This window comes from Eleutherodactylus coqui, chromosome 6 (assembly GCF_035609145.1).
Source record: "Eleutherodactylus coqui strain aEleCoq1 chromosome 6, aEleCoq1.hap1, whole genome shotgun sequence".
Classification (NCBI taxonomy): Eukaryota; Metazoa; Chordata; class Amphibia; order Anura; family Eleutherodactylidae; genus Eleutherodactylus; species Eleutherodactylus coqui.
Window position 1 is genome coordinate 24,734,440 of NC_089842.1, and position 576,716 is coordinate 25,311,155.

Below are 576,716 nucleotides of genomic sequence, written 5' to 3' on the forward strand. Positions count from 1 at the left end.
TAATACTATGGAATGTTACATCCTATACGGTGGTACGATCTCAGTATGTGTTTGGGGAGGATGCTATTACTATAGAATGTTACATCCTATAGGGTGGTACGATCTCAGTATGTGTGTGGGGACGGTGCTATTACTATGGAATGTTACATCCTATACGGTGGTACGATCTCAGTATGTGTGTGGGCAGGGTGCTGTTACTATGGAATGTTACATCCCATAGGGTGGTATGATCTTAGTATGTGTGTGGGGAGGGTGCTATTACTATGGAATGTTACATCCTATACGGTGGTACGATCTCAGTATGTGTGTGGGGAGGGTGCTATTACTATGTTGCATCCCATACGGAGGTGTAATTTCAGTATGTGTGTGGGGAGGGTGCTATTACAATGGAATGTTACATCCCATACGGTGGTATGATCTCAGTATGTGTGTGAGGAGGGTGCTATGACTATGGAATGTTACATCCCATACGGTGGTATGATCTCAGTATGTGTGTGGGGAGGGTGCTATTACAATGGAATGTTACATCCCATACGGTGGTATGATCTTAGTATGTGTGTGGGGGGAGGGTGCTATTACTATGGAATGTTACATCCCATAGGGTGGTATGATCTTAGTATGTGTGTGGGGAGGGTGCTATTACTATGGAATGTTACATCCCATAGGGTGGTACGATCTCAGTATGTGTGTGGGGAGGGTGCTATTACTATGGAATGTTACATACCATACAGTGGTATGATCTCAGTATGTGTGTGGGGAGGGTGCTATTGCTATGGAATGTTACATCCCATACGGTGGTACGATCTCAGTATGTGTGTGGAGAGGGTGCTATTACTGTGGAATGTTACATCCTATACGGTGGTACGATCCCAGTATGTGTTTGGGGAGGGGGCTATTACTATAGAATGTTACATCCTATAGGGTGGTACGATCTCAGTATGTGTGTGGGGAGGGGGCTATTACTATGGAATGTTACATCCCATATGGTGGTACGATCTCAGTATGTGTTTGGGGAGGGTGCTATTACTATAGAATGTTACATCCTATAGGGTGGTACGATCTCAGTATGTGTGTGGGGAGGGGGCTATTACTATGGAATGTTACATCCTATACGGTGGTATGATCTCAGTATGTGTTTGGGGAGGGTGCTATTACTATAGAATGTTACATCCTATACGGTGGTACGTTCTCACTATGTGTGTGGGGAGGGTGCTATTACTATGGAATGTTACATCCCATACGGTGGTACGATCTCAGTATGTGTGTGGGGAGGGTGCTATTACTATGGAATGTTACATCCCATATGGTGGTACGATCTCAGTATGTGTGTGGGGATGGTGCTGTTACTATGTTACATCCCATACGGAGGTATAATTTCAGTATGTGTGTGGGGAGGGTGCTATTACTATAGAATGTTACATCCTATAGGGTGGTATGATCTCAGTATGTGTGTGAGGAGGGTGCTATTACAATGGAATGTTACATCCCATACGGTGGTATGATCTCAGTATGTGTGTGGGGAGGGTGCTATTACTATGAAATGTTACATCCCATACGGTGGTACGATCTCAGTATGTGTGTGGGGAGGGTGCTATTACTATGGAATGTTACATCCCATACGGTGGTACGATCTCAGTTTGTGTGGGGGGAGGGTGCTATTACTATGGAATGTTACATCCCATATGGTGGTACAATCTCAGTATGTGTGTGGGGAAGGTGCTATTACTATGGAATGTTACATCCTATACGGTGGTACGATCTTAGTATGTGTGTGGGGAGGGTGCTATTACTATGGAATGTTACATCCCATACAGTGGTATGATCTCAGTATGTGTGTGGGGATGGTGCTATTACTATGGAATGTTACATCCCATACGGTGGTACGATCTCGGTTTGTGTGGGGGGAGGGTGCTATTACTATGGAATGTTACATCCCATATGGTGGTACGATCTCAGTATGTGTGTGGGGATGGTGCTATTACTATGGAATGTTACATCCCATATGGTGGTATGATCTCAGTATGTGTGTGGGGAGGGTGCTATTACTATGGAATGTTACATCCCATATGGTGGTACGATCTCAGTATGTGTGTGGGGATGGTGCTATTACTATGTTACATCCCATACGGAGGTGTAATTTCAGTATGTGTGTGGGGATGGTGCTATTACTATGGAATGTTACATCCCATACGGTGGTATGATCTCAGTATGTGTGTGGAGGGTGCTATTACTATGGAATGTTACATCCCATATGGTGGTACGATCTCAGTATGTGTGTGGGGAGGGTGCTATTACTATGGAATGTTACATCCCATATGGTGGTACGATCTCAGTATGTGTGTGGGGATGGTGCTATTACTATGTTACATCCCATACGGAGGTGTAATTTCAGTATGTGTGTGGGGATGGTGCTATTACTATGGAATGTTACATCCCATACGGTGGTATGATCTCAGTATGTGTGTGGAGGGTGCTATTACTATGGAATGTTACATCCCATATGGTGGTACGATCTCAGTATGTGTGTGGTGATGGTGCTATTACTATGTTACATCCCATACGGAGGTGTAATTTCAGTATGTGTGTGGGGAGGGTGCTATTACTATGGAATGTTACATCCCATACGGTGGTACGATCTCAGTATGTGTGTGGGGAGGGTGCTATTACTATAGAATGTTACATCCTATAGGGTGGTACGATCTCAGTATGTGTGTGGGGAGGGTGCTATTACTATGGAATGTTACATCCCATATGGTGGTACGATCTCAGTATGTGTGTGGGGATGGTGCTATTACTATGTTACATCCCATACGGAGGTGTAATTTCAGCATGTGTGTGGGGAGGGTGCTATTACAATGGAATGTTACATCCCATAGGGTGGTATGATCTCAGTATGTGTGTGAGGAGGGTGCTATTACTATGGAATGTTACATCCCATACGGTGGTATGATCTTGGTATGTGTGTGGGGGGAGGGTGCTATTACTATGGAATGTTACATCCCATACGGTGGTATGATCTCAGTATGTGTGTGGGGAGGGTGCTATTACTATGAAATGTTACATCCCATACGGTGGTACGATCTCAGTTTGTGTGGGGGGAGGGGGCTATTAATATGGAATGTTACATCCCATACGGTGGTATGATCTTAGTATGTGTGTGGGGGGAGGGTGCTATTACTATGGAATGTTACATCCCATAGGGTGGTATGATCTCAGTATGTGTGTGGGGAGGGTGCTATTACTATGGAATGTTACATCCCATACAGTGGTATGATCTCAGTATGTGTGTGAGGAGGGAGCTATTACTATGGAATGTTACATCCCATACGGTGGTACGATCTCAGTATGTGTGTGTGGAGGGTGCTATTACTATGGAATGTTACATACCATACAGTGGTATGATCTCAGTATGTGTGTGGGGAGGGTGCTATTGCTATGGAATGTTACATCCCATACGGTGGTACGATCTCAGCGTGTGTGTGGGGAGGGTGCTATTACTATGGAATGTTACATCCCATACGGTGGTACGATCTCAGTATGTGTGTGGAGAGGGTGCTATTACTGTGGAATGTTACATCCTATACGGTGGTACGATCCCAGTGTCGTAGAATTCCTTTGCGGAATCACGGCTTACTCAATTTGGAATGTTTACAGCCCTCCATATTAATTCTGAATTGATAATGCGCATAAGAAGTTCCCACACTGACACGAAGTTCAGCATGCATAGCTTCCTCAATTCTAACTTTAATGATCGGCGTGTAGCCTATTTTAAGAGTTTAACAAATCCGCCCATCTGGGCAGGTCAAAGATTACATGCATACAACGTATTGTTTAATTATTGGATAAGCATCTTGCAATTCTTCCATCCTCCGGTCATCTGTGATTGGCCATCAGGTGGTGGATGAAATGAGTGGGTTGTCTTGGAGCCACGTGGGGTTCCTTTGATATGATTGGATGTTACATCATGAACTATAAATTGCACAAACCTCCCATGTTATTTGCATACGTTTCCAGTAAAGTCGCTGGGGAAATTTCTGCGGTTGTCCATGTCTGATTCCTAGTTCCGTATTAGTGCATGCAGCTGGACAGTCAAATATATTTATACATGTTGGTTACGGGCTAAATTGCTAAATTCCATCTTTGTCAGCAGAGTTTATAAAACAGATATTTCATATATAGGAAGTACTTATTGCACAACTGTCATGAACTATATTTGTAGCAAGACAGAAGTATATATAACAGAATGTTAAATTGACAACTGTCTACTGCCAAAGCCCACCGATCCATAATATAGGAATACTGGACTTCCACCACAGAACTCTTAATAGAAGCGGAGCAATTCTTGTGCTGTAACATTTGTTAGTTATTTAACTAATATTGGATGTTGAAACTACTAGTATGTCTTGTTATGGAATCTAATCTTTGTCATACGCCCGTCATACAAATGTAAAAAGTTATATGCCACTCACATCCTGAGGGGGCTCTTAACCCATAGCTTAGCCCCCAATTCAATTGTAACCACATACAATGTTAGGTGGTCACCGCTGTGACAGAAGTTACAACATAATATATGTGATTTATGCATTAGACGTTAGAATTTCTCTAAGTGTCAAAAAAGAGGAAGTGAAGGTGGGCTGCAATGGCGTCTGTATTAATATACAAAGACACCAGCTTAGTGAATAGAGAGAATTGCAGTACATTACCAATCAGATGGAGATGCCCGGCATCTAAGACTGCATCTGCCCGGTCGCCGGAAGTCTGACAAAAACTGTTGTAAAGTAGCCACATTCTCCTCTCGCTAGGCTGTCACGGGAGGGAGAGATTCTAAAAAGAGGAAGTTACTTGCCCTGTAGTCCCAGCACAAGTAACGTATATTCACAGACAATATAAAATAAATAAATAAACTACAGGGAGTAAGAGAGACGGTAGAGAAGCCAAGGAATAGGAAACAAGCAGGTAACGATAAGGCCAGGTATCCACAGGAGGAACGGGGCAGATTGACCCGTAATTTGTAAAATGTAAATTGTGTGATGCATAAGACTTTATCTTTATTGGGTTGTGATGTGTACCCAAGGACTGCCAAACATTGAATGAGGGAATAAGGAAGTAAGTGATTAGCCACACTCAGAGGGGTGGAGCTAGATGATGCAAGAACACGTCTCTTATCCAAGGAGGGGGTAAGAATCATAGATAGCCAGAAGGAAAAGTTTTGTTTTTTCTCCTGTCCCAAACTCAGCTTTCCACGGTTCCTGACAAATTATGGGACACCTACAAGACAGGCATAGGGAAATTGAATGTATCGACCATGATAATATATACGAGACCCAGATACACACCCCTGGGTCAAGCAGTATCCCCCTAGATAAAAAAAAAAAAAGGGTGAAGGGTCAGCCACACATGTTAGGTGCTGTGTGCTGATGCTTTGGAAAAAACTGCCAGCCGGCCACAATTTCACTGTTAATTTCTCTTGCAGAAGGCTGTAAGGCCTGGAGGCCTCCAAAGACTAACCAAGTTCTGCAGGCCATACCTGTACATACACCCGTTGCCAAATTCCGCACCTTTCTGGACCTTGTTTCATACTGCCGGCCATATGACAGTATTGATACAAAAGCACGGAGGACAACCACAGCCATGAGGGTGGATCCAGTGACTTGAGGAGCTCCCTCATCTGCTTTTGCGGTGGCAGCAGTACAGGCAATGGTTGACAAATCTTCTAAGTTGGTATTGGACTACCCCCTAGTGGTCCACACCCCAAATGACACCCAGAACATACTCATGCAAGTGCAACCCAAGCACTTATCTCTGGCCTATTAGATCCGACTACAATGTGCTCTTTCCATGCCTCCCCCAATATTGCTCTGAGCTTCCCAATGTTGTAATACCTTGGATCCGGCTACTCTTCTTTTAATCAGGTATTCCTGGGGGGAGGGGAGGCATAGGTGATTTGAGTATGGCGGATCAGCTATTTTTTAAATAGCATTATTGTAGTGATGTACACACTGTTAATGATGCATATTTTGAGTTTTCTTTTGTAGATGGTATCAGGGTGAGGATTGATGATTCCGAACCAGATATGCAGAGGTGACACAACAAGATGTCCTAAACGCAGAAGCTCTGCCTCCGCATGTCTCAGGGCAAGAAGCGGAACTGGAGGCCCTCACTGAGGCGTGTGGAGTGGTAGAAGGTAAGTCGGCAACTTTTTACACTGACTCCTGGAATGCATTTGGCATAGCTCATGATTATGGCCCAATATGGAAGGCCAGACAGCTTGTTATCTCAGTAGGACAGCCAATTAAGAATGGTGCAGCGGTGCAGAGTCTCATGGAAACCCTACTACTACTACCTGGCAATGGAGAATCCACACCGATTTCTACAACGGAGAAGCGAGAGATGACACCCTCGCCGACAACACAGCAAAAGCAGCGGCCCTCAAGCCGTGGAAGAAAGAAGAATAGATACTGACAGCATGAGTCAGTGATAAGACTTTGGACTTTGATAAGACTTTGGACTTTGATAAGACTTTGGACTTTGATATGTCAAGGACTTTACAGTTACAAGTCAACGAGGAAAGAAAGCAGATGGGCTAAAATACGGGAGCGACAGCACAGGACGGCGTATGGCGAACAATCAACAGAACTTGCCTACAGAGGTCCCTGTTCCCCATGATGGCCCAGCTGGTACCCAGAATCAAAAGCAGCGATGACGGCGACACTGAACAAGAATGGGTGACACCTGGGTTCTCTGTAGCTGCTGCATCATTTGTCCAGTTAGCATGATCTTTGCCATATGCGAGTCCGGACAGAAGTAAGGTGGCCATATAACACTTGCCTTGACCACTCTACCCATTTCAGAGATTGCCAATTTGACCACATTCAGCTCACACCTGTTGGGGAGTATGAACATGTGCTTGTTGTTGCTCGAGTCTTTTTCAGGTTGGAGGCCCACCCTGATACTAAGGTAAATGAGCAGATAACCACACAGAAATTCATGAATGAGGTAATCTGCAGATATGGGGTACCAGAAGTGATTGAGTCAAACAAAGGTACCTTCACAGGTGGAATAATGCAACACATCATGTCTGTTTTGGGTGTATTTCAGGCTTTTCACACACCCTACCATCCACGGAGTAGTGGGAAAGTAGATACAAAAGGCAATAGAGAAAATGGGTAACTTTTGAATTGAGTGTCTTTCATTAGTTTTTCTTTTTAAATGAAGTTTGCAGCTTTTTTTTTTTTTTTTCTCTAAACAATTACGGGCAAAGTTGAGCAGGACTGATACTACTTCTATATGACAGACAAACAAACTATTCCTATATAACAACATGATTATAAAAGTCTCCTCAGACGCCGGACATAATATGCCCCGCCCTAGAGTCTCTAGCATTTCTGTCGCTACACAGTTTATCAATCTACCCTCAGACGGAGGGATCTACTCGTGGACATTTAAACCATAAACAAATATTTGTGGACCACCATCCTCAAACAGTGGACCGTAACCACAGCGGTGGGCAGGGTAGGAATTATTCTGACCCATCCGAGGGTACTTTTCGTCAATAACAATCCTTTTTTGCAATTTGGGCAAGACATGTGTGGTATTCTCATACCACAGACAAACAGACAAATAGACGGAGCACCAGTACGGCTGGCTTAGTCTAAACTGCCCCTCGGGATACTGTCTGGCAGGCCCCCCTCCTAGGTCTCTTACCAGACTCTAACGGAGCAGCGTTGCCTGTCCAGACGTTTGACCGTTTCCTGACTCTAAGGCTTTAGACTCCAAACCTGACCAGAGCAGGACCACCTAGTCAAACTACCCCGGCAGGCCCCCCTGACTCTAAGGTTTTTGACTCCAAACCTGACCCGAGCAGGGGGCCCCTGCGGGGACTTCCTCTCCCTTAAAGCAATTCACTGACCTTGCCAACCGACCAGTACTCTCAAAACGACAGGCATGTAAACATTCCTTTATATCTTATGACAGGTTCTTATCATGTGATCGAGACCTAAAGAAGTACCTGTCGATCGGGTCCAAATCACTCGGCCTGGCACGGCACATAGGCGAGCCTGAACTTAGCCACACAGGTATAGATAATTAATTTATCTCACCGTGTTCTGATGATATTTTGGGCCCACCAAGTCCAAGGTCGCATATGTCCGTGTCTTCTGTCCGAATTCTATGGAACCTGTCGATCACAGTCCCCGTACGGGCCACCACTGTCCGTGTCTTCTGTCCGAATTCTAAATTTTAGGGTCAGCCACACATGTTAGGTGCTGTGTGCTGATGCTTTGGAAAAAACTGCCAACCGGCCACAATTTCACTGTTAATTTCTCTTGCAGAAGGCTGTAAGGCCTGGAGGCCTCCAAAGACTAACCAAGTTCTGCAGGCCATACCTGTACATACACCCGTTGCCAAATTCCGCACCTTTCTGGACCTTGTTTCATACTGCCGGCCATATGACAGTATTGATACAAAAGCACGGAGGACAACCACAGCCATGAGGGTGGATCCAGTGACTTGAGGAGCTCCCTCATCTGCTTTTGCGGTGGCAGCAGTACAGGCAATGGTTGACAAATCTTCTAAGTTGGTATTGGACTACCCCCTAGTGGTCCACACCCCAAATGACACCCAGAACATACTCATGCAAGTGCAACCCAAGCACTTATCTCTGGCCTATTAGATCCGACTACAATGTGCTCTTTCCATGCCTCCCCCAATATTGCTCTGAGCTTCCCAATGTTGTAATACCTTGGATCCGGCTACTCTTCTTTTAATCAGGTATTCCTGGGGGGAGGGGAGGCATAGGTGATTTGAGTATGGCGGATCAGCTATTTTTTAAATAGCATTATTGTAGTGATGTACACACTGTTAATGATGCATATTTTGAGTTTTCTTTTGTAGATGGTATCAGGGTGAGGATTGATGATTCCGAACCAGATATGCAGAGGTGACACAACAAGATGTCCTAAACGCAGAAGCTCTGCCTCCGCATGTCTCAGGGCAAGAAGCGGAACCGGAGGCCCTCACTGAGGCGTGTGGAGTGGTAGAAGGTAAGTCGGCAACTTTTTACACTGACTCCTGGAATGCATTTGGCATAGCTCATGATTATGGCCCAATATGGAAGGCCAGACAGCTTGTTATCTCAGTAGGACAGCCAATTAAGAATGGTGCAGCGGTGCAGAGTCTCATGGAAACCCTACTACTACTACCTGGCAATGGAGAATCCACACCGATTTCTACAACGGAGAAGCGAGAGATGACACCCTCGCCGACAACACAGCAAAAGCAGCGGCCCTCAAGCCGTGGAAGAAAGAAGAATAGATACTGACAGCATGAGTCAGTGATAAGACTTTGGACTTTGATAAGACTTTGGACTTTGATAAGACTTTGGACTTTGATATGTCAAGGACTTTACAGTTACAAGTCAACGAGGAAAGAAAGCAGATGGGCTAAAATACGGGAGCGACAGCACAGGACGGCGTATGGCGAACAATCAACAGAACTTGCCTACAGAGGTCCCTGTTCCCCATGATGGCCCAGCTGGTACCCAGAATCAAAAGCAGCGATGACGGCGACACTGAACAAGAATGGGTGACACCTGGGTTCTCTGTAGCTGCTGCATCATTTGTCCAGTTAGCATGATCTTTGCCATATGCGAGTCCGGACAGAAGTAAGGTGGCCATATAACACTTGCCTTGACCACTCTACCCATTTCAGAGATTGCCAATTTGACCACATTCAGCTCACACCTGTTGGGGAGTATGAACATGTGCTTGTTGTTGCTCGAGTCTTTTTCAGGTTGGAGGCCCACCCTGATACTAAGGTAAATGAGCAGATAACCACACAGAAATTCATGAATGAGGTAATCTGCAGATATGGGGTACCAGAAGTGATTGAGTCAAACAAAGGTACCTTCACAGGTGGAATAATGCAACACATCATGTCTGTTTTGGGTGTATTTCAGGCTTTTCACACACCCTACCATCCATGGAGTAGTGGGAAAGTAGATACAAAAGGCAATAGAGAAAATGGGTAACTTTTGAATTGAGTGTCTTTCATTAGTTTTTCTTTTTCCCAGGAGGATACATGCCACAGTAGCTGAATTTGGGGAATGATTTTCTTGTTAATTTTGTCATAGGCCTCTCCAAGGAATTGTTAGTAATGCATTCTGCAGTCTCTGCTTTTCCCCAGGTCCTACAGATGAGTGTCACAATCTAAAACCAGGTGACAGGGTCTATGTGGAAAAGTTTAAGAGAGAAACCCTGTTTGAATGTCCCTACCAGATGTTGTTCACCACCCCAACTGCAGTCAAGCTCAAAGGAAAGCCCACTTGGATCCACACTTCGCACTGAAAAAACTAATGATCCTGCATATCCTTTAAATGCTATAATGTGGTACAATTCCTCTAACACACACCTTTGACTACTGTACACTAGCCCCTGTTTCAGAACAAATTAATACAATCAAATGTGCAATATGAAGCCTACACTGAGGGTGAGAATCTAACACTGCATCGTGCTAAGAGAGACGTTGACGCTCCAGGTGGTAACTTTGATCCACATGTATATGTAGATGCAATAGGAGTGCCAAGGGGGGAGCGAGATTAATTTAATTCTAGAGATCAGGTTAAAGCAGGTTTTGATTCCTCATTTGCTTTTGCCACTGTTAATAATAATGTAGATTGGATGAATTATATCTCCTAACCTAATTCAGCAGAGTTATGAAAAACAGATACTTTCATATGTAGGAAGTACTTATTGCACAACTGTCATGAACTATATTTGTAGCAAGACAGAAGTATGTATACAGAATGTTAAATTGACAACTGTCTACTGCCAAAGCCCACCGATCCATAATATAGGAATACTGGACTTCCACCACACCAGTATGTGTTTGGGGAGGGTGCTATTACTATAGAATGTTACATCCTATAGGGTGGTACGATCTCAGTATGTGTGTGGGGAGGGGGCTATTACTATGGAATGTTACATCCTATACGGTGGTACGATCTCAGTATGTGTTTGGGGAGGGTGCTATTACTATAGAATGTTACATCCTATACGGTGGTACGTTCTCAGTATGTGTGTGGGGAGGGTGCTATTACTATGGAATGTTACATCCCATACGGTGGTACGATCTCAGTATGTGTGTGGGGAGGGTGCTATTACTATGGAATGTTACATCCCATATGGTGGTACGATCTCAGTATGTGTGTGGGGATGGTGCTGTTACTATGTTACATCCCATACGGAGGTATAATTTCAGTATGTGTGTGGGGAGGGTGCTATTACAATGGAATGTTACATCCCATACGGTGGTATGATCTCAGTATGTGTGTGGGGAGGGTGCTATTACTATGAAATGTTACATCCCATACGGTGGTACGATCTCAGTATGTGTGTGGGGAGGGTGCTATTACTATGGAATGTTACATCCCATACGGTGGTACGATCTCAGTTTGTGTGGGGGGAGGGGGCTATTAATATGGAATGTTACATCCCATACGGTGGTATGATCTTAGTATGTGTGTGGGGGGAGGGTGCTATTACTATGGAATGTTACATCCCATACAGTGGTATGATCTCAGTATGTGTGTGGGGAGGGTGCTATTGCTATGGAATGTTACATCCCATAGGGTGGTACGATCTCAGTATGTGTGTGGGGAGGGTGATATTACTATGGAATGTTACATCCCATACAGTGGTATGATCTCAGTATGTCTGTGGGAAGGGTGCTAATACTATGGAATGTTACATCCCATAGGGTGGTACGATCTCACTATGTGTGTGAGGAGGGTGCTATTACTATAGAATGTTACATCCCATACGGGGGTTCGATCTCAGTATGTGTGTGGGGAGGGTGCTATTACTATGGAATGTTACATCCCATAGGGTGGTATGATCTCAGTATGTGTGTGGAGGGTGCTATTACTATGGAATGTTACATCCCATACGGTGGTACGATCTTAGTATGTGTGTGGGGAGGGTGCTATTACTATGAAATGCTACATCCCATACGGTGGTACGATCTCAGTATGTGTGTGGGGAGGGTGCTATTACTATGGAATGTTACATCCCATGTGGTGGTACGATCTCAGTATGTGTGTGGGGAGGGTGCTATTACTATGGAATGTTACATCCCATGTGGTGGTACGATCTCAGTATGTGTGTGGGGAGGGTGCTATTACTATGGAATGTTACATCCCATGTGGTGGTACGATCTCAGTATGTGTGTGGGGAGGGTGCTGTTACTATGGAATGTTACATCCTATACGGTGGAATGATCTCAGTATGTGTGTGGGGAGGGTGCTATTACTATGGAATGTTAGATCCCATAGGGTGGTATGATCTCAGTATGTGTGTGGGGAGGGTGCTATTACTATGGAATATTTCGTCCCATACAGTGATATGATCTCAGTATGTGTGTGGGGACGGTGCTATTACTGTGGAATGTTACATCCCATAGGGTGGTACGATCTCAGTATGTGTGTGGGGAGGGTGCTATTACTATGGAATGTTACATCCCATACGGTGGTACAATCTCAGTATGTGTGTGGGGAGGGTGCTATTACTATGGAATGTTACATCCCATACGGTGGTACGATCTCAGTATGTGTGTGGGGAGGGTGCTATTACTATGGAATGTTACATCCCATAGGGTGGTACGATCTCAGTATGTGTGTGGGGAAGGTTCTATTACTATGGAATGTTACATCCCATACGGTGGTACGATCTCAGCGTGTGTGTGGGGAGGGTGCTATTATTATGGAATGTTACATCCCATACGGTGGTACGATCTCAGTATGTGTGTGGGAAAGCTGCTATTACTATGGAATGTTACATCCCATACGGTGGTACGATCTCAGCGTGTGTGTGGGGAGGGTGCTATTATTATGGAATGTTACATCCCATAGGGTGGTATGATCTTAGTATGTGTGTGGGGAGGGTGCTATTACTATGGAATGTTGCATCCCATACGGTGGTATGATCTCAGTATGTGTGTAGGGAGGGTGCTATTACTATGGAATGTTGCATCCCATACGGTGGTATGATCTCAGTATGTGTGTGGGGAGGGTGCTATTACTATAGAATGTTACATCCTATACGGTGGTACGATCTCAGTATGTGTGTGGAGAGGGTGCTATTACTATGGAATGTTACATCCCATACAGTTGTACGATCTCAGTATGTGTGTGGGGAGGGTGCTATTACTATGGAATGTTGCATCCCATACGGTGGTATGATCTCAGTATGTGTGTGGGGAGGGTGCTATTACTATGGAATGTTACATCCCATACGGTGGTATGATCTTAGTATGTGTGTGGGGAGGGTGCTATTACTATGGAATGTTGCATCCCATACGGTGGTATGATCTCAGTATGTGTGTGGGGAGGGTGCTATTACTATGGAATGTTACATCCCATACGGTGGTATGATCTCAGTATGTGTGTGGAGAGGGTGCTATTACTATGGAATGTTACATCCCATACAGTTGTACGATCTCAGTATGTGTGTGGCGAGGGTGCTATTACTATGGAATGTTACATCCTATACGGTGGTATGATCTTAGTATGTGTGTGGGGAGGGGGCTATTACTATGGAATGTTACATCCCACACGGTGGTACGATCTCAGTATGTGTGTGGGGAGGGGGCTATTACTATGGAATTTTACATCCCATACGGTGGTACGATCTCAGTATGTGTGTGGGGAGGGGGCTATTACTAAGGAATGTTACATCCTATAGGGAGGTACGATCTCAGTAGTTCATGTACAATATCACAATAGTTTTCTGCCCTATTTTTACCTAAAAAGTTCTTCCAGACACTTGTGAAAGACAGCCATGCCTTTTTTTCAGCATCATTCAACATATCAAGGAAATTTTCATCAGCCATTACTGCACTAATTTGCTGTCTAGAGATGAGCGGGCACCAAAATGCTCGGGTGCTCGTTATTCGGGACTAACTTTTCGCGATGCTCGAGGGTTCGTTTCGAGTAACGAACCCCATTGAAATCAATGGGCGACCCGAGCATTTTTGTATTTCGCCGATGCTCGCTAAGGTTTCCTTGTGTGAAAATCTGGGCAATTCAAGAAAGTGATGGGACCGACACAGCAACGGATAGGGCAGGCGAGGGGCTACATGTTGTGCTGCATCTCAAGTTCACAGGTCCCACTATTAAGCCACAATAGCGGCAAGAGTGCCCCCCCCCTCCCAAAAACTTTTACTTCTGAAAAGCCCTCATTAGCATGGCGTAACTTAGCTAAGCACCACACTACCTCCAACAAAGCACAATCACTGCCTGCATGACACTCCACTGCCACTTCCCCTGGGTTACATGCTGCCCAACCGCCCCCCCCTCCCCCCCACAGCGCACACCAAAGTGTCCCTGCGCAGCCTTCAGCTGCCCTAATGCCTCACCACCCTCATGTCTATTTAGAAGTGCGTCTGCCATGAGGAGGAACCGCAGGCACACACTGCAGAGGTTGGCACGGCTAGGCAGCGACCCTCTTTAAAAGTGGCGGGGCGATAGCCCACAATGCTGTACAGAAGCAATGAGAAATAGAATCCTGTGCCACCGCCATCAGGAGCTGCACATGTGGGCATAGCAATGGGGAACCTATGTGCCACACACTATTCATTCTGTCAAGGTGTCTCTGCATGCCCCAGTCAGACCGGGCTTTTTAATTCATAGACACAGACAGGTACAACTCCCTATTGTGAAGTCCCTGTCGACCGACAGCATGGGTGGCTCCCTGGAACCCACCGGCGATACACAAAAATATCCCATTGCATTGCCCAACACAGCTGAGGTAGTAATGTCGTGCTTAATGCAGGTGGGCTTCGGCCCACACTGCATGCCCCAGTCTGACTGTGGTTCTTTACAAGTGTAAACAGATGCATTTATAATTCCCTGTGGACCCACAGCATGGGTGGCTCCCTGGAACCCACCGGCGGTACATAAAAATATCCCATTGCATTGCCCAACACAGCTGAGGTAGTAATGTCGTGCTTAATGCAGGTGGGCTTCCGCCCACACTGCATGCCCCAGTCAGACTGGGGTTCTTTACAAGTGGAAACAGATGCATTTATAATTCCCTGTGGACCCACAGCATGGGTGGGTGCCAGGAAGCCACCGGCGGTACATAGAAATATCCCATTGCATTGCCCAACACAGCTGAGGTAGTAATGTCGTGCTTAATACAGGTGGGCTTCGGCCCACACTGCATGCCACAGTCAGACTGGGGTTCTTTACAAGTGGACAGATGTAGGTTAAACTCCGTGTGCACCTACAGCATGGGTGGCTCCCTGGAACCCACCGGCGATACACAAAAATATCCCATTGCATTGCCCAACACAGCGGATGTAACGTCAGCTGTAATGCAGGTGGGCTAAAAATTCATTTGATTACACTGTAGGCGAGGGCCCACAAAAATTGCTGTATCAACAGTACTAATGTACATCCAAAAAATTGGCCATGCCCAACCAAGATGGCAGGTGAAACCCATTAATCGCTTTGGTTAATGTGGCTTAAGTGGTAACTAGGCCTGGAGGCAGCCCAGTTTAACGAAAAATTGGTTCAAGTTAAAGTTTCAACGCTTTTAAGAGCATTAAAACGTATAAAAATTGTTTAGAAAAATTATATGAGTGAGCCTTGTGGCCCTAAGAAAAATTGCCCGTTCAGCGTGATTACGTGAGGTTTCAGGAGGAGGAGCAGGAGGAGGAGGAGGAATATTAGACACAGATTGATGAAGCAGAAATGTCCCCGTTTTGGATGGTGAGAGAGAACGTAGCTTCCATCCGCGGGTGCAGCCTACGTATTGCTTAGGTATCACTGCTGTCCGCTGGTGCAGAAGAGAAGTCTGGGGAAATCCAGGCTTTGTTCATCTTGATGAGTGTAAGCCTGTCGGCACTGTCGTTTGACAGGTGGGTATGCTTATCCGTGATGATTCCCCCAGCCACACTAAACACACTCTCTGACAAGACGCTAGCCGCAGGACAAGCAAGCACCTCCAGCGCATACAGCGTGAGTTCAGGCCACGTGTCCAGCTTCGACACCCAGTAGTTGTAGGGGGCAGAGGCGTCACGGAGGACGGTCGTGCGATCGGCTACGTACTCCCTCACCATCCTTTTACAGTGCTCCCGCCGACTCAGCCTTGACTGGGGAGCGGTGACACAGTCTTGCTGGGGAGCCATAAAGCTGGCAAAGGCCTTGGAGAATGTTCCCCTGCCTGCGCTGTACATGCTGCCTGATCTCTGCGCCTCCCCTGCTACCTGGCCCTCGGAACTGCGCCTTCTGCCACTAGCGCTGTCGGATGGGAAGTTTACCATCAGTTTGTCCACCAGCGCCCTGTGGTATAGCAACACTCTCGAACCCCTTTCCTCTTCGGGAATGAGAGTGGGAAGGTTCTCCTTATAGCGTGGGTCGAGCAGTGTGTACACCCAGTAATCCGTAGTGGCCAGAATGCGTGTAACGCGAGGGTCACGAGAAAGGCATCCTAACATGAAGTCAGCCATGTGTGCCAGGGTACCTGTACGCAACACATGGCTGTCTTCACTAGGAAGATCACTTTCAGGATCCTCCTCCTCCTCCTCTTCCTCCTCCTCAGGCCATACACGCTGAAAGGATGACAGCCCAGCAGCATGTGTACCCTCACCAGTGGGCCAAGCTGTCTCTTCCCCCTCCTTCTCATCCTCCTCATGCTCCTCCTCCTCCTCCTCAACGCGCTGAGATATAGACAGGCGGGTGCTCTGACTATCCAGCGACATACTGTCTTCCCCCGGCTCTGTTTCCGAGCGCAAAGCGTCTGCCTTTATGCTTTGGAGGGAACTTCTCAAGATGCATAGCAGAGGAATGGTGACGCTAATGATTGCAGCATCGCCGTTCACCACCTGGGTAGACTCCTCAAATGTTCCAAGGACCTGACAGATGGCTGCCAACCAGGGCCACTCTTCTGTAAATAATTGAGGAGGCTGACTCCCACTGCGCCGCGCAAGTTGGAGTTGGTATTCCACTATAGCTCTACGCTGCTCATAGAGTCTGGCCAACATGTGGAGCGTAGAGTTCCACTGTGTGGGCACGTCGCACAGCAGTCGGTGCACTGGCAGATTAAACCTATGTTGCAGTGTCCGCAGGGTGGCAGCGTGCGTGTGGGATTTGCGGAAATGTGCGCAGAGCTGGCGCACCTTTCCGAGCAGGTATGACAAGTGGGGGTAGCTTTTCAGAAAGCGCTGAACCACCAAATTAAAGACATGGGCCAGGCATGGCACGTGCGTGAGGCTGCCGAGCTGCAGAGCCGCCACCAGCTTACGGCCGTTGTCACACACGACCATGCCCGGTTGGAGGCTCAGCGGCGCAAGCCAGTGGTCGGTCTGCTCTGTCAGACCCTGCAGTAGTTCGTGGGCTGTGTGCCTCTTCTCTCCTAAGCTGAGTAGTTTCAGCACGGCCTGCTGACGCTTGCCCACCGCTGTGCTGCTACGCCGCGTGACACCGACTGCTGGCGACCTGCTGCTGACACATCTTGATTGCGAGACAGAGGTTGCGTTGGAGGAGGAGGAGGAGGAAGGTGCTTTAGTGGAGGAAGCATACACCGCCGCAGATACCACCACCGAGCTGTGGCCCGCAATTCTGGGGGTGGGTAGGACGTGAGCGGTCCCAGGCTCTGACTCTGTCCCAGCCTCCACTAAATTCACCCAATGTGCCGTCAGGGAGATATAGTGGCCCTGCCCGCCTGTGCTTGTCCACGTGTCTGTTGTTAAGTGGACCTTGGCAGTAACCGCGTTGGTGAGGGCGCGTACAATGTTGCGGGAGACGTGGTCGTGCAGGCCTGGGACGGCACATCGGGAAAAGTAGTGGCGACTGGGAACCGAGTAGCGTGGGGCAGCCGCCATCATGCTTTTGAAAGCTTCAGTTTCCACAAGCCTATACGGCAGCATCTCTAGGCTGATCAATTTGGCAATGTGCACGTTTAACGCTTGAGCGTGCGGGTGCGTGGTGTCGTACTTGCGCTTGTGCTCAAACTGTGGCACTAGCGACGTCTGGACGCTACGCTGAGAGACATTGCTGGATGGGGCCGAGGACAGCGGAGGTGAGGGTGTGGGTGCAGGCCAGGAGACGGTAGTGCCTGTGTCCTCAGAGGGGGGTTGGATCTCAGTGGCAGGTTGGGGCACAGGGGGAGAGGCAGTGGTGCAAACCGGAGGCGGTGAACAGGCATCGTCCCACCTTGTGGGGTGCTTGGCCATCATATGCCTGCGCATGCTGTTGGTGGTGCCTCCCCAGCTGATCTTGGCGCGACAAAGGTTGCACACCACTGTTCGTCGGTCGTCAGGCGTCTCTGTGAAAAACTGCCACACCGTAGAGCACCTTGACCTGTGCAGGGTGGCATGGCGCGAGGGGGCGCTTTGGGAAACAGTTGGTGGATTATTCGGTCTGGCCCTGCCTCTACCCCTGGCCACCGCAGTGGCTCGGCCTGTGCCCACAGCCTGACTTGGGACTCCGCGTCCTTGCCCGCGTCCACGTCCTATAGGCCTACCCCTACCCCTCAGCATGGTGTATTACCAGTGATTTGATTTCCCAGGCAGGAAAGAAAGTGGCGCAAGCCTGCAGTAAAACGTAGCTGGCTGCGTCTGATTTTTTTTAACGTTCTGCACGCAGCACACACGTACCCAGAGCCATGAGGACTGTCAGAGGCAGGCGAAATAGAATTTTTTCCCTTGTTTTTCAAAAGGACAAGCCACACTGCGTGTATTCAATGAATACTACTAAGTTTAATAACTGTGTTGTGGCCCTGCAAATGTGTCAGAGAACTGCAGTGATGCAAAGTTATTCGCTACAGTAGATCAGGGATTTCCCATGCAGGAAAAAAATTGGCGCAAGCCTGCAGCCAAAATAGAATTTTTTCCCTTGTTTTTCAAAAGGACAAGCCACACTGCGTGTATTCAATGAATACTACTAAGTTTAATAACTGTGTTGTGGCCCTGCAAATGTGTCAGAGAACTGCAGTGATGCAAAGTTATTCGCTACAGTAGATCAGGGATTTCCCATGCAGGAAAAAAATTGGCGCAAGCCTGCAGCCAAAATAGAATTTTTTCCCTTGTTTTTCAAAAGGACAAGCCACACTGCGTGTATTCAATGAATACTACTAAGTTTAATAACTGTGTTGTGGCCCTGCAAATGTGTCAGAGAACTGCAGTGATGCAAAGTTATTCGCTACAGTAGATCAGGGATTTCCCATGCAGGAAAAAAATTGGCGCAAGCCTGCAGCCAAAATAGAATTTTTTCCCTTGTTTTTCAAAGGACAAGCCACACTGCGTGTATTCAATGAATACTACTAAGTTTAATAACTGTGTTGTGGCCCTGCAAATGTGTCAGAGAACTGCAGTGATGCAAAGTTATTCGCTACAGTAGATCAGGGATTTCCCATGCAGGAAAAAAATTGGCGCAAGCCTGCAGTAAAACGTAGCTGGCTGCGTCTGATTATTTTTAACGTTCTGCACGCAGCACACACGTACCCAGAGCCCTGAGGACTGTCAGAGGCAGGCGAAATAGAATTGTTTCCCTTGTTTTTCAAAGGACAAGCCACACTGCGTGTATTCAATGAGTACTACTAAGTTTAATAACTGTGTTGTGGCCCTGCAAATGTGTCAGAGAACTGCAGTGATGCAAAGTTATTCGCTACAGTAGATCAGGGATTTCCCATGCAGGAAAAAAATTGGCGCAAGCCTGCAGTAAAACGTAGCTGGCTGCGTCTGATTATTTTTAACGTTCTGCATGCAGCACACACGTACCCAGAGCCCTGAGGACTGTCAGAGGCATGCGAAATAGATTTTTTTCCCTTGTTTTTCAAAGGACAAGCCACACTGCGTCTATTCAATGAATAATGTATGTCTTCTGGCCCTGCCTACACAATTCTATCCCTGTAGTATTAATGCCGGGTGCAATGGTCTGCACAGCCGGTTTTGAGGAAAAAAAAAATGCAACACTGCTAACAGCAGCCTGGACAGTACTGCACACGGATAGATGTGGCCCTAGAAAGGACCGTTGGGGTTCTTGAAGCCTACACTCACTGCTAACACTCTCCCTGCCTAACCACCACTTCTGTCCCTATTGCAGGGCGCAATGCTCTGCACTGCCGATTTTGAAAAAAAAAAAAAAAAATTAAAGTGCTAACACAGTACTGCACACTATTAGATGTGGCCCTGAGAAGGACCGTTGGGGTTCTTGAAGCCTACAGTAACTCCTAACGCTCTCCCTACAGCAGCTCCAGCACAATACCACTGTCCCTCAGCTAACTCACAAGGCATCTGAGCCGAGCCGCGGGAGGGGCCGATTTTTATACTCGGGTGACATCTGATCGCCCCAGCCACTCACAGCAGGGGGGTGGTATAGGGCTTTAACGTCACAGGGGGGAGTTGTAATGCCTTCCCTGTCTTTCAATTGGCCAGAAAAGCGCGCTAACGTCTCAGAGAGGAAACTGAAAGTAACCGGAATACCGCGTGGTACTCATTACGAGTAACGAGCATCCCGAACACCCTGATATTCGCACGAATATCAAGCTCGGACGAGTACGTTCGCTCATCTCTATTTATTAGGCATCACTCAGACAATATCGTTTTTACATTAAAATGCTATCATTGTGGATTCCACATTGCTTTATGCTTCATTTTAGGGGGGAATTAATCTATTTTTAATCAGTAAATGAATTTGATCCGTTTTCAAATAACAAACCTGTTAATATTTATTATGATACTTTATTCTCCATGTAATTACCATCACTATATTATTTTTTATGTCATTTTAGGTAACTATTCTATACATTCATTATCATTTACAGAATTACTAATCGTCTGCATCTTATGACTTTTATTGTATTTATTGATCATGTGACCCCCAAAAGAGGCAAAATGTACTTTTGTTTCTCTACTTTTTCACTTTACTATTTACTTAAAATGCATTATATGTGCTGGCTGTTAATCAGTTCAATTAATCAATGAAGAAGAATTGGGCCAATCCCTTCATCTGAATGTGTTTTATACTATAAGGGTTGCACCTACAGTCCATTATGTTTTTCCTTTTCATGGTTAGCAGTTCGATGTCCCATTACCTACGGTGACAGTATTAGGACTGGCAGCACCCTATTAAGCCATTAAGGACCAAGCACTGTAAATATACAGCGCTTGGTGCTGGGCTTTAATCTCGGCCAATAGTAAAAATAGGGTGTGAGTTTAAAGCCTCCGCTTCTGCAATCAATCACAAGTAGGTTGTATTGTCATCCATTGTTAGTCACAGCTGAGAACCCGAAGAAGAAGTCAGGAGTGGTTTCTAACCCCTTCTGCCTTCTCCTTTCTCTAGTACACAGCACTAAATGAGCGCTGTGTATTAAAAAGTGAAAGTGGAAGTATAACTTCCACTACTTGAGCCAGCAGTCAAGTGACTGCAGGGATCCATTGGCATAGCAGAGCTACAGGGTCCTAGCAGACCCCTATCAGCTCTGCCAGGGACTGCTGTCATTACAGGTGTGTTTTCCCTGTAACTGGGACTCCCATGGATGCTGCTTCTATGGATGCACCAGCTACAGTGGGAAAGGGTCAAATAGAAAAAAACAAAAAGTATCTGAATGTCCCCTAGAGGTCTTATATGACGTCATGGTGGAAAAAGATAGCAAAAAAAATAATTACATAAATAAGTAAACTAAGTAAAGTAAACTAACTAGAAATGAGCGAGCACGGTTGGTTAAGGCTGTTACTCGAGCAAGCATCGCTGTTCTCGAGCAACTGCATACTCCTTCGAGAAAATTCGGGGGGGGGGGGGGGGGGGATGGCGGGGGTGAATGGGGGGTGTTGCGGAGGGTAGAGAGAGAGATCTCTCTCACTCTCCCCCACGCATTTGCTTGGACGAGTATGCAATTACTTGAGAAGAGCGATGCTCACTCGAGTAACCGCCTTAACCGAGCTCATCTCTAAAATTAACCCAAAGTAATCCACAACCATACATATATCATGGATACATACATATATCAAAATGTCCAAAACAAAATGATAAACCCATTGCAATAATTTATTTTAGCGTAAATATACTAGTTTCAAAATATAAATGTTAAAAAAATCTAATTTTTTTAGCTTTTTATCCCTTAAAAAAGCTAAATAAAGGAAAAATAGTCAGTGAAAAAGATATTAAAAAATAACCCTATATGTCACAGAAAAAAAACACACAGCAAAAATAAATTTGGTAGCTGAAGGAAACAAAAAGGTCTATTAAACCACCACATGGGTAAAATCCCTAAAAAGTGTCTGGTCCTTAAGGTACAAAACAGCCTGGTCCTTAAGGGGTTAAATATCTAACTAAAGCTACTTTCACCCTTTGGACCACATCCTTATCAAGAGTCACTCCACGGTTTCTTTCTTGTGGACTATCACCGTGGGGGCATATAGGAGGACACTATCACTGTGGCAGCACATTGGAGGACATGATCACTATTGCCACACTCTCACTGTAAGGAGACCATAGGAAGGCGCTATTATTATGGATGGGGTACATAGGAGAAAATTATCATTGTCGGGAATGCAGAAAGCACAAAAGGCGACAATGTCACTGTGCGGGGCGCATAGAAGGGCACTTTCACTTTCAAGAGGGCATAAAGGGAGATTTATTCTGTGTGGGAGAAGGAGGGGGAACGTAAGTCTTGGGTATTGTACCTCTAATCTCTTGAGACCCTAGCAACACCCAGAACTGTGGGACAGAAAGCTACAGCCAGCCCCATTAAAAACATAGGGAGTACATCTCGGACTTCTGTTACAGCTGTGACAGCTATGGCAGAGGATTCTTTCATCCCTGCAGGATTCACACACGCAGAATGGAAGAAGCTGAGAGAATGAACTAGTGATTGCCGTGGACTGCAAACCCCAGAAGTTATTTAGCGTGTTTCTACTCGTTAGTGTGTACCGGTAGAGTTTGAGAGAGAAAAGCAAGCGTGGCCAGGACATACAGATAACTTTAGCTGTGGTTTCTCCTGTAATCCCGTGAGGTGTCCCGATCTCACCAGTTATCAAGAAACTGCTAAACTTTTTGGTTATTGGAAATCGAAGTAAAACCACCAGTTTCCGGAGGATGTGTCTTAAAAAGGACCCTTGGGTGTGTGAATTTACTCCACCAACTTGGAATTCCCCCACGGAAGCTGCGTGAGAGAGGATTTACTCCGACAACCAGGAATTCCCCGCTACAGAAGAATCGGTGGCGTCACCCATGACAAAAGAGACTAAGGTAGTCCAATATTTGGGTTTTCCCATTTATTAACATGCCCTCGGCCCTTGGACGTGTCACTGGTTACCATACGGGTGGGAGACAGTAGAGCCACTGTGACAAGGCCCAAACTCTACCCCACTGTCTCCTAGGCTGTGGTCCGCTTTGTTTAAGGGTCTGGTTAAATTTTACAGGTTGGGAGGCATATCTTATTCTAAAGGGCAGAGCATTAGGTATGCCACTTTATACACCCACTTTTAGGGTGGCTACCCGCTAGTGATATTTTTTCTTGTGATGCGAGAATGATGATTATGAAACTAATGATTTTCAATGGTTTCATACTCATTCACAATTTTTTCTCTTCAGTCTCGCAATGCACGGAAAAAACAAGCACTGATATTGGACAAAAGGTTCATAGAGAAAAGCTTTCCAAAAACATTAGTGGAAGATCTAGAACTAGAAGTGAAATCCACTATCCGAGAGGAACATCTAGTACCGGCAAAAAAACAGTTCTACAGAGACCCCAAAATCAACAGTAATACCGCAGAGACCATCCATGACATTTAGGCTAAACACACGTGGGTCAGTGTGATATCGAACTGTGAATCACGGCCTGATATTGCACTTGCCGACATGCGATTTCCCCATGGATGTGTGGTGTTTTTATGTCAAAACCATCCTGCATCACTTCGGAGAAGTAGCGATCCTGTTTTCAATGGGAGATCTCACATGGCGTCGCACTCACATTCACCTTCCAAGCGTTGCGATGCTGCCGCCAGCCCCATTGAAAACAATGGGAGATGTGATGCCAGGGCAAGCCCAAAGATAGGACATGTCGCTATTTGTTTCCCTCATTACATCGCTCATGCGTATGACATCATTTAAAAGAACGGGGTTCATATTCATGTGAAATTTGGGTGTCCTCAAATCTCATATAATTTTTCGCCTGTGCTAAGCTGGCCTTAAAAGAACCTTTTGGCATGAAGAAGACCCCTGGTGCCGAAATGTGTGTGTATAACAGAGTAAGATGTCATGGTGCAGAGTGTTAAGGCAGCAGTCCCGTTCATGACCTGAAGGTTGCGAGTTCAATCCCCACTTGGTTCAGGTAGCCGGCTCAAGGTTGACTCATCCTTCCATCCTTCTGACGCTGGAGAAACGACCAACCAGCTTGGTGGGGGTAAAAAATAAATTACCTGAAAGCGCTGTGGAATAAGTTGGCGCTATACAAATAACATGATTTATTTATTCTTTGTAACATAAGTGGAAAAACCGTCAAGATTCACCGGCATTCCTAGCCTGCACCTGAGACCTAACTTAATAATACCATTTTGTGTTTGCAGTGAATTAGACAGCGGTCTCACCGCTAAACAGTACTGTAATATTACCCGGGCCACTGCAAAGTATATCAGCTCAGCCGCTGTGCAGAGCGTCTCACAATACCATTTCCATTGGTGGTTTGAGATCGCCGCAGTTACCAGCACTATCCACTGGCTTTACAGTCTTCTCCCACTCCACGCAGCCTCTATAATCTACAAGTCTCGGTGAGCAGTAAATTATCCCAAGGTATCAGCGCGACACAGCTGGTTACTTTTTTTCTAGTCACAGCATAGAGCATCTGCTATCTACAAGTCTCTGTGTGCGGGGAATTAAGGCCCAGTTGTCAGTGCTGTACAGTGAGGTAATTTATTTGGCCCCTGCTCTATTCGTAATCCCCCATGATAAGGTGTAGGGGTAAGGGTCAAGGACGTAGATGCGGACGTCCAAGTGAGGGTGTGGGCACAGGCCAAGTTCCTGGTCCAGGTGAATCACAGCCGGCTGCTGCGGGATTAGGAGAGAGGCAAGTTTCTGGGGTCCCCAGCTTCATATCACAATTTATGGGTCCACGTGGTAGACCTTTATTACAAACAGAGCAGTGTAAGCAGGTCCTGTCGTGGATGGCATCCAGCAATGTATCGGCCACCCAGTTTTCTACACAGTCCACTACTCCTGGCTTATGGACTGCAACTCTGAATCCTCTGGCTGCTGCTCCTCCTTCCTCTCAGCCTCCTCATTCCATGTAAATGACATATTCTGATGAGGCAGACTCCCAGGAACTGTTCTCAGGTCCCTGCCTTGAGTGGGAAAAAATGGTTCCTCTCTCACCTGAGTAGTTTGTTGTGACCGATGCCCAACCTTTGGAAAGTTACCGGGGTTCAGGTGATGAGGCTGGGGACTTCCGGCAACTGTCTCAAGGGCTTTCAGTGGGTGAGGAGGACGATGATGATGAGGCACAGTTGTCTATCAGTGAGGTAGTAGTAAGGGCAGTAAGTCCGAGGGAGGAGCGCACAGAGGATTCAGAGGAAGAGCAGCTGGACAAGGAGGTGACTGACCCCACCTGGTTTGCTAAGCCTACTGAGGACAGGTCTTCAGAGGGGGAGGGGCAAGTGTAGCAGCAGGACAGGTTGGAAAAGGCAGTGGGGTGGCCAGGGGTAGAGGCAGGGCTAGAGCGAAGAATCCCCCAACTGTTTCCCAAACCATCTTGTCGCGGAAAGCCTCCGTGCAGAGGGCTAGGTGTTCAAAGGTGTGGATGTTTTTCAGTGAGAGCACGGACGACCAATGCACAGTGGTGTGCAACCTGTGTCACACCAAGATCAGCCACCACTACCAGCCTCACCACCACCAGCATGGGCAGGCATATGATGGCCAAGCACTCCACAGGGTGGGACGAAGGCCGTTCACCGCCTTTGGGTCACACCACTGCCTCTTCCCCTGTGCCCCAACCTGCCACTCAGATCCAACCCCCCTCTCAGGACACAGGCACGAGCGCCTCCCGGCCTGCACCTACACCCTCAACTCCACTGTCCTCGACCCCATCCAGCAATGTCTCTCAGCGCAGCGTTCAGCTGTCACTAGCACAAGCGTTGGAGCGAAAGCGCAAACACGCCGCCACGCACCCGCACGCACATGCTTTAAACGTGCACATTGCCAAATTAATCAGCCCGGAGATGCTGCCGTACAGGCTTGTGGAAACGGAGGCTTTTAAAAACATGATGGCAGCGGTCCTGCGCTACTCGGTCCCCAGTCGCCACAATTTTTCCCGGTGTGCCGTCCCAGCCCTACACCAGCACGTCTCCCGCAACCTTAATCGTGTCCTCACAAACGCGGTTACTGGGAAGGTCCACTTAACCATGGACACGTGGACAAATACTGGTGGGCAGGGCCACTATATCTCCCTGACGGCACATTGGTTGAATTTGGTGGAGGCTGGGACCGAGTCAGAGCCTGGGACCTCTCATGTCCAACCCACACCCAGAATAGCGGGTCCTACCTTGGTGCTGGTATCTGCGGCGGTCTATGCCACCTCCTCTAAACCCTCCCCCTCCTCCTACGCAACCTGTACCTCTCAATTAATAAGTGTGAGCAGCACGTCGCCAGCAGTCGGTGTGGCGCGGCAGCACAACGGAGGGCGAGCAACAGCAGGCCATGCTGAAACTACTCAGCTTAGGTAACGAGAGACACAGGGCCCCCGAACTGTTTCAGGGTCTGACAGAGCAGACCAACCTCTGGCTTTCGCGGCTGAGCCTCCAACCGGGCATGGTCGTGTGTGACAATGGCCGTAACCTGGTGGCAGCCTCGGCAGCCTCACACACGTGCCATGCCTGGCCCACGTCTTCAATCTGGTGGTTCAGCAGTTTCTGAAAACTACCCTCACTTGTCTGACCTGCTCGGCAAGGTGCGCCGCGTCTGCGCACATTTCCGCAAATCCACCACGGATGCTGCCACCTTGAGGACCCTGCAACATCGGTTTAATCTGCCAGAGCACTGACTGGTGTGCAACGTGCCCACATGGTGGAATTCTACACTGCTCATGTTGGCCAGGGTTTATGAGCAGCGTAGAGCAATAGTTGAATACCAACTCCAACATGGGCGGCGTAGTGGTAGTCAACCTCCCCAATTCTTTACCGAGGAGTGGGCCTGCCAGGTCCTCAGAAACTTTGAGGAGTCTACCCAGATGGTGAGTGGTGATGCTGCAATCATTAGCGTTACCATCCCGCTGCTATGCCTGCTGAGAAGTTCGCTGCAAGGCATAAAGGCTGACGCTTTGCAGTTGGAACAAGAGACAGGGGATGACAGTATGTCGCTTGATAGCCAGACCACCTTCATGTCTATATCTCAGCGCGTTTTGCAGGGGGAGGAGCAGGAGGAGGGGGAAGAGACAGCTGGGCACACTGCAGAGGGTACCCATGCTTCTTGCCTCTCATCTGTTCAGCGTGTATGGGCTGTGGAGGAGAAGGAGGATCCTGAAAGTCATCATCCTAGTGAGCACAGCAATGTGTTGCATACTGGTACCCTGGCACACATGGCTGACTTCATGTTAGGCTGCCTTTCTTGTGACCCTCGCGTTAGACGCATTTTGGCCAACACGGAATACTGGGTGTACACCCTTCTCGACCCAAGGTACAAGGAGAATCTTTCCACTATCATTCCCAAAAAGGAAAGGGGTACTAGAGTGATGCAATACCACAGGGCCCTGGTGGAAAAAGTGATGCTAAACTTCCCATCTGACAGCGCTAGCGGCAGAAGGTACTGTTCCGAGAGCCAAGTAGGACGTGAAGTGTGGAGATCAGGCAACATGTACAGCGCAGGCAGGGGAACACTCTCCAAGGCCTTTGCCAGCTTTATGGCTCCCCAGCAAGACTGTGTCACCACTCCTCAGTCAAGGCTGAGTTGGAGGGAGCACTGTAAAAAGGTGGTGAGGGAGTACGTACCTGATTGCACCACCATCCTACATGATGCCTCTGCTCCATACAACTATTAGGTGTCAAAGCTGGACACGTGGCATGAACTTGAGTGTAAGCCCTTGAGGTGCTAGCTGGCACTGCTGCTAGCATCTTGTCAGAGAGGGTGTTTAGTACACATCATAACGGATAAGCGTACCCGCCTGTCAACTGCCAGTGCCGACATGCTTACACTCATAAAGATGAACAAAGCCTCGATTTCCCCAGACTTCTCTTCTCTACCAGTGGAAAGCAGCGGTACCTAAAGATTCTTTTCGCTGCAACCAGATAAATAAGCATTCTCTATCACTGGAAAAAAGGGGGAATTAGCTTTGTCAATCACTCTCGGATATTAGTCCTCCTCCTCCTATTCCTCCTCCTGAAACAACATGTCATCACGCTGAACTGCCCATTTTTCTGTTTAAAATTTTTTTTACAATTTTTCAAAGTTTCAAAAGTATTGATACTTTAACAGAAACCATTTTTTTTTCACTGGGCTGCCTCCAGGCTCTGTTGCAAATTAAGCAACAGCGAGGTGTATCTTTAAAAAATATTTATTGGTTTCACCTGCCCTCTCGGTAGATAAACTTTTTAGAGGTACACTTGTACTCTTGGTACACTAATTTTTCTGGCCCTTGCCTATGCTGTTATCTAACTAATTTTTCCGGACTTCGCCTACACTAATGGTACACCAATGTTTCAGGGGTTCGCCTATACTCTTGCTACAGAAGTGTTACAGGGGTCTGCCTATACTTCTGCGACAAAAATGTTACAGGGGTCTGCCTATACTTCTACTACAGAAATGTTACTGGAGTCTGCCTATACTGCTGCTACAGAAATGTTACAGGGGTCTGCCTATACTGCTGTTACAGAAATGCTACAGGGGTCTGCCTATACTGCTGCTACAGAAATGTTACAGGGGTCTGCCTATACTTTTACTACAGAAATGTTTCAGGGGTCCGCCTATACTTCTACTACAGAAATGTTACAGGGGTCCGCCTATACTTCTGCTACAGAAATGTTATTGGGGTCCGTCTATACTATTGCTATAGACATGTTACAGGGGTCCGCTATACTCTTGCAACATATATGTTACAGGGGTCCATCTATACTCTTGCTACAGAAATGTTACATCGGTGCGCCTTTACTCTTGCTACAGAAATGTTACTGGGTTCCGCCTATACTCTTGCTACAGAAATGTTAATGGGGTACGCCTATTATCTTGCTACAGAAATTTTACTGGGGTCCGCCTATACTCTTGCTACAGAAATGTTACAGGGGTCATTCTATACTCTTGCTACATATATGTTACTGGGGCCGCCTATACTTTTGCTACATATATGTTACAGTGGTTCGCCTATACTTTTGCGGTGTTCAGCTGCCTGACACATACACAGCATGAAGTATGGGGACACATGGATTTCCTAAAGCTATTTAACTCATGGCACCTTGGGTCGCACAAGGTGGAGGCTGGGACCGAGCCCGACCCAGGGCCCGCTCACGTACTTCCCACACAGAGTATTGTGGGTCCTACCTCGGTCATGGTTTCTCGGTCTTATTATGCTACCTCCTCCTCCTTCTTGGGGTCTGGGGATCAGTGATGTGCAACACGTATTTTCTCTCGTGTTACCACAGTTATCTGAGACAGTGGTTTGGACCAAACAAAAGGGGCGTTACTGCATTAATGAGATGTTCACAGCTGCACTGACATCCGAGTCCACTTTATGCTCATGATTACTGAGGGTGTGAGCTGAGGCCGAGGTCCTTGGCCGGATGAAACTGCCATGTTTGGGTGCTCTCATTTCTTTATGTGTAATACTTTCCTTGGGTTCCAGGGAACCTCGCCTATGCTGTGGGTGCACAAAGACTTCCCATTGCGTTGTTTTACCTGTCTGACAGAAATACACTGACTGACTTGGCTAGGGTGCAGATGGCTTTCCCATTGCAGTTTTTTACCTATCTGTCAGAAATACACTGAATAACTAGGGCAGAAGTGTGGGCTGAGGTCCTGGTCGGGGTGAAACTCTGTCATGTTTGGGCACTCTCTTTTCTTCCTGTTTAATACTGTCTTTGAGTTTCATGGGCTCGCCTATGCTGTGGGTGCGCAAAGGCTTTCCCATTGCATTGTTCAGCTATCTGATACATACAAAGAATGAATTGGGCAGAAATTTGGGCCAAGGCCTAGGTCCTGGTCGGGGTGAAACTCTGCCATGTTTGGGCACTCTCTTTTCCTCCTGTTTAATGCTGTACCTGGGTTCCAGGTGCTCGCATATACTGTGGGTGCACGAAGACTTCCCCATTGCATTGTTCAGCTATCTGACACATACAAAGAATGAATTGGGCAGAAATGTGGGCCGGGGCGAAGGTCCTTGGTGGGGTGAAACTCTGCCATGTTTGGGCACTCTGATTTCTTCATGTGTAATACTTTCCTTGGGTTCCAAGGGGTCGCCTATGCTGTGGGTGCACAAATACTTCCCATTGTGTTGATGTACCTGTCTGGCACAAATACACTGACTGACTAGGCCATAAATGTGGGCCAAGGCCGAGGCCCTTGGCCGGGTGAAACTCTGCCATGTTTGGGCACTCTGATTTCCTCATGTGTAATACCATGTTTGAGTTTCTTGGGCTCGCCTATGCTGTGGGTGCACAAAGAATTCCCATCGCAGTGTTTTACCTGTCTGGCAGAAATACTCTGACTGACTAGAGCATAAATGTGGGCTGAGGCCAAGGTACTTGGCGGGGTGAAACTCTTCCATGTTTGGGCACTCTGATTTCTTCCTGTGTATTACCATCTTTGTGCACCCACAGCATTGGCGAGCCCAAGGAGCTCAATGACTTCACATTGCGGTGTTGATCTATCTGACCCCTACACAGAATGAATTGTGTGGGGACACATGGATTTCCCATTGCTATGTAACTCGCGGCACCTTGGGTCACACAAGGTGGAGGCTGGGTCCGAGCCACACAGAGTATTGCTGCATTGTTGAGATGTGTAGAAGCATTTTGGTGCTCGCTCATCTCTAATAATTAACTTTTGCAATATTGTTTTAAGGTGAAACATAATTTTATTCCTAAGTAAGGTATGCTATTTGCTTTTACTATATCTCTTTTCCGATCTTTTACACATAGGTAGTTATATCACCCCACAACCTGTATTTGATTGCGATTATTGAAGTTGGCTAAAAATGACCAGACCAGCAAAATTTAAGGTTTTATCTCTACACTGGTTTAGGATCTTTGCATCAAAGTAACACTAACTGTCCCTTTTAAGGGACTATTCCCCTTTAAAACCACCATATATGGATTACCACAGGCATATAATATATCAGTTCTTCTTCCTTAGGGCGCCCACCCACTGGCGATTTTTTTCCCTGCGAAATTCGCAGCATTTTTTTCTCTGCAGGGGTCTATGGGACTTGTAATGTTAAAATCGCGATCGCGCAAAATCGCAATTTACCGCGAAATCGTGATTTTGCGCGATCGCAATTTTAACATTACAAGTCCCATAGACCCCTGCAGAGAAAAAAATGCTGCGAATTTCGCAGGGAAAAAAAATCGCCAGTGGGTGGGCGCCCTTAGGTGTTAAAACTAGAATAATAAAAGCATGTGCTGTAGGAGGCACATTAATACACATTAAATAAGGGAGCAGTCCAGTGCTGATCCCCGCATCAGGTCTAACAGTCTCCCCTGCAATATGTCGGAATAGCAGGGGAACTGTCCAGTTCTGATCCCTGCGTCAGGTCTAACTGTCTACCTTGAGATATATGGGAATAGCAGGGGAGCTGTCCAGTGCTGATCCCTGCATCAGGTCTAACCGTCTACCCTGAGACATATGGGAATAGCAGGGGAGCTGTCCAGTGCTGATCCCTGCATCAGGTCTAACCGTCTACCCTGAGATATATGGGAATAGCAGGGGAGCTGTCCAGTGCTGATCCCTGCATCAGGTCTAACCGTCTACCCTGAGATATATGGGAATAGCAGAGGAGCTGTCCAGTGCTGATCCTGCTGTGCAGTGACGGGGCAGGCAGCTTCCCACTCTAACTCAGTAACCATACATATCGTGACAAGTGGAGGAGAACGCCTACTGTGCACGACTGGGACCTGGGATTGGTGGAAGTGGGAACACCTCAGAAGCAGGGAAAGGGGGGCTTTTGATATATAAGTGTTGTCAGGACCTGACGCACGGCATTCACTACCGGGAATGCGGCCAGGAATCATGACTGCTCCCACTTGCTCTATCTTATCCTGATGACACAGCCAGAGTGAAAGGCTGGCTGCAGAAACACGTTGATGAGATGATTTAGACCAGATAGTCAGCAAACCATTTTCAGTCAGTTAATCTAGTGGTAGCCGGTTGCCCAATACCATCTGTTAGGTGGCCACAACGGTGCTCAATTACCTCAGACTACATCATGGCTCACTAATGCCGTGGAGGAAATATAGGGTCTTTCCGTTAGCCACTATATATATATATGTATATATATATTCTCAACCCTTTAACCCTTTTTGCTATTAGACTCATTCCTGAAACAGCCAAAAGGATAATCTACTTTGTCGGAAAAGGGGTCTGAGTGGGGATAAAACTAGCATGCTCGCTATGCTACTTGTCTCCATTAGGCAGTTAATTAATGTTAACTCCCTCCTTGCTGGATTGAAATATCACACTCTGGTGAATAGTATACTTCAGCAGGGAAGAGAATGCATATCAACTGCATGCGCATATGCTGTCCTTGCTGTCCCGGAGTTAACCCTATCCTGTTCATTAATTCAATTTGAAGTGGGATTGCAGTAATGAAGGGGAGGCTTAATTAAGTGCGACATAACATCTAGCATTGCACACCTATAAATTCCATTGTACTATCTATCCCATAGGACAATTTAAATAATTGGAGGGAATTATCTTAACTTTAATATGCATCTTTCTTACTGCCTACTTAGGCAGACATACAGAAAGAGGCACATATTCAAGCACGAACATACGAAGTGAACTGCAGTATCAGAGTCTCTGAAGTGGCAACATATAGGCAGCATTACAATCATTGCTGCTCTCACTTTAGAATAATGGTTTGCGGCTTTTAAGCCATATCAACTGAATACTCAGACAGCAATTATTTGCTTGAAATTTGTGGTAGGTGAGCTAAAATACGAAGGCTATCAGACAAAAAGGAAGTGCCTTCCTATTCAATTTACTTCTAGAAGGTGCGGTTGGCAATTGTACTTCCAACATTGCACAGTTAGAAGGAATAGATTATGAGGTGATAAGGTTTCTGGTTCCATAAACCCTCACCTCACATATATGTTTTAAGGCTGTCCAGAATTTTAAAGCATACCTAATAAAGTTAGTTGTTTATTTTTTTAACCATTAAGTTATTTTTATTGAGGATAAGATAGAAATACATTACATTGCCTAAAATGCAGTACATGAACATTTCTACAAATTTTCTGGGCAATGTTTGCATTGGATAACTTCACATTATTAATATAATCCTCTTTTTAATTTTTAAGACATTACACCAAAGAAACATATAGATTTTTGATGGTAATAAAGTAGCTCTCATATTATCTTGTTAGCTTTCTATGTAGATTTCTTGACATTTACTTAACTCAACTGAAAATTAACTTCCAACTTGGCATCACAAAATATTTTCTACATCAAGAATTTGTGAATTTTCTCCATGCACCCCATGATTCTTCATATTTCCTTAAAGCGCTATCTCTAAGCGCCAAAGTTAGTGTTTAATAATTTTTAATTTTCGGTGATTAGCTAATTAAAAGAAAGTTACTGTCTCTGTGAATAAATTATTTGATATGTTTGCCCATAATTAATGATTTGTTGATATTCAGTTTGTTATATAAGTCATGTTGGAAAATATTAATTATTTGCCAACCGGCTTTTAGGGAGGACAAGGGTTTGGTACGTGTCAATATAATATCGTCTGTGAACAGTCCCATTTTATGTTGGCGTAGCCCAGCCTGTACCTTGTAAATATCAGGTGAGGATTTAAGAAGTTCCGCCAAGGGTTCATTAACTAAGGTAAAAAGGAGTGGGGATAGCGGGCAATCTTGCCTAGTCCCATTAGTGATGTTAAATGGATTAGAGAGCGTGCCATCCACCAAAACTCCGGCTGAGGGGGTAGTGTAGAGGGCTCTGATAGCGTTTAAAATATTCCCCCTGAAACCAAATTTCTCAAATGTGGAGAAGACAAAACCCCAGTGAATCCTATTGAACACCTTTTTGGCGTCTAAGGCAACCAGAATTGCAGGCAATTGATTAAAGTCTTCTTCTGGTACTCTAAGGGGCCTGGTGTCCTTTAGTGAAGCCCACCTGGTCAGAGTTAATGATTTATGGGAGAATCTTAAGGAGTCTTTGGGCTAGCAGTTTTGCGTAGATCTTCATGTCGGAATTCAAAAATGAGCTGGGATCAAGGGGTCTTCTCCCGATTTGGGGATTGTGACAATTGTGGATGCTAGCATCTCCAAGGGAGATTGGCTCCTCCATTTGGTAGTCAGCTACCTGCATGATGAGAGGAGGATGCATCTATATGCACTCCTCAGTCAGTAAATAACGGCTATTTTCTGTGATTGTTTTTAATTTTTTATTTCCCCTTCTGTGATGCATTTATATTAGTGTAGGGACCCACTACAACGCAAGGAACCGTGAAGTGGTTAGTGGGCTCATGTATCTTGGCCAACATCCAACCAATGCCTTGCATTTATTATCTATTATTCAAATGCAGTGGGGCATTAAGACTCCAGGGGGAGCCCAGGGTGGCAGTACCAATGTGGTTCACTGAAGGAAATGCAGGGCAACCCGCCGAATTATCATGGCGTCATTAATAGGTTGCTGGTCTGCATGGTGAACTACATATATCAGAATGGTCTGGCACTTTGTATCCACTATGTGTGGGAGTGCACGCCAAGCATCCACCCTCCTCATTATCAAGAGGCAGTGTGAGTGGTTGTCTTATCGGTGTCCTGCACAGGTGTTATTGGCTCTTCCATTTGGTAGTCAGCTACCTGCATGGTGAGAGGAGGATGCATCTATATACACTCCTCAGTCAGTAAGTAACGGCCATTTTCTGTGATTGTTTTTAGCATCTCCAAGGGAAGCTTATCCAAGTCCATACTTTGGGAGAAAGCGTGAGTCATCTGTGGGGCCAAAGCGCGAGGAAAGAGTTTATAGTAATCATTAGAAAATCCATCCAGACCTGCAGATTTCTGGGTCTTTAGAGATTTCATTGTGTCAAGAATTTCTAAAGTCGATAAAGGAGCATTTAATTTATCTAATTGGGGATCTGAAAAGTGAGGAAGGTTGAGGTTTTCGAGGAATTCCGTTATTATTTGTGGGTTTGGCGGAGGGGTGGAGGAATCATCTTTAAGATTGTATAAATGGCTATAAAAATTTTTTAACTGGTCTGCGATCAATTTAGGGTGGACAGTTCTTCTATTAGATCTGTCTATTGATACGAAGTGGGTAATTTTAGACCTCATTTTAGTTTTTTAACTAAATTTGCCATCCATCTTGAGGGTTTATTAACCGAGATATAGGGGGTGGAGTGTGAGTTCTGCATCTATTTGTTATAATCCTCCATCAAAAGGGACCTAAGGCTCTGTCTCAGGTGGAATAGGTGATTGTGAAGGGTTTGTGTAGGGGATTGCGAAAGGAGGGATTCAGTGGCAGAAATATTATCTGTTACAACTTTAAGTTGTGCATTTTTCTTTCTTTTATGTTGGTGCTAAGTTTAATAAGCATCCCACTGATGTATGGTGTATGAGCATTCCAGACCATGAGAGGGCTTACTTCTGGGGTGATATTAAGTTTAAAAAATGTGTTGATGGCGGATAGGATACTTTCTTTATTTTTTGGGATTTCCATCAAGAATGGATTACTCTCAACGATCTAGCAGGTCCCCTGTTATGGTGCAAATTCAGGGAGATCTCTATTGGCACATGATCGGACCAGGTTGTCACCCCTACACGGGAAGAGGATTTGTAGGGTAGCGTCCATCTATTCACCAAGGCCATGTCTATTCTGGAGAAGGATTTATGCCTAGATGAATATAAAGTAAATTCCCTAGCCGAAACACTTAAACATCTAGATGTATTAAGAGGAAATGCAATTATGAATGCGGACATACCCATGAATCTTCTAAATCTGGAAAGGAAGGATTACAAAAACACTTTAACACATTGAACATAGTAACCAATAAGATTAAATGATTGTACGGATTTGATTCTACCCAGGGAAAACATGGCTGGTGGTAGGTAGGAAGAACAAGACCGAAAACAAGACATAGGACATATGTAGAATGTGGGAGGAAGCAAAACATTCTCCTGGTGGGCGTGAGGGTGCACCCTCAATATTGTGAGGCAGAATGTAAAAAGTACCTTAACAGGACCTTGTTAGCATAGTCATTTTGTTGTAAAAGATCTAGGTGTCCTGACCGTGCTGGTTTGTTGCAGATCAGGTATATCGACACCCCAAGAACAGAGAAGAAGAATCGCATCTTCTGGTTTGTGAATCAATTTGTCTTTGCAGATTAGGATTTGCAAGGGGAAACGCACCTGTACGAGATGTTGGCTTGTCTTAATGCGGTGGTTATGTTGTAAAATGTCTTTGTCGCTTGCATCGTTGCTTGGGACAGATCTTGATAGAGGCGGATATTGGTATAAGGACCTGGGAGCTGTTTTGACTTATGCGCCACCGACATCAGAGCTTCTTTAATAAGAAAGAAATGTATTTTAGCGATGATGTCACGAGGAGCTTGCTCTGAAATGAAATTCAGCTTGGGTAGTCTATGTGTTCTAGCAATAATTAAATCCTGTGGTGTTGTGTCAGGAATAGAGATGAGCGAACATGCTCGTTAAGAGCAATTACTCGAACGAGCATCGCTTATTTTGAGTAACTGCCTACTTTGGTGAAAAGATTCGGGAGTTGCGGGGAGCAGGTTTCTGAAGCAGGCAGGAATTTTTGTCGCCAAGATATTCTCCGGCACCCCACGGAATTTAATATTGTTGAGCCTGTTTTGATCTTCTAGGTCAGCAATTTTAGCCTTCAGGCGTTCCACCTCCTCTGAGAGAACATAATGGGAATCAATTATCTCATTGTGAGAGTAAGACAACTCTCCCATTTTATGTTCAGTATGTTCCAGTCTATTTTCTATTTCTGTTACTGTACCTTTAAGAGAGGAAGTTAAGGAGTTAAAATTAGCTTGCATAGTATCTCTCAGTGCTATCACAATCTCCTTTATAGAAGTTTCTGAGGCAGGCTGAGCAGATGAAGGGAAGCTTCTCTGCATGTGGGAACAGCTGCATGAACAGATTGTTGTTCCCTACTGGGGCGCTGTTTACCTGGGCTGGCAGTGGGGGAGCCTTCTTGCTGTGCATGTGGCTCTGAATGGTCTGCCATTTTAGCTGTCTGCACTGTATCAGGAGTCTGGAAGCTTTGCAGGCTTATGGGACTCTCAGGAGAGAAGTTTGACAGTGCTGCCAGCTTATTAATTGTACCTTAGCACAGGCTCTGACTTGCTTTCATATTTGATGTTTCCTGGGCACTCCCCTCCGCTGACATGTGGTGATGCAGGGGATGTTGGCTGGGATATGCCCGGCCCTCTTGTGCTGCTTCTCTGGGTGAAAAAATCGTACAGATTGCATGGCAGGGCACAGGATGGACGCCTTCTCATCATTCTGGAAGTCAGAGGGCGTTCAGCTATCGTCGAGTCTTTCCCTGGGTAGCTAAAGTAGTCGCTTTAGGAGTGTTTCCTCACAGACCTCTCAGATCAATTACCCATTACAGAGCTCATCCAGGCCATGCCCCCATTGTAATGAAATTTGAGTGGAGCCTCACAGCAGAAGTTAATCTAAATTGGACTGTGCATGTTAAGAACTGAATCAATAACTGTTAGCAAAGATATTCCTGCTACCAGCCAAGTAGGAGACATTCCCAAAAGCATTATAGGCTATATCTTCAGTAACTTTGCTAAAGCAGCCAGCTTTAAAGGCTCAATAACCAAATGATCATTCATCTACTTCTGTGTTCTGCTAGGATTGACTGTTCTTAACCTGGAATGTGCATAACCAGTCACAGTAAAGTTTTCAAAGTTATTTCATGAAATTTCAATGTCAGAAGTCAGTCCTGCACTCCATATAAATGAAGCAGCTCCCTTCACAAAAGTATAGTGTGGACCCCAGGAACCCCATGCTAGTGAAGCTTGATGTTTTAACCCCTTAACGACCAATGACGTACCGGGTACGTCATGGAGTGTCGGGGTATGTATGAAGAGAGGTTGCGTGGCAACCTCTCTTCATACAGCGCGGGCATCAGCTGTTTATAACAGCGGACATCCGCGGGCAATAGCCGCGAGCGGCTATTAACCATTTAAATGCCGCTGTCAATTCTAACAGCGGCATTTAAATCCCCCGAACCCGCACGGCCCCCCCGCGGTGAGATCGGGAGAGCCGTGCATGTGTCATGGCAGCCGGGGGCCTAATGAAAGGCCCCAGGGCTGCCTTAGCAGACTGCCTATCAAGCCGTCCCCGTGGGGTGGCTTCATAGGCTGCCTGTCAAAAAGCAGTATGACGTAATGCTATAGCATTACGTCATACTGCAGGAGCGATCAAAGCATCGCATCTTAAAGTCCCCCAGGGGGACTTCAAAGTAAAGTAAAAAAGAGAATCAATAACGTTTTTTTTTATTGAAAAAAAAAAAAAAAGTTGTAAAACTTTAAATCACCCCCCTTTTGCCATATCTATTATTAAAAAATCTAAATAATAAATTAAAAATATGTATTTGGTATCACCGCGTCCATAAAAGTCCGAACTATCAAAGTACCACATAATTTTTCCCGCACAATGAACGTCGTCCGAAAAAAAAAATGAAGAACGCCAGAAATTCATTTTTTTAGTTACCCTGTCTCTCAGAAAAAACGCAATAAAAAGCGATCAAAAAGTCGTATGTAATCCAAAATGGTACTATCAGAAACTACAGGACATCCCGCAAAAAATGAAACCTTGCTCAACTACATCGACGGAAAAATAAAAAAGTTATTGCGCGCACAAAATGACCGCAGAAAATAATTGAAAAACATTTTATGTCTTTAAAAAAAAAAAAGAGGAGTATAGTAAAAAAAACCTATACAAGTTTGGAATCGTAGTAATCGTACCGACCCATACAATATAGTTATCATGTCCTTTTTGTTGCCATTTGTGCGCCGTAGAAGCAAGACGCACTAAAAGATGGCAAAATGTCGGTTTTTTTTCATTTTACTCCACTTAGAATTTTTTAAAAGTTTTTCAGTACATTATATGGTACTTTAAATAGCACCATTGAAAAATACAACTCGTCCCGCAAAAAACAAGCCTTCATACAGCGACGTGGATGGATAAATAAAGGAGTTATGATTTTTTTAAAGGGGGGAGGAAAAAACGAAAATGGAAAAAGAAAAATGCCAGCGTCATTAAGGGGTTAAGCACCAGTGCACCACAAAACAATAATATTGTGGCTCACAAATAGAGATGAGCGAGCACCAAAATGCTCGGGTGCTCGTTACTCGGGACGAAATTATCGCATTGCTCGAGGGTTCGTTTCGAGTAACGAACCCCATTGAAGTCAATGGGCGACTCGAGCATTTTTGTATATCGCCGATGCTCGCTAAGGTTTCCATTTGTGAAAATCTGGGCAATTCAAGAAAGTGATGGGAACGACACAGCAACGGATAGGGCAGGCGAGGGGCTACATGTTGGGCTGCATCTCAAGTTCCCAGGTCCCACTATTAAGCCACAATAGCGGCAAGAGTGGGCCCCCCCCCCCCCCCCCAACAACTTTTACTTCTGAAAAGCCCTCATTAGCAATGCATACCTTAGCTAAGCACCACACTACCTCCAACAAAGCACAATCACTGCCTGCATGACACTCCGCTGCCACTTCTCCTGGGTTACATGCTGCCCAACCCTCCCCCCCCCCCCTGCACGTCCCAGTGTCCACAGCGCACACCAAATTGTCCCTGCGCAGCCTTCAGCTGCCCTCATGCCACACCACCCTCATGTCTATTTATAAGTGCGTCTGCCATGAGGAGGAACCGCAGGCACACACTGCAGAGGGTTGGCACGGCTAGGCAGCGACCCTCTTTAAAAGGGGCGGGGCGATAGCCCACAATGCTGTGCAGAAGCAATGAGAAATATAATCCTGTGCCACCGCCATCAGGAGCTGCACATGTGGGCATAGCAATGGGGAACCTATGTGCCACACACTATTCATTCTGTCAAGGTGTCTGCATGCCCCAGTCAGACCGCGGTTTTTTATAAATAGTCACAGGCAGGTACAACTGGGAATCCCCAACTCCGCAATGGGAATTCCGTGTGCACCCACAGCATGGGTGGCTCCCTGGAACCCACCCGCTGTACATAAATGTATCCCATTGCAGTGCCCTGGACAGCAGAGCTAACGTCAGATTAAATGCAGGTGGGCTTCGGCCCAAACTGCATGCCCCAGTCAGACTGGGGTTCTTTAGAAGTGGACACATGCAGTTACAACTCCGTGTGGACCCACAGCATGGGTGGCTCCCTGGAACCCACCGGCGGTACATAAATATATCCCATTGCAGTGCCCATCACAGCTGAGGTAATGTCATGTTTAATGCAGGTGGGCTTCGGCCCACACTGCATGCCCCAGTCAGACTGGGGTTCTTTAGAAGTGGACAAATGCAGTTACAACTCCGTGTGGACCGACAGCATGGGTAGGTGCCAGGAAGCCACCGGCGGTACATAAATATATCCCATTGCAGTGCCCAGCACAGCTGATGTAACGTCAGCTGTAATGCAGGTGGGCAAAAAATTAATTGGATTACACTGTAGGCGAGGGCCCCCAAAAATTGGTGTACCAACAGTACTAATGTACCTCAGAAAAATTGCCCATGCCCAACCAAGAGGGCAGGTGAAACCCATTAATCGCTTTGGTTAATGTGGCTTAATTTGTAACTAGGCCTGGAGGCAGCCCAGTTAAAATAAAAATTGGTTCAGGTGCAAGTTTCAACGCTTTAATGAGCATTGAAACGAATAAAAATTGTTTGCAAAAATTATATGACTGAGCCTTGTGGGCCTAAGAAAAATTGCCCGTTCGGCGTGATTACGTCAGGTTTCAGGAGGAGCAGGAGGAGGAGGATGAATATTATACACAGATTGATGAAGCTAAAAGGTCCACGTTTTTGATGGTGATAGAGAACAATGCTTCCATCCGCGGGTACAGCCTACGTTTTGTTTAGGTATCGCTGTTGACCGCTGGTGGAGAAGAGAAGTCTGGGGAAATCCAGGCTTTGTTCATCTTGATGAGTGTAAGCCTGTCGGCACTGTCGGTTGACAGGCGGGTACGCTTATCCGTGATGATTCCCCCAGCCGCACTAAACACCCTCTCTGACAGGACGCTAGCCGCAGGACAAGCAAGCACCTCCTGGGCATACAGCGCGAGTTCAGGCCACGTGTCCAGTTTCGACACCCAGTAGTTATAGGGGGCAGAGGCGTCACGGAGGACGGTCGTGCGATCGGCTACGTACTCCCTCACCATCCTTTTACAGTGCTCCCGCCGACTTAGCCTTGACTGGGGAGCGGTGACACAGTCTTGCTGGGGAGCCAGAAAGCTGTCAAAGGCCTTAGAGAGTGTTCCCCTGCCTGTGCTGTACATGCTGCCTGATCTCTGCGCCTCCCCTGCTACCTGGCCCTCGGAACTGCGCCTTCGGCCACTAGCACTGTCGGATGGGAATTTTACCATCAGTTTGGCCGCCAGGGTCCTGTGGTATAGCATCACTCTCGAACCCCTTTCCTCTTCGGGTATGAGAGTGGAAAGGTTCTCCTTATACCGTGGGTCGAGCAGTGTGTACACCCAGTAATTCGTAGTGGCCAGAATGCGTGCAACGCGAGGGTCACGAGAAAGGCATCCTAACATGAAGTCAGCTATGTGTGCCAGGGTACCTGTATGCAACACATGGCTGTCCTTACTAGGAAGATCACTTTCAGGATCCTCCTCCTCCTCAGGCCATACACGCTGAAAGGATGACAGGCAAGCAGCATGGGTACCCTCAGCAGTGGGCCAAGCTGTCTCTTCCCCCTCCTCCTCATCCTCCTCATGCTCCTCCTCCTCCTCCTCAACGCGCTGAGATATAGACAGGAGGGTGCTCTGACTATCCAGCGACATACTGTCTTCCCCCGCCTCTGTTTCCGAGCGCAAAGCGTCTGCCTTTATGCTTTGCAGGGAACTTCTCAAGAGGCATAGCAGAGGAATGGTGACGCTAATGATTGCAGCATCACCGCTCACCATCTGGGTAGACTCCTCAAAGTTTCCAAGGACCTGGCAGATGTCTGCCAACCAGGCCCACTCTTCTGTAAATAATTGAGGAGGCTGACATCCACTGCGCCGCCCATGTTGGAGTTGGTATTCCACTATAGCTCTACGCTGCTCATAGAGCCTGGCCAACATGTGGAGCGTAGAGTTTCACCGTGTTGACACGTCGCACAGCAGTCGGTGCACTGGCAGATGAAACCGATGTTGCAGGGTGCGCAGGGTGGCAGCGTCCGTGTGGGACTTGCGGAAATGTGCGCAGAGCCGGCGCACCTTTCCGAGGAGGTCTGACAAGCGTTGGTAGGTTTTCAGAAAGCGCTGAACCACCAAATTAAAGACGTGGGCCAGGCATGGCACGTGCGTGAGGCTGCCGAGCTGCAGATCCGCAACCAGGTTACGGCCGTTGTCACACACGACCATGCCCGGTTGGAGGCTCAGTGGCGCAAGCCAGCGGTCGGTCTGCTCTGTCAGACCCTGCAGCAGTTTGTGGGCCGTGTGCCTCTTATCTCCTAAGCTAAGTAGTTTCAGCACGGCCTGCTGACGCTTGCCCACCGCTGTGCTGCCACGCCGCGCGACACCGACTGCTGGCGACGTGCTGCTGCTGCTGACACATCTTGATTGCGAGACAGAGGTTGCGGAGGAGGAGGAGGAGGAGGGGGGTGGTTTAGTGGAGGAAGCATACACCGCCGCAGATACCACCACCGAGCTGGGGTCCGCAATTCTGGGGGTGGGTAGGACGTGAGCGTTCCCAGGCTCTGACTCTGTCCCAGCCTCCACTAAATTCACCCAATGTGCCATCAGGGAGATATAGTGGCCCTGCCCGCCTGTGCTTGTCCACGTGTCCGTTGTTAAGTGGACCTTGGCAGTAACCGCGTTGGTGCGGGCGCGTACAATGTTGCGGGAGACGTGGTCGTGCAGGGCTGGGACGGCACATCGGGAAAAGTAGTGGCGACTGGGAACTGAGTAGCGCGGGGCCGCCGCCGCCATCATACTTTTGAAAGCCTCCGTTTCCACAAGCCTATACGGCAGCATCTCCAGGCTGATAAATTTGGCTATGTGCAGGTTTAACGCTTGAGCATGCGGGTGCGTGACGGCGTACTTGCGCTTGCGCTCCAACACTTGCGCTAGCGACGGCTGGACGGTGCGCTGACAGACATTGCTGGATGGGGCCGAGGACAGCGGAGGTGAGGGTGTGGGTGCAGGCCAGGAGACGGTAGTGCCTGTGCCCTGAGAGGGGGGTTGGGTCTCAGTGGCAGGTTGGGGCACAGGGGGAGAGGCAGCGGTGCACACCGGAGGTGGTGAACGGCCTTCGTCCCACCTTGTGGTGTGCTTGGCAATCATATGTCTGCGCATGCTGGTGGTAGTGAGGCTGGTGGTGGTGGCTCCCCGGCTGATCTTGGCGCGACACAGGTTGCACACCACTGTTCGTCGGTCGTCTGCACTCTCAGTGAAAAACTGCCAGACCTTTGAGCACCTCGGCCTCTGCAGGGTGGCATGGCGCGAGGGGGCGCTTTGGGAAACAGTTGGTGGATTATTCGGTCAGGCCCTGCCTCTACCCCTGGACACCGCACTGCCTCTTGCAACCTGTCCTGCTGCTGCCCTTGCCTCCCCCTCTGAAGACCTGTCCTCAGTAGGCGTAGCAAACCAGGTGGGGTCAGTCACCTCATCGTCCTGCTGCTCTTCCTCCGAATCCTCTGTGCGGACTTACTGCCCTTACTACTACCTCACTGATAGACAACTGTGTCTCATCATCATCGTCCTCCTCACCCACTGAAAGGTCTTGAGACAGTTGCCGGAAGTCCCCAGCCTCATCCCCCGGACCCCGGGAACTTTCAAAAGGTTGGGCATCGGTCACGACAAGCTCCTCCAGTGGGAGAGGATTCGGAACCCTTTCTGGCCATTCTGGGCAGGGGCCCGGGAACAGTTCCTGGGAGTCTGCCTGCTCCTCAGAATGTGTCATTGTAATGGAGTGAGGAGGCTGGGAGGAAGGAGGAGCAGCAGCCAGAGGATTCAGAGTTGCAGCAGTGGACAGCGCAGAACTCTGGGTGTTCGATAGATTGCTGGATGCACTTTCTGCCATCCACGACAGGACCTGCTCACACTGCTCATTTTCTAATAAAGGTCTACCGCGTGGACCCATTAATTGTGAGATGAATATGGGGACGCCAGAAACGTGCCTCTCTCCTAATCCCGCAGCAGTCGGCTGCGATACACCTGGATCAGGAGCTCGGCCTGTGCCCACACCCTGACTTGGGCCTCCGCGTCCTCGCCCGCGTCCACGTCCTCTAGGCCTACCCCTACCCCTCAGCATGCTGTATTACCAGTAGTGCAGAAACAGAACGCTGTAATTAAATGTGCCGCTTATTGGCCTGTGGTTGGAGGCTGACTTCGCTTACGGAACGCACAGCAGAGCCAGGAAATAATTTTGCGCAAGCCTGCTGTAACACTTAGCTGGCTGCGTATGAATTAGGAGGACAACTACCCCCAGCACAGACCCAGTACACTGAGGACAGTCACAGGCAGCCCAAATAGATTTTTTTTCCCAAATGTTTTTGGAAAGGCCCACTGCCTATATTCAATAAATATGTCTTCTGTCCCTGCCTCACCACTACTGGCCCTGGAGTACGTAAAATAACTGCAGACTGTTGCACTGTGGACTGGAATGTGATGTAACAGCCAACACAGAGCCAGGAAATAATTTTGCGCAAGCCTGCTGTAACACTTAGCTGGCTGCGTATGAATTAGGAGGACAACTACCCCCAGCACAGACCCAGTACACAGAGGACAGTCACAGGCAGCCTGAATAGATTTTTTTTCCCAAATGTTTTTGGAAAGGCCCACTGTCTATATTCAATAAATATGTCTTCTGTCCCTGCCTCACCACCACTACTGGCCCTGGAGTATGTAAAATAACTGCCGACTGTTGCACTGTGGACTGGAATACGGCAGTGATGTAACAGCCAACACAGAGCCAGGAAATAATTTTGCGCAAGCCTGCTGTAACACTTAGCTGGCTGCGTATGAATTAGGAGAACAACTGCCCCCAGCACAGACCCAGTACACTGAGGACAGTCACAGGCAGCCCAAATAGATTTTTTTTCCCAAATGTTTTTGGAAAGGCCCACTGCCTATATTCAATAAATATGTCTTCTGTCCCTGCCTCACCACTACTGGCCCTGGAGTACGTAAAATAACTGCAGACTGTTGCACTGTGGACTGGAATGTGATGTAACAGCCAACACAGAGCCAGGAAATAATTTTGCGCAAGCCTGCTGTAACACTTAGCTGGCTGCGTATGAATTAGGAGGACAACTACCCCCAGCACAGACCCAGTACACAGAGGACAGTCACAGGCAGCCTGAATAGATTTTTTTTCCCAAATGTTTTTGGAAAGGCCCACTGTCTATATTCAATAAATATGTCTTCTGTCCCTGCCTCACCACCACTACTGGCCCTGGAGTATGTAAAATAACTGCCGACTGTTGCACTGTGGACTGGAATACGGCAGTGATGTAACAGCCAACACAGAGCCAGGAAATAATTTTGCGCAAGCCTGCTGTAACACTTAGCTGGCTGCGTATGAATTAGGAGAACAACTGCCCCCAGCACAGACCCAGTACACTGAGGACAGTCACAGGCAGCCCAAATAGATTTTTTTTCCCAAATGTTTTTGGAAAGGCCCACTGCCTATATTCAATAAATATGTCTTCTGTCCCTGCCTCACCACTACTGGCCCTGGAGTACGTAAAATAACTGCAGACTGTTGCACTGTGGACTGGAATGTGATGTAACAGCCAACACAGAGCCAGGAAATAATTTTGCGCAAGCCTGCTGTAACACTTAGCTGGCTGCGTATGAATTAGGAGGACAACTACCCCCAGCACAGACCCAGTACACAGAGGACAGTCACAGGCAGCCTGAATAGATTTTTTTTCCCAAATGTTTTTGGAAAGGCCCACTGTCTATATTCAATAAATATGTCTTCTGTCCCTGCCTCACCACCACTACTGGCCCTGGAGTATGTAAAATAACTGCCGACTGTTGCACTGTGGACTGGAATACGGCAGTGATGTAACAGCCAACACAGAGCCAGGAAATAATTTTGCGCAAGCCTGCTGTAACACTTAGCTGGCTGCGTATGAATTAGGAGAACAACTGCCCCCAGCACAGACCCAGTACACTGAGGACAGTCACAGGCAGCCCAAATACATTTTTTTTCCCAAATGTTTTTGGAAAGGCCCACTGCCTATATTCAATAAATATGTCTTCTGTCCCTGCCTCACCACCACTACTGGCCCTGGACTATGTATAATTACTGCAGGGCGCAATGCTCTGCACGGCCGATATACAAAAAAAAAAGTGCAACACTGCAAAAAGCAGCCTCCACACTACTGCACACTGTTAGATGTGGCCCTAAGAAGGACTGTTGGGGTTCTTGAAGCCTAAAATACTCCTAACGCTCTCCCTATAGCAGCTCCAGCATCAGCAGCACTGTCCCTGATCTCTGTCAGAACGCATCTGTGGCGAGCCGCGGGAGGGGCCGATTTATATACTCGGGTGACACCTGATCTTGCCAGCCACTCACTGCAGGGGGGTGGTATAGGGCTTGAACGTCGCAGGGGGAAGTTGTAATGCCTTCCCTGTCTTTCTATTGGCGAGAAAAGCGCGCTAATGTCTCAGAGATGAAAGTGAAAGTAACTCGAACATCGCATGGTACTCGTCACGAGTAACGAGCATCTCGAACACGCTAATACTCGAATGAGTATCAAGCTCGGATGAGAACGTTCGCTCATCTCTACTCACAAATAACATTGCATTGTTGTTTTCTTCTACATCCAGTCCAGACTGACTTGAGAAATTATCTTGGACACAACTGGTCTTTTCAAAGTTTGCATACAGATGTCTATCGTTCTTTGCTTTTTCATATGCATAATCCTTTTATTAAGTTACATTTATGCTTTTTTTTACAGCTTATGCTTTTTCTCATATTAGCATTAAAAAAAAATCCCACATATTTGGTATCGACGCGTCTGTAAAGACCCATACAATAAACCAAACATGCTCTGTATCCTGCATGGCAAAAAGCGTTAAAAAAAACGCTAAAAAACTGAGGCAAAATGCAATAAAAGTGATAAAAAAAATGTATGTGCCCCAAAATGGTACCAATGAAAACTACAGCTCGTCTTGCAAAAAATAAGCCCTCACAGAGCTCCATCCATGGAAACATTAAAAAGTTATAGCACTTTGAATGCAGTGAGTTTAGAAAAAAATAATTTCCAAAAAAAGGCTTTTTATTGTGGAAAAGTGGAAAAACCTAAAAAAAAAATAACAATTTTGGTATCGTTGTAACCGTACCTACCGCAGAAAAAAATGTAGTGTATCATTTATGCTGCATAATTAACGCTTTAAAAAAAAAACTAAAAAAATTATGGCAGAATTGATGCGTTTTCTCTCCCTGCGATCATAAAAAAAAATAATAAAAGTTTTACAATATAGTCTATGTACCCAAAAATGGCACCAATAAAAACTATAGATCGCCATGCAAAAAACAAGCCCTTATACGGCCACGTCGATGGAAAAATAAAGTTATAGAAAAATGGAGATGAAAATCTACCAAAAATAGTTGCCCAAAAGGACTATGCCAAAAGTAGGCCATGTCCTTAAGGGGTTGGGTTTATTCAGGATTTCTTTTTTTTATGTTTTGACTTTTTTTAATACACTAAACACCCATTTTTTAAATTTATATTATTTATAGATTTGCTTTTCAGTCGCTGCATTCCAGGAGACATTATGGTTTTTATTTTTCCATCAAGTACCCTGTTGTACCGCCTCCAGCTTGGATACAAGATGTGATACGGGGGGGGGGGGGGGCATGAAGGCTCTAGTACCGTGTTGTACTGCCTCTAGCTTGGATACAAGATGTGATACAGGTGGGCATGGAGGCTCTAGTACCCTGTTGTACTACCTCTAGCTGGGATACAAGATGTGATATGGGTGGGCATGGAGGCTCTAGTACCCTGTTTTACCACCCCTAGCTTGTATACAAGATGTGACACGGGGGGCATGAAGGCTCTAGTACCCTGTTGTACTACCTCTAGCTTGGATACAAGATGTGATATGGGGGTATGGAGGCTCTAGTACCCTGTTGTACTACCTCTAGCTTGGATACAAGATGTGATATGGGGGTATGGAGGCTCTAGTACCCTGTTGTACTACCTCTAGCTTGGATACAAGATGTGATATGGGGGTATGGAGGCTCTAGTACCCTGTTGTACCGCCTCCAGCTTGGATACAAGATGTGATATGGCTGGCAATAGAGGCATACAGGTTCCATATGGTATTATGTGTCCACATTTGCTGTAACTGAGCCTCTAGATCATACAAACTCCTAGGCTGTGGGAGTTGGCGTCCTAAATGCGCAGACCGGTGTCGCAGCCAGGGAGTGAAGTTTCTGTGCCGGGCTCTGCGATCCCCGCACAGAAATAGAGCATGCCGCGATTTGTTTTCCGCGTGTGATTTAGCGCAGACAAACCGCCGCCGTCTGCATAGGATTGCGTTTTCTAACGCAATCCTATGGCAGTTTCCATGGGTGGAAATTCTGCGGGAAATCCGGCCGCGGAATTTCCGCTCGTGTGCAGGGGGCCTAAGGCTGCTCTAAGACTTGCATTCAGAAAACACAGCTTAAAATCGTGGGTTTTTTACCTCAATTTTGAGCAGCATTTTTTTTTTAAACAATCTTTTTTTTATTGAAAGTCATTAAAACAAGGGTTGAAGCAGTGGGTGAGAACAGAGTATACTCAGTACAGTGTATCATCAAATATAGGACACGCAGGTCCTGTGAACATTGTGTTTATGCAGTTTGGCAGTCACTAGGCTTATTTGGCTTGAGGAAGTAATAGTCTATGGGGTGTTTCGAATGTGTGTGTGTGTACAATATTATGTGCTCTATTCCATAGAGGGGCTGTGTGAGTAATGGCTCAAGTTGTGTGTACTTGGTGGTTGAGTGAGTTCGGAGTTGCTAAACTAGTAGCTCATATTGCATGAGCTGTGGGGAGTGCCAGGTGGTATGAGGTTGGCGTTGACTTTCCAAGTCTTGATCGGTTCCAAACCGTTGATTGTAGATTGCTAGGTTTTGTTTAATGTTGAATGAGGAATCTCTAGTGTAGCCTAGTGTCTCCGCTACTGCCACAAGAAGTCATAGATAGTAATATAAACAAATCAAATGAGTAGGAAAGGGGAAGAAGAAGGAAAGAGGAGGGAGGGAGGGGGTGTAAACGGTGTAGATCTGTCAAGGAGAGGTTACTGCTTTCGCTAATTAACTGCGTTACACTATTTAAGTGTGTGGTCTATGAGCTTAAGTGGAGTACACCTTTACGGTATGTTCTTTTGGGATAAGATCCATGGTGTCCAGGTCAGTAGGAATTTGTTTCTTGTGCCCGATTCCCATGCAGCGATCTCTTCGAACCGATATATTTGGGATACTTTGTCTTTCCATTGAGATATAGTAGGGTCTGTTTTCTTTTTCCAGTGTAGCGGTATAAGAAGTTTTGCGGCCGTAATGAGTGTTGTAGGAAGGTGCCTTTTTGGGGGGATTAGCGGTCTGGAAGGTAGCCATAGTAGCACTTCCTCAGGAGTGAGAGTGAGTGAGGTACTGCATATTTTATTTATGTGAGTAGTGATCTGTTGCCAGAAAGATTTAATGATTGGGCAATGCCACCATATATGCGTCATATCTCCTTTGTGTGATTCGCATCTCCAACACACATCTGTTGGAGTTAGCTTTGCTTTGAAGAGTGCGACTGGTGTCTTATACCAACGGGTGAGAATTTTGTAAGAGTTTTCTTGTATTCTAACGCACTGAGAGAAACCATGTGAGCTATTAAGGACTCTTGTGGTGTCTTCCTTATCCAGGTTGATCCCGAGTTCCTTTTCCCAGGTTCTAACGAACCATGGTTTGTCAGATGAGGTGTTTAATAACAGGCCCTTATATAGGCGTGTCATGAGCTTCCGGGGTTGTTCAGGTAGTGAAAGGTATGTTTCAAACCACAATGGGTCTCTCAGTCGTTCTCTGTTGTGTTTGTAATTTTTTTAGTGAGGTGTATAAGCCTAGCCTGTCTAAGGAATTTAGGGGAGTGTTCGGAATGAGTGTGCTGATATGATCGAGGTTTGTGATTTTATCCCCTTTGATAATATCATGTATCGTTGTAGTGTTTAGTTTTGTCCAAGGATTTAACATTCTTTTTGGTTTGTTGGCTAATATTGAAGGGGTTAATGCTGCGGGTGTCATTGGTGACAGTTTGGAGTGACCTCCCTTTTCGTTTCTTAGGTGGCATATGACTCTGATTGTTCCCCTTGTGGTTGGGCTAATTAATTTAGTTTTTGGTGATGGTGGGTCATTGGACCAAAGAAGATATTGTCCCTGCTGGTTTATCATGGATCTTTCTATCTCGATTGAGGGAGAGTTTATTTTATTATCTACTAGAGATAACCATCCGTCGATATGTATTGCTTTGTAGTAGTGGGATATATTCGAAAGTCCGAAGCCTCCCTGTGCTTTTTTTTTATTTAGATACATGAGTGCCAGGCAGGGTTTGCGTTTGTTCCAAATGAAGCTTGTAAAAAGTTGATGTAGTTTGGTAAAGAAATGATGGGGAACATCTATTGGGACCGTCCGCAGAGTGTATAGGATGTATGGGAGAATGTAGGTGGATATTAAATTCTTCCTTCCCATCCAAGATATCAAGGGAACATTGAAGTGTTGCAGTTGGCTTTCAACCTTCTTGAGAAGGGGGATATAGTTTGCTTTGAAAAGTTAGGAGGGGTTCGCGGTTAGAGAAATACCCAAATACTTAATATTAGAAAGGGGCCATTTGAAAGGGTATTGTTTCTGTAAGGGCGTAATTATGTTGGTTGGGGTAGATATATTTAAGGCTTCTGATTTTCCGAGGTTTACTTTAAAATTTGATATCTTGCCGAATTGTTCAAAAATTTTAGATATTTCTGGAAAGGCCATTTTTGGGTTGGTCATTGGTATGAGTAGGTCATCTGCGAATGCAGCTGTAGTATGAATGGTATTTCCTACTTTCAGACCTTGGATGTTGGGATTTTGTCTGATTTGCTGTATAAGGGTCTCCATTACTAAAACAAATAAAGTGGGGGATAATGGGCAGCCCTGCCTAGTCCCATTCGTAATCGGGAAAGGATTTGAGAGGGTTCCATTTACTTGAATTCTAGCTGATGGGTTTGAGTAAAGAGTGAGAATGGCTTTAATAAATTGATTGGGAAAGCCAAATTTTATTAGCGTGTTTTCCATGAAGTTCCAACTTACCCTATCGAATGCCTTTTCGGCATCAGTCCCTAATAGTACTAGTGGTATTTTGTTGTTTCTGGCGTAGTGGATTGCATTTATAATGCGAGATGTGTTCAATTTTCCTTCTCTGTGTGGGACAAAGCCCGCTTGATCTGGATGTGTAAGCTTATCTTGGAGCAGGGATATGCATTGGGACAGGATTTTTGCGCAGAATTTTAAGGTCTACGTTTAGTAGCGATATGGGGCGATAGTTGCTGCATTGCTCTGAGTCTTTACCCTCTTTTGGGATCAGGGTAATGAAAGCTTCCAGAGCTTGTTTGGGGAGACCTGAACCCGACAGGAGGGAATTACATAAACTCGTGAATTTTGGTAGTAGTTGTCTGGAGAATGTTTTGTAGTAGTTTATTGGTAGGCCATCTGGACCTGGGCTTTTTCCATTGGGTATGGAATTGAGTACTTTTTCTACTTCGGAGATAGTGAAAGGGTTAAGTAGAGTCAGTTTGTCCTCTTCAGTTAGTGTAGGTAGTCTGAGATTTTCCAGAAAAGCCGATGTTGATTTAGCGATATGGTTGTTATCTTCCATTAAGTTATCAATGGAAAGGTTATATAGGCCTCTGTAGAATTCCTCAAACTCCTTGGCAATTTCCTTTGTTGAAGTTGCAGTGTTGTTTAGTTTTGTTTTTATTTTGTAGATAAAAGTTTTTTCTTTTTGTTTTTTTATTGGTTTTGACATTGTTTTAGAGCCTTTGTCTCCATGCATGTAGATCTTATATTTGGAGGAAAGAAGGGTTTTTGCAGCTTTTATATTAAGGCTATTTTTGAGTTTTTCTCTAAGATCCTTCAAGTCCTAGAGAGTATCTTTATTTAAGGAGTTTCTGTGTAAATTCTCAAGGCTTGCGATCTGCGCTAACAGGGAATCTATTTCCTTATCCCGCTGCTTTTTAACCGCCGATCCCAGGGCTATTAATTCTCCTCTGATGAATGCTTTATGTGATTCCGAAAGGATCGGGGGGGGGGGGGGGGAGATGTCTGGGGTGCTGTTTATTTCAAAGAATTCTTCGAGTTTACTGGAAAGTTCGGAACAGTGTTTTTCGTTGCTTATTAATGTGTTGTTTAGTCCCCAGGACCACTCTCTGAGGGGGAGATTATGTGTTGGTGCTGATAGAGATATTGGTGCGTGATCGGAGATTGTAGTGGGACTGATAACGGCCTCCCTAACAGATTGAATGTGTTTCCCAGAAATTAACAGGTAATCTATTCTGTGATAAGTTGAATGAACGTGGGAGAAATAAGTATATTCTCTATCTTCAGGGTGTAGAATTCTCCAGGCGTCGTGGAGATTCATTTCCGTTAGAGTGCTTTTTAGTTTGCGGATTTGTCTGTGTGGAATTGTTTGCACAGATGAGGTAGTGTCTCTGGAGGGGTCTATTGCAACATTAAAGTCACCTCCTACAACCATCAGGCCTTCTGCTAGTTCTGAAAATTTACCCAGGGTGCGGATTAGCCACGGGATCTGATTTTGATTTGGTGCATATAAGTTTGCAAAGGATATTTTACTATTGGCTATTGTGCCTTTTAAAAAGATGTATCTGCCTCTAGGGTCGGTTATTTGGAGTGTGGGGGTGAATGGAATATTTTTCCCAATCGCAATGGAGACCCCTCTAGAAGCTGACGAGTATGTACTGTGGAACCATTGATTGTAAATTTGGGATAGGAGTTTGGGTATGTGATTGTGTCTTAGGTGAGTCTCCTGGAGGAACACTATTTCTGATTTTAATTTTTGTAATAAAGAGAATATTTGGCTCCTTTTTTGAGGTGTATTCATGCCTCTGACGTTGAAGGATGTGTATTTAATGTTAGCCATGTTTAGTGTATGTCAGATGGTTGATGTGTCTTAATTTGCTCACAGACAGTAGTATTAATTGGCAGGTCAGCTCGTTGACAGTGAAAAAAAGAACTATATACAGTACTTGCCTCAAAAGACGGCAAGTAGAACATTGTAGTAAAACTCGAGCAGAGAAAGGTCTTCACCGGGGGTAAGAACCTCTCAGCGCGTTTTTTTGCGCCTTAAATAGAGGGGGCCAGTGAGGGCTCCTCTCCCTGTTGAGCAGCATTTTTGAATGCATGGAAAAGCAGTTTTAATGCACCCCATTATTGTGATGGGTGGGGAGGTGCGTTAGAAAATGCAAATACAGGACAGATAGCGCTTAAAAATCACCGCTTCCGAGCTCACGTCTGAGTAATCGCATTCAAATCAATGGAAGCAGTGTACCGCCATAAAAAGCGGTGTGTGTGTGAGAGAGTGGCCTAAGGGGCTACAAACAAATTTTCATGTAGTGCAGGAAACGCGTTAATGGTGCTAATTCATGTATGGAAATTCATTTTGCAGCTGTATGCAGCACGATTTAGGTATGGGTACGCGGTGAGAAAGGGAGGGGGGGGGGGCCCTGAGCTGAGCTTTTGCACCCAGGCCCTTGAGCCTTTAGGTACGCCCCTGTAACAGTGCAACTTATATCGTCCCCTGAGTAATGAATAACAAGCTGCACTCTTCCTCCTGTAATGAATATGATCAGCACTGTCCCCCTGCAGCAATAAATAGCCATAATGTTCCCCTGTAATAATATTTAGCCACAATTTCTCACTGTAATAATAGTCATACTGGCCCCGTAGTAATAAATAGCATTACTGTCCCCCTGCAATATTAAATATCCAAAATGTCCCCCTGTAGTAATAAGTAGCCACAATGTCTCCTTGTAGTAATAATAGAACTACTGTTCCCTTGTAGTAATAAATAGCCATACCGCTCAGTGGGAGTTCTGTCACTGGCAAAAGTAATTGTATCCGCATCTTAAAGATGCTGTTTAGAGATGAGCAATTACTCGAACGAGTATCGCTTTTTTCGAGTAACTGCCTACTTGGGTGAAAAGATTCGGAGGGCGCCAGGGCTGAGCAGGGGATTGCAGGGGGGAGGGGAGGAAAGGGGAGAGAGATCCCCCTGCTACCCCCCCTCCACCCCACCACCCCCAAATCTTTTCGCCCGAGTAGGCAGTTACTCGAAAAAAGCGATGCTCATTGCTCTAAACGAGCACGTTCGCTCATCTCTAATGCTGTACAATTAACTTCACGTTCTGCAATAGAGGATCAGTGGGATGCAGTATATTGTATTTCTGCAGGCAGAAATACATATAAAGTCCTTTGTGGCAACCAAGCACAGACCTTAGAGGGGGGGACAGTGGGGAAACAAGATGATAGTCAATGTTGGATTTGCTGCTCCTCTCTGAAGGTAAAACATGGCCTGGCTCGGCTGCACACAGTGGTAAAAATCAGGCAGTTCTTATCACCTGCTAATCGAGGAGTCAAGTGGAGTAAAATGTTAGTCTGTCATGACACCAGCCTGGACACGGGTATGAACTAGAGATGAGCGAGCACCAAAAAGCCTGGGTGCTCGTTGCTCGAGTCGAACTTTCCACGATGCTCGAGAGCTCGTTTCGAGTAACGAACACCATTGAAGTCAATGGGCGACTCGAGTATTTTTGTACATGACCGGTGCTCCGCTTAGGTTTTCATTTGTGCAAATCTGCAAAACCTACGAAAGTGATGGAAACGACACAGAAACGGATAGGGCAGGCGAGGGGCAACATGCAGGGCTGCATCTCAGGTTCCCAGGTCTCACTATTAAGCCACAATAGCGGCAAGAGTGGGCCCCCCTCCCCCTCTAACAATTCTTACTTCGGACAAACCCTCATTAGCAAGGCTCACCTTAGCTAAGCACCACACTACCTCCAACCAAGCACAATCACTGCCTGCGGGACACACCGCTGACTCTTCTCCTGGGTTACATGCTGCCCAACCCACCGCACAACCCTGCGTTTGCAGCGTACACAAAAGTGTCCCTGCGCAGCCTTCAGCTGCCCTCATGCCACACGCTCGCTTCATAGCCACACCACCCTCATGTCTATTTATAAGTGCGTCTGCGATGAGGAGGAACCGGAGGCACACACTGCAGAGGGTTGGCAGGGCCAGGTAGCGAACTTCTGTAAAAGGAGGGGGGCAACAGCCCACAATGCTGTTGAGAATCAATGAGAAATTGACGTTCGATCTTCATTCCAATCCTGTGCCACCTCCATCAGGAGCTGCAAACGTGGGCATAAAGGGGACTCAGGTGCCAGCCCAGCACTTCTACACATCTCCACAATGCAGCAATACTCTGTGTGGGAAGTATGTGAGCGGGACCTGGGTCAGCCTCTGTCCCAGCCAACACCTTGTGTGGCCCAAGGTTCTGCGAGTGACATAGCAATGGGGAATCTATGTGTTCACACACTACTCATTCTGTTTGGGTGTCGGATACCTTATCGACAATGCAAGGGGTAAACCATCTGCACTCTGCACCCTACCCAAGTCTGTCAGTGTTTTGGGGACAGACAGGTAAAACACCTCTATGGGAAGTCTGTGTGCACCCACAGGTGGGTCCAAGGAACTTAAAGACAGTACACATAAAGAAATCAAAGTGCCCAAACATGGCAGACTTTCACTGCGCCGAGGACATAGGCCTCTGCACAAACCCTCAGCAATCGCGGGCATAGAGCAGACTCCGATGCTAGCATAGCTGTGAATGTCTCATTAGCGCTGTATCGCTCCTCTTGTTTCTCCCAATGCAGTGCCCCGGATAGCTGTGGTAGCGTGAGAGAAATACATGTTGGCTTTGGCCCACACTCCATGCCCTAGTCAGTCTGTTTTTTTTTTTTAAAGTGCCAGGCAGGTACAACTCCGCTATGGGAAGTCTGTGTGCACCCACAGCATGGATGGGTCCCCGGAACCCAGAGAAGGTACATAAAGAAATCCCATTGCAGTGCCCCGGATAGCTGTGGTAACGTGAGAGAAAATACATGTTGGCCTCGGCCCATACTCCATGCCCTAGTCAGTCTGTTTTTTTTAATAGTGCCAGGCAGGTACAACACCGCTATGGGAAGTCTCTGTGCACCCACTTCATAGGTGGGTCCCAGGAATCCAAAGACGGTACATAAAGAAATCCCATTGCAGTGCCCCGGATAGCTGTGGTAACGTGAGAGAAAATACATGTTGGCTTCAGCCCACACTCCATGCTCTAGTCAGTCTGGGTTTTTTTGTTTTTTTCAAGTGCCAGGCAGGTACAACACCACTATGGGAAGTCTGTGTGCACCCACAGCATGGGTGGGTCACAGGTACCCAGAGAAGCTACATAAAGAAATCCCATTGCAGTGCCCCGGATAGCTGTGGTAACATAAGAGTAAATACATGCTGGCTTCGGCCCACAATCCATGCCCTAGTCAGTCTGTTTTTTTTTTTATAGTGCCAGGCAGGTACAACTCCGCTATGGGAAGTCTGTGTGCACCCACAGGATGGGTGGGTCCCAGGAACCCAGAGAAGGTACATAAAGAAATCCCATTGCGTGCCCCGGATAGCTGAGGTTACGTGAGAGAAAATACATGTTGGCTTCGGCCCACACTCCATGCCCTAGTCAGTCTGTTTTTTTTTTTAAAAAGTGCCAGGCAGGTACAACTCCGCTATGGGAAGTCTGTGTGCACCCACAGCATGGATGGGTCCCAGGAACCCAGAGAAGGTACATAAAGAAATCCCATTGCAGTGCCCCGGATAGCTGTGGTAATTTGAGAGAAAATACATGTTGGCTTTGGCCCACACTCCATGCCCTAGTCAGTCTGGTTTTTTTTTATAGTGCCAGACAGGTACAACACTGCTATGGGAGGTCTGTGTGCACCCACAGCATAGGTGGGTCCCAGAAACCCAGAGAAGGTACATACAGGAACCCAGAAAAGGTACATGAAAAAATCCCATTGCAGTGCCCCGCATAGCTGTGGTAACGTGAGAGAAAATACATGTTGGCTTCGACCCACAGTCCATGCCCTAGTCAGTCTGGGTTTTTTTTATAGTGCCAGGCAGGTACAACACCGCTATGGGAAGTCTGTGTGCACCCACAGCATGGGTGGGTCCCATGAACCCACAGACCGTACATAAAGAAATCCCATTGCAGTGCCCTGGATAGCTGTGGTAACGTGAGAGAAAATACATGTTGGCTTCGGCCCACAGTCCATGCCCTAGTCAGTCTGGTTTTTTTTTTTTAAAGGGCCAGGCAGGTACAACTCCGCTGTGGGAAGTTTGTGTGCACCCATGCATGGGTGGGTCCCAGGAACCCAGAGAAGGTACATAAAGAAATCCCATTGCAGTGCCCCGCATAGCTGTGGTAACGTGAGAGAAAATACATGTTGGCTTCGGCCCACAGTCTATGCCCTAGTCAGTCTGTTTTTTTTTATAGTGCCAGGCAGGTACAACACCGCTATGGGAAGTCTGTGTGCACTCACAGCATAGGTGGGTCCCAGGAACCTAGAGAAGGTACATACAGGAACCCAGCGAAGGTACATAAAAAATTCCCATTGCAGTGCCCCAGATAGCTGTGAGAGAAAATACAAGTTGGCTTCGGCCCACAGTCTATGCCCTAGTCAGTCAGTGTTTTTTTTGGGGCCAGATAGGTAGAACACTGTGATGGGAAGACTTAGTGCACCCATAGTATACACAGACCACTGTAATATTCCTGTAGCTAAGGTATAAGCTGACCCCAGTAACATTTATGCTGCAGAAGTCTACGGAGACCCCAGTAACATTTCTGTAGTAACAGTATAGACAGACCACAGTAACATTTGATTAGCAGCAGTATAGGCAGACCCCTGTAACATTTGTGTAGCAGCAGTATAGGCAGACCCCTGTAACATTTATGTAGCAGCAGTATAGGCAGACCCCTGTGACATTTCTATGGCAGAAGTATAGGCAGACCCCTGTAACATTTGTGTAGCAGCAGTATAGGCAGACCCCTGTAACATTTATGTAGCAGCAGTATAGGCAGACCCCTGTGACATTTCTATGGCAGAAGTATAGGCAGACCCCTGTAACATTAACGTGGCAGAAGTGTAGGCAGAGCCCAGTAACATTTTTGTAGCAGACGTATACACAGACCCCTGTAACATTTATGTAGCAGCAGTATAGGCAGACCCCTGTAACATTTATGTAGCAGCAGTATAGGCAGACCCCTGTAACATTTATGTAGCAGCAGTATAGGCAGACCCTTGTGACATTTCTGTAGCAGAAGTATAGACAGACCCCAAGTAACATTTTTGTAGTAACAGTATAGACAAACCCCAGTAACAATTATGTAGCAGCAGTATAGGCAGACCCCTGTAACATTTATGTAGCAGCAGTATAGGCAGACCCCTGTAACATTAACGTGGCAGAAGTGTAGGAAGAGCCCAGTAACATTTTTGTAGCAGAAGTATAAGCAGACCCCAGTAACATTTATGTAGCAGCAGTATTGGCAGACCCCTGTAACATTTCACTAGCAGCAGTATAGGCATATCCCTGTAACATTTCTGTAGCAGCAGTATAGGCAGAGCCCAGTATTAGTAACATTTCTGTAGTAACAGTATAGACAGACCCCAGTAACATTTCTGTAGTATCAGAAGAGGCAGACCCTAGTAACATTTATGGAGCAGCAGTATAAGCAGACCCCTGTAGCATTTATGTAGCAGCAGTATAGGCAGACCCCTGTAACATTTAAGTAGCAGCAGTATTGGCAGACCTCTGTAACATTTCAGTAGCAGCAGTATAGGCAGACCCCTTTAACATTTGTGTAGCAGCAGTATAAGCAGACCCCTGTAACATTTCTGTAGCTGAAGTATAGGCAGACCCCTGTAATATATATGTACCCCTGAAACATCGCTCAACGAGAGGGCAGGTGAAACCCATAAATATTCATTGAAAGATACAGCTCACTGTTGCTTAATTTGTAACAGAGCCTGGAGGCAGCCCTGTTAAAAAAAATTGGTTTAAGTATCATGTTAAAGCATCAATGCTTTTGAAACTTTGAAAAATTGTTAAAAAATTGTAAGCACAGCCTTTTGGGCAGCAGAAAAATTGGCAGTTCAGCGTGATGACATGATGTTTCAGGAGTAGGAGCAGGAGGTGGAGGACTAATATCATACACAGATTGACAAAGGTAAATGTTCCTTTTTTTTCCGGTGATAGAGAAGAATGCTTGCATCTACGGTTGCAGCGAAAATAATCTTTAGGTTCCGCTGCTCTCCGCTGGTAGAGAAGAGAAGTCTGGGGAAATCCAGGCTTTGTTCATCTTTATGAGTGTAAGCATGTCGGCACTGGCAGTTGACAGGTGGGTACGCTTATCCGTGATGATTCCCCCAGCTGCACTAAACACCCTCTCTGACAAGACGCTGGCGGCAGGACAAGCAAGCACCTCCAGGGCATACAGCGCAACTTCGTGCCACGTGTCCAGCTTTGACACCCAGTAGTTGTATAGAGCAGAGGCATCACGGAGGACGGTGGTACGATCAGCTACGTACTCCCTCACCATCTTTTTACAGTGCTCCCTCCGACTCAGCCTTGACTGGGGAGTGGTGACACAGTCTTGTTGGGAAGCCATAAAGCAGGCAAAGGCCTTGGAGAGTGTTCCCCTGCCTGCGCTGAACATGCTGCCTGATCTCCACGCCCCTTCTGCTACCTGGCCCTCGGAACTGTGCCTTCTGCCACTAGCGCTGTCAGATGGGAAGTTTACCATCAGTTTGTCCACCAGGGCCCTGTGATATTGCATCACTCTCAAACTCCTTTCCTCTTCGGGAATGAGAGTGGAAAGGTTCTCCTTATACCGTGGGTCAAGCAGGGTGTACACCCAGTAATCCGTAGTGGCCAGAATGCATCTAACGCGAGGGTCACGAGAAAGGCATCCTAACATGAATTCAGCCATGTGTGTCAGGGTACCAGTACGCAACGCATCGCTGTCCTCACTGGGTAGATCACTTTCAGGATCCTCCTCCTCCTCCACAGCCCATACATGCTGAACAGATGAGAGGCAAGCAGCATGGGTACCCTCTGCAGTGGGCCCAGCTGTCTCTTCCCCCTCCTACTCCTCAGGCTCCTCCCCTCCTCCTCCAAAACGCACTGAGATATAGCCATGAGGGTGCTTTGACTATCAAGCGACATACTCTGTTCCCCCGTCTCCTGTTCCAACCGCAAAGCATCAGCCTTTATGCCTTGCAGGGAACTTCTCAACAGGCATAGCAGAGGAATGGTGACGCTAATGATTGCAGCATCGCCGCTCACCATGTGGGTAGACTCCTCAAAGTTTCCAAGGACCTGGCAGATATCTGCCATCCAGGCCCACTCCTCGGTAAAGAATTGAGGAGGCTGACTCCCACTATGCCGCCCATGTTGGAGTTGGTATTCCACTATTGCTCTACGCTGCTCATACAGCCTGGCCAACCTGTGCAGCGTAGAGTTCCACCGTGTGGGCACGTCGCTCAGCAGTCGGTGCACTGGCAGATTAAACCGATGTTGCAGGGTCCGCAGGGTGGCAGCGTCCGTGGTGGACTTGCGGAAATGTGCGCAGACCCGGCGCACCTTGCCGAGGAGGTCTGAAAAGTGTGGGTAGTTTTTCAGAAACCGCTGAACCGCCAAATAAAAGACGTGGGCCAGGCATGGCACGTGTGTGAGGCTGCCGAGCTGCAGAGCCGCCACCAGGTTACGGCCGTTGTCACACACGACCATGCCTGGTTGGAGGCTCAGCAGCGAAAGCCAGAGGTCGGTCTGCTCTGTCAGACCATGCAACAGTTCGTGGGCTGTGTGCCTGTTCTCTCCTAAGCTGATTAGTTTTAGCACGGCCTGCTGACGCTTGCCCACCGCTGTGCTGCCACGTCGCGCGACACTGACTGCTGGCGACGTGCTGCTGACACATCTTGATTGCAAGGTAGATGTTGCGTAGGAGGAGGAGGAGGAAGGGGAGGGTTTAGTGGAGCCGCAGATACCATTCTGGAGGTGGGTAGGACGTGAGCGGTCTCAGGCTCTGACTCGGTCTCAGCCTCCACTAAATTCACCAAATGTGCCGTCAGGGAGATATAGTGGCCCTGCCCGCCTGTACTTGTCCATGTGTCCGTTGTTAAGTGGACCTTCCCAATAACCGCGTTGGTGAGGGCGCGTATAATGTTGCGGGAGACGTGGTCGTGCAGGGCTGGGACGGCACACCGGGAAAAATAGTGGCAACTGGGGACCAAGTAGCGAGGGACCGCCACCGCCATCATGTTTTTGAAAGCCTCCATTTCCACAAGCCTGTACAGCATCATCTCCAGGCTGATTAATTTGGCAATGTGCACGTTTACAGCTTGAGCGTGCGGGTGCGTGGCGGCGTACTTGCGCTTTCGCTCCAACGCTTCTGTTAGCAACAGCTGAACACTGCGCTGAGAGACATTGCTGGATGGGGTCGAGGACAGCGGAGGTGAGGGTGTGGGTGCAGGCCGGGAGGCGCTCGTGCCTGTGTCCTGAGAGGGGGGTTGGATCTGAGTGGCAGGTTGGGACACAGGGGAAGAGGTAGTGGTGTGACCCGGAGGCAGTGAACGGCCTTCGTCCCACCTTGTGAAGTGCTTGACCATCATTTGCCTGCGTATGCTGGTAGTGGTGAGGCTGGTAGTGGTGGCTCCTCGGCTGATCTTGGTGCGACACAGGTTGCACACCACTGTGCGTCGGTCATCCGCGCTCTCACTGAAAAACATCCACACCTTTGAACACCTAGCCCTCTGCACGGTGGCTTGGTGCGAGGGGCTGCTTTGGGAAACAGTTGGGGGATTCCTCGCTCTGGCCCTGCCTCTACCCCTGGCCACCCCACTGCCTCTTCCAACCTGTCCTGCTGCTGCACTTGCCTCCCTCTCTGAAGACCTGTCGTCAATAGGCTTAGCAAACCAGGTGGGGTCAGTCACCTCATCGTCCAGCTGCTCTTCCTCCGAATCCTCTGTGCGCTCCTCCCTCGGACTGACTGCCCTTACTACTACCGCACTGATAGACAACTGCGTCTCATCATCATCGTCCTCCTCACCCACTGAAAGCCCTGGAGACACATCGGTCACGACAAACTCCTCAGGTGAGAGAGGAACCACGTTTTCCCACTTATGGCAGGGACCCGAGAACAGTTCCTGGGAGTCTGCCTGCTCAGGTGATGTCATTTTCATGGAGTGAGGTGGCTGTGAGGAAGGAGGAGCAGCAGCCAAAGGATTCAGAGTTTCAGCAGTGGACTGCGTAGAAGACTGGGTGCCCGATACATTGCTGGATGCATTTTCTGCCATCCACGACAGGACCTGCTCACACTGCTCTGTTTGCAATAAAGGTCTACCACGTGGACCCATAAATTGTGATATGAAGCTTGGGACCCCAGAAACTTGCCTCTCTCCTAATCCCGCAGCAGCCGCCTGGGATTCACCTAGACCAGGAACTCGGCCTGTACCCACACCCTCACTTGGAACTCCGCGTCCTCGCCCGCATCCGCGTCCACGTCCTCGATCCCTACCTCTACCCCTCAGCATGGTGGATTACGAATAGAGCCGACACAGACCGCTGTAAAAAATTATGGAATTATGTGCATATGCTTTCACGCTGAGAGCGGAATTGTAACGCTAACTCCAGGCAGAAAAAAATTATACAGAAGGCTGCACACAGGGCTAGCTGTGCAATAGTGATGGTCTTCAACTCCCACCAGACACCCTGTAAAATTCAGATGGTCAGAGGTAGCCCTACGAAGGAGCTTCTTTTTTTTTTTTTTCTGTAAAACAATACAGGCTATATAGTGTGTATATCACTTTCACTCTATAAGTGGCTGTGTGGCCTGTACGCTGTGCATCTCAAATTCACTGCGGACACAGACCGGTGTAAATAATTATGGAATTGATTGCGTACACTTTCTCACTTAGAGCGGTATTGTAATTTGTAATGCAAACTGCAGGCAGAAAAAAAATATACGGAAGGCTGCAAACAGGCCTAACTGTGCAATAGTCATGGACTACAACCCCCAGCCGCCACCCAGTAAAATGCACTCGGTCAGAGATAGCCCTAAGAAGGACCATTGGGGTTCTTGTACACAGGATCCTACACTACACTACCACTGCCCCTATCTCAGCAGCACTTTCCCTATACTATGTAGTACAGACTGCAGCCTGAGAACACTATAGTTGTAATGGCCTGCACAGCCCGATATAAAAAAAAAACTTGCAAAACTGCTACCAGCAGCCACAACAGTAATGCACACAGTCAGATGTGGCCCTAAGAAGGGCCATTGGGGTCCTTGAGGACAGGATCCTGCACTAACACTATCCCTGAATAGGCAGCAGCACTCTCCTTGATCTCTCCCAGTGTGTGTCTGAGGCGAGCCACGGGCGGGACCGCTTTAAATACTCCGCGGTCACTTGATCTTACCAGCCACTCACTGCAGGGTGGTGGGATAGGGCTGAAACGTCACAGGAGGAAGTTGTAATGCCTTCCCTGCATGTCTATTGGCCAGAAAATGGCGCTAAACATGCAGGGAAGGAAATGGAATCGACTTGAATACCGTGTGGTACTCGTCTCGAGTAACGAGCATCTCGAGTACCCTAATACTCGAACCAGCATCAAGCTCGGACGAGTATGCTCGCTTCTCACTAGTAGAAACTCATTCCAGACAGAAATAATAAATATTAAAAAGTTGGAGAAAAAAACAATAATGGGGGTAGTAGTCCTTGTCCCTGGAGAGTTAAGTGTAGTACCTCAGTGCAGTGTATTGATGAAGGGAAGACACTTCCGGAAACAGACTGTAACTGATGAAAAGTGTTCAATAGAGATGAGCGAACGTACTCGGATAAGCACTACTCGTCCGAGTAATGTGCTTTATCCGAGTACCTCTCCACTCGTCCTGAAAGATTCGGGACGCGCTGCGGAGCGGGGAGCTGCAGGGGAGAGCGGGGAGGAACGGAGGGGAGATCTTTCTCTCCTTCTCTCCCGCCCGCTCTGCCCCGCTCCCCGCTGCGACTCACCTGTCAGCAGCGGAGCACCCCGAATCTTTCAGGACGAGCGGGGAGGTACTCGGATAAAGCACATTACTCGGATGAGTAGTGCTTATCCGAGTACGTTTGCTCATCTCTAGTGTTCAACCTTTTATTTGCAGGGAGTGAGGGTACTTGACTTTGCATTTACATTCACTAGCAGTAACTGTTGAATCTCACTGGCTTGAGATATTTGATGAGTTGGCACTGCATTAGTAGACATTGCATTGAAACACTTTCTCAGGGGGGTTGTGGCAACATATTGCAGTACAACACTTCCAGTTTTCATCCCTGGCTTTGACTAATATTTTGCAGATAAATTACTGACATGTTGACTTGTTCCTTTCCTGTACTCCTCTCCTCTGTCTTTCCTCTCTCTCTCTCTCCTCTGCTAAAACTTCAGCATCAATTCTCTTGTTACGTACTCACACTTTGATGTTCTCCTTGTAACTCCATGACTAGGCTCCAGAGCTAGACTACTTCTTGTAACTACCTGGCCCCTATCTCTGGCTGTCTTCTCTCAGTTATCTCCAAGACTAGACCTCCTCAATGGCTAAGCTCCAGGACTAAACTGCCTAACCACACCCAAGTGCTAGCTTTTAGACCTCCCCACTAGCCAATCCTGGGCTAGAGGAAATTTTGTCAACCCAGTCCCTGGGCTAGCTAGAGGTGATTGACAAGACTCAGAGCAGGTTAGGTTGCATTCCACAAAGACATTTACAAGTTACACATAACCAGACACGGTTTAACAGACATACACACATACACTTCATTTGAGGTAGCTAATCAAGTGCTGTGGGGGCCCCTAACTCTGGGCTACTACACCTTCACAAGGCCTTAGGTTGCCACAACACCAAACTGGTACCCCACAATCTCAATGCTCAATGTTTTCTATATGTTAACAGAAAACAATTATGCACTTTATAATTATATCTTTATTACATTGTAAAGTGCATCAAGGTATAAACTTTGTGCTCTAAGGATGCTTTTACACAGGACAGAATATGCTATAACAGCATTGAGGAATATGCTATCCTGCGGAATATCAAGCACTAGAACTGCACTGATAATATAAGGACTGTGGATGAGAAACTACTGTGTTAACCTACTGGGTAAGTAAAATTCCAATCTAGCATGGTTGACAGCCAACCCCAGCATGGGAGGTAAGATACCAGATGTACAGCCCCGTATATGGATGGAAACTAGGGAAGACATCTTGCCCAGATCTGATAACCAGGAGAGGAAAACCCCTGCCTACAAGAGGAGCACTGGTCCCGATAAGAATGACCCCACGGTCTTCCTCTAGGTGCTGACTTACCCTGATGGGCCAGAACACCTATAGGACAAAGATAGAACAACACCGGGGAGTACAGAAACAAAGGAGGACCAAGCCGACAAGAATAAAAACAGAAGTGGACAATGGGAATAACAGACCACAGAGTACACAAACGAAGAACACAGAACATAAGCAGAATGTAAGGTAGCAAGGGAACTGCAGAAGCAGTGGCTGGACATGACGAGATAGGAACAAACTCTCATCAACACTGCAAAAGGGCCAGGGCAGCTATATAGGATGGTGATTGGAAAAGGTGCATCAGCTGAACAGGAGACCAGAAGCTATTAACCCTTAGGCCTCATGTCCACGGGGAAAATAAGAATTAAAATCCGCAGCGGATTTTAACTCTTCTTCCGCGCGCGGATCCGCATCCCATAGGGATGCATTGACCACCCGCGGATCGTCAATAAAAGTGATTTAAAAAAAAATGGAACATGAAAAAATCCGGACCATGCTCCATTTTCATGCGGGTCTCCCGCGGGGACGGCTCCCGCGGGCTTCTATTGAAGCCTATGGAAGCCGTCCGGATCCGCGGGAGACCTAAAATAGGAATTTAAAAGCATTTACTCACCCGCAGCGGGCCGGGAAGGTCTTCTATTCCTCACGGCCGCATCTCCCTTGCTTCGGCTCGGCGGATGTGCCCGGCGCATGCGCGTGGCACGTCGGCGACGTGCCGGCGACGTGCCGCCGGCGTGACGAATTCATCCGCCGGCCGAAGAAAGAAGATCCGGCCGCGACGCGGAGAAGAAACGGAGCGGATGGGAGGTGAGTTTATTCTCATTTATTCTTATTTTCAGCGCTCATGTCCGCGGGGCAGGAGGGACCCGCTGCAGATTCTCCATGGAGAATCTGCAGCGGATCTGATTTTCCCCGTGGACATGAGGCCTTAGGGTGCCCACCCACTAGCGTTTTTTTACTGCGAAATTCGCAGCGTTTTTTTTTTTCTGCAGGGGTCTTTGGGCTATGGGACATGCAAAGCTAAAATCGCGATCGCGCAAAATCGCGATATCGCGGTAAATCGCGATTTTGCGCAATTGCGATTTTTACATTACAAGTCCCATAGACCCACTGCAGAAAAAAAAAACCTGCGAATTTCGCAGTGAAAAAAAACGCCAGTGGGTGGGCACCCTAAAAGTGCTGGAAGAGAGTGAATATTAGCTGAGGGAACAAAGAGAAAGGGACAACTCCCCTATTTGCCAGACCCAGAAGCAGAAGATTGTATCTGAACAGTGCACCTAACAGATAACATGTGTATGGTAAAGCAGAATTGAAAATGGCATTTCTATGGTGTCCTGCTGTGAAATCTGTGCACGGTCTAAAAACTAGACTCTTTGCAGACCGCTGTGCGCATACGCTCTCCCGTACAAGTCTATCAGAGCGCAAAGTCAGAGTCCAATTTTCAGACAGCAAAGAATTCACAGGCAGACACCATGAGAAATGGGCAGTGGATGAATATAAAAAGCACAACCCCCCCCCCCCCCCCCCAGCCTCCCATCGCCTTTCCAAACAGCACCATGGGGTAATTTACTAATCCCAAGTTTCCTGCAGCGGGCTTAGTAAGATTTTGCCCAGCACACAGTGCGCCGAATACATAAATACATTATGTATTCAACACATTTCCAACATGTCTGTGCACCTTCACAGAAATATATGCCTGGTTTATTATTATTGTTGTTGTTAGCCATTTAGTTATTCATGACCCTTTGCTGACCCTAAAGGCTCCCTCCCTCCCTGTTTTTTGGTTTTGCACTGCTATCTGTTGTATGATATCCATGCCAGTATCAGCTCTGACAGTATCAGCCATCGTGTCCTTTGGCAGCCAGGTCTTCTTTTGCCACTGATCTGTCCAAACATTATAGATTTTTCTAGTGATTCTGCTCACATTACATGGCCAAAATCCGTGAGTTTGAGTCCGGTCATCTTGTCCTCCAGTGATATATGGGGTCTTATACAATTCAGCACTTCTCTATTTGTTATTCTCGCTGTCTAGGGAATACATAGCAGCTTTCACTAGCACCACAGCTCAAATGAATCAATTCTCCTTATATCAGCTTTTTTCACAGTCCAGCTTTTACATGGACTGGAATTGCATTGCAAGAAGCCATGAAAAGTGTAATGGCCCACAGGGTCCTCCATAGCAGCCACACAATTGTTGTCCTGTCACACCTGCCTATGTGCTTCAAGGAGGCATAGGAGGTGCCTTATGTCAGAGAAATCCTGCTTCTCCCCTTCCTAAGCTAAAAGCTTGACAACAGCTGGCTGCTAATTGGCTGCATGTCATGCCCCCACTGATTGGTCAGGGGCGGTGTCTGTAGTTCAGAGTGGAAAATTAGACAGTGAGCCTCTATGCTGAGGGGGAGGAGAGGAGCGGAAGTGTGGGAGCGAGGCAGGAAGTGAAGGAGGAGTGAGAAGGCAATCTTTAGTAGAGAGTCATCGGAAGAGGTCATGAAGGGAGGAGGTCTGCAGTGCAAGCAGCTGAAGCAAGTGTCTTATCTTCAGGAAACCTAGGATTCACCAGCTCCCTAGTCTTACCAGCAGTGTGGAGGAGTGAGATTGAAGCCGTTCCTATTAACAATAAGTTACATAAAAACCGGGTGAATTCAAAGCCAGGGATAGTAAAGTCATCTTAGCTCTAATTTCGACACCTTCATAATCTACTTCCAGTAGCCCAACAGATGACTAGACCTGTGGGAATTCAGTGAATTGTGAGAATCCCAAGTGGGGACAGAGTATTGAAGAGAAAAATTGTGTTTACAAATTAAATCAACTGTATTGCATAACCGTTTGTTCTGCTATCCCTTTGCAAGACTGCGATTGTGAATTGTATCTTGTTTCAACGACTTTAAAATACTGAAGTAGACTGTGCACTTCCAGTTTGCTAACAAAACAGTTACCAGGACTCGTGTCATTGACAACCGTAGTCCCGAACAAAGTGCTGACGTCACGTGACAAACCACCGTTCATCTTAACAGTAAAATTGTGTTCATTTTGTGACACTTTGACTGAGTAAGACTACTTTGCCGCCATTGTCGGGAGAGATTGCAGAGCTACCCTTGATATCCATCTTGCAATCATGTTCTCTCCAACTTTGATGCGTCTCTCTCAGATGCTGCAAAAGGCCATATGTGAGGCCTATTCTCACAGCTCAAGATGGCCTGAAAACCTTTCTTGGCACGCAACAGCACAATCAAAGGCAAAAATGGGAAGGAACTGAATGACCAACAGAGTATCAAGGACAGGTGGAGGGAATACTCAGAGGAACTATATACCTGCAACCACATACCTGGACCATTGAATGTGGTGGAGCCTGTGACCTTGGAGTTCTCCATTATGGAGCCAGTAGTGGCAATGAAACAACTAGTCAAAAATAAATCACCAGGCATAGATAACATAGCGGCAGAGGTATTGCGGCCAGTATCAGTGAAAACCACAGCACTTTGCCAGGCAGTATTGGCATCCACACAATGGCCACAGGACTGGAAAAGATCTGTCTTCATCCCTCTACTAGAAAAAGAGGAGTCCCAGAATTGCTCCAACTACCGAACAATAGCCCTCATTCCAAATGCAAGCAAGATCCTTCTCAAAATTAGACAGGAAAGACTGCAATCACTAGTTGAAGCGGCACTCCCTGAGGCGCAGGCAGGATTCCGGCGAGGACGTGGCACCCATGACCATATAGCAAACCTGCGGTGGACCCTGGTTACAAGCAGGCATATATTTATGGCTTAATTTACACAAATTTTGTGTTGTACGTTATACATAAATCTGTCAGTTCGGGGCAGCTCTTCCCCATCTGAAAAAAGTGGCAGAGACAGAGCAGGAGGAAAATAAGCTGCAAAACTTTTGTACAATTGGGCCATGTGCAAAAATTTGCGACTTGTCTATGCCAGTATTCTGGTGTAGGACATTTAGTAAATCAACCCCATAACTTAGTTTATGGTGCTATGCATTGGTAATAGGGTTGCTTTAACCCCTTGAGTGGCGGGTTTCCTACCACCCTGTCGTGCCCACCAGGGCAGGTTTTTTAAAATGGTCTAATCATTGAATTTCAACTAGTTTTGCAGTTGCGTCTCAAGAGCCATAACTTTTTCATTTTTCCATTGACATGGCCATATAAGGGCTTGTTTTTTGCGGGACAAGTTGTGATTTTTTAAACAGGGGGGAGGAAAAAAAGAAATGGGGGAAAAAAGAAAAAAGGGGCCATGTCATTAAGGGGTTAAATAATGTATTAACTTCCTTCTCTGGGTCATTACGACGCACACGGATACCACATGTGTGATTGTATTTTTGATTTTTTACAAAGAAAAGGGAGACAAGTGTTTTTTTTAATTTTTTAATAATTTTTTTACTTTTTTTTATTTTTTATTTTTTTTAAATTTTTTATTTTTTTTTGTCCCTTTAGGGGACTTCCACAGGGACCCATCAGGACCCCTGATCACATTCCAGGGGTCCGATGGTGACAGCCCTTTACATGCTGCAGTGACAGCCCTTTACATGCTGCAGTCACATAGACTGCAGCATGTAAAGGGTTAACACAGCAGAGATCGGAGGTTTTCTCTGATCTCTGCTGTAAGAGCTAGTACCTAGCTGTCCTCTGACAGCTAACAACCAGCTCTCCCTGCCACAGAGACCATCGGCTTGCTTCTGACAAGCCGATGGTCTCTATGGCAACCTGTAAACAAAGCAGGACATTGCCGACATGTCGGCAATACCTTCTGCTGGTTTTTCAAAGCCCTTGCACTGCTCTGTGTGGGTCTGTGCAGGCAGAGCACACTGTCACAGCTTGTGGCATTGTGGTCTGCAGCTCCCATAGTGATACATAGCCCGGAAATCTTCCGGGCTATGTTGCTATGAGCAGTGGAGCTCGTCCCCGGAACTTTTCCGGGCGTGCCACTCAAGGGGTTAAAGGGTCCAGGTAATTTATTATATGTGGAAAGGCAGGGACACAGTAAACTAAAATCAGACGGCCTTTTCCAGCCAATACAGTAGTTGGGGACATGCTTTTAGCAGTGAGGGTAACCTGTGATGTTGCAAGCCAGAGGGCTCTGATTCCTTTACGGCAGCTGAGATCATGATGACGCTGAGATTGGTACTGCAGGCTCACAGTCTGCGGGTGCCACAGATGCCCCTCCTGGGTTACATAAGAAAGCTGTGAGGTCAACGCTGGCAGCTACAACAGGTCTTATAGAGGCTCTACAACCAGCCCTAATACCCCGACATCACAGAAGGACTACAAACTGAAATACTACCCTTACCCTTTGTGCCTGCGGGCATTTGTACAGTAAGTTGGACCGAGCCTCTTTATAGAGACGGCTGTTGTACACCTCAACCTGTAGGCTGAACTCGTCACTGAAGTCTCTGTGATATACTGACATGTCCCATAGTAAAGCTGTTTGCGCTAATTTATTGGTGTCTGTGCCCTTAATACCTGCACTAATCAACACACTGATTGTAGGAAGTTCTTCACCAGCCTGATCTTAACCAACCAGAGACAAAGTATCAAAATGATAACCTCCCCTTACCCACAGGGTTCGTCACCCAGCACATTGCGAATGTCACACTGTCTCCTGCCTGTGTGTCAGTCTTCACTGCTGTAGTAGTGTTCTATTCATGGACCTGGAGGCTTAGGAGGAGCAGGGCTTTAGGTTTTTTTCAAACACAAAGAAGATTCAATACATTTTAGAATAAATTGTATTTATTAGAGTCAGATTGTTCCAACCTTTTCATGTATTATGTGAAGGATTGTTCTTCACTGCTCTCTCCGTATGTTGGTTTAGGACAATCCTTGGGGAGAACACAAGGACCTGAGTCTCCAGACTGGAAGACGTACTCTTCGTTGCAGAAACATCCTGCCACAGTGTCAGCTGTACACTTGATTAATGCATCCTTATTTTGACAGTTTTTCGGGCATGCGGTCCCACGGTCCTCCCAGTGTTGGTTCTTTGGGCATTTAGGCACTGAAATAAAGAATTTCTATTATCAGATTCTGTAAAATGACTGAAATCGGTCAAATCTTACTATAATTAGCAGTTTATTTTTACACTATGTGGTGTAGGAAATAATAATATAATATATAGCTGCGGGGGAAACCATCAGCAAGCATACAGGGGGCTTTTGAGAGATCTTATTACACGTAAGGCTGGGTTCACACAGGGTAGAAACCGGCACTGCGGCATGGAATCCCCGGCCGTAGTATGTCAATGTTTCTTTTTGTACTGCGACCGCACTCCTCACGCACAAATACGTCTCTTGCTGTGAACGGACTCCAGGTCAGTTTGGCTCATTAACCCTTTAGTGACACAGGCATATTTTGGACCTAAGGATGCAATGATTTTTGGGGGATTTTCATTTTCCCTTTTCAAAAGCCATAACCTTTTTATCTTCCGATTGACACGGCCGTAGAAGGGCTTGCTTCTTGTGTGGGGTGCTGCAGGTTTTATTGGTATCATTAATGTTTTATTAACGCTGTTCATTATACAGTATGGATAACATGATACATTTTTCCAGTGGGCCGCTACGATTATGATAACAGAGTTATATTTTTTTTTAGGATTTTCCACTGTTGCACACAAAAAAAACCTTTGCCTGAGGGCTCAGTACCACGGGCGCCAATCCGCCCATCTTTCCGGACGATAAGATGGCTGATTGCTCGTGCAAACGACTCTCCGCAGCGGCCAGAAAAAACTATGGCTGCCAATGGAGCCGGTCATGCGGAGATTCGTCCGCAGGCGGTGCAGTTGTCCAGAAACACGGGTGGATCGGCGCCCGTGTGACTGAGCCCTGAGGCATTGCTGGATAGAATACCTGTTAGAATGCGGTATGATGTAATACTACGGCATTACATTATATTGCAGATGCAATCATGGCATCGCGAGTTTTTGTTCCCAATGGCGACCAAAAAAAGTAAAAATCAAGTTTTAAAAAGTTTTACTAATTATTATTATGTGTCGGATCTATCACATTAACACATTTTTACCATGCACTGTAAAAGTCGTCAGAAGAAGAAAAAAAACACACCAGAATTGTGCTTCTTCGGTCAGCCTTTCTCCAAGAAAAAATGTAATAAAAAGCGACCAAAATGTACTCCAGAATGGTACCAACAGAAACTACAGGTTGTCCTGCATAAAACGACCGCTTGCGCAACTATGTCAACGAAAAAAAACAAAAAAAAACTTATAGCTGTCAGAAGATGGCGGCAGAAAATAATAAAAAAAAAATTTAAATATCTTTGAAAATAAATAAAAGTAGGACAGCAAAAAATAAACCTTATATGAGTTTGATATTGTTTTTTTCAATACGTTATATGATATATTAAATAGGATCACTGAAAAATACAACTCGTCCCGCAAAAATACAAGCCTTCAGACAGCGACGTCGATGGATAAATAAAAGAGTTATGGTTTTTTAAAAGGGGGGAGGAAAAGACAAAAAATGGAAAAAAAAATATGGGACGGTCCTTAAGGGGTTAAAATTAGACATGAGCGAACACGCTCGGTTAAGGCAGTTATGCGAGCGAGCATCACTCTTCTCGAGTAACTGCATACTCGTCCGAGAAAATTCGGGGGGGCTGCGGGAGGCGGCGGGGGAGAGTGAGAGAGAGATTTTGGAATGAGTTACATTTATAGAATCACATTGTTCCAAACCTCTTCATGTATTATGTGGGGGATCGTTCTTCACTGCTCCTCACCTGTTGGTTTGGGTGAAGGTATGGGGTCAATCTTTGGGCAATCCTTAGGGAGGACACAAGGGCCGGATGATCCAGACTGGAAGACGAGCGGTTCCCGGCAGACACATCCCCCCTTACAGTATTGTGGACATATCCTGCCTGGTTTTCCTTCATTTTCACAATTGTCTGGACATGCGGTCCCACAATCCGACCATTCTTGGTTCTTTGGGCATTTGGGTTCTGAAATAAAGAATTTCTATTATCAGATTCTGTAAAATGACTGAAATCAGTGAAATCTTACCAGAATTATCAGTTTCCTTTTACACTGTGTGGTATAGAAAATAAGATATATGTATATAGCTGCATGGAAACCATCAACAAGCAGGCAGGGGCTTTTGAGAGATCTTATTATACATATCAGGTCCCTGCGAGGATATTTGGGGGATTTTTATCTTCACTTTTCAAAAGCGATCACTTTTCATCTTTCCGTTGCCACGGCCGTAGGGGGGCTTGTTATTTGCGTAGCTGTAATGGTTGTTGGTTCCATCTTGGTGCACATATAATGCATCAAAAAACTTTTATTATTTTTTTTAGAGGGCAGGAAGAGAAAACTCATCGATTCTGCCAATGTTTTTCTTTTTACGGCTGTTCGTGATGTAGAATAAATTACATACATAATTTTAGAGTCATCATAATTGTACCGACCCACAGAAGAAATGATCATTTTTTTAGGTTTTTCCACTTTTGCACAATAAATATCCTTTTTGTGCATCGCTGCTTCAAAGTCTCATAACCTTTTTATTTTTCCAGCTGTGTTAAGACTTGCTTATTGTGTGACATTCTGTAGTTTCCTTTTGTGCCATTTTGGGCACTTTTTTTGCGCTTTTTAGAAGGCAAAATGAAAAAAAAAGTGTTTTGGCTCTCTTTTTTATAATAGTGTTTGCCATGCAGGGGTCTACAGATGAGATAATACCAAACGTGGTATTTTTTAGAGATGAGCGAACGTATTAGTTTCAAGTAATTACTCGATCAAGCACCGCGATTTTCGAGTACTTCCGTACTCGGGTGAAAAGATTCGTGGGGCGCCGGGGGAGGCGTGGCGGAGATGGGGGTAGCAGCGGGGAACAGGGGGGAGCCCTCTCTCTCTCCCTCTCCCCCCCACTCCCCGCTGCAACCTCCCCTCACCCACGGCGCCCCCCGAATCTTTTCGCCCGAGTACAGAAGTACTCGAAAATCGCAGAGCTCGGGCGAAAAAGGGGCGTGGCCAAGTAGGTTCGCTCATCTCTAATATTTTTGCATTTTTTTTTTACTATTTCTATACTTTTTTTTCCCCCTTTAAGTCACTGTAGGGGATTTTAGACTTGCAATGCTTTGATCACTGCAGCCATTTCTTTAGCGCTCAATCAGACAAACGTTTTTTTCACGGCTGTATAGTCAGTGGAAACGAAATGCAAAATGCATGTATAAAAACTGTGTGACCGAAGCATCAGACGCATTTTTAAATTCGCGGTCACACGATCCTACAATATGGACATATAGTGCCGCCCCATTGAAGCAATGGGAGAGGATCGCTATCCCCTGCTGTGAAACCCCAGTATGGTGGCGCTTATTTAGGTAGGTTAATTATAATTTTTTTTCTTTTTTAGTTCGGATGCCAGTGCTCTTGGGCACGATTTGTAATAGTGAGTAGTGAGGTGCGAAATAACACACGGAGTCAGATATTCTGCTTAACCTGTAAACACGATGCTGTTCTTCAATCAGACAGGGAGATGAGGGGATTCTCTTCAACACCAAGTGAATAATAAATGATATACAATTTGCAACATTAAGGACACACCGTCCCCCTCTCCATACGTCGCCGCGTCTGCCACCTCCCTCTGATCTTAATGAGCGCCGCCTCCTGCCCACTTCCGCGCCGCCCCCCCTCCATACGTCACCGCGTCTGCCGCCTTTGGCCGCCTGCACACGAGCGGAAATCCCGCCGCGGGATTTCCGCCGCTGAAAGTTTGCATAGGAGTGCATTAAAATACGCACTCCTATGCAGACGGCCGCGGTTTGGCCACGCGAAATCTCGCGCGGCCAACAAACCGCGGCATGTCCTAATTTTCTGCTGGGCACGCACTCACCCGGCCGCCGGCTCCGGTCTGCGCATGCGCCGGCTGCGCGGCAGCCGGCACATGAAAGAGCCGGGGCCGCCAGGCGCGGGTGAGTACGCGCTCGTCCCTGCAGGCGCTCGGGTCGGATCGCGCGGCGAGAATTCTCGCTGCCGGATCCGACCCGCTCGTCTGCAGGCGGCCTTTGTCTGATCCAAATGAGCGCCGCCTCCTGCCCACTTCCGCGCCGCCCCCCTCTCCATACGTCACCGCGCCGTCCCCTGCACTTGTCACTGCCGCCTCCTGCTTAAAATACGGTAATGCACACAGTATTAATCATAGGTACATCAGTAAAACATACACACTGGCATACTGGGGTATCATCTACAATTTTTTTCCAATATAAGACATACCCCGAAAGTAAGACATAGTGGGGGTTTTGGGGATAAAAAGAAAGTAAGACACTGTCTTACTTTCGGGGAAACACGGTAGCAGCTCTCGCTTTTATTATCTCTCTTCTACTCACTGTCACAGCTGACTCTCTCTGTTACTCATGGTTTCTCAGATTTTCCTCCTGTTTCTCTGCCTTCTCTCCATCTGCTTCCGCCTCTGTCTTTCCTTCTGCTGCTCTTGCTCTGCCTGTTCTGCTCTCTCTGCCACTTCTCACTGACTTCTTCTCTACTGCTCTCTGGCTTCTTCTCTGGCTATTTCTGCCTCCTGCAACCAATGTGCGGCTATGTATCGCTTCTGTCACCTGACCAGTCGGTCTGTAGCCAATCACGACCTATTTGGTTGCTAAGCTACCGAGTCTCTGGGTATTTTTTTATCCCGTGCATTTGAATAAAACAACTAATTGGTTGCTAGGTTATCTGAAGCAGCTGTGCAAAATGACTCAGATTAACCCTAGGGTGGATCATTATATTACTTGTCCCCACAGCTAAACAACACTATGCAATGCGCACTTTTCAGGCCTCTACATCTGGATGCTATCACATCCAGGAGTTTCACCTTGTTGTCAATGGGGCCAATGGCTGCAGTGTTGGCCCCATTGAAAATATAGGGAGAAGCTGCGCTCTTCTGCCATAGCTATGACAGCAGTTGCAGGAGTTTTCTACATCCCCGTGGGGAGTCCCCAAATCATTGAGCACTGTGAGAGCATGTGACTGTCTTCATTCGAAAGCATTTATTAATCCGGGGAAAAAAAAGCTCATCTGACTCAGCCCTTACTGCAATACATTATCACTATTATAGCAATCACAGGCCAGCCCTGGACACCATTGACTATCAATGGCAAACCATTGCCCCATGGCGGTTACATGGTGGAGCCGATGTCGTCCCCCCCCCCCACCCCTGTGATCAATATTGATTTCAACATGTAAAGGGTAAACAGTGGGGACAAGCTGCCACCAGCAGATCCCTTGAGGATAGAGCAGGCTCAGCTCCTGACCCCACACTATCCATAGGCCCCATAGTACCCCCTTATCACCCGGGACGTACATTGATGAGGTTAAAAACTCCTGCAGCTTCTCATTAGCATATCAATATCCAATACAAAGTTTAGCTTTCCTCATGGTAGGGAACTTTTACGCAGGACTGTCCTGCATTTCAGTGCCTGATAACCTTCCCAGTGATTGCTACCCCTGTGCTTTCACATGGGAACGGTCATCACTCAGTGAATGTGTAGTGGCCCAGAGTTTGGGGTCCTCTCCAGAATTTACAAATGTCTTTCTTGTGCATGGCTTGTGTCACTGTATGTAGTGTGTATGGAACAGTAATCTCTATGGTAACACTGCGGTACATGAAAGGGTTAATGGCTGGCTATATCTGGTGTCTGGAAAATGTATCTTGTTATGTCTATTGTAAGTGATGAGATGTAACAGGTGTTAGAGGGAGGAGTTAGGGAGTAGTTAGTTAGGTGGTGTTGAGATGGAGAGAGGAAGAGATGAAGTGTTGAAGTTAGAGGAATGGAGGAAAAAATTGGCTTTCGCCCCTGCCACAGCTCAGTCATGTTTAGAGACCTCCTTGTGAGAAGGCTGCCCTTACAAAGTTTGAGAACCTAGGACATGCCGAGTATGCGTGGGTGTGAGAGTGCAATAACCGCATATAGAATAGAGAGTAACCGCCTGATGTTTAAGTCAAGTGTAAAAGAGTTCCGTCCAGTTGAGAGAGTTTCAATCAAGAAAGAGTGAGATCCAACAGATAACTAAGACTGTGGATGTAATACCTTGGGAAACCCGAACTGCACGAGTGGAAGGAGAGAGGCAAGGAATGTAAGCCTGCTTCTACTACTAATTCAATGAGTACAGGGTATTCTTCTGTTGATTTACAAAACATTAAAGTAAAGGAACAGGACTGAATGTTACTGGTTCTTGTTTGAAAAGTCCTCTCAGTGTGTGGACTACTTTATTCCAGTTGGGTGATCCACCGCGGAAGAAAAAACGTTGGCGTCACGGTGAGAAAAACAGAACTTAAGGTAACCCAGGTTAAAAAAACATGATGTTCCCCAGTTAGTAATAAGGTTGGGTTCTTAGCCATCTTTAGGGAGGAGGCGTTAGAGCCCTATGACAAGGTTAATTCTCTACCCCACTATCTCCTCGGCTGAGGGCCTGCTCCTCGGATGCTGCAAAAGGAGGTGGAGCGGGCCAGAGATCTCTTCTGGCTGCCGGCCCCATTCACATTAATCTGGCTGACCTTCAGGCCTCATTGACATGAGCACTGTTTTCACACATTAGAGGCGCACAAAAAGATCGCTTTTGTAAGTGCCAATGGTTTCCTATAGAAGCGTTCACATAAAGGAATTTTAGACACGCAAAATACTCGCACCTGCTAAAGATCAGACATGCCAGTGCAATTCACATCTAAGGTCTGTGCTACTAGGAAAGATAATACCTTACGTATCTCTGGTGCGTGCTTTCCAGAGACTCCTATGGGAGCTGGAAAACGTGCATCTCAAATTGTATAAACAAGCCAGTTCAAATACCTGGAATTCACCCATTTATACAATCTTTTTGTGTGCCTATACTGCACAAAGATAGCGCCTGTGTAAACGAGGCCTCAAAGATTGTCTGTTTAAATAGGTCTACAGTCAATGCATTTTTAGGTGAGCTGAAGACCAAGCAACTCCAACAAGTGAGCGACTCTAACTCACTCACCCTGTTGGGTCCCCTGTCTTCACAAGATTGTGAAGTCTTGTAAGCTATTACTAGGGCAACCATTGGCCCATGGACATTAACCTAAAAGGGGGTGTAGACTTGGCATCCAATTTTTTTACTCCAATGCATTTAAAATACAAAAAGCTAATTTACAAATAGTCTTGCTTAAGAATTTCCTTCTGCTTTATGTACACAGCTCCTATGATAACTTATGTGTCTCTATGACTACAGACTGCAAAGACTCCTGATTTAGTCTGATAGCCCAGTCATGTGTTACTTCACACATTCTACCCCCTGCCCCCCTTCCTTATCAACTGTCTGCAGGTCATGAAGTACGGAGGAGAGGAGATGAGGAAACACAACAGCAGGATAAAGCAATACAATGTTTTTGTATTAGGTTCATCATATATCAGTCAGCAGAACCATAATAAGACTAAGCAATGACAACTAACCTTCCTGTTGGTGGTTTCCAGATATCATACGCTTTGGTTTTCTTTTTTATATAGGAAATGCCCCAACCAATAGCATTTGTTCCACAAACAGTAATATGACCCTTCTTACCACACCCAAAAATGAACAGGAAACATATACCAGGCCCCCTAAATAGAAATGTAGATTCCAGGCCAGCTATATACAGACCTCGGACCAGACCCCATAAGTAAAATATATTCCTCAAACCCCATTTATCATAAAGACCCCAGGCTAGATCCCCTTTGTACAGAACAGACCAGAGCCCTCTTATATAAACTGTAGACCAGACCACCCTGAATACAGATGCCAGGCCCAACTTCCGATTATACAGACTTCACACAATACCCCGTGTATACAGACCTCAACCTCACCTTTTTTTTACAAACCCCAGTCCACAGGTGCAGATACTCACCTCTCCCCATTTCTGGAATTCTCTCCCCCTCCAGGATGGCGCTGCAGAAACGGGAAGAGGTAAGTATGGTGTAAAGACACTTGGGCAGATTTGCTGAATTATCTGGGGGTCTATTGTAAAAGAGTTGTCACCCAGCACATTCAGAATGTCACACAGTCCCTTCAGCCTGTGTGTCAGTCAACACTGCAATACTGTTGTTCTATTCATGGACCTGGAGGCTCAGGATGAGCAGGGCTTTAGGTTCCTTATAAATACAGAGAATACTCCATATATTATGGAATGAGTTACATTTTTTAGAATCACATTGTTCCAAACCTCTTCATGTATTATATGGGGGATCTTTCTTCACTGCTCCTCACCTGTTGGCTTGGGTGAAGGTACGGGGTCAGTCTTTGGGCAATCCTCAGGGAGCACACAAGGGCCGGATGATCCAGACTGGAAGACGAGCGGTTCCCGGCAGACACATCCCCCCTTACAGTATTTTGGACATATCCTGTTTTTGTTTCCTACATTTTCACAATTGTTCGGACATGCGGTCCCACATTCCGACCATTCTTGGTTCTTTGGGCATTTGGGTTCTGAAATAAAGAATTTCTATTATCAGATTCTGAAAAATGACTGAAATCAGTGAAATCTTACCAGAATTATCAGTTTATTTTTGCACTGTGCAGTTCATTAACCCCTTAGTGACAATGCTTATTTTAGACCTAATAACACAATGACTTTTGGGAGATTTTCATCTTCACTTTTCAAAGCCATAACTTTTTTTTATCTTTCCCTTGCCGTGGCCGTAGGGGGGCTTGTTATTTCTGTGGTGAGCTGGAATTGTTGTTGGTTCTATTCTCATGTATATATAATATATTGAAAAACGGTTTTTTGTTTTTTTTTGAAGGGCAGAAGATTAAACCCATCGATTCTGCCAATGTTTTTCTTTTATGGCTGTTCATGCAGAATAAATTACATGTATAACTTTAGGGTCATTATAATATCTATTGTAAGTGATGAGATGTAGCAGGTGTTAGGGGGAGGAGTTGGGGAGTAGTTAGTTAGGTGGTGTTGAGATGAGGAGATGAAGTGTTGAAGTGTTGAAGTTAGAGGAATGGAGGAAAAAATTGGCTTTCGCCCCTGCCAGAGCTCAGTCATGCTTAGAGACCTCCTTGTGAGAAGCCTGCCCTTACAAAGTTTAAGAACCTAGGACATGCCGAGTATGCGTGGGTGTGAGAGTGCAACAACCGCATGTAGAATAGTGAGTAACCGCCTGAGGTTTAAGTCAAGTGTGAAAGAGTTACGTCCAGTTGAGAGAGTTTCAACCAAGAAAGAGTGAGATCCAACAGATAACTAAGACTGTGGATGTCATACCTTGGGAAACCCGAACTGCACGAATGAAAGGAGAGAGGCAAGGAATGTAAGCCTGCTTCTACTACTAATTCAATGAGTACAGGGTATTCTTCTGTTGATTTGCAAAACATTGAAGTAAAGGAACAGGACCGAATGTTCCCGGTTCTTGTTTGAAAAGTTCTCTGTGTGTGGACTACTTTATTCCAGTTGGGTGATCCACCGCAGAAGAAAAAACGTTGGCGTCACGGTGAGAAAAACAGAACTTAAGGTAACCCAGGTTAAAAAAACATGATGTTCCCCAGTTAGTAATGAGGTTGGGTTCTTAGCCACCTTTAGGGAGGAGGAGTTAGAGCCCTATGACAAGGTTAATTTTCTACTAGAGATGAGCGAACGTACTCGTCCGAGCTTGATACTCGTTCGAGTATTAGCGTGTTCCAGATGCTCGTTACTCGTGACGAGTACCACGCGATGTTTGAGTTACTTTCACTTTCATCTCTGAGACGTTAGCGCGCTTTTCTGGCCAATAGAAAGACAGGGAAGGCATTACAACTTCCCCCTGCGACGTTCAAGCCCTATACCACCCCCCTGCAGTGAGTGGCTGGGGAGATCAGGTGTCACCCGAGTATAAAAATCGGTCCCTCCCGCGGCTCGCCACAGATTTATTCTGACATAGAGGTGGGAAAGTGCTGTTGGTGCCGGAGCTGCTATAGGGAGAGTGTTAGGAGTATTTTAGGCTTCAAGAACCCCAACGGTCCTTCTTAGGGCCACATCTAACCATATGCAGTAGTGTGGATGCTGCTTTTTGCAGTGTTGCACATTTCTTTTTTTTTGTATATCGGCCGTGCAGAGCATTGCGCCCTGCAGTAATTATACATACTCCAGGGCCAGTGGTGGTGGTGAGGCAGGGACAGAAGACATATATTTATTGAATATAGGCAGTGGGCCTTTGCAAAAACATTTGGGGAAAAAAATCTATTTGGGCTGCCTGTGACTGTCCTCAGTGTACTGGGTCTCTGCTGGGTGTAGTTGTCCTCCTAATTCATACGCAGCCAGCTAAGTGTTACAGCAGGCTTGCGCAAAATTATTTCCTGGCTCTGTGTTGCCTCTTACATCACCGCTGTATTCCTGTCCACAGTGCAACAGTGTGCAGTTATTTTACATACTCCAGGGCCAGTAGTGGTGACGCAGGGACAGAAGACATATTTATTGAATATAGGCAGTGGGCCTTTCCAAAAACATTTGGGAGAAAAAATCTATTTGGGCTGCCTGTGACTGTCCTCAGTGTACTGGGTCTGTGCTGGGACTAGTTGTCCTCCTAATTCATACGCAGCCAGCTAAGTGTTACAGCAGGCTTGCGCAAAATTATTTCCTGGCTCTGCTGTGCGTTCCGAAAGCGAAGTCAGCCTCCAACCACAGGCCAATAAGTTGCACATTTAATAACAGCGTTCTGTTTCTGCACTACTGGTAATACACCATGCTGAGGGGTAGGGGTAGTCCTAGAGGACGTGGACGCGGGCGAGGACGCGGAAGCCCAAGTCAGGGTGTGGGCACAGGCCGAGCCAGTGCAGCGGCCAGGGGTAGAGGCAGGGCCAGACCAAATAATCCACAAACTGTTTCCCAAAGCGCCCCCTCGCGCCATGCCACCCTGCAGAGGTCAAGGTGCTCTACGGTGTGGCAGTTTTTCACAGAGACGCCTGACGACCGACGAACAGTGGTGTGCAACCTTTGTCGCACCAAGATCAGCTGGGGAGCCACCACCACCAGCATGCGCAGGCATATGATGGCCAAGCACCCCACAAGGTGGGACGAAGGCCGTTCACCGCCTCCGGTTTGCACCAGTGCCTCTCCCCCTGTGCCCCAACCTGCCACTGAGATCCAACCCCCCTCTAAGGACACAGGCACTACCGTCTCCTGGCCTGCACCTACACCCTCACCTCCGCTGTCCTCGGCCCCATCCAGCATTGTCTCTCAGCGCAGCGTCCATACGTGGCTAGTGCCACTGTTTGAGCGCAAGTATGCCGCCACGCACCTGCACGCTCAAGCGTTAAACGTGCACATTGCCAAATTGATCAGCCTAGAGATGCTGCCGTATAGGCTTGTGGAAACGGAGGCTTTCAAAAGCATGATGGCGGCGGCCCCGCGCTACTTGGTTCCCAGTTGCCACTACTTTTCCCGATGTGCCGTCCCAGCCCTGCACGACCACGTCTCCCGCAACATTGTACGCGCCCTCACCAACGCGGTTACTGCCAAGGTCCACTTAACAACGGACACGTGGACAAGCACAGGCGGGCAGGGCCACTATATCTCCCTGACGGCACATTGGGTGAATTTAGTGGAGGCTGGGACAGAGTCAGAGCCTGGGACCGCTCACATCCTACCCACCCCCAGAATTGCGGGCCCCAGCTCGGTGCTGGTATCTGCGGCGGTGTATGCTTCCTCCACTAAACCACCCTCCTCCTCCTCCTCCAACGCAACCTCTGTCTCGCAATCTAGATGTGTCAGCAGCAGCAGCATGTCGACAGCAGTCGGTGTCCCGCGGCGTGGCAGCACAGCGGTGGGCAAGCGTCAGCAGGCCGTGCTGAAACTACTCAGCTTAGGAGATAAGAGGCACACGGCCCACAAACTGCTGCAGGGTCTGACAGAGCAGACCGACCGCTGGCTTGCGCCGCTGAGCCTCCAACCGGGCATGGTCGTGTGTGACAACGGCCGTAACCTGGTGGCGGCTCTGCAGCTCGGCAGCCTCACGCACGTGCCATGCCTGGCCCATGTCTTTAATTTGGTGGTTTAGTCGCCCATTGACTTCAATGGGGTTCGTTACTCGAAATGAACCCTCGAGCATCGCGATAATTTCGTCCCGAGTAACGAGCACCCGAGCATTTTGGTGCTCGCTCATCTCTATTTTCTACCCCACTATCTCCTCGGCTGAGGGCCTGCTCCTCGGATGCTGCAAAAGGAGGTGGAGCGGGCCAGAGATCTCTTCTGGCTGCCGCCCCCGTTCACATTAATCTGGCGGACCTTCAGGCCTCATTGACATGAGCACTGTTTTCACACATTAGAGGCGCACAAAAAGATCGCTTCTGTAAGAGCCAATGGTTTCCTATAGAAGCGTTCACATGAAGGAATTTTAGACACGCAAAATACTCGCACCTGCCAAAGATCAGACATGCCAGTGCAATTCACATCTAAGGTCCGTGCTACTAGGAAAGATAAGACCTTATGTATCTCTGGTGCGTGCTTTCCAGAGACTCCTATGGGAGCTGGAAAACGTGCATCTCAAATTGTATAAACAAGCCAGTTCAAATACCTGGAATTCACCCATTTATACAATCTTTTTGTGTGCCTATACTGCACAAAGATAGCGCCTGTGTAAACGAGGCCTCATAGATTGTCTGTTTAAATAGGTCTACAGTCAATGCATTTTTAGGTGAGCTGAAGACCAAGCAACTCCAAAAAGTGAGTGACTCTAACTCACTCACCCTGTTGGGTCCCTGTCTTCACAAGATTGTGAAGTCTTGTAAGCTATTACTAGGGCAACCATTGGCCCATGAACATTAACCTAAAAGGGGGTGTAGACTTGGCATCCAATTTTTTACTCCAATGCATTTAAAATACAAAAAGCTAATTTACAAATAGTCTTGCTTAAGAATTTCCTTCTGCTTTATGTACACAGCTCCTATGATGACTTATGTGTCTCTATGACTACAGACTACAAAGACTCCTGCTTTAGTCTGATAGCCCAGTCATGTGTTACTTCACACATTCTACGCCCCCCCCCCCTTCCTTATCAATTGTCTGCAGGTCATGAAGTAGGGAGGAGAGGAGATGAGGAAACAGAACAGCATGATAAAGCACATAGATCTGCATGGTTGCTATTTATACACAATTGTATTGTATTAGGTTCATCATGTATCAGTCAGCAGAACCATAATAAGACTAACCAATGGCAACTAACCTACCTGTTGGTGGTTTCCAGATATCATAAGCTTTGGTTTTCTTTCTTTTTATATAGGAAATGCCCCAACTAATAGCATTTACTCCACAAACAGTAATATGACCCTGCTTACCACACCCAAAAATGAACAGGAAACATATATCAGGCCCCCTAAATAGAAATGTAGATTCCAGGCCAGCTATATACAGACCTCGGACCAGACCCCATAAGTGAAATATATTCCTCAAACCCCATTTATCATAAAGACCCCAGGCTAGATCCCCTTTATACAGAACAGACCAGAACCCTCTTATATAAACTGTAGACCAGACCACCCTGAATACAGATGCCAGGCCCAACTTCCGATTATACAGACTTCACACAATACCCCGTGTATACAGACCTCGACCTCACCTTTTTTTTACAAACCCCAGACCAGAGGTGCAGATACTCACCTCTCCCCATTCCTGCAATTCTCTCCCCCTCCAGGATGGCGCCGCAGAAATGGGAAGAGGTAAGTATGGTGTAAAGACACTGGGGGAGATTTGCTGAATTATCTGGGGGTCTATTGTAAAAGAGTTGTCACCCAGCACATTCAGAATGTCACACAGTCCCTTCGGCCTGTGTGTCAGTCAACACTGCAATACTGTTGTTCTATTCATGGACCTGGAGGCTCAGGATGAGCAGGGCTTTAGGTTCCCTATGAATACAGAGAATACTCCATATATTATGGAATGAGTTACATTTTTTAGAATCACATTGTTCCAAACCTCTTCATGTATTATATGGGGGATCTTTCTTCACTGCTCCTCACCTGTTGGCTTGGGTGAAGGTACGGGGTCAGTCTTTGGGCAATCCTCAGGGAGCACACAAGGGCCGGATGATCCAGACTGGAAGACGAGCGGTTCCCGGCAGACACATCCCCCCTTACAGTATTTTGGACATATCCTCTTTTTGTTTCCTACATTTTCACAATTGTTCGGACATGCGGTCCCACATTCCGACCATTCTTGGTTCTTTGGGCATTTGGGTTCTGAAATAAAGAATTTCTATTATCAGATTCTGAAAAATAACTGAAATCAGTGAAATCTTACCAGAATTATCAGTTTAATTTTGCACTGTGCAGTTCATTAACCCCTTAGTGACACTGCTTATTTTGGACCTAATAACACAATGATTTTTGGGAGATTTTCATCTTCACTTTTCAAAGCCATAACTTTTTTTTATCTTTCCCTTGCCGTGGCCGTAGGGGGGCTTGTTATTTCTGTGGTGAGCTGGAATTGTTGTTGGTTCTATTTTCATGTACAAATAACATATTGAAAAACGTTATTTTGTTTTTGAAGGGCAGAAGATTAAACCCATCGATTCTTCCAATGTTTTTCTTTTACGGCTGTTCATCAAGCAGAATAAATTATACGTATAATTTTAGGGTCATCATAATCGTACCGACACGCAGAATAAATTATACGTATAATTTTTTAAAATCATTTTTTCTAGGTTTTTCCACTTTTGAACAATAAAAGCCTTTTTGTTAAAGATGAGCGAACGTTCTCGCTTAGAGCAATTATTTGATCGAGTATCGCTTTTTTCGAGTAACTGCCTAATCGGGTGAAAAGATTTGGGGGACGCCGGGGTGAGCGGGGGGTTGCGGGGGTGATTGTGGGGGGGATGAGAGAGAGCCAGTGCTCCCCCCTGTTCCCCCCTGTTACCACCCGCTCCACTCTCCCCCCGCCCCGGCCCTACGGCACTCCCCGAATCTCTTTGTCCGAGTAGGTAGTTACTCGGAAAAAGCGATGCTCGATCGAGTAATTGTTCTAAATGAGCATGTTCGCTCATCTCTACTTCTTGTGCATCACTGCTTCAAAGTCCCACAACCTTTATGTTTTTCCATTGACAGAGCTCTGTTAGGGCTTATTGTGTGATGTTCTGTATTTTTTTTTGTGCCATTTGGGGGTGACAAAGGGCATTTTGATCACTCTTAGCTCATTCACACATCTGGTTTTCACGCCCGGCCGATATACGGACATGCGTATAAGACCCAAATTGGACTTTTTAGAAGGCAAAATGAACAAAGAAAATAATTTTGGCTGCATTTTTTTTTCAATAGCGTTTGCCCTGCAGGATAGAAAAAAAATATTCAAGGGTTTTTTAAAGTTTTTACAGATGAGGTTATTACTAGAGATGAGCGAGCACCAAAATGCTCGGGTGCTCGTTACTCAGGACGAAATTTTCGCGATGCTCGAGGGTTCGTTTCGAGTAACGAACCCCATTGAAGTCAATGGGCGACCCGAGCAATTTTGTATATCGCCGATGCTCGCTACGGTTTCCATTTGTGAAAATCTGGGCAATTCAAGAAAGTGATGGGAACGACACAGCAATGGATAGGGCAGGCGAGGGGCTACATGTTGGGCTGCATCTCAAGTTCCCAGGTCCCACTATTAAGCCACAATAGCGGGAAGAGTGGGAACCCCCCCTCCCAACAATTTTTACTTCTGAAAAGCCCTCATTAGCAATGCATACCTTAGCTAAGCACCACACTACCTCCAACAAAGCACAATCACTGCCTGCATGACACTCCGCTGCCACTTCTCCTGGGTTACATGCTGCCCAACCCCCCCCCCCCCCCAGCACGACCCAGTGTCCACAGCGCACACCAAAGTGTCCCTGCGCAGCCTTCAGCTGCCCTCATGCCACACCACCCTCATGTCTATTTATAAGTCAGCCATGAGGAGAAACGGCAGGCACACACTGAAGAGGGTTGGCATGGCTAGGCAGCGACCCTCTTTAAAAGGGGCGGGGCGATAGCCCACAATGCTGTACAGAAGCAATGAGAAATATAATCCTGTGCCACCTCCATCAGGAGCTGCACACGTGGGCATAGCAATGGGGAACCTATGTGCCACACACTATTCATTCTGTCAAGGTGTCTGCATGCCCCAGTCAGACCGTGTTTTTTTATAAATAGTCACAGGCAGGTACAACTCCGCAATGGGAATTCCGTGTGCACCCATAGCATGGATGGCTCCCTGGAACCCACCGGCTGTACATAAATGTATCCCATTGCAGTGCCCATTACAGCTGAGGTAATGTCATGTTAAATGCAGGTGGGCTTCGGCCCACACTGCATGCCCCAACCTGACCGGGGTTTTTAATTCATAGACACAGGCAGATACAACTCCCTATTGTGAAGTCCCTGTGGACCGACAGCATGGGTGGGTGCCAGGAAGCCACCGGCGGTACATAAATAAATCCCATTGCATTGCCCATCACAGCTGAGGTAATGTCATGTTTAATGCAGGTGGGCTTCGGCCCACACTGCATGCCCCAGTCAGACTGGGGTTCTTTATAAGTAGACACAGGCAGGTACAACTCCCTATTGTGAAGTCCATGTGGACCGACAGCATGGGAGGGTCCCAGGAAGCCACAGGCGGTACATAAATAAATCCCATTGCATTGCCCAGCACAGCTGAGGTAATGTCATGTTTAATGCAGGTGGGCTTCGGCCCACACTGCATGCCCCAGTCAGACTGGGGTTCTTTAGAAGTGGACACATGCAGTTACAACTCCGTGTGGACCGACAGCATGGGTGGCTCCCTGGAACCCACCGGCGGTACATAAATATATCCCATTGCATTGCCCATCACAGCTGATGTAATGTCATGTTTAATGCAGGTGGGCTTCGGCCCACACTGCATGCCCCAGTCAGACTGGGGTTCTTTAGAAGTGGACACATGCAGTTACAACTCCGTGTGGACCGACAGCATGGGTGGGTGCCAGGAAGCCACCGGCGGTACATAAATATATCCCATTGCAGTGCCCAGCACAGCTGATGTAAAGTCAGCTTTAATGCAGGTGGGCAAAAAATTAATTGGATTGCACTGTAGGTGAGGGCCCCAAAAAATTGGTGTACCAACAGTACTAATGTACGTCAGAAAAATTGCCCATGCCCAACCAAGAGGCCAGGTGAAACCCATTAATCGCTTTGGTTAATGAGGATTAATTTGTAACTAGGCCTGGAGGCAGCCCAGTTAAAATAAAAATTGGTTCAGGTGCAAGTTTCAACGCTTTAATAAGCATTGAAACGTATAAAAATTGTTTACAAAAATTATATGACTGAGCCTTGTGGGCCTAAGAAAAATTGCCCGTTCGGCGTGATTACGTCAGGTTTCAGGAGGAGGAGCAGGAGGAGGAGGATGAATATTATACACAGATTGATGAAGCTAAAAGGTCCACGTTTTTTTATGGTGATATAGAACAATGCTTCCATCCGCGGGTGCAGCCTACGTATTGTTTAGGTATCACTGCTGTCCACTGGTGGAGAAGAGAAGTCTGGGGAAATCCAGGCTTTGTTCATCTTGATGAGTGTAAGCCTGTCGGCACTGTCGGTTGACAGGCGGGTACGCTTATCTGTGATGATTCCCCCAGCCGCACTAAACACCCTCTCTGACAAGACGCTAACCGCAGGACAAGCAAGCACCTCCAGGGCATACAGCGCAAGTTCACGCCACGTGTCCAGCATCGACACCCAGTAGTTGTAGGGGGCAGAGGCGTCACGGAGGACGGTCGTGCGATTGGCTACGTACTCCCTCACCATCCTTTTACAGTGCTCCCACCGACTCAGCCTTGACTGGGAGCGGTGACACAGTCTTGCAGGGGAGCCAGAAAGCTGTCAAAGGCCTTAGAGAGTATTCCCCTGCCTGTGCTGTACATGCTGCCTGATCTCCGCGCCTCCCCTGCTACCTGGCCCTCGGAACTGCGCCTTCGGCCACTAGCGCTGTCGGATGGGAATTTTACCATCAGTTTGTCCGCCAGGGTCCTGTGGTATAGCATCACTCTCGAACCCCTTTCCTCTTCGGTTATGAGATTGCAAAGCTTCCCCTTATACCGTGGGTCGAGCAGTGTGTACACCCAGTAATCCGTAGTGGCCAGAATGTGTGTAACGCGAGGGTCACGAGAAAGGCATCCTAACATGAAGTCAGCCATGTGTGCCAGGATACCTGTACGCAACACATGGCTGTCATCACTCGGAAGATCACTTTCAGGATCCTCCTCCTCCTCCTCCTCCTCCTCCTCCTCCGGCCATACACGCTGAAAGGATGACAGGCAAGCAGCATGGGTACCCTCAGCAGTGGGCGAAGCTGTCTCTTCCCCCTACTCCTCATCCTCCTCATGCTCCTCCTCCTCCTCCTCCTCAATGCGCTGAGATATAGACAGGAGGGTGCTCTGACTAACCAGCGACATACTGTCTTCCCCCACCTCCGTTTCGACCCCAAAGCGTCTGCCTTTATGCTTTGCAGGGAACTTCTCAAGAGGCATAGCAGAGGAATGATGACACTAATGATTGCAGCATCGCCGCTCACCATCTGGGTAGACTCCTCAAAGTTTCCAAGGACCTGGCAGATGTCTGCCCACCAGGCCCACTCTTCTGTGAAGAATTGAGGAGGCTGACTCCCACTGCGCCGCCCATGTTGGAGTTGGTATTCCACTATAGCTCTACGCTGCTCATAGAGCCTGGCCAACATGTGGAGCGTAGAGTTCCACCGTGTGGGCACGTCGCACAGCAGTCGGTGCACTGGCAGATGAAACCGATGTTGCAGGGTGCGCAGGGTGGCAGCGTCCGTGTGGGACTTGCGGAAATGTGCGCAGAGCCGGCGCACCCTTCCGAGCAGGTCTGACAAGCGTGGGTAGCTTTTCAGAAAGCGCTGAACCACCAAATTAAAGACGTGGGCCAGGCATGGCACGTGCGTGAGGCTGCCGAGCTGCAGAGCCGCCACCAGGTTACGGCCGTTGTCACACACGACCATGCCCGGTTGGAGGCTCAGCGGCGCAAGCCAGCGGTCGGTCTGCTCTGTCAGACCCTGCAGCAGTTCGTGGGCCGTGTGCCTCTTCTCTCCTAAGCTGAGTAGTTTCAGCACGGCCTGCTGACGCTTGCCCACCGCTGTGCTGCCGTGCCGCGCGACACCGACTGCTGGCGACGTGCTGCTGCTGACACATCTTGATTGTGAGACAGAGGTTGCGTAGGAGGAGGAGGGTAGTTTAGTGGAGGAAGCATACACCGCCGCAGATACCACCACCGAGCTGGGGCCCGCAATTCTGGGGGTGGGTAGGACGTGAGCGGTCCCAGGCTCTGACTCTGTCCCAGCCTCCACTAAATTCACCCAATGTGCCGTCAGGGAGATATAGTGGCCCTGCCCGCCTGTGCTTGTCCACGTGTCCGTTGTTAAGTGGACCTTGGCAGTAACCGCGTTGGTGAGGGCGTGTACAATGTTGCGGGAGATGTGGTCGTGCAGGGCTGTGACGGCACATCAGGAAAAGTAGTGGCGACTGGGAACTGAGTAGCGCGGGGCCGCCGCCGCCATCATACCTTTGAAAGCCTCCGTTTCCACAACCCTATACGGCAGCATCTCCAGGCTGATAAATTTGGCTATGTGCACGTTTAACGCTTGAGCGTTCGGGTGCGTGGCGGCGTACTTGCGCTTGCGCTAGCGACGGCTGGACGGTGCACTGAGAGACATTGCTGGATGCGGCCGAGGACAGCGGAGGTGAGGGTGTGGGTGCAGGCCAGGAGACGGTAGTGCCTGTGTCCTGAGAGGGGGGTTGGATCTCAGTGGCAGGTTGGGGCACAGGGGGAGAGGCAGTGGTGCAAACCGGAGGCAGTGAGCGGCCTTCGTCCCACCCTGTGGGGTGCTTGGACAACATATGTTTGCGCATGCTGGTGGTGGTGGCTCCCCGGCTGATATTGGCGCGACAAAGGTTGCACACCACTGTTCGTCGGTCGTCTGCACTCTCAGTGAAAAACTGCCAGACCTTTGAGCATCTCAGCCTCTGCAGAGTGGCATGGCAGGGGACGCTTTCGGAAACAGTTGGTGGATTATTCGGTCTGGCCCTGCCTCTACCCCTGGCCACCGCACTGCCTCTTCCAACCTGCCCTGCTGCTGCCCTTGCCTCCCCCTCTGAAGACCTGTCCTCAGTAGGCGTAGCAAACCAGGTGGGGTCAGTCACCTCATCGTCCTGCTGCTCTTCCTCCGAATCCTCTGTGCTCTCCTCCCTCGGACTTACTCCAATTACTACTACCTGAGTGATAGACAACTGTGTCTCATCGTCATCGTCCTCCTCACCCACCGAAAGATCTTGAGACAGTTGCCAGAAGTCCCCAGCCTCATCCCCCGGACCCTGGGAACTTTCCAAAGGTTGGGCATCGGTCACGACAAACTCCTCCAGTGGGAGAGGATTCGGAACCATTGCTGCCCATTCTGGGCAGGGGCCCGAGAACAGTTCCTGGGAGTCTGCCTGCTCCTCAGAATGTGTCATTGTAATGGAGTGAGGAGGCTGGGAGGAAGGAGGAGCAGCAGCCAGAGGATTCAGAGTTGCAGCAGTGGACGGCGCAGAATTCTCGGTGGTCGATAGATTGCTGGATGCACTTTCTGCCATCCACGACAGGACCTGCTCACACTGCTCATTTTCTAATAAAGGTCTACCGCGTGGACCCATTAATTGTGAGATGAATGTGGGGACGCCAGAAACGTGCCTCTCTCCTAATCCCGCAGCGGTCAGCTACCATACACCTGGATCAGGAGCTCGGCCTGTGCCCACACCCTGACTTGGGCCTCCACGTCCTCGCCCGCGTCACGTCCTCTAGGCCTACCCCTACCCCTCAGCATGCTGTATTACCAGTAGTGCAGAAACAGAACGCTGTAATTAAATGTGCCGCTTATTGGCCTGTGGTTTGAGGCTGACTTCGCTTACGGAACGCACAGCAGAGGCAGGAAAGAATCTTGCGCAAGCCTGCTGTAACACTTAGCTGGCTGCGTATGAATTAGGACAACTACCCCTAGCAGAGACACAGTAAAGTCAGGACGGTCACAGGCAGCCCAAATAGATTTTTTTCCCAATTTTTTTTTGGAAAAGCCCACTGCCTATATAGACTGGATATGTCTTTCACTGTCCCTGCCTCACCACCACTACTGGCCGTGGACTATGTAAAATTACTGCAGACTGTTTCACTCTGGACAGTATGACAGCAGTGATGTAAGAGGCAACGCAGAGCCAGGAAAGAATTTTGCGCAAGCCTGCTGTAACACTTAGCTGGCTGCGTATGAATTAGGACAACTACCCCCAGCAGAGACGCAGTACAGTCAGGACGGTCACAGGCAGCCCAAATAGATTTTTTTTCCCAAATTTTTTTGGAAAAGCCCACTGCCTATATAGACTGGATATGTCTTTCACTGTCCCTGCCTCACCACCACTACTGGTCGTGGACTATGTAAAATTACTGCAGGACGCAATGCTCTGCACGGCCGATATACAAAAAAAAATTTCCAACACTGCAAAAAGCAGCCTCAACAGTACTGCACACGGTCAGATGTAGCCCTAAGAAGGACCGTTGGGGTTCTTGAAGCCTAAAATCACTTCTAACGCTCTCCCTATAGCAGCTCCGGCATCAGCAGCACTTTACCTGATCTCTGTCAGAATGCATCTGTGGCGAGCCGCGGGAGGGACCGATTTATATACTCGGGTGACACCTGATCTCGCCAGCCACTCACTGCAGGGGGGTGGTATTGGGCTTGAACATCACAGGAGGAAGTTGTAATGCCTTCCCTGTCTTTCTATTGGCCAGAAAAGCGCGCTAACGTCTCAGAGATGAAAGTGAAAGTAACTCGAACATTGCGTGGTACTCGTCACGAGTAACGAGCATCTCGAACACGCTAAAACTCGAACGAGTATCAAGCTCGGACGAGTACGTTCGCTCATCTCTAGTTATTACCGACTGTGTGTTTCTGTTTTCTTCTTTCTTTTAACAAAAGAAGATAAAGTGCATAATTATTATTTATTTTTTTTGCTATTTCTATCCTTTTTTTATTTTTTCATGGCACTGTAGGGGATTTTATACTTTCATTACTTTGATCAGTCTAATTATACACTGCAGTACTTCTTTACTCCAATATATTATCGCTTATCATCACAATCACAGGCCAGCCCTGGACACCATTAACTACCCATGACAAACCATTGGCCCTTTATGAGTACATGGTGGACGGCTGATGATGTGATGGAGGGAGTGCCCCCCCCCCCCCTTCCCTCTGTGAAACTTTTACATACTGTGGTCAACATTGATTGCAACATGTAAAGGGTAAACAGCGGGCACAAGCTGTGACTAACAGGTGTCTCCCGCTGATGATAGCACCAGTTTAGCTCCTGACCCCACACTATCCATAGGCCCCATAGTACCCCCTTATCACCCGGGATGTACATTGATGAGGTTAATAACTCCTGCAGCTTCTCATAAGCATATCAATATCCAATACAAAGTTTAGCTTTCCTCATGTTACAGAACTTTTACACAGGATGACTGTCATGCGCTTCAGTGCCTGATAACCATCCCAGCGATTGTCACCCCTGTGCTTTCACATAAGAACGGTTATACCTTAGCGAATGTGTAGTGGCCCAGAGTTTGGGGTCCCCTCCAGAACTTGTAATTGTCTGTTTTATGCATGTCTAATGTCACTGTATGTAGTGTGTATGGAACAGTAATCTCTATGGTAACACTGAGGTACATGAAAGAGTTAATGGCTGGATTTGTGGTAAATTGCGATTTTGCGCGATCGCGATTTTAACATTACAAGTCCCATAGACCCCAGGAGAAAAAAAATGCTGCGAATTTCGCAGGGAAAAAAAAACGCCAGTGGGTGGGCGCCCTAATAGAGTTCCGTCCAGATGAGAGAGCTGCAACCAAGAGAGAGTGAGATCAACAGATAACTAAGACTGTGGATGTAATACCTTAGGAAACCCGAACTGCACGAGTGAAAGGAGATTGGCAAGGAGTGGAAGCCCACTTCTACTACTAATTCAATGAGTACAGGGTATTCTTCTGCTGATTTACAAAACGTTGATGTAAAGGAACAGGACTGAACGCTCCCTGTTCTTGTTTGAAAGGTTCTCAGTGTGTGGACTACTTTATTTCAGTTGGGTGATCCACCGCAGAAGAAGGAACGTTTACGTCATGCTGAGAAAAACAGGACTTAAGGTAACCCAGGTTACTAAACGGGATCTTCCCAAATAAGTAATGAGGTCGGATTTTTAGCCACCCTTAGATAGGAGACGTTAGAGCCCCATGACAAGGTTAATTCTCTACCTCTTTGTCTCCTCGGTTGAGGGCGGACTCCTTGGATGCTGCAAATGGGAGGTGGGAGTGCTTTGGGGATCTCTGGCTGCCACCCCCATTCACAGTAATCAGGCTGTCCTTCAGGCCTCGTTCACATGAGCGCTGTTTTCACGCATCAGAGGCGCACAAAAAGATCGCTTCTGTAAGACCCAATAGTTTCCTATAGAAGCGTTCAGATGAAGGAATTTTAGACACGCAAAATACTCGCACCTGCCAAAGATCAGACGTGCGAGAGCAATTTGCATCTGAAGTCCATGCTGCCAGAAATGATAGGGCCTGACTCCTATGGGAGCTGGAAAACACACACCACTCACCTCAGACGAATGAGTTAGTTCAAATAGCTGGAATTCCCTGGTTCAAGCAATCTTTAGTGCAGTAAAGCCATGATCTTTTGTGTGCCTATACTGCGCAAAAATAGCCCTCGTGTAAACGAGACCTCATAGATTGCCTGTGTAAATGGGCCAACAGTTGCTTCATTTTTAGGCAAGCTGAAGACCAAGCAACTACAACAAGTGAGTGACTCTAACTCACTCGCCCTGTTGAGGTCTTGTAAGCTATTACTAGGGCAACCATCAACCTATGCAAAATTACCCTAAAAGGGGGTGTAGACTTTGCAACCAATTTTTTACTTGAATGCATTTAAAATACCAAAAGCAAGTTTGCAAATAGTCATTTTTAAATGTATGCTTCTGTTTTGTGTACACAGCTCCTATGCAGACCTATGTGTCTCTATGACTACAGACTACAAAGAACCCCAGTTTAGTCTGATAGCCCAGTCATGTGTTACTTCACTCATTTTGCCCCTCCCTCCCTTATCAACTGTCCGCAGGTCATGAAGTAGGGAGGAGAGATGGAGAAGCACATAACTGTAGGATAAAGCACATAGATCTGCGTGGTTGCTGTATACACACAATTGTATTGTATTATGTTTACCTTATATCAGTCTGCAGAACCATAACAAGACTAACGTATAACAACTAACCTACCTGCTGATGGTTTCCAGGTGTCAAAAGCATTTTGGCCACAAACAGTAATATGGCCCTCTTATATAATCCCCAGACTGTACCACCCTGAATACAGATGTCAGGCCCAACCCCCCATTATACAGACTTTACACTGCACCCTGTGTATACAGACCTTAACCTCCCCCCCCCCTTTTCTTTTATCTCTTACAGACCCCAGAGCAGAGGTGCAGATACCCAACCCATTCCTACAGTTTCTTCCCCCTCCAGGATGCCGCAGCAGGCATGGAAATAGGTGTGTATGATGTGAAGACACTGGGGGAGATTTGCCGAATTATCTGCAGGTCTTCTGATATTGCAGGACAGTTATCACCAAATACATTCTGAATGTCACACAATGTCTTCTGCCTGTGTGTCAGTCTACACTGCAATACTGCTGTTCTATTAATGGACCTGGAGACTCAGGATGAGCAGGGCTTTAGATCCCCTATAAATACAGAGAATACTCCATATATTTTGGAATAAGTTAAACTTTTTACAATCACATTGATCCAAACCTCTTTATGTATTATATGGGGGATCGTTCTTCACTGCTCCTCACCTGTTGGTTTGGGTGAAGGTACGGGGTCAGTCTTTGGGCAATCCTGAGGGGGGACGCAAGAACCAGATGATCCAGACTGGAAGATGTACCCTTTGTTGCAGAAACATCCCGGCACACAGAGGTCTATACAGGCGGCTGGTGGATTCTTTTCTCCCTCACAGTTGCTCGGACATGCGGTCCCACAGTCAGTCCAGTGTTGGTTCTTCGGACATTTGTTCTCTGAAATAAAGATTTTCGGTTATCAGATTCTGTAAAATGACTAAAATCAGAGAAATCTCAATATAATTAGCTTATTTTTACACTGTATGGTATAGGAGATAAGGTATATATAGCTGCTGGGAAACCATCAGCAAGCATGCAGGGGCTTTTGAGAGATCTTATTACACATATTATGTCTCCTGCTGTGAATGGACTGCAGGTCAGATTGGCTCATTAACCCCTTAGTTACACAGCATATTTTGAACATAAGGATAAGACGATTTTTGGGGGATTTTCCCCTTCACCTTTCAAAAGCCAGAACTTTTTTATCTTTCCGTTGACGCGGCCGTAGGGGGGCTTGTTTTTTGCGTAGTGAGCTGTAGTTTTTGTTGGCACCATTTTGGTGTACATATAATATACTCTATTACTTTTATTAATTTTTTGGGGAGGGCAGGAAGAGCAAACACATCAATTCTGCCATTGTTTTACCTTTTTACCGCTGTTTATCATAAATTACATGATTTTTTCTGCGGGCCGGTACAATTATGATGATACTAAAATTATATAAATATATGTTCTTTAGGTTTTTCTGCTTTTGCGCAATAAAACCCCTTTTTATGCATCACTGCATTAAAGTCCCATAGCCTTTTTGTTTTTCCATTAACAGTGCTCTGCTAGGGCTTGATTATTGTGTGATGATCTGTAGCTTTTTTGTGCCATTTTGGGTTACAAAGGGCTTTTTGATCACTTTTTATTGCACCTTTTGGTAGACAAAATGAATAGAGTTGAGCGAACGTACTCGTCCGAGCTTGATACTCGTTCCAGTATTAGCGTGTTCGGGATGCTCGTTACTCGTAACGAGTACCACGCGATGTTCGGGTTAATTTCACTTTCATCTTTGAGACGTTAGCGCGCTTTTCTGGCCAATTGAAAGACAGGGAAGGCATTACAACTTCCCCCTGCGACGTTCAAGCCCTATACCACCCCCCTGCAGTGAGTGGCTGGGGAGATCAGGTGTCACCGGAGTATAAAAATCGGCCCCTCCCGCGGCTCGCCTCAGATGCGTTGTGACATAACTGAGGGATAGTGGTATCGTGTTGGAGCTGCTGTAGGGACAGTGTTAGGAGTGATTGTAGGCTTCAAGAACCCCAACGGTCCTTCTTAGGGCCACATCTAACCGTGTGCAGTAGTGTGGAGGCTGCTTTTAGCAGTGTTGCACATTTATTTTTTTTTGGTATATCGGCCGTGCAGAGCATTGCGCCCTGCAGTAATACTCCAGGGAGAGAATTGTGTAGGCAGGGCCAGAAGACATATATTATAGATTGAATATACGCAGTGGGCCTTTGGAAAAAAATCTTGAAAAAAAATCTATTTGGGCTGCCTGTCACTCTGCTCAGTGTTCTGGGTCTGTGTCTGCTGGGGGTAGTAGTTCTCCAAATAAATACGCAGCCAGCTAAGTGTTACAGCAGGCTTGCGCCAAATTATTTCCTGGCTCTGAAATCACAGGTCTGTTGCAGTTAATAACAGTGCAACACTGCAGTTCCGTGACACACTCCAGGGACAGAATTGTGTAGGCAGGGCCAGAAGACATATATTATTGATTGAATATACACAGTGGTCCTTTGGAAAAAAATCTTGAAAAAAAATCTATTTGGCCTGCCTGTCACTGTGCTCAGTGTTCTGGGTCCGTGTGTGCTGAGGGTAGTAGTTCTCCAAATAAATACGCAGCCAGCTAAGTGTTACAGCAGGCTTGCGCCAAATTATTTCCTGGGGTTCCGTAAACGAAGTCAGCCTCCAACCACAGGCCAATAAGCGGCACATTTAATTACAGCGTTCTGTTTCTGCACTACTGCTAATACACCATGCTGAGGGTTAGGGGTAGGCCTATAGGACGTGGACGCGGGCGAGGACGCGGAGGCCCAAGTCAGGGTGTGGGCACAGGCCGAGCCACTGCGGTGGCTAGGGGTAGAGGCAGGGCCAGACCGAACAATCCACCAACGGGTTCCCAAGGCACCCCCTCGCGCCATGCCACCCTGCAGAGATCAAGGTGCTCTACGGTGTGGCAGTTTTTCACAGAGACGCCTGACGACCGACGAACAGTGGTGTGCAACCTTTGTCGCGCCAAGATCAGCTGGGGAGGCACCACCACCAGCATGCGCAGGCATATGATGGCCAAGCACCCCACAAGGTGGGACGATGCCCGTTCACCGCCTCCGGTTTGCACCACTGCCTCTCCCCCTGTGCCCCAACCTGCCACTGAGATCCAACCCCCCTCTGAGGACACAGGCAGTACCGTCTCCTGGCCTGCACCCCCACCCTCACCTCCGCTGTCCTCAGCCCCATCCAGCAATGTCTCTCAGCGTAGCGTCCAGACGTCGCTAGCGCCGCAGTTTGAGCGCAAGCGCAAGTACGACGCCACGCACCCGCACGCTCAAGCGTTAAACGTGCACATTGCAAAATTGATCAGCCTAGAGATGCTGCCGTATAGGCTTGTGGAAACGGAGGCTTTCAAAAGCATGATGGCGGCGGCGGCCCCGCGCTACTCGGTTCCCAGTCGCCACTACTTTTCCCGATGTGCCGTCCCAGCCCTGCACGACCACGTCTCCCGCAACATTGTGCGCGCCCTCACCAACGCGGTTACTGCCAAGGTCCACTTAACAACAGACACGTGGACAAGCACAGGCGGGCAGGGCCACTATATCTCCCTGACGGGACATTGGGTGAATTTAGTGGAGGCTGGGACAGAGTCAGAGCCTGGGACCGCTCACGTCCTACCCACCCCCCGAATTGCGGGCCCCAGCTCGGTGGTGGTATCTGCGGGGGTGTATGCTTCCTCCACTAAACCCTCCTCCTCCTCCTCCTACGCAACCTCTGTCTCGCAATCAAGATGTGTCAGCAGCAGCAGCAAGTCACCAGCAGTCGGTGTCACGCGGCGTGGCAGCACAGCGGTGGGCAAGCGTCAGCAGGCCGTGCTGAAACTACTCAGCTTAGGAGAGAAGAGGCACACGGCCCACGAACTGCTGCAGGGTCTGACAGAGCAGACCGACCGCTGGCTTGCGCCGCTGAGCCTCCAACCGGGCACGGTCGTGTGTGACAACGGCCGTAACCTGGTGGCGGCTCTGCAGCTCGGCAGCCTCACGCACGTGCCATGCCTGGCCCATGTCTTTAATTTGGTGGCTCAGCGCTTTCTGAAAAGCTACCCCCACTTGTCATACCTGCTCGGAAAGGTGCGCCAGCTCTGTGCACATTTCCGCAAATCCCACACGCACGCTGCCACCCTGCGGACCCTGCAACATCGGTTTAATCTGCCAGTGCACCGACTGCTGTGCGACGTGCCCACACAGTGTAGCTCTACGCTCCACATGTTGGCCAGACTCTATGAGCAGCGTAGAGCTATAGTGGAATACCAACTCCAACTTGCGCGGCGCAGTGGGAGTCAGCCTCTTCAATTATTTACAGAAGAGTGGGCCTGGTTGGCAGCCATCTGTCAGGTCCTTGGAAAATTTGAGGAGTCTACCCAGATGGTGAGCGGGGATGCTGCAATCATTAGCGTCACCATTCCTCTGCTATGCCTCTTGAGAAGTTCCCTGCAAAGCATAAAGGCAGACGCTTTGGAATCAGAAACGGAGGCAGGGGAAGACAGTATGTCGCTGGATAGTCAGAGCAACCTCATGTCTATATCTCAGCGCGTTGAGGAGGAGGGAGAGGAGCATGAGGAGGAGGGGGAAGAGACAGCTTGGCCCACTGCTGAGGGTACAGATGCAGCTTGCCTGTCATCCTTTCAGCGTGTATGGCCTGAGGAGGAGGAGGAGGATCCTGAAAGTGATCTTCCGAGTGAGGACAGCCATGTGTTGCGTACAGGTACCCTGGCACACATGGCTGACTTCATGTTAGGATGCCTTTCTCGTGACCCTCGCGTTACACGCATTCTGGCCACTACGGATTACTGGGTGTACACACTGCTCGATCCACGGTATAAGGAGAGCCTTTGCACTCTCATTCCCGAAGAGGAAAGGGGTTCGAGAATGATGCTATACCACAGGGCGCTGGTGGAGAAACTGATGGTAAACTTCCCATCCGACAGCGCTAGTGGCCGAAGGCACATTTCCGCGGCCCAGGTAGCAGGGGAGGCGCAGTGATCAGGCAGCATGTACAGCGCAGGCAGGGGAACACTCTCTAAGGCCTTTGACAGCTTTATGGCTCCCCAACAAGACTGTGTCACCGGTCCCCAGTCAAGGCTGAGTTGGCGGGAGCACTGTAAAAGGATGGTGAGGGAGTACGTAGCCGATTGCAGTACCGTCCTCGGTGACGCCTCTGCCCCCTACAACTGCTGGGTGTTGAAGCTTGACACGTGGCCTGAACTCGCGCTGTATGCCCTGGAGGTGCTTGCTTGTCCTGCGGCTAGCGTCTTGTCAGAGAGTGTGTTTAGTGTGGCTGGGGGAATCATCACGGATAAGCGTACCCACCTGTCAACCGACAGTGCTGACAGGCTTACACTCATCAAGATGAACAAAGCCTGGATTTCCCCAGACTTCTCTTCTCCACCAGCGGACAGCAGCGATACCTAAGCAATACGTAGGCTGCACCCGCGGATGGAAGCATCGTTCTCTATCACCTTCCAAAACGGGGACCTTTTCGCTTCATCTATCTGTGTATAATATTCCTCCTCCTCCTCCTGCTCCTCCTCCTGAAACCTCACATAATCACGCCGAACGGGCAATTTTTCTTAGGCCCACAAGGCTCAGTCATATAATTTTTCTAAACAATTTTTATACGTTTCAATGCTCATTAAAGCGTTGAAACTTTCACCTGAACCAACTTTTATTTTAACTGGGCTGCCTCCAGGCCTAGTTACAAATTATGCCACATTAAACAAAGCGATTAATGGGTTTCACCTGCCCTCTTGGTTGGGCATGGGCAATTTTTCAGAGGTACATTAGTACTGTTGGTACACCAATTTTTGTGGGCCCTCGCCTACAGTGTAATCAAATTAATTTTTAGCCCACCTGCATTAAAGCTGACATTACCTCAGCTGTGCTGGGCACTGCAATGGGATATATTTATGTACCGCCGCTGGCTTCCTGGCACCCACCCATGCTGTGGGTCCACAGGGAGTTGTAAATGCATCTGTGTCCACTTCTAAAGAACCCCAGTCTGACTGGGGCATGGAGTATGGGCCGAAGCCCACCTGTATTGTATCTGACGTTAGCTCTGCTGAGTGGGGCACTGGAATGGGATATATTTATGTACCGCCGGTGGGTTCCAGGGAGCCACCCATGCTGTCGGTCCACATGGAGTTGTAACTGCATGTGTCCACTTCTAAAGAACCCCAGTCTGACTGGGGCATGCAGTGTGGGCCGAAGCCCACCTGCATTAAACATGACAATACTACCTCAGCTGTGATGGACAATGCAATGGGATATTTGTTTGTACCGCCGGTGGGTTCCAGGGAGCCACCCATGCTGTGGGTGCACACGGAATTCCCATTGCGGCGTTGTACCTGCCTGTGACTATATATAAAAAACCGCGGTCTGACTGGGGCATGCAGACACCTTGACAGAATGAATAGTGTGTGGCACATAGGTTCCCCATTGCTATGCCCACGTGTGCAGCTCCAGATGGAGGTGGCACAGGATTGGATTTCTCATTGCTTCTGTACAGCATTGTGGGCTATCGCCCCGCCACTTTTAAAGAGGGTCGCTGCCTAGCCGTGCCAACCCTCTGCAGTGTGTGCCTGCGGTTCTCCTCATGGCAGACGCACTTATAAATAGACATGAGGCCAGCATGTGGCATGAGTGCAGCTGAAGGCTGGGCAGGGACAGTTTGGTGTGCGCTGTGGACACTGGGTCGTGGGGGGGGGGGTTGGGCAGCATGTAACCCAGGAGAAGTGGCAGTGGAGTGTCATGCAGGCAGTGATTGTGCTTTGTTGGAGGTAGTGTGGTGCTTAGCTAAGGTATGCATTGCTAATGAGGGCTTTTCAGAAGTAAAAGTTGTTGGGAGGGGGGGGGGCCCACTCTTGCCGCTATTGTGGCTTAATAGTGGGACCTGGGAACTTGAGATGCAGCCCAACATGTAGCCCCTCGCCTGCCCTATCTGTTGCTGTGTCGTTCCCATCACTTTTTTGAATTGCCCCGATTTTCACCAATGAAAACCTTAGCGAGCATCGGCGATATACAAAAATGCTCGGGTCGCCCATTGACTTCAATGGGGTTCGTGACTCGAAACGAACCCTCGAGCATCGCGGAAAATTCGTCTCGAGTAACGAGCACCCGAGCATTTTGGTGCTCGCTCATCTCTATTCATCATGTATCAGTCAGCAGAACCATAACAAGACTAACCAATAACAACTAACGTACCTGATGCAGGTTGCCAGGTATCAAAAGTTTTGGTTTTGTTCCTATTTATAAAGGAAATGCCCCAACCAATAGCATTTAATCCACAAACAGTAATATGACCCTGCTTAACACATGAAATAATGAACAGGAAACATATACCAGGCCTCCTGAATAGACATATCGGTACCAGATCTGCAATTTTCCTCAAACCCAGTTTATCATACAGACTCCAGACTAGATCCCTTTTATACAGATCAGACCAGAGTCCTTTTATACAGACCCAAGACCAGACTACCCTGACTGATGCCAGGCCCAAACCCTCTTTATACAGACTTAATACCACACCCTGTGTATACAGACCCCAGACCAGAGGTGCAGATACTCACCTCTCCCCATTCCTGCAGTTCTCTCCCCCTCCAGGATGGCGCTGCAGGAATGGGAAGAGGCGAGCATGATGTAAAGATACTGGGAAAGATTTGACGGGTTATCTGCGGGTCTTCTGATATTGCAGGAGAGTGGTCACCCAGCATATTCTGAATGTCCCACAGTCTCTTCTGCCTGTGTGTCAGTCTACACTGTAGTACTGTTGTTCTATTCATGGACCTGGAGGCTCAGGATGAGCAGGGCTTTAGGTTCCTTATAAACACAGAGAATACTCCATATAATTTGGAATGGTTTACATTTTTTAGAATCACATTGTTCCAAACCTCTTCATGTATTATGTGGGGGATCGTTCTTCGCTGCTCCTCACCTGGTGGTTTAGGACAATCCTTAATGAGGACACAGGGACCGGATTCTCCAGACTGGAAGACGTACTCTTTATCACAGAAGCATCCTTTCACAGTGTCAGCTGTACACTTGATTTTTGCACCTACATTTTGACAGTTGTACGGGCATGCGGTCCCTTTGTCTTCCCAGTGTTGGTTCTTTGGGCATTTGTGCACTGAAATACAGAATTTCTATTATCAAATTCTGTAAAACCATGAAGTTATGAAGAAGGGAGGAGATGGAGAAACAGATAACAGCGGGATAACGCACACAGATCTGTATTATGTTCATCATGTATCAGTCAGCAGAACCATAACAAAATAAGCAATTACAACTAACCTACCTGCTGATGGTTTCCAGGTTTTAGAAGTTTTGGTTTTGTTCCTTTTTATATGGGAAATGCCCCAACCAATAGCATTTGGTGCACAAACAGTAATATGACCCTGCTTAGCCCACCCAAGAATGAACAGAAAACATAAACCAGGCCCCCTAAATAGAGATACAGATTCCAGACCAGCTATATACAGACCTAAGACCAAGCCCTTAAGGCCGCCTGCACATGAACACGCCAGATTCCGGACGCGGGATTCCGCAGTGGAATCAGACCCTGTGCATGGCCAGATACCCCTACATACCTGTCCCGATTCATCTTATCTATATGGAGAATGTGTCGGCCGGCCCGCTGCCGCACATGCACAGTACAAATAATGCCGCGCCATCACTAAGCAATGTTGTAGATCCCGCAAACTTTCCGCAATCAAATTGTGGAAAGTCCGCAAGTTGGTCGCCTTTCATTGACTTCAATGGATGTCGTCCATGCGGAATCCACACAGAATCACAGAATGCTGCGATTTCCGCTTGTGTAGAGGAGATCATGTTTGGTCATATCATGCTATGGGCGGTATTTACTGCGGAATCCCGAGCTGGACGTGCAGGGGGCCTAAGTAAGATATATTCCTTAAACCCCGTTTATCATAAAGACACCAGGGTAGATCCCCTTCATATAAGCCCCAGACCACCCTGAATACAGCTGCCAGGTCAGATGCCCCTTTATACAGACTTTACACTACACCCTGTGTATACAGACCTCACCCCCCCCCCTTCCTTTTTACAGACCGCAGCCCAGAGATGCAGATACTCACCTCTCCCCATTCCTGCAGTCCTCTCCCCATCGGGATGGCGCCGCAGGAATGGGAAGAGAGAAGTATGGTGTAAAGACACTGGGGGAGAGTTGCCAGATTATTTGGGGGTCTATTGCAGGAGAGTTGTCACCCAGCCCATTCTGAATGTCCCAGTCTCTTCTGCCTGTGTGTCAGTCTACACTGTAGTACTGTTGTTCTATTCGTGGATCTGGGGCTTAGGTTGAGCAGGGCTTTAGGTTCCTTATAAACACAGAGAAGATTTCATATATTTTGGAATGAGTTACATTTTTTAGAATCACATTGATCCAAACCTCTTCATGTATTATGTGGGGGATCGTTCTTCACTGCTCCTCACCTGTTGGTTTGGGTGAAGGTACGGGGTCAGTCTTTGGGCAATCCTGAGGAAGGACGCAAGAACCGGATGATCCAGACTGGAAGATGTACCCTTTGTTGCAGAAACATCCCGGCACACAGAGGTCTATACAGGCGGCTGGTGGATTCTTTTCTCCCTCACAGTTGCTAGGACATGCGGTCCCACAGTCAGTCCAGTGTTGGTTCTTTGGACATTTGTTCTCTGAAATAAAGATTTTCGGTTATCAGATTCTGTAAAATGACTGAAATCAGTGAAATCTCAATATAATTAGCTTATTTTTACACTGTATGGTATAGGAGATAAGCTATATATAGCTGCTGGGAAACCATCAACAAGCAGGCAGGGGCTTTTGAGAGATCTTATTACACATATTATGTCTCCTGCTGTGAATGGACTGCAGGTCAGATTGGCTCATTAACCCCTTAGTTACACAGCATATTTTGAACATAAGGATGAGACGATTTTGGGGGGATTTCCCCTTCACCTTTCAAAAGCCAGAACTTTTTTATCTTTCCGTTGACGCGGCCGTAGGGGGGCTTGTTTTTTGCGTAGTGAGCTGTAGTTTTTGTTGGCACCATTTTGGTGTACATATAATATACTCTATTACTTTTATTAATTTTTGGGGGGAGGGCAGGAAGAGCAAACACATCAATTCTGCTATTGTTTTACCTTTTTACCGCTGTTTATCATAAATTCCATGATGATTTTTTCTGCGGGCCGGTACAATTATGATGATACTAAAATTATATTAATATATATTCTTTAGGTTTTTCTGCTTTTGCGCAATAAAAACCCTTTTTTTGCACCACTGCATTAAAGTCCCATACCATAACCTTTTTGTTTTTCCATTAACAGTGCTCTGCTAGGGCTTGATTATTGTGTGACGATCTGTAGGTTTTTTGTGCCATTTTGGGTTACAAAGGGCTTTTTGATCACTTTTTATTGCGTTTTTTGGTAGACAAAATGAATAAAAAAAGCATTTGGACTCCATTTTTTTCCTCAATAGTGTTTGCCGTGCAGCATAGAAAACACGGTCAACATTTTTTGATATTTAAGAGTTTGCTGTGAGTGTGGACCATTTATTTAACCATCTGGATTCACCGCAGAGGAAGGAATGGTGGTGTCACCCGTAAAAGCAGACTGCTAAGGTAAACCATGTATTGGGTTAATTTTTTGAAGGGCCTCTCCCGGACGGGTCTCATGCTACCCTCAGGGTAGATGATGGTAGAGACCCATGACAAGGCCCAAACTCTACCCCGCTGTCCCCAAGGCTGAGGGCTCTCTCCTCAGAAGCTGCAGGGCGAAGCTCTTATGACGTCATGAACAGGATGAATTCTTTGTGCCTATACTGTAAAAACGGAGAGTAAACACACCTCCGCCATTTATCGGTCAAGGAAGCAATTCATTGCCCGTGTCCAAGCTAAAAAGAGTCATTTCTGGTTCAAAGCCCTCTGAGATTCTCTAAAGTGAAGGACAAGATCCCTCCGATTCTCTGAGTTACTTTAAATAGTCGAGGACAAGATCCCTCCAACCCTCTGAGCCTGCAGCAAGTATCGGGACATGGTGTCAGTTCCTCTGAGCCTCCAGGAATTAAAGCTAACACAATTGCGAGTCCTCTGAGCCTGAAGACACTAACTAGAATGGTGAGAAACTGAGGCATCTGCAGAAAATACGGAAAGAAAACCCAAGTTCATCATTCAAGTCTCAGTTATACGTGGCAAGGATGCTTTATGAGTTAAGAAGGGGCTGTGTTGTGTTATTAGACCGTGTGGAGTTGCCCGCATCGCATGGTGAGCAACCAACTACTAATGTGGACTTAGAATGTGTGCTGGTGCAAGAGGGAAGGAATGTCCTAATGTAGATGTGTGTATTAATGGATTCCACATTGTGCAAGCAGGCTAATTTCTCATCCAGAAGACCCCAATTTTATCTAGAATACCCAACTTTCCTACAGTCTCCTATGTCTAGACTATCTGGTTTTGCAGTAATAATAAGTAGTGCCTCCTGAGATCCAGCTTGTCTACAGTTCTTAATATAAGAATCAATATTTGGGCAGAGATTGCTCCCCCCCACATAACCAGACGAGATATGAAGCTAACATTCAAGTTTTGCCATCTTGCTTCTAGCGAGCCAATATACGTGGCTGGACTGCCAAACTAAAGTATCTGGATATGATCATTAATGTTCTCAGAAATCAATCTACTGATACTCCAGCCAAGCTCTGTGATTGTTCCAATAGCACATGCCACACCTAGAGGGAGTTTCCCAGGAATTGTGACTATTATGTTTTTTAAATTAATGTAATTGTAACCAAGTGTTTTTAAATGTCTGTGTGTGTGATATGTTCTTCAAGGGTCACCAAGACCATCACTGGGTTGAAACCCGTCCTTTGCTTTGATGTTTGTTGGCACTAAGCATTAATAAAGCATGTTCTTTTTGCACGGGAAGCCAAATTAAACCTTTATTCTTGTTCGTTATACAAGCTGGGACTGAGCGGTGAAGCCAGAGCTCCGTGAATACAAGCTTCCACAAAACTGACACCACCTGGATGTAGTGAAGGTGAGCAACCTATTTTTTTCTCTGCCTAGTACCCCTTTGAAAGGCCTGCCCTGGGTTACTTGGGCGGGTCCCGAGTTACCCTCAGGGTGGGAGATGGCTAAGCCTCGTGACGAGGCCCAAATTCTACTCCGCTGTCTCCTAGGCTGGGGTGCGCTCCTCAGACGCTGCAAGGGAGGAGAGCAGATGGAACAACACATACAGCAGGATAAAGCACATAGATCTGCGTGGTTGCTGTATACACACAATTGTATTGTATTAGGTTAATCATGTATCAGTCAGCAGAACCATAACAAGACTAACATATAACAACTAACCAATAACAACTAACCTACCTGCTGATGGTTGGTAGGTATCAAAGTTTTGGTTTTGTTCCTGTTTATAAAGGAAATGCTCCAAACAAAAGCATTTATTCCACAAACAGTAATATGACCCTGCTTAACAAATGAAATAATGAACGAGAAACATATACCAGGCCTCCTGAATAGACATAGATACCAGACCTGCAATATTCCTCAAACCCCGTTTATCCTACAGACCGTAGACTAGATGCCTTTTATACAGACCCAAGACCAGACCACCCTGACAGATGCCAGGCCCAAACCCTCTTTATACAGACTTAATACCCCACCCTGTGTATACAGACCCCAGACCAGAGGTGCAGATACTCACCTCTCCCCATTCCTGCAGTCCTCTCCCCCTCCAGGATGGCGCCGCAGAAATGGGAAGAGGTAAGTATGGTGTAAAGACACTGGGGGAGATTTGCCGGATTATCTGGGGGTCTATTGCAGGAGAGTTGTCACCCAGCAGATTCTGAATGTCACATAGTCTCTCCTGCCTGTGTGTCAGTCTACACTGTAGTACTGTTGTTCTATTCATGGACCTGAAGGCTCAGGATGAGCAGGGCTTTAGGTTCCTTATAAACACAGAGAATACTTCATATAATTTGGAATGGTTTACATTTTTTAGAATCACATTATTCCAAACCTTTTCATGTATTATATGGGGGATCGTTCTTCGCTGCTCCTCACCTGGTGGTTTAGGACAATCCTTAATGAGGACACAGGGACCGGAGCCTCCAGACTGGAAGACGTACTCTTTATCACAGAAGCATCCTGCCACAGTGTCAGCTGTACACTTGATTTTTGCACCTACATTTTGACAGTTGTACGGACATGCGGTCCCTTTGTCTTCCCAGTGTTGGTTCTTTGGGCATTTGTGCACTGAAATACAGAATTGCTATTATCAAATTCTGTAAAACCATTAAGTTATGGAGAAGGGAGGAAATGGAGAAACAGATAACAGCGGGATAAAGCACACAGATCTGTATTATGTTCATCATGTATCAGTCAGCAGAACCATAACAAAATAACCAATAACGACAAGCCTACCTGCTGATGGTTTCCAAGTTTTAGAAGTTTTGGTTTTGTTCCTTTTTATATGGGAAATGCCCCAACCAATAACATTTGGTCCACAAACAGTAAGATAACCCTGTTTAGCCCACCCACAAATGAACAGAAAACATATACCAGGCCCCCTAAATAGGGATATAGATTCCAGACCAGCTATATACAGACCTAAGACCAAGCCCTTAAGGCCGCCTGCACATGGCCACAGCAGATTCCGGATGCGGGATCCTGCAGTAGAATCAGACCCTGTGCATGGCCAGTTACCCTTGCATACCTGTCCCGATTCTTCTTATCTGTATTGCGGATGTTTCGTCCGGCCCGCTGCCGCACATGCACAGTACAGAAAATGCTGCACCGTCACTAAGCAATGTTGCGGATCCCGCGAACTTTCCGCGATAATGATTGTGGTAGGTCCGCAAGTCGGTCGCCTTCTATTGACTTCAATGGATGTCGTCCATGCGGAATCCACACAGAATCACAGAATGCTGCGATTTTCCCTCTGTGAGTGGAAAATCGCAATCGATTTCCGCTCGTGTAGAGGAGATCATGTTTGGTCATATCATGCTATGGGCGGTATTTACTGCGGAATCCCCAGGTGGACGTGCAGGGGGCCTAAGTAAGAAAAATCCCTTAACCCCATTTATCATAAAGACATCAGGGTAGATCCCCTTCATACAAACCCCAGACCACCCTGAATACAGATGCCAGGTCAGATGCCCCTTTATATAGACTTTACACTACACCCTGTGTATACAGACCTCACCCCCCTCCTTTTTACAGACCGCAGCCCAGAGATGCAGATACTCACCTCTCCCCATTCCTGCAGTAATTTCCCCCTGGCCCAGATGACGCAGCAGGAATGGGAAGAGGTGAGTATGATGTAAAGGCACTGGGGGAGATTTGCCAGATTATTTTGGAGTCTATTGCAGGAGAGTTGTCACCCAGCACATTCTGAATGTCACACAATCTCTTCTGCCTGTGTGTCAGTCTACACTGTAGTACTGTTGTTCTATTCATGGATCTGGTGCTTAGGATGAGCAGGGCTTTAGGTTCCATATATTTTGGAATGAGTTACAATTTTTAGAATCACATTGTTCCAAACCTCTTCATGTATTATGTGGGGGATCATTCTTCACTGCTCCTCACCTGTTGGTTTAGGTGAAGTTACAGGGTTAATCTTTGGGCAATCCTTGCGAAGGACACAGGAGCCAGATGTTCCAGACTTGAAGATGTACGGTTCTTTGCAGAAACACCCCGGCTTACAGGTATTTGGACACTTAAAGAGCATATGTCCTATAATATTACACCTGGCCGGGCACACGGTCCCACAGTCCTTCCATTCTTGGTTCTCCAGGCATTTGTGTTCTGAAATAAAGAATTTCTATTATAAAATCCTAGAAAATGACTGAAATCAGCGAAATCTTACTAGAATTATCAGTGTATTTTTACACTGTGATATAGAAAATAAAGTGTATATAGCTGCGTGGAAACCATCAGCAAGCAGGCAGGGGCTTTTAGAGATCTTATTACAGGTATTACATCTCCTGCTGTAAACGCACTGCAAGTCAGATCGGCTCATTAACCCCTTAGGGATGCGGCCTGTTGTGGACTTGAGGAAGCTTCAGTCTTTTGGGGATTTTCATCTGCACTTTTCAAAAGCCATAGCTGTTATATTTTACCGCTGACCCGGCCGTATGAGGGATTGTTTTTTGTGTGGTGAGGTGTAATTTTTATTGGTATCATTCTGGTGCACAAATGATATATTGTATAACTTTGCCATAAAAAACTTTTGAGGACAGAGAGAAAAAAATATCAATTCTGCAATAACTTTTTTTTTCTTTTTTACCGCTGTTCATCATGCGGTATAAATGACGCGGTACATTTTTCTGGGGGCCGGTACAATTATGATGGCAATACGTTTTTCCACAATAAAACCCCTTTTTGTACATTGTTGCATTCATAGTCGCATAACTTTTTTAATTTTTCCATAAACAGAGCTCTCTTCAGGCTTGCTTATTGTGGCGAGCGATAGTTATTTTTATTGGGCCATTTTGGTGAACATATAGCTTTTTTAAAATCATTTTTTGTTTTTTTGAGGGGGAGACAAAATGAACAAAGGAAAAACATTTTGGTGCCAATTTTTTTTTTAAGTAGTGTTTGTCATGCAGGATAAAAAAAGTATGTTCAATTTATTGCAACAAACAATTCACTGCAGTACTTCTTACTGCAATACATTATTGCTTATTATAGCATCACAGATCCGGACACCATTAACTGACGCTGGTAAACCATTGGCCCTTCATAATTAAATTGTGGGGGCCCAATAATGTGATGGAGGGAGTGATTCCCCCCCTCCCCTGTGAAACTTATACATATTGCAATCAACATTGGCTGCAACATGTAAAGGTTTAATAGTGGGGGCCAGCTGTGACTTAGGGCAGCCAACCCAGACATCCATAAGCATAAGACATGCATTAAACAGCTGTGGACTCAGCCGTGACCGAGCATATGGCTGTGACATTGTATGAGAGAGAGAGGTGGCATATTTTTACTTTCTGCCTAAAATGCTCAAGCCTCTAACAAGGCCCCCAGGAAGGCCGATTATAGCTGGCATAGTTTCCTTGACTAGCTGCTTATCCCAATATATCGACAGACAATTGCAGTGATTTGTAAAACAACTCCCGGCTCATTTGATGGATGCTATCCACCTCCTGACATTGATACAGGAGATATCTTGGAGGGATACCTATATTTGGGTTTCCTTGGACATCCCCACCCTGTATTTCAACATCCCACACACACTAGGAGTTCAACCCATTAAACAATATTTGGAACAAGGTATCCTTGTGAGGGTATATATATATATTGCCATATGTTTTTTTTAATGTTTTATACCTATATGCAAGTTTTATTCAATTCCAAATGAAAAAAACGTATATGTCGCCTTACATCAGATATTCCAAGGCTTTAGAAGGCTGAGAGAGATGTTCTAGAAATTCAGAGAAGATACGGAACCAGACATGAAGGACGCGTGTACTTGGCCGTTTTCCCAGAAGCCCATATCAAGATGTACCACTATGTACATAATTTTCACTGTCCCAGGCCGGAAATCCGGACTTCTTAGAATTGAGTGGGTGATTCTTTGCACTGGAGTTAATTAAATACGTGATTTTCTGTACAAGCCAGAGGTGCCTCACTGTCTAAGGCGGAAATCCGGACTTCCCATATATGGTTATGAGCCCATCACCCCCTGGTGGGGATGGGACAAAGGGTATAAGATCTCATGTAATCTGTAATAAAGCACGTCGGCACAGCACAGCCATGTCCCGTGTGAGGAATGATACCAGATCCCTGTGTGGTGTCTCTTCTTACCGCCGGCAACGGGGCAAGTGGGGTGGGCCCGATTGGTGCTGTACTTAGAATATTTTATTACCCTCATAAATGGCGCAACCAACTGGGGCGGTAAAACCAGGAGCTTACAGCGCAATCCACCCGGATCCACGCCGCAGAGAAGCCGTCCTGCTGCAAACCGAGCCTGATCAACTCACTTAGAACTCCAGGTAAGGCCGACATATATTTATGTTGTGTTTTACACTGCGAAGTCTTGCAGCGGGACTGACTATCTGTGGTTTGTGACCAGACGGGTTGGGTTAAGAGTTCTACACGGTAACTCGTGTGGGCTCCGGGTTTGCCGTCATGGACCACTGACCGTGATATGCGCACCAATGGCTCACTAGGAACCTAGTCTGTAGTCTATTTGTACTTTGAAGTTTTAACGTTTTAATAATAGTGGAGATTGTTGTATCTGCAGAAGTTTTTTTTCTCTCTTTCTTTTCATTTAATCTCACAAGAGAAGGGACCCTCAGTTTAGTTTAGTTAGTTGTTAATGGTTTAGCAGAGAGGGATGCATTTTGTGAGATAGGCTTCATAAGAGAAGGGACTCTCGGTCGGTTTGCCTTATATATGGGGCTAGCGATTTGATTTCAGAGAGATGCATTTTATGGGGCTGGTTCCATAAGGAGAAGGGACCCTCGGTTGTTCTGCCGGTATATAAGGGGCTGACAATTTGAAAATTAAGAGGGATGCATTCTATGGAGCGTGTTATTATTATTATTGTTTTTGTTGTAATATGCGTAAGATCTTATTAAAGAAGATAGAGCCCCTCAAGGGCTGCCGCCGTGTGGATGAATTTGTAAAATGTAAGAAAACTCTAATGAAAATGTGTGACACCGACCCGCACGGCAGATTACAAAATGGTGTCTGGGAGGAGGTCTTTAGGACCCAGAGGCGCCTTGAAAGACCAAGGTTTGCTAGAAGCAGAGAGACAGTCAGAGTAAGTTAAGTATGTACACATTATTTGTTTAAGAAAGTGTCCGTAAGTGAAATGTTGAAAAGTACAGTAAGTGATCAAGAGGGCGTCAGGAGAGTGTCTATTAAAGGTTATATTGGCAGTTAGGTAGGGGAGAGAAGTATGAAGTAACAAGAAAGTCGATAAGAAAGTTACAATGCATGTGATTTGTTGGCAAAGAGAGAGTAAAAGGTGTATAATATGTATAATCCATACCAGGTGGATATATATGTGTGTATATATATATGTATATACTGGATGTGCAAATAGTGCAAATAGTTAACTGAGCTTGCTTTTAGGGGAGAAGAGTTTTGTTGACATGTAGCTGCGAGTCTGTGTAAGCTTTCCAAGGTCGGAAGATAACAGCGAGAGAGAAAATGCAATAACAACCTTGGTTAAAGGGGTTGTCCCGAGGCAGCAAGTGGGTCTATACACTTCTGCATGGCCATAATAATGCACTTTGTAATGTACATTGTGCATTAATTATGAGCCATGCAGAAGTTATAAAAAGTTTTATACTTACCTGCTCCGTTGCTGGCGTCCTCGTCTCCATGGTGCCGACTAATTTTCGCCCTCCGATGGCCAAATTAGCCGCGCTTGCGCAGTCCGGGTCTTCTTCTTTTCTGAATGGGGCTCCGTGTAGCTCCGCCCCGTCACGTGCCGATTCCAGCCAATCAGGAGGCTGGAATCGGCAATGGACCGCACAGAAGCCCTGCGGTCCATGAAGACAGAGGATCCCGGCGGCCATCTTCAGCAGGTGAGTATGAAGACGCCGGACCGCCGGGATTCAGGTAAGCGCTGTGGGGGTTGTTTTTTTAACCCCTGCATCGGGGTTGTCTCGCGCCGAACGGGGGGGGGTTTAAAAAAAAAAAAAACCCGTTTCGGCGCGGGACAACCCCTTTAATATCTTGGCTTGCTTACAATGAATTGAAATGAATTTAATTAATTATACTGTCTTAGTAGACAGGAAATATAGCGATTTCTAAAACATATATTCTTACTTATACAGGGGTTGAAAATGAATGTTGCAAGGTCTCAGGATATGTGTTAATTATGAGTTCAAAATGCAGGCAATAGTTTAAGCTAAACAATTCAGTCTGTGTTTCATATTCGCGGAGAGATAAAAGTTATATTTTGAAAAGGGGGGGCTTTCAGAATTCACTCCAAATTCAGGGTCACAGATTCTAAAATACTTTAGCGTTTAATACAGCATATAATAGCTTCAGTAAATAAGAAATATAGAATATCTCAGTCACTCAGCAAACTTTTTTTTCACATAATTTGTCAAAGATAGCGCTCATTCACAATCTCATCTCAATAGAATTATGTACTTTATAAAATTATAGCACTCACCTCAATGTTTTTCAACTGATGTATGTTTGTTTGTCAAACTTTTTTTTCTGTGCATCTGTATGGACTGGTACACCTTCAAGAGGGGTGACGGAGCAAACTTGAGAGCATGGATGGATGAGAGTTAGTGACCCGTGTTCGGGCTGTGTGGAATGTGTGATGTGGATATTGACTGGGGATAAAAGTCCTCCCCATGCATGGGACTTTGCTTGGTTGAGATGTGGACGTGTGGACTGTTACACTGAAATTAAGTTGGGAAGACGAACGCACGGAGCCAATATCGAAGGGGTGGAGCTAGATGATGTAATAGTACGTAATGTTTCATTCCTCCTCTTGCACGAGGGAGGGGGTGAGGAGCTTGAGCAGCTAGTAAAAGTTTGTTTTGTTTTTTTTTCTCCTGTCTGAAATTTGATAAAGATATTGCAGGCAGGAACAGACTAATAATGAATTCACTTAAAGGGATCTCACATTTCCAATATTAGTAGGTGTTTGTAGATTATTCTGTCCCGGTGTAACTCATGTTTCTGTTATACATGCTAACATCTTACAGGCCTTATCTGCATCCATCAAATCTTTTTACAATGTTGTACTACCTGAAACAGGGTACCCTTGTTCTAATTGAGTACCCTGTTTTAAAGGGGGGGAGGAGAAGGCATAGATGATCTAGGTATTGCAAATCAGCCATTTTTAAATTTTTTGCAAGTCAGCCATTTTTAAAAAATTTTTGCAAGCCATTTTTTAATTTTTTAATTTTTTGCAACAAGGTTCTGATCTTTTTGAAATAGAATACCAGCCTGATTGTCTAGCAGTGATGCAACAAGAAATTTTAAGTTTTAAAAAGTTACTGAAAGCCCTTGTTAATAATGCATATTTTGAGTTGTTTTTTATAGATGGTACCCAGGGTGATTGACGACTCCACACTGGATATACAGTGGTTACACAACAAGATGTCCTAAAAAGCAGAATGCCTCCGCATGTCGCAGTACAAGAAGCGGAATTAAAAGCACTCACGGAGGCGTGTGGAGTGGCCACAGGTAAGACGGCAAACATTTACACTGACTCCCGGTATGCATTTGGCATAGCTCATGATTACGGCCCAACATGGAAGGCCAGACAGTTTTTTACCTCAGCAGGACAGCCAATTAACAATGATGCAGCGGTGCAGTCTCATGGAGACCCTACTTCTACCTGACAAGGTGGAAAGCTCAAACCAATTCCTACACCGGAGAAGCAAGAGGCAATGCCATCACAGGCCACACAGCAAAAGCAGCGGCCCTTAAGCCGTGGAAGAGAGAAGAAAAGAAGAATTTGATAATAACTTTGGACTTTGACTACACTTGGACTTTGATATGAACTTGGACTTTGATTTGAACTTGGACTTTGATAAAAATTTGAACTTTGACATGCTAAAGACTTTACAGTTAAGAAAAAGACAAATGGACTAAAAAGGGACGGCGTATGGTGAACAGTCAACAGCACTTGCCTACCATAGTCCCTGTGCCCCATGAGGGCCCAGCTGACGCACGAAAAGACGCACCTCTCAAAGCAGTAATGAAGTCGACGCTTGAACGACGACGGGTGGCTCCTTGGTTTTCTGTAGCTGCTGCATAATTTGTCCAATTTTGCATGATCTTTGCCGTAAGCAACAGGGCAGAAGTAAATTTGCCACATAACACTTGCCTAGACCACTCTACCCATTTCAGGGATTGCAAATTGGCTACACTCAGCTCCTACTTGTTGGGAAGCATGAATATGTGCTTGTTGTTGATTTCTTTTCAGGTTGGAGACCTACCCTGTTACCAAAGTAAATAAGCAGGTAACCGCACAGAAGCTCATGAATGAGGTAATCCGCAGATATGGGGTACCGGAAGTGATTGAGTCAAACAAAGGTACACACTTCACAGGTGAAATAATGCAACACATCATGTCTGTTTTGGGTATATTCTAGGCTTTTCACACACCCTACCATCCGCGGAGTAGTGGGAAAGTAGATACAAAAGGCAATGGAGGAAATGGGCAAATTTTGAATTGAGTGTCTTCCATTAGTGTTTCTTTTTCTAGGAGGGTACATGCCTCAGTATCAGAGTTTGGGGAATGATTTTTTTGTTAATTTTGTCATAGGTCTCTCCAAGGAATTGTCAATAATGCATTCTGCAGTCTCTGCTTTCCTCCCAGGTCCTACAGATGAGTGTCACAATCTGAAACCAGGTGACAGGGTCTATGTGAAAAAGTTTGAGAGAGAACCCCGGTTTAAAGGTCCTTACCAGATGTTGTTCACCACCCCAACTGCAGTCAAGCTTGAAGGAAAACCCACTTGGATCCACACTTCGCACTGAAAGAACCCATGATCCTGCATATCCTTTACATGCTATAATGTGGTACAATTCCTCTAACACACACCTTTGACTACTGTACACTAGCCCCCTGTTTCAGAACAAATTAATACAATGAAATGTGCAATATGAAGACTACACTGAGGGTGAGAATCCAACTCTGCATCGTGCTAAGAGAGAAGTTGAGACTCCAGGTGGTAACTTTGATCCACATGTATACATAGATGCAATAGGAGTGCCAAGGGGGGTGCGAGATTAATTTAATACTAGAGATCATGTCTAAGCAGGTTTTGAGTCCTTATTTGCTTTTGTCACTGTTAATAATAATGTAGATTGGATGAATTATATCTTTTACAATCAGCAGAGGTTTGTAAACTACACTAGAGATGCTTCGCAAGGGTTAGCTGACCAATTAGGGCCCACTGCATCCATGGCCCTAGAGTGGCCCTGGATATGATTTTAGCAGAAGGAGGTGGGGTATGTAACTTCCTGTACGTGTATTATCCCTTTGATAAAAAAAGAGTATGAGTAAGGGACTGGACAATGTGACACCAACATTTCCCTTGTTTGAAAAAAGATGAAGAGGCAGTTCCGATAATGCCAACCACGTACGTTATCAGAAGAATGGAGAGATGGACTAGTACTGCGCCTGCCTCGGTCTCATAAGATGGACTGTCAGTGGACTTCCCATTTGCCTAGGGAAAGTGCAGAAGACCTTAGGTTCCGGCGAGGGCACACCCTGTGGGGTGTTAGCTCGTACAGATAGAGGGTATGGATGCCCGGAAATAAGCCCAGGGAATCCATGGCCTCCTTCTGAGGTGAGGTAGGGATCCCTCCCTTTTAGGAGTAGGGACTTACGGGCAGTGGAGAAACCCTGACGCAAGGGAGAGACGACCGAGGAAGAATGCAAAGTCTGATGCTTGATCTCCATATTAAGTTTTTTAGGGGGGTTTGTGAGGGTATATATATATATATATTGCCATATGTTTTTTTTAATGTTTTATACCTATATGCAAGTTTTATTCAATTCCAAATGAAAAAAACGTATATGTCGCCTTACATCAGATATTCCAAGGCTTTAGAAGGCTGAGAGAGATGTTCTAGAAATTCAGAGAAGATACGGAACCAGACATGAAGGACGCGTGTACTTGGCCGTTTTCCCAGAAGCCCATATCAAGATGTACCACTATGTACATAATTTTCACTGTCCCAGGCCGGAAATCCGGACTTCTTAGAATTGAGTGGGTGATTCTTTGCACTGGAGTTAATTAAATACGTGATTTTCTGTACAAGCCAGAGGTGCCTCACTGTCTAAGGCGGAAATCCGGACTTCCCATATATGGTTATGAGCCCATCACCCCCTGGTGGGGATGGGACAAAGGGTATAAGATCTCATGTAATCTGTAATAAAGCACGTCGGCACAGCGCAGCCATGTCCCGTGTGAGGAATGATACCAGATCCCTGTGTGGTGTCTCTTCTTACCGCCGGCAACGGGGCAAGTGGGGTGGGCCCGATTGGTGCTGTACTTAGAATATTTCATTACCCTCATATCCTGATGCCTGATCGCCAGAAACTCTTCATCCTGGACGGTAGCCGTTTTATCCTGAATAGAGATGAGCGAACGTACTCATCCGAGCTTGATGCTCGGGCGAATATTAGGGTGTTCGGGATGCTCGTTACTCTTAACGAGCACCACGCGATGTTCGCGTTACTTTCACTTTCATCTCTGAGACGTTAGCATGCTTTTCTGGCCAATTGAAAGACAGGGAAGGCATTACAACTTCCTCCTGTGATGTTCCAGCCCTATACCACCCCCCTGCTGTGAGTGGCTGGCGAGATCAGGTGTCACCCTAGTATAAAAATCGGCCCCTCCCGCGGCTCGCCACACATGAGGTCTGACATAGCTGAGGGAAAGTGCTGTCTTGGTGGAGCTGCTATAGGGAGAGTGTTAGGAGTTAGTGTAGGCTTCAAGAACCCCAACGGTCCTTCTTAGGGCCACATCTAACCGTGTGCAGTACTGTGGAGGCTGCTTTTTTGCAGTGTTGCACCCGTTTTTTTTTTTGGTATCTCGGCCGTGCAGAGCATTGCGCCCTGCAGTAATACTACAGGGACAGAAGTGGTGGTTAGGCAGGGAGAGTGTTAGGAGTGATTGTAGGCTTCAAGAACCCCCACAGTCTTTCTTAGGGCCACATCTAACCGTGTGCAGTACTGTGGAGGCTGCTTTTTGCAGTGTTGCACATTTTTTTTTTTTCCAAATCGGCCGTGCAGAGCATTGCGCCCTGCAGTAATACTCCAGGGACAGAATTGTGTAGGCAGGGCCAGAAGACATATATTATTGATTGAATATACGCAGTGGGCCTTTTCTAAAAAAAAAAGGGCAAAAAATCTATTTGGCCTGCCTCTCACAGTGCTCAGCGTTCTGGGTACATGTGTGCTGGGTGTAGAACTTAAAAAAAAATCATACGCAGCCAGCTAAGTTTAACAGCAGGCTTGCGCCAATTTATTTCCTGCCTGTGAAATCACCGCTCTGCTGCAGTTAATAACAGTGCAACACTGCAGTTCTGTGACACACTCCAGGGCCACAACACATATATTATTGATTGAATATACACAGTGGGCCTTTTCTAAAAAAAAAAAAGGCAAAAAATCTATTTGGCCTGCCTCTCACAGTGCTTAGCGTTCTGGGTACGTGTGTGCTGGGTGGAGAACTTAAAAAAAATCATACGCAGCCAGCTAAGTTTAACAGCAGGCTTGTGCCAATTTATTTCCTGCCTGTGAAATCACCGCTCTGCTGCAGTTAATAACAGTGCAACACTGCAGTTCTGTGACACACTCCAGGGCCACAACACATATATTATTGATTGAATATATGCAGTGGGCCTTTTCTAAAAAAAAAAAGGGCAAAAAATCTATTTGGCCTGCCTCTCACAGTGCTTAGCGTTCTGGGTACGTGTGTGCTGGGTGTAGAACTTAAAAAAAATCATACGCAGCCAGCTAAGTTTAACAGCAGGCTTGCGCCACATTATTTCTTACAGCGTTCTGTTTCTGAATTACTGGTAATACAGCATGCTGAGGGGTAGGGGTAGGCCTAGAGGACGTGGACGCGGCCGAGGACGCGGAGGCCCAAGTCAGGGTGTGGGCACAGGCCGAGCTCCTGATCCAGGTGTATCGCAGCCGACTGCTTCGGGATTAGGAGAGAGGCACGTTTCTGGCGTCCCCACATTCATCGCACAATTAATGGGTCCAAGATACAAATCCACCAGACCATCAACCCCATTCGAGAAAGCACTACAAGACAATAAGCCGCCCCTCCGAAAAATTTCCTACCTACGTAAGAATTTTGTTGCTCCTCTCCTCCCCTACAAACCAGCTTTTTTGTACTCTTGGGAGAAAGACCTGGGTATTTCGCTTTCATCAAACGAAGTGAAAATGATCCTAAAAACCTCTTTTGGCCTATCTCCCTGTGTGCTCACACAAGAAACACACTACAAACTGCTTTCTCGGTGGTATCGAACCCCACAGTGGCTCCTGGACCACAACCTCACTGACGATGGCTCTTGCTGGAGATGCGGCAACCACCTTGGCTCGTATCTTCATCTCTGGTGGTCATGCCCGACGCTCACACCCTTTTGGAAGGGAGTGGAAAAAATAATACAACAAATCTCACCGAACTTAAAAGTAACACCGGAGCTGGTTCTTCTTTGGAAGCCCTCCAAACATTTCCACCCTCAGAGAAATAAAATGCTAGCCATGATATTAGATACTGCCAAGTCCCTGATCCCTCTTCTGTGGAAACAGAAAGTGGCCCCCTCGTTGAGACAGTGGAGAGAGAGAGTAGACGACCTTTACAATTTAGAGGAGCTATACAGCTGGTCCAAAAATACACATGAAAAATTCAGTCAAACTTGGTCCATTTGGTGGACAGTGAGATCCTCACCAATTTGGTACGAATGAGACGGTTTTTATGGTTCTCTGTGCCGTTCCCACCACTACCTCCCAGCTCCCCTTCCCACCCTCCCCCCCACCTTCCTCTCCCCCTCCCATGCCCTCACCCCCTTGATGTCTTGTCTACTGGTTAAGATGGCTTTCTTATGCTGTTGTTAACAAAGAAAGTCAACGCCTTCGGCCGTCTAAATATTTGAGTACTTTATACAGTTCCGAAGAAACCTTCTCCAACTTAGACCCAAGGACGACAGCACCAGGATATTCCTGAGTTACTGAGTTTATTATTCCTTTTCTTGATTACCAGACTCTAATTTTTCTCAATTCTGTATGCCGGCCTGTCCCTTTCGCTAGTTGACCTGCCAGAAAGACCATCGGTCACTGTAAACTGTACCATGCATTTGTTGTATATTTGTTCATGCAAAAAATAAAACTAATAAAATTTGATTTAAAAAAAAAAAAAAAACAATTAATGGGTCCACGCGGGAGACCTTTATTAGAAAATGAGCAGTGTGAGCAGGTCCTGTCGTGGATGGCAGAAAGTGCTTCCAGCAAGCTATCGTCCACCCACAGTTCTGCGCCGTCCACTGCTGCAAATCCGAATCCTCTGGCTGCTGCTCCTCCTTCCTCCCAGCTTCCTCACTCCACTACAATGACACATTCTCAGGAGCGGGCAGACTCCCAGGAACTGTTCTCGGGCCCCTGCTCAGATTGGGCAGCAGTGGTTCCTCTCCCACCAGAGGAGTTTATCGTGGCTGATCCCCAACCATTGGAAAGTTCACGGGGTCCGGGGGAAGAGGCTGGGGACTTCCGGCAACTGTCTCAAGACATTTCAGTGGGTGAGGAGGACGATGACGATGAGACACAGTTGTCTTTCAGTCAGGTAGTAGTGAGGGCAGTAAGTCCGAGGGAGGAGCGCACAGAGGATTCGGAGGAAGAGCAGCAGGACGATGAGGTGACTGACCCCACCTGCTTTGCAACGCCTACTCAGGACAGGTCTTCAGAGGGGGAGGAAAGGGCAGCAGCAGGGCAGGTTGCAAGAGGCAGTGCGGTGTCCAGGGGTAGAGGCAGGGCCAGACCGAATAATCCACCAACTGTTTCCCAAAGTGCACCCTCGCGCCATGCCACCCTGCAGAGGCCGAGGTGCTCTAAGGTCTGGCAGTTTTTCACTGAGAGTGCAGACGACCGACGAACAGTGGTGTGCAACCTTTGTCGCGCCAAGATCAGCCGGGGAGCCACCACCAACAGCCTCACCACCACCAGCATGCGCAGACATATGATGGCCAAGCACCCCACAAGGTGGGACTAAGGCCGTTCACCGCCTCCGGTTTGCACCGCTGCCTCTCCCCCTGTGCCCCAACCTGCCACTGAGATCCAACCCCCCTCTCAGGACACAGGCACTACCGTCTCCTGGCCTGCACCCACACCCTCACCTCCGCAGTCCGCGGCCCCATCCACCAATGTCTGTCAGCGCACCGTCCAGCCGTCGATAGCGCAAGTGTTTGAGCGCAAGCGTAAGTACGCCGCCACGCACCCGCACGCTCAAGCGTTAACCGTGAACATAGCAAAATTTATCAGCCTGGAGATGCTGCCGTATAGGGTTGTGGAAACGGAGTCCTTCAAAAGTATGATGGCGGCGGCGGTCCCGCGCTACTCAGTTCCCAGTCGCCACTACTTTTCCCGATGTGCCGTCCCAGCCCTGCACGACCACGTCTCCCGTAACATTGTACGCGCCCTCACCAACGCGGTTACTGCCAAGGTCCACTTAACAACGGACACGTGGACAAGCACAGGCGGGCAGGGCCACTACATCTCCCTGACGGCACATTGGGTGAATTTAGTGGAGGCTGGGACAGAGTCAGAGCCTGGGACCGCTCACGTCCTACCCACCCCCAGAATTGCGGGCCCCAGCTCGGTGCTGGTATCTGCGGCGGTGTATGCTTCCTCCACTAAAGCACCCTCCTCCTCCTCCGCAACCTCTGTCTCGCAATCAAGATGTGTTAGCAGCAGCAGGACGTCGCCAGCAGTTGGTGTCGCGCGGCGTGGCAGCACAGCGGTGGGAAAGCGTCAGCAGGCAGTGCTGAAACTACTCAGCTTAGGAGATAAGAGGCACACGGCCCACGAACTGCTGCAGGGTCTGACAGAGCAGACCGACCGCTAGCTTGCGCCGCTGAGCCTCCAACCGGGCATGGTCGTGTGTGACAACGGCCGTAACCTGGTGGCGGCTCGGCAGCTCGGCAGCCTCACGCACGTGCCATGCCTGGCCCAAGTCTTTAATTTGGTGGTTCAGCGCTTTCTGAAAAGGTACCCACTAGAGATGAGCGAACGCGTTCGTCCGAGCTTGATATTCGTGCGAATATTAGGGTGTTCGGGATGTTCGTTATTCGTGACGAACACCATGCGGTGTTCTGGTTACTTTCACTTCCTTCCCTGAGACGTTAGCGCGCTTTTCTGGCCAATTGAAAGACAGGGAAGGCATTACAACTTCCCCCTGCAACGTTTAAGCCCTATACCACCCCCCTGCTGTGAGTGGCTGGCGAGATCAGGTGTTCGCCTAATATAAAAGTCGGCCCCTCCCGCGGCTCGCCTCAGATGCGGTGTGAGTTAGATGAGGGACAGTGCTGTTTATACCGGAGCTGCTGTAGGGAAAGAATTGGTAGTTAGTGTAGGCTTCAAGACCCCCCAAAGGTCCTTATTAGGGCCACTGATAGCTGTGTGTTGGCTGCTGTTAGCAGTGGGATTTTTTTTTTCTCAAAATCGCCTCTGCAGACCGTTGCACCTGGCATTAGGGACAGAAGTGCTGCATAGGCAGGGAGAGTGTTAGGAGTGAGTGTAGCCTTCAAGAACCTCAACGGTCCTTTCTAGGGCCATATTTATCCGTGTGCAGTACTGTCCAGGCTGCTGTTGGCTGTGCTGCATTTTTTTTGGGCTTCTCAAAATCGCCTCTGCAGAGCATTCCACCCTCCATTGATACTGCAGGGAAAGAATTGTATAGGCAGGGCCACAACACAGTTATTATTCATAGAATATACGCAGTGCTGCCTGTTGGTGGGAAAAAACTGAAAAGAAATCTATTTGTCCAGCCTGTGTCCGTCCTTACGCCTGTGGAGACGTGTGAGCTGCGTGAAAAACATTGCTAAATCATACGCAGCCAGCTACGCTTTACTGCTGGCTTCGCCATTTGCTTTCCTTAATTGGGAAAAAAAATACCTGCTCTGCCAGAGTTATAATAACTCTGCTACCCTCACGTTCTGTGACACATAAGCAGGGACACAGCACAGTTATTAAACTTCTCAGGTTCATTGAATATACGCAGTGCTGCCTGTTGGTGGGAAAAAACTGAAAAGAAATCTATTTGTCCAGCCTGTGTCCGTCCTTACGCCTGTGGAGACGTGTGAGCTGCGTGAAAAACATTGCTAAATCATACGCAGCCAGCTACGCTTTACTGCTGGGTTCGCCATTTGCTTTCCTTAATTGGGAAAAAAAATACCTGCTCTCCAAGAGTTATAATAACTCTGCTACCCTCACGTTCTGTGACACATAAGCAGGGACACAGCACAGTTATTAAACTTCTCAGGTTCATTGAATATACGCAGTGCTGCCTGTTGGTGGGAAAAAACTGAAAAGAAATCTATTTGTCCAGCCTGTGTCCGTCCTTACGGGCGGTGGAGACGTGTGAGCTGCGTGAAAAACATTGCTAAATCATACGCAGCCAGCTACGCTTTACTGCTGGCTTCGCCATTTGCTTTCCTTAATTGGGAAAAAAAATACCTGCTCTGCCAGAGTTATAATAACTCTGCTACCCTCACGTTCTGTGACACATAAGCAGGGACACAGCACAGTTATTAAACTTCTCAGGTTCATTGAATATACGCAGTGCTGCCTGTTGGTGGGAAAAAACTGAAAAGAAATCTATTTGTCCAGCCTGTGTCCGTCCTTACGCCTGTGGAGACGTGTGAGCTGCGTGAAAAACATTGCTAAATCATACGCAGCCAGCTACGCTTTACTGCTGGGTTCGCCATTTGCTTTCCTTAATTGGGAAAAAAAATACCTGCTCTCCAAGAGTTATAATAACTCTGCTACCCTCACGTTCTGTGACACATAAGCAGGGACACAGCACAGTTATTAAACTTCTCAGGTTCATTGAATATACGCAGTGCTGCCTGTTGGTGGGAAAAAACTGAAAAGAAATCTATTTGTCCAGCCTGTGTCCGTCCTTACGGGCGGTGGAGACGTGTGAGCTGCGTGAAAAACATTGCTAAATCATACGCAGCCAGCTACGCTTTACTGCTGGCTTCGCCATTTGCTTTCCTTAATTGGGAAAAAAAATACCTGCTCTGCCAGAGTTATAATAACTCTGCTACCCTCACGTTCTGTGACACATAAGCAGGGACACAGCACAGTTATTAAACTTCTCAGGTTCATTGAATATACGCAGTGCTGCCTGTTGGTGGGAAAAAACTGAAAAGAAATCTATTTGTCCAGCCTGTGTCCGTCCTTACGGGCTGTGGACACGTGTGAGCTGCGTGAAAAACATTGCTAAATCATACGCAGCCAGCTACGCTTTACTGCTGGCTTCGCCATTTGCTTTCCTTAATTGGGAAAAAAAATACCTGCTCTCCAAGAGTTATAATAACTCTGCTACCCTCACGTTCTGTGACACATAAGCAGGGACACAGCACAGTTATTAAACTTCTCAGGTTCATTGAATATACGCAGTGCTGCCTGTTGGTGGGAAAAAAACTGAAAAGAAATCTATTTGTCCAGCCTGTGTCCGTCCTTACGCCTGTGGAGACGTGTGAGCTGCGTGAAAAACATTGCTAAATCATACGCAGCCAGCTACGCTTTACTGCTGGCTTCGCCATTTGCTTTCCTTAATTGGGAAAAAAAATACCTGCTCTCCAAGAGTTATAATAACTCTGCTACCCTCACGTTCTGTGACACATAAGCAGGGACACAGCACAGTTATTAAACTTCTCAGGTTCATTGAATATACGCAGTGCTGCCTGTTGGTGGGAAAAAACTGAAAACAAATCTATTTGTCCAGCCTCTGTCCGTCCTTACGCCTGTGGAGACGTGTGAGCTGCGTGAAAAACATTGCTAAATCATACGCACCCAGCTACGCTTTACTGCTGGCTTCGCCATTTGCTTTCCTTAATTGGGAAAAAAAATACCTGCTCTCCAAGAGTTATAATAACTCTGCTACCCTCACGTTCTGTGACACATAAGCAGGGACACAGCACAGTTATTAAACTTCTCAGGTTCATTGAATATACGCAGTGCTGCCTGTTGGTGGGAAAAAACTGAAAAGAAATCTATTTGTCCAGCCTGTGTCCGTCCTTACGCCTGTGGAGACGTGTGAGCTGCGTGAAAAACATTGCTAAATCATACGCAGCCAGCTACGCTTTATTGCTGGCTTCGCCATTTGCTTTCCTTAATTGGGAAAAAAAATACCTGCTCTCCAAGAGTTATAATAACTCTGCTACCCTCACGTTCTGTGACACATAAGCAGGGACACAGCACAGTTATTAAACTTAGATAATTCATTCACTAGAGGCAGTGGGGCCTTTCGTTTTCCAAAAAGGGCAAAAATTATATTTGGCCTGCAGTCTTGCGCCAATTTATTTCCTGCCTGGGAAATCTAATCACTGGTAATACAGCATGCTGAGGGGTAGGGGTAAGCCTAGAGGACGTGGACGTGGACGTGGCCGAGGACGCGGAGGGCCAAGTGAGGGTGTGGGCACAGGCCAAGCTCCTGATCCAGGTGTGTCGCAGCTGTCTGCTGCGCGATTAGGAGAGAGGCACGTTTCTGGCGTCCCCACATTCATCGCCCAATTAATGGGTCCACGCGGGAGACGGTTATTAGAAAATGAGCAGTGTGAGCAGGTCCTGTCCTGGATGGCAGAAAGTGCTTCGAGCAACCTATCGTCTACCCGCAGTTCTGCGCCGTCCACTGCTGCCAATCCGAATCCTCTGTCTGCTGCTCCTCCTTCCTCCCAGCCTCCTCACTCCACTACAATGACACCTGCTCAGGAGCGGGAACACTCCCAGGAACTGTTCTCGGGCCCCTGCTTAGATTGGGCAGCAGCGGTTCCTCTCCCACCAGAGGAGTTTATCGTCACTGATGCCCAACCATTCGAAAGTTCCCGGGGTCCGGGGGAAGAGGCTGGGGACTTCCGCCAACTGTCTCAACAACTTTCTGTGGGTGAGGAGGACGATGACGATCAGACACAGTTGTCTTGCAGTGAGGTAGTAGTAAGGGCAGTAAGTCCCAGGGAGCAGCGCACAGAGGATTCGGAGGAAGAGCAGCAGGACGATGAGGTGACTGACCCCACCTGGTGTGCAACGCTTACTCAGGAGGACAGGTCTTCAGAGGGGGAGTCAAGGGCATCAGCAGGGCAGGTTGCAAGAGGCAGTGCAGTGGCCAGGGGTAGAGGCAGGGCCAGACCGAATAATCCACCAAGTGTTTCCCAAAGCGCCCCCTCGCGCCATGCCACCCTGCGTAGGCCGAGGTGCTCTAAGGTCTGGCAGTTTTTCACAGAGACGCCTGACGACCGACGAACAGTGGTGTGCAACCTTTGTCGCGCAAAGCTCAGCCGGGGAGCCAACACCAACAGCCTCACCACCACCACCATGCGCAGACATATGATGGCCAAGCACCCCGCAAGGTGGGACAAAGGCCGTTCACCGCCTCCGGTTTGCACCCCTGCCTCTCCCCCTGTGCCCCAACCTGCCACTGAGATGCAACCCCCCTCTCAGGACACAGGCACTACCGCCTCATGGCCTGCACCCACACCCTCATCTCCGCTGTCCTCGGCCCCATCCAGCAGTGTAGTTCAGCGCACCGTTCAGCCGTCGCTTGCGCAAGTGTTCGAGCGCAAGCGCAAGTACGCCGCCACGCACCCGCACGCTCAAACGTTAACCGTCCGCATCGCAAAATTCATCAGCCTTGAGATGCTGCCGTATAGGGTTGTGGAAACGGAGTCCTTCAAAAGTATCATGGAGGCGGCGGCCCCGCGCTACTCAGTTCCCAGTCGCCACTACTTTTCCCGATGTGCCGTCCCAGCCCTGCACGACCACGTCTCCCGCAACATTGTGCGCGCCCTCACCAACGCGGTTACTGCCACGGTCCACTTAACTACGGACACGTGGACAAGCACAGGCGGGCAGGGCCACTACATCTCCCTGACGGCACATTGGGTGAATTTAGTGGAGGCTGGGACAGAGTCAGAGCCTGGGACCGCTCACGTCCTACCCACCCCCAGAATTGCGGGCCCCAGCTCGGTGGTGGTATCTGCGGAGGTGTATGCTTCCTCCACTAAAGCACCCTCCTCCTCCTCCTCCTCCTCTGTCTCACAATCAAGATGTGTTAGCAGCAGCATGTCGCCAGCAGTCGGTGTCGCGCGGTGTGGCAGCACAGCGGTGGGCAAGCGTCAGCAGGCCGTGCTGAAACTACTCAGCTTAGGCGATAAGAGGCACACGGCCCACGAACTGCTGCAGGGTCTGACACAGCAGACCGACCGCTGGCTTGCGCCGCTGAGCCTCCAACCGGGCATGGTCGTGTGTGACAACGGCCGTAACCTGGTGGCGGCTCTGCAGCTCGGCAGCCTCACGCACGTGCCATGCCTGGCCCACGTCTTTAATTTGGTGGTTCAGCGGTTTCTGAAAAGCTACCCACGCTTGTCAGACCTGCTCGTAAAGGCGCGCCGGCTCTGCGCACATTTCCGCAAGTCCCACACGGACGCTGCCACCCTGCGCACCCTGCAACATCACTTTAAGCTGCCAGTGCACCGACTGCTGTGCGACGTGCCCACACGGTGGAACTCTACGCTCCACATGTTGGCCAGGCTCTATGAACAGCGTAGAGCTATAGTCGAATACCAACTCCAACATGGGCGGCGCAGTGGGAGTCAGCCTCCTCAATTCCTTTCAGAAGAGTGGGCCTGGTTGGCAGACATCTGCCATGTCCTTGGTAATTTTGAGGAGTCTACCCAGGTGGTGAGCGGCGATGCTACAATCATTAGCGTCACCATTCCTCTGCTATGCATCTTGAGAAATTCCCTGCAAACCATAAAGGCAGCTGCTTTGCGCTCGGAAACGGGGGCGGGGGAAGACAGTATGCCGCTGGATAGTCAGGGCACCCTCCTGTCTATTTCTCAGCGCGTACAGGAGGAGGAGGAGGAGCATGAGGAGGATGAGGAGGAGGGGGAAGAGACAGCTTGGCCCGCTGCTGACGGTACACCGGCTGATTGCCTGTCATCCTTTCAGCGTGTATGGCCTGAGGAGGAGGAGGAGGATCCTGAAAGTGATCTTCCTAGTGAAGACAGCCATGTGTTGCGTACAGGTACCCTGGCACACATGGCTGACTTCATGTTAGGATGCCTTTCTCGTGACCCTCGCGTTGCACGCATTCTGGCCACTACGGATTACTGGGTGTACACACTGCTCGATCCACGGTATAAGGAGAACCTGCCCACTCTGATTCCCGAAGAGGAAAGGGGTTCGAGAGTGTTGCTATACCACAGGACCCTTGCGGACAAGCTGATGGTAAAATTCCCAGCCGACAGCGCTAGTGGCAGAAGGCGCAGTTCCGAGGGCCATGTTGCAGGGGATGTGCGTAGATCGAGCAGCATGTACATCCCAGGCAGTGCAACAGTCTTTAAGGGCCTGGCCAGCTTTATGGCTCCCCACCAAGACTGTGTCACCGCTCCCCAGTCACGGCTGAGTCGGCGGGAGCACTGCAAAAGGATGGTGAGGGAGTACGTAGCGGATCGCACGACCATCCTTGGTGACGCCTCTGCCCCCTACAACTACTGGGTGTCGAAGCTGGACACGTGGCCTGAACTAGCCCTGTATGCCCTTGAGGTGCTTGCTTGTCCTGCGGCTAGCGTGTTGTCGGAGAGGGTGTTTAGTGCGGCTGGGGGAATCATCACCGATAAGCGTAGCCGCTTGTCAACCGACAGTGCCGACAGGCTAACACTCATCAAGATGAACAAAGGCTGGATTTCGCCAGACTTCTGTTCTCCACCAGCGGACAGCAGCGATACGTAAGCAATACGTAGGCTGCACCCGCGGATGGAAGCTACGTTCTCTCTCACCATCCAAAACGGGGACATTTGTGCTTCATCAATCTGTGTCTAATATTCCTCCTCCTCCTCCTCCTGCTCCTCCTCCTGAAACCTCACGTAATCACGCTGAACGGGCAATTTTTCTTAGGGCCACAAGGCTCACTCAAATAATTTTTCAGAACAATTTTTATAAGTTTCAATTAGCTTAAAAGCGTTGGAACTTTAACTTGAACCAATTTTTCGTTACACTGGGCTGCCTCCAGGCCTAGTTACCACTTAAGCCACATTAACCAAAGCGATTCACCTGCCATCTTGGTTGGGCATGGCCAATTTTTACTGAGGTACATTAGTACTGTTGGTACACCAATTTTTTGGGGCCCTCACCTACAGTGTAATCATAGTAATTTCTATGTTCTTCGCCTGCACTCATGGTACAGAAAGGTGTGTGGGGTTGGCCTACAGTTTAGCTACATAAATGTCACTTGTGCCTTGGCTATACTAAGGCTACTGAAATGGAACGAAGACTGCGCTCCCGCTATACTGCTGCTTCAGAATTGTTACTGGGGCCTGTCTTGAGTGCTACTATTGCTTACATGGAACGAAGACTGCGCTCCCGCTATACTGCTGCTTCAGAATTGTTACTGGGGCCTGTCTTGAGTGCTACTATTGCTTACATGGAACGAAGACTGCGCTCCCGCTATACTGCTGCTTCAGAATTGTTACTGGGGCCTGTCTTGAGTGCTACTATTGCTTACATGGAATGAAGACTGCGCTCCCGCTATACTGCTGCTTCAGAATTGTTACTGGGGCCTGTCTTGAGTGCTACTATTGCTTACATGGAACGAAGACTGCGCTCCCGCTATACTGCTGCTTCAGAATTGTTACTGGGGCCTGTCTTGAGTGCTACTATTGCTTACATGGAACGAAGACTGCGCTCCCGCTATACTGCTGCTTCAGAATTGTTACTGGGGCCTGTCTTGAGTGCTACTATTGCTTACATGGAACGGACACGTGGAGAGGACACGTAGTGCCTCAAAAACATCCCCCTCCTCCTCCAACAGGGAAAACATTGTTGGCAAATGCCTTTGCATTGGTTCGTCTGGCGGCAGTCCAAGAATTTCACCTTTACCGACACTACAAGAGAGCCCCCCCACCATCCCCCCGCCACGGCCCACTTAATCCTGGCCACATTCCGAAAACCAACAAAATACAACCGTGGTACTAGGTCCGCAGTCACCACCACATTACCACCAACGCGGTTACTGTTAAGGTGCATATAACCATGGACACGTGGAGAGGACACGTAGTGCCTCAAAAACATCCCCCTCCTCCTCCAACAGGGAAAACATTGTTGGCAAATGCCTTTGCATTGGTTCGTCTGGCGGCAGTCCAAGAATTTCACCTTTACCGACACTACAAGAGAGCCCCCCCACCATCCCCCCGCCACGGCCCACTTAATCCTGGCCACATTCCGAAAACCAACAAAATACAACCGTGGTACTAGGTCCGCAGTCACCACCACATTACCACCAACGCGGTTACTGTTAAGGTGCATATAACCACGGACACGTGGAGAGGACACGTAGTGCCTCAAAAACATCCCCCTCCTCCTCCAACAGGGAAAACATTGTTGGCAAATGCCTTTGCATTGGTTCGTCTGGTGGCAGTCCAAGAATTTCACCTTTACCGACACTACAAGAGAGCCCCCCCACCATCCCCCCGCCACGGCCCACTTAATCCTGGCCACATTCCGAAAACCAACAAAATACAACCGTGGTACTAGGTCCGCAGTCACCACCACATTACCACCAACGCGGTTACTGTTAAGGTGCATATAACCAGTCTGACTGGGGCATGCAGACACCTTGACAGAATGAATAGTGTGTGGCACATAGGTTCCCCATTGCTATGCCCACGTGTGCAGCTCCTGATGGCGGTGGCACAGGATTGTATTTCTCATTGCTTCTGTACAGCATTGTGGGCTATCGCCCCGCCCCTATTAAAGAGGGTCGCTACCTAGCCGTGCCAACCCTGTGCAGTGTGTGCCTGCGGTCCCTCGTCGTGGCAGACGCACTTCTAAATAGACATGAGGGTGGTGTGGCATGAGGGCAGCTGAAGGCTGCGCAGGGACAGTTTGGTGTGCGCTGTGGGGGGGAGGGGGTGCGGTTGGGCAGCATGTAACTCAGGAGAAGTGGCAGTGGAGTGTCATGCAGGCAGTGATTGTGCTTTGTTGGAGGTAGTGTGGTGCTTAGCAAAGGTATGCCATGCTAATGAGCGGTTTTCAGAAGTAAAAGTTGTTGGGAGGGGGGGGGGGCCCACTCTTGCCGCTATTGTGGCTTAATAGTGGGACCTGTGAACTTAGGATGCAGCCCAACATGTAGCCCCTCGCCTGCCCTATCCGTCACTGTGTCATTCCCATCACTTTCCTGAATTGCCCAGATTTTCACACATGAAAACCTTAGCGAGCATCGGCGAAATACAAAAATGTTCTGGTCGCCCATTGACTTCAATGGGGTTCGTTGTTCGAAACGAACCCTCGAGCATCACGGGAAGTTCGTTACGAATAACGAACACCCGAACATTTTGGTGTTCGCTCATCTCTAGTACCCACGCTTGTCAGACCTGCTCGTAAAGGTGCGCCGGCTCTGCGCACATTTCCGCAAGTCCCACACGGACGCTGCCACCCTGCGGACCCTGCAACATCAGTTTAATCTGCCAGTGCACCGACTGCTGTGCGACGTGCCCACACGGTGGAACTCTACGCTCCACATGTTGGCCAGGCTCTATGATCAGCGTAGAGCTATAGTGGAATACCAACTCCAACATGGGCGGCGCAGTGGGAGTCAGCCTCCTCAATTCTTTTCAGAAGAGTGGGCCTGGTTGGCAGACATCTGCAAGGTCCTTGGAAAGTTTGAGGAGTCTACCCAGGTGGTGAGCAGTGATGCTGCAATCATTAGCGTCACCATTCCTCTGCTATGCCTCTTGAGAAGTTCCCTGCAAAGCATAAAGGCAGACGCTTTGCGCTCGGAAACAGAGCCGGGGGAAGACAGTATGTCGCTGGATAGTCAGAGCACCCTCCTGTCTATATCTCAGCACGTTGAGGAGGAGGAGGAGGAGCATGAGGAGGATGAGGAGGAGGGGGAAGAGACAGCTTGGCCCACTGCTGACGGTACCCATGCTGCTTGCCTGTCATCCTTTCAGCGTGTATGGCCTGAGGAGGAGGAGGAGGATCCTGAAAGTGATCTTCCTAGTGAGGACAGCCATGTGTTGCATACAGGTACCCTGGCACACATGGCTGACTTCATGTTAGGATGCCTTTCTCGTGACCCTCGCGTTGCACGCACTCTGGCCACTACGGATTACTGGGTGTACACACTGCTCGACCCACGGTATAAGGAGAACCTTTCCACTCTCATTCCCGAAGAGGAAAGGGGTTCGAGAGTGTTGCTATACCACAGGACCCTGGCGGGCAAGCTGATGGTAAAATTCCCATCCGACAGCGCTAGTGGCAGAAGGCGCAGTTCCGAGGGCCAAGTAGCAGGGGAGGCGCGGAGATCAAGCAGCATGTACAGCACAGGCAGTGCAACACTCTTTAAGGCCCTGGACAGCTTTATGGGTCCCCAGCAAGACTGTGTCACCGGTCCCCAGTCAAGGCTGAGTCAGCGGGAGCACTGTAAAAGGATGGTGAGGGAGTACGTAGCCGATCGCACGACCGTCCTCCGTGACGCCTCTGCCACCTACAACTACTGGGTGTCGAAGCTGGACACATGGCCTGAACTCGCGCTGTATGCCCTGGAGGTGCTTGCTTGTCCTGCGGCTAGCGTCTTGTCAGAGAGGGTGTTTAGTGCGGCTGGGGGAATCATCACAGATAAGCGTACACGCCTGTCAACCGACAGTGCCGACAGGCTTACACTCATCAAGATGAACAAAGCCTGGATTTCCCCAGACTTCTCTTCTCCACCAACGGACAGCAGCGATACCTAAGCAATACGCAGGCTGCACCCGCGGATGGAAGCATCGTTCTCTATCACCATCCAAAACGGGGACCTTTTAGCTTCAGCAATCTGTGTATAATATTCCTCCTCCTCCTCCTGCTCCTCCTCCTGAAACCTCACGTAATCACGCCGAACGGGCAATTTTTCTTAGGGCCACAAGGCTCAGTCATATAATTTTTCTAAACAATTTTTATACGTTTCAATGCTCTTTAAAGCGTTGAAACTTTCACCTGAACCAATTTTTATTTAAACTGGGCTGCCTCCAGGCCTAGTTACCACTTAAGCCACATTAACCAAAGCGATTAATGGGTTTCTCCTGCCATCTTGGTTGGGCATGGCCAATTTTTCTGAGGTACATTAGTACTGTTGGTACACCAATTTTTTTGGGCCCTCACCTACAGTGTAATCCTAGTAATTTGTATGTTCTTCGCCTGCACTCATGGTACAGCAAGGTGTGTGGGGTTGGCCTACACTTTTGCTACATAAATGTAACTGGGGCCTTGTCTATACTGCAGCTACTGAAATGTGAAAGAGACTGTTATCTCCCTAAACTGCTGCAATGGGAATTGTTACTGGGGCCTGTCTTGAGTGCTACTATTACTGAAATGGATCTAATACTGTGCTCCCCCTATACTGCTGCTTCGGAATTGTTACTGGGGCCTGTCTTGAGTGCTACTATTACTGAAATGGAACTAAGACTGCGCTCCCCCTATACTGCTGCTTCGGAATTGTTACTGGGGCCTGTCTTGAGTGCTACTATTACTGAAATGGAACTAAGACTGCGCTCCCCCTATACTGCTGCTTCGGAATTGTTACTGGGGCCTGTCGTGAGTGCTACTATTACTGAAATGGATCTAATACTGTGCTCCCCCTATACTGCTGCTTCGGAATTGTTACTGGGGCCTGTCTTGAGTGCTACTATTACTGAAATGGAACTAAGACTGCGCTCCCCCTATACTGCTGCTTCAGAATTGTTACTGGGGCCTGTCTTGAGTGCTACTATTACTGAAATGGAACTAAGACTGCGCTCCCCCTATACTGCTGCTTTGGAATTGTTACTGGGGCCTGTCTTGAGTGCTACTATTACTGAAATGGAACTAAGACTGCGCTCCCCCTATACTGCTGCTTCGGAATTGTTACTGGGGCCTGTCTTGAGTGCTACTATTACTGAAATGGAACTAAGACTGCGCTTTCCCTATACTGCTGCTTCGGAATTGTTACTGGGGCCTGTCTTGAGTGCTACTATTACTGAAATGGAACTAAGACTGTGCTCCCCCTATACTGCTGCTTCAGAATTGTTACTGGGGCCTGTCTTGAGTGCTACTATTACTGAAATGGAACTAATACTGTGCTCCCCCTATAATGCTGCTAGTGATATGTTAGTGGGGCCTGTCCCTAATGCTACCGCTGAAATGTTACTAATTCTGGGCTCTGCCTATACCGCTGCTAATGGTATGTCACTGGGGTGTGGAAACAGAGGCTTCCCAAAGACATGATGGCGGCGAGGCCATTTCCCACCAACGCTGTTACTGTTAAGGTGCATATAACCACGGACACGTGGAGAGGACACATAGTGCCTCCAAAACATCCCCCTCCTCCTCCAACAATGAAAACATTCTTGGCAAATACCTTTGCATTGGTCCGTCTGGTGGCAGTCCAAGAATTTCACCTTTAACGACACAACAAGAGAGCCCCACCACCATCCCCCCGCCACGGCCCACTTAATCCTGGCCACATTCCGAAAACCAACTAAATAAAACCGCGCTACTAGGTCCGCAGTCACCACCACATTACCACCAACGAGGTTACTGTTAAGGTACATATTACCAGTCTGACTGGGGCATGCACTGTGGGCCGAAGCCCACGTATTGTATCTGACGTTAGCTCTGCTGAGTAGGGCACTCCAATGGGATACATTTATGTACCACCGGTGGGTTCCAGGGAGCCACCCATGCTGTAGGTGCGCACGGAGTTGTAACTACATCTGTCCACTTCTAAAGAACCCCAGTCAGACTGGGGCATGCAGTGTGGTCCGAAGCCCACCTGCATTAAGCACGACATTACCTCAGCTGTGATAGGCAATGCAATGGAATTTATTTATGTACCGCCGGTGGCTTCCTGGCACCCACCCATGCTGTGGGTCCACACGGAGTTGAACCTACATCTGTCCACTTGTAAAGAACCCCAGTCTGACTGGGGCATGCAGTGTGGGCCGAAGCCCACCTGCATTAAGCACGACATTACCTCAGCTGTGATGGGCAATGCAATGGGATATATTTATGTACCGCCGGTGGCTTCCTGGCACCCACCCATGCTGTGGGTACACACGGAGTTGAACCTATATATGTCCACTTCTAAAGAACCCCAGTCAGACTGGGGCATGCAGTGTGGGCCGAAGCCCACCTGCATTTAATCGGACGTTACCTCAGCTGTGATGGGCACTGCAATGGGATACATTTATGTACAGCCGGTGGGTTCCAGGGAGCCACCCATGCTGTGGGTGCACACGGAATTCCCATTGTGGAGTTGTTCCTGCCTGTGACTCTTTATAAAAAACCGCGGTCTGACTGGGGCATGAAGACACCTTGACAGAATGAATAGTGTGTGGCACATGGGTTCCCCATTGCTATTCCCACGTGTGCAGCTCCGGATGGAGGTGGCACAGGATTGGATTTCTCATTGCTTCTGTACAGCATTGTGGACTATCGCCCCGCCCTTTTTATGGGGGGGTCGCTGCCTAGCCATGCCAACCCTCTGCAGTGTGTGCCTGCTTTTCCTCTGGCAGACGCACTTATAAATAGACATGAGTGTGGCGTGGCATGAGGGCAGCTGAAGGCTGCGCAGAGGCAGTTTGGTGTGCGCTGTGGACACTATGTCGTGCGGGGGGGGGGGGGGGTGTGGTCAGCATGTAACCCAGGAGAAGTGGCAGCGGAGTGTCATGCAGGCAGTGATTGTGCTTTGTTGGAGGTAGTGTGGTGCTTAGCTAAGGTATGCATTGCTAATGAGGGCTTTTCAGAAGTAAAAGTTGTTGGGAGGGGGGGGGGGGCACTCTTGCCGCTATTGTGGCTTAATAGTGGGACCTGGGAACTTGAGATGCAGCCCAACATGTAGCCCCTCGCCTGCCCTATCCGTTGCTGTGTCGTTCCCATCACTTTCTTGAATTGCCCAGATTTTCACACATGAAAACCTTAGCGAGCATCGGCGAAATACAAAAATGCTCCGGTCGCCCATTGACTTCAATGGGGTTCGTTATTCGAAACGAACCCTCGAGCATCGCGATAATTTCGTTCCGAGTAACGAGCACCCGAGCATTTTGGTGTTCGCTCATCTCTAATCCTGAACAATAATTTTTTCAAGTACAATAACCAATTTTAGATACAAACCAAAAGGTATGGCCATGGGGACGAAGTTCGCCCCTTGTTACGCCAACCTATATATGGAAGCATTCGAAGAAGCAATATTAAAAGATCCACATATCTGATTCTACAAACGATATATAGATGACATTCTATTTGCTTGGAACGGCACGAGAGAGGAAGTTGAACTGTTCATCCGAAATCTGAATAAAAACTCATGGGGCTTAGAGTTCACAGGATCTATCAGTTCCACTCAGATCCATACGAAAACTCACTTCAAACAGGTCGATGCAAATAGTTTTTTCGACTTTCGAAGTTATCACGCCAAGAAATGGAAGAAAAATGTGCCTTTTGGGCCAATTTAAACGTTTAAGATAAAAATGCGCCTCCCTAGAAGTATTTAAAGAGCAGTCTAAAATTCTGATAGATGGGTGTAGAAACAAAAAGTACCCGGAAGACTTGATTCAATTCTCCTACAGAACAGGAAGGAAGACCCATAAGAAGTGAGGAAGGTAAGAGAACAAGAGTAAAGGACAACAAATCTGATTTACACTTTATAACCAGATATAACGCTTAAAGGGGTGGTCTCGCGAAACCAAGTGGGGTTATACACTTCCGTATGGCCATATTAATGCACTTTGTAATGTACATTGTGCATTAAATATGAGCCATACAGAAGTTATTCCACTTACCTGCTCCGTTGCTAGCGTCCTCGTCTCCATGGTTCCGTCTAAATTCGCTGGCAGCTTGCTTTTTTAGACGCGCTTGCGCAGTCCGGTCTTCTCCATTCAGCACGAGCCGCTTCAGTGTGCTCCCCGCTACAGCTCTTCTGCGCATGCGCAGACGAGCTGTCACTGCTCGGGAGCGCGCTGAAGCGGCCATTCTGCACCATCCTCTGTTAGAGGAAGGTGCAGAAACTGGAGCTGCCCAGCGGAGAAGCCCAGCCCAGCAGCCCCGAGAAGCCTCCCAGGTAAGTGATGGGTCGGGGGGGGCTGCCGCTGCGCCGGGCTGCGCCGGGGGGGGCTGTCGCTGCGCCGGGGGGGCTGTCGCTGCGCCGGGGGGGCTGTCGCTAGGCCGGGGGGGGCTGCCGCTGCGCCGGGGGGGCTGTCGCTAGGCCGGGGGGGGCTGCCGCTGTGATGGGGGGGCTGTCGCTAGGCCGGGGGGGGCTGCCGCTGCGCCGGGGGGGCTGTCGCTAGGCCGGGGGGGCTGCCGCTGTGATGGGGGGGCTGTCGCTAGGCCGGGGGGGGCTGCCGCTGCGCCGGGGGGGCTGTCACTAGGCCGGGGGGGGCTGCCGCTGTGATGGGGGGGCTGTCGCTAGGCCGGGGGGGGCTGCCGCTGCGCCGGGCTGCGCCGGGGGGGCTGTCGCTAGGCCGGGGGAACTAGCGCTGGGCTCCGGAACCTAGCGCTGGGCTCCGGGGCCTTCACCTGGGCTGAGGGTCTAGCGCTGGGGAGCCGGGGGCTAGCGCCGGTTACCTGCTGTCTGGTCGGCGGCTGCGGGGCGTCTGGTCGGCGGCTGCGATGCGTCCGGTTGCCATGGAGACACAGCTGGCGGCGTCTCGGGAGCGCGCACGTCGGGCTGCAGCGAGCGACGGGGAAAGAGCCGGCGGCCATCTTGAGGAAACTTTTATAAGTTGCTGAAACGCTGGAACGGTAAGTACGAACCAGCTAGAAATGTCATTTACAGGGGGGCTTTGTAATGTATGTTTAATGGGGGGGACTGGGCAAAAAAAAAAATTAACTGCTTCCTCGAGACATCTCCTTTAACATAAAGAATTAACCCTTTCCAATCCAATTTGTATCCTGGTTTTCCTAGGGGGCTTACACTTTTCCTGCCGTTTTACAACAGCGCTATCTGCTGGCTAAAGCCAGTGCTGCATGAGATGACACGTTGGGTAGACTCTAACAGCAGAGAGGCTGGCAATATACAGTAATAGAACCCCGACGGATGTCTTCCAACATCGGAGCTGTGCAGCCTTAAATCATAATGTCTTCAGAGGTCAGACAGTGGATTGGAAAGGGTTAAAGGACATTATTAAAAAAATCATTTGAGTATCTTGAAAGGAGACCCTTTTTTGTCGGTAGAACTCTCGGCCCATCCGACTATGGTGTTTAGAAGAAACAAGACCTTGAGAAAAATTTTAGCTGCCTCACTTCTGCGTCGAAACCGCAATTCTCCAATTAAGTTTTCAAATGTGGTAGAATGAGCTGCAAATGTTGTGAGAACATCTGTCACAAACGACGCACCATTGAATTGGGATACGGAAATATGCCATTTTAAATAAAACAGTTGATAAATTGTGGTTCAGAGAAGGTGGTGTATCTAATTGAGTGCCCCTGCAACATGCAGTAGATGGCCGGACAACCAACAGTCCAGGCAGCTGCACCAATCAACACAGATTCAACATTAGACAAGGATACCCAAAACAGACTATCTCTAAACACTTCCTCTTTCATCATAATGCGAAACCCTCTGGTATGAGGATTACCCCTATTGAAAAGATTCCCAAAGGAGAAATTGCGAAACTGAGAGCCAAAGAAATGTTCTATATCTTTTGATTTAATACACTAACTCCACATGGGCTTAACGAGGTATTACAAAAAAAAAATCTTTTTTTTTTCTTTTTTTTCCTTCACATCCCCAGTCAGTCTAGTTTTTTCTGTAGAAGGCCTACATATCCCAATTTGTTCTCCACTCCTATAAGTTCCGTTACAAGACACACTGTAGAAACAGAATCATGCATTTTTTATATGCATAGGCAATTATACAAATTGAGCCAAGACCAGGAAGTAGACATTGTTCTATAATATATTTATATAACTATGCAGCTATTTATCTATATATTTACTTATTTATTCATCTCTTAACTCAAAAATCTGACCACGTGTCATTAATTTTATACACCCTAGATGTCAGTCTTTATGCATATTCTTACCAGATAGTTGGAAGATAAAGAAGTCCTAAATAGTCCACAAAGAATTTATTTTTAGTACACATTTTTTTACTTTAGATACTATCTTTAACTATATTTATATATTGTATATTTTATGTTTTTTAGTATTTTTAGTTATAGGCAACTATTACACCGTGTTGAGAATATCCATAATAAGGATAGCCACTTGGATAAGATAGATTGGAATAATATATTTACTGATAATACAACTACAAATAATTATTAATATAAACAGGATGGCGTCCCTCAGAACCTATCGGTATTCGGGATCATGTGATCACAATTAGGATCACATGACAGAAACTCAGGACGTCATCACGTACTCTGTAGAGCACATTGCTACGCTCCTACACTAGACATAAACTTATGCTTTCCCTTTGAAATGTGCCTTGCGTTCCAACTAGGAACTCCCGGTCATGTGAACGGGACCAATGGTCGCGTCATCAGATACCGCCAATACTTCACGCCCGTTGACCACACAAAGAGGCAGGTAAGAACCACTTTGAGAAAGGATCTATGAATAAATAAATATATATGTTTGTATTTCTTTTAATGCTTGAGAAAGGCTAGTCAATAGCCAAACACATTGCATGTTTAAATAGACCTTCTTTGAGGACACCATCGGAACTGGATCCTCGTTTTTCCATTATCTACCTATCTCTACATACAACATTGGCTTGGACTAGGGGTGCACTCATCAGAGGCACCCCTGTGAAGTAAGTCCTACACTGTTCTTACTGGGGATGTTTGTACACTGGAGCGCTGTTTTTTTTTTTATAGCCTATGTACTGTATCTTTCCCCTTCTGATATACATGTATACTCTGAGTCCCCAATGATGCTCTCCTTGATGCGGATGTAGTAATGACCAGTGATTCTCGGATTGCCCACCACATTATACACCAGGAATTGGATCCCTATACAGAATTATTCATGGCCTACCTGGATCTTCGACGTACCCGTATTCCCAAGGGAAACCCGGGTACTTCAGGGTGAGTTAATATTATTTTATTCTCTCCACAATAACATCTGTTCACCTTTAATACTCCTCCACATTCTGCAGCGCTGCCTTCTTAATATTTTTCTGTGTAAGTGCGAGCGTCTGTAAGGGTCTGTGACAGCGTGAGTGGTTGTGAATGGGCAGAGGCGTGTGAGCGGTTGCAAATGGGCAAAGGCACATTTGGAGTGTGATCTGGTCAATCTTCACTACTTCTGTAAGTAATTTGTAGATCCCCATTAGGATGTGCTCCATGTTTAACAATGCCATCCAGTGTGCTACTTGTGCAATGTATGTGGTTCTTGATCAGCTGAACAAGGATGCATACTGCTGTGCAAGATGCATGGATGTCGCTCATTTGGAAGCCCAAATCCTGGTTCTAAATGAGCAACTGGCAACACTGAGATCCATTGAAAACATGGAAAGGAGATTGCTGCTCAATGAGCAGGAACTCACTGGGGTAGAGGCGGGGGTGGATGGTAGTTCGGGAGAGCAGGTGGATCAGGCAGCCAGCTGGGTGATTGTTAGAAGGTGTAGGGTGAAGAGGACCAGGAAGGCTAGACCTGCATTGGCACACCCCAACAAGTTTGCCAAATTGGCAGATGAGGGGATGCCATTACAGAGCCAGCACCACTGCAGCACATGCCCTCTGAACACCAGGGAGATGACTACTCCAGTAAGAAGAGGATAGATAGGGCAATCTGCCACAAAGACCGGGATTGTCGAACTGCTCGAGTTCGAAACACCGCGGATCGGGTTGACAGATTACTGGAAGGGGCTAGTGAGGATTCAGTGGTCATGGTGCACATTGGCACCAATGAACAAATTAGAGATCAATGGAGGATCCGAGCTCAGGTCTAGGACCTCCAAGGTAGTTTTCTCGGAAATACTATGTATACCACAAGCCACACTTGAAACCCAGCAGGATCTTATGAAGGTAAACAAGTGGCTCTGGAGTTAGTGTAGGACGGAGGGGTTCATGTTCCTGGAAAACTGGGCTGACTTTGTTGTCGGCTACAGGCTCTACTGCAGGGATGGGCTGCATCTCAATGGGGAGGGTGCAGCTGTGCCAGGGAAGAAGATGGCTAGAAGGTTGAAGGAGTCTTTAAACTGGGGACTCGGGGAGGGGAAAAAAGAGAAACAGGGGGGTAGACAGTGTAGACAGTGGGACCAAATAATGGAACTGGGGGTGGAGCAGGGGGTGGGGTTAGTACAGTTGGAACAGACAGAACAGCTAAAAGGACCATAAGCAGCACAATGAATATAAAGAACAACAACAACTGTATAAATTGCATGGCAACAAATGCAAGAAGTCTGATCAGTAAAGTGGTTGAGCTCAAAGCGAGAACGTCTGATGAAAATTACGATATAGTAGGAATAACGGAAACATGGCTTGATGATAAATGTGAATGGGCAGTAAATATACAGAGCTATAATCTCTTCAGAAGAGACCGTGGGAATCAGAAAGGGGAAAGGGTGTGTCTGTATGTTAAATCATACTTAATGCTGAGGCTATGAGAAGATATAGGTGTAGGTAATGAACACATGGAATCTCTGTGGATAGAAATACAGGGAGAAAAAAAAAAACCTGATAGACACAAGAGGCAGAGGAATAAAACCATACCCCCACTAAATATTGCATGCCTAACACAGGAGGAAGTGCAGAGTTGAGTGCCCAGATCTAATACACCCAAGGGTAATTCAGGGACCATACAATTTCACTCTCTTATCAGTGTCTAGTTAAGAATGTTTGTATACCTGTTGCAGTATTCCTGGCCTGGCGACCCCCCAACAATAATTCAGGGACCATTAAGCGTTCACTCCCATAACAGTGTCTAGTTAAAAAATGTTTGTCTCTGTTGCAATATTCCTTTTAAGTGCAAACCAATCACATCCATGTCTGTGTCTTGTCATAATTATGTGTGTCACAAGTGTGTATAAATATTCATGCTTCGAGTCTATTCCATTTTAGCCTGAAGAAGAACCCAATAGGTTTGCAAGCTCGCTATTACATCATGTATTTTTGTTAGCCATTAAAAGGTATCATATCTACAAGATTACGTGGTTTCTCTTGCTGGGAACAACCACATTTTGCTCCACTGGCTAACACCATACCAAACCTTTGTTTTCATTAAACCTCTTCATGTATTATATGGGGGATCGTTTTTCATTGCTCCTCACCTGTTGGTTTGGGTGAAGGTACGGGGTTAATCTTTGGGCAATCCTCAGGGAGGACACAAGGGCCGGATGATCCAGACTGGAAGACGAGCGGTTCACGGCAGACACATCCCCCCTTACAATATTTTGGACATATCCTGTTTTTGTTTCCTACATTTTCACAATTGTTCGGACATGCGGTCCCACATTCCGACCATTCTTGGTTCTTTGGGCATTGGGGCTCTGAAATAAAGAATTTCTATTATCAGATTCTGAAAAATGACTGAAATCAGTGAAATCTTACCAGAATTATCAGTTTATTTTTGCACTGTGCAGTTCATTAACCCCTTAGTGACAAGGCCTATTTTGGACCTAATAACACAATGATTTTTGGGAGATTTTCATCTTGAATTTTCAAAAGCCATAACTTTTTTTATCTCTCAGCTGACGCAGCAGTATGAGGGCTTGTTATTTGTGTGGTGAGCTGGAATTTTTGTTGGTTCCATATTCATGTATATATAATATATTGAAAAACTTTTTTTTTTTGAAGGGCAGAAGATTAAACCCATCAATTCTGGCAATGTTTTGGTTTTACCACTGTTCATCATGCAGAATAAACTACACATATAATTTTAGGGTCAGCATAATCGTACCCGCCCGCAGGAAATTGTGTTATCATTTTTTCTAGGTTTTTTCACTTTTGAACAATATAAACCTTCTTGTGCATCACTGCTTCAAAGTCCCACAACCTTTATGTTTTTCCATTGACAGAGCTCTGTTAGGGCTTATTGTGTGATGTTCTGTAGTTTTTTTGTGCCATTTTGGGGTTAAAAAGGCACAATCCCTCCAGGATGGCGCTGCAGAAATGGGAAGAGCGGAGTATGATGTAAAGACACTGGGGGAGATTTGCCAGATTATCTGGGGGTTTTCTGATATTGCAGGAGAGTTGTCACCCAGCACATTCTGAATGACACACAGTCTTCTGCCTGTGTGTCAGTCTACACCATAGTAATGTTATCCTATTCATGAACCTAGAAGCGCAGGATGAGCAGGGCTTTAGGTTTTTTTTAAAGTACAAAGAGAATTCAATATATTTTGAAATGACATATTTTTTGAATCACATTGTTCCAAACCCCTTCATGAATTATGTGGAGGATCGTTCTTCACTGCTCCTCACCTGTTGGTTTAGGTGAAGGTACGGGGACCATCTTTGGGCAATCCTTAGGGAGGACACAACGACCGGATGTTCCAGACAGGAACATGTAACCTTCATTACAGAAACATCCCCGCTTACAGCCATTTGGACACTTTATGCCTATTCGTCCTACAATATTACACCGGGCCGGGCAACGGGTCCCACATTCTTTCCAGTGTTGGTTCTCTGAGCAATTGCTCTCTGAAATAAAGAATTTCTATTATCGGATTCTGTAAACTAATTGAAATCAGTGAAATCTTACTATAATTATCAGTTTATTTTTACACTGTGCGATATAGAATATAAGGTATATATAGCTGAGTGGAAACCATCAACAAGCATGCAGGGGCTTCTGAGAGATCTTATTACACATATTATGTCTCCTGCTATGAACGGAGTTCAGGTCAGATCAGCTCCTTAACCTCTTAGTTACACGGCCTTTCTTTGACCGAAGGACGCTACAATTTTTGGGGTATTTTCATCTTCACTTTTCAAAAGCCATAACTTCTTTATTTTTCTGTTGAGGGCTTGTTTTTTGTGTGGTGAGATGTAGTTTTTATTAGTGTCATACTGATGCATACATAATGCATTGTATAACGTTGATTAAAAAAAAAATGAGGAAAGAGAAAAAAATATCAATTCTGTAACTTTTCTTTTTTTCCGGATTAAAAAAAAAGTACACTGCAGTACTTCCTTACTGAAATACATTATTGCTTACGTGTTTACACTGGATTTCTTTGCTACCGTTGAAAAGTGAAGAAAAATAAAGTTTTTTTGGACCTTCTTATGGATGGGCACAATTTTGGCATTTCTCCGGGTATCAGAAATATCACCTGTTAGAATGCACTGGTTATGCAAATAAGTTAAAGTTGCGACAATCACAGGTTAGAGTTCTACAAGACCTCTGGGATGGATGCTATTGCCTCCTTATTCAACTTTAAATCCACAGTACAGAAATGTGCTTATACAGTATTATATTTGTGTTAATTTGTCCTAAATTGGAATTTCTACCAAAATACTAGCAGAATGGGTCTAACAGAGAGTCCATCTCAGAGGAAAAGTGCCTCTGATATTCCTTTGGCTTCTTTTTTCTTACCTGCCCTGGGGAGTGAAAAATGGATTGACAAATATTGATACATTATCTGATATATTCGTCTTCGCCTGAGTTAATTTGGTACAGGTGTTTTCATATTGTTCGCACGGAAAATGTTATGAAGTCGTAGTTACTTCATAACCACGCAATAAAATATGTATCCACATTGAGCAGTGTTAGATTCTCCCCAGACTGCATGTACTGATGTCCCTCTGCAGAATGTACCACCCCCTCCGATTCTCCCCACTTTTTACCCTTAAAGGTACCCCCATTTTATTTGAATTTACTTCCACATTGGAGGTTGCAGCCCCTTCTTAGCCTTAAAGGCATGCGACATCTCAGCAGTCCATGGCCACTTCCTTATGTTTTTTACAGCCTTTCACACACACACACACATATATATATATATATATATATATATATATATATATATATATATATATATATACACACATATATATACATAGTGAGGTCAGTTAGATTTTCCTCAGTATATGCACAGAGAGGTCAATTGTATTCTCCTCAGTATGTACACATAGAGATGAGGTAGATTCTACTCAGCATATACACAGTGAGGTCAGTTAGATTCTCCTCAGTATATAAACATAGAGAGGAGGTAAATTCTCTTCAGTATGCAAATCATTTCTCTAGACTTCATGGTTTCTGAGAAAAGAACTCTCTCATGTATCATGGATTTTTGCACAGTTTTTCACACTTAGAATTGATTATTTAAGTTGTAACGCATTTACTTTTCCTATTTAGGACATTTCACATTCGTGAGGTACAGATTGGTGTTATTAGTTAATTGTAAAATTACACTTAATTTTGCACTTAGAATTGAATAATCAAGTTGTGACCCCTTTACTTTTCCTATTTATGACATAAATAATGGTCATGCCAAATTATAAGTTTGTGAGGTACAGATGTGTGCTATTAGTTACATTATATAGGGGGTTACTTACTTTTACACTTAGAAATTAATAATCAAGCTGCGACCCCTTGACTTTTCTTATGTAGGGCCTAAAGAATGGCTGTGCCAAATTTCATGTTAGCATGACAGAAGTTAGAAGGGAAGTTAGACAATTAGTGGTGAGTCAGTCAATGAGTGAGTGAGCGCTTTTACCTATACATTAGAGATGAGCGAGTATACTCACTAAGGCACATTACTCGAGCGAGTAGTGCCTTAGCCGAGTATCTCCCCGCTCGTCTCTAAAGATTCGGTGGCCGGCCCCGGTGACAGGTGAGTTGCGGCGGGGAGCGGGGGGGAGAGAGGAAAAGAGAGAGAGATCATTCCTCCTATCCTCCCCGCTCTCCCCCGCCACTCCCCGCCCCCCGTAGGCCCCCGAATCTTTAGAGACAAGCGGGGAGATACTCGGCTAAGGCAATACTAGCTCGAGTAATGTGCCTTAGCGGGTATACTCGCTCATCTCTACTATACATATATATATTACTAGCTGATATACCTGGCCTCACCCAAGTTAATTTGATACAGGTTTTTACATGATTGAACAGAAAATTTTATGAAGTCAAGGGTACTTTAGAGTAACCGATGAATAAAATATGTATATGCATAGAGGAGCGTTAGATTCTCCTCAGGCTGCATGTACCGATGTCCCACTGCAGAATATGCCAGCCTTCCCACTCTCCTCATTTAGGTCCTAAACAATGCCCCAAATTTCACACTTTTATGACACTGAAAAGTTACATTACATAGAGGTGCACTTGCTTTTGCAATTAGCATTGAATAATCAAGTTGTGACCCCTTTGATTTTCCTATTTAAGACCTAAAGAATGGTCAATCCCCCCGCTACCACCCCCCCCCCCCCCCGGACGAGTAAGCAGTTACTCGAAAAGACCAATGCTCTCTCGAGTATCAGCCGTAAACGAGCGTGCTCACTCATCTCTATTTAAAATGTTTTTTAATTCATTCCTTAAATGTGCTAGTTTGTGTTGTGCCTCTGCAGCTAGTGATTTTTTTATGTGTTTTCTCCAATGAAGCTATTCGAGAGAATATCTGAGATTTGGGCCATACAAAGTCTTGCATGCTTTTTGGACTTAGGTGATTTATGCCTCCGGACCCGGCTCCAGGAAGGAGATGTAGACAAGGTTGGCCATTCTTCCATCTCTGGTATCTGAAGCCAGGAATCCAAATTTCATATTTGTATGGCACCGGTAAGTTAGATTAGGTACATTACACAGGGTTGCAATACTTTTGCACATAGCATTGAATAATTGAGTTGTGGCCCCTTTACTTTTACTATTTAGGTCCTAGAGAATGCTTATGCCAAATTTCATGTTTGTACGACATCATGTTTGTACGACATCGAGCGGTTAGAAAATTAGATTTGCTACATTAGACAGTGGCGCCAATACGTTTGCACTTAGCATTGAAGTTTTGAGTTGTGACCCCTTTATTTTTCCCATATAGGACCTAAAGAATGATCATATCAAATTTTATATTTGTATGACATCGGGAAGTTAGAGAATTAGTGGTGAGTCAGTCAGTGAGTGAGGGCTTTCAGCTTTATATATATATAGACATACTAGTAATTATTAGGACATTAGGGTAGCAGAGTTTCTCGTAACACATCTCACTGACAGTAGCTTGATTAGTGCAAAAGACAAACACAGCTTGGCTCCTCAGACAACAGTGACATCACTGCAAGTCCTTCAGCCCACTGGATCTCTGTGGTAGTTCAATGTGTTCTGTCAGGACTGCTGAGTTGTGTAGGAAATTATAGTACCAGTGTTTCTGGTGGCACAATGCATCACACAGGTCTGCTACATGGTACATGCCCACACACACAGCTCTACTTCACCCCATACATCACACACACAGCTTGGCTCCTCCCACAGGTCCTTTAGCCCACTGGATCTCTGTGGTGGTGATAGGTTGTGTTCTTCTGTCAGGACTGCTGAGTTGTGTTTTCTGAGATAATAATGGCTTAGTTGTATTTTCAGTGTGTTATTTTTATCCTTCCCTTCCAAGAGCCCTAACTGTGTTGTTCCTCTGTCGGTCAGACTCTGCGTTTTATATATGTTGTAGGACCTTTGATGGTGTCACTAGGCAGTGGAACAATGACATCAGCAGGGGCAGATCACGAGAAGCACTCACTCACATACATACAGAAAATTGGTTGTTAGTAATTTGATAGATTGATGGGGTCCCAATTGACAGTCTGTGCAGCCAAGTGCCACACATACCCCTTCTAGGTGTTACGTCACAAAGCTGTGGGGTAAACCCCGGCATCTACAGCAGGCCTTACAGAGGCTCTACAACCAGCCACAATACCCCTGCATGATGGAAGTACTACAAATTGGGATACCACCTTTACTGTACAAATGCCCGTAGGAACAAATGGTAAGTTGGACTTCACTGCTCCTCACCTGTTGGTTTGGATGAAGGTATGGGGACAGTCTTTGGGCAATGCTTAGGGAGAACACAAAGACCAGATTTTCCAGACAGAAAGACGTATCCGTCATTGCAGAAACATCCTTGCACAGTTTTAGCAATACACTTGATTAATGCACCAACATTTCCACAGTTGTGCGGGCATGCGGTCCCATTGTTTTCCCAGTGTTGGTTCTTTGAGCATTTGGGCACTGAAATAAAGAATTTCTTATTATCAGATTCTGTAAAATGACTAAAATCAGTGAAATCTTACTAGAACTAATAGTTTATTTTTACAGGAGCTTTTGAGAGATCTTATTACACATATTATGTCTCCTGCTGTGAACGGCCAGAAGATCAGATCAGTGCATTAAGCGCTCCTTCATACTAGCAAGCGCGGTATCGCCACGAGAAAATCACGGCAATATCACATATGTGCTTATGCGATGTCTGGGCGTCAACTATGTTTTTCCGAGTAAATAATCTTGTATCGTATCACTGCCGCTTTCGATATTCTTGCGCGTTAGATGGTAATAGGAGTTTCTAATGTTAAAAACGTATCACGCAAATATCGCAAGTTCATGCACTGAAATACAAACAATCTGAGGCTCCATAAGGAAACATGAGTAAGAAAAAATAATAATAAATAGAAAAATGCAGAAAGACCTGATTTCCAAATCTCGCAACATCGCATGAGAGGAAAATTGCAGATGGGAATGAAGCAACTGAAAATCATGGGTTTCATATCTCTGCATTTTTTTGCACTCTCGCCAGTGTAAAGGCAGCCTTAGTGACAGCATAGCTTGGACCTACAATCTTTTGGGGATTTTCATCCTCACTTTTCAAAAGCCATAACTTTTTTATCTTCCCATCAACATGGCCGTACGAGGGCTTGTTTTTTGCCTGATTAGCTATAGTTTTTATTGGTATCATATTGGTGCAAATATAATGCATTGTATAACTTTTGTTAATGCTGTGCATCATAGATTATAAATGACATGATCATTTTTTTCCCACGCATTGGTACAATTATGATAACATAATTATATATGTTTTTTTAATTTTTGCCTATACGATTGGCTATAAGTTTGGACCATAATTTAATAATAATAATTGTTAAGGAGGGATATAGTTCCATAATTGCTGCAGCAGGTGGGGTCTCTGCCTTCCTTGTGTATGATGGTGACATAGACTTCTAGCGATTGACAATTGGAGAACATTTTATAAGGTTGTTAAAGTAGGTAGCTAGAGATGCTAGAAGAACATGAGAATTTTTTTGAGAGTACGAGGCGGGGAAGCCATCTGGTCCAGGACTGCATCCACTAGGGAATAGAGTAAAGTAACAAGTTGATTGCATCTGGTGAAATTGGAAGTAGCAACTTGTCCTGTTCCTCCAGTGATAACTTGGGAAGAGTGATGTTCTTTAGAAAAAGTTGAGTTGTGTGTGATCTTTCCTCACCTCCGACCAGAACCTCCCCACCCCATATATTATAAAGAGCGGAATAGAAAGAGGAAAAAGACCTGGCCACACCATCCATGTCTGACAACAACAACCCCTCCAAAGTGCAGATTTGGTGAATCCATGAACCTGATTTGGATTCCCTGATATGGCAGACATGACTTTCCCCCCTTTATTTCCGTGTGCATAGTATTTGTATCGGGAACGGAGAAAGGCCTTGGCTGCTTGAAAGTTTAAAATTAGAGATGAGCGAGCATGCTTGTTTAAGGCTGATACTCTAGAGCATCGGTCTTTTCAAGTAACTGCTTACTCATCCGTGCAACATGGGGGGGGGGGGTGGGCGGGGGCCAGTGGCGGGGAGCGCGGGGGAGAGAGAGAGATCTCTCTCACTCTCCCACCACTCCCCCTGCTGCCCCCTGCCGCTCCCCCCTCCCACATGTTGCTCGGACGAGTAAGTAGTTACTTGAAAAGACCGATGCTCTCTCGAGTATCAACCCTAAACGAGCGTGCTTGTTCATCTCTATTTAAAATGTTTTTTAATTAATTCCTTCAATGTGCTAGTTTGTGTTGTGCCTCTACAGCTAGTGATTTTTTTATGTGTTTTCTCCAATGAAGCTATTTGAGAGAATATCTGAGATTTGGGCCATACAAGGTCTTGCATGCTTTTTGAATTTAGGTTATTTATTCCTCGGGACCCGGCTCCAGGAGGGAGATGTAGACAAGGTCGGCCATTCTTCCACCTCTAGTATCTGAAGCTAAGAATTCAAGGTTTAGTACTTCCCAACAAGATGGTAAATCTTCTAGATTATGGATGGTGACTCTTGCCATTTCTGGTGAAGCCAAGGCCAAAAGGAAATACCCATCTGTAGGGGATGTACATCGCTCTCAGCTTGTCTGTAACCAGTTTTATGAGTTTGCATTTAAATAAAATGGTTGGGACCAAGTCCTGATTAATGTGGATATTTGCCTCATCATATTGGTGCTGACCACATTCCTGTGCTTTCACCAGTAGCAAAGTGGTATCTGGATAAAGCAGGGGGCCACAAATCACATCTTGTGGTGGATCAGATAGAGCTGGTATTGGCCTCAGGGCTCTATGAACTCGTTCAGTGTTGATCTCACTTGCAAGCTGCTGGCGCACTAGGTCTGAGAAAACAGCTCCTAAAGTCATTCCCATGGTTGAAATTGTAACCCCCCCCCCCCCCCCCCCCCTCAGGTAAGCCTCTAATTCTCACAGTTTGCCTCTTGCTCCAATTCTCTTGGCTTTCCAGGAGCAGAAAGGACTGATTTATTTCAGAGCCTTGTAGCATAGCACGTTCTTTTAGTGCGCCCCAAAAATGTGTTAGTGATTGTTGGGGTTGCTCCAGGGAGTCCACCCTTTCTCCAATCCGACAGATATCTGCTTTGATATCCACTATATCATTAACGATAGGGGCTAAGGCAGAAGACAGTCTTTTTAAGAAACTCTTTTGATATGCTGTGAGAGACTGTTCCTTTTGCTCCCTCTGTTGCAGTGTCCTCCTCAGAGTTTTTAGAAGTGTGTTGATCAGTTCCTCTGCTTGCAACATTTTGGGACCATGAGGTGCAGCCGTTTCTCTGTTTTTTAAAGAATTTGTCCATCTCTGGCTGTTTGGATGGTGGTGGGAGCTGGGAGGTTTCCCTGCTCTTTTCCTTCAGGCTGTGCTTCCCCATCGTGTATCACTCATGTAGTAGCTAGGCTAGTTAGGAGTTCAGTGCCTGGAGCTCAGGGCTTACACATTTGTATCTACCCAGTCAGGCTCCGCTGCCCGGGATGTGCACTTTGTTCACATCATGTCTGTAATGGGAGATCTTATTAGGGGGAACCTACCTTTCTTTATAGTTGTCTCCTGACTCTGAGTATCTTCAACTGTCTGCTGGTCCTGAGCATCAATTATTTGGAGAACTGCAGGAGAGAAAAGGGGAGGAGCTACTTATTAACCCATGAATGTCAGCAGCCGTACACATCATCATATAATCACATCCACAGGCTCCTATAGAGATACAGAATAGGAAGAATATTTACTTATGTCACTCTTAGCTGAGGGCCCTTATACCTGGGAGATACATGCTTCTGCACTCCAATACAAAGTCTATAACACCCCCAACTATCACACTTAGTGATTGTTGTGAAACTATATCTTCTGCTCCCCCTGGAGATGAGGGAATCTCTAAATTTTAGCTTCCCCAACATTTCATAGACGATTTCTTACTTCAGAGCTGCATTACCTGTATAAAAGATGGAAGAGGCCGGAACGCTGTAAAGGGGTTTTCTGATTTGTACTTAAAAGAGTTTAGAGGATTACAAAAAAAGATGAGTTTTAATACTATACACAGCGCTACTCTTGTCCGCAGGCCGTATCTGGTACTGCAGCTCAGCACTTTTTGCTTGAAGTATGATCATGTGAATGGTGCAGAAAAAGAAAAACGGGTAGAGAGCCCCCAAAGATGTAGTACTCCCGTATCACATGGTGCATTGAAGGCAGTGTTTCAGAGACTGTACTAAAGCTACACCATTACTGCGGGCAACAGACGTACGATGAAATGCGCAGAGAATAGAAGAAAGAGATTTGCTATAGGCACAACCTTCCTCATATGAAAAATCTCAATAGGCAGGGTAAGAAAACCTGACTTCTCTTTAATTTAGAAAGCAGTGAACAGAGGCGCTTTGAGATGCAGACCTCTTCTACAGTGAATGCTGCAGGGACAGTATTATATGCAATAAATTGGCCAATACATTAGCTGAAACATTTGAAAGATACAGTAGGGGATGGAGAAAGAAGAAGGTGAAAGATAAGGGGTTAAAAGCTGAAAAGGGGAAACAAATAAGTACATTTTCTTAATTACTAGAAAAAATTAAATGTATTAAAAGTAAAAAAAACACAAAAAACTTCTACTATTTGTAAGAAAAATTAAAACAACCCCCCACCCCCAATATATTTGGCATCGCTACATCTGTAAATCTCTGATCTGTCGATGCAACAGCATATTAATCCTGCACACTGAAAGCCATCAGAAAAAAAATACACAACATCAGAATTGCGCTTTTAGTTGTTAGGTGCACTGTTCAGACACAATCTTCTGTGTCTGGCAAATATGGGCGTTGTCCCATTCTCTCTGTTCCCTGAGCGTATATTCACTCTTTTCCAGCATTCCAAAAGTTAATAGGTTCTGGTCTCCTGTTCAGCTGATGCACCTTTTGCAATCACTGCCCTATATAGCTGCTCTGGGCCTTTCAGACCTCGCTGCAGTGTTGATGAAAGTTTATTCCCTTCACTTCATGTCCAGCCACTGTTTCCTCAGTTACCTTGCGTTCTTCATTCGTGTACTCTGTGGTTTGTTATTCCCATTGTCCATTTCTCTGATTCCTTGTCACCTCGTTCTTTCTTTGTTTCTGTACTCCCCGTTGTTGTTCTATCTTTGTCCTATAGGTGTTCTGGCCCACAAGGGTAAGTCAGTGCCTAAAGGACGACTGTGGAGTCATCCTTATTGGGACGAGTTCTTCTCTTGTAGACAGGGGTCTCCCTCTCCTGGTTATCAGTTTCGGGCAAGATGCCTTCCCTAGTTTCTATCCGTATACGGGATTGTTCATCTGGTATCTTACCTCCCACGCTGGGGTTGGCTGTCAGCTGTGCTAGATCGGATCTCCACCTACATGGTAGGTTCCACATCCACAGTCCTTACACCCTCTCCATGATAAAATGTAATAAAAAGTGATCAAAAAAGTTTTACGTACACCAAAATTGTAGAAATAGAAACTACAGGAAATTACACAAGAAACAAGCTCTCATACAACACTATAGCAATAGAAAAATAGTTATGGCGGTCAAAAGATGGCAGCAGAAAATAATTTAATGTTTTTCTGAAGATATTTCACTTTTTAAAAGTAGAACGGGAAGAAAGAAAAAAAATATTATATATATTTGGCATCATGATAATTACATTTGGCATCATGATAATTACATTGACCCAGAAAATACAATTATCATGACATTTTTTCTTCAGTGTATAAGCTATCAAAATAAGACCCACCTAAAGTTGGCGAAATTGCATTTTTTTTTCTACTTCACTCCACTTAGAAATATTCAAACGTTTTTCAGTACATTATATGGTAGATTAAATAGCACCATTGAAAAATGCAACTTGTCCCACAAAAACAAGCCCTCAGACAGTATATTGAGATCCGAGTCCGGCCACCTCTGACTGGTTGAATGCAGTGATTGGGAGTTACAAGAACAGCTAAGCGGGTTCCTCTACGCAGTTTCCGTATCTCCTATAGAAAATAATGGGAACTATGGAGACAATGTAGCATGGTGGGCTGTCCTGTGTCTGCAGCTCCCAAGTTACAGAAATGGGAAAGCACAGTCCACTTGGTTGTTTCTGTATACCCGGGCACATCATACAGCAGAGTATTCTCATTGTGGCCGTTATGGGCAGAATGAAAGGACTGGATTAGAGATGAGCGAACGTGTCCGTTACGGACACATCCGCACCCGGACACCGGCTTTGGCGAACACTGCAGTGTTCGCGCGTAAGTGTCCGGGTGCCGCCGGGGGGCGGGGAGATGCGCGGCGGCGCGGGCGGCAGTAGCGGGGAACAGGGGGGAGCCCTCTCTCTCTCCCTCTCCCCCCCACTCCCCGCCGCACCCCCCCCGCGCTGCCACGGCGGCCCCCGAACTTTTTCGCCCGAACACTGAAGTGTTCGCCAAGTTCGGTGTTCGGGCGAAAAAGGGGCGGGGCCGAACGTGTTCGCTCATCTCTAGACTGGATTCATTGGTCTACACAGTTTATACGGGTCACTTACCTGATGCAGAAAATAGGAGGATTACACTCAGTTTCCACATTTCTGATGTTAGACTTCTGACTCATCTGTATCTAAAGGAAGTAGTAAACAAATTACAATTAGGCAAGGCCCTATTTCTGTTGTGTACAGGATTTGTACACTCCATAATAATGTGGTTATCTCTTTAGTGTATGTGTAACTTTAAAAATATCAAATTTGGTTATTTTCTCATTCACTCTATGCTTAGAAAACCTTAGCTTTGACCCATTTGTCAGTTAGCAATATGGAAGATAACTACCTTGGGATTGGGGGATAGTACTGATGCACTGGTTGGTTTTAGGGAGTTCAGATAAAAAAGGGAAGGAGTTTAGGAGAAAAGTGCAAGCTGGAGTTCTAACAGTCTAGATGGAGGAATAGAAGAGTGAAGATGGAAAAAGCCAGTGAGGTAGGAAGGAGTCAAATGTGAGTACAAAAGTTACATAAGATTTGGAGAGAGGAGAAAGAAGAAATAGGAAGCAGGATTTTCATTGGAAGAAGCAGAGCTAAAGGAAACAGATCAAGAAAAGCAAGAAGCCGGCTAAAAGTATCAGAAACTAACAAAACATAAAGCTTCATTCCTAAAGTAATACAAGACAAGAAATAGGGCGAGAAAAGCAGGAGGGCAAAGCATAGGGGACAGAAAGGTTTCCCATGCTTGTTACTATTATAGAGCCCATCAGTGTTCAGATATGATTTCTGCAGTTAATGCCTGCATAAGTATGGATCTATGTGACAGTATTGCATAAGGAAAGTCAAAAGATAAAGTAATGCTATGTATAGGAAGTATTGAAAATTCTTCTCTTAAAGCAAATAAACTGATTTATGGTTTCACCATTCACCCTGCCTTCTGGTGTCCCTTCCCACCACCACATCTACATTTAGGTACCACACTACACTTCAGGGGAAAGGAAAAGTTTTATATTTCATTGTTCCTTTTTCATTATTATTTAGTCCAGCACAGGTCATGGCCAGTATACCAACTGGCATTGCGAACTTGGCAAACTAACATCTTAGCCCATTCGACTTTGCGGGTAGTTGCAAACAAGCCAAAAACTAAATTTAGAATTTTTCAACTGCATACTGCCCTTCTGCCTTGTGAGAGGAAGCAGTGGCGCCACTGTGACCAACATCTTTGCTGCCCATTTCACCCCACTCTGGCGTGTTCCATTTCTATCACTACATTGGCTATGATAGAAAGAGGGCCTTGCCTAATTATTTTAATGAGTTGATAGCATGTCCCTCTCCTATGACCTCACTGACATTGGAGGCCATGATACCACATGACCTCATGTTGGAATACAATCAAAAGTACAGGATCTGTCTGAGTGTCCTGGTAAGCAATGTAAATACTCGGATAACCCCTTTGTTAATGCAATCTGCACTATTTGATATACTGTGGGTGCCATATTAAGTGTTGCTGGTACGAGCTCAGAAAGAACAACAAAGGCTACACATCATGACATGGTATTACAATTGCTGACTCTGCTTTATTGTAAATTCACACAGCTTTTTATAGAACAAATAGGTCTGTAGGTCAACAGAAAATGGGTGTTACAAAGCCAAACAAAGTTATGTGGGAGATGATGGTGATGTTCTCCATTTTGTTGTTCAGCTGTGTAATTTTTAAGATGGAGGAGTGTAAAGGAAACTGTATTTCTCATGTAGTTGGCTTGTGATTTTGTCCTTTAACCCCTTGAGTGGCGGGTTTCCTACCACCCTGTCGTGCCCACCAGGGCAGTTTTTTTTAAATGGTGTAATCATTGAATTTCAACTAATTTTGCAGTTGCGTCTCAAGAGCCATAACTTTTTCATTTTTCCATTGACATGGCCATATAAGGGCTTGCTTTTTGCGGGACAAGTTGTGATTTTTTAAACAGGGGGGAGGAAAAAAAGAAATGGGGAAAAAAGAAAAAAAGGGGCCATGTCATTAAGGGGTTAAATAATGTATTAACTTCCTTCTCTGGGTCATTACGACGCATGGATACCACATGTGTGATTGTATTTTTGATTTTTTACAAAGTAAAGGGAGACAAGTGTTTTTATAATTTTTTAAATAATTTTTAAACTTTTTTTTTTTTTGTCCTTTTGGGGACTTCCACAGGGACCCATCAGGACCCCTGATCACATTCCGGGGGTCTGATGGTGACAGCCCTTTAAATGCTGCAGTGACAGCCCTTTACATGCTGCAGTCACATAGACTGCAGCATGTAAAGGGTTAACACAGCAGAGATCGGAGGTTTTCTCTGATCTCTGCTGTAAGAGCAGGTACCTAGCTGTCCTGTGACAGCCAAGCACCAAGCTCTCCCTGCCACAGAGACCATCGGCTTGCTTCTGACAAGCCGATGGTCTCTATGGCAACCTGTAAACAAAGCAGGAGTTGCCTGCATATCGGCAATATCTTCTGCTGGTTTTTCAAAGCCCTTGCTTTGTTCTCTGTGGGTCTGTGCAGGCAGAGCACAATGTTACAGCTTGTGGCATTGTGCTCTGCAGCTCCCATAGTGATACATAGCCCGGAAATCTTCTGGGCTATGTTGCTATGAGCAGTGGAGCTCCTCCCGGAAAATTTCCGGGCGTGCCACTCAAGGGGTTAAACCTACTTAGGTACAAAGGAGAATGATAATTTCTTTTCTTTTCTAGAGACCTCTTAAAGTAAAACAAGACAAACAGGAAGGATCAGGATAGAAGAGTTATGTCTGTTGCTTATTGTGCCATGTGGCAAGTCTCTTCTGAGCATGTCTAATAATCTTGTTTCCCCCTCTCTTCTGGCTATAGTGACCTCTTCTGATTACGTCATAAACAGTCCCCAGGAGAATGACCTATCGGCACACCAAATGTAATCCATATGAATGTCCCACCTTCCTTTGTTTGAATTACTATTAGAGATGAGCGAGCATACTCGTCCGAGCTTGATGCTCGTTCGAGTATTAGGGTGCTCGAGATGCTCGTTACTCGAGACGAGCACCACGCGGTACTCGTCTCGATTAAACGAGCACTGACCATTGAATTCAATGGAGCCGGCAATATAGCCGGCTCCATTGAAAGCAATGGGCTGCCGGCGAGCGCGGGATGAATTTTCGGGAAGGGCTTAAAAATATAAGCCCTTCCCTGAAATTCATCCAGAAATGTGTAAAAAGTAAAAAAATATATATACTCACCTTGTCCCGGCAGACGGAGTTCAGCCGCGGCCGGCCGGCAGTTCTCCTGAACTGCTGTGACTAGTATTCAGCAGCTGGGGATTTAAAATCCCCGCCTGCTGAATGAGCTGCCTCTGATTGGTCACAGCCTCACTAATCAGAGGCAGCTCTCACTCATCACCCATTCATGAATTCATGAATGGGTGAGTGAGTGCTGCCTCTGATTGGCTCAGCGCAGGGACCAATCAGGGGGAGCTCTCAGCTGTCATTCAGCTGAGAGCTTCCCCTGATTGGTCCCTGCGCTGAGCCAATCAGAGGCAGCACTCACTCACCCATTTATGAATTCATGAATGGGTGAGTGAGAGCTGCCTCTGATTGGTGAGGCTGTGACCAATCAGAGACAGCTCATTCAGCAGGCGGGGATTTTAAATCCCCACCTGCTGAATACTACAGAAAGCAGTTCAGGAGAACTGCCGGCCAGATGTGGCTGAACTCTGGCTGCAGCGGAAAGATGAGTATACATTTTTTTTTTTTTTTTTTTACACATTTTAGGATGATTTTCAGGTAAGGGCTTATATTTTTAAGCCCTTCCTGAAAATTCATCCCGCGCTTGCCGGCAGCCCATTGCTTTCAATGGAGCCGGCTGTATTGCCGGCTCCATTGAATTCAATGGGATAACATCGTTCTTCTCTGCCACAGCTGTGTCTTTATGCTGACAGTGCAGGGGGTCTCACTCTTGCCACTATTGTGGCTTAATAGTGAGACCTCGGAGCCCGAAATGCAGCCCTGCATGTTGCTCCTCGCCTGCTCTATCCATTTCTGTGTTTTTTACATGACTTTGGTGATTTGCTAAGATTTTCACAAATGAAAACCTTAGCGGAGCACCAGTCATATACAAAAATGCTCGAGTCGCCCATTGACTTCAATGGGGTTCGTTACTCGAAACGAACTCTCGAGCATCACTAAAAGTTCGACCTGAGTAACGAGCACTCGAGCATTTTGGTGCTCGCTCATCTCTAATTACTATATAAACCTTTTTCCTCCAAAATAAAGACAGATGTCCTGTGGTATACACTCTACAATGATGTGTCTTTCATTGGCTTCTTCGGGATCATATTAATCATATGTAGCATGGCACCCACAGTATACCGAACAGCGCATTTTGCGCTTACAGTTTTATTTGGTTCAAAACTGTTTTTCCTTTTGGAAGTGTAAATAGCACTTTCTGAGGACTTATTTCTGCTGTCTCCAATTGTATAGATAGAAATCTGGAATCCCTTTGTTGTCTTTCTTGTTTCTTGGAGACACACTGTCTCATAACCATTATTAAAGGGGTTGTTCTGTCGCTCAAACTCAATTTTTTTCCCCAATAATGCCCTGTAGAGTAAAAGCATCATACAATACAGCATTAGACATAAAAAATCAGTATTCTGCTAACCTTTTTATTCCTTTTCTTCCCCTTTTAAAGATGACCTGCTGGGGTAGTTCCCATGATCCACTGCTCTCTCTCCCCCTCTGCGTGCACGTTCCCGATGACACCGGTCACATGACTTGAAGACCGGCGTCATTATGGAGATGCACGCTGTCTCGGGGAGAGCAATATTGGGCTGTGAGTGTCAGCCTGATATAGCTCTCCCGCTCCGCGAGTCCCTTCACTGTTTTGAATGGAACCGGCAGCCGCCCGACTCCATTCAAAGCAATGGGAGAGCAGTGCAATCTCCTGCTACTGTTCTGACAGTCCTGTCACAGTGTCCAGTGATAAGGGGACATGCTGGGGAGATGAAGGAATCTCCTGCTACAGCTGTCAGAGCAGTGGCAGGAGATTGCGATCTCTATTGCAATCTCTATCATTACTTTCGATGGCAGAGGAACGCAATTGGTGTTACTTTCACTTTCAATTACTTTCAATGGCAGAGGATATCGTTCCTCTGCCATTGAAAGTAATTGAAAGTGAAAGTAACACCAAACAAGCCCCCCACACAGACGCCCCCCCCCCCAAAGTGCTCCTTCCCACAGTGCCCCCCCCAGTGTCTCCCCCACACATGCCCCTCCACAGTGCCCCCCCTACAGTGTCCCTCCCCACAGTGCCCCCCTCCAGTGTCCCCCCCAACAGCGCCCCCACACACATGCCCCTAGGCAGTGTCCTCCCACAGTGCCCCCTGCACACATGCCCCCCCCACAGTGCCCCCCACAGTCCCCCTCCATAGTTCCCCCCTACACATGCCCCCTCAGTTACCCTTCCACAGTGCACCCCCACATGCCGCTTACAGTGCCCCCCCCATAGTTGCCCCTACAGTGTCCACACAGTGGCCCCTTTAGTGCCCTACCCCACAGTGTCACCCTCCACAGTGCCCCCCTCCACAGTGCCCCCATCCACAGTGCCCCCCTCCACAGTTCCTTTCACAGTGCCCGCCCACCGGCCCCCCTCAGTGCCCCCACACACATGCCGCTCCACAGTGCCCCCTCAGTGTTCCCCTTCACAGTGTCCTCCTCCACAGTGCCCCCATACACATGCCCCCCCACAGTGCCCCCCTCCACAATTCCACCCTACATATGCCCCCTCAGTGCCCCCCTAGACAATGCCCCCACAGTCCCCCCTTCATACCCCTCGCAGTGCCCCCTCTACAGTGCCCCCCCAGTGCCCTCTCCCACAGTGCCCCCCCTCACTTGCCCCTTCCCGTGTCCCCCACCTTCAGTGCCCCCCACAGTCCTCCCCTCCACAGTCTCCACCCACAGTGCCCCCCCTCACAGTGCTGCTATACACATGACCCCCCCACACACACACACAGTGCTCCCTACACAGTACCCCTCCCCCAGTGTCCCCCACAGTGCCCACACACAGTGGCCCCCACAGTCCCCACCTCCACAGTTCCCTTCACAGTGCCCCCCTCACAGTGCCCCCATACACATGCCCCCCACAGTGTCCCCTCCACAGTGCCTCCCCAACGCATTTCCCCCCACGGTGCCCCACCCACAGTGCCCTTTCCACAGTGCCCCTCCACAGTTTTTCCCACACACAGTGCCCCCCCCCCATAGTCTACACTTCCACAGTCCTGCCTTCAGTGCCCCCCCTCACAGTGCACCTCCACAATGCCCCCCAAAGTGCCCCCCACAGTGCCCACACACAGTGTCCCCCCTCTAGTGCTCCCCCACAGTGTCCCCTCCACAGTGCCCCCACAGCGTCCTCCCCCAGAGTCCACACACAGTGCCCTCCCCCACAGTGCCCACACACAAGTACACTGACAGCACCCCACGCTCCTCCCACCCACAATTACAGTTACACCTATATATAGATAACACCGAACCCACCATTCACAACAGACACAGCTCACCTCCTCCCCTCCCTGCACAGGATTACCCAGCTTGACAAATTACTGTCACAGCCCCCCTCCCACCCCACGAGACAAATCACTGACACAACCCCCCCAACCTCTTCCCCCGGCGACAAGTCTATGTGGCAGCACCCAACAGTGACAAGTGTATGTGACAGCAACCCACGGTGACAAATCTATGTGACAACACAACCCACAGTGACAAATCTATGTGACAGCACCCCAGAGTAACAAGTCTATGTGACAGCACCCCACGGCGACCAGTCTATGTGACAGCACGCCACCGCAACAAGTCTATGTGACAGCAGCCCACAGCGACAAGTCTATGTGACAGCACTTCTTACAGCGACAAGTCTATGTGACCCCCCTTCCGGCCAATACATTGACATCAAGACCCCAGCCTACACTTTTGTATGAAAAAATGTATAGAGTGGACTGATAAAACCTGTTGCAAAAGTTCTTAAAATCACATATTCTGTGCATTTAAAAAATGTGTAGTTACTCTTTAAATTACAATTCCTGCATATGATGTTATTATCAGAATTGTCTCTTTAGCAGCTGAAGAGTAACAATAAGTAAGGCCACTTATATATTAGAAGATGCCCTCTGCAGTATCTTATGTTAGTAAACCCTCTCCATAGGTTGTACAGTCATAGCTATTAGTGAGTAGTAGTGGCAGGTACCTACCTGTGTGATGTCTCAGCTGTGGTCTGCTGCTGGTGCAGGTATGTGCAGGATTATATAGGGCACTGTGGGTGTCAGCAAGTTGTACATCATCCTTGCAGCAAAACTTCATTTAGTTCCCAGTTATGTCGTGTCAGCTGGTATTTCTTATGCAACGTGCAGTGACATGTTTAAAAAAACTTGTTAAGGTAATTAGTGGCTCCTGGTAATCCTCAAGGCAGAGGTTGGTGGCAATGACAGCTCAGCGATGATGGAGCTTGTAAACTGATTTATGCTTCGGGGTAAATAACGCTCTTATATTTACAGATTAAATAAAGCTGCAGCTCTGTATTACCTACATCCTCGCCAACTCTCTAGGAACAGCCCGGAGGCTCCAGGAAAAAGGAAAGACTTCTTGCACTCCCCAGAGAGTTGGTAAGTCTCCCGGGTAGAGCTGGTTCTTCCACTGGGGTGGGTTGTGATTGCTTGGAGAGCATGTAAGAAGTTAACTGCATGTAATTTGTACACAGACAGTCATGGGTGATTATGTGCGATGCAGATTTCAGGATACAATGCAATTAAGTGTAGGAGGTGGGAGGCTAACATTTATTAGGAAATATTGTGAAGTGTCTTATTATGTTGGAGGTGTCTCTTTAAGGTGGTGGTGTAGGATGGAGGGGTGGTGCCTTATGCTTAGCAGGTGGATACGGTTGAGTTGTGTATTCTGCTTTCCAGTAAGTGTGGTGTAACAGGTAGATCTGTTGAGAGTGCAAGTTGACCTTTGCAGGTCCACCACAGGAAGCCTTATGGGAATGCTAAGTAAATGACAGCGGATCACTGTCTTTTGCCATCACTGAGAGTTGGTCCAACTTCCTTGTCTTTCACCACTGCGCAACTGTATATTTGTTAACAGCGGATATTGGACTTAGAACAGCCTTTCATGAGTAAACATAATGTATGGGAAGATAAATACTAAAAAGGGACTTGATTTGTGACATCTTTGCTGAGGTTCCCTGGAATTAATTCTGACTAACTGGCATTAGGCTAGCAATATAGAGATTGTTACAGATTGGAGTATGCTCCAGCCCAAGTAAGGCATGGACGCTCATTCTATTGTGGTTTTATTGCGACCCGATGAGGGCCCCTAATTGCACTATTGCATTAAAGTAACGTTCTGGTTATCAGCATAAATATGTACAAGACTCCATGGCACTTGTCACGGTGGCTCTACCAAACTCCTCCCCGGAGGGACGAACGTAACCTTGGCAGGGCTAGGTCTCTTCCAGGCAACGTTGGGAGAACTGTTTCCTGTATATGTGTAATGGACTGAATAAATTGTTACTTGTGACGCCACCATTCCTTCACACCGTTGATTCTCCGGCGAGAGAAATAATGGAGTCCACACACAGTTAACTTTGGAAACTCAATCACTGTGGATGAACAGTGACTGGAAAATGTTACTTCTCACTTGTAGAGTACAGCTTTACACACCAGTGCAGAAAAGATAGTTTTAGCAGACAGTGAGGGAGGAGGACACAGGATGAAACCAGGTCTACAGTTGAGCTCTCTGTATGACTCCACTCCTGGACACACACATTTCGGGATATAGGAGAACACCGGAGGGTGACATCCGCAGACACTCCCTTAAAATTAGTAGTTTAAGTACTGCACGGTGGGCTCCTCTCTCTCACTCTTTAGATGGTGATCCTGGAATTGGGGACATCAGGATACCTTTCCTCAGATTCCATTATCTTCAGCACATGAGGGTTGAAGGTATTCCTATGTGGCTGGCACTCTCTCTCTTCCAACCTTTCACCACATGAGGGTTGAAGGTACCCCCATGTGGCTGGCGCTCTCTCTCTCAAAGTATGTGTGTAGAAGTTTTGAGGTGAAAGGCTTTCAGAAAGTGGTCCCCATTGTTACACACAACCTTGCCTAGCTACAGTTTTGTGGGGTCAGACACATGTCAGCCTGTTCCTGCAGAGCCATCAACAGCTCAACCATGTGGCTGCACTCACCAAGACAGATACATTTTAGCACAGCATAGTGCTGTTTACCCATAGGTAGTGCTGTATGGAGGCTGAGTTTTGTGAGATAATAATATTGGTGTTGATGTGAAGGGTTCTGAAAAGGGAAACGAGAGGACAGGCACATATGGATGTCCTACAAGTCTAAATGGGAATCATGAAACAAAGGCCTTCCCTTTCAGCTTCATGTCCCAGGTTAAGGACATTGAACCACCATGCTTGTAAGAATATGTAACACTCCTGACCATGCTTTCTGGACAACATATTGGTGGTCAGGTGCACCCTGCACCTGCCAGCGTTCTGCGTTGTCAAGAATACGCCATCACTCACATGGCGGTGCAAGCAATGACAGATTTTTTGGCAGAGAAATGGCAGATGAGCATCTGGTATTGTGGGTAAGCACAAATCATCATGTTGCATAAGGCATCTGGGTTCACTATTTTTACATCCGCATAGGCCGTGGGAACAACGACCTACATGGATGCAGCCCAAATAGGGGGTGGATATACTGCTACGTTCACTCTAAGCATAGCATGCACCTCGCCTACACCATTGCCCAGCACAAACATAAGGTTGCATTCACAGAAGCAGAGAGAGCACGTGCAAACACAACCACATGGACAACACAAACATCAGATAACAACAATCTGTACTGTAATGCTGTGACAGATGAACAGGACTTGTGAGCAAACAACCAACAACGACAGAGAAATGCCAAAAGACTTACCAAAAAAGCCAACACACATCATTAAATGTACTGGCTAATAAATTTGAGGTACTAGTTATTAATTTGATGAAAGTACATAAGCTCACAAGCCCACATCAAGGGCACTCGTTGTTCTTGTGAGTCCCTACTCTTTCAATAGGGACGGCTGGATGCTGGAACCTAGGGGACCTGGCTTGCTAAAGTTGCTAAGAGACAGGACGCCAATAGACTAGGGATACACACCCTGAACAAGTAAATGTTCACACCTCATATCTGGTCATCTATGCAGAAACTGAACACGTCGCTGTTCACAACAACAAATAGTGAGAAACCCCACTTAGAACTCTTATGCATAGAGATATTAAACAATAGTTAATGCAAGTGTCCTCACACCAAGGGGAAAGAGCATCATACACCAAACTGATGTAAAGGGAACCTTGTCAGGTGTCACCCACCTAACAACACACAAGACAACAGATGTCTGGAGGCTGCACCTGTCAAAGGAGAAAGAAGGGAGATCCACAGACTGGGAATACAAGTGTCCAAACCATCCTTAGAGAAGGTAGGAGAAACATAACTAACATCATGCATGACACTAAGTTGTTACTATGCGGCGGTGGCTGGTCCTCCCAGGGCAACTGTGTGCTGGGTCCCACGGTCGGGACACATCCCCCCGGCTTGTTGTCCAGCTGCCGGGGGCATGAGTGCCCGGCCGGCGTGGGTAGCGTGGTTCCGGGGGCGCGTGCACACCTGTGAGTGCAGCTGCCGTGCACGTGCTCCCTTTTATTATGTTCTGTTGGGAGTTGGCTGTCTCCCTCTCTCCGCCCCTGGGCGGAGGCTTTTGTTTAAAGGTCGGGCAGAGACTTGCAATCACTGCCAGTTATTGGTTTCCCTTAGTGTGCTAGCTAGTCTGCCTCTGTTGGTCTCCTGCCTCTGTCATCTTGTCTGCATTCTTTGCTATTGTACACCAGGTTTTTCCATCTGATGCAGTTCTGCTTAGCATTGTTCGTGTTGGTTATTTACATCTGCCTTTTCTGTCGGTATTCTATTCTTTACATCCAGGTATGCCAGCATCCTTTTTCGGTCCTTAGTGAGAGTAGGGACTGCCTTCCAGTTGCCCACCTGTGGTTAGCCAGGAGTGGAGGCAAGCAGGCAGGGACAGCGGTTGTGGTTGAGATTGAGGGCACCCGGGCTGGCGTATCGAGGGTAGTACACCGTAACATAATAACTGGCCCTTAAAACTGCTCTCAAATGGAGGCCATGAGTACCCTCGCAAGTCAGTTACAGGATTTAGTGGTCATGATCCAAGACCCGTCCAGTCGTATGGTGACCCAGGAGCAGCGGGAGTTAGTGTATGTCTCTACAACCCCTTCTATTCCCGAACCCAAGTGTCCTCTTCCTGAGGTATTTTCAGGGTAGAGGAGCAAGTTTTTTGTTTTTCAGCAGGCATGTAGATTGTATTTTCAGATGCGGCCCCGCTCCTCCAGCTCAGAATCCCAGAAAGTTGGATTAATTATGTCCTTACTTCGGGCTCCACCCCCCAGACATGGGCCTACTGCTTGCTCGAGAGTTTGCCTTGCCTGCAGTCGGTTGATTTGTTTTTTCAGGAACTTGGAGGTATTTTTGATGAGCCAGACCGTGCGGGGTTGGCGGTATCTCATCTCATGTCTCTACGTCAGGGGCAGCAGTGGCTAGAGGACTATTGCTCTAAATTTAGACTGTATGCAGGTGAAACCTCTTGGAATGATAGCTTCCTTAAAGATGTGTTCTTGTTGGGTCTTTCTGATGCTGTCAAGGATCTATTCATTTCTCACCCCGCTCCCGTGACACTCAATGATGCAATGAAATTGGCGGTCAAAGCTGACAGGAGGTTGAGATCTTGAAAAAAGGAACGTCAGGCCCTTAAGGCTAGGGAATCCGGCAGGCCCGCACCTCCTTCTCCCATGCCAACTTCTGGTGCCGAGCCTATTGAAGTGGATCAGCTAAGTCCAGAGGAACGGCAAGGGTTCCAGATGACTCATCGCCTCTGCCTCTATTGTTGGAAAGCCGGACATCAGGTAGCGACCTGTTCTCAGAAGCATCTACACCATCAGTCTGAACCGGCGGAAAACTTCAGATCCTAGGCGATCTTTGAGAGGATCGTCTAGGATCACAGGTACTCCCTAAGTTGTTGGTGCCTTGTCAGATTGTCTTCCGGAATTTCACTCGGTCCGGTCAAGCTTTTATTGATTCGGGTGCTGCCGCCAATTTGATTAGTTTAAGTTTTGTCAGACCTCTGATGATTGAATTCTCAGTGTTAAAGATTACCATACGCTTCACTAGTATTGATTCTACCCCTTTGTCTGCAGGTGTTTTACAATGGAGGACTCCCATCTTACAGTTCACTGTGGGTGTTCTCCATTCTGAGAATCTGTTGTTCTTGGTAATCGAAAGGATATCTGTTGATGTGGTTCTTGGTATGTCCTGGTTGGCACTGTACAGTCCCCGATTTGATTGGTCCATTCGGGAATTGACACATTGTGGGTTCTCCTGTCATAGTCACTTAGCTACTATATCCATGTGTTCAGCTGATACCATACTTATTCCTGAGTATTTGTTCGATTTTCATGATGTATTTTCCAAGAAACTGTCTGAGACTCTGCCTCCCAATAGGGAGTGGGACTGTGGTATTAATTTGATCCCTGACAGTCCCATCCCTAAGAGAGCCATTTTCAATTTGTCTGGGCGTGAGCATGTAGCCCCTATGTCCTATATCTCAGAATCTCTGGCTAAACGACATATCAGGCCGTCCAGTTCCCCTGCCAGGGCTGGTCTCTTCTTTGTAGAGAAGAAAGATGGGAATCGAGGCCTTGTGTGGATTATCGGGCTTTGAATAAAATTACAGTGAAGAACCAGTGCTCCTTGCCCCTGATGCCTGATTTACTGAATCAGGTGGTAGGGGCCCACTGGTTTTCCAAATTGGACTTGAGGGGGGCTTACGATTTAATTTGCATCTGAAAGGGAGATGAGTGGAAGACCGTGTTCAACACCTTGTTCAGACATTTTGAATGTCTAGTCATGCCCTTTGGACTTTGAAATGCAGCCGCTGTGTTCCAAGGATTTATGAACGCGGTCTTCCACGACTTCCTGGGGGCATTTTTGGTCATATATCCCGAAGACATTCTGGTGTACTCCCCAGAATAGGACTCACATGTGCGGCACCTGAGGCTGGTTCTGACCCATTTGCGTGAGTACCAACTTTTTGTCAAGTTGGAGAAATGCATTTTTGGTACTAAACAAGTGTCTTTCGTTGGTTATGTGATTTCACCCACGGTGATTCAAATGGAGTCTGATAAAATGGCAGCAATCTCCCAAAGGGTCAGACCAGATAACCTTAAAGCTCTCTAGCGGTTTTTAGGTTTCGTAAATTTCTACCGTATATTCATTAATAATTATTCTGTTATTGCTCAACCCCTGACCAATATTACCAAGAAGGGTGCCAACTTGGTAAGATGGTCGTCTGAGGTCCTAGAGGCTTTTAGTCGTGTCAAAAGGGCGCTTACTGCTCCCCTGGTGCTAGTACAGCCTGACATGCGGCGAGCATTCTTCATTGAGATCGATGCGTCTGAGGTGGGGGCGGGGGCTGTATTGTCTCAGAAAGTCAGCGGGAGATCTGGGTATAGTCCACGTGCATTCTTCTCGCAGAAGTTCAGTTCAGCGTAGCGTAACTACGATGTGGGTAATCGTGAGTTATTGGCGATTAAGTTGTATCTAGAAGAGTGGCGTCACCATCTTGAGGGGACAAGGCATCCCATTATCGTGTATACTGATCATAAAAACTTGGTATATCTCGCCAATGCAAAGAGACCCATGGCTCATCAGGCCAGGTGGGCATTATTTTTTGCCAGGTTTAACCTCGTCGTTACGTATATTCCAGGGGAGAAGAACGTGAAGGCAGATGCCCTCTAATGGAGTTTCGGTTCGCCGGAAAGTGAGACAGTGGCTCCCCAGAATATATTGGCACTTGGGGTAGTGGTGGCAGCTGTAAAATCTGATCTTGTTCCTCATCTACAAAATTGTCAGCAGGACGCTCCCTTGGGGGTGTCAGAGAGCAGATGGTTTGTGCCAGAGACCTTGCGTCTTAGAGTCATTGAAGAGTCTCACTTATCTGTTCTGGCAGGCCATACGGGGGCTCAGGGGACTCTGGATCTTTGTACTAGACACTACTGGTGGCCAGGCATGTCTCGGGCGATCTGCGACTTTGTTAAGGGATGCTCTGTCTGTGCACATGGTAAAAGTCGGCGGCGTCATCCGGAGGGGCCTCTGAGACCGTTACCGGTGCCTTTTCGTTCGTGGTCGTATTTATTGGTAGATTTTATCAACCTTGAGCACTATCCCAATGCTGGGATCTTCATCAGACTAAACAGATCGCTGTCTGGACCTTGTGCTAGTGGGCCATAGACAGTATGGTGGGAATTTGGTGAGAGGGCCCAGGACTAGGAGTTATATCACTAGCAGTAAGTAGAGGCAGAGAGAGCAACAACAGATGTGGGTACGACCGGTAGTCAGGTAGTGGTGTGTTTGGAGATTAAGGTTTTAATGCTTATAATGACGTATGGTGAAAGATGAGCAGGTAAAAGGCGGGGGAGATGGGTAATTCATTGTTAGCTGCAAGGATTTAGAGGTAGTTAAATAATCTTCGAAGAAAGAAGCCATTGTGATTGCCAAAGTAAACCTTTTGCTCAAATAACTCAGCTTGATTATGACAGGAGCAGGATGTGAACTGGTTCTGGCGGATGCCATCTGTTCAATTCTTGTATGAGTCTGATGTGCACTGAAGAGCTAAGTATGAAGGACCGAGGGCCTGTTATCCCCATTGCATCCCTTTTAGGAGAAGAGATCCCCACCCTTTATTGGCTGATCACACATTCTCCATGTACAAACAAAGCATTTCTTAATTTCTCATCACCTGTTGGGAACAAGCATGAGTCATCTTCTCGCAGGTCATAGGAGCTGCCTGCTCTGTTTCTTGTTTAGTTGCTACATTCTTAAAGTGGTTGTACCCGAATTTCAAGTTATTCCACATCCACAGGATAAGAAATAACTTGCTGATTGTTTGGGTGTGTCAGCAGTGAAACCCCCTCTGATCTTGCGAATTAGTATCCCAATTCCTGCTCTCCTGTTACTGCGGTCGCTTCTTACCCTGCAGTAAAGTCACTCTGAATGAAGTGCTAGCCGCACATGCACGGTCAGCTCTCCACTCATTTCAGTGGGATTGCTGGAAATATACTGAGTATCTTGGCAGGCCCTTTAAAAGTGAGCGGAGTGCGGGTGTGTTTGCTCATCCAGTACTTCCTTCAATCTCCTCCTCACTGAGGGGGGTACAGTTAGCCCACAGTGTGGAGGATGAAGGGGCAAGGATCAGCAGGGGTGTCGACAATGAAACGCCCACCAATCAGCATATTATCCTGTGGAAACTTGACATTTTGGTACAGCCCCTTTAAGCATCTCTTAAAGATGAAGGCCATTGCAAAGAGCATCTCATCTCCTGCTCTGGAGGACTTGGCACACCATGTATTACATAACTGCCCGTGCATTTCAATGGGCCAGTAAATAACATCCCATTTGTCCTGTAGTGGCCTCTGGTTGAAAATTGAGCTTCCTCTTCCTCCTGAGATTGCACATTGATTAGATGAGAACAGGGGCAGCTTTGTTCCGAAAAAGATTTGCCCAAATAAGTCAATAAAAAGGTTCATAAAGAAAGGCTACCCAAAAGCATTAGTGGAAGATATATAACTTAAAGCAAAATCCACTAACCAGAAGTAATTTCTAGTATCAGCAAAGAAAAGTTGAATACAAACCCAAAAATCAACCAGAATCAGTTCAGTTTTATTATAACTTGTAACAAACACTTCAAACAGATGAAACATAAGAATGGCCATCTTCCTGCTGGAAAGCAATAGTACCACAGAGACCGCACACGACGTTTGGAAGAACCTTTTGGCACATAATCTAAAGCAAACCCCTGGCTCCTCCTAATAAAATAAAAAAGTTATGTTTTTTTTTTAATCAGTAACATAGCTACATGAGGGCTTGTTTTTGTAAGACAAGTAGTTCGTTTTTGAATGGCACCATTTAATGCCCCACATAATGTATTAGAAAACTTTTACAAATTTCTAAGTGGGATAAAATGCTAATAAAACACAACTGTGCCATTTTTTAGGAAGGGGGGTGGGTGGTATCATTAGGGAATAATGACATTGGATGACATGTTTTCTCCTGCCATCTTTTGACCCTATAACCCTTTAGGTTTCCATCAGTGTGTTTGTGCTTTTTGTGAGGTGGCCTGTGTGCTTCATTGGCACCACTTTCTAATTCACTTTTTCCTTAAAGATGAGTGAATTCTTACTGATGCAGTGATACCAGTTTAAATTTTTTTTTAATTTTTTTGGAGCAGAAAATATTTTTTTTATTATTTTTATTTTTTGTAATGAAAACAATCTTTGAGTCGTTTTTACTTTTTTTCTTGCCCCCTAAAGGAGACTTGAATGTGCAATCTATATTAGGGTATACGGTGCTGTCATGGACATACTATAAAGATGTACAGGTGGAAATATTTCATGGCAGCTCTGGGGGGCTCCAGAAGGCCTCAGGCTGCTATGATGTGCAGGTACTACTAATGATCCCTTCTGAAATAACTAAATAACGATCCCTTCTGAAACGCCTTTAACAAAATGGGTGCTCCTTTGAGTAGTAGGTCTAATCATAGAGTGGATCACCAGCTACTTCTAGAGCCCCCCCAAGAGGTAAGGCTATATAAACACAACAAGTTAGAGTGCTTCTATAGAGAACGATTATCGTTCAAAAAATTGTTGGATTGTTCGAGCTTGAACAATAATCATTCAGGCAATCACAGCCAGCGATCATACAATGAACCATACAATTAATTCGCTTATCATTCATTTCATACAAGCATGAAAATAATCATTGGCTCATTCGCTAATCCTTCGGTTTAACCGCTGGTTGTTCAGTCTTTCTCATTCACTGGTATAGTCAACTAAAGGATCCGGTTTAAAAAATAAACATTTTTTTTTTAAATTTAACCCCTTAGTGACGGCGCTATCGTAAAACTACGTCCTGCTGTTGCAGGACGTGTATGGAGGGAGGTAGTGCTGCTATCTCCCTCCATACAGCGTGGGCAATAGCTGCGCTCGGCCGATCGCGGCTATTAACCCTTTAAATGCCGCTGTCAATTCTGAGATCGGGGGAGCCGTGCATGTGTCATGGCAGCAGGGGGCCTAATGAATGGCTCCAGGCCTGCCTTAACAGACTGCCTATCAAGCCATCCACACAGGGTAGCTTGATAGACTGCCTGTCAAAAAGCAGTATGACGTAATGCTACAGCATTATGTCATACTGCAGGAGCGATCAAAGCATCACATGCTAAAGTCCCCCAGGGGGACTTCAAAGTAAAGTAAAAAAAAAAATCAATAAAGTTTTTTTAATTGTTAAAAAAAAAAGTTATAAAAGTTTAAATCACCCCCTTTTGCCATATCTATTATTAAAAAATCTAAATCATAAAATAAAAATATGTATTTGGTATCGCCGCGTCCGTAAAAATCCGAACTATCAAAGTAGTGGATTATTTTTTCTGCATGGTGAACGTCGTCGGAAAAAAAAAAAAAAGAACGCCAGAAATACACTTTTTTAGTCACCCTGTCTCCCAGAAAAAACGCAATAAAAAGCGATCAAAAAGTCATATGTATTCCAAATTGATACTATCGGAAACTAAAGGACATCCTGCAAAAAATGAGCCCTTGCTCAACTACGTCGACAGAAAAATAAAAAAGTTATCGCACGCACAAATTGACCGCAGAAAATAATTGAAAAAAATTAAATATCTTAAAAAAAAATACAAGTACTACAGCAAAAACAATACTATATAAGGGCGCCCACCCACTGGCGTTTTTTTTTCCTTTGTGTTTTGCATTTTTTCTCAAGAGCAATTAGTTTTGAATGTGTTCCTGTCCACTGGCGTTTTTTTTTTCGGTCCGTTGCGTTTTTTAACATAGGAACTGTCAGTTGCATATGTGTCCTTATTTTTCTCGTAATGCACCCATGAATGTCAATGGAAATGGCGCGAAAAAGCCGCGAAAATGCCACAAAAACGCCGCAAAAAAAGCCGCGAAAAACGCGCTGAAAACGCGCCGAAAATGCTGCGTTTTTCACGCACGGAAATCGCAAACGCCAGTGGGTGGGCACCCTAAGTTTGGTATCGTAGTAATCGTACTGACCCATAGAATAAAAATATCAGGTCGTTTTTGTTGCAGTTTGTGCGTCGTAGAAACAGGACGCACCGAAAGATGGTGGAATGTTGTTTTTTTCCCATTTCTCTCCGCTTAGAATTTTTTAAAAGTTTTTCAGTAAATTATATGGTACAATAAATCGTGCCATAAGGAGCTACGATTTTTTAAAAGGGAGTAGGAAAAAACAAAAATGGAAAAAAGCAAAAAAGCTCCGTCACTAAGGGGTTAAACTGAACCCCCGAGTGAATGAGCAACTGTTTCATCATATGCTCAGGTGAACAATTTCTCACTTGGTAGAAAAGCACCCTTGGTTGTATAAAGTTTATCAGTTGCTGTTCCTTTAAGTTTACATCAACTACATTCTTATAGAGATGTGGCCTGAACGATTGATAGAATCTCAGCATTATTACAACATACAGTAGCAGCGGCTGAATCAGTAATTGTTGCAATGAGTCTCCTCAGACACGTATTGCTCCTCATAGGCCGCCTGCAGACGAGCGGGTCGGATCCGGCAGCGAGAATTCTCGCCGCGCGATCCGACCCGAGCGCCTGCAGGGACGAGCGTGTACTCACCCGCGCCTGGCGGCCCTGGCTCTTTCATGTGCCGGCTGCCTCGCAGCCGGCGCAAGCGCAGACCGGAGCCGGCGGGCGGGTGAGTGCGTGCCCCGCAGAAAATTAGGACATGCCGCGGTTTGTTTGCCGCGCGAGATTTCACGCGACCAAACCGCGGCCGTCTGCATAGGAGTGCGTATTTTAATGCACTCCTATGCAAACTTTCAGCGGCGGAAATCCCGTGGGAAATCCCGCGGCGGGATTTCCGCTCGTGTGCAGGCGGCCATAAGGATCCTCATCTCATGTCCTTTACAGGATTCTATGTATTCTTGGACACAACTATTTGAATGAAGGAACTGGAGACAATATGTGGTTCAACTAATAAGTGCAAAGAAATGTAGATATTCCATGAGTGTGATCAATGGGGTTGGGGGATTACATCCCACCAATCATAAGAACAAGGGGAACATGATATTCTCTATTCTTAGAGGAGAGGTACTGTAGCTATTAGTGACCTCTCTGAGTTTTCAATATGTTACATACACCTGAATAGCAGCTCTGGTTGTCCGCCTCACCACCTGTCAACTGTTCAGTTTGGGTTTCCAATAGTCATTTCTGTGATAACATCCATAAGGAATAGATACTTGCTCTCACTTTGTTGGGAAAATCAATGGCTGGACACCCTACCCATGAAAACTACATGCCACGAGGAAATAAGAAATGAGGAAAATTGACTTCTACCTCATTGGCTTTTTTTTTTGCCTTCCTCTGGATAAACATTGAGGGATAATAGGCTAAAGTAGATGGACATATGTCCTTTTTTCAGCCTTAGGCCTCTTTAACACGACTGTTTGCATTTTTACGCTCTCCGCATCGCGAATAAGAAACACCTAAAAGCAGAATAGACATGATCAACTCCTAATCTTAATTAGCGTTTTCTCGGCCATTTACATGGGCAACAGCTATGTAACGATGAAAAAAAATGCTGCAGCACGGAAATCCCTCGGTCTGTAGAAATCCTCGGAATGACTGCTAATGCTTAAATAGAGGCAGCTGTCTTCTTTTCCCAGTGTTAGATGCAGCTGACCTCCCTCCCTTTTTTCAGCTTCCATAGGAGCCTATGGGAGCTTCCGGTGTATCTCAGCAAAAGTTAGGGCAAGACCTAAAATAGGTTGCCGTTTTTGGTCGCTGATGTCCTATTTTACCCAGCGCAATTTTTTGTTACGCGGCTAAAATGAAAAAAAAACAAAAAAACGCTCATCTGAATGAATACTTTGGAATCCAATGGTTCAGATGGTCGAGATTATTTAACGGGACTAGATTATCCGCGTATGTACAGTCATGTGAATAAGGCCTTACACAATATGTTATGTGTTGAGCTGACATGTAGAAAGCGTTACATCAAAAGCCATTGAACAACCACAGCACGAGACAAAGCAGTAATCCTGTGTCTATATACAGTCCTACTAACTCGGGAAAGCTGCCAGGAAACACATCCTGGATAATTATGTTGTAATTTAGTTTACTTAGATTTGCAAATCAGTATCTCAACTCCAGTCTTAAAGGAAACCCAACAGCTTATACTATTATGGAACTCTAATAGGGAAGAGGACACCACTAAGAAAATCTTCAAACTGCTGACATTTCTTAAGGAGTTACATGAAGAAATGTTCTTCAATATTAAGCAATAGACATGGGGAAAAGTAATCCACCCCACTGAGTTTTCTGAACTGAAAGAGACCATAAGTGATATGAGCGTCTACCATCTTCAAGAAGGGGAAATGGGAACTCCTTGTACTTGAGAATAAAGATGATAGAGAGGTGGCAGATAAGGCTTTGTCACTTCTATTGAAAGTAAGTTTGGATGAAGATGGCTATTAAGCTTCAGAAAATATCAAGCATGGTCTATATTTGTCTTATGCAAACATGTGCAGATCCCAGGACCCTTCGGGCTAAGGGCGCCTTTGACAATCAGGATAAACATGTTCTACAAATAACAAGCTTAATATAAGTAGACTCCTCTATCCACTGTGACTCTATCACCCAAGGCTCTACATATACTTGAAACAAGGTCAGCTACCAGAAATGATGAGTAATATTCCCTCCATGAGATCTGCGGGTTCCCAGAAGCTGGCCTCTATGATTTAAAGGTGAATACCTTCACCTCATGGCCTTTGCTTGTCAGTGGTCATTGGTGAGATCCCTTAAATGGTTGTTTTTGGCAGTTCCTCCTCAGGTATGAACAGGTTTTTCCCAGTTGGTTCCACTTTAGCAAAACTCTCTATAGGTTAAGTAATACATCTATATAAGGAAAACTGAAGGCAATACAGAAATGTATTCGTGAGAGCATTGTCTCCTAGACAGGTTACACTGAATGACGACAATGAGAGGATTCATTATAATTGTAGCAGAAAGGAAGAACCTGTGATATTGGGAAACTGTACAGAATGGTGTTGAGTCATCTGAGTCACTGGTATGTTATTAGGTTCTTCAATGGCTCCATTAACATTTAGATATTTTTCTATACTCGTCTTTTTGTATACTTTGTAACTTTGTTTTGTCTTTATACTATGTGTGGTATATGATGTTCTATTAGATGCAAATAAAACCCTAGGACTCATCATCATCACCCAGTGTGCTCGATATGCTTCACAGGCATGGATCTTTCAGCCATCTCTAAATCATACATATATTACCTACTGATTATAATACTGCCAGCTCTACTGCATATATAATACGGTTTTCTATAAAGTATACGTACAATATATGCTAAGGCACATATATTACAGTCCATATATAGTGTGCATATATAGTATATCATCAGCCAGAGCACATATACAGTACAGTGTACATATAATAGTTTCTGATACAGCACAAATACAATATATTATCAGCTCTAATGCAAAATAATGTCTGATACACTACATATATAATAGCATCAGCTTTGGTGCATATATACCTGATACAGAACATGAATAATAAAGTCTGGTACAGGAGATACAAAGTAGTGTGTATTACAGTGCATATAGAATAGTTCCTGGTATAGTACATATACAGTATAATGGGGTCAGTAAAAGTATGTGTATACGGTAATAGTATCTTACACACTGTGTCCATAATACTTGATACACTGGGTATATAATGGTGCCTGATACAGTGGATAAATAATAGAATTGTATTGTTACATTAGTGCAGGGCGCAACTACAATACCCTCAACAGAGGTAACCAAATCATCACACTTAGACATCATAATGTCTGCAATGGACCAACATACACACATATATAATCATCAAAATAAGGGAGCGGCAAAATATTAAGTACAACTTAGAGGGCCTTGCCTAAAAGTAAGGCATTCATCCTGATAAGGACTGCCGCAAGTCTCAAACCTAAGGAACCTAGCCTGTCCCTAGTTGGGGTATAGGGAAGGATAAATAGCAGATGGTGATGCCAACAGTACTAGAAAAATGCACATATAAGACAGGAGTCCACAGCCGTAACAAAACCACAGGACGAACTGAGGAGATTCAGGCACCAACCAACCTTACAAACTGAGGAGATTCAGGCACCAGCCAACCTTACAAACTGGAGAGGTTCAGGTGCTAGCCAACCTTATGAACTGAGGAGATTCAGGCGCTAGCAACCGACAAACTGAGGAGATTCAGGCGCTAGCCAACCTACGAACTGAGGAGATTCAGGCGCTAGCCAACCTACGAACTGAGGAGATTCAGACACTAGCCAACCATACAGATGGAAAGGATTTAGGCACCAGCCAACCATACAAACTGAGGGGATTCAGGCGCCAGCCAACCATATGGACAGAGAGGATTCAGGCGCCAGCCAACCATATGGATGGAGAGGATTCAGTCACCAGTCAACCATACAAACTGAGGGCATTCAGGCGCCAGCCAACCATACGAACGGAGGGGATTCAGGAGCCAGCCAATCATTTGGACTGAGGGATTTCAGGCAACAGTCAACCATACGGATTTTGGAAATTCAGGCATTTTTTTTTTTCACCTCGGGCTGTGCAGGCTATAGCGTTCTCAGTCTGCAGTCAATTATACAGAGTATAGGGGCAGTACTGGTGAGGCAGGGACAGTGGTAGTGTACAATCCTGTCTACAAGTACCCCAACGGTCCTTCTTAGGGCTACCTGTGACCGTGTGCATTTTACTGCCTGGCTGCTGGGAGTTTTAGTGCCTCACTATTACCCAGCTAGGCCTTTTTGCAGCCTTGCATATAATCTTTTTCTGACTGCAGTTTGCGTTACATAACCGCTGTCAGCCTCCGACTGGACACCAATAATTCCATAATTTTTTACACCGCTCTGTGTGTGCTGTCAACTTCACGCACAGCGTGCGGCAACAGCGCCTGATAGAGGGAAAGTTATATACACGCTATATAGGCTGTATTGTTTGTAAAAAAAATGTAAATAAAAGCTCCTTCGTTGAGCTACCTGTGACTGTGAATCACTATTGCACGGCTAGGCCTGTTTGCAGCCTTCCTTATTCTTTGTTTCTGCCTGGAGTTAGCGTTACATAACCGCTGTTAGTGTGAAAGTGTACGCCAATAATTCCATAATTATTCACACCGCTCTGTGTCTGCCGTCAACGTCACGCACAGTGTACGGCGACAGCCACTGATAGAGGAAAAGTAATATACACGCTATATAGCCTGTATTCTTTTTCAAAAAATTTTAAAAAAAAACCTTCTTGGGGCTACCTGTGACCATGTGCATTTTACTGCCTGGCTGCTGGGAGTTGTAGTGCCTCACTATTACCCAGCTAGGCCTTTCTGAAGCCTTCCTTATTCTTTGTTTCTGTCTGGAGTTTGTGTTGCATAACCGCTGTCAGCGTGAAAGTGTACGTCAATATTTCCATAATTGTTCACACCGCTCTGTGTCTGCTCTATTCGTAATACACAATGCTGAGGGGTAGGGATAGAGCTAGAGGACGTGGACGCGGGCGAGGACGCGGAGGTCCAAGTGAGGGTGTGGGCACAGGCCGAGTTCCTGGTCCAGGTGAATTGCAGCCGGCTGCTGCGGGATTAGGAGAGAGGCAATTTCTGGGGTCCTATCACAATTTTTGGGTCCACGTGGTAGACCTTTATTACAAACGGAGCAGTGTGAGCAGGTCCTGTCGTGGATGGCAGAAAATGCATCCAGCAATCTATCGACCACCCAGTCTTCTACGCCGTCCACTGCTGCAACTCTAAATCCTCTCGCTGCTGCTCCTCCTTCCTCCCAGGCTCCTCACTCCATAAAAATGACACATTCTGATGAGCAGACAGACTCCCAGGAACTGTTCTCGGGCCCCTGCCTTGATTGGGAAAAAAAGGTTCCTCTCTCACCTGAGGAGTTTGTCGTGACCGATGCCAACCTTTGGAAAGTTCCCGGGGTCCGGGTGATGGGCCTGGGGACTTCTGGCAACTGTCTCAAGAGCTTTCAGTGGGTGAGGAGGACGATGTTGATGAGACACAGTTGTCTATCTGTGAAGTAGTAGTAGGAGCAGTAAGTCCGAGGGAGGAGCGCACAGAGGATTTGGAGGAAGAGCCGCTGGACGATGAGGTGACTGACCCCACCTGGTTTGCTAAGCCAACTGAGGACAGGTCTTCAGAGGGGGAGGCAAGTGCAGCAGCAGGACAGGTTGGAAGAGGCAGTGGGGTGGCCAGGGGTAGAGGCAGGACCAGAGTGAAGACTCCCCCAACTGTTTCCCAAAGCACCACCTCGCGCCAAGCCACAGTGCAGAGGTCTAGGTGTTCAAAGGTGTGGATGTTTTTCAGTGAGAGAGTGGACGACCGACGAACAGTGGTGTGCAACCTGTGTCGCGCCAAGATCAGCCGGGAAGCCATCACTACCAGCCTCACCACCACCAGCATGCGCAGGCATATGATGGCCAACCACCCCACGAGGTGGGACGAAGGCCGTTCACCGCCTCCAGCTTGCGCCACTGCCTCTCCCCCTGTGCCCCAACCTGCCACTGAGATCCAACCCCCCTCTCAGGACACAGGCACGAGCACCTCCCGGCCTGTACCCACACCCTCACCTCCGCTGTCCTTGGTCCCATCCAGCAATGTCTCTCAGCGCAGCGTCCAGCTGTCACTAGCACAAGCGCAAATATGCCGCCACGCACCCGCATGCTCAAGCTTTAAACGTGCACATTGCCAAATCAATCAGCCTGGAGATGCTGCCGTACAGGCTTGTGGAAACGGAGGCTTTCAAAAACATGATGGCGGCGGCGGTCCCACGCTACTCTGTCCCCAGTCGCCACTATTTTTCCCAGTGTGCCGTCCCAGCAGTACACCAGCACGTCTCCCGCAACATCAATCGTGCCCTCACCAACGCGGTTACTGGGAAGGTCCACTTAACCACGGACATGTAGACAAGTACTGGTGGGCAGGGCCACTATATCTCCCTGACGGCACATTGGGTGAATTAAGTGGAGGTTGGACTGAGTCAGAGCCTGGGACCACACGCGTCCTACCCACACCCAGAATTGCGGGTCCTTCCTCGGTTCTGGTATCTGCGGCGGTCTATGCCACCTCCTCTAAACCCTCCCCCTCCTCCTCCTAAGCAACCTCTACCCCTCAATTAAGAAATGTGAGCAGCACGTCGCCAGCAGTTTGTGTAGCGTGGCGCAGCAGCACAGCATTGGGCAAGCATCAGCAGGCCGCGCTGAAACTACTCAGCCTAGGTGACAAGAGGCACAAGGCCCTCGAGCTTTTGCAGGGTCTGACAGAGCAGACCGACCTCTGGCTTTCACCGCTGAGCCTTGAACCGGGCATGGTCGTGTGTGACAACGGCCGTAACCTGGTGGCGGCTCTGCAGCTCGGCAGCCTCACACACGTGCCATGCCTGGCCCATGTCTTTAATCTGGTGGTTCAGCGGTTTATGAAAAACTACCTGCACTTATCTGACCTGTTTGGCAAGGTACGCCGCGTCTGCGTACATTTCCGCAAGTCCACCACAGACGCTGCCACCCTGAGGACCCTGCAACATCTGTTTAATCTGCCAGAGCATCGACTGCTGTGGGACGTGCCCACAGGGTTAAATTCTACGCTGCACATGTTGGCCAGGCTGTATGAGCGGCGTAGAGCAATAGTAGAATACCAACTCCAACATGGGCGGCGTAGTGGGAGTCAGCCTCCTCAAATCTTTACCGAGGAGTGGGCCTGGATGGCAGATATCTGCCAGGTCCTTGGAAACGTTGAGGAGTCTACCCAGACGGTGAGCGGCGATGCTGCAATCATTAGCGTCACTATTCCTCTGCTATGCCTGCTGAGAAGTTCACTGCAAAGCATAAAGGCTGTCGGAACAGGAGACGGGGGAAGAGAGTATGTCGCTGGATAGTCACAGCACCCTCATGTCTATATCTCAGTGCGTTTTGGAGGAGGAGGAGCAGGAGGAGGGGGAACAGACAGCTGGGCCCACTGCAGAGGGTACCCATGCTGCTTGCCTCTCATCTGTTCAGCGTGTATGGCCTGTGGAGGAGGAGGATTCTGAAAGTGATCTTCCTAGTGAGGACAGCGATATTTTGCGTCCTGGTACACTAATTTTTGGGGCCCACGCCTACACTCTTATCCAACAAATTTTTCTGGCCTTCAGCTACGCTCATGGTATCCCAATGTTTCAGAGGTTGGCCTATACTATTACTACAGAAATTTGTTGGGGTCTGCCTGCCTATACTTCTGCTACAAGAAAGTTACAGGGGTCTGCCTATACGGCTGCCACTTAAATGTTACAGGGGTCTGCCTATACTGCTGCCACTTGAATGTTACAGGGGTCTGCCTATACTTCTGCTACGTAAATATTACAGGGGTCTGCTTAAACTGCTGCCACAAGGATGTTACTGGGGTATGCCTATACTTCTGCTACAGAAATGTTACTGGGATCAGTCTATACTGTTACTACAGAAATGTTACAGGGGTCTGCGTATACTGCTGCTACAAAAATGGTACTGGGGTCTGCCTATGCTTCTGCTACATAAATGTTTCAGGGGTCTGCTTATACTGCTGCTACAGAAATGTTACAGGGGTCTGCCTATACTGCTGCTACAGAAATGTTACAGGGGTCTGCCTATACTTCTACTACAGAAATGGTGCTGGGGTCTGCCTATACTGTTACTACAGAAATGTTACTGGGGTCTGTCTATACTGTTACTACTGAAATGTTACAAATACTGGGCTCTGCCTATATTGCTGCTACTGAAATCTTACAGGGGTCTGCATATACTGCTGCTACACAAATGTTACAGGAGTATGCCCATACTGCTGCTACAGAAATGTTACAGATGTCTGGCAATACTGCTGCTACATAAATGGTACTGGTGTCTGCCTATGCTTCTGCTACATAAATGTTTCAGGGGTCTGCTTATACTGCTGCTACAGAAATGTTACAGGGGTCTGCCTATACTGCTGCTACAGAAATGTTACAGGGGTCTGCCTATAATTCTACTACAGAAATGGTGCTGGGGTCTGTCTATACTTCTGCTACTAAAATGTTACTGGGGTCTGCCTATACTTCTGCTACAGAAATGTTGCAGGGGTCTGCCTATACTTCTGCTAATGAAATGTTACTGGTGTCTGTCTGTACTGTTACTACAGATATGTTACTGGGGTCTCCCTAGATTTCTGCAACATAACTGTTACTGGGGTCAGCTTATACCTTTGCTACAGGAAAATTACAGGGGTCTGTGTATACTATGGGTGCACTAAGTCTTCCAATAGCAGTGTTCTACCTATCTGGCCCCCCAAAAAACCCAGACTGACTAGTGCATAGATTGTGGGCCGAGGCCAACATGTATTTTCTCTCACGTTACCACAGCTATCCGGGGCACTGCAATTGGATTTCTTTCTGTACCGTCTGTGGGTTCCTGCTAGCCACCCATGCTGCGGGTGCACACAGACTTCCCATAGCGGAGTTGTACCTGCCTGGCACTTTTAAAAAAACCCAGACTGACTAGGGCATGATGTGTGGGCCGAAGCCAACATTTATTTTCTCTCACGTTACCACAGCTATCCGGGGCACTGCAATGGGATTTCTTTCTGTACCGTCTGTGGGTTCCTGCTAGCCACCCATGCTGTGGGTGCACACTGACTTGCCATAGCGGAGTTGTACCTGCCTGGCATTTAAAAAAAAACCCAGACTGACTAGGGCATGGAGTGTGGGCCGAAGCCAACATGTATTGTCTCTAACGTAACCTCAGCTATCCGGGGCACTGCAGTGGGATTTATTTATGTAACGTCTGTGGGTTCCTGGAAGCCACCCATGCTGTGGGTGCACACAGACTTCCCACTGAGGTGTTTTTTACCTGTCTGTCCCCAAAACGCTGTCCAACACCTTACACTTATATGTTCTGTATAACCACTGATGTATATTACTGCTGCTCAGTGAACACATCCCAAAAAAGCTCTGCTCTCTCTGTTACCCACAAATCACTTACATTAAAAAATTAAGGGTGTGTACAGTTCTGCAATTAATTTTGTATTATCCCAATGCCTTTTATAAGCAACTACAGAAAAAATATTGTAAAAGCTCTTCTACCATCTTGTGTACACAGCTGCTGTGCAGATCTATGTGTCTCATGGTTACAGACTGCAATCCAACCCTTTCTGCAGTCATGTGCTTCTTCACTTCCTTCACCTCCTCTTCCTGACAACCTTCAGTCCATAGAGGAGGATGGTAGGAGGAGAGGAGTACAGATATGCACAGAAAGCAGATCAGTGTGAAACCCACAGTAAATCTTTAGAAACTGCAGAAAATTGTCCAATTTTTTTGCTATGGATTTCCGCATTCAATGCTCCGGAGCTGCATTCAATGCTCAGCACTACTAGTCATGTGATTCGAAAGTGACCAGCAGCATTGCACGTACTAGAGTAAATGAAGAAGGAAGCACAAAGACTGCAAAAACTTCAGGAGGTGAGGAGGAGCACAGTATATTTTGAAATCGTCTGCGGAGGCCCAGCTAATTTCGAGTCAAAATCAGCGCCGATTTTTACTCTGTTTTAAATGCAGAAATGCTATAGAATTTTCTGCTAGGGAAATTCTGCAGCATTTCTGCTACATGTAAACATGTTGTATAACCACCAAGCCATCTCACAGTCAGTAAGCCACTATTATCGAATCACTATATCTTACTCACTGAGCCAATATGTTACCCCACATGTGTGGTGACTGGGCGCAGACCTAGAAGAGGGAAGCAGTGGGAAATCAGATGGTAGTCACGGTGACTCTGCTGCCCCCTATGATGTGAAAAACGAGACCTGGTGCAATACGCTGCATACATTGGTAAATATGGTAGTTCTTATTTCGTGCTGCCTGCAGAGTCAGACAAAGTAAAAGAGTGATACCCAAGTGGGGTGTTACCTGTGGAGTCAGGCAGGGAATGATGCTGTTTTGTCGTGACAGGTAGGGACCCGTTCCAAACAAAACAATTTAAAAAGGGGAGAAAAGAATATAAGAGGAGTAGACCCTCTCTTCCTCCTGGAGCACATAGTGTGGTACCTCAGTGCAGGTGGTGCGTTGGTGGGAAAGGACTCCAGGAGTCAGGTTATAAAGTAAACCAAAAACAGATGTATTTTCCAAGAGCAGATTGGAGTTCAAATGAACTTGCTTCATGCAATTCACATGGGATGACTTTGGAATAAACAGTTACATTTGCAGGCATCGATTACTTCTGCATTTTGCCCAGGGGATTGGTACAAAAAAAAAAAAACAACTGCATTTGTACACTTTGCTTTTCTCTGCCAGCTTTCCTTCCTGGCTGTGCCTATGTCTAGTCGACTTAGTTTCCTTCTTTGCTGTGCCTATGAATGGCTGACTAAGATCCCTTCTCTTCTCTCCTTTCTATTCTCTCCCTTTCAATAAGCAGTTCTTGCTCTTAAGTACTCACACTTTAGATGTTTCTCCTTCCCACTGCACTGGCTGTTCTGCAATGGCCTGGCAGAGGCTTTTAATTGTTCCTTCACCAGTCTCTCTTAGGACTTCTCTATCACTTGGCCCAAGAAGAACTGACTTAACTCTACCCACTTCTTTCTTTTATATTGTCACTCTAACCCAGCCTTTAAAGGGAATCTACCAGTATCAGGCCTTCTCTCCTTCTGAACCTGGCTGCACACTCCTCTGACTGTTGCTAAGTAACCTGAACTTACTAGGGGCAGGAGAATATTACCAGTACACACAATACAATGAGAAATTATGAACATTATAACATCATAAACCTTTATATCTAACACTTAGAACAATAAAACATGATTTAACTCATACATAACTACAGAATTGCTGGAGTACCCAACTCTGGGGTACTACACATGGTTCCCAGAATGACATGCCCTCTCTAACTGCTCTCACATCCTGATTACAGTATGTGCTTCCATTCTTCATGTCACTCAGCCCCTCCCCCACTAACATTATTACAATTTTTTGGGCTCTTACCCACTGGCGATAGACTGATGCAAGAGTGAGTGAAAATGCATGATTATGAAACTAATGATTTTCAATGGTTTCATTCTTATTTGCGATGTCTACACTCAAGCCTCACAGCGATAAGAAAAATCTGCAATATCACCCATTATTCAATGGGGCCGGCAGCAGCAGCGCCAGCCCGATTGAAATCAATAGGAGAAGATCACGAAGCAGCCTAGGAATCCCCCATATAGAGGAAAGAGCGGAGCAACATGGGGTCTCTTACATATCTCCCCATATTTGGGGAGATAGGGGGCAGGGCTGGAGGGCTTTTCCGAGAGTAGGGGCAAGGCTTGAGAGGGGGCAGGGCTAGAGGGGTTATCATAGTGATCCCTCTCTAGCCAAGTGAGAGGACAGGGCAGGGCTAGCGGGATCCACCCTCTAGCCCTACCCCCTCTCTTTGCTAGAGAAGAATCACTATGAAATCCTCTCTAGCCCCGCCCCATCTCTCAGGGAAGCCCTCTAGCCTCACGCCTGATTTCTCCAAATATGGGGAGATATGTAAGAGATTCCCTGTTGCTCCCCTCTCTATGGAGGATTCCTAGGCTGTTTTGCAATCTTCTCCTATTGATTTCAATAGGTGATATTGCAGATTTTTCCTTATCGCTGCGAGGCTTGAGTGAACACACCGCAAATGAAAGTGAAACCATTGGAAATCATTGGTTTCATAATCATTCATTTTCACTCACTCTAGCATTGCAGGAAAGTCTATCGCCAGTGGGTTAGCCCTTAGTTTAGCAAAAGCCACAAGACATCAAAAGTCATCTATCAGGGGTACAAATCTATCTCATATAACCCATACATATAATAAAAGTTCCCTCCTATAATATATGTAAAACAAGAAAAGAAAACTGGAGTGCATGCTTGTCACAGATAATCAAAGAGTTTTAAACACATGTGGAAAAAAAAAGTACAAAGCTTCTTTGAGTTCCACCATATTGTGGGGAATAGCCACACCTTCTTCAGTGTACTGCTATCCACGAATTGCTACCCCTTAAATAGTGTCCATATAATTAAGCACACCTGTTAGTAGTCCACACCCCTTGGAACACCCCTACACCTTCTCACAGCAGTCTTCCTTCATTGAGAATAGTGCATCATATGTAAGGGTGTACCAAAATGGCGTATGGCGCTCGTTCAAGTTTATGCACATATGCAAGACTAGCTTGGGTCACACTTGTGTATTTCTGTGTATTACTTTCATAGAAACGTGAAATTTGGCACGTGCATTAATTATGTCATAAATAGGAAAAGCTAATGGGTCCCAACTCGATTATTCAATTCTATGCGCAAAAGAATTAGCGTCCAAATTTTACGTATGGAATGTAATTTTCTCACTTTTCAGTGTCATAGAAACGTGAAATTTGGCAGGAGCATTGATTATATCATAAATAGGAAAAGCTAATGGGTCCCAACTCGATTATTCAATTCTATGCGCAAAAGAATTAGCGTCCAAATCTTACGTACGGAATGTATTTTTCTCACTTTCCGGTGTCATAGAACCGTGAAATTTGGCACGAGCATTGATTATGTCATAAATAGGAAAAGCTAATGGGTCCCAACTCGATTATTCAATTCTATGCGCAAAAGAATTAGCGTCCAAATTGTACGTACGGAATCTAATTTTCTCACTTTCCGGTGTCATAGAAACGTGGAATTTGGCACAAGCATTGATTATGTCATAAATAGGAAAAGCTAATGGGTCCCAACTCGATTATTCAATTCTATGCGCAAAAGAATTAGCGTACACATTTTTACGTACAGAATGTAATTTTCTCACATAGAAACTTAAAATTTCGTACGGGCATTGAATATGTCATAAATAGGAAAAGTTAATGGGTCCCAACTCGATTATTCAATTCTATGCGCAAAAGAATTAGCGTCCAAATTTTACATACGGAATGTATTTTTCTCACTTTTCGGGGTCATAGAAACGTGAAATTTGGCACGAGCATTGATTATGTCATAAATAGGAAAAGCTAATGGGTCCCAATTAGGTTATTCAATTCTATGCGCAAAAGAATTAGCGTCCAAATTTTATGTACGGAATGTAATTTTTTCACTTTCCGGTGTCATAGAAACGTGGAATTTGGCACAAGCATTGATTATGTCATAAATAGGAAAAGCTAATGGGTCCCAACTCGATTATTCAATTCTATGCGCAAAAGAATTAGCATCCAAATTTTACGTATGGAATGTAATTTTCTCACTATCCGGTGTCGTAGAAACGTGACATTTGGCACGAGCATTGATTATGTCATAAATAGGAAAAGCTAATGGGTCCCAACTCGATTATTTAATTCTATGCGCAAAAAAATTAGCATCCAAATTTTACGTACGGAATGTATTTTTCTCACTTTCCGGTGTCATAGAAACGTGGAATTTGGCACGAGCATTGATTATGTCATAAATAGGAAAAGCTAATGGGTCCCAACTCGATTATTTAATTCTATGCGCAAAAGAATTAGCGTCCAAATTTTACGTACGGAATGTATTTTTCTCACTTTCCAGTGTCATAGAAATGTGAAATTTGGCACGAGCACTGATTATGTCATAAATAGGAAAAGCTAATGGGTCCCAACTCGATTATGTAATTCTATGCGCAAAAGAATTAGCGTCCAAATTTTACGTGCGGAATGTAATTTTCTCACATAGAAACTTAACATTTCGTACGGGCATTGAATATGTCATAAATAGGAAAAGTTAATGGGTCCCAACTCGATTATTCAATTCTATGCGCAAAAGAATTAGCGTCCAAATTTTACGTACGGAATGTATTTTTCTCTCTTTCCGGGGTCATAGAAACGTGATATTTGGCACGAGCATTGATTATGTCATAAATAGGAAAAGTTAATGGGTCCCACCTCGATTGTTCAATTCTACCGCAAAAGAACTAGCGTCCATATTTTACGTACGGAATCTAATTCTCTCACTTCTTGGTGTCATAGAAACATGAAATTTGGCATGGGCATTGATTATGTCATAAATAGGAAAAGTTAATTGGTCCCACCTCGATTGTTCAATTCTAAGCGCAAAAAAATTAGCGTCCAAATTTTGCATACGGAATGTAATTTTCTCACTTTCCAGTGTCATAGAAATGTGAAATTTGGCACGAGCATTGATTATGTCATAAATAGTAAAAGATAATGGGTCCCAACTCGATTATTCAATTCTAAGTGCAAAAGAAATAGCGTCCAAATTTTACGTATGAAATCTAATTCTCTCACTTCCTGATGTCATTTTATATAAAGGAAACATTGCATGGTTACCTACCCGTGATGTTTCCTAGGTAACGCAGAGAACTATGCAAAATGGTGAACATATGTTTTTCCGGTATCTCTAAAGTAACCACGGCTTCAGAAGATTTTCTGTGTGAACACCAGATAAACGCCAGTACCAAATTAACTCGGGCGAAGCCGGGTATATCAGCTAGTATATATATATATATATATATATATATATATATATATATATATATATATATATATATATTTGTATAAGTTCTGCACTAAAGTTTGCTTTTCTTCTGTTAGATATTATTATAATTTTCCAGGGGACTGCCCCCAGATCAAGACTTCCATAAAGTGCGGTAGATTCCCCCTCCCCGAATGCAGCAATTGGTTAGTGACACACAGAATGTGCACCGCTCTATGCAGAACAGGATGCTACTGTAGTTCCGGCTACGTTTCTCTTAGAGGTGAAGAAGGACCCTGCGTCCTTCCCCAGGATTGTCTCAAATCATAGGAGCCCAGGACCCTGGGGCGGCCATACTTTTAAATGGATACATTTTGTGTTTCTTTCAAATGAAAATAAAATATTCAAAATCATCTTTGATGTTGTCTTACCTGAATCCCCGCGCTCCGGTGACTTCTTACTTACCCGGTGAAGATGGCCGCCGGCATCTTCTCCCTCGGTGGACCGCAGGGCTTCTGTGCGGTCCATTGCCGATTCCAGCCTCCTGATTGGCTGGAATCGGCACGTGACGGGGCGGAGCTACACGGAGCTACACGGAGCCCCATTGAGAAAAGCAGAAGACCCGGACTGCGCAAGCGCGTCTAATTTGGCCATTAGACGGCGAAAATTAGACGGCAACCATGGAGACGAGGACGCCAGCAATGGAACAGGTAAGTGAATAACTTTTGATAACTTCTCTATGGCTCATAATTAATGCACAATGTACATTACAAAGTGCATTAATATGGCCATATTAATGCACTTTGTAATGTACATTGTGCATTAATTATGAGCCATAGAGAAGTTATCAAAGTTATTCACTTACCTGTTCCATTGCTGGCGTCCTCGTTACTCCATGGCTTGCGTCTAAATTTTGCGTTCTAATGGCCAAATTAGACGCGCTTGCGCCGTCCGGGTCTTCTGCTTTTCTCAATGGGGCTCCGTGTAGCTCCGTGTAGCTCCGCCCCCCAGTCACCTGCACCATTCACCCTGTCTGTGACCCTGGAACTGGCAGAGAAACAATCTACTTTGGCCTCATGTCCACAAACATATCAGTAAAACGCTGCACGTCTTCTTGCAACGTTTTACTGTTGTTTGTAATAGCATTGGTGGAGGCTGGGACCGAGTCAATTGGTGGAGGCTGGGACCGAGTCAGAGCCTGGGACTGCTCATGTCCTAACCACCCCCAGAAAAACGGGTCCAACCTCGGTGCTGGTATCTGCAGCATTTTATGCCTCCTCCTCCAAACCCTCCCCCTCCTCCTCCTCTGCCATCTCTACCTCTCAATTAAGAAGTGTGAGCACGTTGCCAGCAGTCGGTAGCACGCGGCATGGTAGCACAGCGCTGGGCAAGTGTCAGCAAGCCTTGCTGAAACTAACCAGCTTAGGTGACAAGAGGCACACGGCCCCCGACCTGCTGCATGGTCTGACAGAGCAGACTGACCTCTGGCTTTCGCCGCTGAGCCTCCAGCCGGGCATGGTCGTGTGTGACAACGGCCGTAACCTGGTGGCGGCTCTGCAGCTCGGCAGCCTCACACGTGCCATGCCTGGCCCATGTCTTCAATCTGGTGGTTCAGCGGTTTATGAAAAACTACCCCCACTTGTCTGACTTGCTCGGCAAGGTGCGCCGCGTCTGCGCACATTTCTGCAAGTCCACCACGGACGCTGCCACCCTGAGGACCCTTCAACGTCTGTTTCAGCTAACAGAGCACCGACTGCTGTGCGACGTACCCACACGCTGGAATTCTACGCTGCACATGTTGGCCAGGCTGTACGAGCACCGTAGAGCAATAGTGGAATACCAGCTGCAACATGGGCGGCATAGTGGTAGTCAGCCTCCACAATTCTTTACTGAGGAGTGGGCATAGATGGCAGACATCTGCCAGGTACTCGGAAACTTTGAGGAGTCTACCTAGATGGTGAGCGGCGATGCGGCTATCATTAGCGTTACCATCCCGCTGCTTTGCCTGCTGAGAAGTTCACTGCAAAGCATAACGGCCGACGCTTTGCGGTTGGAATAGGAGATGGGGGATGACAGCATGTTGCTTGATAGCCAGACCACCCTCATGTCTATATACGAGAGTGATGCAATACTACAGGGCCCTGGTGGAAAAAGTGATGCTAAAGTTCCCATCTGACAGCGCTAGTGGCAGAAGCCGCAGTTCCGAGGGCCAAGTAGCAGGGGAGGTGCGGGGATCAGGCAGCATGTATAGCGCAGGCAGGGGAACACTCTCCAAGTCCTTTGCCAGCTTTATGGCTCCCCAGCAAGACTGTGTCACCACTCCCCAGTCAAGGCTAAGTCGGAGGAGCACTGTAAAAAGATGGTGAAATAGTACATAGCCGATCGTACCCCCATCCTCCATGATGCCTCTGCTCCATACAACTATTGGTTGTCAAAGCTGGAACGTGGTACAAACTTGCGCTGTACGCCCTGGAGGTGCTGGCCTGCCCTGCCGCTAGCGTCTTGTCAGAGAGGGTGTTTAGTGCAGCTGGGGGAATCCTCACGGATAAGCATACCCGCCTGTCAACTGCCAGTGCCAACATGCTTACACTCATAAAGATGAACAAAGGCTAGATTTCCCCAGATTTCTCTTCTCCAACGGCGAAGAGCAGCGGAACCTAATGATTCTTTTTGCTGCAACTGAATAAAAAAGCATTCTCTATCACCAGAAAAAAAAGGGGAATTAGCTTTGTCAATGACTCTCGGATATTATTCCTCCTCTTACTCCTCCTCCTAAAACAGCATGTCATCATGCTAAACTGCCAATTTTTCTGTGGCCCAAAAGGCTCTGCTTATAATTTTTTTGCAATTTTTCAAAGTTTCAAAAGTATTAATACTTTAACAGAAACCAATTTTTTTCACAGGGCTGCCTCCAGGCTCTGCTACAAATTAAGCAACAGCGAGCTGTATCTTTAAAAAATGTTTATGGGTTTCACCTGCCCTCGCGGTTGAGCAATTTTTGAGGGGTGCACTTCTACTCTTGGTACACCAATTTTTCTGGCCCTCGCCTATACTGTTATCTAACTAATTTTTCCAGCCTTCGCCTACACTCATGGCACACCAATGTTTCAGGGGTTAGCCTGTACTCTTGCTACAGAAATGGTACAGGGGTCTGTCTATACTTTTGCTACAGAAATGTTACTGGGGTCCGTCTATACTTTTACTACAGAAATGTTTCTGGGGTCTGTCTATACTTTTACTACAGAAATATTACTGGGGTCCGCCTATACTTTTACTACAGAAATGTTTCTGGGGTCTGCCTATACCTTTGCTACAGGAATGTTACAGGGGTCTGCCTATACCTTTGCTACAGAAATGTTACTGGGGTCTGCCTATACTTTTACTACAGAAATGTTACTGGGGTCTGCCTATACATTTGCAACAGAAATGTTACTGGGGTCTGCCTATACATTTGCAACATAAATGTTACAGGGGTCTGCCTATACTGTGGGTGCACAAAGTCTTCCCATTGTGGTGTTTTACCTATCTGGCACAAATACACTGACTAACTAGGGCAGAAATTTGGTCAGAGGCCAAGGTCCCTGGCGGGGTGAAACTCTCCCATGTTTGGGCACTCTGATTTCTTCCTGTGTAATACTATCTTTGTGCACTGACAGCATAGGCGAGCCCATGGAACTCAAAGACTTCCCCTTGCGGTGTTCAGCTATCTGACACCTACACAAAATGAATTGTGTGAGGACACATGGATTTCCCATTGCTATGTAACTCGCGGCACCTTGGGTCACACAAGGTGGAGGCTGGGACCGAGCCTGACCCAGGGCCCGCTCACATACTTCCCACACAGACTATTGCGGGTCCTACCTCGTTCATGGTTTCTTGGCCTTGTTATGCCAATGCCTCCTGCTTGGGGTCAGGGGATCAGCACTGGGCAACATGTATTTTCTCTCATCTTACCACAGTTATCTGAGCCACTGGTTTGGGCCAAACAGACAGGCTGGACTAGATGGACATTGTCTTCATTCAGCCTTACATACTATGTTACTATGTTACTATGCTATGGGTACCCGATTTTCGCCAAGCTTCGCAAATTTATATGTGGGGGAGTTTGAACGACAATGCATCTATATTGAACACATGTGGTCTAAGAAAATTACTTTTTATAAACGGTACATTGATGACCTTATTTTCATTTGGGAAGAGTCAGGGGAAGTATTTAATTGCTTTACGGATCACCTCAATATGAATGATATTAACCTGTCCTTCACTGGTGTCACTTTTCCAATTTCTGTGGATTACCTGGACCTAAGTTTGGGCCATGAGAGTTTAAGAATTATTACTAAAAACTCATTTTAAATCTGTTGATGGAAATAGCTTTCTTTATTTCAGAAACGCCCATTACAAAAAATGGAAGAACAACATTTCATACGGTCAGTTTAGACGCATCAGGCTCAACTGTACCAGGATCGAGGATTACAATACTCAGAGCTTGATTTTGAGACAAAGATTCAAACAAAAATGTTATCCTAAAAAATTGGTGGACACAGCCTTTAATAAAGCTAAACATGACACTCCTGGAGACATTAGGATCTCTACTGAAAAGCTCACTGACTTGCACCATAATTTCATTACCACCTATAACCCATGTCATACTTGGGTGGGCACAGTACTAGAGAAATATTGGCCAGGACCCATTCCTTTCCAGTCACTTACCACCTAAACCATGCATTACGTTGAGAAGAGCGTGCACTCTCAAAACCTCCTTAGGCCCCAGTAACCTTAAAACCAGCAGACCGCATCCATTACAGGAACCTTCTTTCCTAAATTAGTTGTATGTTTCCGATGTGGCAAGAGTAACTGCATGTGTTGTGACAATATCTGCCACAAAAGATCTACTTTTACGAGTTGTACGACAAAAGAGACATTTTCTATCAAATCGTTTCTAAACTGCTCATCTACGTATGTAATCTATCTACTAGAATGTCCCTGCAGGCTTCAGTATATTGGACGCACCACTTAAACCTTGAGAAGTCGCATTAACAAGCATAGATCGAACACCAAGAATAGCTATCTAAACCATAGTGTCTCCAGGTATGGGACTGCAGTCCATAATAATGATTTTAAAGTATTTTCTATAACAGTTTTAGAACAAATACCCGCCCATGTAAGGAGTAGATTTGAAATTTTGAGAAAACAAGAAATGTTTTGGATATTTAAACTGAACACGCTTTTACCTATGGACCTTAACGAGAGTTTGGAAATCATTTTTGACAGTTGATTGGGTTTACGTTTTTTTTTTTTCCTTCCTCCCTCTCTCTCTCCTTCCTTCCCCAGCCTAATATTGATTTGCAGGATTGCTGCATTCCAATAGGTGGCACTGTAGAGAGTTTGTTTCCATTTTCCCTATTTGCTATACTCCCAGCATAGTCCTCTCCTTACTCCACACCTCCCTCCCTTTGCAAACCAAACAGTAGGAATCACCTTGTACATGAATTCCCCTCCCAATTCCCAATTCCATCCATACACCCTGTAATTGCGCCCCCTTTTTAGTCAAGCCAATCAATGTACATTGAATTGTTTTTTCCGCCTTCTCTCAGATATTTATACCCCTGACTTGTCCTCAGCTTCCATGCTAAAGCACTTCTTTCTCCCCTGTCCTCCTGCACACACAGATAAGCAAACTTCTCCTTCATCCTATAACCTATATTGCCACATCAATTCCTTTCCCTTCCCCTTCCATCTTAGTATGACTTTATCAGCAGCAAATAAAACCCCCAAGGGCTCAGTTCAATCCCCCCCCCCCCCCCCGGCACTTAGTTACCCTGCTAGAACCCTCTGCCATATATCATCCATACATCCTCCCTGATCCAACAAATTTTCATTTTCTGGACCTCCGACACATCCAATACACCTTTGGAATTGTGTCACCCCCAGGCATCCTGTTGGTGAGCCCCTTTTTATTCAATTTCTAATTAGTTTAATTCTCAATTTTGTTCGTTACAAAAAAGGTGTGTCCTTCCTCCTTTTTTTTTTCTAACTTTATCTCACACCATGAACCCAATGCTGTCAATGCACACAATTCTGAAGTAGCTTTCCAATAGGTGTCGTTTTTCTCATTTTCACATGTATATACATATACACATTTATTTATGCACCCCCTTGGGTATAGCAATCATATCATGTTTCCCAATAGGCTGTACATGCATTTTAATTCTGTAATCATTCTGGTCAGCTGAAAGCAACCACACGATTTTCAGTCCATCCGCTTTCATATTGGTATTTTTACGATTGGTATATAACTCGGGATAGTCTTAATCCTATTTTAAGATATTTGTTTTGTATAAATTTCATGTTATTTTACATGTACGGATGTTCATATTCTCTTTTAGATTTATGTTTTTGTTTTTTGTCTTATATATATTTTTTCACTATTCAGATCGATGTTTCTATTATATATTGTTCTTATTGACACATTTGTGAGATTTCATTACGTATATGAATTTTGTTTATTTTTTCCCCTCCCCTCTCTCCCTTTTTTTTCCTCCCCTTTCTTTGTTAATCACTCCTCCATTATATATTTGTACTTATCACCCAGTCCTATCCAGCCGAACTGACGAAGGGGTTCATCTCCGAAACGCGTATTCTATTGCTGGTTTTTAATTTGTGAAAAAATAAAAAAGAAGTGCTTTCACCATCACATATTGGACCTTGATCTTCATCTTCTAGTTGCTTAGAGGGTTGCACCTCCATACCAGATTTTTTCACATCCTTTTCGCTACACTCACGCCCACACTGGTGGAGCGTCATCTGGTTGGCAGCACCTCCACCATTCAAAATACTCCATCATTGGAAACACTTTGTACTCCAGAAATATTCCACCACCCTCTTTGGGTCTTGCTCCACCCTCCTTTTTTATTTATTTTACTTTTATAGAGTATGGCAGGCCCCTTCGAAAGAAAATGGCCACACCATGAGTCTTGGATGTATAGCTAGCAGTGTAGCAGAAGTCTAACCCGAAGGCCCTCAAGGAGGCTCCCGATTCAGTTTTCCAATAGGTTTCCTATAAAATTACCATATCCAGTCTATGGCACCTCAAGTGAGTGAGGACCTTCTTACGCTTAATTGGCGTGTTGAAGCCTGCCACATTCCACGAAACCAATTTAATGTCAGTGGAGCTCATGTATTCTTGTTCTAATGTATACCTGGTGTTTGTCATGGTGACAAAAGTGGATTGGTGTGTAGCATTAGTATTTATTACCTTGTTCCCCCGTCGTCCCAGCAAGCAACGAGGGATCAGATAGATTCAGGTCAGGAACCCGCACGCCAGCCAGCTCAACATGGGAGGCAGTGGAGAGGAAAGACATATTGGCGTCAGAACAGTGCCGAGAAGTCCTGGAAAATCAGTACTTTGAAATCTCTGAGCTTTAAAGTTGATTGATGGTGGTAATCTCTCAGGATCCTCTCCTTAACTGTCCAGTTTAGATATCTCGCTATTCATTGTCTGGGATGTTGGCTTCCCACATCTGGAGGTCTAGAAGGTCCAATTCTATGGACTCTTTCTGTACAGGTGTTATTGATGGGTATGTCTGGAGATAGAGCTATAGGGAGCTCCTACGTCAGGAGAGTAAGCAAGTCATGGCCCATGATGTACTGCGGGATACCTATGAAGCGCAAGTTGTTTCTGTGGTCTCTATTCTCCAAATCCCCAAGATTCTCCCTCATTTCCCGACATCTGATTGTTCCAAGTTGGAGACTGAGATCTGAGAAGTAACTTTATTTTCTAGATCTGTAATCTTCTAGGCATTTGTGGTTATAAGTGAAAGGGAAGGAAGAATTGATAGAAGTGTGGAGCACTTCCAATCGTTTGTCAAACATTAGCATGAGGAATCTGGACACTTCTTGTGCCATCATGGCGGCTTGTAATGTCTCTGAGGTTGTTGAGCAAGATGGGCTATGACTTGGACAGTCATACGGTGATCCCTGTTTCATTTCTAAGATAAGATTCTGTGAGAGATCATCCTCTGGGGTTAACTTATGAGAGTTGGAGTGGATTTGGCAGGCATTTTGTCCTTTTTATCCTGCTTTCCCTTATGTCGCGGCATGGCGGAAATAAGAGTGTTTTCTGATGAGAGAAGGCCCAAGGGTTCTGGAAAGGATTGGGGGGTAGCTCTTAGGTCTGACTTTTTTAGGTATCTATCCATGACTCTTTACCCCAAGCTCTGGGGATAGATCGTGGGGATCTCTTTGTGACGAAAGGGTGTACAGTTGGTTACGTCAAAGGCCAGCTATGGGTTAGCATGAGATAACTGTGGTTAGACCAGTGAGAAGCCCAGCATATATTTGCATGGGCTGCGATATGAGAACTAGGTGAGTTAAGGATCATTGTTGGCAAGCTGTCCGGGGCTTGCATCATGGTGCTAGTGGACCTTGATAGAAAGAGAATTATATTATATGGTTTTGCTTATTGGTATGTTGTTATGCAGGGTTTTAGACCCCCAAGCTCCAGATATATTTATACTTTTCTTTGTTACTCGGGTTAAAATGTGATCACACTTGGTGTCTCACTCCCGAAAGTTATGCAAGTTGTTGTCTCTCTTTATTGCATATTATTTAGCAGCTTTTCTGCTGTAGGTATGCAGCTATGTGTTTGTATGTCTCTAAAAGCTGCGGATCCACAGGGGGCTGTCGCAGCAATGCCTGGTTGTTATACTTACATGGGAGGTCTGCACCTGTTATCAAGTTTTGCTTTATGTTCTTTGCTGGGGATTACAATGACAGCCGTCTCCTCCTAGCGCTTTATTGTTTTCTCGGTCTTCTTTACTTTCTTAGTGTACACCTATCTATGTTCAAGAGTCGATACTACCATTAGCCACTGATTGGCGTGGGGGTCCAGACATCGACTGTAGAAATTGGTTGAGGTAGAGAGTTGTCTCTCATAAAAAATTAGGGCTCTAAGTCCCTCTGAAAGGTAGTCAGTGAATAGAGGAGGTGATTAAAGGAGTGCAGTCTCTAGTTGTGGAAGACTTATTAGAAAAATACTGGGGCGGGGCGTGGCTTGACGAGGCACCGGAACGGCAGCTAACTTCTAGGCTCCGTTCGGCAGTGGCACTAAAAGCTACATTAAAGCACTCACCGGAGGAACTACAACTTACCTAAAGCTGTGGGAAGACTTCAAGACACTGGGGATGTCGAGGAGAAGGAATTCTAAGCAAGCCCTGGCGAGACTGGAGTCCTTCTTCACAGCGCGCGGCTCCGCTCCAGTGATGGCCGCCGGAGAAACACTATCTCCTGCTCTTACAGCTCCGGAGCGAAACGAAAGCAGCGAGGCTGCTACAGAAGGAGACACGGAGGAAAGAGCCCTGCAAGACGCTGTAACAACCAACGAAAGCTCCCAAAACGACAGCAGACCGACGGACATTATAAGGTCAGTGCATGAAGGGAAAAATGTCCCTGAACTCTCCCCACCTAAAATGGCGTCGGCCACGTTGCAGTCTAAAAGCAGATCACCCACTAGTAGCCCTGCAAAGCAAAAACAAAAAATGCAGGTGGGAGAAGAGATAGAGGGAGATACGTCCTGCATTAATGAAAACATGGGAGAAGGAGGGCTAATTAACCTCTCAGCTACTAACAGACCTGTCACTGAAATATACATTAAGGAAGCAGTGATGGCTCTTAGAGACACGATACAAGTTGATGTTCTTGTATTAGCATCAAAAGTTAATTCCTCAGTGCTGGATATTAATAACAAAATTGAAAAAAACGAAAAAAAAAATGGAGGAAATTGTTGTTTCACATAATTCTCTAATTGATGCGCACTATGAATTAGAAGAAAAAGTTACTAAGCTACAGCTCAAGCTAACAGATTTAGAGGATAGAAATAGGCGCAACAATATCAAGATAAGAGGAATCCCAGAGAAGGTACCAAATGCAGAGATATCTAATTACATCATACGGTTCATGCAAACCCTTCTCCCTAATATGCCAGACCAAGAGCTAAGAATTGACAGAGCCCACAGATTGCCGCATCCGAAATTTCTTAAAGAAGAAACTCCAAGGGATGTAGTAGCTCGCATCCATTACTTCAAAACAAAAGAATTGCTCATGTATGCGGCGAGAAAAATTCAACCATTCCCGCAGCCATACATGGATGTGCGAATATTTATCGATTTATCGCAAGCAACACTAGAAGCGAGGAAAAACTTTGCAGAAATAACCCTTGCCTTGAGGAATGCAAACATACCCTGCAAATGGGGTTTCCCAACCAAGATTATAGCAACTAAAGAAGGCAGACATTATATCTTCCTAAACCCCAAATCCGCCACCGAAACGCTGACATCCTGGGGAATAACCCTTCAAGCAACACCCCACTCTCAACCTAAACGTGACCCCAATGTTCGTCAGCAAATTAACAAGCAAGACTCCTGCGCTCCGAAATGAAATCAAGTATTTCTCTGATGATTACAATTTACTACTTAAAAGGGTTGTCCCGCGCCGAAACGGGTTTTTTTTTTTCAACAGCCCCCCCGTTCGGCGCGAGACAAACCCGATGCAGGGACCTAAAAAAAAATCCACACAGCGCTTACCTGAATCCCCGCGCTCCGGTGACTTGTTACTTACCGGCTGAAGATGGCCACCGGGATCTTCTCCCTCGGTGGACTGCAGGGCTTCTGTGCTGTCCATTGCCGATTCCAGCCTCCTGATTGGCTGGAATCGGCACGTGACGGGGCGGAGCTACACGGAGCCACTCTCCGGCACGAGCGGCCCCATTGAGAAAAGAAGAAGACCGGACTGCGCAAGCGCGTCTAATCTGGCGATTAGACGCTGAAAATTAGACGGCACCATGGAGACGAGGACGCTAGCAACGGAACAGGTAAGTGAATAATTTCTGATAACTTCTGTATGGCTCATAATTAATGCACAATGTACATTACAAAGTGCATTAATATGGCCATACAGAAGTGTATAGACCCACTTGCTTTCGCCGGACAACCCCTTTAATGTAGTGCCTGCCCACCGAAGCTGGACTTTCACCCCCACTAAAAAATGCAAGTACAATCTTGCCTCAGTTTGTTTAAACTGTTCTACTCTTTTAACCTCTACGTGTTGATCCATAGCCACATTCTGTGGCGGCTCAATGGAGCATCAAGCAAAGAGGACTTTGTTTGTTTTTCTGTTTTTTTTGTTTTGTTTTTATAGGCATCATCTTGTTCTGGGATCTCTCGCATCTAAAAAATTATCTACTGATCTCACCACCATGGCTGTGAAGCTCCTGTCATTAAATGTCAACGGTCTGAACTCGCCCTTCAAAAGAAGATGTGCATGGAAGGAGGCGTCCAATCACAACGCAGAAATAGTATGTATGCAAGAGACTCACCTGCTGGAAAGCGATTGTAACAAAATGTCACACAGGTCTTATCCGCAGATTGTTTTTGCATGTGCGAAGAAAAAGCATGCTGGTGTCATGGTTGCATTCAAAGAAGGCACAACATTCGCCATGGAAAAACAAATCTGTGATCCGAGAGGACGGTTTGTAATTCTAGTCGGCTCTCTGAAAGGCCAAAAAATAACTCTAGTTAATACATATGTGCCTAACACTAGACAGATACATTTCCTTAACAAACTAAAAAAAAAATAAACAAAAACGCACAAGGACCAACACTAATGCTTGGCGATTTTAACCTAGTCCCAGATAGAAACATAGACACTACTAATCCTACACTCAAAAGAAATGCCACATTGAATGAATGGCTCCATAGAAATGCTCTTTGCGATTCATTTAGGTGTATTAATGCCTCTACAAAAGAATGCACGTACTATTCGCCAAGGCACAGAACTTTCTCAAGAATTGACTTGTGTCTGACAGATAAGTCACTTCTTGCGTCAATCGCAAAAGTGGAAATCGGTACCGCTACTTGGTCGGACCATGCTCCACTAACTATACATTTAAACACAGACAATACCAATAAACTTAACAAAACATGGAGAAACAACACATATTTAATGAATATTCCGAAATATAAAAAAGAAATTCAAGAAGCCCTAATAGAATATTTTAAATATAATGATAATCCACAGATAGACCCAACAATCCTATGGAATGCCCATAAGGCATTTATGAGAGGCATCTTAATAAAAATGGGGTCAAGATATAAAAAAGAAAAAACAAAAAGAATAGATGACCTACTTACAAAGCTACACATCACGGAAATGGAGCTTCAAAATAATCCGTCCATAAAAACACACAATGACATGCATAAAATAAGACTAGACCTCCGCAGGAACTTGATGGGTGACTTCGAAAGAGAAGTAAACGCCCAAAGAGCTAACATATATACATCAATAAATAGACCATCAAAATGGATGGCCAACCTGTTAAAAAAGAAAACTATAAAAGCTAACATTCCCTATATATGGAGCCACCAAAACAAAAACATTAAAATAACGCATCCAAAACAAATAGCAAACGCATTTTCCTCTTACTATAGTAATTTATACAACTTAAAAAATGATACGCAAACAGAACAACCAAATAGCTTATCAATTCAAAACTTCCTCAAATTGGTAGACTTGCCATCCCTAAGCCCAAACCAAGCAGAGCTCACAGATGAACTAATCTCAATCTCTGAAATATCTAAAACCTTAAACTCACTAAAAAACAACAAAGCTCCAGGTCCGGATGGATATTCTGTGGAGTATTATAAATATTTCGCTGAAACGCTAACAACATATATGTCAGGTATGTTTAACTCCGCTATGCAGAATGGTAGTTTCCCCCAAGAGATGTTACAGGCAACAATCGTAGTATTACCCAGGCCAGGGAAGGAACCAAACTTTCCAACAAATTTTAGGTCTATATCATTATTAAATACTGATATTAAAATTTATGCCAAGACGCTTGCCCAACGCATCCTCAAAATCCTCCCAAATATAATACACTCGGACCAGATGGGTTTTGTAAGGGGGAGACAGGCCTCGGACAGCACCAGAAAAATATTAAATCTTCTACACTCATTAGAAAGAACACAGACTCCCACTATTATGTTAACACTAGATGCCGAAAAGGCTTTTGATAGAGTCCATTGGGAATATGTCTTTAAGACATTAGAAAAATTTGGGTTTGGGGAAAAAACCATACGTGCTGTGCGGGCCCTGTATTCTCTCCCAACCGCTAGAGTTCTGGTTGATGGTGTACTATCGGATCCATTGTCAATATCCAATGGTACAAGACAGGGGTGTCCGTTGTCTCCGATATTGTATGTGATGGCTATAGAACCATTGGCGGAGTTGATCCGCACTGACCCAAATGTAAGGGGTGTTCCAGTGAACCACAGGCAGTACAAATTGGGACTTTTCGCAGATGATGTGATTCTTACACTGACCCATCCTTTGGAATCCCTGAGGTCTGCGTGTGCAATACTGGAACACTTCAGTAAAGTATCTATGTACAAGTTAAAGGGGTTGTCCCACGCCGAAACGGGTTTTTTTTTTCTTTTCAACCCCCCCCCCCCCCCCCGTTCGGCGCGAGACAACCCCGATGCAGGGGTTAAAAAAGATCACCGGACAGCGCTTACCTGAATCCCCGCGCTCCGGTGACTTCTTACTTACCCGGTGAAGATGGCCGCCGGCATCTTCTCCCTCCGTGGACCGCAGGGCTTCTGTGCGGTCCATTGCCGATTCCAGCCTCCTGATTGGCTGGAATCGGCACGTGACGGGGCGGAGCTACACGGAGCCCCATTGAGAAGATAAGCAGACCCGGACTGCGCAAGCGCGTCTAATTTGGCCATTAGACGGCGAAAATTAGACGGCAACCATGGAGACGAGGACGCCAGCAACGGAGCAGGTAAGTGAAAAACTTTTTATAACTTCTGTATGGCTCATAATTAATGCACAATGTACATTACAAAGTGCATTAATATGGCCATACAGAAGTGTATAGACCCACTTGCTGCCGCGGGACAACCCCTTTAAATGTGGACAAATCACTTATTCTTGGAATAAACATGTCAAAAAGCTTGAGGGACAAAATTCGAACAGAAAAATACTGGGGCTCCGGCGGGGCCTGGGACATGAGGCAGTAGGTCTTACCTTCACAGAGCTCCCGCTGGACCCGGGCAAATCACCCTCTTACACCGCATCCACGGACGCTGCTCCACTCCTATGGGCCGCATAAAGAGGCAGAGAGAGCGGGGGACGCTCGAGGGAGAAGATTCCCGCCTGCTGGATGCCTATTTAGACCATCTGCCGAGATGGCCTGCCGGCACGAAGGAGTCTGAGATGGCGCCGCCGCACATGAAAGGGGGAGGACCCTCACCTCTACTCACTGCCGGACCCTCAGACGGATCCCCGGCAGACATCCAAGGCACTGAGCAGCCGCAGCAGCCCTCCAGACCCCCAAGACTGGAGGATTCCATCCCTACAGCCCCAGAGGCAGCACGGAGCAACTAAGAGGCTTCCGCGGCAGGCCCCGTCCACCTTGTCTGGCGCCATTGCAAAGAAGCTGCCAGCAGCCTGAGGCCCTTAGAGGTGGCTCTCAAAACCTCCCTGCAACTAAAGACCCCTGCAAGGGGAATAAAAAGCACATCTGCAGCTCCCCGGCCCCAAGGACTGCAGCAGCTGGCCAGTGATGCTCCGGGCTGTGTGAGTAGGAGCCCAGGCTCTCAGATGAGGGAAAAATTGTGCACCCTAGACTTTATCAACCCAGGGGGAAGAAACCCTCAGCCGTCCCCTCCCTATGGCGTGCTATGCTAGGGAGCCCCCAAACGAGTTCTTGGACTGCGCCGTCCCTGACCAAATGCCCTGTTGGGACGTCGGATACACCCTCTCTCCAGCCTCTGCATCACCTGTAAAGGGCCCTAGACCCCGAGGCTGCATAAATCCTACCTCAATGGCAGACTCAGATGATGATGATGACGATGACGACAAGGATTGGGACTGGAAGGCTCACCTAAAAAGCATCCCCACAAGAAACGAAATTGACGCCCTACTTACAAAGGCGACTAGTTCTCAAATGCAAGCAATTGAAGCATTGCAAGCTGATGTAAAACATATAGGACACAGAGTCGCCGAATCAGAAGAAGCGCAAATACAGCGTCAGTCACAACACGAATACCACAAGACCACTCCTCGCAAATTACCAATATTCTAACTCACCTCAATGACATAGAGAACCATAACAGAAGGAACAACATCTGCATTAGAGGCTTAAGCGAGGAAGTGGAATAGGCTCAACTGGAAATTTGGGCAACAAAAAGCTTTGGTGACATTCTTAATCGACCCGAAAAAAACCCTGTGGAGATTGACAGGATCCATAGGTCCTTGGGCCCCAAAGGCACTGACCCAGCTAGGCCCCGAGACATCGTTTGTAGAATTCACTTTTATAAAGAAAAAGAGGAACTTCTCAGAAGAATCCGGGAAAAAGGCCCTTTAACCTATAAGGACATTAACCTTCTAGTGCTGCCTGATCTCTCAAGAAGAACCCTCCAGCTCTGCAGAGCCTTGAGGCCCATGTTGATAGCACTAAAAGAAAGAAACATCTCATACCGCTTGGGATTCCCCTTCCAGCTGCATGTCGGAAGAGACGGGTGTTCGGCCACATTCAGGGGTTTGGGTGACCTTCCGAGGTTCCTGGCCAAACTTGAACTCCCGATAATCGCTATCCCTGATTGGCCTAAAGTTGATGCACCAGATCCGTCTCCCCCGAGAGAAGAGTGGCACGGGTCCATAAATCGTACAGCAGAATTGATTATCTTTTTGTCTCACACAAACTGCTAGACGGGGCCCCCAAATGCACTATAGGGAATTTTATATGGTCTGACCATACCCCAGTACTGGGAGAACTCAATCCCACAAAACAGGACTATAGAGACTATAATTGGAAACTAAACGACAACCTACTCAAAGACCCCTCCTGTATGGCCGACATAGCTAAGACAATAAACACTTTCCTAGAGGTCCACGTATCTGATATAACTCCGGTGCCACTTAAATGGGAGGCATTAAAATGCACCCTGAGAGGGGTATTTATGTCACATGGCTCAAGACTCAAAAGCAAAGATCACATAGACTTAAACAGCTGTTCCAGGATCTAGAGTCAAGCGAGACGGCCAACAAGGCTCAGAGGTCAGAGGCTTTACTATTAGAAATTATCAATATTAGACATGAGATATTAGCCATACTTCACCAGAATACCCTGAACATTAGGGACAGATTCCGGGCGGCATGCTATGAGTATGGTAACAAGAGCGCGAGGTGATTGGCGAAGGCGCTGCATCCCCAGGCCCCCCAGACAAACATTTTGTCCATCTTTGACTCTTCTGGGACTGAGGTCCACGCCCAGAGTGAGATCCTAGAAGCCTTCAGGGCTTACTACTCCAAGCTTTACAACATACCCCGCCCGGGAGAGTCAGATGGACACACCCAAAAGGAGCACAACACCCAGTACCTGCAAAACACACACGCATCACCATCCCGAGTGCTGACTCTGAAGCCCTAGAGAGATTTATCTCCCTAAGAACTGTCCCAGGTCCTGCGGGACCTGAAACTGGGGAAAAGCCCTGGCCCAGATGGGTTCACAATAAGGTTCTATAAAACGTTTGGAGACCAGCTATCAGAACTTATGTTGGCCGCTTTTAACGCAGTCTCCAGGGGGTGTCTGTTTCCCCCTCAGGGTCTGTAGGCCAACATAGCTGTGATCTTGAAGTCGGGAGGGACCCTCTCTCCTTCAAAAGCTACAGACCCATCTCCCTTATTAACAGCGACCATAAAATATTCCAAAAATCCTGGCCAATAGATTAAACACTCTCATCCCTTCCCTTATCCACACTGACGAAGTTGGGTTTGTCCCGGGCAGGGAAGCTAGAGAGAACTCGATCAAAACAATATCATTGATCAACAAAGCTCAGAGTTCCCACACTCCCCTGTGCCTTGGCGGTAGACGCCAAGAAGGCCTTTGACAGGGTGATATGGTCCTTCCTAGATCAGGTGTTAAGGGAGGTGGGTCTGAGCCTGAGGGTCCTCTCCTGGATAATGGCTTTATATAGTACCCCTTCTGCGCATATTAGAGTGAATGGCCTCCTGTCTGAGCCCTTTCATATACAGAATTGGACCAGACAGGGTTGCCCCCTCTCCCCACTCTTATATATACTGGCGATGGAGCTACTGGCAGCAGCCCTGAGGGGAAAGCCTGGCATCCCGGGGATGATGGGTGGAGGCGGAGAACAAAAAATTTCTGTTTTCGCAGATGACCTATTGCTTTATGTCACGAGTCCTAGCACCTCGTTGCCTGTAATCTTAGAGGAACTAACTAGTTATGGGAACCTCAGCTATTTTAAGATAAACCCTCATAAGTCTGAAATACTCAACATATCTATACTGACGACTGAGGCCATTCTGCTGAGCGAGACCTTCCCCTTTATCTGAAGAAAGGATTCTTTAAAGTACTTAGGCAAAAACATCCTGGCCAACCCTTCAGACACCTTCGAACTAAACTTCAGACCCCTACTCTCTATATTCGAGTCAGAATTGACAGGTTGGTCCAAACTACATCTCTTTTGGTTTGGCAGGATTAATTCTCTTAAAATGAACATCCTGCCCAGAATCCTATATATCTTTCAGACCGTGCTCTACGACATCCCAAAGAGCTTTTTTACCCTTTTACAGAAGGCTCTGACGAGATTCGTGTGGAGAAGCCTCCCACCGAGAATAAGCTGCAAGACCCTTACTCGACCGAGGTCGGCGGGGGGAGCAGGCCTAATGGACCTTGAACTATATCATAAGGCAGCAATAGGGAAATGCATTCTAGATATATTCCACTCGCCAGACAAAAAAACATGGGTGACCCTAGAAATTGATCAGAATAATTTAAATCTGGGGGGCACCTTTTGGATCCTGGGAAAGGTGGACTGGAGAGGGCAGGGGACCTCCCCTCTCACCTTAATTCTTCTGGGGGCTTGGAGTCATACGGTCAGGGGCAGAAAGATGATGAACATACCGGGCCCACTAACGCCTCTCGCTGGTAATCCCCAAATCCCCATCACATTATCAGTAACAGAATTATTCATCCTTCTTGGTACCCCTAAGCCGCAAGCTCGAGAGGTCTGGGGACCAGGGGGCATGCGTCTTTTAGGCGATCTAGTAGGTGTCCATAGACTAAAACAGAGTGCCTGGATGCAATACCTTCAGGTGAGGGACTATTTAAGGATCGTTTGGGGACCCTGGGTCACTAGGTTCGACCTCACCCCATTCGAAGAGCTCTGCGTCACCCCTGTTCCCCCACCACTCGCGATATCTCTGCTGTACGGATTGCTGGTCGACGCGAGGATAGGAGAGACTCTCTTGCCGTGGGAGTCAAGATGGGAGGAGGTGCTTGGTAGGCGGTTCTCTGGAGAGCTCTGGAACAAGTCTTACTTGTTAACTCACAAGATGTCCATTTACACCAAGGCCCAGGAACTTAATTGCAAAATTGTCTCACAAGGGTATAGAACCCCGCATAGACTCCACAGAATTTTTCCCAAAGTTTAAAATGAATGCTGGAGATGCTGCTCTGAGGTAGGAACTATGTTACACATGTGGTGATCTTGTCCGCTAATTGCGCCTCTCTGGGGAGACATCGCCAAGGTCCATGAAAAGATATGCAGAGCTTCTGTGGCTCTGACCCCCCGAGATGGCTCTCCTCTCCATGCTCCCTGTCCCTATTTCCAGGACCAAAAAAAGCCTCCTAAGCCACTTCATCATGGCTATGCGTCACATCATCTCTCAACACTGGAGACGGGGGGGGGGGGGCACGATTCTGAGGATGACCTGGGTAGAAGCAGTTGACTACATCAACTATATGGAGAACCTCCCGAGGCTCGAAGCTGTGTCAAACCGACTGGCAGCTACCCTCACGATATCTGGGAGGCTTTGGTTGATTGTAGGGGTTCCCCATCCTTCCTCAAATGGCTTGCCGATGGATCATTGTAGGCGAAGACGAGAATTGCATATGTAGGTGCCTGGCCTTTTCCCTGCCCATCCTCCCAATCCTTCCTATCCCACTAAATTTATCCGCCTTGCAGAGCTAGGAGATAGCCAACCTCCCCACCCCCTTTCTTTTTCCCTCTCTCCTCCATTTTCTCTTTCCCCTTTCACCTCTCTCTCTACTGCTGTTTTTGTTATACCTTGTCCGTTAATGTTATCTAAAAAATTGTTTGCAATGCACGTCATCCAGTTTCACGGGCACAATGGAACTCCCTGTCGCGGTGTTTGTTGAGGGGCAGGCGGTGCGGGCGACCTCCTTAGTAGCCCATAAGTTGCTATCAGTAGCCAACCACTAGCGGTACCTCGTGATCGAGGCACTTGTAGACATGGGGCCCTTTGGGCTCTGGGGCTTGCATACTGACCCCGTGGTCGGGATGGTTATACCCCAATTTTAAAGCTATCCTTGAATTTTATGATCCTGAAATTGATGGGGAGGCCCACGCCCGCACTTGCCTGCGGTCCACAATGTGCTATAAGCATAGGGATCGCTGCCCCGCATGTTCAAATATATTTAACCCCTTCGCGCAAAATGACTTACCGGTACGTCATGGCAGGCTGGTACTTCGCGCAAAATGACGTAGCGGTACGTCATCGGGATAGCGCGAGATCGTGACGGACCTCGCGCTATCCCGCAGCGGGAGCCGGCTGTCAGTCACAGCCAGCGTCCCGCTGCAACAGCGGGGAGGCATCGGAGATGCTGCAAGTCCCTCAGAGGGACTCAAATAGTGTAAAAAAAAAGAAAATAAAAATGTAAAAAAAAGAAAAATGTTTTAAAAAATGTAAAACAAACCCTTTTTTATGCTTTTTCTAACACTTTTTATTTTGTACGGCAAAAAACGTAAAAAAAAAAAGCTAAAAAACAGAGGCAAAATGCTAATTTTTAGCATTTTGCCTCACAAAAAATGCAATAAAAGTGATCAAAAAAGTCGTACATTCCCCAAAATGGTACCAACAAAAACTGCAGCTAGTCTTGCAAAAAATAAGCCCTCATAGAGCTCCGTACATAGAAAAATAAAAAAGTTACAAGACTTTGAATGCAGCTATAGAGAAAAAAAAAAGATTTCCAAAAAAAAGGGTTTTTATTGCAAAAAAGTGTAAAAACCTAAAAATATATAAGAATTTTGGTATCGTTGTAACCGTATCGACCCGCAGAAAAAATCTTGTGCTTCATTTATGCTGCATGATTAACGCTGTAAAAAAAAAAAAAAAAAATCTATGGCAGAATTGTTGCATTTTCTCTCCCTGTTATCATAAAAAAAATAATAAAAGTTTTACGATATAGTCTATGTACCCAAAAGTGGCACCGATAAAAACTACAGCTCGCCACGCAAAAAAACAAGCCCTTATACGGCCGCGTCGATGGAAAAATAAGTTATGGCTTTTGAAAAACGGAGATGGAAAAATACCAAAAATCGCTTGGTCCTCAACGCCAAAATAGGCCATGTCATTAAGGGGTTAATATTCAATTTAATGTTATAATGCCGACCTGAAAACCAATAAATATATTTTGAAAGAAAAATACCGGGGCTCCAATTAAACGACCGCCCCATCGGGAAACAACGTCCTGCTGTTGCAGGACGTGTATGGAGGGAGGTAGAGGCGCTATCTCCCTCCATACAGCGTGGGCATCAGCTCGCGGCTATTAACCCTTTAAATGCCGCTGTCAATTCTGACAGCGGCATTTAAATCCCCCGAACGCCGTTCGGGGGTCCCGCACGGCCCCCCCGCGGTGAGATCGGGGGAGCTGTGCAGGTGTCATGGCAGCCGGGGGCTTAATGAATGGCCCCAGGGCTGCCTTAGCAGACTGCCTATCAAGCCATCCACACAGGGTGGCTTGAAAGACTGCCTGTAAAAAAGTAGTATGACGTAATGCTATAGCATTACGTCATACTGCAGGAGCGATCAAAGCATCGCATGTTAAAGTCCCCCAGGGGGACTTCAAAGTAATGTAAAAAAAATAATCAATAAAGTTTTTTTAATTGTTAAAAAAAAAAGTTATAAAAGTTTAAATCACCCCCCTTTTGCCATATCCGTTATTAAAAAATAAAAATCATAAAATAAAAATATGTATTTGATATCGCCGTATCCGTAAAAGTCCGAACTATCAAAGTAGTGCATTATTTTTCCCGCAAGGTGAACGTTGTCTGAAAAAAAAAACAAAAACGCCAGAAATACACTTTTTTAGTTACCCCGTCTCCCAGAAAAAACGCAATAAAAAGTGATCAAAAAGTCGTATGTATTCCAAATTGATACTATCGGAAACTTCAGGACATCCCGCAAAAAATGAGCCCTTGCTCAACTACATCGACAAAAAAATAAAAAAGGTATTGTGCGCACAAAATGACCGCAGAAAATAATTGAAAAAAATTAAATATCTTAAAAAAATAAATAAAAGTACTACAGCAAAAAAAATACTATACAACTTTGGTATCGTAGCAATTGTACTGACCCATAGAATAAAAATATCAGGTTGTTTTTGTTGCAATTTGTGTGCTGTAGAAACAGGACGCACCGAAAGATGGTGGAATGTCGTTTTTTTTCCATTTCTCTCCGCTAAGAATTTTTAAAAAGTTTTTCCGTAAATTATATGGTACAATAAATAGTGCCATTGAAAAATACAACTCATCCCGCAAAAAACAAGCCCTCATACAGCGACGTCGATGGATAAATTAAGGATCTACGATTTTTTAAAAGGGAGTAGGAAAAAACAAAAATGGAAAAAAGCAAAAAAGCTCCGTCACTAAGGGGTTAATGTGGCTTATGGACCAACTTATTCCTTATTATTCTTTGGCAATATGCATTGGGAGAATTGGAATTCAAGTGCCTCTGTCTGGTTCAAAGGTACTTAAATCAAGAAGCAATTGGTGATTTTATGCATAGATGAGGTTGCTGTGCCTATTCTCTCCACTGGGTAGCAGCAGGTATAAGCTTGGAAGTTACAGTTCCTTATTGAAAAGACTTTGAGGTGGATATATATAAACTTATGGAAGTGTTAGGACTATGGGGCCAACAGCAGACCAGTGTGTTATGTGCCCCACAGAACCTCCAACTATGGCTGGTGCACTGATTGCAGGATACCAAGGTGGCAGCGAGAAGACCTTCCCCCTCCTCCTCTTCCAAAGCAGTGATCCCAGGCACAGCAGGTCAATGTGTGAAGACTCTGCCCTGCTGCTGTGTCCGGAGGGGAGCGTTATCCTGGAGCCCTGATGTGAGAACTAGGGTCCCCTTATTAATGACTGCTGCAGTCACCACGGGCTCTGAACCGGCAGGCTCCCCCTCTCCAGAGCAGAGGAGGCTCACTACTTCCCCTCACCTTCTTTCCTGCCAAGCCGATAGCTACACAGCACTGCAGGGACTTTTCCTCCTCACCACCGGTGTCCAGAGGATGGTCGGGTCTGCGGTGAGCTTGACAGCTGACAGGTGAGGCTGTTACGGTCTCCCTCTGTGCAGCGCCAGCCTGTCTGGATGGTCTCAGTAATTGAGGCCGGAGATGTGCAGGCCTCACCAGACCGTGGCTCCTGTATGTGCCTGCGGTTACGGATCTGTTTCAGTGGGGGCTCTATCTGATCCTTGGCAGCACAGGAGGCCAGTGGACAGGTGTTGTGAGCTGTCCCAGGCTCCTAAATTGCGGGATGGACTGAAATCCTGTTCAGCAATGGCAGATCCCTAGCAGTGTGCGTCCAATCTCTTTGGTAGCTTAGCCATGCGTCCCACTCCCCCACCCCCCACCCATGAGGAACATTTTAAAGGATCTGGGAGTGTTTAGCTTGCAAAAAAGAAGGCTGAGAGGAGACTTAATAGTGGTCTACAAATATCTGAAGGACTATTACAGTGCACAAAAATCAGCCCTATTCTCATCTGCACAAGAACGATGGGATGAAACTGAGAGGGAGGAGACACAGATTAGATATTAGACAGTGAGGGGGATCAATGAGTGGAACAGGTTACCGTGGAAGGTGGAGAATTCTCCTTCAATGAAAGTGTTCAAACAAAGGCTGGACAAATATCTGTCTGGGATGATTTAGTGAATCCTGCACTGATCAGGTTGAACCCGATGACCCTGGAGGTCCCTTCTAACTCTATCATTCTATGATTCTATGAAATTGCAGTTGCCGCAGGGTGACAAAAGGTTGTAGGCATTGTTTAAAGGGCCAGGAGGCCAAAAATGCATTTGCCGCATAGCAACAAAAATTTGCAGAACAGCTTGTAAAGGGCAAGGAGGCTGATTTTGCAATTGCCTTTGGATTAATGAAGGTCCAGGCAGAGTACATCTGCAAGACAAGTTGGTGGACTTATTATCAAGGTCTATTTCGGATGGTGCAGTCAAGATGGCAGTGGTCACAGGAGACTAGCTTAAAGAGCCTTGCTGGGTTTCTGTGCAGGATGACAGTTAAAGCTGCACAATTTGAAAGCATGTTTAATAAATATATGTCTAAGGACTGTAGTACTGACAATGTGTTGCAGAAAACGTTTTTTGACACAATAGTATCGTGTGAAGGATTGTGGAATGTATTCTCTATGTGATGTGTCCAGAATGTGTCAAAATGTTCCAAAAAAATGAAGGCAAAGTGTGGACAGGTTGCTACAAAGTTCAGCCACCACACATAGGAGAATTAGTACATATATGCATCTAGTGGTAGAGAGGATACATAGTAAAAGCAAACAAGAGAAAGGATTTGTAGCTTCAGTTTCCAGTTAAACTGAAATAGTTGCTGGTAGCAACCAAGTCACCGTTGGCAAAATAATTCCCAAATGGAAAACTAGAGATCACTGAAGGAAAAAACTAATCTAAAATATAACCTTTATTTCTTCAATTAAAATTTTGGTGAAGACAAACATATATTCAGCAGTTTTGCTGTGCTAAGGTAGTAGAGATGAGAGGCTTAGACTGTAGAGACGCCACCTTCAGTAGGGGAATAGTGATGGTTATTTACTAGAGATGCGCGAGCGTACTTGTCCGAGCTTGATGCTCGTTCGAGTATTAGGGTACTTGAGATGCTCGTTACTGAAGGCGAGCACCACGCGGTACTCGAGTTAATTCCATTTCCTTCCCTGAAGGTTTTGCACCATTTTCTGGCCAATAGACATGCAGGGAAGGCATTACAACTTCCTCCTGTGACGTACCAGCCATATATCACCCCCCTGCAGTGAGTGGCTGGTGAGATCAAGTGACCGCCGAGTATGTAAGGCAGTCCCGCCCGCTGCTCGCCTCAGACGCTGGCAGAGATTAGAGAAGGTGCTGTTCCTGCAATAGGGAGAGTGTTAGGCTGTTAGCGTCTTCAAGAACACCTACGGTCCTTGTTAGGGCCACATCTGACCGTGTACATTACTGTTGTGGCTGCTGGGAAAAGTTTTGCTCTATTTTTTTTTATCGGGCGTGCAGGCTATAGCGTTCTCAGGCTGCAGTCTGTACTACATAGTATAGCGCAGTATTGGTCAGGCAGGGACAGTGGGTAGTGTAGAATCCTGTCTACAAGAACCCCAACGGTCCTTCTTAGGGCTACCTGTGATCGTGTGCATTTAACTCTGTGGCTGCTGGGAGTTCTAGTACCTCACTATTGCACAGCTAGGCCTGCTTGCAGGCTACTGTATAATTTTTTTTTCTGACTGCAGTTTGCGTAACATAAGCGCTGTCTCCCTCCAACTGCACGCCAATAGTTCAACATTTTTTTACACCGCTGTGTGCCTGCCGTCAACTGCACGCACAGCGTACGGCGACAGCCCCTGATAGAGGGGAAGTCAGATACACGCTATATAGCCTGCATTGCATTTCCCCCCAATTTTTTTTTTTTTAAATCCTTCTTACGGCTACCTGTGACCGTCTGCATTTCACTGCGTGGCTGCTGGGAGTTCAGGTGCATCACTATTGCATATTGCACAGCTAGGCCTGCTTGCAGGCTTCTGTATAATTTTTTTTCTGGCTGCAGTTTGCGTAACATAAGTGCTGTCTCCCCCCAAGTGCACGCCAATAATTCAAAAATTTTTTACACCACTATGTCTGCCGTCAACTGCACGCACAGCGGATGGCGACAGCCCCGATAGAGGGAAAGTCAGATACACGCTATATAGCCTACATTGCATTTAAAAAAAAAAGAAAACCTTCTTACGGCTACCTGTGACAGTCTGCATTTCACTGCGTGGCTGCTGGGAGTTCAGGTGCATCACTATTGCATATTGCACAGCTAGGCCTGCTTACAGGCTTCCACATAATTTTTTTTCTGGCTGCAGTTTGCGTAACATAAGCGCTGTCTCCCTCCAACTCCACGCCAATAATTCAAAAATTTTTTACACCGCTCTGTGTCTGCCGTCAACTGCATGCACAGCATACGGCGACAGCCCCCGATAGAGGGAAAGTCAGATACACGCTATATAGCCTGCATTGCATTTCAATAAAATAAAAAAATTTTAAAAACCTTCTTACGGCTACCTGTGACCGTCTGCATTTCACTGCGTGGCTGCTGGGAGTTCAGGTGCATCACTATTGCATATTGCACAGCTAGGCCTGCTTGCAGGCTTCCGTATATTTTTTTTTTCTGGCTGCAGTTTGCGTATCATAAGCGCTGTCTCCCTGCAACTGCACGCCAATATATAAAAAATTTTTTACACTGCTCTGTGTCAGCTCTATTCGTAATCCACCATGCTGAGGGGTAGGGGTAGGGCTAGAGGACGTGGATGCGGGTGAGGACGCAGAGTTCCAAGTAAGGGTGTGGGCATAGGCCGAGTTCCTGGTCCTGGTGAATTGCAGCCGGTTGCTGCAGGATTAGGAGAGAGGAAAGTTTCTGGGGTCCCCAGCTTCATATCACAATTTTTGGGTCCACGTCGTAGACCTTTATTACAAAATGAGCAGTTTGAGCAGGTCCTGTCGTGGATGGCAGAAAGTGCATCCAGCAATGTCTCCAGCAACCTGTCTTCTACGCCGTCTACTGCTGCAACTCTGAATCCTCTCGCTGCTGCTCCTCCTTCCTCCCAGCCTCGTAACCGATGACCAACCTTTGGAAAGTTCCCGTGGTCCGGGTGATGAGGCTGGGGACTTCCGGCAACTGTCTCAAGAGCTTTCATTGGGCGAGGAGGTCGATGATGATGATGAGAAACAGTTGTCTATCAGTGAGGCAGTAGTAAGGGCAGTAAGTCCGAGGGAGGAGCGCACAGAGGATTCGGAGGAAGAGCCGCTGGACGATAAGGTGACTGACCCCACCTGGTTTGATAAGCCAACTAAGGACAGGTTTTCAGAGGTGGAGGCAAGTGCAGCAGCAGGACAGGTTGGAAAAGGCAGTGGGGTGGCCAGGGGTAGAGGCAGGGCCAAAGCGAATAATCCCTCAACTGTTTCCCAAAGCACACCCTCATGCCAAGCCACCGTACAGGGGCCAAGGTGCTCAAAGGTGTGGCAGTTTTTCACTGAGAGCGCGGATGACCGACGAACAGTGATGTGCAACCTTTGTCGCGCCAAGATCAGCCGGGGAGCCACCACTACCAGCCTCACCACCAGCATGCGCAGGCATATGATGGCCAAACACCCCACAAGGTGGGACGAAGGCCGTTCACTGCCTCTGGGTTGCACCACTGCTTCTCCCCCTGTGCCCCAACCTGGCACTGAGATCCAACCACCCTCTCAGGACACAGGCACGAGCGTCTCCCGGCTTGTACCCACACCCTCACCTCCGCTGTCCTCGGCCCCATCCAGCAACGTCTCTGAGCGCAGCGTCCAGCTATCGCTAAGAGAATCATTGGAGCGAAAGCGCAAGTACGCCGCCACGCACCCGCATGCTCTAGCACATTGCCAAATTGATCAGCCTGGAGATGTTGCTGTACAGGCTTGTGGAAACGGAGACTTTCAAAAACATGATGGCGGCAGCGGCCCCGTGCTACTCGGTCCCCAGTCGCCACTATTTTTCACGGTGTGCCGTCCCAGCCCTGCACGACCACGTCTCCCGCAACATTGTACGTGCCCTCACCAACGCGGTTACTCGGAAGGTCCACTTAACAACAGACACGTGGACAAGCACAGGCGGGCAGGGCCACTATATCTCCCTGACGGCACATTGAGTGAACTTAGCGGAGGCTGGGACTGAGTCAGAGCCTGGGACCGCTCACGTCCTACCCACCCCCAGAATAGCGGGCCCCAGCACGGTGCTGATATCTGCGGCGGTGTATGCCACCTCCACTAAGCCTTCCCCTCCTCCTCCTACGCAACCTCTACCTCACAATTAAGATGTGTCAGCAGCACGTCGCCAGCAGTCGGTGTGGCGTGGCGCGGCAGCACAGCGGAGGGCAAGCATCAGCAGGCCATGCTGAAACTAATCAGCTTAGGAGAGAAGAGGCACACGGCCCACGAACTGTTGCATGGTCTGACAGAGCAGACCGACCGCTGGCTTTCGCCGGTGAGCCCCCAACCGGGCATGGTCGTGTGTGACAACGGCCGTAACCTGGTGGCGGCTCTGCAGCTCGGCAGCCTCACGCACGTGCCATGCCTGGCCCGCATCTTTAATTTGGTGGTTCAGCGGTTTCTGAAAGGCTACCCACACTTGTCAGACCTCCTCGGCAAGGTGCGCCGGGTCAGCGCACATTTCCGCAAGTCCAACACGGACGCTGTCACCCTGCGGACCCTGCAACATCGGTTTAATCTGCCAGTGCACCGACTGCTGTGCGACCTGCCCACACGGTGGAACTCTACGCTGCACGTGTTGGCCAGGCTGTATGAGCAGCGGAGAGGTATAGTGCAATGCCAACTCTAACATGGGTGGCGTAGTGGGAGTCAGCCTCCTCAATTCTTTGCAGAGGAGTGGGCATGGATGGCAGACATCTGCCACGTCTTCGGAAACTTTGAGGAGTCTACCCACATGGTGAGCAGTGATGCTGCAATTATTAGCATCACCATTCCTTTGCTATGCCTCTTGAGAAGTTCCCTGCAAAGCATAAAGGCTGATGCTTTGCGGTCGGAACAGGAGACGGGGAAAGACAGTATGTCGCTGGATAGTCAGAGCACCCTCATGTCTATATCTCAGCGTGTTTTGGAGGAGGAGGAGGGGGAGGAGCCTGAGGAGGAGGGGAAAGAGACAGCAGGGCCCACTGCAGAGGGTACCCATGCTGCTTGCCTGTCATCTGTTCAGCGTGTATGGCCTGTCAAGGAGGAGGAGGATCCTGAAAGTGATCTTCCTAGTGAGAACAGCCATGTGTTGCATACAGTTACCCTGGCACACATGGCTGACTTCATCTTAGGATGCCTTTCTCGTGACCAGTTTACACACTGCTTGACCCACGGTATAAGGAGAACCTTTCGACTCTCATTCCCGAAGAGGAAAGGGGTTCGAGAGTGATGCAATACCACAGGGCCCTGGTGGACAAACTGATGGTAAACTTTCCATCTGACAGTGCTAGTGGCAGAAGGCACAGTTCTGAGGGCCAAGTAGCAGGGGAGGTGCGGAGATCAGGCAGCATGCTCAGCGCAGGCAGGGGGACACTCTCCAAGGCCTTTGCCAGCTTTATGGCTCCCCAGCAAGACTGTGTCACCACTCCCCAGTCAAGGCTGAGTCGGAGGGAGCACTGTAAAAAGATGGTGAGGGAGTATGTAGCCAATCGTACCAATGTCCTCCGTGATGCCTCTGCTCCGCTTGTCAACTGACAGTGCCAACATGCTAACATTCATAAAGATGAACAAAGCCTGGATTTCCCCAGACTTCTCTTCTCCACCAGCGGAGAGCAGCGTTACCTAAACATTCTTTTCGCTGCAACCGTGGATGCAAGCATTGTTCTCTATCACCGTAAAAAAAAAAAGGGATATTTACTTTTGTCAATCTGTGCATGATATTAGTCCTCCTCCTCCTTCATCACGCTGAACTGCCAATTTTTCTGCTGCCCAAAAGGCTCATATAACTTTTTTCAAACAACATTTCTATGTTTCAAACTAAAGCATTGAAACTTCAACATGAACCAAGTTTTTTTTAACAGGGCTGCCTCCAGGCTCTGTTACAAATTAAGCTACAGTAAGGTAAAAGAAAAATGGGTTTCACCTGCCCTCTCGGTTGAGCAATTTTTCCGGGGATACATTTGTACTGTTGGTACACTAATTTTTGGGGCCCTCGCCTACACTGTAATCCAAGTAATTTTTCTCGCCTTCGCCTAAACTCATGGTACACCAATGTGTCAGCGGTTGGCCTACACTCTTGCTACAGAAATGTAACTCGGATCTGCCTGCCTATACGTCTGCCACAGTGATGCTACAGGGGTCTGCCTATACTTCTGCAACAGAAATGTTACTTCGGTCTGCCTATACTTCTGCTCCTGAAATGTTACCATAGTCTGTCTATACTGTTAGTACTGAAATGCTACTAATACTGGGCGCTGTCTATATGGCTTCTACGGAAATGTTACTAGGGTCTGTCTATAATGTTACAACTGAAATGTTACTAATATTGGGCTCTGCCTATACTGCTGCTACTGAAATGTTACTGGGCTCTGCCTATACTGCTGCAACTGAAATGTTACTGCGCCCTGCCTATACTGCTCGACTGAAATGTTACTGGGCTCTGCCTATACTGCTGCAACTGAAATGTTACTGGGGCTGTCTATACGGTTACCCCTGAAATGTTACTAATAGTGGGCTATGCCTATTCTGCTGCTGCGGAAATGTTACTGTGGTCTGTCTATATTGTTACTGCTGAAATGTTACTGGGGTCTGTCTATACTGTTACCACTGAAATGTAACTAATACTAGGCTCTGCCTATACTGCTGCTACTGAAATGTTACTGAGCTCTGCCTATACTGCTGCAACGGAAATGTTACTGGGGTCTGTCTTTACTGTAACTACAGAAATGTTACTGGGGTCTCCCTAGACTTCTGCAACATAACTGTTAGTGGGGTTAGCTTATACCTTTGCTACAGGAATATTACAGGGGTCTGTGCATAGTATGGGTGCACTACGTTTTCCCATCGCGGTGTTCTACGTATCTGGCCCTAAAAAAACCCCCTTTTTTTCGGCCTACAGTGTGCGTTACAGTACCGCTGTCAGCCTCTAATTGCAGGCCAATAATCGCCTAATTTTTTACAACGCTCTGTGTCTGCTTTATTCGAAATACACCATGCTGAGGGGTAGGGGTAGGCCTAGAGGATGTGGCTGTGGACACGGGCGAGGACGCGGAGTTCCAACTGAGGGCGTGGGCAGAGGCCGAGTTCCTGGTCCAGGTCAATCGCAGCCGGTTGCTGCGCGATTAGGAGAGAGGCAAGTTTCTGGGGTCCCCAGTTTCATATTACAATTTTTGGGTCCACGTCGTAGACCTTTATTACAAAATGAGCTGTGTGAGCAGGTCCTGTCGTGGATAGCAGAAAATGCATCCAGCGATGTATCAACCCACCCAGTCTTCTACACCGTCCACTGCTGCAACTCTGAATCCTCTGGCTGCTGCTCCTCCTTCCTCCCAGCCTCCTCACCCCATGAAAATGACACATTCTGATGAGCAGACAGACTCCTAGGAACTGTTCTTGGGCCCCTGCCTTGATTGGGAAAAAATGGTTCCTCTCCCACCTGAGGAGTTTGTCGTGACCGATGACCAACCTTTGGAAAATTCCTGGGGTCCGGGTGATGAGGCTGGGGACTTCCGGCCAAGTACTAAAGTATGTGGGTGTCCAAGCAGTTCTCTCAAGTTAGTTGTTGATCTAAGAACTGATTGTGTATTCAGGGATCTACAAGGACAATCAGTCTAACATGATTTTGTACTCAACATTATCCATTATAACTATAGTTCCACCTTTATCAGAGAGTTTAATGACTACTGATTTATCCTCTACAAGACTGACCTATAGCAATCTTCCAGAGATTGAATTATACCTACTGTATGTTATGGCGACTCTCTAGTTTCCGAGTTACAACCTTAGTAATAATATCACCCATCAAGGCTATTCTGATGAGCAGGCATACTCCGCTGTCCTCGGCCCCATCCAGCAATGTCTTTCAGCGCAGCGTCCAGCTGTCGCTAGCGCAAGTGCAAATACGCCGCCACGCACCTGCACGCAAGCATGATGGCGGCGGCCCCGCGCTACTCGGTCCCCAGTCGCCACTATTTTTCCCGGTGTTCCGTCCCAGCCCTACAGCAGCACGTCTCCCGCAACATCAATCTTGCCCTCACCAACGTGGTTACTGGGAAGGTCCACTTAAACACGGACACGTGGACAAGTACTGGTGGGCAGGGCCACTATATCTCCCTGACGGCACATTGGGGGAATTTGGTGGAGGCTGGGACCGAGTCAGAGCCTGGGACTGCACACGTCCTACCCACACCCAGAATTGCGGGTCCTTCCTCGGTTCTGGTATCTGCGGCGGTCTATGCCACCTCCTCTAAACCTTCCCCCTCCTCCTCCAACAATGAAAACATTCCTGGCAAATGCTTTTGCTTTGGTCCGTCTTGCGCCGGGCCAAGAATTTCACCTAAACTGGCACAATAGGAATGCCCCCCCCTTCCCCCCCCCCCCCCCCTCTTAATCCTAGCCACAGTTCCGACAACCAACTAAATACAACCGGGGTCGTATTCGATTATTCCTAGCTGAAGCATTCAGCTGACCGGTAGAGAAATAGTGGCTTCCATCTTGTTGGTGCTGATAACAATTACATATTTTAGTGTACAGCTGAGGTAGGAATAGAGCCGACTATAGAACACAGCATCCCTGCAGGGCTGGGGACAGAGGAGCAGCAGGCACATATTCTTGGTGGAAGCAGGCCAGCTGAGATCCACATACTCCCAGACTGATTTTGGACTGATTGATGAGGCCTTTACTTGTGATCATCTGTGGTAATTCCTGACAAAGATGGGGTCCGTTACTCGAAACGAACTCTCGAGCATCGCGGAAAGCTCGACTCGAGCAACGAGCACCCGAGCATTTTGGTGCTTGCTCATCTCTATTATTTACCCATATATAGTGGGAACTCACTCACATCTCCTATGTCTCTCATCGATAGATAAACCTCTGACTTTTATATCTCACATCCAAGTATTCAGTTCAATAACCTCACCAATCACTTGTATTCATTCAAAATGCTTTTTTATGCTATATCTTCCTGGTTAGTTGTGGACACAATTGTGTTTTACTGTTAGGTATAATGACAGTGTTCTAGTTCTAGATGTCTGCAGTTTTTCTTAAATAATATCACGGGGCTGCATCTCATAGAGATTCGTCTAATGATACCTTTAAACTAACTCTTTTACTTCTTAAAGGTCATCTAGGGATAGCGCATCCCCATTCTCCTTGCGCTATCTCCAATGGCCTGTATCAGATGAATTATCGTACACTTTTGTGATCTGGTGAGGATTAATGAGATGATACGATGCTGGCCTGATATTAGTGATACTTTAATTATGCATGTCTCGTATTGTCATAATCACTGCTGAAATCATACCAGTATCCATGCTATAATCGCATAAAGACATTGGATGTCAGATTCTTTGCTTAAAGGGGTTGTCCCGAGGCAGCAAGTGGGTCTATACACTTCTGCATGGCCATAATAATGCACTTTGTAATGTACATTGTGCATTAATTATGAGCCATACAGAAGTTATAAAAAGTTTTATACTTACCTGCTCCGTTGCTGGCGTCCTCGTCTCCATGGTGCCGACCAATTTTCGCCCTCCGATGGCCAAATTAGCCGCGCTTGCGCAGTCCGGGTCTTCTTCTTTTCTGAATGGGGCTCCGTGTAGCTCCGTGTAGCTCCGCCCCGTCACGTGCCGATTCCAGCCAATCAGGAGGCTGGAATCGGCAATGGACCGCACAGAAGCCCTGCGGTCCATGAAGACAGAGGATCCCGGCGGCCATCTTCAGCAGGTGAGTATGAAGACGCCGGACCGCCGGGATTCAGGTAAGCGCTGTGCGGGTGGTTTTTTTAACCCCTGCATCGGGGTTGTCTCGCGCCGAACGGGGGGGGGGGGGGGTTTAAAAAAAAAAAAAACCCGTTTCGGCGCGGGACAACCCCTTTAATGCCTAGGGTTAAATAGCCCAGTATCTTCCAATTCAAATGTCCTCTCAGGACACACTCACATCGCGTCATACATCACGTGATCGGACAACACTAAGATTGTGCCCATCCGTTCCCATGGTTACCAGCACATGCGTACAGGGATGTGCATGCCGCAGAGCAACTACACGGCAGTAAACGAACATGTCAGTAGCCATAGTGATCAGCACCTGCGCATAAGGAGATACATATCGCAGTGCAACCATACGGCATACTTTATGTTATAGTGATACCGCACATTTACTGTGGAAGCCAGAGATACTCATATTTCCACCTCATAATCCTTAATTCAGGTACGTTAACCTTCAATACCCAGAGGATCTTCAGTATATATTTCCACCTTTTTCCTAATATACTTAAATGACTGAGTTAAGGTGGATCAGGCTTATTTGTTGATTATTCTATACCTTAATTTTAGCCATCACTATAGCTCTGACCATGAATAATATAGGTAAGTGTATCGATAAAATCACCTCAGTTCAATGATTGTGTCCTCCCTCAGATATCAATTAATAAAAGATTATCGTACCATTCATGTCATTCTTAATTCATTATATAGATAGATTGTCTTATCATGTGGGGCGTCAAACCGTCATGAGTGAGAGATCTCATTCACACAGGTAAGTGATAATTGATATCTAGGTCCATTGACATTTTCATCACTCATTCTATACTTCAACATATCAAAGCTACATACGTGTCTGATCTACAGGTAAGTGGTTACAATTAAAAAGGGGGAAAGGGCAAACAGGCACGAACCTTTTATTCAGGTCCATTAAGTATCATTTGATCATTGTCAAAATTGATGGATTTACCATCTTTAGAGATAAGGTCATGTTCATCAATATTCATGAAGGTGAATTCGAAGGGCACGGGATAACGTATTGTATCTCCTTTAGTGAATAATCAGCTCCATATATAGATGGGAATAGTGACACAATAGTATTCCTTATGCATAGGAGGAACGTTTGTATTTGAATTGGAAGATACTGGGAGAGACTAGATAGTTCAGATAGCAAGTAAGTAAAAGAAAAGAAGATATTGTTGAAGAATCCTTGTGCATGCCTTGCATACTATGTTACTAATTCTAAAAGTGAAATACAATATTGCATTAGCACCAAGACCGATACTGAAAAGAGAACTCTAGTACAAGAAAAGCTCAAGAGCGTGTTGCAACAACTGGTAGCAGGAATGAAGACCTTGTTGGAGAATCTTAAAAATGAGATACAAGCAGTGAAGTATGCCAACGTATGCTTAGGTGACCTGGGAATCAACATGAACAGTTTATGAAAACTGGCAATATCTTGAGGGAGAAAATCGCCCCTGTGACCAAGATTAAAAACACTGAGCAACGGATGAGAAATCCTCTGAAGTACAGGAAACCAAAGAGAAGGCCGACGGTATAGCTGAGGAAGCCACTAAAGAAGCAGAAGCTTGAAAAAGGCCCTAGAAGTTGCAGGTGAAGAAAACTATATAAAAGAAGTTACAGAGAGTAGCAAAACAGAGTCAGCAAGGACAGACTCCTCACAAGGACCTGAAGAGATGCCAGTTAAGCAGAAAGGGCTAGTTAACCCCTTAAGGACATGGCCTATTTTGGGCTTAATGACCAAGCCTTATTTTTCAAATCTGACATCTGTCACTTTATGTGGTAATAACTTTTAAATCCTTTTACTTATCAATGTAATTCTAAGATTGTTTTTCGTTACATATTATACTTTATGTTAGGGTAAAAATTGCATCAATAAATTTTGTCCCTATTAGGGAAAAAAATCCAATTTTCAAATTTTGAATTTTTTTCTCTTTGTAAGATAGAAAGTTAAACACCACAACATAGTTAATAATTAACATTTCCCATAGGTCTACTTTACACAGCAATATTTTTTTAAGTGTTATTTTACTTTTTGCAGACTCCACAAAGTATATACATTTAGCAATAATTTTTCACATTTACTAGCAAATTTCAAAATCAGAATTTTTTAAGGACCAATACAGTTCTGACATGGTTTTGAAGAGCCTGTATATCAGAATCCCCCATGAATTGCCCCATTTTAAAACCCGCACCCTTCAAAGTATTCAAAATGGCATTTAGAAAGTTTATTAACCCTTTAGATGTTTTACAGGAATTAAAGGAAAGTGCATAAAAAATTAGAACAGTTCCATTTTTCTACAGATTTTCAATATAAAACTTTTTTTTCCTATAAAACAGCAGGAGTCAGCAAAGAAACAAAACGTGGAATGTATTACCCAGATTCCGCAGTTTTCAGAAATGCCATATATGTGGACGTAACCTGTTGTATGGGCACATGGCAGGACTCAGAAGGAAAGGAGCGCTTCTTGGCTTTTTGAATGCAGTTTTTGCTGGAATAATTTTCAGACCCCATGTAGTGTTTGCAGTGCCCATGAGGTTCCAGTACATTTGAAGCCCCCACCAACTGACCCCATTTTGGAAACTACACCCCTCAGGGAATTGTTTAAGGGGTGTAGTGAGCAGTTTGAACCCACAGGTATTTGAGGACTTTTTTTTAACAATTTGAGTTGAGAACGAAAAATTCACATTTTTCCCATAATGTTCAGCTTTAGGCCCAGATTTAAATTTTTTACCAGGGGCAGAAGGAGAAAACGTAGTCCATAATGTGTTACCCGATTACTCTCGAGCACGGAAATGCCCCATATGTGGATGTAAACTATTGTTTGGGCACATGGCAGGGCTCAGAAAGAAAGGAGCACTTTTTTGTAATGCAGATTTTGCTGGAATAATTTTCAGACCCCATGCAGTGCTTGCAGTGCCCCTGGGGTACCAGTGCATTTGAGAGCCCCAACAGCTGACCCCATTTTGGAAACTAGACCTTTTAGGGAATTTATTATGGGGTGTAGTGAACGGTTTGATCCCACAGGTGTTTGAGGAATTTTTTTTAACAAAGAGTTGAGAACAAAAAAATTCAAATTTTTCACATAATGTTCAGCCTTAGGGCCAGATTTTTATTTTTTTTTACCACGGGCAGAAGGAGAAAACATACCCCATGATGTGTTACCCAACTGGAAAATGCCCCATATATGGATGCAAACTGTTGTTAGGGCACAGGGCTCAGAAGGGAAGGACTTAGCATGTGGTTTATGTACAAGCTGTGTGAAGTACATCAGGGTAAAACCTCAGGGCAAGAATAAAATTAAAATTTCAGGGACGTGTGGTAGATCTGAAAACATTTATTTATACAGAGGCCGGGTTGTGTGGGGCACGTTTCAGAGTGGTATACGGTGTCTTTTCTTATCCCCTGTTTATAGCAGACTCTGCACCGCTTTTGGGTACTTCCCTTCTTTCCAGTGGAGGGAATTTCACTTGGAAAGTGCTGCCCTGGTACAATCCTCGTGGCCTCACTTTTAGAAGTACTGGGCCTCTCCCCCACCTCCTGGTCCCCAAATATTAGGTCCTTGATGACTTACTCCTGAAATTGAAGGAATGTCCCACTATGGCCTGCACCTCGGAACAGCACGTAGGCATTATACAGTGTCATCTGTACGAGGTGCACGGCCAGGTTTTTGTACCACACCCGTGTTTTCCGCATGGCTTTATATGGCTCCAGTACCTGGTCTGATAGATCTACCCCTCACAGGTACTTATTATAGTCGAGGACGCAGTCTGGTTTGGGGATCTCAGCACTGGTACCTCGTACTGGGCAGAGGGTACTGCTGTGGCCGTGTATTGTCGTCAACATAAGGACATCCCTCTTGTCCTTATATTTGACGCACAATACATTGTCGCAGCATTGGGGCCGGCTCTCACCCCTTCTGAGCAGTTGCCCAAGCAGCGTCTTAGGCGGGCTTTTTTGATTTTTCCGAACAGTGCCACATGCCACTATTCCTCTGCAAGCGAGGCACTGAAACAGGGGGACACTGGTATAAAAGTATCCAGGTACAGATGGTAACCCTGGTCTAATAGTGGGTGCACCAGTTTCCACACTATTTTCCTGTTACTCCCAGCACGGGGGAGCATTCTGGGGGCTCAATTTTAGTACCCTTCCCCTCATAAATGCGGAACTTGAGGGTATACCCTGATGTACTTTTGCACAGCTTGTACAACTTCACGCCATACCGTGCCCGCTTACTGGGCAGGTACTGGAGGAATTTTAGCCTCCCCTTGAAGTGTACCAGGGACTCATCTACTGCAATATTTATCTCTGGGGTATGTGCCTGGGCAAACTTGGAGTTAAAATGGTCTATTACGGGCCTGATCTTATACAACCGCTCGTAATTGGGGTGATCGCTGGGGGGGGGCACTGCTGGTTGTTATTATAGTGCAGGAATTTTAAAATACTTTCAAAGCGCGTCCTCGACATCGCCATGCGGAACATTGGGGTGTGGTACAAAATATCGGTAGTCCACTACGCCCTGATCGTTGGCTTCTTTATTAGCCCCATAGGTAGTATAACCCCCCAAAATTTTTGTATCTCTGGTGCAGCCACATGGGTCCACTTATCAGGTCTGGCGTAGCTGGAGGTGGGATTTTGTTGAATAAAATTCTGGGCATACAAATTAGTCTGGGTAACAATATGGGCAATAAACTCTTCTGAAAAAAAAACTTGAAGTCCTTCCCTCTGAGCCCTTCTGTATTAAATTGAACCAGTATGTCATGTATGTACCAGTATGTCATGGAGCGGGAAGGGGTTAAGGAACAAACTGAATAAAAGGTTGTGAAGGTAGCTGATAAGGTGCAAAAAGGTGACGTTTCTTAGTGTAATAGAACATGAAGAAATTGAACATGAGAAAGAGGAGGTGGCAGATAGAAAAATGACCCCTGACTCCTGAGCCTGAAGTTTTGGCCCCAGAGGGGCAAAAGCTCTAATGCGGCCTACAGTCCTAATTGGGGTGGGTTGGGTGAATGTAGAAGTGCGATATATAAAATGGCCTGCAGAGGGAAACAGATAGGCATTCTGAAACCTGAGACATGAGAGAACAGGTGGCAGAAACTAGATAAAAAGATCAGTTCCTTCCACACTCAGGGGGAAAAGCTGGCTGCTAGCTAGAAAGAGAGACAGGCCATTAGAGCAGATGTCAGGAACTTGGAGCCTAGGGTCTAGTGCTAACAAGTTTGGGCCCGCCATTCATCTGAAAGAGGAGGATGTCCTTAGTAACAGAGACCCTGTCGGTTGTGAATCCTGGTCGTTTTATGTACCACAAGTTTTTTTGATTTGGAATAAAAATGGCAGTTTCCAGATTTTAAAGAAGTTCCTGTCTCTGCAGCGTTTGTACATGTGAGGTACCCATTCCTGATGGAGAGGTCGGTGATCCAAGAGGTGAGTAATCCCAGCTTGGCACACCACTTCTAAAACGCAAAAAAATGTTTGTCTGACTACGCTTTCAAAGTGTATTTATATGCATTAATGATATATGACACAGAATAAACAAAATAAATTAAGTGTTTGACAGTACTTTGGCATGTATATGACCTTCACATATGTAGTTGTGGGAAATAACAAAACATGGCATATAATGATACCATTACTCAAATTTTGTTTATCATTCCACCTAATTTCGAACATAACTTTATCATACTAACAGCTGCAATTTCCCATAAGCTTGAGAGATAATACGCAAAATGCAAAACTCACCTTTCCTAGGAACATTTCCTAATTTAAGTCAAGTAGCACTAAACAACAATATATGTTAAAGGTTACAAAGAGTTTAAGAACATGTTTTACACCTTTTTTTTAGCCAGTAAACATGCAGGGAAGGCTTTTGCACCTCCTTCTATGACATGCAACCATGTGCACATCTATAGCAGTCACTGGCTGGCCAGAACAGGTGAACTACGAGCATGAAAACTCAGGTCACCTAATACTCGCCTCACACCTAGAGTAGGTTAGCGGCTGCGTTTAGGCAGGGATCCACTGCACAAGTACCCAACAGTCCTTTTTGGGACTACAAGTCCTCTTTTGTGCATCTGCAGCTTGGTTGCAGTAGTGCGCACCAACTATTCACGAGCATCCCCCAGCTGTATACTGTTACCGGTTTTATGCAGTATACCCGTGTGTGGGTGCTGTCAATCCACGCTATCTAACAACAGTATACACTGTTTAAAAAATTTGGGTGGAGGGGGATAATAGTAGTCCATTATTAAAAGCACAACAGCGTGAGCAGTTGATGACGTGGATAGCGGATAATGCGTCCACTAATTTATCCAAAATCCAATTTTTCATTTTTTTAATTTGTTTTTGTACAAGACTGCACACATTTCTCAAGGTCTTTTTTTTTGCTATAGTGTACGCAAAATACCCCAGTGTGTGTCCTGTCGATCCACACTATATAAGCAGACTGTACGTATTTCTCGCGGTCTTTCTTTTTGCTATAGTGCACGCAAAATATCTCGCAGTTTGCATAGCATTTTGATGCAGTGCATTATACAACATGATAAAAGCTAGGGGTAAGGGTCGGGGACGAGGACGTGGACGTGGGCATCCGAATGAGGCTATGGGCAGAGGCCGAGGTCCTGGGCGGAGTGGAACAGTGCCTGCTGCTGAGGGAAAAGTAGAACGCCGCATATCCATGCTCACTAGCTTCATCTCACAGTTTGCTGGTCTGCGTGGTACACCATTAATTAAACCACAACAGTGCGATTAGTTGATCATGTAGATAACAAATAACGCATCCAGTAATTTATCCACCACCCAGTCTTCCATGCAGTCCACTCACGCTAGCCAAGGGACTGGACCTCTGAATTCTCAGGCTGCTCCTCCTTCCTCCCAGCCTGGTCACTACTGGCAAAGGAGAGATTCTGAACAAGCAGACTCCCAGGAACTGTTCTCAGGTCCCTTCCCTGAGTCGGAAAAAACGGTTATTGAGCCACCTGAGGAGTTTGTCGAGACCAGTGCCCAAAATTTGGACCTTTCACAGTCTCAGGGTGATGAGAGAGCGGACTTTCAAGTAGTGTCTCAAGAGGTATTTGTGGATGATGATGATGATGAGACACAGTTTTCTGTCAGTGAGATTGTTGTTAGGTCATTAAGCCTGAGGGAGGAGCAGACTGAGGAGTCAGAGAAAGAGCTGGTGGATGATGGGTTGGTAAGCCTACTGAGGACAGCGCTTCTGAGGGTGGGGCAACTGCAGCACCAGAACAGGTTGGAAGAGGTAGTGGGGTGGCCAGAGGGAGAGGCAGGGCCAGAGCTCTTTTCAGCTCCAATGAAACAGACATGTTCTTGATTTCAGTAAGAGTCTGGTCTGACCCATCCTCTTAGGGCTCAGTCACACAACCTTTTTTTTTGCCCACCTATGTGCACAAAAAAACGCTCCACATATTATCAAAATGCACATGACCGTAGCTCTCTGCCCATTGCTTTTAATAGGGCCAGCGCTGCTGCCGACAGCCCCATTGAAAAAAGCTATGGGATGCAGGCAACCCCCATAGTGACTTTCGAGGAAAGTCTTTAAATATAAGCCATTCCCTGAAAATCCTCCCTAGGTGCAGAAAAAAAGCAAACAAACATTACTTACCTAGCAGCGCTGTCGGGGCTCCGGTGTGTTTTCTCTCTGGCATCCCTATTAGTGTTCTAAAGCACTTTCCACTGCGGGGATTTAAAAATCCCTGCCTCTTGAAAGTGCTGGCCTGATTGGCTGAGCACTCAGCCAATCACAGGCAGTGCTCAGCCATTCATTAAATGACAGCTGAGCACTGCCTGTGATTGGTTACAGCGCTTAGCAAATCAGGCTAGCACTTTCAAGAGGCGGGGATTTTTAAATCCCCATCAGGACAAAGCACTTTGGCATCCCTTGCACTGTTCTAAAGCACTTTCTCCTGATGGGGATTTAAAAATCCCTTGCTTTTGAAAGTGCTGGCCTGATTGGCTGAGCGTTCAGCCAATCACAGGCAGCGCTCAGCCATTCATTGAATGACAGCTGAGCATTGCCTGTGATTGACGCGCCGGAGCGTGGACAGCACTGCTAGCTGAGTAATGTTTTTTTTTTCCCTACACATAGGGATAATTTTCAGGGATGGACTTATATTTAAAGCCTTTCTCCAAAAATCACTGCGGGGGTTGCCTGCATTCCATTGCTTTCTTCATATGTCACTGAGCACTGTGACAGTGCTGTTACAATGTTCAGTGATGAGGGGACTCCCCACGGGGAATTATTTACATGCAGCACAGACCTTCCTGCCACATGGATGTCCTATCTTTTGCAGGTGCAAGTATTTTGCGCCTGTAAAAGACAGACATGTGAACACGCCGTAGGAAACCAAAGGTTCTGTCAGACGTGCTTTTTTGGACACATAGGCGCGCGCAAAAAAATGTTTGTCTGACTACGCCCTTAAAGTGTATTTATATGCATTAATGATATATGACACAGAATAAACAAAATAACTTAAGTGTTTGACAATACTTTGGCATGTATATGACCTTCACATATGTAGTTGTGGGAAATAAAACATGGCATATAATGATACCATTACTCAAATTTTGTTTATCATTCAACCTAATTTCGAACCTAACTTTATCATACTAACAGCTGCAATTTCCCATAAGCTTAAGAGATAATACGCGAATTGCAAAACTCACCTTTCCTAGGAACATTCCCAATTTAAGTCACGTAACACTAAACAAGAATATAAGTTAAAGGTTACAAAGAGTCTAAGAACTAATGTTCATGGATTACATTGCTCAACGATGATTTTGTTCCGGGCTCAAAATAAGCGTATTCTTATGTATTTCCATCTGCTGAGTTCAAAAATCACCATAAAAATGACCGATTACTAGAGATGAGCGAGCATGGTCATTCAAGCTTGATGCTCGTTCGAGCATTAGCCTGCTCCATGTACTCGTTACTCAAGCCGAGCACCACGCGGTGCTCGAGAAAGTTTCACCCTCTCGTCCCCACATGTTTTGCACCTTTTTTTAGCCAATAAACATGCAGGGAAGGCTTTGGCACCTCCTGCTATGACGTGCAACCATGTGTACATCTATAGCAGTGACTGGCTGGCCGGAACAGGTGACCTACGAGCATGAAAACTCAGGTCACCTGATACTCGCCTCACACGCAGGCTGGATTAGTTCAGGGACAGAGCTGCTACTAATCAGGGAGAGTGATAGAGGAGGTTAGTGGCTGCATTTAGGCAGGGATCCACTGTACAAGAACCCAACAGTCCTTTTTGGGACTACAAGTCCTCTTTTGTGCATCTGCAGTTTAGTTGGCTGGGAGCAGTAGTGCGCACCAACTATTCACAAGCATCCCCCGGCTGTATACTGTTACCGATTTTATGCAGTATACCCGTGTTTTTGTACAAGACTGTACACATTTCTCAAGGTCTTTTTTTTGCTATAGTGTACGCAAAATACCCCAGTGTGTGTCCTGTCGATCCACACTATATAAGCAGACTGTACGTATTTCTCACAGTCTTTCTTTTTGCTATAGTGTACGCAAAATATCTCACAGTTTGCATAGCATTTTGATGGAGTGCATTATACAGCATGATGAAAACTAGGGGTAAGGGTCGGGGACAAGGACGTGGACATCCGAATGAGGATGTGGGCAGAGGCCGAGGTCCTGGGCGGGGTGGAACAGTGCCTGCTGCTGAGGGAGAAGTGGAATGCCGCGTATCCATGCTCCCTAGCTTTATCTCACAGGTTGCTGGTACGCGTGGTACACCATTAATTAAACCACAACAGTGCTATAGGTTGATCATATGGATAACAAATAACGCATCCAGTAATTTATCCACCACCCAGTCTTCCACACAGTCCACTCACGCTAGCCAAGGGACTGGACCTCTGAATCCTCAGGCTGCTCCTCCTTCCTCCCAGCCTGGTCACTACCGGAAAAGGAGAGATTCTGAACAAGCAGACTCCCAGGAACTGTTCTCGGGTCCCTTCCCTGAGTCGAAAAAAACGGTTATTGAGCCACCTAAGGACTTTGTCGTGACCAGTGCCCAAAATATGGACCTTTCACAGTCTCAGGGTGATGAGAGGGGGGACTTTCAAGTATTGTCTCAAGAGGTATTTGTGGATGATGATGATGATGAGACACAGTTTTCTGTCAGTGAGGTTGTTGTTCGGTCATTAAGCCTGAGAGAGGAGCAGACTGAGGAGTAAGAGGAAGAGCTGGTGGATGATGCGGTGACTGACCCGACCTGGGTTGGTAAGCCTACTGAGGACAGCACTTCTGAGGGTGGGGCAACTGCAGCACCAGAACAGGGTGGAAGAGGTAGTGGTGTGGCCAGAGGGAGAGGCAGGGCCAAAGCAACGAATCCCCCTTCTGTTGTCCACAGCACCTCCTCTCGGCAAGCTCCCATGCAGAGGGCTAGGTGTTCGAAGGTCTGGATCTTTTTTTTATGAGAGCCCGTACGACCGATGAACAGTGGTGTGCAACTTGTGCCGAACCAAGATCAGCAGGGGAGCCACCACTACTAGCCTGACCACCACCAGCATGCGCAGTCATATGATTGCTAAGCAGCCGACAAGGTGGAATGCAAGCCATTCACCACCTGCAGGTCACATTACTGCCTCTTCCCCCATCTCAAATGCTGGCACTGAGATTCAATCCCCCTCCCAGGACCTAGGGACGAGTGTCTCCCGCCCTGCATCCACCCCTTCGGCTGCATGGCCCTCCAGTGCCTCAACCAATGTGTGCCAGCGCAGCGTTCAGCTGTCCATTACAGAGGCCTTAGAGCGTAAGCGCAAGTATGCAGCCACCCGCCCGCATGCAGAATCACTAAATGTGCATATAGGCAAACTGCTGAACCTGGAGATGCTGCCATATAAGGTGGTCAAAAGTGAGGCTTTCCGCAACCTCATGGTGGCGGCCACCACACACTACTCAGTCCCCAGTCGCCACTATTTTTCCCGCTGTGCCGTCCTCACCCTTCACGAGCATGTGTCTAGGAATATCAACCGTGCCCTCACCAATGTGGTTACTGGGAAAGTACACTTAACCACCGACACGTGGACAAGTGCTTGTGGACAGGGACAATACATCTCCCTAATGGCACATTGGTTTAACCTGGTGGCATCTGGGACAGAGTCTGACCCTGGGTCCACTCACGTTCTACCCACACCGAAGATTGCGGGTTGTACCTCGGTCATGGTTTCTCCAGCTTATTATGCCACCTCCTCCAACCCCCCTACCTACTTCTCCACCTCTCAATTACCATCTGTGACATCTGTGAGCACGTCACCTTCAGTCAGTAGCTCGAGGCACTGCAGCACTGCCATGGGGAAGCGTCAATAGGCCGTGCTGAAACTCCTGAGCTTAGGTGACAAGTGGCACACCACCCAGGAGCTGTTACAGGGTTTGATGGAGCAGACAGATCTATGGCTTTCGCCGCTGAACCTCCAACCAGGCATGGTCATGTGTGGCAATAGGCGTAACCTGGTGGCAGCTCTGCAGCTTGGCAGACTAACACACGTGCCATGCCTGGCCCATGTGTTCAATCTGGTAGTTTGACGCTTTCTTAAAAACTACCCCAATTTGTCTGAGCTGCTCAGCAAGGTGCGTCGCGTGTGCGCACATTTCAGAAAGTCCACCACAGATGCTGCCACCCTCAGGAGATTGCAACAGCGCTTCCAGCTGCCAGTTCACTGACTGCTGTGCGACGTGCCCACGAGCTGGAATTCAACATTGCACATGTTGGCCAGGGTTTTCGAGCAGCGTAGAGCCATTGTCGAATACCAGCTGCAACATGCCCGTCGGAGTGGTAGCCAGCCTTCGCACTTCTTCACAGGGGAGTGGGCATGGATGTCTGACATCTGTCAGGTGTTAGGAATCTTTGAGGAGCCAACACAAATGGTGTGTGGCGATGCCACCATTATCAGCGTATCCATCCCTCTTCTTTGCCTGCTGAGAAGGTCGCTTCTAAGCATTAAGGCCAACGCTTTGCGGATAGAACAGGAGATGGAGGATGACAATACATCACTTGATAGCCAGACCACCCTCATGTCTGTTTGGAGGAGGGTACTACAGAGGGTACCCATGCTTTTTCCTTCACATCTGTTCAGCGTGTATGGGCTGTAGAGGAAGGGGAGAAGGGGGAAGAGGAGGAGACTGTGGGTCATCCTCCTAGTGAGGACAGCGATGTGTTGCGTACTGAGCCTCTGGCACAGATGGCGCACTTCATGTTAGGCTGTCTTTCCCGTGACCGTCGCGTTAGACGCATTCTGGCCAACATGGATTACTGGGTGTTCACCCTTCTCGATCCACAGTATAAGGAGAACCTTTCCACTCTCATCACCGAAGAGGAAAGGAGTACGAGAGTGATGCAATACCACAAGGCCCTGGTGGAAAAGCTGATACTAAACTTCCCATTTGACAATGCTAGCAGTAGAGGATGTAGTTCAGTGGGCCAACTAGCAGGGGAGACGAGGGAACAGGCAGCATGTCCAGCGCAGGCAGGGGAAGACTCCCCAAAGTCTTTGCCAGTTTTATGGCACCTCAGCCAGACTGTGTCACCACTGCCCTGTCTAGGCTGACTAGGAGGGAGCAGTGTAAAAAAATGGTGAGGGAGTACATAGCCGGCCATACCAGTGTCCTCTGTGATCTCTCTGCTCCATACAACTATTGGGTGTCAAACCTGGACATGTGGCACGAACTTGTGCTGTACACCCTGGAGGTGCTGGCCTGCCCAGCTGCTAGCGTGTTATCAGAGAGGGTGTTTAGTGCTGCTGGGGGGATTATCACAGATAAGCATACCTGCCTGTCAACTGACAGAGCCAACAGGCTTACATTTATTAAGATGAACAAAGCCTGGATTTCCCAAGACTTCTCTTCTTCACCTGTGGAAAGCCGCTTAACATAAAGATTCTTTAAGCTGGTACAGGAGAACCATGCACCCTCTATCACCCCAAAAACGGGGATAAGTAGCTTGGTCTATCCTTCTCTAATCTTCCTCCTGCTCCTAATCCAGCATGTCAGCACGTGAAACAGCCAATTCTTCAGAGGGCCAAAAGGTTTTGTGAAAACAAATTTTTTCGGAGTTCTGCCCCCAGGCTCTGTTAGCAAATTAAGCAAGTAAGAGCTCTATGTTAAAAAAAAAAAAATCAGGTTTCACCTGCACTCTGGGTAAGCAAATTTTTCAGGGGTTCACATATACTCTTAGTAAACAAATTTTTCCAAAACAATTTTTCAGGAGTTCACCTATACTCCTTGTCAACAATTTTTTCAGGGGTTCGCCTATACTTTTAGTAAACAAATTTTTCAGGGGTTCACCTATACTCCTTGTCAACAAAATTTTCAGGGGTTCGCCTATACTCTTGGTATACAAATTTTTCAGGGGTTCGCCTATACTCTTGGTAAAGCAATTGTTTCCGGGATTCGCCTAAACCTTTGGTCAACAAATTTGTCAGGGGTTCGCCTATAGTCTTGGTACACAAATGTTTCAAGGGTTCGCCTATACTCTTGGTGAACAAATGTTTTAGGGGTTCACCTGCACTCTGGGTAAAAAAAATATTTTGTTGTAGGATCGGTTGTTGAATTGTGGAGATGTGTATAAGTACTGGCATCTGAGTCTCCTTTATGGGGGGAGCCGTTTGTGGCTCATGAAATTTTGTGACGGAGGTGGCATGGGATTGGAATAATTGGAACCTAACACTCCTTTATAGGACAAAAACTCCCCTTTTGTGCATCATCAGTTTGGCTGCCTGGGACCAGTAGTGCACACAAAACATTCAGCATCCCGGCTGTATACTGTATACTGTTACCGGTTCTATACAGTATACTGCTACTGGTGTACACAGACTATATAGGAACTAACAAAACTCCTATCATTTTTTATTCTTTTATGTTTTTTGCTGAAAGCATCTGCATAATAGTCCCAAGTGTGTGTCCCGTTGATAGAAGTAGCTTGGTCTATCCTTCTCTGATCTTCCTCCTCCTCCTCCTAAAGCAGAATGTCAGCATGCTGAACAGGCAGTTCTTCAGAGGGCCCCATAGGCTCTTTAAAAATATTTTTTTTTACCAGGGCTGCCTCCAGCCTCTGTCAAAACAATTTTTTCAGAGGGCCGCCTCCAGGTTCTCACCACCAATTGTGAAGAGGTTCACCACTAGAGTTCAGTAAACAAGCTGGTTCCAGCATCATACGCCCACAGAGTCCACAAATGTATCCCAGCACAGTATCCAGCTATCTGACACCTAGACAGAATGAATTGTCCTGCTTTGGCCACTCAAATGTCTTCATGTGTCCCACTGTCCTTGTAGCGATCAAAGGAAGCGTAACTGATTTCATGAGACATTGATAGTTTTACTCTAGACCTGTAGTGGCAACTTTTTTGACACCTCCTGTTTAAAACAAATCTTTTGTTTTAGAATGCATTGCTGAATTCTGCAGATGGGTAGAAGTACTGGCATCAGAGTCCGCTTTTGGGCCACATTTGTGGCTCCTTGCAGTTTTGTGATGGAGGTGGCATGGCCATTGGAATTCTGATCAGCACTGTATAGCAAGACAGAACTCATTGTACACTGTCTATTTTTGGATTTAAGCGGACGTAAAATACCCTGAGTGGTAAACAGCTGGTTTAGTTTGGGTCTGATAAATGCAGGCATCCCTGGACGTCAGCACTGGTTGATATATATTAGCTCTCGTTTTACCACAGTTATCCGAGAAACTGGATTGGAGCGTTCACAGGAAATGTAACTGATTTAATGAGACTTTCACAGGTTCACTGTATACCTGTGGTGGCTACTTTTGCAACACCTCCTGCTTCAAACCTATCTTTGGTTTTGGAATGCGTTGCTGAATTGGGGAGATGGGTAGAAGTACTGGCATCTGAGACGCCTTTATGGCCACGTTTGTGGCTCTAGACAATATTTTCACGGAGGTGGCATGGAATTGGAATTCTGATCATACGTTACTTTATCATCAATTCTCATCAGCATAGTGGGATATCGCCCACAATTTCAAACAGGGTTGCATGCCAACCCTCTGCAGTGTGTGTCTCCTGTTCCTCCTCATCCAATACGCACTTATAAAAAACCATGAAGGTGGTGTGGCTATCAAGCAACCATGTGGAATGAGGACAGCTTAATGCTGCGCTGTGAAAAATTTAAGTATGCTGTGGACGCAGGGTTGTGCCTGCGTCTTGGAGGAGATTGGACAGCAATGCCAGCATGTAACTTAGGAGAAGAGGCAGATGTGTCACCCGCAGGCAGTGATTGGTCTTCGTTGCACCTAGTGTGGTGCTTAGCTAAGATGTGCCAGCGCGTGTGCATTGCTGATTATGGTCTGGCCCAACTACATTGTTAGAGGGGTGACCACCAGACTCTTGCCCACAATTTGGCTTAATAGTGCGACCTGTGAGCCTCAGATGCATCCATGCATGCTGCCCATGCTGTTCCCTATACATTTCTGTGGTGTTTCCATTACTTTCTGATGTTTTTAGGTGATTCACACACCCTCCCCTATGCGGAGCATGGGTCAGCTTGAAAAATGCTCGAGTCTCCCATTGACTTCAATGGGGTTCGTTACTCGAAACGAGCTCTCGAGCATTGCAAAAAGCTTAACTCGAGCAACGAGCATTTTGGTGCTCGCTCATCTCTACCGATTACCTCTTGCTTTGTAGATATAGTGACATGTAATTTTTTAGAGTTTACATTTTTATTTTGTGGGAATGTTTTTTTGGGGGAGTGGGTGTTGTCACACCTCTCAACTGACATAACACAACGTTCTCCATATGTGTGTATGTTATAAACATAATAAATGTTGCTATGACTGAATTTCATATTGTTTCTGTTTATCTTTTTTTCAGAATTTCCGGTTTTGGAGTGCTTTTTGAAGTAAAATTTGCTATATCAAAATGCCACAAAAATGTGTAAATTTAGTGAAGAATTTTTGTTACATTTTTGGTGAAATAACATTTTCATCACAGAAACGCAATCTGATGCCTCTTGTGAAGACTGCTTATCATTATTTTTCTATGAACGTAGGGGACCAGGATAAGTCATGGGCTCTACATATATGTTGCAACTCTTGTCCAGTTAAACCATGAGAATAGCAGATAGTTTACCAGTTCCTACTCCACACCAACGTTATGAGCATGAAGTAGAAAATGAGGAAAGTTAAAAAAGAAGAACCCAACAAGCCTTCCACATCCCATGGCCCTGACTTTGAGGTAAAAGATGATACACCCCACAGACTGAGTCAAGCAGAATTGAGTGATCTCATTCGAGACCTTGACTTGTCAAAGGAGAAGGTGGAATGTCTATGTTCAAGACTACAGCAATAGAATCTTCTCCAACATGATGTCAGGGTCTCACCGTACAGAGAACGTCACAGGGATCTGCTTCCTTTTTTGAGAAGACAAACAATCTGGTTGTTTGCTGTGATGTTAATAGCTTGATGAAATGTTTGAATTTGAACCATGATCCAACTGAGTGTAGGCTATTCATAGACTCCTCCAAGCTTAGTTTGAAAGCTGTATTACTTCACAACCGCAACAGTCTTCCTTCTATTTCTGTTGATCATGCTGTTCACATGAAGGAGACTTATGCAAACATGACAGCCCTCCTCGACTCAATCAAATATGCTGAACACAAGTGGAAAATCTGTGGCAATCTAAACGTCACCGCTGTACTCTTAGGAATGCAACTGGGGTTCACTAAATACTGTTGCTTTTAATGTATGTGGGACAGTAGGGATAGAAAATCACAAGAAATCTTGAGTTTACCGAGAAAAATGTCATTGCCGAGCCTCTTGTGGACCCGAAATATGTTCTTCTTCCACCCCTTTATATAAAACTGGGTTTAATGAAAAATTTTGTCCAACGTATGAACCAGGAAGGACAGGCATTTAAGTACTTAAGAGACAAATTTCCTAGATTGAGTGATGCAAAGGTTAAGGAAGGAATTTGTGTTGGGTCACAAATTCGATAACTTGTAAAGGATTGTGCTTTTAACCAAGTTTTGAAAGGAAAAGAAAAGGAAGCTTGGCAAGCCTTAAAGGGAGTTATTCATGGATTACTTTTTTTTTTTTTTTAATCTTTTTTGGGGGAAATTTTCCACAATACAGTAACAAATAGACTCTTGACAGGCATAGAAAATACTCAATTTGAATATATCATTACTATGTTCTTCTTGTTCTATGTAGGTACTTGATGACAATTACAGCATTGAATAGAAAAAAATATCAATATCTTCTAAGGAGAGTCTCAAACAGTCAGGAAAACCACATACAATACAGTGCTCCAAAACTGATACTTGAATAGAAACCTAAAGTATTGGAATTAGACATAAAAGAGGGTGTAAAAAAGAGGTGGGGGGGGGGGGGCAAATGCAGGGGGGAGGGGTGGGAAGGGGGCAAATAATAGAATAAAAGCATAATACCAAAGAAGTAGCAGAGGAAGAGCGGCGTCCATTCAGCTCCCCACATTGAATATCAGTCACCAATCCTCTGCCACATAGTTATATCAATGAATCTGCAACCATCCAGAATTAGTTAAATAAGAGGCTCTGACTCTACGAGGGACTGTGACTCAACCTGTATGCCCAATCTGAGATCTCAAACTCCTTCAAGGATTCCATATCTGCATACATTTATTTATTTGTGTACCCCTAGGCCAACTAGACAATTCCTCCAGGTTGAAAATCAACCTTCTAAATCCATTATATCAAGGAGTGGAGTTCTTTTTGAAACCAATGTAAGGATATCAGGGCTTTAGCCGCATCAATCAGAAAGGCAAGCAGTTTATTTTTAGAGGATGAAACACTGCCGAGGGTTTCAGAAAAATCATCTCAAGAGAGATGGTGAGGTCTGAGTAAATTTTCTTCATCTCTTTCTCCACTTTCTGCTATAAGGGTGTCAAAATTGGGCAACTCCACTATATATGTAGGAAAGTACCTAATCTCCATCACATCTCCAACATCTTCCGTGAGGAGCCAATTTATAAGCATGGAGCCACTGAGGGGTCTTCTACCCTCTAACCAGTAGCTTATAGTGGCTCTCTTGTGTCAGGGTACAAGGGGAAAGACCAAATGATGTACTTAGAATTAACTTAACCCCTTAGTGACCAAGCCTGTGTGCGCCTTAATGACCAGGCCAAATTTTACAAATCTAGCATGTGTCACTTTAACATGGCAAAAAAACAGAAATGTTTTGTATATCCAAGCGATTCTGACATTGTTTTTTCGCCACTTGTTGTACTTAGGCGGAAAAAATAGACTGATAGAATTTGTGTTTATTTATTAAAAGCACCAAAATTGGGAACATTTTGAAAAAAATCGTCATTTTTTCACATTTTGAATGCAATATCTCAAATATGTGCAAACATAATATAGAAATTTTTGCTAAGATATATATTTCCATCCGTTTACTTTATTTTGGACGCATATTGGAAAAACTTTTGTTTTTTTAACCATTCAGGAGATGTACAAATTTAGCATTGCTTTTCAGCATTTTGAGGAACACTTTGTTTTCCTACACCAAGCCAAGATTGCAAAGACTCATAGGTGTCAGAATGATAGATATCCCTACAAATGACCCTATTTAAAAAACTACACCCCTTAACATATTCACTGAGGGGGGTAAGGAGTATTTTAACCCCACAGTTTTTTTTCAGGAGTCAATGCAATTTAGAAGAGAAAAACTAAAATCTCATATTTTTGCAAATATGTTATTTTAAAGACAGAACTTTTTTCTATATTACACATGAAAATGAGGATTTGCACCCCAAAATGGATACCCCTGTTTGCCCTGTGCTCAGAAAAATACCCATTGTGGCCCTAATATTACGTCTGTATGCACAATGGGGCCCAAAATGAAAGGAGCAACCCGTGGCTTTCGGAACAGAAATTTTGCTTGAAGGAGATTTAGGTCCTATTGCACACTTGTAGAGCCATTGACTGACCAAAACGATGGAGAACCCCCACAAGTGACCCCATTTTGAAAACTAGACCCGTTAATGAATTCATCTAGGGGTGTACTGCGTATTTTGATCCCACAGTTTTTGAATGAATCTATGCAAAGCAGAAGGAAAATAAATACAATTTTTTTTTTGGCAATTGTGTCATCTTAAAAACAGTTTTTTTGTACAGCACACATATGAATGAAAACTTTCATCCCAAAATGGATACCCTCTTTTTTCCCGTGTTCAGAAACATACCCATTGTGGCCCTAATCTACTTACAGGACACATGGCTAGGCCCATAATGGAGGGAATGCCCATTGGATTTCAGGGTAAAACTGAATAAATTCCAGGCCCCATTGCCCACTTATACAGAAAAAAAATTGACTTCATAAAAATAATCCCCCCCCCCCACCCCCGCCATCCCCATTTTTTGGCATTCTCTAAATATTAGATAAAAGTAATAATATAAACTGCGTTTTATGTCCGAAGACAGGGGTAATTACGGAGGCTGGTTGGGATGGGTACATGGGGCAAGAAAACTGTGTATCCCCCCTCCTCTCATGCTTTTTTGGGGGTATTTTGTGACCTCAGTGGCGGGGATAGGGTGTAAAAAAATGGCGCTCTGTGAGGCTTTGTAATCTTGCCGAGGTCCGACAGTCACACACAGAAGGCGCTCAACAAGCTGCTCCTGGAACTGCATGAAGGCAAGCGTTCCCGGGGCTTCTTGTGAATTACGTAATACAGGTAGCGGTCTGAATAACGCCGGGCTCACACAGCCATATGTGGAATCCGCTTGCCGAGGCCCGCAGCGGATCCCAGCTGTGAGCCCGACCGTGACCCTGCGTATGGCCGAGTAATGTACTGCGTATAACTGCATACTCACACAGGCGGTCATGCGCAGTACACCGTTTTTTGTTTATATTTCCCGCGCCGTCACGTAGAGATGACCCGGGTACCCGCAGCCCATACACAATGTATTTGCATATGGGCTGCGAGTATATCCGCGGTCATAGAGCACAATGGGCTCCAGGTCATGGATATATCCGTGGTAAAATATAACATGCTGTGTTCTGTTTCGGCGAGTGGATTACGTAATTCCAACCTGCTAATTGGGGAGAATTGTGTAATCCAATGCATGTGATTGATCCGTGGATTACCGCTGATCAAGCGCATGCAGAACCCATAATTTCTCTCCGGGCTAATGTTATATCGCTACTTTATCACGTGACCGGGGACCGCAGAAAGAGGCCACCGGTCACTGCTCCAAGCACTCAGTGACCGTTGGTCGCTGGGAGCAAGCAGATTTAAAATTTCCTGGGCTCCCCGGCTCCTGTGAATGTGTCTGACATTTTGCTGGCGGGCGCATACCCAGTAGCCGCCAGGATCCATGGAGGATAAGCGCATCTGGATTCAAATGCGGAAGCTTCCAAGAAGATGTTTCATCTCCTCTCACCGATCGCATTGGTGAGGGGAGATGAAGCTTCCACTTTTTTAAGAACTTTTACGTGATCACCATTATGCATTGAATAACGGCGATCAAGTGACCAGTAACCGCATACCGCGGCTCCCCGTGACATATCCAGGCTCTGGGCTACCTTTGGTAGCCAGGAGCAGGGAGAATATACATTTCTTGGGCAATCTTTCACTTTTGCGCATGCGTCCGCCATTATGCTGACGGGCGCATGCGCCAAAGCTGGGGTGAGGTCTGCGGATCAACATTCCACCAGGGAACAAATCCGGGGACCTTGGGTACGTAATTTCATTCCCCCTTACGGATACGATCCATAAGGGGAGATGAAACTTTCACTTTTTAAACTTTTTTTTTTTACTTTTTAACTTTATATGATCACCGTTATCCAATGGATAACAGTGATCATGTGACTGGGAACCGCATACAGCGGTCCCCAGTCATATTTCCCTGCATTTGGCTATTTATGACAGCCGGGTACAGGGAGATTTTGAATTTGCCGGGCTCGCCGGCCTTCTGCGCATGCACGCCACATCGGCGCATGCGCAGAAGCCATCAGTGGATCCGAGCACTGCGGGAGGACTTCGAGGAAGGGGGGGGGGTGAGTATTTTCACCTCCCCTCATGGATCTGATCCATGAGAGGAGGTGAAACTTTTCTTTTTTAAACTTTTCTTCACTTTTCTGCGATCGCCGTTATCCATTGGATAACGGTGATCGCGGTACTGGGGACCGCTCACTGCGGTCCCCGCTGACATCTCCCGCCTCCCGGCTACCTACAGAAGCTGGGACTCAGGAGATTTTAAATTTCCAGCGGCTCCGGGCCTTCTGCGCATGCGGCTGACGTAATGCCGCCTGGTGCGCATGCGCAGAAGGCCGGCTTTGGGGCCCGGAGGACCAGGACAGTGGGGAGCAGTGAGGTGGACGGGGGTGATTAATCTCAGCTGCCCCATGGATCCGATCCATGAGGGCAGTTGAATCTTTAACTTTTTAAAAACTTTTTTCAACTTTTATGCGATCGGAGCTATCCATTGGATAGCGCCGATTGTATTGCCGGGGGGACTGGCCATTGCCCAGGATGACAGCTCCATGCTGTCGGCTACCTGCGGGCACTGACAGCATGCAGCTGTCACGTTCAGAGCCCACGTGGCTTTATTCCCTGCAGGACACATGTTTTTACGTCCTCAGAGAATAAAGCCCACTTGGTCAGGACGTAAAAAGGCAATGTGCTGGTCACCAAGCGGTTAATATTATTGGAGAAGATAGAAATACCTACCTCTTTTTCCCATGAAGTGAAAAAATTAGGTTTAATCGGCCCTGTCGGAGAAATACATTGTTTTCGCAAGAAGGTAATTTTCCTAGATTTAGGATTAGATTCCTACAGCGCCCTTTCAAATTGCATCTGAGGTCTGGTTGAATTATAGAGCCTAAGAAATTCCCTAAATACTCTTGTCACAAATGCCTGCTGCAGAAAGGAAAAATTTTGATGTGGCAGGAGTGAATGTAATATGTCAAGAGGGTTCTTGTGAGCTAGCACCTGAATGTTGCCAACATCAAAGTCCTTAAATTTCTGCCAAACTGACGTAGTGCAGGGGTCATACGGGAGGTTTAACAGTTTGGGGATGGTTCGTAATGGAATTCATGGGGAGGGCCCAGGGGCTAACTCCTCTCTCAATCCTGCCCAGGTTTCACAGGGACCTCTGATCAAAGGGTTAAAACCCTTCGTTCTGCACTTGTTTAATTGTGGCAGCCATAAATCCTCCAAGAGGTTATCACTACTGAAACCCACAGATAACGAGAAGAGTAATTTGTCTCCCAACGGTTGAACCAGGTCCATCCAATAACCCAAATAGGAAGCACGGTAAAACTCAAGGACATTAGGTAAATCAATGCCTCCCTCTAGTCTTCTCCTGATCATCAAGCCGTAGACCAATCTCGGTCTCCTTTGTCTCCACACAAATCCAGAGAAAGCAGAACATATATGCAACACCTCAAAGGGGTGACCCTGGGCACTTGACTAATGTGAAGAGCTGTGAGGGGTAAGTGTTGGTTTGTCACGGTCAACTTACCAGGCTCTGGTCCCAGAGGGATGACATGCAGCCAAGGGCAGAGCAAGCTTGCAGGCCACCTTTGACACCCCTAGGATAGGGAATGCCAATAAACAGGTTGATAGGAGTAGTAGTTATCACTCGTGACACCACCGTTCCCACACACCCGTATACTACACCTTGGAGAAAAGAACACAGACACTTGTGTATAGTACCTTGGGTCCCCGGGAATGGTTAGGGCCTGGTATAACTTTAATTAATTTAAAAAATGTTACAAACAGGTATTCAAGGCAATGCAGGCACAATTCACTTTAAGTGCCAGCAGGCTGGAGCTCAGAGGTCAGGGAGGGATAAACAGGATGAAAATGGTCCTACAGTCCATGTTATCTGTATAGACTGGGAGCACTCAAGAGGAGGAAGGGGGGTAGGGGGCACTCTGCAAACACTTTTGCAGACAATTATTTACTTTTTGTTCAAAATGTTTTTTATGGATAATATTTACATCGCACATGAAGCATATCATTCCGAATTACAACAGGTGCTGGCTTGTGTATATTAGAGCTGAAACAAGCTCCATAATTTAACACACACTCTAACAAACTACATCTAAATTCTCACTGTCCTAGATTTTTATTTGAATAAAAAACTAACTAACCAAAAATAAAAACAAATTGACAGCAAAAAGAAACAGTGTCATATACGAACACCATGGCCACCTATTCCCCCTTTTTCTGAGCAGGGGAGGATGGACGGCACGCCTAAGGCAAAATTAGCCCCTGGGCTATCCAATGACTCTTGGAAGGGGGCGAAGCAGACCGCCAGAACCTTGAAATGATTTGCCCGACTGCCTGGATGAAAAAGCGATGCAGGCCCTTCTTACTTTTTGAGATAGATCCTGGGAACATAGACAACACAGCTATCTCTAGAGTGAGCTGCACTTCTCCACCACATAGGCTATTATGTAGTTTTGATACGTTCTCCCACAAGGCAGCAATCGGTGAGCATTCCCACCTAATGTGAGACATATTTCCACTTACATCTGGGCATCTCCAACACGAGGGGGAGGATTGAGGAAACATTTTGTATAGCCCGTCCGGGGTTCTGTAAGAATGTGACATTATCTTGAAATTTAGTTCCTGTAGTCTGGAAAAGACTGACCCTTTATGAGTCAGGGCAAAAGCCGTCTCCCAATCCACCAGCGTGAAACATCTGCCCAACTCCTCCTCCCAGGCCCCCACATACCCCGGGGGAGCATCCCCCATCTCCCAATACAGCAGTATCTTATATAGTAATGAAATTAAATGTCTGAGAGAGTCAGAGGACATTGAAATGTTTTTGAAGGGGGTGAGATCTTTTGCTATATTCAATCTGGGTGTCAAGGAGTCCAACGAGCTCCGCAGCTGAAAATATTGCAGCCAAGCCTTGCGGAGCACGAATCTCCTCAAAAACCTCTGTCAGGCCCCGTCTGTCCCAGCAAATCTCTCGGGCGCGGCATTAAGTTTGCGTGGGCGATCATCAGTGATTTTCGCTGCTCGAAAGCTTTAAATTGTGGGTTGGTTAGTAGTAGGGTGAGGGGGCCCGGGACTGTGATCAACGAGTTCCCCCTTGTGAAACCTGACCAGGCCTGCACCAGTTGGCTCAGCAGGGGTGATAATCTAGGGGAGACTCTGAGCAAGCTGCCCGGGATCCAAAACACACCTATGGCAAACTTGGGCTCTAGGTTATGCTCAATTTTGACCCATAACTTCAACTCCCAATGTTTAAAAAGATTAAACACGTAATTTGCTATGTTGGCCTTATAATATAAGGAAAAATCCAGAGACCTAGACCTCCCCTCTCTTTGGCTCTAGTGAGCATGCTATATGTTAGTCTCGGTCTACGGCCTCGCTAAAAAAATTTGTAATTAAGGAGCAGATGTGCATCAAAAAGGGCCTGTGTAGCCTAATGGGGAATACCTGGCATATATATAAAAACCTTGGGACAGAATTCATCTTAACAGAATTAATTCTACTTCGCCAAGACAGGAAAAGTGGATTCCAGTTATTTAAATTTCTTTCTAAATTAGCTAAGAAAGTTTTAAAGTTTAGATCGAACACACTGGAAGGATTCACCAGGAGCTGAACCCCCAGATAATTAATGGAGTTAGTTTACCATTTGAAGGAAAACTGTCTTAGTAAAGACAGCATCTCAGACCGTGGGAGGGAGACATTCATTATTTCCGTTTTCTGGATGTTGATTTTAAAGTTGCTCACAGCACTACACCTGCTAAACTCCTGCAATAGCACCGGAATTGCCACACTCGGACAGGACAGATATATAAGGAGATCATCTGCAAATAATGAAAGTTTATGGTTTAACTCCTTTAATGGAGTCATTCCTCCTGATAGCATTAGCGAAAGATTCCATTGTTAGAATATACAGAAAAAGGTGACAATGGACAGCCCTGTCTCGATCTATTCTGAATGGGGATGTTATCTGACAAAGCTCCATTAACCCTGACCCTGGCCAAGGGGTTGTTATACAGGGCCATGATCCCGTCCCTCATGCGGGCTCAGTCCCACCCTCCGCAGGGTGGCCTCCAGAAATCTCCACCCAACCCTGTCAAAAGCCTTTTCTGCGTCTACCGCCCTGAGGCAGAGCGGGGACCCTGCATTTCGGGCACTCGACATTAATGACATAGATTTTATTATGTTATCTCGTCCCTCCCTCCCAGGGACAAACCACACTTGATCTGTATTTATCAGATTCGGGATGTAGGGCTGTAGTCAGGTCACAATCAGTTTAGCAAATAATTTAATGCCCACATTTAAAAGTGAGATAATTCTATAATTCTCGCACACCGTGGCATCTTTTCCTGGCTTGGGTAGTACGACCAGGTGTGCTTGGAGCACCTGGGTCGGAAAGGGACAGCCCTGCTTATCGTATGAAATGCGTCAATTAACAATGGGGATATATCTTCCCTAAAGGGTTTGTAAAATTTGGATGTGAGCCCGTCTGGGCCCAGGCTTTTGCCTACTTTGAGCTCTTTTATTAATACCGATAATTCCGGGATCGAAAAAGCCTCCTCCATGCCGGTGGACTCTTCAAGATCCACAGAGCCAAGGGCATAGCAGTCCAGATACTCCTCCACTCTTCCCCCTCCGCCACCTGTCTTGGAACAGGGTCTCGCTCTATATTATATAGATTATTGTAATAATTATGAAAAACCTCTAAAATCTCTGAGGTGGAGTTGGCGACTTCCCCTCCCTGCTTCTGAATCTTTGGGACATGAGTCAAAGGATCTCTGGGATTAAGAGTTCTGGACAGCCACCTCCCACATTTATCCCTATACTCAAAAGCACATCTGTGCATTCTGTCTTTGAACCCCATCGACTTCTGATCCAGGATTGACAGTGTTTGATGATGTATCGTGAAGATTTCTACTTTTGTTGTTTCTGATGGGTGGCCCTTATTTATTTGCTCTTTTGTGTGCAACTCATTCAGGAGCCTATTCAATTTTGCTGATCTATCCTTCTTAAGGCAAGCCCCATGGGAGATAAACACACCCCTCAGGACACACTTGAGAGCCTCCCACTTAACAAGGAAACTAGTAGAGTCTTCCCTATGTGTTTCCACAAATGTCGTGATTGCTTTTTTAATGTCATCGATGCAAAGGATATCAATAGGAAGATTCTCATTTAGCCTCCACTGGTTTATTTTGGGTAACCTACCCGTATTAGTGAGTTCTCCATATATTGGAGTGTGATCGGACCACAAAAATGGACATATAGAGCATGCTGGGTTAGAATCTAATAACCTATGTTAAATGAAGACATAATCTATCCGACTGTAGCTATTATGGACCGCCAAATGAAAACTGTAGTCCCTGACACCCAAGTGCAAAATTCTCCACATGTCCACTAACTGCAACCTCTCCAAGTCCCTCTAATCCGCCTTGAAATGGGTCTCCTGTAGCATGGCCACCATAACCCCCTTCTTTATAGGTGATAAAGAACCTGATTCCTCTTTTTCGGGATATTCAGCCCCTTTACATTATATGTACATGTAGTTACAGTAGCCATATTTAAGAAGTAAAAGATACGTGCAGTATGACCCAAAGGTCAAACCCCTGTGGGACAGGAAGAAAGGAAGGGACAGAAAGAAAAGAAAAAGAAAAGTAAACTAGAATAACATGAGACTGAATGCCTCCCAACATTGCAGAACACAATCTATGAAAAACCCTTTCGAAGCAGTGCACTGTCTGCGCACCCTATTGGAGGGTGAGGAAAACCAAAGGCAGGGCCACTCCCCCTGGCGACTGCAGCTAAACAGTAAAGATGAATAATAAAATAGGGCAGTATTCACTTGGATCGTTAACTAATTAAGCGAAGAACATATCGCATTTGAACCTGAATAAAGAAAAAAGCAGAGACTGGAGCAAGCATGTACCAATCACTTAAGTGAGAGAACATTGCAGAAAGACAAGATGGCGACCATGAATTCAGCATTTGACTCTACCACCAACTCTCTGCCATGAGTAGCTTACAGCTGGGGCTAGCACCCCCTCTTGTTGTGGCCAATCTGGGAGAGCAATCAATGGGAGTACAAAGGAGCCCAGGAAACCCATCAAGTCCCCCAGAGACCTGGGAGAGGCCTTTTTATTCCCTTTGCGCTCCTGTAGTTAAAAGGGATACCCCCATTGGTATTGGATGTCTCTTTCTTTCAGCGCCACCAATAAAGGTTTCAGGGCTCTTCTAAGTTATAGCGTGCTGCGAGATAGATCTTGGAGAATGAGAATTAGATATCCCTGATGGGCCAAATTTCCTGCCTCTCTGGCTCTGCACATAATCTGTTCTTTTTCCTGGAAAAAAATGTATTCTGCAGACAACATCCCGCAGCCTCGCACAATCGGTGGAGCCCTCCTCAGATGCGACTCACTCCACCATCGGTAAGCTCTGCCCCCCAAGACAATTATTTACTTTTAATGATTATCAATAACACCCCACATGGCAGGCGCATGGGTGTGTCTCAGTAGCGTACCTCTGTGCGGGGATCCTGACTTTGGACAGCCGCACAGGAAAATCCTGTAGTGTGAACTGATACCTGTACGATGAGTTCCTCCACACAGAATTATTAGGAATTGCTCTCTCAATGGGACTTACTCCATTCACATTCAGTCTTCACTCGCTATGGGATATCTCTCCTCTTCTTCCATCTTCACCTACATGGAAGCTGAAGGTGCTTCCATGCGGCTCTGTGTTAGCCCTGTCTTTGAACTCCTGAAGATGGACCTCTTTCCCGCTCTCAAACACTACTATTTATACCTTCACTTGAGTTAACCTCTCAAGTGTCGCAGCTGTGCAATACACACACTGGATATGACAGGGCAAGCTTTGCACAGTGCATCCACATAGAACAAACATGTATGACATTTATGGAGGGGGCAGGATGGTGTTCTGGGCCACTACATATAGCCTTCAAGAAGCTCACCAGAAGATAAATGGGGAGCATCCTGATCCTATATAGAACTTTTGGAAGCACATCAAATTTCAGAATATTTTTCCTCTCGAACCACGAGATGAAGGGCAAATTATATGGTCTCAAAAGATTTTTAACCTGACCCATTAGAGGGAGGAAATTGGCAGAATATAAATCTTCAGCATTTTTCGTTAGTTTGACTACCAAGAAGTCTGTTGATGTCTCTGTCCACACAAAAGGAGAGTCAGCTTTCAGGGCCCTACACCACACTTTTGGAATAGAGATATTTAATACCGTAGACTTTTAAAAATTAATTTTAAAATTAGAGACAGCTCTGAATTCCTCTAGAAGCTCTGTAAGCTTGGGGAGGCCCTTTTCAGGATCAGTGATTAGAAATACTATGTCATCAGCGAAAAAGGCCGTGTTGCACGTATATTCTCCACAGTTTATTCCTCTAATATCGGAGTCCTGTCTTACTTTCAAGATAAAGGGTTCAAAGGCCAAACTAAATAGGGTAGGGGAGAATGGGCACCCCTGATGTGTACCATTCCCAATATTAAACGATAGGGATAAAATATCATTAATTTTCAGTTTAGCGTAAGGCCTTGAGTACAGAGAAAAGATGGCAGAGACTAACACGGCAGGCACATTAAAATTGAGTAGGACTTTCTTTATATAGGACCAATCAACTCTGTCGAATGCCTTTTCGGCACCGGTTCCCACAAGGGCCAGGGGAATATTGTGTCGTTGAGCAAAATGAGCTGCATGCAGTACCCTACAACAGTTGTCTCTGCCTTCCCTCCCCTGCACAAACCCCGTCTACTCCCCAACAATCAGTGAGGGAATATCATTTTCAAACCTTTTGGACAAAAGTTTGGCTCAGAGCTTGACATCAAAATTAATCAGAGAGACCGGCCAATAGCTACCACAGAATTCGGGATTTTTATTTTCTTTGTGAATCAGAATAATAGGAGCTTCCTGGGATTGCTGAGGTAAAGCTTGTCCTCTTAGAAGCACATTAAAGAGTTCCTTTAATCTCGGTATTAGGACTGTGCAAAATGCTTTATAGTATGGTAAATTTAATCCGTCCGGTCCTGGGCTTTTTCCCAGGTGGCAAGAGGCCAATAAGAGTCACCAAAGTATCACCCTGAATATCACTTAGTTTGGGGAGGTGAACTTGTAGGAACAGTGTCAATTTGGAGAGACAAGGTATCACAAATATATAGATTTGAGGAATTGGCTGCATGGGAAGCTGGATCCAGAACCAATTTTCTTGAAACCTGGACACCATGGCTGACACATATAAGGGAACACACCACATAAATTAGCCCATTTCACTTTCACCACTGTGATACTTCAAAATCACACAATAAGATTTCTTCTGATGACCCTCTCGTTGACCTAGTTCTAGTTTTAACTTTTATTGACCTCGTTTCTTTTAAATTTTTCTTTATTTTACTTTTTCTCAGCTAGCATTTTTGCATAGACAGTACATTGCTGTGAAGCAAGTCACACCGACCGGACGGTTTGGGACAGGGGACCTACAACCAATCCTACATATTTGATGTAGGAGTTGATAGCCCCGACGTGAGCAACTAACACAGAGTTTCTCAGCCCATTAATGTTACAACATTCTTATTTAGATACACAGTGTCGAGTTGCAAGTCATAAGGTTCTGAGACTCAACGGTTCAGTTTTTAAGAACTATAGACATTATAAGATTAAAGACAAATTAAATTAAAGTAATTGGATGAGCGCTTAACCCTCTTCAAAGCTCCAATACGATTAAACTCCTGGTCTAAGTATTATATATTAAAAAAAAAATGAAGACCTTTTGCTTCAAAGAGATGTTCCTTAACCATGTAATTACCCACGGCCCCTACTTCTCACTAGAGGTTGGGGTGGCCAACGTGAAATGTACTCTTCAGCGAAATCTGCTAGGTCTGTCTAATTTTTTGAATTGATAATCGTTGTCTCACAGCTGTATCTAATGTCTAAAGACACTAATTGTACATGTTTACTTGTATAGAACAACTCCGAAATGTTTGAAATGTAGTCAACACCAATGGTTTTCTATGTAAGATTCTCATTCTCGAATTTGATATGCGAATAAAAAGAGATTGTTCAAAAAAAAAACTTGTTGTAGGAAGGCATCCAGTAGCTCTTTTGTTCTCACTCTCAGTAGGTGTTTTATGCTTTCCCAAATTGTACAGTTGAGAATAACACTGTTAAAATTCATTTGCTATAGCAGCCGAGGATGTAAGGGCTCCTGCACACTTGCGTTTTTCTTGCGCGTTTTTTTCACACGATTGACAATAGGACTTTTTAATGTTAAAAGCGCTTTGCAAGTTGGTGCTTTGCCCATAAGGGTTTTGATAGATTTGATATTATTTTTAGCCCTAGCTTTTTTGATTAATGAGGACATGAATTTGCTCCCCCTATTGCCTTGCGGGTATACGATATGTTTTAGATAAAGATGTTTCTTATTAAATTTGAATTCTTGTCAGTGTTTCAGTTCCATCCTCAGCTCCGTCAGCCTCTCCAGATTGGTTTTCGTTTGGGAAAGTTTTACCACCTCCTCTAATTTAGCTATTTGACATAGTTTGTCATAAATAATTTTCTAAACTAGTTTTTTAGTTCTTGAGCCCAGAGCTATAAGCAATCCAAGTACAAAGGCCTTATGTGCCTCCCATACAACCATTAAGCCAGGCTCCTTCCCTATATTAAGCTGAAAATACTCGTCCATGAGTTTAGTGAGGTGTTCTCTTTCTTCATGGGAGTCTAATCGTGCTGCATTAACCCCTTAGTGACGGCCACATCGGGATTCTACGTCCTCAGTAAGTGGGCTTTAATCCTAGAAGACGTAGAAACATGCGTTCTCTTAGGATTAATGCCCACTTGACTGAGGACGTGACAGCTACATGCTGTCGGTGCCCGCAGGTAGCCGACAGCATGGAGCTGTCATTCTGAGCTGCGGGCAGTCCCCCCCCCCCGACATTGCAATTGGCGCTATCCAATGGATAGCGCAATCACAATAAAGTAAATAAAACTGTGAAAATAGTTAAAGATTCAGCTGCCCTGATGGATCGGATCCATCAGGGCAGCTGAAAATGCTCACCTGGCTTGTCCGCTATGTCCCGCGGTGAATGGATCCTCTGGGACCCGGCGCCGCTCTTCTGCGCATCCGCGCCAGATGTATGATGTCACGCGCATGCGCAGAAGGCCGGGTGCCCCAGCTAATTCAAAGTCTCCTGGCTCCTGAAGATAGCCGGGAACCAGGAGATGTTACTGGGGACCACAGTAAGCGGTCCCCGGTCCTGCGATCGCCACTATCCAATGGATAGCTGTGATCGCGAAAAAGTTCAAAAAAAGTTCAAAAAAAGTACAAGTTTTACCTCCGTCATCGATCCGATCCATGAGGGGAGGTGAAAATGCTCACCTCAGGTCCGCCAATGTCCCCGTTGTTCCGGGACCCGAAGTCCCCGTCTGCGCACAGAGGGGCTAGAGCCCCGGGAAATTTAAAATCCCTCTGCTCCTGGCTGCCATGTGTAGCCAGGAGCAGAGAGATTTCACCGGGTAGATGATCACTGTTATCCTATGGATAACAGTGATCATTTCAAGTAAAAAAAAAGTGCAAAAAGTAAAAAAAAATGTTTTAAAAGTAAAAAAAAAAGTTTTAAAAAGTAAAAAAAAAGTTAAAAAAGATTACGTTTCATCTCCCCCCATGTATCATATCCGTGAGGGAGGATGAAATGACGTACCTAAGGCCCGCGGACGTTACCCCAGCTTCTGCGCACGCGCCCGTCACATGCGCAAAAGTCGTAGATTGCCAGGGTAATTTAAAATCTCCCTGCTCCTGGTTACAAAACTTAGCCGAGAGCTTGGAGATTTCACGGGGGAGGGGGGGGGGGGGGGGCCGCGGTGAGCGGTTCCTGATCATGTGTTCGCCGTTATCCAATGGATTATGGTGATCACGTAAAAGTAAAAAAAAGGTGAAGCTTCATCTCCCCTCACCGATGCAATCGGTGAGATGAGATGAAACTTTGTACTGGAGGCCTCCGTATTTGCACCCTGACGAGATCTTCCTCCGTGAACTTTTCCGGATTCTGCACATGTGACCGCCGGCAATACACCGGACACATGTGCAGGAGTCAGGGTGCCCAGGAAATTTAAAATCTCCTTGCTCCCAGCGACTAATGGTCATCGAGAGCCTGGAGCAGTGACCTTGTTGAGCGGTCGCCAGTCACGTGATAAAAAGGTAGCGATCTACCTTTGGCCGGTCTCACTTGACCGAATAGGAAGTACGGATTTCACATGCGTCTGATCTGAGGTAATACGCAGATCAATCGCATTGGATTACACTATTCCGCTCACATTAGTGGGTCGGAATTGCGTAATCCACTCACAGAAAAGAGAACACAGCAGGTTCTGTTTTACCGTGGATATCTGCAACATAGAGCCTATTGTGCTCCATGGTCGCAGATATACCCGCAGCCCATACGCAACTACATTGTTGGGGTTCTCTGTCGTTTTGGTCAAGGGCTCTACAAGTGGGCAATGGGGCCTAAATCACCATCATGCTAAATTTCTGTTCTGAAAGCCACCGACTACTCCTTTCATTTTGGGCACCGTTGTGCATCCAGACAAAAGATTAGGGCGACAATGGGTATGTCTCTGAACAAGGGACAAACAGGGGTATCCATTTTGGGGTGCAAGGCTTCATTGATGTGTGTGCTGTACAAAAAAAGCTGTTTTTAAAATGACAGAATTGCCAAAAAAACTAAAATCACATCTTTTTCCTTTTGCTTTGCTTGAATTCATTCAAAAACTGTGGGGTCAAAATGGACAGTACACCCCTAGATAAATTTGTTAAGGGGTCTAGTTTTCAAAACGGCATCATTTGTGGGGGTTCTCTTTGGGTTTCGCCGCTCAAGAGCTCCGCAAAAGTGCTATGGGGCCTAAAACGCCTTCAAGCAAAATTTATGTTCTGAAAGACACTGACTACTCCTTTCATTTTGGGCCCTGTTGTGCATCCATAAATAATATTAGGGCCACAATGGGTATATTTGTGAACACGGGAGAAACAGGGGTATCTATTTTGGGGTGTCAATCCTCATTTTATGGGCACTATAGGAAAAAAATATGTCTTTAAAATGATATATTTGCAAAAATATGAAATTTTATTTTTTCTCCTCTAAATTGAATTAATTCCTAAAAAAAACGGTGGGGTCAAAATACTCATGACGCCCCCTCAGTTAATACATTAAGGGGTGTAGTTTTTAAAATGGGGTCATGTGGGGGAGTATCTATTATTCTGACACTCATGAGCCTTTGCAATCTTGGCTTGGTGCAGGAAAACAAAGGTTTCCTCAAAATGCTAAAAAGTAATGTTAAATTTGTACGTCTCCTAAATGGTTAAAAAAAACACAAAAGTTTTTCAAATGTGCATTCAGAATAAAGTAAACAGATGGAAATATATATCCTATCAAAAATTTGTACAGTATGTTTGGACATATTTGAGATATTACAGTTGAAAATGTGAAAAAATGACAATTTTTTCAAAATTTTTCCAATTTTTTCAAAATTTTTCCAATATTGGTACTTTTAATAAATATACACAAATTATATCGGTTTATTTTTACAACCAAAATAAAGTACAACATGTGGCAAAAAAAATCACTTGGATATGCAAAACCTTTGCAAAGTTATGCTATGTTGAACGATGCTTGTCAGATTTCCAAAATTTGGCTCCGTCACTAAGGCGCAAACAGGCTTCGTCACTAAGGGGTTAAGCTCCATCTCCACTCTCATGGCGTCGTTTAAAACAGTCTGAGATCTATATGCACCGCAGCATGGTCTGAAACTGTCATCAGGTCTATTTCAGCTTTGTCTAGAAATGCTAGGAGACCAGAGGAGACAAATATATAATCCAATCTCTGATAAGAGGATTGGACCTGAGAAAAAAATGTATAGTCCTTTGTAGAGAGGTGTAAAGAATGTCATACGTCTATAATGCCCAAGTCTTGTAAAGTGCGATTTAGCCTTTTCAGCCTGACCTGTGATACCTGGGAGCGACCCACCGAGGAGTCGATCGGAGGGTGTAGAGTGATATTTAGCTTGAGAATTATGCGTCCCCCCACTGAGAATTATATGTCCCTCCGCAAAGTGTTTGAGAACCTCTAATTGTTTGATTATCCAAGGGACCTGGTCAGCGTTGGGAGCGTAAAAGTTCCCTAAGATTAATTTCACATTGTTGACTAAACCCTTTAACTCTTTCCAGTCCAATTTGTATCCTGGTTTTCCTAGGGGGCTTACTCTTTTTCTGCCATTATACAACGGTGCTATATGCTGGCTAAAGCCAGTACTGCATAAGGTGACAAGTTGGATAGGCTTCGACAGCAGAGAGGCTGTCAATATACAGTAAAAGAGCCCCTGACGGGCGTCTTCCTACATCGGAGCTATACAGCCTTAAATCAAAATGTCTTCAGAGGTCAGACAGTGGATTGGAAAGGGTTGAAAAATGGATTCTACCTTTCTTATCATCATATTGAGATTGGCATGAGAGGTTAATCGTTTTGTGGAAAAAGATTGACACCAATTTGGAAGCCAGTGAGATAAGAGCTGTGGAAACCCTGTAAAAAATGTCTGCCCGTTAAGGAGAGACATTTTTTCTTTTTGAAGTGTGTCCCCTGTAAAAAAAAAAAAAAAAAATCTTTGTGCCATACCTTTTTAAGAGGAGAGCAATATTGTGTCTTTTTATCAGTGAGTTGAGGCCTTTTACATTGAATGAGGTGAGTGGACGGCCCTCCCATAACAAGCCAGAGACAGTAAGACCGTACCCTTACCCACTACTAAAATTGATAGCAGGTTACAGACAACAGATATGTACGCTCACCCCAGATCCACAGAGCAGTCAATTAAAATCAGAACAAAAAACTACTCATGGGATAAAACAAGAGGCGAGTCACAGCCTAAGATTCCTATGTCCATATTCAGGTATCGTGTCCTGCAAGCTCTTCTCTTGCTTTTTTCTTTTATCCTCTAGGCGACATAGAGCTTCCTGCTAGAAGCCATTTTTCAGGTGGCTCTAATCTAGAGAAACTTGGTAGGTCTGGAAGAGGGAGCCAGCAGGGAAAATCAATCGGATCCAGACCTAAATCCTGCCAGCAGTTCTGTAGATCCTCCAGTGAACGGATGTTCAATTTCCGCCCTTTGTGTTTAATGCCTAGTCCGAATGGGAACAACTAAGCATATTTAATTTCTTTGGCCCTTAAAGCATCTAATAATGGGTGTAAGAGACAACGCTTTGCCAGGGTGGAGGGTGCTAAATCCAGGAAAATTTGTAGCAGCGTAACCTTAAAGGAGATGTCTCGAGGAAGCAGTGATTTTTTTTTTTGCCCAGTCCCCCTAATTAAACATACATTACTAATTACCCCTGTAAATGACTTTCCTAGCTGGTTTGTACTTACCGTTCCAGCGTTTCAGCAACTTATAAAAGTTTCCCCAAGATGGCCGCCGGCTCTTTCCCCGTCGCTCGCTGCAGCCCGACGTGCGCGCTCTCGAGACGCTGCCAGCTGTGTCTCCATGGCAACCGGACGCCCTGCAGCCGCCGACCAGACGCCCCGCAGCCGCCGACCAGACGCCCCGCAGCCGCCGACCAGTCACCCACCGCCAGGCAGCAGGTAACCGGCGCTAGCCCCCGGCTCCCCAGCGCTACGCTCCCGGCTCCCCAGCGCTAGACCCTCAGCCCAGGTGAAGGCCCCGGAGCCCAGCGCTAGGTTCCGGAGCCCAGCGCTAGGTTCCGGAGCCCAGCGCTAGGCTCCGGGGCCTTCACCTGTCAGTGAACATCACCCCCGACCCATCACTTACCCCCCTGGCCCAGCGCTAGTTCCCCCGGCCTAGCGACAGCCCCCCCATCGCAGCGACAGCCCCCCCCCCCCGGCCTAGCGACAGCCCCCCCATCGCAGTGACAGCCCCCCCCCGGCCTAGCGACAGCCCCCCCATCGCAGCGGCAGCCCCCCCCATCGCAGCGACAGCGACGACAGCCCCCCCCCGGCGCAGCGGCAGCCCCCCCCCCCGGCCCATCACTTACCTGGACGGCAGGACAGCTGGGCGGCTCTGCACCTTCCTCTGACAGAGGAAGGTACAGAATGGCCGCTTCAGCGCGCTCCCGAGCAGTGACAGCTCATCTGCGCATGCGCAGAAGAGCTGTAGCGGGGAGCACACTGAAGCGGCTCGTGCTGAAAGGAGAAGACCGGACTGCGCAAGCGCGTCTAAAAAAGCAAGCTGCCAGCGAATTTAGACGGAACCATGGAGACGAGGACGCTAGCAACGGAGCAGGTAAGTGAATAACTTCTGTATGGCTCATATTTAATGCACGATGTATATTACAAAGTGCATTAATATGGCCATACGGAAGTGTATACCCCCACTTGGTTTCGCGAGACCACCCCTTTAAGGTTTCTTGCTACCCTCAAAATGGCTGCCACAACTGGAAATGAGAACAATTTGCATATGTCTCTTGGTCGTTCAGAAGCAGGTGGTAATGTTCTGAGAGCTCTATGGATACGTTCTATAGAGATGATGGCAGCCCTATCAGACCCCAACAAGAGAGCAAATATTTATTTTGCTACTTTTATCAGTGATTCTGTCGCCCACGATTCCGGGACACCCTTTATGCATGGATTACTGCGTCTGTTTCTATTTTGAATAGCTAAGAGCTATCTGTCATTGGCTGAGCGCTCAGCCAATAGCTAAGCAGTAGCTGCTATTGGCTGAGCCCTCAGCTAATCTGCACAGCCCTTTAAGTAGGCGGGGATTTTTAAATCGCCGTCTGCTGAAAGAGCTCAGTAGCAGTGCTGGGGAGCCAGCCGGAGGACGCGGCTGACAGCAGGAGAGGTGAGTAACTTTTTTATTATTTTTTAACCACTTTTTTATGGTTATCGGGGAAGGGCTTATATTTCAAGCCCTTCTCCGATAATTATTCTGCAGGGCTTGTCAGAAACCACTGCTGCCGATCCCATTGAAAGCAATGAGATAGCATGCCGCTGACCTCTGCCACAGTCCCCGCGGGGATGAAGGAAACTCCTGCCACAGCTGTGACAGCTGTGGCAGAAGTCCGCAGCATTCTCCATATCTTTTCAATGGGGCTAGCGCTGCTGCCGCTGGCCCCATTGAAAAGACTGGCGATGTCGCAGCGATATCCCAGCGATTTTGGGATATCTGCCTGCGTTTTTCTCGCACTGCGATGCGAGACTTTAACTTTAGAATCGCATCGCAGTGGAGAAAAAAACGCCAGTGGGTGGGGGCCCTTAATAGGTTGAAAGCAATGGTGTACTACACGTATCATTTGGCCTGTCATGTTTGTATACCTTATTAATGTGCAGGAGGTGTGCCTCCTCCTACAGTGAAATAGCTTAAAGCTGCTGTATCAAGTGACTCTCTGCCACTGTGAGGCTCCACTTCCATGCAGGGACTCCTGTTGGTGAAGGAGTCCAGCCTGCTGTGTACCAAAAACAGTTGCAATCCACACGGGTTTAACTCGCAGCACACCTCAGGGTTCTTCAAACCAAACCGAAAAGGGGACTAATAAGTCCAACGGGTGCACGCCAGCAATGTGGGGGTCAGAGCCTCAGAAGACCCCCCAAAGTGTATCACAGTATCTCACAAAAAGGTTCGTGGCAGCCTATGCTTGAGAAAGACCCCATGAGGGTCGAAACGTAGCATGTTCTTGGAGGAATAAATTATTTATTTTTGCATTACGCCCTGGATGCTGCCACGAACCTTTTTGTGAGATACTGTGATACCAAAAACAGTTGCACAGCAGACCCGAGAGATCATGCACCTAAACTGATAAAAAAATGTGTGTTTGTCACCACTCGAAGTAGTGGTGGAGAAAAGATACAGAGTGCTTGAAAGGGTGTTGACACCCCCTGTTTAAAATTGGCTGCACAGATATCTTCCCTTCCTCGGGCTCACAGGTCCTGCCACTCAGCACTGCGGTCTCCTGATGTGAGTGTACCAGGTCTGCTCCTGTTCCCGCTGTGACTGTAGGCGCTGGCGGCCTCCCTTACCATGTCCCCTTACCAGGTTGGCTGTCAGTCTCCCCGGTGGCTGTAGTGTCACACCTGTGCTCCCCTTTAGCCCTTTACCATGTCCCCATATTGGGGCTACTATCATTCTTCCTGGCTGCTGTAGAGTCACACCTGCGCTCCCCTTTAGTGGGCCCTCTGTGACAGTCCCTGGTGTGGAGGAAGGTGATCGCCTCTGCTCCTTTTTAGCAGCCCCGCTGCGACTCTCCCTGCTGCCTGTCTTCTCCCACCTCCATTCCCCTGACCTGCCCCGCCGTGGAGGATGCTGGGAGCCACCGGTCAGCACATGTCAGCGCTGCTGATTGGCGGTGTGGCCCATTCTGATCAGCGGAGCACTTTGCCGGCAGTAGTGTAAGTCCAGCCATAGAAAGAAGCAGGGCGCACATGGCTGACAGGCACAGCATGGGTGAGGACACTGTTGCTAGTGGCGGCGAGGTGTATGTTGCCTGGGCAATCTCTGTATTGATTTTTCCCTGCCATGGAGGGTTAGGATTAGAGATTCGTTTTTCTGTTAGGCTTGGATTATTTGCTGTAAATGCTTCCATGTTACCGCTCTAACATGGAAGCATTTGCAGCTAATATTCTAAGCCTAACGGGGCAGGCAAAAATCAATACACACGCTGCTGCTAAGACCTTACTGAATTTAGCCAATTGGGAACTAGAGGCGTGACAGAAGCATTCCTCCATCCAAGCCCTGTCAAACCCTTAGCTTCCGGTGGTGACAAGATACAATAATACCTATAGGATATAGCATGAGATGAAGAGTGAGCTTCTGCCGGCCTGCCAGAACAAGGCAAGCTCCAGAGGAACACTGTCTTCAAAGTTCTTTATTTGGTGTAGAGATATCATTACCAGGCTGTGTGTGCACCCCAGAGTCCAGTAGGGAAGCTACCCCCAGGATATCAAGAGAGAATTGCATTGTGTGGCTATGGCATCAGACCATGTAAGGGTTTTGTGCCTCAGAGATGTGAGGATGTCTCACCAATGTGTGTGTACATGATTAGAGAGTGTCAGAAAGTAAGCAAGCCTGCCAGCCATATCAAATGTATCAGTTGGACACAAGTAAACGTGTTGGTTCGTGCACATAGGGACAGTACAGGGAAATTACTGGGTCTCGGGCAGAGATTTACCGTAATTTTGCTTAAGGTGTTTATATCCACTAATAGCAGCCAAGTTTTCAAACACTTCTATTGTTATTTTCAGAGCTACTACTTATTCCTGAAACCTCATTAACTCATGAATTGAAGTGCGCTGCTGATAATTGTGATCACTAACTGTAAACTGCTGAATGTATATACTGACTCTTCTTGTTGCTATTTAGCTACAACCAGGAATGGGGAATGGAATCATTAACCCCTTAAAGGGGTTGTCCCGAGAAAGCAAGTGGGGGTAAGCACTTCTGTATGGCCATATTAATGCACTTTGTAATATACATCGTGCATTAAATACGAGCCATACAGAAGTTATTCACTTACCTGCTCCGTTGCTGGCGTCCCCGTCTCCATGGTGCCGTCTAATTTCAGCGTCTAATCTCCCGATTAGACGCGCTTGCGCAGAAGGGTCTTCTCCCTTCTCTTGGGTCTCGGCACGAGTGGAGTTCTGGCTCCGTCCCCTTCTACGCATCATCGCGTAGCTCCGCCCCGTCATGTGTGCCAATTCCAGCCAATCAGGAGGCTGGAATCGGCAATGGACCGCACAGAACCCACGGTGCACCATGGGAGAAGACCCTCGGTGCATCGTGGGTGAAGATCCCGGCGGCCATCTTGCTAAGGTAAGGAAGAAGTCGCCGCAGCGCGGGGATTCGGGTAAGTACTAAACTTTTTTTTTTTTAACACATGCATTGGGTTTGTCTCGCGCCGAACGGGGGGCCTATTGAATAAAAAAAAAAACCAGTTTCAGCGCGGGACAACCCCTTTAATGCTGTACATTATGGAGGTTTGCGGTCTGTATGGAGCAAGATCTGCGGTCGCTCCTATTCCATACACTGCGGGTGTTACCCATCTCTTACAGCTGACACTTATCCGCAACAGTTGCTCATGCTAATTGTGGCTCTTTACCCTTTAAATGCCACTGTCAATTCTGATTGCTTATGAAGCCATGCCTGTGGTGTGACTTGATAGGCTGCCTATTAGAACACAGTATAATGTAATACAATGGAAAAATTACACTTTGATGCAAAATTGCATGAAGGTATTTGGTGCTGAGGGGCATTCTGACAACGGGTTAGGTATCTGCTTCAAGAAGATATACTGTATGTGTCATCTTTCAATTAGTAATCTGCTTCCTGCTCTATATAACTTCCCCTGCTGCCTGTAGATAAGACAATGGACACACTTTGACAGCGTAGATACTGTAAGCAGCACAGAGGAATTGGATCTCAAGCAAACCATCATTAAAGGGGTTGTCCCGCGAAAGAAAGTGGGGTTATACACTTCTGTATGGCCATATTAATGCACTTTGTAATGTACATCGTGCATTAATTATGAGCCATACAGAAGTTATTCACTTACCTGTTCCATTGCTAGCGTTCCCGTCGCCATGGTGCCGTCTAATTTCAGCGTCTAATCGCCCGATTAGATGCGCTTGCGCAGTCCGGTCTTCTCCGTGGTGAATGGGGCCGCTCGTGCCGGAAAGCTGGTCCTCGTAGCTCCGCCCCGTCACGTGTGCCGATTCCAGCCAATCAGGAGGCTGGAATCGGCAATGGACCGCACAGAGCCCACGGTGCACCATGGGAGAAGACCCGCGGTGCATCGTGGGTGAAGATCCCGGCGGCCATCTTGGTAAGGTAAGTAAGAAGTCGCCGCAGAGCGGGGATTCGGGTAAGTACTAAACTGTTTCTTTTTTTTAACCCATCCCTTGTGTTTGTCTCACGCCGAACGGGGGGCCTATTGAAAAAAAAAACAAAAAAACGCCGTTTCGGTGCGGGACAACCCCTTTAAGGTTTTATGGATGACCGCTAGAGATGAGCGAGTATACTCGCTAAGGCACATTATTCGAGCGAGTAGTGCCTTAGCCAGGTATCTTCCCGCTCATCTCTAAAGATTTGGGGGGCGGGGAGCGGCGGGGGAGAGCGGGGAGAAACGGAGGGGAGATCTCTCTCTTCCTCTCTCCCCCCCCGCTTCCCCCTGCTCCCCGTCGCAACTCACCTCTCACCCGCGCCGGACCCCGAATCTTTAGAGACAAGCGGGGAGATACTCGGCTAAGGCACTACTCGCTCGAGTAATGTGCCTTAGCGAGTATACTCGCTCATCTCTAATGACAGCGTTCTGAAGGAACACTCAGCTCTGTACCCAGGGCAGTAGGATTTTATTGTTTTCTAATTTAGGATTTATCTCTACATGTCAAAAGTGCAAAAATGTTTTTGTTCACCAGAAGTGAAAGCTATCCAAGGTCTATGGGGCGCTGCAGTCTATAAAAAAGCTTTATCTGGGAAATATTCTTGGGAAGTTTATTCTGGCAGCAAGATATTAATCAGTAACTTATAACACACCTCACCAGGATGATATAAAACCTGCATAACCAGCAAGGACAAACACAGACACCACTGAGGAGCCTTCAAAAACTCCAAGAACGACAATGCAGGTGCAGTATGGGTTATGTGAGCTCAATATTTCTTTACACAAGTCAGGGACTAGTTATGTGTACTGTTACATAAGACTGCAGGTGACATATACTATATTATCTGTACTCAGTTATCACAGTGATATCTGTGGGGTTACATAGGACTGCAGGTGACATCTACCACATTATCTGTACTCAGTTATCACTGTGTTATCTGGTGGGGTTACATAAGACTGCAGGTGACATCTACTACAGTATCTGTACTTAGTTATCACTGTGTTATCTATGGTGTTGCGGGCAGCTTCCATCCTCCCTGTATAACTTCCAGGGCCTAGGAACTTTTGCTCTCCCCTACCCAAGGGGTGAAGTCCTGGGCTATGGTTAGAGAGAGGTTCACTCCCCCCACTCTCCGGAGCAGCCCCGCAGAGGGTGGGGATGTATTGCAACCAGCTTTCCAGGAGGGACTGAGGAGATCTAGCTGGAGATGCAGTGATGTGTCTACTGCATTGCTCCTAGAGACCACCCAGGCTAACCAGGGTGAGGGATGGTGGCCCTCGGGGACCTTGGTTGCAAGAGGTTCCAGCAAAGGCCCTTATAGAGCCAGGCCTTCTGGTGGATACCCAGTTGGGTCAAGGCTCAGGTGGGCCCAGGAAGGCCCAATACAACTGGGCCGTCCAGGTATTAAAGGGAGAGATCCTCCGAAAGATGATCGGTTGGAAGGGTCTCAGCTGGGTCTGGCTTTGGTCTGTGATGATATGAAGGACCCAGTGTCCAACATGGAGCAGGCCTCTGCCAGAGAACTACCGACAGCGAATAGTCAGCAATTCCTGTGCAGATAGATTTCCAGCTGGGTAAGTTATTGCCATTTCAAGTTCAGAAGAGGGCAAGGACAGCAGCCCAGGAGGAAGGGTAGTGGCGTACACAAAGCACATGGAATTGACTGTATGCCTGGAGGGTCTTGGCTTTGTGAAAGACCACCTAGAATGGGACCCCCGGGCTAAATAGAAGAAAAGTGAAAAAAAGATCCCCCAGGTGGAGTACAGGTATGTCAACCTTCCAGGGCAGGCTTCTGAACCAGGAAAGTGAGGTAACTATAAGGGGGCCCCCTTGTCCAACCCAGCCTAGACCTTAATGTGGGTTCAGTGCACAGGAAGGGGGAGAGTGCTATGCATTCTGACCCAAACAACCGCCCGGTTTGTAATAACAGGAGTGATAATGAGCAGAAACTAGTGGTGTCTGACAGCAAGATCATTAAGTATGGGGGTCATCTGTCATTGGTTAAACCAATAAAAATATTAAAAAGGGCTGTGGAAAAAGTGTGTGGGGTCACACGGCATCTAGTGACAATCAGAAGGGCCCTGTGGTAGGCCTCGTAAGGGGGGTTGCCGGGCATCGGGTGATCCCAAAAGTTCAATGGAGGTGGCGTAAAAGGTGGTGGTGGTGGGGGGGGGGGGGGTCATCCGGTGTTGGGTGGCCTCAAGAATGGCCCTGCGGTGGAAAAAGGGGGTTGCCTGGCATTGGGTTATCCCAAGCATCTCAGGAAGTTGGTGGGTCATCTGGCATTGGGTGGCGCCCAAAAGGGCCCTGCGGTGGTCCCAAAGAAAGTGGGTTGTTGGGTGGGTCCACGGCAAATATGCTAACAGAGAATAGGGCTGAAGGCCATGCCGTGGGTGTGCCTGGAGGGTTGGTTTCTCATCAGCGTTTTCATGAAACTTCCTGCTGGAGTTCTTTTAGTGGGTTTACGGTGGGTATGGTGGAGGGGAGCATGGCGAAAGGCTTTCCTGTAAGCATGGCTGGAGGTCCTGTTCCCCCCATTACTAGAGAAGGGGTGAGCTGGTGGCTTGGAGGAGGCTATATTTAAGAAGCCAGCCCTGGGTTGCTCCCCTGAAGGCATGGTGGGAGCTGCTGGGGGCCATTCGAGTCACCAAATTCCTCTTACTCCCCCTCCTAAGAGGAAAGTTGTTACTGGTCTGGTCACAGAGAGGGGTGAGAATGATGAGCATGAGAATATGGAAAACATGAAGGTATGTGAAAGGGTTGAAGGAAGGAGCATTATAGCGAATGGTGTGCATGAAGGAAAGTCTGGGGGTGTTTTAAAATGAAAGAATAATACAGTAATAAATGTTGGGGTGCCTGCTGCTGGAGGAGTATCTGGGCAAGAAAAAGGTAAAGGTAGTGAATGTACAAGAGTAACAACTGAGGTAGGAGTGTCTGGTGGGATTGTGTCTGGTGTTGTGTCTGATGATTTGGGGAGGGATGGGGGCCATGGTCCAACTGTCCCCCCTTCTCTTTGGAGCTATGCATAAGGGGGGACTTCACCTCCTAGTTTCAGGAACCACATGTCACATCATCTTTTCTTCTCCACCTTAAAGAGAGGTTGGTTACTATAGAGGGTTAAAAACACAACCTGTCTTTTTGGATAGATAGGTTTGGCACAGGGGCCTCCAAGAGCAAAGTCAGAAGAAGCATTCTCACTTCCTACAGCTGAGCAGGGAGGGAAGGAATGTGGTCCATCTCCAAAAGGGATGCAGTGGTGTCTGACCTAGCCATGCTGGGGTGGTGGAGCTTCTCCTCGTGATGAAATTCAGGATGAGTGACATTTTTGCCCTTCAGGACCTTCTTGTTTGGTGTCAGCTTCGTGATACTGGAGGAGCTCAAGCTCTTCTGGTCAAAGTACAAAGAGCTCAAGCTCTTTCTGGATCAGACAGAATCCGAGTGGCGGGATGTTGTGGTTCAAGCAATTTCCCACCAGAAGGACACTAAGAGAGTGACTATTTTGACTAGTAATAAATCTCTCTCTTATGTTGGCATCATGACCTAAATGAGTAGTTATGTGGATGTACTCTATCCTCACCAGAAAAACAGGGATGCACACAGGCGCCTGGTCAGGCACATGGTCTTTCATGGTGAAGTGGAAACGTGCAGGTAATTCTGCTGCCCACGTCCCATCTTTTGCATTCCTGGGAAGAAACAGGATCCTGTTTTTCTCTCAGGGACAGCCAAAAGTCTGCCACAAGTATGGTGATCCCACACATTTTGGTGCACGGTGCAAGGCATTGGTGTGTGCGCTGTGTGAAATACTGGTGCGCACTTCACAGGATGAGAGATCATCCACTCTCATCCTGTAAAGATATTTGGTGTAACCTGAATGGAGCTTTGGGGGAACCCATTCAGTCACTGTCCCTTCTGTTTTGTCAACATCAGCCGAGCTCAGTTGAAGGGTCAGCAGGCCTGTCTGTCTGGGTGCAAGGCTAGTGGGGATGAGGAGGAGGAAGAGATACCTGGTCTCAGTGGAGTGCCTGGCCAGCCTGGGCAGAAGGGGCACCAAACTACTGGGGGAAGGAGTAAACTCCAAAAATCTGAGATTGCCCCTGGTGGTGTGGTGCACCCCACTGTTGAGATCCCAAGGGATAGTGATGTGGATGAGAAAGATAGAGAGAATGTTACATAAACCCCTTGGATGGGCAAAGGTTTATGGAAATTAAATTAATCATTCCTGGAAGAAGTAAAAATAAGACAGTCCTTTGAGGATTTTCTACAGAGCCAGGAACCACTATTGGGCTATTGGATGAGAAGGTTCTCTCAACAGCTCTCCAACCTCAGAGGCCTATGCATCAGAGCCTGAGGAGGAAATTTGAGCATTTACTCTTCACTGGGGGTAGCAGTGAGGAGGTCTGAAGTGTGAAATCCTTGCTCATGAGATGTCAGTATGATGGACACACAGCTATAGTTTTTGAAAGAGATTTAGGGAAGTACCACTCACCCAAGCCCCACAAGAACTGTAAGATGTCAGTGAGTTGTAAATTGGTCACAGGTCTATTAGACAGTACAGGCTACTCGAAAAAAGTCTATATCAGGGATCCTAGAGGTCGTTAGGTCCTTCTACTCACATCTCTTGGGTAGGAGGGAACTTAATTGGAAAAGAAACAATTCCTGAACCAGGAGAAAACCCCTCTCTTGACGTTTTGACAGAAGCAATTACAGAAGAGGAAGTTATACTGGTGATTGATGGGCCCAGGGCCAAAAAAAAAAAATCACCAGATCTAGATGGCTTAACATCAGAATTATTTGTTGTGGGCATGTGTATAGCTTAAAAAAAATCTGTATTTATATTTTATTTTATACTAGCTGATATACCCGGCTTTGCCCGCGTTAATTTGGTACTGGTGTTTATCTGGTGTTCACACGGAAAACCTTATGAAGTCGTGGTTACTTTAGAGATACCGGAAAAACATATGTTCACCATTTTGCATAGTTCTCTGCGTTACCTAGGAAACACCACGTGGAGGTAACCATGCGATGTTTCCTTTATATAAAATGACATCAGGAAGTGAGATAATTAGATTTCATACGTAAAATATGGACGCTAATTTTTTTGCGCATAGAATTGAAAAATCGAGTTGGGACCCATTACCTTTTCCTATTTATGACATACTCAATGCTCGTGACAAATTTCACGTTTCTATGACACTGGAAAGTGAGAAAATTACATTCCGTACGTAAAATTTGGACGCTAATTCTTTTGCGCATAGAATTGAAAAATCGAGTTTGGACCCATTAGCTTCTCCTATTTATGACATAATTAATGCTCCTGCCAAATTTCCCGTTTCTAGGACACCGGAAAGTGAGAAAATTACAATCCGTATGTAAAATTTGGACGCTAATTCTTTTGCGCATAGAATTGAATAATTGAGCTGGGACCCATTAGTTTTTCCTATTTATGACATAATCAATGCTCGTGCCAAATTTCACGTTTCTATGACACTGGAAAGTGAAAAAAAATGCACTCCATACGTAAAATTTGGACGCTAATTTTTTTGCGCATAGAATTGAATAATCGAGTTGGGACCCATTAGCTTTTTCTATTTATGACATAATCAATGCTCGTGCCAAATTTCACGTTTCTATGACACCGGAAAGTGAGAAAATTACATTCCGTACATAAAATTTGGACACTAATTCTTTTGCGCATAAAATTGAATAATCGAGTTGGGACCCATTAGCTTTTCCTATTTATGACATAATCAATGCGCGTGCCAAATTTTAAGTTTCTATGACATTGGGAAGTGAGAGATTTAGATTCCGTACGCAAAATTTCGACGCCAATTCTTTTGCGCTAGAATTCAATAGTCGAGTTGGGACCCAATTACTTTTCCTATTTTGGAGATAATCTATGCTTGTGGCAAATTTCATGTTTCTACGACATTGGGAAGTTGGAGAACTTTGGGCGAGTCAGTGAGTGAGTGAGTGAGTGAGTGAGTGAGTGAGTGAGTCAGTCAGTCAGTCAGTCAGTCAGTCAGTCAGTCAGTGAATGAGTCAGTGAGGGCTTTCGTCTTTATATATATAGATGTACACTACCGTTCAAAAGTTTGGGGTCACCCAAACAATTTTGTGTTTTCCATGAAAAGTCACACTTATTCCCCACCATGCGTTGTGAAATGAATAGAAAATAGAGTCAAGACATTGACAAGGTTAGAAATAATGATTTGTATTTGAAATAACATTGTTTTTACATCAAACTTTGCTTTCGTCAAAGAATCCTCCTTTTGCAGCAATTACAGCATTGCACACCTTTGACATTCTAGCTGTTAATTTGTTGAGGTAAGCTTGAGAAATTGCACCCCACGCTTCTAGAAGCATACCCACAAGTTGGATTGGTTGGATGGGCACTTCTGGCGTACCATACGGTCAAGCTGCTCCCACAACAGCTCAATGGGGTTCAGATCTGGTGACTGCGCTGGCCACTCCATTACCGATAGAATACCAGCTGCCTGCTTCTGCTGTAAATAGTTCTTGCACAATTTGGAGGTGTGTTTAGGGTCATTGTCCTGTTGTAGGATGAAATTGGTTCCAATCAAGCGCTGCCCACTGGGTATGGCATGGCGTTGCAAAATGGAGTGATAGCCTTCCTTATTCAGAATCCCTTTTACCCTGTACAAATCTCCCACCTTACCAGCACCAAAGCAACCCCAGACCATCACATTACCTCCACCATGCTTAACAGATGGCGTCAGGCATTCTTCCAGCATCTTTTCATTTGTTCTGCGTCTCACAAACGTTCTTCTTTGTGATCCAAACACCTCAAACTTGGATTCATCCGTCCACAACACTTTTTTCCAGTCTTCCTCTGTCCAATGTCTGTGTTCTTTTGCCCATCTTAATCTTTTTCTTTTATTGGCCAGTCTCAGATATGGCTTTTTCTTTGCCACTCTGCCCTGAAGCCCAAAATCCCGCAGCCGCCTCTTCACTGTAGATGTTGACACTGGTGTTTTGCGGGTACTATTTAATGAAGATGCCAGTTGGGTACCTGTGAGGCGTCTGTTTCTCAAACTAGAGACTCTAATGTGCTTATCTTCTTGCTTAGTTGTGCAACGCGGCCTCCCACTTCTTTTTCTACTCTGGTTAGAGCCTGTTTGTGCTGTCCTCTGAAGGGAGTAGTACACACCATTGTAGGAAATCTTCAATTTCTTAGCAATTTCTCGCATGGAATAGCCTTCATTTCTAAGAACAAGAATAGACTGTCGAGTTTCAGATGAAAGTTCTCTTTTTCTGGCCATTTTGAGCGTTTAATTGACCCCACAAATGTGATGCTCCAGAAACTCAATCTGCTCACAGGAAGGTCAGTTTTGTAGCTTCTGTAACGAGCTAGACTGTTTTCAGATGTGTGAAAATGATTGCACAAGGGTTTTCTAATCATCAATTAGCCTTCTGAGCCAATGAGCAAACACATTGTACCATTAGAACACTGGAGTGATAGTTGCTGGAAATGGGCCTCTATTCACCTTTGTAGATTTTGCACAAAAAACCAGGCATTTGCAGCTAGAATAGTCATTTACCACATTAGCAATGTATAGAGTGCATTTGTTTAAAGTTAGGACTAGTTTAAAGTTATCTTCATTGAAAAGTACAGTGCTTTTCCTTCAAAAATAAGGACATTTCAATGTGACCCCAAACTTTTGAACGGTAGTGTATGTCTACAAATATGTTTGTAGGTGTTGACAGTTTTGAAAGTGTTATGTTACAAATGTATGTTTTTTCAGTAGGTTGGAGTTTGTGATGTGTGATTGGGGATGCGGCCAGAGTAATTTTCTTTCCTCTTATTTCTGTAATACTTTGTAAATATGTATATATTTTTTTGGCAATTGTATTTTGGCAATTTTTCTTTTATTTTTCTATTATCCCTTTTTTATGCTTTTATAGTAAAAAGCTCCACTGTGCTTTTTCTGATCTGTACTCAGTTATCACTGTGTTATCTGTAGGGTTACATAGGATTTTATTAAATGTAAAAAAAAAAAAATTTAAGAAAAAAAGTGCAAAAAATATCTCCCTCGGTTTGTTTAAAAAAACAAAAAGCCACATGATTGGTTTAGCAGTATCCGTAACAACCGCAAACGATAAATTGAACACATTTTTTTCCCTTAACGATAAACTCGATTTAAAAAAAAACTTTATTCTTTATTCATGCTTCCTAAAAATGCTATAAAAGTCATTCAATCAACAATTTATACCCCCAAATGATACCAATAAAAACTATAGCTCATCATGCAAAAAGCATGCCCTTAGTTAATGGAAAAATAAAAAAGTTGTGGGTCTCTAAATGCATAGATGCAAAACAAAAAATTGTTTTTATTGTGCAAAAGTGGAAAAAAACAATAAGAACTATATGTACCGTATATACCGGCGTATAAGGCGACGGGGCGTATAAGACGACCCCCCAACTGTCACCTTATACGCCGGTATTCAGTGGAGAAAAAAAAAAAAATTTTATTACTCACCTCCCACGGCGTTCTGTCGTGCTCCGGCAGGATGTCGCTCGCTCCGGCAGGCTGTCGCTCGCTCCTCGTCCCCGCCGCAGCATAGCTTTCTGAATGTGGGGCTTGAAATCCCCGCTTCCAGAAAGCTAATACACACGCCGGCAGCCATGACATCATTGAATGGCTGTGATTGGCTAAAGCACACGTGGCTTCAGCCAATCACACTATTCAATGACATCATTGAATGGGTGTGATTGCTAACACGTGCGCCTTCAGCCAATCACAGCCATTCAATGATGTCATTGAATAGTGTGATTGGCTGAAGCCACGTGTGCTTTAGCCAATCACAGCCATTCAATGATGTCATGGCTGCCGGCGTGTGTATTAGCTTTCTGGAAGCGGGGATTTCAAGCCCCGCATTCAGAAAGCTATGCTGCGCCGGGGACGAGGAGCGAGCGACAGCCTGCCGGAGCGAGCGACATCCTGCCGGAGCGCGACAGAACGCCGTGGGAGGTGAGTAATAAAATTTTTTTTTTTTACACTTTTTTTTTTTTTGTATTACCGGCGCATAAGACGACCCCCGACTGCAGAGCAGATTTTTCGGGGTTCAAAAGTCGTCTTATACGCCGGTATATACGGTACATTAATTTTGGTATTATAATAATTGCTCCAACCTGCAAAAAAATGAATTATATCATTTATGCTGCATGATGAACACTGTAACCAAAAACAATGGCAAAATTGATGTTTTTTTCCACCCTGCCCTGCAAAATATTAATAAAAAACTTATACAACACATTATATGTGCCCAAATATAGTACCAATAAAAACTACAGCTTTCCACGCAAAAAAACAAGTCCTCAAATGGACTTGTTGAAGGAAAATTTAAAAAAAATATGACTTTTGTAAAGCCTTAGAGTCAAAATAGGCCACATCACAAAGGGGTTAGGATTAGAGATGAGCGAGCACCAAAATGCTCAGGTGCTCGTTGCTCGAGACGAATTTTTCGCGATGCTCGAGGGTTCGTTTCGAGTAACAAACCCCATTGAAGTCAATGGGCGACCCGAGCATTTTTGTATATCGCCGATGCTCGCTAAGGTTTTCATTTGTGAAAATCGGGGCAATTCAAGAAAGTGATGGGAACGACACAGCAACAGATAGGGCAGGCGAGGGGCTACATGTTGGGCTGCATCTCAAGTTCACAGGTCCCACTATTAAGCCACAATAGCAGCAAGAGTGCCCCCCCCAACAACTTTTACATCTGAAAAGCCCTCATTAGCAATGCATACCTTAGCTAAGAACCACACTACCTCCAACAAAGCACAATCACTGCCTGCATGACACTCCGCTGCCACTTCTCCTGGGTTACATGCTGCCAAATCCCCCCCCCCCACGACCCAGTGTCCACAGCGCACACCAAACTGTCCCTGCCCAGCCTTCAGCTGCCCTCATGCCACGCCACCCTCATGTCTATTTATAAGTGCGTCTGCCACAGGAAAAGCAGGCACACACTGCAGAGGGTTGGCACGGCTAGGCAGCGACCCTCTTTAAAAGTGGCGGGGCGATAGCCCACAATGCTGTACAGAAGCAATGAGAAATCCAATCCTGTGCCACCTCCATCTGGAGCTGCACACGTGGGCATAGCAATGGGGAACCTATGTGCCACACACTATTCATTCTGTCAAGGTGTCTGCATGCCCCAGTCAGACCGCGTTTTTTTATATATAGTCACAAGCAGGTACAACTCCGCAATGGGAATTCCGTGTGCACCCACAGCATGGGTGGCTCCCTGGAACCCACCGGCGGTACATAAAAATATCCCATTGCATTGCCCAACACAGCTGAGGTAGTAATGTCGTGCTTAATGCAGGTGGGCTTCGGCCCACACTGCATGCCCCAGTCAGACTGGGGTTCTTTAGAAGTGGACACAGATGCATTTACAACTCCCTGTGGACCCACAGCATGGGTGGGTGCCAGGAAGCCAGCGGCGATACATACATATATATCCCATTGCAGTGCCCAACACAGCTGATGTAACGTCAGCTGTAATGCAGGTGGGCTAAAAATTAATTTGATTACACTGTAGGCGAGGGCCCACAAAAATTGATGTATCAACAGTACTAATGTACCTCTGAAAAATTGCCCATGCCCAACCAAGAGGGCAGGTGAAACCCATTAATCACTTTGGTTAATGTGGCTTAATTTGTAACTAGGCCAGGAGGCAGCCCAGTTAAAATAAAAATTGGTTCAGGTGAAAGTTTCAATGCTTTAATGAGCATTGAAACGTATAAAAATTGTTTAGAAAAATTATATGACTGAGCCTTGTGGGCCTAAGAAAAATTGCCCGTTCGGCGTGATTATGTGAGGTTTCAGGAGGAGGAGCAGGAGGAGGAGGAGGAATATTATACACAGATAGATGAAGCAAAAAGGTCCCCGTTTTGGATGGTGATAGAGAACGATGCTTCCATCCGCGGGTGCAGCCTACGTATTGCTTAGGTATCGCTGCTGTCCGCTGGTGGAGAAGAGAAGTCTGGGGAAATCCAGGCTTTGTTCATCTTGATGAGTGTAAGCCTGTCAGCACTGTCGGTTGACAGGTGGGTACGCTTATCCGTGATGATTCCCCCAGCCACACTAAACACACTCTCTGACAAGACGCTAGCCGCAGGACAAGCAAGCACCTCCAGGGCATACAGCGCGAGTTCAGGCCACGTGTCCAGCTTCAACACCCAGTAGTTGTAGGGGGCAGAGGCGTCACCGAGGACGGTGCTGCAATCGGCTACGTACTCCCTCACCATCCTTTTACAGTGCTCCCGCCAACTCAGCCTTGACTGGGGACCGGTGACACAGTCTTGCTGGGGAGCCATAAAGCTGTCAAAGGCCTTAGAGAGTGTTCCCCTGCCTGCGCTGTACATGCTGCCGGATCTCTGCGCCTCCCCTGCTACCTGGTCCGCGGAAATGCGCCTTCGGCCACTAGCGCTGTCGGATGGGAAGTTTACCATCAGTTTGTCCACCAGCGCCCTGTGATATAGCATCATTCTGGAACCCCTTTCCTCTTCGGGAATGAGAGTGCAAAGGCTCTCCTTATACCGTGGATCGAGCAGTGTGTACACCCAGTAATCCATAGTGGCCAGAATGCGTGTAACGCGAGGGTCACGAGAAAGGCATCCTAACATGAAGTCAGCCAGGTGTGCCAGGGTACCTGTACGCAACACATGGCTGTCCTCACTCGGAAGATCACTTTCAGGATCCTCCTCCTCCTCCTCCTCCTCCTCCTCCTCTGGCCATACACGCTGAAAGGATGACAGGCAAGCTGCATCTGTCCCCTCAGCAGTGGGCCAAGCTGTCTCTTCCCCCTACTCCTCCTCCTCTGGCCATACACGCTGAAAGAATGACAGGCAAGCAGCATCTGTCCCCTCAGCAGTGGGCCAAGCTGTCTCTTATCCCTCCTCCTCATGCTCCTCCCCCTCCTCCTCGCGCTGAGATATAGACATGAGGTTGCTCTGACTATCCAGCGACATACTGTCTTCCCCCGCCTCCATTTCTGATTCCAAAGCGTCTGCCTTTATGCTTTGCAGGGTACTTCTCAAGAGGCATAGCAGAGGAATGGTGACGCTAATGATTGCAGCATCCCCGCTCACCATCTGGGTAGACTCCTCAAATTTTCCAAGGACCTGGCAGATGGCTGCCAACCAGGCCCACTCTTCTGTAAATAATTGAGGAGGCTGACTCCCACTGCGCCGCGCAAGTTGGAGTTGGTATTCCACTATAGCTCTACGCTGCTCATAGAGTCTGGCCAACATGTGGAGTGTAGAGTTCCACTGTGTGGGCACGTCGCACAGCAGTCGGTGCACTGGCAGATTAAACCGATGTTGCAGGGTCCGCAGGGTGGCAGCGTGCATGTGGGATTTGCGGAAATGTGCGCAGAGCTGGCGCACCTTTCCGAGCAGGTATGACAAGTGGGGGTAGCTTTTCAGAAAGCGCTGAACCACCAAATTAAAGACATGGGCCAGGCATGGCACGTGCGTGAGGCTGCCGAGCTGCAGAGCCGCCACCAGGTTACGGCCGTTGTCACACACGACCATGCCCGGTTGGAGGCTCAGCGGCGCAAGCCAGCGGTCGGTCTGCTCTGTCAGACCCTGCAGCAGTTCGTGGGCCGTGTGGCTCTTCTCTCCTAAGCTGAGTAGTTTCAGCACGGCCTGCTGACGCTTGCCCACCGCTGTGCTGCCACGCCGCGTGACACCGACTGCTGGCGACGTGCTGCTGCTGCTGACACATCTTGATTGCGAGACAGAGGTTGCGTAGGAGGAGGAGGAGGAGGGTTTAGTGGAGGAAGCATACACCCCCGCAGATACCACCACCGAGCTGGGGCACGCAATTCGGGGGGTGGGTAGGACGTGAGCGGTCCCAGGCTCTGTCTCTGTCCCAGCCTCCACTAAATTCACCCAATGTGCCGTCAGGGAGATATAGTGGCCCTGCCCGACTGTGCTTGTCCACGTGTCTGTTGTTAAGTGGACCTTGGCAGTAACCGCGTTGGTGAGGGCGCGTACAATGTTGCGGGAGACGTGGTCGTGCAGGGCTGGGACGGCACATCGGGAAAAGTAGTGGTGACTGGGAACCGAGTAGCGCGGGGCCGCCGCCGCCATCATGCTTTTGAAAGCCTCCGTTTCCACAAGCCTATACAGCAGCATCTCTAGGCTGATCAATTTTGCAATGTGCACGTTTAACGCTTGAGCGTGCGGGTGCGTGGCGTCGTACTTGCGCTTGCGCTCAAACTGTGGCGCTAGCGACGTCTGGACGCTACGCTGAGAGACATTGCTGGATGGGGCTGAGGACAGCGGAGGTGAGGGTGTGGGTGCAGGCCAGGAGACGGTACTGCCTGTGTCCTCAGAGGGGGGTTGGATCTCAGTGGCAGGTTGGGGCACAGGGGGAGAGGCAGTGGTGCAAACCGGAGGCGGTGAACGGGCATCGTCCTACCTTGTGGGGTGCTTGGCCATCATATGCCTGCGCATGCTGGTGGTGGTGCCTCCCCAGCTGATCTTGGCGCGACAAAGGTTGCACACCACTGTTCGTCGGTCGTCAGGCGTCTCTGTGAAAAACTCCCACACCGTAGAGCACCTTGACCTCTGCAGGGTGGCATGGCGCGAGGGGGCGCTTTGGGAACCAGTTGGTGGATTATTCGGTCTGGCCCTGCCTCTACCCCTGGCCACCGCAGTGGCTCGGCCTGTGCCCACACCCTGACTTGGGCCTCCGCGTCCTCGCCCGCGTCCACGTCCTATAGGCCTACCCCTACCCCTCAGCATGGTGTATTAGCAGTAGTGCAGAAACAGAACGCTGTATTTAAATGTGCCGCTTATTGGCCTGTGGTTGGAGGCTGACTTCGTTTACGGAACCCCAGGAAATAATTTGGCGCAAGCCTGCTGTAACACTTAGCTGGCTGCGTATTTATTTGGAGAAATACTACCCCCAGCAGACACGGACCCAGAACACTGAGCAGAGTGACAGGCAGGCCAAATAGATTTTTTTCAAATATTTTTTTCAAAAGGACCACTGCGTATATTCAATCTATATATGTCTTCTGTCCCTGCCTACACAATTCTGTCCCTGATGTGTGTGTCACGGAACTGCAGTGTTGCACTGTTATTAACTGCAACAGACCGGTGATTTCAGAGCCAGGAAATAATTTGGCGCAAGCCTGCTGTAACACTTAGCTGGCTGCGTATTTATTTGGAGAAATACTACCCCCAGCAGACACGGACCCAGAACACTGAGCAGAGTGACAGGCAGGCCAAATAGATTTTTTTCAAATATTTTTTTCAAAAGGACCACTGCGTATATTTAATCTATAATATATGTCTTCTGGCCCTGCCTACACAATTCTATCCCTGGAGTATTACTGCAGGGCGCAATGCTCTGCACGGGCGATATACCAAAAAAAAAAAAAAAGTGCAACACTGCTAAAAGCAGCCTCCACAGTACTGCACACGGTTAGATGTGGCCCTAAGAAGGACCGTTGGGGTTCTTGAAGCCTACAATAACTCCTAACACTCTCCCTATAGCAGCTCCAACACGATACCACTGTCCCTCAGCTATCTCACAACGCATCTGTGGCGAGCCGCGGGAGAGGCCGATTTTTATACTCGGGTGACACCTGATCTCCCCAGCCACTCACTGCAGGGGGGTGGTATAGGGCTTGAACGTCGCAGGGGGAAGTTGTAATGCCTTCCCTGTCTTTCAATTGGCCAGAAAAGCGCGCTAACGTCTCAGAGAGGAAAGTGAAAGTAACCCGAACATCGCGTGGTACTCGTTACGAGTAACGAGCATCTCGAACACGCTAATACTCGAACGAGTATCAAGCTCGGACGAGTACGTTCGCTCATCTCTAGTTAGGATATAGAAGAGGTTGAAATGTAAAATACTGAAAAGAAGTGGATTTGTATTAGATGTTTTTCATACTAGTATCAGGGTTCTGTTCAGGATATGGGGGAGGCATGAAATATAAAATTGCAACAGATAGTGCCTTTCTTGTTATTCCAGGTGAAGATGCGGCGCACTATCCTAACCTTGCTGTGTTTGTGGAGTTGCATCCTCCAAGTGACGCCACTAACGGAAGAACATGTGGGAAGAGCGACACATTATTTTGACCAACAGATCTTTAGGTAAGTGTTGGTTCTGTAATCTGCGACATTCTGTGCTTCCCGTACAGACGGTAGGTGTTACGTCCATAAACTAGAGAACTGCACACATGCAACACCAAAAGCAAAAGAACTATGAACTGGATTAAAGGGCAGACATAACACAAGGACTAATAAATGACCCAAAACACTCACCTATCATACCTGCATACATACACAGATGGAATAGCTTACGTAAAAGGTATTGGTTCATGTTGCAAAAAAAACACTTAAGCCTGCGAGTCCACAACAATGGTCCTCGTTGTCTCATGGGTCTCTACTTTAACGAAATAACAAACCCCAGGAAACCTGTCTGAAAGCTGGGAGATTGTTCCATTAGGGACAGCCCCACGCTGGAACCAAGGGACCAACCTTAGGTGACATATCTCTTCACATCTCTCCTGCAGACGGGCCACCAGAAGGAAGAAAGCAGGAGTTCCATAGTCTTTGTGACCCCAAGGTGATTAGTCAGCTTGGAATCAAGGACCTGTTTGAGGACTTCAGAACGTATAGTTAGTGTTCTCACCTCCAGAGTCCATTCTTGAGAAAGGCTGTTATTCCAGCCGAAACGCGTTCCTCACTACCTGTAATAAAAAATCTTTTGCAACAAGAATGCTCAATGAGATTTAAGACTAATTCTCTATCCTGCTGAGCGCAGAAAAACTTTTTTATTTTTACTTTTAACTGGTTATGCTTATCAAGCCCCACATTTGGATTGCTTGTGCTTTTCTGCGGCTCTCTGTTGTTGGATGGATTAAGGATAAAAACCCTTTACATACCTACTTGGACTACAGGTGTCAGCGGGGTTCCTCTGATAAGGTATACCCCGTCTGACACCAGGTGAGTTGTTACTCATTTGTATATCAATCGGTATACTGGCTAAAATACACCTGGCGCACTTCTAATCCACCGTTTATTCTTTTACATCCTTAAAAAGATGACTCAGGAATGGGTCACTTTGGTAGTCCCCCTAAAGCTTTGTTAGGAGGACCTCAGAATGCTGGATACCCCCCCCCCCCCCCCCCCGAAATTTGGGGGGATAAAATTGTTTGGTCCGTATTTGACTTCTATTCTGGCTCAGAAAATATCTTGGAAAATGCATCTGCCTTGCCATTGCAGGAGCCGTGGCTGTAGGACCCAATTAAATTGAACCTGGAGCAGAACATGGCCCATGGATTGTCTTGCAGATAACCTCTTGGCAGTATGGAGAAATTTTAAATCTTTATGGTCAATAAGAACCGTTAATGGATGATGGGCTCCTTCCAAGAGCTGCCTCCATTTGGTGAAAGCCAACATGATGGCCAAAGGTTCCTTGTTCCCAATATCATAGATTTTCTCCACGAGTGATGAGGTGTAGGGCAGAAATGCAAAAGGATGTAGTTGAATCTTAGCTCTGACTCATTGTGACAGGATAGCTCCCACAGCAGAGTCAGAGTTGTCCACTTCCACAACAAAAGGCAATTCTGGTCTTAGGTAGATCAGTACTGGTGCTGAAGTAAACAATGTCTTTAGTTTCTCCAAAGCGGCCTCTGGGGACCAGGAAAATATGTGTGCTTTGTTTGTGAGGGAGGTGATGGGAGATATAACTTTTGAGAAGTCCTTAATAAATCTTCTGTAGTTTGTGAAACCAATCAGGTGCTGCCCTTCCTTCCAATGTCTTGGAATGTGCCAATTCAGGATTGCTTTAATCTTGCTGATGTCCATACTTAGGTCATCTGGGGAGATCATGTATCCCAGGAATTGCATTCAGATCTGTTTAAACTCACACTTGTCTAGTTCAATGTACAGATTATTCTTTTGAAGTTGCTCCAAAACCCCCCGAATGTGCCTGCAATGTTCCTCCAAGTTATCAGAAAAGATGAGGATGTCATTGAGATATGCCACTATGAGTTGGATCAACTGGTCTCGAAATACATCACTGATAAAGTGCTGGAATGTGGCGGTAGCATTGCAAAGACCGAATGGCATCACTTGAGATTCAAAGTGTCCATATCTTGTTCTGAAAGCGGTTTTCCATTCAACTCCGGGATCCATACCAGATTATATGCTCCTCTGAGGTCCAGTTTAGTAAAGATTTTGACTGCCCAAAGCCTCTCCAGTAGTTCTGGGATTAACGGGGGAGGATAGCGATTCTTAATAGTGATCTTGTTTAATTCCCGTAAGTAATGCACGGTTGAAGAGTAGAATTTTTCCTTTCAACAAAGAATATGGGTGTTGCTGCTGGGGAGGAAGAGGGCCAGATGAAGCTCTTTTGATTTCAGGAAATATCCCTGAAGGGTTTTTAACTCTGGTTCCAAAAGGTTGTAGATACGCTTTTTTTCACGCAATTGTCAATGGGACTTTCTAATGTTAAAAAAGCACCAATTTGCAAAGAGTTTTTTATTTAATTAGAAAGTCCCATTGACAATCGCGTGAAAAAAAAAAAAAAACAGAGATATCTCGTGAAAAAAGGCAGCTATAACTTTTTTCACAAGCATCCTGGCTGTATACTGCATACTGTTACGGCTTCTATACGGTATACTGCTACTGCTGTACACAGACTTTATACGAACTAACAAAACTTCTCTAATTTTTTATTTGTTTTTGTACAAGACTGTACACATTTCTCAAGGTCTTTTTTTGCTATAGTGTACGCAAAATATCTCACACTTTGCGTAGCATTTTGATGCAGTGCATTATACAACATGATGAAGACTAGGGGTAAGGGTCGGGGATAAGGACGTGGACGTGGGCATCCGAATGAGAGTGTGGGCAGAGGCCAAGGTCCTGGGCGGGGTGGAACAGTGCCTGCTGCTGAGGGAGAAGTAGAATGCAGCGTATCTATGCTCCCTAGCTTAATCTCACAGTTTTCCGGTCCGCGCGGTACGCCATTAATAAAACCACAACAGTGCGATCAGTTGATCATGTGGATAACAAATACCGCATCCAGTAATTTATCCACCACCCAGTCTTCCATGCAGTTCACTCACGCTAGCCAAGGGACTGGACCTCTGAATCCTCAAGCTGATCCTCCTTCCTCCCAGCCTGCTTACTCCAGGAAAAGAAGAGATTCAGAACAGGCATACTCACAGGAACTGTTCTCAGGTCCCTTCCCTGAGTCGCAAACAAGGGTTCATGAGTTTGTCGTGACCGATGCCCAAAATTTGGACCTTTCACAGTCAGGGTGATGAGGGTGGGGACTTCCAAGTAGTGTCTCAAGAGGTATTTGTAGATGATGATGAGACACAGTTGTCTGTCAGTGAGGTTGTTGTTAGGGCATTAAGTTCTGAGGGAGGAGCAGACTGAGGATTCAGAGGAAGAGCTGGTGGATGATGAGGTGACTGACCTGATGATAATGAGACACAGTTGTCTGTCAGTGAGGTTGTTGTTAGTCTGCTCCTCCCTCAGACCTAATGCCCTAACAACAACCTCACTGACAGACAACTGTGTCTCATTATCATCAGGTCAGTCACCTCATCATCCACCAGCTCTTCCTCTGAATCCTCAGTCTGCTCCTCCCTCAGACCTAATGCCCTGAGGATTCAGAGGAAGAGCTGGTGGATGATGAGGTGACTGACCCGACCTGGGTTGGTAAGCCTAATGAAGACAGCGCTTCAGAGGGGGAGGCAAGTGCAGCAGCAGAACAGGTTGGAAGAGGCAGTGGGGTGGCCAGAGGGAAGAGCAGGGCCAGAGCAAGTAATCCCCCTACAGCAGCTCCATGCGGCAAGCTCCTGTGCAGAGAGCTAGGTGTTCGAAGGTCTGGAGATTTTTTAATGAGATCGCGGATGGCAGAACAGTGGTGTGCAACCTGTGCCGCACCAAGATCAGCAGGGGAGCCACCACTACCAGCCTGACCACCACCAGCATGCTCAGGCATATGATAGCTAAGCACCCGACGAGGTGGAAAGAAGGCCATTCACTGCCTGCGGGTCACACATGCTGCCATATAGGCTGATAGAAGCTGAGGTTTTCTGCAACCTCATAGCGGCGGCCGTCCCTCACTACTCGGTCCCCAGTCGCCACTATTTTTCCCACTGCGCCGTCCCCGCCCTACACCAGCACATGTCACGGAATATCAACCATACCCTCACCAATGTGGTTACTGGGAAGGTCCACTTAACCACCAACATGTGGACAAGTGCTGGAGGCCAGGGACACTACATCTCCCTAATGGCACATTGGTTTAACCTGGTGGCAGCTGGGACAGAGTCTGATCCTGAGTCCACTCACATGCTTCTCACACCGAGGATTGCGGGTCCTACCTCGGTCATGGTTTCTCTGGCTTATTATGCCACCTCCTCTAACCCCCTCCTTCCTCCTTCTCCTCCACCTCTCAATTACCATCTCTGAGCACGTTGCCTTCAGTTGGTAGCTCGAAGCACTGCAGCACTGCTGTGGGGAAGCGTCAGCAGGCCATGCTGAAACTCCTGAGCTTAGGTGACAAGAAGCACACCACCCAAGGGCTGTTACAGGGTTTGGCAGAGCAGACAGATCTGTGGCTTTCGCCGCTGAACCTCCAACCTGTCATGGTCGTGTGTGACAATAGGCGTAACCTGGTGGCAGCTCTGCAGCTTGGCAGACTAACACACGTGCCATGCCTGGCCCACTTGTTCAATCTGATGGTTCAGCACTTTCTTAAAAACTACCCCAATTTGTCTGAGCTGCCACCCTCAGACACTTCAATAGCGCTTCCAGCTGACAGTTCACCGACTGTTGTGCGGCGTGCCAGAATTCAACTTTGTACATGTTGGCCAGGGTTTACGAGCAGCGTAGAGCCATTGTTGAATACCAGCTGCAACATGCCCATCTGAGTGGTAGTCAGCCTCCGCACCTCTTCACAGAGGAGTGGGCATGGATGTCTGACATCTGTCAGGTGTTAGGAAACTTTGAGTAGTCAACACAAATGGTGAGTGGCAATGCAGACATTATCAGCGTAACCATCCCGCTGCTTTGCCTGCTGAGAAGGTCGCTTCTAAGCATTAAGGCCAACACTTTGTGGATAGAACAGGAGATGGGGGAATGACAATACGTCGCTTGATAGCCAGACCACCCTTATGTCTGTTTCTCAGCGCTTATTGGAGGAGGAGGAGGGGGAAGAGACCGCTGCCCACACTACAGAGGGTACCCATGCTACTTCCTTCACATCTGTTCAGCATGTATGGGCTGAAGAGGAGTAGGAGAAGGAGGAAAAGGACGAGACTGAAAGTCATCCTCCTAGTGAGGACAGCGATGTGTTGCATACTGCAACTCTGGCACACATGTCTGACTTTATGTTAAGCTGCCTTTCCCGTGACCCTCACGTTAGATGCATTCTGGCCAACACAGATTACTGGGTGTTCACCCCTCTCGACCCACGGTATAAGGAGAACCTTTCCACTCTCATTCCCGAAGAGGAAAAGAATACAAGAGTGATGCAATACTACAAGGCCCTGGTGAAAAAGCTGATGCTAAACTTCCCATCTGACAATGCTAGCAGCAGAGGACGTAGTTCAACGGGCCCACTTTAGGGGAGATGAGGGGAAGAGGCAGCATGTCCAGCGCAGGCAGAGGAACACTCTCCAAGGTCTTTGCCAGTTTTATGGCACCCCAGCCAGACTGTGTCACCGCTCCCTAGTCTAGGCTGAGTAAGAGGGAACAGTGTAAAAAGATGGTGAGGGAGTACATAGCTGAACGTACCAACGTCTTCCATGATCTCACTGCTCCATACAACTATTGGGTGTCAAAGCTGGACACGTGGCACGAACTTGCGCTGCACGCCTTGGAGATGCTGGCATGCCCTGCCGTTAGCATGTTATCAGAGAGGATGCTTAGTGCAGCTGGGGGGATTATCACAGATAAGCATACCCGCCTGTCAACTGACAGCGCCGACAGGCTTACACTTATTAAGATGAACAAAGCCTGGATTTCCCCCAACCTCTCTTCTCCACCGGTGGAAAGCAGCTTAACATAAAGTATCTTTAAGCTGGAACTGGTGAACCATACACCCCCTATCACCCCAAAAATGGGTAGAAGTAGCTTGGTCCATCCTCCTTAACCAGCACGCTGAACAGTCAATTCTTCACAGGGCCAAAAGGCTCTGTAAAAACTATTTTTCTCAAAGGGCTGCCTCCAGGCTCTGTCAAAACAATTTTTTCTGAGGGCCGCCTCCATGTTCTTGCCCCCAATTTTGAAGAGGTTCACCACTAGAGTTCAGAAAACGTGCTGGTTCCAGTTTCATATGCCCACAGAGTCCACAAAGGTATCCCAGTGCAGTGTCCAGCTATCTTACATCGAGACAGAATGAATTGTCCTGGTTTGGCCACTCTAATTTCTGCAGAATACATGCTGTCTTTCCCTGGGGCGCTGGTTAACAAGCCCCTCGGGGAGAGGCAGGGGCTCGGACAGGCGGTAGCTTGCCTGTCGGTGGACCGCCACCTGGATCCCATAAAGCAAGTACAAGCTCTATGTTAAAAAAATATTTCAGGTGTTCACCTGCACTCTGGGTACACAAATCTTTCTGTGGTACACATATACTCTTGGTTCACAAATCTTTCTGGGGTACACCTATACTTTTGGCACTCAAATTTTTCAAGGGTTCGCCTATACTCTTGGTAAACAAATGTTTCAGGGGTTCGCCTATACTCTTGGTAAACAAATGTTTCAGGGGTTCGCCTATACTCTTGGTAAACAAATGTTTCAGGGGTTCGCCTATACTCTTGGTAAACAAATATCCTGCACTTCTCAAAAAATCTTTCAGGTTCTCACCTGCAATCTTGGTAACAAAAAAAAATCTTCTTTTTAAGGGTGACTATCAACTACAGTTCTTTTTGACTATGAAATTTGCAGCATTTTTTTTCTCCTGGGGTCTATGGGACTTGTTAATGTTAAAATCGCATTGCGCAAAATCGCGATTTCACGGTAAATTGCGATTTTGCCGCAAAGCTTTTTTAAAATTAGAAAGCCCCATAGACACCTGGAAAAAAAATGCAGCAAATTCACAAACGCTAGTGGGTAGTCACCCTTAAATGGGTTGTTTTCTTCATTAAAAATGTAGAAGTACTGGCCTCTAAATCCCCCCTATGCTGGTCTTTCTGTCTAATGAAATGCTGCGAAGGAGGTGGCATGGGATGGCACTTACAATCATACGTTAATCTGTCTACGATTTGTCAGCTATTAAGCATAATTTTAAAAGGGTCACATGGCGTACGTAAACGTATCTCAGCGCGGTGTCCATCTTTGGCCACTAATTTCTTTACAATTCATGCTGTCTTTCCCTGGGGCAATGGTTAACAAGCCCCTTGGGGAGAGGCAGGGGCTGGCACAGGCGGTTGCTTGTCTGTCGGTTGACTACCACCTGAATCCCATTGAGCAAGCACGAGCTGTCGCTCAAAAAATCTTTCAGGTTTTTACCTGCACTTTTGCTAAACAAATCTTTCAGGGGTTCAACTGCACTCTGGGTAAAAAAAATCTTTTGTCTTAGAATGGGTTGTTGAATGTGCAGAAGTACTGGCATCTGAGTCCCGTTTATGTTTGTGGCTCATGAAATCTTGTGACGGGGGTTGCATGGGATTTGATTTATGATCATGCATTATTTTATCAGCGATTCTCATCAGCATTGTGGGCTATAGCCCACAATTTCAAAGAGGGTCGCTGGCAGGCCCTGCCAACCCTCTGCCGTGTGTGTTTTCTGTTCCTCCTCATCCAATACGAATTTATAAATAGACATGAGGGTGGTGTGGCTATCAAGTGACCGTGTGGCATGAGGACAGCTGAACGCTGCTCTGGGAAAAATTTCAGTACGCTGTGGACTACTGAGTAGGCAAAGGGATAGGGACAGCTGGACGCTGCACTCAGAAAAATTTCAGTACCCTGTAACACAAGAGAAGAGGCAGTGGTGTCACCCGCAGGTGGGGATTGACCTTCGTTCTACCTAGTGTGGTGCTTAGCTTAGATATGCCAGTGCGTGTGCCTTGCTGATTATGGTCTGGCCCAACTAAATTGTTAGGGGGGTGACCACCAGGCTCTTGCCCACAATTTGTCCAACCGGAGGTGAGCAGGCTTTCATAGTGGGAGGAATCTGCAGAGTTGATCTCCTCCTCCCTCTGGCTCCTCCTGTCCTCTTCATCTAACTCGCTGTCCCTCAAAGCCTCAGCCGCAAGATTTGCTTCGGGAACAGGGGCCACCATTGACCCACTTACCACATGGGCTGCTGCCAGCTCCCTGCTCCGTGTGTGTTTCTCATGACGCCTCTGCTGAGCAGCCGTCTTTTTCCGTTTCTTCCTTGGCTCCTGAGCCCCCTGACGTCTGCTGGTCCCCTCTCCCCCAGAGGTCACATCACGACCACCATGCGTAGGAGCTGAGACCGTATTGGCAAAGGAGTGCGGACAGTGGCTAAATGGGTGACCAAGGTTACACCTAATCTCCGCATAGGAGGCAGCGAGATGACCCAGACCCCCCACACAGAGCGCATTTCTCGGTCTTACAAGCGGCGTTCAAGTGTGAGAGGTCGCCGCACCTGTGGCAGAGCTTCGACTGCCCCCAGTAAATGGCCAGGATACGATCCCTACCAAGGAAAGCTGCAGATGGTATGTGAGCCACTGAGTTCTCTGAGCGCTTCAGCTTGACCATAAACGTCCAGGACCCGGACCTTATGCCGTGCTCATCTCTGTTCTTCCTGAGCATGTCTGTCATTGTAACGACCGAGCCATGTCATAATGTCATAGTAAGAAAGGGACTTGTTACGGGTCAAAACGGTCACCTTCTTGACCTCATTCTGGAGTGACACCACCTGGACGCCAAAGTCTCACCAGCCGAGCTCATTTTTCATCAGCTCATAGTTTCCCCAGAAGATCTTTAGACCCTCTGGGCGAACGAAAGTGATATCAAACTCAGACGTGCCATAGGGATGAATCAGGGCAAAGAGGTCAACCGCCCTGAAGCCCATCTTCAGTAGAAGCTCCACAACCTTACCCCTCGGGGGACATGCATCATTGACTCTCCAGCGAAGACTGATCACATTCCTATGAGCTATGTCCTGCCCGGGTGTCAGTAGGGACCATACGGTTTCCCCCTTTGCTCTCGGAAGGCCCCTAAGCCATGTCTCTCTATCCAGAGAGATAGACCCACCTGTCTTCCTCCAACTGTAATTGCTGTTGCAAATCGCCCTCCCTGGATACAAGGAGGACCACCCCCCCTCCAGCGATGACACTAGCATACCTCCTACCAGATGTTGTTGCCAGGTGCCCCCCATATTAGGAGCACCAAGAGCTGCCCAGGTCTCTGAGCTCTTAACAGCATCAGAAACCAGGGCTGAACCAGGAGTATTCCCACTCACACTTGTATCCTTAATGCACACACCCTCACCATCCGGATCAGGACCAGGTAGCAAGTGGGCCTTAGCAGACCTAGGGGGTAACGTCCTGCATCCTGAGGGGAATTGGACAGCAATGCCAGCTTGTAACACAGGAGAAGAGGCAGTGGTGTCACCTGCAGGCGGTGATTGGCCTTCGTTGCACTTAGTGTGGTGCTTAGCTAAGATGTACCAGCGCGCGTGCCTTGCTGATTATGGTCTGGACCATATTGTTAGGGGGTGACCACCAGGCTCTTGACCACAATTTGGCTTAATAGTGTGACCTGGGAGCCTCGGATGCATCCATGCATGCTGCCCCTGCTGTTCCCTATCCTTTTCTGTGTTGTTTCCATGACTTTCTGATGTTTTCTGGTGATTCACACAATCTCCCCTATGCAGAGCATGGGTCGCCTTGAAAATTGCTTGAGTCTCTCATTGAGTTCAATGCGGTTCGTTACTCAAAACAAGCTCTCGAGCATTACGAAAAGCTCGGCTCGAGTAACGAGCACCCGAGCATTTTGGTGCTCGCTCATCTAGTCATAATCTATCTTTTTTATTAATGGAAAAGTAATGTGTTAAAAAGGAAAGCGGTTCTGAGAAAGAAGATAATAGAGAAATATATAGGAGATAAACGAATATAAAAGGGCCTCACCATGGTGTAAGTAATCCAGCCAAAAAGCTGTGCTGTCACATTTGTAGTCCCCAGAGTTCCAACACAGATACAGACAGAATACTCTCTCAACCAGACAGCCATAAATCAAAAGAGCGTGACCTGGGAGATTCTGAAAAATCAAATGGAAAATACTCACACACTCAAAATGTCCATCTGTATGTAGAAAATGAAAATCCCAGTACCTACTTGAAGAATGGGGGTTGTTAAAGGTCCAAACACCCGCTTTTAGCAGATCCAAGGTAGCTGTTAGGAATGTGGATCCATTGTGTTAACCTACCAGATATGTGATGGACCAGACCAACAAGGCTGACAGCTGACCCTCTAGCTTGCGGAGGTAGATACCAGGTGGCCCCAACCCAGTCCAGGAATGAAAACTAGGCTGGTATGAAGGGAAAAGAAGAACTTGCATGAAAAAGGATGACCCCGCAGTCTTCCCCTAGGCGCTAGCTGACCCTAACAGGACAGAACACCTATATAACAAAGGACAGAATAAGACTGGAAGGAATAAAGAGACAGGGGGACAGACAGGTTTGCAAGCATTGCACAGAGGAACAGGTGAAGACTAGAGATGAGCGAACGTACTCGTCCGAGCTTGATACTCGTCCGAGTATTAGCGTGTTCGAGATGCTCGTTACTAGTAACGAGTACCACGCGATGTTCGCGTTACTTTCACTTTCATCTCTGAGACGTTAGCGCGCTTTTCTGGCCAATTGAAAGACAGGGAAGGCATTACAACTTCCCCCTGTGACGTTCAAGCCCTATACCACCCCCCTGCAGTGAGTGGCTGGCGAGATCAGGTGTCACCCGAGTATAAAAATCGGCCCCTCCCGCGGCTCGCCACAGATGCGTTCTCACTTAGCTGAGGGAAAGTGCTGCTGGTGCTGCTGCTATAGGGAGAGTGTTAGGAGTTATTATAGGCTTCAAGAACCCCAACGGTCCTTCTTAGGGCCACATCTAACCGTGTGCAGTACTGTGGAGGCTGCTTTTTGCAGTGTTGCACTTTTTTTTTTCTTTTGGTATATCGGCCGTGCAGAGCATTGCGCCCTGCAGTAATACTACAGGGGCAGAAGTGCTTAGGCAGGGAGAGCGTTAGGAGTATTTTAGGCTTCAAGAACCCCAACAGTCCTTTTTAGGGCCACATCTAACCGTGTGCAGTACTGTGGAGGCTGCTTTTTGCAGTGTTGCACATTTTTTTTTTTTTGGTATATCGGCCGTGCAGAGCATTGCGCCCTGCAGTAATACTCCAGGGACAGAAGTGGTGGTTAGGCAGGGACAGAAGACATATTAATTATTGATTGAATATAGGCAGTGGACCTTTTCCAAAAAATATTGGGCAAAAAATCTATTTGGCCTGCCTGTCACTGTGCTCAGTGTTCTGGGTCTCTGCTGGGTGTAGTAGTTCTACAACAAAATCATACGCAGCCAGCTAAGTGTTACAGCAGGCTTGCGCCAAATAATTTCCTGGCTCTGTCTGGGCTCTGAAATCACCGCTGTGTAGCAGTTAACAGTGCAACACTCTGCAGTTCTGTGACATACCCTAGGGACAGAAGTGTGGAGGCAGGGACAGAAGACATATTATTGATTGAATATAGGCAGTGGGCCTTTTCTAAAAAATATTGGGCAAAAAATCTATTTGGCCTGCCTGTCACTGTGCTCAGTGTTCTGGGTCTCTGCTGGGTGTAGTAGTTCTACAACAAAATCATACGCAGCCAGCTAAGTGTTACAGCAGGCTTGCGCCAAATTATTTCCTGGCTCTGAAATCACCGCTGTGTTGCAGTTAATAACAGTGCAACACTCTGCAGTTCTGTGACACACTCCAGGGACAGAAGTGTGGAGGCAGGGACAGAAGACATATATTATTGATTGAATATACGCAGTGGGCCTTTTCTAAAAAATATTGGGCAAAAAATCTATTTGGCCTGCCTGTCACTGTGCTCAGTGTTCTGGGTCCGTGTGTGCTGGGTGTAGTAGTTCTACAAAATCATACGCAGCCAGCTAAGTGTTACAGCAGGCTTGCGCCAAATTATTTCCTGGCGTTCCGTAAGCGAAGTCAGCCTCCAACCACAGGCGAATAAGCGGCACATTTAATTACAGCGTTCTGTTTCTGCATTACTGGTAATACAGCATGCTGAGGGGTAGGGGTAGGCCTAGAGGACGTGGGCGCGGCCGAGGACGCGGAGGCCCTAGTCTGGGTGTGGGCACAGGCCGAGCTCCTGATCCAGGTGTATCACAGCCGACTGCTGCGGGATTAGGAGAGAGGCACGTTTCTGGCGTCCCCACATTCATCGCACATTTAATGGGTCCACGCGGTAGACCTTTATTAGAAAATGAGCAGTGTGAGCAGGTCCTGTCGTGGATGGCAGAAAGTGCTTCCAGCAGCCTATCGTCCACCCACAGTTCTGCGCCGTCCACTGCTGCAACTCAGAATCCTCTGGCTGCTGCTCCTCCTTCCTCCCAGCCTCCTCACTCCATGAAAATGAGACATTCTGAGGAGCGGGCAGACTCCCAGGAACTGTTCTCGGGCCCCTGCTCAGATTGGGCAGCAGTGGTTCCTCTCCCACCAGAGGAGTTTATCGTGACTGATGCCCAACCATTGGAAAGTTCCCGTAGTCCGGGGGATGAGGCTGGGGACTTCCGGCAACTGTCTATAGACCTTTCAGTGGGTGAGGAGGCCGATGACGATGAGACACAGTTGTCTATCAGTGAGGTAGTAGTAAGGGCAGTAAGTCCGAGGGAGGAGCGCACCGAGGATTCAGAGGAAGAGCAGCAGGACAAAGAGGTGACTGACCCCACCTGGTTTGCTACGCCTACTGAGGACAGGTCTTCAGAGGGGGAGGCAAGGGCAGCAGCAGGGCAGGTTGCAAGAGGCAGTGCGGTGTCCATGGGTAGAGGCAGGGCCAGACCGAATAATCCACCAACTGTTTCCCAAAGCGCCCCCTCGCGCCATGCCACCCTGCAGAGGCCGAGGTGCTCAAAGGTCTGGCAGTTTTTCACTGAGAGTGCAGACGACCGACGAACGGTGGTGTGCAACCTTTGTCGCGCCAAGATCAGCCGGGGAGCCACCACCACCAGCCTCACCACCACCAGCATGCGCAGACATATGATGGCCAAGCACCCCACAAGGTGGGACGAAGGCCGTTCACCGCCTCCGGTTTGCACCGCTGCCTCTCCCCCTGTGCCCCAACCTGCCACTGAGATCCAACCCCACTCTGATGACACAGGCACTACCGTCTCCTGGCCTGAACCCACACCCTCACCTCCGCTGTCCTCGGACCCATCCACCAATGTCTCTCAGCGCACCGTCCAGCCGTCGCTAGCGCAAGTGTTTGAGCGCAAGCGCAAGTACGCCGCCACGCACCCGCACGCTCAAGCGTTAAACGTGCACGTAGCCAAATTTATCAGCCTGGAGATGCTGCCGTATAGTGTTGTGGAAACGGAGTCCTTCAAAAGCATGATGGCGGCGGCGGCCCCGCGCTACTCAGTTCCCAGTCGCCACTATTTTTCCCGATGTGCCGTCCCAGCCCTGCACGACCACGTCTCCCGCAACATTGTACGCGCCCTCACCAACGCGGTTACTGCCAAGGTCCACTTAACAACGGACACGTGGACAAGCACAGGCGGGCAGGGCCACTATATCTCCCTGACGGCACATTGGGTGAATTTAGTGGAGGCTGGGACAGAGTCAGAGCCTGGGACCGCTCACGTCCTACCCACCTCCAGAATTGCGGGCCACAGCTCGGTGGTGGTATCTGCGGCGGTGTATGCTTCCTCCACTAAACCACCCTCCTCCTCCAACGCAACCTCTGTCTCGCAATCAAGATGTGTCAGCAGCAGCAGCACGTCGCCAGCAGTCGGTGTCGCGCGGCGTGGGAGGACAGCGGTGGGCAAGCGTCAGCAGGCCGTGCTGAAACTACTCAGCTTAGGAGATAAGAGGCACACGGCCCACGAACTGCTGCAGGGTCTGACAGAGCAGACCGACCGCTGGCTTGCGCCACTGAGCCTCCAACCGGGCATGGTCGTGTGTGACAACGGCCGTAACCTGGTGGCGGCTCTGCAGCTCGGCAGCCTCACGCACGTGCCATGCCTGGCCCACGTCTTTAGTTTGGTGGTTCAGCGCTTTCTGAAAAGCTACCCACGCTTGTCAGACCTGCTCGGAAAGGTGCGCCGGCTCTGCGCACATTTCCGCAAGTCCCACACGGACGCTGCCACCCTGCGCACCCTACAACATCGGTTTCATCTGCCAGTGCACTGACTGCTGTGCGACGTGCCCACACGGTGGAACTCTACGCTCCACATGTTGGCCAGGCTCTATGAGCAGCGTAGAGCTATAGTGGAATACCAACTCCAACATGGGCGGCGCAGTGGGAGTCAGCCTCCTCAATTATTTTCAGAAGAGTGGGCCTGGTTGGCAGACATCTGCCAGGTCCTTGGAAAGTTTGAGGAGTCTACCCAAGTGGTGAGCGGCGATGCTGCAATTATTAGCGTCACCATTCCTCTGCTATGCCTCTTGAGAAGTTCCCTGCAAAGCATAAAGGCAGACGCTTTGCGTTCGGAAACAGAGGCGGGGGAAGACAGTATGTCGCTGGATAGTCAGAGCACCCTCCTGTCTATATCTCAGCGCGGTGAGGAGGAGGAAGATGAGGAGGAGGGGGAAGAGACAGCTTGGCCCACTGGTGAGGGTACACTTGCTGCTGGCCTGTCATCCTTTCAGCGTGTATGACCTGAGGAGGAGGAGGATCCTGAAAGTGATCTTCCTAGTGAGGACAGTCATGTGTTGCGTACAGGTACCCTGGCACACATGGCTGACTTCATGTCAGGATGCCTTTCTCGTGACCCTCGCGTTACACGCATTCTGGCCACTACGGATTACTGGGTGTACACACTGCTCGACCCACGGTATAAGGAGAACCTTTCCACTCTCATACCCAAAGTGGAAAGGGGTTCGAGAGTGTTGCTATACCACAGGACCCTGGCGGACAAACTGATGGTAAAATTCCCATATGACAGCGCTAGTGGCCGAAGGTGTAGTACCGAGGGCCAGGTAGCAGGGGAGGCGCGGAGATCAGGCAGCATGTACAGCACAGGCAGGGCAACACTCTTTAAGGCCCTTGACTGCTTTATGGCTCCCCAGCAAGACTGTGTCACCGCTCCCCAGTCACGGCTGAGTCGGCGGGAGCACTGTAAAGGGATGGTGAGGGAGTACGTAGCCGATCGCACGACCGTCCTCCGTGATGCCTCTGCCCCCTACAACTACTGGGTGTCGAAGCTGGACACGTAGCCTGAACTCGCGCTGTATGCCCTGGAGGTGCTTGCTTGTCCTGCGGCTAGCGTCTTGTCAGAGAGGGTGTTTAGTGCGGCTGGGGGAATCATCACAGATAAGCGTACCCGCCTGTCAACCGACAGTGCCGACAGGCTAACACTCATCAAGATGAACAAAGCCTGGATTTCCCCAGATTTCTCTTCTCCACCAGCGGACAGCAGCGATACCTAAGCAATACGTAGGCTGCACCCGCAGATGGAAGCATCGTTCTGTATCCCCATCAAAAACGGGGACCTTTTCGCTTCATCAATCTGTGTATAACATTCCTCCTCCTCCTCCTGCTCCTCCTCCTGAAACCTCACATAATCACGCCGAACGGGCAATTTTTCTGAGGCCCACAAGGCTCAGTCATATGATTTTTCTAAACAATTTTTATACGTTTCAATGCTCATTAAAGCGTTGAAACTTTCACCTGAACCAATTTTTATTTTAACTGGGCTGCCTCCTGGCCTAGTTACCAATTAAGCCACATTAACCAAAGCGATTAATGGGTTTCACCTGCCCTCTTGGTTGGGCATGGGCAATTTTTCTGAGGTACATTAGTACTGTTGATACACCAATTTTTGGGGGCCCTCGCCTACAGTGTAATCAAATTAATTTTTAGCCCACCTGCATTACAGCTGACGTTACATCAGCTGTGTTGGGCACTGCAATGGGATGTATTTATGTACCGCCGGTGGCTTCCTGGCACCCACCCATGCTGTGGGTCCACAGGGAGTTGTAAATGCATCTGTGTCCACTTCTAAAGAACCCCAGTCTGACTGGGGCATGCAGTGTGGGCCGAAGCCCACCTGCATTAAACATGACATTATTACCTCAGCTGTGATGGGCAATGCAATGGGATATTTTTATGTACCGCCGGTGGGTTCCAGGGAGCCACCCATGCTGTGGGTCCACAGGGAGTTGTAAATGCATCTGTGTCCACTTCTAAAGAACCCCAGTCTGACTGGGGCATGCAGTGTGGGCCGAAGCCCACCTGCATTAAACATGACATTATTACCTCAGCTGTGATGGGCAATGCAATGGGATATTTTTATGTACCGGCGGTGGGTTCCAGGGAGCCACCCATGCTGTGGGTCCACAGGGAGTTGTAAATGCATCCGTGTCCACTTCTAAAGATCCCCAGTCTGACTGGGGCAGGCAGTGTGGGCCGAAGCCCACCTGCATTAAACATGACATTATTACCTCAGCTGTGATGGGCAATGCAATGGGATATTTTTATGTACCGCCGGTGGCTTCCTGGCACCCACCCATGCTGAGGGTCCACAGGGAGTTGTAACTGCATGTGTCCACTTCTAAAGAACCCCGGTCTGACTGGGGTATGCAGTGTGGACCGAAGCCCACCTACATTAAACATGACTTTACCTCAGCTGTGATGGGCAATGCAATGGGATATATTTATGTACTGCCGGTGGCTTCCTGGCACCCACCCATGCTGTCGGTCCACACGGAGTTGTAACTGCATGTGTCCACTTGTAAAGAACCCCAGTCTGACTGGGGCATGCAGTGTGGGCCAAAGCCCACCTGCATTAAGCACGACATTACCTCAGCTGTGATGGGCAATGCAATGGGATACATTTATGTACCACCGGTGGGTTCCAGGGAGCCACCCATGCTGTGGGTGCACACGGAATTCCCATTGCAGAGTTGTACCTGCCTGTGACTATTTATAAAAAACTGTGGTCTGACTGGGGCATGCAGACACCTTGACAGAATGAATAGTGTGTGGCACATAGGTTCCCCATTGCTATGCCCACGTGTGCAGCTCCAGATGGAGGTGGCACAGGATTGGATTTCTCATTGCTTCTGTACAGCATTGTGGACTATCGCCCCGCCCCTTTTAAAGAGGGTCGCTGCCTAGCAGTGCCAACCCTCTGCAGTGTGTGCCTGCTTTTCCTGTGGCAGACGCACTTATAAATAGACATGAGGGTGGCGTGGCATGAGGGCAGCTGAAGGCTGCGCAGGGACAGTTTGGTGTGCGCTGTGGACACTGGGTCGTGCGGGGGGGGGGGGTGTTGGGCAGCATGTAACCCAGGAGAAGTGGCAGCGGACTGTCATACAGGCAGTGATTGTGCTTTGTTGGAGGTAGTGTGGTGCTTAGCTAAGGTATGCATTGCTAATGAGGGCTTTTCAGAAGTAAAAGTTGTTTGGGGGGGGGGCACTCTTGCCGCTATTGTGGCTTAATAGTGGGACCTGTGAACTTGAGATGCAGCCCAACATGTAGCCCCTCGCCTGCCCTATCCGTTGCTGTGTCGTTCCCATCACTTTCTTGAATTGCCCAGATTTTCACAAATGAAAACCTTAGCGAGCATCGGCGATATACAAAAATGCTTGGGTCGCCCATTGACTTCAATGGGGTTCGTTATTCGAAACGAACCCTCGAGCATCGCGAAAAGTTCGTCTCGAGTAACGAGCACCCGAGCATTTTGGTGCTCGCTCATCTCTAGTGAAGACTATAGACCAAAAACGGACAGAATGACAAAGTGCAGGACACTGAATGCAAACACGATAACTGCAGAACCAGGAGCTAAGCTGGAAGTCAGAGAGCAGAACTCAGTAACAATGCTGCAGCACTGAAAGTAAGTCCCAGCTCAGCTACTATATATAGGAAGGAAAAGGGCCTACAGCTGAACAGAGAAGCCCTAGAGCAAATAACCATAGAAGTGCTGGAAGCAGATAAGAATAAGCTCAGGTTACAGGGAGAGCAGAGCGACACTCGCATCTACCAGAACCAGGGAAAGGGAAGTTAGTCTGAACAATAGCAGTGAGAAGGAACTTGAAAACCAAAAGGAGATCCAAACTAGGGGTAATGGGAAATTAATGTTTAATGAATAATAAAGAAATAAACATGCAATGGAAAATAAAAGAAACAAAAAAACTGGGAGTGGATGGGGAGCTTCGCATGTTGTGCAGTGCGTTTGGACTTAAAACTCCTTTTCAAAACACATAAAGAGTTCTTCTGAATGTAAGAAGGTATATAGAGACAATTAAAATGCATAGAAGCTGGGCCTCAAATGCACGCTACTGGGCAACAGAAATGGCCCTTGCATCTGCATGCCAAATATTGAGGAGGGTAATGATGGGGAAGCACTCTTCAGAGCCATAGGAAGGATGCACTACATTTAAACATTTTTTTTAGAACAATTGGAGACAAGAAACAATACGATCAAAAGACAAGGCAAACAAACCTATTAGATGAGATATAAAGAAATGACATAAGGATTGGTAGTTGTTAGGAATGGGGACGTGGATCCGCTGCATTAACCTACCGGATCTGCGATGATCTAATTCAGCAAGGCTGACAGCTTGTGGAGGTGAGATACCGGATGGCTGTAACCCAGTCCGAGGCTGAGAGCTAGGAAAGGTACCTAGCCCTGAGCTAGTATGAAGGAGAATGAAGACCCTGCCTATAAGCAGGGCTGATGTCCTGATGAGGATGACCCTGCGATCTTCTTCTAGGCGCTAGCTGACTCTGACACGACAAAACACCTAAACAAAAAAAGACAGAACGGGACTGGTAGGAATAAAGAGACAAGAAACACGAAATAATCGTACCTTTTTTTATGCTTTTCTCACATTACAGGAATCAATGGGCGCAATATGCTTATTTTGTTAAGTTCACTGGCGAAGAATGCTCTGGAGGATTACAATTGAATGTATTACAGCAAGTCATGGGAAACATAAACGTTGCTGATGTGCTTCGCACAGTGAGAAGTGGAGAGATCTATGAAGGGACTCGGATGGTGGCTGCTGCTCCCAAGGACATAGTTCTCCCCAACGGAAATGTAGGAACTGAACATTCAGAATTTCGTCTCTTGAACCCTGACAATAATTCCCCAATAAGCAGGCTGCTAGCCTCTGCTCCAGCAGCTGGTTGTGTCATATTTTACTCTCTGAACTCCCCTTGTGTGAATACCTGTACTGCCCCTTATGGGCGATATAATATCATTGACAAGCTCAATCGCCACCATCTTCCCAACAACATCCAGGACAAAGCCTTCAGCTTCAGAAACGTGTTTCGCTACGATCAGGATAGAGACGCAGAAATAGTTTGGCGTAATTGGAATAATCTTAACAATGTGATGAATTTATATCGCTGCCCCGGTAATAACTGTATGAAGTGCGTTGTCAATGGTGTGCGAAATAATAACTGCTTTAATAGCTAAACCCGATAATCACATTTACTCAACGTGAAATTGCATTTAAATGTGAATAAAATAAATGAAGAGAAAAAAAAACGAAAAAACGGGCATCCAATAACCCTGTTATGATCAATCAATTTGCATTTGATTTTAATAAAGTCTGTTACAGTAGCATATCAAATGTGGACCTGGTTTTTCTTTTTAAGTTAATTCAGCAATCATGCTAAAAGAGTAACTGCACTTTATTTTTTAACCCCTTCACGACCAAGGACGTACCGGTACGTCCTGTGGCCGCGGGGTATGTATGAAAAGAGGTTGCGATGCAACCTCTCTTCATACAGTGCAGGCATCAGCTGTTTATAACAGCTGACACCCGCGGGCAATAGCCGCGAGTGGCCATTAACCATTTAAATGTCGCTGTCAATTATGACAGCAGCATTTAAATCCCCCCGAACATCCCCGCACGCCCCCCCCCCCCCCCGCGGAGAGATCGGGAGAGCCGTGCAGGTGTCATGGCAGCCGGGGGCCTAATGAAAGGCCCCAGGGCTGCCTTAACAGACTGCCTATCAAGCCATCCACACAGGGTGGCTTGATAGACTGTCTGTCAAAAAGCAGTATGACGTAATGCTATAGCTGTATTGCCGGCTCTATTGAATTCAATGGGCTAACATCGTTCTTCTCTGCCACAGCTGTTACAGCTGTGGCAGAGGAGAACGATATTTATGCTGACAGTGCGGGGGGGGGGGGACTCACTCTTGCCACTATTGTGGCTTAATAGTGGGACCTGGGAACTTGAGATGCAGCCCAACATGTAGCCCCTCGCCTGCCCTATCCCTTTCTGTGTCGTTCCCATCACTTTCTTGAATTTCCCAGGTTTTCACAAATGAAAACCTTAGTGAGCATCGGCAATATACAAAAATGCTTGAGTCGCCCATTGACTTCAATGGGGTTCGTTACTCGAAACGAACCCTCGAGCATTGCGGAAAGTTCGACTCGAGTAACAAGCACCCGAGCATTTTGGTGCTCGCTCATCTCTAAACATAACATTAAGTGCACCAACATGTGGCATGTTCTTCCATCATGACAATGCCCCTGGCCACATAGTGATGAGCGTAAGGCAATTTTTGACAATAAATGCCATGACACCCTTGTCTCACAGTCCATATTCCAAGACAAAGATTGGCAAAAATGAAACAACTTGTTGAAAAAAAAAATCACTGGAGCCGAACGCAAACCTTCTGCAACAACGTTGGATGGCATACCGCCTCAGAGGAGCTCTGCAGACATTTACCTAGCAACACAAGCCTGTACTAGTTATGCCCCACATACCAGAAGAAGATAATAGAATTCATGTGTCTTTCAGGTACCCTCTCTATAAATCAAATAAAGCAGTAAGGAGGGCACCCCTCTACAAAGGCATAGCTGGAGCTTCCTTTTTTTCAGCACCATCTTCTCCTGGCTGAAAAATGTACAAAATAGACTAAAACACTTTGCATAAATGATTTAAAATCCAGTATTCTGTACATTAACCCCTTCATGACGCGGCCATTTTTCTTTTTCCATTTTTTCGTTTTTTCCTCCCCCCTTTAAAAAAATCGTAACTGCTTTATTTATCCATTGACATCGCTGTATGATGGCTTGTTTTTTGTGAGACGAGTTGTATTTTTCAATGGTGCTATTTAAAGTACCATATAATGTACTGAAAAACTTTTAAAAAGTTCTAAGTGGAGTAAAATGAAAAAAAAAACGACATTTCGCCATCTTTTAGAGCGTCTTGCTTCTACGGCGCACACACGGCAACAAAAACGACATGATAACTTTTTTCTATGGGTCAGTACGATTACTACGATACCAAACTTTTGGAATGCATATGACTTTTTGATCGCTTTTTATTGCGTTTTTTTCTGGGAGACAGGGTAACTAAAAAAGTGCATTTCTGGCGTTCTTTTTTTTTTTTTTTGGATGACGTTCACCGTGCGGGAAAAATAATGCGCTACTTTGATAGTTCGGACGTTTACAGACACGGCGATACCAAATACATATTTTAAATTTATTATTTAGATTTTTTAATAATAGATATGGCAAAAGGGGGGTGATTTAAACTTTCACAACTTTTTTTTTTCAATGGAAAAAAACTTTATTGATTTTTTTTTTTACATTTACATTTTACAATTGGTCCCTGCGCTGAGCCAATGAGAGGCAGCAGTCACTCACCCATTCATGAATTCATGAATGGGTGTGTGAGTGAGATCTGCCTCTGATTGGTCAGGCTGTGACCAATTAGAGGCAGCTCATTCAGCAGGCCGGGATTTTAAATCCCCGCCTGCTGAATACTACTCACAGCTGTTCAGAGCAGTTCAGGAGGACTGCCGCCGGCCGCGCTGAACTCCGTCTGCCGGGACCAGGTGAGTATATATATTTTTTTATTTTTACACATTTCTGGATGAATTGCAGAGAAGGGCTTATATATTTAAGCCCTTTCCAACAATTCATCCCGCGATCGCCGGCAGCCCATTGCTTTCAATGGAGCCGGCTGTATTGCCGGCTCCATTGAATTCAATGGTCAGTGCTCGTTTAATCGAGACGAGTACCGCGTGGTGCTCGTCTCGAGTAACGAGCATGTCGAGCACCCTAATACTTGAACGAGCATCAAGCTCGGACTTGTATGCTCGCTTCTCTCTAGTTATGTTATTTTTGATGTAAAACGGCATGACATCGTTTCCGTACTGATCTTGCTCCGTGAGACCTTTTTTTTAGGAGCACGGTACTTTGAATAGTGGAAAAAAGAAACAAATTCCACAGCTGCACGCTGCTCTTAGGAATCAGCTATCACAAAATAAGCTCAAAACTAAAAACTTATTTAAAAAAAAAAAAGACAACCTTCCACAAGGCAACATTGAAGGCAATGTACCACTGTGCCTTTTAAAATGTTTGAGCGCAGTCAGAGGGGATGGGTTCCAGTGGATGAGGAGCTCACTCTCCTGGGGTTATAACTTCTGCTGGAGAGGACTATGGCCAGTTGAAGAAGATATTGAGTGAGAGCAGAGCATTACACGTGGTGTTCGGCTGTAAGGTATGTACAGATACTCTGTAATCTGCTTCTTCTGTGGTGCTCGGCATATGATTTCCACGCAGGAGAAAAGGGTATGTAGCTAGAAAAGGGAAGCTACAACTACACTATAAAAACACCACTGGGCTCAACCGCTTCTGGAAGGCGGCTCCATCTAATTTTCCTGCCTTGAAATACAGTATGGAATATTACCATTGAAACTCTGCTGCAGGTGAAATAACTTACTGGCTACACTGTCGTGTTCGACTACTGTTAATAAACTGTTACCAAGTCCTGTTAGCCCGTTGAAGATTATGTGAAAGCAGTCTGTCCACTTACAACATCACTGCATATGCCCATGGACAACTTGAGCTCAGTGGCTCTCGTAGGACAGCTGCCCCTTTACAACTACTTGCTGCCCTCATTTCCACCCCTTCCCATCAAGGCCATCCCTGGACTTGTCACCTGAACTGTGCTTTCTAGTGCAGGCATAGCTGTTCCATAGAGCGGTTTATTGATATACTTATATATTGCTTATTAATCTCCCTGTATGACATCCATATGTCTTAACAGACAATCATTTCACTCATGAAGGATAATATCACACCATCTTTTTTGCTGCATTTTTCAGAGTATTGAATCTACAAGAAATTGCCTACAACATAACAAAAACATGCATAGAAAACTACTGGTAATTATTAGGAAACTATAGTAGCAGTGTTTCTGGTGGCGCATCACACACAAAGCAGCTTGATTACCACACATGACAAACAGAGCTTGGCTCCTCCCACAGCTGTGACATCACTACAGGTCCTTTAGCCCACCGGATCTCTACAGTGGAGGTAGGTCAGTGTGTTCTGTCAGGACTGCTGAGTTGTGTCCCAGATAATAACGGCTAGTTGTATTCTCATTTTGTTCTCCCCTTCCAAGAGCCCTAGGAGAGGTGTTCTTCTGTTGGTCAGGCTCTGTGTTTTAGGACCTTCGATAACATCACTGGGGGCGGGCGATGATATTACCAGGGGTGAAGCATAAGAATCACACACATACATACATACAAATGGCCGTTGGTAGTTTGATAGTTATAAAATGCAGCAAGATAATTCTACAGATTGTGTAAGTGTAACCCCAATGGTGGAGCTGCCAGTATACAGCAGGTTGAACTGTAAGGCTGCATTCACACAAACGTAAAGCGGCTCGGTTTTCACGCCGAGCTGATATACGTCGTCCTCGTGTGCAGGGGGGGGGGGTGGAAGAGCCAGGAGCAGGAACTGAGCTCCCGCCCCCTCTCCGCCCCTCTGCACTATTTGCAATGGGAAGAGGCGGGATGGGGGCGGGGCTAATTCTCTGAACTTAGCCCCGCCTCCTCTCATTGCAAATAGTGCAGAGGGGTGGAGAGGAGGCAGAGAGGGGGCGGGAGCTCAGTTCCTGCTCCTGGCTCTTCCATCCTACCCCCCCTGCAGATGAGGACTACGTATATCGGCTCGGCGTGAAAACCGAGCCGATATACGTTCATGTGAATGCAGCCTCCAGGTAAAGACTCTGCTTTTTAGTACAAAGACCGCTCCACCAGAAGACCCTATCCGTGTGGCATCTGCCATAAACCACCAGTGAAAAAGAAAGAACTATGGCCCGCATTTACCAACTATAAGACTATCCTTGTTGCATGCAGCAACCAATCATAGTGCAGTTTTCAGTCCTTAACCCCTGGTACTTGCCACAGCAGTATGTAAACTTGCATCCTGTGCATGGCACCAGCTCAGAAGCTGAGCCCGTGCCAACTGTTGCAGGAGCAAGCTTTGACTAGCAACCAGTCTCTCTCTGAAAGAGATCCCTGCTGTTAACTCCTTACATGCTACAATCAATGTTGACACATCTGTAGTGACCTGTTCAATAAATTTAATACACTATTTATCTTGTATGGCAAAAATTGAAACAAAACCCCCCTGTAAAAATAAAAGTAGAAGGGGTTGTGACTAGAGATGAGTGAGCATGCTCGTCCGAGCTTGATGCTTGTTCGAGCATTAGCATACTCGAAAGTACTCATTACTCGAGCAAGCACCAAGAGGTGCTCGAGAAATTTTCACCTTCTCCTCCCTACATGTTTAGCGGCTTTTTTAAGCCAATAAACATGCAGGGAAGGCTTTGGCACCTCCTGCTATGACTAGCCAACCCTCTGCATGTCTATAGCAGTGATTGGCTGGCCGGATCAGGTGACCAGGGATCATAAAAACTCAGGTCACTGATGCTCGCCTCACACAGAGGATGGATTAGCTGAGGGACAGAGCTGCTGTGAATGAGGGAGAGCGATAGTGTCACTAAATGTCACTATTAGAATTGACAGTGACATTTTATTGGTTTACAGCTGCGATCAGAGTTCTCTCCAATCACTACTGCAGCAGCAAGGCACTGTCATAGATAACCGACACACAATGTGTATGGAGCTGGCTCAACTGCGAAGGGTTAAGGTACAGGCACAACTATATGCATTAATATATATATATATATATATATATATATATATATATATATATATAGCGAAAGGCGAAAACCCTCACTGACTGTCTGACTCGCCACTAATTCTCTAACGTCCTAGTGTTGTAAAAACATGAAATTTGGCAGAGCCATTCTTTAGGTCCTATATAGGAAAAGTAAAAGGGTTGCAACTTGATTACTGAATTCTAAGTGCGAAAGTAAGGGACTCCCTATGTAATATAGCTAGTAGTACACATCTATTCCGCACAGTGAAATGTGAAATTTGTCACGACCACTCTTTATGTCTTAAATAGGAAAGTTAAGGAGTTGCAATTTCAATATTCAATACTAAGCATGAAAAACTGTCTAAAAATCCATGATACATGGGATAGTTCTTTTCTCAAAAACCATAAAGCCTAGGAAAATGATTTGTATACTGAGGAGAATCTACCTCACCTCTATGTGTACATACTGCGGAGAATATAACTGACCTCTGTGTGCATATACTGAAAGGCTGTTAAGTAAAAATGGAAGCGGCCATGGACTGCAGGGATGGAACCTGCTTTAAAGCTAAGAAAGGGCTGCAACCTCCAGTTTGGGGGTAAATTTGAATAAAAAGGGGTGTTATCTTTAAGGGTAAAAAGTGAGGAGAGTGAGAGGGGTGTTACATTCTGCAGAGGACATCGGTAGCTGCAGTCTGAGGAGAATCTAACGCTCCTCTATGTGTATACATATTTTATTTCTCAATTCTTCTGAAGTAACCAAGACTTTAACCCCTTCCAGCTCCAGGACATACATTTACGTCCTGGAGCCTCGGGGTATGTATGCAGAGAGGTTGCGGGGCGACCTCTCTGCATACCGCGCGGGCATCAGCTGTTTACTACAGCTGACACCCACGGACAATAGCCGCCATCGGAATTGACAGAATTGACAGCGGCATTTAAAGCCCCTGAATGCTGTGAGATTGGGGGAGCCGTGCAGGTGTCATGGCTCCTCAGGGCCTTCTGAAACGCCCCAGGGCTGCCTTGAGAGACTGCCTATCAAGCCGTCCCCATGGGGTGGCTTGATAGGCTACCTGTCAGAATGCAATATGACGTAATACTACAGCATTATGTCATACTGCAGGAGCGATCAAAGTATCGCATATTGTAGTCCCCCAGGGGGACTTGAAAGCAAAGTAAAAAAAGAGCAATAAAGTTTTTTTAATTGTGAAAAAAAAGCAATAAAAGTTTAAACCACCCCCCTTTTGCCATATCTATAATTAAAAAGTCTAAATAATAAAATAAAAATACGTATTTTCCCAGCATGGTGAACGTCGTCCAAAAAAATAAATAAATAAAGAACGCCAGAAATGCACTTTTTCAGTTACCTTGTCTCCCAGAGAAAACGCAATAAAAAGTGATCAAAAAGTCGTACATATTCCAACTTAGTAGTAACGGAAACTACAGGACATCCCGCAAAAAATGATAGCTGAACTACATCAACAGAAAAATAAAAAAGTTATTGCGCGCACAAGATGACCGCACAAAATAATTGAAAAAACAATTAAATGTCTTTTAAAAAAAAGAGCAGTATAGTAAAAAAAACTACACAAGTTTGGTATCGTAGTAATCATACCGACTAGAGATGAGCGAACCTACTCGGCCACGCCCCTTTTTCGCCCGAGCACCGCGATTTTCGAGTACTTCCGTACTCGGGTGAAAAGATTCGGGGGGCGCCGTGGGTGCGTGGGGGGTTGCAGCGGGGAGTGGGGGGTAGAGGGAGAGAGAGAGGGCTCCCCCCTGTTACCCCCCGCTCCGCCACGCGTCCCCCTGCCCCCCGGATCTTTTCACCCGAGTACTGAAGTACTCGAAAATCGCGGTGCTCGATCGAGTAAATACTCGAAACAAGTAGGTTCGCTCATCTCTAGTACCGACCCATAGAATAAAGTTATCATGTCGTTTTTGTTGCACTTTGTACGCTGTAGAAACAACACTCACTGAAAAATGGCGGAATGTCGTTTTTTTTCATTTTACTCCACTTAAATCTTTTAAAGTTTTTTAGTACATTATATGGTACATTAAATATCCCTATTGGAAACTACAACTCGTCCCTCAAAAAACAGCAAGCCCTCATACAGCGACGTTGATGGATAAATAAATGAGTTATAATTTTTTTAAGGGGCGAGGAAAAAACGAAAATGGGGAAAAAAAGGGCCGCGTCATGAAGGGGTTAAAAACCTTTCCATGTGAAGAACAGGTAAACACTGGTACCAAATGAACTGGGGTGAAGCCTGGTATATTGGCTAGTACTTTATATTGAATGATAGGTTCATAGAGAAAGGCTTTCTAAAAATATTAGTGGAATATTCAGAGTGAAAAGCAGAATCCACAAATCAAGAGGAATGTCAAGTATTGGCAAAGACAAAGTGATACAGAGACCTAAAAATCAACTGGAATCAGTTTAGTTATATTAGAACTTACTGTAATACAAACACTTAAGGCCCCCTGTTCACGGCTGTGATTTAGCCGGCAGTAAACCGCTGACGAATCACGCCGTCTGAAGCTTTCCCTAGCATTGCTATGCAAAAGCGCCAGCCCCCTGTCTACGAGCAGAGATTCATTGCGATTCTTCGCTCGTAGCCAGCAATTCACAGCATGCTGCGAATTGCCCCGATTCTCCGTGGTCAGCCTATCTATCAGATTAGGCTGACCGGCGGAGATTTGTCTGCGGCTCCTGCTCCCGGGCGGCAGCTCCCACGGCGGAGATCTGCCACAGGACACCGCAACGCCCGTGGACAGGGGGCCTAAATACTTCAAACAGAGCAACCATCTTCTTGCTCTGCTTGAAAATAATAATACAACAGAGACCATGTATGACATTTATAAGAATGTTTTTGGCACAGAGCAGACTAAGGCAACCAAATCTGAAGAAGACCCCTGCTGCTGAAACGTGCAGCTATAGATATAACAAAGCAAGATGTTTCTGCTGTAAGATAATAAAAAGGAATCAAATGACATTTTATTGTAACATAAGTACAAAAACTTTCCAGATTCATCAGCATCACACGCTGCTCTAAGCACTGGGCCTCCTGCTATATACTGTAGCAAGACGTAGGCTGGCTGTGGGTGGCACTCAGGTAGGGGGGGACCATTATCCCTGGAGTTGGCAGCAAATCCCACAATGCAAACTTCCTCGACACACAGTCCCCCCTGCCACTGACAGACTGCAGTTGTGATTCATTACTACTGCAGTCTATCAGTGCACTGCTGGCCGTGTGATTGGTCCAGTTGGTGGTGTCTGAAAGCACAGGAGGGCAGAGGTGACCATGTGGTATATCTAGGCATGTACCACATGTAATCATATATGCTTGGCTGGTATAAACTATACTAGCTGTACATATATAACTATATACTGGATAAATCCAGGTTACATCAGCATGGTCCATATCACCATATATAGGGAGTTGTATAAATTCTACCAGCTGTATATATATAATTACACACAGGAGATACCCAGGTTATACCAGTATGGCCTATATCACTAGATATAGAGAGGTGTATAACTTATAGCATAGGTACTAAACCATTTTTTTTTTTCATTTTACTTATAGCAGCGGTACATAAATTATATACAGGAGATACCCAGGTTATAACAGCATGCTCTATATCACTATATACAGGAGATGTATAACTTATATCTCCTGTATATATGGATAACAACCATGTTGGTATATGGGTACGGGTACAGAGGAGGTCCCATGGTGAACTCTTGCACCCGGGCCCCTGAACCTTTATCTACACCTCTGGCTCTAAGCATGTTGTATACCTCATTGGACGTTCTTGTGGCTACAGTATATATTTGCTGCACCATACAGCAGGTAAGCACTGGACTCAGTAACACAGATCTAATGTAAAGGGTGTCAAGAACAGCCTCTGTCTGGGTATTGTAGTCAGCGCACAAAAATGAGATAAAGCCAATTTCCACAATACCAACAGATCACACAGCGGACACAATCCCTGATCGCTTTATTACAACAGGGCGTTATTCACATTACTGTATTTATGCTGCTATTTAGCGCCATCAAAAAGGGGGCAAAAATGGCGACCCTCTGAAGCATTGGATTCAAATGTATTCATTCGGATGAACGATTTTTTTTCGCTGGGAGAATCGGCACATCGTTTTCGGACCGCGATTTTATACGCTGCATCAAAAGATCGGTCTTGCTCTTTTCTGCTGAGCGATGGATTTCCGTGCTGCAGCATATTTTTTTGCTGATACGCAGCAGCCGACCATGTGAACGGACAAAAATACACTAATTAAGATCGGGACTCGATTACGGCAATTCCTCATTCATGCGATTTTACAGGGCATATGGGCGAACGAAAAACGCATACGGTCGCGTGAAAAAGGCCTAAGAGAAACATAATGGATATTCAAAATGCAAATCCTCCAGCCAGAAGGTCTAAAGGAGCTGTTAGAAACAATGATATGAAGAGAGAATGAATAACATAATTAACACTTTATATACTCGTCAGAGTTTGTTGATTTTTTTAGGTAGGTCAGGAGGGGTGTCCTGTTTTCTTAAGGAGAACACCCAAAAAGTGTGTGGAGACACCTAGGGGGGAACCCGAAACAGCTGTATGTACATGGTCCTCTGGCTTCCTATTCCCAGTCATTGTTAAGACTAGTTAGAAAGTCACATTGATTGGTAGGAATGCTGCCATCCAATAGATGGTGCTGCAGAGGTAGTTTTTCATCTTCCGTATTTGATTTTAGGTATTAATCTGTCTGGTATAAGCGCCCGTTCCTCAGCGCTGCCATCTTGTGGATTTCTCTAGTATGATCCCATACTAAAATCATTATTTTATAATAAGAATACCGAGGACACCTTCTGGTGAGTATGGAGATTGCAGACATTTTAGCTTTTGAGGTTCTTAAAAAATATAAAACATACAATACATGCCTCCGTAGCTCTAGAAATGGGATTTCCTTCTATTTTATAGTATTTATGCATTATACTACAATGAATTGGTGCAGTCATCTGTATGTCTGTAGTACAAGCTCAGTCTTTTCATGTATATGACTAGTGATGGCGGTTTGCATAGCTACATATTGGCAGTATGGACATAAATATTGATCTATGTACTGATTACAGTTAAACTAGCAACAGAAGACAGACTGTACAGCTTTGTCCAACAAGATGAAGCAACATCCCACACCTCCAATGATTCCCTGGCACGGGTTCATGAGCTATTTACAGAAGAATGAGCTGTAAGCAGGATGGCATGGTCACCACCTTCCCCAGGACTTGTCCAAATGTGATTTTTTTACTGCAGAATATGTACACCAGTAATCTGCATACTCTGGGTCAAGGAACTATCACAAGCACTATCCACAGCATCACCACTGAAGAGCTGCAGGCAGTATCAGCCAACTCGTTGCAATGTGCCCAGAGGTGCATAGAAGTGACCCACTTCTAGAATCTCTTTTAAGGTGGGTAAATCAATAAAGCTTTGGAGAAAAAAACAATCCATTTGTTTGTTCTTCCTGTTGCCGTATTGTCAAAGGCTACTTTTCCATGGCCCACCCTGTAGTATGGGTTTACAAAAGACCTCTAACTATATGTATATATGGCATTGACATGGGGTGCTGAAATATCGCCCATTCTGTTTTGCAATACCTGCTACAGAAATACAAACTGCTGTGGGAGATGGCTGAGAGGTTCACCATTTTGTCTGTATTTTCTGTATTTTTATCAACTGTGAAGATGCTATATTGTGTCTCTAATCTAAACCTCTGGGGGAAGGGAACATCGCCTCCCACCTCCACAAGAATTGAAGGAGCAGTGCTTTGTGTCCATAAACTGGTCAAACCGGTTCTAGCCAGTAAAGAACTTACCCAGGAATGTCTTTGTGTAAAGGGACAGGAAATGGCTGGAAAGAGAGATAAACAGGAAGTATTCCCTTCGGACCACACGTCAAGAATGAATAGAGCATGCTCAAGGGAAGCTCCTCCCGGGTGAATGATCTCACAGCTACCTCACAAATACCTCCCTATGAGAATGACCAATCAGCACACTAAATAATGTAACTGTATCTTAAATTACCTAACTTCCTGTGTTGAAACTTTATTTAAACTTTTACCCGCCTAAATAAAGACTGACTCTTTTGGGACACATGACCAGTAGACGTGTGGTCTTTGAAAGGCTCTCCAAGCCTGTACATTATTCTTATCTAATATGGCACCCACAGTATATCGAATAGCAAAAATTGCGCTAACACTGCCTTTGGAAGTGGCATCGGCACAAGAACTGCACGCTTTATTTGGACCTAATAGTTCAGTGCATTCGGAGTTGGTTACAATATATAAGAGTGTTGTTGGCAATGCAGTGTATTCTGAACATGGACGAGTTACAAGTGGTGACCACAAGGCTTGATACTCCTGGTGCTGTCTTCAACATTGAGAACGATTTAGTCTTACTGAATAAATGTTCCAAACAGTAGAAACTGCAGTTCAATGTTTCCAAATGCAAAATAATGTACTTGAGGAGAAAGAATCCTTAGACTAAGGGCGCTTTCACACGAGCGTATATACGGAGCTATTTACCTGTGTGTATGCGCTGGCCATCTGATAGAATGCATTGAATCTAATGCATTTATTCAGATGGCCCGGTATATATCCACAGATAATTAGCTGCATTTATACAGTCATGTGAAAGAGTCCTAAGGCCTCAGTGACACTACTAGCAGTGTTTATCCACTCAAAAAGAGTGCTGCCCGCTATCCCCTGCTGCATCTGTGACAGCTGCAGCAGGTGATTCCTTGGATGTGAAACCCCTAGATTTTTTCACATCCAGGGATTTCACCTGTGGTCAATGGGGCTGGCGGCAGCTGCGGCGGCCCCATAGACATACAGAGAACATCGCTCTCCTCTGCCACAGCTGTGACAGCTGTGGCAGAGGAGAGCAATGTTCTATTAAATTCAATGGAGCCGACAATACGGCCGACTCCATTGAAAGCAATGGGCTTCCAGCCAGCGCTGTAGTGATTTTCGGGGAAGGGATTAAAATATAAGCCCTTCCCTGAAAACCATCCTAAAAGTGTGCAAAAAAAAAAAAAAATCAATGCTCACCTCTCTGCAGCCGCGTCCAGCTGGCTCTTCTTTTGCACTGCTCTGCTGAATGGGCAGCCTTTGATTGGCTGAGCACTGTAACAAATAACAGCTGAGAGCTGCCTCTGATTGGTCACAGTGCTCAGCCAATCAGAGGCAGCACTCACCCATTCATGAATTCAATTTCACATACACAGAACACCAGTTTGCTGCAGAATGCAGTTACATGCGTTCTGCAAACCGGTGTTCCATAATTTTCGCCGCAGGCGTTTTTCTGCATGTAAAATTCGCACATGTGACCGCTGCTATTTAAAAGCATTGGTTCTATCTAGTGCAAATTTTTTGACATGCGGAAAAACATCCATTACAAACGCCCATGTAACTGAGCCCTAAGTGTCAAATTGGCTGTTCTATGTTATCCAGGACTTCAGAAGACAAGGATTTAGGGGTTCTACTTCCTGTCAGCCACAAATGAGTCCACAATGCAGGCAGGCAATTAAGAAAGCAAGTATGATGCTTGGCTTCATAGTGAGAGGTATAACAAGTAGAAAGAAAGATATTGTGATCTCATTGTATAGAGCTCTGTGAGGCCATGCAATGCACTGGCCTATTAAAAGATTGGATATTGACTTATAGGGTAGCTACCTTCCAGTAGGTGGCACTGTAGATAAAGTCATAAATTGAGATTCCTGGGCCCTAATGCAAAATCTATACCAGAGTCCTCACTTACCATGTGCTATTTATAATACTGGTGTCTTATTATGTGGAAGAGGTGGCTTTGGTCCGCTGAAGGCTCCAGGGCCCAGTAGTGACTGCTAACACTGCACCTGCTCTAGCTACACCGCTGGTTTCCAGAGTACTACTGCAGCGCCTGAGCGAGAAGCGCCAAAGTGGAGGAGACCATGGGGATTGCAAGATGGTTGTCATGGGTGGCTCTGCAATCTCTCCCAGCAATGGCGGCAAAGGTGTCCCGCTGAGTCACAAATAACAGATACAGTCCTGATAATAAACGGTGGTTTGTCACGTGACGCCAGCACTTCACACAGAACTGTAAGGGTCAAAATAGCGGTAAATAATTTGACACGAGTCCTGGTAGCCTTTAGTAGTAAACGGGAAGAGCTCGGTTTACTTCAGCTTTATCTTAAAGGAGATGTGATACAATAAATGGTAGCAGTCTTGCAGGATGATGGCAGAACAGACAGTTATGCAAAACAGTTTATTTTTCTAGTAAACACAATTCTCCTCTTCAACGCACTCTCTTTCTATTTAGAACTTGAAAAGCTATTTAGTATGAATTCCCATAGGCCTAGTTATCTGTTAGGCCAGGGGTCCCCAACTTCAGTCCTCAGGGACCACCAACAGGTCATGTTTTCAGGATATCCTATGGTAAGAACACCTGTGGCAGTGTCTGAGGAGAAGACAATAATTACATCACCTGTGCAATACTGAGGAAATCCAGAAAACATGACCTGTTGGCGGTCCCTGAGGACTGGAGTTGGGGAACACTGTGTTAGGCTATTGGAAGTAGAGAGCGGCGCGTATTCACCCGCGCCCGCGGCTCCGGCTGTTTGATTTGCCGGCGCATGCGCAGAGCCCCGCACAGAAACGTCACTCACCCACCGCCGGCTCCGGTCTGCGCATGCGCCGGCAAATCAAACAGCCGGAGCCGTGGGCACGGGTGAGTACACGCCGCTCTCCACAGGTGCTAGGGTCGGGTCCCACGGCGATAATTCTCGCCGCCGGATCTGACCCGCCCGTCTGCAGGCGGCCTTACTCCTCCACACTGCTGGTAAGACTAGGGAGCTGGTCAATCCTGGCTTCCCTGAAGATAAACGCTTGCTTCAGCTGCTCACACTGCAGACCTCCTCCCTGCGCGTCCTCCTCCGATGACTCCCTTTGCAAACTGACTACTGAAGACTGCTCTCACTCCTCCTTCACTTCCTGCCTTGTTCCTGCACTTTCTCTCCTCTCCCTCAGCATAGAGGCTGACTGTATTGTTTCCTGCTCTGGACTTTAGCTCTCCTCCCCTCTATCATTCAGTGAGGGAATGACATACAGCCAATTAGCAGCCAGCTGTTGGTAGTCTTTTGGATTGGGAGGGGGAGAAACTGGATTTCTCTGATGTAAGGCACATTCTATGTCTCGTGGAAGCATATAGCAAAGTGTGAGAGGACAATGATAGTGTGACTATTCTGTAGGACCATCTTGCCAACTACAATACCACAGATGAAGTATTGGTGGTCCAGCATACAGCAGCTGTACATGCAGTCCATATATACAGGGCTAAAGAAATTACAATCTCCCTGATCAATGAGTGATTAAAGAAAGTCTGTCACCAGCATCTTATCCTGAAAACTAATCTAGCCCATAGGTGGGCAACATGAATGGAAGTAGCAACATATCTCTTTTTTTCCTGTCAGTACTTTTCAGACCCCTAAATCCCCACTGTCAAAAATTGGGTATTTCCAAGCATGTGATGTGGGCATGAGTTTATCTTCCACTTCCAAAATCCTATACTTCTTAAATCACACCCAAACACAGCCCTACACACCACAAAATACATGCTGCCACCACTGACCATTTTATTGTAAGGCAGGTCAGATGCCAAAGTTTTAGTAATGTAATGGAGTACTTGAGCATGCCCTGCACTCCAGTGGTGGAAGTAATGCTCTATCTGGGACTATTAGTTCTTATAGAGCAACATGAACTGAATTTAAAGGGATTGTGTAGTTTCAACTTAAATGTCACTCCGGGATTTTGTTTTTTAATTAATCATGTAGCTATACCCCCCAGTATATATAAGTGGGTTAGTGTTACCTTGGTTAGTTATTTCTTTCTGCCTTAAAATCCCAGCCTTTTTTTCCTCAGATGATCATGTGATTTCAGTTCTGACCAGATCAGATCTATTTAAAGGGGTTTCGTCATTAGAAAAAAAAAATCTATACTTACCTATTCCTACCCTGGCAGAAAGCTGTGAATGTACGCTTTATAACAACAAGAAGACGAGGATCTGAAAGGCTGGAGGTGAGGAGACCCAGGGGATTGGAGGAGCCAGGAGAAGATCGTCAAGGAGAAGATGCGGTAAGAAAACTGCCTGGGAAGGTATAGGTAAGTATTGATTTTTCTTTCTAATGACAGAACCCCTTTAAGTTTATGGACTCATTTTTCTAGTCAGTTTCTCAGTCTGTTTGATGCCGTTACATGGATCTAACACAGAAACAGCCTAGAGGGTACACAGACACTCCTATGACAGTTACTGATGATGATCACACAGATCCTCCCACACAGGTATAATAGAGGAGATCACAACTCATCCTACTGACTGTATGCTTATGACCTGCAGCTTATTTAGGTGAATCCCAGGTAAACGGCATGCCCTAAAACATATATTAAATTCCAAATATTGCACTACTAGGTGTCAAAGCAAGCTTAGCACAGGTAGAGAGGTTAAAGACAAATGTGACTGTTCTGTTCACCCCAAATCTCCATAGGAACCACAATCAGGAACAGTTCCAGCATCATCAGATACCCCACGACCCACTTTTCTCTCCAGGGAAGAGCGAACCATTCTGGATCCAAAATGGTTCAGGACCTGACTGAGCTAGTTGCATCTGTGAACAGAAAGAGCTCAGAATTTGGGCAATCCAATACCATGCAGCATGTGTGCCCATTGCATTTGTAGAAAATTCTCCTGAAACAAACAATTCTGTTCTGAGTGAACTCGTAAGGCAAATGTTATGGCCCAGGGCTGTTACGCTCCGAGTACATAATGATGGGCAGCAGGAGAAAAAGCTACCGATCGGCATGACTCAGCAAGCAAATCCAAAGTCGCCAAGAAGCGACTGCATCTGTTCAATGTAAACTTGGGTCAGGAATGCTATCTTTTCTCCTTAGGGAGAACACCTAGATGGTGAGTGAGGAGACTTATAAGGCCATTCATGCTCCTCTGGGTAATATGCAAATAAGGGAGATGGAATAATATCTCTGCAGTACCACCTATTGAACGGCAGCATTCCTGCAAGTCTATGTTAGACTATTTATACAAGCCTTGTAACAATGACTGGGAATTGAAAGCCAAGCCAGAATCCATACACAGTCAATGTAAACTTGGAAACTGCCAGAAAACCATCTATTAATCCTACCATTTTCTCAAGCTTTTTAGCTGGCAAAAAAGTCATGCTATCAGGGGTGTGGCCTGGAAGGCTATGATGGAGAACATGAGAATGTGAGCTCCAACTCCACTAACCTCTAAGCGACAATACCATCAGCCAGTGAGGACCGCAGAGACCACCAGCAGTAGAGGAGACGAGAGGAGAACAGAGCGATGACCCATAGAAGACAAGCAAAGCCTAGACAGAAGCGCCTGACTGATTTCTTCCTGGCAGGAGTTGGGAGTGAAGGGCAGGAAGAACACGTGGCACCTAACATGTCAGAGCCCGGGGCAGTGGACCGAGGAGACCCTGTGCTGCAGAGCAAGCACAGCTTCAGGTGTCACTGCACACACAGGAAGAGGAGAAAGACGTGCAGCACTACAGGAGGAAGGAGGAGGAGGGGGGGGCAGAGAACGAGATCCCAGCATGGGGAAAAGAACTCTCATCTCAGGATAGTAGTCCCAGGAGGGAGGAGAAGTTACGACAACCCCTATCAGAGCAGATGCAGGTAGCAGAAGGGGAATCAAGAGATACGGACCCTATCCTGAATATAGCATGTTCTAGTCCAGCTGCATCAAAGTTGTTGTTTTTTTTATAAGAGATATGGTTCTTGCCCTGAATGGATCCCTGAAAAAAGATCTCTCACTGATACATAGCACAGTTAACTCTGCTATATCAGATCTGAGTGAGAGAGTAGATCACTTACAATTGAAAACAAGAGAAATAACAATCTCTCATAATGAGCTAGTGGATGTGCATTATAAATGAGTGGAAGAGCTAGAAGCCATCAAAGATAAAATGGCAGACATGGAGGACTGCAACAGATGTAATAACGTCAAGTTCAGGGGAATAGCAGAATCAGTGGGTATGGAAGACTTGCAGAAGTACGTCCTCCAACTCAGATAAGAACATATACTGGATAGGGTGCACAGGCTTCAAAAATCCAGATCTGTTACCATGCAGGGCGGCACTGGGTCCCGCGCCGCTCCGATGTCGGCTCCGGTGTCCCGGAGCTCTGCTGTCGGGGCTCTCCCGGCGGCGTGGAGCAGCCAGCGTGCAGGGGCGTGGGCGTGGCCACCCATAGGGTGCCGCCCGCTCTCCTCCACCTTCCATATGCAACAGTGGGAGAGTCGGCTCCTCCCACTCTCCACCCCTGGGCAGAGGCTTTAAGTTAAAAGGCTGGCAGTGACCTGAGCTCACTGCCAGTTATTGGTTCTGTTAGCCTCTAGTCAGGTCTGTCTCAGTCTGCTCTAGTTGCTAGTCAGTGTCCGTTTAGTTTGCCTGTGAGCTCCATCTCCAGCCTTACTCTGCCTTGTAAGTACTGTTGGTCTGTTCCACCTGCCTCTTCTGTCGGCACTCCGTCCCCCGTTAGTAGTTCCATCTAGGTAGTCGCCAGGTCCCTAGCCAGAGCAGGGACCGCCGCCCAGTTGTCCGCCTGGGGTTAGCCAGGGCCGAGGCAAGTAGGCAGGGACAGTGGGATGCGGGAAGTTCAGGGCACCCCACCTGGCGCTCAGGGGGCAGAGTGCCGTAACAAGATCTGTCTCAGAGAACTTACCCAGAGACGTGATCGTACGAGTCCACTTTTTTAATTTTAGGGAAGATATGATGAATGCTGCAAGTAAACTACGGAATCTAGCTCCCCCCTATGAAAACATTAAGCTATTCTCAGATTTTTCACAAGCAACGATGCTGGTCCGGAGAAGACTAACACCAATAACCTCATTACTCAGAGAGAAGAAAATCATATATATATGAATACTGAGAAAGCGTTCAACAAAATACATTGGAGGTACGCCTTTGTGGTGGTGTTAAGAAAGTTGGGTTTCGGAGGAACAATTCTGAATGCAAGACAGGCCCTCTATAGAACCCTGACAGCCAACATACTGATAAACAGTGTTATATCCAGGCCCTTTGATATCACAAGTGGCACTTGCCAAGGATGCCCCTTGTCACTGACTTTATTCATATTGATGATAGAACCGCTGGCAAAGGCAGTTAGAATGGATGAACAGATTAGAGGAATCCCTCTTTCTTATGGCAGCATAAAATAGGACTTTTTGCAGATGATGTGGTGTTAATGTTATCTTTCCCATTGGAGTCATTAAAAGCCTCAACTAGTCTTATAAACTCATTCAAAGAAATCACATATCACAAAATGAATGCGATCAGATCCCAAATTATAGCCATCAATATGCTTTTGAAATTGCAGGATGAAATTAGAAAGGAATTTCCCTATGCGTGGGGAACGACTGGAGTCCCAGTATTAAGGTATAACTCTGACCTCCCCAGTTGCAAACACAATGAGCGTCAATGTCACATCCCTGATAGATGAAATCCACTGAGACATACAAAACTGTGACAGAGGAGAACACTCCTGGTTAGGGAAAATTGTACTGTACAAAATGATGATTCTACCAAAAGTTCTCTATAATTTCAGAACAAAAGCCTTCCAATGCACCTTCAGAATGAAGTTTTTATATTGAGTAACAAGAGTATGTTCCATTATGTACAGTTCTAGAGGTAATGGAGGAATCGGAGTCCCAAATTTAGAAGCTTATCATAAAGCAAATTTAATCTTACAACTTAAAGCGTGGTGCGTGAGAAAGGAAGGAATAGGATGGCCCAACATGGAGAAAAATGTCATAGGAGGGAAATCACAATCTTATTAGCAGCAAGCATAATGCCCACGCTAGAGGTCTCAAAATATCCCACCATGGAGGCAGCAATGAAAGTATGGCCCCAAGTATTAAAAATCTTAAAGGATCACTTCCCCAGAAAGATGATGTCCCTACCCATTGAGATACTAGAATTCGGGTCTAAAAGCCTGATAGTTAAAAGTTGGAAAAATAAAGGGATACTACTCTTATCAGATCTAATACAGGACTCTAGGAGCAAAGCCTTTATATCATTACAAAATAGAATTTGGGTTACCGGACAGGGAATTTCTCCACTACTCTCAAATTAGAGGCGTAAGGAAATCCATCTCAATAGACAGAGTCTCCATTGTGTTATGTTAGTATAATTTCCTCTTCTCCACCTAAATAAAGCTGAACATTTCTCTATGATATATTCTGTGGGAGAGGTGGAGGGGAAGGTTAAAACCACAAAAAAGGGAATTTACTAAATTGGGAGAAAGACCTGGGGAAAGTTTTCCTGATTAAGAAATGGAAAAGAGCCAACATAAAGCATCAAGGTGCGCAAGTCTAATTGAAGTGCATTGTAAAGTGGAGACTCGTCGGCACCTCTTCCCAGTTAGGATAGCTGACTTTTTTCCAATGTTGGAGAAGATGCAGACAAAAAGGCCCCCTTCATATATTCTGGGGTTGCCCTGAAATACAACATGTATGGAGGCCACTTTTCTCCCCCATAGGATCACAGGGATTAGAAACCCTCATACCCCGCAGATCGCGAGTCTCCTGCGTGGAATAACTCCTCACCAGCATGGATTCATGAAGGGTCGCTCATGTCAGACAAATCTGATCAGTTTCTACGATGAAGTAAGCTCTAAGCTGGACCAGGGAGAATCTATTGATCTTGTATATCTGGACTTCTCTAAAGCCTTTGACACCGTGCCACATAATAGGCTAATATACAAAATGAGGCAGCTCGGACTGGGCGAAAACGTGTGTAAGTGGGTAAAAAATTGGCTCAACGATAGAAAGCAGAGGGTGGTAATAAATGGTTCGTACTCTGATTGGACCACAGTCGCTAGCGGGGTGCCACAGGGTTCAGTATTAGGCCCCACTCTGTTCAACATATTTATTAATGACCTGATAGAGGGGCTGCACAGCAAAATATCAATATTTGCAGACGACACAAAATTATACAATGTAATTAATGCAACGGAGGACAATATGTGGCTACAAACGGACCTGGATAAGCTGGGGGCTTGGGCAGAAAAATGGCAAATGAAGTTCAATGTTGAAAAATGTAAGACTATGCACATGGGCAAGAGGAACGGATGTCACAAATATTCACTTAATGGGGTACCACTAGGGAAAAGTGATATGGAAAAGGATCTGGGGGTATTAGTGGATAATAGACTAAACTGGAGTAACCAATGCCAGTCAGCCGCTGCAAAGGCAAATAAAGTCTTGGGGTGCATCAAAAGAGGAATAGGGGCGAAAGACGAGAACATCATCCTCCCACTATATAAGGCACTTGTCAGACCTCACATGGAATACTGCGTACAATTCTGGACACCGGTGCTCAGGAAAGATGTCACAGTGCTTGAAGGGGTTCAAAGAAGAGCGACTAAACTAATACATGGAATGACGGGACTGGAATACCCAGAGAGGCTATCCAAATTGGGACTATTTACTCTAGAAAAAAGAAGGTTAAGAGGCGACCAAATAACCATGTATAAGTACATGAGGGGACAACACATGGATCTCTCCCGCGATCTGTTTACACCCAGGACCACGACGGTAACAAGAGGACATCCGCTACGATTAGAGGAAAGTAGGTTTCATCACCAACACAGAAAGGGGTTCTTTACTGTAAGAGCAGTTAGACTGTGGAACTCTCTACCGGAGGAAGTGGTGATGGCAAAATCCATAGAGGAGTTTAAAAGGGGACTTGATGTCTTTCTGGAGAAGAAGGATATTACAGGATATAAATATTAGGTAAAGTGTCAATCCTGGTATATAGGCAGGTAGGAACTATTAGGGGTTGATCCAGGGAACAGTCTGATTGCCATTAGGGAGTCTGGAAGGAATTTTTTCCCCAAAAGGGCTAATTGACTTCTGGCCTTGGGGTTTTTTGCCTTCCTCTGGATCAACACAGTAGGATAGACAGGCTGGACTAGATGGACAATGTCTTCATTCGGCCTTACATACTATGTTACTATGTTACTATGTTACATTCGGTTTGGGCAAAGGAAACTAGTGGCACACATCCTCCTATCAGTAAAATTGCAGATAGCAAGTGGAAAAAACAATGCACACCCACGCTATCTAGGTTACAACATATGGTATGAGACCATCGTTTATTGGAAAAACTCTATGCCTATAGGAATGATAAAGTAAAGGATTTCCTAGACACATAGCAGCCATGGTTAAATCCCATTCAAACAGAATTCTAAGCTTGTCTGTTTTTGGTGGGGCATGACGAACCCTGGGAAAAGTTAAAGGAGCTAGGGGTTAGAAGGTGTGAACAGAAAGAGAGAAATCTGAAACTGAAACTCCTGGTTTCAATAATAATGACAGCTTTCAAAACGAGATTATTGGTTGAGAACTAGCATGGACAATACGAAGGGTTGGAACTCATCATCCCCCCCCCCCCCCCCAACCCCGCATCATTAACTAAATTTCAAACCTAGTTTTTCTAATATACCCTTATTTCACAGTTACTACTTTGGGTTCAAATCTTGAGGTATGATCTAACTATAAAATGGTATAATAAGCTAAGGAGGCTTGGAAATCTCACTGTTGGAAATTCCAAGTGTTCTACAACAGGTAATGTGTGATTTGTATGTTATTGTTTGATTTCTATATTTCTATTAATACTTTCAATAAAAAATTATTGAGCAAGAAAGAAAGTCATGCTATCCATATCGCGCTCCATACCCAAAAAGGAGAGGAGTGTAACTGAACCTTCCATGTTCTCCTCAGAGAATGGAACCCTGCATCATTTCATAGTGAAATGAAAAGTGTCCAACAAACAATGACAAGTATCCTCTCCCTCAGGTGCCACGAATACAACATCATCAAGAATAATCAGCCTCAATCGTGTCTCATATTTTACCACCCATTAGAGGAATGAACTGAACATCCCAAATAGTAGCATAATATACAAGGTACATTCAAGTTCTAAAATCTCCTAATTTTTTTCAAAAAAACTACCAAAAATCTGAAAGTATTGTCACTTCTCAGCATAATCTATCTTGATGTACACATTTAGCATAATGTCGATGCCATAATTGCATGGTCGCTGCAAATGCTTCTTTAGGGGTCTCTGTGGCCCACTAGACAATTGCTGATGCAAGAGTGACATGACTGGAAAATGTGTGACCACAAAGTATGTGTTTGGCATCGCTCTGCTTTCCCTGTGTATTGTTTTTTTTTTCTTCCTCCAGCACTGTGGAAGTTAATGCTAGGCGTTTCCCTGCTTGTATATGTGGCCTTTATCTGCACTATCCTCCAGCACCCTGGGAGTTAATCCTTCTCAGTGCCTCCAGCCCAGCAGCAACCTAATGAGCCATTATCTCCCTATTTAAGTGGGCCAGAGACACTTTTTCTTGCCTGAGTTTTGGTGTTGCTTGTTTCCTGCTAGCTATTCTGATCCTGATCTGCCATGTACCAACCCCTTGGACCTGTTTGCCGGATTTGCCTGAACTCTGCCTACCTTAACCCTTGGAACTGTGACCTGTACTTGCTTTAACGCTGCCCCAACTCTCAGACCTGTGACCTGGATTTTCTTAGTGGGAAACCAGGGTCATACACAGAGCAGCAGATACAGCAATGCATCAGGCAGGTACAAAAAGGAGCTTGACTAAAGGCTCAATAATCACACAACGGAGGTATACCAGGACCAGGTACATATACAGCGGCTGGTGCTGGGCTTAAAGCGGGGATTTAAGCCTCCTGCCTCTCTGCAAACAAACGGAGACAGGACAGGTTATCAGCTGTTAGTGACAGCTGATAACCTGGAGGAGAAGGCAGGAGGGGGTTTTAACCCTTTCTGCCTTTTCCTTCCCCGAATACACAGCGCTCAATGAGCGCTGTGTACTAGAAAGTGAAAGCGGAAGTGTAACTTTCATTATGGGAACCGAGGGGTCATGTGACCGCTGGGGGGTTGCCTGCTACAGCAGAGCTGTAGGGTCATATTAGAGGGGTTCTTTTTCCCTGTAAATTGGGCTCCTTTGGATGCCCCAGCTACAGTGGGAAGGTGTTAAAAAAAAACAAAAAACATGTGAATGTCCGCCAGAGGTCTTACAAGATACAAGACATAGATAGTAAAAAACATAATTACATGCATACTAATTTGACTTACTTACAGACTGTGCAGCGACTTAATTCTCAACAGGCTCGATGGTTCTTGTTCATAGCCCTATTTGACTTTGTTCTGCATTTCCATACCGCTGTCAAGAATATCAAAGCTGACGCTCTGTCAAGGTCATTTGACCCCAGTGATCAAGAGGAGGAACCATAGTACATCACTGACCCTGCTAAAATTACTACTGTGTGCCCCATTTGAGTGAAGGACACTACTCCGGGGAAGACATTTGTACCCTCATCCAAAAGACTAGTTTTGTCCTTGGGACATTGTTCCACAATAGCAGGGCACCCTGGTCAATGTAAGCCTGCAGAACTAGTTTATTGTCATTTCTGTTGGCTGTAGATAAAGGAGCATTTCCGGATCTTTATTTCTGCCTGCATCACCTGTGCCCAAAAAAGTCTTCAAAACAGAGACCTGCCCGCCTTATTTGTTGTCTGCCCATACCTGAAGCACCATGGCAACACAAAGCTATGGACTTTATCATGGACCTGCCCTCAACCAATGGGTGCACATTCATCTGGGTGGTCATGAATCGGTTCTCGAAGATAGCTCATTTTGGTTCTTTGCCTGGATTGCCCTCACTAGTTAACTGGCTAAGAATCTCATTGACCATATCTTTCAACTCCATGGCTTTCCCCTGTTTCTGATAGAGGGGTCCAGTTTACTTCCAGATTTTGGAGGGCCCCCTTGTAAGCTTATGAATGTATCCCATGACTTCTCTTCCCTTCTGCATACCATCTGCAGTCTAATGGGCAGGTTGAACGCACCAATCATATTTTCACCAACTACCTCTGCCATTTCACTAATGCACATCAAGACAACTGGACCAATTTGCTTCCTTGGACCATTCGTGGTTACCAATAGAGTGAACTACATTTGCTACAAGAGGCCTCTTTACGCAACTCAACTCATTCCATATCTCACTTTTGAAACCCCTGATCCTCAATAACGTTTCCAAGTCCAAGTCTACTTCAGCTTAAGTCAATTTGGAACATATCTAAGAGGTCAACAACATCCTCAATATGACAATAATCAGGAAGGGGTATGGCCCAGAGGAGAGGTTGTGGGAGCCATTAGAGAACATCAGTGGTCTGCTCCAAGTACAAAAGTTTCTATAAAGGGTGGGCATGAAAAAGAGGGGGCATAAGAGGGGAGGTACTGTTAAGCATCACCCTGCTCTTCCTGTATAATGTGCCTTTTTTCCTCCCGCACTGTGCAAGTTAATGCTAAGCATCACCATGCCTGTATATGTGGCCTTTATCTGTACTTTCCTCCAGCATCGTGGGAGTTAATCCTCGACATAAGGTCCATATTCAGACAGAGCACTTTGGCCTGTTTCGTGGAGCGTTGCATCAGTGTTGCGGACCCCCGTGGGTCAGCTGCCAACCACATCCAGACGACTCCAGGGGGTAGCGACCTGCTCAGTTTCCCCACAGCAGAGGCCAGATCCCTGCACAGGTGTTAAAGGGTGAATACCAAGGAACCAGGTAGGTTTAACACCCTTAGGTTTAGTCCAAAGCCAAACTAGTTGGTTGGCACAGTGGGTACACACTTGTTGGTCATAACAGTGCATTAGTGATCATTGGAAAGTGCCAAAAATTGCTAGGTGCAAGGTCAGGTGAATAGGGAGCATGTGGAACTACTTGAAAGTTGTTGTCATGAAGAATACCCTAACCACTTGCTCAACTTGCGAAAACATGTTGTCAAACTAGCTGTTGCATGGCCAAAACTTCTTTGGTTCATTATTACATGACCTTTGTCGTTCTTTGAACTGTTGCACCTACAAACTCACATTTTTCAAGTTTATGACACTTTGACCACATGTCTCACTTAACTGACAATTAATGTCAATGGGTGTCATTCCACGCAAGTGAAGAAAATGGATGATAACTAGAGATGAGCGAACGTACGCGTCCGAGCTTGATACTCGTTTGAGTATTAGCATGTTCTAGATGCTTGTTACTCGTAACGAGCACCACGCGATGTTCGGGTTACTTTCACTTTCATCTCTGAGACGTTAGCGCGCTTTTCTGGCCAATTGAAAGACAGGGAAGGCATTACAACTTCCCCCTGCGACGTTCAAGCCCTATACCACCCCCCTGCAGTGAGTGGCTGGCGAGATCAGGTGTCACCCGAGTATAAAAATCGGTCCCTCCCGCGGCTCGCCTCAGATGCGTTCTGACATAGCTGAGGGAAAGTGCTATCGTGTAGGAGCTGCTGTAGGGAGAGTGTTAGGAGTTAGTGTAGGCTTCAAGAACCCCAACGGTCCTTCTTAGGGTCACATCAAACCGTGTGCAGTAGTGTGGAGGCTGCTTTTTGCAGTGTTGCACTTTTTTTTTTGTATATCGGCCGTTTAGAGCATTGCGCCCTGCAGTAATACTCCAGGGACAGAAGTGTGGAGGCAGGGACAGAAGACATATATTATTGATTGAATATACGCAGTGGGCCTTTTCTAAAAAATATTGGGCAAAAAATCTATTTGGCCTGCCTGTCACTGTGCTCAGTGTTCTGGGTCCGTGTGTGCTGGGTGTAGTAGTTCTACATAATCATACGGAGCCAGCTAAGTGTTACAGCAGGCTTGCGCCAAATTATTTCCTGGCGTTCCGTAAGCGAACTCAGCCTCCAACCACAGGCCAATAAGCAGCAAATTTAATTACAGCGTTCTGTTTCTGCATTACTGGTAGTACAGCATGCTGAGGGGTAGGGGTAGGCCTAGAGGACGTGGGCGCAGCCGAGGACGCGGAGGCCCTAGTCCGGGTGTGGGCACAGGCAGAGCTCCTGATCTAGGTGTATCGCAGCCGACTGCTGCGGGATTAGGAGAGAGGCACGTTTCTGGCGTCCCCACATTCATAGCACATTTAATGAGTCCACGCGGTAGACCTTTATTAGAAAATGAGCAGTGTGAGCAGGTCCTGTCGTGGATGGCAGAAAGTGCTTCCAGCAACCTATCGTCCACCCACAGTTCTGCGCCGTCCACTGCTGAAACTCAGAATCCTCTGGCTGCTGCTCCTCCTTCCTCCCAGCCTCCTCAGTTCATTACAATGAGACATTCTGAGGAGCGGGCAGACTCCCAGGAACTGTTCTCGGGCCCCTGCTCAGATTGGGCAGCAGTGGTTCCTCTCCCACCAGAGGAGTTTATCGTCACTGATGCTCAACCATTGCATAGTTCCCGGGGTCCGGGGGATGAGGCTGGGGACTTCCGGCAACTGTCTCAAGACCTTTCAGTGGGTGAGGGGGCCGATGACGATGAGACACAGTTGTCTATCAGTGAGGTAGTAGTAAGGGCATTAAGTCCGAGGGAGGAGCGCACCGAGGATTCTGAGGAAGAGCAGCAGGACAATGAGGTGACTGACCCCACCTGGTTTGCTACGCCTACTGAGGACAGGTCTTCAGAGGGGGAGGCAAGGGCAGCAGCAGGGCAGGTTGCAAGAGGCAGTGCAGTGTCCAGGGGTAGAGGCAGGGCCAGACCGAATAATCCACCAACTGTTTCCCAAAGCGCCCCCTCGCGCCATGCCACCCTGCAGAGGCCGAGGTGCTCAAAGGTCTGGCAGTTTTTCACTGAGAGTGCAGACGACTGACGAACAGTGGTGTGCAACCTTTGTCGCACCAAGATCAGCCGGGGAGCCACCACCACCAGCATGCGCAGACATATGATGGCCAAGCACCCCACAAGGTGGGACGAAGGCCGTTCACCGCCTCCGGTTTGCACCGCTGCCTCTCCCCCTGTGCCCCAACCTGCCACTGAGACCTAACCCTGCTCTGAGGACACAGGCACTACCGTCTCCTGGCCTGAACCCACACCCTCACCTCCGCTGTCCTCGGCCCCATCCACCAATGTCTCTCAGCGCACCGTCCAGCCGTCGCTAGCGCAAGTGTTGGAGCGCAAGCGCAAGTACGCCGCCACGCACCCGCATGCTCAAGCGTTAAACGTGCACGTAGCCAAATTTATCAGCCAGGAGATGCTGCCGTATAGGGTTGTGGAAACGGAGTCCTTCAAAAGTATGATGGCGGCGGCCCCGCGCTTCTCAGTTCCCAGTCGCCACTATTTTTCCCGATGTGCCGTCCCAGCCCTGCACGACCACGTCTCCCGCAACATTGTACGCGCCCTCACCAACGCGGTTACTGCCAAGGTCCACTTAACAACGGACACGTGGACAAGCACAGGCGGGCAGGGCCACTATATCTCCCTGACGGCACATTGGGTGAATTTAGTGGAGGCTGGGACAGAGTCAGAGCCTGGGACCGCTCACGTCCTACCCACCCCCAGAATTGCGGGCCACAGCTCGGTGGTGGTATCTGCGGCGGTGTATGCTTCCTCCACTAAACCACCCTCCTCCTCCTCCTCCAACGCAACCTCTGTCTCGCAATCAAGATGTGTCAGCAGCACGTCGCCAGCAGTCGGTGTTGCGCGGCGTGGCAGCACAGCGGTGGGCAAGCATCAGCAGGCCGTACTGAAACTACTCAGCTTAGTAGATAAGAGGCACACGGCCCACGAACTGCTGCAGGGTCTGACAGAGCAGACCGACCGTTGGCTTGCGCCGCTGAGCCTCCAACCGGGCATGGTCGTGTGTGACAACGGCCGTAACCTGGTGGCAGCTCTGCAGCTCGGCAGCCTCACGCACGTGCCATGCCTGGCCCACGTCTTTAATTTGGTGGTTCAGCGCTTTCTGAAAAGCCACCCACGCTTGTCAGACCTGCTCGGAAAGGTGCGCCGTCTCTGCGCACATTTCCGCAAGTCCCACACGGACGCTGCCACCCTGCGCACCCTGCAACATCGGTTTCATCTGCCAGTGCACCGACTGCTGTGCGACGTGCCCACACGGTGGAACTCTACGCTCCACATGTTGGCCAGGCTCTATGAGCAGCGTAGAGCTATAGTGGAATACCAACTCCAACATGGGCGGCGCAGTGGGAGTCAGCCTCCTCAATTATTTTCAGAAGAGTGGGCCTGGTTGGCAGACATCTGCCAGGTCCTTGGAAAGTTTGAGGAGTCTACCCAGGTGGTGAGCGGCGATGCTGCAATCATTAGCGTCACCATTCCTCTGCTATGCCTCTTGAGAAGTTCCCTGCAAAGCATAAAGGCAGACGCTTTGTGCTCGGAAACAGAGCCGGGGGAAGACAGTATGTCGCTGGATAGTCAGAGCACCCTCCTGTCTATATCTCAGCGTGGTGAGGAGGAGGAGGAGGAGGAAGATGAAGAGACAGCTTGGCCCACTGGTGAGGGTACACATGCTGCTGGCCTGTCATCCTTTCAGCGTGTATGGCCTGAGGAGGAGGAGGAGGAGGAGGAGGATCCTGAAAGTGATCTTCCTAGTGAGGACAGTCATGTGTTGCGTACAGGTACCCTGGCACACATGGCTGACTTCATGTTAGGATGCCTTTCTCGTGACCCTCGCGTTACACGCATTCTTGCCACTAGGGATTACTGGGTGTACACACTGCTCGACCCACGGTATAAGGAGAACCTTTCCACTCTCATACCGAAGAGGAAAGGGGTTCGAGAGTGTTGCTATACCACAGGACCCTGGCGGACAAACTGATGGTAAAATTCCCATACGACAGCGCTAGTGGCCGAAGGCCAGGTAGCAGGGGAGGCGCGGAGATCAGGCAGCATGTACAGCACAGGCAGGGCAACACTCTTTAAGGCCCTTGACTGCTTTATGGCTCCCCAGCAAGACTGTGTCACCGCTCCCCAGTCACGGCTGAGTCGGCGGGAGCACTGTAAGAGGATGGTGAGGGAGTACGTAGACGATCGCACGACCGTCCTCCGTGACGCCTCTGCCCCCTACAACTACTGGGTGTCGAAGCTGGACACGTGGCCTGAACTCGCGCTGTATGCCCTGGAGGTGCTTGCTTGTCCTGCGGCTAGCGTCTTGTCAGAGAGGGTGTTTAGTGCGGCTGGGGGAATCATCACAGATAAGCGTACCCGCCTGTCAACCGACAGTGCCGACAGGCTAACACTCATCAAGATGAACAAAGCCTGGATTTCCCCAGACTTCTCTTCTCCACCAGCGGACAGCAGCGATACCTAAGCAATACGTAGGCTGCACCCGCGGATGGAAGCATTGTTCTGTATCCCCATCAAAAACGGGGACCTTTTCGCTTCATTAATCTGTGTATAATATTCCTCCTCCTGCTCCTCCTCCTGAAACCTCACATAATCACGCCGAACGGGCAATTTTTCTAAGGCCCACAAGGCTCAGTCATATAATTTTCTAAACAATTTTTATACGTTTCAATGCTCATTAAAGCATTGAAACTTTCACCTGAACCAATTTTTATTTTAACTGGTCTGCCTCCTGGCCTAGTTACCAATTAAGCCACATTAACCAAAGCGATTAATGGGTTTCACCTGCCCTCTTGGTTGGGCATGGGCAATTTTTCAGAGGTACATTAGTACTGTTGATACACCAATTTTTGTGGGCCCTCGCCTACAGTGTAATCAAATTAATTTTTAGCCCACCTGCATTACAGCTGACGTTACATCAGCTGTGTTGGGCACTGCAATGGGATGTATTTATGTACCGCCGGTGGCTTCCTGGCACCCACCCATGCTGTGGGTCCACAGGGAGTTGTAAATGCATCTGTGTCCACTTCTAAAGAACCCCAGTCTGACTGGGGCATGCAGTGTGGGCCGAAGCCCACCTGCATTAAACATGGCATTATTACCTCAGCTGTGATGGGCAATGCAATGGGATATTTTTATGTACGGCCGGTGGGTTCCAGGGAGCCACCCATGCTGTGGGTCCACACTGAGTTGTAACTACATGTGTCCACTTCTAAAGGACCCCAGTCTGACATGGGGCATGCAGTGTGGGCCGAAGCCCACCTGCATTAAACATGACATTATTACCTCAGCTGTGATGGGCAATGCAATGGGATATATTTATGTACCGCCGGTGGCTTCCTGGCACTCACCCATGCTGTGGGTCCACAGGGAGTTGTAAATGCATCTGTGTCCACTTCTAAAGAACCCCAGTCTGACTGGGGCATGCAGTGTGGGCCGAAGCCCACCTGCATTAAACATGGCATTATTACCTCAGCTGTGATGGGCAATGCAATGGGATATTTTTATGTACGGCCGGTGGGTTCCAGGGAGCCACCCATGCTGTGGGTCCACACGGAGTTGTAACTACATGTGTCCACTTCTAAAGGACCCCAGTCTGACTGGGGCATGCAGTGTGGGCCGAAGCCCACCTGCATTAAACATGACATTATTACCTCAGCTGTGATGGGCAATGCAATGGGATATTTTTGTGTACCGCCGGTGGGTTCCAGGGAGGCACCCATGCTGTGGGTCCACACGGAGTTGTAACTACATGTGTCCACTTCTAAAGAACCCCAGTCTGACTGGGGCATGCAGTGTGGGTCGAAGCCCACCTGCATTTCATCTGACGTTAGCTCTGCTGTCCAGGGCACTGCAATGGGATACATTTATGTACAGCGGGTGGGTTCCAGGGAGCCACCCATGCTGTGGGTGCACACGGAATTCCCATTGCGGAGTTGGGGATTCTCAGTTGTACCTGCCTGTGACTATTTATAAAAAAACGCGGTCTGACTGGGGCATGCAGACACCTTGACAGAATGAATAGTGTGTGGCACATAGGTTCCCCATTGCTATGCCCACGTGTGCAGCTCCAGATGGAGGTGGCACAGGATTGGATTTCTCACTGCTTCTGTACAGCATTGTGGGCTATCGCCCCGCCCCTTTTAAAGAGGGCCGCTGCCTAGCCGTGCCAACCCTCTGCAGTGTGTGCCTGCGGTTCCTCCTCATGGCAGGCGCACTTATAAATAGACATGAGGGTGGCGTGGCATGAGGGCAGCTGGAGGCTGGGCAGGGACAGTTTGGTGTGCGCTGTGGACACTGGGTCGTGGGGGGGGTGGTTGGTCAGCATGTAACCCAGGAGAAGTGGCAGCGGAGTGTCATGCAGGCAGTGATTGTGCTTTCTTGGAGGTAGTGTGGTGCTTAGCTAAGGTATCCATTGCTAATGAGGGCTTTTCAGAAGTAAAAGTTGTTGGGGGGGGGGCACTCTTGCCGCTATTGTGGCTTAATAGTGGGACCTGTGAACTTGAGATGCAGCCCAACATGTGCCCCCTCGCCTGCCCTATCCGTTGCTGTGTCGTTCCCATCACTTTCTTCAATTGCCCAGATTTTCACAAATGAAAACCTTAGCGAGCATCGGCGATATACAAAAATGCTCGGGTCGCCCATTGACTTCAATGGGGTTCGTTATTCGAAACGAACCCTCGAGCATCGCCAAAAGTTCGTCTCGAGTAACGAGCACCCGAGCATTTTGGTGCTCGCTCATCTCTAATGATAACATACTGTTCTTGTAATCTAAATGTCACAAAAAACACTTCTAAACTTGGCCACTGTCATGTGGGTTCTGTAAACTGAACAATGTTGCCATCTGTCTCACTCATCCGCTATGAATGTCCGTGTCTTCTAAAATGTGCCCTTTGTTTTTATCTATTCCTAATCCCAAGAAGAAAAACTTAGATCTTAGAATCTGAATACATTTCATAGAACAGCCCATAGGAAGGCAAATATATGGTAAAAAAAAACTAGCCCCAAAAGTGACACTAGAGGTAATTGCAATCAATATGTAAAGGCAGCAAATGGAAGGCGAATTTAATGTTCAACGTCGCCAAGGGAGCCCACTGGCCCACCCCCATTACCAAAGAAACCGAGCAGTCCTCCAGAGAAATGTCGTCATTCACTAAACTACCCTTTAGTTAGAAAAGGTTGTAAATCAATCAAGTTTAACCCCTTAACGACTGCCCCATCGGGAAACTACGTCCTCAGAAAGTGGGCCTTAATCCTAGAGGATGTAGTTTTACGCATCCTCTTTGGATTGATGCCCACTGGCCTGAGGACGTGACAGCTCCATGCTGTCGGTGCCCGCAGGTAGCCGACAGCATGGAGCTGTCATCCCAGGATGCGGGCAGTCCCCCCCGGCATTGCGATCGGCGCTATAAAATGAATAGCGCCGATCGCAAAAAAGTAAATAAAACAGTGTAAAAAAGTAGTAATTCAGCTGCTATAATGGATCGGATCCATCACGGCAGCTGAAAATACTCACACGGATTGTCGGCGGTGTCCCCCGGAGATCTGGTCCTCCCGGACCCGCCGGCGGCCTTCTGCGCATGCGCGCCAGCCGATGACGTCACGCGCACGCGCAGAAGCTCGGGTGTCCCCGGCAAATTTAAAATCTCCTGGCTCCCGGCTCCTAAAGGTAGCCGGGAACCAGGAGGTGTTACCGGGGACCACTGTGAGCGGTCCCCGGGCCCGCGATCACCGCTATCCATTGCGATGGCGGTGATCGCGAAAAAGTTGAAAAAGTAAAACAAAAGTAAAGTTTCACCTCCCCTCCTCCCCTCATGGATCGGATCCATGAGGGGACGTGAAGATACTCACCCCCGGTCCTCTGCGATGTCCCGGGACCCGAAATCCCCGTCTGCGCATGCGCGCCCAATGATTGACATCGGGCGCGTGCACAGAGGGGCTCGAGCCCCGGAGAATTCAAAATTGCTCTGCTCCTGGCTGCCATGTTTAGCCAAGAGCAGAGGGATGTCACTGGGGACATGATCACTGTCATCCAGTGGATGACAGTGATCATGTAAAGTAAAAAAAAAGTGCAAAAAGTAAAAAAATAAAAATAAAAAAAGGGGTAAAAGGTAAAAAAAAAATAGTACAAAAAGTAAAAAAAAAAGTTTTAAAAAGTTTTAAAAAGTTAAAAAAAAGCTTGCGTTTCATCTCCCCCCACGGATCATATCCGTGAGGGAGGATGAAATGACGTACCTAAGACCTGCGGATTTATCCGCGGACCTCACCCCAGCTTCTGCGCACGCGCCCGTCGCCAATGTGGCAGGCGCATGCGCAAAAGCCGTGGTTTTTTAAAATCTCCCTGCTCCTGGCTACAAAACTTAGCCGAGAGCCTGGAGATTTCACGGAGGGCCGCGGTGAGCGGTTCCTGATCACGTGTTCGCCGTTATCCAAAGAATAATGGCGATCACGTAAAAGTTAAAAAAAGGGGAAGGTTCATCTCCCCTCACCAATGCGATCGGTGAGAGGAGATAAAACTTTTTACCAGAGGCCTCCATATTTGCACCCCGACGCAATCTTCTTCCGTGAACTTTCCCGTATTCTGCGCATGCGACCGCCGGCAAAACACCAGACACATGCGCAGGAGTCGGGGAGCCCAGGAAACTTAATATCTCCTTGCTCTCAGCGACCAACGGTCACCGAGAGCCTGGAGCAGTGACGGGTGGCCTCGTTGAGCGGTCCCCGGACACGTGAAAAAATGGTAGCGATCTACCTTTGGCCGGTCTCACATGACCGGATACGAATTACGGATTCCGCATGCGTTTGATTAGCGGTAATACGCAGATCAATCGCATTGGATTACACAATTCCGCTCACATTAGCGGGTTTAAATTGTGTAATCCACTCGCAGAAAAGAGAACGCAGCAGGTTCTATTTTACCGCGGATATCCGCAACATAGAGCCCATTGTGCTCCATGGTCATGGATATACCTGAAGCCCATATGCAACTACGTTGTATACGGGCTGTGGGTACCCGTGTCATCGCTAAGCGACGGTGCGGGAAATACAAACAAACAAAAAAAGTGTACTGTGCATGACCGCCCGTGTAAGTACGCAGTTATGCGCAGTACATTACGCGGCCATACGCAGGGTCACAGCCGGGCTCACAGCTGGGATCCGCTGCGGGCCTCCACAAGCAGATTCCACCTACGGCTGCCTGAGCCCGGCGTTATTCAGACCGCTACCTGTAATACGCAATTTACAAGAAGCCCCGGGAACGCTCGCCTTCCTGCAGTTCCAGGAGCAGCTTGTTGAGCGTCTTCTGTGTGAGACCGCCGCACCTCATCAAGCTTACGGAGACTCACGGAACGCCACTTTTTACACCCCATCCCCGCCACTGAGGTCAAAAAATGACCCCCAAAAAGCATGAGAGGAGGGGGGATACCCGATTTTATTGCCCTATGTGCCCATCCCAACCAGCCTCCATAATTACCCGTCTTTGGAAATACTACACAGTTCACAGTATTACTTTTATGTAAGATTTGGGGAACGCCGAAAAGGGCGTGGAGGGGGGGGGGGGATTTTAGGGAGTCAATTTTTATTCCGTACAAATGAGCAATGGGGCCTGGAATGTATTCAGGACCTGCATTATAGACCTAGCCATGTGTCCTGTAAGTAGATTAGGGCCACAATGGGTATGTTTTTGAACACGGGACAAACGGGGGTATCCATTTGGGGGTGAACGTCTTCATTCCTGTGTACACTGTACAAAAAAAATAGTTTTTAAATTGACAAAATTGCCAAAAAAATGAAAATCATAATTTTTTCCTTCTGCTTTGCTGAAATTTAGTCAAATACTGTGGGGTCAAAATACGCAGTACACCCCTAGATGAATTCGTTAAGGGGTCTAGTTTTTAAAATGGGGATATTTTTGGGGGTTCTTTATAGTTTTGGACGCTCAATGGCTCTACAAGTGGGCAATGGGGCCTGGAATTTATTCTGTTGTACCCTAAAATCCAACGGGTGCTCCTTCCATTATAGGCCTAGCCATGCGTCCTTTAAGTAGATTAGGGCCACAAGGGGTATGGTTCTGAACATGGGACAAACAGGGGTATCCATTTTGGGGTGCAAGTCTTCATTCCTATGTGTGCTGTACAAAAAAAACAGTTTTTAAATTGATACAACTGCCAAAAAAATGAAAATTGTAATTTTTTTCCTACTGCTTTGCTTAGATTTATTTAAAAATTGTAGGGTAAAAATACACAGTACACCCCTAGATAAATTCATTAGGGGGTCTAGTTTTCAAAATGGGATCATTTGTGGGGGTTCTCTGTCGTTTTGGCCGCTCAAGGGCTCTACAAGAGGGCAATGGGGCCTAAATCACCCTTATGCTAAATTTCTGTTCTGAAAGCCACCAACTACTCCTTTCATTTTGGGCCCCGTTGTGCATCCAGACAAAAGATTAGGGCCACAATGGGTATGTCTCTGAATACGGGAGAAACAGGGGTATCCACTTTGGGGTGCAAGTCTTCATTCATGTGTGTGCTGTACCAAAAAAGCAGTTTTTAAAACGACAGAATTGCCAAAAAAAACGAAAATCACAATTTTTTCCTTTTGCTTTGCTTCAATTCATTCAAAAACTGTGGGGTCAAAATGGTCAGTGCACCCCTAGATAAATTTGTTAAGGGGTCTAGTTTTCAAAATGGGGTCACTTGTGGGGGTTCTCTTTGATTTTGGCCGCTCAAGAGCTCTACAAATGTGCTATGGGGCCTAAAACGCCTTCAAGGAAAATCTATGTTCTGAAAGCCACCGACTACTCCTTTCGTTTTGGGCCCCATTGTGCATCCAGACATGAGATTAGGGCCACAATGGGTATTTCTCTGAACACGGGAGAAACAGGGGTATCCATTTTGGGGTGAAAGGCTTCATTCATGTGTGTGCTGTACAAAAAAAGCTGTTTTTAAAATGACAGAATTGACAAAAAAACGAAAATCACAATTTTTTCCTTTTGCTTGGCTTGAATTCATTCAAAAACTGTGGGGTCAAAATGGTCAGTACACCCCTAGATAAATTCGTTAAGGGGTCTAGTTTTCAAAATGGGGTCACTTGTGGGAGTTCTCTTTGGTTTTGGCCACTCAAGAGCTCTACAAAAGTGCTATGGGGCCTAAAACGCCTTCAAGCAAAATTTATGTTCAGAAAGACACCGACTACTCCTTTCATTTTGGCTCCCGTTATGCATCCAGACATAAGATTAGGGCCACAATGGGTATATTTCTGAACACGGGAGAAACGGGGGTATCCATTTTGGTGTGTAAATCCTCATTTTCATGGGCTCTATAGGAAAAAAATATGTCTTTAAAATGACATATTTGCAAAAATATGAAATTTTATTTTTTCTCCCCTAAATTGAACTAATTCCTGAAAAAAACTGGTGGGGTCAAAATACTCGTGACCCCCCTCAGTGAATACACTAAGGGGTGTAGTTTTTAAAATGGGGTCATTTGTGGGTGTATCTATTATTCTGACACTTATGAGCCTTTGCAAACTTGGCTTGGTGCAGGAAAACAAAGTGCTCCTCAAAATGCTGAAAAGTAATGTTAAATTTGTACGTCCTCTAAATGGTTAAAAAAAACACAAAAGTTTTTCAAGTGTGCATTCAGAATAAAGTAAACAGATGGAAATACATATCTTATCAAAAAATTTGTACAGTATGTTTGGACATATTTGAGATATTACGGTTGAAAATGTGAAAAAATGACAATTTTTTCAAAATTTTTCCAATATTGGTACTTTTAATAAATATACACAAATAATATCGGTCTCTTTTTACAATCTAAATGAAGTACAACATGTGGCGAAAAAACAATGTCAGAATCACTGGGATATGTAAAGCCTTTACGGAGTTATGCCACGTTGAACGACGCATGTCAGATTTCCAAAATTTGGCTCCGTCACTCAGGTGCAAACAGGCTTCATCACTAAGGAGTTAACCAACCTCTTTTTTGGGAACCACACCTACACCACTGGTCAGAAGTTTTAGAACACCTCAATTCTTCTAGTTATTTTTGGTATTAACGCTTTCCAATCCACTGTCTAACCTCTGAAGACATTATGATTTAAGGCTGTACAGCTCCAATGTTGGCAGACATCCGTCGGGGTTCTCCTACTGTATATTGCCAGCCTCTCTGCTGTTGGAGCCTATCCAACGTGTCACCTCATGCAGTACTGGCTTTAGCCAGCAGATAGCGCCGTTGTATAACAACAGAAAAAGAGTAAGCCCCCTAGGAAAACCAGGATACAAACTGGATTGCAAAGGGTTAACACAGTACAAGTACAGCAAATAATGTGAAATAGTTGAAAGTTTCAAAAGTAATTACATAAAAATATTAGAATTTTCAACCTGATATGCAATAATAGTCAGAATTTATTATTTTAACAATAGGACTTTTTCCAGGGAACACATCCAAGACAGCTGCTCTGCAGCACAGAAAACAAATTATGGTTTGAAATTGGATGCAAACTATTCATACAGTTTTTGCAACTTTTGTAAATTACTTTCAAACTCTTTGATTCTATATAACCATTTTGGAACAGTCTGCATTACAACACGCTTTATGCAGGATTTGGCTAGTTTTGCTCATTAGGACAAAGCACATTACTACCAAAATGGCAAGGAAAAGGCAATTAAAGGGGTTGTCCCGCGCCGAAACGTTTTTTTTTTTCAATAGCCCCCCCGTTCAGCGCGAGACAAAGCAGATGCAGGGGTTTAAAAAGAAAACCCGGATAGTACTTACCCGAATCCCCGCGCTCCGGTGACTTCTTACTTACCTTGCGAAGATGGCCGCCGGGATCTTCACCCACGGTGGACCGCAGGTCTTCTCCCATGGTGCACCGTGGGCTCTGTGCGTTCCATTGCCGATTCCAGCCTCCTTATTGGCTGGAATCGGCACACGTGACGGGGCGGAGCTACGAGGAGCAGCTCTCCGGCACGAGCGGCCCCATTCAGAAGGGAGAAGACCGGACTGCGCAAGCGCGTCTAATCGGGAGATTAGACGCTGAAATTAGACGGCACCATGGAGACGGGGACGCTAGCAACGGAGCAGGTAAGTGAATAACTTCTGTATGGCTCATAATTAATGCACGATGTACATTACAAAGTGCATTAATATGGCCATACAGAAGTGCTGAACCCCACTTGCTTTCGCGGGACAACCCCTTTAACCTAAGAAGACACACAATTATAACTCCTAGAAGTGCAGGTCTGTCCTACAGAGAAATTTCCTAAGGTGGCAGCCAGTACAGTTTTCTATACCCACCTGCAGAAACTCGATCGGGCATTAGCATACTCGGAACTACACGTTATTCGAGCGAGCACCAGGTGGTGCTCGGATGCTAGAGCAAATTTCAGGAGAGAGAGAGAAAGAGATCCATTGAAAAATGCTTGAGTCTCCCATTGACTTCAATAGAGTTCGTTACTCGAAACGAGCTCTCGAGCATTACAAAAAGTTCGACTCGAGTAACGAGCACCCGAGCATTTTGGTGCTCGCTCATCTCTAGTTAGAAATTATGTAGAAAAGGCTGAACTTTCTGAATTCCTATCTTGTATCAGACGTGCATCATAAGGGGCGCCCACCCACTGGCGATTTTTTTTTCTTTGCGTTTTGCGTTTTTTCTCAAGAGCAATTAGAATTGAATGTACTCCTGTCCACTGGCGGTTTTTTTTTGCGTTGCGTTGTGATTTTTAACATAGGAACTGTCAGTTGCATATGTGTCCTTATTTTTCTCCTAATGCACCCATGAAAGTCAATGGAAATTAATGGAAAAGCCCCGAAAACGCGGCAAAAAATGCGGGAAAAACGCCGCGAAAACGCGGCGTTTTTCACGCACGAAAATCGCAAACGCCAGTGGGTGGGCGCCCTAAGGCTCGGAAGTAGAAGTACACTAGCTAGTTTCACACTCATTGAAATCAATTGGAGGTAAAGCCGGTTATTACACTTACAGCATGTTTTGCCTGCAACATGTGAAAGTGTAATAGCCACTATGGCTCCCATTTCATTCAATTGGTGTGAAGCCAATTAGGGCACTTTCTCTCCCAATGCCAATGAGGCTTGTCCAGCCCACTGCAATGACAGTGGGCCATTCTATTGGCTGATCGCTGGGGATCATAAATAGCATGTCCTCAGTGATTAACTATTGATAACCTATTCTGAGGATAGGTCATCAATAGCTTTTGCATAGAAAACCACACCCCCTTGCCCAGTGGCAAAAACAGCCCAGCCTAAGGCCTCTTTCACACGGGTGCTGCGATTTTTTTTGCCAGCCATGTCACGGTCATAGCAAGATCGAAAATCGCATTAACGAGATGCAGCTATGACTTGGCCGTTCAGACGGCCGTTCAGACGGAATCCAGTTGGGTAGAGAGAGAGAGTTTAGCCCTCTCCATCCCTTGTCGTCTGTCTGCAATGGGAGGAGGCAGAACAGGGCAGTAACTAGTTTTCTAAACTCCCACCCCCTCTCCGCCCCTTGCCGACTGTCTTCTATAGGAGGGGGGGAGGTAGTGTGCTAATCTCCTGCTCCATCCCTTTTCCAACAGCCAAGCAAGGGGCAGAGAAAGGGAGGGAGTTTAGCAGAGTCGCTGCTAAAATCTCTTACACCTCCTTTTTTCGGCAGCTCCCATAGGAGTCTATGGAACCGGCTACCATATTCCAACCGGAAGATAGTTCCAGAACTATCTTTTCGAGCCAGCGTAAAAAACCGCCATCCGGAATGTGCAACGAATGTGCTATCTTTGCCAGTCAACCGTTTTTACACATCGGGAGCATGCCCATCTGAACTGATACATTGGAAACCAATGCATCAGATGAGTAGCATATAGCATCCAGCCATGAAAACGCAGCCGACATACGTCATGTGAATCCAGCCTAAGACATTTGCCTACTCTTCCTTTTTATGGAAGCTTCAAGAATGTTAAAGGAGAGTTGGTGGGGATGCGGAAAATATACATCTGTAACTTTATGTAATCTGTAACTATAAGAGTGTGATTTACCTCTGCAGTACACACAAGTTTATAATTTCCACTGTGAGTGATGTGGTTATCGCCCTGGCCTCTGCCCTGAACATATAATTAGGAGCCATAAATCAGTCCTATGAGTTTTGGCCTAATGCCATCATTGTCTGCATGTCACAAAGTAAATAACTCCCAACATGACGTAACCCGAAACTAACCACAATTTTAGCCCAAGGAAGATGTACAACCTGCTGACACCCACAGAGCCCTATATAACTCTGCACATCCCTGCACCAGCAGAAGACCACAGCCGGCACATCACACAGGTAGGTACTGGCTTCTACTCACCTGTAACTCTTCATATCCATGCAGAAATAATCACTGTGCAGTATTTTGTGCCTGTCATCTGTCATGTGTCAAGATCAGGACATACAGTAGTAATATAGTATGTAAGTCTGAGAAAAGAGATATGTTCATCCAGTTCAGCCTATTACCTCTCCATGTTGATCCAGAAGAAGAAAAAAACAAAAAAACAAGATAGCAGCCAATTTTACCCATTTAAGGAAAAAAATACTTTCTGACTCTAAACTGGCAATCAGAATAATCTCTGGATCAACAACCATTCTGAAGTAATTAGCGATTATATTATATTATGCGCAAGAAAGGCATCCAGCCCCTCTTAACCCCTTAGTGACGGAGCCAAATTTTGAAAATCTGACCTGTGTCTCTTTAACATAGAATAACTCCGTGAAGATTTTGCATGTCCCAGTGATTCTGACCTTGTTTTTTCGCCACATCTTATACTTCATTTAGGCTATAAAAATAGACCAATAGAATATGTGAATATTTATTAATTAAAAGTGCCAAAATTGGGAAAATTTTAGAAAAATTTTATTTTTTCACATTTTCAACTGTAATATCCCAAATATGTGCAAACATGCTGTACAAATTTTTGCCAAGATTTATATTTCCATCTGTTTGCTTTATTCTGATACGTTTGGAAAACTTTTTTTTTTGTAACTAGAGATGAGCGAGCATACTCAGTAAGGACAGATACGTATCATCCTTTTTGAGTACCTGCCTAGTCGCCCGCAAAGAACGGGGGGGGGGAGAGCTCCCCCCCCCCCCCACGGCTCCCTCCTGCTCACTCGCGAAACACAGTGCTCACCCCCGCTGGCACCCGAATCTTTGCAGGCGAGCAGGCAGGTACTCGAAAAGGCCAATACTCGCTCAAGTATCTGTTCTTACCGAGTACGCTCACTTATCTCTATTTGTAACCATTTAGGAGAGGTACAAATTTAACATTACTTATCAACATTTTGAGGACCACTGTATTTTCCTACATCAAGCCAAGATTGAAAAGGCTCATAAGTGTAACATTGATAGATACCCCCACCAAAGACCTCATTTAAAAAAATACACCTGTTAATGTATTTACTGAGGGGGTCAGGAGTATTTTGACCCCACAGTTTTTTTCAGCAATTAATTTAATGCAATTTAGAAGAGAAAAAATAAAATTTGATATGTTTGCAAATATGTCATTTCAAAGACATATTTTTTTCTATAGTGCTCATGATAATGAGAATTTGCACCCCAAAAAGGATCCCCCTGTTTCTCCCGTGTTCAGAGATATACCCATTGTGGGCCTAATATTATGTCTACATGCACAACAGGGCCCAAACCAAAAAGAGCATCAGGTGGCTTTCAGAACAGAAATTTTTCTTGAAGGTGATTTAGGCCCCCTTTGCCCAATTGTAGAGAACTTGAGTGGCCAAAATGACACAGAACCCCCACAAATTAACCTATTTTGAAAACTAGACCCTTTAACAAATTCATCTAGGGGTGTATAGTGTATTTCAACTTCACAGTTTTTGAATAAATCTAAGCAAAACTAAAGGAAAAATTACACCTTTCATTTTTTTAGCAATCATGTAATGTGTGTACAGCACACATATCAATGAAGACTTTCACCCCAAAATGGAGACCCCCATTTTTCCTGTGTTCAGAGACATACCCATTGTGGCCCTAATCTTATGTCTGTATGCACAATGGGGCTCAAACCAAAAGCAGCAGCCGGTGGCTTTCAGGGCAGACATTTTGCTTGAAGTTGATTTAGGCCCCATTGCCCACTTGTAGAGCCATTGAGTGTCCAAAACGACAATAACCCCAACAAATAACCCCATTTTGAAAACTAATAAGATCAAAAATAGAGAGCGCCTCAGGGTTCTTCCAGCTGTCATCAACCAAACAGATCTCATCCTTTAAAGCAGCAGTAGGTAGCAGTACAATGGGATGACGTGAAAGCGTAGTCAAATGGAAGCCAGAGGTCAGCCACAGTAGGTAACAGTATGCTTGTAGAGGAGGAAAAAGAGCTTGATCAAGGTGGTGGAGCACAGTAATCACACACTGAGGAAATGGCAAAGCCAGGCTTTTATAGGAGATGCAATCAAGGCAAGCAGCTGGGTCAGGAACAGGAGACAGGAGCTAGATAACTGGGATCAGAGAACAAGGCTGACAAAATGTTCACAAGTTGTATAGCTCAAAAAGAAGGATCAGTGCTCGCAGTACGAAGGGTTCCCAGTTCCCAGATCAAGTCCTGACAATACAGTTTAGAAGGTTTTGGTTATTCTATCATATTGGGTGTATCCCTATTAACTGTTCTGCCAGTTCTAATTGTACTAACCCCAAACAGATCATCAGTTGACAACAAGCAGAGGTTTCGCAAGTGTAGAATGTTCATGTTCTAATTTGTCTTTCACAGGAGAAGGTGAAACCCCAGAGCTGACCATGAGACCAGTTTCTGTGCTGCTGCTGGTGTCGCTGAGTGAGTATTTCTTTGTGTTTTGAGCGGATTCTCATTTTTCAGAACATTTCAGGTTTAATCTACAGATAATTCTTCATTTACAGTTTTTGTATTTATTTTTAAATATTTCATGTTTTTTCCATTCATAGTTTTACGGTGGAGACAGAAAGCACCTTCACTGCACCCCGTTGTCTGTATTCTCTCTGTGTCATCTCACCTACACTATGTTGATAACATGTTTCAACCCTATATTGGGCTGCCTCTGGCCTTAATGACTGCAGTAACTCTCCTTGGCAGCTTTCCAACATATTTTGATAAATGCGTTGAGGGATTTTCTGCCATTCCCCGAGCAGATCTACAGATAGTGATGCGTGGAATAATGGGCATGCTGGGCATGCACAAATATGGCATTCTAATTCATCCCAAAGATGCTCGATGGAATTGAGATCTGGATTTTGGGCAGGTCAATGAAGTTTGCAGACGCTCTGCTCTTCAAACCAAGCCCCAACTTAGCCTGCTGTATGACATGGTGCTGAGTCATATTGGTAGAGACACAGAGCTGTAACAAAGTATTGCCACATTGTCCGGAATGTCTCTGCACCCATTGTTGTTGAGGGCGGACTTCATTCTAACCAATGGTCCTAGTCCATCTCAGCAGAAACACACCCACACCATAACAGAAGCTCCTCAAAATATCACTGTTGGGATAATGCAGTCGTGTAGAAACCGTTCTCCAGCCAACCGTCACACCCAAATGCGACCATCCATTCAGAAGATGGTGTATTGTGATACATCTGTCTATAACACTTGCTTCAACTTATTTACAGTCCGACGCTCCAAGCCCCATTGCTTGTGCCTCACTGCTCATCCATGGTGACCCTTCATATTCAGTTCCCTATGGATGGTTCTGGTGCTAATGAATGTTCCAGTTACCTGTGAGACGTTCTGAGTGACTGTTTCATAAGACGATGTCTGTGATGCCTTCACAGCTAATACAAGGCTTCGTTGCCCACATTCTGTCAGTTTACGAGATCTCCCTAAACGTGGCTGCACTGCACACCAGATGGCTTCCCTTTGCCCAATAACATTTCCAAAAGTGGAGTTTGGAAGGTCCAAAAGTGCTGTGATTTCCTGTACTGATTGATTGGTGACATCCCACCAAAGACCCCGTTCTCAACTCTACACCTGGCATTCTGATGGCTTCTGTACTGGGATATATCTGTGCGATACTCTCCTTTATAGCTAATGGTAAACACATCCGCTTTGCATATTCCCTTTGACTGACAGCACAGCATTGGTGGGTGTCAGAATACTTTCGGCAGCATGGTGTATGTACTGAGAGGGTACTTCATTCTGGTGGTGTAGATATAAAAATTGCGGTCACTGACACTTATGCTGCTGAATCCTATATCACATATGGCAGTTCTATTGCTTTCACACATCCATTCCTGATGCAGGGGCACCACAGGTGAGCTGCAACCTATGACCACTACAGATGTCAACATTACTTGTATAGAGGTATTATTTATACCTTGTATATCACTAGTGAAAATCTTCACAGCGCTGTGCCAGGCGGTATGGGCATCCACACAATGACCACAGGACTGGAAAAGATCTGTCTTCATCCTTCTACCAAAGAAAGGCAACTCACAATTGCTTCAACTACCGAACAATAGCCTTCATTCCGCATCCAAGAAACATCCTTCTCAAAATTATACAAGAAAGACTGAGATCAGTAGTCGAAGCTGCACTGCCTGATGTGCAGGCAGGATTCAGGTGAAGACGTGGCACCCACGACCATATTGCAAACCTGGGATGGACCATGAAAAAAGGTCGAGAATACCAAAAGAATATCTACATGTGCTTCATCGACTACATCAAGGCCTTTGACTGAGTCGACCATGACAAGCTATGGCAGGCTTTACAAGAGCAGGGCGTATCGGCACATCTAGCCAAGCTAATAAAATCACTTTATACCAATCAAGAAGCCACTATGGGGACACAGATTGGTTTGGGATCGGCAAAGGCATCCGACAGTGCTGCATCCTCTCACCCTTCTTGCTTAACCTATATGGGGAAGTGATCATGCGTGAAATGGACCGAGACAAATTAAAAACCAGGGTGAGAATAGGTGGCAGAAACATCAACAATCTCCGTTATGTGGATGACACAACTCTGCTTGCAGAAACAGAAGCAGGTGTGAAGCAGCTGATATGCAAGACTAAAACTGAAAGTGAAAAAATGGGCCTCTACCTGAATTTAAAGAAGGCTAAAATTATGACAAGTGCAAAAAATGGCAAAATTCAAATAAAAATCAACTATGAGGCCATAGAATGCGTGCGAGACTTCATCTTCCTTGGCTCAAAAATTGACCAGGCTAGAGAATCTACAGTATGCCGGAGATAAAATGGAGCGAAGCACAATGCTAAACATAGACAAAATCTGGGAAAGTAGGGATATCGGTGTAGAAAAATCTATAATGCTTGGACAGATCAATGGCAAAATAAGACCCGACACCAAAGGGCACGATGGCTGATACTGGCATGGAGATCGCATAAACAGAAAGAAGTAGTGCAAAACCGGAAAACATGGAGGGAGCTTGTCTTTAGGTTCGCCGAAAGTCGAGAACGACTAAACGGCTAACAACATATCACTATTATTAGATTACGGAACGTATGAAATTGTTATTTGGTTACCATATATCTGTATTATTTGAGCAATATATGGATGCTTTCATACGGACTGAAATATTCTGCCGCAGCATTGTGGAAAATGCCATCCTGTAGAATATGCAGCCCCAGAAATCCGCACTGCTAACAGATTTACTGCAGGATTGAAAATAACAGAATTCTGCCTGCAATTCCACATCAAAATCTACAGTTAGACGTGCAGATTTTGGTACGAAATTCCAAGACTGCATGTTCCGTCCCACCGTGAAAGCATCCTATATTAGGGTTTACTTAGGTGTCCAGGGAGGAAACCGGACCTCTGATTCCTGCTGCTTTGTGCTTTACAGGTGCGGCCTTCATACTGATCAGCACAGATATAGTGCCGCCAAATAGTGAGTATTATGTATAAGCCTCTGTCTGTTCCACACTTTACACTTTTATGTGCTGTATATTCCCTGATTTGTATAACTGCTGCTCCATGAATACATCCCAAGGAGCACAAAGTTCTGCCCAGATAGGACAGAACTCACATGAGTATAACCCCTTCCCGCTATATGACATACATTTATGTCATGCAGTGTCGGGCTATGTATGAAGAGAGATAGGGGGGTGACGACTCTTGATACAGCACAGGTGTCAGCTGTTTATTACAGCTGACACCCGCGGGCAATAACTGCAATCAGCCGCGCGGCCAATCGCGGCTATTAATGCTTTAAATGCCGCTGTCAATTCTGACAGCCACATTTCTGTACGGCAACCCGGCGTGAAATTGCAGGGAGCCGTGCAGGTGTCATGGCAATCGGAGCCTTCTGAAAGGCCCTAGGTCTGCCTATGCAGACTGTCTATAATGCTGTCCCAGTGGGGTGGCTTGCTAGACTGCCTGTCAGATTGCAGTATGATGTAATGCTGTGGCATTACATCATTTTGCAGGAGGGATCAAAGCATCGCTAGTTGTCGTCCCCAAGGGGGGCTTAAAAAAAAGTTAAATCAGATCAATATTGTTTTACTAATTGTAAAAAAAAAGTAATAAAATTTTAAATCACCCCCCCCCTTTTGCCAAATCTATAATAAAAAAATTGAAATTATAAAAAAATGCATATTTGGTATTGCCGCATCCATAAAAGTACAATCTAGCTAAGTAGCACATTATTTACCCTGCACGGTAAATGTCATCCGAAAAAAAATAAAACCACCGGAAATGCACTTTTTCAGTCACCCTGTCTTCCAGAAAAAAATGCAATAAAAAGCAATCAAAAATTCGTATGTGTTCCAAAATAGTACCAACGTAAACTACAGGACGTCCCGCAAACAAGGAGCTCTTGTACAACTATGTTGACTGAAAATTTAAAAAGTTATTGCGCGCAGAAGATGGTGGCAGAAAATAAACTAGTACAGCAAAAAAATAACTATACAAGTTTGGTATCGTAGCAATCGTACTGACCCATAAAATAAAGATATCATGTCATTTTTGTTGCAGTTTGTGCGCCGTAAAAACAAGACGCACTGAAAGATGGCGGAATGTCATTTTTAATTTTTTTAAAATTTTACTCCACTTAGAACTATTTAAAAGTTTTTCAGTACATTATATGGTACTTCAAATATCACCATTGAAAAATACAACCCGTCCCGCAAAAAACAAGCCCTCATACAGCGACGTAGATGGATAAATAAAGGAGCTACAATTTTTTAAAAGTAGGGAGGAAAAAACTAAAATGGAAAAAAAAGGGACCAAGTCATTAAGGGGTTAACAACCTTATAAATACGACTTAACCCAGTAATGACATACATGAAGAAATTGAAGGGTGTTTATATTTTTGCAATTCATTTGTATTGCTCCAATGTCTCGAATAAAAAATGAATCAGCTATTGAATTAGTACAGTAGAAGATCTGCTGCACACAGCGGATACACAGATCTCCATGGTTACATCCGTTGCGCCAATAATATACGCCATAAGCTGCCTGTGACTTTTTCTTTTCCATTTTTGTTTTTTCCTTCCCCCGATTAAAAAATTGTATCTCCTTTATTTATCCATGGACGTTGCTGTATGAGGGCTTGTTTTTTGCGGAACGAGTTGTATTTTTCAATGGTGCTATTTAATGTACCGTATAATGTACTGAAAAACTTTAAAAAAATTCTAAGTGGAGTAAAATGAAAAAAAAAAATTCCCCGCCTACGCATGCGTCTTGTTTCTACGGCGCACAAACTGCAACAAAAATGACATAACTGTATTCTACGGGTCAGTGCGATTACTACGATACCAAACTTATATAGTTTATTTTGGCTGCACTTTTTTTTCAAAGATGCAAAAAATATTTAAATTATTTTCTGCCACCATCTTCTGACAGCCATGACTTTTTTATTCTTCCGTTAACATAGTTGTGCAAGCCCTGATTTTTGCAGGATGTTCTGCACTTTGCGTTGGCACTAGAGATGAGCGAGCATACTCGCTAAGGACAATTACTCGATCGAGCATTGTCCTTAGTGAGTATCTCCCCACTTGGTAGAAAAGGTTCGGCTGCCGGCGCGGGTGAGAGGTGAGTTGCAGCCATGAATAGGAGGGAGCGGGGGGAGAGAGAGATCTCCCCTCTGTTCCTCCCCGCTCTCCCCCGCCGCTCCCCGCCCGCTGCCGGCAGCCGAATCTTTGCTCCAGAGCGGGCAGGTACTCGCTAAGGGAAATGCTCGATCGAGTAATTGCCCTTAGCGAGTATGCTCGCTCATCTCTAGTTGGCACCATTTTGGAATACATGCAACTTTTTGATCGCTTTTTATTGCATTTTCTCTTGAAGACAGGGTAACCAAAAAAGCGCATTTCTGGCGCAACGCTTCACGATCTCCCTTCATACATTCCCCAACGCTTCAGGACTGTATATCCTATATCGTTAAAGGGTTAATGAGGGTGAGATTACACATCACTGATTCGCTGTACTATTTCAGTTGCAGAACGAAGGGTTTATGTTCACACAGGACAGAATTACGCAGCAGGACGCAGTCAAATCCTAAACTGCGGAATTTCACTGCAGGTCTTAGGCTTCCCTCACACAGCCATGTTTGTACAGCGTTTAGCGCTGCTTTTTCAGCGCTGCGCTAAACGCTGTACAACACTCCCATTCATTTCAATGGGGCTGCTCACACAGGGCTGCACTCTAACAGCATTGCATGTTCTATTTTTGGCCATTTTCAGCCCTGCATTCCCCATTGAAATGAACAGGCAGTGGCTTTAGCGCCACAACTTGGTACCATGCTTTTAGCAGCACTAAACGCCCCAGCTACACTGCCTGAGTTTAAAAAAAAAAATCAATACTCACCTTGCAGGTGATGTTGCTGTCCCTGTTGGCATGCCCAGGACTTGCCAGCTGGCAGGGGAACTTTTGTAATGACAGGGATTGAAAATTCCTGCCTCCAGTGTGAGATTGCTCTGATTGGCTGTTGGCTGATTGACATCCGGCTGAGCCAATCAGAGCCACCGCTGAATGCTTCATTGAATGGCTGTGATTGGACGCATCCAGTGCTGGCTCTGATTGGCTCAGCCGGATGTCACTCAGCCGACAGCCAATTAGAGAAATCTGCCGGCTTCACAAGGTCCCGACATCGGGCCTGCGAGCAGTAACTTCACCTGTTAGGGGAGTATTGTTTTTCCTTTTTGTTATCAGCAGCCTTGGCTGCGTTTTCCTGTGTGAAGGAGGTCGAACTGTGAATTTTGGTGCAGAATTTACTGCAGCTTTGCGGTGCATCGTGCGACCCATTCCGTCCCGTGCGAAAGTTCCCCCAGATCTCCTTTACACAGGCATTAACACTGCAGAATTTCTGTTAATAGAATCACTGTGAAAATTCCACAACATTTACAGTACAAGGCAAGAGAATGAGATTCTACAACTCTCAAATCAGAGCTGCTATGTAACGACTGAGTCCCTATATCTTATATCTTACTCACTAAGTCACAATATCTTACTTGTTAAGCTACTACTGGAGTAGGGCTTATATTTCAAGCATTCTCAAAAATCCTGGAAAATTATGCTATGTCTTATTTTCAGGGAAACAGGATAGATCTTACTCACTACGCCACTAGATCTTACTCACTAAGCCACTATATCTTACACGCTGAAGCACTGTATCCTACTCACTGAGTCCCTATATCATACTCACTGAGTCCCTTTAACTTACTCAACCACTGTATCCTACTCACTGAGTCCCTATATCATACTCACTGAGTCCCTTTAACTTACTCAACCACTGTATCCTACTCACTGAGTCCCTATATCTTACTCATTGAGTCCCTATATCTTACTCACTGAGTCACTATATATGAGTCACTGAGCCACTACAGCTCCCAGAAGGTTCTGTCCTCTCTGACAGCTTTCACATTGTGATTTACAGTATATGTTGTCATTCTTTCTTTCTTCGAGCCCCTCCCCCACTAACGTGATTACTATATTGCAGAGGAATGCCCTCAGAACATGACATACACGTGCGGCACCATGTGCCCCGAAATCTGCAACGAGCCAAAGCCCACAGTTTGCAACAAGATGTGCAGAATGGACTGCTTCTGTATTGAAAACTATGTGTTTGTGAACAAGAACCTGAAGAACTGCGTGCTTCCCCAGGATTGTCCTCCCAAATAGAAGCCGGGGGCGCTGCCGCCCAGCCAGGCGGCCATATTGTCACCCGCTCCTTCTCCTTCTCTTATCACTGTTTGTGGCTGCATTTGGTGCGTCTTACAAATACTAATAAAAGACTCTAAATCACTTGCTGTATTTTCTTCTGTATCGTTGGAGAACCAAGGGTTAACTGCAGGCACTGCTGTGCGGACATGCTGGACTCCCCCTCCACGCACCGAGCGCCACTTTGTGGCACAGAATATTATGTATTAAAACGAAATATCGTTTTGTAACACTAAATACCAGTCTGTGATATAATAGTCAATTTCTTTGACCTTTTTGTAGCTCCACATACTCTTTTGTATGACTCCATATATTTTGTGTGTCACTGCGTGGTATACCGGTGTGTTGTGTATGTATATATATACTAGGTGATATACAGCTGCGTTGTGTGTGTGTGTATATATATATATATATATATATATATATATATATATATATATATATATATACTACCGTTCAAAAGTTTGGGGTCACCCAAACAATTTTGTGTTTTCCATGAAAAGTCACACTTATTCACCACCATGCGTTGTGAAATGAATAGAAAATGGAGCCAAGACATTGACAAGGTTAGAAATAATGATTTGTATTTGAAATAACATTGTTTTTACATCAAACTTTGCTTTCGTCAAAGAATCCTCCTTTTGCAGCAATTACAGCATTGCACACCTTTGACATTCTAGCTGTTAATTTGTTGAGGTAAGCTTGTGAAATTGCACCGCACGCTTCTAGAAGCATCTCCCACAAGTTGGATTGGTTGGATGGGCACTTCTGGCGTACCATACGGTCAAGCTCCTCCCACAACAGCTCAATGAGGTTCAGATCTGGTGACTGCGCTGGCCACTCCATTACCGATAGAATACCAGCTGCCTGCTTCTGCTGTAAATAGTTCTTGCACAATTTGGAGGTGTGTTTAGGGTCATTGTCCTGTTGTAGGATGAAATTGGTTCCAATCAAGCGCTGTCCACTGGGTATGGCATGGCGTTGCAAAATGGAGTGATAGCCTTCCTTATTCAGAATCCCTTTTACCCTGTACAAATCTCCCACCTTACCAGCACCAAAGCAACCCCAGACCATCACATTACCTCCACCATGCTTAACAGATGGCGTCAGGCATTCTTCCAGCATCTTTTCATTTGTTCTGCGTCTCACAAACGTTCTTCTTTGTGATCCAAACACCTCAAACTTGGATTCATCCGTCCACAACACTTTTTTCCAGTCTTCCTCTGTCCAATGTCTGTGTTCTTTTGCCCATCTTAATCTTTTTCTTTTATTGGCCAGTCTCAGATATGGCTTTTTCTTTGCCACTCTGCCCTGAAGCCCAAAATCCCGCAGCCGCCTCTTCACTGTAGATGTAGACACTGGTGTTTTGCGGGTACTATTTAATGAAGATGCCAGTTGGGTACCTGTGAGGCGTCTGTTTCTCAAACTAGAGACTCTAATGTGCTTATCTTCTTGCTTAGTCGTGCAACGCGGCCTCCCACTTCTTTTTCTACTCTGGTTAGAGCCTGTTTGTGCTGTCCTCTGAAGGGAGTAGTACACACCGTTGTAGGAAATCTTCAATTTCTTAGTAATTTCTCGCATGGAATAGCCTTCATTTCTAAGAACAAGAATAGACTGTCGAGTTTCAGATGAAAGTTCTCTTTTTCTGGCCATTTTGAGCGTTTAATTGACCCCACAAATGTGATGATCCAGAAACTCAATCTGCTCACAGGAAGGTCAGTTTTGTAGCTTCTGTAACGAGCTAGACTGTTTTCAGATGTGTGAACATGATTGCACAAGGGTTTTCTAATCATCAATTAGCCTTCTGAGCCAATGAGCAAACACATTGTACCATTAGAACACTGGAGTGATAGTTGCTGGAAATGGGCCTCTATTCACCTTTGTAGATATTGCACAAAAAGCCAGGCATTTGCAGCTAGAATAGTCATTTACCACATTAGCAATGTATAGAGTGCATTTGTTTAAAGTTAGGACTAGTTTAAAGTTATCTTCATTGAAAAGTACAGTGCTTTTCCTTCAAAAATAAGGACATTTCAATGTGACCCCAAACTTTTGAACGGTAGTGTGTATATATATATATATATATATATATATATATATATATATATATATATATATACACATATATATATATATATATATATATATATATATATATATATACACATATATATATATATATATATATACACATATATATATATATATATATATATATATATATATACACATATGTATATATATACACATATATATATATATATATATATATATATATATATATATATATATATACATATACTGGGTGATATACCGATGCATTGTGTGTGTGTGTATATATATATATATGTATATATATATACACACATATACATATACTAGGTGATATGCCAGTGCGTTGTTATATGTAATACTAGAATATATACCACGTGTTGTAGGGTGATTTTATGAATATCAGTCCTGGAATATACAAAGGGGGCCACAAAAAAGAGCCGAGCACCGCACTCTTTTAGGGAGGTCTTCTGAAAAAAAAAAGCCCATAGCAACCAATTACAGCGCAGCTTTCATTTTACCTCAGTAGTAGAGATGAGCGAGCACCAAAATGCTCGGGTGCTCGTTACTCGGGACGAAAATTTAACGATGCTCGAGGGTTTGTTTCGAATAACGAACCCCATTGAAGTCAATGGGCGACCCGAGCATTTTTGTATTTCGCCGATGCTCGCTAAGGTTTTCATTTGTGAAAATCTGGGCAATTCAAGAGAGTGATGGGAACGACACAGAAACGGATAGGGCAGGCGAGGGGCTACATGTTGGGCTGCATCTCAAGTTCACAGGTCCCACTATTAAGCCACAATAGCGGCAAGAGTGCCCCCCCCCCACAACAACTTTTACTTCTGAAAAGCCCTCATTAGCAATGGATACCTTAGCTAAGCACTACACTACCTCCAACAAAGCACAATCACTGCCTGCATGACACTCCGCTGCCACTTCTCCTGGGTTACATGCTGCCCAACCCCCCCCCCCTGCACGACCCAGTGTCCACAGCGCACACCAAATTGTCCCTGCGCAGCCTTCAGCTGCCCTCACGCCACGCCACACTCACGTCTATTTATAAGTGCGTCTGCCATGAGGAGGAACCGCAGGCACACACTGCAGAGGGTTGGCACGGCTAGGCAGCGACCCTCTTTAAAAGGGGCGGGGCGATAGCCCACAATGCTGTACAGAAGCAATGAGAAATATAATCCTGTGCCACCGCCATCAGGAGCTGCACACGTGGGCATAGCAATGGGGAACCTATGTGCCACACACTATTCATTCTGTCAAGGTGTCTGCATGCCCCAGTCAGACCACGTTTTTTTTTATAAATAGTCACAGGCAGGTACAACTCCGCAATGGGAATTCCGTGTGCATCCACAGCATGGGTGGTTCCCTGGAACCCACCGGCTGTACATAAATGTATCCCATTGCAGTGCCCTGGACAGCAGAGCTAACGTCAGATTAAATGCAGGTGGGCTTCGGCCCATACTGCATGCCCCAACCTGACCAGGCTTTTTAATTCATAGACACAGGCAGGTACAAATCCCTATTGTGAAGTCCCTGTGGACCGATAGCATGGGTGGGTGCCAGGAAGCCACCAGCGGCACATAAATATATCCCATTGCATTGCCCATCACAGCTGAGGTAATGTCATGTTTAATGCAGGTGGGCTTCGGCCCACACTGCATGCCCCAGTCAGACTGGGGTTCTTTAGAAGTGGACACATGTAGTTACAATTCCGTGTGGACCGACAGCATGGGTGGCTCCCTGGAAGCCACTGGCGGTACATAAATATATCCCATTGTAGTGCCCAGCACAGCTGATGTAACGTCAGCTGTAATGCAGGTGGGCTAAAAATTAATTGGATTACACTGTAGGCGAGGGCCCCAAAAAATTGGTGTACCAACAGTACTAATGTACCTCAGAAAAATTGCCCATGCCCAACCAAGAGGGCAGGTGAAACCCATTAATCACTTTGGTTAATGTGGCTTAATTGGTAACTAGGCCTGGAGGCAGACCAGTTAAAATAAAAATTGGTTCAAGTTAAAGTTTCAACGCTTTAATGAGCATTGAAACGTATAAAAATTGTTTAGAAAAATTATATGAGTGAGCCTTGTGGCCCTATGAAAAATTGCCCGTTCGGCGTGATTACGTGAGGTTTCAGGAGGAGGAGCAGGAGGAGGAATATTATACACAGATTGATGAAGCAAAAATGTCCCCGTTTTTGATGGTGAGAGAGAACGATGCTTCCATCCGCGGGTGCAGCCTACGTATTGTTTAGGTATCGCTGCTGTCCGCTGGTGAAGAAGAGAAGTCTGGGGAAATCCAGGCTTTGTTCATCTTGATGATTGTAAGCCTGTCGGCACTGTCGGTTGACAGGCGGGTACGCTTGTCTGTGATGATTCCCCCAGCCGCACTAAACACCTTCTCTGACAAGACGCTAGCCGCAGTACAAGCAAGCACCTCCAGGGCATACAGCGCGAGTTCAGGCCACGTGTCCAGCTTCGACACCCAGTAGTTGTAGGGGGCAGAGGTGTCACGGAGGACGGTCGTGCGATCGGCTACGTACTCCCTCACCATCCTTTTACAGTGCTCCTGCCAACTCAGCCTTGACTGGGGAGCGGTGACACAGTCTTGCTGGGGAGCCATAAAGCTGGCAAAGGCCTTGGAGAATGTTCCCCTGCCTGCGCTGTACATGCTGCCTGATCTCTGCGCCTCCCCTGCTACCTGGCCCTCGGAACTGCGCCTTCTGCCACTAGCGCTGTCGGATGGGAAGTTTACCATCAGTTTGTCCACCAGGGCTCTGTTGTATAGCAGCATTCTCGAACCCCTTTCCTCTTCGGGAATGAGAGTGGAAAGGTTCTCCTTATACCGTGGGTCGAGCAGTGTGTACACCTAGTAATCCGTAGTGGCCAGAATGCGTATAACGCGAGGGTCAGGAGAGAGGCATCCTAACATGAAGTCAGCCATGTGTGCCAGGGTACCTGTACGCAACACATGGCTGTCCTCACTAGGAAGATGCAGCATGGGTACCCTCAGCAGTGCACCAAGCTGTCTCTTCCCCCTCCTCCTCATGCTCCTCCCCCTCCTCCTCAACGCGCTGAGATATAGACATGAGGGTGCTCTGACTATCCAGCGACATACTGTCTTCCCCCGCCTCCATTTCTGATTCCAAAGCGCCTGCCTTTATGCTTTGCAGGGAACTTCTCAAGAGGCATAGCAGAGGAATGGTGACGCTAATGATTGCAGCATCCCCGCTCACCATCTGGGTAGACTCCTCAAAGTTTCCAAGGAACTGGCAGATGGCTGCCAACCAGGCCCACTCTTCTATAAAGAATTGAGGAGGCTGACTCCCACTACGCCGCCCATGTTGGAGTTGCTATTCCACTATAGCTCTACGCTGCTCATAGAGTCTGGCCAACATGTGGAGCGTAGAGTTCCACCGTGTGGGCACGTCGCACAGCAGTCGGTGCACTGGCAGATTAAACCGATGTTGCAGGGTCCACAGGGTGGCAGCGTCCGTCTTGGAGTTGCGGAAATGTGCGCTGACCCGGCGCACCTTTCCGAGCAGGTATGACAAGTGTGGGTAGCTTTTCAGAAAGCGCTGAACCTCCAAATGAAAGACGTGGGCCAGGCATGGCACGTGCGTGAGGCTGCCGAGCTGCAGAGCTGCCACCAGGTTACGGCCGTTGTCACACACGACCATGCCCGGTTGGAGGCTCAGCGGCGAAAGCCAGCGGTCAGTCTGCTCTGTCAGACCCTGCAGCAGTTCGTGGGCCGTGTGCCTCTTATCTCCTAAGCTGAGTAGCTTCAGCACGGCCTGCTGACGCTTGCCCACCGCTGAGCTGCCATGCCGCGCGACACCGACTGCTGGCGACGTGCTGCTGCTGACACATCTTGATTGCGAGACAGAGGTTGCGTAGGAGGAGGAGGAGGAGGAGGGTGGTTTAGTGGAGGAAGCATACACCGCCGCAGATACCACCACCGAGCTGGGGCCCGCAATTCTGGGGGTGCGTAGGACGTGAGCGGTCCCAGGCTCTGACTCTGTCCCAGCCTCCACTAAATTCACCCAATGTGCCGTCAGGGAGATATAGTGGCCGTGCCCGCCTGTGCTTGTCCACATGTCCGTTGTTAAGTGGACCTTGGCAGTAACCGCGTTGGTGAGTGCGCGTACAATGTTGCGGGAGACGTGGTCGTGCAGGGCTGAGACGGCACATCGGGAAAAGTAGTGGCAACTGGGAACCGAGTAGCGCGGGGCCGCCGCCGCCATCATGCTTTTGAAAGCCTCCGTTTCCACAAGCCTCTATGGCAGCATCTCCAGGCTGATCAATTTGGCAATGTGCACGTTTAACGCTTGAGCGTGCGGGTGCGTGGCAGCGTACTTGCGCTTGCGCTCAAACAGTGGCGCTAGCGACGTCTGGACACTGCGCTGAGAAACATTGCTGGATGGGGCCGAGGACAGCGGAGGTGAGGGTGTGGGTGCAGGCCAGGAGACGGTAGTGCCTGTGTCCTCAGAGGGGGGTTGGATCTCAGTGGCAGGTTGGGGCACAGGGGGAGAGGCAGTGGTGCAAACCGGAGGCGGTGAACGGCCTTCGTCCCACCTTGTGGGGTGCTTGGCCATCATATGCCTGCGCATGCTGGTGGTGGTGGCTCCCCAGCTGATCTTGGCGCGACAAAGGTTGCACACCACTGTTCGTTGGTCGTCAGGCGTCTCTGTGAAAAACTCCCACACCGTAGAGCACCTTGACCTCTGCAGGGTGGCATGGCACGAGGGGGCGCTTTGGTAAACAGTTGGTGGATTATTCGGTCTGGCCCTGCCTCTACCCCTGGCCACCGCACTGGCTCGGCCTGTACCCACACCCTGACTTGGGCCTCTGCGTCCTCGCCCGCGTCCACGTCCTATAGGCCTACCCCTACCCCTCAGCATGGTGTATTACCAGTAGTGCAGAAACAGAACGCTGTAATTAAATGTGCCACTTATTGGCCTGTGGTTGGAGGCTGACTTCGCTTACGGAATGCACAGCAGAGCCAGGAAATAATTTTGCGCAAGCCTGCTGTAACACTTAGCTGGCTGCGTATGAATTAGGACAACTACCCCCAGCACAGACCCAGTACACTGAGGACAGTCACAGGCAGCCCAAATAGATTTTTTTTCCCAAATGTTTTTGGAAAGGCCCACTGCCTATATACACTGTATATGTCTTCTCTCTCTGCGTCACCACTACTGGCCCTGGAGTATGTAAAATAACTGCAGACTGTTGCACTGTGGACAGGAATACAGCGGTGATGTAACAGCCAACACAGAGCCAGGAAATAATTTTGCGCAAGCCTGCTGTAACACTTAGCTGGCTGCGTATGAATTAGGACAACTACCCCCAGCACAGACCCAGTACACTGAGGACAGTCACAGGCAGCCCAAATAGATTTTTTTTCCCAAATGTTTTTGGAAAGGCCCACTGCCTATATTCAATAAATCTGTCTTCTGTCCCTGCCTCTCCACCACTACTAGCCCTGGACTATGTATAATTACTGCAGGGTCCAAAGCTCTGCACGGCCGATATACAAAAAAAAAAAAAAGTGCAACACTGCAAAAAGCAGCCTCCACAGTACTGCACACGGTTAGATGTGGCCCTAAGAAGGACTGTTGGGGTTCTTGAAGCCTAAAATCACTCCTAACGCACTCCTATAGCAGCTCCGGCATCAGCAGCACTTTCCCTGATCTCTGTCAGAATGCATCTGTGGCGAGCCGCGGGAGGGGCCGATTTATATACTCGGGTGACACCTGATCTCGCCAGCCACTCACTGCAGGGGGGTGGTATAGGGCTGCAACATCACAGGGGGAAGTTGTAATGCCTTCCACGGAATCTGCAGCCTATCTGCAATGTCAGTTGCACATAGGCCGCAGATCGGATGGCTTCCGTTGACTTCAATGGAAGCTGTCGTGTGGAAACTGCGCTGAAATGGAGCATTCTGCTCTTTTGATTTCCCACTCCAAAGATCCGTAAATAAAATTCGCACCTTTACTTCAGCTGCTAACGCCTATGTCTCCCTATGGGTGGCTTGAACTACAGATTGTCTTGCGGGTCCCCCCCCCCACCTCACACAGATTCCGCTATTCAAATCTGCCCGTGGACATTGGGCTTAAGGGAGAACTATCTCACATGCTGTAGTCTTTGGATTGTTGACTTGCTAATTTTGTGGGGGAGGCCCCACTATATGACCTATTGCTTTGTAACAATAAAACAAAATATCCTGGAAACATCACTTCAGTGTTTATTACTGTAATAGTAATAATTTGGCATACTTAATTGATAAGGCTATGATACTCATTGAGTAGAACCTAAATTAAGTGATTACTTTAACATGTCTTATATTCAGTCATTGTTACAAGGCTTGTTAAAGCTCGGACATTGCAGGAATGTTGCCTTCCAATAGGTGGCACTGCACAGGCGTTGTTCCATCTTTCCATTTGCATACATTTCCCAGAGGAGCATGAATGACCTTATAAGTCTCCTCTCTATGTGCTCTCCCTAAGGAGAAACCATACACGTCCTACCTATGTTATAGGCCTCTGATCTAGCCAAGCCACCAAAAATAATGCACACTAATGAGGGGCAAAACCCTCCAAATATTCTGTCTGTACATGGTTTATCTTTTCCTTCTGGAGAAGACTCTGGTTTTGTCCTATATTAACAGTCATTCTTACAAGACTTGTTAAAAGGTCTGAGATTGACCTTCAGGAATGCTGCCTTCCAATAGGGGGCACTGTAAAGACATTTTTCCATCTTCCCATTTACATTTCCATCTTGTAATATACTTTCATTAAAAATGTTGTTGCTTTACTACTGTTAATTTTGTTGTTTTACTACTGGCCCCTCTGCAATCTACTACTTGTTGTTAAGGGTTGAGTTTCTGTAGTTACTGGGATGCTAGGACATTTTCTTAGTTGTGGGGGAGGGGCGATCTTCACAGGCTCTTTCCCTGTACTCACAGGCTGACAGACCTATTTACACACTGTCTTCACAATCTCTGCCTCTCCTGCTGTTACAATGTGTATGTATGTGTGTACGCACATTACTTTGAGTTTAATTTGGCTAGACTGTCTCTGAATGCCTGACTCATACAGTTAATCTGGGCAAGCAGAGGGACGACATTTAAATGCTGCCTCCCTTCTTATTGGACCAGAGACAGGGCATTGCAGTATGGAAAGTGAGGGAAAGGAAGTACAGGACAGTGAACTACTGGCAAAATGGTAAATTCACAATATGCCCACTATCTGACAGTAGATTGACAATAGCAAGATAGAAGAAAAGTTGCAAAAGACCAACTAAAAATCAGAAACTAAAAACATGAAATAGCGTGCAAACAGCAGAAAATTAGAAGGTAAGGAGAATCTAGTATATTTTGTAAAAATTGTTGAAAATTCAGGTGTGGTTTAAAGATTTTTTTGTGTATTCAACTCCCTTGCAGATAACAAGCTACAAGGATTGCATATGATAATGCAGTATATACAGTGACTATTAGAGATGAGCGAACGTACTCGTCCGAGCTTGATGCTCGGGCGAATATTAGGGTGTTCGGGATGTTCGTTATTCGTAACGAACACCACACGATGTTCGGATGTTCGGGTTACTTTAACTTTCTTCCCTGAGAAATCTTTTCTATATGCGCTCAATGGGGCCGGCGGCAGCAGTGCCAACCCCATTGAGAACATATAGAAGACAAATCCTTCTTCTCTGCCACAGCTGTGACAGAGAAGAACGATGTTTGCCCATTGAATTCAATGGAACCGGCAATACAGCCGACTCCACTGAATGCAATGGGCTGCCGGCGATCGCGGGATGAATTGTCGGAAAGGGGTTAAATATATAAGCCCTTTCCTGCAATTCATCCAGAAATGTGTAAAAATAAAAAATATATATATACTCACCTGGTGCCGGCAGACGGAGTTCAGCGCGGCAGGCTGCAGTTCTCCTGAACTGCTCTGAACAGCTGTGAGTAGTATTCAGCAGCCGGGGATTTAAAATCCCCGCCTGCTGAATAAGATGCCTCTGAATGGTCACAGCCTGACCAATCAGAGGCCAGCCCTCACTCACCCATTCATGAATTCTGCCGGCACCAGGTGAGTATATATATATTTTTTATTTTTACACATTTCTGGATGAATTGCAGGAAAGGGCTTATATATTTAACCCCTTTCCGACAATTCATCCCGCGATCGCCGGCAGCCCATTGCATTCAGTGGAGTCGGCTGTATTGACGGCTCCATTGAATTCAATGGGCTAACATCGTTCTTCTCTGCCACAGCTGTTACAGCTGTGGCAGAGGAGAACTTGCTGTGTCGTTCCCATCATTTTCTTGAATTGCCAAGATTTTCACACATGAAAACCTTAGCGAGCATCGGCGAAATACAAAAATGTTCCGGTCGCCCATTGACTTCAATGGGGTTCGTTATTCGAAACGAACACCCGAACATCGCGGGAAGTTCGTTTCGAATAACGCGAACCCGAACATTTTGGTGTTCGCTCATCTTTAGTGACTATATACTAACAGGATTAATTCTACTACATTCACGAATCTTTGTAGTAAAACAGTCAGATTCTGTAGTCTTATTAGGCATTGCAGACCCATTTCTCATTAAATATTTAATATTGTAATGTATTCTTCTAACAGTTTCAGCAGAGTGATCATGTGACTATGTTTAGAGAGAATCCCTATCAAAATGGAGCTTTAGGGTGATCACTAAATTGCCATGAGACCCACTCCTAACACCCCAGACAAGTAGCTGATTGTATGCGGGTAAATGTATGGTAATGGTGTCCATTAAGAAGAATTATTGCCCATATGATATAAGTATAATTCAAGTCTACCAGTACAGAAGACCCTCATACAGAGCAGTGGAGCACCCACCTATGATGTCTATAAGCCATAATAGTACATATAGATGGGGGTTCTCTTGATTAGATAATTCTTAAAGGGGTTGTCCCGTGAAAGCAAGTGGGGTTATACACTTCTGTATGGCCATATTAATGCACTTTGTAATGTACATTGTGCATTAATTATGAGCCATACAGAAGTTATAAGAAGTTATTCACTTACCTGTTCCGTTGCTAGCGTCCTCGTCTCCATGGTGCCGTCTAATTTTCGGCGTCTAATCTCCAGATTAGACGCGCTTGCGCAGTCCAGGTCTTCTGCTTTTCTCAATGGGGCCGCTCGTGCCAGAGAGCGGCTCCGTGTAGCTCCGCCCCGTCACGTGCCAATTCCAGCCAATCAGGAGGCTGGAATCGGCAATGGACCGCACAGAAGAGCTGCGGTCCACGGAGGGAGAAGATCCCGGCGGCCATCTTCAACCGGTAAGTAAGAAGTCACCGGAGCGCGGGGATTCAGGTAAGCACTGTGGGGTTTTTATTTTTAACCAGTGCATCGGGTTTGTCTCGCGCCGAACGGGGGGGCTGTTGAAAAAAAAAAAAACCCCGTTTCGGCGCGGGACAACCCCTTTAACTTTCTAGTGACCTTTCTCTTATGTTATTTTTTCTGAAACTAGTTATTCTCCATTCATGGGAAATTCCTATAATCACCAAGTTCCTGTATGACTTGTTTTGCCCCCTGACCACAAGGACATGCTGAGTATAAAACTAGGTCTCACTCATCAGTGGGAACAATACACTGTAGAGAGAAGAGACGAGGACAGAAGTGTGAGTATCATAGTCAATCATTTATCACTACTAGGGGACCCGATGGTGAACGGGTCTAAAACACACGGGAAAGGGTTAATCACAGAAAATAAAGATTTACTAAGTTTTCTTCTTTCGTTAGATACAGCCAAGTCAGAAGTCTAACATCCGAAATGTGGAAACTGAGTGCAATCCTCCTGATTTCTGCATCTGGTAAGTGAAACATACAGTATAAACTATGCAGATCACTTCAATGGGTGCTTCATCATGCCTGTATGCCATAAACAGGGTGGCTGGGAGTACAGAAACAACCAAGTGGTCTGTGCTCCACTGTTTCCGTAACTAGAGAGTTGCAGACACAGAACAGCTCACCGTGCTACATTGTCTCCATAGTTTCCATTCTCTTCTATGGAAACTTTTGGCATATCCTGGGAATTCATCATAAAAATCCCAGGTGGGAACAGCCTTTAAGGTGTATTTATAGTGTATAAGTCTTTTCTGATTCGATATAAATGTAATCACTGTATGATTAGAAGATCTCTGCTTGCTGCCAGTGAAGGTAATCCACAACCCCCCAGGCTAATGACCATGTGAGCAGGACTGGATGAGAATGGCTTGTAAATCACAAGGAAGGATATTAGAAAGAAATGACATCATACAGTAAAGAAAGTTGCAGAAGTGACATCACCGTCACATAACATTACCATCTACATCTAGAGGATGACACCCCTCCTGTATATAACAGTATGAGACAGACAGAAGGGAGACTTGTGCTGCGCAGCGCAGATTTCCTGCATTGTAACATCAGCTGTGTGAGCAGAACTCGGACAGGATTATATTTCAGTCTCTGGATATAAACTATTAATGTTCCTATTCACTGACAGCAAGCAGAGAAATGAAGGCTGAAATAGAGATATTACATAGGTTTTCTATGGTTAAAATAATGTCTCATGTATTGCCAAGAACAACGTCACTCTTGTTCACAGGCCATGTCTGGTACTGCAGTGCAGCTCCCACTATTGGTAATTATCATCATTCAAGTGAATGGTGCTGAGCTGCAATACCAGACACAGCCTGTGGACAAGAGTGGCGCTGTTTAGAGTAATAAAGCTAGATTTTTTTTAAATCCTCATAAGTAATATCAGAAAACCTTTTTACAGTGTTCTGGCCTCTTCTGTCTTACGTGAAGGTGTGGCGACTCTTTAATACAAAATCTGCCTGTCCGTGATATTCTGGGGAAGCTAATTTTCAAAGATTCCCTCATTTCCAGTGGGTGCAGGAAACACAGTTGCACTCATTTCCTGGGGGGCCCAAAATCTCCTCTCATCCCCCGTATATGAAGACTAGTACTATTAATGATGCATGATAGCTGGGGGTGTGATAGATTTTACATTGGGGCCCAGAAGCATGTATCTTCCAGGTATAAGGCCCCTCACCTGAGAATGACATCAGTAGATATTCTTCCTACTCTGTATCTCCATAGGAGGTTGTCGATGTGATTATATGATGATGTGTACGGCTGCAGACATTCGTGGGTTAATAAGAGGCTCTTCCTCTTTTCTCTCCTGCAGTTCTGCAGATGATTGATGCACAGGACCAGAGGCCAGGTGAGTGCATCCTAATAATATCCCTCATTACTGACACATGAATAAAGCACATGTCCTATCTCTAACGCAATATCTGGAGACCCCAAGAAGACCCAGCAAACCTCCCCTAGTGCTTGACATCATACTCACCTCCTCACATTCCTCCTGTGGTGGTATCCTGGAGGGGAAGAGAGCTGCAGGGATGGGGAGAAGTGAGTCCCTGCACATTTGGTCTGGGGTCAATATACAGCAGGGCAGGGGCGTAAAAAGTCCTATGGGACCCAAGGTGAATTTTGGATGTGGGCCCCCCATCAGCATATTGCTTGGATGCACAAATCTCAGGGGTAGTGTTAAGGTCTACAAAGATATATGTGTGTGTCCCTTAAAGAAATAATAGAAATCATATAAGTGTATATATATCTATCCCAAAAATAATGTAATATACTCTAATATAGCCAAACATTTAATACATGATACCACTACGCAATAATCAGATATTACCTCCATATGGTTAGGGACCAAAATCCAGTATAGCTAAAATGATGCATGCTCGTCTGTTTCTTAAAGGACTAGCGCGTGCGCCCCATTCTCCATCTCCCAGATAATCTGGACAAGTATCACTTTAATAAGGACGACTGCTCCTAACTAAGTGTGCCTGAACAATTAGCCCTCTAGTCTGCTAATGTGCGATACTGGTTTTTGACTGGTGCTTATCAGACTCTGCTTTCCTGTCTTCTCCACTCCTGACCTCAGCTTGTTATTGGACTACATTTGTTCATCTGCCGCGATCTATCGCTGTGCAAGAACTCTGCCTGTTCTGGCTTCAACTTTGTTCCACAACTACGTCTCTGTCTACACCCTCTAGTTCTACATCACAGGACTCCTGACTCACCAGGGGGCCCAATGTAGATGCCCCATATGCTGTATGGTTAAAGCGGCTCTGAAGTTAGTGCAGCACAAAATATGACCCTAGCCGCACCAAACACCACAGTCCAGCACAAAATATGACCCTAGCCGCACCAAACACCACAGTCCAGCACAAAATATGACCCTAGCCGCACCAAACACCACAGTCCAGCACAAAATATTATCCCAGAAAAGCCAGAAGAAAACAGTAAAGCGCAAACTATTCTCCCAGCAGTACCAAATCCCATCCGTCCCCCACTGACATTGGCGTTGTCCCTCTTCCCACCGCTCTGAGACCTGCAGCAGCACAGCTGATGCTGGAGGGTGGTTGCAGGGAGGACTCTGTAGGCTCATTTGCACCTCCTCTTAAGCCCGTTTGCTCCTAAACTTCTGGATGAACAACCTATAGTGGTCATGTGACTGTGATGTCATCACCAAAATCAGTGTCAAAATGTCTTGTTACATGTGGATTGTGATGCCAATCCACACCAAATTCTGCTATGTGTGAATGTAATTAAATGCCATTGTCACATGGCTGGTCAACTACTAGTCTGGGCCTGGCTGGGCAAATTATCAATCTGGGCCTGGCTTCCGTAAATAATAATAATACCTTAATGATCCGAGCATAGTAATGCATTAACAGTAATAACGCTGCCATATAGAGTAATAGTGCTCCCCCCATTAATAGTAATAGCGCTGCCATATGGAGTAATAGTCCTCCACCCATTTATATTAATAGCACTGCCATATGGAGTAATAGTCCTCCCCCCATTAACAGTAATAGTGCTGCCATATGGAGTAATAGTACTCTTGCTATTAACAGTGATAGCGCTGCCATATGGAGTAATAGTACTCCCCCCATTAATAGTAATAGCGCTGCCATATGGAATAATAGTCCTCCCCCCATTAATATTAATAGCGCTGCCATATGGAGTAATAGTGCTCTTCCCATTAATAGTAATAGTGCAGTCCATACAGAGTTATAGGGGTCCCTTACATAGTAATAGTTCTCCATACAGAGTAATATTGTGTATCAAAAATAATAATACCCCCATGCAGAATAATAGTACCCCCATACATACTAATAGTGTGCTGCATGCTGAGTAATAGAGCGCCATACAAGAAAATAGTGCTCCCCACAGATTATAATGCCCCCACATAGTAATATTGCCCGCCATACAATATAAAATAATTGCATTGTAACAGGTGGCTGCATCCAAAGTAATAGTGCATCCCACATACGATATTAGTGCGCCCCGTGTATAGTAATAGTGTCCACATACATAGTGAGATTTCACTTATTTCTGTAATTTTACAAGATCTGTAAATAGAAGTTCTTTATTTCAGATCCCAGATGCGAGGAGAACCAACACTGGGACAACTGCGGGACCCGATGCCCGGCCAGGTGTGATATTGTAGGACGAATAGGCATGAAGTGTCCAAATGGCTGTGTGCGGGGATGTTTCTGCAATGAAGGCTACATGTTCCTGTCCGGCAAATCCGGCCCTTGTGTCCGCCCTGAAGATTGCCCCAACAAAAATCACGGATATTCGCCTTAACCAAGAGCTTCAGATCAGTGAAGAGAGACCCCCCACATAATACATGAAGAAGTCTGGACCAGTGTGGTTCTAATAAATACAATTCATTGCAAAATATATTGACTCTTCTTTGTGTTTGAAGGGAGCCTAAAGCCCTGCTCATCCTGAGCCTCCTGGTTCATGAATAGCACAACAGCACTGCAGTGTAGTCTGACACACAGGCAGCTCGACAGAAGAGGCAATGGAGCACAATTACTCAGACTGGTGTTTCATATGTTGGCCCAAGTAAATGATACTACAGCATAAGGGTGGCGTCACACTGCCGTGTTTGCGCAGGTACTTGCGCACGCAAAATCTGTACAAGCTAAACGAAGAGAGTAGAACTCATTGATTTCAATGGCTTTGCTCTTATAAGCGCATGGTGGTGCACAAAAAAATAGGTCCTGCTCTATTTTTCTACATTTTGAGCATCAAAAGTACTTTAGAAGTTGCGAAAACATGCAAAGGGAAGAGTGCGACTGCGCAAAACGCAGTAAAAAGCCAGCTGGACCTTATTAGGATTAAATAGCCATTAAATTCTATGGAAAGGTTGTGTCACACGCTTGTGGGAAATATGCGCAGACACACACAACACGCTGATCAGGGTCTGGTAAGAGTCTATGGAGGCTTCTGCACTTTGCGCACCAATCACAGGTCAGTTCCTATGTTTTTGGGCCGCAGGGAATTTCTGTCGCTGATGTCCCATGTTTATAGGTGCAATTTTTTTTTTTTTTTTGGCAGCTAAAATCCCTGCATCTGAATGTTTCCATAGGAAACCATCGGTTCTAATAGTCATTTTTTTTTTCTACGCATGTAAGTTGGCTAAATTCCCTTGCGTGAATGAGCCTCAACGTTCACTAATACGGTCTGACAATGATAGTGTCAGCACTGGACTGAAGTGTCAAATAGCTCCATGTATGGGTACAGAAACCAGGAGAGAAGTGTGACAGAATCATTGGCTACAATAGGTGAGATGGAGATGTCTTTAATGTCCGTTTCACCTGGTTTCCATCGCAGTCAATGTTTTTCTTAGCAGGACTGGAAAGCGATGACCTCACAAAGTGATGCCTGCTGTCATCACTAACAGCCAATCACTACCAACTGCCAAGGAAACAGCGGTCCCACCCCAGCAATTGCTGTCAATGTTAACTGACCAATCATAACACTAGGAGAATGTCAGTCCACTCTCTAACTATTACAGTGTTTGAGTGGTGGTTAGAGAGTGCAGTGTACAAGTCAGCCTGAGAATCATCTCAATGTAGTGTGAAATACAGAACTTCATCTTCCTTGTACTGCTGTGTGGTCAAATGTCCCGTGGTCACCCGCCCTGTGATCGTCCATCCAATGGTCATCATTAAATAACTCTTCATACAAAATCATTTGTAAGTCAACTATGGCCTGCAGGATATTTACTGCCAAGCAGGTGCATGCTCACTGAGTCAGCTAGTAAGGATGACACCTTTCCTGATGAAATTCTCCTCCTCGTCTAGTGACTCTGATCAACCCCCAAAAGCACAACCCATGACTGCCACTGCAGCCCATGAATCTTCAGATCCCAAATGATTAACTCTGAGAATTTCATACCCCAGAATTGACTAAGAACTCTGGGAGGTGGTGTCAGGGATCGAACCTAGGACTGTACTGAGTAGAGATGAGCGAGTATACTCGCTAAGGGCAATTGCTCGAGCGAGAACATTGCCCTTAGCGAGTACCTGCCCGCTCGAGACAAAAGGTTTGGATGCCGGCGCGGGGGAGCGGTGAGTAGCAGCAGTCAGCACGGGGAAGCGGGGGGGGGGGGGGGGAGAGAGGGAGAGAGAGATCTCCCCTCCGTTCCTCTCCGCTCTCCCCCGCAGCTCCCTGCCCGTCGCCGGCACCCGAACCTTTTGTATCGAGTGGGCAGGTACTCGCTAAGGGCAATGCTCACTCGAGCAATTGCCCTTAGCGAGTATACTCGCTCATCACTAGTACTGAGCCATCCAGCCCTTTGGACAGCTCCCCTGCATGATCTTAGATCCAATCCTTGTTCTATCCTTGCCCTGTTCCTGATAAAGCTAACTATAAAAGCCTGAGCCTTCCACTGCACAAGTGTGTGACTATTGAGCCTTACAGTCACTACCAGCCTGCTCCTCTACAAATTAAACAAGACCCACTGTTACCAGCGGGTATATAAAATAAGTAAAATTAATTCTGTAGGTCAGTATGATTATGTTGATACCAAATTTATATAGGTGTTTTCTGCAACTTTTTCAAACTTTTTAAAAATCAGACAAAATTATTTTTTTCTTTCACCACATAAAAAAAAAATTCTGACATTACTTTTTCTCAATAAGGGCTCAGTCAGACGAGCAATTTTTTGTGTGCGCCTAAGAGCGCCAATATGTATTATCTTCTACACCCAAATCTGATATTCTTTTAGTTTGGTTTGTATTACAGATGTTACAACTATTTGTCCATCAGCTGGTTTCTCCATGGAAGACCATCCCCAATTTTTGGCTGTGAACTTTAATAGCCACCCCTTGTCCAACAATTTCTTGGTGGAATTTTGAAAAAAGCTGCACTACGGACAACAGCGTGGGTATCAGCTTTGAACGCCCACAGACATGCTGTGTTCTTTGTGAAGGGTCTGGTGCCTAGTATCATTCCGTCTTGTGTGTGGGCTTTAAGTTATTCCACTTCTATTACCTGTGTGTGTAGATTTTCCCTTTTTTCAAAAAACAAACTTTGTGGACAACTCTAGGACGGACCCAACCTGAGTTGTTGAAAATTTGTTTTGTGGACAAAGTTTTTGAATTTAGGGGGAAAAAAATAAAATAAAAAATCAAGACTGCTTTAAACCCTGTGGAAGAAAACCCCTACGTTTTGTGTCTCAAAGCATTGTCAGCAGCACAGCAACTTCCTACTTTCAAGCAGATTACCCCTCGGAAGACTCTAAAAGCTGACTATGTGTCCTTGTGCACAAATGTGAACGGCTTTCAAATTGTTCAGAATGCTCTTTGTGTGTGGGCTGCTGTTGTCTGCTGTTAAAATGGGTCTAAAATACAGTCAAACTACATGGGCCCTCAAGCTGTTTCGCCAATTTTTGTTTTATTTTTAACCTTTAAATATTAATTTGTTTAAGACATTGGCCTCCCCTGCAGTTTGGCCCCCAACATTACTGTAATGGCTGTAAAAGAGTGTATGCAGACAAATGTGGGCAATAAAACAATTGACTATTTTTTCTTCTTTTGGCTGTTTTTTTTTTTTTAAATTCCATTTTAATTTTTACCCCTTAGCTTTTTTGGGGGGAAAAGAGGCGTTTAGCTTGCTTTACACAATGGATAAGTTACCCGCTTTATGTAGCTACATTGAAAATAATGGAACACTACAGTAGGCTGTACAGCTGTTTACAGATCATCATTTAGCCTTTAACAGGCCAACACATATACCTGCCATTTGCCTGTAAAAAAAAATATTGCAGCAAGCAACCATTAGGGATAAGGCGTGTTGTGTGTCGGCAACACAATTGTGGCTAAGGAAAGGATACAGGCAGGGCAAAGAAGTGGGTCATGAATGTTATGACTCCACAAGAGGTATTCACCCACCCAACTCCTAGCATGTTAAAGTTGACCCATTTGGCCATTGCTTTTCCAACTGGAGAGGCCACACATGGTGTACAAAATAATTTTTGAAAATAACAAAAAAAAAAAGCAAAGCATGGAGGATAGGAGCAACTCTGGGTAAAGTGTATTAGAAGGGCCTATAATTGAGACACAAATTATGTAGGTTTTTGCAGTACCAAAACCCAATATAAAGCTTTTCAGAATTTTCATGGGCCTAACACTTAAAATGCCATGTTCCATAAATGTTGTCCCTTCTAGTAATTGTGTCTGAAACAGCACTATAAAAACCATGGCTTGTCCCTAAGGCAGGGCATTAGAAGAGCAATTCCCTGTCAGTTTTGCAAACTTAAGTTATTGTCGCCCCAGCACTACCTGTCACCCATAAAAGACTGCAGAGCAAGTAGTAAGGGGCCACACAGCGTTAGTGAAGAGGCTTAGGATAAGAACACATGAAACAAAAACACAAAGCAATATGTGATACTGCAATGTGGTAGTCATAACCCCCCCCCCCCCCCCCCCCGGGCTTGCTCTGTGCTCAAGTGTGCGCAAACTGGCTGTGCACCTGTGATTGGGGTTATGGGCAAAGAAAACTTCTTTATCCTTGCAAGGGGGGAAGGGGGGGGGGGGGGACTTGCCCCAGGATAACAGAGGGTCATCAAACCCTAATTTTAAAGGCAAACATTTGGCACACCTCACTCCTACCTGCCTGTGCCAGTGTTAACCTAAGCATAGTGACCGACGCCTCCAACTATGCAAAAATGTGCTTTGCACAAATACATTGGACCATGTTAGCAATGTGCATTATCTTTGTAAAATAAATGGCACAAAGATGAAGCCAATTATAGGCCAAAATTTTATTTCACAACCAAAAAAAGGACAGCCACTATAACAAGTTAAAAGGCAAGTGGCTTAAATAAATAAACAGAAAAATTCAGCTATTGCTTGTAAAACATCGCTGCAAACAAGAAAAGGGTAAACGGCACTCTATAATTTGGGTCACTTGCGGCGGCGTAGCCGTGGATAATGGCAGGGCACAGGAGCCGTGGCTCGTGGCCTTCTTGCTGACAGCCTTGCCGACAGAGACAGGTCCTGCGGCTCGTCCAAAGGGCCCTCTCCTTCCTGCCTCTCCAATGCTCCAGATCCTTTACTTCGCCACAATGCGGAGGCAGACCACAAAGATAGCTTAGCAGGCCCCGGATGGTCTTGCCCATGTTCAAAATGGGGTGTTGCAGCATCATGAACTTCTGAAGGTAGTGCCATGGTTACTGTTGGCTCAGTGGGGGTAGGGCGGTGGGGTAGGGATGCCAAGGGATTTTGCAGTGTCTCTTCAAATGGGATGACAGAAGAGGGCTCCAGAGGAAGGCCTTTCTTGGCCAAAGACTGGGATGGACCTTGAGAGGATGGGTCTGTCCGCACATGAGTGGGGAAATACAGGCCCACCGGTGCAGTTGGAGGCTACACTAATCGGGATTGTTCAGGAAGGACTGGAGAGGGGCATGATGGAGAGACAGAATTGAGGGATGATAGGGGGTGACAGAGCCCTGTGTTGGAGGTGCAGCCCCAGTTGGAGGCCCTTGAGAGGGGAGCTGGTATATAGCACTCTCCTAACCCAAAGGCCTGTGGGTATAACCTTCAGACCTGAGGGAGCCACGGCTTACTTGAGGAGTAATCTCAAATTGGGGGGGGGGGGGGGGAGTATATTAGTCCTCTGCAAGCTCCTTGGTGTATAGGTCAGGTGAAATCTCTGCCACTCTGCCCATCATATCGGGAGCCAGCGCTCAAATGCCCGCCTCTGGCGGTGCTGTCTCCTGCTATTGAAGCACCACAGGTCCATGAACCAGAACACTTTGCATGCTGGTTTCCGGCTGCAGGGCAGCCTCTAAAACTGCCTCAATGGACCACCTCACTGGCCCCTACAGCCTCAAAGGGACCTGATGACAGCAAGGTGCTATCCCCAGGCAAAAAAGGCCAGCCCAATCCTCATCCATCCAGATTTTCAGGTAATCCAGCACCCCCAGCTGGACCTGAACTCCGGCCAGTGGAGGATTGGTCCCACCTGCCCAGGAAGCCAGAGGGGGAGCTCTGGACCCACGATCTGAGGAGCTCCACTGAGACAGCCTGTCCAACACAGGACTCTGCTGTTGCTCACAGGAGGGGTCAATTGAGCCCCTTGAAAATTTGGAGGCTACCTTCTCATCTGCCTCCTCCTCCTCCAATGAGCCATCGAGATTGCTGGTTCTCCTAATGGCATGGAGTGCAAAATGAATATTTAGAACACATTTTCCGTGGCAGCAAACAAAAACACACACATAGCTCACCAAGTGAGACAAAGTATCTATGTACTATTTCAATGCTCAATCGTGCAAGGCCATATATTTATTTGGGTACCAAAGCATAACTTGCTAGTGCAATGTGTATTTGGCCCATTGTGGCCGTGTGGTCGGAGCCTTAAAACACACAGACCTAGTAAGAAGGCTAGAGTTGTGTGGCTTGCCCAGGAAGGGCTACACAAATAACACGTAACTGTAGAGCAATTCATCCATATCAACATTTGGAGATGTGACTACACCATAAAGAAGGTTGCCACCCACATAACTGGTATGGCATTTGGAGGAGGGAACAAAAGAATATCACACATTTGAAAATAGGAAACCAATGCGTGCAAAAAATAAATAAAAATTGCTCGTCTGACTGAGCTCTAATACTGTTTGAGAGTTTGTATTTGAAGGAGGAGTTATACTTTTTAATGACACCATTTGGTGATCCGTATGACTTTTTGACGGCTTTCTATTTAGTTATTTGTGAGGCAGAATATGCAAAATTAGCCATTTTTACTATGTATGTTTTTTATATTTCTTTCTCACTGCATGCACAATTCAGGTTAAATAAGATACTAGCTTTTTATAGGGGTCACTATGAGCATGGTGATACCAAATTTTTGGTGTTTGTTCTTTTTCTACGTACTAAGGGTGCGTTCACAAAAGCGTGTTTTTGTGCGAACATATGTACGTACAAAAACACACTTCTATTTGCAACAATGCATTCCCTATGGTGTGTTCACATGTCCGTACTTTGCAGGTGCGTGCTTGCAAAGATAGGACATGCGTGCACCATAGGGAATGCACGCATTGCTTTCAATGGAGCCGTGGCAGCTACTTCTCTCTGTCAGCCTTTCACATGCTGCAGCAAATAAAGGGTTAAGCAACTAGGATCAGCATTTTCTCTGTTCCTTGCAGTTATAGCTGGTGCCTGGCTGTCATTAGACAGCCAAGCCCCTGCTCCAGCTGGTACAGGAGTCCTATGGAAGGCTTCCGATGTAGTTACATAAAAAGGTGCACAGATCAGAATAAAGCCCCTTTACAACAGTGTTAGGGCAGTCGTTAAGGGGTTGCAAAGTTTATCAGCACAGAATTTTTGGACTTAACAAGACATGGGGTTAGGAGGACGACAATTACTGGAATGAATACTAACAGATAAATGCTTTAGTCATTGCAGTATGTAGCATGCATTGATGATGCAGATACAGTTCAGCAATGTCACATTTAAACAAATGAAACAAGAGCAGTCTGGATTTACACATTACGTCTCGGTGACACAAAAATTAATCTTTCAAAGCAAGAATACAATGTCAGCCTGAGGCGTTTGGGAGAAAGCAAGAAACACGTAATAGAGTACTTTACAACAACAGGGGTTTTCCCCGATCACCCTGCAGCTAACTATAACTCATCATACAGGTCTGGCTTCTCCACTTCCTCACTTTTTTGAATTTTTGATCATTATAATTAGGTGAGAGATTGGGAGAAACAAAAAAGCCTACAGAAAAATCCAACATCTAATTGCAAAATCTACAATTTATAAATTTTTTTAATTTTAAGTAGAAAATTATAATGCGTTTTCACCTTGACTGCTAAGTAATAGAATGATGCACATACAGTGGAGGAATAAAGTACTGCAATTATAAATGTATAAAATGCATTCCTTATGGATTTTATATTAGTTAGTGCATTTTCTGCTATAATTGTATCCACACCGGGGGATTCTATCTTCACATTCCAATGACTAAGAACTAAAACAATTTTTAAATGTTTAATGTATTTTTTTTTTTTCAATCTTCATCATAGAAAGTTAAGCTTCCCTTACTCAGTATTTCTAGTCTAATATCGTTTTTTATTTCCACATTTTATACAGAAATTTTTTAGGTAAAAGTAGGAGAAAATCATAATTATTATTTTTTTTATTTTAAATGTAAGTGATATTTAATTTCATAGTAAATTGTATGTGAATTTTACATGTATAAAACATGGCCTTATGGAGAAGTCTGTTCTTTCTGCTGCTTGGGATTCTTGGTATGCAGTGCACCTTTTATTAAAAAAAACAACTCATAGTTCCAGGGCTATTTAGGTTTGTACTTTAATTTAAGGCCGATGATACATTGTTTTCAGAGTTTCTCTGTCTGTAGCAGTGCATGTTTGATTTCCTATTGTGGTAGTGGGAGTCTGGACTGCCAGCTTCCTCCTTAAGATGAGTGGCATCAGAAAATTCACTTTGGGACTGTATCGTTAGTAAAATACCTGGACTCACCAGCCTTTTATTATAGTTTCACACTGTTATATCTGACCTCACAGTGCACATACCATAACACTAGCAAAGTTAATTATCATACCCAAACAGGGTGTGGGAGTATAGGGGTGTCTTCCCTGTCAGACTCAAGCCTTCTAAGCTTGGTCTGCCCTGGACCACTGGCTTGCAGCCCTTTCAGCTCTTCTGAGCTGCCTGTTTTTGCACTCCAAAGGTTTCAGTGCAGTCAATCTCCATATATGCTCCTCTCTGGAATATTGCAAGCGCTTATCCCAAAAAGGGCAGTCTTCTCTAACCTTACGGAACTCCACAACAACGCCTTCTACAGACACACCCATACAGCTGCCCCTTGTAATAACAGAAATCCTGTTTACAGCCCTCTGTAGGCCATTTTGTGTACTATTTTGCCACATATCCTCCTTCCTTAGATATCGCCCCTAGGCCTTATCACAAAACCAGTGTCAAAGCTCCATGCTCGGTGATCTCTTTATCACTTGGATTGTAGTTTTCCCTTCTCTGACACTTTTTTAGCTGCAACTTTTCGATTTGAATTTTTTTGCTGAAACCCACCTTGCTCATGCTCTTGCTCAAATGCTTGCTCATTCATGAACTGCCTTTGGCTCTTCAGCTGCTTTTTTTCTGGTCCTTGTGTAGAGTCTGCCTCTATTGATTCTGTTTTCCTACTCTCTACAACTTCTTTCACATTGTTCTCTTTACCTACAACTTCTTTCACATTGTTCTTTTCACACAGCTTCTGAGACCTCTTTTCCAGTCTCTGCTTATTTAGTGGCTTCCTCAGCTTTAGCAGCCTCACCTTCTGTCTTCTATTTGCTCTCCTGTACTTCAGAGGTTTGTATACCCTCAATCTGTTGCTCGGCACTCATCTTTTCAATGTCTCTACTGAGCCGTTCTGCATTTTTTAGCAGACTTCATTTGCTCCTCACTAAGAAGTTGATCAAACTTCTTCTGTTTCTTCACCCAGTTGGACCCTATCTGATTTTGATGGCCAAGCTCCAGAATCTTATTCTTTACTTCTCTAACATCATAGTAGCTGCTTTTTCTTCATTCTTCAGGGGTTGGATCAGATGACCCTGGAGGTTCCTTCCAACTCTACCATTCTATGATTCTACGATCCATACCATTGATTTATAGCTTCTAATTCTCTTTGATTTTTTTTCTTCTGCTCTTTACAGAGTACAGGGACATAGCATTTCCCTCCACTTTCTTTTCCTTATCTGACACCTGAGCCTGGAGTGCTGAAATCTGCTTTGACAGGTTTTTCATAGTTTTGGCATCTTCTTCTAACTTCTTGAGGAACACATTTCTTTCATTTTCTGTACTCTGTCATCTTCAGCAATTTTTTCTTGTGGCTTTTGAAGTTGAGTGATTTAGTGATTGCTACTTCCCAGAAGTGATGGAAAGCATTCTACAAAGAAAAACGCCCCTCACCTGTGTGTAAATTGTATATTGGCAAGCGCAATATTGGTCCACATTTTACAGCTCAATATTGCACTCGTCAGTGTGTAGGAAGCATTAGTCTTTGAATTATTCAATTACTAAGGTTCATACTTCCATCTACCATGACCTTAGAGTCTTCCAAGGTCCACATAAACAAGATTTTGGCTCTTTACCTTGAATTAGTCTTAAGCTATCTCTATGTTAAAATATATTCTGATACAGTAAACTGCTACTGAGGGTTCCCACTAATCACTAAAAGAAAGAAATATGATGAGTCTAGCGCTTAAGAGTTTGGAGGTTTCCATGATTCTAAAGTTCTGTTGATGATGAATATAATGAAATAAATGGAACTGTATTCCGTATCTTCAGATATGTCTTGTTTGACAATCTATGGCAATAACACTCTCTTAAATTAGTTTGTTATACAGTAAGCACTTAATATTGGGCCCAGTTCATGTTTGTCAGGTATTCAGCTCAAGGTCAGTGAGCTGAGGGTAAACAAAATGTGATTGTAGTAATTTTGTAGATATGATACATTTTAACAATGTAGCCTCAGTAGCAGTTTACACACATATATATATATATATATATATATATATATATATATATATATATATATATATATATATATATATGCATATGAAAAGATACAGACATGGGTGATTAAATTGCACTTAAAACAATATCAGAACAGGATGAGCAGAGGAGTGAATACTTAATTAGTCCACTGATAAGGGGTAGTAAAGTTTCATGGTCTCCAAATAGGTGTTAGGGGGTCATGAGGAAAACATGTTATCTTTGTTCCAGATTTCTCATATTCTCCACTGATGTAAAAATATCCCTCCGAGCTTCATTCCATTCTTGAGAATATCAAAGATGGTTATAAACTTGTACTTCCAAATTCTTCCGTGACATTGAGAATTGAAATTGCCTTTTAGTGTAGTAACTTTCATATATTCTATATTGTGTCTGTGACTAGAAAAATGCTCCGCCACAGGTAATTCTGTCTTTCTTTCTTTAATTTTGTAGCGGTGAGATCTCATCCTCACTTTCTCTAACATAAAGGCCCCCAACAAGGTAAACAACGGGCATACAAGGTTGGCAGGATTCTGGCGGTGCATGTTTGTATCTCTAACTAACATAGTCATCCGTTTTGTATACATAAAACGTTTTGAAGAAAAACCTAGAAATGAGTCTAATAAAATAAAGAAAATGAAAAACCTTATTCCCCCACACCAAAAGATGCCGTGGAACCATCTGCACAAATGCTCAATAAGGTTACATTCACAGGCAAGAATCCCTCACTGCAATGTGATAGAAAATAGGGGTCACGGAGAGCGCCAACACACTATGTAAATGTACCACAAAGATGCTCGTGTGGTAACTCACCTGGTGCAAGGCATATCACCCTCAGGTGATTATGCCTGCACCTGACATCCTGGTGTACTTGTAAAGGTTACTTTATCCAGGGTATACCAAAGGCAGATAAACAGGAAAATCCAGAATTCCTGGAGAGCTGCAGGTCGCAATGTAACTCCGTTCCTCCTAGGAGGTCGGATGAATTCAAAGATACTACAGAAAAAAGCTATGGACCTGCGCTGCTTAAAATGCCAAATCAATAATACATGTCTCAATAGTTAGTATTTCCAAAAGAGACAAATAAAACACTTTTTATTTTATATGAGTAAACAAAATGAGGTAACAACCTCCTCAATTTGATATATAAAAAATATACTTGCGGGATCCTAATACATGCGACGCGTTTCGGCGCAATATACGCCTTTATCAAGCATACAAAAACATTAACAAACATGGGTATAAATAGGACTAAACAAATTACATACCTATTGCACGGTATCATTCATCAAATGTGGGTAGATTGCAGGTCTTGGCGCCGTTTTGGCCAGGAAAGATGACGTATTAAGCATCTCCACGCTCAATACGGCGCTCCTGGCAGGATTCTGGCGGTGCATGTTTGTATCTCTAACTAACATAGTCATCCGTTTTGTATACATAAAACGTTTTGAAGAAAAACCTAGAAATGAGTCTAATAAAATAAAGAAAATGAAAAACCTTATTCCCCCACACCAAAAGATGCCGTGGAACCATCTGCACAAATGCTCAATAAGGTTACATTCACAGGCAAGAATCCCTCACTGCAATGTGATGATGGAAAACATCACTCATGTGTATGACTTCTTGGCCCTGTGAAACCAGCCTTACTGATATACTAATATAAGAGGGCGGGTAAAAACACCACATCCCTCAACATGGAGACAGACAAACTGCTGTACGAAAGAGCAATTGCACAGATAATTGCAAGGTACTGATGAACAATCACTCACACAACTTTCTTATATTAAGAGTAGTGGCTCCATGTTTTCAGCCAGAGAGCTGCTCTGCACCCCAAAGGTGAACCACACTGGCAACCTGTATATGCTCTTTTGTTGTGTGCCTGAATAGTACTAAGCATCTGCCCCCTCAATATAAAAAAAGGTGTATGAGTGGTTGTCCATCATTATCTTGCACATGTGCAATTGCTTGGATGTGGTTTTCATGAATATTTAGGACTACTTTAAGTAGTCCTTTATGCATCTGCTGTTACTGGTAGAGAGCAAGTTTCTCAAAAACTACTGCACAGATCCACACAGCAGATGTATCACTGTAATCAGTGTGCTCTCAGAGAGGGGTGCACAGAGATGGTAACAGAGTCAAATGGGAATCCCTCATACAGAGCAGTGAACTCTCTCTATGATGTCCATAAACCATAATAGGACATATGAACAGGGTTGTTTTGATGAGATTGATGTGATTACCTTTTGACTTTTAAGTGACCTTTCTCATATATCATGTTTTCTGAAACCAGTTATTCTCCATTCAAGTTCCTGTAGTCACTAAGTGCCTGTATGACTTGGCACGTTGGCTGCAATGCCCACGGCCAAAGTTTGGGAGTATATAATCCAGATCTCACTCATCAGTGGGAACAATACAGAGAAGAGACCAGGACAGAAGTGTGAGTATTACAGCCCTTGTATATTCATCTTATACTCTACAAGTATAAACAGGTATGCCACCACCAACACTAGGGTGTCCAATGGGCGGCCGAGACTAGTATTGACCCTCTAGGGAAGGGGATAGCGGGGTAGTCTGAGAAGAAAAAGAATAATTTACTGACATTTTTCTTCTTTATAGACAGAACAGTCAGAAGTCTGACAGATCTGGAGATGTGGAAACTGAGCATAATCCTCCTGATATCGGTATCCCGTAAGTGAGCTTGCTCTTGTACTGTTATAAACTGTAGACTCTAGGGCTGCTGGCCCTCTAATACATATAAGATGCGTGTCTACACTTTGTTAAAATGATGCAGTAATAGAGAGGGGGGGGGGGGGGATTTCCCCAAAGTATCGCACCTTTTCACACAGGTAAACCGCTGCATTTTGTCAACATTTTTTCCTGATTATATAATAACAAAAACATTCACTGTTTCATTCTAGGAGCCAGAACTTTTTAGTTTTCCATCAACATAGCTGTATGAGGGTTTGTTCTTTTTGTATTTTTAATGGCATCGTTTTTGGGTACATACAGCATACAGTCTAATATATTGTATAACTTTTATTAATTTTTTTTAAGGGGGATTGGGGAAAAAATACAAAACATTATTGTTGAGGTTGGCACGATTACAGCAATATCGAGTTTATACAGATTTTTTTAATGCTTTGCTATTTATGTACACAAAAACGCACATTTTTTTAGAAAAAGATTTGCTTTCGTGTTGCCGCATTCCAAGAGCCAGAACGATTATGGCAATTCCAAATTGATATTTTTTCACACTTTTTTTTAAATTTATTTATTGCTACATTAAATTTTCCTTTTTTGTCAATGGAGCCGTGTAAGGTTTTTTTTTATTTGCGGGATGAGTTGTATCCATGCAGTGTTTTGATCACTTTCTATCGTGTGGGTTAATGTATTGACTATTTTATCTGAATGTTTACAAACACAAGAAACATAATTTTTTTAAACATAGTAATGGGGGAAAAGTGGGGTTTTGGCATTTTTATTTTTTTTACAATTTTTTAAAATACTTTTTTTAACTTTTTATTTTCCCCTACTAGAGGACTTGAATTAGAAAGCCGACGAAGCTCAGACAGATTCTAAGTCTCAAAGGCAACCATAGCTGTCAGACTCAGAGGCTTTATTATTTTCCCATTGTTGCATTCAAAGTTCCATAACTTTTATATTTTTTCATGGTTGGAGCTCTATGACATCTTCATGCTGCCAGGACTCCTCAGCACCCAATGTCTGCAGTGAGTGCAGCACCGCTGGTCAAGTGATGCCACTTTTTCATGTAACAATCTAGTTCTGGGTTGGAGCCTCTTGTTGCGACCAGTAAAGGCTGATAGCGTAGTCAGGGTAGCCAGTGGTCGGTGCACAGGTCTATCCGTTTGTTAGTAATTGTTGTTGACAGCAGCACTCAAAGGAACCTCCAGTCAGAGAGGGAGCACATGAATGGGAAGAAATATGCATAGACCAGCAAGCAACAAATAGACCGGGTGCAACAAATAGTCCAATACTTACATCCTAAAAGCACATGTTCTTTAGTGGGTTCACATATAGACAACGTTTCGACTGCTGCCTGCGGTCTTTGTCAAGTTGATACAACACAAGTGAATTACATCACATTAAATGCAATACATACACTTAAAATACACCAATCACATTGGGCATTCCCTATTGAAAACAAGATAGGACATACTGCGATTTTTATGCATATGAATGTATATGACCCTATTCAAAAGAATGGGGTTCATATTCGGCGAGGTTTGTGCAATTCACGATGCTCGAATCTCACGTGATTTTATTATCCTTGTGAAAATGGGCTTAGAAGGGACCTCCATGGTCATCGGGTCCAACCCTTATGCTGAACGCTAGGGATGCATTGGGGCCTGTGTCCTGAAGTTGATGGGGTCCATGTGCTTGGATCAGGGGCTGTAAATTATACATGATAGTGGGGGGATTACAAATTTTGCATTGGGGTCCAGAAGCATTTATCTCCCAGGTATAAGGGCTCTCAGCTGAGATATTCTTCCTACTCTGTATCTCTATAGGAGATTGTGGATGTGATTATATGATGACAGCTGCTGGCATACATGGGTTAATAAGAAGCTCCTCCTCTTTTATCTCTTGTAGTTCTGCACATGGCTGATGCAGGGGATCCGGACACAGGTGAGTGCATCCTAATAATATCCCTCATTACTGACATGATATGAATAAAGTGCACATCCCAACTCCCCAGCAATATCTGGAGACCCCAGAAGACCCGGCAAATCTCCCCTACCCATCATACTCACCTCTTCCCATTCCTGGAAGAAGAGAACTGTGGCTGACATTCACGGGTTAATAAGAAGCTGCTACAACTTTCTTGCACAAAACAGAAAGCACAACGTATTTGCCCTATGAGGGCTAAGCGACGTGTAAACCACGCTCGCGACATGCAGGGAATTCTGCACATGAATGGGCTGCCCGTAGCTCTGCAGAGCAGCCCATTCACACATTCGTGGTGTGGGCTGCGTGTTTCCACGGCTCCCATAGGAGCCTATGGTAAGCACCCTGGACAGCGCGCACCACGGAGCTGGACATGAGTCAGCACTCGCTGTCTGTTCATTTTTTAGAAGCGCAGATTCTGTCACAGCTGCGGTAGGAGATAGCGATCTTCTCCCATTGATTTCAATTGGGCAGGCGCTGCTGCTACGTGATAGATGGTGAGTGGAGCCCAGGAAAGTCAATGGACTTTCATTGCTCCATGGACATCAGCATGTGAACACAGCATATCCATACACAAGAGAAATAAATCGCTGTATGCTCTATTTCTCTATGTATGATACTTTGCCCGCACTGCGCATGTCCGTGACGCCAGATTCCCGGGCAAGCATGGTGTCATGCTCGACACATTCATGGTCTCTGCCGGCTCTCTGTCGGCGGAGCGTATAGGCTCTGAATGCGTAAAACGCCCTGAAGGACCTGCAGTGTTTTACTCATACGCACATGGGCATGATCCCTAATGCCTAATGTACATCAGGTAGTCAGAGCAGCTGGTGCAGCCATTGTTTGTGAAGGCCTTGAAGCACATAGTGTGTATACAGCAAGTCTGCAGATGAATGTGTGATATTACTAGTTCAATGAAAGAAACCAAATGTTCTCAGGCTCTTACAGTATATTCCTCCACAGAAATTGGGGACTCACCATTGGAACCTCCTCTGATCTCGATAGCAGGGGTCCTTTATCCCCCTTCCTCTTCACTGCAGTGCTACTTTACCTCTTTCCCCCTGTAATGAGCAGGAAACTCAATGGAGCACTGGTCGCACAAGTGTTCTAGCGCTCCATTCACTTGCAAATGAAATTAAATGAATGGAGCGCTGCCCCTACAGGCTCAGCTAGTGCTCTTTTCCCAGTGAGGTCAATGTGGGGGAAGAGACAACCCCTGCCATGGCAGGAGAGTGGGAGTCCAGGTCAGTGGGGGATTCAATGAGACCACCACCAATCACCAAGTTATCCCCTATCCTATCGATATTGTGTAGATAGGATATAGCTTGCTAGTCTGGTTAACCAGATTAACCACTGGTTAATCACTGAGCCGCTGCATCATCCCATCTGGTTCTCACGTCCTTCCCTCTCTGACTGTACTGACATCCTGATGTATCCGTTTCTCTCCCCCACTAACACTATTGTACTTTTACAGCTACTGTACCATCCTGTGGACCCAATAAAGTGCATAGTCCATGCAGACTATGCTGGTCAACCTGCGACAACCCCCAGAAAAAGCTTTGCAATAGAATATGTCGTGCCGGCTGCTATTGTGAATCAGGTTTTCTGGAGCTGGGGGATTTGTGTATAAAGAAGGAAGACTGCTTGGAGTGCACCGGAAACAGGACGTACACACAATGCGGTCCCGCATGCGCCGACACCTGCAGCAACTGGTTTGTGGAGGACAAGATCTGCATGGCTATGTGCAGACCAGGCTGCACCTGTAAGCCCGGCTACGTGTTTCCTGATGATAAGCGGGACAGATGCATCCTTCCCAAGGATTGTCCCAAATAACCCCACAGCTCAGCGGGGCGGCCATATTTGTAGCCTCCATCTCTTATTACTATCTGTGGATGGATTTTGTTTCTTTCAAATGATAATAAAAGATTCACAATCATCTTCTGTGTTTTCTTATGTATCTATGGAGAACTAAGTGTTAGTCATATTGGTGGATTATATTATGAGTGGTTTGGGTGGCCGCCTGGGGTGAGAGACTCCTGGGGGCCCACGATTGCCCAAACTGCTCATTATTTTAACCGTAAGTCCAGTGATGGGTTGCGTTCTTCTCATAAAATGCCTCACAAACTCATTTAAAAAATTGCAGTTTCATAAGTGTGATAATAGTCTGAGTTTCTCGCCCATGTAAATTCAATTTAAAAGTGTTTTTCCTTGACGCTCGATGAACAACCTGCCTGTGCACATTGTAGAGGCGGGATTTATGAATTGGCTGCGTCATGGTATTGATTGGCCAATTTATAAATCCTGCTTTCACAATGTGATTGGCTCTACAAACACTGCTCCGCCAATCAATGCAGAGCTGGTTGGACCAATCACAGCCCTTGCATTGGTTTATCGAGCGTGCATTGATTGGCTGGGTAGCGCTGAATGAACCAATCAGAGGCAACGCTTCCTAAAGGTGGGATGTTTGAATACCACAACCAGAAAGTGCCTTGTCATAAGTATGTGTATTAATCTATTCCTTTATTCTCTGTACTCTTTGTGTTGTCCACAGACAGCACTGTGTGCAAACACTGGGTGACAAACGTCTCTGATCTGTGTACGCAGGTGCAGTGTACAAAGCAGATCGTATTGATATAACCTCAGCTACTGCCATGAGTGCAGAGTGCAAATCCTGCAATCACTTCACCGAATCCATTGTTATAGTACAAACACCAAGATATAACGTACTTATCAGCCCATCCATGTCTGCAAATATTTATCATTTCTGTAACATCATGACTAGAGATGAGCGAACACCAAAATGCTCGGGTGCTCGTTACTCGGGACGAACTTTTCGCGATGCTCGAGGGTTCGTTTCGAGTAACGAACCCCATTGAAGTCAATGGGCGACCCGAGCATTTTTGTATATCGCCGATGCTCGCTAAGGTTTTCATTTGTGAAAATCGGGGCAATTCAAGAAAGTGATGGGAACGACACAGCAACAGATAGGGCAGGCGAGGGGCTACATGTTGGGCTGCATCTCAAGTTCCCAGGTCCCGCTATTAAGCCACAATAGCGGCAAGAGTGGGCCCCCCCCCCCCGCACTGTCAGCATAAAGATCGTTTTCCTCTGCCACAGCAGTAACAGCTGTGGCAGAGAAGAACGATGTTAGACCATTGAATTCAATGGAGCCGGCAATACAGCAGTCACTGTATTTTTAAAGACCCTTTTACATTGGACGAGTGTTGGGCAAATGATGCCTGACACTCATCCCCATGTATCCTCGCTCCCATGCTGTTACACAAGAGCGAGTATCGCTGGATCGCTCACAGTGTGGCCAGTAGGGAGGTGGAGTGGGTGGAGGAAAGTTCTCTCCTCACTCTTCCACACTCCTCTCCTTTCACTGTAAGCAGTGGCCGTACCCTACTGAATGGCTGCTGTTTACACTGAACGATCATCGTTCAGGATTTTAACTATGCTTAAACTAAATGACTGGAGGATTCTCGTCTAGTTATTCAGTTTCAGCATGCTTTTACACGGGATGATTATCATTCAAAACCCTGCGGGAGTGCGGGGTTTTGGACCACCAGAACAATAATTGTCCCCATGTAAAAGGGCCTTGACCATCACCGTACCGATACTATCTGTTTATCAGGACCACTGTTAGTCCCCAGCAGTGTAGTGTAGTTCTTTGTAGGGAAATCCTTGGCAGCCCCATTGACAACATACAGAAAAGATTGCGATCCTCTGCTACAGCTGTGACAGCTGTGCCAGAGGATTTCTTCATCAACATGAGGAGTCTTCCATCACTGACCACTGTGACAGCACTGTCTTAGTGTTCAGGGACAAGGGGACTCACTGTGGAGCTGAAGAATTTCCCTGCTACAGCTATGAGAGCTGTGGCACAGGAGAGCAATGTTTTCCCAATGCTTTTAATGGGATTGCCTTCATTGCTTTCAAAATCATCTCTAGAATTTGTTAAAAATAAAAAAAATATAGACTTACCTGTCCGCCTGCAGAATTGTCTGTATCTGATTGGCTGAGCGCTCAGCCAATCACATGCAGCGCTCAGCTATTCATTGAATGACAGCTGAGCGCTGCCTGTGATTGTTCACAGTGCTTAGGCAATCACTGGCCCAAGCCTGAGCCCCGGCAGCTGCGAAGGGGTGAGTATATGTTGTTATTATTTTTAACACATTCTAGGGATGATTTTCAGGAAAGGGCTTATATTTAAAGCCCTTCCCTGAAAATATCTGCAGGGCTTGCTAGCATCCCATTGCTTCCAATGGAGCTGCAGAGCTGCCAGCCCCATTGAAAGCAATGGGAGAACATTGCGCTTCTGTGCCACAGCTGTGACAGCTGTACCAGGGTGATTCTTCAGACCTGCGGGGAGTTCCATTGTCATTAAACACTGTGACAGTGCTGTCACAGTGTTCAGTGATAAGGCGACTCCCCGTGGAGATGAAGAAATCCTCTGCCACAGCTGTCACAACTGTGAAGAACTGAGCCGTTCTTCTGCATTTTTAGCAGACATCATTTGCTCCTCACCAAGCAACTGATCAAACTTCTTCTGTTTCTTCTCCCAGCTGGACCCAATCTGATTTCTTATATTCTCCACTGATGTAAAAATCGCCCTCCGAGCTTCATTCCATTCTTGAGAGTATCAAAAATACTATAAACTAGTACTTACAAATTCTTCAGTGAGGGCGCCCACCCACTGGCGTTTGCGATTTTCGTGCGTGAAAAACGCCGCGTTTTCACGGCGTTTTTTGCTGTGTTTTCGCGCCGTTTCCGCGGCTTTTCCATTAACTTTCATGGGTGCATTAGGAGAAAAATAAGGACACATATGCAACTGACAGTTCCTATGTTAAAAAACGCAACGCAACGCAACGCAACGCAACGCAAAACGCCAGTGGACAGGAGTACATTCAATTCTAATTGCTCTGCAGGAAAAACGCAAAATGCAAAGAAAAAAAAATCGCCAGTGGTGGGCGCCCTAACACTGAGATTTGAAATTGCCTTTTAGTATAGTAACTTTCATATGTTCTATATTATGTCTGTGACTAGAAAAATGTTCCGCCACAGGTAATTCTGTATTTCTTGCTTTTATTGTATGGTGGTGAGATCTTATCCTCACTTTCAGTTTTTGTCCTGTTTCTCCAACATAAAGGCCCTCCAACAGGATAAACAACGGGCATGCAAGGTTGGCAGGATTCCGGCGGTGCATGTCTGTATCTCTAACTAACAAGGTCCGTTTTGTATACATAAAACTCTTAGAAGTAAAACCTAGAAATGAGTCTAATAAAATAAAGAAAATGAAGACCCTTATTCCCCCACACACCAAAAGATGTCGTGCAACCATCTGCACAAATGCTCAGTAAGGCTACATTCACAGGCAAGAATCTCACGTGAGTTTTGTGCATTGCAAGATGAACGAAACTCACACGACTATGAACTCCATTATTTTGAATGGACATGTTTACATGAAAAAAAATCACTCAAAGCAGCCATATACTAAGGCTACCTACACACAGGCGAGCGCAATATCAGGCTGAGAACTTCAGCCCAATATCCTGCTCGTCAGCATACGCTTTTACTCTATTTTTATGGCAGAAATGCCTCCCATCACTTTGGGAAGTAGCGAACCTCTGGCATGGCTTTCAGTCACATTAGAGGATCGGCAACTGCTTACCATTGTTTTCAATGGGAAGCATAGCATCACGCTCATGTGCACATTGTACGGCGTACGTGTAATGTGTTTTACTGTACCATTGAAAACAATGGGTGATGTGTTCCGAGGAACGGTAAAAGATAGGACATGCATTGATTTATTCCCTCAATGCAATGTGATGATGGAAAACATCACTCATGTGTATGACTTCTTGGCCATGTGAAACCAGCCTTACTGATATACTAATACAAGAGGGCGGGTAAAAACACCACATCCCTCAACATGGAGACAGACAAACTGCTGTACGAAGGAGCAATTGCACAGATAATTACAAGGTACTGATGAACAATCACTCTCATACCTTTCTTATATTGAGGGGGGGGTGGATGCTTAGTACTATTCTTACACAAAAAAAGGGCATATACAGGGTGTCAGGCCACAACTTATTAATGACTCCATGTTTTCATCCAGAGGGCTGCCCTGTATGCTCTTTTTTGTGTGCAAGAATAGCACAAAGCAGCCACCCCCCTCAATATAAGAAAGGTGTGTGAGTGGTTGCCCATCAGTACCTCGCACATGTGCAATTGCTCTTCCATATAGCAGTTTGGCTTTATGCATGTTGGGGGATGTGTTGTTTTTTTCTGCCTCTCGTATTAGTATATCAGTAAGCCGCTTTCAGTGATTTTTTTTGTCTGTTTAGATTTCTTTTTTCTGTGATTTTCTGACGCTGTGTCATTTGCATTCAAGTGCGATGTGATGTTTCCCATTGAAATCATAGGGAAACACTTGCAATCCTCTGACGCTCGTGAAACACACGACTGAGGATCGCAATTCCACAGAAGCGACGTGAGTAGAGATGAGCGAGCGTACTTGGTTCGAGTGTTTTTGCACTCAAGCACCGCTTTTTCCGAGTAACTGACTACTCGGACAAAAAGATTCGGGGGGCGCAGGGGGACAGGGGGCGGCGTGGTGGAGCAGGGGGTAGCAGTGGGGAACAGGGGGGAGCTCTCTCCCCCTCCCACTCCCCTCTGCAACCCCCCGCGCACCCCCGGTGCCCCCCGAATCTTTTCGTCCGAGTAGTCAGTTACTCAGAAAAAGCGGTGCTCGAGTCCAAAAACACCCAAACCGAGTACGTTCGCTCATCTCTAGATGTGAGGCATTTTTGAATGAAACATTGGCAAGCACAATATGGGGTTGAGCTTCTCTGCCCAATCTTGCTCTTGCCTGTGTGAATGTAGCTTTATAGGCAGATAACTGTCAATCAGTGACTGGAGGCGGGGAGCGTGAATGAATATGCAGAACTACTTTAAGTAGTCCTCTATGCGTTTGCTGCTACTGATAAAAGGTGAGTTTCTAAAAAACTACTGCACAGACCCACACAGCAGACGTATCACTGTAATCAGTGTGCTCCTGCAACGCCTGAATAAACTTACTGCATGTATTGCCGGAGGCTTAGTCCTTGTCACGGTGACGCCACACTCTAATTGGTCACTCGGGATGATATGTCGCAGAAATTATGGAGACGAGTCCAGTTTAGTTTAGCAATCTGAAAGTGAGCAGATTTACTAACTTTGGTATTGGCAACAACGGATTAAGTTTACAATTCTCTGAAGACGAAGTTATAGCAGGTATACAAGGACACAGTACCGAGCAAGCAAGACACAGTAGTGTTGAATTGATGATACTCTGACTTTAACGCTCTCTCTTCTGAAGATAGATAGACTAGCCAATTTTCCCCACTAGTGAATTTAGATGAACCAAGTAAATTAGATTTTGACTGTAGGATATTATGAAGCAGAGGGACAAGTGACTATATGTTAATCTTGGCTTGTACTTCACCGGGTAGCTATAACTCACTGTTAGATGAAGATGGACCTCCGGAAGGATCTTCTCTTCTCTGTGTCTGGATGCCAAGGGAGCGGGTTGGTCGCCTCACTCTACCTTAGGTAACTGATAACTCGCTGAACTACTCCTCCTCTACTACCACGGCACTGCAACCACTCCTCGCTCACACCTGGCTGAGTCTGCTTAACTGTTCTCTGACACTCCTATTTATAGCATCTCTTTCCTTCCCGCACTTTCTGAATTCCTCCTTCTACATAGAGACTAAAAGAGCTGCTTCCTCACCCTTGAGCTCTGCACCAGTAACATTAAATCTGACTGTCAGCCAATGAGAGACCAGCTGATATCAGAGTTGAGATCTATGCTTAGAGCAGAAGGGGAGACACAGGGTCTCTCCCACAGACAGCACCTTTTGGATCCAGGAACGACATCCAGACAGGTGAGACAGGACAAGTGTACCGTGAGTGTTCTGTAGTACCCACTGGGCTACTACACTCCCAGAGAGGGGTGCACAGAGATGATAACAGAGTCAAATAGGAGACCCTCATACAGAGCAGTGAACTCTCTCTATGATGTTCATAAACCATAATAGGACATATGAACAGGGTTGTCTTGATGAAAGTGATGTGATTACCTTTTAACTTTCAAGTAACCCTTCTCATATGTTACGTTTTCTGAAATCAGTTATTCTCTATTCAAGTTCCTGTAATCGCCAAGTGCCTGTATGACCTGGCATGTTGGCTGTAATGCCCATGGCCACACCTTTGGAGTATAAAATTCAGATCTCACTCATCAGTGAGAACAATACAGAGAAGAGACGAGGACAGAAGTGTGAGTATTACAGCCCTTGTATATTCATCTTATACTCTACAAGTATACTACGAACACTAGGGTGTCCGATAGGCGGCCAAGACTTGTACCGACCCATTAGGGAAGGGGATAGCGAGGTAGTCTGAGAAGAAAAAGAATAATTTACTGACATTTTTCTTCTTTATAGACAGAACAGTCAGAAGTCTAACATCGGAGATGTGGAAACTGGGCATAATCCTCCTGACATCGGCATCCGGTAAGTGAGCTTGCTCTTGTACTGTTATAAACTGTAGGCTCTAGGGCTGCTGGCCCTCTAATACATATAACATGTGTGTCTGCACTTTGTTAAAATGATGCAGTAATAGAGAGAGGGGAGAATTTCCCCAAAGTATCGCACCTTTTCACACAGGTAAACCGCTGAATTTGTCACCATTTTTCCCCGATTATATATTAACAAAAACATTAATCGCCTCATTCCAGCAGCCAGAACTTTTTAATTTTGCGACAAAATAGCTGTATGAGGGCTTGTTTTTTTGTATTTTTAATGACATCATTTTGGGGTACACAAAGCATACAGTCTAATATATTGTAGAACTTTTATTAATTTTTTTTAAGGGGGATTGGGGAAAAAATAAATTCTGCCATTTGTTATTTTTGGATTTGCGGCATTCAGCAGAATAAAAAAATGATATAACATTATTGTTGAGGTTGGCGATACCGAGTTTATACAGATTTTTTTAATGCTTTGCTATTTATGTACACAAAAACGCACATTTTTTTAGAAAAAGATTTGCTTTCGTGTTGCCACATTCCAAGAGCCAGAACGATTATGGCAATTCCAAATTGATATTTTTTCACACTTTTTTTAAAATTTATTTATTGCTACATTAAATTTTCCTTTTTTGTCAATGGAGCCGTGTAAGGTTTTTTTTTATTTGCGGGATAAGTTGTATCCATGCAGTGTTTTGATCACTTTCTATTTTGTTTTTGTAAGGTGAAATAGGCAAAATTAGCTGTTTTCAAAAACAATTTTTACATGACGTACATCGTGTGGGTTAATGTATTGATTATTTTATCTGAATGTTTACAAACACCACAAACATAATTTTTTTAAACATAGTAATGGGGGAAAAGTGGGGTTTTGGCATTTTTATTTTTTTTACAATTTTTTAAAATACTTTTTTAAACTTTTTATTTTCCCCTACTAGAGGACTTGAATTAGAAAGCCGACGAAGCTCAGACAGATTCTAAGTCTCAAAGGCAACCATAGCTGTCAGACTCAGAGGCTTTATTATTTTCCCATTGTTGCATTCAAAGTTCCATAACTTTTATATTTTTTCATGGTTGGAGCTCTATGACATCTTCATGCTGCCAGGACTCCTCAGCACCCAATGTCTGCAGTGAGTGCAGCACCGCTGGTCAAGTGATGCCACTTTTTCATGTAACAATCTAGTTCTGGGTTGGAGCCTCTTGTTGCGACCAGTACAGGTTGATAGCATAGTCAGGGTAGCCAGTGGTCAGTGCACAGGTCTATCCGTTTGTTAGTAATTGTTGTTGACAGCAGCACTCAAAGGAACCTCCTGTCAGAGAGGGAGCACATGAATGGGAAGAAATATGCACACTCTACAAAAGATATGGACTTTCCATCCGTATATGTATAGGTATCATCAAAAATAGACCAGCAAGCAACAAATAGACCGGGTGCAACAAATAGTCCAATACCTACATCCTAAAAGCACATGTTCTTTAGTGGGTTCACATATAGACAACGTTTCGACTGCTGCCTGCGGTCTTTGTCAAGTTGATACAACACAAGTGAATTACATCACATTAAATACAATACATACACTTAAAATACACCAATCACATTGGGCATTCCCTATTGAAAACAAGATAGGACACACTGCGATTTTTATGCATATGAATGTATATGACCCTATTCAAAAGAATGGGGTTCATATTCGGCGAGGTTTGTGCAATTCACGATGCTCGAATCTCACGTGATTTTATTATCCTTGTGAAAACAGCCTTAGAAGGGACCTCCATGGTCATCGGGTCCAACCCTTATGCTGAATGCTAGGGATGCATTGGGGCCTGTGTCCTGAAGCTGATGGGGTCCATGTGCTTGGATCGGGGGCTGTAAATTATACATGATAGTGGTGGGATTACAAATTTTGCATTGGGGTCCAGAAGCATATATCTCCCAGGTATAAGGGCTCTCAGCTGAGATATTCTTCCTACTCTGTATCTCTATAGGAGGTTGTGAATGTGATTATATGATTACAGCTGCTGGCATACATGGGTTAATAAGAAGCTCCTCCTCTTTTATCTCTTGTAGTTCTGCACATGGCTGATGCAGGGGATCCGGACACAGGTGAGTGCATCCTAGTAATATCCCTCATTACTGACATGATATGAATAAAGTGCACATCCCAACTCTCCGGCAATATCTGGAGACCCCAGAAGACCCGGCAAAACTCCCCTACCCATCATACTCACCTCTTCCCATTGCTGGAAGAAGAGAACTGTGGCTGACATTCACGGGTTAATAGGAAGCTGCTACAACTTTCTTGCACAAAATAGAAAGCACAACGTATTTGCCCTATGAGGGCTAAGCGACGTGTAAACCACACTCCTGACATGCAGGGAATTCTGAGCATCAATGGGCTGCTCCTAGCTCTGCGGAGCAGCCCGTTCACATGTCCGTGGTGTGGGCTGTGTGTTTCAACGGCTCCCATAGGAGCCTATGGTAAGCACCCTGGACAGCGCGCACTACGGAGCTGGACATGAGTCAGCACTCGCTGTCTGTTCATTTTTTAGAAGCGCAGATTCTGTCACAGCTGCGGTAGGAGATAGCGATCTTCTCCCATTGATTTCAATTGGGCAGGCGCTGCTGCTACGTGATAGATGGTGAGTGGAGCCCAGGAAAGTCAATGGACTTTCATTGCTCCATGGACATCAGCATGTGAACACAGCATATCCATACACAAGAGAAATAAATCGCTGTATGCTCTATTTCTCTATGTATGATACTTTGCCCGCACTGCGCATGTCTGTGACGCCAGATTCCCGGGCAAGCATGGTGTCATGCTCGACACATTCATGGTCTCTGCCGGCTCTCTGTCGGCGGAGCGTATAGGCTCTGAATGTGTAAAACGCCCTGAAGGACCTGCAGTGTTTCTCATACGCACATGGGCATGATCCCTAATGCCTAATGTACATCAGGTAGTCAGAGCAGCTGGTGCAGCCATTGTTTGTGAAGGCCTTGAAGCACATAGTGTGTATACAGCAAGTCTGCAGATTAATGTGTGATATTACTAGTTCAATGAAAGAAACCAAATGTTCTCAGGCTCTTACAGTATATTGGGGACTCACCATTGGAACCCCCTCTGATCTCGATAGCAGGGGTCCTTTATCCCCCATCCTCTTCACTGCAGTGCTACTTTACCTCTTTCCCCCTGTAATGAGCAGGAAACTCAATGGAGCACTGTTCGCACAAGTGTTCTAGCGCTCCATTCACTTGCAAATGAAATTAAATGAATGGAGTGCTGCCCCTACAGGCTCGGCTAGTGCTCTATTCCCAGTGAGGTCAATGTGGGGGAAGAGACAACCCCTGCCATGGCAGGAGAGTGGGAGTCCAGGTCAGTGGGGGATTCAATGAGACCACCACCAATCACCAAGTTATCCCCTATCCTATCGATATTGTGTAGATAGGATATAGTTTGCTATTCTGGTTAACCAGATTAACCACTGGTTAATCACTGAGCCGCTGCATCATCCCATCTGGTTCTCACGTCCTTCCCCCTCTGACTGTACTGACATCCTGATGTATCCGTTTCTCTCCCCCACTAACACTATTGTACGTTTACAGCTACTGTACCATCCTGTGGACCCAATAAAGTGCATAGTCCATGCAGACTATGCTGGTCAACCTGCGACAACCCCCAGAAAAAGCTTTGCAATAGAATATGTCGTCCAGGCTGCTATTGTGAATCAGGTTTTCTGGAGCTGGGGGATTTGTGTATAAAGAAGGAAGACTGCTTGGAGTGCACCGGAAACAGGACGTACACAGAATGCGGTCCCGCATGCGCCGACACCTGCAGCAACTGGTTTGTGGAGGGCAAGATCTGCATGGCTATGTGCAGACCAGGCTGCACCTGTAAGCCCGGCTACGTGTTTCCCGATGATAAGCGGGACAGATGCATCCTTCCCAAGGATTGTCCCAAATAACCCCACAGCTCAGCGGGGCGGCCATATTTGTAGCCTCCATCTCTTATTACTAACTGTGGATGGATTTTGTGTCTTTCAAATGATAATAAAAGATTCACAATCATCTTCTGTGTTTTCTTATGTATCTATGGAGAACTAAGTGTTAGTCATATTGGTGGATTATATTATGAGTGGTTTGGGTGGCCGCCTGGGGTGAGAGACTCCTGGGGGCCCACGATTGCCCAAACTGCTCATTATTTTAACTGTAAGTGCAGAGATGGGTTGCGTTCTTCTCATAAAATGCCTCACAAACTCATTTAAAAAATTGCAGTTTCATAAGTGTGATAATAGTCTGAGTTTCTTGCCCATGTAAATTCAATTTAAAAGTGTTTTTCCTTGAAGCTCGATGAACAACCTGCCTGTGCACATTGTAGAGGCGGGATTTATGAATTGGCTGCTTCATGGTATTGATTGGCCAATTTATAAATCCTGCTTTCAGAATGTGATTGGCTCTACAAACACTGCTCCGCCAATCAATGCAGAGCTGGTTGGACCAATCACAGCCCTTGCATTGGTTTATCGAGCGTGCATTGATTGGCTGGGTAGCGCTGAATGAACCAATCAGAGGCAACGCTTCCTAAAGGTGGGATGTTTGAATACCACAACCAGAAAGTGCCTTGTCATAAGTATGTGTATTAATCTATTCCTTTATTCTCTGTACTATTTGTGTTGTCCACAGACAGCACTGTGTGCAAACACTGGGTGACAAACGTCTCTGTTCTGTGTACGCAGGTGCAGTGTACAAAGCAGATCGTATTGATATAACCTCAGCTACTGCCATGAGTGCAGAGTGCAAATCCTGCAATCACTTCACCGAATCCATTGTTATAGTACAAACACCAAGATATAACGTACTTATCAGCCCATCCATGTGTGCAAATATTTATCATTTCTGTAACATCATGACTAGAGATGAGCGAGCACCAAAATGCTCGGGTGCTCGTTACTCGGGACGAAATTTTCGCGATGCTCGAGGGTTCGTTTCGAGTAACGAACCCCATTGAAGTCAATGGGCGACCAGAGCATTTTTGTATATCGCCGATGCTCGCTAAGGTTTTCATTTGTGACAATCGGGGCAATTCAAGAAAGTGATGGGAACGACAGAGCAACGGATAGGGCAGGCGAGGGGCTACATGTTGGGCTGCATCTCAAGTTCCCAGGTCCCACTATTAAGCCACGATAGCGGCAAGAGTGCCCCTCCTCCCCGCACTGTCAGCATAAAGATCGTTTTCCTCTGCCACAGCAGTAACAGCTGTGGCAGAGAAGAACGATGTTAGCCCATTGAATTCAATGGAGCCGGCAATACAGCAGTCACTGTATTTTTAAAGACCCTTTTACATTGGACGAGTGTTGGGCAAATGATGCCTGACACTCATCCCCATGTATCCTCGCTCCCATGCTGTTACACAAGAGCGAGTATCGCTGGATCGCTCACAGTGTGGCCAGTAGGGAGGTGGAGTGGGTGGAGGAAAGTTCTCTCCTCACTCTTCCACACTCCTCTCCTTTCACTGTAAGCAGTGGCCGTACCCTACTGAATGGCTGCTGTTTACACTGAACGATCATCGTTCAGGATTTTAACCATGCTTAAACTAAATGACTGGAGGATTCTCATCTAGTTATTCAGTTTCAGCATGCTTTTACACGGGATGATTATCATTCAAAACCCTGCGGGAGTGCGGGGTTTTGGACCACCAGAACAATAATTGTCCCCATGTAAAAGGGCCTTGACCATCACCGTACCGATACTATCTGTTTATCAGGACCACTGTTAGTCCCCAGCAGTGTAGTGTAGTTCTTTGTAGGGAAATCCTTGGCAGCCCCATTGACAACATACAGAAAAGATTGCGATCCTCTGCTACAGCTGTGACAGCTGTGCCAGAGGATTTCTTCATCAACATGAGGAGTCTTCCATCACTGACCACTGTGACAGCACTGTCTTAGTGTTCAGGGACAAGGGGACTCACTGTGGAGCTGAAGAATTTCCCTGCTACAGCTGTGAGAGCTGTGGCACAGGAGAGCAATGTTTTCCCAATGCTTTCAATGGGATTGCCTTCATTGCTTTCAAAATCATCTCTAGAATTTGTTAAAAATAAAAAAATATAGACTTACCTGTCCGCCTGCTGAATTGTCTGTATCTGATTGGCTGAGCGCTCAGCCAATCACATGCAGCGCTCAGCTATTCATTGAATGACAGCTGAGCGCTGCCTGTGATTGTTCACAGTGCTTAGGCAATCACTGGCCCAAGCCTGAGCCCCGACAGCTGCGAAGGGGTGAGTATATGTTGTTTTTATTTTTAACACATTCTAGGGATGATTTTCAGGAAAGGGCTTATATTTAAAGCCCTTCCCTGAAAATATCTGCAGGGCTTGCTAGCATCCCATTGCTTCCAATGGAGCTGCAGAGCTGCCAGCCCCATTGAAAGCAATGGGAGAATATTGCGCTTCTGTGCCACAGCTGTGACAGCTGTACCAGGGTGATTCTTCAGACCTGCGGGGAGTTCCACTGTCATTAAACACTGTGACAGTGCTGTCACAGTGTTCAGTGATAAGGCGACTCCCCGTGGAGATGAAGAAATCCTCTGCCACAGCTGTCACAACTGTGACAACTGTGGCAGGGGATTCTTTACTTCCCTCAGGTAGTCCCCTTGTCACTGAACACTGTGGCAGTGCTGTAACAGTGTTCAGTGACAAGGGGACTCCCCGCTGGGGAATAATGACAAACACCACGGACCTATGGTGCACTCATGTCCTATGTTTAGCAGGTACGTGTGTTTGCACGTCTGTAAAACATGGACATATGAACACACCATAGGGAACCAATAGTTCTAGTAGACGCGTGGTTTTGTTCACACCTATGAACACACATGCACATGCTCGTCTGAGAGCACCCTTATCGAGCAGTTTTTGGAGCAACCTTTTGGTTGTTTGGGATTCGTGGTCTGCAATGCACCTTTTATTTAAAAAAAAACTCATAGGACCAGAACTATTTAGGTTTGTACTTTAATTTAACACCGATGATACATTGTTTTCAAAGTTTCTCTGTTGGTAGAAGTGCATGTTATATTTCCTATTGTAGTAGTGGGAGTTACTCACTCCTGGACTCCCATCTTCCTCCATAAGATGAGTGGCATCAGAAAATTCACTTTAAGACAGTATCATTAGTAAAATACCTGGATTCACCAGCCTTTTATTACAGTTTCACACTGTTACAAAAATCACTCTGCATCCTCAAAACTAATGCTAGGGCTTATTTTGGGGGTATGTCTTACTTTCCGGGAAACAGGGTATATCTGATCTCACAGTGCACATGCCATAACACTAGCAAAGTTAATTATCATACCCAAGTGGGGGGTGGGAGTCTAGGGGTGACTTTCCTGTGAGACTCAAGCCTTCTAAGCTTGGTCTCCTCTGGGCCTCCTGCTTGCAGCTCTTTCAGCTCTTTTGAACTACCTGTTTTTTGCACTCCAGTGATCTCAGGGCAGTCAAACCGCATATATGCTCCTCTCTGGAATCTTGCAAGCCCTTATTCCTGAAAGAGCAGTCTTCTCTAACCTTGAGGGACTCCACAACAACACATTCGGCAGCTCAGTGTGTCTGGAGGTTTTATCTCCTCCAGACACACCCATACAGCTGCTCCTTCTAATTTTAGTACACAGAAGTCCTGTTTACAGCTCTCTGCAGGCCATACTTTGTACTAGGAAACAAAAAACAAAAGTCCCACCTTATCTTCATGTGCTGCAAGCCTCAGTTCCGCAAGCAAGTATACTCACAAGCTGTTGCCATCCGGCTACTTCTGGCTCTGAATAAACGCAAAATAATCCAATTGCAGGAATACAGCTTATTGTGGAAAAAACTTGCTTTTTATTTTCTTTATGGTGCTTGAATAATACAGAGAACGCGTTTCGGTTATGAAACCTTGTTCACCTCTGACTTACAAAGCCATTATGCAAACCTTAAAAAGGTTTAGTGAAAATAAGTGAATTAAAAACACATGTGCAATTAACCCATGGCAATCTGCTATTTCAATTACCAAAACCTGTCCCTCCTGCAGGAACTTGTCTTGGTTTCTACATATATGCATTGCATATCCAATAGTACATACACACGAACATTTATCTATAATATGCTCCACTTAATAACATGAGATATGAGATCAATATGACATCGTTACAGAAGCAAGAAAAAATAATGAATAAAAATAAACGAAAAAATGAAAAGGACTTTCCAGCAGCAACACAGAAATTAGACACAAATTGTTAGTATGAGGTAATGCGAGTAACAACATGTTGTAATTAATAACAGTACATTATATGTTATTGGCCAAGTAGGATTATGTTGGGATTAATAACTATTTTTTAATGAACAGTATCCACTGTAACTAATAAATGTATAAAAGGTCTGTTTTATAATTCATTCCTTTCGGGAATCTTGTGTTTAAGTTTAATATCCAAAACGCTTCCCTTTTAAACACTTTATCCGGGTTAATCGTTCCTCTCTTTTTGTTTGTGACTTTTTCAATGCCAAAGAATGAGAAAGTATTTAAATTTCCTTTGTGTTTCTCACAAAAGTGTTTTACCGCACCTGAACTATTCACATTATCCTTTTTAATATCACGGACATGTTCGTTGATTCGGGTCTTCAGCTTTCGTGTAGTGCAACCTATGTAGTTCAGATTACACTCTCTGCATTGAATTATATAAACTACATTAATAGTGTTGCAGTTAATGAAATTGTAAATCTTATACTCTCTATTGTTATCGCTGTCAGAAAAGGTTTTTCTTTTGTCCACTAAGTGACAGACAGTACACCTAGGATCTCCGCAGCGGAAAAAACCTTGAAATTTCATCCACTGCGGTTTTTCTTTTTTGGAGGAAAAAGTACTGGGTGCTATAAGATCTCCCAAGTTTTTACTTCTTTTTGCAACACATTTAATCCCTTCTTTTAATATCTCATCAACAGTGTCATCCTGTCTTAAGACAGGCAAAAATTTGAAAAACAGTTTTTTGATCTCATAAAAATTCCTACTATATGCCGTAGAGAAAACCATTCCCTTGTTATTATTCCCTTTTTTCTTTGTACATTTATCCTTATGTAATACTTCCCTATTGATTGTTTCTATTTTAGTGCATGCCTCATTTAATGATGACTGTTTATAACCTCTCTGATGCAGCCTATTTCTGATATCCACTTTAGCTGCATCAAAAGAAGCATTGTCTGAACAGGATCTTTTTGCCCGTATTAGTTCCCCTACGGGGATAGCTTTGATAGTGTGTCTAGGATGTCCACTATTAGCATGTAATATGGTATTACCTGCTGTTATTTTTCTATATAATCTGGTCTCAATTCCTTTAATACAATTACCCCTTAAGGTTAAATCAAGGAACGGTACTTCCACATCATTATGTGTCACAGTAAACTGTAAATTCACAGAATTATTGTTGATATAATTTTCAAACTGGTCAATTTGTTCATGTACACCATTTTGTTCCGGACCCTTGTTCCAAATAATTATTATGTCATCAATGTATCTTGCATACCACACCATGCGGTCAGCAAACGGATTGCTGTGATTAAATATAAAGGAATCTTCCCACCAACTCATAAAGAGGTTGGCTATAACCGGAGAAAATTTAGACCCCACCGGGGCTCCAGAAACTTGTAAGAAAAATTGTTGGTCAAAGGAGAAAAAATCATGTGTCAACAAAAATTCCGTAGATAACAAAATAAACTCCTTTAATTCATTGCTATAATTGCTAAAATTTTGTAAGTGAAAACGCACTGCTTCTAATGCCGCATGGTGTGGTATGCAAGAATACAAATCCTTAACGTCACATAGGATCCAACATAAATTATCACTCCACTTCATATACTGCAATTTCTGTATTACATGCTTGCTATCCCTTAAAAAACCAGGAGTTCTATATACCAACGGCTGCAGGGATCGGTCCACCCACGAGCTCAATTGCTCACAGGGTGAGCCGATCCCTGCAACTATCGGTCGCAGTGGAGGTGGAAATATTCCCTTATGAATTTTAGGGAGGCCATGGAATAAAGCCATAGTAGGATTTGTGGGAGACAGATATGAAATAATTTTATCATCCAATATGCCAAACTCTAGAAAAAGAAAATATAACAAAGTCACTTTTTCCACAACTGATACTGAAGGACACACTACAGAAAGAGATTCGTCCAGCTGTAGCATGTCAAGTCCAGAACCAGGTGTATCCGGTTTAAGCATGAGAAAGAAAATACAAAAAAACGAGGCAACTTTAAACAAAAGATATCCCAGCAGGAATCGGAGAATGTGAACAAAAATGTTATTGTTCTAACACCATTTATTATTTCAGAACAACAAATATGTCTCCTAAACAAAGGTTTAAGTTTTTCACCGGAAAATGACTTTTCTCTATTTGATACACTATTGGATGTAAACAGGTTTATCAGATCCTTGACAGTTAAAAGATATTTTTTTGATAAAAATTGGAGTACAAATACGGGTTCACATGATATCTCGTCTAATTATCAATACACAAATGAATTTGAGGACTGTACCTTTAAGGAAATTCTGGCAACCAAAGATTTAATAGAGTTGGAAAAGGAAGGTGGAAGTGAATCGGGTGATACGAAAAACGTAAATAAGATCAATTTCCATATCCCCAACCCAAGTTTCTACCCCCTGAATGCCAGAACAAAATATATGGATGACTTTCAACTGGCCATAGAAAAAGAACTTTTCAAAATAAAAGAAATCAACGTGCATAGAAAAAAGAAAAAAGATAATCTTACTACTAAAGAAAAAATTGGCTTGAAAGAATTTATGGATAACAAGAACTTAGTCATACGTAAATCTGATAAAGGGGGTAACATAGTTCTACTAGACTCTGACCTTTATGCAAATCTTGTTAAAAATATATTAAATAATACTGATATATATAAAAAAATTGATACTAATCCGCTACAAGGCTGTCTAAAAGAACTTAACAGATTATTGCATAGGGGAAAAGAGTTTGGCATATTGGATGATAAAATTATTTCATATCTGTCTCCCACAAATCCTACTATGGCTTTATTCCATGGCCTCCCTAAAATTCATAAGGGAATATTTCCACCTCCACTGCGACCGATAGTTGCAGGGATCGGCTCACCCTGTGAGCAATTGAGCTCGTGGGTGGACCGATCCCTGCAGCCGTTGGTATATAGAACTCCTGGTTTTTTAAGGGATAGCAAGCATGTAATACAGAAATTGCAGTATATGAAGTGGAGTGATAATTTGTGTTGGATCCTATGTGACGTCAAAGATTTGTATTCTTGCATACCACACCATGCGGCAATAGAAGCAGTGCGTTTTCACTTACAAAATTTTAGCAATTATAGCAATGAATTAAAGGAGTTTATTTTGTTATCTACGGAATTTTTGTTGACACATAATTTTTTCTCCTTTGACCAACAATTTTTCTTACAAGTTTCTGGAGCCCCGATGGGGTCTAAATTTTCTCCGGTTATAGCCAACCTCTTTATGAGTTGGTGGGAAGATTCCTTTATATTTAATCATAATAATCCTTTTGCTGGCCGCATGGTGTGGTATGCGAGATACATTGATGACATAATAATTATTTGGAACAAGGGTCCGGAACAAAATGGTGTACATGAACAAATTGGCCAGTTTGAAAATTATATCAATAATAATTCTGTGAATTTACAGTTTACTGTGACACATAATGATGTGGAAGTACCGTTCCTTGATTTAACCTTAAGGGGTAATTGTATTAAAGGAATAGAGACCAAATTATATAGAAAAATAACAGCAGGTAATACCATATTACATGCTAATAGTGGACATCCTAGACACACTATCAAAGCTATCCCCGTAGGGGAACTAATACGGGCAAAAAGATCCTGTTCAGACAATGCTTCTTTTGATGCAGCTAAAGTGGATATCAGAAATAGGCTGCATCAGAGAGGTTATAAACAGTCATCATTAAATGAGGCATGCACTAAAATAGAAACAATCAATAGGGAAGTATTACTTAAAGATAAATGTACAAAGAAAAAAGGGAATAATAACAAGGGAATGGTTTTCTCTACGGCATATAGTAGGAATTTTTATGAGATCAAAAAACTGTTTTTCAAATTTTTGCCTGTCTTAAGACAGGATGACACTGTTGATGAGATATTAAAAGAAGGGATTAAATGTGTTGCAAAAAGAAGTAAAAACTTGGGAGATCTTATAGCACCCAGTACTTTTTCCTCCAAAAAAGAAAAACCGCAGTGGTTGAAATTTCAAGGTTTTTTCCGCTGCGGAGATCCTAGGTGTACTGTCTGTCACTTAGTGGACAAAAGAAAAACCTTTTCTGACAGCGATAACAATAGAGAGTATAAGATTTACAATTTCATTAACTGCAACACTATTAATGTAGTTTATATAATTCAATGCAGAGAGTGTAATCTGAACTACATAGGTTGCACTACACGAAAGCTGAAGACCCGAATCAACGAACATGTCCGTGATATTAAAAAGGATAATGTGAATAGTTCAGGTGCGGTAAAACACTTCTGTGAGAAACATAAAGGAAATTTAAATACTTTCTCATTCTTTGGCATTGAAAAAGTTACAAACAAAAAGAGAGGAACGATTAACCCGGATAAAGTGTTTAAAAGGGAAGCGTTTTGGATATTAAACTTAAACACAAGATTCCCGAAAGGAATGAATTATAAAACAGACCTTTTATACATTTATTAGTTACAGTGGATACTGTTCATTAAAAAATAGTTATTAATCCCAACATAATCCTACTTGGCCAATAACATATAATGTACTGTTATTAATTACAACATGTTGTTACTCGCATTACCTCATACTAACAATTTGTGTCTAATTTCTGTGTTGCTGCTGGAAAGTCCTTTTCATTTTTTCGTTTATTTTTATTCATTATTTTTTCTTGCTTCTGTAACGATGTCATATTGATCTCATATCTCATGTTATTAAGTGGAGCATATTATAGATAAATGTTCGTGTGTATGTACTATTGGATATGCAATGCATATATGTAGAAACCAAGACAAGTTCCTGCAGGAGGGACAGGTTTTGGTAATTGAAATAGCAGATTGCCATGGGTTAATTGCACATGTGTTTTTAATTCACTTATTTTCACTAAACCTTTTTAAGGTTTGCATAATGGCTTTGTAAGTCAGAGGTGAACAAGGTTTCATAACCGAAACGCGTTCTCTGTATTATTCAAGCACCATAAAGAAAATAAAAAGCAAGTTTTTTCCACAATAAGCTGTATTCCTGCAATTGGATTATTTTGCGTTCATACTTTGTACTACCTTGCCACATATCCCCCTCCTCCAGATACCGGGCCCTAGGCCTTATCACAAGACCTACCCTCCAGGGTCAAAGCTCCATGCTCAGGGATCTCTCTGTCACTCACAGTGTGGTTTTCCTTTCTCTGACACTTTTTTAACTTCTTGATTTTGAATCTTTTGCTAAAACCCATCTTGCTAATGCTCTTGCTCAAATGCTTGCTCATTCATGAACTGCCCTTGGCTCTTCAGTTGCTTTTCTCAAGCCCTTGTGTAGAGTCAGCCTCTATTGATTCTGTTTTCCTATTCTCTGCAACTTCTTTCACATTGTTCTCTTTACCTACAATGTCTTCCGTATTGCTCTCTTTACACAGATTCTGAAACCTCTTTTCCAGTCTCTGCTTCTTTAGTGGCTTCCTCAGCTTTAGCAGCCCCATCTTCTATCTTCTCTTTGCTCTCCTGTACTTCAAAAGACTGTTCACCCTCCATCTGTTGCTCAAACCTCACCCTTTCAATGTCTCTACTGAGCCGTTCTTCTGCATTTTTAGCAGACATCATTTGCTCCTCACCAAGCAACTGATCAAACTTCTTCTGTTTCTTCTCCCAGCTGGACCCAATCTGATTTCTTATATTCTCCACTGATGTAAAAATCGCCCTCCGAGCTTCATTCCATTCTTGAGAGTATCAAAAATACTATAAACTAGTACTTACAAATTCTTCAGTGACACTGAGATTTGAAATTGCCTTTTAGTATAGTAACTTTCATATGTTCTATATTGTGTCTGTGACTAGAAAAATGTTCCGCCACAGGTAATTCTGTATTTCTTGCTTTTATTGTATGGTGGTGAGATCTTATCCTCACTTTCAGTTTTTGTCCTGTTTCTCCAACATAAAGGCCCTCCAACAGGATAAACAACGGGCATGCAAGGTTGGCAGGATTATGGTGGTGCATGTCTGTATCTCTAACTAACAAGGTCATCTGTTTTGTATACATAAAATGTTTAGAAGTAAAACCTAGAAATTAGTCTAATAAAATAAAGAAAATGAAGACCCTTATTCCCCCCACACCAAAATATAAGAATCACGTGGAACCAAATGCTCAGTAAGGTTACATTCACAGGGGCAAGAATCTCACATGCCTTTTGTGCATTGCAAGATGAACAAAACTCGCACGACTATGAACTCAATTGTTTTGAATGAACATATTTCCATTTTTTTTTTTTTAAATCACCGCAAGCAGCCATATACTAAGGCTACCTACACACAGGCGAGCGCAATATCAGGCTGAGAAATTCAGCCCGATATCCCGCTCGTCAGCATACGCTTTTACTCTATTTTTATGGCAGAAATGCCTCCCATTACTTTGGGGAGTAGCGAACCTCTGGCATGGCTTTCAGTCACATTAGAGGATCGGCAACTGCTTACCATTGTTTTCAATGGGAAGCATAGCATCACGCTCATGTGCACATTGTACGGCGTACGTGTAATGTGTTTTACTGTACCATTGAAAACAATGGGTGATGTGTTCCGAGCAACGCTAAAAGATAGGACATGCATTGATTTATTCCCTCAATGCAATGTGATGATGGAAAACATCACTCATGTGTATGACTTCTTGGCCCTGTGAAACCAGCCTTACTGATATACTAATACAAGAGGGCAGGTAAAAACACCACATCCCTCAACATGGAGACAGACAAACTGCTATAAGGAGGAGCAATTGCACAGATAATTACAAGGTACTGATGAACAATCACTCTCATACCTTTCTTATATTGAGGGGGGGTGGCTGCTTTGTATTATTCTTGCACAAAAAAGGGCATATACAGGGTGTCAGGCCACATAGTACGTGTAGTGCACCATGCATGCTTACAGCTTATTAATGACTCCATGTTTTCATCCAGAGGGCTGCCCTGCACCCCAAAGGTGAACACACTGGTACCCTGTATATGCTCTTTTTTTTTGTGCAAGAATAGCACAAAGCAGCCACCCCCCTTAATATAAGGAAGGTGTGTGAGTGGTTGTCCATCAGTACCTCGCACATGTGCAATTGCTCTTCCATATAGCAGTTTGGCTTTATGCATGTTGGGGGATGTGTTGTTTTTTTCTGCCTCTTGTATTAGTATATCAGTAAGTATATGGCCGCTTTCAGTGATTTTCTTTTGTCTGTTTAGATTTCTTTTTTCTGTGATTTTCTGACGCTGTGTCATTTGCATTCAAGTGTGATGTGATGTTTCCCATTGAAATCATAGGGAAACACTTGCAATCCTCTGACGCTCGTGAAACACATGACTGAGGATCGCAATTCCACAGAAGCGATGTGAGGCCTTTTTGAATGAAACATTAGCAAGTGCAGTATGGGGTTGAGCTTCTCTGCCCAATCTTGCGCTCACCCGTGTGAATGTAGCTTTATAGGCAGATAGCTGTCAATCAGTGGCAGGAGGCGGGGAGTGTACAGCTAGGCTGCAGTTCATGAATATCCAGGACTACTTTAAGTAGTCCTCTATGCGTTTGCCGCTACTGATAAAAGGTAAGTTTCTAAAAAACTACTGCACAGATCCACACAGCAGACGTATCACTGTAAACAGTGTTCTCCTGCAACGCCTCAATAAACATACTGTATGTATGGCCAGAGGCCTAGTCCTTGTCACAGTGACGCCACACTCTAATTGGACACTCCCGATGATATGTTGCAAAAATAATGGAGACGAGTCCAGTTTAGTTTAGCAATTTGAAAGTGAGCAGATTTACTAACTTTGGTATTGGCAACAACGGATTAAGTTTACAATTCTCTGAAGACGAAGTTATAGCAGGTATACAAGGACACAGTACCGAGCAAGCAAGACACAGAAGTGTTGAATTGATGATACTCTGACTTTAACGCTCTCTCTTCTGAAGATAGATAGACTAGACAATTTTCCCCACTAGTGAATTTAGATAAACCAAGTAAATTAGATTTTGACTGTAGGATATTATGAAGCAGAGGGACAAGTGACTATATGTTAATCTTGGCTTGTACTTCACCGGGTAGCTACAACTCACTGTTAGATGAAGATGGACCTCCGGAAGGATCTTCTCTTCTCTGTGTCTGGATGCCAAGGGAGCGGGTTGGTCGCCTCACTCTACCTTAGGTAACTGATAACTCGCTGAACTACTCCTCCTCTACTACCACGGCACTGCAACCACTCCTCGCTCACACCTGGCTGAGTCTGCCTAACTGTTCTCTGACACTCCTATTTATAGCATCTCTTTCCTTCCCGCACTTTCTGAATTCCTCCTTCTACATAGAGACTAATAGAGCTGCTTCCTCACCCTTGAGCTCTGCACCAGTAAGATTAAATCTGACTGTCAGCCAATGAGAGACCAGCTGATATCAGAGTTGAGATCTATGCTTAGAGCAGAAGGGGAGACACAGGGTCTCTCCCACAGACAGCACCTTTTGGATCCAGGAACGACATCCAGACAGGTGAGACAGGACAAGTGTACCGTGAGTGTTCTGCAATACCCACTAGGCTACTACACTCCCAGAGAGGAGTGCACAGAGATGATAACAGAGTCCAATAGGAGACCCTCATACAGAGCAGTGAACTCTCTCTATGATGTCCATAAACCATAATAGAACATATGAACAGGGTTGTCTTGATGAGATTAATGTGATTACCTTTTAACTTTCAAGTAACCCTTCTCATATGTTACGTTTTCTGAAACCAGTTATTCTCTATTCAAGTTCCTGTAATCGCCAAGTGCCTGTATGACCTGGCATGTTGGCTGTAATGTCCATGGCCACACCTTTGGAGTATATAATTCAGATCTCACTCATCAGTGAGAACAATACAGAGAAGAGACGAGGACAGAAGTGTGAGTATTACAGCCCTTGTATATTCATCTTATACTCTACAAGTATACTACGAACACTAGGGTGTCCGATGGGCGGCCAAGACTTGTACCGGCCTACTAGGGAAGGCGATAGCGGGGAAGTCTGAGAAGAAAAAGAATAATTTACTGACATTTTTCTTCTTTATAGACAGAACAGTCAGAAGTCTAACATTGGAGATGTGGAAACTGGGCATAATCCTCCTGACATCGGCATCCGGTAAGTGAGCTTGCTCTTGTACTGTTATAAACTGTAGACTCTAGGGCTGCTGGCCGTCTAATACATATAAGATGCGTGTCTGCACTTTGTTAAAATGATGCAGTAATAGAGAGAGGGGAGAATTTCCCCAAAGTAACGCACCTTTTCACACAGGTAAACCGCTGAATTCTGTCACCATTTTTTCCCGATTATATATTAACAAAAACATTAATCGCCTCATTCCAGCAGCCAGAACTTTTTAATTTTGCGACAAAATAGCTGTATGAGGGCTTGTTTTTTTTGTATTTTTAATGACATCATTTTGGGGTACACAAAGCATACAGTCTAATATATTGTATAACTTTTATTAAATTTTGTTAGGAAGATTGGGGGAAAAAAATTATTTTGCCATTAGTTTTATTTTTTTTTTCATTTTTGCGGCATTCAGTCTGCAAAGTAAATAGTGATATAACATTATTCTCGGGGTCGGCATGATTACAGCGATACCAAGTTTATGCAGTTTTTTATGTTTTGCTATTTATGTACACAAAAAAGTTTTTTTTTTTTTTTGTTCTTAGAGATTTGCTCTTGTGTCGCCACATTCTCAGAGCCAAAGCATTTTTATTTTCCCATGAAGCCCTACAAGGGCTAGTTTATTGTGGGAGGAACTCTGGTCTTCATTTATCCGATGCTTGGGAACAAATAACATTTTGATTGCTTTTTATTCCATTTTTTTCTACAGGCAAGATTAACAAAATCTGCAATTCTGGCATGTTTTTTTTTATTTTTAACAGCATTCACCGTGCAGTATAAAAAATCTTTTCAAGTAATTCTTCAGGCCGGTACGATTGTGGCAGTACCAAACTGATATAGAATTCTTTTACCAATATTTCCCCTTTTTTTAGTGTATTTTTTATTTATTGCTGAATTCAAAGACCCCTAACATTTTTCTTTTTTGTTAACGGAGCCGTGTCAGGGGTTTTATTTTTTGCGGGATGAGTTGTATTTTTTAATAGCACCGTTTGTTGATCAATGCAATGTTTTAATTACTTTCTATTTGACATGTGCAGTGCGAGTTACATAATGTACTATTTTATATGGGTCTTTACAAGCACAGTGATATCACATACGTGATTTCTTTTTAGCATAGTAAAGGGGGGAAAGTGAGCTTTTTGCATTTTTATTTTTATTCTTTTTTACTATTTTTTTAATACTTAAATTTTTTTTTCTTTGTCCCACTAGGGGATGTGAATATCAACATCTTTTATCACTCCTCTAACACACTACTATACTTCATTATATAGTAGTGTATTAGAAAGCCTATTAAGTCCAGTCTCATGGGCCACTGTAGCTGGCAGACCCGGAGGCTGTATTCAAGCCTCCACCCCCCCCCCCCCATCTATCAGCCTCTTACATGCCGCAGTCGCACTGACCATGGTTTCTTCAAGCCCTGTTGCTAGAGCAAGTGTCAGCTGAGCACCCACTCTCCCCGACACCAGGCTTTGTCCACCAGTATTTATTGGTACCATTTTTGGGTGCATAAAATACATTGTAAAATTTATTTATTTATTTTTTTTGGAAAGCAGTGTAAGGCCCAATGTGCACGGGCGGGTCTGATTCCGAATGCGGGTGCCCGTTGTGGAATCCGACCCTGCTAGCGACCACATGTACAAAAGGTCCACAAAACAAATCTTTAATTCATGTGCGGATGCCCATGATTATCTATGGGCTGCTTGATTTGCCGATCTTTCGCACGAGTAACCTGCGTGGATTCCGCAAATCAGTTCTGCCCGTGGAGATTGAGCCTTAATCGTGCAGTATAAATGACATGATACATTTTTTTGAGGGTCTGTACGATTACGACGATACCAAAATTATTAGAATTTTTTCCACTCTTGCACAATAGAAACCCTTTTTTTCCCGAAACTTGTAAACTAACTCTTAAAGGGGTATTGATGTGGATTTTGACTGGAAATAAGCTGCATAACTGCAGCTGATTTCATACTATTCAGCGCTCACTCTTACCTCCTCCATGGGCTTCCAACTGTCAGCGCTCCCCGGCTTCTATAAAAGCCCCGGCAATAATAGTGTACCCACAGTGACTCCAGTAGTATTAGTGCTCCCCTATACCAGCCCCATCAATAATATTGCCCCACCACAGTATCCCCAGCAATAATAGTTACCCCCCAGTAATAATAGTTACCACCTCACAGCATCCCCAGCAAGAATAGTGACCCCCACAGTATTCCCAGCAATAATAGTGACCCCACGGAAGCCCCAGCAATAATAGTAACCCCCAAAGTAGCCCCAGCAATAATAGTGACACCCCACAGTATCCCCAGCAATAATAGTGACCCCTACAGAAGCCTCATCAATAATAGTAACTCCCAAAGTATCCCCAGCAAGAATAGTGACCCGACAGTGTCCCTAGCAATAATAGTAACCCCAAAAGTATCCCTATCAATAATAGTGACCCCCGCAGTATTCCCAGCAAAAATAGTGACACCCCACAGTTTCCCCAGCAATAATAGTGACACCCCGCAGTTTCCCCAGCAATAATAGTGACACCCCACACTATTCCCAGCAAAAATAGTGACCCCCACAGTAGCCCCAGCAATAATGGTGAGCCCTAAAGTATCCCCAGCAATAATAGTGACACCCCACAGTATACCCAGCAATAATAGTGACCCCAACAGTAGCCATAATAGTATTAGCGCTCCCTTATACTCGCCTCAGCAATATTAGTGACCCCCATAGTGACCCATAGTTTTAGTGCTCCCCTAGACCAGGCAAGTATTAGTTACCCTCACATTAGCCCCATAGTATTAGTGCCCCCTATACCATCCCAGTGTCTCCCACAGTGACTCATATACTTACCCTCCTCCTTATCTTCACAGCGCAGATGATCCTAGCAGCGCTGCTGCCAATGGCTGGAAGTCTGTGCACCTGCAACAGCGCTCCTCCCCTCTGCTCTCCTCTCTAGCGGAACCATAGAGGAGAGCTGAGGGGAGGGAGGATCCCGAATACACACACTGCTGTCAGGGTGTGTATCTGGTCTGCGGCGCTCCACAGTGATTACTGGGCAGGGAGCTGCGGCACCTTGCCCGGTAATCACTTTATATGGTGACCAGGCATCACCAGAAAGCAGGACAAATGGCTGTCCTGCTGGGGTCCTTGCGTAAGGCGGGATACAGGGTCCTAAAGCGGGACTGTCCCACCTAAATCAAGACATCTGGTAACTGTATCTCTATGCATGTGCTGCTACTGATAAAGTGCAAGCTTCTCTGAAACTACTGCACAGATCCACACAGCAGGCGTATCAGTGCAATCAGTGTGGCAGGAACTACACTATGCTGCTCTCAGAGAGGTGCAGAAAAATGGTGACAGCGTCTCTTTAAGGCATAAAGATAAGAAATAAAGTGCTTTTTCTTTGCAGATGGTTTTTGGTGGTTTACGATAGAATTTCCCTCACATAGGCTCTGCTGGCGTAGCCGTCTTTGTTCTGAAAAACATGGGGGGAAATGGAGGCTAAAATAGAGATCCTACATGGGATATCCAGGGTTAAAATAAAGTCTGCTCTATTAGCAAGAGCAGCTCCACTCTTGTCTACAGACCATGTCTGGTACTACAGCTCCATTCATGTATTTATCATTGATGTCAGCAGTGCCGAGCTGTGCTGTTCACAGTAATAATACTTGTAGTTTTTATGTAATCCGATAAACCCCCTAAGTAAAATCAGAAGACCCCCTTTGCAAAGTTCCCACATGTTCAATTTTTAAAGATTCAATCATCTCCAGAAGCATAATCATAAAATTGCAGAGGGAGGCTAATTTCACATGGGCGAGTGTGATATCAGACCGTGAAGCTCCGCTTGATATTGCACTTGCTAACGTACGATTTTCGCACGGATGCGATGTGTTTTTGTGCCTCGCATCACTTCAGGGAATTACTGATCCTCCATTGCAGCTGACAGCCGCAGCAGAGGTTCGCGGAGTGTTTCCCAATGTTTTCAATCAGCAAACCTCCCATTGCATCGCCCTCGCGTGCACCTCCAACGCCGTGTGATGCTGTGCCTGCCCTACTGAAAACAAGATAGGACACACTGCAATTTGTTTTGTGTAGGAATGTATATGACCCTATTCAAAAGAATGGGTTTCATATTCGTGCGAGGTTTGTGCATTTCACGATGCTCGAATCTCATGTGATTTTATTAGCCTTGTGAAAATGGCCTTAGAAGGGATCTCTATGGTCATCGGGTCCAACCGTTATGCTGAATGCAAGGGATGCATTTGGGCCCATGTCCTGAAGCTGATGGGGTCCATATGCTTGGGTTGGGGGCTGTAAATAATGCATGATAGTGGGAGGACTACAGATTTTGCATTGGGGTCCAGAAGCGTGGACCTCTGAGGTATAAGGGCCCTCAGCTCAGAATGACACCAGTAGATGTTCTTCCTACTCTGTATCTCAATAGAAGGTTGTAGATGTGATTGTATGATGATGGCTGTTGTCATTCATGGATTAATAGGAAGCTCCTGCTCTTTTCTGTCTTGTAGTTCTGCACATGGATGATGCAGGGAATCCGTACAAACGTAAGTGCATCCTAATAATATCCCTCATTACTGACGTGATATGAATAAAGTGCACATCCCATCTCCCCAGCAATATCTGGAGACCCCCAGAAGACCCGGCAAATCTCCCCTACCCATCATACTCACCTCTCCCCATTCCTGGAAGAAGAGAACTGCGGCTGACATTCATGGGTTAATAAGAAGCTGCTACAACTTTTTTGCACCAAATACAACATGCAGCAGATTTGAAAGAACGTAGCATGACCATTACCACTGTAGACCTTTTTCCGCTACAAGGGCTCCTTCATACGAGTGTATGCGCAATTGTGCATGGTTCAGCACAACATATTTGCCCTATGAGGTAGACAAGCGTGGTTTACACGCTGCTAAGCAACGTATAAACCACGCTGCTGACATGCAGGAATTCTGCACGTGAATGGGCTTCCCCTAGCTCCGTGGAGCAGCCCGTTCACACGTCTGTGGTGTGGGCAGCCTGCTCCCATGGCTTCCTTAGGAGCCTATGGAAAGCACCCTGGACAGTGGCGCACCACAGAGCTGTCAGGTAAGTTGCTACTCGCTGTCCGTATCGTGCAAGCGCTTCTAGAGCAAGCTATTGGTTGCTATAGAAGCGTGGTTTACAAGCAGCGTATAAAACAAATTTTTTGGGGTATAAATTCTTTATTTTTCATTTGGGAAAGGGAGGGGGGTACAACAAAGGTAAAATCAAAATAGGTAAAACACAATATAAATTGTTTGATCACGTAAACACAGTTGTGTGTGTAGTGGCGTATTCAACCCCCCCCCCCCCCCTTTTTTGCACTCGCAGGGCATGTAGTTTTGCATACAGGACACAACCACATCCTGATTTAAATGGCTTTCTAGCCTAATAAGTTCCAGATGTGACTTTTTTCCTGCAGAATTGCGTATCCCATTGTGCGTGCATTTGTGCCCCCCTGTAGACTTCTATGGGGACTTTTGGTGCACAAATACTCACAATAGTAGTGCATGCTGTTTTTTTTTTTCATTTGCGCAAAAAAAGAAAATGAGAAAAAACTCATCAAAGGGTTCTATTCACTGCATGCACAAATTTTGCTCACAAACATACATGCAAACATAAGGAGACCAACGGCCGCTTTCATATGGCTGAGAAAATCATGCGAGATTTGTGCATTGCGAATATGAATCCTATTCTTTTGAAAAAAATTGCAGCATGTCCTATTTTTGGGCGTTTCCTCAGAACGCATCACCCATTGTTTTCAATGGAGCCAGCAGAACATCGCACGGTGTGTGAAGTGCAGGCGAGTGCAATGTTTCCCATTGAAAACCGCGGCAGAGGATTACTACTGATACGCAGTGAAGGGAGTTGGTCAAAGTCAATGGACTTTTGTTGTTCCATCGACATCCCAGCATGCTCTATTTCTCTTTGAATGAAACTCTGCCTGGACTGCGCATGTCCGTGACGTCAGATTCCCCGCTGTGCGCGGTGTCATACTCAGCCCACATGCGGTTTCTGACAGCTCTTTGTCATCAGAGTGTATGGGCTGTGAATGTGTAAAACGCCACTGGGGCCTGAGCCCTAATGCACAACCTGCATCAGACAGTCAGAGCAGCTGGGGCGGCCATCTTTGTTTGTGCAGGCCTTGAAGCATATAGTATGTACACAGCAAGTCTGCAGACTAATGTGTGATATTAGTAGTTCAATGAAAGTAGCCAAATATTCGAACGCTCTTATATTCCTCTATAGGATAAGGGATAACTTGATGATCGGTTAGGGTATCACCATTGAAACCCCCTCTGATCTCGAGAACAGGGGTCCTGTGTCCCTCTTCCTCCTCACTGCAGCGCTACTTTATCCCCTCACCCTCTTCATGTAGCAAGGAGGACATTAAACTTAGCTATTTTCGTCTGCCCCATTGAAATAAATGGAGTGCTGCCCCTACAGGCTCGGCTAGTGCTCCATTCCCAGTGATGTCACTGCGGGGGAAAAAACAACCCCTGCCAGGGCAGGAAGGCAGGAGTCCCATCTTCCAGATCAGCAGGGTACTCAATGAGACCACCACCGATCACCAAGTTATCCCCTATCTTGTGAATATCCTTAAGATATGGAATAACACTTGCTATTCTGGTACAACTGCTTATAGGGGTTGTCCCGCGCCGAAACGTTTTTTGGTTTTTTTTTAACCCCCCCCCGTTCGGCGCGAGACAACCCCGATGCAGGGGTTAAAAAAACAAACCGGAGAGTGCTTACCTGAATCCCCGCGCTCCGGTGACTTCTTACTTACCCGATGAAGATGGCCGCCGGGGTCTGCTCCCTCCGTGGACCGCAGCTCTTCTGTGCGGTCCATTGCCGATTCCAGCCTCCTGATTGGCTGGAATCGGCACTTGACGGGGCGGAGCTACACGGAGGCGGCATTCTGCACGAGCGGCTCCATTGAAGAGAGCAGAAGACCCGGACTGCGCAAGCGCGGCTAATTTGGCCATCGGAGGGCGAAAATTAGTCGGCTCCATGGGAACGAGGACGCTAGCAACGGAGCAGGTAAGTAAAAAACTTTTTATAACTTCTGTATGGCTCATAATTAATGCACAATGTACATTACAAAGTGCATTAATATGGCCATACAGAAGTGTATAGACCCACTTGCTGCCGCGGGACAACCCCTTTAATCACTGAGCCGCTGCCTCACCTGATCTGGTTCTCAAGTCCTTCCCCCTCTGACTGTACTGACATCCTGATGTATCCGTTTCTCTCCCCCACTAACACTATTGTACTTTTACAGCTACTGTACCATCCTGTGGACCCAATAAAATGTATTGGACATGTAGACAATGCTGGTCAACCTGCGACAACCCCCAACAAATCATTTGCAGTAGGATGTGTCGTGCCGGCTGCTATTGTGAATCAGGTTTTCTGGAGCTGGGGGATTTGTGTATAAAGAAGGAAGACTGCTTGGAGTGCACCGGAAACAGGACGTACACAGAATGCGGTCCCGCATGCGCCGACACCTGCAGCAACTGGTTTGTGGAGGACAAGATCTGCATGGCTATGTGCAGACCAGGCTGCACCTGTAAGCCTGGCTACGTGTTTCCCGATGATAAGCGGGACAGATGCATCCTTCCCAAGGATTGTCCCAAATAACCCCACAGCTCAGCTGGGCGGCCATATTTGTAGCCTCCATCTCTTATTACTAACTGTGGATGGATTTTGTTTCTTTCAAATGATAATAAAAGATTCACAATCATCTTCTGTGTTTTCTTATGTATCTATGGAGAACTAAGTGTTAGTCATATTGGTGGATTATATTATGAGTGGTTTGGGTGACCTCCTGGGGTGAGAGACTCCTGGGGGCCCACGATTGCCCAAACTGCTCATTATTTTAACTGTAAGTGCAGAGATGGGTTGCGTTTTTCTCATAAAATGCATCACAATCTCATTAAAAAGTTGCAGTTTTATAAGTGTGATAACAGTCTGAGTTTCTCGGGCCAATATTGCACTCGCTGATGTAAATGTAAATTTAAAAGGGATTTACTTGAAGCTCGGTGAACAACCTGCCTGTACACATTGTGCATTGATTCACCAATTCATAAATCCCACCTCCACAAACTTTGCTCAGCCAACCAATGTAAAGCTGGATGAACCAATCACAGCCCTCGCATTCGTTCATCCAACGCTGCATTGATTGGCTGAGTAGTGCTGGATGAACCAATTAGAGCCATCGCTTTCTGGAGGTGGGATTTTTGAATCCCACAACCAAAAAATGACTTTCTAAATGCTAGGTAAATATTCCTTATTTCTTTTCAGGGAATCCAGCTTTGGCTTATTTTAGGGGTAGGCTTATCACAAAATCATAGAAGAATTTGGGAGTTCAAATGTATAACAACTTTTGACATTTTCAACAAAGGCCTAAATTCTTCAAGAGGATTCATGCGTGAAGTATGAGACATCTGTCGCACAGATAACACTGCTGGCCTGATGACCCCTAACACTAATTCAGAACCATAAAACCCCATCTTTTTCAGTGGACTATTTAAGTATTTATTTATTTCTCTACCCATCCTGTTGTGGTATTTTTTTAAAGTGCAAATTAATCACATCCATTTCTGTGCCTTGTCATAAGTATGTGTATATATATACCTCTTCGGATCTATTTCATTAGGCCCAATAAAGGATCCTAGGAGGTTCAAAAGCTCACTATAACATGTATTTTTGTTAGCCATTAAAAGGTATCATATCTACAAGATGACTTATTGTGGGAACGCAGCTATTTAAAACAAGGACAAACGTAAAAACCTCATAGACCCCCAGACTCATGGATATTCATTTGGGAAGAAAAAACGGGTGATGCGATATATATATTCGTGTTATCTCTTACTATTTATTGAACATTGGTGACTTCTATCATTAATCTTTAAAGCCTCTCCCAGAAACGCTGTGATATCATAACAGAACTGGGACAGGGAACTGATTGTACAAAGAAACACCCAAAAATGGATGTGTAAAGTGGGAACCGCTAGATAGAAACCGATCCACACAATAATACCTTCACACAATAATACCTTGAAAAAGGTGCCTGCGTGCACCGAAACGCATAGCCCTTGCCATTCGGAAATAAAAGTAAAGACATAATCTACTTGCAATTCAGCATTATTTACGACAGAGGAGGATTTTGAGGAGTCAGCACTTCAAGAAGGGGGCTTCTTGTCTGATACACTCCCCCTCCTCCAGAGTAAGTGCCGTCCTTATTTCCCACTTTTCTTGGATTTTCAACCTATTTGGGGTATCATCTTGCATATTCCATGAGCGCACACATTTTTATTTAGAACTGGGACAAAGAAACACCCTAGAATAGGTGTGTAAAGTGGGAACCGCTAGATAGAAACTGATCCACACAATGATACCTTCACAGAAGATTAGACACCATGAAGGGACATGCAGGGACCCTTCCTACAGAAGCTATCTGTCATTCAGATCATGAATAGCTACCTACTACAAACACAGACCGAATAGCTTTATCTAAATGATGCGGTTATACATTGGTATAGCTGGTCTATTAGGATGTGAGAGACATCACAGATGTATTGAAACGCCTTGAGGATGTATCTGTATCAACTGATGTAATGTTAGCAAGCCTTGATGTTAAGTCTCTGTATACCTTGATTTCCCGTCTTGGAGGGGTAGGAGCAGCAAGGTATTTTCTAAATCAGAGAGGTACACACTTTAGCACTCATAACGATCTTGTGGTTCAGCTACTGTTTCATGTTTTGGAACACAACTATTTTCTATCTAGGGTAAGTACTTCCACCAGCTCAGGGGTACGGCCATGGGGAGTCCTTGTGTCCCCATGTACGCCAATCTATACCTGGGCTGGTGGGAGGAAATACATGTGCTCAAAGAATCTAATGAGTCCTGAACATCAAAAATAGACCTATTGAAGAGGGGTGTGGCCTGAATGCAGCCGGGACGGTAGCTAAACTTTGAGCTCTGCTCAACTATTGCCTTAAAGCAATAAAAATAAGTGTCCCAGAGGTTAGAAAAAGAACTTACCTATAGAGGAATCCCTAATGCTGAGAGCCGTGACAAAGAGGAAGCCACCAAAGCCTCAGCCGCAGCAGGTGAAGGACTTCTTCTCGGCGTGGAGTGCCGACCGGGACCATGCTGCGCAGATCCGTGGGTCCCCTCTCCTACAGCCTCAGAAGAGAGGAATGATGAGCAACCCGACTCTCCTCACCTATCCGACAGAGCCGCAAGCACCGCTGATGTAACGGAGGTACTGCACAGCCGAGCATCTCTCCAGGAGGGGGTAAGTCACTCCATTACAGGAGCATACCCCAGCCCCGCTGCTCTTGACAAAATGGCGCCGGGTCACAAACAGCCTCCCTCTAGCACTGCAACTCCCTCTGCTAGCCGGGAGAGACAGAGACCCAGGCTGTCTCCTCAGTCCCCGACAGGCATAATTCAAACAATATAAGCACACATTAGAGGAAGAAGATCTCATACTAAATGTTCCTACTTCTAAGCAGCCTGCTTCTGAAGAATTTATTAAATATGATCCTTGCCCTGAGGGGATCACTACAAAGTGATATATCTACCATTCCTGCAGCATTCAATTCCTCCATACGGGAACTGGGAGATCATACAGACATGGAGAACAAAATGAAGGAGCTAACTACATCTCACATTTCTCTGATAGGTGCGCATTATTCATTGACAGAGGAAGTGGCAGTTATGAAAAACAAGATGGCGGATTTGGAGGATAGGAGTAGACGCAATAACATAAAACTGAGGGGAATTCCTGAAAGCGTCAGTCAGAGTGAATTGCAAGATTACCTGTCAAAACTTCTCTATTTTGCTTCCAAATACTCCTCAACAAGAGCTTATAATCGATAGAATCCATAGACCGCCTAAACCAAGCCATGTCCCAGAAAAAGTACCAAGAGACATCATGGCAAGAATTCATTTTTTCCATGTGAAAGAGGCCTTGATGAATGCTTCACGTAAAGCAAACCCGTTGCCTGCGCCATATTCATCCATCCATTTCTTTGCAGACCTCTCCCTGCCACTATGCAGGCAAGAAGAGCCTTTCTGCCCAAAACGCTAAGGGCGCCCACCCACTGGCGATTTTTTTTTCTTTGCGTTTTGCGTTTTTTCTCAAGAGCCATTAGAATTGAATGTACTCCTGTCCACTGGCATTTTTTTTTGCGGTGCGTTGCGATTTTTAACATAGGAACTGTCAGTTGCATATGTGTCCTTATTTTTCTCCTAATGCACCCATGAATGTCAATGGAAATTAATGGAAAAGGCGCAAAAACGCGGCAAAAACGCGCCGAAAACGCTGCGTTTTTCACGCATGAAAATCGCAAACGCCAGTGGGTGGGCGCCCTAACTCTGCGTGCAGCTAAAATCCTGTATAAATGGGGATTCCCCACAAAGCTTCAGATTCATTTTTAAACAAAATGAATCTCCCCAAAATAGATAGTCAAACACAAGATCTAAACAAACCCATGTCCACAGAAGAAGTCCATAAAACCATTAAAACCCTGAAAAACTTTAAATCGCCCGGCCCAGATGGATTTTCTAACGAGTATTATAAATTATTTCCAACTATATTATCCCCACACCTTGCTACGACATTTAATGAGGCCATATCTACAGGCGAGTTCCTAAGTAAGATGTTACAAGCAATCATTGTTGCCATCCCCAAACCGGGTAAAGCAACAGATTCCACAGCAAACTTCAGACCGATTTTGCTACTAAATGTAGACATAAAAATGTATGCAATCATATTGGCTACAGGGCTTTCACAAATCTTACCTAATATTGTGCAAAGCGACCAGGGGGAATTTGTTAGAGTTAGACAGGAGGCAGACGTTACTAGGAGGGCACTGAATTTGGGGGCAGGAATGGAGTCGAGTCGCTCGCCTTCTCTCCTCCTTGCCCTTATATATATTACTTAAAGGGGTTGTCCCGCGCCGAAACGGGGTTTTTTTTTTTTTTCAACCCCCCCCCGTTCGGCGCGAGACAACCCCGATGCAGGGACCTAAAGAAAGCTTACCGGAGCGCTTACCTTAGTCCCCGCGCTCCGGTGACTTCTATACTTACCGGTGAAGATGGCCGCCGGCATCCTCTTCCTCCGTGGACCGCAGCTCTTCTGTGCAGTCCATTGCCGATTCCAGCCTCCTGATTGGCTGGAATCGGCACGTGACGGGGCGGAGCTACACGGAGCCCCATAGAGAACAGGAGAAGACCCGGACTGCGCAAGCGCGGCTAATTTGGCCATCGGAGGGCGAAAATTAGTCGGCACCATGGAGACGAGGACGCTAGCAACGGAGCAGGTAAGTATAAAACTTTTTATAACTTCTGTATGGCTCATAATTAATGCACAATGTACATTACAAAGTGCATTATTATGGCCATACAGAAGTGTATAGACCCACTTGCTGCCACGGGACAACCCCTTTAAGTGAAGAAAAAACTGATCTTACTATGTATTGCTATTTACTGATTATTGGCATATATATGATACATGTGGGAAAAAAACTAATAAAAATTATTTGGAAAGAAAAATAGACCCATTGATAAAATATATTGACGACATCTTTATATTATGGTTAGAAACCTTGGCTGATTTTGAGGGTCTTCTGTCTCTTCTGCATAAGAATGACCTTGGCCTGTTTTTTACTTCAGAAATCCATCGTAAATACATTACCTTTTTACACTTGCAAATTTCAAAGACGTAAACAGGCCTCCCTGAAACTACGATCTTCTGAAAACCCACTTCGTCGAATAACCTACTTCATTGGCGTTTCTACCATCCCCTGGCCTTGAGGAGAGGTATTCCCAAAGGCTGGTTTCTAAGAGGCAGGAGAAACTTCTCTAATGACCTGGAGTTTGACCAAATGCCAGTGAAATGGCAGATAGATTCAAGAGAAAGAGGACACCCGAATGACATAATACGTACGGCTCGGGACCTCGCACAAAGAAAAAATAGGAGTGATTTCTTAGTTGCTAAGTATAAAATGAACGAGAATAATGTCATTCAGATGATCGGCACTTTTGATGACCGATCTAGCCAAATAAGGAGAATTGTGGGTAAATACTGGAACATCTTACGGGAAGACAAGGATCTGACTAAATGTCTTACGGAAAGACCCTCAATAACGTATAGAAGAGACAGAAATTTAAAGGACTGCCTAGTGCATAGTCACTTTGAACCATACCTGCTCCACGAACTTGGTTGACACTTAATCCCGTCAAGGGATTGTCTCCTTGTTCAGGCTGCAAGGCTTGTAAATTTATGAGAAAGGGTTCTACATTTATCAATTCATCGACCAAGCAGATAAATGAAATAAGAGATTTTATGAACTGTTGCTCAACAGCTGTAGTATATGTGGCTACATGTCCATGCCCAATGAATTGTGTTGGTAAAGTAGTACAGCAACTGAGAAGACGAATGCTTGTACACATTGGAAACATCAATCAGGGTGAGTTTACAAGCTTGGCAACACACATACGAGAGTGCCATGACAACAATACAGATGTCATCAGTTTCCAAGCGATGGAACTGATCAGGCCTACTGGTCAGAGAGGGAATATCAACTGTAGGTTGCTCCAGAAGGAAAAAGCCTGGATCCACCGTCTTGAATCCTGCACCCCAAAAGGCATGAATGAATGTGCCTTTAGTTGAAGGGATGACAGATGTTTCACCTTAGTTACCATGACTATGGGTTATGTGATATATATATTTAAATAAATAACAAAGCAACAGTTTGCTGAATAGATCAGACTTGTTTTTAATACAGAATATACTTTTACATCATGGATGATTTTTTGGCTTCTTGACTATCACCCCTAATGGGAATCATTTGTTCTGGAGCGCAATGAAGTGGTCCTGTGGAATAAGATTTGTAGATGTGACATGTGTCGCACTCACTGTTCAGCACGCTCCCCTGTGAGTGTTGACCTTTGTCTGTGACACCTTGTCCAGCCGCAGTCACCTGTACCTGTTGCCATGGTTAGGTGTTGGGTATGGCGCCACTGGTGACCGGTGCACATGTACAAGACCACAGAGACATCGCAAGATCTTTGCGTTGGGTTCTGCTTCACAGCGACACCCTCATTGGAGCGAGAAGGACGGGCCCCCAGGGAAGGGGAAGGGGAGCTATGGGCTATATAAACCAAGGTGTTTCCAATGCCTACCAGTTCATTATCAGAAATTACATGCCGCACATCTTGGCTGTCTGAAAGAATGTTTTTCTAATACCATCCTGATGAATCACTTAGCATTTACCTTAACTGAAGAAAGGACAGAGAAAAAAAAAAGATGGAGAAACAATAACCAAGTTGATAGAGAGAAATTGATAGATAGAAGAAAATCACTAAGATAGAAAGAGCTGGTGATAATAGTTCTCTAAGAGACAGCTAGAGGGAGTTAGAGCAAGATAGCTGTTTAAGGATAGAGAGATGATTGGCATTTAGTGTTTATCACAAGCTGCTACTTCATCTAGCACTATTTAGCACCCATACTGAGTTGCTAATGCAACACCCCAGAGGGATGACCCCAGACACTTGACCAACATGAAGTGCTGGCTTGTCATGGTGGCATTTACCTGGCTCTGGTCCCTGAGGGATGACATGTAGCCAAGGGCAGAGCAGTATTGCGGGCCACCTTCGATACCCCTAGGATAGGGAATGCCAATAAGCAGGAAGATGGGGGTAATAGTTATCATGCGTGACGCCACTGGTATGCTACACGGTGGAGAATAAACACAGACACTTGTGTATAGTACCTAGGGGCCCCAGGAACGGTTAGGGCCCGGTATAAACTTTACTTGCAATAAACTTTAGCAAACAATTATTCACAAAAATGCAGGTACAATTCTTCACAGTGAAAGTAGAACAGAGATCAGAGATCAGGGAGGATACACAGGATGAGACCGGTCCTATAGTCCACGTTATTTGACAGGTACCACTCCTGGACTGGGAGCACTCCGGAGGAGGAAGGAGATAGGGCTCACTCCACAGACACTTTGGCAGCAATTATTTACTTAAAGGATTAGCATTAACACCCCACACTGGAGACATGTGGGTGTGACTGGTAGCTTATTTTTTACACGGTGATCCTAACTTTGGACAGCCACACAGGAACAACTTGTAATTTGAATTATTACCTTTACTCTCTTACGGGTTTGGGACTCACTCCACTTACAACCAGATTTCAGTCGCTATGGGATATCTCTTCGTCTCCTCCATCTTCACCACAAGGAAGCTAAAGGTGCTTCCATGTGGCTCTGTGTTAGGTCAGGAACTATCACTGAAGATCGAGCAAAAAACTTTCTTCCCACTCTCAATCCCTCCTATTTATACCCTCACTTATACCACATGACATGGCAGACTGATACATTTACATGCAGACAATGATTTTATTGGAGTTAACCTCTCAAGCACCGCAGCTGTGCAACACATGCTGGATATGACAAGACAGGACTTCAAGAGTGCATCGACATAAGACTTAATGTATAACATTTATGGAAGGGACCAGGATGGTGTGCTGGACCACTACACTAATTCCTTGTATCTATCACTTTCTTGCATACCCAGCTGTATATTCAGCGTGTTTATCATTTGGGAAGTTGGATTACTCATTTGTTCTGCCTTCAATGTTTTCAAACACTTGCAGTGAAACTAATAGTGTTTATTTATAGGCATTCAGGGCTAAAACAGAAGCTAAATTGCACAGAGAGGGATTTTCCAGCTTATACTGGTGTCTCATCTCATTTATAAGTCTGCTGACATTCCCTGTTATTCCTAAGGCCTCATGTCCACGGGGAAAATCAGGCCCGCTACGGATTCTCCATGGAGAATCCGTAGCGGGTCCCTCCTGCCCCGCGGACATGAGCGCTGAAAATAAGAATAAACTCACCTGCTCCGGGCGATGCAGATCTTCCCTTCTTCGTGGCCGGATCTTCTTTCTTCGGCCCGGCGGATGTGCTCGGCACATCCGCCAGGCCGAAGAAAGAAGATCCTGCCATGAAGGAAGGAAGATCTGCATCGCCCGGAGCAGGTTCGTTTAATTCAGGCGCGGGTCTCCTGCAGATCCGGACGGCTTCCATAGGCTTCAATAGAAGCTTGCAGGAGCCGACCCCGTGGGAGACCCGCACCAAATAGAGCATGTCCATTTTTTTCATGCTCCAGAAAAGTTTAAATTCACTTTTATTGACCATCCGCGGGTATTTATCTACCCGCAGGTGGTCAATGCATTCCTATGGGGTGCGGATCCGCGTGCGGGTGATCCGCTGCGGATTTTAATTCTGCTTTTCCCCGTGGACATGAGGACTAAGTGCCTGTGCAAATACAGTCCTTCTTCGTCTTAATAGACCAGCTATACCGATGTATAAAATAGCCTGAGCCGGCTCCTGTCATATCTTGGCCTAAGTCATCTGGAGTGGGATATTTGCATATCCATCCGGTATATTTGCATAGAAGGTCACTTTACACATAGTTATATTAAAGGGACATGAGGTATAGGTATTTCAACTCCCTACTGTTACGTGTGCTGCTGAGATATGTTGTATTATTGTGATTCCAGCAGCACAGCACTCTCAGGGTTAATGATTGAGCTGGCTGGGTGTGGTACTTTCTGCTAGCCAATCCCCTGGATCTGTGCTCACATATAAACCCAGCCCCCAGTCAGTCACTGCAAGGCCCCTCAGGTGAGTAGTCATGAATGCTTGTCTGGTGAGGGTTGCAGTATGACTTGGTTCATGTCCGTTTATACGTTTAAATTCTGTCAGTTTTGTGTTAGTTTGCTGTGTGCCCTGCTATCTGTGTCCTGTTGCAGCATGTGGTGTGAACGGTGTCCGGTTCTGCTGGACTCCTGGTTAGTGTAGGGACTAGCAGTATAACCAGGAGCCGTGAAGTGGCCTGCTAGCTTTCAACATCTTGTACAAAATGTCAACCAATACCTGGTATTTATATTCAGCTTCCAATCTGTTACTAGTGGTTGCATGTTGTATGCGGTGTATTCTGGGTCTGTCATGTGGCATGTGAATGCATCCTGTTCTGGTGCGTGGCTCCTAGGATCAGCTAGGGCCCAGATCTGAAGACCGCTGGGCTGCCCTTATTGGGGCAATGTCCCCGCTCAGGTAGGGCCACTCTCATTCCTCCTTGTAGCACAGGGTCAGTTGCCTGAAACCGGTGTGATGCCCGTGTGCGTCCCCTTTGGTCACGATCGTGTGGGTCCCGTGCTTTGCCTGCCCACACGATCGTGACCCCTATGTCCTTTGTGTTAAATAAACTGACCACCCTTATATGACTGATAGGTCACCAACGTAAATCAAATACATATCTGAATTATCTTTCTTTTAGAAGGGAATTTCTACCTATCTGCCGCATCATTTAGATAAAGCTATTCGGTCTGTGTATGTAGTAGGTGGCTATTCATGATCTCATATATATATATATATATATATATATATATATATATATATATATATATATATATATATATATATATATATATATCTCTGAATGACAGCTTCTGTGGGAAGGGTCCCTGCATGTCCTTACATAGTGTCTAATCTTCTGTGAAGGTATTATTGTGTGGATCGGTTTCTATCTAGCGGTTCCCACTTTACACACCAACTATTGGGTGTTTCTTTGTTCAATCAGTTCCCCGTCCCAGTTCTTTTATGGGCTAACAGTGTTTTTGGGAGAGGCTTTAAACATTAATGATAGAAGTCACCAATGTTCAATAAACAGTAAGAGATAACATGAATATATATATATTGCATCACCTGTTTTTCTTCCCAAATGAATATCTATAAGTCTGGGTCTACGAGGTTTTGTTTGTCCTTTTGACATTTATTAATAAAAGTGAATGTTCTGTGTACACAGGGGCAGTGAAACAAAGCAGGTCGTATTGATATAACCTCAGCTACTGCCATAAGTGCGAGGTGCAAAAACAATGACTTCAGTGAGGCCTCACTGAATCTATTGTTATAGTGCAAAAAAAAACAAGAAATAACTCATCAGCCCATCCATGTGTGCACCACACGGCAAATATTTATCATTTTTATGACATTATGACCTCCTAGACAACAGTCGCCATCCTAGAAGAGCGTCATCCACTAAACTTCTCTAGCCTCCTACAAAGTTGGATAGTGACAAAGATCAGAGTTGTCTCTGTGTTACACATCATAGTCGGAGGTTCTGTCCAGGATTTATCAGGTCACATGAATTCTATGATGTTTTCAATGATGGGGAGTGAGGTCGTAAATGGAAAGTACAGGGCCGATTCAGAGGCAATGGGGGCCCTAAGGGGAGGTCCTACATAACAGGGTGGCTAGGGATCAGGAGTAGATAGAAGGGTTAATACAGCATGTAAGTGTAAAGGGGGGTGGATGAAAATAGGGATAGACAGATTGGTGGAAAGGAGGATATGTTAATTAAGGGGAGTAAGGTAATAAAGATAGGGTGTTTCAGCGAGTGGGCCAATTTAGAAAAGAGAAAGTAGAAGGGTCCCACCCATCCTTAAGGGAGTATGAAAAGTTAGTGAGTTTGGAGTAATTTTAGGGAATATAGTATTGGCATGAGATTATGGGTGGAAGTGTATTTTGTCATAGCAGTGGGGGGTCCTTAGCGGCTAGTTTTTTATATTTGCGTGGAGGGAGATTGGTGGGTACGACCTCACCTTTAAGACTCCGCCCCCCCTTTTATTTCAGTGTGGTTGGGTCTGGTGTGGCGGATAAAGCCACGGAAGGGATCCCGGGTGGCCTGGATTATTTTTTGTTATTCTAGCCTCCTACTGGAGGACTAGTGGTGTCTCTTAGCCAAGTGCAAGGTTTGGTATTTATGAGCTTAAGCACCAGACCTTTATGGCCCCCAAGGACCTCCTATCCGTATATAAAGTGGTTAATATGTATTTTAATTTGTTTTTAAAAAAGGCTGCTGTGCACAAAATATCCAAAAATCAATATGGTCTCAGTGTATCTTTGGGGGTCTACAATAATAGGTTGGGATGGTCACAGCGGATGTGACTCTAGCATACCCGTGTCAACCTTTATTATCTTATAGAAAATGTTCCAGATGACTACTATCAGTGGCTATACAAAGATGTACATAGCTGAGTGTGACAAAAAAGCACAGCAAATGGCATTTCTGGGGTGACCATCTCACAGGCTGCTCATATTGTATTTGTCTCTCTAGTTTGTCAGCCTCTGGCTGGGCTCTTAGGCTTTCTAATGCACTACTATACTAATTTACAGTAGTGCGTTAGACGTATCATAAAGTATGGTGATAATTAGATCCCCTAGGTGGATTAAAAATAAGAAAGAATGCCTCCTCTGTCAGACTGGTGATGGGCCCTAGTCTAGTCCACACCAGACTTCAGGCTCCAAGTGCCCGGAGGCCTCTCTCTCTGGCTGGCAACCAGCTTCCCCCTGAGTGTGGCAGGAATTATTCCTTTTATCTTACTTCCTAAACATAGAACACATAGCAGAATTTGAAAGTATGACATTTCTCTATACCATTAAAGGAGATGTCTCGAGGAAGCAGTTAATTTTTTTTTTTGCCCAGTCCCCCCTATTAAACATACATTACTAAGCCCCCCTGTAAATGACATTTCTAGCTGGTTCGTACTTACCGTTCCAGCGTTTCAGCAACTTATAAAAGTTTCCCCAAGATGGCCGCCGGCTCTTTCCCCGTCGCTCGCTGCAGCCCGACGTGCGCGCTCCCGAGACGCCGCCAGCTGTGTCTCCATGGCAACCGGACGCATCGCAGCCGCCGACCAGACGCCCCGCAGCCGCCGACCAGACAGCAGGTAACCGGCGCTAGCCCCCGGCTCCCCAGCGCTAGACCCTCAGCCCAAGTGAAGGCCCCGGAGCCCAGCGCTAGGTTCCGGAGCCCAGCGCTAGTTCCCCCGGCCTAGCGGCAGCCCCCCCCGGCCTAGCGACAGCCCCCCCGGCGCAGCCCGGCGCAGCGGCAGCCCCCCCCCGGCCTAGCGACAGCCCCCCCATCACAGCGGCAGCCCCCCCCCCGGCCTAGCGACAGCCCCCCCGGCCTAGCGACAGCCCCCCCGGCGCAGCCCGGCGCAGCGGCAGCCCCCCCCGGCCTAGCGGCAGCCCCCCCCGGCCTAGCGGCAGCCCCCCCCGGCGCAGCGACAGCCCCCCCGGCGCAGCCCGGCGCAGCGACAGCCCCCCCCCCCGGCGCAGCGACAGCCCCCCCCCGGCGCAGCCCGGCGCAGCGACAGCCCCCCCCCCCCGGCGCAGCGACAGCCCCCCCCCCGGCGCAGCGACAGCCCCCCCCCCCGGCGCAGCGACAGCCCCCCCCCCCGGCGCAGCGACAGCCCCCCCCCCCCGGCGCAGCGACAACCCCCCCGGCGCAGCCCGGCGCAGCGGCAGCCCCCCGACCCATCACTTACCTGGGACGCTTCTCGGGGCTGCTGGGCTGGGCTGGGCTGGGCTTCTCCGCTGGGCAGCTCCAGTTTCTGCACCTTCCTCTAACAGAGGATGGTGCAGAATGGCCGCTTCAGCGCGCTCCCGAGCAGTGACAGCTCGTCTGCGCATGCGCAGAAGAGCTGTAGCGGGGAGCACACTGAAGCGGCTCGCGCTGAGCAGAAGACCGGACTGCGCAAGCGCGTCTAAAAAAGCAAGCTGCCAGCGAATTTAGACGGAACCATGGAGACGAGGACGCTAGCAACGGAGCAGGTAAGTGGAATAACTTCTGTATGGCTCATATTTAATGCACAATGTACATTACAAAGTGCATTAATATGGCCATACGGAAGTGTATACCCCCACTTGGTTTCGCGAGACCACCCCTTTAACCCCTTAAGGACCAGGTTGTTTTGTACCTTAAGGGCCAAACACTTAAGGGATTTTACCCATGTGGCGGTTTTACTGCTCCATTTTTTTTCCTTTAGCTACCAAAATTATTTTTGCTGTTTTTGTTTTTTTTCCGTGACATATAGGACTATTTTTTTAATATCTTTTTCACTGACTTTTTTTTTTGTTTTATTGGGGGTAAAATGCTAAAAAAAATGATTTTTTTTTTTAACATTTATAGTTTTTTTTTAAAAAAAATTTTTATATTTACACAAAATTAAAGTATGGAAATGGGTTCCTCTATTTGTTTCGGACGTTTTGATATATAGTATGTATTGGTTTACAGGGCACATACGGCGACGGTTTTTGTTGGCGTCTGCTTTGTGTTATTCTTTCTTTTGTATGTATTGTTGTTTTTATTGTGTTATTTTGTCTTACTGATGTATGTAATTATGTTTTTTACTATCTGTCTCCCATGACGTCATGTAAGACCTCTGGGGGACATTCACATTTTTTTTTTTTAACTTTATTTGACACTTTCCCACTATAGTTGGGGCGTCCATAGGAGCCCTAATTAAAGGGGAAAGCAACCCCTCTAGTGACTTTAGTCACCTGCAGAGCTGCCAGGGTGTAAGTCTGACCCTCCAGCTCTGCATAGCAGGGAATCCCGGGAGGTCACATGACCCCCCGAGGCTCCCGTAGTGAAAGTACATGTTACTTTCACTTTCCCCATACAGTGCTCATTGAGCACTGGATATCGGGGAAGCAGAAGGCAGGAAGGGTTAAAAACCCCTCCTGCCTTCTGCCCCGGGTTATCAGCTGATAACCCGTTCCTGTCTCTGACTGATTGCAGAGGCAGGAGACTTAGAGCACCGCCGTATTTTTACTGTCGGCGGTCCTCTAAGCCCAGGAACAGCCGCCGTATATATACAGTGGCTGGTCCTAAATGGGTTAAAGAAAAAAGCTGATCTAGAAATTAATGGCAGCAACACATCTGAAAAAAGTTGGGCCAGGGCCATGTCTACCATTGTGTAGCATTCCCTTTTTTTTTTTTTTTAACAGTTTGCACATATCAGGGAAGTGAGGAGACCAGTAACTGACATTTTGGAAGAGGAATGTGGTCTCATTCTTGTCTGATGTAGGATTCTAGCTGCTCAACAGCGCTGGGGCGTCTTTGACAAATTTTTGTTTCATAATGCATCAAATGTTTTCTATTAGTGAAAGGTCTGGACTGCAGGCGGCCAGTTCAGCATTGGACTCCTCTTCTATGAAGCCATGCTGTTGTGATGGATGCATTGTGTGGCTTAGCATTATCTTGCTCAAATATGCAAGACCTTGGCTAAAAGAGACATCTGGATGGGAGTAGATGTTGTTCTAAGACCTGCGGATTTTATTGTAGAAGACTGCAGCTGCGGTTTTGGCTGTGTCCTGTGGTGTAATCTGGTAAATGTGTTCTGCTCGCTCATTACCAAATTAAGTTTCTTTCATATTAACATATGAGAAGTCCCATCACTTCTTGTGTGACGTTTTGTGAGTTTCTGATGCAACAATTAGGCACATATGACGATTCCACAGCATTGTAATACTGACGCCTGCCTGAAAAAAATCAATGTGTGTAAAGGCCCTTTTACACGGGACAAGTGTTGGACAAATGATTCCTGACACTCATCCCCATGTATCCTTGCTCCCGTACTGTTAAACAGGAGTGAGTGTAGTGGCCCAGAGTTAGTGGGGCCCCTTCATAATGTTGTATGTCTGTCTCGTGCCCTTGTCTTGTCAGTGTCTTATTTGTAGTTGCTTGGTGAGGGATAAGGCACAAGAAGTGTTAGTATTGACTGGTAGAGTGTAGGAGAGAGTCGCTGGGAGCAGGATCACACAGATAACTAGAACTGTGGATTGTCCAGATTACCCCGAGAGTCCTCCCTGTCACACCACCTTAACTTGCCGTACCTGTGCCAAACTGTGGTTGTAAAGTGGACTTTGCTGAAGTTACAGTAAACGGACACTACTGACCATTCCCGGTTTGTCCAGAAAGTTTCCCTTTGTGTGGACTAAGTTATCTCAAGATTCACCGCAGAGGATGGAACGGTGGCATCACGAGTGACAAAAAACTTTCAGGTAACTCCGAGTTACTTTTCCCATGTGACCTCCCCTAGCAGTAACTTGGACGAGTCCCAAGCTACCCCCGGGGAAGGAGATGGTAGAGCTCTGTGACAAGGTCTTATCTACCCCGCTATCTCCTCGGCTGTGGGCCTGCTCTTTGGATTGAAACCCAATCCTAACACCCCAGATAATTTATGCAGGAAACTGCAGGCATCTAAAAAGAAGCAGTTTTTAAGGCGTCTTTTCAGAAGAATTATCCATATGATACAAGTATACCCAAGTCCACTAGAACAGAAGACCCTCATACGAAGCAGTAGACCCCCCCCCCCCCCCATCACCCTCTGTGATGTCTATAACCACAATAGTACATATGGATGGAAGTTCTCTTGATGGGACAACTCTTAACTTTTAAAAGACCTTTCTCTTATGTTATGTTTTCTGAAACTGGTTATTCTCGATTCATTGGATGTTCCTATAATTACTTAGTCCACGTATGACCGGATGAGTCATTGGATGTTCATATAATTACTTAGTCCACATATGACCGGATGAGTCAGGTGTTTCTCCCCATGACTACAAAGTCATGCTGAGTATAAAATCTAGACCTCAGTTATCAGTGGGAACAATACACTGTAGAGAGAAGAGGCGAGGACAGAGGTGTGAGTATCATAGTCAATCATTTATCACTACTAGGGGGCTCAATGGTAGATGGGGGAAAATGCTCAGGGAGGAATTAATCACATTAAAAAAACTCAAATTAAAAAAATTTTCTTCTTTCGTTAGATACAGACAAGTCAGAAGTCTAACATCCAAATGTGGAAACTGACTGTAATCCTGCTGATTTCTGCATCTGGTAAGTGAAACTCACAATATAAACTATATAGATCCCTTCAATGGATGCTTCATCATACCGGTGATGAGACTATACCTCTAGACAAACTAGGGAGCTGCAGACACAGGAAAGCTCGCCGTGCTACACTGTCTCTGTCTTGTGTAAAGCTACACACTTAGGGTTCATGCACACAGACTGATAAAAGCTGCACCTGATTTTCTATGGTGCTTCTCAGATCGGACAGCGCAGAGTAAAGAAAAGTCCTCATGCGAACACCCATTCACATAGATGTCAGCCATTTCCATTTGATTTTCAACTAATTTTTCAGTACGGAAAACATATCTGTGTGCATGTAGCCTTGGCTGTGCTGTACTCCCTAAATAACCCAAACACCGCATTCAACCCAAGTCGCAGAGATGGGACGCACATCTATCAAACTGATGACATATCCTGTGGATACACTATAACATCCCAGCTGGGAACATGCCTCTAAGGTGTAAATGTAGAATCCTATTACATGTATTTTCTGATTCAGTATAAAGTTGGTTCATTGTATGATTGGAAGATCTCTGCTTGCTGTCAGTGAAGGTAATCCACAACTCTCTCCCCTGTACTCACTCAAGGCTGATGGTTCCTATCTACTGGGATATTCAGTGGAGCGTACCGCTGCCGTGTGAGCAGGACTGGATGAGAGCGACTTGTAAGGCGGCCTTCACACTGGCATTTTTGTCACAATGTTGGCTGCGTTTTTTTTATCACACTAAAGTCAATTCGACTTTCTAATGCTAAAAACGCAGTGCGTTGTTTTTTTTTTTGCGATGCAATGAGTTTTTAATATTAGAAAGTCCTAATGACTTTCACGTAAAAAACCCCCCAGCAAAAACACGCAAGAAAAATGCCAATGTAAAAGCCCCTTTAGTCACAAGGAGGGATATTAGAGAGAAATGGCATCATACAGTAAATAAAGGTCCAGCAGTGACATCACAGTCATATGACACTACTGTCTACATCCAGAGGATGACACCCCTCCTGTAGGTAACAGTATGAGCCGGACAGAAGGGAGACTTGTGCTGCACAGCCAGATTCCCTACATTGTAACATCAGCTGTGTGAGCAGAACTTGGATGTAAACTATTAATGTTCTCATTCACTGACAGCAAGCAGAGAAATGGAGAATGCTGAGGAAGTATACAGATACATGAATTAAGTTTTTACTTCTATAGTGATTAGTCTTTAGGCGCATCAGACTGGAGAACCACAATAAAACTCAATATTCAACGTGACGGACGTTCTTGCTGGAGACACAAGCATCTCGCCTCTAAGGGCGCCCACCCACTGGCGTTTGCGATTTCCGCGCGGGAAAAACACAGCGTTTTTCGCGCGTTTTTTTGCGGCGTTTTCGCGGCTTTTCCGTTAATTTCCATTGCCATTCATGGGTGCATTAAGAGAAAAATAAGGACACATATGCAACTGACAGTTCCTATGTTAAAAATCGCAACGCAACGCAAAAAAAAACGCCAGTGGACAGGAACACATGTTATCTCTATGCCTGTGCAGGAAAAACGCAAAACGCAGGTAAAAAAACGCCAGTGGGTGGGCGCCCTTATGGTGGGAGTCTTTTATTTCCTCATATAAGACAATGAAATTGGGATCTTACATGGGTTGTCTGGGGTTAAAACAAATACCAGAAACAGCGCCACTATTGTCCACAGGCTGTGTCTGGTACTGCAGCTCAACTTCATTCATGTAATTATCAGTAATCACCATCATTCAAATCAATAGGGCTAAGCTGCACTACCAGACACAGCCTGTGGACAAGGGTGGCACTGATTTTTTTTCTCTCCCATAAATCCCCCTAATTACAATCAGAAAACCCTTTGACAGCATTCTGGCCTTTTCTGTGTTACATGCAGGTAATGTGACTCTGTAATACGAAATCTGTCTGACTGTGAAATGCCGGAGAAGCTAATATTGAAAGATTCCCACAGTGGAGAGCTAGAGATGCAGTTGCACTCATGTCCTGGAACTGGGGGGCTCAAAATGTACCCCTAGACCAGTACTATAAATATGTGTGATAGTTGGGGGTGTTATAGATTTTGCTTTGGGTCCCAGAAGCGTGTATCTCCCAGGTGTAAGGGCCCCTCACCTGAGAATGACATCAGGAGATATTCTTCCTACGCTGTACCTCTATAGGAGGTTGTAGATGTGATTATATGATGATGTGTACGGCTGCTGACATTCATGGGTTAATAAGAAGCTCCTCCTCTTTTCTCTCCTGCAGTTCTGCAGATGATTGATGCATATGTCCTAAAGCCAGGTGAGTGCATCCTAATAATAGCCCGCATTACTGATGTGATATGAATAAAGTACACATCCCAACTCTAATGCAATATCTGGAGACCCCCAGAAGACCCAGCAAATCTCTCCCAGTGTGCTTACATCATCCTCACCTCTTCCCATTTCTGCGGAGGCATCCTGGAGGGGGAGAGAACTGCAGGAATGGGGAGAGGAGTATCTACACCTCTGGTCCGGGGTCTGTATACAGTGAGGCAGGGGCACAAAAACACTATGGGACTGAGGGTGAATTTTAGATGTGGGCCCCCATTAGCATGTTACTTGGATGCACAAATCCCAGGGGTGGGGGTAAGGGTCTATATAGTGTGTCCTTCCCATCAAGAAAATAATATAAATTATATCCTGAGCACAGGTCGTCAATAGTATTTTCTTCCGAAAACCCCTTTAAGGCCTCGGTCAGACGAGCATGTATTTTGCGCGTGCATAATGCACGCTTCTAAAAGAACCAATGGTTTCCTATAGAAGCGTTCATATGCGCGGAATGTGAAGTGCAAAACGTCGCACACCTAAAAAAGATAGGACATGCACTATCTTTGGTGTACGTTTTGCCGGAGTTGCCATTGACTCCTATGGGAGCAGGAGTTAATGAAAACTCCTGCGCAGGGAATAGCTTCCCCACTGCTTGTAGCAGGGCATTTAAAAGGTGCTTTTGGCCAGAAGCACCTCTTAAATATCCCGCTGTTAACTCCTTAGTCCATGCGGGGATGAGGGGACCTCCTGAGGGTTCCATTAATGCCTGCGGGCAGTCCCCTCATCACTGAACACTGTGACAGCACTGTGACAGTGTTCCGTGATGATCAGACTCCCCGAAGGGATGAAAGAATCCCCTGCCACAGCTGTGGCAGAAGAGTCATGCTATTCTATCGCTTTCAATGGGACCGGCACTGCTACCGCCCCATTGAGAGCAATGGGATAAAGGCAAACCTCACAGCAATGATTTTCGGAGGGAGGGGGTCTTGAACTATAAGCCCTACCCTGAAAATCATTCCTAGCTGCAGAAAGAGAAAAAAAAATCCTAACTCACCTAGAAGCACTGTTCGGCTCTTCTCTGTGGTCCCCAGCAGTCGTCTTCTGTATTTCTGGTGGCCAGGAACTGAAAAATTTCTGCCTCCTGAAAGCACTGCCTCTGATTGGCTGAGCACTGTTGCCAATCAGAGGCAGCACTCAGCCCTTCATTGAATGACAGCTGAGTGCTGCCTCTGATTGGTCACAGCCCTCAGCCAATCAGAGGCAGCGCTTTAAAGAGGGATGGATCTTTTAATCCCTGGCCACCGAAAATCATCAGCAGCAGTGCCTATGTCCCTATGGAAAGCAATGGAATAGCAGTGCGCTCCACTGCCACAGCTGTGATAGTTATGTCAGGGGATTCTTTCATCCCAGCGGGGAGTCTCATTGTTACTGAACACTGTGACAGTGCTGTCACAGTGTTCAGTGATGAGGGAACCTTCTTGGAGCAGCCGCACTTCTACAAACACAGCTGCTCCAGTGAACGGGCAAATTTTTATGCACTGCGCATATGAAACTTTGCCCGTTCACGCGTTTTCTGCTTATGCGAGCAGCACATTTTTGGACGCACAAAAAACACACTTGTCTGACCTCGGTCTAAGGATGCAGCACATTTTGGCCATATGGACAATTTTTTTTCTAGGGTTTTTCATCACCACTTTTCAAAAACTTTTTTTATTTTTCAATCGACATATGAGTGCTTGATTTTTGTGTGGCGAACTGCAGTTTTACTGTTACCATTTTTGGGTACATATAATTTCTTGTAAAACTTTTATACATTTTTTGGAGGGCAGGAAGAAAAAGCAGCATCAATTATTCAGCAAAAGAAATATTTTTTTCTGCGGGTCGGTACGATTACGACGATACCAAATTTATTATTATTATTATTTTAGGTTTGTCCACTTTTGCACACCAAAAACCATTTTTTTGAATCATTATTATTTTTTTTTTACATCATTGCATTCAAAATCCCATAACTTTTTTATTTCTCCATGGACGGAGCTCTGTGAGGGCTTGTTTTTAACGTGGCGTGTTGTAGTTTTTATTAATACCATTTTGGGGTATATACATCTTTTTTGATCACTTTATTGTTTTTATGATAGGCAAACTAAAAAAAGTAAGCATTTCCTCCTTTTTTAGGTAGTTTTTTTGTATGTTTTTTGCAATGCAGGATAAATAGTGTGTTCCATTTATTTCATAGGTCATTATGGATAGAATCATTTTTTTTATACAAAACGGAAAATGCAGAAATGGCTTTCTTTTTTTTTGTTTTCTTTTTTATACTATTTTTATTTATTTCCTACATCTTTTATGTCCCATAGGGGACTTGAACCGTAAAAGCTATGATCACTATGATAATGCATTCCATTGTTTCTGTGCTGCAATGCACTATCACTCACAATAAGGCCCCGTTCACACGGGCCACAAAGTCGCGCGATTTTGTCTTGTTGCTACAGATCGCATGTATGTGAAGCCCATGCTTTCCTTTGGGTTCCTTCACACATGCGATGTTTTGTAGCATACAACAACCCGACACAAAAACCTCGCGGGTCCGGTGACATGCCCGCGACTTGAGGTTTTGTAGCTCATTTTCCCTATGGATCTTTCCTGGCATCGCACAAAAACGAGATTTCCGTGCGGTGCAAAGCAAATTTGACAATAGGAAATGCTACTGTCAAAGCCAAATCTAAGCCCTACCTGCAGAAAAAAAAAAATACATACATCACCTTAGCGGATCCTGACAGCTGCAGGTTGGGAGTTGTAGGTCTGCAACAGCTGAAGAGTAACTGGACGGTGATCACTGCTGTATAGGAGATTCATTATAAATGTTCCATGTAATGTATTATCCACCAGGCGGCATAGGCAGATGTTAATGCCAGTAGGTGGCTCCTATGGGGTTCACTTACATTGCATCAAGGCTCATGTGAATTACATAAGCTCTATAGTTAGCAAACTTAGAATTCATCATCATATATACTCAATAGTTCATGTGTAGAAACCATCAGCAGGCAGGATAGTTGTTCATTGGTCTTATTATGGATCAACAAACTGATACATTGATATCTGGTACTCATTAACTAAGCTGAAAAAAAAAAACATTTTGTGTATACAGGACCCATGCAGATCTATGTGCTGTATACTGTTGTCATATGTTGCTCCATCTCTTCGGTCACCCCCTTTTTTCATGACCTACAGACAGTTGAAGTGGGGGGCAGAATGAGTGTGTGTCATATGGGTGATGCCTGACACTACTCCCTATGTCAGCATGGTGGGTGACTCTCTATTCCCCTAATGTGAGGACACTTGGACTGGCTATGGATTACCATCTGTATGCATGTGAGCTCTGGGTGAGGTTCCTGTTATATGTGAATAGTGACATGTGATATGTCTGTGCAAGTGACCATACATGTGCTGCATGTGTAGTCCTGTTTTATGTGGTTTGCATTACCTTGTATGTTGGTGTTAACAGCTACATGTTTTGGATGTCTGTGCAGGTGGCCAGACATGTGCTTTATGTGCAGTCCGGTTCTGTGTTCAGTGTGTGTGAACAGTGTTGTGTCCTATGTGTTTATTGCATCTTCTCCTTCAGGTTCCTGATCAGGGATAGCCAGGTCCCAGATGTAGTCATTGGGGCTGTCCTTATCGGGACGATTACCCCGCTTTTAGGCAGGAGTTCTTCAATTTCCCTGCTTAGTAAGGGACATGGGTCCTACCATCTAGCCTGGAGAGGTGCAATCTGGTAATGCAAATGCTGAGTGAGTGTTTGCGGTTTTTAATGGACACAATCTTGCGTCCATTTGGTGAGTGGCGCTTTAGTGCACCGAGTGGACATAACTGTTGTGTAGCCTATTTAGTCCCATATAAAGATCCCTTATGAAGAAAACAGGATATTTTTAAACAAGACTATTTGTGATATTGCTTATTTGCATATTGGTTACAAAAATATACACACCCTTTACATGGAGAAACCGAGAGGAAGATTTATGAAAGCTCATATAAAGAAGGTATTTGCACCTAATTTAACATATAGTGTTAGACTTTTTGATGAAATGGACCAAAAGTCGCACATAAAAGTCGTATATGATAAATATCGCCCCTAATATGTGTATTGGACACTAATATGATAGGACTTGTTCCCCTCAGCATTAGAGTTTTCATTTTCCTCCTCCATTATGGAAACAGGAAATTGGAATCCTCTAGCCGAACGGAACTGACTTATAACAGAATCGAATGGTGGTTTCCATTAAGCTGCGCAACATTTTTCAGGACCAAATAGTGCTTCTTCGTCTTGGATTTTAACGGAAATCTGCAACCAAGGGCCTGAATGGAACCTCCTTCACAGATGTGAACAAAGCAGTAGGCTGCAGGAGATATTAATGAGCCAATCTGATCTGCAGTCCGGGAACAGCAAGAGATGTGATATGTGTGATAGGATTTGTTAAAAGTGTCTTACCTGCTTGTTGATGGTTTCCACACAACTATAGATACATTTTCTTCTATACAGCACAGAGTAAAGATAAACTAATACTATAAGAGAATTGAGATCTAACTAATTTCAGTAATTTTGTAGGATCTGACAACAGAAATTCTTTATTTCAGAGCACAAATGCATGGATAACCAATACTGGACTGACCGTGGGCCCGTGTGCCCGCCCAGGTGTAATGGTATAGGATTTATGCTCTTTGTGTGCCCAAAAGGGTATGTAAAGGGATGTTTCTGCAGACCACCACACATATTCCTGTCCGGAACATCCGGTACTTGTGTGCTCCCTAAGGATTGCCCAAAGATTTTCCCTGAACACAACAGCTAAGAAGCAGTGAAGAACGATCCTCCACATAATGCATGAAAGTTTTCGGAACAATGTGATTCTAATAAATACAATTCATCCCAAATGTGTTCTAAGCTTACTGTGTTATGAGTCTGACTTGGGATTAGTGACTTTGGAGTCAGGGACTTTGGGAGAGTCATTTTATTACAGTATTTTATTACTGTTTATCCATCTGAATTTTTGCATATTTTACTTTTATCTAATCTATCCGTACGGCCCCCATTTAGAGTGTTCTTAGTTATTTACGATGCCGTCCAGTATACCTTTTGTGCCATGTATGTGGTCCTTGAACAGCTGTGTGAGGGTGCATACTACTGTACAAGATGTGAGCATGATGCACATTCGGAAGCCCAGATCCTGGATCTAAATGAGCCACTTGCACCATGGAAAGGAGTTTGCTGGGGTAGTTGTGGAGGTGGATGGTAGTTTGGCAGAGCAGAATGAGTAGGCAGCTAGCTGGGTGACTTTGCTGTTGGCTATTGGTTCTACCAGAAAAATTGGCTACACCTCAGTGGGGATAAGGCAGATGTGCTAGGGGGGAAGATGGCTAGAAGATTGGAAGAGTGTTTAAACCAGGGACTAAGGAGGGCAACCAGAGAGATATGGGGGAAGAGAGTGACCTGGGACTAAGTAATGGAAATGGGGGTGGAGCGGTGGGAGGGGTTAGTATAGTTAAAACTGGCAGAATAGTTAGTGGGGATACACAAAATGTAAAAAAATCCCAAACCTTTTAACCTGTATGGTGACTAATGCTAGATGTCTGACTAATAAAGTAGACAAACTGGAAGTAATAATGTATGAGGAAGACTGTGACATAGTGGGAATAACGGAGACCTGGTTGGATGAACGTTGTGACTGAGCAGTGAACTTATAGGGTTACAGTCTGTTCAGAAGGGATCGTAAAAAAACAGAAAGAGGGAGGGGTTTGTCTCTATGTAAAATCCTATATAAAGTTCACATTCCGGGAAGGTATATGGGATAGAGATGAACGTGGGGAGTCTCTATGGATGAAAATACGTGGTGGGGAAAAACTATAATAAAAATAATAATTATTTTCACAGAACAGATCCCTAAAATCTAACTTTTATTTATTTCATTGAAAAATGGCTCAAAAGAATGACAAAGTCATACATATATCAGTGTGACCACCACCTCAGATTCAGGGTGCCCAGCACATACCGGTGTACAGATGGTATAAGCACTTGTTAAATTAAAATTAACTCGGGGTGTAAACGCTCACTCTGGATAGATACTGGTAATACGTTCCCAACAGATATGCATGGACCCTAATGGTCTAAATGAAACGCATTGAAGGATAGATACTGGTAGTAAGTTCCCAACAGAGTCCACTCCAGAAAGTCGTGAGTCACCTACGTCCTGTGTCCAACACCAATATCATTAGTGTGGGACCAAAGACGGATAATAGCATCCTATTTCATACATCTAATAGGGAAACAAGACAGGCACACGGTTCATTCCAATATCCAGATGTTCCTAGGTGTTTGTTATTTTTGATTAACAGGAAAGGGATATGATTTATTCGAATATCCAGAGGTTTGTTAATTAGAGTTTTACTTCATTGCTGGGGAATGATGTATATCAACCCCACGTATGGATTAGTGTAGATGTAACACCGATATAGGTTAATGGATAAACTTGTATATTCAACGTGTTTCTATAGTTTTCCCAACTTCATCAGGAAACAGACGTTCTCCTGACCCTTATCTGGAGGTGACAGATGGAAAAACAAAAGTCACCTATATACACCCAGAACTCTAGCATATAAAAAATTCCCTAGATGGTTTAAAGATGCTCACAACGAACCCAGCCTAAAATCCATGTGAGTATATCAAAATAGCACTAACTCATCTGTATATATAAAATTGAATGTGTGTCTGTCTGTCTGTTTGTCCTTTATGCGCTACTACACCATTCATCCGATCGCCATGAAACTTTAGGAAGTTGTTGAGTGCACTCCTGGGAAGATTATAGGCATAGTAGAAATATTCTATGATAAATGGCGCGTGCGCGAGCATCGTCGACGGTTACGACCCCCCACGTAGATCGTTCGATTTCCATCATTGCCACTAATTCTCTCACTTCCCGATGTCGTAGAAACATGAAATTTGGCACGAGCATTGACTGTCATAAATAGGAAAAGGTAATGGCTCCCAACTCGATTATTCAATTCTATGCGCAAAAGAATTAGCGTCCAAATTTTACGTACGGAATCTAATTTTCTCGCTTCCCAATGTCATAAAAACTTGAAATTTGGCACGAGCATTGATTATGTCATAAATAGGAAACGTTAATAGGTCCCAATTTGATTATTCAATTTTAAGCGCCAAAGAATTAGCGTCCAAATTTTACGTACGGAATCTAATTCTCTCACTTCCCAATGTAATAGAAACTTGAAATTTGGCACGAGCATTGATTATGTCATAAATAGGAAAAGTTAATAGGTCCCAAATCGATTATTTAATTCTAAGCGCCAAAGAATTAGCGCCCAAATTTTACGTACGGAATCTAATTTTCTCGCTTCCCAATGTCATAAAAACTCGAAATTTGGCACGAGCATTGATTATGTCATAAATAGGAAACATTAATAGGTCCCAACTCGATTATTCAATCCTAAGCGCAAAAGAATTAGCGCCCAAATTTTATGTACGGAATCTAGCATCCAAATTTTACGTACGGAATCAAATTTTTTCGCTTCCCAATGCCATAAAAACTCGAAATTTGGCACGAGCATTGATTATGTCATAAATAGGAAAAGTTATTAGGTCCCAACTCGATTATTCAATTCTATGCGCAAAAGCGTGCGGAATGTAATTTTCTCACTTTCCAATGTCATAGAAACGGGAAATTTGGCACGAGCATTGATTATGTCATAAATAGGAAAAGTTAATAGGTCCCAACTTGATTATTCAATTCTATGCGCAAAAGAATTAGCGTCCAAATTTTACGCACGGAATCTCTCTCTTCACGGTGTCATAGAAACTCGAAATTTGGCAGGAGCATTGATTATGTCATAAATAGGAAAAGCTAATGGTTCCCAACTCCATTATTCAATTCTATGTGCAAAAGAATTAGCGTCCAAATTTTACGTACGGAATGTTATTTTCTCACTTTCCAGTGTCATAGAAACGGGAAATTTGGCACGAGCATTGATTATGTCATAAATAGGAAAAGTTAATGGGTCCCAACTCGATTATTCAATCCTAAGCGCAAAATTTGGCACGAGCATTGATTATGTCATAAATAGGATATTGAGAATGCTGAGGTAAAATAAAAGCTGTGCTGTGATTGGTTGCTATATATTATACCGCTGAGGTAAAATGAATGCTGCGCTGTGATTGGTTGCTATTTTTTATATTGCTGAGGCAGAATAAAAGTTGCGCTGTGATTGGTTGTTATTTCTCTTACTGCTGACGTAACATGAAAGCTGCACTGTGATTGGTTGTTATATTTTATACTGCTGAGGTAATATATAAGCTGCGCTGTGATTGGGTGGTATATATTATAAAGCTGAGGTAACATGTAAGCTGCACTGCGATTGGTTGTTATATATTATACCACTGAGGTAACCTAAAAAAGCTGCGCTGTGATTGGTTGTTATCTAGATATATAAAAACGAATGTATGTATGTATGTCTGTCTTCGCAGCAATGCGCGACGGGTAAGCTAGTCATGGATAAAATATACCAAGGTGGATGCCAAATGCAGGACCAATCCCCCTTGCCTAAATCCTAAAATGAGATTCTCAGTATGTATAGAGTAGTTGATAAAGCATTATCCAAGAGGGATATCTCAGTTACAGATCAAGACCCTATGCTAATGATCATGAACAAAAATAACAAAGCAAGATTCAGGCATAGCCTCCAGCCTTGATGGTAAGCTGGAGATATCTAACTCATTGCAGATCATTGCTTCCTTTTAAAGCCATAGAATGGTACCTCCCCCCTGGGGGTTTAGCCCCTCTCAGCCTATCAGCATACATTTATGCATTAGGAGACATGCAGTGGGTGGTGCCTGGTCAAGTGTCTGGTTAACTATCGAAAAGCATTCAATCCATACCTCCTGGATCAACCCTGACAGTTCCATATGCACCTAGCATGGCACAGAGTGTTAAGGCAGCAGAGATGCCCCATTCCCAAGCTCTCGCCTATGACCAGAAAGGCCGTGGGTTCAATCCCTTCCTGGCTTAGACAGCCTGCTCAAAAAAAAAACAAAACTAAAAGCACAGTGGAATAAGTCAGAGCCATACATGTAACAAGACTTATTTATTTTATTTTTACATAAGGAAGCCAGGATGCCATCCAAAAGTTGCTGGAACCCTGACGAAGCGCCTAATTGTGTTGTAGCTTCCAACGATACTTTTCTGTCACAGCTTTCCCAATCACGTGACCTCTAAGGCATCACAATGTCATGACACGATCACATGATATGAGTCATTTGTCTAGGCGGCGTCATGGTGCTCCAATGCTGGAACGTCTTGGGTGCTAGCATATGTATCCTAGCAACCCTACATCTGCCGACCATGAGACAGTTACATGTGTTACCCCGCAGTGCACCCAGTTTACATGTATTTCCCCGCAGGTCACTATATTTACCAATTGCATCATATCAATGCCTGGCACTTAGATACACATCTCCACATATAGGGGTGTCCTCTTGTATAATGGGTGATAACCCATCCAGGGCATATTCATCATAATTATATCAGAGCAAATACATCTAATCAGACAAATGGAGCTTTTGGATATTGGGTGGTCTAGATGTAATAAGACCCTTGAATACAAAAGGGTCCCATCTATCAATCTAGTTTAGTTAAACTAGAAAGCCCTACGCATTAGAAGACGGATTTGCTGGTTTACAAAACCAGTTTCCTACTTTTAGGTGCAACAGCCAGGAATTCTGTAATACCTTGTTCCATGATATTCTTTGGGGTATTTTACGATGTTCAAAGAAACGCACCGAAGGATAATACCTCATTTAGACCATTAGGGTCCACGCAATCCAATTGGTAGATCCATTCCGTTTCTTCACTGTAAACAGGTGCTCGTGCAGCTCACTGTTGTTGGGTCCCACACTTTATCCTCTACGCTGCTTGTTAGGAAACTTGTAAAGTCCTTGCTTTCTCCTATAGAAATGCATTAGATCCACTCCATGCTGCTGCACCTCCTCTCATGTCCTCATCCTCCGACTAACTCCTTACTCTCCCTCTAACTCCTCCTTCACTTCCTGTCTTAACTCCCACACTTTCTCTCTACACCCCTCCCCTAACATCCTGCCTCACCCCGTTATTTTCCTGCTCCGAACTATCACCCTGTTCCCCTCTACCAATCAGTGGTAGCATGACAAGCAGCCAATCAGCAACCAGCTGTTGCCGAGCAGTTAGCCCCATAAAAAGGTGCATGCATCAGAATAAAGCCCCTTAACAACTACCATAAAAAGGTGTATGGCCGGTTGTTAAGGGGTTAGGAATTTAATCAAAACAGAATTTTGGACTTAAGATATGGGATTGGAAGGAGAACAATTGCTGAACTACTAACAGATAAATGCTTCAGTCTTTGCAGTATGCAGCACACTGTAATGACACAGATTACAGATCAGCAATGTGACATCCAAATAAATGAAACAGGTTTAGTCTGGATTTACACATTATGTCTCGGAGACACAAAAATGTCAAAGCAGGAATACAGGAGGAGCCTGGAAGACAGTAAGAAAGAAGTAATACAGTATTTTACAAGAACAGGGATTTCCCCAATCAGCCTGCAGCTAACTATAACTCATTGTACAGGTCTTACTTCTCCACTTCCTCACTTTTTTAAAGTTCTGATCATCATAATTAGGTGAGAGGCTGAGAAAAACAAACCTACAAGAAAACACAAGTAGGTGGAAAATATACAATTTATAGCTTTGATGTTTTTTTTTCCATTTTAGTAAAAAAAAAATATAATGTGTTTCCACCTTAACTGCTCGGTAATAGAATGATGCACATGCAGTGGGGGGGGATAAAGTACTTCAATTATAAACGTATAAATGCATACTTCATATATTTTATATTAGGTAATGTATTTCCTGCTATAATTATATCTTCATCTGTGGATTCTATCTTCACTTTCCAAATAACTAAGAATTGAAATTATTTTTTAGATTTTTAAATGTTTAATTTCTTTTTATTATTTTTCAGTCTTTATCATAGAAAGTTAAGCTCCCCTTACTCAGTATTTCTAGTCTAATATTGTTTTTCATTTTGAAATTTTATATACTAATGTTTATGTGAAAGTCTAGGGGAAAATCATACTTATTATGCTTTATTGTAAATTTAAGTTGTATTTAATTTCATAATAAAGTGTATGTGAATTTTACAGGTATGAAACATGGCTTACGGAGAAGTGTTTCCTTTCTGCTGCTTGGGATTCTGGGTAAGTATTGATGTTATAAAAAGACCATAGGTCCAGAGCTATTTAGGTTTATACTTTAATGCCAAAGATAAATTGTTTGAAAAGGTTCTCCTTCTGTAGAAGTGCATGTAAGATTTCCTATATAAAGTAATTTATGTGAACAAATATACAATATACAAAATGTTGATTTTACCTTGTAGCATGGCCTGGAGTAACAGTGGAAAAGTGGTGTCATGGACTGGTTGGAGGCGATTGAGCTATGGGCATCATATATGTAATAGCTAGAGACAAACTAAGACCAAGATTGAAACATTGTATCAGCCACAGTAAAGAGAGCAAGAAAGACAGGGAGGCCAATCACACAGGACCATCTTAAAAGGTATAAAGAAAGTTTTACTGGTAAACACTGTACCAGGGAAATGGCATTAAATTGCTGCACCAAGAACCAATGTTTCTATAAAACTGCACCTAAAACATTCAAAGACTGTCTACACTATCAGTCTGCAGCACTTGTGCTTTGTTGGCCATTTTTGGCTCCTCCCAGCAGCTGAAGAAGGCCCAATACAGCACTATATAAGGCTATATGAGGTCATGTTAAGCTATCAGGAGCAGACAGAAAGTGCAGGTACTCTTTAAGACTGTACCTCTCCTGCTTGAGAAGATTGTTACCTATCACTCCTGATATTTTCCGTGTATAGAAACTGCTCCATAAACTGGTCCCCGATCTCAATGTTGGCTGATTCATTCTCAGTAAAGTATTAAAGAGATCTGTCTTAGGCCTTAGTCACACGGGCGTTTTTTCCCGCTGTTTGCGGATCGCATGACGGATGCGCATCCGCAAATCGCGTGACCGAAAAATCGCCCGAAAATATTGCTCCTAGCCGCGTTTCAATAGAAACGGGCCGGAGCTGTCCAGCGCATTGAATTCAATGGAGCCGGCAATACAGCCGGCTCCATTGAAAGCAATGCGCTGCGGGCGATCGCTGGATGAATTTTCGGGAAGGGCTTAAATATATAAGCCCTTCCCTGAAATTCATCCAGAAATGTGTAAAAACAAAATATTGCCGGCTCAATTGAATTCAATGGGCAAACATCATTCTCTCTGCCACAGCTGTTACAGCTGTGGCAGAGGAGAATGATTTGACTACTATATGTTCTCAATGGGGTCGGCGCTGCTGCCGCTGGCCCCATTGAGCGCATATAGAGAAGAGAACAGGAATCGCAGATAGGTGCGATCTGCGATTTCTGTTCTATAATTTATCGGACGAGCGCATAAAAATCGCTCATGTGTCCGATACCATTGCAAAGCAATGGTTTTAGAAAATCGCCGGACGAGTGCGCATGCGCAAATCGCACGAAAAAACGCCCGTCTGACTGAGCCCTTAGTCTTTGAATCATTGTGATGAAGGACTGTGACTGTAACAAGGGGGCATTTTCTACATCTAGAGGAAAGAAGGTTCTTACACCAACATAGAGGGTGGTTTTTAACTGTAAGAGCAGTGAGACTGTGGAATTCTCTGCCTGAGGACTAGTAGATGGACAATTCGATAAAAGGGTTCAAGAGGGGCCTGTACACCTTTCTTGAGCTTTGTTAATCGAGGCATTTATCTGATTGCCTGATTGGAGTTGCAAAGGAAATTTTTCCGTTAAATAGGGAAAATTGGATTCTTCTTTCTTGGTGTTTTTTTTGCCTTTCTTTGGACAACATTGAGGGGAAATAGGATGAACTGCATGGAAATATGTCTTCTTTTGGCCTAACATACTATATTACTATATTATTCTTACTAAAGTTCATGCTTCCACCTAATATGACCTGAGTCTTCCAAGATCCATACAAACAAGGTTTTGGCTCTTTACTTTGAGTGTCTTAAAGTACCTTTATGTTCAAATATATTCTGATACATTAGGCCATTATAATGAAGGAAGATAACCTTGCTGAATGATCACTGAGGATTTCCACCAATCACTAAAATAAGGGAATGTAGTGAATGCAACGCTCCTTTGCTTAAGAGTTTTTTTCACTGAGGCAGTTATGTAGTCTATTCAACTATTCAACCCCTTTAAGCCATTTTCAGTCCCACATCAAAATTCCCAGCTAGATTTTGGAGTGGAACTTTGCAGTGCATTCTGCATCCTAATTCCATCCTGTGTGCAAAATATGTATATTATACTGAATTTGCCAACCATTTGGCCAGAATGTCTCTGGATGTACAACTTGTACACTGGTCCTTGGAAAGCAGAGGGGCAGGCAATCAAATAATGTTGGCAGATTGCTTCTGCACAACCCTTCCTGACAGTGGATTACAAACAGCAGCAGAATCAAGAAGGCAACCTGAAAATCAGAACTGACAGGCATGAAACGGGGTGCAAACAGCAGCAAATTAGCGGGTAAGGAGAACCTGATGTATTTTAGAGAACTTGTTGAAAACTAGATATGCTTTAATAAATGTCCTCCATATTCGGCTGCATGTGGCTCAGATGGCTCTGCTGGGCACCTCAGCTTCTTCAGTGCAGTGTCCGAGAAACAGGCCCTAGCCTAGGAGACAGCAGGGAAGAGTAGTTCACTCGTCATGGTGGCTCTACCGTCTTCTCCCTGAAGGGTAACCAGGGATATGTCCAAGAGGCGAGGGTAGACTTTTAATAGGTAATGGTGTTTTACCTTTGTCCTTTTGTCATGGGTAATGCCACTGTTCCTTCTACACAGCAGGTGTATCACTGCAATCAGTGTGGCAGGAACTACACTATGCTGCCCTCAGAGAAGTTTGCAGAAAGATGCTGACAGAGTCTCTTTAAAGTATAAAGATAAGAAATAAAGTGCTTTCCCTTTCTCAAGTGTACCCACTACAGTTTTTTTTTCACTGCAAAATTTGCAGCGTTTTTTTTCTCCAGGGATCCATGGAACTTGTTAATGTTAAAATCGCATCACGCAAAATCGTGATTTCGCAGTAAATTGCGATTTTGCTGCAATGCGTTTTTAACAAAGCTCCATAGACACCAGGAAAAAAAATGCTGCAAATTTATAAACACTAGTGGGTAGTCACCCTAGAATGAAAGTGAAAATGGAGATCCTAATGGATTGCGTAGGGTTAAAATAAAGTCTGCTCTATTAAGGCTGTGAAAGATTTTGCATTGGGGTCCAGAAGCGTGTATCTCCCACGTATAAGGGCCCCTCACCTGAGAATGACATCAGTAGATATTCTTCCTACTCTGTATCTCTATAGGAAGTTGTGGATGTGATTATATGATGATGGCTACTGACATTCATGGGTTAATAAGAAGCTCCTCTTCTTTTCTATCCTGTAGTTCTGCACACGAGTGATGGATTGTATCAGGAGACAGATGAAGGTAAGTGCATCCTCATAATATCCCTCCATACCAACATGATGTGAATAAAGCGCACATCCCAACTCTCCTGCAATATCTGGAGATCCCAGAAAACATGGCAAATCCTTCCAACATCTTTACATGATACTCACCTGTTCTCATTCCTGCAGTTCCTCTGGAAGGCGAGAGAACTGCAGAAATTGGGGAGCCGAGTATCTGCAAGTCTGGTCTGGAGACTGTATATAGTAGGGTAGTGGCATAACTAGAGCTCTACAGGCTCCAGGGAGAATTTTGGATCTGACCTCCCTCCCCCAGCATGGTGCTAGTGACTTTGTTAAGGTCCATAAAATATATGTATCCCCTCAAAAAGATAATACAAATTATAGCCTATTTAAAACCCACGTCCCTTGGAGCATGGACACTAAAGGAAGTAGTGACCTGGAGAATCTCCATCTTTCTGTTACCTTCATCTTACTTAGTGCTTCTTGCACAGTAATAATTACACCTTTATGTCCCCTTTGTGCTCTTATACAGTCAAAATTCCCCCCACAAGATAATAATAATACCCCATTACTTACCCCACAATGTGTTAGTGCTCCCTTTGTACCCCTCACAAGGTCATAGTGCCTCCATTAGACAAGTGTGTCTCTTCTGTGCTCCCATTAGGTAATAGTGCTTCCCACAAGGTGATAGCACCCCATGTGTGCTCCTTGTTTGAAACCAGTTTGATTTATTTATTGGAAGCACACCATTATATAAGTTTAGACCAAGTAATTACTGGTACCTTCTATGTCGAAAATTTCCACCAGAAATGGACTGTGAACTTTAAGAAATGTGTTGAAAAGCTAGACTCTACTTAATCATAGCCATTTTCTAAGTTAAGGGTATAATCACACATCATGGAATAAATCTGCACCAAAACCCGCCTGCAGATTTGGGATCCACAATATTTCCACAACAAATTGAACATGCAGTGGATTTGAAAATCCATAGCATGAGGATTTCCTCTGCAGATTTTTTTTTCCGCTTTAGGGCGCCTACCCACTGGCGTTGCCGATTTTCGTGCGTGAAAAACGCAGCGTTTTCCGTGCGTTTTTCACACATTTTCCGCGGCGTTTTTCGCGCCTTTTTCGTTAATTTCCATTGACATTCATGGGTGCATTAAGAGAAAAATAAGGACACATATGCAACTGACAGTTCCTATGTGAAAAATTGCAACGGACCGAAAAAAAACCCCCAAATGGACAAGAACACATTCTATACTAATTGCTCTTCAGAAAAAACGCAATTTAGCATCGCAGGAAAAAAATCGCCAGTGGGTAGGCGCCCTTAAGTGGTTAGGGTTTGTTAAAACACCACTCACTCACTCACTCACATTGTACTGTACATCGATGACTGTGAACTCACCCTTTAAACTGGCCAGCACTGCTCATGTGGGCAACACTGGTAAACATGACGTACACAGTATGCGGCACTACAAGCCCCGACACCTGCAGCAATTGGTTTGTGATGAACAAAAAGTACATGGCTATGTGTAAACCAGGTTGCACCTGTAAACCAGGCAACATGTTTCCATGTGATGAGAGAGGAAGATGCAGTGAACAGAGTCGGAGAGGCGGCACATTATTGGAATGCAAGAAGCTGGTTGGTCGTGCCGACAAATTGCCCGCCACCAGGCTGTCCTGGCCTGTTAGGAGGAGTTGGAACCAGTGAATGCATGCACAAACACATACGGTGATCGGGTTTAGGATGCCCTCGACAGATCACCAGTAGAGAAAATCATCTTATCATCCGACAAGCACAAACAGCTCAAAATGTTTTGTTGTCCGTCATCCTAAGACAGGTGGCGGTATCGGTACAGGCCCCTGGGTCTGTTGAAGTCTTTTCCAGATGCTTGGCTGAAGGACATTTGGTCTCATAGTGCAGTGTCCCGTAGGGTAACTCAGGACACGAGGCCCACGCTGAAAAGCTGGGAGAGTAAAGCTGTCACTTGTGAAGGTGGCACTTACCAGACCCCTCCCCGAAGGACACACGCAGCCTCGGACAGAGTATCGCTGGGCCTCTGCTGGACACCCATAGGAGAGAGATGGCCAATATACATATAACAGGAATACAGGTTGTCACGTAATGCCACCGATCTTTTACTCACCGGAATGAACCTCGGGCAATAATAAAGAGAATACACACGTTTTTGTGCTTAAGTATCTCAGTCCCTGGGAACGGTCAGGGCCTGGCAAAACTTTACTGTTAAACTTTTACACTTTACAATGTAAAAACACATTGTAAAAAAGTACCTCTGCATGGTGGTTTTGACTGTCCTCTAGTTCTCTAGTCCTCTAGCCATTCTTCACTACATGAGGGTTGAAGGTATCTCTCTCTCTCTCTCTCTCTCTCTCATGTATGACATTTATGGAGGGGCCAGGAATAGACGCTCTGGGCCAGTACAATAGCCACCATTACTTGCACTGCTATTGACACTCATCCACCTTTGCCTTCGTTTGCAAATGACTAAACTGGATTGCTACAGAGTGAATTAGTTTGTCTTCAGTGACAAATCCAGGTTTAGTTTGGGCACTGACTATGGCTGTCTTTGCTGTGGAGCAGCGCACTGCCCCCTGCTGGTGTGATGGTCTGGGGGGCCCATCGCATATGACAGTCAGTCACCCATAGTGGTGATACAAGGGACCGTGACACCTCAGCAATATGTTCAGGACATTCTGAAGCCACATCTGTTGCCTCTCATGGCGGCTTCCAAGAGGCATTTTCCACCAGGATAATGCCTGGCCGCAAACAGCAAGGCTGTCAGCATCAGGGACGACAACAGCCTACAAGCTTGCATGATCTAGGGGCTCAGCAAATGTGGACCGATATGCTGCAGGATACCATACGGAACCTGTATGCCTCCTTGCCCGCCCGAATCACATCTTGTGTCCAAGCTAGAGGTGGCCTAACAGGGTACTAGAGCCTCCATGTCCGCTCGTATCACATCCTGTATCCAAGCTAGAGGCTGCCCAACAAGGTACTAGAGCCTCACTTGAAGTGTTCAGTTTTCCACAATAAATTCTGCTTTTGCTCTGTATTATATCAACGTTACAATCACACAGAGAAAGTTTCATTCAATCCTGATTACTCCTAGGTGCCTGGATTTTTTTGACAATGAGTTCAAATTTGACATGTAAGTCACTTTAGAACATTTTTATTAAATTTTATCTTGGAGATAAGGTGACAAAAAAAGGACAATTCTGGTGTTGGGTATTGTTTTTACTAGCTGTTTATGGAGTGGGATGGACTCCTGAGCCTGCTCCATACAAACTCAACAAGTAACAGACATGGGAGATAACTAATGCATTGCATTGGGTTTTGAGGATTTAAAGACACCATCTATGATATGAGCATCTACCATCTTCAAGGATGCAGATCAGGAACCCCTAATTCTTGAGATGAATGGGGGTGTGGAGGTGGCTGTGAAGGCTTGGTCTCTTCTATTGAATTAAATTTGAATGAAGGTGTCTATTACGCTTCCAAAACTATATAATGCGGTACTTCCTTCGCTTGAAACCTGGGTCTGTCTTGTCCTTGGGCAAACCTGTGCAGATACTAGGGCCCACTTTTGAAGCCTGTTGAACATGCTCTATGTTTGTCAAGCTTAAGGTGAGGAGATGTCTCTATTCACAGTACCTCCATCATCCAAGCTCGGCTAGCAAGAATAATGAGTGGTATCCCCTCCATGATATCCACTGGAGCCCAGAGGCTGGCATCTATGATTTAAAGTTTTTAAGATACCTTCATCCATATCATGGCCCTCACTTGTCAGTGGTCACTGATGGGATCCCTGAGATGGATGTTGTTAGCAGCTCCTCCTCAGGTGAAGAACAGGCTGTTCCCAGCTGGTTCCACCTTGGCAGAAAGAAAGCTGAAGACAATACAGCAGTTTATTTGTGAGGACATTGTCTACTAAATAGGGTGTGACACTGAGTGACGACAATGTAAGTATTAATTATTGCAGCAAGATGGAAGTACCTGAGATATTGGGAAACTCCTCATAACGAGGATGTAAGTGTTGTGTGTCATCTGGATCCCTGATGTTATTTGGCTCGTTCATGATTCCATTGACATTTAGACATCCTTTAGTACTCGTCACTCTGCTCATTTTCTCACTTTGTTTGTCTTTATACTATACTATGTGCAGTATATACAAACATGTATCACTTAAAAAAAACCAACCTGGAGCTCACCTGACAGAAGTCTCTGCTGCTTGACCGCATCCTTGAGCATTCCTTTTCTCTTTCAAGTTTCTCTGCCCAGTCGCAGCAGCATCTCATTCAACGAGGTGAACATGGGTTCGCAAGTAACCCGCGTATTCAGTGACCTGCCTGTTGTTCTTTTATGGCACTGTTCTAATAAAAGTTGAAAGCACTTTCCTGGTTTTGTCAAGTCCCCATTTGTTTGGATTTGCGGTATATGATGCGCTCCTATAAAATGAGAAGAAAACTCTTTGACTAATCTACATTACCCATCTCATACTCTTAGTGTGCCCCATATAACCTTCAGTGACAAAGACCAAGACATCTCCATATCATATATATGTTATTGTTCACTGCATATAGGATCAGCTTTGGTGCATATATAATACGCCAGGACGTGATACAGCGCATGTAATAAAAATCTAGTACAGTGGATACAAAGAAGCATCTGATACAGTATATATATATATATAAAATAGTGTCTGGTACAGGTCCTATAGGATGACTGAAGACACACAGGCTGCTTGTCTGTGTGCTGGACTGTATGAGGAGTGCGTTCTACTAGTAAGTGCTGATACTTTCTCATCAGTGCCAATGGGCGGTTGCATACTCTGTCTAGTTGCAGAAAAGTCTTTGCCTGGAAGGCTTCCCAGCTTTTCTACTAGTGCGGAGATCTCTCCTTTTTCCTGGAGCCTCCGGGATGTTCCGGGAGAGTTGGCGAGGATGTAGGTAATGCAGAGCTGCAGCTTTATGTAGTCTGTAAATATAAGAGCATTATTTACCCCTGAAGCATAAATCAGTTTACAATCTCCAACATGGCTGAGCTGGTATTGCCCCCAGTATCTGCCCGGAGGATAACCAGGAGCCATTAATTACTTTGGCTTGATTTTAACTTTGTCATTGTCTGCACTTTGCATAAGAACTAACACCCGACATGACGTAACCAGGAACTAAATGGAGATTTACTGCAAGGATGATGTCCAACCTGCTGACACCACAGAGCCCTATATAACACTGCACATCCCTGCACCAGCAGAAGACCACAGCCGGCACGTCACACAGGTAGGTACCTGCTACTAACCTATAACTCTTCATATCTATACGGAGATAAGCACTGCACAGTAATTTGTTTCCAACACTTTGTCATATTAGAGCGTTCTGATACATTGTAACAAACCCCTCACATTGTCAAGATCAGGACAGATCTGCATTCACTGACAACAAGCAGAGGTCTTGCAAATGCTGAATTTTCTAATTTAATTTTGACTTTTACAGGACGAAGGTGAAACCCCAGAGCTGACCATGAGACCGGTCTCTGTGCTGCTGCTGTCACTGCTGAGTGAGTATTTCTTGTTTCTGCCCCTCATATTTGAACCAATTCCCACCGCCCGCGGTTTGTGAAAAAAGGAATGTGTAGAATCCCCATAGTACAAAAGACACATACAGTGAAATATGAATTTCTTGAAGCTAAGACCAGACTTGATATGTGATCATCCAGCCACCCCTGCCAAAGGGGGCGCCACAGGTGTCCTGGAACCCACAACTTATGAGCGTTATGAATTTCGATATAACTTGTCTAGCGGTATTATTTATACATTGTATACCACTGCGATTGTTCATGACAGCTGTTTGGTCACTGTATAGCAGTATTATATATGATATGAGCCCTAAACACACATGCTAGCTGGCCCCTATTTAAGCACTATATGGTTGCATTTACCTAAAGGGGTTGTACCAGACTTCTAAGTTTTCCCCTGTTCACAGGATATCCACAGGATAGGGAATAATTTACAGATCATTGGGTGTCTCACTGCTGAGACCACAGCCGATCTCAAGAACGGGGCTCCTGTGTCCCCCATCTCACTGTGGGGGCAACTGCATCCCCTAAGTGAGAAGGAGACTGAATGAAGCGCTGGTCATGCAAGCGCACCAGTGCTCCAAACTGCACCTGCTCGGGTATTTCTGTCAGCCCCCTTGAAATGAATGAAACGCTTACCATGCATGTGCAGCAAGCGCTCCATTCAGAGTGACGTCACTGACCAGATGAAGTGACCCCTGCAGTGACAGTGGAACAGGATATAGGAGCCCCAATCTTGAGATCAGCGGGGGGTCTCAGCAGTTAGACTCCCACCAATCAGCAAGTTAAACCCTATTCTGTTGATATCCTGTGGATAGGGGATAACTTGAATTCTGGTACAACCCTTTAAGTAGTAGTGCCATAGCGCATACCTAGGTGCTTACAGTATATTGTATTACTATGTGCGATGGTGGCAGCACAGGATTGCTATTTAGACAACTTATTGGTAATGTTATTTGGAGAATGTACGGCACTTTTATCTGGGCATCATAATAAATGGCGCATTTAATTTGACCCTGACTGTTGCAGTTACAACTGTACCCTATATGGAGGGGGGCGCTAACAGAAGCTCAGGGCACCTACCGATATAAGACCGTCCTGAGCTGCTAAAGGGGCTGCCTCTTAACACTGACACCTTATACAGGAATTGTTATTCAAGTGATTCCCTTGTGTATACTGCAAAGGTGAAACTTTTCTGTAACATGATATTAGTGTATGTGGAACTTTAACCGCTTAGAGACTACAGATATAAACTTTTTAATGTTGGTTATAAATGGGCTTGAAAACGACACTCATCTTTTGAAGGCAGTGGCTCTGCTGACTACTGACAGCCAGGTCCCTGCTCTAACGGCCAGGAATGGAGAAACCTCAGATCCTGGCAGTTTACCCCTTTACATGCCACAATCAATAGCAACCATAGCACGTAAGCAGATGACTGAGGGATGGAGCTCCTACTGTCAGCCATCAGTAAGCCGTTGTGCAATTACAAGGTACCAATGGGTTCCCATAGCAGCCGGATGCCTGACAAAGGCCTATGTACCTGCCATACAAATCAGTCTATTAGACCCCTCCTCCCAAAGAGTCTAATAGGCTGTTATAGGCTTAGTATAATGCACTACATAAGTAATGCAGTGTACTGTCCTAGCAATGATATAATCACATCTTCAAGTCCCCTTCACGGATTAAAAAATAGCATTACAAAAAGTTCAATAAAGTTGAATTGAAATAAAAAATCTGGTTAAAAAAGACATGTTTTTTTTCCCCACAAAAGTCTGTTTTACATAGGTAAAATATGAAAAAAAAAAAATAGTGTTATGGATCTGAGGGCTTATATACACAAGCGTATATCGGCCACTATTTTCACGGGTGGCTGATATATACGTTACGATCTGATGCATTGGATTCTAATGCATCAGATCACACAGGCGTATTCCCGTGGCATAAAAGTGCCCAGCCGGCCCACATAACGCCGGGAGCTTTTACACCGGGCAGGAAAGATAGTCTTGGAACTATCTTTCTGCCCAGAATACATCGGCAGCTGCCATAGACTCCTATGGGAGCCAATGACAGCAGCTGGAGAAGGGAGGTGGGAAGGAGTTTAGCAGAAAGGTAGAGACAGCTTAGCAGAGCTAAACTGTCTCCCTACACCCAATGGCATTGCAGCCTCAGTGTATATGCGCCGGACCTGTACTGTCTGAACGGGCGCACAAATGTTAGCTTTGTGTGCCCGTTTATGCATTTTTATGGCGCTGTCGGGCGCTTGTAAAAACACATACGCCCGTGTGAATCCAACCTTAGAATGTGGCGATGCAGATTCAATAGTTTTTTTCTTTAAAAATGTGTTTTTATAATGCAAAAGTTGTTAACAATTAAAAAAATGATATAAACTTGTTATCGCAGTAATGGTGCTGACCAGAAAGTTATCATGTTATTTTTATGGTGTAGTGAACGCTGTAAAAACAAAATAATGGCTGAATTTCTTCACGTTTTTTTTTTCAATCTGCCCTCCAAAAAAAACATTATACAACATATTACTGTGGTGTCATTAAAATATACAACTTGTCCCCTCCCCCCCCCCCCCCCAAGAAAACACAAGCCCTCATATGGCTATGTCAACGAGTTATGGTACAACATAGACTAGTCTCTAAGGGGTTAAATACTTAGCTGTATATGACCATCACCAGGCAGCATATTAGCCTTTTATTCTCCAACTCAGTACTATGGAGTAATTTCGGCAACCGCATTGGTTCTGATTCACAATTCCAGCAACCTGATTGGTTGTTTGGGTTGGCTGATTCAACCTGATTGGTTGTTTGGGTTCGCTGATTCAACCTGATAGGTTGTTAGGGCCGAGGTAGGAAGTAAAAGGCTAATATGCCACCAGGCATCCCAGCAGGAAACCAGACATCTGACCCTTGCTTATTTGTTCTTTTCAGGTGCCGCCTTCATACTGATTAGCGCATATAAAGTGCCGCCAACTAGTGAGTATTATTTATAACACTCCGTCTATCAACACTTTATACTTTTATGCGACATATACTCCCTGATGACTATTGATGCTGCTCAGTGAACACAGTAAGCTCTCCTCATTGCCCAGTAATCACTCGCATAGAAAAAAAAAGTAAAGGGTGTGTACATTTTTGCAATTTATTTTGTATTGCTCTGATGCCTCTAATAAAAAATGAGCAACTATGGAGTAGGTGCTACGGTTCTACTATGGGTACAGACTACAAACAAACCCATCCTGCAGTCATGTTATTCTTTACTCCGTCCACCTCCCCTTCTCAAAAAACTTAAAGGGGTTGTCCTGAGAAAGCAAGTGGGGTTCAGCACTTCTGTATGGCCATATTAATGCACTTTGTAATATACATCGTGCATTAAATATGAGCCATACAGAAGTTATTCACTTACCTGCTCTGTTGCTGGCGTCCCCGTCTCCCGATTAGACGCTCTTGTGCAGAAGGGTCTTCTCCTTTCTCTTGGGTCTCGGCACGAGCGGCGTTCTGGCTCCGCCCCCTTCTATGCGTCATCACGTAGCTCCGCCCCGTCACGTGTGCCGATTCCAGCCAATCAGGAAGCTGGAATCGGCAATGGATCGCACAGAGCCCACGGCGCACCATGGGAGAAGACCCGCGGTGCATCGTGGGTGAAGATCCCGGCGGCCATCTTGGTAAGGTAAGTAAGAAGTCGCCGCAGAGCGGGGATTCGGGTAAGTACTAAACTTTGTTTTTTTTAACCCATCCCTTGTGTTTGTCTCGCGCCGAACTGGGGGCCTATTGAAAAAAAAAAAAGCCGTTTCGGCGCGGGACAACCCCTTTAAAGGAGTTTACCCACAACTTAAAATTGCTTCGCAACCACTCTGTCCTTCCTCACCGCTGCTGACCTGGACATGTGACTGCTGCAGCCAATCACTGGCCATAGAAGGTCACTGCTGACAGCAGTGATTGGCTGCATCAGTTACATGTCCTGGTTAACAACAACCAAGAAGGACAGTGTGGTTGTGAAGTGATTGCAATTTAGCTATGAGAAAACCCCTTTAATTCGATATGATGATGGCAGGAGGAGAGGAGTACTTTTATCTGCACACAATGCGGAACTGCTGAAAAAGAAAAAAAAAAAAACACAGCAAAGCTACAGAAGAGTTTCAGGGGCAAAAACCGCAAAGAATGGTGCATCATTTTGTCATGGATTTCGGCTGTACGGAAAGACTTTTGAATTTCCACAGCTGGTGAAACCTTAAAAATAAAAATAAAAAAAATATCATCTCACCGTCTCAAATGTTTGATGATTGCCCTTGAATAATCCACACACAGCACGAAGAAAAAAATGCCTCACGGGTTCTCAGGTGAAATCTTGAACAAACAAGATATCTTCAGCTGTGCTAAAAACCTTATCTTTATTAAGATGATCCATGAGGGGAGATGAAACAAACATTTTTTCTTTTTTTTTTTCACTTTTTCAACTTTTTTGTAACTTTTACATGATCGCTGCTATCCATTGGATAGCAGCGATCATGTGACCGGGAACTCATGTGACTCGGCTACTCATACTAGCCGGGAGCAGGGAGTTTTTTAATTTCCCGGAGCTCCTGGCTCTCTGCGCATGCGCAGGACATAATGTGTCTGGCGCGCAAGCGCAGACGCCGGCGGCAGGGCCGGGGAGAAAGAGGATGATGCCGGACGGCGCAGAGGACGGGGAGTGAGTACTCTCAGCTCCCCTTACGGATCCAATCCTTAAGGGCAGCTGAAATCTTATTTGTTTTTAACTTTTTGATGGATACCGGCAATCGCGTGACCGGGGGTGGGGTCCCGCGGCCCTAGATGACAGCTCCATGCTGTCGGCTACCTCCAGTAACCGGCAGCATGGAGCTCTCACGTTCTGAGCCTGCAGGGCTTTCTTTCCTAGAGGAGGCATGTTTTCACGGCCCTTAGGAATTAAGCCCAGCAGGCCAGGATGTAAAAAGGCAATGGGGCCGTCACTGAGGGGTTCAAGGATGAAGGAAGCCAATTTTTTTTTCAAAGAGAATAGAAGGTTCTGCCAGTGCAAGATTCACCATCATACATAATGGGGTACAATATTGTGACTTGCAGAAAATCAAAGACCATGGACCCCGGGCACAAGCTTTTGAGGCAACCGACTCGGTTAAATTCTCTTGTGTCAATGATTTTTCTGGTTAAAAGGGTTGTGCCCAGGGATCATGGTCTTTTATTTTCTGCAAGTCATAATATAATTAGAGTCACTATATCTTAATCACTGAACTACTACATAACCATCAAGCATCTACATAACCACTGAGCCATTATGCAATAACTGAAGTGTATTACCACTCAGCCTATATATCTCACTAAGCAACAATATAATTAATGACTATATCTTACTAATTGAGCCACTATATGAAGTGAGTAGCTACATAACCACTGTGCCACTTTAACTTAGTCAAGAACTGTACAACCGCCAAGCCACTACCACTGAGTCACTATAATCCTAAATCACTGAGCCACTGTGTCACCCTATCTAGTTCTCAGAAAGTCCTGCCCTCTGACTATACTGATATCCTAACACTATTATACTCTTACAGCTACTACAAGACCCTGTGAACCCGATAAAGTGTACAAGGAACGTGGGGGCTGCAAGACATACTGCAATGACCCCAAGAAATCGGTTTGTGATAGAAAAGGTCGCCCCGGCTGCTACTGCAAGGAAGGTCTTCTGGAGCTGGATGGTAAATGTATAAAGAAGGAAGATTGCGAGGCGTGCACCGGAAACAGGACGTACACATCATGCGGAGGCTGCCCCTACACCTGCAGCAATTGGAAGGACCTTATGTGTACTGCACATTGTAGACTTGGATGCTTCTGTAATGAAGACTACGTTACTAATGCGACAGGACACTGCATCCTCATCAAGGATTGTCCCAAATAATCGAAGGCCAGGACCCTGCAGCTCATCGAGGCGGCCATATTTGGAATCTTCTTCTTTTATTGCTATCTGTGGCCGCATTCTGTTTCTTTCAAATGATAATAAAAGATGCCCAATCATTCTCTGTGAGTTCATCTGTGTCATTGGAGAACTAGGGGTTAACTCCAGCCATCGCACTGAAGACTTCATGTATCGTAACAAAACGTTGAGAACATCATTCTGCAGCGTCCTGTCGCATCTTCATCCTTTTATTTTATTACAGTCTGTGGATACCTTATGCCATTTTTTGTATTCTTCTGTAAATAAGCACTGCTATCTTTTTAGAATTAAACTTTCAATTAATTAATGAACCTCGTCCGTGTTAACACGGAACCATAATTGTAGGTAATTAGCATTCGGGTCCAACGCCTGTGAACGTTGGTGCTGGTAGCGATATTGGGCACAGGGTTAGGCAGATTGCTGTAGAATTTTTTTTTTTTTAATTCCAATTTTATTGCCATTTTTTTAAGAATTAACAATACAAACAGCATCAACATATCATATATCAAATACGTACAGGTCTGAATATCTATTGTTTCTAGAAGCGTTCAGCTTAGCTTTGCCTGAGGGGGAAGGAGGGAGGTACCCCACCAACTTCCAAAAATTCGAGACAAGTTAGATAAATCAGTGCGAGTCCATCCGGATCCCCACAGGCGTACGACAAGACAGACCATATACATACGTGAATAAAATATAAAAAGAAGAACGAGTAACAAACACAATAATAGACACAATACGAAAAGAGGACATGGAAAGGAAAGCAGACTAGGAAGGGAAGAAACGAGGGGAAAGAGGGAGGGGGGGGGGGATAGGGAGGAGGGGAAGGAAGGTGGGGCGGGGGGTTCCGGCTATCTTCGAATAGTGTCTAGCAACAGAGAGCTGATGTCAGTCGTCCGGGTCCACACCAAGAGTCTAATTCCCCTACGTATGAGTCTCGCCCAGCTAGTACACCTGAGGCTTTCATGGTTGTGATTATGACTATCCAACTGGTAGCTAAGCCTACCAGATGACCGCTCTCCACGGAGCCCACATTTCAACATATTTATCGTGGGTTCCCTTAGACCAAGCAGAAAGCTCCTCAAAGTTTGCTAGAGTATCCACTCTGTCCTTCCACTGAGTGACTGTCGGTGGCTCCTTCTGCTTCCACCTTAGTGGAATGAGGGCTTTTGCTGCATCTATTATTAGGGCAACCAGTTTATGCCGCAATGGATGGAACGTCCCGGACGGTTTCCACAGGAGGACCAACTCAGGGGAGAGGATCAATTCCGGGGAGATCTTCCTCAACACCTCCCCCACTTCTTCCCAGAATATCGCTAGGACAGGACATTCCCACCAAATATGTAAAAAGGAGCCAGTTGCCCTCTCGCATCTCCAACAGACACCCTGTTCTATTAATTTGTGGTCAAAAAGCCACTGGGGAGTCCTGTACCACCTCGCTAGAAGCTTGTAATGGGTCTCCTGCGAGGTGACACAAGGGGAGAGTCCGAAGGCGGTTTTCAGGATAAGCTTGGTCTCACTTGGAGACAGAGAGATGCAGAGTTCTCTCTCCCATGAGACCAGGAAGGCCGGGCGCGTATCCGCTGGTGGGGAGATGAAGCGCCGACGAATATAGGACACTTTTCTAGCTAGGGCGTTACCCCCCGTTATTGCCGTCTCAAATGGAGTCAGTGGTCTTTCCAGTTTGTAAGTTTTAAGAAAGGCATTGAGGACTTTAAGCAAATGGGCCAAGATAAGAAAAGTGGAGGTACGATCAGGAAGTAGGTCTTCCAGCGAGGTGAGAGGGTATTTATGTGAAATGTCGAAAACATCTTGCAATTTTTTGTTTGCTAATGTCTGCCACACTCTGGCAGTACAAGGATCTAACTTGAGATCCATGAGCCTATGCAAAGAGGATAGGGGGGCTGCAGGGGAGGGGGTCGGGGCCAGGGTCGGCCCGATAGCCCTCCAAGTCTCTAAAGCGCCCCTCGTTAGCGGGTTAGAACTCTGTTTCCTGTTATATCTCACTTCTGGGAACCAAAGTTCCTCAATGAGGTGTGGGCCATGGGCACCTTTAGCTAGAATCTGTAAAAGCGGGTCCTTAATGGGATGTGTCAGTTCCATCCAGTGATTAAGTTGTGCGGCCCTATAGAATTCTTTGGGGCATGGCAGATCCACTCCTCCCTCCGAGCACCTTCTGATTAGTAAACAATGGGCTAATGTCGGCCTCCTACCAATCCAAAGGTATCTGAGGAAAATTGTGCGTAAACTCTTAAAAAAGTTGAGAGGTATAAAGACTGGGAGGAGCCTAATTTTGTATAGTATGATAGGAATGATATAAGATTTCAGCACATTCTTCCTTCCCAGCCAGGAAATAAAAGGTAGGTCATAGGATCGTAATAGTTTTTTAACTTTCGCTAGCAGGGGAAGGAAATTAGTAGCATATAGATCCTCGGCTTTTTTAGTAATTTTGACGCCTAGGAAATCAATGGCTGTGTCCGACCAGGTGAAAGGGGAGCTGTTTTTAATTTTTTGGAATCTGTTGGATGGTATGGAGATATTTAGAGCTATTGATTTAGATAGGTTAGTTTTAAAGTTTGAGAGAGTTCCAAACTCTTCCAGCAGGGAGACAAGGTGGGGGAGACCTCTTTCCGGGTTTGTAATGAGAAATGTTATATCATCAGCATACGCTGAGATTGAGAGGGTCTCTCCTCCGACCCTGAGGCCCTGTATCAGAGGATCGAGTCTCACCTTTTGAAGAAATGGCTCCAGGGCGAGGATGAAAAGGGAGGGGGAAAGGGGGCAGCCCTGTCTAGTGCCGTTGTTTATATTAAACGGTGGGGAGAGGGAGTTATTAATTTTCAGTCTCGCATGGGGCATTGCGTATAAGGAGAAGATCGCCTTGACGAATTTGCTTGGGATATTGAAGTGCAAAAGAACCTGTTCCATATAGACCCAGTTGATGCGGTCAAACGCTTTTTCGGCGTCTGTGCTCACAAGAGCAAGTGGGATATTATGCGTCTGAACGTATCTTGTTGCGTGTAGTAACCTAAGACAACCGTCTCTACCTTCTCTCCCCCTGACAAACCCCGATTGTTCGAAGTTGATCAGTTTAGTTATATGGTTTTCTAAGCGTTTCGTGAGAATTTTAGCCCAGAGCTTCATGTCGAAGCTTATCAAGGAGATTGGGCGGTAGCTACCACAAGATTCAGGGTTTTTATTCTCCTTTCGGACCAGAGTGATGTGCGCCTCTTGTGCCTGCCTTGGGAGAGGAGCTCCCTGCAGCAAAGCGTTAAAGAGTTCTGTTAATTGAGGGACTAGGGTATCTTTGAAAGTTTTATAATAAATCAGGGGGAGACCATCTGGGCCGGGACTCTTCCCGGGAGGGGAGGAATCTATGAGTTCTACTATTTCCTGATCAGTAATTGTTTCTAAAAAATTATCAGTGTCTTCCCGGCTGAGTTTTGGCAAGTTTAAGTCGTTAAGAAAGCGGTTAATCTGTTCTTTCATATTAGTAGAGGCTTCTGGAGTTAGAGGGTCCCTAAGGTTGTAGAGAGAGGAGTAAAAGCTTAGGAATTCGGTGGTAATCTCCTGTGTGGTAGAGACCTTTTGACCATTCGGGGTTTTAATCGACTGTATATGATTCCTAGATCTGGCTTTCTTTATAAGGGCGGACATGTATTTGCTCCCTCTATTTCCCTGGGCATAGGTGATGTGTTTTAAGTACAGGTGTTTTTTGTTATATTTAGTCTCAAGTAGGAGTTTGAGTTCCCTCCTGAGAGAGGCTAATTCCTCTAGCGAGGCCTCGCATATCGACTGCTTCGACGCCCGCTCAAGTTTAGCAATTTGGCACAATTTGTTGTCTATTTCTTTTTGTTGTTTTTTTTTAGCTCTGGAGCCAGCTGCAATCAGGAGGCCTCTGACGAAGGCCTTATGGGCCTCCCAGGTTGTAGGGATCGAGACATCCTCGGATTTGTTTAGCTGGAAGTATTCCTCTATCGCCTTCTTCAGTTGAAGTTTCTCCTCCTCCGGATCTAATAAAGAGGGATTGAGTCTCCAATGCCATTCCCTAGGGGACGGGCTAGGAAGACGGAGGTTTAAGTGGACTGGGGCGTGATCTGTGATTGCAATAGGGTCAATTGACGCTTTGGTCACGTACTGCAAGAGGGAGGGGGACACGAAGATATAATCAAGGCGCTGGAAAGAGGAGTGGACCCGCGAAAAAAATGTATAATCTCTGGAGTTTGTATTTAAACATCTCCAGCTGTCCACAATATTGGTTTCTGATAGTACCCGTATGAGATTTTTAAGTTTTCTTTGGGATATTTGAGATTTTCCTACAGAGGAGTCTAGGAGTGGACAGATTGTGAGGTTCAAATCGCCCCCTAATATTATCTGGCCAGTGGCAAAATGTTTTAATGCATCCAGTTGTTTGACCAGCCAGGGTATTTGGTTGGTATTAGGGGCATATAGGTTCGCCAGAGTGACTTTATTATCATTAAGAACCCCCTTAACAAATAGGGCCCTACCCTCCTCGTCTGAGTACTGTCCTTCACAGGAAAAGTTAAGGGATTTATGTAAGAGGACAGATACTCCCTTTGCGGCCGACGAGGGGTGTGTGTTATGAAATGCGAGAGGGAACTGCCTTCCCGGTAGGGACAGACACCGGTCTCCCCTGTAGTGGGTCTCCTGCAGAAAAACAATTTTTGATCCATACCTTTTAAGCAGTAATGCGATATGATGCCTCTTGGCTGGGGAGTTCAGACCATTTACATTCAGCGTAGTGACTCGGATCTGCTCATCCATGTTGTCGCAGTAGTAATTTTATACTGGTCTCTCTTTCTATACAATAGCGGGCGAATAGGATGGAAGAGAAAATCGTTAGTCACACGTGATAAACTTTTGCTCCGTTACTCAACAGACACAAGGGTCAGCCGGGACTAAGAGGGCCCCAAGGGGGGGGGGAGGAGGGGTAGAGGGGTTAAGGATAAAGTGGTAGGATAAGAATAAGAAGGGTAAGCAAAGAGATAAACAATAAAATGCACGAATGAGTGAAAGAAAGACAATAAAAACAAAGAGCACACTATAAATGTGTTGCGAATACAACCTTCGTGCCCCTGAGGCCAGCACACTCCAAGGAGCCAGCCGGGCCCAGGACAAGAAGGGGGGGGGGGCGAGTTGTCTACTTCTCCAGCAGTGAGGGGCAGACAACAGGATTCAGCCTGTTCATCCAGGCGCCCCCGGGTCACTGAAACAGATATTAATGCATACAAATTACACCGATCACAGCCTGTGAAAAGAAAGGGTTTAACAAATATTCTATATAGCACGAGAATTACTTCACATAAACAAATTAGCAACATCCCAGAGATCATATCGCCGTCTCAAATATCTCCATGTCCCCGACTGTAGGAGACGGAAGGGATCTCAATATGAGTAAAAATTCAAAAAAGGCAGAGAAAGAACATTTGACAATATAGGAAAAGGGTAACCTTAAGAAATGTCCTTCCGAACTTCGGCGAAGGGCTCCCTGGAGACCCGCCAGCAGGCAAAATGTGAACCACAGACAACGTCCAGAGAGCCCGTCAAGTGTCCGAGTTGTCTACCAGCTCTCTTGCTTTTTTCTTTTTGGGTTTTGGAGATTTGATGTTGCCGGCTAATTGCCACGACTCGGGTGGTGTTGGCTTGGGGAGTTTAGGAAACTCCGGAAGTGGCATCCAGCAGGACAGTTCAATGGGATCCATCCCCAGGTGTTCCCAGCAGGCGTGAAGATCTTCTGGAGAGCGGACAATCATCCTTCGGCTCTTGTAGGATATGCTAATTCCGAAGGGGAATAGCCAGGTGTAGCGGATTTCCCTTTCTCTGAGCGCTTCCAGCAGAGGGCGAAGTAAACGACGCTTCGCCAGGGTTGCAGGGGAAAGGTCCTGGTAAATCTGGGTCAGAGCATCCCCATATTTAATTTCTTTGTGGGATCTTGCTGTTTTTAGGATGATCGCAGTGTCCTGGAAGGATAACAGCCTACAGATAATGTCCCGAGGGGGCTCAGCAGGTCCAGGAGGGGGTCTAAGAGCCCTATGGATGCGCTCTATGACTATCAGGGAAGCCCTCTCTGCACCCACCAGCTGCTGAAAAATCTCCATGGTTACCTTATGGAGGGACTCCGCTGCCCAGGATTCCGGAATACCTTTAAGCCTTAAGTTATTCCTCCTGCTGCGGTTTTCGAGATCCTCTTGAAGAAGAAGGGCTCGATTAAGATTTTCGTGCTGGTCCTTTAAGATTTTTTCAATAGCTATGGCATGAGAAGAAACAGAGGCTGGGCCAGCCTCCAGGTCCTCAACCCTGCGCCCCAGCTGTTTTATGTCCTCTTTTATCTCGGTGAGGTCGGCGACAATGGGAGACAGTGCATTTCTTATGAGTTCTCTCATAAATCCTCGTGAGACTCCTCCAGAGTCGTCCTCATCTGAAGAGGACTCTCCCTCCCCAGCTTTACTGTGTGAAGCACCGGCCTCGTGCGCCGGCGCCATTTTGGAAGGGGGGTGCGGGGAGCGGGAGCTGCGCTCCTTTAGGTAGCGCTGCATACCCGCTTGACTTTTAGCCGGTTTGGGAGTGCAGGGGAGTTCTCCAACCTTTTCCCTTGAAGCTTTCTTCATTTTGAAGGCTGCGGTCGGTGTAGCGGGACCTCCGTGGGCGCCGTTCAGAGGGAACTCCGGGCTTAAGCGGCCATCTTGTTCCGCGGCAGGCTCCGCCCCCGGATTGCTGTAGAATTGTGGTCAGAGGTGATGGTTGCTTGACCAGTTAACATGCAGAGTCCCATAAAGTTGGGTACTAATCACTCCACAATCTAAGCCTCCCCTCGCGGCCACAAAAATCAATGTTCAAATTTTTTTAATGGCGGACCCTCCCAAAAGTTACCATTTGGTAAAAAAAATGAGTTTTTGAAAGTTTCTGGTCATTTGGATAACATTATTTACATACATTTTACATTTAACCCCTTAGTGACGGTTGCATAGTGTTTTTACATCCTAGCTAATCTAGAAGACGTAAAAACATGCGTCCTCTGAGGATTAAAGCCCCGTGGGCTATGGACGTGACAGCTCCATGCTGTCGGTGCCCAGAGGTAGCCGACAACAAGGAGCTATCATTCCCCGCCTCCCCCAGCAATGCAGTCGGTGCTATCCAGTGGATAGCACCAATCGCATTTAAGTCAATAAAAAGTAAAAGAAAATTAAAGATTCAGCTGCCCTGATGGATTGGATCTGCTGAGATTACTTACCCCGGACCAACCTGATGTTCGGCAGTGAACTGGTCCTCTGGTAGCTGGGCTACTGAAGGTAGCTGGGAGGCAGGAGATGTCACCAGCAGCGGTACGCAGTCCTTGGGCCCATGATTGCTGGTATCCAATGGATCGGATCCATGGGGGCAGCTGAAAATACTCACCCCGATCCTCTGTGATGTCCCGCAGTGATCGGGACCTCCCGTGGGCATCTGCCCATGTGTCGATGAGGCGCGCATGCACAGAAAGCTGGAGAGCCAGGCAATACACGGATCAATTAAATGCATTGGATTACACAATTCCACTCACATTAACGGGTTTGAATTACGTAATCCACTTGCAGAAACAGAACGCAGCAAGTTCTATTTTACTGTGGATATTCGCAACATAGGGCCCATTGGGCTCCATGGTCACAGATATACCCTAAGCCTATATATAACTATATTGTGTACGGGCTGCAGTTACTTACGTCATCGTTAAGTGATGGTGCAGGAAATATAAACAAAAAACTGTGTACTGCGCATGACCGCCCATGTGAGTACGCAGTTATACGCAGTACATTAAGTGGCTGTACGCAGCGCCACAGCCAGGCACACAGCTGGGATACGCTTCGGGCCTCCACAAGCGGATTCCACATATGGCTGTGTGAGCCCGGCGTTATTCAGACCGCTACCTGTAATACGTAATTTACAAGAAGCCCCGGGAACGCTTGTCTTCCTGCAGTTCCAGGAGCAGCTTGTTGAGTGCCTTCTGTGTGAAATCCCGGCACCTCAGCAAAATTATGAAGCCTCACAGAGTGCCATTTTTTATACCCCATTCCTGCCACTGAGGTCACAAAATACCCCCCAAAAAAGCATGGGAGAAGGAGGGATACCCGGTTTAATTGCCACGTGTGCCCATCCCAACCAGCCGTAATTACCCCTGTCTTTGGACATACCACACAGTTTACATTATTAATTTTTTTTTTTAACAATTGTATTTTTTATTAAAGGAATTTTTTTTTCCTTACAAAGAAATTATACTTGAACAAAAGGAGGTACAGTTCCAACATCAGGTACACCAATGAAAATCAAGTTAGTATAAAGACTACATAACAGGCTTCAAATTCGCATGGTCATGTGAGAAAGGACTCCTAAGTGTTATAATAGTGGACATCGTCAGACATATTCATACAATTCCCCATCGGCAACCAATCTAGATACTTACCATCAGTACAACCTCCAGCCCCACAGACCTCCATCATGAAGGATTAGCCATCGTAAAGTCCAGCCATGTTGCCCAGGAGGCCATCCCAGAGGACATAGTGACATATCTGCGTGAGTAAGTTTCTTCCAGGTGATTAGTATGGTTCACCGAGTTCCTCACCTCAGATAACGACGGGGCATCTCTCGATCTCCAATGCCTAGCAATTGTTTGCCGTGATGCTAGGATGATGTGTGAGATAAGAACTGAATAAAAAGGGGACAATTTATCTGTATTTAGAAAACAAAGAGCCAGCCGGGTCTGGGGACACAAAGTGGTGCGACACTGAAAAAATAACGTAAAAGACCGAGTTCCAGAAGAAACATATAATTGGGCATGACCACCACATATGGAAATAAGTGCCCTTCACACCACACCCCCTCCAGCACATCTGAGGCACATCTTTATTCATTCAAGAAAATCTTGCTGGTGTCAGATTCCAATGTAGAAATATCTTCTGAGAAGATTCCCAGTGGGCGATGTCATGTGATACTCTCTTGGTCCAGGAGAGGATACGTCTCCACTCTTTCAAACTGGACGTCGGAGAGAGGGCATCGTCATTAGAGTTGAGCGAACGTTCTCTGGCAAGCTTGATGCTCGTTCGAGCATTAGCGAACTTGATGGTACTCGTTACTCAAGCAAGCATCAAATCGCGCTCAACCCCGCCCCAGCTATTGGCTCCTCCCCGCTGTGACGTGCCTGTTTTGGCCCCTCCCCACCGTGACGCAGTGCGCGTCATTTGAAAATTTTTTGGTATGGCAGGAAGGGGAAGGGGAAGAGGGAGAGAGGGAGAAAGAGAGAGAGAGAGAGAAGAAAAGAAAGAGGGGGAGGGAGAGGGACACACGAACCAGGGAAAAAAAAAGCTCGGGACCCTGCATTCCACATACAAAAATGCTCGAGTCACCCATTGTAGTCAATGGTGTTCGTTACTCGAGTAGAGCTCTCGAATTTTCTGAAAAGCTCGACTAACGTGGACCCGAGCATTTGGGTGCTCGCTCATCTCTAATCGTCATAGAATGTGGAAATACCCCCAAAGACATTCGATGGAAGGGAGAAAAATGAAAGCTGCCTTAAGAAACACCGGCCTGTGTATATCCAAGGATTGTAGGGCATATCACAGTCTCAGATGGGCAAAACCTAACCTACTTGGAAGATTAAATATCTGACTGAATGTTGGGAAATCCATCATGACCCCATCTTTACATAAATCACCAATTTTTTAATACCTGAGGCCTCCCATATTCCAAAGTCAAAATTTGCAGGTACATATCCCAAGAAGGGAAATCAAGGGGGCGCCAAAAGCCACAGTCTCTATGGAAACCCATTTTTTATGTGACGGGGTGACTGACCACTGTTTAATTTGATCTAAAATGACTACAGCAAAATACCGCTTGATATCAGGAGCCCTCATGCCCTCTAACTCGTAAGGTTTGGCCAGAGTAGAAAACTTAACTCTAGCGTGAGCTCCCCCAAAATAAATTTATTGATAATAAATTGCAATTTAGAAAGGAAGGTTGCTGTAACTGGGATAATTACTGTTCTAAGGATATATGAAATTTGAGGTAAAATCATCATTTTAGCAGCTGCAATTCTACCCGCCCAAGAAATAAAGGGTTTACGGAAGTTATTTAAAATTTGAGCAAAAAAGTTAAGAAGTGGTAGGTAGTTTTTTACAAAGGTAAGAGAACTGGGATAGGTTATGTTGATACCTAAATACGGTATAGAGTGTTCGTTCCAAGCAAATGGAAATGAATGTGTCCAATATGATTTGCTTAGTTTTAGCATCCAATCCAATATTTAATAGCTGTGATTTTGCATTATTCACCTTGTAATATGAAACCTAACCAAAATGGGTTAGAGTAGCTTGGGCCTGTGCAAGGGAGGTGATAGGATTCTTGATTGCCAAACTAATGTCATCTCAGTATAAGCCTATCTTGTGCTCTTGAGAGGCTATTTTGATTCTTTGTATTTCTTTATTACATCTGATCTGTTCTGCTAATGGTTCCGAGAGAAGGGCAAATATTAAAGGCAAGAGGGGCACCCCTGCCTTGTACCATTAGAGATAACAAATGAGGGAGAATACTCTTGTGTTACCATACAGCGCGGCGCGTCGCTCCGGCGTCGGCTCCGGCGGCCTGGAGCCCTGTGTCGAGGTTATCCCAGCAGCTGTGGGCGGCGGCATGGGCGTGTCTGCCCGTAGGGTGCCGCCCGCCTCCATTCTTCTTATACAGCAGTGGGCGGAGTTGCCTCCTCCCACTCTCCGCCCCTGGGCGGAACCTTGTGGTTAAAAGACTGGCAGTGAAGTGAGCTCATTGCCAGTTATTGGTTCTGCATGCACCTAGCCAGTCTGTCTGCGGTTCACCTCAGCCAGTCCCTAGTTGTCGGTCAGCTCCCTCTGGTCCCCTATTACTCTGTCTGTTTGTGTTGGTTCTGTTTGCCTCTAATCTAGTCTGGCCCAGTCAGTACTAGTTGCTATCCAGCACCCTGCCAGTTTGCCTGTGAGTCCCATCTCCAGCCTTGCAAGTTTTGTTGGTCTGATTCATCTGCCCCCTCTGTCGGCACTCTGTTTCCCCCATTAGGTAGTTTCCTGCTTGTCAGTCGCCAGGTCCCTAGCCAGGGCAGGGACCGCCGTCCAGTTGTCCGCCTGGGGTTAGCCAGGGCCGAGGCAAGTAGGCAGGGACAGTGGGGGTGCGGGAGATCAGGGCACCCCAACTGGCGCTCGGGGGGCAGAGTGCCGTAACATCTTGCAGATGGCACTGAAGATAAGATTGCTGATTTAATAGGCCCTGAGAAGCCAAATCTCTCCAGGGTAGCTTTCAAGAATCCCCAATGTATCCGATCAAAAGCTTTCTCTGCATCCAGAGCCAGAAGCAGGGCAAGGAAGTGACCTATGAAGTGACCTACTGAGTCTATGTGTATGTTCCTTTGGGAAAATACTGCTAATCGACTTACAGCTATTAATACCCCTCCCTTCTTTTTTTCTGGGTTTGAGACTAAGAACAAATTTGGGAATTTAGGGCGTTTGTCCTTCAGGAAATTAGTTACCTGGGGAAAAATTTCCGCTCAGAGTCAGAGGGCCTCCCGCCAAAGCATGCTACATTTGTAGTGATGAGATATTAATAGGCATACCTTATAAATGAGTTGAAGCTTGATTGCCGTAGTGCTTTGACATTATAGATGGGGACCCGGAATAGGGGAAAGACCTCTTGAATAAACAACTATAGCAAATAGAAACAAAAAATTATTCATAAACACATGAAAATATCAAAATGTTGTTCAGCCAGTGCCAGGTGGCCCAAGATGAATAGAAACTGGTGGGAAAAAAGCATAACAAACCATTCGTAAGTGGCTCCAGATTGCAAAAGGTATAAAAGAAACTTTACTGAAAGACCAGATTATGCGTGACGGCCATGTTTGCCCATAGTTGACCATTCTTGACGAAGCTTTGAGGGGCACTTCCCAGCCATCCCCAAAACTTTCTGAGGTACCTGGATATTCCACCTCTTCAGGAGAGACAGGCCCTCCTCCACCGATGATGCAACTTGAAACATTTCATTTCTATAGATAAGTAGTTTAGTGGGAAAGCCCCATTTGTATCTGATGTGAGCTCCTCAAAGTGCTGCTATAACCTCCGCAAATTGCCTGTGGGACTGTAGTGTAGCTGCCGAAAGATCTGGAAACATCTAAATATTCTCGTATGGGGCTGGCAGAGACTCACTACGTCTTCCAACAGACAGAAGCTCTTCTGTTATTTTGTAAAAATGAATCCGGACTAGGATGTCTCTTGGAGCAGCTTCGGGGAAAGAATGGGCTTTCGGAATCCTATGAGCTCTATCGATTAATATTAGGGCCGCAATGGGTATGTTTCTGAACACGGGACAAACAGGGGGATCCATTTTGGGGTGTAAATCCTCATTTTCATGTGCATTAAAGAAAAAAAACCTGACTTTAAAATGACATATTTGCAAAAATATGAAATTTTATTTTTTCTCCTCTAAATTGCATTAATTCATAAAAAAAAAACTGTGGGGTAAAAATACTCATGTCAACCCCCAGTGAATACAGTAAGGGGTGCAGTTTTTAAAATGGGGTCATTTGTGTGGGTATCTATCATTCTGACACCTATGAGCCGTTGCGATATTGGCTTGGTTCAGGAAAACAAAGTTTTTCAAATGTGTATCCAGAATAAAGTAAACAAATGGAAATATATATTTTATCAAAAGTTTGTACAGTACGTTTGCTCATATTTGAGATATCGCAATTGAAAATGTGAAAAATTACAATTTTTTTCAAAATTTTCCCAATTTTAGCGCTTTTAATAAGTATGCGTTAATAGAAATGAGCGAGCATACTCGTCCGAGCTTGATGTTCGCTCGAGTATTAGGGTGCTCGAGATGCTCGTTACTCGAGACGAGCACCACGCGGTACTCGTCTCGATTAAACGAGCACTGACCATTGAATTCAATGGAGTCGGCAATACAGCCGGCTCCATTGAAAGCTATGGCTGCCGGCGATTGCGGGATGAATTGTCGGGAAGGGCTTAAATATATAAGCCCTTCCCTGCAATTCATCCAGAAATGTGTAAAAATGAAAAAAAAATATATACTCACCTGGTCCCGGCAGAACGATGTTAGCCCATTGAATTCAATGGAGCCGGCAATACAGCCGGCTCCATTGAAAGCAATGGGCTGCCAGCGATCGTGGGATGAATTGTCGGGAAGGGCTTAAATATATAAGCCCTTCCCTGCAATTCATCCAGAAATGTGTAAAAATAAAAAAATATATATATACTCACCTGGTCCCGGCAGACGGAGTTCAGCGCGCAGGCTGCAGTTTCCCTGAACTGCTCTGAACAGCTGTGAGTAGTATTCAGCTGCCGGGGATTTAAAATCCCCGCCTGCTGAATGAGTTGCCTCTGATTGGTCACAGCCTGACCAATCAGAGGCAGCCCTCACTCACACCCATTCATGAATTCATGAATGGGTGAGTGAGGGCTGCCTCTGATTGGCTCAGTGCAGGGACAGCTGAGAGTTGTCAGATTATGCAGAGTAATTCAAAAATCAGGGCCATCCAGAATATCTCCTAAACGAACAGAGTTACCAGTAAGGAACTTTCTAGAACATTTCATTGGGTCGGGGAAAACTTTTTTGAAACTATGTTGGTGCCTGATAGTCTTGTTGGTGGCAGCCATCTTGGATTACACCCTCAAAACTATAATGGAAAGGGAGTCATGAGCTATTTGATTTAAGGGTAGAATTTCATAATACATTGATAGGTCAGTCATTTTTTCAGTACTTGTAACCATGTTTTAGTTATGAATAGAGATGAGCGAACGTACTCGGTAAGGCCGATTTCGCAATAGAGCACCGTGATTTTCGGGGGGCGCCGTGGGTGAGCAGGGGGTTGCAGAGGGGAGTGGGGGGGAGAGAGCTCCCACCTGCTCGGCGCTGCTGCCCTCCGCTCCACCACGCCACGCCCCGCCCCCTGGCGACCACCAAATCTTTTCATCCGAGTAGTGAGGTACTCAAAAATCGTGGTGCTCGATTGCGAAATCGGCCTTACCGAGTACGTCCGCTCATCTCTAGTTATGAATGATGTCGTGTTGAGCATTAATACAGTTTTCTTGAATTAAGCGGTATGCAAAATACTATCATATGCCTTTTCAGTTACCAGAAAATGCTGTTAACAATCCATGACATAATTGAAATCATCCATTTGGTTGGTAATAAAAGTTGATGTGAGGTGCCCGAGGCTTTCAATCAGTGAGAAAAAAAATGAAAAAAAATGGTGGAGCAACCACAGCAAAGAGGAGATATGAATTGCTGTCATGAGATGGAAAACTTGTATTCCAAAGGTGCTGCTCACCCTGTTGTTCCTGTTGGTAAACATGTGAAACAATGAGTGAGCGAAAAAGGAAAATAATAGTGATTCAGAAGTTCAGGGAAACTCGTAGTGTCCTGATCCAACCACGTACTGGTCGTTTGTATGGGTGCCGCTTTTGGGTCTTGAAGATCATGGTGTCAGTTGGTTAATTCACACTACACTTGAAAACACTGCTTGGACGACTAGTTCTCGGTTTGACCAGCCCCAGTGGTATGTGGTCCTCAGTGGTTCCAATAGTAATAGCAGCCTCAGTGGCCCCAATAGTAATAGTGCCCCATGTTAGTCATATTATCGCCCTTTGCAGCTTTGGTCCGGCCTCTACTCATTATCACAGGCTCTGACCTCTTCACCCGGTGTCTGCATTATTGCATATCCTGTACATGCAGCACAGATGCCAGGGGGAGGGTTCAGAGCTCAGAGCCTGTGATAATCAGCCACGGCCGCTACAGAACTACAGAAGGAGAAAAAGGACTGTGCCTGATCATTATAGAAGCAGTCAAAGGGGTCTGGTGTGGTCAGACCCTCCTAACATTGCACCAGACCCTACTGACAAGATGAACACACTTTTAAGCAAGATTTGTCTTTTCTTTTTAGTCTGAAAAACACCTCTGTGATATAGTTCTTCTGTATAATTACTCTATTTGTATGGATGAAAAGCCAGCAGCGTCATGGCCCTGTCATGGGGTATGTGGCAATATAGGGCACATATATCGCTAGTCAACCAACAAAGTGAACCCTTCCACTCAAAACAATCACAGAAAATGGCCGTTACTTACTGACTGGGGAGTGCATATAGATGCATCCTCCTCTCACCATGCAGGTAGCTGACTACCAAATGGTGGAGCGAATTACACCTGTGCAGGACACCGATAAGACAGCCACTCACACTGCCTCCTGATAATGAGGGGGGTGGATGCTTGGTGTACACTCCCACACATAGTGGATACAAAGTGCCAGACCATTCTGATACATGTAGTTCACCATGCAGACCAGCAACCTATTAATGACGCCATGATAATTCAGCGGGTTTCCCTGCATTTACTTCAGTGAACCACATTGGTACTGCCACCCTGGGCTCCCCCTGGAGTCTTAAAGCCACGCTGCATGTGAATGATAGATAATAAATGCAAGGCATTGGTTAGATGTTGGGCAAGATACATGAGCCCACTAACCACTTCACTCTTCCTTGCATTGTAGTGGGTCCCTACACTAATATAAATGCATCACAGAAGGGGAAATAAAAAATTAAAAACAATCACAGAAAATGTCCGTTACTTACTGAGTCGCAGGCTCTGACCTCTTCACCCGGTGTCTGCATTACTGCATATCCTATACATGCAGCACAGATGCCAGGCGGAGGGTTCAGAGCTCAGAGCCTGTGATAATCAGCAATGGCCAGAACAGAACTACAGAAGGAGATAAAGGACTGTGCCTAATCATTATGGAAGCAGTTAAAGGGGTCTGGTGTGGTCAGACCCTCCTGACATTGGACCAAAAGATGAACACACTTTTAAGCAAGATTTTTCTTGCTAAAAACGTGCTTCCTTTTTGTCTGACAAACACCTCTGTGATATAATTCTTCTGTATAATTACTATAGTTGTATGGATGAAAAGCCAGCAGTGTCATGGCCCTATCATGGGGTATGTGGCAATATAGGGCACATATATCGCTAGTCAACCAACAAAGTGAACCCTTCTGTTCAAAATAAGTGAAGATTTATAAAATCTCCTTACTGTCATTATTATATCCAGGAGACCGCGGGACTGAAGGCTGCAGCAAATTATTAACCCATTCATACTAAAAATAACAAAAATAGAACATGGAATAATGTTGTAAGAATGACGGCGAGATCCAAGATCACTGCAATTATATCACTCGTGAGAACACACATGCAAATTTTACATGTAAGTCAGAACTACTGCAGGACAGGACAAGCCGTAATTATAAATCTATATATAGTCCTACTAATTCAGGAAACCTGGGAGTCGTAATCTTAGATGTGAAAATCAGTATTTCTCAACTCGAGTTCTAAGCCCTCCAGCACACCGCCATTTTTTTTATTTCCTCTTTCTACCCCCCACTTTTAAAAAATGATAAATTATTATTTTTACTTTGACATAACCATCTGCTGGGTTTATTTTGTGCACATGCTGTATTTTATAATAGTACTATATAATGCACCATATAATGTACTGAAAAATTTGGGAGAAAAGTTTAAAAAGTGGGCTGAAAAAAAGCAAATGGCATGATTCTTTTCATGGGTGGGTATGGCGTATGTGGCGTACGTAGTAAATGTATTCTGTGTCCCTGTATGATTAGGGTCATACCAAATTCATATTTTTTTTGTTGTAGTACTTTTAAAAAATACTGTAAAATACTTTTTTATTTAAAGAGGAAAAATATATTGTCTGTAATGACTTTTTCAGTCAGCGGGGTTGTGTGAAGGCTTGTTTTTTAGCAGGAAGACCTGTAGTCTCTATTGGTGCCATTTTTGTGACGCAGGTGACTTTTTGCTAGATTCTTGTCAAATTTTATCTACAGGGACATAAAAATGTGTAAAAAAAAATAGTAAAAAAAAACTTCTCCACTTTCCCCTTTTTAACCTCTTAAAGCAAGAGGATGTAAACTTGCATCCTGTGGATGGCACAGAAGCGGGGCCCATGCCAACTGGCAACGGGAGCTAACTGTGACTGAACGCCAGGCTCTTGCTGTTGCAGCGGAAATGCTAATAACAGCGATCCCCACTGTTAACCTTTTACATCCTGTAATCTATGTAGATCACAGCATGTAAAAGGTTCACCAGCTTATTGAGTGAAGGGCACCCTGGGCGATCAGGGTAAACATGCTCTTGTCAAGCTCAAGCTGAGAAGACGCTCCTATCGCTGTGACTCCATCCCCCAAGATCTGGCACCAAGAATGATGAATTCCATGAGATCCACGGGGTCCCAGAATCCGGCCTCTAGGGTTTGAAGCTCTACAGATACCTTCACCCATATCGAGGTCCTCACTGTCAGTGGTCCTTAGTGGGATCCCTGAGTTGGTTGTTGTCAGCAGCTCCTCTGCAGATGATGAACAGGGTTTTCCCCACTGCTTCCTCTTTGGCAGACACCTCCTCAGATTAAAGGGGTGGTCTCGCGAAACCAAGTGGGGTTATACACTTCCGTATGGCCATATTAATGCACTTTGTAATGTACATTGTGCATTAAATATGAGCCATACAGAAGTTATTCCACTTACCTGCTCCGTTGCTAGCGTCCTCGTCTCCATGGTTCCGTCTAAATTCGCTGGCAGCTTGCTTTTTTAGACGCGCTTGCGCAGTCCGGTCTTCTCCATTCAGCACGAGCCGCTTCAGTGTGCTCCCCGCTACAGCTCTTCTGCGCATGCGCAGACGAGCTGTCACTGCTCGGGAGCGCGCTGCAGCGGCCATTCTGTACCTTCCTCTGTTAGAGGAAGGTGCAGAAACTGGAGCTGCCCAGCGGAGAAGCCCAGCCCAGCAGCCCCGAGAAGCCTCCCAGGTAAGTGATTTGTCGGGGGGGGGGGGGGGGCTGCCGCTGCGCCGGGCTGCGCCGGGGGGGGGCTGTCGCTGCGCCGGGCTGCCGCTGCGCCGGGGGGGCTGTCGCTGCGCCGGGGGGGGGGGGGCTGCCGCTGTGATGGGGGAACTAGCGCTAGGCCGGGGGGGCTGTCGCTGCGCCGGGGGGGGGGGCTGCCGCTGCGCCGGGCTGCGCCAGGGGGGGGGGCTGCCGCTGCGCCGGGCTGCCGCTGCGCCGGGGGGGCTGTCGCTGCGCCGGGGGGGGGCTGCCGCTGTGATGGGGGAACTAGCGCTAGGCCGGGGGGGCTGTCGCTGCGATGGGGGGGGTGTCGCTAGGCCGGGGGGGGCTGCCGCTAGGCCGGGGGGGCTGTCGCTGCGATGGGGGGGCTGTCGCTAGGCCGGGGGGGGGCTGTCGCTGCGATGGGGGGGCTGTCGCTAGGCCGGGGGGGGCTGCCGCTAGGCCGGGGGAACTAGCGCTGGGCTCCGGAACCTAGCGCTGGGCTCCGAGGCCTTCACCTGGGCTGAGGGTCTAGCGCTGGGGAGCCGGGGGCTAGCGCCGGTTACCTGCTGCCTGGCGGTGGGCGTCTGGTCGGCGGCTGCGGGGCGTCTGGTCGGCGGCTGCGATGCGTCCGGTTGCCATGGAGACACAGCTGGCGGCGTCTCGGGAGCGCGCACGTCGGGCTGCAGCGAGCGACGGGGAAAGAGCCGGCGGCCATCTTGAGGAAACTTTTATAAGTTGCTGAAACGCTGGAACGGTAAGTACGAACCAGCTAGAAATGTCATTTACAGGGGGCTTAGTAATGTGTACTTAATGGGGGGGACTGGGCAAAAAAAAAATTTAACTGCTTCCTCGAGACATCTCCTTTAAGTAATATTGGGCATTTACATAATTAAATAATCTATTGGTGAGGACATTGTCTACTAAACAAGTCACACTGAGTAATGACAATGAGCGGTGTAATTACTGCTGCAGGAAGGAAGTACCTGAGATATTGGGAAACTGCACATGATGAGGATACAAGGACTGGGAGTCATCTGGGTCACTTTCGCAGCTCCACTGACATTTATATAATTTTTGCAGTCGTCCCTTTAAGGACCTTCACACGGGGCGTAATTGTCTGCAGCTCAGATGCAGATTTTGTCAATTAGTGCAGATTTTGCTGTGTTTACTAGTTACTAAGCTCCTGCCCCATCCCACCACCTCCCATTGCTGGCTGCCAGCAAGGGGTGAAAAGGGAGTGGTAGCTTAGCACACTAGCTCCTGCCCCATCCCTCTTCCTCCCCTTACAGAGCTAAACTGTCTCCCCTCGCCCAACGACAGTGTGGGCTCGGCATATATGTGCCAGGCCAGGGCCATCTAAATGGGTACACAAATGTTAGATTTGTGCACCTGTTCACGCATTTCTATGTCGCCGGTGGGCTAACATAAAAACATTGACGCCCGTGTGAATATGCCCTTATGATGGAACCGAACAGCACCAAACAAACCCCATTGACTTTATTGGGGTCTATTTGGCCCCCGCTCAGCTGTCTGGCATTTTACCGGACTATATAAGTCCTTCATGCAGGACTTTTTCTTCTGGCATTTTGTGCCGGATCTGCGACAGAACCTCCGAATAAAGGATCCTGACGCAGATGTGAAAGCAGCCTAACCGATACCGCACATATATAATACAATGTAGTATGATGGATACAAAGAAGCATCTGATACGGCACATATATAATACAATGTAGTATGATGGATACAAAGAAGCATCTGATACGGCACATATATAATAGCGTCTGGTACAGGTCGTATCGGATGACTGAAGACACTCAGGCTGCACGGAGGTGTGAGGGGTGAATTCTGCTACTAACAACTATAATGCAGTCGCTTTCTTGTCGGCCCCCCAAGTGGCCGCATCCCCCGCCCGTTCGCAAACCGTCCCAACTTTTCGGCTTTTCTCAGGAGCCTCCAGGATGTTCGTGGACAGTTGGCGAGGATGCAGATAACGCAGCGATGCAGCTTTACATAATCTGGGACTATAATTATGTTTCCTGCACACTGGCGATCGCGATATCGCTGCGCTTTTTTAACGTGAATGTCAATAGAGCTTTCCAATGTAAATAATAAAAAAAAAAAAACAATCGCACAAAAATCCCAAGTTTGTGTTTCTGTGATTTTTGTGCGATGCGTTTTTACCATTAGAAAGTCTTATTGACATTTGCATTAAAAAAAACGCAGCGACATCGCAATCGCAAGTGTGAAGGCACCCAGAGGGCGCTACCTGTCACACAGCATAAAACTATTTAGAACCGATGTTGGGTGACACGGTTATGGCCCCGGCCTCGGCCCTGAGGGCAACCAGGAGCAATTACTTTTATGTCATCATTGTCTGCATGTTACATAGTAAATAACAGCCGACGTGACGCAACAGGAACTAAATGCAGGTTTATCACAAGGAAGTCCAACCTGCTGACACCCACAGAGCCCTATATAACCCCGCACATCCCTGCACCAGCAGAAGACCACAGTTGGTACATCACACAGGTAGGTACCTGCTACTCACCTACAGCTCCTCTAACGCAGACAGATTACTGCACAGTAGTTTGTATCCGTCACTTGTCATACCAGAGAGTTCTGATACATTGTAACAACACTGCACATGTGTCAGGATCAGGGCAGATCTTCATCACTGACAGCAAGCAGAGGTCTTGCAAATGCTGAATTTTCTTGGATTTTGTCTTTTTCAGGACGAAGGTGAAACCCCAGAACTGACCATGAGACCGGTCTCTGTGCTGCTGCTGGTGTCGCTGAGTGAGTATTTCTTATTTCTGTCCCTCTGCTCTTTGTTTCCTATTTCCAGAGTTCTAAATGACTATTTCTATCGCCCCCTTGGAGCTCCCCTGTAGTACAGTGTGGACATATAGTTGTGAAAGATAAATTTCCTGCAGAAAGGTCCGGAGTTTGGAATGTGCCACCTGTGTAATCACACAGCCAGCCCTGCTGAAGGGGGTGCTACAGGTGACCATGCAATCACCACTTGTGAGCCCTACAATTGTTTAGGGTGCCTTCACACTTGTGAGAAAATTACATGCTTTTCCCGTGATACGAGAGTGAGTGAGAGCGCAGAATTATGAGACCCATGATTTTCAATGGTTTCATTCCCATTTGTGAGGTTTTCATTCATGTGGTGAATGATTTATCTTTCTGCATTCTGCTTTTTTTATATCTCGTTTCCCTATGAAACCTCCTTTTATTCGCATTGCAACCCATGAACTTGCGATTTTCGTGCGACGCGTTTTTAATGAGAAACTCCCATTGTTTATCGCGAGAAAATCGCAAGCGACAGCAATGTTTTTGCCAGAAAAAGCATCGCCGACTCTCAGGAGCAAAATCGCGATCGGCAACGTGAAGGCAGACTTATGGTTATACTTCAGATGGGTTGCTGATCCAATTATTTAAGCAGAACTCTACGTAGGCTCGAATGCTCAGTATAGCATCATGTATTCTGTTAGCCATTAAAAGGTATCGTATCTACAAGATTACTTGATTTCTGTAATGGGAGTAACATTGCTACTACCATGTTTCCTGAAAATAAGACCTACCCCAATAATAAACCCTATCCTGATATATAGGGGGGTTGCACTGGGGTAGACAAACATGAGCTTTCTTCAACCTGCTTTACTAGGCCAGCAGCACCAGCTCTGTAGGCACAGTATACCTGTGTGCCATCCTTGCCTGGCGCCCCACCTCTGACGGGTGTCCTGCCCATTTCCTCTCCCATATGTCTTGGCATTTTCAGTGTGATGCCATATCATTTATATGTGGTGTTATTTCCTCACTACATAGCAGTATTATGTGAGCACTATATGGCAGTGCTATACCATACATAGGTTTTTACAGTATATTGTGCAGTACACAGTAGTAACATAGTTCGTAAGGCTGAATGAAGACAATGCCCATCTAGTTCAGCCTGTTATTCTCGTGTGTTGTTGATCCAAAGGAAGGAAAAACCCCAAGAGCAGGAGCCAATTAGCCCATTTGGGTGAAAATTCCTTCCCTCCCCTAATGGCAATCAGACTGTTCCCTGGATCAACCCCTAATAGTTCCTACCTGCCTGTATACCTGGATTAACAATTAACCTAAGATTTATATCCTGTAATATCTTTCCATTCCAAAAGACATCAAGTCCCCTTTTAAACTCCTTTATGGATTTTGCCATCACCACTTCCTCAGGCAGAGAGTTCCACAGTCTCACTGCTCTTACAGTAAAGAACCCTTTTCTGTGTTGGCGATGAAACCTGCTTTCCTCTAGATGTAGCGGATGCCCTCTTATTACCGCCACAGTCCTGGGTATAAAGAGATCATGGGAGATAGTGGTAGCACAACATTGTTACTTCTGATAACCCCATATGCAGGAGCTGTTATTTGAGCGATTCCCTTGTATACATGTGTAGATACCCCAAAGGTGAAACTTTCCCGTAACATGTTATGAGTGTTTGTGTAGATACTTATCTGTATGGAACAAGATGACATTCACCACGTGTCCACGGAGGATCCGGACCTCTGATTCCTGTGATTTGTGCTTTGCAGGTGCGGCCGTCGTACTGATCAGCGCATACAGAGTGCCGCCAACTAAAGGTGAGTATCATCCATAACGCTCTGTCTGTCCAAGGGACCTTTCACACGGGATGCAATTATCCACAAATCGCAGCACAGATGCAGATTCTGTCCGTCAGTGCAGACTTTGTGGCGGTTTTAACCGCAGACTGCGATCTTCAGAACGTCTTGTGGAATTTTTTGCATTTTATTCCGCAAGATTTAATAGTGGAATTGCATCTGGTGTTTGTTAAAAATGTGCGACAATTCCGCGAGACGTTCTTCATTTCACAGCGGAAAGCTTTTCCCCTGCAGAATTTAATCTTGCAATTTTAAAGTGAAGACATGCGGAATTCAAACCCCATCGGGATAACGTTGGGATGCAGAAATATGCGTGTGAACTAACTGTGCCCCATGTTAAAGGTCTCCAACATTTTACACGGTAAGGGCTTATTCACACGTCCGTATATTGGTTGAGTTTTCACGCCTGGCCGATATACAGTGTCCCTTTCTGCAGGGAGAGGAGGCGGGATGGAGCGGCAGCTAGCGCACTGAGCTCCCACCCCCACTCCGCCCCTCGACACTATTTGCAATGGAAGAGGCGGGATGGGGGCAGGGTTAACTTTCACCCCATCCCGCCCCCTCTCATTGCAAAAAGTGGCGAGGGCGGAGAGGGGGCGGGAGCTCAGTGCACTGCTCCTAGCCCGGCCTGGCCCTCCTCCTCCCCCTGCAGAAAGGGACACCGTATATTGGCTGGGCATGAAAACCCCGCTGATCTACATACGTGTGAATAAGCCCTAAGGCTGCCTGTCCACAGACGATGATCACTTGCGATAAATCACCCGCAGATCACGCTATGAAAAGCTTTCCATAGGCTAACTATGGAAATCGCAGCCCGACGTCCTTGAGTGGACAATCGTAGAGATTCTCCACTCGCGGGAGGGGACGGGAGCTCAGAGCACTGCTCTCGGCTCTTCCAGCATAGAGAGCCGGCGGAGAGAGACGGCGTATATCGGCTGGGCATGAAAACCCAGACGATATACGGTCATCGGAATGCACCCTAAGGGCGAGCACCCACTGGCGTTTGCGTTTTTCCCGCCCGTTTCCCGCCCGTTTTCCGCGGCGTTTTTCGCGGCGTTTTCGCGGCGTTTTCGCGGCTTTTCCATTAATTTCCATGGAGAAAAATAAGGACACATATGCAACTGACAGTTCCTATGTTAAAAACGCAAACGCAACGCAAAAAAAACGCCAGTGGACAGGAACACATGTTATCTCTATGCCTGTGCAGGAAAAACGCAAAACGCAAAACGCAGGTAAAAAAACGCCAGTGGGTGCTCGCCCTTATACGGGGGCAAAAGCAGCCAAAAACAGGTCATGCTGTGTTTTTAAAATACAGCTGTAAAACGGGTACACTCTTGCAACCAATTTTATATTGCTCTAGTGCTTCTTATAAAATAAAGTAAGCAATTACAGAAATAGTATTGTAAAAAAAAATCTCCTACCATTTTGTGTACACAGCTGCTATGCAGATCTATGTGTCTCCATGGTTGCAGACTACAAACAACCTTTTTTGCAGTCATGTGCTTCTTTACTTCCTTCACCTCCTTTTTTGACAACCTTAAAGGGCTTCCCAGATAAATACTATTGACAACTGGTTGTAATTACAAGCAATAGCACTCAGCCTGCAGTACCAACCTGGGCCACTGCACAATGTATGGAGCTGTCAGCTTACTCCAGCAAAACAGTTAGAAGTGGAGCAACTCCTTTAAGGGCTCATTTACACAACCATATTTTCAGGCCATGTACCATCTCTGTATTCCACAGACAACTAAAGGCCCCAGTACAATCCAAAAGGCTATTCTTATGGAGATTTTTCACATGGACCATTGGTTTATATGTAAGAAATCACTGCATGCCCTATTCGTGTCCATTTTTACAGGCAAGAATAGAGCATGCAATGTGCACTGTCTGTGGAGATCGGATGGCATACGAACGGGTGCCCATGTTCTGTCCAATGCCAGTTGTGTCAGTTTATCACTCACATATGGCTGTGTGAATCCGGCCTGATTTCAATGAAAACAGAAAATGTTCTGACGCCCTTATATTTCTTCTTCCACTAACAGTATTATAATTTTTCAGAGCCGTGCCATGGGAACATGACATACCAGAGCTGCGGCACCGCATGCCCCCTCAGCTGTACCAATTGGTCTAATCCACCCAAATGGTGCACCGAGCAATGTGTAATAGGATGCGGCTGTAAGGACGGTTACGTGCTTCTGGATGCTAAGAAGAAAACATGTGTCCTTCCCCAGGATTGTCCTAAGGAATAGAAGCCCAGGACCCTGCAGCCCACCGGGGCGGCCATATTTATTACCTCCTCCTTCTCTTATCATTGTGTATAGCCACATTCTGTGTTTCTTTCAAACAATAATAAAAGATCCAAAATCGTCTTCATTTTCTTCTTTATTATTGAAGAATTAAGGGTTAACTCCAGCCTCTGCTGTCAAGGCGTCCTATATTATCAGGGCCATAAGTAGAGTCCATGGTGCCTTAGGTTGGCTGCACACAGGCGGATTCACATTGCGGAATCTGCAGCCGCATGAAGGATCTGCAGCAAATGGCATGCTTTGAAGGTTTGTAAAAATCCCTTTTTCCTTCACATTGACAGAAATAAATTCCATTTTTTTCTATATTTTGCTACTGACGACCTTCAAGGGTTTCAATGGAAGCTGTATGACCCATGGGCCATCCACAATTGACATTCCAAAAACAAATTTAAACTGCATGATCAACGGTGAGCGTCCACGGTTATTCGCAGTACAGAAGAAAGATGGTACGCAGGGTCGCCATCCGAGGTCAGAGCCAGATTCCACTGCAGGCTCCTGCATGTGGAATCCGAATCACCCATGTGCAGGCAGCCTTAGGCACTTTTAGTGCTTATGCCCCCTATTGGTGAGTTAAGTTGAAGCTGCTGCCCGCACTTTAGATAGTTATCAACCTAACGGTAGTTATTTATCGACCTAACCAGCATTTAGCCAACAGATATCTGTCACATTGTGCTCCTGGGCCTGTAGTTCCACAAGTGTGGGATGATTGAGCTGGCTGGGTGTGTATTGCTCCAGTTAGCCAATCACCACTGGTCTGCTGCACATAAATGCTGACCACTTTTGTGAGAGGGAGCTGGGCATTTATTATTCTCTTCATTCCACTCAGGACCCTGGTGTTTGGGGTCTTGCAGGTGTTGCTGCATGCATGAGGTTCTGGGTGGAACTCCCTTATCTGTTGGGGAGAACAGAGTCCTGCTCTGTTGTAAGATGTTTACCATCTATGGCGAGCCAGACCCTTAGATTCCAGCGTGGGGCTGTCCCTATTGGGTTGATCGCCCCGCTTGCAAGCTGGACTCCCTGGGGTTTAAGTTGTCTTGTTAGAGTGGGGACTGATGAGATACAAGGACCCTTGCTGTGGGCTCACAAGCTTAAGCATCTTGGCCAAAATACGAACCAGTACCTCGTATTACTTTAGCTATTCCATCTGCATATACAGTATGTGTTGGTACATTAGGTACATTTTGGCGTTTGCCAGTTCATGTTGGATGTCAATACACTAGTCCCATTTACTGTTCAGTCTGTTTCCGTATCCATTTGTGTGCATTCCCCTTCTATTTGCGTTCGTCCTGGGCATGGTGTGAATTATGCTTAGATCGGACATGACACTATCCCTCCCAACTCCTCCATAGACTTGTACACTCATCTGAGAGAGACTGGGGTTTTCATTGGAAGTAAGAAAATAATAATAATAATAATAAAAAATTTTGTATAGCGCCAACATATTCCGCAGCGCTACACTAACAAAAGAAGCTAATGACTGTCACCTTTGGCAGTGTCTTATGCAGTTGTAGACAAGTCTGGGGATAAGCCAGATGCACATGGGTAAAAAAGGGGGGAGGTTAGGGGTGAGTTGCAGGTATAGGATAGGTTGCACAATGGGAGCCATCTGATCCTATCCTTCCCCACAGTATGGCAAAAGGAGAGCGAAAGACAGTGTTTGGACATGTACAACCCACATGGCTTCCGGGTGACGCTCCAAACAAAATCAAACTGTTTTTGTTAAGCAGGTAGCGGACTTACTCGCCGACACTTGTGCTCAAATCAAGCGGAGAAGCCACTGGTGTGACCGCAGCTGTAAAGGTTTGGCGTCCTTACAATTGTGACTAGTGGAACTAGTTGATGTTTCTATAATCCTCCAGGATGGAATCTGGCATCAACAGGAGTCTGCTGAAGCATAGCCTGGGAATGCCAGTCCCGTTGCTGTCTTACTTCTCGCTCTCTGTCAACTGATCCACTTACAGAGAAAACAGAAAAGCCTGTGAGAGACCACTTTTATCTCAGTGAAATCTTGCAGGAAGCTGCAGTCACAGCAACGTCACTTTTCCTGAATTAATTTTATTCTTAAAGAAATTACTGGACATCCCAGATTCAATAGGGCTGTTGGATCCAGCATTCGAGCCTCACTGTGGTCCCAGTGCTGGTGATGAAAGCTGCCATTAATAGAACTCACATGACTGGTGCAGCCAATGAGATGTTGCAGCGTCCTGGCATTATGACGCTGGATGTGAGTGCCAATGCCAGCAAAATGATTTTGTGCCTTTGCTCGTGTTTTCTTCCAACTGCCAACTTGCAGAGAGAGTCATTGATCATATTTTTCGCCTCCATGGTTTTCCCAAGCATATTGTGTATGATAGAGGAGTGCAATTTATGTCTACATTTTGGGGATCCCTTTGTAGTCTTATGGATATATTGTTGGACTTCTTCTCAGCCTACCATCCACAGTCCAGCAGGCAGGTGGAGTGCACAAACCAAATCCTGATCGATTATCTTCATCATTTTACGAATGCCCATCAAGACACTTGGGTCAGCCTACTGTCCTGGGTGGAGTTTTCACATAACCAGCATGTCAATGACTCTACGAAGACATTCCCCTTTTCCAGAATTCCCATGCCACTATCTTCATCAGTTTACAAACGATTGAGTCAACCTGCTGTACTGGGCAGAGTTTTCACATAACCAGCATGTCAATGACTCTACGAAGACTTTTCCAGAATTCCCCTGCCAGTCTCCACCACTTCTGAGGTCCCAGTAACAGCTTCTTCTGCAAAGAATTTGGTCAGGATATGGCAGGAGACCAAGGTGACTCTGAAGAGATCAATCCCTTCCATGAAGAGGTTTGCCGATCGCAGGCGTTGCCCCGCTCCACAGTTTGTCTCAGGGGTTAAAGTTTGGCTCTCCTCCAAACATATCAGGTTGAGAGTGCCATCTTACAAGCTCGCCCCATGATTTTTGGGTCCATTTGAAGTTTTGAAGAGGGTGAATTTTGTATGTTACAGGCTGTGGCTCCCTCCCTCCCTGTGTAACCCCAATTCCTTTCACATCTCCCTACTTAAATCACTTGTGCTCAATAGGTTTTACAAAACTCCTGGACCAGTTTCAACTCGGATCAACTCTGAGAATATCTTTGAAAAATATTCTTGATGTCAAGAAGGTTAGGAACAAGACCTTTTTCCTAGTGGATTGGAAGGGTTAAAGTCTGCAGGAGAGGTCATGAGAGCCCTGCAAGATCATTAATGCTCCTCGTCTGGTTCAGGAATTTCTGTGGAGAACCAACAGGAGAAGAGGGGCATAAGGGGGGAGGTACTGTTAGATCCGCTTTTCAGACTAACTCTTTCCCTGGTTCTGGCAGATGCGGGCGTCGTCCTGCTCTTCTTGTAACCTGAGCTTATACTTACCTTCTTTCAGCAGTTCTATGGTTAATTTCTCTAGGGCTTCCAGCTCAGCTGTAGGCTCTTTGCCAATAAGCACCCTATATAGCTGAGCTGGGACTAACTTTCAGTGCTTCAGTGTTGTTGTGAGTTCTGCTCTCTGACTTCCTGCTTAGCCCCTGCTTCTGCAGTTATTCTATTGGCATCGGATGTCCTGCGCCTTGTTGTTCTAACATTCAAGCATACTTCTGTCTGTACTGTTCACCTGTTCCTCAGTGTTATCTTTATAAGCCTGTTTCTCTCTCTGCTTCTTTACTCATCCCGGTCCTGTTCTGTCTTTTGTTTTATATGTGTTCTCTCCAGTCAGGGTCAGCTAGTGCCTAGAGAAGACTGTCAGGTCATCGTTATTGGGACATCAGCCCTGCTTATAGGCAGGGTCTTCCTTCTCCTTCATACTAGCTCAGGGCAAGGTACCTTCCTTAATTCTCATCCCCGGACTGGGTTTAAGCCATCTGGTATCTTACCTACATACGACAGAGGGTTAGCTGTCAGCCTTGCTGGACTCGGCATCGTCTACCCGTTAGGTTGACACAGTGGATCCATGTCCACAGTCCTTACACCTACACACTTACAGACCAAGAATTCTCAATTTATAAACCAACCTTTTATGTGGCACAGTATCAAACACTTTGGAAAAGTCCAGATACACAAGATAAAATGAATCACCGTGGTCCAGTCTAGAACTTACCTTCTTGTAGAAGCTGATCAGGTTGATTTGACAGGAGTGACCCCTCATAAACCCATGGAGTTACACATCCATTTTCCTTGGGATACTCCAGGATAGCATCTCTTGAAAACCCCTCAAACATTTTACCCACAATAGAAGTAAGACTTACAGGCCTCTAGTTTCAAGGTTCACTTGTTGACCCCTTTTTGAATATCGGCACCAAATTGGCTATGCTTCAATCCAGTTGAACATACCCTGTCTCTATAAAGTCCCTAAACATAAGAAACAAGGGTCTGTCTATCACATTACTTAATTATTTTAAAACCTGGGGATGTATGCCATCGAGACAGGGTGATTTCTCTATTTTAATCTTTTTAAGAGGACTCTGCACTTCTTCCTGGGTTAGACTGGTGACATTTAGTGGAGAGTTTACTTTATCATTCTGCATCTCATCTGACATTTCATTTTTCTCTGTAAATACGCTGAAGAGAAAGCAGTTTACTCTCTTTGGCAATAAGTCTCTCTGTCTCCATCTTTGCTGTTTTTATCTGATTTTTACATAATTTATTTTTTACCTTATGGGTTTTTAGAGCTTCTTCGCTGCCTTCTTGTTTTAGTAGTTTAAACGTTTTCTTTTACGGTTTATTGCCCCCTTTACATCTTTATTAAGCCACATTGGTTTTCACCTATTACTAAGTCTTTTATTCCTGTAAGGTACAAACTGCTCACAGTAAGTAATTAGGATGTTTTTAAACATTTCCCATTTATTGTTTGCACTCTTATTTTTGAGGACATTGTCCCAGTCAATAAAGTTAAGGGCATCACTAAGCTGATTGAACTTTGCCTTACTAAAGTTTAGTATTTTCATAGCTTGTCATTTTCTCTTGAAGGACAAGTTGAAATTTATTACATTATGGTTACTATTTCCCAGGTGCCCTCAATCTGTACCCCTGTTATTCTATCAGGTCCGTTGGTTAATATTAAGTCCAAAATGGCCGTCTCCCTAGTCCGATTCTGTACAAGTTGGGTAAGATAATTATCTTTAGTAATTGACAGAAAGTTGTTACCTTTATGAGATCCTCAGGTTTTGGCTTCCCAGTTTATAATCGGATCATTAAAGTCCCCCATAATAATCACCTCATTGAGAAATTAATGGAGCGCTGACCCCCACAGTGACAGGAGAATAGGACACGGGACCCTCTATTTTTGAGATAGGCGAGGGTCTCAGAGGTGAGACCCCTACCGATCAGCAAATTATTCTGTGGATAGGGAATACCTTGATATCCTGCTACAACCCCTTTAAAAACTATCTTCAGCATAGATACCTGTCCACAATTACCTCGAGACTGCCTTCCCCATTGCTGGTCCATTTGCAGTTGGGTTCCGGGTCTCATCTGGGTGGTTGTGTAGTGGCCCAGAGTAAGTGGGGCCCCTCTATAATGTTATTTGTCTGTCTTGTGTCTTTGTATTGTCAGTTTCTTATGTGCAGGATGCATGATATTGATGTGTATTGCACAGCTGCAGGAGTGAGAGGATTAATGCCTGGTAATGTCTGGTATGTCTGGAAATGTATTGATTTGTATGCTGCAAAAGTTAGTCATGTGATCAGGTAGTATGTATGTGTTTGCAATTTTGCATGCAAGGGTGTTTTTTGCAAATTAGGGGAGTCTTCAAGAATCAGGCTGTTGGAGTTTGTCCTGTCTGCAAATTGGAAAAGGAGAGACACATAGCCACAGAGCGGCTTGTGTAGAGAGAGAATAGAAGCAGCCGAACAAGTCCCTTCCGTTTGGTCTGGACCTATTTCACCCAGAGTGTGCCTGTGCTACCACTGAGTCCCAAGATAGAGAAGGACCGCTACTAAGTGAAGGGAGAAAATGAACAATGTGAGTAAGGATTGGTAGAGAGTGTAAGTCGTTGGATGTGGGAGTCACGCTGATAACTTTGACTGTGGATTTCTCCGTTCAACCCAAGAGTCCTCCCTGTCCCACCACATTGAACTGCTGTATCTGTACCAGTCTGTTGCTGAGGTTGGAATTGCATTCAGTTGAAGTAAACAGACTTTATTGACCATTCCCGATTCTGCACAGAAAAGCTACTTTGTGTGTGGACTACTTTATTATCCCGTCAGGATCCACCGTAGAGGATGGAACAGTGGCATCATGTGTGACACTGAAGTTCAAGGTAATTCCTGGTAATCATTCCTGTGAAACTCCCCCCTGTGGCACCATGGTTGAGTCCCGAGCTACCCCCAGGGAAGAAGATAGTAGAGCCCCATGACTAGGTCATTATCTACCCCCCCCCCCCCCATTCCTTGGACCACTGCAGTTGCTGACTGTGGGGACAGCATGGAGAGGGGAGTTGCCACAGGCCCTCACTGGGAGGGAGGGGAGCCTCCAGAGATGTTCAGGCTCCACAGGATGAAACCAGTTCGATAGCCTAAGCTGATAGTGCACGCAAAGTTAGGTTCCACCCCCAGACATGTTGCCAGCAGGGAATCCCCTAGCATTACTGCCATTCCTTCTGCCCCTGTCTGCTACTGCCCATGAGCAGGACACAGATGCTGCTACAGGAGATGTTTTGATTTCCTATGGACATTAGCAGTGGGCAGCTGCAGGGCAGGGAAGAGGGAGATAGGCAGATACCAGCTTGTGTGCAAGTTTATATTGAAAAAGCTATTGCAGTGTCCATGGTGGGTTTCCGGATTACCCCTGGGTGACAGCCTGGTCAATCTCAGGTGGCATCGACGGGAACTTCAAGGTCCGCAATATTTTTGGGGTGAGTTGAGAAGCGAGCTGTTGAGTTAGGAGAGACATGTCGCAATCTAGTGCATCCACACATTAGGGCACAGAATCATTGCTGTTCTCATTACCATTTTTATTTTTCAGGTGATGATCCATGTAGCATTCAGGGGAATTCCAATGCCTGCTTGCAAAGAAGCGTCAAGCGGAGGAGCAGGGAGTGTAGTCGTCGTGATTGGTCCAGGAGTGGAAGGCCAACTGTGACTATGGATAGATATTCTGGCAGCAACAGAAGTTTCACCCAACAAACATTGTGGCCCAACCCATAGGCTGAGAGGAGAAAGTCATTGTGATGACAGTAGCAGTGAAAGGTCATCCAAAGTACCATCTCAGGATTCCCCCACCAGGAGCAGGGCAGTCCTCAGCCATGACAGTTTTAGGTGCACCAGAGGTCCCAGCAGAACTTTTTGTTTACTTTGACACAATATTTTGCACACAAAAGCTGTATGGTGGTACAGCTGGGTGGCGCTATAACAAAGAATTCCATCACAAATTGGCTTTGTCACTAGACATTGGTTGGGCGACTAAGGCCTCGCCCCTTTCTCGGTGTAGCTATAGAAGCTTTCTACGGTGCTGTAGCTCAGCGGCCAACAGTAGCCTGCTGCTTCTTTTCTCCAACTGCAAATTTTGATATGAGTATTCAATTTAAGGAGGAAGTCATTCAGCCTTGTGTTTTTTTCACAGATCAACGTAGCCCCCTGGGGGTGCCGCTGCGGGTGCTTCATAGGATGCCAGTGAGCATCCATGCGATGCAGCCGTGTCTGAAAAAATATGTCAAAAGGCAGCAAGTAAAGTTTCTGGATGATGGTTTTCATTTTGGTTTTATGATACCTTAGAAATTTTCTGCAGTGGTAATGTTATCGGATAAGTTATTTTCAGTAAAAAAAAAAAAACCTGGATGTCCCTACAAAAAGGTTGCAGAAAGAAGTTGAGTTAAGTCGATGGCTGGTCCCTTTTCTGAACCACTACTAGAGATGAGCGAGCGTACTCGGAAAAGCACTACTCGCTCGAGTAATTTGCTTTATCCGAGTATCGCTGTGCTCGTCCTTGAAGATTCGGGTGCCGCTGCGGCTGACAGGTGAGTCGCAGCGGGGAGCAGGGGAGGGCGGGCGGGAGAAAGGGAGAGAAAGATCTCCCCTCCATTACTCCCCGCTCTCCCCTGCAGCTCCCCGCTCCGTGCCGGCACCCGAATCTTCAGGGACGAGCACAGCGATACTCGGATAAAGCAAATTACTCGAGCGAGTAGTGCTTTTCCGAGTACGCTCGCTCATCCCTAACCACTATATATCCAAATTTGCATGTTTACCCCCTTGGGTTGGTACCTAAAAAAGAAATGGGTACAGGTTCTTGTACGCCGTTTGATGTTAATATTCAATTAGTGTGAACAGCAGGTCACGGTGCTCTTTTTGGCTAAATCTGACATCAATTCAGCCTTTCGTTTACCGGCGGTTTACCTGGAATGTTTCCGCTTTTGAAAAACCTTTTTTATATAGATCTGTGCCTTCTGATGGGTTGTTCAATATTGTGTTTTTATTTTGAATTGTTCAGTTCGTTTTTGGAATGGGTCGCTCGTATGGAGTCAGGAATCTCGTCCGTAATACATTAATCAGATGATTTCTATTTTGTTGGCCCGGCTAACTCTTCTTTGTTAGGTTGTTTTTAGGATATAGCAGTTAAACTTGGTGTCCCTGTTGCCTCAAACAAGACAGGAGACCCAGTCACTTGTTTGTCCTTTCTTGGTATTGAAATCAATATTTTAGAAATGATTTTCAGGCTTCCGTCAGCTAAGCTTGTTTGCTTGCGTTCGACCAGTTGATTAACCCCTTAAGGACATGGCCTATTTTGGGCTTAAGGACGCAATGATTTTTGGCGGATTTTCTTCTCCATTTATCAAAACACATAACTTTTTTATTTTTCCGTCGACGCGGCCGTATAAGGGCTTGTTTTTTGCGTGGCGAACTGTAGTTTTTATTGGTGCCACTTTTGGGTACATTTGACCAGATTGTAAAACTATTATTTATTATTTTTTTTTTAGGTTTTTCCACTTTTCTGCAATAAAAACCCCTTTTAGGAAATCTTTTTTTTTTACTAAATCGCTGCATTCAAAGTCCTGTAACTTTTTTAATTTTTTATGTACGGAACTCTGTGGGGGCTTATTATTTGCAAGACGAGCTGTAGTTTTTATTGGTACCATTTTGGGGTACATACGGCTTTTCTGATCACTTTTATTGCGTTTTTAGGCAGGCAAAAAGCTAAAAAAAATTTAGCGTTTTTTTGTTACGCTTTTTTCCATGCACACCAAGCATGTGCAGCGTATTGTACGCGTTGTTATGGACGCGACAATACCAAATATGTGGTGTTTTAATTTTTTAACCTTTTTAATTAATTTTTTAAAATCTTAAATTTTAAAAGGGTTTTTTTTTACTTTTTTTTTTTACATTTTTTTATTAATTTTTTAAAATCTTTTTTTTCACACAACTTGTGTCCCCCTGGGGAACTTTGACTACAGTACTGCTGATCGCTGTGATAAGGCATGACAGGGCAGTAGCCCTGCCATGCCTTATCGCTTATACAGCGATCATAGGCATTGGCACTACAGGACGCCGGTGTCTGGCGTCCTGTTGCCATGGCGACAGGCCGGGCTCTCGCGATAACATCGCGAGAGCTGGCTGAAGACACAGAGGAAACGCGCGCTCCCTCCCTGAACTCTTTCCCTGCCGCGATCTACTTAGATCGTGGCAGGAAAGGGGTTAACAGCGGGATGCCGGCTGTGACTGACAGCTGGCTCCCGCTGCGGGATAGCGTGAGATCATATGTGATCTCGCGCTATCCCCAGGACGTAAGTTTACGCCCTGTTACTGGAAGTACCCCGCTCCCAGGACGTAAACTTACCCCCTGGAGTCGGAAGGGGTTAACACCAAGTTGGAAAATCTTCATAAATAGGATCAGGCTGTGGACTACTGTGAAATAATGGATGGTTTATGTTTGCTTTTTGCTCCCCTGGAGAAGGGAGAAAGGACTTCTAAACTCTTGTGTCAGGATGACGGACTTTACTCACAGTCGGCATATATACGGCCTTGAACATGTTGTGCTTGTTGCACTCTTAAAATAAAGTTGAACTGTTGTCCATTATTTATGAAAGATGTGTAGTGGCCCAAAAAATATCTTCCTGGCCCGTCCATAAATGTCATACATGTAATGCCCTGTTTAGATGCACTGTGCAAAAATTGTCTAGTCTTTTGTTATGTGTATGGCACAGCTGCAGCAAGTAAAGAGTTAATTTCTGAATGAAGTTGGGATATGCCTGTGAATGTAACCATTTCGTGTCTTGTCACCTGGTATGCTAGAGTTTATAAGTATGAGGGATTTGGGAGTAGAGGAGAAGAGCAGTGAACCACATGGGCTACCTTCAACCCTCATGTGGTTAAGAGAATGGAAGAAGAGGAGCGGTTCCCTGAGAGGTTCTATGCCAGGAACATTGAAGAGTGGAGTGAAAGAGAGAGAGAGTGAGTAACATAAGGCCTGGATCATCGTGCAGAGGTACTTTGTCCAGGGAATATCTGTGGAGAGTCGACCATTCCCTTTTTTAAGGAGCGGTCCCGGACAGATAACTAGGGCTGTCGAGCCAGTGTGATCCTGAGTATACCCCTTCCAGGAGTTGTACCGTACAAGTCCTAAGGATTGTAGGACCAGCATCTTGTTGAGTTCCTACCAGACCTTCTTTCTCTGTGTTACCTGCATTGGTGTATCAGTGTACCTTTGTAATGTGTTCCTGTTATTACAGTAAAGTGCTCCCAGATCCGGACCGTTCCCTGGGACTGAGGTACTAAAAAGTTAACAGTGTGTGTACTCTACTTATTACCACTGACATCTTATACCGGTGGGAAAGGAACGGTGGCGTCACCCGTGACAACTTAAAATTTCACTAAATGTTTATTGGTCATCCATATCTTAGTGGTGTGCGGAAGAGTCCTAGTGGTACTTGGGCAGAGGTTGCGTGTAGCCCTCTGAGAAGGAGACTGGTGACTGTCACTGTGACCCGTGACAGCTTTACCCTTCTAGCTCCTCCCCATGGACCTCGTGTGCCGAGTGGACCGTTCGGGTCACCACAGATTAGAACGGTCTCATTGCCCAGTGTCTATTTTAGAAAGATCCAGTCACAGCCCAAACGTGAGTTATTATTGTCCAAGCCAGGACATGAACATCTTATCCACCATTGCTGATCAGAGTGCCATGACTCCATATTGGACCGAAACCAGTATGCAACCCGGCCCTGCACTAGCTCAACCCTCTCCTGTGGCCCAGGGGAAACTCCAACCTAATACTCATCTCCATGTTAAACAAAGGCCAGGATATGGGTGCAGATATCCATAAGCCTTCAAATAATAGAGGCCACCTTTTGGCACCCATGGATCTCATACTCTCAAAGAGGGGATGCCAACCTTGCTCTAGGTATAGGACCTTGAATGATGGAGTCACAGAGCATAGAATGTTAGGGCATTGTGGGAGTTGTAGTTGTGTAATAGCCAGAGAGGCACATATTGGGGATTGCTACTGTATGACCATTATGGATTTTGATAGTCACCATGGCATTTTGTATTTCCCCTGCACTGTTACTGTGTAAACACTTCACACAGGTTTATTTTTCTCAAATCCAAAGTTTTATTCAGTTTTAACAAAAGGTACATATAAAGTACAGACAGACATGTCCAGAATATACAACTCCTGGCTAATTAGCAGGCGAGATTCACAGCGAATAGCAATGTTTCAGTTTAGCTCTTTATACAACTGTATGTCCATGTCTGGACAGACGAAAAGACATACAATGACTTACGTATGGGGGGGGGGGGAGGAGAGGGTGGTCCGGGTAGAGTAGGGTGGGTAGGGGGGGAGGGGGTTGTGGTATGACTTGTGCGAGCATTCTCTCTCCAAGGGGGGTCCTCTCAAGATAAACCTAAAGGGAGAGTTCGACCTCCGTCTTTCCTCCCGTGGGGGGTTGGAGGGGGAGCTCCGAGCAAATTCTACGCCAAGGGCCCCAAGTCTCAGTAAATTTTTCATGTACGCCTTTTGACCAACTGGATAGTTCCTCCAGGTTGTAGGTCCGGTCCATTCTATCCCTCCACTGTGAAAAGAGTGGGGGGGACTTCTGCAGCCACAGGGGGGGGGATAAGTGCCTTGGCCCCGTCGATCGCGTGTGCCAATAGTCTGTGCCTAAGAGGACTAAAGTCACCCGAGGGCTTCCACAAAAACATCACCTCTGGAGTTAGTGTAAAGTTGGGTAGAATTCTTTTAAGCGATTCTGCTATTTTTTGCCAGAAGGTAGACAGGAGTGGGCAGGACCACCAAATATGCAGGTAAGAACCTGTGCCATTCTCACATCTCCAGCATTTGTCTGTGGATGCAAGCTTGTGGTCTGCCAGCCACTGCGGAGTCCTGTACCAGCGAACTAAGAGCTTGTAGTGAGCTTCTTGATTAATAACGCATGAAGATAGTCCAAATGCGAACCTTAGGATTAGTTGAGTATCGGTGGAGGAGAGGGTTATATTTAGCTCCTTCTCCCAAGAGGAGAGGAATGCCGGCTTAAAGGTTGAGGAGGGCGGGAAGCAAAACCTGCAAAGGCATGCGATTTTTCTGGAAGACGGGCTACCTGCCCCCAGCGCCTTCTCGAAGGCTGTGAGGGGCCTTGTGGATATGAAGGTCTTCTTAAAATCCTTAAATACACCTTCAATTTGGGCCTGTTGGAGGAAGGGCAGTGGCTGGCCGGGCAGTAGAGAATCCACTATCTCCCTGGGGTTCAGGTGGATCCGCGATTGCAACTCACTCAGAGGTTTGCTGCCAAATTTTTGCCAGAGCCTGACAGTACAGGGGTCTGACGGGAGGCCCATAAGGCTGGGTAGAGAGCATAATGGGGAAACCGGAGAGGGTGTCGGAGCCAATATCTCTGCGAAAGAGTCCCAGGCCCTGCAAGGTCCCCTCAGGAGCATATTATATTTCGTGTTTCTGTAGGCGGCTTTTTTGGGGAACCACAAGGTATCCGACAAAGAGGGACCGTACATGGCAGTGAGCATCCGAAACAGAAGAGGGTCTCCCGATGGCATGGTCAGTCTCGACCAGTAGCTAATGTGAGACGCAATATAGAAGTCAGAGATGCTCTGCAGGCCCATTCCTCCCTCCTCCCTCCTCCTTATCATAAGGCTGTAGGGCAATCTGGAGCTCTTTTGTCTCCAAATAAACTTCGAGATCATCTTGCGGAGAGTGTTGAAAAAATTTGTTGGGAGCTGGATCGGTAAAGATCGGATCTGGTAGAGAATTATTGGGAATATATAGGATTTTATTATATTTTTCCTCCCAAACCAGGAGATATAGGGGAGATCGTAATTATGTAGTAAAGTTTTGATTTTGGTAATTAGTGGGGGGAAGTTGGCTGTGAAGAGATCGTCTATCCTCCTTGTCAACTTCACTCCCAGAAAGTCTATTGCAGTATTGGACCAGGAGAACGGGGAGTCAGACATCAGGCTCGCACAGCGGGCCCTTGGGATTGAAACATTGAGGACCGTTGATTTGTTAAAATTTATTTTGAAGTTCGAGAGAGACCCAAAGTGTTCCAAACAAGCAGTGAGTCTGGGAAGTCCCGTTTCAGGGTTAGTAATTAAAAATATGATGTCGTCCGCAAAGGCGGCTGTGGATAGGGTACAGTCTCCTGCTGTTAGTCCCCGTATCTCCTGGTCCAGCCTAACATATTGGAGAAGGGGCTCCAGGGCCAGAATGAACAAGGTGGGGGATAAAGGGCAACCCTGGCGAGTGTCATTTTTTATTTCAAAGGGGGGGGAGAGGATATTATTTATTTTCAGTCGGGCGAAGGGCTCGGCATACAGGGAGAAGATGGCCGCGACAAAGGAGGGAGGGAAGTTAAAGTGGAGTAAGACAGATTTCATATATTGCCAATCTACTCTGTCGAAAAGCCTTTTCGGCGTCAGTGCTCACCAATGCGAGAGGGATTCTTTTTTCATGGGCATAGTGCATTGCGTGTAGGACGCGAACGCAATTGTCCCTCCCCTCCCTCCCCTTCACAAAACCGGCCTGTTCCCTATCAACCAGGTCAGGAATGTGCCCTTCCATGCGTTTGGCGAGAAGCTTAGCCCATAATTTAGCATCCAGATTAATGAGGGAGATGGGTCTGTAGCTGCCGCACATCTCTGAGTCCTTATTCTCTTTCAAGATTAAAGTGATGTGGGCCTCTTGAGTCTGTCTCGGGAGTCCACCGCCATTCAGGAGCGCATTGAACATTTCAGTGAGGCGCGGCACTAGCGTGCTGCGAAAAACTTTATAATATGTGAGGGGGAGGCCGTCCGGACCTGGGCTCTTTCCCGAGGGAGAGGAATTTATCACCTCTTCAACCTCTGTTTCCGTTACTGGGGCCAGAAGTTGATTGGCTGTCTCCGAATCTAGTTTAGGGAGGGATAGCTTTTTTAAAAAGTCCTTTATTTGTTTGTTAAAGTCGTTTGTTTCGTTTTGGTCTAATTGCGGGCGTAAGTTATAGAGTTGGGAGTAAAAGTGTTGGAATTCGGCTGCAATATCTGCGGAGGACGTGACTCGGGTGCCTGAGTGGGTTTTTATTGAATCAATTTGATTTTTGGTGCGGGCCTTCTTGATCATGGCTGTCATATATTTGCTGCCTCTATTACCCTGGGCGAAGGCTATATGCTTGAGATATAGGCATCTTTTATTAAATCTTGTTTCTAAACAGAGACTTAGTTCCTTTCTGATAGCAGAGAGTTTGGAGAGGTTTTCCTTGCTAGCAGAGAGTTTGGTAGTGTATTCTAACTTTGCGATCTGCTTCAGTAGTTCATCTATATCTTTTTGTTGGCTTTTCTTTTTTCTAGAACCGAGGGCTATCAACACTCCTCTAATAAAGGCCTTATGCGTTTCCCACACCACTGGAGCCGACTGGTCGCCGCCCCCGTTAAGCTCGAAGAATTCCTTTAGTTGGTTGGAAATCTTTATCCTCAGCGGAGTCTAAGAGGGAGGTGTTCAACCTCCATCTCCACTCCCGGGGGGTGCAGCAGAGAGGTCTTAGGTCCACGTGTAACGGCGCATGGTCGGACACCGTGGTGGGGGCAATAGAGGAGTCCCTTAGCAGGGGGAGAAAATAGGAAGCTATGAAAATATAGTCCAGCCTCTGGAAGGAGGCGTGGACATGTGAGAAATAGGTGTAGTCTTTGGCGGAGGGTGAGCATTGGCGCCATGCATCCACCAGACCCATCTCCGAGAGGCATCGCTGCAGGCGTCTCAATTTAGAGTGCGATATTTGGGAGCGACCCACTGATCAGTCAAGCAAGGGGTTTAAAGTGAGATTCAGGTCCCCTCCCAAAATAATGGGCCCAACTGCGAATTCCCTAAGGATCTCCAACTGCCCCACCAGCCACGCCACTTGGTTGGAATTTGGAGTGTATAGATTGGCCAGGGTAATCTGGAAGTTATTTAGGCGTCCTCTTAGAAAAATAGCTCTACCCTCTCCATCAGTGTGTTGTGCCTCGCACTTAAATGTGGAGGACCTGTGAAATAAAATGGAAACTCCTTTAGAAGCTGATATCGGGTGGGGGTTGTGGAAGCCCTGTGGGAACTGTCTGCCCGGCAAAGATAGGCACTTACCCTCCTTGTAGTGGGTCTCTTGTAGGAAGGCGATCTTGGTCCCGTATTTTTTCAGAAGTTGTGCTACATTGTGCCTTTTAAAGGGAGAATTGAGCCCTCTCACGTTGAACGAGGAAAGGCGGAAGCGGTCGTCCCCAGCAGGTGGCGGAGGAGGCATCGAAGGTCCCAGAGGCGTGCTGTTGTAAGGGAAATCAGAATGTTCAGCACAACAAAATGCACTTTATCAATGGGGTGGAAAAGGGAAGCCGAAGGGAGAAGAGTTAGGAACAAACACTAAGGGAGAGCGGGAGACACAAAGGGGATACTAACACTGCAATGAAAAGCTAGGTATTACAGTTGAAAAAGACCAATTTGTCCTGAGACGGTCAGAGGGGGTGGTGTGCAGGACGGCGTCCACCACTGCAGTGGTTACTGGGGCTCACAAGCTCACCAGATGGAAGCCGGGATGCACTAAACCTGCCCTGGACGACTCCTAAGGACCATTTTAACGTTAACAGCAAAAACATGCCTAAGAGATATGACATAGATAAGTTGGTAGGACGGGAGGAAAGAGTAGAGGCATCACAGGTGGAAGAACAACATAATAATCAAAGACTGATGGACCCATGAGTCCGCGGGGGGTCGACCAACGGAACGGCGATACTTCTGAACGATGGAAGGTATAAGTGGGCCCAAAGTACGCCTTTAACCCGGCGTGGAACTGGACTCGATCAAGCCAACAGTGGTACAAAAGCTCCGGTTCTGTAGACCGAGGCTGGATAAGGAAAATTTCTTGCCCCGACAACGGGCGGGCTGGTATTGTTCCTCATTCTCCCGCTGGGGTGGGGTCTCGGCTCTTTTTCTTCTTGCTCCTGGGCGATTTGGCCGGCGGGGCTACACTCCAATCTGTAAGAGATGGTAGGTTTGTGAATTTTGGTAGCTCCGGAAGAGGGAGCCAGCAAGGAAGGTCCAACGGCTCCATCTCGAGAAACTGCTAGCATGCCTGGAGGTCCTCCGGATCACGGATATTCAGCCTACGACCCTTGTGAGATATGCCCAGACCGAAGGGGAACAGCCAGGCATATTTAATCCCCTTTTCTCTCAGGGCGTCTAAGAGCGGGCGGAACAGGCGGCGCTTTGCCAGAGTAGACGGAGCCAGATCCTGAAAAATCTGTAGCGGAGCCTCAGAGTATTTCAGATCTCTGTGGTTTCTGGCCGCCCTCAAGATAGCGAAAGCATCCTGGAAGGAGAGGACTTTACAGATGACATCCCGTGGGGGATCTGTGGTAGCCGGGAGGGGTCTAAGGGCTCTATGCACCCTTTCGATCACAATGGGGGCTGCCCTCTCTGCACCGAGAAGAAGTGCAAAAATTTCTTTAATCACCTTGTGAAGGCAGTCCGCCGCCCACGACTCCGGCAGCCCCTTGATGCGTACGTTAGAGCGTCTATTCCTATTCTCTAAGTCCTCCTGCATCAAGAGGGCTTTGTTGATCTGGTTCTGGTGTTCCTGCAGGGTGCGTGCAACTTCTGTAGCGTGTGTAATGATGGCGGATGAAGAAGTCTCCAGATCTTCTACTCGCCTGCCCAGAAGCTTAATATCCTCCTTTATTTCTCCCAGTTCTGTCATAATAGGACTAAGGGCTTTCATGATCTGGTCTCTCATGAAGCCCTTAGACACTGCTTCACTATCTTCACTGTCCGAGGCAGCCCCCTCCTTCCCCTCCTTACTGTGAGCTGCAGCCGATAGCTGAGCCGGCGCCATCTTGGCTGGGAACAGCAGGGAACGAGGGCTCTTCTCCTTCAGGTACCTCTGCATATCGGACTGCCCTCTGCTCACCCGCAGAGTCCCTGAGGGTTCCGTGCCTCTTTCCTTCCTGGTCCTCCTCATTTCTGCGCTGTTAGTAGCTGCTGAAGGTCCTGTGCTGGAGTCTTGCTGCGGGAGCAGTGGGTTCACACGGCCATTCTCCTCAGCGGTCAGGCTCCGCCCCCTTCACACAGGTTTATAACAAAAAAAATACATTATTAAAAAATTGGATAATGAAGCAATATTGAGAATGCCTTACACATTCACAATTGGGGCGCCCTACCATGTAACATCTCCCCAGCAACCTCCAGCACCTTCCAGCCTGCTCACAGCTGACCTTGCAGTAAAGTTGATAGACATTGATTAAGCAGTCATATACCAATCTCAACCTCCATTAACTTCACATTAAAATTACCTTAACTCACCCCATGAGTCGTTAGTCCCTAAGGCCCAATGTCCACTTGCACGCACATCTGGATTCCACTGCTGAATCCCACAGTAGAATCAAGCCATGCCCGCGGACATGGGGAGAAAGAAAAATTTTCCTACCCCTCCAGCTCCAGCGCGGATATCCTCTGTGCCGGATCTTCTTTCTTCAGCACGGCGGATGCGTCTGGACATGCTGGACGCATGTGCAGTGCAAATGTTCTTTTTTAATCTCCTGCTTTCCCGCGGATCCACGGCACGTCCACAGTGACAGCTGAGGCTGTGCCGCGAATAGGATGGCTTTCATTGACTTGAATGGAAGCCATCCCGTGGGATCTGCAGACAAAATGGAGCATGCTGCGATTTCTTCCCACACATGCAATCCGCTTAAAATTACTTTAAATTGCCCAACTAGAGCTCCACACGGAAATTCAGCCCTGTGTGAACCCAGGCTAACTGACGTTGTATCTGATAGGTAAACATGTGAAACAATGAGTGAGGGAAAAGGAAAAAATATATGATACTAGGGTGAAAATGGCGCAACCTTTTAACGTGAAAAAATTAATTTAGAAAGGTATATTAGCCAAAAAATCTCAATTTATTAGTAAAACCAGCTTGTATATGTGTTTAAAGTTGTTGGAACCTCTTTCTCAGTACTTGCTGAGATTATGTTACATAAAACATACATGTATGATGTTGGGAAGAAAAAAGGCCAAGAATAAGAGGGGGATATGAAGACAGATTAAAACTGAGCTGGAAAACATGGTAAGATAAATAAATAAAGCCATATATGTGTGAACTAGGGCAGAAAACACAGCAGTAATTAACATACAATGTTATAAAAAAGCGAACACTGCGATACATAAATTATTAAATCCAATTAATATTGACCTAGCCTTAGTCATTGCATAGGAACAGAAAGACAAGGGCAAATATTTTATTAAAAAACAATTAATTTGTGGGTGTAATAAATATGTATGTGCATGATTTCATATGAATTGCAAAAAAAAGTGCATATTTTGCATAAAAATTCTATCGAAAAAAAATTATTGTAATTATAAATAATTCGTGATATTGAATTCCATATAAATTTAATAAAAATGCATATTTTGCCTAAGAATTCTAATATTGTAAACTATCGAAAAATAGGAAGAAAAAAAATGTAATTATAAATAATTCATAATAATATCTAGATTGTTCTTAAAACTGGCTGAAGAAGCTGTATAAATAAATGCAGGTTGCATTGTTTATATATCTAGATTCACAAGTTATTATGTAACTAAGATTGTTTATTTCAAAATAATGTTGTAGTACTGATTTAGATAAATAAGTGAATGAAAAAAATGGATGTTATTACATCTAGTTTTTTCCCCCAAAATTAAATATGGTTGTCTGATGATATATATTAGAGATGAGCGAGCATGCTCGCTCGAGCAGTAGCATACTCGAAGGTGCTCGTTACTTGAGCAAACAAATTTTTGAGGGGTTCGCCTATACTCTTGGTACACAAATTTTTCAGGGGTTCGCCCATAGTCTTGGTAAAGCAATTGTTTCAGGTGTTCGCCAAATACTCTTGGTAAACCAATCTTTCAGGGGTTTGCCTATACTATTGGTCAACAAATGTTTCAGGGGGTCGCCTTTATAGTCTTGGTACACAAATCTTTCAAAGGTTCGCCTATACTCTTAGTCAACCAATCTTTTAGGGGTTCGCCTATACTCTTCGTCAGCAAATGTTATAGTCTTGGTACACAAATCTTTCAAAGGTTCACCTATACTCTTGGTAAACAAATGTTTCAGGGGTTCACCTGCACTCTGGGTACAAAAATCTTTGGTTGTAGAATGGTTTGTTAATTTGTGCAGATGTGTAGAAGTACTGGCATCTGAGTCCCCTTTATGCCCACGTTTGTGGCTCCTGAGAATTTAGTCACGGAGGTGGCATGGGATTGGAATTATTGGAACCCAACAGTCCTTTCTAGGACTACAACTCCTCTCATTGTATGCATCATCAGTTTGGCTGCCTGGGACCAGTACTGCACACAAAGCATTCACAAGCATCCCGGCTGTATACTGCATACTGTTACCGGTTCTATACAGTACACTGCTACTGGTGTACACAGACTATATAGGAACTAACAAAACTCCTCTCATTTTTCATTCTTATATATATATATATATATTTTTGCTGAAAGCATCTGTATAATAGGCCCAATTGTGTGTCCCGTTGATAGAAGTAGCTTGGTCTATCCTTCTCTGATCTTCCTCCTCCTCCTCCTCCTCCTAAACCAGCATGTCAGCATGCTGAACAGCCAATTCTTCAGAGGGCCCAATAGGCTCTTTAAAAACATTTTTTTTTTACCAGGGCTGCCTCCAGCCTCTGTCAAAACATTTTTTTTTTTTTAAATCAATAAGTTTTTATTATTATTATAATTGTTCACAAACAATGAAAAGGTTACATCTAGGAGTAAAGACATTTGTAACAAGATTTGTAAATATAGTAACATACAGGGTCGAGAGTCTCTTGCAGAAGAGGAAATTCCGTTGGAGAATGATCTGCTTTAGATTCTCCTTGTTGGTTTCTTAGTAAGGAACCTAAAGTATTTTGGAGAAAAGGGGGAGGGAATGGAGGGTAGGAGGGATGGGAGGGATGGGAGGGTGAAACAATGAGGGGAGTTGCGGAAAGAGGGTAGAGGGAGATGGTATAACAGTACCAACATTAAACCAGGTCTACAGTGATTAGATTTTACTTCTGGATAGGAAATAAAATGAGCCATGGGTTCCAAGATTTCTCGAAATTGGGTAAGCTATCATTGCGGAGGGCTAAGATGTATTCGTATATACTGTGTTCGGAGATTAATTGAGTTAACTCAATCTCACTTGGCGAACTGTCCGACCTCCATTTCCTGGCTATCAAGAGCTTTGCGCACAGGAGGATATGACCTATTAGTTTCTTACTAGAGATGAGCGAACACCAAAATGTTCGGGTGTTCGTTATTCGGAACGAACTACCCGCGATGCTCGAGGGTTCGTTTCGAACAACGAACCGCATTGAAGTCAATGGGCGACCAGAGCATTTTTGTATTTCGCCGATGCTCGCTAAGGTTTTCATGTGTGAAAATCTGGGCAATTCAAGAAAGTGATGGGAATGACACAGAAACGGATAGGGCAGGCGAGGGGCTACATGTTGGGCTGCATCTCAAGTTCACAGGTCCCACTATTAAGCCACAATACCGGCAAGAGTGCCCCCCCCCCCCCAACAACTTTTACTTCTGAAAAGCCCTCATTAGCATGCTATACCTTTGCTAAGCACCACACTAGCTACAACAAAGCACAATCACTGCCTGGATGACACTCCGCTGCCACTTCTCCTGGGTTACATGCTGACCAACTGCCCCCCCTCCCCCCCACAGCGCACACCAAAGTGTCCCTGCGCAGCCTTCAGCTGCCCTCATGCCACACCACCCTCATGTCTATTTAGAAGTGCGTCTGCCATGAGGAGGAACCGCAGGCACACACTGCAGAGGGTTGGCACGGCTAGGCAGCGACCCTCTTTAAAAGTGGCGGGGCGATAGCCCACAATGCTGTACAGAAGCAATGAGAAATAGAATCCTGTGCCACCGCCATCAGGAGCTGCACACGTGGGCATAGCAATGGGGAACCTATGTGCCACACACTATTCATTCTGTCAAGGTGTCTGCATGCCCCAGTTAGACCGGGCTTTTTAATTCATAGACACAGGCAGGTACAACTCCCTATTGTGAAGTCCCTGTGGACCGACAGCATGGGTGGGTGCCAGGAAGCCACCGGCGGTACATAGAAATATCCCATTGCATTGCCCAACACAGCTGAGGTAGTAATGTCGTGCGTAATACAGGTGGGCTTCGGCCCACACTGCATGCCCCAGTCAGACTGGGGTTCTTTACAAGTGTACAGATGTGTTAAAAACTCCGTGTGCACCTACAGCATGGGTGGCTCCCTGGAACCCACCGGCGGTACACAAAAATATCCCATTGCATTGCCCAACACAGCTGAGGTAGTAATGTCGTGCATAATGCAGGTGGGCATCGGCCCACACTGCATGCCCCAGTCAGACTGGGGTTCTTTAGAAGTGGACACATGTAGGTTAAACTCCCTGTGGACCCACTGCCTGGGTGGGTGCCAGGAAGCCACCGGCGGTACATAGAAATATCCCATTGCATTGCCCAACACAGCTGAGGTAGTAATGTCGTGCGTAATACAGGTGGGCTTCGGCCCACACTGCATGCCCCAGTCAGACTGGGGTTCTTTAGAAGTGTACAGATGTATTAAAAACTCCGTGTGCACCTACAGCATGGGTGGCTCCCTGGAACCCACCGGCGGTACATAAAAATATCCCATTGCATTGCCCAACACAGCTGAGGTAGTAATGTTGTGCTTAACCCTTTCCAATCCAATTTGTATATGGTTTTCCTAGGGGGCTTACTCTTTTTCTGCCGTTATACAACGGCGCTATATGCTGGCTAAAGCCAGTACTGCATGAGCTGACACGTAGGATAGGCTCCGACAGCAGAGAGGCTGGCAATATACAGTAAGAGAACCCCGACGGACGTCTACCAACAACGGAGCTGTACAGCCTTAAACCCTAATGTCTTCACAGGTCACACAGTGGACTGGAAAGGGTTAATGCAGGTGGGTTTCGGCCCACACTGCATGCCCCAGTCAGACTGGGTTTCTTTATAAGTGGAAACAGATGCATTTATAATTCCCTGTGGACCCACAGCATTGGTGGGTGCCAGGAAGCCACCGGCGGTACATAGAAATATCCCATTGCATTGCCCAACACAGCTGAGGTAGTAATGTCGTGCATAATGCAGGTGGGCTTCGGCCCACACTGCATGCCCCAGTCAGACTGGGGTTCTTTACAAGTGGACAGATGTATTAAAAACTCCGTGTGCACCTACAGCATGGGTGGCTCCCTGGAACCCACCGGCGGTACATAAAAATATCCCATTGCATTGCCCAACACAGCTGAGGTAACGTCAGCTGTAATGCAGGTGGGCTAAAAATTAATTTGATTACACTGTAGGCGAGGGCCCACAAAAATTGCTGTATCAACAGTACTAATGTACATCCCAAAAATTGGCCATGGCCAGCCAAGAGGGCAGGTGAAACCCATTAATCGCTTTGGTTAATGTGGCTTAAGTGGTAACTAGGCCTGGAGGCAGCCCAGTGTAACGAAAAATTGGTTCAAGTTAAAGTTCCAACGCTTTTAAGCGCATTGAAACTTATAAAAATTGTTCAGAAAAATTATTTGAGTGAGCCTTGTGGCCCTAAGAAAAATTGCCCGTTCAGCGTGATTACGTGAGGTTTCAGGAGGAGGAGCAGGAGGAGGAGGAGGAATATTAGACACAGATTGATGAAGCAGAAATGTCCCCGTTTTGGATGATGAGAGAGAACGATGCTTCCATCCGCGGGTGCAGCCTACGTATTGCTTAGGTATCGCTGCTGTCCGCTGGTGGAGAAGAGAAGTCTGGGGAAATCCAGGCTTTGTTCATCTTGATGAGTGTTAGCCTGTCGGCACTGTCGGTTGACAGGCGGGTACGCTTATCTGTGATGATTCCCCCAGCCGCACTAAACACCCTCTCCGACAAGACGCTAGCCGCAGGACAAGCAAGCACCTCCAGGGCATACAGCGCTAGTTCAGGCCACGTGTCCAGCTTCGACACCCAGTAGTTGTAGGGGGCAGAGGCGTCACCAAGGATGGTCGTGCGATCCGCTACGTACTCCCTCACCATCCTTTTACAGTGCTCCCGCCGACTCAGCCGTGACTGGGGAGCTGTGACACAGTCTTGGTGGGGAGCCATAAAGCTGGCCAGGCCCTTAAAGACTGTTGCACTGCCTGGGATGTACATGCTGCTCGATCTACGCACATCCCCTGCTACCTTGCCCTCGGTACTGCGCCTTCTGCCACTAGCGCTGTCGGCTGGGAATTTTACCATCAGCTTGTCCGCAAGGGTCCTGTGGTATAGCAACACTCTCGAAGCCCTTTCCTCTTCGGGAATCAGAGTGGGCAGGTTCTCCTTATACCGTGGATCGAGCAGTGTGTACACCCAGTAATCCGTCGTGGCCAGAATGCGTGCAACGCGAGGGTCACGAGAAAGGCATCCTAACATGAAGTCAGCCATGTGTGCCAGGGTACCTGTACGCAACACATGGCTGTCTTCACTAGGAAGATCACTTTCAGGATCCTCCTCCTCCTCCTCCTCAGGCCATACACGCTGAAAGGATGACAGGCAATCAGCCGGTGTACCGTCAGCAGCGGCCCAAGCTGTCTCTTCCCCCTCCTCCTCATCCTCCTCATGCTCCTCCTCCTCCTCCTGTACGCGCTGAGAAATAGACAGGAGGGTGCCCTGACTATCCAGCGGCATACTGTCTTCCCCCGCCCCCGTTTCCGAGCGCAAAGCAGCTGCCTTTATGGTTTGCAGGGAATTTCTCAAGATGCATAGCAGAGGAATGGTGACGCTAATGATTGTAGCATCGCCGCTCACCACCTGGGTAGACTCCTCAAAATTACCAAGGACATGGCAGATGTCTGCCAACCAGGCCCACTCTTCTGAAAGGAATTGAGGAGGCTGACTCCCACTGCGCCGCCCATGTTGGAGTTGGTATTCGACTATAGCTCTACGTTGTTCATAGAGCCTGGCCAACATGTGGAGCGTAGAGTTCCACCGTGTGGGCACGTCGCACAGCAGTCAGTGCACTGGCAGCTTAAAGTGATGTTGCAGGGTGCGCAGGGTGGCAGCGTCCGTGTGGGACTTGCGAAAATGTGCGCAGAGCCGGCGCGCCTTTACGAGCAGGTCTGACAAGCGTGGGTAGCTTTTCAGAAACCGCTGAACCACCAAATTAAAGACGTGGGCCAGGCATGGCACGTGCGTGAGGCTGCCGAGCTGCAGAGCCGCCACCAGGTTACGGCCATTGTCACACACAACCATGCCCGGTTGGAGGCTCAGCGGCGCAAGCCAGCGGTCGGTCTGCTGTGTCAGACCCTGCAGCAGTTCGTGGGCCGTGTGCCTCTTATCGCCTAAGCTGAGTAGTTTCAGCACGGCCTGCTGACGCTTGCCCACCGCTGTGCTGCCACACCGCGCGACACCGACTGCTGGCGACATGCTGCTGCTAACACATCTTGATTGCGAGACAGAGGTTGAGGAGGAGGAGGAGGAGGAGGGTGCTTTAGTGGAGGAAGCATACACCTCCGCAGATACCACCACCGAGCTGCGGCCCGCAATTCTGGGGGTGGGTAGGACGTGAGCGGTCCCAGGCTCTGACTCTGTCCCAGCCTCCACTAAATTCACCCAATGTGCCGTCAGGGAGATGTAGTGGCCCTGCCCGCCTGTGCTTGTCCACGTGTCCGTAGTTAAGTGGACCGTGGCAGTAACCGCGTTGGTGAGGGCGCGTACAATGTTGCGGGAGACGTGGTCGTGCAGGGCTGGGACGGCACATCGGGAAAAGTAGTGGCGACTGGGAACTGAGTAGCGCGGGGCCGCCGCCTCCATGATACTTTTGAAGGACTCCGTTTCCACAACCCTATACGGCAGCATCTCAAGGCTGATGAATTTTGCTATGCGGACGGTTAACGTTTGAGCGTGCGGGTGCGTGGCGGCGTACTTGCGCTTGCGCTCCAACAGTTGCGCAAGTGATGGCTGGACGGTGCGCTGAACTACACTGCTGGATGGGGCCGAGGACAGCGGAGGTGAGGGTGTGGGTGCAGGCCAGGAGACGGTAGTGCCTGTGTCCTGAGAGGGGGGTTGCATCTCAGTGGCAGGTTGGGGCACAGGGGGAGAGGCAGGGGTGCAAACCGGAGGCGCTGAACGGCCTTCGTCCCACCTTCCGGGGTGCTTGGCCATCATATGTCTGCGCATGGTGGTGGTGGTGAGGCTGTTGGTGTTGGCTCCCCAGCTGAGCTTTGCGCGACAAAGGTTGCACACCACTGTTCGTCGGTCGTCAGGCGTCTCTGTGAAAAACTGCCAGACCTTAGAGCACCTCGGCCTCTGCAGGGTGGCATGGCGCGAGGGGGCGCTTTGGGAAACACTTGGTGGATTATTCGGTCTGGCCCTGCCTCTACCCCTGGCCACCGCACTGCCTCTTGCAACCTGCCCTGCTGATGCCCTTGACTCCCCCTCTGAAGACCTGTCCTCCTGAGTAAGCGTTGCACACCAGGTGGGGTCAGTCACCTCATCGTCCTGCTGCTCTTCCTCCGAATCCTCTGTGCGCTGCTCCCTCGGACTTACTGCCCTTACTACTACCTCACTGCAAGACAACTGTGTCTGATCGTCATCGTCCTCCTCACCCACAGAAAGTTGTTGAGACAGTTGGCGGAAGTCCCCAGCCTCTTCCCCCGGACCCCGGGAACTTTCGAATGGTTGGGCATCAGTGACGATAAACTCCTCTGGTGGGAGAGGAACCGCTGCTGCCCAATCTAAGCAGGGGCCCGAGAACAGTTCCTGGGAGTGTTCCCGCTCCTGAGCAGGTGTTATTGTAGTGGAGTGAGGAGGCTGGGAGGAAGGAGGAGCAGCAGACAGAGGATTCGGATTGGCAGCAGTGGACGGCGCAGAACTGCGGGTAGACGATAGGTTGCTCGAAGCACTTTCTGCCATCCAGGACAGGACCTGCTCACACTGCTCATTTTCTAATAACCGTCTCCCGCGTGGACCCATTAATTGGGCGATGAATGTGGGGACACCAGAAACGTGCCTCTCTCCTAATCGCGCAGCAGTCGGCTGCGACACACCTGGATCAGGAGCTTGGCCTGTGCCCACACCCTGACTTGGCCCTCCGCGTCCTCGGCCGCGTCCACGTCCTCTAGGCCTACCCCTACCCCTCAGCATGCTGTATTACCAGTGATTTGATTTCACAGGCAGCTAATAAATTGGCGCAAGACTGCAGGCCAAATATAATTTTTTCCCTTTTTTGAATACGAAAGGCCCCACTGCCTCTAGTGAATGAATAATCTAAGTTTAATAACTGTGCTGTTTTCCTGCTAATGTGTCACAGAACGTGAGGGTAGCAGAGTTATTAACTGTGGCAGAGCAGGTATTTTTTTTCCCAATTAAGGAAAGCAAATGGTGAAGCCAGGAGTAAAACGTAGCTGGGTGCGTATGATTTTTACAGGTTGCACACGCAGCCGACACGTGTCCACCGGCGTTAGGACGGACAGAGGCAGGACAAATAGAATTATTTTCCGTTTTTTTGCACCAAAAGGCAGCACTGCGTATATTCTATGAACATGAGAAGTTTAATAACTGTGCTGTTTTCCTGCTAATGTGTCACAGAACGTGAGGGTAGCAGAGTTATTAACTGTGGCAGAGCAGGTATTTTTTTTCCCAATTAAGGAAAGCAAATGGCGAAGCCGGGAGTAAAACGTAGCTGGGTGCGTATGATTTTTACAGGTTGCACACGCAGCCGACACGTGTCCACCGGCGTTAGGACGGACAGAGACAGGACAAATAGAATTATTTTCACTTGTTTTGCAAGCAAAAGGCAGCACTGCGTATATTCAATGAATAATAACTGTGTTGTGGCCCTGCCTATACAATTCTTTCCCTGCAGTATCAATGGAGGGTGGAATGCTCTGCAGAGGCGATTTTGAGAAGCAAAAAAAAATGCAGCACAGCTAACAGCAGCCTGGACAGTACTGCACACGGATAAATATGGCCCTAGAAAGGACCGTTGAGGTTCTTGAAGGCTACACTCACTCCTAACACTCTCCCTGCCTATGCAGCACTTCTGTCCCTAATGCCGGGTGCAATGCTCTGCAGAGCCGATTTTGAGAAGAAAAAAAAATGGCACTGCTAACAGCAGCCAACACACAGCTATCAGTGGCCCTAATAAGGACCTTTGGGGGGTCTTGAAGCCTACACTAACTACCAATTCTTTCCCTACAGCAGCTCCGGTACAAACAGCACTGTCCCTCACTAACTCACACGGCATCTGAGCCGAACCGCGGGAGGGGCCGACTTTTATGTTCGGGTGACACCTGATCTTCCCAGCCACTCACAGCAGGGGGGTGGTATAGGGCTTGAACGTCACAGGGGGAAGTTGCAATGCCTTCCCTGTCTTTCAATTGGCCAAAAAAAGCGCGCTAACGTCTCAGGGAAGGAAGTGAAAGTAACCAGAACACCGCATGGTGTTCGTTACGAATAACGAACATCCCGAACACCCTAATATTCGCACGAATATCAAGCTCGGAAGAACACGTTCGCTCATCTCTATTTCTTACTAGTAGGGGGGATTGTCCCTGGATCTAGGAGTAGGAGTGCAGTTTTTGGAGTGAAGGGAACCTTCAGGCCCGTCACTTTGAGTATAAGGTCGTAGGTGGATTTCCAGAAAGGGAGGATGTGGGGGCAGGCCCAGAAGATATGGATCAGGGAGCCTTGTTGCTCACACTTCCTCCAACAAAGGTTGTTGTTGGATAGGCCTCTTCTGGCTAGAATAGATGGGGTGAAGTACCAGCGTGTTATCAGCTTTTGGTGAGTTTCAATTAGGTTAGCGCTGTGCGAGGCTTGTCCTGACCATTTAAAGGCCTTAAGCCATGCAGTAGTAGGGATTTTTTGGCAGAGGTCCTTCTCCCAGTTCAACAAATGGCTCTTGCCCGCTGGCCTCAATGCTCCAGTTAAGTTATCATAAAAGAGACGCGTATGCGTTTTAGGACAGTTGGAACAGAGTATCTTATAAATGATCTCAGGTACTTTAAGCTCCCGTAGCTGGTGATTGTGAAGAATGGAGCATACTTGCGAGTACTTAAAATAATCTGAGTTGGTCAACAAGAATTTGGTTTGTAGTGTTTGAAAAGGTAAAGGGCCTTGCGGGGAAAGAAAGTCTGATATAAGATGGATTCCTCTTTTGACCCAGGATTGTAGCTGGAGATTGGGAACAAAATACTCTAGGATTCTAATAGGGATATTCTTTAGACTTCTAGTATTGTTTTTATCTGCATTATGGAAAAGATTCTTCCAGGCTTCTATTGAAGTTAGCATAGGGGGTGACAAGTTCGGAGTTGCGAGGTGTGGCAAGAGTTTTGGGGACGACCAGGCGGCCAGAAAAGCTATCAGCAAGCATTTCAGTGGTCTTTGGAGGTTGTTTTCTGTTTCTATTGAGACCCAGCTAACTTGTTGTGTATGGCTAGTCCACGATATTGTTTGGCTTAGTGTTGTGGCTGTTCGGTAGGAGTCTAAATTGGGTAATCCAAGACCTCCCTGGTATCTGTTGAGGGAAAGGATGGAAAGAGCAATTCTAGGCTTTTTATCGAGCCAAATGAATTTAGATAATTGACTTTGGAAGCTTGCCATGGTTTGTTTGGGGATTAAAATTGGAAGAGTTCTAAAGTAGTGTAGAATTTTTGGCAAGATGAGCATTTTGTAAATGTTTATACGTCCTAGCCAGGAAATCGGGCGAGATCGGTAGGAGTCCAACTCTTTTTGGAGAGTTGCGAGAAGAGGTGGATAGTTGACTGAAATTAGGTCCGTTGTTGGGAAGCATAAATTTATACCTAAATATGGAATGCTTTTAGATTGCCACTGAAATGGGAATTCCCTTTCTATGTCTTGTTTAAGATCCTTGCTAACGTTAATGCCCAGAATTTGGGATTTGGTTATGTTTAATTTGTAATAGGATACAGAGGAGAATATGGACAGAGTATTTTGGACTGTTCTCAGGGAAAGGGTTGGGTTTGTGAGTGTGAGTAAAATATCGTCAGCGAATAAGCTGATTTTGTGTTGGCGGAGACCTGCGGTAATTCCCTGAATGTCTGGGTGAGTTCTTATATGTTCCGCTAAAGGCTCCATTACCAAAGTAAATATTAAGGGTGATAAGGGGCAACCTTGGCGTGTTCCATTAGAGATAGTAAAGGGGTTAGATAAGAGACCATCTACCATGATTTTTGCTGATGGGGAGGAATAAAGGGCTTTGATAGCATTGAAGATATATCCTGAAAAGCCAAATTTATTTAGTGTGGAGAAGGCATATCCCCAATGTAGCCTATCAAATGCCTTTTCGGCGTCAAGGGCAACCAGGATTGAGGGGATTTTTGTAGATTCAGATTTATGTATAAGATTTAGAATCCTTCTGGTCCCATCCAAGGCCTGTCTCCCTTTTGTAAAGCCCACCTGGTCGGAGTGAACGATATCAGGCAAGATTTTGAGTAGTCTATCCGCCAGCACCTTAGCAAAAAGTTTTATGTCGCAGTTCAAAAGGGAGATAGGCCTAAAGTTGGCAGGTGATGTGGGGGCCTTGCCTGGTTTTGGAATTGTTATAACAGTAGCTTCCAACATTTCCTTGGAAAAGGAGCTTAGTTCTATGCCTTGATTGAAGGCCTGAGATATGTGTGGAGCCAGGGAGATGGAAAAAAGTTTGTAATAGTCATTAGAAAAGCCGTCAGGGCCTGGGGCTTTGTGGGATTTGAGGGTTTTAATAGTATTTATTATTTCTGTCGGGAGTATTCGGGTGTTAAGGGTAGTGAGTTGGGATGGCGAGAGTGTTGGGAGATTTGTTTCTTTCACAAAATTTTCGATAGTTTGGGTAGATGGTTGGGGTGTGTCTTTGTCATCTTTTAGATTATATAGATTAGAATAATATTGGCGAAATGTTTCTGTGATTTGTGTTGGGTGAAAGAGTTTTGTTGAGGGATTGTGGGGGTCTATAATATATGGTATCTTAGATTTAAATACTTTTTTTTAAACTAAATTAGCCAACATACGTGTGGGTTTGTTTTTGGAGGCGTATAAAGATGACCGAGAAGCTGTCATTTCTCTTTCATAGTTGTCCATTAGGATGGATCTAAGGTTTTGTCTAGTAGCGAATAATTGTTTATGTAGTGAGTCTGATGGATTTTTATTTATTTGGCTTTCTATAGAAGAAAGTTGGGCTAAGATTGAGTCTAGTTGTCGGGATTTTTCCCTTTTGTGTTGGGCACCGGTCTTAATAAGCACCCCCCTGATAAAGGCCTTTTGGGCGTTCCAGATGGTCAAAGGGGAAACATCCGGAGTGGTATTGTGAAGAAAATATTCTTCCAGCGCTAGTTTAATGTTGGTGTGATATTTAGGGGTTTTTAGTAGGAAAATATTGTTCCGCCAAGGTTTGGGGCTTTCTTTTATTATCTCAAGAGAGACATTGATCGAGACAGGGGAGTGATCCGACCAGGTGGCCGGACCAATCTGGGCTTTTTCTACCAGAGGAAGAGTGGATCTGTTCACCAAGATCAAGTCGATTCTTGAAGAAGATTTATGTCTGGCTGAGTAGAAGGAGTACTCTTTAGATGACGCATTTAAACATCTAAACGTGTCGAATAGGGATTCTGTTTGTAGCCAAGGGAGCAGGGAAGTCGCCGATCTCAGAGAACCTCTTGTGGAGTCTAGGGAACTATCCGGGACAGCATTAAAATCTCCACATATAAATAGGTGACCCACCTCGCACCTTCTAGCTTTTTTTATTGTTTTATTTAAAAAGCGAATTTGGGCTTGGTTTGGAGCATATAAATTTACTAGCGTGAAGGGTTTGTTGTTAAGAGAGCCAGATATAATGATGTATCTGCCTTTGGGATCTATAATCTGTGACTTAGCTTCCAGTTGTAGCGAATCTTTAAAGGCAATTAAAACTCCTGCTTGTTTTCTAGGGGAGCAGGCTGAAAAAATTTTTGGAAATTTTTTGTGGGAGAGTTTAGGACAGGCGGAAGCCGCGAAGTGGGTCTCCTGCACGCAAATAATATCGGCATTAGAGGAAAGAGCCTCCTTCCAAAGCAAAGATCTTTTAAATGGAGAATTTAACCCATTTGCATTGATTGATACAATCTTAATTGACATTATGGAAACCCAAGAATCTTTTGAGCCGGATTATTAATACAATTTGAGCAGTAGACCAAAAATAGAAAATAATAAAAGAAGTAACATGTAACAGGCATAGAAAACAGAGCAGATTAGAGAATGCCCATATCATCTTGTGTAAGATGATATTTCCATTTGTGGAAATTATTGTGGGCAGAAAAGGAGTAGTACACTCAGAATTACAGCGTAAGATGGAGAAATACGCATAGAGCTATTACAGGCTGGAGGGCCTGAATAGCGGTAATGGGGAGCGGAGAAAGTTCGTCTGGCGGAGAACTGACCGGGTCCGCCTGAGTGCATGGCTGGATGGGTCTCGTCCTCAGACGATATTGTGGACTTGGACTTGAGCGGGAATTTGCGCTCTTTTGGAGGAAGGATGATGAGTGGACGAGGAAGGTATATCAATCTTCCAGGATTTAAGAAAATGGATTGCGTCTTCTGGTTTTTGAAAGGTATGAGTGGTGTCTTCTCTGCGAATCAGGAGTTTTACGGGAAACCCCCATCTGTATGGAATCCCAGCTTGTCGTAGGGCATCGGTGACAATGGAGAACTTTTTTCTGTTCAACATGGTGGTTTGTGAGAGATCCGTGAATAGACGAATCTTTTCATACGGTGATGGAAGGTGAGATAGGTTACGCGCTGCAGACATAACAGCATCCTTTATGTGGTAAAAATGAATGCGTGCTATAATGTCTCTTGGGACAGAGTCAGCGATGAATCTGGGCTTAGGCAGCCTGTGGGCTCTGTCAATAGTTAGGTCTAGTTTACTGGCTTCAGGGAGCAGCGAACCCATCAGTTGTTTCAGGTAGTTTGGGATAACAGTGGAGGAGACGGATTCAGGAATTCCGCGGAATTTGATATTATTGTGTCTATTCCTGTCTTCAATATCCGCCATTTTTGTTTTGAGCTGCTCAACCTCCTCCACTAACTCGTAGTGTGCGTCAATTAAGGCATTGTGTGACTGAGAAAATTCGCCCATTTTATTTTCCGTATGGGAAACACGGTCACCAATCTCGTCTACGGTATTTTTAATAGCGGTATTTAGTGATTGGAAGCTGACTTGAATAGAATCACTTAAGGCTACCACCATGTCCTTTATGAAGGATTCAGATGCTGGTTGTGATGTGGATGACATGGATGACACGAACTCTCTCAGGGATGGTATTTGAGATATTGAGGGAGCTGCAGTGTCAGTCCTAGGCTTTTGTTTTTGGGGGCTATCAGATGAGGAGGAGGACTGTGACGTGCGGGGAGGATGTCGGCGCCATTTTAGGTGGTTGCTGTGAGTGGGAAAAATGTCTCTTTCCTCCTGATAGTGTCTGTAGTGAGGGCGATGTATTTGCACTCACCCGTCCTCCCTGGTGTTGTCTCGGCGGCGAGCTGTCATCAGGTTGAAGCTGAGCCGTTCCCTCCTCATTCTGTATGTCGGGCTCGGAAGAAAGCGGAACGGTGTCTGCCGGAGCGCTCCGGGATGCCGTGGCAGAGAAAAAATCATCAAGGCGCTTAGGCTGAGCGCGGGAGTCCCTGCGGCGAGGCATTGCAGCTGTCACTGAAGTTACCGACACCGCGGGAGAGAGGAGAGGACCCGTTAGGTGCTTTGGAGTTGCTTACAGGCTGGGACCGGAGCGGAGCTCAGGGATTAAGCGGCCATCTTCCTGCGCTGCCAGGCAACGCCTCTGTCAAAACATTTTTTTCAGAGGGCCGCCTCAAGGTTCTCATCACTAATTTTGAAGAGGTTCACCACTACAGTTCAGCAAACTTGCTGGTTCCAGCATCATATGCCCACAAATGTATCCCAGCACAGTATCCAGCTATCTGACACCTAGACAGAATGAATTGTCCTGCTTTGGCCACTCAAATTTCTTCATGTGTCACACTGTCCTTGTAGCGATCAATGGAAGCGTAACTGATTTCATGAGACATTGACCGTTTCACTGCATACCTGTGATGGCAATGTTTGTGACACCTCCTGCTTAAAACAAATCTTTTGTCTTAGAATGCGTTGCTGAATTGCAAAGATGGTTAGAAGTACTGGCATCTGAGTCCCCTTTATGGCCACGTTTGTGGCTCCTGACAATTTTGTGATGTAGGTGGCATGGGCATTGGCATTCTGATCAGCACTGGAATGGAACCTGTTTGCAAGTAGGGGACCATCTGTATTTGAATGACCATTTTGGCAGGACAGAAACAGCAGGAGAAGAGGAGGAAAGTTTAGTCTGAAGTGATTGGCTGGTTTACAAAAGGAGAGGGACGTTTTTTTGAATCGCCATTTGTCGTAAATGAGCGTGTGAAACACAAATCAAGCTGTGTAATTTGAATTGCCATTTCACAGGAATAGGCAGGTGGGCGGAGAATAGAGCCTGTTTTGTGATTATGATTGGTCGGCGACGGTGAGGAGGAGTTTTCGTTATTGGGCAATTTGATTGTGTATAATGGTGAGAATGTAGGGATGGACTGGCAACCTACCGCTTGCTTCTGATTGATTTTCAGGTAGGAGGGGGCTGGTGGAACATTGCTGATTGGATTCCTGTATTTTTGTGTTAGCAGGAAGGACAGATGGGCGGGGTTATGGAACCTGTCGCTTGCTTTCAGTTAGTCGGCAGAGGAAGGGCGCTGGTGAAGCATCACTGATTGGGAGGTTAGCAATGTTGTGATAGCGGGGAGGGGGCTAAATTTTTAAATGCCTAGTAGTGGGCATGAAGGGATGGGCGGGCTGCTGAGCCTACTATGTGAATCTGATAGGTTGGCAGGAGGAAGGGAGTTGAATGCACAGTAGTTGTTGAATGATTTAAAAAATTAGGCTTTCAATTAGCTTGAGAAAGGTAGTTGTATCTACTGAAACGCGTTGCTCGCAGATCCCTGTATGTGTTTCCAATAAAAAAGGAATTTATTATCCTGGATCAGAGTCTGATATCCCTAGGAGCGCTGACAGCCGCTTTTTCTTCCCTGAGGTTTTCAATTAGCAACACCTAGAAAGAAAGACAGTGAGTGCACAAACTACCAGCAAACTGATTTAAAAGTTCAGGAACTGTTTTTTTGTATGGGTGCCTCTTGTGGGTCTTGTGGATCATGGTGTTAGTTGGTTAACTCACACCATGCTTGAAAACACTGCTTGGACCACTAATTCTCGGTTTGACCAGCCCCAGTGGTATGTGGTCCTCAGTAGCCCCAGTAATAATAGCAGTCCTCAGTGGTAATAGTGCCCCATGTAAGTCATATTACCCCCCTTTGCAGCTTTGGTTCGGCTCATTAGCACAGGCTCTGACCTCTTCACCCGGTGTCTGCATTATTGCATATCCTGTACATGCAGCACAGATGCCAGGGGGAGGGTTCAGAGCTCAGAGCCTGTGATACTCAGCCACGGCCGCTACAGAACTACAGAAGGAGATAAAGGACTGTGCCTGATCATTACGGAAGCAGTCAAAGGGGTCTGGTGTGGTCAGACCCTCCTGACATTGGACCAAAAGATGAACACACTTTTAAGCCAGATTTTTCTTGCTAAAAAGTGCTTCTTTTTTGTCTGACAAACACCTCTGTGATATAATTCTTCTGTATAATTGCTATATTTATATGAATGAAAAGCCAGCACTGTCATGGCCCTATCATGGGGTATGTGGCAATATAGGGCACATATATCGCTAGTAAACCAACAAAGTGAACCCTTCTGTTCAAAATAAGTGAAGATTTATAAAACCTCCTTACTGTCATTATTATATCCAGGAGACCGCGGGACTGAAGGCTGCAGCAAATTATTAACCCATTCATACTAATAATAACAGAACTATAACATGGAATAATGTTGTAAGAATGACGGCGAGATACAAGATCACTGCAATTATATCCCTCATGAGAACACATATGCAAATTTTACATGTAAGTCAGAACTACGGCAGGACAAGACAAGCCGTAATTATAAATCTATATATAGTCCTACTAATTCAGGAAACCTGGGAGTCATAATCTTAGATATGAAAATCAGTATTTCTCAACTGGAGTCTTAAGCCCTCCAGCACACCACTATTTAAAAAAAAATCCTCTACCCCCCCCCCCCCCCCACACTTTTAAAAAATATTAACCTATTATTTTTACTTTGACATAACCATCTGATGGCTTTATTTTGTGCACATGCTGTATTTTTATAACAATTTAATGCACCATATAATGCACAAAAAATTTTGGGAAAAAGTAAAGATTTCTAACTGCACTGAAAAAATGCAAACTGTGTCATTATTTTCATGGGTGGGTATTATGTTTCTATGACGTATGTGGTACCACAAAAAATCCATTCTAAATGTATTCTGTGCCTCAGTATGATTAGGGCGATACCACATTAATATTTCTTTTGTTGTACTACTTTAAAAAATACTGTAAAATATTTTTTATATTATTTAGATAAAAAAATATATTTTCTGTAATGCACTTTTTCAGTCAGCGGGGTTGTGCGTAAGTTTGTTTTTTAGCAGGAAGCATTTTTGTGACGCAGGTGACATTTTGCTGGATTTTTATCAAATTTTATCTACAGGGACATAAAAATGTGTAAAAAAAAATAGTAAGAGAAAACTTTGTCCACTTTCCCCTTTTTAATCTCTTAATGCAACAGGATGTAAACTCGCATCCTTCGGATGGCACAGAAGCGGGGACCATGCCAACCGGCAGCAGGAGCCGGCTGTGACTGAAAGCCAGGCTCTCTCTACAGCAGTGGGATTGCTGATAACAGTGATCCCCACTGTTAACCTCCTACATCCTGTGATCTATGTAGATCACAGCATGTAAAGGGTTCACCAGCTTATTGAGCGAAGGGCACCCTTGACAATCAGGGTAAACATGCTCTGCACTTGTCAAACTCAAGTTGAGGAGACGCTCTTATCCGCTGTGACTCCATCCCCAAGATCTGGTACCAAGAATGATGAGTGACAACCCTTCCATGAGATCCACGGGGTCCCAGAATCCGGCCTCTACGGTTTGAAGCCTTACAGATACCTTCACCCATATCTGGTCCTCACTGTCAGTGGTCCTTAGTGGGATCCCTGAGATGGTTGTTGTCAGCAGCTCCTCTGCAGATGATGAACAGGGTTTTCCCCACTGCTTCCTCTTTGGCAGACGCCTCCTGGGATTAAGTAATATTGGGCATTTACATAAGTAAATAATCTATTCCTAAGGACATTGTCTACTAAATAAGTCACACTGAGTAATGACAATGAGCGGTGTAATTACTGCCAAGGGAAGGAAGTGCCTGAGATATTGGGAAACTGCACATGATGAGGATACAAGGACCAGGAGTCATCTGGGTCACTTTCACGGCTCCATTGACATTTAGATATTTTTTGCAGTCGTCCCTTTAAGGACCTTCACACGGGGCGTAATTGTCTGCAGCGCAAATGGAGATTTGGTCAATTAGTGCAGATTTTGCTGCATTTTTAACTGTAGAATGAGTTCTGTGGAGCGTCTTGTGTCTTTTCCGCAGATTTTAATTGTAGGATTACATCTCCGGTGTGTTAGAGACCCGCAGCAGAAATTAATCTTGCAGTTTTGAAGTAAAGATGTGCAGATTTTAACTGGTACGGAATTCAAGCCCCATAGGGATAACATTGTGACACAGAAAGGCACGGATTTTCTAATTCCCACCTGTGTGAAAGACCCATTAATATTCGGTCACTTTGTTTTATCTTTATACTATGTGCGGTATATGATGTTCTCCTATAATGTAATAAAACCCTGCGACTCCTCATTATCCCCCGACCCCCTACACTCTGTGTGCCCCATATAGCCTGCAGTAAAATGGACCGAGACATCTTCAAATCATGGTACAGTGCATGCGCAGTATATTATCAGCGCTAGTGCAAAATAATGTCTGATACACTTCCTATACAATAGGATCAGTTTTGGTGCATATATAATAGTACGGCTGCTTTCACATCTGTGTCAGGGTTCCATTATGGCAGCATAAAAGGGTAATCCCCTGGCCGAATGGATCAGTCAAAGACTGGATTCACACGAGCGTATATCAGCCGCCGTTTTCACGGCTGACCGATATATGCTACCATCTGATGCATTGGATTCCAATGCATGAGATCAGATGGGCGAATTCCCACAGCGTAAAAGCACCCGGCCAGCCAATATAGAGCCGGGCAGGAAGGATAGACCTAGAACTATCATCCTGCCGGAATATGTTGGTGGCTGCATAGACTTCTATGGAAGGTCACTCTGCTAAACTCCCTCCTCCTTCTCTCCTCCTCTCTGCCCCTTGCAGGATGTTTACAATGGGAGGAGGTGGGGTGGGCGGGGATAGTTACTAAGCTCCCACCCCGCCCCCTCCCATTGTTGGCTGCCGGCAAGGGGCAGAGATGGGGTGGTAGCTTAGCACACTAGCTCCCATCCCGGACCTTCATCCCGGACTTTTTCTTCTGGCATTTGTGCTCGATCTGCAGCAGAATCTCAAAACAAAGGATCCCGGCGCAGATGTGAAAGCAGCCTAACATATATAATAAAATGTAGTATGGTGGATACAAAGAAGCATCTGATACGGCACATATATAATAGCGTCTGGTACAGGTCGTATCGGATGACTGAAGACACTCAGGCTGCACGGAGGTGTGAGGGGTGCATTCTGCTACTAACAACTAAATTGCAGTCGCTTTCTTGTCGGCCCCCAAGTGGCCGCATCCCCCGTCCGTTCACAAACCGTCCCAACTTTTCTGCTTTTCTCAGGAGCCTCAATAGAACTTTCTAATGTTAAAAACAATCGCTCAAAAATCCCAAGTTTGTGTTTCTGCGATTTTTGTGCGATGCGTTTTTACCATTAGAAAGTCTTATCGACATTTGCATTAAAAAAACGCACTGATATCACGATCGCAAGTGTGAAGGCACCCAGAGGGCGCTACCTGTCACACAGCATAAAACTATTTAGATCTGATCTTGGGCGACACGGTTATGGCCCCGGCCTCGGCCCTGAGGGCGACCAGAAGCAATTACTTTTATGAGCATTAACGTCATCATTGTCTGCATGTTACACATAACACCCGACGTGGTGCAACAGGAACTAAATGCAGGTTTATCACAAGGAAGTCCAACCTGCTGACACCCACAGAGCCCTATATAACACCGCACATCCCTGCATCAGCAGAAGACCACAGCCGGTACATCACACAGGTAGGTACCTGCTACTACTCAGCTACAGCTCCTCTAACGCAGACAGATTACTGCACAGTATCTTGTATCCGTCACTTGTCATACTAGAGAGTTCTGATACACTGTAACAACACTGCACATGTGTCAGGACCAGGGCAGATCTCCATCACTGACAGCAAGCAGAGGTCTTACAAATGCTGAATTTTCTTGGATTTTGTCTTTTTCAGGACGAAGGTGAAACCCCAGAACTGACCATGAGACCGGTCTCTGTGCTGCTGCTGTTGTCGCTGAGTGAGTATTTCTTGTTTCTGTCCCTCTGCTCTTTGTTTCCTATTTCTGGGGGAAATATGAAAAAGAGCAGAGTTATAAATGTGGTCCAGTGTGGATATATAGTTGTGAAAGATGAATTTCCTGCAGCGAGGGCCGGACTTTGGGATGTGCCACCTGTGCAATCACACAGCCAACCCTGCTGAAGGGGGCGCTACAGGTGACCTTGTGAGCCCTACAATTGTTTAGGGTGCCTTCACATTTGTGATAAAGTCGCATGATTTTCCCGTGATTTGATTATGACACCAATGATTTTCAGTGTTTTCATTCCCATTTGTGAGGTTTTCATTCATGTGATAAATAGAGATGAGGGAACCTACTCGGCCACGCCCCTTTTTCGCCCGAGCGCCGCGATTTTCGAGTACTCGGGCGAAAAGATTCGGGGGGCGCCGTGGGTGAGTGGGGGGGTTGCAGTGGGGAGTGGGGGGGAGAGGGAGAGAGAGAGGGCTCCCCCCTGTTCCCCGCTGCTACCCCCCGCTCCGCCACGCCTCCCCCCGCCCCCCGAAGCTTTTCACCCGAGCACGGAAGTACTCGAAAATCGCGGTGCTTGATCGAGTAATTACTCGAAACGAGTATATTCGCTCATCTCTAGTGATGAATGATTTATCTTTCTGCGTTTCCTTTTTTTATATAATAATAATAATAATAATCATCTTTATTTGTATAGCACCAACATATTCCGCAGCGCTTACATAGACAGGGGGAATACAGAAAGACAAAATACAAACATTACAGAACTACAATTACATAGTAATCAGTTGATGGAAACAATAGGGGTGAGGGTCCTGCTCCAACGAGCTTACATACTACAGATAATGGGGTGATACAGAGGGTAAAGGGGCTGGAGATGTGCACAGTATAGTGAGGTGGAGATGTGCAGGGTATGGCGAGGTGGAGAGTGAGCGATGCTATACACATAGACAATGGTCAGACATTTAGCCGTGTGACGGCAGAAACAGTATGACTGCAGTAGCGGTTTATGATGGCTAGCAGGAATTGCAATCAATAAGTCAGGGAGCATGTTATCAGGCGGAGTACAGAGGGGTTTGTTTAGGGAATTCGGTATGCCTCTCTGAAGAGGTGCGTTTTTAGAGCACGCCTGAAGTTCTGCGAGTCCTGGATTGCTCGGGTAGCCTTTGGTAGTGCGTTCCAGAGGACTGGTGCTGCTCTGGAGAAGTCTTGGAGGCGGGAATGTTTCCCTATGAAACCTCCTTTTATTCGCATTGCAACCCATGAACTTGCGATTTTCGTGCGATGCGTTTTTGAATATGAGAAACTCCCATTGTTTATCGCGAGAAAATCGTCAGCGACAGCATTGTTACTTCTGATAACCCCATATGCAGGAGCTGTTATTTGAGCGATTCCCTTGTGTATATGTGTAGATACCCCAAAGGTGAAACTTTCCCGTAACATGTTATGAGTGTTTGTGTAAATACTTATCTGTATGGAACAAGATGACATTTATCACGTGTCCACGGAGGATCCGGACCTCTGATTCCTGTGATTTGTGCTTTGCAGGTGCGGCCGTCGTACTGATCAGCGCATACAGAGTGCCGCCAACTAAAAGTGAGTATCATCCATAACGCTCTGTCTGTCCAAGGGACCTTTCACACGGGATGCAATTATCCACAAATCGCAGCACAGATGCAGATTCTGTCCGTCAGTGCAGACCTTGTGGCGGTTATAACTGCAGACTGCGATCTTCAGAACGTCTTGTGGAATTTCTTGAGTTTTATTCTGCAGAATTTAATTGTGGAATTGCATCTGGTGTTTGTTAAAAATGTGCGACAATTCCGCGAGACGTTCTTCATTTCACAGCGGAAAGCTTTTCCTCTGCAGAATTTAGGTTGGATTCAGACGACCGTATATCGGCTCGGTTTTCACGCCAAGCCCATATACGGGGTCCTCATTTGCAGGGGGGGGGGAGGATGGAAGAGCCAGGAGCAGGAACTAAGCTCCCACCCCCTCTCTGCCTCCTCTTCACCCCTCTGCACTATTTGCAATGAAAGGAGGTGGAACGGGGGTGGGGCTAAGTGGTGATAATTAGCCCCGCCCCTACCCTGCCTCTCCCAATTGCGAATAGTGCAGAAGTGTGGAGAGGAGGCGGAGAGGAGGCAGAGAGGGAGGGGGGGGGGCAGGAGCTCAGAGCACTGCTCCCAACTCTTCCAGCCCCCCCCCCCCCCCCCCCCTGCAGAGAGAGACGACGTATATCAGCTCGGCGTGAAAACCTAGTCCATATACGTTCGTGTGAATCCAGCCTTAATCTTGCAATTTTAAAGTGAAGACATGCGGAATTCAAACCCCAAAGGGGTAACATTGGGATGCAGAAACAAGCGTGTGAACTAATTGTGTCCCCCCTTTCCGCCCCTCAACACTGTTTGCAATGGAAGAGGCAGGATGGGGGTGGGGCTAAGTTTCACCCTATCCCAGCTCAGTGCACCCCTCCCAGCCCGGCCTGGCCCTTCTCCTCCCCCTGCAGAAAGGGACACCGTATATTGGCCGGGCGTGAATAAGCCCTAAAGCTGCCTGTCCACGGACGATGATCACTTGTGATAAATCGCCCGCAGATCACGCTATGAAAAGCTTTCCATAGGCTAACTATGGAAATCGCAGCCCGACGTCCCTGAGTGGACAATCGTAGAGATTCTCCGCTTGCGGATTGAAATCACGGCATGCTGCGATTTGCCACAATTCTCCATAGTGAGCCTATCTATTAGATGGACTCATCATGGAGACCTGTACGTTCTCCCCGCTCATCCCCCGCGGTGGAATGTCGCTAGCAATATGCCGCCTCGGCCGTGGACAGGCAGCCTAAGACGAGTTACAAACAAGCACATCTCCATTACAAGTGTGTTATACATGACAGTGCGGCCGTATGTCATCCGTATTCCTCTCTGCATTAGTTGTCATTGGTTCTATTTGTAAATACTGATCTGTATTTGCTAGATAGAAAATAAAACCAATCCGGGGCAAAAGCGGACAAAAACAGGTCATGCTGTGATTTTAAAACACAAACATGAAACATACGACCATGTACATAGATGCATAGATCTACATGTGCTCTGTATTACAGTCTGTAAAACATGGGCCAAATACGGTTACCTAAGAGCCGCCTGATCTGTATTTGCCCAATAGAATAGAATACGGCGACCGCAATATGCGAAAAATCGATTGTGCCGTGTTTTTAAAAAAATGACTTAAAAAAAAAAAAGACAGCCATGTGATGAGCCCGATAGATTTACATTAACTCCATATAACAATCAGTCAACAGGGATCCAATACGGAGTAAAAATCTGCTTGCATGAAAGCAGCCTTATGTGTTGTTTAACTCTAATGGCTATTACTGCTGCTCAGTGAACACGTCTCAGTAAGCTCTGCTCTCACCATTAGGGCTAATTCACACATCTGTAAATCAGCCGGGTTTTCACCCGATGCACTGAGCTCCCACCAGTTGACTGGCTGAAGTCCACCACTCGCTGCCCGGGCCTATCAGCTGATTGGGCACCTGCTGCCGGTGCCACAACAGACAGGGGCACAAAGCGGAAGTAGATAGCTCCAATCCCTGTGTAATGACCTGCACAGCTCTCATGAAAATTAATGACAGCTATGCCTTGTAATTAGAAGCTATAGCACTCAGCCTGCAGTACCAACCTGGTCCACTGCTCAATGTATGGAGCTGTTTGCTTACTCCAGCAAAACAGCTAGAAGTGGGCCAACTCCTTTAAGGGCTCATTCACGCAACCATATTTTCAGGCCATGTACCATCTTAAGACAACTAAAGGCCCCAGTACAGTCTAGAAGGCTATTCTTATGGAGATATTTCACATGGACCATTAGTTCATATGTAAGAAATCACTGCATGCCCAATTCGTGTCCATTTTCACAGGCAAGAATAGAGCATGCAGTGCGCACTGTCTGTGGAGACTAACTGTATTATAATTTTTTGCAGAGCTGTGCCACGGGAACACGACATATCACAGCTGCGGCACCGCATGCCCCCTCAGCTGTACCAATTGGTCTAATCCACCCAAAATCTGCACCCTGCAATGTGTAATAGGATGCGCCTGTAAGGGCGGCTACGTGCTTCTGGATGCTAAGAAGAAAACATGTGTCTTTCCCCAGGATTGTCCTAAACATTAGAAGCCCAGGACCCTGCAGCCCACCGGGGCGGCCATATTTATTACCTCCTTCTTCTCTTATTATCTATAGCCAATTCTGTGTTTCTTTCAAACAATAATAAAAGATTCAAATCATCTTCTTCGTTTTCTTCTGTATTATCGGAGAATTAAGGGTTTACTCCAGCCACTGCTGTCAAGGAGTCCTATATTATCAGGGCCATAAGTAGAGTCCATGGTGCCTTAGGCCGGCTGACCTATGGGCCATCCGCAATTGACATACAAGAAAAAGAAAAATTGAACTGTGCATGACCAACGGTGAGCGTCCGTGGTCTTCCACAGTACAGAAAAAAAAGGTACCCGGGGACACCGGCCGAGGTCAGAGCCAGATTCCACTGCAGGCTCCTGCATGTGGAATCTGGATCACCCATGTGCAGGAGGCCTTAGGCACTTTTATTGCTTATGCCCCCAATTGGTGAGTCAAGTTGAAGCTGCTGCCCACACTTTAGATAGTTATCCACCTAACCAGCATTTGGCCAACAGCTATCTGTCACATTGTGCTCCTGGGCCTGTAGTTCTCCCAGGAGTACACTTCCACAGGTGTGGGATGATTGAGCTGGCTGGGTGTGTATTGCTCCAGTCAGCCAATCACCACTGGTCAGCTGCACATAAAAGCCAGCCACTTTTGCGACAGGGTGTTGGACATTTATCTTTCTTCTTTCATTTTTGTCAAGACTTCCTTTATTATCAGGGCCATAAGTAGAGTCCATGGTGCCTTAGGCCGGCTGCACATGGGCGGATTTACATTGCGGAATCTGCAGCAGCATGAAGGCTTCCGCAGCAAATAGCATGCTTTGAAGGTTTGTAAAAATCCCTTTTTCCTTCACATTGGCGGAAATAACTTCCATTTTTTCTATATTTTGCTGCTGACAACCTTCAAGGGTTTCAATGGAAGCCGTATGACCCATGGGCCATCCACAATTGACATTCAAAAAAAAAATGTAAAGTTCATCACCAACAGTGAGCGTCCGCGGTTATTCATAGTACAGAAGAAAGAAGGTACGCAGGGTCGCCGGCCAAAGTCAGAGCCGGATTTCACTTCAAGCTCCTGCATGTGGAATCTGGATCACCCATGTGCAGGCAGCCTTAGGCACTTTTGGTGCTTATGCCCCCTATTAGTGAGTCAGGTTGAAGCTGCTGCCCACAATTTTGATAGTTATAGACCCAACGATAGTTAGTTATCGACCCAACGATAATTAGTTATCGAGCTAACCAGCATTTGGCCAACAGCTATCTGTCACATTGTGCTCCTGGGCCTGTAGTTCCACAGGTACGGGATGATTGAGCTGGCTGGTTGTGTATTGCTCCAGTCAGCCAATCGCCACTGGTCTGCTACACATAAATGCTGGCCGCTTTTGCAAGTGAGAGCTGGACATTTATCTTTCTCTTCATTCCGCTCAGGACCCTGGTGTTTGGAGTTTTGCATGTGTTGCTGCATGCATGAGGTTCTGGGTGGAATTCCCTTGTCTGTTGGTGAGAACAGAATCCTGCTCTGCTTGTATGCTATTTACCATCTATGGCGAGCCAGACCCTTAGATTCCAGTGTGGGGCTGTCCCTATTGGGTTGATCGCCCCGTTTGCAGGCTGGACTCCCTCGGGTGTAAGTTGTCTGATGAAATAACGAGGACCCTTGTTGTGGGCTCATGAGCTTAAAGGGGTAATCTCGCGAAAGCAAGTGGGGTTAAGTACTTCTGTATGGCCATATTAATGCACTTTGTAATATACATCGTGCATTAAATATGAGCCATACAGAAGTTATTCACTTACCTGCTCCGTTGCTGGCGTCCTCGTCTCCATGGCTCTGTCTAATTTCAGCGTCTAATCTCCCGATTAGACGCGCTTGCGCAGAAGGGTCTTCTCCCATCTGTTCGGTCCGGCACGAGCGGCATTTTGGCTCCGCCCCCTTCTACGTGTCATCGCGTAGCTCCGCCCCCATCACGTATGCCGATTCCAGCCAATCAGTCCCATTTACTGTTCAGTCTGTTTCGGTGTGTATTCCCCTTCTATTTGCATTCATCCTGGGTGTGGTGTGAATTATGCTCAGGTCAGACATGACACTGTCCCTCCCAACTCTCCATAGACACGTACACTCATCCAAGAGACTGTGAGTTTTCATTTGTAAGAAGAAAAGAAGCTACTGACAGTCACCTTTGGTAGTGTCTTCTGTTATGCAGGTGTAGACAAGTCTGGGGATGAGCCATATGTACATGGGTGAAAGTGGGGTCAATAAGTGGCGAGGCGTGGGTATAGCATTGGCTGTCCAATGGAGCCATCTGATCCCATCCTTCCCCACTGAAGCGAAGCTTGGCATTGCCAGTCCCGTTGCTGTCCTACTTCTCTCTCACTCTGTCAACTGAACCACTTCCAGAGACAACAGAAAAGCACGCAAGAGACCACTTTTATCTCAGTGACATCTTGCAGGAACCTGCAGTCACAGGAACGTCACTTCTCCTGATTTCATTTTATTATTAAAGGAATTACTGGACACCCTAGATTCAATATGCTGTAGGAGTTAAAAACCAAACATATTTACCCCTCCACAGGCACCTGGATCCAGCATTTTAGTCTCACTGTGATCTTAGTGGTAGTGATGAAAGCTGCTGTTATAAGAACTCACATGACTGCTGCAGACAATGAGATGTTGCAGTATCACGTGCGTGAACTCCTGGCATCATGGCGTTGGATGTGAGTGTAGTAGCTCAGCAGGTCCTGCAGAACACTCACGGTACACTTGTCCTGTCTCACCTGTCTGGATGCCTTCCTGGATCCAAAAGGTGCTATCTGTAGGAGAGACCCTGTGTCTCCCCTTCTGCTCTCATCATAGAGCTCAATCCTGTTGTCAGTTGGCCTCCCATTGGCTCATAGTCAGGTTTAATCTTACTGGTGCAAGCCCAAGGGCAGGAAGCAAACATGGAGGTCACTAGGCAAAAGTGCAGGAGAGAGAGAGAGGTTATATAAGGAAGTGACGCAGAGCAGTTAGTCAGACTCAGCCAGGAGTGAGTGAGTAGAGGTTGTAGTTCCATGGTCGGCAAGGATTGCAGCAGTTATTGTTTCCCAAGGTTGTGTGTGGTGATCAACCCGCTCCTTGGGCATCGTACAGCAGAGAACACAGAAGATCCTCTCAGAGTCCATCTTCATCTAAACAGTGAGTTTTGGCTACCGGGTGAAGCTCAAGCCCGGATTAGTATACAGCCAATTGTCTCTCGGCCTCATCTAATCCTACAGTTAAATCCAACTCAATTGGGGGGGGGGGGGGGACGTGGTCTAGACGTTGAAGAGTGAAGACGCATGAGAAAGAGCTCTCCTGCTGCCGACACATTCAAGCGTTATACAGGCAGCTGAAACTACAGAGAAGAGCTCACCAGACTCCGGAGTACCTCCTGCAGCCATCGGAGAGGGAGAGGAAGCTGCCGCAGACCTTCCTGAGTCGCTGTTCGGGACATTACAGCCTGAGACCCGGTAGGACGCTGAGGTGGGAACACCATCTTGGATCAAGCAGCCGCGGCCGTGAGTCGAGTGCAGCGTGCAGGGAGACAGCAGCGATATAAAATCAAGCTATATACCTCCCCACAGAGCCTCCCCGTGCTCCGAATCCAGCAGAAGCTGAGTCTCCCCATAAAGAAAGCTCAGCAAGGGAGAGCCCACTAGCCTGCACGATCAAAGCGCTGATCACAGAGAGAATAGTGCTACACCTCTCGAAGCTGACAGCTGCTCTCTCTGTGAATCTCCTTTCATCGGAGCTCACAGCCCTCACCAGGGACATAACCAAACAGTTCCCTCAGCAGTTCTCTTAGCAATTTTGCCTGATAAAAGGTGTTGTAAAAACTAAAGAGAACTGGGTCTTATCCTCTATTACAGAACTCACCTGGTGTAGTCCCTCTTCTTAGTAAACGACTGACTCCAACCCCCCCCCCCACACACACACGCACGCAAATCAACCTATCTCTACCTTTCATTACCTAAAATCACATCCCCAAAACAAAGGAAGGGAAAGGAGGGAGGAAGAGCATAAAGGAGAAGAAAAGGAAGGAGAGAAGGGGAAAAAAAAAAGTTTAAAATAAAAAAGATGAAAAACCCCAAACACAAAACTCCTTTCTGAAGCATCCAGTTCCCGGGAGCTGATATGCCCTAATTTTTTAACTCCACTCCGTGCCCTACGCAGTTGCGGCTTAATAATAGAAACAGTAAAAATGGTTAAAACTGGCAAAGAAAAAAACAGCCACACTTCTGGACAACAATCTGCTTCCAAAAATCAGGCGGATTTACAGAGATACTTAAAAAGAAGGAGCGCCCAGTTTCTCGCAGGGCTCTCCAAAAAGACTTTAACATACTCAAATGAAGGCGATAACCCCGCAGAATCTCAGCTAGAGAGTGACAATGAGACCGACTTGGGCTCTTCTCAGAAAGTCAACATATCCAAAGAATTCTTGAAGAACGCCCTGGTACAAGCCATCCAACCGGTCCTTTCAGAACTTCGCATTATCAAAACTGAAATTCTGCACATCGGTAATAGAGTCGAGGAGCTTGAAAATTCTTACTCAGAAGTCATTACCAAAACAAATGACCTCACAGACCATTTTACAAAGCAGAGAGACCAATTGGATAGAGCCCTGGTATTGATTGAAGATCATGAAAATAGGAGCCGGAGACGTAATATTAGGATAAAAGGTCTCCCGGAGTCCCACATTCCAGATGAACTCAAAAACATAGCATCCACCATATTCTCAGATCTCTTGGGCGAGGAAAGAGCGAATGCAATTACGATTGAAAGAATACATAGAGCAGTGCGCCCAAAGCCAAAGCTAAATGAACCTCCGCGTGACATAATCTGCAGCCTGCTCTCTTTCAATGACACTCATTTTCTGTCAGTATCTTCTTTTTTTCCCCATCTGCATTACGTTAGGGTATTTTTTAAGCTGCTGCTCTCCAGAACGGGCTAGATGTTTAAATATATCTGCACAAGCTGTTCTGGATAAAACAGAAGACCCTTGGATAAAGAAACCTTGAAAAGGCGAACTAGGATTCCCGGTGCAGGCGGACCTCAAATTATCTTTTGTGGTTCCGCCTGGCACCTGGTGAGTAAAATCCCTGTTGTTTGTTACATCTTGCTTTTTATGGCTATGGCGCTCTCCCTAATTTATATTTCAATGACACTCATGCAATACTATCTGCCTCGAGAGAAAAGAAACAAATAATTTACTAAGAATCACCAATCTAGCTTTTCCAAGACTTAGCTCCTTCTACTTTAGCCAAAAGAAGACAACTGCGTCGCCTGCTGGAAGCTCTAAGAGCTAAAAACCTACAATATGCGTGGATGTTTCCTTTTGGTCTATTGATTCACAAAGACAGTAAGCGTATCATCATAAACACCCCTGATGACCTAGAGCGAGCGTGGTCAATACTGGACATATCTCCAATCCGGATTCAATCCTGGATGCCCCTTGGTGAGAAAGAGACATTACCAAAAGCAACAGCCCTGACACCCTGGAATAAGGTTTCTCGCTCCAAATCGCCAAAAGATAGAAGACTGGATTTCCCACAGAACACACCTGAGACGCCGTCGACTTCACACGATGCTTGATGAACTCTCAATTTGATACCCCAACAAGAAGCTGACCCCTGCCCACAATTGAATCGGCCTGATAGTCATCGGGGTCGAGCTACCGCTGCCAGGACAAAAAAGAGACTAAAACCATACTCTTCCCAAGTGCTCTTGTTCTTGTTCGCTTTCTTTTCTTGTTCTCTGTTACAGCATTAAGTTCCTGATGCGGAGCTACCCCAGAAGAGCTGAGTTTCGAGTCGGAGACCGGACATCACCATCGACAAGCAGTATGGACTAGAGGGATCAGCGACAGATATCTCCCGCCGAGACGGCTCTCAACTCTACTATAAGTACCCTTCCACCTGTAATTGAGAACTGTACTACCTGCTGTTAGTACCTTGGGTCCATCTGTACCCTTCTTCTGCCAGTCCGATCTTGGAGCCCGCTCTCCCTTCGCCCCCCTTTTCCCTCCCGGGCGGTCCCCGGGGCCATTAGAGGCCCATTGGGCTGATCCGGCCCGCTGTATCGGGGATGCGAGGTGGACGACAGGAACGCAAGGCCCTCCGCTGGAAGTTGTAGCGACTTGGCTGAGGTCTCTGGGCTCATCTGTGAATGAAGCCCTAGGCCAACACAGACCTGCTCGGCCAGGAAGATTCCACCCAGAGTAACATCCTTCAGACTACTTGGGGTTAGAAGCGCTTGGCTTGCAGCACTCGCTCTCACTCTTGGGGGCGACGACCTGCGAATCTGTAACCACTTAGATCCCCCACTAGGGGCCCTCCCCCACAGTTAAAATCGAATTGTTTCATTTAAATCTCTTCTCAGTTTTAATAGGTTTGTCGTATACCTGCATTATGTAGGGCACACAAAGTTGGACTAAATTTAGTACCAGCTATCTGTTTAATTGTCTGTTGAAATATTTGATTTGGACTGCTCCTTTCGCAGACCTAACCTTACTTTCTTACCCTACCTAAACTCCAACCCTTGACTGCACCCTAACCCCCTCCCTCGACCCTTTTAAGGAGAAGAGACTCCAATAGGCTTCTTTGTTCTGAATCACACAAAAGTGTAAACCTTAGATTCATACGAAACTAACCTTTGAATTAAGAATTAGAGATGAGCGAGCACCAAAATGCTCAGGTGCTCGTTACTCGGGACGAAATTTTCGCAATGCTCGAGGGTTCGTTTCGAGTAACGAACCCCATTGAAGTCAATGGGCGACCCGAGCATTTTTGTATTTCGCCGATGCTCGCTAAGGTTTCCATGTGTGAAAATCTGGGCAATTCAAGAAAGTGATGGGAACGACACAGCAACGGATAGGGCAGGCAAGGGGCTACATGTTGGGCTGCATCTCAAGTTCACAGGTCCCACTATTAAGCCACAATACCGGCAAGAGTGGGCCCCCCCCCTCCCAACAACTTTTACTTCTGAAAAGCCCTCATTAGCATGGCATACCTTAGCTAAGCACCACACTACCTCCAACAAAGCACAATCACTGCCTGCATGACACTCCGCTGCCACTTCTCCTGGGTTACATGCTGCCCAACCCCCCTCCCCCCTGCACGACGCAGTGTCCACAGCGCACACCAAACTGTCCCTGCACAGCCTTCAGCTGCCCTCATGCCACACCACCCTCATGTCTATTTATAAGTGCGTCTGCCATGACGAGGGACTGCAGGCACACACTGCAGAGGGTTGGCACGGCTAGGCAGCGACCCTCTTTAAAAGTGGTGGGGCGATAGCCCACAATGCTGTACAGAAGCAATGAGAAATATAATCCTGTGCCACCGCCATCAGGAGCTGCACACGTGGGCATAGCAATGGGGAACCTATGTGCCACACACTATTCATTCTGTCAAGGTGTCTGCATGCCCCAGTCAGACTGGTAATATGTACCTTAACAGTAACCGCGTTGGTGGTAATGTGGTGGTGACTGCGGACCTAGTAGCGCGGTTGTATTTTGTTGGTTTTCGGAATGTGGCCAGGATTAAGTTGGCCGTGGCGGGGGATGTTTTTGAGGCACTACGTGTCCTCTCCACGTGTCCGTGGTTATATGCACCTTAACAGTAACCGCGTTGGTGGTAATGTGGTGGTGACTGCGGACCTAGTAGCGCAGTTGTATTTTGTTGGTTTTCGGAATGTGGCCAGGATTAAGTGGGCCGTGGCGGGGGGATGGTGGGGGGCTCTCTTGTTGTGTCGGTAAAGGTGAAATTCTTGGACTGCCACCAGACGAACCAATGCAAAGGCATTTGCCAAGAATGTTTTCATTGTTGGAGGAGGAGGGGGATGTTTTTGAGGCACTACGTGTCCTCTCCACGTGTCCGTGGTTATATGCACCTTAACAGTAACCGCATTGGTGGTAATGTGGTGGTGACTGCGGACCTAGTAGCGCGGTTTTATTTTGTTGGTTTTCGGAATGTGGCCAGGATTAAGTTGGCCGTGGCGGGGGATGTTTTTGAGGCACTACGTGTCCTCTCCACGTGTCCGTGGTTATATGCACCTTAACAGTAACCGCGTTGGTGGTAATGTGGTGGTGACTGCGGACCTAGTAGCACAGTTGTATTTTGTTGGTTTTCGGAACGTGGCCAGGATTAAGTGGGCCGTGGCGGGGGGATGGTGGGGGGGCTCTCTTGTTGTGTCGGTAAAGGTGAAATTCTTGGACTGCCACCAGACGAACCAATGCAAAGGCATTTGCCAAGAATGTTTTCATTGTTGGAGGAGGAGGGGGATGTTTTTGAGGCACTACGTGTCCTCTCCACGTGTCCGTGGTTATATGCACCTTAACAGTAACCGCGTTGGTGGTAATGTGGTGGTGACTGCGGACCTAGTAGCACAGTTGTATTTTGTTGGTTTTCGGAACGTGGCCAGGATTAAGTGGGCCGTGGCGGGGGGATGGTGGGGGGGCTCTCTTGTTGTGTCGGTAAAGGTGAAATTCTTGGACTGCCACCAGACGAACCAATGCAAAGGCATTTGCCAAGAATGTTTTCATTGTTGGAGGAGGAGGGGGATGTTTTTGAGGCACTACGTGTCCTCTCCACGTGTCCGTGGTTATATGCACCTTAACAGTAACCGCGTTGGTGGGAAATGGCCTCGCCGCCATCATGTCTTTGTGAAGCCTCTGTTTCCACACCCCAGAGACATACCATTAGCAGCGGTATAGGCAGAGCCCATAATTCGTAACATTTCAGCCGTAGCATTAGGACAGGCCCCACTAACATATCACTAACAGCATTCTAGGGGGAGCACAGTATTAGTTCCATTTCAGTAATAGTAGCACTCAAGACAGGCCCCAGTAACAATTCCGAAGCAGCAGTATAGTGGGAGCGCAGTCTTCGTTCCATTTCAGTAATAGTAGCACTCAAGACAGGCCCCAGTAACAATTCCGAAGCAGCAGTATAGTGGGAGCGCAGTCTTCGTTCCATTTCAGTAATAGTAGCACTCAAGACAGGCCCCAGTAACAATTCCGAAGCAGCAGTATAGGAGGAGCATAGTCTAAGTTCCATTTAAGTAATAGTAGCAGCCTACACAGGCCCCAGGAACAATTCCGAAGCAGCAGTATAGTGGGAGCGCAGTCTTAGTTCCATTTCAGTAGCTGCAGTATAGCCAAGGCCCAAGTTACATTTATGTAGCTAAAGTGTAGGCCAACCCCACACACCTTTCTGTACCATGAGTGCAGGCGAAGAACATAGAAATTGCTATGATTACACTGTAGGTGAGGGCCCAAAAAAATTGGTGTACCAACAGTACTAATGTACCTCAGTAAAAATTGGCCATGCCCAAGCAAGATGGCAGGTGAAACCCATTAATCGCTTTGGTTAATGTGGCTTAAGTGGTAACTAGGCCTGGAGGCAGCCCAGTTTAACGAAAAATTGTTTCAAGTTAAAGTTCCAACGCTTTTAAGAGCATTGAAACGTATAAAAAAAATTTAGAAAAATTATATGAGTGAGCCTTGTGGCCCTAAGAAAAATTGCCCGTTCAGCGTGATTACGTGAGGTTTCAGGAGGAGGAGGAGGAATATTATACACAGATTGATGAAGCAGAAATGTCCCGGTTTTGGATGGTGAGAGAGAACGATGCTTCCATCCGCGGGTGCAGCCTACGTATTGCTTAGGTATCGCTGCTGTCCGCTGGTGGAGAAGAGAAGTCTGGGGAAATCCAGGCTTTGTTCATCTTGATGAGTGTTAGCCTGTCGGCACTGTCGGTTGACAGGCGGGTACGCTTATCTGTGATGATTCCCCCAGCCGCACTAAACACCCTCTCCGACAACACGCTAGCCGCAGGACAAGCAAGCACCTCAAGGGCATACAGGGCTAGTTCAGGCCACGTGTCCAGCTTCGACACCCAGTAGTTGTAGGTGGCAGAGGCGTCACGGAGGACGGTCGTGCGATCGGCTACGTACTCCCTCACCATCCTTTTACAGTGCTCCCGCCGACTCAGCCTTGACTGGGGAGCGGTGACACAGTCTTGCTGGGGAGCCATAAAGCTGTCCAGGCCCTTAAAGACTGTTGCACTGCCTGGGCTGTACATGCTGCTCGATCTCCGCACCTCCCCTGCTACCTGGCCCTCGGAACTGCGCCTTCTGCCACTAGCGCTGTAGTGTGGGAATTTTACCATCAGCTTGTCCGCCAGGGTCCTGTGGTATAGCAACACTCTCGAACCCCTTTCCTCTTCGGGAATGAGAGTGGGAAGGTTCTCCTTATAGCGTGGGTCGAGCAGTGTGTACACCCAGTAATCCGTAGTGGCCAGAATGCGGGTAACGCGAGGGTCACGAGAAAGGCATCCTAACATGAAGTCAGCCATGTGTGCCAGGGTACCTGTACGCAACACATGGCTGTCCGCACTAGGAAGATCACTTTCAGGATCCTCCTCCTCCTCCTCCTCAGGCCATACACGCTGAAATGATGACAGGCAAGCAGCATGGGTACCGTCAGCAGTGGGCCAAGCTGTCTCTTCCCCCTCCTCCTCATCCTCCTCATGCTCCTCCTCCTGAACGCGCTGAGATATAGACAGGAGGGTGCTCTGACTATCCAGCGACATACTGTCTTCCCCCGGCTCTGTTTCCGAGCGCAAAGCGGCTGCCTTTATGGTTTGCAGGGAACTTCTCAAGATGCATAGCAGAGGAATGGTGACGCTAATGATTGCAGCATCGCCGCTCACCACCTGGGTAGACTGCTCAAAGTTTCGAAGGACCTGGCAGATGTCTGCCAACCAGGCCCACTCTTCTGAAAAGAATTGAGGAGGCTGACTCCCACTGCGCCGCCCATGTTGGAGTTGGTATTCCACTATAGCTCTACGCTGCTCATAGAGCCTGGCCAACATGTGGAGCGTAGAGTTCCACCGTGTGGGCACGTCGCACAGCAGTCGGTGCACTGGCAGATTAAACCGATGTTGCAGTGTCCGCAGGGTGGCAGCATCCGTGTGGGACTTGCGGAAATGTGCGCAGAGCCGGCGCACCTTCACGAGCAGGTCTGACAAGCGTGGGTAGCTTTTCAGAAAGCGCTGAACCACCAAATTAAAGACGTGGGCCAGGCATGGCACGTGCGTGAGGCTGCCGAGCTGCAGAGCCGCCACCAGGTTACGGCCGTTGTCACACACGACCATGCCCGGTTGGAGGCTCAGCGGCGCAAGCCAGCGGTCGGTCTGCTCTGTCAGACCCTGCAGCAGTTCGTGGGCCGTGTGCCTCTTATCTCCTAAGCTGAGTAGTTTCAGCACGGCCTGCTGACGCTTGCCCACCGCTGTGCTGCCACGCCGCGCGACACCGACTGCTGGCGACGTGCTGCTGCTGCTGACACATCTTGATTGCGAGACAGAGGTTGCGGAGGAGGAGGAGGGTGCTTTAGTGGAGGAAGCATACACCGCCGCAGATACCAGCACCGAGCTGGGGCCCGCAATTCTGGGGGTGGGTAGGACGTGAGCGGTCCCAGGCTCTGACTCTGTCCCAGCCTCCACTAAATTCACCCAATGTGCCGTCAGGGAGATGTAGTGGCCCTGGCCGCCTGTGCTTGTCCACGTGTCCGTTGTTAAGTGGACCTTGGCAGTAACCGCGTTGGTGAGGGCGCGTACAATGTTGCGGGAGACGTGGTCGTGCAGGGCGGGGACGGCACATCGGGAAAAGTAGTGGCGACTGGGAACTGAGTAGCGCGGCGCTGCCGCCTCCATCATACTTTTGAAGGACTCCGTTTCCACAACCCTATACGGCAGCATCTCAAGCCTGATAAATTTGGCTATGTGGACGGTTAACGCTTGAGCGTGCGGGTGCGTGGCGGCGTACTTGCGCTTGCGCTCAAACACTTGCGCTAGCGACGGCTGGACGGTGCAGTGCGAGACATTGGTGGATGGGGCCGAGGACAGCGGAGGTGAGGATGTGGGTGCAGGCCAGGAGACGGTAGTGCCTGTGTCGTCAGAGCGGGGTTGGATCTCAGTGGCAGGTTGGGGCACAGGGGGAGAGGCAGCGGTGCAAACCAGAGGCGGTGAACGGCCTTCGTCCCACCTTGTGGGGTGCTTGGCCATCATATGTCTGCGCATGCTGGTGGTGGTGAGGCTGTTGGTGGTGGCTCCCCGGCTGATCTTGGCGCGACAAAGGTTGCACACCACTGTTCGTCGGTCGTCAGGCGTCTCTGTGAAAAACTGCCAGACCTTAGAGCACCTCGGCCTCTGCAGGGGGGCATGGCGCGAGGGTGTGCTTTGGGAAACAGTTGGTGGATTATTTGGTCTGGCCCTGCCTCTCCCCATGGACACCGCACTGCCTCTTGCAACCTGCCCTGCTGCTGCCCGTGCCTCCCCCTCTGAAGACCTGTCCTGTGTAGGCGTTGCACACCAGGTGGGGTCAGTCACCTCATCGTCCTGCTGCTCTTCCTCCGAATCCTCTGTGCGCTCCTCCCTCGGACTTACTGCCCTTACTACTACCTCACTGCAAGACAATTGTGTCTCATCGTCATCGTCCTCCTCACCCACTGAAACGTCTTGAGACAGTTGCCGGAAGTCCCCAGCCTCATCCCCCGGACCCCGGGAACTTTCCAATGGTTGGGCATCAGTGACGATAAACTCCTCTGGTGGGAGAGGAACCACTGCTGCCCAATCTGAGCATGGGACCGAGAACAGTTCCTGGGAGTCTGCCCGCTCCTGAGCATGTGTCATTATAGTGGAGTGAGGAGGCTGGGAGGAAGGAGGAGTAGCAGCCAGAGGATTTGGATTTGCAGCACTGGACGGCGCAGAACTGTGGGTGGATGATAGCTTGCTCGAAGCACTTTCTGCCATCCACGACAGGACCTGCTCACACTGCTCATTTTCTAATAAAGGTCTCCCGCGTGGACCCATTAATTGGGCGATGAATGTGGGGACGCCAGAAACGTGCCTCTCTCCTAATCGCGCAGCAGTCGGCTGCGATACACCTTGATCAGGAGCTCGCCCTGTGCCCACACCCTCACTTGGGCCTACGCGTCCTCGGCCACATCCATGTCCACGTCCTCTAGGCTTACCCCTACCCCTCAGCATGCTGTATTACCAGTGATTTCCCAGGCAGGAAATAAATTGGCGCAAGCCTGCAGGACAAATAGAATGTTTCCCTTTTTGGGAAACGGGGGCCCACTGACTATATTCAATCAGATAAGATATGTGTTGCACAGAAATGCAGTTATATGAAGTGCAGCACAGCGGTTACTTTTCCCAGGCAGCAAATAAATTGGCGCAAGACTGCAGGACAAATAGAATGTTTCCCTTTTTGGGAAACGGAGGGCCCACTAACTATATTCAATCAGATAAGATATGTGTTGCACAGAAATGAAGTTATATGAAGTGCAGCACAGCAGAGACTTTTCACAGGCAGGAAATAAATTGGCGCAAGACTGCAGGACAAATAGAATGTTTCCCTTTTTGGGAAACGGAGGGCCCACTGACTATATTCAATCAGATAAGATATGTGTTGCACAGAAATGCAGTTATATGAAGTGCAGCACAGCGGTTACTTTTCCCAGGCAGGAAATAAATTGGCGCAAGCCTGCAGGACAAATAGAATGTTTCCCTTTTTGGGAAACGGAGGGCCCACTGACTATATTCAATCAGATAAGATATGTGTTGCACAGAAATGCAGTTATATGAAGTGCAGCACAGCGGTTACTTTTCCTAGGCAGGAAATAAATTGGCGCAAGACTGCAGGACAAATAGAATGTTTCCCTTTTTGGGAAACGGAGGGCCCACTGACTATATTCAATCAGATAAGATATGTGTTGCACAGAAATGCAGTTATATGAAGTGCAGCACAGCGGTTACTTTTCCCAGGCAGCAAATAAATTGGCGCAAGCCTGCAGGACAAATTGAATGTTTCCCTTTTTGGGAAACGGAGGGCCCACTGACTATATTCAATCAGATAAGATATGTGTTGCACAGAAATGCAGTTATATGAAGTGCAGCACAGCAGAGACTTTTCCCAGGCAGGAAATAAATTGGCGCAAGACTGCAGGACAAATAGAATGTTTCCCTTTTTGGGAAACGGAGGGCCCACTGACTATATTCAATCAGATAAGATATGTGTTGCACAGAAATGCAGTTATATGAAGTGCAGCACAGCGGAGACTTTTCACAGGCAGCAAATAAATTGGCGCAAGCCTGCAGGACAAATTGAATGTTTCCCTTTTTGGGAAACGGAGGGCCCACTGACTATATTCAATCAGATAAGATATGTCTTCTGGCCCTGCCTACACAATTCTCTCCCTGTAGTATTACTGCAAGGCGCAATGCTCTGCAGACAGCCGATTTTGAAAAGAAAAAAAAATGCAACACTGCTAACAGCAGCCTGCACAGTACTGCACACGGATAGATGTGGCCCTAAGAAGGACCATTGGGGTTCTTGAAGCCTACACTCACTCCTAACACTCTCCCTGCCTAACCACCACTTCTGTCCCTGTACTATTAATGCAAGGCGCAATGCTCTGCAGACTGCCGATTTTGAAAAAAAAAAAAATTTGTGCAACACTGCTAACAGCACCCTCCACAGTACTGCACACGGATAGATAAGGCCCTGAGAAGGACCGTTGGGGTTCTTGAAGCCTACACTAACTCCTAACACTCTCCCTACAGCAGCTCCAACACGATACCACTGTCCCTCAGCTAACTCACAAGACATCTGAGGCAAGCCGCGGGAGGGGCCGACTTTTATACTCGGGTGACATCTGATCGCCCCAGCCACTCACAGCAGGGGGGTGGTATAGGGCTTGAACGTCACAGGGGGAAGTTGTAATGCCTTCCCTGTCTTTCAATTGGCCAGAAAAGCGCGCTAACGTCTCAGAGAGGAAACTGAAAGTAACCGGAACACCGCGTGGTGCTCGTTAAGAGTAACGAGCATCCCGAACACCCTAATATTCGCACGAATATCAAGCTCGGACGAGTACGTTCGCTCATCTCTATTAAGAATGTCCAACGAACTCCTTTTCACTTCCTTAAACGCTAAAGGCCTAAATACGCCACAAAAGAGAAATAGGGTGATGTGGCTCTGGAAGAGATTAAAAACTTCCATTGTATTCCTTCAGGAGACCCATTTCAAAGAATCAGCGCCTCAGAGGTTTCCCAAAAAAATGTTCGATAGATAGTTCTACAGCAACCATCCTAGTAGCGCCGCTAAAGGAGTAGCCATTGCTCTCCACACTTCAGTACCTTTCACCGTGTTGAGCACCATGTCAGACTCTGAAGGTCGTCTGTTGTTCCTGAAGGTTAAAATACTTATGGAGACTTTTACCCTCGCCAACCTATATGTTCCCAACAACAACCAGATTTCCTGGCTGTTAGAAGCCTTAAACAAACATTCACTTTTTGCAGAAGGCAACATAATCATAGGAACAGATCTAAATCTTACCCTAGATCCCTCTCTGGACTCCTCATCTGGTAGATCCCAAATTTCCCAACGGGCACGAAAAAGACTTCATAAAGCACTAAGTGAATTGAGAGTTTCGGATGCTTGGAGTACCCTGAACCCCTCAGTTAAAGACTTCTCCTTCTATTCTGCAGCACATAAATCTTTTCAGAGAATAGACTATATTCTTACATCCGCCTCCCTGATCCAACACTTAAATAATGCTAGCATAGGAAGCATAACGGTGTCAGATCACGCGCCAGTCTCAATTTCACTTAATCTAACTCCCCCTTCGCACAAAACATGGAGCTGGAGACTAAACGAATCTATCTTAGAAAATCAAGAGGCTTTCAAAAACATATCCACTCATTTGAAATACTTATTTAAAGAAAACCTACAAGATCCAGATACATATCCAATAGTGTGGGAATCACATAAAGCTTATATAAGAGGGATTCTCATCTCTATTGGCTCCGCACAGAAAAAACAAAAACTTAAAGAAATAGAGGATATACTGACACAAATCTCAAAACTCGAACAGATATCAAAACATATCAAAGCTAGAGCCTCAAAGATATATTAAATAGCAAATTTGCAAAGTCTCTCTTATATTACAAACACCAGTTATTTGCACATGGTAATAAAGGTAGCCGGCTTATGTCTGCCCTAATAAAAAAAAGCTAGAGGAAAAACACATATTCATAAAATAAAAGACCCGGACGGTAAGACCCACAGTGAGACCTCAAAGATAGCAGAAGTCTTTCAAGCCTTTACTTAAAACTCTACAACTTAAACTTAACTGAAGGACAGGCGAAAGAAACAAAGGACTGGAAACTGAAGGACCATTTATCCTCCTTGGATCTTCCCTCTCTGAGCCAAACAGAGGCTGAATCTCTGATCTCGCCAATTACACTAGAGGAATTAACCTCAGTCGTAAATAGTTTACCCCTACATAAAAGCCCAGGCCCAGACGGGCTACCCTTAATCTACTATAAAAAATTTCAGGACATAATCCTACCACATCTAGCCATGTCACTAAATGCCATACTAAAAGGAGCGCAGCTACCCAAGCAGACACAGGAAGCGTATATCACCCTCATCCATAAAGAAGGAAAGGACCCCCTCTTATGCGGCAGCTATAGGCCAATATCCCTTCTAAACTTAGACATCAAAATCTGGGCCAAAATCCTTTCCAAGCGAATAAACAAATTCATACCCAACCTGATTAATGAAGAACAGTTTGTCACGGGGAGGGAGGGTAAAGACAACATAGCACGACTACTACATATAATTGATTATGCCCAAAAAAGAAAATCCCCTTAATCTTCCTAGGTATAGATGCCGAAAAGGCGTTTGATAGAGTCGATTGGAATTTCATGCGAGCAGTCCTAGGAAAATTCAACTTTCCTCTCCCGGTAATTGATGCAATTTTCACACTATACTCTAATCCTCACGCCAAAATCAAGGTGAATGACTCCTTCTCACCACCCTTCCCTATTACCAATGGGACTCGCCAAGGCTGCCCACTGTCCCCAACACTCTTTATCCTCTCATTAGAAATATTACTTCAATTAGTACGCCAAAACAGCGAAATTCAGGGAATCCGCCTTAACCAATTCTCTCTCAAATCAGTAGCCTTTGCGGATGACATACTGTTCATTTTAACCAACCCAGAACAAGCTCTCCCAAGCCTAAAAAACACCCTGGATACCTTTGGACAATTTTCCAATTTCAAAGTGAATACAGCAAAATCAACTATATTGAATATAACACTTCCTCCAGAAATGATTAAAAAACTCCAAAGGTCCTCCAGTTTCCCTTGGTCAGAGACATCCATAGAATATCTGGGGATAAAAATAACTAAAAACCTTGGACACCTCTTTGAAAGTAACTTTGTCCCACTCCGTAAAGACATTACACTAGCTTTGAAAACATATGACCTCCCAGTGCTTTCATGGTTTGGTCGCAGAAACCTTATACAAACTTATCTGGTGCCCAAGATTTTATATAAAATGCAGATGCTACCAATCTTCCTCCAGGACTCTTTCCTTAAACAGATTAGAATAAAATTCTCAAGATTTATATTGAAACATAGGAGATCCCATCTAGCTCACAACCTCCTAATACAGAGAAGAGAGCATGGAGGGATCACCCTACCTGATATCTCTGATTACTACAAATCTATCCAATTAACCAAATGGCTAGAACTAACTTTCCCTTTGAAAAACAAAATAGTGAGGAGCCTGGCACAAGCTTCCTTCGGAAAACATTTTCTGAAGGACATGTGGCTACCTCCGCAAAAAGTCTTCAGGAAAGCCTCCTTTGACCCCCTCTTGAAAGGAGTTTGCACGACCTGGGATGCTCTCCATTCTAAATTAGCCCCCTACCCATCGCCTGCTGCCCCCCTAAATCTAATCCCGGACTTTCTAGGGTTAAAACTAGACACGCACACAGAAAAACTGTGGACCTATCTTGAAAATCTATCTATTGCTGACCTTTGGCAGATGCGCACATCTAAAAACAAACAACTCATGGAGAACCTTCTTTCGCAATCCACAATTCCGCCACTCAACCACCTCTCCTATCTTCATCTAGACAAAACCCTGGAACATTTCAACCGAAAACACCCATTCTCTCGCTCATATTCAGAACTTGAGCGTATCATGTTAGCATGTAACAGTTCCAGAAGAAAACTTTCTGGGATTAAAAAGAAGTTTTTCACGTCTCAAACGTTAGTAAAACCAGCCTTTATCCTCCTTAGGAACTTAATATAAAACTATCTGAAGAGGAGCTGAGGAGTGTGTTGAGTAGCTCACACGGACACTCGAAATGCGTCAGGTTACAAGAAAACCACTACAAGTTGCTGATGAGGTGGTATAAGTCTCCAGAGTGGCTCTTTGCCTATAAACTAGCTGACTCGAACCTCTGCTGGTGTTGCGTTAACCAGGTGGGCTCCCTTCTTCACATTTGGTGGTCCTGTTCAGTTTTAAGACCCTTCTGGGACCAGGCAGAACTAAAAATACAAGAAATATCAGATAGCAATTTTAGGCTTGCACCTGAATATGTAATATTAGCTAGGCCTTCCACTAATTATAAACCCTCCAAGTCCAACCTAATCACCCACCTCATAATGGCAGCCAAAGCTCTGATCCCCACAAAATGGCTGCAACCCGACCCCCCTACAATAAGCTAGTGAATAGCTAAGGTAAACGAACTCTGCAGATTCGAAGAACTATAATGCTGGGCCGCGAGGTCACATCACAAATTCTTAACAGTCTGGAATCCGTGGCAGACCAAAACATGCCTTGGCGTCTAGATTATAATACGAATCCTGGGCTGATCTCAATTTTTTTTTTTCTTAAAAAGACCCAAATCGCAGATACTTGGTTGTGAAGTTGGACACCCATTTGTGTGTATCGCTCCTTCTTTCAAATAAGAAAACCGGAGCCCCTCCCTTATCCTACTACCCCCCCCCCCCCCCAACCATCCCGACACCCCAATCTTCATAACCCCCCCTCCCCCTTCCCACAATCCTTCCCTCCCCACTGTCCATGCCTATAACATTATAAAACTTTTGCATTACGCTGCTTAATATATTAGTTAAAATAATTAAAAATAAACAATATTGTAATGCGCTTTTTTGGAAATGTACATGCTATGTAACCAATGATCTCTGCTTTTCCAACGCCTACTCTATGTATGTTATATTTCCTTATATTTTCAATAAAGAAAGTATTAAAAAAAAAAAAATCCAACTCAATTAATCATCTGAATTCAATAGTGGGGAGAATTGTCTGTCAAATTAAATCTTTAGCAATATAAGAGAAGCGTTGAAGATAAAGTATCATCAAATCAATATTGCTGAATTTTTGAATATCTATAATAAAAAAGTTTCCTAAGGATTGTAAAGTTAACCTGTTGTTGCAAAATCCCAAAGTTAGTAAATCTGCTTACTCTCAGATTGCTAAACTAAACTGGACTGGTCTCCATTATTTCTGCGTCGTTGTCATCATCCTCCGGAGTGTCCAACTAGAGTGTGGCATCACCGTGACAAGGTTTAGGCCTCCGACCATACCTATAGTAAGTTCATTTGGGGCGTTACATGAGCGCCCATGCTAGAAAAATTTATTTTTTTTGTCTTTGCTTGGGTTTCCTTCCGCCAGCCAACTTGCAGAGAGATTCATTGATCATATTTTTCCCATTCATGGTTTTCCCAAGCATATTGTGTCTGATAGAGGGCTGCAATTTATGTCTACGTTTTGGGGAACTCTTTTTAGGCTTATGGATGTATCGTTGGACTTCTTCTCGGCCTACCATCCACAGTCCAATTGGCAGGTGGAGCGCACAAAACAAATACTGATCGATTGTCTTCATCATTTTACAAATGCCCATCAAGACAGTTGGGTCAGCCTACTGTCTTGGGTAGAGTTTTCACATAACCAGCATGTCAATGACTCTACAAGGACATTCCCCTTTTCCAGAATTCACTTGCTAGTCTCCACCACTTCCGAGGTCCCAGTAACAGCTTCTTCTGCAGAGAATTTTGCCAGGATATGGCAGGAGACCAAGGTGATTCTGGAGAGATCAGTTGCTTCCATGAAGAGGTTTGCCGATCGCAGGCGTTGCCCCGCTCCGCAGTTTGTCCTAGGGAATAAAGTTTGGCTCTCCTCCAAACATATCAGGTTAAGAGTGCCATCTTACAAGCTTGCCCCATGATTTTTGGGTCCATTTGAAATTTTGAATAGAGTGAATTCTGTATGTTACAGGCTGCATCTCCCTTTTTCCCTGTGTATCCCCAATTCCTTCCACATCTCTCTACTTGGGGTTTTCCAAAACTCCCAGACCATCTTGATGTCAAGAAGGTTAGGAACAAGACTAGAGATGAGCGAACGTACTCGTCCGAGCTTGATACTCGTTCGAGTATTAGCGTGTTTGGGATGCTCGTTACTCGTAACGAGTACCACGCGATGTTCGGGTTACTTTCACTTTCATCTCTGAGACGTTAGCGCGCTTTTCTGGCCAATTGAAAGACAGGGAAGGCATTACAACTTCCCCCTGCGACGTTCAAGCCCTATACCACCCCCCTGCAGTGAGTGGCTGGCGAGATCAGGTGTCACCCGAGTATAAAAATCGGCCCCTCCCGCGGCTCGCCACAGATGCGGTCTGACATAGCTGAGGGAAAGTGCTATCATGTTGGAGCTGCTGTAGGGAGAGTGTTAGGAGTTATTGTAGGCTTCAAAAACCCCAACGGTCCTTCTTAGGGCCACATCTAACCGTGTGCAGTAGTGTGGAGGCTGCTTTTAGCAGTGTTGCACATTTGGTTTTTTTGGAATATCGGCCGTGCAGAGCATTGCGCCCTGCAGTAATTGTCCAGGGACAGAATTGTGTAGGCAGGGCCAGAAAACATATATTATAGATTGAATATACGCAGTGGTCCTTTTGAAAAAAATCTTGAAAAAAAATCTATTTGGCCTGCCTGTCACTGTGCTCAGTGTTCTGGGTCCGTGTCTGCTGGGGGTAGTAGTTCTCCAAATAAATACGCAGCCAGCTAAGTGTTACAGCAGGCTTGCGCCAAATTATTTCCTGGCTCTGAAATCACCGGTCTGTTGCAGTTAATAACAGTGCAACACTGCAGTTCCGTGACACACACATCAGGGACAGAATTGTGTAGGCAGGGCCAGAAGACATATATTATAGATTGAATATACGCAGTGGTCCTTTTGAAAAAAATATTGAAAAAAAAATCTATTTGGCCTGCCTGTCACTGTGCTCAGTGTTCTGGGTCCGTGTGTGCTGGGGGTAGTAGTTATCCAAATAAATACGCAGCCAGCTAAGTGTTACAGCAGGCTTGCGCCAAATTATTTCCTGGCGTTCCGTAAGCGAAGTCAGCCTCCAACCACAGGCCAATAAGCGGCACATTTAATTACAGCGTTGTGTTTCTGCATTCCTGGTAATACAGCATGCTGAGGGGTAGGGGTAGGCCTAGAGGACATGGGCGCGGCCGAGGACGCGGAGGCCCTAGTCCGGGTGTGGGCATAGGCCGAGCTCCTGATCCAGGTGTATCGCAGCCGACTGCTGCGGGATTAGGAGAGAGGCACGTTTCTGGCGTCCCCACATTCATAGCACATTTAATGGGTCCACACGGTAGACCTTTATTAGAAAATGAGCAGTGTGAGCAGGTCCTGTCGTGGATGGCAGAAAGTGCTTCCAGCAACCTATCGTCCACCCAGAGTTCTGCGCCGTCCACTGCTGCAACTCAGAATCCTCTGGCTGCTGCTCCTCCTTCCTCCCAGCCTCCTCACTCCATGAAAATGAGACATTCTGAGGAGCAAGCAGACTCCCAGGAACTGTTCTCGGGCCCCTGCTCAGATTGGGCAGCAGTGGTTCCTCTCCCACCAGAGGAGTTTATCGTGACTGATGCCCAACCATTGCAAAGTTCCCGGGGTCCGGGGGATGAGGCTGGGGACTTCCGGCAACTGTCTCAAGACCTTTCAGTGGGTGAGGAGGCCGATGACGATGAGACACAGTTGTCTATCAGTGAGGTAGTAGTAAGGGCATTAAGTCCGAGGGAGGAGCGCACCGAGGATTCTGAGGAAGAGCAGCAGGACAATGAGGTGACTGACCCCAGCTGGTTTGCTATGCCTACTGAGGACAGGTCTTCAGAGGGGGAGGCAAGGGCAGCAGCAGGGCAGGTTGGAAGAGGCAGTGCGGTGGCCAGGGGTAGAGGCAGGGCCAGACCGAATAATCCACCAACTGTTTCCCAAAGCGCCCCCTCGCGCCATGCCACCCTGCAGAGGCCGAGGTGCTCAAAGGTCTGGCAGTTTTTCACTGAGAGTGCAGACGACCGACAAACAGTGGTGTGCAACCTTTGTCGCGCCAAGATCAGCCGGGGAGCCACCACCACCAGCCTCACCACCACCAGCATGCGCAGACATATGATGGCCAAGCACCCCACAAGGTGGGACGAAGGCCGTTCACCGCCTCCGGTTTGCACCGCTGCCTCTCCCCCTGTGCCCCAACCTGCCACTGAGATCCAACCCCGCTCTGAGGACACAGGCACTACCGTCTCCTGGCCTGCACCCACACCCTCACCTCCGCTGTCCTCGGCCCCATCCAGCAATGTCTGTCAGCGCAGCATCCAGCCGTCGCTAGCGCAAGTATTTGAGCGCAAGCGCAAGTACGCCGCCACGCACCCGCACGCTCAAGCGTTAAACGTGCACGTAGCCAAATTTATCAGCCTGGAGATGCTGCCGTATAGGGTTGTGGAAACGGAGTCCTTCAAAAGTATGATGGCGGCGGCCCCGCGCTACTCAGTTCCCAGTCGCCACTACTTTTCCTGATGTGCCGTCCCAGCCCTGCACGACCACGTCTCCCGCAACATTGTACGCGCCCTCACCAACGTGGTTACTGCCAAGGTCCACTTAACAACGGACACGTGGACAAGCACAGGCGGGCAGGGCCACTATATCTCCCTGACGGCACATTGGGGGGATTTAGTGGAGGCTGGGACAGAGTCAGAGCCTGGGACCGCTCACGTCCTACCCACCCCCAGAATTGCGGGCCACAGCTCGGTGGTGGTATCTGCGGCGGTTTATGCTTCCTCCACTAAACCACCCTCCTCCTCCTCCTTCTCCTCCTCCTCCAACGCAACCTCTGTCTCGCAATCAAGATGTGTCAGCAGCAGCACGTCGCCAGCAGTCCGTGTCGCGCGGCGTGGCAGCACAGCGGTGGGCAAGCGTCAGCAGGCCGTGCTGAAACTACTCAGCTTAGGAGATAAGAGGCACACGGCCCACGAACTGCTGCAGGGTCTGACAGAGCAGACGGACCGCTGGCTTGCGCCGCTGAGCCTCCAACCGGGCATGGTCGTGTGTGACAACGGCCGTAACCTGGTGGCGGCTCTGCAGCTCGGCAGCCTCACGCACGTGCCATGCCTGGCCCACGTCTTTAATTTGGTGGTTCAGCGCTTTCTGAAAAGCTACCCACGCTTGTCAGACCTGCTCGGAAAGGTGCGCCGGCTCTGCACACATTTCCGTAAGTCCCACACGGACGCTGCCACCCTGCGCACCCTGGAACATCGGTTTAATCTGCCAGTGCACCGACTGCTGTGCGACGTGCCCACACGGTGGAACTCTACGCTCCACATGTTGGCCAGGCTCTATGAGCAGCGTAGAGCTATAGTGGAATACCAACTCCAACATGGGCGGCGCAGTGGGAGTCAGCCAGTGGTTGGCAGACATCTGCCAGGTCCTTGGAAACTTTGAGGAGTCTACCCAGGTGGTGAGCGGCGATGCTGCAATCATTAGCGTCACCATTCCTCTGCTATGCCTCTTGAGAAGTTCCCTGCAAAGCATAAAGGCAGACGCTTTGCACTCGGAAACAGAGCCGGGGGAAGACAGTATGTCGCTGGATAGTCAGAGCACCCTTCTGTCTATATCTCAGCGCGGTGAGGAGGAGGAGGAGGAGGAGGAGGAGGAAGATGAGGAGGAGGGGGAAGACACAGCTTGGCCCACTGGTGAGGGTACACATGCTGCTGGCCTGTCATCCTTTCAGCGTGTATGGCCTGAGGAGGAGGAGGATCCTGAAAGTGATCTTCCTAGTGAGGACAGCCATGTGTTGCGTACAGGTACCCTGGCATACATGGCTGACTTCATGTTAGGATGCCTTTCTCGTGACCCTCGTGTTACACGCATTCTGGCCACTACGGATTACTGGGTGTACACACTGCTCGACCCACGGTACAAACTGGCGGACAAACTGATGGTAAAATTCCCATACGACAGCGCTAGTGGCCGAAGGCGCAGTTCCGAGGGCCAGGTAGCAGGGGAGGCGAGGAGATCAGGCAGCATGTACAGCACAGGCAGGCCAACTCTCTTTAAGGCCCTTTACAGCTTTATGGCTCCCCAGCAAGACTGTGTCACCGCTCCCCAGTCACGGCTGAGTCGGGGGGAGCACTGTAAAAGGATGGTGAGGAAGTACGTAGCCGATCGCACGACCGTCCTCCGTGACGCCTCTGCCACCTACAACTGCTGGGTGTCGAAGCTGGACACGTGGCCTGAACTCGCGCTGTATGCCCTGCAGGTGCTTGCTTGTCCTGCGGCTAGCGTCTTGTCAGAGAGGGTGTTTAGTGCGGCTGGGGGAATCATCACAGATAAGCGTACCCGCCTGTCAACCGACAGTGCCGACAGGCTAACACTCATCAAGATGAACAAAGCCTGGATTTCCCCAGACTTCTCTTCTCCACCAGCGGACAGCAGCGATACCTAAGCAATACGTAGGCTGCACCCGCGGATGGAAGCATCGTTCTGTATCCCCATCAAAAACGGGGACCTTTTCGCTTCATCAATCTGTGTATAATATTCCTCCTCCTCCTCCTGCTCCTCCTCCTGAAACCTCACATAATCACGCCGAACGGGCAATTTTTCTTAGGCCCACAAGGCTCAGTCATATAATTTTTCTAAGCAATTTTTATACGTTTCAATGCTCATTAAAGCGTTGAAACTTTCACCTCAACCAATTTTTATTTTAACTGGGATGCTTTCTGGCCTAGTTACCAATTAAGCCACATTAACCAAAGCGATTAATGGGTTTCACCTGCCCTCTTGGCTGGCCATGGCCAATTTTTCTGATGTACATTAGTACTGTTGATACAGCAATTTTTGTGGGCCCTCGCCTACAGTGTAATCAAATTAATTTTTAGCCAACCTGCATCACAGCTGACGTTACATCAGCTGTGTTGGGCAATGCAATGGGATATTTCTATGTACCGCTGGTGGCTTCCTGGCACTCACCCATGCTGTGGGTCCACAGGGAGTTGTAAATGCATCTGTTTCCACTTCTAAAGAACCCCAGTCTGACTGGGGCATGCAGTGTGGCCCGAAGCCCACCTGCATTAAACATGACATTACTACCTCAGCTGTGATGGGCAATGCAATTGGATATTGTTATGTACCGCCGGTGGCTTCCTGGCACCCACCCATGCTGTCGGTCCACAGGGAGTTGTAAATGCATCTGTTTCCACTTCTAAAGAACCCCAGTCTGACTGGGGCATGCAGTGTGGGCCGAAGCCCACCTGCATTAAACATGACATTACTACCTCAGCTGTGATGGGCAATGCATTGGGATATTGTTATGTACCGCCGGTGGGTTCCAGGGAGCCACCCATGCTGTGGGTCCACAGGGAGTTATAAATGCATTTGTTTCCACTTCTAAAGAACCCCAGTCTGACTGGGGCATGCAGTGTGGGCCGAAGCCCACCTGCATTAAACATGACATTACTACCTCAGCTGTGATGGGCAATGCAATGGGATATTGTTATGTACCGCCGGTGGCTTCCTGGCACCCACCCATGCTGTGGGTCCACAGGGAGTTGTAAATGCATCTGTTTCCACTTCTAAAGAACCCCAGTCTGACTGGGGCATGCAGTGTGGCCCGAAGCCCACCTGCATTTAATCTGACGTTAGGTCTGCTGTCCAGGGCACTGCAATGGGATACATTTATGTACAGCCGGTGGGTTCCAGGGAGCCACCCATGCTGTGGGTGCACACGGAATTCCCATTGCGGAGTTGTACCTGCCTGTGACTATTTATAAAAAACCGCGGTCTGACTGGGGCATGCAGACACCTTGACAGAATGAATAGTGTGTGGCATATAGGTTCCGCATTGCTATGCCCACGTGTGCAGCTCCAGATGGAGGTGGCACAGGATTGGATTTCTCATTGCTTCTGTACAGCATTGTGGACTATCGCCCCACCCCTTTTAAAGAGGGTCGCTGCCTTGCCGTGCCAACCCTCTGCAGACGCACTTATAAATAGACATGAGTGTGGCGTGGCATGAGGGCAGCTGAAGGCTGCGCAGGGACACTTTTGTGTGTGCTGTGGACACTGGGTCATGAGGGTGGGTGGGTGTTGGGCAGCATGTAACCCAGGAGAAGTGGCTGCGGAGTGTCATGCAGGCAGTGATTGTGCTTTGTTGGAGGTAGTGTGGTGCTTAGCTAAGGTATCCATTGCTAATGAGGGCTTTTCAAAAGTAAAAGTTGTTGGGGGGGGGGGCACTCTTGCCGCTATTGTGGCTTAATAGTGGGACCTGTGAACTTGAAATGCAGCCAAACATGTAGCCCCTCGCCTGCCCTATCCGTTGCTGTGTCGTTTCCATCACTTTCTTGAATTGCCCAGATTTTCACAAATGAAAACCTTAGCGAGCATCGGCGATATACAAAAATGCTCGGGTCGCCCATTGACTTCAATGGGGTTCGTTATTCGAAACGAACCCTCGAGCATAGCGAAAAGTTCGTCTCGAGTAACGAGCACCCGAGCATTTTGGTGCTCGCTCATCTCTAACCAAGACCTTTTTCCTACTGGATTGGAAGGGTTACGGTCTGGAGGAGAGGTCATGGGAGCCTTGCAAGAACGTCAATGTCCCTCGTCTGGTTCAGGAATTTCTGTGAAGAACCAACAGGAAAAGAGTCGGCGTAAGGGGGGAGGTATTGTTAGATCCACTGTTCAGACTTACTCCTCTTTCCCTGGTTCTGGCAGATGTGGGCATCGTCTTGCTCTCTTTGTAACCTGAGCTTATACTTACCTTCTTCCAGCACTTCTATGGTTATTTACTCTAGGGCTTCCAGTTCAGCTGTAGGCCCTTTGCCAATCACCACACTATATAGCTGAGCTTGGAGGGACTACCTGTCACTACTTCAGTGTTGTTGTGAGTTCTGCTCTCTAACTTTCTTCTTAGCCCCTGCTTCTGCAGTTATTCTATTGGCATCCAATGTTCTGCGCTTTGTTGTTCTAACATTAATGCATCCTTCTGTCTGTAGTATTAATCTGTTCCTCAGTGCTATCTTTGTAAACTTGTTTCTTTACTCGTCCTGGTACTGTTCTGTCTTTTGTTTTCTATGTGTTCTCTCCTGGCAGGGTCAGCTAGCGCCTAGAGGAAGACCCAACGGTCATGGTTATGGGGACATCAGTCCTGTTTATAGGCAGTGTCTTCCTTCTCCTTCATACTAGCTCAGGGCAAGGTATCTTCCCTAGTTCTCACCCCCCGACTGGGTTTCAGCCATGTGGCATCTTACTTCCGTACTCCAGAGGGTTAGCTGTCAGCCTTGCTGGACTGGGCATCAACTACCTGGTAGGTTAACACAGTGAATCCATGTCCATATTCCTTACACTTACCCACTTCAACACATTCTTGCCCAGACCAAGAATTCTCAATTTATACACTAACCTTTTATGTGGCACAGTATCAATCGCTTTGGAAAAGTCCAGATACACAAGATACAATGATTCTTTGTGGTCCAGTCTAGAACTTACCTCCTTGTAGGACCTGATCAGGTTGGTTTGACAGGAATGTCCCCTCATAAACCCATGTGGATATGAAGTTACACATCCATTTTCCTGGACATACTCCAGGATAGCATCTCTTAGAAGCTCCCCAAACATTTTCCCACAATAGAAGTAAGACTTACAGGCCTCTAGTTTCAAGGTTAACTTTTTGAACCCTTTTTGAATATCGGCACCACATTGGCTACGCTCCAAGCTAGTTGAACATACCCTGTCTCTATAAAGTCCTTAAATATAAGAAACAAGGGTCTGTCAATCACATTACTTAATTCTTTTCAAACCCGGGGATGTATGACATTGAGATCCGGTGATTTGTCTATTTTAATATTTTTAAGAGGCCTCTGCTTCCTGGGTTAGACTGGTGACATTTAGTAGAGAGTTTACTTTATCATTCTGCATCTCATCTGACATTTCGTTTTTCTCTTTAAATACGCTGAAGAGAAAGCAGTTTACTCTCTTTGGCAATAAGTCTCTCTGTCTCCATCTTTTCTGTTTTTATCAGATTTTTACATAATTTATTTTTTACTTTATAGGTTTTTAGAGCTTCTTCGCTGCCTTCTTGTTTTAGTAGTTTAAAAACTTTCTTTTATGGTTTATTGCCCCCTTTACATCTTTATTAAGCCACATTGGTTTTCTCCTATTACTAAGTCTTATTCCTGTAAGGTACAAACTGCATACAGTAAGTAAGTAGAATGTTTTTAAAGGTTTCCCATTTATGGTTTGTACTCTTATTTTTGAGGACATTGTCCCAGTCAATAAAGTTAAGGGCACCACTAAGCTGATCGAACTTTGCCTTACTAAAGTTTAGTGTTTCATAGCTTGTCATTCTCTCTTGAAGGGCAAGTTGAAATTTATTACATTATCGTCACTATTTCCCAGGTGCCCTCAATCTACACCTGTTATTCTGTCAGGTCTGTTGGTTAATATTAAGTCCAAAATGGCCGTCTCCCTAGTCTGATCCTGTACAAGTTGCGTAAGTTAATTATCTTTAGTAATTGACAGAAAGTTGTTACCTTTATGAGATCCTCAGGTTTTGGCTTCCAAGTTTATAATCGGATCGTTAAAGCCCCCCATAATAATCACCTCATTGAGAAATGAATGGAGTGCTGACCCCCACAGTGACAAGAGAATAGGACACGGGACCCTCTATTTTTGAGATAGGCGAGGGTCTCAGAGGTGAGACCCCCACCAATCAGCAAATTATTCTGTGGATAGGGAATACCTTGAAATCCTGCTACAACCCCTTTAACAACTATCTTCAGCATAGATACCTGCCCACAAATACCTCGAGACTGCCTTACTCATTCCTGGCCCATTTGCAGTTGGGTTCCGGGTCCCATCTAGGTGGTTGTGTAGTGGCCCAGAGTCAGTGAGGCCCCGCTATAATGTTATTTGTCTGTTTTGTGTCTTTGTAATGTCAGTGTTTTATGTGTAGGATGCATGATAATAATGTGTATTGCACAGCTGCAGGAATGAAAGGATTAATGTCTGGTATGTCTGAAAATGTATAGATTTGTATGCTGCAAAAGTTAGTCATGTGATCAGGTAATATATATGTGTTTGCAAGGTTGCATGCAAGGATGTTTTTTGCAAATTAGGGAAGTCTTCAAGAAACAGTCTGTTGGAGTTGGTGTTTGTCCAGTCTACAAATTGGAAAACGAGAGACACATAGCCACAGATTGGCTCATGTAGAGAGAGAATAGAAGCAGCCGAACGAGTCCCTTCCGTTTGGTCTGGACCTATTTCACCCAGAGTGTGCCTGTGCCAGCACTGAGTCCCAAGAGAGAAAAGGACCGCTACTAAATGAAGGGAGAAAATGAACAATGTGAGTGAGGACTGGTGGAGAGTGTAAGAGTAGAAGTTGCCGGGAGTGGGAGTCACGCAGATAACTTTGACTGTGGATTTCCCCGTTCAACCCAAGAGTCCTCCCTGTCTCACCACATTGCACTTTTGTATCTGTACCAGTCTGTTGCTGAGGTTGGAAATGCATTCAGTTGAAGTAAACAGACTTTACCGACCAGTCCCAGTTCAGTACAGAAAAGCTACTTTGTGTGTGGACTACTTTATTATCCTGTCAGGATCCACCGTAGAGGATGGAACGGTGGCATCACACGTGACATTGAAGTTCAACGTAATTCCTGGCAATCATTCCTGTGAAACTCCCCCCCTGTGGCACCATGGTTGTGTCCCAAGCTACCCCCAGGGGAGAAGATGGTTGAGCCTCATGACAAGGTCGTTATCTACCCCGCCATCTCTTCAGCTGTGGGCACATTCCTTGGACCACTGCAGTTGCTGGCAGTGGGGACAACATGGGGAGGGGAGTTACCCAGGCCATCACTGGGCGGGAGGGGAGCCTCCGGAGATGTTCAGGCTCCTCAGGATGACACCAGTTCGATAGCCTAAGGTGATAGTGCAAGCAAAGTTAGGTTCCGCCTCCAGACGGAATCCCCAGCAGGGAATCCCCTAGCATTACTGCCATTCCTTCAGGGGAATTCCAATGCCAGCTTGCAAAGAAGCATCAAGCGGAGGAGTAGGGAGTGTAGTCGTCGTGATTGGTCCAGGAGTAGAAAGCCATCTGTGTCTATGGTTAGATATTTTGACAGCAATGGAAGTTTCACCCAACAACCATTGTTGCCCAACCCACAGGCTGAGAGGAGAAAGTCATTGTGATGACAGTAGCAGTGAAAGGTCATCCAAAGTACCAACTCAGGATTCCCCCATGTCCTACCTGCCAGTAGCAGGGCATTCCTCAGCCATGACAGCTTTAGGTGCACCAGAGGTCCCAGCAGAACGTTTTGTTTACTAAGACACAATATTTTGCACACAAAAGCTGTATAGTGGTACAGCTGGGTGGCACTATAACAAAGAATTCCGTCACAAATTGGCTTTGTCACTAGACATTGGTTGGGCGACTAAGGCCTCGCCCCTTTCTCGGTGTAGCTATAGAAGCTTTCTACAGTGCTGTAGCTCAGCGGCCAACAGTAGCCTGCTGCTTCTTTTCTCCAACTGCAAATTTTGATATGAGTGTTCAATTTAAGGAGGATGTCATTCAGCTTTGCGTTTTTTTCACTGATCAAAGCAGCCCCCTGGGGGTGCCGCTGCGGGTGCTTCATAGGATGCCAGTGAGCATCCACGCGATGCAGCCGAGTCTGGAAAAATATGTCAGGAGGCAGGAAGTAAAGTTTCTCGATGATGGTTTTCCTTTTGGTTTTATGATACCTTAGGAATTTTCTGCAGTGGTAATGTTATCGGATAAGTTATTTTCAGTTTTAAAAAAAGTTAAGTCGATGGCTGGTCCTTTTTCTGAACCGCCATATCCAAATTTGCATGTTTACCCCCTTGGGTTGGTACCTAAAAAAGAAATGGGTACAGGTTCTTGTACGCCGTTTGATGTTGATATTCAATTAGTGTGAACAGCAGGTCACGGTGCTCTTTTTGGCTAAATCTGACATCAATTCAGCCTTTCGTTTACCGGCGGTTTACCTGAAATGTTTTCACTTTTGAAAAACCTTTTTTATAGATCTGTGCCTTCCGATGTGTTGTTCAATATTGTGTTTTTATTTTGAATTGTTCAGTTCGTTTTTGGAATGGGTCGCTCGTATGGAGTCAGGAATCTCGTCCGTAATACATTAATCAGATGATTTCTATTTTGTTGGCCCGGCTAACTCTTCTTTGTTAGGTTGTTTTTAGGATATAGCAGTTAAACTTGGTGTCCCTGTTGCCTCAAACAAGACAGGAGACCCAGTCACTTGTTTGTCATTTCTTGGTATTGAAAGAGGGGTGGAGAGGAGGCAAAGAGGGGGGCGGGAGCTCAGTTCCTGCTCCTGGCTCTTCCACCCCCCACCCCCCCCTGCAGATGAGGACGACGTATATCGGCTCGGCGTGAAAACCGAGCCGATATACGTTCATGTGAAAGCAGCCTTATAAAAAGCGAATACTGTGATATATAAATTATTAAATCCAATTAATATTGACCTAGCCTTAGTCATTGCATGGGAACAGAAAGACAAGGACAAATATTTTATTAAAAAACAATTAATTTGTGGATGTAATAAATATGTATACGCATGGTTTCATATGAATTGCAAAAAAGTGCATATTTTGCATTAATAAATTCTATCGAAAAAAATTATTGTAATTATAATTAATTCGTAATATTGGATTCCATATAAATTTAATAAAAATGCATATTTTGCCTAAGAATTCTAATATTGTAAACTATCAAAAAATATGAAGAAAATAAATGTAATTATAAATAATTCATAATAATATCTAGATTGTTCTTAAAATTGGCTGAAGATGCTGTATAAATAAATGCAGGTTGCATTGTTTATTTATCTAGATTCACAAGTTATTATGTAACCAAGATTGTTTATTTCAAAATAATGTTGTAGTACTGATTAAGGCCGCCTGCACACGGGCAGAAATCCCGCGGCGGGATTTCCCGTGGGACTTCCGCCGCTCAAAGCCTGCATAGGATTGCATTACAATACGCACTCCTATGCAGACGGCCGCGGATTGGCCGCGTGAAATCTCGCGCGGCAAACAAACCGCGGCATGTCCTAATTTTGTGCGAGGCTCGCAGAGCCTCGCACAGAAACGTCACTCACCCGGCCGCCGGCTGCCCTGCAACCGGCACATGAAAGAGCCGGGGCCGCCGGGCGCGGGTGAGTACGCGCTCGTCTCTGCAGGTGCTCGGGTCGGGTCTCGCGGCGAGAATTCTCACCGCCGGATCCGATCCGCTCGTCTGCAGGCGGCCTTAGATAAATAAGTGAAAAAAAAGGATGTTATTACATCCAGTTTTTTCCCCAAAAATTAAATATGGTTGTCTGATGATATATATTAGAGATGAGCGAGCATGCTCGTCTGAGCTTGATGCTCGTTCGAGCAGTAGCATACTCAAAGGTGCTCGTTACTTGAGCAAACAAATCTTTCAGGGGTTCACCCATACTCTTGGTAAACCAATTGTTTCAGGTGTTTGCCTATACTCTTGGTCAACCAATCTTTTAGGGGTTCACCTATACTCTTCGTCAACAAATGTTTCAGGGGGTCGCCTTTATAGTCTTGGTACACAAATCTTTCAAAGGTTCACCTATACTCTTGGTAAACAAATGTTTCAGGAGTTCACCTGCACTCTGGGTACAAAAATCTTTGGTTGTAGAATGGTTTGTTGAATTGTGCAGATGGTTAGAAGTACTGGCATCTGAGTCCCCTTTATGCCCACGTTTGTGGCTCTTGAAAATTTTGTGACGTAGGTGGCATGGGCATTGGAATTCTGATCAACACTGGAATGAAACCTGTTCGCAAGTTGGGGACCTGTATTTGAATGATCATTTTGGCAGGACAGAAACAGCAGGAGGAGAGGAGAAAAGTTTAGTCTGAATGTGAGTGGCTGGTTTACAAAAGGAGATTGACGTTTTTTTGAATCGCCATTTGTCGGAAATGAGCGTGTGAAACACAAATCAAGCTTTGTAATTTGAATTACCATTTGACAAGAATAGGCGGGTGGGAGGAAAATAGAGCCTGTTTTGTAATTATGATTGGTCGATGACGGTGAGGAGGAGTTTTCGTTATTGGGCAATTTGATTGTGTGTAATGGTGAGAATGTAGGGATGGGCTGGCAACCTGCCGCTTGCTTCTAGTTGATTTTCAGGTAGGAGGGGGCTGGTGGAACATCGCTGATTGGGTTCCTGTATTTTTGTGTTAGCGGGAAGGACAGATGGGCGGGGTTATGGAACCTGTGGCTTGCTTTCAGTTAGTCGGCAGAGAGACGGGCACTGGTGAAGCATCACTGATTGGGAGGTTTGTAATGTTGTGATAGTCGGGAGGGGGGCTAAATTTTGAAATGCCTAGTAGTGGACATGAAGGGATGGGCAGGCTGCTGAGCCTACTATGTGAATCTGATAGGTTGGCAGGAGGAAGAGAGTTGAATGCCCAGTAGTTGTTGAATGATTTAAAAAATTAGGCTTTCAATTAGGAACACCTAGAAAGAAAGCAAGTGAGTGCACAAACTACCGGGACACTGACTCAAAAGTTCAGGAACTGTTTTTTGTATGGGTGCCACTTGTGGGTCTTGAAAATCAGGATGTTAGTTGGTTAACTTACACCATACTTAAAAACACTGCTTGGACCACTAATTCTCGGTTTGACGGGCCCCACTGGTATGTGGTCCTCAGTAGCCCCAGTAATAATAGCAGTCCTCAGTGGTAATAGTGCCCTATGTAAGTCATATTACGGCCCTTTGCAGCTTTGGTCCGGCACATTAGCACAGGCTCTGACCTCTTCACCCGATGTCTGCATTATTGCATATCCTGTACATGCAGCACAGATGCCAGAGGGAGGGTTCAGAGCTCAGAGCCTGTATTAATCAGCAATGGCCAGAACAGAACTACAGAAAGAGATAAAGGACTGTGCTTGATCATTATGGAAGCAGTCAAAGGGGTCTGGTGTGGTCAGACCCTCCTGACATTGGACCAAAAGATGAACACTTTTTTAAAGCCAGATTTTTCTGCTTAAGTGCATCTTTTTAGTCTGAAAAACACGTCTGTGATATAACTCTTCTGTATAATTACTCTATTTGTATGAATGAAAAGCCAGCAGTGTCATGGCCCTGTCATGTGGTATGTGGCAATATAGGGCACATATATCGCTAGTCAACCAACAAAATGAACCCTTCAACTCAAAATAAGTGAAGATTTATAAAACCTCCTTACTGTCATTATTATAGTCAGGAGACCGCGGGACTGAAGGCTGCAGCAAATTATTAACCCATTCATGCTAATAATAACAGAACTATAACATGGAATAACGTTGTAAGAATGACGGTGAGATCCAAGATCACTGCAATTATATCCCTCATGAGAACACACATGCAAATTTTACATGTAAGTCAGAACTACGACAGGACAGGACAAGCCGTAATTATAAATCTATATATAGTCCTACTAATTCAGGAAACCTGGGAGTCGTAATCTTAGATGTGAAAATCAATATTTCTCAACTCAAGTCTTAAGCCCTCCAGCACACCGCCATTTAAAAAAATCCTCTCCCCCCCTTCCCCCACACTTGTAAAAAATATTAACTTATTATTTTTACTTTGACATAACCATCTGCTGGCTTTATTTTGTGCACATGCTGTATTTTATAACATTACTATTTAATGCACCATATAATGTACTGAAAAATTGGGGAAAAAGTTAAAAGATTTCTAAGTGCGCAGAAAAATGCAAATTGCGTCATTATTTTCATGGGTGGGTATTATGTTTCTATGACGTATGTGATACCACAAAAAATCCATTCTAAATGTATTCTGTGTCCCAGTATGATTAGGGTGATACCACATTAATATTTCTTTTGTTGTACTACTTTAAAAAATACTGTAAAATACTTTTTATATTATTTAGATAAAAAAATATATTTTCTGTAATGCACTTTTTCAGTCAGCGGGGTTGTGTGTAGGCTTGTTTTTTAGCAGGAAGCATTTTTGTGACGCAGGTGACTTTTTGCTAGATTTTTATCAAATTTTATCTACAGGGACATAAAAATGTGTAAAAAAAAATAGTAAGAGAAAACTTTGTCCACTTTCCCCTTTTTAACCTCTTAATGCAACAGGATGTAAACTCGCATCCTTCGGATGGCACAGAAGCGGGGACCATGCCAACCGACAGCGGGAGCTGGCTGTGACTGAAAGCCAGGCTCTCTCTACAGCAGTGGGATTGCTGATAACAGTGATCCCCACTGTTAACCTCCTACATCCTGTGATCTATGTAGATCACAGCATGTAAAGGGTTCACCAGCTTATTGAGTGAAGGGCACCCTTGACGATCAAGGTAAACATGCTCTGCACTTGTCAAACTCAAGTTGAGGAGACGCTCTTATCCGCTGTGACTCCATCCCCAAGATCTGGTACCAAGAATGATGAGTGACAACCCTTCCATGAGATCCACGGGGTCCCAGAATCCGGCCTCTACGGTTTGAAGCCTTACAGATACCTTCACCCATATCTGGTCCTCACTGTTAGTGGTCCTTAGTGGGATCCCTGAGATGGTTGTTGTCAGCAGCTCCTCTGCAGATGATGAACAGGGTTTTCCCCACTGTTTCCTCTTTGGCAGACGCCTCCTGGGATTAAGTAATATTGGGCATTTACATAAGTAAATAATCTATTGGTGAGGACATTGTCTACTAAACAAGTCACACTGAGTAATGACAATGAGCGGTGTAATTACTGCCAAGGGAAGGAAGTGCCTGAGATATTGGGAAACTGCACATGATGAGGATACAAAGACCGGGAGTCATCTGGGTCACTTTCGCAGCTCCATTGACAGTTAGATATTTTTTGCAGTCGTTCCTTTAAGGACCTTCACACGGGGCGTAATTGTCTGCAGCGCAAATGGAGATTTGGTCAATTAGTGCAGATTTTGCTGCGTTTTTAACTGTAGAATGAGTTCTGTGGAGCGTCTTGTGGAATGTCTTGTGTCTTTTCCGCAGATTTTAATTGTAGGATTACATCTCCGGTGTGTTAGAGACCCGCAGCAGAAATTAATCTTGCAGTTTTGAAGTAAAGATGTGCAGATTTTAACAGGTACGGAAGTCAAGCCCCATAGGGATAACATTGTGACACAGAAAGGCCCGCATTTTCTAATTCCCACCCGTGTGAAAGACCCATTAATATTCGGTCACTTTGTTTTATCTTTATACTATGTGCGGTATATGATGTTCTCCTATAATGTAATAAAACCCTGCGACTCCTCCTCATCCCCCGACCCCTACACTCTGTGTGCCCCATATAGCCTGCAGTAAAATGGACCGAGACCTCTCCAAATCATGGTACAGTGCATGCGCAGTATATTATCAGCGCTAGTGCAAAATAATGTCTGATACACTTCCTATACAATAGGATCAGTTTTGGTGCATATATAATAGTACGGCTGCTTTCACATCTGTGTCAGGGTTCCGTTATGGCAGCATAAAAGGGTAATCCCCTGGCCGAATGGATCAGTCAAAGACTGGATTCACATGAGCGTATATCGGCCGCCGTTTTCACGGCTGACCGATATATGCTACCATCTGATGCATTGGATTCCAATGCATGAGATCAGATGGGCGAATTCCCGCAGCGTAAAAGCACCCGGCCAGCCAATATAGAGCCAGGCAGGAAGGATAGACCTAGAACTATCATCCTGCCGGAATATGTTGGTGGCTGCATAGACTTCTATGGAAGGTCACTCTGCTAAACTCCCTCCTCCTTCTCTCCTCCTCTCTGCCCCTTGCAGGATGTTTACAATGGGAGGAGGTGGGGTGGGCGGGGATAGTTACTAAGCTCCCACCCCGCCCCCTCCCATTGTTGGCTGCCGGCAAGGGGCAGAGATGGGGTGGTAGCTTAGCACACTAGCTCCCATCCCGGACCTTCATCCCGGACTTTTTCTTCTGGCATTTGTGCTCGATCTGCAGCAGAATCTCAAAACAAAGGATCCCGGCGCAGATGTGAAAGCAGCCTAACATATATAATAAAATGTAGTACAGTGGATACAAAGAAGCATCTGATACGGCACATATATAATAGCGTCTGGTACAGGTCATATCGGATGACTGAAGACACTCAGGCTGCACGGAGGTGTGAGGGGTGCATTCTGCTACTAACAACTAAATTGCAGTCGCTTTCTTGTCGGCCCCCAAGTGGCCGCATCCCCCGTCCGTTCACAAACCGTCCCAACTTTTCTGCTTTTCTCAGGAGCCTCAATAGAACTTTCTAATGTTAAAAACAATCGCTCAAAAATCCCAAGTTTGTGTTTCTGTGATTTTTGTGCGATGCGTTTTTACCATTAGAAAGTCTTATCGACATTTGCATTAAAAAAACGCACTGATATCACGATCGCAAGTGTGAAGGCACCCAGAGGGCGCTACCTGTCACACAGCGTAAAACTATTTAGATCTGATCTTGGGTGACACGGTTATGGCCCCGGCCTCGGCCCTGAGGGCAACCAGAAGCAATTACTTTTATGAGCATTAACGTCATCATTGTCTGCATGTTACACATAACACCCGACGTGGCGCAACCGGGAACTAAATGCAGGTTTATCACAAGGAAGTCCAACCTGCTGACACCCACAGAGCCCTATATAACCCCGCACATCCCTGCACCAGCAGAAGACCACAGCCGGTACATCACACAGGTAGGTACCTGCTACTCACCTACAGCTCCTCTAACGCAGACAGATTACTGCACAGTATCTTGTATCCGTCACTTGTCATACTAGAGAGTTCTGATACATTGTAACAACACTGCACATGTGTCAGGACCAGGGCAGATCTCCATCACTGACAGCAAGCAGAGGTCTTGCAAATGCTGAACTTTCTTGGATTTTGTCTTTTTCAGGACGAAGGTGAAACCCCAGAACTGACCATGAGACCGGTCTCTGTGTTGCTGCTGCTGTCGCTGAGTGAGTATTTCTTATTTCTGTCCCTCTGCTCTTTGTTTCCTATTTCTGGGGGAAATATGAAAAAGAGCAGAGTTATAAATGTGGTCCAGTGTGGACATATAGTTGTGAAAGATGAATTTCCTGCAGCGAGGGCCAGACTTTGGGATGTGCCACCTGTGCAATCACACAGCCAACCCTGCTGAAGGGGGCGCTACAGGTGACCTTGTGAGCCCTACAATTGTTTAGGGTGCCTTCACATTTGTGATAAAGTCGCATGATTTTCCCGTGATTTGATTATGACACCAATGATTTTCAGTGTTTTCATTCCCATTTGTGAGGTTTTCATTCATGTGATAAATAGAGATGAGGGAACCTACTCGGCCACGCCCCTTTTTCGCCCGAGCGCCGCGATTTTCGAGTACTCGGGCGAAAAGATTCGGGGGGCGCCGTGGGTGAGTGGGGGGGTTGCAGTGGGGAGTGGGGGGGAGAGGGAGAGAGAGAGGGCTCCCCCCTGTTCCCCGCTGCTACCCCCCGCTCCGCCACGCCTCCCCCCGCCCCCCGAAGCTTTTCACCCGAGCACGGAAGTACTCGAAAATCGAGGTGCTTGATCGAGTAATTACTCGAAACGAGTATATTCGCTCATCTCTAGTGATGAATGATTTATCTTTCTGCGTTTCCTTTTTTTATATAATAATAATAATAATAATCATCTTTATTTGTATAGCACCAACATATTCCGCAGCGCTTACATAGACAGGGGGAATACAGAAAGACAAAATACAAACATTACAGAACTACAGTTACATAGTAATCAGTTGATGGAAACAATAGGGGTGCGGGTCCTGCTCCAACGAGCTTACATACTACAGATAATGGGGTGATACAGAGGGTAAAGGGGCTGGAGATGTGCAGGGTATGGCGGGGTGGAGTGAGGGATGCTATACACATAGACAATGGTCAGACATTTAGCCGTGTGACGGCAGAAACGGTGTGACTGCAGGAGCGGTTTATGGTGGCTAGCAGGGATTGCAGTCAGTAGGTCAGGGAGCATGTTATCAGGCGGAGTACAGAGGGGTTTGTTTAGGGAATTCGGTATGCCTCTCTGAAGAGGTGCGTTTTTAGAGCACGCCTGAAGTTCTGCGAGTCCTGGATTGCTCGGGTAGCCTTTGGTAGTGCGTTCCAGAGGACTGGTGCTGCTCTGGAGAAGTCTTGGAGGCGGGAATGTTTCCCTATGAAACCTCCTTTTATTCGCATTGCAACCCATGAACTTGCGATTTTCGTGCGATGCGTTTTTAATATGAGAAACTCCCATTGTTTATCGCGAGAAAATCGCCAGCGACAACATAGTTACTTCTGATAACCCCATATGCAGGAGCTGTTATTTGAGCGATTCCCTTGTGTATATGTGTAGATACCCCAAAGGTGAAACTTTCCCGTAACATGTTATGAGTGTTTGTGTAAATACTTATCTGTATGGAACAAGATGACATTCACCACGTGTCCACGGAGGATCCGGACCTCTGATTCCTGTGATTTGTGCTTTGCAGGTGCGGCCGTCGTACTGATCAGCGCATACAGAATGCCGCCAACTAAAGGTGAGTATCATCCATAACGCTCTGTCTGTCCAAGGGACCTTTCACACGGGATGCAATTATCCACAAATCGCAGCACAGATGCAGATTCTGTCCGTCAGTGCAGACCTTGTGGCGGTTTTAACCGCAGACTGCGATCTTCAGAACGTCTTCTGGAATTTCTTGCGTTTTATTCTGCAGAATTTAATTCTGGAATTGCATCTGGTGTTTGTTAAAAATGTGCGACAATTACACACGGCGTTCTTCATTTCACAGCGGAAAGCTTTTCCTCTGCAGAATTTAGGCTGGATTCAGACGACCGTATATCAGCTCGGTTTTCACGCCAAGCCCATATACGGGGTCCTCATTTGCAGGGGGGGGGAGGATGGAAGAGACAGGAGCAGGAACTAAGCTCCCACCCCCTCTCTGCCTCCTCTTCACCCCTCTGCACTATTTGCAATGAAAGGAGGTGGAACGGGGGTGGGGCTAAGTGGTGATAATTAGCCCCGCCCCTACCCTGCCTCTCCCAATTGCGAATAGTGCAGAAGTGTGGAGAGGAGGCAGAGAAGGAGGGGGCGGGGGCAGGAGCTCAGAGCACTGCTCCCAACTCTTCCAGCCCCCCCCCCCCCCCCCTGCAGAGAGAGACGACGTATATCGGCTCGGCGTGAAAACCTAGTCCATATACGTTCGTGTGAATCCAGCCTTAATCTTGCAATTTTAAAGTGAAGACATGCGGAATTCAAACCCCAAAGGGGTAACATTGGGATGCAGAAACAAGCGTGTGAACTAATTGTGTCCCCCCTCTCCGCCCCTCAACACTGTTTGCAATGGAAGAGGCAGGATGGGGGTGGGGCTAAGTTTCACCCTATCCCAGCTCAGTGCACCCCTCCCAGCCCGGCCTGGCCCTTCTCCTCCCCCTGCAGAAAGGGACACCGTATATTGGCCGGGCGTGAATAAGCCCTAAAGCTGCCTGTCCACGGACGATGATCACTTGTGATAAATCCCCCGCAGATCACGCTTGCCATAGGCTAACTATGGAAATCGCAGCCCGACGTCCCTGAGTGGACAATCGTAGAGATTCTCCGCTTGCGGATTGAAATCACGGCATGCTGCGATTTGCCACAATTCTCCATAGTGAGCCTATCTATTAGATGTGCTCATTACGGAGACCTGTACGTTCTCCCCGCTCATCCCCCGCGGTGGAATGTCGCTAGCAATATGCCGCCTCGGCCGTGGACAGGCAGCCTAAGACGAGTTACAAACAAGCACATCTCCATTACAAGTGTGTTATACATGACAGTGCGGCCGTATGTCATCCGTATTCCTCTCTGCATTAGTTGTCATTGGTTCTATTTGTAAATACTGATCTGTATTTGCTAGATAGAAAATAAAACCAATCCGGGGCAAAAGCGGACAAAAACAGGTCATGCTGTGATTTTAAAACACAAACATGAAACATACGACCATGTACATAGATGCATAGATCTACATGTGCTCTGTATTACAGTCTGTAAAACATGGGCCAAATACGGTTACCTAAGAGCCGCCTGATCTGTATTTGCCCAATAGAATAGAATACGGCGACCGCAATATGCGAAAAATCGATTGTGCCGTGTTTTTAAAAAAATGACTTAAAAAAAAAAAAGACAGCCATGTGATGAGCCCGATAGATTTACATTAACTCCATATAACAATCAGTCAACAGGGATCCAATACGGAGTAAAAATCTGCTTGCATGAAAGCAGCCTTATGTCCTGTTTAACCCCTGATGGCTATTACTGCTGCTCAGTGAACACGTCCCAGTAAGCTCTGCTCTCACCATTAGGGCTAATTCACACATCTGTAAATCAGCCGGGTTTTCACCCGATGCACTGAGCTCCCACCAGTTGACTGGCTGAAGTCCACCACTCGCTGCCCGGGCCTATCAGCTGATTGGGCACCTGCTGCCGGTGCCACAACAGACAGGGGCACAAAGCGGAAGTAGATAGCTCCAATCCCTGTGTAATGACCTGCACAGCTCTCATGAAAATTAATGACAGCTATGCCTTGTAATTACAAGCTATAGCACTCAGCCTGCAGTACCAACCTGGTCCACTGCTCAATGTATGGAGCTGTTTGCTTACTCCAGCAAAACAGCTAGAAGTGGGCCAACTTCTTTAAGGGCTCATTCACAAAACCATATTTTCAGGCCATATACCATCTCAAGACAACTAAAGGCCCCAGTACAGTCTAGAAGGCTATTCTTATGGAGATATTTCACATGGACCATTAGTTCATATGTAAGAAATCACTGCATGCCCAATTCGTGTCCATTTTCACAGGCAAGAATAGAGCATGCAGTGCGCACTGTCTGTGGAGACTAACTGTATTATAATTTTTTGCAGAGCTGTGCCACGGGAACACGACATACCACAGCTGCGGCACCGCATGCCCCCTCAGCTGTACCAATTGGTCTAATCCACCCAAAATCTGCACCCTGCAATGTGTAATAGGATGCGCCTGTAAGGGCGGCTACGTGCTTCTGGATGCTAAGAAGAAAACATGTGTCTTTCCCCAGGATTGTCCTAAACATTAGAAGCCCAGGACCCTGCAGCCCACCGGGGCGGCCATATTTATTACCTCCTTCTTCTCTTATTATCTATAGCCCATTCTGTGTTTCTTTCAAACAATAATAAAAGATTCAAAATCATCTTCTTCGTTTTCTTCTGTATTATCGAAGAATTAAGGGTTAACTCCAGCCACTGCTGTCAAGGAGTCTTATATTATCAGGGCCATAAGTAGAGTCCATGGTGCCTTAGGCCGGCTGACCTATGGGCCATCCGCAATTGACATACAAGAAAAAAAAAATTGAACTGTGCATGACCAACGGTGAGCGTCCGTGGTCATCCACAGTACAGAAAAAAAAGGTACCCGGGGATGCCGGCCGAGGTCAGAGCCAGATTCCACTGCAGGCTCCTGCATGTGGAATCTGGATCACCCATGTGCAGGAGGCCTTAGGCACTTTTATTGCTTATGCCCCCTATTGGTGAGTCAAGTTGAAGCTGCTGCCCACACTTTAGATAGTTATCGACCTAACCAGCATTTGGCCAACAGCTATCTGTCACATTGTGCTCCTGGGCCTGTAGTTCTCCCAGGAGCGCACTTACACAGGTGTGCGATGATTGAGCTGCCTGGGTGTGTATTGCTCCAGTCAGCCAATCACCACTGGTCAGCTGCACATAAAAGCCAGCCACTTTTGCGACAGGGTGTTGGACATTTATCTTTCTTCTTTCATTTTTGTCAAGAGTTCCTTTATTATCAGGGCCATAAGTAGAGTCCATGGTGCCTTAGGTTGGCTGCACATGGGCTGATTTACATTGCGGAATCTGCAGCAGCATGAAGGCTTCCGCAGCAAATAGCATGCTTTGAAGGTTTGTAAAAATCCCTTTTTCCTTCACATTGGCGGAAATAAATTCCATTTTTTCTATATTTTGCTGCTGACATCCTTCAAGGGTTTCAATGGAAGCCGTATGACCCATGGGCCATCCACAATTGACATTCAAAGAAAAAAATGTAAAGTTCATGACCAACAGTGAGCGTCCGCGGTTATTCATAGTACAGAAGAAAGAAGGTACACAGGGTCGCCGGCCAAAGTCAGAGCCGGATTTCACTTCAAGCTCCTGCATGTGGAATCTGGATCACCCATGTGCAGGCAGCCTTAGGCACTTTTGGTGCTTATGCCCCCTATTAGTGAGTCAGGTTGAAGCTGCTGCCCACAATTTTGATAGTTATAGACCCAACGATAGTTAGTTATCGACCCAGCGATAATTAGTTATCGAGCTAACCAGCATTTGGCCAACAGCTATCTGTCACATTGTGCTCCTGGGCCTGTAGTTCCACAGGTACGGGATGATTGAGCTGGCTGGTTGTGTATTGCTCCAGTCAGCCAATCGCCACTGGTCTGCTACACATAAATGCTGGCCGCTTTTGCAAGTGAGAGCTGGACATTTATCTTTCTCTTCATTCCGCTCAGGACCCTGGTGTTTGGAGTTTTGCATGTGTTGCTGCATGCATGAGGTTCTGGGTGGAATTCCCTTGTCTGTTGGTGAGAACAGAATCCTGCTCTGCTTGTATGCTATTTACCATCTATGGCGAGCCAGACCCTTAGATTCCAGTGTGGGGCTGTCCCTATTGGGTTGATCGCCCCGTTTGCAGGCTGGACTCCCTCGGGTGTAAGTTGTCTGATGAGATAACGAGGACCCTTGTTGTGGGCTCATGAGCTTAAAGGGGTAATCTCGCGAAAGCAAGTGGGGTTAAGTACTTCTGTATGGCCATATTAATGCACTTTGTAATATACATCGTGCATTAAATATGAGCCATACAGAAGTTATTCACTTACCTGCTCCGTTGCTGGCGTCCTCGTCTCCATGGCTCTGTCTAATTTCAGCGTCTAATCTCCCGATTAGACGCGCTTGCGCAGAAGGGTCTTCTCCCATCTGTTCGGTCCGGCACGAGCGGCATTTTGGCTCCGCCCCCTTCTACGTGTCATCGCGTAGCTCCGCCCCCATCACGTATGCCGATTCCAGCCAATCAGTCCCATTTACTGTTCAGTCTGTTTCGGTGTGTATTCCCCTTCTATTTGCATTCATCCTGGGTGTGGTGTGAATTATGCTCAGGTCAGACATGACACTGTCCCTCCCAACTCTCCATAGACACGTACACTCATCCAAGAGACTGTGAGTTTTCATTTGTAAGAAGAAAAGAAGCTACTGACAGTCACCTTTGGTAGTGTCTTCTGTTATGCAGGTGTAGACAAGTCTGGGGATGAGCCATATGTACATGGGTGAAAGTGGGGTCAATAAGTGGCGAGGCGTGGGTATAGCATTGGCTGTCCAATGGAGCCATCTGATCCCATCCTTCCCCACTGAAGCGAAGCTTGGCATTGCCAGTCCCGTTGCTGTCCTACTTCTCTCTCACTCTGTCAACTGAACCACTTCCAGAGACAACAGAAAAGCACGCAAGAGACCACTTTTATCTCAGTGACATCTTGCAGGAACCTGCAGTCACAGGAACGTCACTTCTCCTGATTTCATTTTATTATTAAAGGAATTACTGGACACCCTAGATTCAATATGCTGTAGGAGTTAAAAACCAAACATATTTACCCCTCCACAGGCACCTGGATCCAGCATTTTAGTTTCACTGTGATCTTAGTGGTAGTGATGAAAGCTGCTGTTATAAGAACTCACATGACTGCTGCAGACAATGAGATGTTGCAGTATCACGTGCGTGAACTCCTGGCATCATGGCGCTGGATGTGAGTGTAGTAGCTCAGCAGGTCCTGCAGAACACTCACGGTACACTTGTCCTGTCTCACCTGTCTGGATGCCTTCCTGGATCCAAAAGGTGCTATCTGTAGGAGAGACCCTGTGTCTCCCCTTCTGCTCTCATCATAGAGCTCAATCCTGTTGTCAGTTGGCCTCCCATTGGCTCATAGTCAGGTTTAATCTTACTGGTGCAAGCCCAAGGGCAGGAAGCAAACATGGAGGTCACTAGGCAAAAGTGCAGGAGAGAGAGAGAGGTTATATAAGGAAGTGACGCAGAGCAGTTAGTCAGACTCAGCCAGGAGTGAGTGAGTAGAGGTTGTAGTTCCATGGTCGGCAAGGATTGCAGCAGTTATTGTTTCCCAAGGTTGTGTGTGGTGATCAACCCGCTCCTTGGGCATCGTACAGCAGAGAACACAGAAGATCCTCTCAGAGTCCATCTTCATCTAAACAGTGAGTTTTGGCTACCGGGTGAAGCTCAAGCCCGGATTAGTATACAGCCAATTGTCTCTCGGCCTCATCTAATCCTACAGTTAAATCCAACTCAATTGGGGGGGGGGGGGGGGTGACGTGGTCTAGACGTTGAAGAGTGAAGACGCATGAGAAAGAGCTCTCCTGCTGCCGACACATTCAAGCGTTATACAGGCAGCTGAAACTACAGAGAAGAGCTCACCAGACTCCGGAGTACCTCCTGCAGCCATCGGAGAGGGAGAGGAAGCTGCCGCAGACCTTCCTGAGTCGCTGTTCGGGACATTACAGCCTGAGACCCGGTAGGACGCTGAGGTGGGAACACCATCTTGGATCAAGCAGCCGCGGCCGTGAGTCGAGTGCAGCGTGCAGGGAGACAGCAGCGATATAAAATCAAGCTATATACCTCCCCACAGAGCCTCCCCGTGCTCCGAATCCAGCAGAAGCTGAGTCTCCCCATAAAGAAAGCTCAGCAAGGGAGAGCCCACTAGCCTGCACGATCAAAGCGCTGATCACAGAGAGAATAGTGCTACACCTCTCGAAGCTGACAGCTGCTCTCTCTGTGAATCTCCTTTCATCGGAGCTCACAGCCCTCACCAGGGACATAACCAAACAGTTCCCTCAGCAGTTCTCTTAGCAATTTTGCCTGATAAAAGGTGTTGTAAAAACTAAAGAGAACTGGGTCTTATCCTCTATTACAGAACTCACCTGGTGTAGTCCCTCTTCTTAGTAAACGACTGACTGCAACCCCCCCCCCCCCCCACACACACACACACGCGCGCAAATCAACCTATCTCTACCTTTCACTACCTAAAATCACATCCCCAAAACAAAGGAAGGGAAAGGAGGGAGGAAGAGCATAAAGGAGAAGAAAGGGAAGGAGAGAAGGGGGGAAAAAAAAGTTAAAAAAAAAAAAGATGAAAAACCCCAAACACAAAACTCCTTTCTGAAGCATCCAGTTCCCGGGAGCTGATATGCCCTAATTTTTTAACTCCACTCCGTGCCCTACGCAGTTGCGGCTTAATAATAGAAACAGTAAAAATGGTTAAAACTGGCAAAGAAAAAAACAGCCACACTTCTGGACAACAATCTGCTTCCAAAAATCAGGCGGATTTACAGAGATACTTAAAAAAAAGGAGCGCCCAGTTTCTCGCGGGGCTCTCCAAAAAGACTTTAACATACTCAAATGAAGGCGATAACCCCACAGAATCTCAGCTAGAGAGTGACAATGAGACCGACTTGGGCTCTTCTCAGAAAGTCAACATATCCAAAGAATTCTTGAAGAACGCCCTGGTACAAGCCATCCAACCGGTCCTTTCAGAACTTAGCATTATTAAAACTGAAATTCTGCACATCGGTAATAGAGTCGAGGAGCTTGAAAATTCTTACTCAGAAGTCATTACCAAAACAAATGACCTCACAGACCATTTTACAAAGCAGAGAGACCAATTGGATAGAGCCCTGGTATTGATTGAAGATCATGAAAATAGGAGCCGGAGACGTAATATTAGGATAAAAGGTCTCCCGGAGTCCCACATTCCAGATGAACTCAAAAACATAGCATCCACCATATTCTCAGATCTCTTGGGCGAGGAAAGAGCGAATGCAATTACGATTGAAAGAATACATAGAGCAGTGGGCCCAAAGCCAAAGCTAAATGAACCTCCGCGTGACATAATCTGCAGCCTGCTCTCTTTCAATGATACTCATGCAATACTATCTGCCTCGAGAGAAAAGAAACAAATAATTTACTAAGAATCACCAATCTAGCTTTTCCAAGACTTAGCTCCTTCTACTTTAGCCAAAAGAAGACAACTGCGTCCCCTGCTGGAAGCTCTAAGAGCTAAAAACCTACAATATGCGTGGATGTTTCCTTTTGGTCTATTGATTCACAAAGACAGTAAGCGTATCATCATAAACACCCCTGATGACCTAGAGCGAGCGTGGTCAATACTGGACATATCTCCAATCCAGATTCCATCCTGGATGCCCCTTGGTGAGAAAGAGACATTACCAAAAGCAACAGCCCTGCCACCCTGGAATAAAGTTTCTCGCTCCAAATTGCCAAAAGATAGAAGATCTTGCACGAGACTGAATTTCCCACAGAACACACCTGAGACGCCGTCGACTTCACACGATGCTTGATGAACTCTCAATTTGATACCCCAACAAGAAGCTGACCCCTGCCCACAATTGAATCGGCCTGATAGTCATCGGGGTCGAGCTACCGCTGCCAGGACAAAAAAGAGACTAAAACCATACTCTTCCCAAGTGCTCTTGTTCTTGTTCACTTTCTTTTCTTGTTCTCTGTTACAGCATTAAGTTCCTGATGCGGAGCTACCCCAGAAGAGCTGAGTTTCGAGTCGGAGACCGTACATCACCATCGACAAGCAGTATGGACTAGAGGGATCAGCGACAGATATCTCCCGCCGAGACGGCTCTCAACTCTACTATAAGTACCCTTCCACCTGTAATTGAGAACTGTTCTACCTGCTGTTAGTACCTTGGGTCCATCTGTACCCTTCTTCTGCCGGTCCGATCCTGGAGCCCGCTCTCCCCTCGCCCCCCTTGTCCCTCCCGGGCGGTCCCCGGGGCCATTAGAGGCCCATTGGGCTGATCCGGCCCGCTGTATCGGGGATGCGAGGTGGACGACAGGAACGCAAGGCCCTCCACTGGAAGTTGTAGCGACTTGGCTGAGGTCTCTGGGTTCATCTGTTAATGAAGCCCTAGGCCAACACAGACCCGCTCGGCCAGGAAGATTCCACCCAGAGTAACAGCCTTCAGACTACTTGGGATTAGAAGCGCTTGGCTTGCAGCACTCGCTCTCACTCTTGGGGGCGACGACCTGCGAATCTGTAACCACTTAGATCCCCCACTAGGGGCCCTCCCCCACAGTTAAAATCGAATTGTTTTATTTAAATCTCTTCTCAGTTTTAATAGGTTTGTCGTATACCTGCATTATGTAGGGCACACAAAGTTGGACTAAATTTAGTACCAGCTATCTGTTTAATTGTCTGTTGAAATATTTGATTTGGACTGCTCCTTTCGCAGACCTAACCTTACTTTCTTACCCTACCTAAACTCCAAGCCTTGACTGCACCCTAACCCCCTCCCTCGACCCTTTTAAGGAGAAGAGACTCCAATAGGCTTCTTTGTTCTGAATCACACAAAAGTATAAACCTTAGATTCATACGAAACTAACCTTTGAATTAAGAATGTCCAACAAACTCATTTTCACTTCCATAAACGCTAAAGGCCTAAATACGCCACAAAAGAGAAATAGGGTGATGTGGCTCTGGAAGAGATTAAAAACTTCCATTGTATTCCTTCAGGAGACCCATTTCAAAGAATCAGCGCCTCAGAGGTTTCCCAAAAAAATGTTCGATAGATAGTTCTACAGCAACCATCCTAGTAGCGCCGCTAAAGGAGTAGCCATTGCTCTCCACACTTCAGTACCTTTCACTGTGATGAGCACCATGTCAGACTCTGAAGGTCGTCTGTTGTTCCTGAAGGTTAAAATACTTATGGAGACTTATACCCTCGCCAAACTATATGTTCCCAACAACAACCAGATTTCCTGGCTGTTACAAGCCTTAAACAAACTTTCACTTTTTGCAGAAGGCAACATAATCATAGGAACAGATCTAAATCTTACCCTAGATCCCTTTCTGGACTCCTCATCTGGTAGATCCCAAATTTCCCAACGGGCACGAAAAAGACTTCATAAAGCACTAAGTGAATTGAGAGTTTCGGATGCTTGGAGGACCCTGAACCCCTCAGTTAAAGACTTCTCCTTCTATTCTGCAGCACATAAATCTTTTCAGAGAATAGACTATATTCTTACATCCGCCTCCCTGATCCAACACTTAAATAATGCTAGCATAGGAAGCATAACGGTGTCAGATCACGCGCCAGTCTCAATTTCACTTAATCTAACTCCCCCTTCGCACAAAACATGGAGCTGGAGACTAAACGAATCTATCTTAGAAAATCAAGAGGCTTTCAAAAACATATCCACTCATTTGAAATACTTATTTAAAGAAAACCTACAAGATCCAGATACATATCCAATAGTGTGGGAATCACATAAAGCTTATATAAGAGGGATTCTCATCTCTATTGGCTCCGCACAGAAAAAACAAAAACTTAAAGAAATAGAGGATATACTGACACAAATCTCGAAACTCGAACAGATATCAAAACTAGAGATGAGCGAACGTACTCGTCCGAGCTTGATACTCGTTTGAGTATTAGCGTGTTCGAGATGCTCGTTACTCGTGACGAGTACAACGCGATGTTCGGGTTACTTTCACTTTCATCTCTGAGACGTTAGCGCTCTTTTCTGGCCAATTGAAAGACAGGGAAGGCATTACAGCTTCCCCCTGCGACGTTCAAGCCCTATACCACCCCCCTGCAGTGACTGGCTGGTGAGATCAGGTGTCACCCGAGTATATAAATCGGCCCCTCCCGCGGCTCGCCACAGATGCATTCTGACAGAGATCAGGGACAGTGCTATCTTGTTGGAGCTGCTATAGGGAGAGTGTTAGGAGTATTTTAGGCTTCAAGAACCCCAACGGTCCTTCTTAGGGCCACATCTAACTGTGTGCAGTACTGTGGAGGCTGCTTTTTGCAGTGTTGCACATTTTTTTTGTTTGGTATATCGGCCGTGCAGAGCATTGCGCCCTGCAGTAATACTCCAGGGACAGAAGCGCTTAGGCAGGGACAGAAGACATATTGATTGAATATAGGCAGTGGGCCTTTGCAAAAAAATTTGGGGAAAAAAATCTATTTGGGCTGCCTGTGACTGTCCTCAGTGTTCTGGGTCTCTGCTGGGTGTAGTAATTCTCCAAATTCATACGCAGCCAGCTAAGTGTTACAGCAGGCTTGCGCAAAATTATTTCCTGGCTCTGTCTGGGCTGTGAAATCACCGCTGTATTGCAGTTCACAGTGCAACACTCTGCAGTTCTTTGACATACTCCAGGGCCAGAAGCGCTTAGGCAGGGACAGAAGACATATTGATTGAATATAGGCAGTGGGCCTTTGCAAAAACATTTGTGGAAAAAAATCTATTTGGGCTGCCTGTGACTGTCCTCAGTGTTCTGGGTCTCTGCTGGGTGTAGTAGTTCTCCAAATTCATACGCAGCCAGCTAAGTGTTACAGCAGGCTTGCGCAAAATTATTTCCTGGCTCTGCTGTGCATTCCATAAGCGAAGTCAGCCTCCAACCACAGGCCAATAAGCGGCACATTTAATTACAGCGTTCTGTTTCTGCACTACTGGTAATACACCATGCTGAGGGGTAGGGGTAGGCATAAAGGACGTGGACGCGGGCGAGGACGCGGAGGCCCAAGTCAGGGTGTGGGCACAGGCCGAGCCAGTGCGGTGGCCAGGGTAGAGGCAGGGCCAGACCGAATAATCCACTAACTGTTTCCCAAAGCGCCCCCTCGCGCCATGCCACCCTGCAGAGGTCAAGGTGCTCTACGGTGTGGCAGTTTTTCACAGAGACGCCTGACGACCGACGAACAGTGGTGTGCAACCTTTGTCGCGCCAAGATCAGCTGGGGAGGCACCACCACCAGCATGCGCAGGCATATGATGGCCAAGCACCCCACAAGGTGGGACGAAGGCCATTCACCGCCTCCGGTTTGCACCACTGCCTCTCCCCCTTTGCCCCAACCTGCCACTGAGATCCAACCCCCCTCTGAGGACACAGGCACTACCGTCTCCTGGCCTGCACCCACACCCTCACCTCCGCTGTCCTCGGCCCCATCCAGCAATGTCTCTCAGCGCAGCGTCCAGACGTCGCTAGCGCCACTGTTTGAGCACCAGCGCAAATACGCCGCCACGCACCCGCACGCTCAAGCGTTAAACGTGCACATTGCAAAATTGATCAGCCTGGAGATGCTGCCGTATAGGCTTGTGGAAACGGAGGCTTTCAAAAGCATGATGGCGGTGGCGGCCCCGCGGTAGTCAGTTCCCAGT

The 576,716-nt window shown here is 46.0% G+C and overlaps 9 protein-coding genes and 1 long non-coding RNA gene across 20 annotated transcripts in view; 9 read left to right on the forward strand and 1 right to left on the reverse strand.

Annotated features, from left to right (window-relative positions):
* Nucleotides 1–71,529: 71,529 nt before the first annotated feature.
* On the reverse strand, nt 71,530–163,137 carry LOC136631951 (zonadhesin-like). Of its 9 annotated transcripts, XM_066606459.1 has the most exons (15): nt 163,048–163,124; nt 155,877–155,947; nt 152,905–152,979; nt 149,593–149,808; nt 145,095–145,313; nt 143,942–144,160; nt 110,568–110,786; nt 109,044–109,235; nt 105,439–105,657; nt 103,925–104,116; nt 96,641–96,859; nt 85,730–85,948; nt 80,006–80,224; nt 73,540–73,758; nt 71,530–71,809 (listed from the first exon to the last, which is right to left on the reverse strand). In XM_066606459.1, exons 2-15 carry the CDS (start codon nt 155,914–155,916, stop codon nt 71,583–71,585), a joined length of 2,694 nt encoding a protein of 897 aa, XP_066462556.1. In that variant the 5' UTR covers nt 155,917–155,947; nt 163,048–163,124; the 3' UTR covers nt 71,530–71,582. The 9 variants fall into 9 exon arrangements, with proteins under 9 accessions (XP_066462556.1, XP_066462560.1, XP_066462557.1 ...); XM_066606463.1 differs by lacking the exon at nt 73,540–73,758 and having other exon boundaries at nt 163,048–163,129; XM_066606460.1 differs by lacking the exon at nt 109,044–109,235 and having other exon boundaries at nt 163,048–163,126.
* A 116-nt stretch (nt 163,138–163,253) lies between these two features.
* Nucleotides 163,254–297,948, forward strand: LOC136631954 (uncharacterized). The gene is made up of 5 exons (XM_066606473.1): nt 163,254–163,267; nt 163,351–163,458; nt 200,662–200,818; nt 278,200–278,321; nt 297,220–297,948. Exons 3-5 carry the CDS (start codon nt 200,720–200,722, stop codon nt 297,800–297,802), a joined length of 804 nt encoding a protein of 267 aa, XP_066462570.1. The 5' UTR covers nt 163,254–163,267; nt 163,351–163,458; nt 200,662–200,719; the 3' UTR covers nt 297,803–297,948.
* Nucleotides 297,949–359,852: 61,904 nt separating this feature from the next.
* LOC136631959 (chymotrypsin-elastase inhibitor ixodidin-like) lies at nt 359,853–435,921 on the forward strand. 2 transcript variants are annotated; one of them, XM_066606483.1, is made up of 4 exons: nt 359,853–359,958; nt 360,080–360,150; nt 361,509–361,544; nt 363,777–364,084. In XM_066606483.1, the coding sequence occupies exons 2-4, from the start codon at nt 360,111–360,113 to the stop codon at nt 363,986–363,988; spliced, it is 288 nt and encodes a 95-aa protein (XP_066462580.1). In that variant the 5' UTR covers nt 359,853–359,958; nt 360,080–360,110; the 3' UTR covers nt 363,989–364,084. The 2 variants fall into 2 exon arrangements, with proteins under 2 accessions (XP_066462580.1, XP_066462579.1); XM_066606482.1 differs by lacking the exons at nt 360,080–360,150; nt 361,509–361,544; nt 363,777–364,084 and adding exons at nt 428,620–428,689; nt 430,949–430,984; nt 435,628–435,921 and having other exon boundaries at nt 359,869–359,958.
* LOC136631956 (zonadhesin-like) lies at nt 376,548–380,839 on the forward strand. The gene is made up of 4 exons (XM_066606474.1): nt 376,548–376,654; nt 376,834–376,905; nt 378,829–378,864; nt 380,378–380,839. Exons 1-4 carry the CDS (start codon nt 376,570–376,572, stop codon nt 380,734–380,736), a joined length of 552 nt encoding a protein of 183 aa, XP_066462571.1. The 5' UTR covers nt 376,548–376,569; the 3' UTR covers nt 380,737–380,839.
* Nucleotides 387,130–391,538, forward strand: LOC136631681 (zonadhesin-like). Its single transcript, XM_066605971.1, has 4 exons — nt 387,130–387,226; nt 387,393–387,461; nt 389,544–389,579; nt 391,077–391,538. The coding sequence occupies exons 1-4, from the start codon at nt 387,130–387,132 to the stop codon at nt 391,433–391,435; spliced, it is 561 nt and encodes a 186-aa protein (XP_066462068.1). The 3' UTR covers nt 391,436–391,538.
* Nucleotides 404,606–409,440, forward strand: LOC136631965 (uncharacterized). The gene is made up of 3 exons (XR_010793109.1): nt 404,606–404,634; nt 404,801–404,869; nt 409,402–409,440. It is a non-coding gene; the product is annotated as an uncharacterized lncRNA (long non-coding RNA).
* A 9,648-nt stretch (nt 435,922–445,569) lies between the features above and the next one.
* LOC136572017 (zonadhesin-like) lies at nt 445,570–457,231 on the forward strand. 2 transcript variants are annotated; one of them, XM_066572637.1, is made up of 5 exons: nt 445,570–445,611; nt 450,755–450,896; nt 451,110–451,173; nt 454,128–454,172; nt 456,770–457,231. In XM_066572637.1, exons 2-5 carry the CDS (start codon nt 450,789–450,791, stop codon nt 457,111–457,113), a joined length of 561 nt encoding a protein of 186 aa, XP_066428734.1. In that variant the 5' UTR covers nt 445,570–445,611; nt 450,755–450,788; the 3' UTR covers nt 457,114–457,231. The 2 variants fall into 2 exon arrangements, with proteins under 2 accessions (XP_066428734.1, XP_066428735.1); XM_066572638.1 differs by lacking the exon at nt 445,570–445,611 and having other exon boundaries at nt 450,634–450,896.
* A 20,120-nt stretch (nt 457,232–477,351) lies between these two features.
* On the forward strand, nt 477,352–482,089 carry LOC136633507 (cysteine-rich venom protein 1-like). Its single transcript, XM_066609267.1, has 5 exons — nt 477,352–477,358; nt 477,444–477,583; nt 477,787–477,850; nt 479,630–479,677; nt 481,775–482,089. The coding sequence occupies exons 1-5, from the start codon at nt 477,352–477,354 to the stop codon at nt 481,963–481,965; spliced, it is 450 nt and encodes a 149-aa protein (XP_066465364.1). The 3' UTR covers nt 481,966–482,089.
* Nucleotides 482,090–514,714: 32,625 nt separating this feature from the next.
* Nucleotides 514,715–576,716, forward strand: part of LOC136633508 (uncharacterized) — a 767,630-nt gene continuing 705,628 nt past the window's right edge. The window contains exons 1-3 of the mRNA XM_066609268.1: nt 514,715–514,787; nt 520,663–520,775; nt 520,982–521,045. Coding sequence (XP_066465365.1) covers nt 514,715–514,787; nt 520,663–520,775; nt 520,982–521,045 — 250 coding nt within the window. The remainder of the gene's footprint in view (nt 514,788–520,662; nt 520,776–520,981; nt 521,046–576,716) is intronic.
* Nucleotides 563,003–567,655, forward strand: LOC136631682 (zonadhesin-like). Its single transcript, XM_066605972.1, has 4 exons — nt 563,003–563,149; nt 563,353–563,416; nt 564,943–564,990; nt 567,351–567,655. The coding sequence occupies exons 1-4, from the start codon at nt 563,003–563,005 to the stop codon at nt 567,539–567,541; spliced, it is 450 nt and encodes a 149-aa protein (XP_066462069.1). The 3' UTR covers nt 567,542–567,655.

Excerpts from the sequence above, each read along its gene's own strand:
- LOC136631959 (XM_066606482.1), top strand. The coding sequence starts at position 359,884 with ATGCTGAGTATAAAACTAGGTCTCACTCATCAGTGGGAACAATACACT. Across the intron at positions 359,959-428,619 it reads GAAGAGACGAGGACAGAAGT|ATACAGACAAGTCAGAAGTC; the intron begins GTGAGTATCATA and ends TTCTTTCGTTAG. Across the intron at positions 430,985-435,627 it reads TGCATATGTCCTAAAGCCAG|AGCACAAATGCATGGATAAC; the intron begins GTGAGTGCATCC and ends TCTTTATTTCAG.
- LOC136631681 (XM_066605971.1), top strand. The coding sequence starts at position 387,130 with ATGTTGGCTGTAATGCCCATGGCCACACCTTTGGAGTATAAAATTCAG. Across the intron at positions 387,227-387,392 it reads GAAGAGACGAGGACAGAAGT|ACAGAACAGTCAGAAGTCTA; the intron begins GTGAGTATTACA and ends TCTTCTTTATAG. Across the intron at positions 387,462-389,543 it reads CCTCCTGACATCGGCATCCG|TTCTGCACATGGCTGATGCA; the intron begins GTAAGTGAGCTT and ends TATCTCTTGTAG.
- LOC136631956 (XM_066606474.1), top strand. The coding sequence starts at position 376,570 with ATGCCCACGGCCAAAGTTTGGGAGTATATAATCCAGATCTCACTCATC. Across the intron at positions 376,655-376,833 it reads GAAGAGACCAGGACAGAAGT|ACAGAACAGTCAGAAGTCTG; the intron begins GTGAGTATTACA and ends TCTTCTTTATAG. Across the intron at positions 376,906-378,828 it reads CCTCCTGATATCGGTATCCC|TTCTGCACATGGCTGATGCA; the intron begins GTAAGTGAGCTT and ends TATCTCTTGTAG.
- LOC136631954 (XM_066606473.1), top strand. The coding sequence starts at position 200,720 with ATGGCTGTGAAGCTCCTGTCATTAAATGTCAACGGTCTGAACTCGCCC. Across the intron at positions 200,819-278,199 it reads CCAATCACAACGCAGAAATA|GTGAAGATGCGGCGCACTAT; the intron begins GTATGTATGCAA and ends TTGTTATTCCAG. Across the intron at positions 278,322-297,219 it reads TTTGACCAACAGATCTTTAG|GAATCAATGGGCGCAATATG; the intron begins GTAAGTGTTGGT and ends CTCACATTACAG.
- LOC136631951 (XM_066606459.1), bottom strand. The coding sequence starts at position 155,916 with ATGTGGAAACTGAGTGTAATCCTCCTATTTTCTGCATCAG. Across the intron at positions 105,658-109,043 it reads GGATTGTCCTAAACCACCAG|AGAACAAATGTCCAAAGAAC; the intron begins GTGAGGAGCAGC and ends TCTTTATTTCAG. Across the intron at positions 73,759-80,005 it reads ACCTTCACCCAAGCCAACAG|AACCCAAATGCCCAAAGAAC; the intron begins GTGAGGAGCAGT and ends TCTTTATTTCAG.
- LOC136631682 (XM_066605972.1), top strand. The coding sequence starts at position 563,003 with ATGTTACACATAACACCCGACGTGGCGCAACCGGGAACTAAATGCAGG. Across the intron at positions 563,417-564,942 it reads GTTGCTGCTGCTGTCGCTGA|GTGCGGCCGTCGTACTGATC; the intron begins GTGAGTATTTCT and ends TGTGCTTTGCAG. Across the intron at positions 564,991-567,350 it reads CAGAATGCCGCCAACTAAAG|AGCTGTGCCACGGGAACACG; the intron begins GTGAGTATCATC and ends AATTTTTTGCAG.
- LOC136572017 (XM_066572637.1), top strand. The coding sequence starts at position 450,789 with ATGGAGATTTACTGCAAGGATGATGTCCAACCTGCTGACACCACAGAG. Across the intron at positions 451,174-454,127 it reads GCTGCTGCTGTCACTGCTGA|GTGCCGCCTTCATACTGATT; the intron begins GTGAGTATTTCT and ends TGTTCTTTTCAG. Across the intron at positions 454,173-456,769 it reads ATATAAAGTGCCGCCAACTA|CTACTACAAGACCCTGTGAA; the intron begins GTGAGTATTATT and ends ATACTCTTACAG.
- LOC136633507 (XM_066609267.1), top strand. Across the intron at positions 477,584-477,786 it reads ACAGTTGGTACATCACACAG|GACGAAGGTGAAACCCCAGA; the intron begins GTAGGTACCTGC and ends TGTCTTTTTCAG. Across the intron at positions 479,678-481,774 it reads CAGAGTGCCGCCAACTAAAG|AGCCGTGCCATGGGAACATG; the intron begins GTGAGTATCATC and ends ATAATTTTTCAG.